Raw genomic sequence first — 521,052 nt, 5'->3', positions numbered from 1 at the left:
CTGTGATTAGCTAAGACAGCTCAGAAGAGGTACTTGAAGAATGAGTAAAATCCAACAGGTGTATATCAGGAATCAATGAGTGAAACCCTTTGTTTGCACTACAGCCCTCACCTGTGCAGTGGGAGGGATGGAAAAGAGTAGGTAATAGTGAGTTGGAACTATGACTGGCCACTGCTGTGAATGAGTCTAACAACTTTGGTTTCTAACTATATTAATGACAAAGAGATAACCTCCACTCTTTATTGGGCAAGGAGGGGAATGCACTAACTAGAGAGAAGGAAAAGGCAGAGGTGCCTAATACTTTCTTTGCCTCAGTTTTCAAGAGTAAGGCAAGTTGTCTTCAGGATTGCTGCCTCCTGAGATGGTAGGTGGGGGTCAGGGAGTTGAAACACACACACACACACCCCGCCCTGTAGTCCAGGAGGAAGCAGATAGGGACCTGCTGAGCCTCCTGCGTCCTCACAAGTCTATAGGAGCAGAAGAGAATCAGCCTAGGTTAATGAGATCGCTGGCAGATGAGTTTGCAAAGCTGCTCTCCACCATTTATTAACAGTCCTGGCTCACTGGAGAGGCCCTGGAAAACTGGAAGCTGGTCGATGTGGTGCCCACTCAGGAAATTACAGACCTGTCAGCCTGACCTCTGCAACACGCAGGACAGGAGAAGAGATCATCCCCAGTTCACAGGGAAGCTACAGGACAGGCAGGGGATCAGACTCAGCCACTGCTGCGGCCACTGTCCCTGGAGGTGTTTAAAAAGAGACTGGATGGGGCACTTAGTGTCATGCTTTAGCTAATCAGAAGGTGCTAGGTTGGACTCGATTCTCTCAGAGGTCTCTTCCAACCTGTTTGATTCTGAGTTGAATTTACAGCATGATTCCAAGCATTCCCAAGACTGGAGCTTTCATACAGTAGCTCTCAGTCTCTTTGTATGGTAACCTAATGTTCCAAACATAAAAAAGGAGAGTCTATCATCTCCCAAGAAAGGGAGAATGTCCTGTGAGCCCTTACAGTATTCCCTTGACATTTTATTGCAGCATAGATCATCTCAACATGAAGGTTCCTGCTGTAAAGTGCAATTACTGTGTTGGGAAGTGTTGAAATGAAAACAATTAAGCCTTCCCCTCCTCCCAAAGTGTATCAGGCTAGTTGCATCCTCACCTGAATTGCATTGAGTTGAACTGTGTTGAACAGGAAGCAGAAACTGTGCTTAGCAGAAATCTTTTTAGGAGCAGGATAGATGTTGCATGCAGAGAGATGTTCCATGCATTAAGCTTTGGACCATAATAATGTTAATTGCAGTGCTAACACCAACTTTCCTGATGACATCTTTATTTAACACACCAAAATACAGAATACTTATTTAATACACCAAAATACTGCAGGCACAGTAGTACTAAGACATGAAAATGATGTTTCCTGCATGCTTGATTGTGAGATGAGTTATGCAATGCTCCTGTTGTGGATTAAAAAGTAAGGCCAGAAGAATCTGTCAGAAATTTTGCTATGCTTTTGGGTTTTCCCTAAGCATAGCATTTTTACCTTCAAAGTGCTGTAGGAATTTACTCATCCATTTTATTATTGTTATTTAAAGTCACTTCTCTCTCTCAGGCCTGTCTTGGGACATCAGGATATTTTTTTAGCAGTAAAAATCCAAATGAATGTAAGGGAAGTAACAATTGATGATCATTTCTATGTTGTTTTGTTTAATTGAAAGGTGAAGCAATGTCACAGGAGAGCAGAAAAGAAGAATCAGCTACAACAATACCATTTTGATCCTTTATTTCAATTAGTTTTCATTGAGGAGCTAATATAATATTACTTAAGGCTGACAGAAACAGATACAGTAGGGATATGCAGGTCTTAGTTCTCACAAAGCAATCCCTTTAACTACTGATTGTGTTTTAATAGCAGGAAGTGTTACATTTTTACCTGTTGAATTTGAGTCTCTAATATGCTGCCCGATGTGGGATGTTAAGACATCAAAAAAACTGTTACCTCCCCAGAGATACTGTGGTGGCTTCCACCTTGGAAGTGGTCAAAGCCAGGTTGGATGAGGCGGTGCGAGGGGATTGGAATCGGTTTCATAGAATCATAAAGTGGGTTGGGTTGGAAGTGACCTCAGAGATTATTTAAGGACATGGAACTGTTGAAGCGAGTCCAGAGGAGGGCCACAAAGATGCTCAGAGGGCTGCAGCAGCTCTCCTGTGAGGACAGGCAATGAGAGTTGGGGATATACAGCCTGGAGAAGAGAAGGCTTCAAGAAGACCTTCTGGTATCTGAAGGGAGCCTACAAGAAAGCTGGGGAAGACTATTTACAAAGCCTTGTAATGACAGGACAAGGAGCAATGGGTTTAAACTGGCAGAGGGGAGAGTTAAACTAGATGTTAGGGAGAAGTTCTTTCCAGTGAAGGTGGTGAGACTCTGGCACAGGCTGCCCAGGAAAGTGGTGGTCTTGAGCTACCTGTTCTAGTGGGAGGTGTCCCTGCCTATGGCAGGGGGTTGGAACTGGATGAGCTTTGTAAATAGTCAGCTATTTACAAAGAGACAGCTTCTGTTAGGCCAGGCTGCTCAAGGCTTCCTCCAACCTGGCATTGAACATCTCCAGGGAGGGAGCATGTACAGCCTTCATGGGCAAGCTGTTCCACTGTCTCACCACCTTCACTGAAAAGAATTCGTTCCAAGTATGCAGCCTAAACCTCCTCTCCTCAAGCTTCAATCCATCCACTCTCATCCTAGCGCTATAATTGCCCTGCCTGGCTTTCTTGGAGGCTCCATTCAGGTATTGAAAGGCTGCTCTGAGGTCTCTCAGCTATAAGGACTCCTCTGTTTGTCCCTTCCAACCCCAACCATTCCATGAGTCTAGATATACCCTGGAAATTGTAGCTATTTGTTACACAAACCTTCTTTGTGATGCATTGACAAGGGTGATGCCATGAAGTGCTTGACTTCAAGGTGTTCAGCGCAGGAGCATGAAATATACCTTTGCAAGTGGCATATCCAGGCAGCTAAGCTACATCTATTGACTTAAAGCTGCATTAGAAGAAGTAGTAATCCTGCAGACAGGATTTGAAAGTGGTAACAGCTGTTACTTGCTGATCTCTGTTCAAACAGCCTCTTACGTGAATCCCTGTTTGCACTTCCTCCATTGAAACTATGTATCAGCTTTAACTTGAATCACAGCATGGCAGGAGGGAGACCATAGAATCATAGAATCATAGAATCAACCAGGTTGGAAGAGACCTCAAAGATCATCCAGTCCAACCTATCACCCAGCCCTAGCCAGTCAACTAGACCATGGCACTGAGTGCCTCATCCAGTCTTTTCTTGAAGACCCCCAGGGACGGTGCCTCCACCATATACAATGTAACACAGGAAAGGGAGAAACGTAGAGAGCTAGAGAATGTAACACACAGGACTAGACAATGTAGCATAAAAGCTGAATGAGATTGCACAGATGACAACGCATACATAATCAGAACGGCAGTGATCAGGGGGTAAACAGCCATGAGAGTACACACAGCGCTTCTCTATATACAACACAAGACACCAAAAAGGATCACTCCTTGTGACCTGCGTGACAGAGATCAAACAAGAGATGCAGCCCAGGTCCAAAACTTAAAAGGCAGACCCTGAGGTTTGGCAGCTCTTACTTATTGGCCAAAGAGGAGTGCTAAAATACTGGGTGATTACTCCATCGGTCTTTAAAGGAGCGAAATCACAACATAACAAACCATTTTGACTGACTGTATTTGTCCACTTGTCAGGGGAAAGAAAAAAGACTGAGTTTTGGTCTGACAGATCTGGCTTTAGATCCTAACATCTTCCCACCTGTGGAGAAATAGGAGCAGAAGTTGTAGGTGGTGGCAGTTGAGTGCCCTATTGCTCTGTCGAGGCAGAAAGGATAAATATTCCTTCTCACTTGTGATCTGCTGACAGTTCTCACTGTCCCACCAAATGTTGATCACTACCAAGACTATAGAATGATTAAAAACAATATTGGGTTGTGAATGCTATGTGGTCATTCTTGATCAGTGTAACAAGATAATTCATGCAGAGGGAAACGAAAGGATCCAGAAGGATCAGAATCACAGAATTCCTCAGGTTGGAAAAGACCTTTAAGATCGAGTCCAACCTATTACCCAATGCCTTCTAATTAACTAACCCACGGCACTAAGTGCCTCGTCCAGCCTCTTTTACAACACCTGCAGGGACGGTGACTCTGCCACCTCTCTGAGCAGCCCCTTCCAATGCCAATCACTCTTGCTGTGAAGAACTTCCTCCTAACGTCCAGCCTGATCCTGCCCTGCTGCAGCTTGAGGCTGTGTCCTCTTTGTTCTGTTGCTGGGTGCCTGGCAGAAGAGGATGAGATATTTGATTTCAAACCGAGGGCGTGCTACGCCACTGTACCTCATCCAGAAAAGGTTACTACATGACAGATTCAGCATTTCCAACCTATGTATCTCAGGAAAGCATGTCACTGCTTTGGAATGAGTGAAGGTCAGAACTGAGAAAGCTGCAAAATGAGGGCTGCAGCTCTGCAGCTGTCAGTAAAGGCAAAGACAGCAAACCTTTTTCAACCTAAGAATGCAGATTCTAATGCTTTCCTTAGAAAAAACCCCCACAGTCAATTCTTCATTGCCTAGAATTACTCTTAATCTCAGGTTTGGAAAAGACACAAAGAAGAGCAGCCACACATTTAGACATTATTTCACCTTTTTTAGAGCAATAATGCTGAATGTTAAAAAAAAAAAAATTCAGAAGTGAAAAGCAGACTTAAGGAAATATAGCACAATCTCCATGCTAGCAGAGTTCTCTAATAGAGTTAGTGTTAACATGATCCACAGGAAGTCAGGAGCTGAATAAGGAGAACTAAGAGTGATATTGGATCATTGAACTGCTGTAGCTCTGCAGAGTGACAGGAGATACAGATGAGCCTATGGGGTTTATGTGGTAGGAACAAAACGAGACTAGTCGTAGCGCAGCTCAGCACCAAACCTAATTCATCGTGTGGTATCAGCATCCCCAACCTGGGAGGATACCATCTTCTGTTTTCCCCTGTTCCTTTAAGTCACGCTGTGAAGTGCTGTGACCCCTCTCTGTCCACATTAGAACTTGTGCTCTGCAAGCAAACACTACCTCAGTACACTGCATGACAGAATGGAAGTGGCCCTGTGCCTTTACACCCAGACTATCTGAAATGAGACCCCGAGCCTATTAACTGGCAATTCCCTCCTGCAGACTATTGTCTCCTTTTGCTTTGCTACCTTGCATCTAGAAAGGGGATGTGATGGTTTGGGAGTTACCTGCCCTCCCCCCCCCCCCCCCCCCCCCCCCCCTTATGAAAACACCCAGACTAGACTCAGACCAGCTGGAAATTAGAATAAAGCTTTATATTCACAGCTTAGCACAATATACAAGTAGTCAGTTACAATATATTACAGATACATTTAGCTGTATACAGAAACATACAAGTTAAAGGTAATACAGAAACACAACAGCCCTCACAGAAACCCGAGTCCCCAGAGGGGCTCCCAACCACCCTTCTGCCTTCTTTCCACCCCTCTACCTTATCCCAAAGTGTGCCTCACGTGCAAGGAGAACTGGAAGGATTGGTATGGGGGATTAGAAGCAGAACAGTTAGTTGGGTTACACAGATCCAGGCAGAGCAAGAAAAGCCCAGGGAGAAAAACACAAATGCCAAGTCCGAGAGATGTAGACTCTGTCTTATCTATGCTTGTGCTCTTGTCTTTATGCATCTCAGCAAACCTACGAGTGAAGTAGCCATCAGCATTGTTTCCTTTTCATGGCCTATAATATAATTGCTCTCATTAAAATATTCCACTTTTGCTCTCATTAAAATATTCCACTTAGCCTCAAACTAGCACCAGGAGGATAACATCAGTGCAACAATTCTTGTCCTAGAAATTTCATCCCATCTTTTAGGAACTACTTCGGTTTCAAAACCTGACTTTTACTGGAGATTAAGGAGAGATGAAAGTCTTCTGCTGTGCACGAAGTTAATCTCAAAAGAGCCTGGTTTTCTCCAACTGTCTCATTTGCTACAGGTGTTCACCTCTCTTCCAAGCTTTGCCTTTTATTGAGAGACTTTGGAAGACAATAGTTAGTAATAGCATCCCCCGGGACATTTCCATAAGAGCAATGTATTTTTTTTAATGCTTGACTGGGAGCTGGACTCATCATTTAAATTGTTTGCTGGTTATTATGATGTTAGTATTTCAATTTAAAAAGCCAAGTCTGTTTCTTGTCCTGTGCTGTTAGAATGTTGTGGGATTAATTGCAAGTTGTGTAGTTCAGTGAACCTCGTTCTACATAAAGCTGGATCTCATCTAAAAATGCTGAGTGTGTTCAAGACCTCAGCAGTCCTGATTGTCTGAAAACTGCTACTTTCCCTCCTCTGTAGAAGCTCTAGATGCTGACAGAAATATCAAGGGAAGCTTGGAGCCCTCTTTTGTGACTTCCTTATGCCTTGCCCGTATGACTGCCCCCCTTGATAGTGAATGAATGACAGATTGAAACACTTTAAGACCTACTACAAGCCTTCATTATACAGTTATTTGTGGTCGTAAGAATTTCTAGAGGTTTCACAGACCATTTGTTTCTGCACCTAACTGCATTTGGTGGGATTATTTATTATCCTCTCAAGGAGAAAGCACCCTAAATAATTTTTGTTGTTAACTATAAAGCTGGAGGTGAGTACTTCCAGACAATACCATATTTAAACTTCAGCTGCTGCTTAGGTCCCCCTGCATGTTTGATATAATTGCCGATGCTTCACTGTAAAACTAATCCATTATGACTGGGAATATCTCTTGTAAACTGAATTCAGAACAGATTGAGTCGCAGCTATAAAAACCATAACTTCTTTTGTACCTCACAGCGGGTTTACTGTTTAATTTTGGTTATTATGCCACAAGCTTGGCCAACATTCTTCCTTTACTAGCAGGTAATGACTGAAATTAGACCACTGGATAACTTAGTTGGTGTCCTTAATGTCCGTTTCTTCCACTCGCATCGTAACATCGCTATCTAGGGTTTAATAGAACATTGCAACATTTAATTAACACTGTGTAGAATGATTACTGTTTTGATTAAACTTAGGTTTGGAACCAGTGGATTTGTCGACATGAGCTCAGCGTGTCTTGCTTTCGACTACAAACCTTCATTAAAGTCTCATCTGCTCCCCTTGACTCCATCAGAAATGACCTTGTCTTGAGTTTATGGCCATAAAAATCTCTCCGTGAAAGCGCCCTTCAGATCTGTTTACAATCATGTCCTTTGGCTCCTGAATATTTCCAAACTGGGAATACACAGATGGCTTGAACTAATATACAGCTCATCCCAAAGCAAAAAATCACCTCAGCTACTGAAGCAATCACCTCAGCTACTGGAGTTATCTAGTTTCTTGTGTCTGGCAAAAGGAAACTTGAGAAGACCAATACTAAACTTCAGACTATATTCTACTTTTTTTTTTTTAAGACACAAATAACTCTGGGACTAAAATACCCTGCTGTGGTAGCAGATAAATCTCTTCTGTTACCCTTTAAAGGTTAGAAATTGCATAAAAATGTAACATAAGTATCACCAGTGTACTAATATATCCTAGAATGTGCATGAAGGGAAAACTTTGTGCTCGTTCGACTCAGATTTTACACATGTGGGAATCAAGCTCCTCAGAAAAATAGCTGGGAAAAATCACACACGGCAGCCTCAAAGCAGTTAAAGGAAATCCTGCACGGTTCTGATTCTCATCCTGTCCTCCTAGTACAAAAATCCTGCAGGAAATCACCTTTTCTTCTCTGCCTTCTAAACTATGCACCCTGCCAGCCTGGCTTCCACCGCTCCTTTCACAGATCGTTGCTTACGTTGCAGAGTGAGGATGATCACTGCCCTGCTGTGTTTTTCCACAGGTCCAAGTAGAAGGCAAATTAGTCCCATTTGGAGGTACTCATGTTTCTATTATTTATGCTAGCAAACTGAAGGCTCGAGTGCCAACTGACTTAGGCCAGCTCACATCCAGCCCAGGTATCAAAATGCAAATGAATGCTGCATCAGTTGGTGATCACTCAGAACTGAACAAAGAAAGGGAATCTCATATGAAATAAGATTTTAGCACTGCCACCTTACTCATTTTATCACATGTGGCTACAGGCTTTTGTTAAATGTAACAGGATATCAGAACTCCAGGTTGGATCCCACCACAATAGTTGTTGTTTAAGATTTCCTTAAAGCTACACCTGAATCATATGTAAGTGGTAACAGAGACTAGAGGTCAGAAAATATGAATGTAAATAGATTCTCATGGTCATACACCATTTAATAGATCCCTTCTGACTCCAGTTTACCTGACTTGTCAGGATGTAGCAGTGTCTGTCTGACACCAGTAGACATAACATTCTTCCAGAATCCATGTTTCATTGCATGAGTGAGCTATTTATGCAACCTGTGTCTTTTCCTGGTGGATGGAAGGATGACTTCAGCTGCCGCAGCCCAGGATCTGGTTGGCCCTCCAGGCTGCAAGTGCATGCTACTGGCTGGTGTTGAGTTTCTGGTCCACCAGCACCTCCAAGTTCCTCTCCTCAGGGCTGCTCATCTCCTTTGGGACTGAGCTTTAGCAGGACTGTACAGCACCATGTCACTATTTGTGAATCCAATAACAATACTATGTCAGGAATTTAATTTGGCCTGGTTACAGCAACGGTATCAGCCACCTTGTCAGAGTTCATCTTGTTTCATTATTTTGATGTCATAAAAGTCATCCTTTCATCCAGCAGAGATTCCCTGAAGATGTGGATGAGGAAAGTGAGTCATCTTTGAGGTCTGTCAGCATCCTAGTTGATCTGAGCATATTGGACTCTGAACACCTTAAGTATTGCTGCAGTTCCTTGACGACGTGCTGCGGTTTCTTATTTTGGGGGATATTTGGACCACACAATACAACCCTATTGAGCAAAAGCAAATGTGAAAAGTCTTCCTCCAGTGAAACTAGCATGGAAAGTCTTATTTTCAGAAATCCCCACGAGGAAGATTCTGATTATCCAGCCAGAATGGAGTTTTCAACTCTCACAATTTTATTGAGTATTCGATTTTGCTGAGGTTGATACTTCTCTATCTGCCCTGGCTGCTGCAATTGGATTATTATCTGAAGAGCTAAGATTTCTTTTCTTGAAATGTAACTGCTTGTTTTAGGAAAAAGCTTGACTAAAGCTAAATACTCAATGCCTATGGGAAAATGAAGAATCCAAAGCACTTATTCCCTATGTCTCAGAGCCATAACTAAATGCACACTTTGTGAAGACTAATTCATTAATATTTTATAAATGTTTATGAAAGTTGACAACTGAAGAGGGTTTCAATTTTTTCCTTTCTAAAACACCTATAACTTCACTTAGCTACCACAAAAAAGAAGGCACAATAAATTAAAGGCATCTTGTTCCATATGATGGAGATATGGATAGCAGAAAACTTCACCCGGATTGCTAACCTGGGGGTGCTTTTTTGTACCTTGTGCTAAACTGCATAGTTAGAAACTGCAAACAATTCTATTTGGTGTATTTAAATTTCTGCAATCTTAGTAAATTTTAGGCTATCACTCAAAACTTGGTCAGATAATTAATATGATGCCCTGATAAGACCATTAAGCTTTAAAAAGTTTTGGGTGTGAGAAAGTAGGTGAACCCAAAGAAATACCCTGACTCGCCTCCTCCCAGGGCTGGCACAGGAGAGACACCAGCTCTCCCTATCACCACTGGACCTCTCCAGGGCACTCTTCAGACTTTGAGTTGTGACTGCTCATAAGGCTACCAGATTTACCGTGGGATGCAGGGGAGAAACACTTGGGAACTGCACAAGGTCTGTTACAGGATGGGGGGCAGGAACCAAAGGAGGAAAGGGAGAAAACAAAATAGTTTGGAGAGAAACAAGCATGGGAAAAGCAAGGCTCTGGTGACAAGAAGGACAGGCCAAAAGTGAACAAGTCCTTCTGTGTGTCTAGCTGTGCCCTACCCCAAATCACCACTGTCTGTCCTGTCTGCCCAGTAACCTCTTTTTAGTACATTTTCCTGAATGTGTACCTTTTCCATGTACGTGGGTCTAGGTGACAAGGGGGGGTGACCTTTTGCAGGTCAGGGTGACAGGGAATGCTGAGCCAGACCAGCCAGTAAACAGGTGAAGGGATCTGGGAGCCATGGGTTTTTATGGATGGCTCTGTGGTAAAGAGGCTACTGAGGTACTTGGCTGCTGGGGAGACCAGGTTGTCCCGACCATCTGCCAGTGAGACCGTTGTCTCTGTGTGTCAAATGAGACCCATGCGTGGGTACTGGAGGGATTATCTGTACCAGCAGCTGGAGCTTGCTGCAGCCTCAGGGGCTCATGATCCCATGTGCCAGCAACTGGGGGCAATGGCACCCAGAGGCAGATTCTGGGCAGCCTGCTGCAGTATCTGAGCCCAGCTGCTGGAAGCATGCATACCGGACATATGTGTTTATACATTTCCCAGCAGTGGACCTTCCACCTGATCAGTCAGAGAGGAAAGCAGGACACAGGGACTGTGTTTGCCTGGGCACTGTGCTTTCACTCAGTGTGGACCTGAGCTGTGTGTATGTGTGTTGTAGATTTGTGTGTGCCTGCCCTGTCTATTGAGTACACATGCTCAGCCTCTCTGTTGACTGAGCCTGGGACATGAAGCTGTGGCATCCTCACGTCTCTTAGACCACCAGGCTAGCAACCCCTAACACCATCCAGCTTACTTGTTTGTCACACCCATTTTGCTGCTTGGTTTGAACAGATCTTCCTTCCAAACATCAGCTTAACTATAAAAGTAGGAACAGCTTCAACTTCGTAAACCTTTTGGCAGCTGGCAGCATCGGTGGTTTGCAAGTGCTCCTGAAATAGCCAAGCTGCTTACCTCTCCTGTGCACACTTGTAACAGGCTTCAGACAAGCTGCCACTGTGTGGTCAGGATCTGAGAGCAAAGAGAATGTTGGATGATTTTTCTGACTTTAGGAAGATTGAAAGGGTGGAGAGAGAATGATATCTCCTCCTCCTAGGAGGCAGTGATTTCATTCGCTCCACAAGCTGACTTGTGCAACCATCTCATCAGATATGTAGTTGACCTTTTCTTCTTTTTTACTCGTATTTATGGTCTGACTACCCTGAAATTAATTCAAAATGTTCTGATAAAGAGCCTAAAATTAGGCACTTTACATTAAAATAATTTTCATAATAGACTCAAAATCTGATTGTGTCCCAGAGCGAGATACCTATTAGGGTGATTAACACAGCCTGATCTGCCCCTACCCAGCCCTGATGTATTCCTGAGGTTACCTGTGCTTCTGGAAGTCTTGGATCGTTCAAACTCAGCAAATGGCAGGAGATGTACATCTGTCCAAGTAATTTTGCCAGTAGAAGCCATCTTTTCAAATATACTTCAGCTACCTGTAAGAGAGGTGGATGAAAGAATGATACCAGGCTGGTGACTAGGGATATAAGTGCCTCACAGAATTCTAATGTGATGGTTTGGGAGTTACCCACCCCTCCACCCCCACTTAAGAAACCCACCTGGACTAGACACAGCCAGCTGGAAGGAATGAAGCCACATTTACAACTTAGCACAATTTACAAGCATGTATATATATACACACACAAAGATATACAGTTATATACAAATTAAAAGTAATACAGAAACAGAATACCCCTCCCAGAAACAATCAAAGTCCCCAAGAGGGTCCCCACCCAAACCTCCTCCTCCCTCCTCTCTTTTCCCTCCCTTCAGAAATTACCAGCTCAGCCTATGTATATCTCACATGATAAATCTGGAGGTCTGAGGTGACATGTGAAAAAGACAACAAGGAGGTTAGAGGGGAAAAAAGGAGTCAGGTTGGATTATAGAGTTAAGGCAGAGGCAACCACAGAGACCAGACCACCAGAGAGAAGGAGCAGAACTGAGAGCTGAGCAGTGTGTGAGGAGTGTCTCATCTCTACTTTGACTAGTTGCATTTCTCACAGCAGAATGAGCGATATAGGGTAATGTTTCTTTCATTTTTCTTCTCACAGCTAAGGATTTAACTTCTCTCGGTAGAATATTCCAATTGGCCTCAAACCAACACATCTAGAACGGCAGGGGTTGGACGTGTCCTCTGGAGATCACCTAGTCCAACCCTCCTGCTAAGCAGGTTCCCCTGGATCAGGTTGCCCAGGATAGGAAATGTTCAGGTGGGCTTTGAAAGCCCCTAGAGAAGGATACTCCACAACCTCTCTGGGCAGCCTGTTCCAGTGCTCCATCACCCTCTACACTTTAACCAATTCTAGGTTCTCAGAAGAACACAGCTGCTGAAAAGCAACATATTCCTTCCTTACCTTCCTGGTGACAGTTTGGTTTGAATTTATGCACAGCAATATTGTCTAAAGCCTATAATAAATTCCATGGGTACATACCAAAGAATTAAGGAGTCCTAGAAATGGTTTCACACAACGCTTGGGAAAGATGGTGCTGCTCAGAGACCCCTTTGATGATGTTGCCGCTAACCAGTGGAATTCCTCAGACCTGCATTTAAATAGTAACTACCTTAGTGGAAAGTGAAGACAGGTGTAATGTATTTAAATTACTACACAACTACTAGCACTAATCAGCACCACAGAGGAAGCAGGGAGAGCAAAAGCTCAGGTGGTCAAAGAGTTTTTCAGTGTGAGTAAACACCTTTAGACATTACAGCAGAATCTGTAGTCATGTTAATGTAGAAGGCTACACCACTGAAGATTACCTTCTACATCCAGGACTTCCCCACTCAACCAAAGTGTTGCACTTAGTAATGACATAGGCATTTAAATGGATTCCATTTGGAGTGGTGGTGTTTGTCTTCCCAAGTCGCCACTACACATGACAGAGCCCTGCCTTCCTGGAGACAGATGAACTCCTGCCTGCCAAAGGGAAGGGGTAAGTTAATTCCTTGGTTTGCTATTTGTGGTTTTTGCTTTAGCTATCAAACTGTCTTTATCTCAACCCATGTGTTATCTCGCTCCTACTCTTCCAATTCTCTCCCTGACACCACTAGGCTGGGAATGAGTGACTATGTGAGGCTTAGCTGCTGGCTGGGCTTAAACCACAGCAGTTTTGAGCCTCTGTTTGCTGTCGGTGCTCCAAACACAGATGCTGCTAACAGATTACATAGTTCTTTTACACTGTCCTTCCACTTCCTTCTCGTCATGGCAGTGCTTCTGTACAATTTAAAACTCAGAATACAATCCTGGTGTTGAATTGCACAGTTAAGTCATATATCAAGGTAGCAAAAATTATGGTACTGTCTCTCAGCTCATTGCACAGTAAATTAAAGATGCTGCTGCTTGTGGACGTCGTGCTGGAGTTTGACAACGTAAAGAGGCTCTGGTTACAGTCCAGGTTAGATAAGAGCTGGACAGCTGGTCCATTAATCAAGTGAACAATTTCAGCTCCACAGAACGCTAGCCTCAGATGGCCTAAATCGGCTTAGCCGGTGGAGCTGTGTTGCTTTACACCAAGGCCATGGCCCCTATTTTTCATCTGATTTGTTAGCTGAGAGAGCCAATGGGTTAAATTACACAGAGAGAATATTCTATTCTAGTGCCAGAAATCTGCAGCTGACTTCAAATGATAGCACAATTTTATTCTCAAATATGCTGGGGAAGTCTAATTTGTCTTGGAATGCTACACAATCTATCACAGGTCTTTGGGATGGGCATTAAATGCTTTAGGCTAAGGAATGTGCTGATGGTAGATACCTGAATGAACAGTGGTGTGGCCTCATTCCTTGCTGCCTGTATTGACAACTGCATTTAATTATTTCCAACAGTTTGCAGAACTGTAGGCTCTCTGTAGTCCAAGCTGCTATACCTATAAATCAGTAGGTGCTCCTAGTAATCGTTTTGCCTAAAGCCAATGTCTTTGAAGAGACATCAACAGAGAACACCTACCTGTGAGACTACAGAGACAACCAGACCTGTCCACGGACTGTGAGCCGCTTCATATCCACATCCAGGCACCTGCTTGCTCTCTGCCAGATGGGTGATGAGCTCAGGATCCTGCTGTGGCACACGCTGCTATGCTTCCTCCTGGACAAGGCTGCCGTGTGTGGAAGTGCTCAGGGCTCGGAATGAAGCGGTAGCATTGATATAAAGAAGGATTTGGAAGGTTGTGGATTGCCTAGAAAGGAGAAAGCCAGCAAATAAACATGTTCCAAGCAGCTGCAAGGTTTGTCTCCTGATCAACGTGGAGAAGATCAACTGCCAGACCAGATTCTGGCACTGTGTGAAAACTGCACCTCTGAGCTCTCCCTCCAGCCACTCTGTCAAAGTCTGGCAACAACACTAAAGGTCTGTAATATTCCATTTTCTTTAAAGAACGAGCTACAACAATTTCTGCTCTAACAAAGCAAATCTGTAACGATGAACTTCTATTTTCTGACACCAGATGTGCTGAAGACAGACCTGATTCTCCCAGTTACAGCCATGCCCAGTTGTCACCTCACATTGAGTGTTTCCATCAAGAGCGAAGCCTGCATTTTTTTTGTTTTTCAAATGAACAGGTATTGTGCCAGATCTTGCTTGGGGGAAGCAGATTGTGGCTTTTCCTCCTGCAGTCACAACATGACACAGTAAAAAGGCACGTGATAAAGCAAAGCAAACTTGCACATCAGTTTATGGCATGAATATTACTAACTGATCTTTTGTTCCTCATGGATAAATGGTTGGCAATTAGAAAGGTTAACGTTAAGTTACAGTATCACAGTATCACCAAGGTTGGAAGAGACCTCATAGATCATCAAGTCCAACCCTTTACCACAGAGCTCAAGGCTAGACCATGGCACCACATCCAATCTTGCCTTGAACAGCTCTGATTGAGATCCAAAGATGTTAAAGCAGGTACATATTAAGCACATATTAAAGCAAGTACATATTTTATCAAGGGATTTTTCCAGCTAAAAATGCTTCTTATAATCACTGTGATTGAGGCATGTGATGATCAAAGACTGTGGCAACAAACATTGACAAGGCCAAAATGTCTACCAACCTCAGCTATTCCAGAATCCACTCATAACTTCTCCTATATATACACATCTTTATTTTTGCTTGAATGATCACACACCAAGTCTGCACTCTGTTATTTTTAATAAGGAGGACTGATTCATTTTTGCTTGTATGACACAAACAGGAAAATAATGAGGGAACTGATGTAGTTACGTTTTCTCTCTCCATACATTATTCTATCATACACATGATGAAACGGGAAACGAGTTCTGCACATTAAGCATTCCCAATTAGCAGCTCTTGTGAAGGACTAAGTATGTTTTATGCTGTGTATAATCAGTGCACGCAGCAGTTAGGTTACAATAAACAAATACATTTGAGATCTGAAAGGCTGTTTGATATCAGAAGAGCTGTATCTTCCCCTCGTTATCTGACTCTAGATGTTAGGAGTTGTTGGTGAATCCAGCAGTGCTGATATGATCAGAGAATAAGGTCAGCTGCATGCTTAGGCAATTATTTATTTCTCTCTTTTTCTTTTTAACATTATCATGCAGCAAATTTGCAGTGTCCTTGATTCGCATGCAGACAAAATTATTACATTTCTGTATTTTGCCTAAAAATAGGGTGATTGAGATGGGAAATGCTACCACTTTGAGTCAAGTCCGAAGCGTACTTAAAGAGTTAGCGGAAGTTATATGAACATTCACCTCCTGCTGCAGTTTGGTTTGCCTGTGTATTTGGTAGCACACAGTGTTGGGGCAAGCAGCAAAATGACCTAAATGTGGAGGTTTCTCATATATATCTTTATATATATATTTATATATATATATATATATATATCAATATATATATATATATATATATATATCAGTGATTTGACATACTGCTGCTGACAACTCAATTACATTAAATGTCACAGCTGAGCATTTTTACTGACAAGCGCACTGAAATTAGGAAGACACCCACTTAATGTTCTTCAGTAATTAAATCATTTTGAAGTATGAGGTGCCTGCCCACCTGCATCACTGGCCCTATTCATAATGCACTCAGAATGCAAATAATTAGCAATGTGCCCAAGTTGAACCATCATTGTGCTCTTCTTGATTATTTATTTGGAAAAGCACAGGTCTGATGAGGCATAATTTAGATCGTGTCAAAATCATGTGTGTAATGATCATCATTTTGATCAGCAGACATCAAAATAGAATTAGGGTTCACTTACTTTTTGTTCAGTTAGTTGCATAGTCTTAAACAATAATACTTTTACTTGGCCTTTTCCAATCAGAATCTCTTGCCTCATAAAACCAGCGTGCCCCAATATTGCACTCACTCTTCAAGAGCAAAACTCCTAAAAAGCCTTGACTTTGACTACAATTGAAAGACACAGCCAGAAGGTTCTGGTCTATCAGTTTTTAAGACCAGGGGAAGGTTAATATCTATTTGCAGTGGTTATTACATTGCCGAGTCGCAGAAAGCCTTGAGAGGACATAACAGAAACACCATCCAGAGGTACTTTGTCAGCGGGACCAAGTCATAATCCAGTTTATTACTTATAAGTCATAAACTCACCTTGTGATTGAGAGAAAGAAAAGAATATCTTCACTATCTGAGCTATGTCCTTGCTATTTCCAGTTTCCTGATAACTGAGAAATATTCTGTGCCTTCAGCTAAGCCCTTGAATCTGTTTGGTGTAACTGAGAGCAGAATTTACTTCTGTGAATAGACCTGGAAATGCTGGTTGACACTAAGTGTATCTTACTTTGTAGGATTAGTTTCCTTTTGTCTGGCCTAGATCTAGTCAATTCTGTCCTTCAGGGAATGTATGTTATATTGAATCATTTTCTCCAGCTTTCCTTAGGAATTGGAGATGGGAGCAGCTTCCTGCACTCAGTTTAGAATAAACTTTCTGTGCTCAGACACAAGCAGACAAAATCATCTCAATCAAAACCTATGGCAAGAAGGATTTACAAATTAGAAAAGCCTTTAATAGCAAGGACTGTACAGAGTAACAGCTTAGAGATATCTGTTCTAATTTTTACAACTGCCACTATATTATTATGTTGGAGAAAAGAGTGAATATTTAAATCTCATACTTACAGATTAAGACCAACACTTGGTTTCATTCAGTAAAGATCACTTAGGACAGGAGAAAGACTCGAAGAAGCACAAGCAGAAATTAAACACTCAGCCACTGGATTTTCCTGAAAATAGCTGCTTGGTTGGTTTTTTTAACACACATACAACAAAAGTAATAGCTACCTGAAGGGAGGCTGTAGCCAGCTGGGGTTGGTCTCTTCTGCCAGGCAACCAGCAACAGAATGAGGGGACACCATCTCGAGTTGCACCAGGGGGAGGTCTAGGCTGGATGTTAGGAGGAAGTTGTTGGCAGAGAGAGTGATTGGCATTGGAATGGGCTGCCCAGGGAGGAGGTGGAGTCACTGTCCCTGGAGGTGTTGAAGAAAAGCCTGGATGGGGCACTTAGTGCCATGGTCTAGTTGCTTGGACAGGGCCGGGTGATCAGTCGAACTGGATGATCTTGCAGGTCTCTTCCAACCTGGTTGATTCGATGATTCTATGGTTATACTTCCCAGCTCATTTCTTTCTTCTTTTCCTTTTGAAAACAATTAAGATGTAACTCATAAGTACTGTGATAACTAAAGATGCATACAGTCAGGTAATTGAGTTTTATTAGTTGATTTTGTTCTTCTTCAAATGATGAGTGAATAACATGAATAATAGAAAGGTCTTAATTACTGACAGCTAATGTGAAGTTCGGACAGTGTGCTGTATTCAATCTATAAGGTGTTCAACAAAATAAGTTTAAGAAGCATCTTATGAATCTAACCAGCCACTTTGAAATGAGTTCAACTTGTTCAGGCTTGAAGAAGGGATGAAAGCAGAATGGGGAAAGAGGTGATACTTTGGTACTTGAGGGAAGTCAAAAGGCAAACTGAAAGTTTTGGGCCCCATTCTGATCAACTCTCATTTATTTCTCTACCACAAAACTGATACCCAGCAGCACAAGCATAGATTGGCTACTCTGAACTTCCTCTATGTTCACAGAAACTATTTTTTGCAGTTGAAAGGATGCCAGCAGAGACACAGGCTAAAGCACAATCTGATTCCTTCCTTTGTTATAAGGTCATAAGAGAGCTATAAGCATCTAAACTGACCAGCTATAAAGCACAGATCAATGAGGTGCAAGCAGGGTTCTCACAGAGAGTGCCTGGGGCACTGTATATTTCTAAAGGGCTAAATACTGTGATTTACAGATCTGCAGATAAAAAGAAGTTCTTTTCCTATCAGCTATATCATTGGCTCACTAAGGGATTAAACTTCATGGAAACTTCTAAATAAACAACAGTTTACTTACAGCTATAGACATACACAGATGGATATAATTTGCCAGAATTAAAGCTCTTAGAAAATGTCTTCCTCAAAATATAATTTGGTTTTCCCCCCTCTTGTTCTGTTTTCTGTGATGGATTTTCTGGTGAGAGAAATAGACACAGAATTCAATGACTTGGACTGTGGGAGACTGAATCTGAAGGAGAAAGCCTCCAAGAGACAATTCTGTTTTGCTTGAGAGTCATTTGGGCTGTGGCAGAAGAGCAGAAGTGAGTCCTCCCACGCTTTCATACAAAGGCTACTTGGGGTGCATGTGTCCTCTAAGCACATAAAGGCAGAGTGGCAGCAATCTCATTTTCTTTGCTAGATAGAAAGAAAAACTTTTGTCTTCCTCCATTTGTGTGGTTCTCCCTTAATTCTTGTGTTTGCACTTTCTGTCATAAAAAACTTACTGATTAGTAAAGGTTGTGAATGTTTAAATTCTGCACCACTCTGGGCAGTTTCCTTGCACGACAAGAGAGGCAAGAGGACAGAGCCAGCTGGGCTGTGAGGTCAGCCTGCACTTTTTCTTTCTTTAAAAGTAAACCAAGGATCTTAGTTTATTTTCAGATATAAGCATTTAAACTCATCTAGAACAATACCAATATTTTTGATCTGGAAAGAGATGACAAAAAACCTGCACCTTTCCCCTAGCTGAAATATTCTCACTGATTTCCAGCCTCTATCTCCAGCTCTTTATCTTCAGAGATAAATGCTCTTGAATAGAGACCTGCCACCATGTTTCAGAGTTTGCATGGCCATTAATCTGCATCACCGAGGTAGAACAGGAGAAAGGATGGTGCATGTCTGGCTTCCATCCCAAAATGGAACTGACAGGCAGCTTGGGAATGCACCCAAGCTTATAGCTGGGAAACCCAGAAGAAATCTAACTGCATTGCTTTGGCACAGTGTTAGGCCAATAATTACAAGTTCAAAAACTACCATGATTCTGTAATTATTGTTTGACTATTAGATCTAGGGGGAAAAAAGCTTTAAATTCATCTCAGAGAAGACAAATATATACTTTTAACAGCACTCAAAATGTCCTATGTTTTCACAGCCTCTGGTTCTCTTTGAGGCCAGTCCACTATGAAACAGCAGATCTGGGGAATCAACTTCTAAACATGGCTTACGTCTATCAGTGAAGAAATTAACTGAAAATGTCTTTTGGGAGTTGAGAAAACAGTGATTTCCCCACTCCCCATTTAACCTAAGTGCAGGCCACATCTTACCATGTCTTCTGTTGATTACTTTTGCTGGGATATCATTGACAGGCTACACTCTGAAGACAGTCACAACTCCTTCGCATCTGTACGCTGTTGCTGGAGCCTGATTGATGCAAGCAGGCAGAATTAGTCACACACTCCTATGGTAGTTACCAAAGACCTCAGGTTTCCTGTTTGCTTTAAAATTTGAGCTTTGGATTCACATGAATGCAAAGATTTCATTACTAAAGCAGCATATTTTTAGCTGTTATGGCTTTATATAATCTTGAATCTGAATGCCCAGAGGGTTACAAAAGACTTCTTATTTACCTCAAGACTGAAGCCAATCATGCTTTCTTGGGCAGAAATACCTTCATGGGGTAGCAGAATAATCCAGAGGTTGGCACTAATACTGCAAAAACATTAAGCAGAGGGTTAGCTGAAAATGGTGCTGGTCCCCAAGGGTACTGAAAAGCAGCTTAAGATGCCTTGCAATGCTCCAAGAGCTGTGATAGTCACTCTCTGTGCTGATATATTTAAGATGAATATGCTGCTAAAGGATCTCAAATGAAAAGTGAGGCACTTGGTGCCATGGTCCGGTTGATTGGACAGGGCTGGGTGAGAGGTTGGACTGGATGAGCTTGGAGGTCTCTTCCAACTTGGTTGATGCTATGATTCTATTCTGTGAAGGCCACAAATATATTTGCCTTCATAACTTGTCCTTTTAAATATATTTAGAAATAGAACTATTTCTTGAAGGGCCTGAATCCTGTCATTTGTGTCAGCTTCACTGTAACATAGCTTCCAGACTTCCTATCAACTACTCCTAATTTATAGCCTCTTGCTTTAAAAAAGGCCAGATTCTCACCTATAAAGAGCAGAGTGTGGTCTTTTACTTCACTTTCTAGGCCTGAACTAACAGTGGTCACTGTAACATTAAAATCTTCCAGTTTGACATGAATAATCTATCTGTGTGCATTCAGTCACAACACAGCACTTTAAGGAACAACAGTAAAATGAGCGATGCTAGCAAGATTTAGTGAATGAATTGGTGCTACATTCAATATACACTTCCTAAATGAAAATGATATAGCCAAAATAGTGCAGGATAAGCTCATATCTATCAACACAGTCATCAACACAGTACTCTAGTAGCTTTACTTTCAAACAAAAGCTGAGAAGTTAAACATTTGAGACAAGGCACAGCTAAGAAACTGGTTGACATTTTCATTTACAGCCTAGCTCATGCTAATTATGATCATTAAAAATTATATATATATTCTGATTGCTCATTGCTGTCTACAACTACCTGAAGGGAGGGTGCAGCCAGGTGGGGGTTGGTCTCTTCTGCCAGGCAACCAGCAACAGAACAAGGGGAAACAGTCTCAAGATGTGCCAGGGGAGGTATAGGTTGGACATTAGGAAGAGGTTCTCGCCAGAGAGAGTGACTGGCATTGGAATGGGCTGCCCAGGGAGGTGGTGAAGTCACCATCCCTGGAGGTGTTGAAGAAAAGCATCTATGGGGCACTTAGTGCCATGGTCTGGTTGATTGAATAGAACTGGGTGCTAGGTTGTACTGCATGATCTTGGAGGTCTCCTCCAATCTGGTTGATTCTGTTCTATTCTATTCTCTCTATATATATATTTAATAAGAATATGTCAGGTTTGGAGCACCAACAGTGCAGTTTTGGATTTTAAAATTCTTGTTTAACTTTTACATTGTCCTATGTGCAGTCAAGAGCTGAACTGGACAACCCTCATAGGTCCCTTCCATCTCAGAACATTCTGTGGTTTGGTTGAAGCGGTGACTGAGAAAAGCCAAGGCAGATTTATCACAAGTGAGTCATGCCTGATTGAGCTGCTTACCTTCCACTGCAGAATAACATTTCTGCTGACATGGGGACAGCAGTGACCCTAAGATGGGCTGGTCTAAGTCCACCTGTTTTTCAGAAACAGCCATGTTTCTAAATCCAGTAGTTTAGATCTGACACAAGACAGCAGAAGATAATGCCTGCAGACCGTAAAGGACCTTCAGTATTTCCTTATCCTTATTTTGAAGGTTTTCTGAAGCAACTGACTCCAACTGGTAGTATTTTATACTTAACAGAAAGAACCCCAAACAAACAAAAGAAAACCCCACATTGTTTGCACACAGCTGAGAACATTCTGCTCGAGGAAAGCTCAAATTGACCTCTTTTGTAATTAAACTTTCCTGTAGCTGTTAGAACTTCAGATCCTGTGCCCTTTCCTCAGATGCATGGCATCTAAGCAAATAGGCATTTGCATGAAAACTTTCATTTTGCCAGCTCTCTCTGGGACAAAACTAATACCATTTAAACACAGAATGAAAGGCAGTCAAAAGAGCAAGGGAGAATGCTTGGAATGCCTGATGTTCTATGTAATTAAATACCACTCTTTTCTTGCTTGTGAGAAGTTATCACAGTATCATCAAGGTTGGAAGAGACCTCACAGATCATCAAGTCCAACCCTTTACCACAGAGTTCAAGGCTAGACCATGGCACCAAGTGCCATGTCCCAATCCTGCCTTGAACAGCTCCAGGGACGGCGACTCCACCACCTCCCCGGGCAGCCCATTCCAGTGTCCAATGACTCTCTCAGTGAAGAACTTTCTCCTCACCTCCAGCCTAAATTTCCCCTGGCACAGCCTGAGGCTGTGTCCTCTCGTTCTGGCACTGGTCACCTGAGAGAAGAGAGCAACCTCCTCCTGACCACAACCACCCCTCAGGTAGTTGCAGACAGCAATAAGGTCACCCCTGAGCCTCCTCTTCTCCAGGCTAACCAATCCCAGCTCCCTCAGCCTCTCCTCGTAGGGCTGTGCTCAAGGCCTCTCCCCAGCCTCGTCGCCCTTCTCTGGACACGCTCAAGCGTCTCAATGTCCCTCCTAAACTGGGGGGCCCAGAACTGAACACAGTACTCAAGGTGTGGTCTAACCAGTGCAGAGTACAGGGGCAGAATGACCTCCCTGCTCCTGCTGACCACACCATTGCTGAAGTTTGCTAATGACAAGCAGGAAGAGCTACATGTCCTTAGAACGTTGGGTTCCCCTGAGCAGTCTGGCAGCTCTCTGTAACCACTTTTTAGATGAGAAAGTGGGGTTAGACTACACACAACACTGCTTAGTTGGGGCATATTTTTTTTTTTCTAAATCTAGTTTAAGTTCTTGCTTACAAATTGCTCACAAACAGATCTTCAATCTCTGTCCTGTGCACTGGTATATCTCGAAACTAAACAATTTAATGTACTATGAATTATAACTCTGGAATATGACAAATAACTAAACACTGGGGATTAATCTCGGAGGTTTGTAAAAGATCATTTCATTTGCTACATTATAACAGCAAAGAGGAGAAAGAAAATTGAGTGAAAAAATAAGCCAAGCTAATTAATTTCTGCATGAGATTGCCTACACCTTGGGCAATTAGAGACTCAGTAAAAGAAGCTGAAGGTTGAGCAGGGAAGTGACTAATGGGAGTGGGGCAAAACAATGGCACCAGGAAACTACTCCTTTTTTGCATTGGCTTCTAGTGTTAAAACAATAAGAGGCTATTGCAGATGTTAGTCACTGTTACAGTGTAAGATTTGAAGCGTGCTGTGAAAACATTTACTTCTCTCTCACTGACTTTGTCCTGCAGGCTCAAGCAGTGAACCTGCTCACCAAATGTGCCTGGAGATGCATGCTGTGGCCAAAGGGACCTGGCCAGAGTGCTGGGAAGACACAGCAGAGGCCTCGGTGACTGGCATGAAACACCAATGACAAGCACAAGGCAAGAGACAGGGGGAATGGAGTGGGCAGGAAGTGTTGGGGTAACCCCAGACATATTGTGTTGGTGCCACAGCATTGCTGGGGAGAACACTGCAGCTGAGGACAGCCTGTTGTCTCTGCAACCGCTCCTCCAGAAGAGATCTCTGCCTCCTTCCCAGACCCCAGGGAATTCTTAATTATGCAAATGCTTCACTGCAATGCACAAGCTGAGAATGGGCAAGAGTATGAATTTATATTGCTGTGAGTTATGAGCAAGATAAATTCATATACTGAGGAGCTGGATTTTTTTTTTGTCTTTGAGGACCTGATGCCAGAGGAGGCTCAGCACCTCAGTGCAGAGTAGCTGTCTTGCTTCAGGTATTTACAGAAGATTTTTCTTGGAAGTAATCTCTATACAATCCCCCACACATTCATTATGAAAAATGTAAAGCCTGTCAGTGATTGTTTCCCTTCTTTATTCCTTCCAGTTCTAGGCCACTCCATTCAAGAGAGATGTTGAGGTGCTGGAAGGTGTCCAGAGAAGGGCAATGAAGCTGGTGAGAGGACTGGAGCACAGCCCTGTGAGGAGAGGCTGAGGGAGCTGGGGGTGTGCAGCCTGCAGAAGAGGAGGCTCAGGGCAGAGCTCATTGCTCTCTACAGCTACCTGAAGGGAGGTTGTGGCCAGACAGGGGTTGGTCTCTTCTCCCAGGCACCCAGTGACAGAACAAGGGAACACAGTCTCAAAGTGGGCGAGGGCAGGTTTTGGCTGGACGTTAGGAAGAATCTCTTCCCAGCAAGAGCAGTTGGCATTGGCTGGGGCTGCCCGGGGAGATGGTGGAGATCCCTGGCAATGTTTAAAAGGAGGCTGGATGAGTTACTTAGTGCCATGGTTTAGTTAACCAGAAGGGTTAGGTGAGAGGTTGAACTCAATGATCCTAGAGCTCATCTCCCACCTGGTTAATTCTGTGATTTCCATTCTTTAGGCATTCAAACTTCTCCTGCCTTTAGCAGGAGCTTTGTATGTGTAAAGCATGGCAGATGAACAGCAGGAAGTACAAATTAATCTACAGTGCAGTCTCTTTACTACTGCTCTTGCAGCTTTGCTGGGAAATATCACCATATTGCCTTAGACTGGAGAATGGACCAGAAGAGCAGATGGAAGTAATGTGAATGGATGAATGTACAGGAGGAGCTGAGATTAGAAGTCATCCTGATTATCATTTTTTAAAAGGAACAATTGACTCCTGTGACATTACAAAATGTCACACAAGCAGCTGTGCTGAGAGCTGTGAAGGCAAAAGGTTACATAGGAGATACTGCTTGGTTCCTATCAACTTCTTCCCCCAGCAGCACTGAAAACAGCTCAAAATACTTATCTATTTTTAATGAAAAGGAAAGAGGCTTTACAGCCTCCCTAGGTGGATAGGTTCTTATAAATGCATACATTTAGATAAGTTCCTGAGAAAATCCTGGTCACCAAGCCACAACAAAACCCTTTTGCATTCCTGTGCATCTGATTCCATGACTTCATAAATATCCTTAAGCATAATAGGCAGTTCCCCATTTCTAGTAGATTTGATTTCAGCCTTCCATAGCATGGTATGTAATTGAAAACTCAGAGAATAATTAGTTGCAAAAAATGCTTCTAACTGAAATCACAAGCTGGGATCAACAAAGCCTAATGTGCAGCAGCTTTGCAGTAATAAATTATTAAAAGAAATTTAGTCAGGGGTACTAATGGGGTCATTAAGGGGCAAAGATCAATGTTGCAGCACCTTCTGAGCTATTAGGTCACATCTAGTCAAATGAATAGATTTTGCCAGGCAGGAGGACTAAGCAGACTAACTGTAGCATCATTCCTTTCCTCTTTAATAAAATCAAATCAATTGCATGCCCAGGGAGGTGGTGGAGTTGCTGTCCCTGGAGGTGTCCAAGAAAAGATTGGATGAGGCATTTAGTGCCATGGTCTAGTTGATTGGACAGGGCTGGTTGCTAGGTTGGACTGGATGATCTTGGAGGTCTCTTCCAACCTGGCTGATTCTATGATATGTGTTTATGTTGGTTCTTATCACTAAACCAAACATGTGAATTAATTTCATTTCTTTCACAGTAAGCTCTCTTGGCAAATGCAAAAATAGAACCCAAAGCAACTGACCACCAAAGAAACAACAGGAAAAAAAAGCCCCACCTGATTTGGATAAAGATAGATTATTCTTTTTCTAAACTATCCAAATAAGAAAATAACCTTTCCCTCTCAGAAATTCAGGGAGATTCAGTGTAGAAGCTGCTGGCTTATTGCAGCTTTAAGTTTGTTACTGTCTGCAATTACTGATCATAGAAGCATTCTCCAGGGACAATAAGAAGTATTTATTTAACAGCAGAGTGGTCAAAATGTGGAAGAGGCTTCCCAGAGAGGTGGTTGATGCCCCAGACCCTGCAATGTTTAAAAGGCATTTGGACAATACCTTTAATAATATGCTTGAATTTTTGGATCAGTTTTGAAGTGGTCAAGCAGTTGGCCTAGATGACCACTGTAGGCTCTTTCCAACTGAAAACTATTCTGGTCTAGCCTAGTCTACAATTTCTTCTTTATGGAAGGATAACTACATTCTTCCTTCCTCTCTACTTTTTTAGGTCTTTGATGATGTAGACCTGAGTCAAAGGTAAATTATTTTCTGTGGAGTTTTGTTTTGAGTCCTATATAAATTAGTTATTCAAAGTAAAAAGTCTTTGTACAGAGGTTATTTCCCATGAGCTGTGTTCATCCAAGAGTAATGAATTTTCTCCCTTATAATAAATGTAAAGGAGACCAGCTTCATCTTTGGGTTGGTTTATTTTTTTAACATCAGTGTTACCAACATCTCTCACATATTTGCATCTCAGGCATTCACACCGTGTGAGTCGTGCCAAAGCTGGCATGCTCTATCACTTCATTTGCCTTTTGGCAAAGGCAAGTTTTGTTTCTAATTTGGAAGCAACACAAGGAACATCTACTCCTAATTGAAATGATGGGGAAAACTTCATTTTACAACCATTTTACAGTTCCACCCCAGGTGTACAAAGTGAAAAACAAGGAATTTGTGTCTTCATGGAAATAAGCACTTACCATTCTGGTGCATCTGCATATACACAGGTGCATGTCTTCATGCCTGTACACATCTAGAGAGATGAAGACAAACCTCTCTCTCTCTCCATATAGCCTGTACCCATCTGCATACATTTTCCCTGGAGCAGATACATCTTTCTCAGTTCAGCTGACCTAATTTTCTTCTTTCACTAGACACAAGTTTTGTTACAATTAGTGCTAAGGAAAAGGTTATAGAGAGTGTGAAGTGAAGCATCTAACTTGTTCTTTAAGTTCCCAACAACAGCAAAAAAAAATCAGTAGGGTAGGTTATTTCTGTAGCGAACTCCATTTGGGTTCATTTCCAGCATTGCTTTCAATCATTTTTTATGAGCCCAGAACATGTGTCCTACTTTCCCCTGTTTACATAGCATAATAGTTTTCCCAGCAAAAAATGGGACAGTGCTCATGCACAGCACCAATTTTACTCTGCCACAAATTGGCACAAATCCATTATCTCAGTATAGTCAAGTGCTGTCAAATAGCAGATGGGGGAAATTAATTATTCAACTGAGCAATAAATAAAAACTGTATTTTTTTCTATTAGTAATCAAATTAACAAGAGGGATTAATCCTGCCATATGACCATTTGGATACCTGAGGGGAAGGAAGAATTTTCAATTAATATCACATTCCCTTGACATAACAATTTAGGAGAAGAAAGGGAGGAGGACTCTAATTAATCAAACACAGCAAAACAGAATTAGAAAGAAGCAAATTACTTTTCTGGTAATTTCTGCCTTACTCACCAGAATGGAGAGCCTCCTGTCACATGCACATTCCATGCTGAAGAGTTTTTACCCAATAAAACCCTTTTGTTTCATGCAAGTAGCAAAATATCTGTTGTCAGCTATGAGCAGCTAAATCATCAAATAGGATCATAGAATCAACCAGGTTGGAAGAGACCTCCAAGCTCATCCAGCCCAACCTAGCACCCATCCCTGTCCAATCAACTAGACCACGGCACTAAATGCCTCATCCAATCTTTTCTTTAACACCTCCAGGGAAGGTGACTCCACCACCTCCCTGGGCAGCCCATTCCAACAGAAAAGAGTGTTTGTGTTCGATCACAGATTACATCTTTGAGTCTCTTCAGCACATACCTTTGGCTCTGATGTAGAAGCAGCCTAGCTGCAGAGGCAAGTCAAAGGTGCACATTGAAATCACAGAATCAAAGAACTAAAGAAGGTTCAAAAAGACCTTTGAGATCATCAAGTCCAACCTACCAACCAACACTATCTAATCAACTAAACCATGGTGCTAAGTGCCACATCCAGACTCTTTTTAAACACTTCCAGGGACAGTGACTCCAAATGAGACATTTGAACCCAGACATAGAGTTCAATCCCAGCTGTGAACGCTGCATCTACGGCATCAAGAAAGCCATCCTGCCACATTCGTTAGTTTTTATGTCTGTGACCACATTCAAGGCAATCATTTAGATACTGGCATATGTGATAATATTGGCTAAGTAACATACAAGGATATATCAGGTTGTGAGCTACAATGCAGAAGTTTAAAGGTAACAGAACCATACAAGTCATCTGCATTTTCCAGTCAAAGAAAACACAAGTTTGGAAATAAAACTTTAGCTCTGTACCTCATGATACCATCACTGGAGCATAACAGACTCCCCTCCTCCCTGTTAGGTCAGCTCTGGAAGCATGAACTGATGTCTCTAAAAGGCAAAAGAGAACATCTATGTTTTATGCTCAGTAGGAAGAATGTAAAATACAATTGAAGCTACAGAAATAGTGAAAGCTGTAATAATCTTTAACAGTGACCTTTTACTAGTGTTTAAATATATTTATTGAGGTGGAAGGTCTAAATTATATCTGGAATACATAACCATGACATGTCCTGTGGGGTAAGGTACACACACTTATCTTGTGCCTGCCTACTGCAAGGCCTGTGCTTTTCCCAAATTAGGGGAAAGCAAGGCTGTAGCTTTGCCTAATATGGTATGGTTTGGCTAACTGCCACCCTGACTGGCTACTCTTGTGTCCAAAGGGCAGTTAATCTCAGCCCACATTGATAAAAGGAGATAGGCAGGTGAACAACATGCCTTTGCTCCCCTGCTCTTTGCCTGCTCTCTCTGCGGTGCCCAGCCCTGCTGCTATTGCACACTGCCTTATTGCTGCCTGCTAAACTCCACTGCTGTGAGTTACCAGGAGCAGACTCTGGATGCCTGCACGTGATCAGCCTGTGTGGCCAGCGTGACATCATGCTGAGACTGCACAACATCTGCCTCTGCACCTGATGGTGCTGCTTAGAAGTCCTGGACACATACACAGATCATACAGAAGAACAAGGTCAGAGATTGTCTGCATCCTTTCCCCAGAAGCCAGGAAGATTCAAGCCTCAATGTCCAACAAAACAGAGTCCTCTGAAAGCATTTGGGCACTGTCTGAACCATGGCTTGCCCCCCCCTCCCCCCCCCAAGAGTAATAATAATAATGTATGAGTAAATGCTTAAATGCCTCTCTGTCATTCTAGTGGAGAAATGGCATATTGACCACAAGCAGCAATTGACCATTGGAACCTTCTCTTCCAGTTCAATTCATGTTTATATATTTTTCTGGTTATTAGTAGATCTAGATATTATCCATAGAATGCTTCCATGACCATAGAAGAACCAAAATATAATTAAAATCAGTGGTGGGGGGTGGTGAGAGCTCTGAATAATATTGGTTACTAATTAATTGATGTGAGATGATATTTTCCATAATTTCCCCTCCCCAACATCACTTCCAACCCTGATGATACTGTGATACTGTGTGATACCTCCTCCATCTGAGCTACACAAGCAGCAAAGCCCTGCCACATCACCCCCACGTGGAAGGGACTATATTTTTCCTCATTCATGCTTCAACATCTACTTTTGGATTACAAATATGGAGACTCTGACCAGTGAGTAAAATAACTCTTTCCTGAAGTTTGTTTAACCTTTAAGCAGCAGTTTGTGCTGCAAGACTCTCCAGCTGTTTAAACTATCTAAAAATCTACCTAAACCATTTAACTTTCATCTGACTGCATAGATACAGTCTGCAAAAAGAGTTTTACCAATGTATAGTAGAATCTCTGTGTGTTGACTGTAAATAAGTTTGTGGGGGTTTTCTTTATATATTTAATAAACTATTTGATGACTTTGAGATCAGCCTCACTGCAATTCACTTCTAACCCAGTTCAACCCCTCCTTAACAAACACACATACATACATATGTCCATTCTTGTGATGGTTTGGGTGTTAGCCAGCCCCCCACACTTAAAAAAACATCACTCAGACTAGACTCAGTCAATTTGGAAATGGCATGAAGCTTTATATTTACAGCTTAGCACAATATACAAGCAGGAGTTTACAATATATACAGAAATAGACAAGTTAAACAGCAATACAGAAGCATAACACCCCTCCCAGAAACCTGAGTCTCCAGGAGGGGGACCACCCTTCCCAACCACCTCCCCGACCACCCTTCCATCTTCTCCCCACCCCTCTACCTTACCCCACACTGCCTTACATTCAAGGTAAGTTTGGAGGGTTGGCCAGGGGGTTTAGGAAGCAGACGGATTAGGCAGGCAGCAAGTTAGGTTAGAGAGAGTTCATGCAGCCCCAGAGACAGAGCAACTCAACTGCCTTATGTTTGCATTCTGGTTTTTATACATCTCAGCAAGCCTATGAGCAAAGTAGACGTCAGCAATGATTCCTTTTCACAGCCTAGAATCAAATCTTCTCACCAAAATACCCCAGCAAGGCTCAAACTAACACAATCCTAAATACATGCATGTATCCACACAGTGTTGAACATTTAACTTGGAAGGTATAAAACTGGTATTTCCATGGAGATCCATCAGGGACCTGCTATCCATTTGTCCAATCTGTTACGATATGATGCAGTGAAAACAGCCTTATAAAACCAGAGCATGGAGGGAAGGACCACTAGAATAATGTAAATCCATTCTCTTCCCTAACTATCAGAAGTGCTTGGGATGTTTTGTTTGCTTTGTTTGATGTTTTGACATTTCCTTTCTCTGGGATTAAATATAGATTTTCACCGTTTAAATACCTTTTTATTTCGTGAAATGAAACACTTTCCCCACAGCATGGATCAGAGGAAAAGATCAAATGCTAAATTCTTCCTGCTGTGTGACATTGTTTTGTAGGCTGAATTTCACCCTTCTGATCAGCTTCATGTGGGCACAGGAGAGAAGGCTTTAAAAGAGAGGTGGTTGAGTGGCAGCCTCTGAAACAAACACTTAAAAAAAAAAAACATGGACTGGAGAAGTTATTTTCATTTTTGTGCTTCAAGAATGCTTGCCTTTTTATTGACTTGTAGTGTAAACACCAACAATAAATGTCTTACAAGTATTCCAGAAGCTTGCCTAGCCATAGGCAAGGTTTAATTTCACTGCATTTGGGGAGCAGAAAGAACAAAGTTGTTTTCCAAGCAAGGCTTCTCAGGAAGATAACTTTTTTTTTGTGAGAGCAGTTGATGGAGGAAGTAGGATTTGGCAGGAAGCATTATCTAAATTACTTTCAGCAGTTATTTGTGCTGCAGTGTTTACTGCAGTGCTTAGTGACTGCAGCTGATTGAGACTTAATTATGTTGATCAAATAATTATAACAATGACCCCAATCAGAACTACCTTGTGCATAGAACTCACTCCGAAATCATTTTGGGCTCAGGCTGAAAATCAACTCCATCACAGCTTAGCACTTCTTTACAAAGGTTTGTAACAAGGGGTAAGAAGATCCCTCTGAGAAAATGGATAAAGATTACTAATGAGATAAGATTGGGAGGCAACATAATGAACAGCTGATCACAAATTAATTCTGTCTTTAAATACATGTTTATAAAGGAAATCAATGAGGCACAGATCACTTTCAGAAGCATAAAAAAAGGCACACAGACATACAGTTAAAAATCTTAGACATACTCAAAGGCACTTACCTTCTATTTTCATCCCCATTTCCTAGATTGAAGCCCAATAAGAATCACAAGAGCAGCAATTTCATTTTACTCACAGAAATTTGACAGGAAACATTAAATGAATGCACTAAAGTTTTTATTTTCTGGGGTTTGCTTTGGGTTTTTGGTTGGTTTTGTTATTTTATTTTTTTTTTGCCTTTCCTCAGGCTAAATGAGATCTAAAAAAATAAACTTCACACCACATTTTAGTCCTGGGGAGAAGTAAATAGAGTCTTTGATCATAACAGTAACTTTTTGCTTTATTATTAAATGAAAACAACAAGGAAATAAGGAAGATGCTGGAATTTTTTTTATGTCTTTCTAGCAGTCTTGCATTTCATTGCTGGATACAGAAAACACCATGAAATGATCAGCAGCTGAATACCAGGGGCTGGCTCTCTGAATTACTCATTGCATTTTCAATGGGGATATAGTAAATACAAACATACAGTGTGCTTGTGTATAGCTGGAAGTCATGCAGACCACTACAAAGAAAGAGATCACCCAATTTCTTATCTCTTCTAGAGAAATATCACTGCTGCTAAATGCCTTTAATCTGTCTTCAGTGTTAGAGTCTCTCTCAAACTGCATTGCCATCAAGCAGTCCATAAGCAACTACCACTGAAGGCAGTGAGAGCTGTAGGGCTCACAAGAGGACAGAGGAGGAACAGATGGACCAAGACTGGGGGCAGCCAAGAGCCAGTCACATAATGAATAGCTCTCTTGCCAGGCCATGTCCCAGATTTTCAGCTGTTGGGCTGTAATATTAATTTCTTCTACCCTCTTGAGCTACACAACAGTTTTGCCCAATATTTACTATATGCCTCCGGGGCGAACTGCCTCAGTACCTGCAGAAATAAAGCGTTCATGAGGAAATGCTTCTCCTAATGCTGTGCTCCCAGCCTGAAGCAAAACACACAATACAAACTTGTAAATAACTATTTTCTTGTAGTTATGTTCATTTAAAACCATAGAATCAGTCAGAGTTGGTAGGGACCACAAGGATCATTTAGTTCCAACTTCTCTGCCATGGCCAGGGACACCCTACCCTAGAGCAGGCTGCCCACAGCCTCATCCAACCTGGCCTTAAACACCTCCAGCCACGGGACCTCAACCACCTCCCTGGGCAACCCATTCCAAGGTCTCACCACTCTCATGCTGAACAACTTCCTCCTCGTGGCCATTTCTTGCACACCACAGAGTGAGAGACAGTGGTGACCTGTTCAGTGGCCCTAGTCCCTGACAACTTGTTACACTGACTGCAGCCACTGCTGGAAAGCACATTGCACAAGCACTGGGGAGCCACTGGAAGTGGGGATGTTGAGTACTTAAATGAGCAGAGATATCCACAAAGTCCAATAGGTTGGAAAAACAAGGTGGTGCCTCACCCAAACTACATTAGAAGCACTCCCATCCCAAAGAGAATTAGAACAAGAGCCACGGGCTGAACTGACAAGAGTATACAAGAAAAGCAGCTATAGGGACAGTATTTTCTTCTGCCATATCAAAGAAAATGTTCTTTGATCCCAGCAGCACATAAAGGTCTTGGCCAGCTACTGTAGCAGATCACCACCTCTCCTGTGAAAGCTCAATCTTTGTGGTTCAAAGACAGTCACTGACTTCCTCTAGGTTAGACCATTTCATGCTAGGACTCTTAACCACAGCTAACAGTGGTGGAGTCACTGCTCCTGGCAGTGTTCAAGCAACACTTGACTGTAGCATTCTGAGACATGGTTTAATGGCCACAATGGGGTTGGGTTTGGTGATAGTGGATGACTTTTCCAACCACAACAATTCTATGACAACACAATACTACTTCCCCATAAGCTTCCAGATCAGACAAGTACTTAAGCTCATCATAGGCAAGCAAAAAGAAGCAACTAAACAGAGAGAAGCTCAGTTCAGACAAGTACTTCAGCTCATCATAGGCAAGCAAAAAGAAACTTAAGCCAGGAGGTGCAATGAGTATCCATGAGAAATCATTGAGCCTAACCCTGTCTGACCGGGGGGCCAAGCAGGCCCCCCGGCCTTTGAATCCCCTCCACCATGCACCCAGTGCACACCACAGGCACTCACCTCTGATGTCGGGAGGAGGATCCCTCTGCCCAAGTGGGCAAGCTTGAGGCTTCTGCCTCTGCTGGGGCTGATTATAAAGGGGAGTGGGTGGGGAGGGCAAAGTGGCCACACCTGGGGTGGGAGGAGACTCAACAGCACCCAGGTGCTGTGAGTTAGGGGGAAAGGTGAAAATGATGTGTGAGGTGGGAAAGGGGCAGATAGGGTGGAAAAGAGAAATGGGGCTGAAAGAAAGGAGATAAAGGAGAAAAAAATGGAGATGGGAAGAGGAAGATAGAGGGGAAAAGAAGAAAAAAAAAAGAGAAGAAAAGAAGGAGATGGGAGAGAAATGAGATAAAAGAAATAGCTAGATCGTGGGGGATAAAAAAAGTGGCCCTACTGTGGAAAGGGGTTGGGACTGTATGATCTTTCAAGGTGCCTTCTAGCATTCTATGATTCTATGAATGCTCTCTGCCACTTTGGGTTTTTTTTTTTTTGTTTGTTTGTTTGTTTGTTTGTTTGTTTTTGTTGGTTTTTTTTAGTTATTATTTATACTTAGAATGTTTGATTGAATTTTGGAGAGTAAGAGGAACAAGGAAGTGAAGAAGAAAAATGCTGAGCCTTATGGAAAAAGAAGGTAAAGAGAAATCTTAAAAGCAAATGAAAACCAAAACCAAAATGTCATGAAGCTACCTGAAGGGAGGCTGTAGCCAGGTGGGGTTGGTCTCTTCTGCCAGGCAACCAGCAACAGAACAAGAGGACACAGTCTCAAATTGTGCTGAGGTAGGTCTAGGCTGGATGTCAGGAGGAAGTTCTTCACAGAGTGATTGGCATTGGAATGGGCTGTCCAGGGAGGTGGTGGAGTTGCTGTCTGTGGAGATGTTCAAGCAAAGACTGAATGGGGCACTCAGTGCCATGGTCTGGTTCATTGGACAGGGCTGGGTATTAGTTTGGACTGGATGATTTTGGAGGTCTCTTCCAACCTGGTTGATTCTGTGATTCTATGAACATGTCAGTTCAGTGTAAATTAAAAACACAGATTTAAGCTCTGATATTATTCTGCTTTGTCTGAAGTAAAAGAAATTGTTCAAAATCCCTAGTTTGTATTTAGTGCTTCACTACTGAGAGAGGTATCTTCGTGTCTGTAAATTTATTGTCAGGTTCCGTTGGTGTAAGTGCACAGAAATTGCTTCTGACACGGTTACCTCTTCATTACTGTTATTCTCAGTTTAGTATCTGAACAGGAATCTTGCTGTAACTGGGAAAACGATTCCAAGTGGCAATGTTTCCTGCAGCAAATGATAATATTTACCAAAAAGAAACCCAACCCAAAAAAAAACCCATCAGAAGGCACAACAGCTTCATCATCTGGTTTGTATGTGCTCAGAGGTGAAATACTTAAGGCTTTAAAAACAGCAAGGGGAGTGTGCCGTTTTGCCTGCTGTTGGAGCTGGATTATTTCAGCAGGTATAGATTTCTTTTATTGACAATCATTTTGCAGCCAGTCGACTGAAACTTCCATGTGTACAGACTGCCGTTCTGTGTCAACAGGAAATGGATTAGAAAGACATTGGAGGTTAACACTAATGTAAACAAAGGATACATAGCACTCAAAACAGTGTAAGGAGGGAGAATGAAAGCCTTGTGCGCTAATTTGCTCCAGCCTCACACAGAAGATGATCCTGTACTGTATTTACTTAGTGGATGTGTTTGGCATGTCCATGTTTGCAGCTTTATAAGGAAAGAGAATGAAAAATGAAGTTCCAAGGTAATGTGTTTTTTTAAACCTTAGGCATGAAGGATGTAGGCTAATTACAGGCTACCTTGTTTCAAGTTCCTGTTCATCTGTGATGCAGCAGTAACGAGAGGCTGTTGCACTGCTGGATTAAACCACCCCAGGAAACCTGAGAAGTGCTCTTTCCCAGCTCTTCCAAAAAAAAAACCAAAAACATATGATTTGGTGCAGATTTCCTGGAAATATCCAAGCAGTAGTTTTAACTTGTGTCAGTAAACTGTTTAGGCAGCTGTGAAATGTAAATGTGAAAACAATCTTCACCTGTTCTCAAAGGAAAGTTTCACATTAACCCAGTAGTTACTTTTGCCCCTTTGTCTGTTCAGGAATTAACCTGCTGCACTGAATGTTCTTTCCCTCCACATTTCCTAGCAGATTAATTTTACTCAGACTCAAACCAAGCTCTCATAAGTGCCTATCAGAATAATGAGAAGAGGTCTTACAAAAATCAAACTAATGGAGTGTAAAAGTTATTGATTCTCTATCTCAATTGCGAAGACACAGCTAAATATTTCAATCCATACGTTCCTGAGTTACCAAAACTGTTTAGACAACTTTGCAAACCTATCAGTAAATATGTACAAACTGAGTGAAAGATTTTATTCTTTTTTAACCATGCTGTTTATGTTGTCTCTGGGGTGCATAATAGCTGTAAAACCATCATAGAGAAGCCTAAGTGCAGACCAGGCTGGATAAATTGTACTGACCTTGCAGGCCCAGGCTGTACTTGATTACAAGAGACCTTGGTGACATAATCTTTATGTGGTATTGGTCTCTCTTCTCATTTTATGTTTTTACTGGTTAATTTAGATATTGTTTTATTCATTATTTGCTTCATCCTTGTTATCATCCCTTTACTTACTTCTCCTGATAAGTCAGAATTGATCAGCAGTGTTGTCAATACAGTTATGTTAATAAAGTGTTAAATTCCTTCTTCAGCATTTTCCTTCAACCTTCACTTTCAGTTGCACATTCATAAAATCAGAGGAATGGTATCACATCCTGCCCACCACACAGATGCCAAAATGAACCACCAAGGAATCAGTCAACTATTCCTTGCAAAGTCATCCACTCATTAGCAGCAAACACTTAAGCCCCTTGCTCGAATCAGTTTGCAAACAGGTACCCAATCAAGGATGCTCACTTGGGGTAAAACTCCTCTATGAAAATGAGCTTTAAGCCAAGGCAGCTGCATTAATTAGAAGCCACAGGATGGCAGCAGGATTGGCAGCTCTGCCTTTGGACAGAAAGGGATACATGTCAGAGAAATGCAGCTGATTAGTGCAATGTTTCTTCGTATTTATGCACCAGTACCACATCTGAGTTACTTGTAGCTCTTTGCTTGCAACTGTTGCTGCACGACAGAGCTCCTGCTCCCAGCAGAGAAGTTTCAGTGCTCCTGCCGTTTATTCCAAAACATGCAGTATGAGCTTGCTCTTTCTGAAAGCACCAAACCCTTCAGAATTTTTACTGTATTCTCCTTTTCCCTGAGGCAGAAGGATCAGAATCCTCTCCATCATCGCTTATGCTGAATTTGTTGGCTTTTTTCTTTCATATAATTTCAAATTAATAATTAAAAGAGCTAGAATCAAGCCTGTGTTGTTTTCCCCCAGAATTTCATCTCATAAGGAAAAAGCCCACAGAACATCCTCTTTTTGTGTGTGTGATCTCAAAGAAGTGTCACAGCATCGCCATGGTTGTCAACAGTCAAAAAGACGTTAGGAGTTCTGAAGTGCTAAAGGAATGTCTCCACCCCTCTATCAGCCCTAATTTCTCTGTGTGTCTCTGTGCATTTTCTCAGGACCTTAAATTCCCCCTCCTGGCCTTGCCAAATTTGCTTCTAGAAAGCAAGGATCACTGTCAACTTGCTTAGCTTTCTGCACTACCTCTGCAATCAGAAATTATCCAGACTGTGTTTCTTCACAGACTGTGGACAGACAACATCAATCTGTTGACTACTCCTGCTCTAGTGACTTACTGCTCATATCCATTGCCATGTTAAGTAGCTGCATGGCTTTGACTAACCTGCTGCCCTTGCAAAACACAAATGTTAGACCTGTGCACATAAGTGCTTGTGATGGATTATGCAAAATTAGTAACCTGTATTAATCTTGATATCCAGGTGATAACTGTTAATATCTATGAAAAGTGTTTATTGATGTTCAAACCTGCCAGAAAACTTATTCACAGGTTCAAAAGTGCGCAGATTGGAAATTTATACATGCAGGGAACAGGCAAAACCAGAGCACTTATTCCTTAAAGTGGCAAATATAAATATTGTACTGGAAGAGGCTTTTAAGTATTTACTCAGTAAGTGTAAATCAGACAGTACCCAATGCATGTGGAACTCTGTCTTGTTGATCCCTGAGACTTGATTCCTCCCAGGCTGCTGGGGAAAGGGGGCAGACAATCTCTGAGCTTGTCTCATGGATCCTCTGGACAATCTGTGTATCTCCAGGTCCTTTTGCCTTAGCAGGAGACTTCCAGGTGCAGGCAGGATGTCTGCAGATGTGCAGTCTCAGCACGATGTCACGCTGGCTGTGCAGGCCCATCGCATGCAGGCATCTAGAGGCTGTTTCTGGTAAGCTCTCCAGGCAAATCAGGATGCAAATTGAGGCAGCAGCAGCCCCTGTGCTACCTGCTTATCCCTTTTATTAATATGTAGCCTGAGACTAATGGGGCATTGAACATAGATTTGCCAATCAGAATGGCACTTTGCCAGGCCTCATCATATTAGGTGAAGGCAGGGCTTTTGCCCTCCCCTCCCACAGTTGCCTCCCCCCAGCATAGAAGCAGGGGAACATGCCTGGGCAAGCCAACATGGATAAGGCCGTGTTTGCCCCATCAAGCCTACCACTACACTGCTATAGTCCACAGAAAAACATTTGAGAGTACTCTGATGTTTTATTATACTCATTTTGATCACTTAACGTGCACTGATGAAACTGCTGTTTTATGATATTTTTTAGACATGTTTAAATATCTTCATTTTTTCTCTTATTTTTTAGACATGTTTAAATATCTTCATTTTTTTACCTCCACTTTGATAAAAGTCTTCCTTGGTATTGAACACTGAACAGAAGGTGGAAAACCAGATTCTTCCCTATTTTCTTTTCTATGACAATGTTATCCTTTGGTATTGTTATTTCTTCTGATAGCTTCTGTTCCTCCATATAAAAAAATCATATCCCAGATACTGTAACTGCATCTGTAATGGTCTCCAGTGAAATCTTAAGCTAAACTGCTCAAATAATTCATACATTGGACAATCTGTGAAAAGTTCCCATATCTCCAAAGAGCCTGTGTGCCATTTCAGGAGGGACAACCTTAGGGATTTGCATTCTAGTTCTCAGCACTTAGCTCCCTTTGGCTTTTCAATTATTTATTTTTACTCACATGATACAGCCTGTGGTGACTGATATGAGCACAAGCAACTGTCCCAAGACTCAGTGAATGATATCAGCCTTTGTCAGATTGGAGAGAGACATCTCCAAAATGTGCTTTCTCGCACAAAAGTGGCAGTGCCTGGTCCTTGGTGCATTCTGACTCAGCTCAGGTGGAAGTAAATCTGTTAACCACTTCAACAGCAGAAGCTTACCATATTAATTATCAGTGTGTAAGAGATTAGTAAAATGATCTTACCTTCATATCTCTGGCTTTTGGCCCCCTGCAGAACAATTTCTGTTGTAGCACTCACCCTGGCGTTTCAAAACTCTCAAGTGCTGAAAAGTGTTGCTTGAGCTATAATTAAAAAGAAAAAGAGAGAGAACATACTCTGAGCTTAGTTTGCTGGAAACAAGAGTGAAGATTTTGGGCATGATAAAAGGAAAGGGAAAGCTGCATGCTGCCTCTTAGCTCAGGATAGGGAAGGCTAAGTAGTGAGCAAAGGTAACTGTGACCTTGATGCAGCACAGCACTAGCACAGAGCAGAGTAGATCTCTTCAGCCATTAACTAAAGAGACCCAGCTGAACTCTGGGACATCTGTTTAAGTCATCTTGGGCTAGAAGTTGGTGAAGTTCTGTCTCCTAAGTGAGAGCATTTAATTCATAACTCAGTCTCCCTCTGCAAACTATGAGGTGTTCTTTCTATATATAGGAAAAGACATTTACTGACAGCTTAGTTTCCCCCCCCTCCCTCATTCAATAGTGCTACTCACTTTATTAAATCCTGCAGTGGAGAAGCTGTCCACTTGTTTTTTCATGTCCTTTTCTTTTGCATTTAATGAGGATGGCTGCTAGATGTCATGCTTTCTTATTTGATATGATGACACTTACTGATAGGTTTCAACTGCAGTGTATATCCTGCAGAGGAGAAGGACCCAGTTACACCACACTATTTGCCTGTCATGGTTCAGTGTTGCTATTTAAATAAATCTGACCTGAGTGTTAATGGAGCTGTAACCTCTCCTCTAGAGTAAACTGGCTCCATCGAAAATAGAGATGGAAAAAGAGACCATGCTAGGCAGCACAAAAGGTGAAATATTACTCTGGCAGGTAATACTTTAGCAAAATGTTTAGAGCTTGGCAGCACATCAAAGTGCTTGCCAGAATCACGGTTTCAAATTGAGCTGGAGTTTTACAGGAGAGTGTAAGTACATATGTATAGGTGCCTTAGGTCAGATTAAAGATCCGTCTCCCCCAGAATCCTGCCTCTGAATGGGATCAGCATTGCTTAGGGAAAATCTCAACAGCAGAGCAATGCAAAATTCTGGCAGCTTGCAGCTTAAGGACTGCCTCAGCCAGAAGATCTGTGTTTAATAGCACTTTCTGATGTACTTCTTCCATATATATATCTTTTATGATATTATTCATGCTTTTGGATTATAAACATCTTGGTAAGGACTTCAGCTGCTGACTGCTTGCTGCTCGACAAACTGCCCTTTTTTTTTTTGCATTTTCCAACCCCAACCATTTCATTTGGTGTGCTCTTGCATGATGAAAAATAGGTGATCGTTCTCTATTTGCTTTGCTTCCACCACTTAAAACCTCCATAATGGCTTCATATGGTCATTTCTCTCCTGAGATGAAGTGCCAGTCTATTCAGTGACTCCTACCTAGTACAGGAACTATCTCACTCCCTCAATCAGCCTTCATCACTCCTTAAATACCTTTCTTCCTTGCAAGTTAGAAGGATAGGACACAAATATTCCAGACTGGATATAATCTAAGTATATACAAGAGCATAATGGCATTTCCCTTTTTAATCACATATGAAGTAATTCAAACCATTCACATTCTTTTGCCTAAAGCTGACTACTGAGCCAACTTTTTTTCTCACCAAACCAGCCACAAGACTTGCAAGATGCTCCCAAAGTACCAGCAATCTATTTACAGCTCATCACTTTCAGTGGAGAAATAGAAAATATACAAGTTGTTTACTTTTCTTTTTTCCTAATCTCTGTAGATTCCTTTCAGTATTTGCCTTTTACTGCTCTGTTGTTCCAGCACTCTGCTGGATATTCCAGAAACGTTTGGAAATGCCTCAGTCCTCAGGATTTTCCAAGCTTTATTCATCATTATGTGTCCATTTTATTGCTGATGCTTGGATAGGTGGTGTGACGTTACAGATCCCCAAGAGCTCCTCCTTATGGCAAGAAGAAAGATGCAAAGATTCAGAGATGTACTCACCAGCCATCTCCTCCTGGAGCTATACTTTGGATAAAGTATGTCACACATCCCTTCTTGCTTAAGATTGTGCCTCAGGACTAGATATTTTTTCCCTTTAACATTAAAATGCACAGCAGGAGGCTATTCCAGACAAGTCAGGGAAAGTTTGGTAATGAATACAGCCTTTCTGAAAAGAAAATAATCTTCAAAGGATATCACTTCCAGCTGCTGCTGACCAAAATCCAATAAATAAATAAATAACTGTGTTTCTGATGAATTAAAAGCTGTAGTCAGAAAATCAAATTCCCACTGTGAAGTCAGTAAGTGGCTTCTGTCACACAATGGTTCTGGAAAGATGGCTCAGTCATTAACATAACAAACAGAATGGTCATTTGATATACAGTGAGGGCAAGGCAACTGCAAAGTGTTGCAAATTATTGATCAGTTTTCAACTGAACTGAGTATGTCTGCAGTCGTGAAAGCTAAGAAATACACAGTAAATGTCAGAGCATACGACTTGCTGGTAAGACAACTCGGCATGCTTTACTTGGGGAGCTTAGCAAAAAGATTCCAAAGATGCCACCAGTTTCCATCTGTGAGTGAGGAAATGAAATCAGTCATCATGCCATAATCATCAGACTGTTCCTATACTGACAACTGCTAGGAAAGGTACGAGCCAAAGTTATTCTGATCTGATTTGCTGATGAGGTTGCAGAGACCCGAACAGAAAATCAATCAGACCTCTCTTTTCTGTACAAATTCTGTTGAATAGCAAATCTAGGAGGAATGTCATGAGCAGAATTGAAACTCCAGTAGAAACTTTATAGATAATGGGAGTTTTGACTCCATGGGTGGGGATGGCCTGCATATGATGCTGATCTTATGTAAATTTGATGATCTTATGTAAATTTTGTGGCATCAAAAGTCATTGAGCTCTTCAGACCCAAACCACGTCTGTCCTAAGTCAAGGACTTAGAAGATTGCTGTTGTGAATGCACTTAAATAGGACAATCCATTAGCTGGACACTTCTCAGCATCATGTTTACTGTGCTGATGGTCTCTGCCTTTAAAAACATAGACTGTGACACCTACTTGCACTATGATTTGGTGAGTCTGCATTGATCACATTCAAAATCAAAAATATAATTGAAGAGCTGTGATGGCCAAAACTGCACAGATAGGATGTGACAGTGATGAAAAAAATCCCTGAAGATTACTGTATGGAGGCGGCTCCATAATATAGTCAGATGAACTGTGTCCAGTTCTGGGCTCCTCAATTCAAGAGAAATACTGAGATAGTGGAATGTGTTCAGAGAAGGGCAACGAAGGTGGTGAAGGGGCCTGGAGCACAGCCCTGTGAGGAGGGGCTGAGGGGTGTGCAGCCTGCAGAAGAGGAGGCTCAGGGCAGACCTCATTGCTATCTACAACTACCTCAAGGGAGGCTGTAGACAGGTAGGGTTGGTCTCTTCTGCCAGGAAACCAGCAACAGAACAAGGGGACACAGTCTCAAGTTGTTCCCGGGGAAGTCTAGGCTGGATGTTAGGAGGAAGTTGTTGGCAGAGAGAGTGATTGGCATTGGAATGGGCTGCCCAGGGAGGTGCTGGAGTTGCCATCCCTGGAGGTGTTCAAGCAAAGCCTGGATGAGGCACTTAGTGCCATGGTCTGGTTGATTGGCTAGGGCTGGGTGATAGTTTGGACTGGATGACTTTGGAGGTCTCTTCCAACCTGGTTGATTCTATGATTCCATGATTCTACGCTTCTATGATCAGTAAAGCTATTCCACTTGAGTCATAGAACATAGCACAGCTCTATAGTGATGAGCCATGTTTTATCATAGAATCAACCAGGTTGGAAGAGACCTACATCCATTACGCTGTGCTATGCTCTATGTGTCCTCTATAGGAGGCCACATAGACAACATTCCTAAGGCCACACTTCAGTTCTCCAGGGCTGACAAACTCTGAGGGTGCACTTGAGGTCAGAAGCAATTTGAATTCAGCACAGTGCAGTGCAAACCAGGAAATGATCATGTTAAGAAGCAAGTGTTCAGTAACGTGTAGCTTCACCCGTGGGTTGTTCTGCATGCTCTGAAATAGCTGAGCTCTTTAAGTGAAATAGCCAAGTGAAACAGGCCAGAGTTCCCTCATTAATTCTCATGGAATGTTCTTCCACGTGGTGAACTAATGCATACGTTACGCCAAGTTGCTCCTAACAAACCTCAGCTGAACACAGTTTAAGGTTTAAATCTGGATGCCAGTTGTAGAATGGATCAAAATCCATGTTAGGAATGAATCATTCCTCTCCTCGAGGTAATTGCCTGGAATGGCTTACAGGAAAGACATTTCTAGAAAGTTTTCTGTATTTTGAGTTAAGATTGGAATCAAAGAATGAACCATGAAAGAAAGCCCTGGGGCTCACTCTACTCACACATTTGATCAGCTGCTTCTCCGTCCATACAGGTCCTTGGGCAGTCCTGGAAACAGATCCTGAGGGGTGCTGACCTGAGTCTTTCCAACTGACAACACAAATCCGTCTGTAGGTTTATGGGCATGTGCTCTTGGTAATTACCTGTCAAAGTTCCTCGAGAAACAGTTAGGATTTTACAAGTAGCATAAATATGAGATCACCGAGGAAATGTATAAACTCTGATTCTTCTAGCTGATTCCCTCGTTAATTCCAACAAATTAATTAGCTTTTTTCCTCTTACAATTTTTCTGCTCACTGGAGTCTTTAATTCAAATAAATTTCTCCTTACTGCATTAACTTCCCACTCAGTAGGCTTTTCGGTGGATTCTCGTTTTGCAGCCATTCTGCAGTGCTTCTTGGGAGCTAGGTCCAGATTTTAAAGCCTGACTTGGCAGCATAATACAGAGCTGAGTTGGAATTCTTCTTAAGTTTCATAAAATAAATTTGCATATATAATGTACACACTTCCTCTATACTGCATGAGGAATACTGCAAGCTTAGGTACTGAAGTACTAACTACACAAGTCCTTCTTCATTAAATGCATCTGGGGAGCTATGTGTTTGCAGTCTTCACTGCCTGTTCGTTTCTATGCCTTGGTTCTTACTGTTCACTGATTGTTAATTTCTCTCTGTCTTCCAAATTGCACATCACAGCTACAGCATAGGTAGATTTCTCTTTGACTTCTAAGTGTGCCAATTTCTACACTCTACACTCAAAATGCCATGCAATCTCCCTTTCTTTCAGCTCCAGTATTCATCCTAAAAATCCCAGCATGGGTGGCTGTAATTTAATGCACTTTGGTTTCTAGGACAGTCTACTCTTTAAAATGTTCACAAAGCCTTACCCAGCTTTCTATCTCTGCTTTCATTTCCTTCTGTGACTGTCACAGTCCCAACGTTCCCTACAACCTCCCCACCTTATTGCTTTGCTCTTCTTTATTCATGCTTCCTTCTGACTCCTGAGAAGGTGTGTGTCACATGCTATCTGCCAAGCACTCCTCCTTTAAACTTGCCTTTAAACAATTTTTGTAAAGAAGTTATTTCCATCTCTGGTAATTTCACTCTGCACATCACTGCATTAAAAATTCAGATAAGTGTTGGGGATGCTCGGATTCTTTGTGTGGATGTCACATCATTATTATTTAAATGCAGTGAAAGAAATGAACTAACTTTTAACCACCTGCCATCAGTTAATAGTTTTCTTTCTGTCTAATTTCTAATTTCTGTGCCATGGAAGACTGCCTTTATTAATGGCAGACGATTGTTTTCCCTAATAACATGCTAATTTATATTGCTATTAGAATGAATTGACTGATTAATTATTCTGTTGACTACCTAATCATCTTGTTCAGCACATATGTTTTGCTTTATAGCAACATAAGCCTTAGCTTTTGAACCTGCAGATCAAAACTGGATCAGCTGCCAGGTTGTAGTTTGTAATAAGGCTAACTAGCACAAGATTGTTTAATGGAACTCCTTTAATTAGCAATGGCTTACCAAGACAAACCCTCCCAGTGCTAACAAGCATTTACTAATCTTGCTATGTGTTACTAATGTAAAAACTGAAGTTAATATTATGTCACTTTTGGGTTTTAATTCTTTTTGTTAAGGTGATTGGGCAGATGAGAAATGGACTTGGTAGTGGATGTGTGAATAACTGGGTGTAGCCTGAGATCATCAACTCACTGTGTACATCTAAGTGGCTGACTTGATGCTGCCTGGATCTAAACCAATAAACACAAAGATGAAAAATTAGAGACTCCAGAATCATCCTCAGGCACTTACAATTCATCCCTACACAACCAGCTCATAACAGTGAATTAATTTTAAATTAATTCTTATTATGAGATAAATAAAACATTAAATAATTGACCTTTCTATGCATGCTACAATTCAGCTACACAACTCCAAAAAGCAGAGAGATACTCACTTAATAATAACAAAAGAATAAAAGTGGTTTTTAAAAGGCTTTTTTAAAAGTGATATTAAAAAAAAAAAAAGCTTTTTATAGATGGAAATAGTTCATGTGTAGATGTGTTTTGCACCACAGCCTGCTGTCACCCAGACTCTTAGCCACCAAGAGAATGCCTCTCCTGTGGAGTTACATGTGCTTATTAGCTTTGAGTGCTCTGCTAAATGTTCACTGGAAGATCTAAACTAACAAAGAGGAAGATTTCCTTTTCTGATGTTAATTGTTGTTGTTTTGGGGTTGGTTTTGTTTTTTATAATGTTTGAACAGAGGTAGGTATCTTCTTTTTAAATTAATTACCAAAGAGCACAAAATGGTGAAGCCAGATATTGCTTCTTCCTTCCAACACCGCAGGATGATTCTGTTTAGCTCTTTTGGACAACCACTGTCTTTTCAGATAAGGAGATATTTTCAGTTCAGGTCCTGCAGTGCCTCTACCAATAATACAGAGCTATGAACAGGCTTTCTAACAACAATACTGAAGTACCAAGGCCTATTTTACCAGGCATTAATTCCACCATAGTTAAAATGTAAGGTTTATTCTTGCCAGAAGCTATTTTTTTCCATGTGTATAATTCTTAATATATGGATCAGATTATAGAATCATACAATGGGTTAGGTTGGAAGGGACTTCAAAGATCATCTATTTCCAACCCCCCACCATAGGCAGGGGCACCTCCCACTAGAACAGGTCGCTCAAGCATCCTTTTAGATAACTCACCTCTCATATCCAATACTGAAGAAGTATTTCAGAGGAGAGTTTTTAAGTAATTTCCCATTCTCCCTCTATATCTTTCTTTTCCTCTTTCTAAGTTGAGCTGATAAAAAGCAGAATAATACTGAAGGAAGAAGAATAAGAAGGGGGGAAAAAAAGACATAGCAATTTCCCAGTTAAAGAGAACTAAAATTGGGTTTATTTTCCCTGCTAATACACCACAGAGCAAAGACACTCTGCCCAAGTACACTTGGAGACATTTTCCTTACAAATTTGTTCATTCTTGTTTCATTTGATCTACAATAGCAGTAACCTGACCTGTAAGTACATGTTTGCCCATTGTGAATGAGAAACACAGCAGCAGCCATTACTGCTTATTTTAGGGAAAAAAAGCCTAGCTTTTTGTAGCCATTTCCAGCAGATTGATCTTCTTTCCCTTTTGATTTAGCAGGAAAATTGGATTCTGTTCTGTATGAAATAGCAGATACACTACTTGGGTTGGACTAGTAACAAATGCAAAGAACTGCCCATGTTTTTTCTTTTCAATGCATCTCTTGACACAGACAATCTTAATTTTGTGAAGATCCACACGCTGAGGGGCAGTGCTAACCAGTAAAATATAATAGAAGAGGAGGATATCAAGGTAATATTTGCTAATGCAAATGAATGGGAGAAATAGGACCCTAGAAAAACGACCAGTACAAAAATAACAGCAAGGTTTAAACATCACAACCTATTTTTTTTTTCATATGTACATGTTTTCCCTATAAATTGTTGTATTCACAGTTCCTTATATATGCTGCATGGGCACCATGTACTGAATAAAAACTCAATCATAGAATCAACCAGGTTGGAAGAGACCTCCAAAGTCATCCAGTCCAAACTATCACCCAGCCCTGCCCAGTCAACCAGACCCCATCCAGGGGGCACTAAGTGCCCCATCCAGGCTTTGCTTGAACACGTCCAGGGATGGCAACTCCACCACCTCCCTGGGCAGCCCATTCCAATGCCAATCACTCTCTCTGCCAGCAACTTCCTCCTAATATCCAGCCTAGACCTTCTCTGGCACAACTTGAGCCTGTGTCCCCTTGTTCTGTTGCTGTTTGCCTGGCAGAAGAGACCAACTCCACCTGGCTACAGCCTCCCTTGAGGTAATTGTAGACAGCAATGAGATCTGCTCTGAGCCTCCTCTTCTGCAGGCTGCACACCCCCAGCTCCCTCAGCCTCTCCTCACAGGGCTGTGCTCCAGGCCTCTCACCAGCTTTGTTGCCCTTTTATGGACACATTTCAGTACCTCAACATCTTTCTTGAATTGAGGAGCCCAGAACTGGACACAGTTCTCAAGGTGTGGCCTGACCAGTGCTGAGCACAGGGAAAGAATCATCTCTCTTCTCCTGCTGGCCACACTCATACAAACTCATGCTGAGTTAGGGCAAAACGAGAGCCAAAATCTCTAGACACTTAATCAATCTGTCTGACCACTGCAGACATTCAATTAGTCAATAACAATTCATTTGGTGAACATGCAACAATGTCTGATAGGTCAGCGAAGTTCAAAGGTAGCTATGCATTTCATTACATCTCTTACACAGCCTAACAGCCTGACTCAGTGCATGCTCAGAGATGACCAACACAGATCTGCCTAGTTGTTAATATGAATCCAGTAATCTCATCACTTCTGGCCCTCCCTGTTTGAAGTACAGTTTCCTGAATAAAAACCAGAAGCATGTGGAAGGCTTTTTTCCACAGTGTCAAAAAATAGCCTTGGCAACTCTGAATTCAGCTGCAATGATTTGCATCATCAGGAAGGCAATATGCTATCAAAGACAATACTGTCTGGAAAATTTAATGCAATCACTGGCAAAATCACTCCTATATTCAAAAGGTTTAGGATTTTTGCTGAGTAAGATTTTTTTTTCCCCCACCCCAATCAGCTAATCACATACAAATTTGAATGAACACAAAAAAAAGCTATGCTCTACTGTCAGGATAGCCAAAATATTCCAGAAGGACCTGGACAGGCCAGAGAGGTGTGCCCAGGTGAACCACATGAAGTTCAACAGGAGCAAGCGCCTGGGATGGAGCAATCCTCACTATCAGCACAGGCTGGGGGATGAGGTGTTAGAGAGCAGCCCTGTGGAAAGGGACTTGGGGCTGCTGGTGGATGAGAAGCTGAACACGAGCAGACAGTGCAGGCTTGCAGCACGAAAGGCAAATCACATCCTGGGCTGCACTGAAAGCAGTGTGGCCAGCAGAGCCAGAGAGGGGATTCTGCCACTTTGCTCTGCTCTGGTGAGACCTCACCTGCAGTTCTGCATCCAGCTCTGCAGCCCTCATTATAGGAAGGACATGGACCTGATGGAGCAGGTACAGAGGAGGGCCAAAAAAATGATCAGAGGGGTGGAGCAGCTCTGCTATGAGGACAGGCTGAGGGAGGTGTAGGTGTTTGGTCTGGAGAGGAGGAGGTTCTGGGGGGACCTAATAGCAGCCTGCCAGTACCTGAAGGGGGCTACAGGGAGGATGGAGAGAAGCTGTTTACAAAGGCCTGCAGTGACAGATGAGGGGCACTGGGTTCAAGCTTGAGAAAAGCAGATTGAGATTGGATATTAGGAACAAGTTCTTTACTATGAGGGTGGTGGAGCACTTGAACAGGTTGTCCAGGGAGGTGGTTGAGACTCCTTCCTTGGAGACATTCAAAGTGAAGCTTGGTGGGGCCCTGGGTGAGCTGGCCTGGTGGGGATCTCCCTGCTGACTGCAGGGGGGCAGGACTGGATGAACTCTAAGAGGTCCCTTCTGGCCTGGACCAGTCTATGATTCTATGAGTTTAGTGATGCCCACATGTCACAGTGTTCTGTTAAGAGTCATAGACCTTCAGGTAGAGATGTGTATGTCAGAAACACGGGGCTTTGGAAACTTATCAGCACTTTGAAGCAAGTACACAGTGCTTACCCTTCCTCTTACCAGATCTGCTGCCCTAGTTGAGACCACATCTGGAAGACCATGTCCAATTCTGGGTTCTGCAGTTAAGGATAGACAGGGGAAAAGTCCAATGGCGAGCCATCAGGATGACCAGGGGACAGGAGCATCTCCCCTAGAAAGAGAGACTGAGAGCCCTGGAGCTGTTTAGTCTGAAGAAGACAAGACTGAGAGGAGATCTGATCAATGTGTATGAATATCTGAGAGGTGGGTGTCAAGTGGGGCCAATCTCTCTTTGGTAGTCTGCAGCAATAAGGCAAGGAACAACAGCTACAAACTGGAACAGAGAAGGTTTCACCTCAACATGAGGAAAAACTTTTTTACAGTGAGGTCAATGGAGCTCTGGAACAGGCTGTCCAGAGAGGTTGAGGACTCTCCTTCTCTGGAGACTTTCAAAACTGACCTGAAGACAGCGAGGGATCTGGGGGTGCTGATTGATATCCTCCTGAACACGAGCCAGCAGTGTGCCCAGGTGGCCAAGAGAGCCAGTGGCATCCTGGTCTGCATCAAGAATGGTGTGGTCAGCAGGAGCAGGGAGGTCATTCTGCCCCTGTACTCTGCACTGGTTAGACCACACCTTGAGTACTGTGTTCAGTTCTGGGCCCCCCAGTTTAGGAGGGACATTGAGATGCTTGAGCATGTCCAGAGAAGGGCGACGAGGCTGGGGAGAGGCCTTGAGCACAGCCCTACGAGGAGAGGCTGAGGGAGCTGGGATTGGTTAGCCTGGAGAAGAGGAGGCTCAGGGGTGACCTTATTGCTGTCTACAACTACCTGAAGGGTGGTTGTGGTCAGGAGGAGGTTGCTCTCTTCTCTCAGGTGGCCAGCACCAGAACGAGAGGACACAGCCTCAGGCTGCACCAGGGGAGATTTAGGCTCGAAGTGAGGAGAAAGTTCTTCCCTGAGAGAGTCATTGGACACTGGAATGGGCTGCCTGGGGAGGTGGTGGAGTTGCCATCCCTGGAGCTGTTCAAGGCAAAGTTGCATGTGGCACTTGGTGCCATGGTCTAGCCTTGAGCCCTGTGGTAAAGGGTTGGACTACTTGATCTGTGAGGTCTCTTCCAACTCTGATGATACTGTGATACTGTGAATGCACTTCTGTGCAAACTACCCTAGAGGATCCTGCAGTAGCAGGGGCATTGGACACGATTACTGGAGGTCCCTTCCAAACTCCAAGGCTTTGAGATTCCTGAAGTGAAGCAAGTATTTTTTCAACCTGACTCTGCTCCTTCTGTGGGCAGCCCCTGAACTGCATGGCTTTATTCTCAGTGCAAACTCTTAAACAGCATTGAATATTCTCTGCAGCGCTGGGTCTCTTCGCAATAAACACTTTTTTAGTGCCAGATGGAAACAGCTCAGCTGCTCTTACATGCACAGAGGTACTTAAGGCACACTTTTCCTCAAATGGTGCACAGAAAGAAATAAAACCTCCAAATCATCTGTCTCAAAGGCAGGAATGAATTTGAATGGAGGGCTCTAGATGTTCTGGGAACAGTTGGCCCTTTCTGGACTGGTAGGCAAAGAAGACTGGTTTTGGTGGTAGGCTTTCAAAAGGCACTTTGCAAGAGCCAGGAGTCCTTGCATAGGAGGTGCCTGAGAAACAAGGTATTCAACACGTCCTGCTTGCCATTTGTTCTGCCTCTGCTTGTAGCAAACTGAGTAATTGAGTTGATTGGGATGTTCTTACCATATGTCTGGAATTCAACGTGAATGCTTTATTCAGTTGTGACTTCCCCAAGGCACTTAGAGATCTGGTGGAGGAGGCACATTTTCATTAAATATTTGTGTTACTTGGTAGCATTTTGGAGCTGCTGCTTTTTTTTTTTTTTAAAGATTCAGCATTTAAGAGAATAAAACCATGGAGTTGTGCTAGTTTGAGCCTCGATGGGATATTTTAGTCAGAAGAACTGGATGATAGGCTGTGGAAAGGAAACAGTGGTGATATCTGCTTCACTCATAGGCTTGCTGAGATGTATAAAACCAAGAACATAAATATAGATAACAGAGTTGCTCTTTGGCTGCCTCCCTTCTCTCTCTAACCTGCTGTCTGTGTAACTGATCTATCTGCTTCCTAACCCCCCTGGCTGATCTGCCAAACTCACCTTGAATGTAAGGCAAAGTCTGGGATAAAGTAGAGGGGTGGAAAGGAGGTGGAAGGGTGGTTGGGAGCCCCTCCTGGGGAATCTGGTTTCTGGGAGGGCTGCTGTGTTTCTGTATTACTTTTAAATTGTATACTACTGTCTAGAGCTGTATATATTGTAAATACCTGCTTGCATATTGTGCTAAGATGTGAATATAGAGCCTCATTTGTTAATTTCCAGTGGCTGAGTGTAGTCTGGGTGATTTTCTTAAGTGTGGGGGGGCAGGTAACACCCAAACCATCACAGGAGTGCACATAAACCTGCCCCTCCTCCCCATCTAGCCTTCCACTAGTACAATGGAATCTTCCAACTGAGCATTTTTCAATTAGCAATCATTATTTGTTCAGTGAAGTGCAATTTGGTGACATCAATGTCACTCTCTGAAGAAAATGCTTCCTATGGGAAAGATAATAATAGAATCCTAGAATCACCTGGGTTGGAAGAGACCTCCAAGATCATCCAGTCCAACCTAGCACCCAGCCCTGTCCAATCAACTAGACCAAGGCACTAAGTGCCTCACCCAGGCTTTTATTGAACATCTCCAGGGATAGCAACTGCACCACCTCCCTGGGCAGCCCATTCCAATGGCAAATCACCCCCTCTGTGAATCTTTAAACCTAGGGAAGATGAAGGGGAGTAAAACACAGAATCTGAAAAGTGATAGCATTGTTTAGAAATTGGATAGTGATCTGATGCTAAGCAAGATTCAAAACCTAACCTTTTCATAGAGCCTATTAAATACTGAGTATGCTGCAGTACTGAAGCATACCCTTTTTGTAAGATTTAATTCAAAACAATCTATCCTGTGCTTACCTTTGATAATTCACAGGGATCTCCACAATCTCTAAAGCTGCACCTTTAAAAAGACAGATGATGAAGCAACATGTCCAGAGAAGGGCAACAAAGCTGGTGAGGGGCTTGGAGCACAAATCCTATGAGGAGAGGTTGAGGGAGCTGGGCCTGTTTAGCCTGGAGAAGAGGAGGCTCAGGGGTGATCTTATTACTGTCTACAACTACCTGAAAGGGACATTGTAGCCAGGTGGGGGGTGGCCTCTTCTCCCAGGCAACCAGCAATAGAACAAGGGGACACAGTCTCAAGTTGTGCCAGGGTAGGTATAGGCTGGATGTTAGGAAGAAGTTCTTCACAGAGAGAGTGATTTCCCATTGGAATGGGCTGCCCAGGGAGGTGGTGGAGGCACCGTCCCTGGGGGTCTTCAGGAGGAGACTGGATGGGGCACTTGGTGCCATGGTCTGGTTGATTGGCTAGGGCTGGGTGCTAGGTTGGACTGGATGATCTTGGAGGTCTCTTCCAACCTGGTTGATTGTATGATTCTATGATTCTAAGAGGAAACTTTTGAAAGTGATGCAAGTGCCATTTTCAGCACAGCTGTTGTCCTTTGTCTCCTAGTTTCCATCAATTTTCAACAAGGCACAGATAACCAAGTGCTCAAGTAATGTCTGAAAATGGGTCTAAGAAATGTTTTGCCAATAAAAGCTTTTAAAACCTTGACCTGCACATTTAATCCTAAATTCTCCTAGGCAAATATGCTACCTCCCTTTTCAATGGAAACACAACTTCTAACGGAGAAAGAATATTTGGCCCCCAGAAATCACACTGCTCTTACTCCACAGACACTTCTAATAATCTTAAATGTGAGCTAGAGTATGTGTGGAACTGCTTCTGAACTAAGTAGGCTAAATGTGACAAAGGTGGTAAAATAAAATATCTTCATAGGGTTCCTGAAGACATCTTTTATTCCTCTAGAAATCCCTACACAAGGTCTTTCACTCCTGTTTTTAACACATGGCAAATCACCATTTCATGGTGACAGTGAATGTGAAATCTGAGTATTAACTGAAATGTACTTTTCTCAGGGAAGTTCAGTGCTGGAGATATTAAAATCTAACTGGTCATGGTCCTGGGCAGTCTGTGGGGAAGGGAATAGATGATCTCAAAAAGTCCTTCTGTCATGGCAGGCCTGATAGACCAAAATAGGCTTATACATGTCCTGGCTTCCTCAGGCATGTTTTTCTGCTCTCCCTCCTGCTGGACTGGGGAGAAGCAACCGTGGGAAAGAGGGCAAAGAACCTGGAGCCACTGAGTCTAAGTATTCTGGCCTGCCCAGACTTGTTTTGCTCCTGTAGTAAACAAGGTACACACACTTAGCTTGTGCCTTGCTCAAGGCCTATGCTTTTCCCAAACCTGGGTAAAGTAAGCCTATTGGGCTTCACCCAATATGGTCAAGCTTGTCCAACTGCCCTTCTGATTGGCTATTCTGTGCCCAAAGGCCCATTAGTCTTGGCTACATTGAGAAAAGGAGATACACAGGTAAACACAGTGTGCTCTGCTGTTGTATTTGTGCTTACTACAGCCTGCTGCCATTGCTCTCTGCTCCTGGCAGTATACTGCCTTACTGCCTTCAGCAGCATTCTGTTAAAGCTATAAGCTAGCTCTGCTGAATTGCCTGGAAACTGCCTGCCTCAAATCTATCAGGAACAGGCTCTAAATGCCTGCATAGCCAGCATGACTGCACATTGCAAGACATCCTGCCTACCCCTGAAAGTCACCCACCAAGATGAGAAGTCCTGGATACACAGATTGTTCAGGTCAGAGATTGTCTGCCTCCTTTCCCCAGAAGCCCGAGAAGAATCAAGTCCCGGTGGTCGACAAGACAGAGTTCCCTGAAAGCATCTGGGTACTGCCTGAAGTTGTAGCTAGCCCCACGAGTCAGGAGATAATAACTTTGTGAGCAAATACTTAAAGCTTCTGGTGATTCTGCCATTGCCTTCTGCCATGAGCAGAAAGGAGCTCCTTGAGTCCCTCTAGTGGACAAGCAGTATATTGACTGCAAGTGGCATTTGACCACAGGAATCTTCTCTTCCCCTTCCATTAACGTTTATATATTTTTGCAGGTTATTTTTGTTATCTGTAAAAAGCTTCCATGACCTTGTGAAGAACCAAATATGACTAAAATTAGTGGTCGGGGGTGAGGAGAGCTCTGAATAGCAAAACTAATAAACAATATTAATTCTGGAAAAAATATCATCTGGCATGAAATAATTACCCCTCCACAACACCCTCCCCACCTCAGTGACTCTGTGATTCTCTAAGAACAGTTCTCCAGTACCTTTTTCCTGTAGACCAAGTGGCTTGCTTATAATGATGTCATGAAACTGTGTCAGGAGCTCTACTAAATTCAAGATATATGGCATCTACTGGCTATTCCCTGTCCACAAGGTATGCCGCCCTGTCAGAGAAAGAAGTGAAATTGGTGTGACATATGTTGTCCTTGACAAATCCATTTTGTCTGCTAGTCATTTCCTTGTTCCCTTCCCGAGACTCACAAACAGTTTTTTGATCATTTCTAGTAGTGCTTAATGCTGGCTGGCCTATATTTCCTCCTTTTCCTCTTTTCAAATAAAGAAAGAAATGCTCTTCCATTCTCCTGCTGCCTGATCTATGTGAGATCTCAAAGATAAGCCACAAGGACTCTGAGAACTCAGAATCTATTTCTTACACACCCTGGGATGAAATTCTTTTAGCCTGCTTGATTTGAAAGCATCTTATCTAAGCGCCCAGTACGCAATACCATCTTTACTGAAGGCTGAGCTCTTACCTTTTATTGTAGGAGTTAATTCTGTAAGTCAGTTCATCAAAGGTGACCATTTCATCAAGGATAAATGTTAAAAGGATGATTGAAATGTCTTGGTTTCACCTGTATATAGTATTCCTATTCCCACTAACTTATGGTCATGAACATCCAAGTAACGTATTTTTTCTCTGTCTTCTCATGCTGCACGTTCACATTTGACTGTAACCTACTTTCTGCTCCCTGTATATTACCTCTTGAATATGTTCTTTCTCTCAAGTCAAAGAAGAGATCATGATTTAGTCTAGTTCATCTCTTACCCACTTTCTATTTTACTTCTACACTGGGACAGCATGCACTAGTGACCTTGATAATATTTCTGCAAGAACCTGCCAGTTCCCTTTCTCCCCTTTGAATAAATTTCCATCTGAGAGACTGTCACTTTTCCAAGTTTATTGAAGTCTGCCTTCCTGAAGTCTATTGTTTGTCAGTTTCCTGTTATTAACTCTTCCTTACTTACAGATTATGAGCTCTATTATTTCGGAAGCACTTTTACTCGAGTTTCCCTCTCTGGTTGTACTCAAGTCCGCCTGGAAAAGTTTCTAGTGGCACCAGTTATGGAGTCAGGCATTCACAATGCAAGAATTCCCTACCTAGAGGGTAAATCTAGACAGAGAAATGCTCAAGGCTGAAGTGTAAAGGTAGGAAAGATGTGTATTTCCATATCCAATGAGGAGAGCATGATCTCCACAGTGATAATCATAGAATCATAGAACCAACCAGGTTGGAAGAGACCTCCAAGATCATCCGGTCCAACCTATCACCCAGCCCTATCCAGTCAACTAGACCATGGCACTAAGTGCCTCATCCAGGCTTTGCTTGATCTGTCACTATTCAGAAATATTTAAAAAATGATCCTAGAATCAGAGCTTTTATTCTGAAAACAAAATGATCTTTCAATAATTTTCATCTTCTTCCTTTTCAGACCTAAGATCAGTAAGCTATCATTGCAATGAACCACTCAGTTTAATGTACAGGAGTGATGCCATTTGTTCAAACAGAACTCACTATCTTCTCACCAGAAATACTTAAAATACTGGGTTTTGATGGTTAGAATTCCAGCACACAGCATTGAGAAATGCTTGACTCGAAACATCTTTGGAGGACAACATAGTCATCTTTGGGAGAGATTTCAAAGAGGAGACTTCTAAGCATGCAAGCACAGAACATTTTATGAGCTATACATACAAGCTGTGCAAAACAACTACTGCTTCTCTGGAGGTGCCTAGGTTCAGAACATCAGTCAGGTTTCTGACATACTTTCTTATTATAGAATCATAGAACCATTTTGCTGGGAAAATACCTTTGAGATCATCAAGTTCAGCCACCAGCCCAACACCACAATGCCCATTAAGCCATATCCCAGAGTGTCATGTCTACATATTATTTGAACTCCTCCAGGGATGGTGACTCCACCAGCTCCCTGGGAAGCCTGTTCCATTGCCTGACCAGTCTTCCAGCAAAGAATTTTGCCCTACTACCCAATCTAAACCTGCTGTGGCACAATTTCATTTCCATCTTTTCTGACTAGCTGTGGCACTTCTTTACTACGGTGATTTCCACTCAGCGGTGCATAATTTTCCCATCCAGCCTACAGAAACCCAAATGTCACAGAATCACAGAAACATTTTGGTTGGAAAAGACCCTCAGGACCACCAAGACCAACCAATATTCCCACTCTATAGAGTTCACCCTTATGTCACACACAGAATTAGTAGTACTACAAGGAAATGCACAGAGGTGATCTCAAACCATTCATGTCCTGGACTAGCTGGAGATAAAGCACTCTGTAGAGTAATTAATTTTCAGACATTTCATTGGTGTTGCAGAAAACAATGTGCTGTGTGACATGCCAGGAACGTTACACACACACTTGTGATTGCAAAGACCAAGTAGCTGTTTGAAGTGCCTCTCACCTGGCAATTGTTTCTTTCGTTAGGGACACTCATCAGGAGAATTTTGGTTAGATGTCTGCATGCTATTTGCATCAAAGCTTCCAGGTGTATTTTCATTTTGGTTACTACAAATGCTGAACTCACAGTCTGTTGGCCTCCCATACAACCCTACAGGACTGCACAGATCAAACGACTTCACAGCAGAGTCTTGTGACAGGCCTGATCAATAGTTCTGGACTAGTTGAGTTGAAAACAGGACTGAGGAAAACAATGCACTCTCTGCATAATTTCTTGCTGGCCAAGAATTTTCACTTGTTCAATAGATTGGATGACCTGAATTAAGGTCTTATGTCTGCTCAGGGTGAGCTGAACTTAAATCTCCAATTTCTTTAGGGAATGCCTTTAAACCTACTCTTAGATGAAAAAAAAAAAGAACATTTTCTATCGAGGCTGTCACTGTGCTAAGCGAGCAAGAGCAGTGAAAGAAGAGAGAGGAAAAAAACAGGCAAGAGCTTGGTTACAGCTTCACTGGTAAAGTTCTAACTCAAAATGAGATACACAGATCTCAGATCTGCTTCCAAGATTTATCTGCTTGTTTTGCTCTCTGCTGTAAAACTGTGTAACTCACTTTGTATCCAGAGAAAGGAACTCCGCTTTGCTTTCTCCCATTGTGCAGTCATTTTTTGTTTCCCTTCCTCCTGTCCCATGACTCTTTCTTACTTCTGACTATGCTTAGCAGGGAGGGAACTCAAAATGAGCTTCAGAAGAGCTAAAATCCCAGTGTTAGGCAGGTATCTGGACAGTTATTGCATTTAATTGTCAAATGCACCTATTTCTGATCCTATTAGACTTTTTTCAAGCTGGGAACGGGGGCAGAGTAGGTAATTTTTCACTACTAATCTCAACTCTACTCTACAAACAAAGGCTTTTTGCCAAATAGATGTATGGAATGGCATGTTCATCAGCTGATTCAGTTAAAACATGGCACTAGAAGGGCTAATGCTGCAAAGCATTGTGTACATGTTTGTAGTGTATTTGACAATGAAAAATGCTTTGAGAACAACTAATGTAATTACTGCTAAATGCGCTTCAGGGGTGTGAAAAGAACTTGTCAAGGAGAACAAATCGTAGAGATGTAAGATGTAACTCTGATGGCTTCAGTTTTACTGTTGAAGAATGCAACAATGAAATAAACTGTTGTAAAAATACAATTTTCCAGGGATTTTGCTTTTCTATCTCAGCTTCACTGGCTGAGAATTGCATTTCATTTTCAAAGAATAGGCAATTTCTTACGTGTTACACAATTTTTGTCCTTGAAAAGTGTCAGTTGTAATATCCAGGATGCAAATCTATTTTTAGTGCTCAGGGAGCATGCAAGAACATGTTTTCTTATATGGAATAAAATGAGGATGCCACCTGGGTAAGCAGCAAGTATGTAAGGTATATAAATTCTGTAACACAATATGATTTATTTTGGCTGAGAAAAGATGACCAGAAAATAGTATTTCTTGTACTAAGAAGTGTAAAGATATCACTATAAAGTGTCTTCATCTAAGTGTACTCTTCTACTCTCCTATGAGGACAGACTGAAAGAGTTGGGGCTGTGCAGGCTGGAGAAGAGGAGGCTCCCAGGTGACCTTCTTGTGGCCTTTCAATATCTGAAGGGGGCCTACAAAAAAGCTGGGGAGGGACTTTTTAGGACATCAGGGAGTGACAGGACTGAGGAGAATGGAGAGAAGCTGGAGATGAGTAGGTTCAGTCTGGATGTGAGGAGGAAGTTGTTGAGCATGAGAGTGGTGAGAGGCTGGAATGGGTTGCCCAGGGAGGTGGTTGATGCCCCATCCCTGGAGGTGTTTAAGGCCAGGCTGGATGAGGCTGTGGGCAGCCTGCTGTAGGGTAGGGTGTCCCTGCCCATGGCAGGGAAGTTGGAACTAGATGATCCTTGTGGTCCCTTCCAACCCTGACTGATTCTATGATTCTATGATACTCATTAATAAACCAAACCAATTAATGATAGATGATGGCTTAGACTTGCTGGAGTTCTCAAGAAGCCTCTGAAGGGCTCTTATTCTTGTTTAATACTACAACAGCTTGCCTGTAACTTTTTGTTAATGTTAAATCTGTGCCAGAAGAGAAGAGGAGCTGATAGCACAAGCCTAACCCATATACACCATGTGCATGGAATTTTCCACGTGCCCAATGGGAAATAATCAGCCCAACACGAGAGGGAAGTTGAGCTCTGCCTGTCCAAGTGTGAAAGCCATTTTACACGCAGTAGTGCTGCACAGCAGTCTAGATCAGGAAAGCAACTGGAGGGAGCAGCTAGCCTTTATCAAGAGCATAGTTCCACACTAATTCTGGGAATAAAAATCTGCCTCTGGGGAAAGTTGTCAAGAGCCTTTTAAGTATCAAGTGTGGTCAGAGTACCACTTTAGCCCTCGTGGCGCTCATTGGCATAAACTTACTATATCATTACCAGCTCTCTCAAGGGGATCTACTAAATTAAACTGCTCTTTCTGGTCTTTCAAAACATGTGCTGGGACCCCTGTGCTGCAGGGAAATGGCAGAAACAGCTGCCACTGCTGAATCAGACACTTGAACCCTCAAAATGTTTGACTTTGTGTTATTCTTCCCATGCATCCACTTTGCTAGCTTTGACCTGCCCTGCTCTGCAGCACATCCTGAGAATTTTTTGTGCCATTCACTTCACCTCCTGTAATGATAATGGGAGAGAGTGAGCAACTGAGAGACCTAATGGCTGCTTGAAGGACAGCAAGGCAGTGTGTGGGTGTGCACAGGGCAACTCATCGCAATGAGAAACTCTGAGTAAAACTTTTGCTCTGCAATGAAACAAATCCAAAGCTAGCAGGGAGCTGAGCACTGCTCAGCAAGTTGCTGGCCAAATAATAGAGTCTAGAGCTTGTGTGTAATCAGATCTGCCTCTTGCATCAGGAGTGTAATGGACATGGAAGCAATTAAACAGCATATTAAAATAATATCTCTAAATAAGTAATGTAGCTCATTAGCTATGAGTCTGCACGTAGTTTGCATGGCAGTAAACAACAGCAGAATAAGAGGTGATACTTCAGTGTAATTAAAAGTGTTCTGCCTAGATCTGGGCAGAGCTCAGCACTCACAGTCGCATACAGATTATGTTCTCACTGCCATAGAATCATAGAATCAGACAGGTTGGAAAAGACCTCCAAGAACACTCAGTGCAACCTATCATCCAGCCCTGTCCAATCAACCAGACCATGGCACTAAGTGCCTCATCCAGGCTTTCTGAACACCTCCAGGGACGGTGACTTCACCACCTCCCTGGGCAGCCCATTGCAATACCAATCACTCTCTCTGCTAACAACTTCCTAACAACATCCAGCCTAGACCTCCCCTGGCACAGCTTGAGACTGTGTCCCCTTGCCTGGCAGCAGAGCCCAACCCTGCCTGGCTACAGCCTCCCTTCAGATAGTTGTAGACATCAATGAGGTCTGCCCTCAGTCTCCTCTTCTCCAGGTTGCACATCCCAAATTCCCTCAGCCCCCTTAGCCTCTCCTCACAGCGTTGTGTTCCAGGTCTCTCACCAGCTTTGTCACCCTTCTCTGGACATGTTCCACTGCCTCAACATCTCTCTCGAACTGAGGAGCCCAGAACTGGACACAGTACTCAGAGTGTGGCCTGATCAGTCATTGTGTGGCCATAATGACATTTTCTTACTCTGCTTAGGCAAGATTATGTTGGGATATGATCCCTTTCTATTTGTCTTCCTAGGATGATCTCATCTGCTCACAGAATTCTGGATCTAAAGGTTAGGAGACATTTACTGGTCTCTGTACTCTGACCTACAAAAAAGTTCCTCAGAGCAGCCTTCTGAACAAGTTCTCCAGCTGTGAAATAAGTAGGTATACAGTCAAGAACTGACTGAAGAGCAGGGCTTAAAAGGTAGACTGGAGCACTGGACAATCATCAGTGGCATGAAATTTAACAAGAACCAATGTGAGAGTCTGAATGTGGGATTACTCCCTGGTATCCAGTGATAGGACACATGGGAACGACTCAAAGCTGTACCAGGGAGGTTCAGGCTGGATGTCTGGAAACATTTATTTTTGGAAAGGGTGGTCAAACACTGGAACAGGCTTCCTAGAGAGGCAGTGGATGCCTCATGCCTGTCAACGCTTAAGAGACATTTGGACAATGCCCTTAACTTTCTTCAGCCCTGAACTGGTCAGCTAATAGGACTACATAATCACTGCAGGTCCTTTCCAACAGAACTCTTCTGTCCTGTTCCAGTATAAATTAGATTCATTACTTTGTGGTAATAATTATCATTGCCTGCCATTGAAATTAACTCCTTGCCTGCTTACTTACTGCTTTCCTTCTACTCCACTTATCTAGCTACTACACAAACAGCTTGCTTCCCATCTATCAAATTTACCTGGTGTTGCTGCTTTCACTTTGTTTCTATGGAAACAAAGATGATTTTTAAGGAGGTAGAAAGAAATGAAGGTCATCACAAAGCCATTCCTCTAGAATGGACATCCTGTTTTTTTCAGTTTTATCCAATAATTCCCACCTTGCTACCTTCTTAGAGGCATATTCCCCCCCCAGAGTCCTGGGAGATCTTCATTTTGTGTCACTCTATTCAGAATCAACATGGCACTTCTAGAAAGTCCCAACCTAATTAGGCAATGACATTTCAGACTGAATAAAGCATAACAAAAAAGGCCTTTATAGTTCAGTCTTATTTACATGTAAAAGGTGAGTCCAGAGGACTTCAACTAGGTGGCATAGTAACTTATTGCTGAGCACCAGATTGTTCACTGATGCAGCTCCACAGGTGTAGTCTGGCCAAAGTTCTCTGATGCCAAGTGGAAAGCAAAACGTGAAGTTACCAACCTGACCAATCCCATTATAGATACTGCACCTCTGATATCCTCTCCTTAAAGCTGGAGAGCCTGTTGAATCTCACAACTTAAAGCTGGAGAGCCTGTTGAATCTCACAACTTGAATATGTACTAAAAATTCCAGGACCCTGGGAATTTCCTGGCCAATAGGCACATGTTTGCACTACAAACACCCAAACCAGAATGTTTTCCAATAGACAACTGAGTGTCAGTGAGATTCACACCTTGGAAATAAAAGTGCCCTGCCTTTTACACTGTTCCAAGACACTAGAAGATCAATATTCAAGACTTTGCATACCATGAAGATATTCAAATCTGTCTGTGCCTGATGTATACTTTAATGGTAACAAGGGATGGTAGGAACTGCAGCTCCCATTTCAATTGATATCCTCAGTGTCCTCTCAGAGATTTCAATTTTCACAGCAGCAGCTCATGAGCTGCCTGCTAACAGTTTAAAAGTTAATGCCCCCAATTTTAGGATTTCTTTATATAACAGCATGTATTTTTCAGTGATTCCAGAGATGCTAAAAAAAGAAGAGCCAAAAAAAAAAAAGCCAAAAAAGCCAAAAGAGACCTCAGTAATCCATTGCTCAGGGTGGCAGTTATTTTACTTACTTCCATATAAATTGTCCCTGATTCCAAATCTTTGCCAGCCAGTTAGAAATGAAAGTCTTGGGACAAGGCAGGAGGATGATCAAGGTATGGGAATGGATGCTCTAACGACATAAGAGAGACCAAGGAGATCTGGGGATTTACGGCCAGAGCCCTTGCATCTATTAGCAAAGAAGAAAGAAATGCCTTCTGGGCAGCAAAATTGCCAGCAAGGGATTTCAGAAAAGGGAGAAGAGAACATTCTGTTTGGAAGGGTGCTCCTAAAATAATTCTTAAGGCCTAATCTTGGATATTGCAACAGACAGCTAAGTGAAAAATGCAGAATGCAGTTTAAAAAAAGAAAGAAGGGGAAAGAAAAAGAAGAAAATTTAGCAACATGAATAGGTCAGATTAGTACAGGCAAAGCTTTGCCACAGATGCATGAACCCAAGGCAATATTTCATAGCTATCATTTCAGACTGCTCTGTGAGATGAGATTCAGAGGAGGATATCTCTTGTGGAAGTGTACTAAGAATAATTAATGTCAGGGAAAAGAAGTGTTTCTGATTATTTGTCTTGTAACCTCAGGCCAATCTCTGATTTACTGTGCACCTAAAGCAAATGAGCTGCTGTTACCTGGCTCAGTGTCACCTTCTTGCATCCTGCCCTAGATGTGTTAGATGTATGTAAAGTCACTGAGAGCTCATCTGTGCTTCTTTGGTTTATGTGGAAACCTAAATTGTTAAAGCAGGGCAGATATCAACCACCCCTTTCAGGGAAGCCTCTCCAATGCCAGTAATCTGCTCACTGTGTTTTCCCAGCATTTATCAGAATCATCTAATCAGTTAGAGCTGGGCAGATGCAGTCAAGATCACTTACTGAGCAGTGCTTTCTGGTGGTCTTCACCTCCTGACACAAAGCAGGAGCTGTGCTATTCAGAAACTGGAGCTGTCTGCAAATATGATGTCCTTTTTGCTGCAGACATGGAATGGGATGGCATAAATGAGATAACCTTGCCAGTAAAGAAAGGATGGGAAAACCAGATAAACACTACTGCATCCTTAAGGCAGACATATGTTTGACACCAGGAAAGTGCATCTATTGTTTGACTCAGAGCACAAATTACAGTGTACTGCAGGAACTGGAAATTCAAGTAAATGTACTTACTTCTGTCCATCCTCTCCGATTCCACAGCTCAAGCATTTAGGATTTGCTGCCCTCACTGTTCCAAATCCAGGTGCTGTAATTGAAGAAGATGTGGTTTAGCTCCCAAGCAAAGGGGTTTAGGAAGAGAAAGAAGCAATACAAGTTATTAATGAAGATTACTTGTTAATAAATGCTCCTCTACAGTAACAGCTATTAGTCATTCTAGGTGAGTTTGGACTGCTTTTCTGGATGGGGCAAAGGAATAATGACACAGGATATGGTGGGGTCCCCATTACTTGGTCTGCCTGCTAGTCATTGGTAGCATCAAGATCATTTGAACTGCAGAGTGGCAGAAGATTATTTTGACAGCTTCAACATGCTGGCATTTGTGGCACCATGTCTCTGCCACAGAAAGGGAAAGGCTCAGCAGGCTGCCACTGACAAAAGCCATTCTCCTTTAATGCTTCCACTCTTGCTGCTGCTGGGGACTGGTTACCGAAGTCCCTGGAAGAGCCACAGAAAGCTGGAGCCTATTGTGAGCACTATAAACATTTAAAAACCATCTACTGTGTAAAAGCCTAATTTCCCTAGCCCATTGGTTTTATTTTTGTTTTTCATATTTATGTTTTTGCACAAAGCACTGTGTACCTCTCCCCTAGAAAGCAAGAGGAAATTAAAATCCACAGTGCTGCAGGAAAGTAGCTGAGTTCATAACCTCAGAACCAAAGACTCAAAGTTAGGTCACAATGACTAGCACACTCTCCACTCATAACACATGCTGCCTTATTTTTGCCTTGTGCTCATTTCAAATTCAGTGTTGGAGACTCTGTTATTCACTTTAAGAACTGTTCTCCTTTAGGTTTTCATCCAGCACTCCAAAAAGCACTCAAGCCAGGACAAAATGATAGCTTGGAGCTTAGAACTTGTTGTTCAGATTTCAAGAAACTTGACATATTAATTTTGCCACATGCCTGCTGTGACGTTAAAGCTGTTCTCAGCTGTTCTGAAGTGAAAATGGCCTGTAACACATCATAAGCCAGTGGCATGAGTTGGAGATCTAGCTACTAGCTCTCCTTCCACACTGACTTTGCATAAGGCTGCAATATAGGCTCCAAATAGTAACTAAAGATGATGGTAGATATTAATTCATTGAAATTGGTTTCAGATGAAAGAACTCTATCACGTCTTATAGCAGATCTTCAAACCAGTTTATGTACAGACTTACTCATCTTGTGTGACCATGACCATAGCTTACATGTTTTTACCTATGATACCTTCATCATTTATTTCAGAGAATAATACTTAAACATGTGTAGAAGGACATGGATCACAACATGATGTTGTAGCAGTTTCCCTGAGAAAGGTGGACAGCTTCCTCACTGGGCAGAAATAATTTATCTCTTGGAAGCACACAGCTGCCTTTGACCAACTTTCACTGTTCTCATGCTAGTTGTACTCATTAGTTGTCTTGATGGAACCTGTTGGATTAGAACATGTTCTTAACAACCTTGCCTAGAGAAGATTTACAGTAGAGCTGATGAGAACAGTTTTAATTCTATTAGAAGTGCCATAAGGTTCTGTTTTGCTCTGAAGATAGCCACTGTGCCCAAGTTTTGCTTTGTATTTCCAGTAAACATACTTATCTTCCTAGCTGGGTAATTAAAATGCTTTGCTAATAAACCAATGGGAGCAGGAAGCAGTTTTATAGATTAAGTTTAGCATGATTGCATTATTGGTATATAATAGCCCAAGTCTGGCAAGATAGCACAGTTATTAGAGTGTCATTTACCCTCTGCTCCATGGTCACAGCAGACTTTCTCTGGAGCTCTGTTCCAAGTAGACTACACAGGGTGCAACAAACTCTTCTGATGCAGAAGTTCTGAGTCTCTTCTCTTCATGCTTTATGTTTTCAAGATACATCTGAGCAGATATTATCCTCTGTGCCCTCTGAGCAGCAGGTAAGATACAAAACTCCAAACTTCTATGCTTCCTCATAGGAAAGACCTGTCCAGAGTGTTTCCGTACCAGAAGACATATTGTAAGCCTTGACAGTAACAGTCACATTTTAAATGCAAAGCAATGATCAGGCAGCCACATATTTACTGCATAAACACATTCAAATATCAGCAGACAGGGATAAATTAAACTAATGCTTTGGTTCTAATTAAGCCTTTGATTTCCGAAGTGATTTTCTGTTAATACACAGGAAAAAGCCTCCAAGGCTACATCTATCCTACTAAATTAAACATGCCCAGTATTGTTTTCTGGCACTGAGACAAGCTGGCATCTGCACTCTCACCCTCCAGGACAGGACAACAACATTCCATCTCCTCATAGTGAATGGTCCTGCTTACAGCTCACTCTGGAATGCTACCTGGAATTACTTTAGGAAACAGCCTGGGCCAAGTATGTGTCAGGAATCATTTTAATCAATTGTTTAACATCATCAGTAGGAGTGTAAGACTATAATGGTTGAACGGTGAGAGCAGCTCAGTTCCAGTGCCTGGGCATGTTCCCCAGCATCACTTTGCCTACATCATCAACACCATTTTTGCTGAGAAGCTTTGTATTTGATGGCTGCCTACCCTGCCACCTACACGAGGTAGCTTTTCTCTAGCACCTCATAATAAAAGTCTAAAAAGGCAAAGTACTGGAAACTTGAAGGGAATTGTATTCCCTTGAAGTCATAAGGATTGTCACATCCCCCTTTTACAAGGAGGTCTTGACAATACATGAAGTCACATCAAATGTCTGGATTGCTTTCAGACATTGTGGTACAAGTCAAATGCATTCTATTGTGTAGATATGCTGACAATTGCTTAAAAAGGAGAAAGGGAGAGGGAAGGACAAATAAGCATTTCTGCAGCACTGTCTGCCCAAATTGGCACATTCCTTTTTACTGTTCCTCAGTTCATTTGCACATGTTCCCCAGCATTTTCTGGTGATGAATCCTCTCACAGATACATACATCCTTTTATTCCTATGTGATCACTACGTGATCCCACAGCCTACTTAGCTAATTAAATAGAATTTTCTCCCACAATAAAGCCCAACTGCTTTGTGCTGTATAATCCCACATACCTTTCTCACGTGGGAGATGAGATTCTTAGTTTGGAAACCTCTTTTGGGGTCAACTTTTGTAGCCTTGGTGAAGTAGACTGCAGATATTTTCTTGCTCGTTTACATCTTTTGCCACCGGTAGGCACTTAATGATGAGGTTAAAATCCAACATTTGCTGTCATTCCACGTTGTTAACAGATGTTCTGAGCTGTATGACCTGAAAATTGTGGTAACAGAAGATGTTATGCTACAATATCATTACAGTACAGTGAGTGCTGGCTTACGCCAGAGCTGTACTTGGCAATGTGCTTACTGAGAAGAGCTTTAGGCAGATGCAAGTAACTGCTCTGTACATCATGGCAGCCTTCCTTTCTCTCTGGCCAAGAAGCAGCAAGTATAATGTACTCTTGACATTTTGGTGGCTTCAAATATACAGTTAAAATTCCTGAAGTGAAAAAAGGGATCCAACCCCTTCCTTTAGCCATGCCTTAAATGGTCCCTCACACTAGTTAGAAACCCACCAGTGCTGTTGAAGGAGGTACTGTAGGTTAAACAGTTTTATGGGACCTTGCCTTATAGCTATTATCCTTGTCTGACTCTCACTGACCTCTAAAAGTTTAATCAACTATTACATTTTGAAGATGAAATGTAAGATTCAAGCAATTCTCCACATAGGATTATGAATTTTGGCCCCAGTTCTGTGGTCTGCAGTGTCAATTTCTACAGATTGCTGAGCAGATGCAGACACTTACTGATTTCTGCAGGACTCCTCAGTGTAGTGTTGCTGCTGTGACTCACCTGGAGCTACTTAGAAATGATTTGATAAAGCTGTGGGCTGACCTAGTGATTTCTATACAAGTATTTCAACTTAAGTGCCTCCTGCTTGGAATCGCCTGAGATGGGTCAAGCAGAAAACAGGAGATGACTCATGATAACCCACAAAAGGGTCATCAAGAGATAATGCCAGAACTATTAGATTTGATGGCTCTGGCCTCTGTCAGCTTCTGGATTTGGTTTGGCCTGACTGGGGGGGAAAGAGCCTGCCAACACAGATGAAACAAAGAAAACACTTCTGTGCTATTCAGAGGGACAACATCTGAGCCTATGACTTGACGTCCAGGCTGGACAGAATCTGCCAGATACATGCAGACACGTGTGGGTTAGTTGTGCCCTCTCATGACCTTCAGTACTGCTTTCAGAGAATCACTGACTAGTTTGTCTTGGAAGGGATATTCTTTATAGAGAGGGTAACCAAACACTGGAATAGGCTTCCTAGAGAGGAGATTGATGCTTCAAGACTGCCAAGTGTTTGTACAAGGCTCTTAGTAACAGCTTTAACTTCTGTTTGGCCCTGAACTGGTCAGGCTGTTGGACTAGATGATGACTGCAGATCCCTTCTGACAGCAAACATTCTATTCTAGTCTATTCTATTCTACTCTATTCTGGAACTCATTCCTATTTTGCTACACCCACAGCTGCTGACCTGCATAAAAAGGAAAAGATGTTTTCTTTTTTTTCAGAGAACATGCAATTTTCATTTTTGATATTTTAAACATGATTTTATGTTTTAAAGCCAGGAAGCAAAGGCTAGAACTTAATGATTATTATATCCTCTCATCTGGAGAAGAGTCACCAATGGATCCCTTCAGTCTGCAGTCTTACTCAGTGTTTCAGGGCATTAGGAAGCAGTTATGCAGTGCACCTGCAAGTCTGTAGATCATATTAACTTCTTGCAAGCAGACAAATGCCATACTAGGGAAGAAGTACTGAAAAAGCACTTAGCAAATAAATGTTTGGACTAAAAGGTAGCACCTGAGCTTCAATGGACACAAATATATGAAGCTATTTAAGAGAAAATGGTCTAAGTTGTAGCTCTATGAGGCTGAATTTGGAAATGGGACTTAAGAATAAGTCAAGGCTGAAAGTTCCTAGATAATTGGCTCCATCTGCAGCAGGAGAAATAAAAGGTACTAGAATGGAGTATGGTCAGATCAGATACTGAGGGGAAGACAGAAAGAGCCATTTTGCTCCTCAGTGAAATACTTCTGTCTCAGAGCATAGCATCCTAAGTAGTTCTGGCCTTTGCTTCTTGGGAACGCCACAACCGAGTCAGGTAAGATACAGAGAATGCTTAAAGCAGTGGGAGCTATGGAGCAGCTTGTGTCTGAGAGGCTGGGACTTCAGTTTGGAAAGGAGGAGGCTAGCTGGGGAATATGACCAAGGTTTACAAAACCATAGAGCTGAGCAGCAAGGTCATCCATCACCAGGTCCAACCGGGCTGAAACTCAGGCTTTTGATCAAACACATACTAGTGTGGTTGAAAACATACAAAAGAAAGCAGTTTGGCACATAATGAGCTTCTGGAAGTTACTGTCACAACAGCTGTTGAGGGCAGAGAAAAAAAGAGTAGATTAGGTAACTTAGTAGAAAACAGGTCTAAAAGGCAGAGTCTCCAAAGAATAGGTTGTTACATAGAGAAATCTGCTAGCAAAAGGTTTCTTTTTGACTGTGGTGCTCACAGAGCTGAATTAAAAGAAGGGGAAAGCAGGCTTTTTAAATGGTGTTAAGTGAACCATCTTTTGTACACGACAGCTGTTGTCACTGGGTTTAAAAGAGCCTGAAACAGAATACTTTGGTCTCTTGCTTCTTGAGTGAATTTCTTCACAAAATGAATAGAGGCTTTTATCTGAAATAAATCTGGAAACCATTTTTTCCTGTTGTCTCAAAGGTACTTGACAGATCAATTCTAAACATGAGAATAGGATTAAGTGGAGGATTTTAGAGTGCAAGCTTTTGACACATCACCAGCATATCAACTATAGACAGATATTTTTTAAACAGTCTCCAGGAAAATTGAGTATCTGTCCTGGGATTCCTGGGTACAAAAGTTCAGTCCATTAAGTATGAAAGGAGTTGAAAAGAGCAACACAGTAGACAAAAATCCCACCAAAACAAACCTAAGAGAAGTTCATGCTCCAGGTACAGTTACTGCTGAGAAAAAAAAAAAAGCCCAATTCTAGTAAATGATATCAGTGTAGCAGCAGCTGCAGGAAAAGGGTTCCATGAAAATCAAACAACTTAGCTGCCAGGGCGCAGGGATTGTAGAAGAAAGTATGGTGCAAGTAGAGAGACTGCTTAAAAAGATTCTGAATGCATGGGATCTGAAACAATTTTCTTCTTCTGGAACCTGAGAGCTTTAACTGGCTATTGCTTGACTGGAATTCCACAAAACACACAAAAGCTCACAGCTTTTGGAATCACAGAATCATACAATCGGTCAGGGTTGGAAGGGACCACAAGAATCAGCCAGTTCCAAACCCCCTGCCATGGGCAGGGACACCCTACCCTACAGCAGGCTGCCCACAGCCTCATCCAGCCTGGCCTTAAACACCTCCAGGCATGGTGCCTCAACCACCTCCCTGGGCAACCCATTCCAGGCTCTCACCACTCTCATGCTCAACAACTTCCTCCTCACATCCAGTCTGAGTCTCCCCACCTCCAGCTTTGCTCCATCCCCCCCAGTCCTGTCACTCCCTGACAGCCTAGAAAGTCCCTCCCCAGCTTTTTTGTAGGTCCCCTTCAGATCCTGGAAGGCCACAAGGCACTCACCTGGGAGCCTCCTCTTCTGCAGCCCCAGCTCTTTCAGTCTGTGCTCACAGAAGAGCTGCTCCAGCCCTCTGAGCATCCTCATGGCTCCAACATCTCCACATCCCTCTTGTAATGCAGGCTCCAGAACTGGATGCAGTACAGATGCAGGAATAGATCATCTGAAATTTTCTTTTACATCCTAGATCCCATATTGTTCTGATCACTTAATAACTGAAACAAGCTAAGCAGCACAAATAAGGTAAATAACAGTAATTTTGTGGCTTCATTTCATTCCAGGCTGTCATACACCACCTCAGAATAATATTTCAGCCTCAGTAAATTGCACATAAAGTTCAATAGTTTGCAGGGTTGGTTCAGCATAAATAAATAAATACATCTGTGGCCCTAAGGGAAAGAAATAAAGTTATCTTAGCATATACAAAAGAAAAAAAAATCAGAACTCATAAAAGAAAATACAATCCCATTGACATTTGTTTTTATTTTATCTAAGATAAAACCATCAAGAAATGTGATTTATAGACAGCAGCCATCATTTTATTTGTTCCTACTAAAGCACATTCTCTCTATTTCTCTCCTTTTTCAAACCCTGCTCAGAATATAACAGTGCCTAAACCCATCTAACATCTTGGAATCATAGAATCAGCCAGGTTGGAAGAGACCTCCAAGCTCATCCAGTCCAACCTAGCACCCAGCCCTGGCCAGTCAACCAGACCATGGCACCAAGTGCTTCATCCAGGCCTTTCTTGAACACCCCCAGGGGTGGTGAATCCACCACCTCCCTGGGCAGCCCATTCCAACACCAAACTCTCTCTCTCTGTGAAGAACTTCCTCCTAACACCCAGCCTACACTTCCCCTGGCACAACTTGAGACTGTGTCCCCTTGTTCTGTTGCTGGTTGCCTGGGAGAGGAGATCTTTTCATAGAAGTCAATGGAAATACTAAAAATCCAGGCATTATCCCATAAAACCCCTGTTGTTTAGGAAGTGGGAGCAGACAGATAAAAGGCAAAATAGGCCAGACTCATCAGAACAATGACTGAAATGACTCTGACCTAAAAATTAGCACCTACTAAAACACAGCCTACCTTATTCAAGTTACAGAGACAGAAATCACGTTATTAAGGTTTAGCATTTGACTGCAAAGTGGGTTCTAAAAAGACTTTTTCTCCCCCTGCCCCTCATACAGGAGCAGACTGATGACTGCCAATGTTTCCAAAACTAAGCTGTGATGGTTTGGGTGCTCCCTGCCCCCCTACACTTTGGCAATCACCCAGACTAGACTCAGCCAGCTCTGGAAATTTGAATGAGGCTTATATTTACAGCTTAGCAGAATATACCAGCAGATATTTACAGTATCTACAGTTATAGACAGAAATACACAAGGTAAAAGGTGATACAGAAACACAACAGCCCTCCCAGAAACCTGAGTCCCCAGGAGGGGCTCCCAACTGCCCTTCCACCTTCTCCCACCCCTCTCAACTTCACCCCAGTACCAAGGAAGAATGGAGGTTTGGCCAGGGGGTTAGGAAGCAAAGTGGTTTAATCAGAGAGATGGCAGAGAGGCTGGAGAGAAGTGCAGCTCAGGCAATGCGCCAAGAAGAAGTCTGACTCCCTTATCTATGTTTGGATTCTTGTTCTTATACCTCTCAGCAAGCCTATAAGTGAAGTAGACATCAGCACCATTTCTCTTTCATAGCCTGTGATCTAATCCTTCTCACCAAAACATTCTAGCCAGCTTCAAACTAGCACATAAGCTTAGGTAACATCTGGCACAAAGATGGAGAGCTGGCAAAATACCTTTAGAATTAGGGAAAAAATAAAATGTTCCCTGTCTATAACAAATGCCCCAACATTCTCTTATCTAGGGGAAGGGAAGTTTGCAACAGATGCCTTCCAGAACAAGCTCATGACAGAACCACAGAACCTCAGAGGTCAGAAGGGATCTCCAGAGATTGCCGAGGCCAAGTTCCCTGCCCTGGCAGGATCCCCTAGGCTAGTTTGCACAGGAACACATGCAGGAGGGCTTGGAAAGTCTCTAGGGAAGAGCACTCCACAACCTCCCTGGGCATTCTGTTCCAGTGCTCTTGTAACTCACTGTAAAGAAGTCTCTCCTCACGTTGAGGTGAAACCTTCTGTGTTCCAGATTGTAGCTGTCGCTCCTTGTCTTATTGCTGCTGAGCAGCAAAAACAGATTGCCCCCAGCCACTTGCCTCCCACCCCTCAGATAGTTGTACACATTGATCAGATCTCCTCTGAGACTTCTCCAGCCTAGAGACACAGCTTCTGTCTCTCTAAGATTATGCCTACCCTGTGCTCAGTTTTGTGTGGCCAGTGTTTTCCCCCTAAAACAACGCAAAGCAAGACCAGAAGTTTCCCTCACTGAGATTAGAAAGAGTCAGACTCACCCAAGTCTTTTTTGGGAGGGACACAGGAACAGGACAGCCTTACTCTGAGAAGGTGACGGTGCTAGCTTGTACCAGTAGACTCAACAGACCCTGCTGATGAGCTCAGCTACCCTACATCTCAGCAGCCAAACAGACAGGGACAAAAGAGCATTTTAAACAGCCATCTATCGTTTTGGAATAGTCACCACTCTGTGTTTGATTTAAATTTGACCAGATTTCTGTATTTATTATGAGGCACTCTGACACCTCATGTAGCCAAAGATATTTTTCTGTATACAGAAACAGCTTCTAACTCATACTTCAAAGCTAATGCTGAATGCATATATACATTTAAAATGTAATGGTCCTATTCATTAAAACAAATGCTGTTTTGCACAGGCTATTAATAACTCCAGATCATTGCCCAGGCTCCTAGCTGAGGTTAATCCTTGCAAATCAGGGTTTTTTTTTTTGTTGATTATATATTAATTTGCACTTCTGCTCTTTTAAAAGTCTTTGAGGCCAAACAGGCAGCAGTGAAAATAAATGGACTCACAGGGGTTCATTTATGCGCAGGATAAAAAAGGTAATGCCATTGATACCTTGACCTTCACCAAAAAAAAACCAACCCCAAAGCAATACAAACATTACTTCTCACACTGAAACTTCTCAATTTCTTCATTGTGCTGTGTTCTGAAACCTCTGGTCACCCAATAGGCTTTCAGAAAGGTAATTTCTCTGGCCCAAGCAGAAAGAATAATACAGAATATTGTGCTGGTTTTGTCATGGGAGTTCTGCCCCAACCAAGGCTGCCTGAATATAATCCAACTGCAGGAGTTTAAAGAAAAACCACAAACAAAGATTAATCACTCATAAATAAACTGCCTGCATGCAAAGATGGAACAAGACTTGATAAATGCTGGAGATATTTTACCTCTGAAAGACCATAAGGAAAAGGTTTCCTATGAGCCTTTCATCCTTTCTCCTTTCGCCTTAACAGCGCTTTTTATTCTCTTCTATTCAGTCATGGCTGAAAGCCAAAAGCTGTGGAGAGGGGAGGGCTGGCATATAAATCCTTTAACCTGCCCCCCAGGAAAACAAAAGATTTGCATCCAAGTCTGCATCTCTACCCTGACACCTCTTGGAGCTATCTCACTGAAAGCTAACTCTTAAAACCATAGCTCATTTCTTTCGGTCTCTGCTTCCTCATAATGTAGGGGGGTAGAGAAGATAAACGTTCCCAGTTTATCTTCTGGTTGATAAAGTAACCTGCTCCTATACCCCATGCTCATTCCTGATGAGCTGAGAGCTGATCACACAATTACAAGAAGAAGTAGGTCTGTGATATAATAGCTTTTCACAGGCTGCCTGTGAGTCACCAGTGTGATGCAGCTGTGGAAATAACTCATGCAACCAGCCACAGTCCTCAGAGGCAGCTGACAAATACTATGGCCACAGGGCAGGACATAAGGGAGATCATACCTGGAGCACAGCAGAGCTACAGAAGTTGTCATAGTCAGGGAAAAAATTCAAATTGGAAGAGACTTAGAGTAAGACTGCATCCCATTAGGATGGTATGGAAAGAAGCCAGGGAACCTGATTAGCAAACGTCTGCAGTGAGCAATGGAGAGCAGTGCAGAAAGCCCTGAGCTGGCATGGACTTTATCTGCTTTAGAAGCAGTACATCACGGCGTGGTGCTGATGAGCTGTATTTATTATCTTAAACTGCATTCAAGTGGATGAAGTGCTCCTGGCTCTGAGCTGGTCTTGCTGCAACACAACAGGTAGACATATCAGCTGGAGTCAGCAGTAGCTCAGGAATCTCTGCACCAAATTTCACTGCGCTGCACAGACATCTTCTGTACAAGCTGGGCCTGTGCATTCAGGCAAAATGAAAGCTGTCAGGGCATATGATTGCTTGCTATAAATACACTGAGGAGAGGAGAGGAAATGGGGGGATGACACCAGGGCTGGAGAAGAGCACTTTAAATAAGGGGATAATGCTGGCACAAAATCAAATAGATATAAACTAGTTACAAATAGGTTTAGGTTGGAACTTAGAAAATGCTTGAGATTCCAGAAGTCTTTCCAGCATGAGGGAGAGAGCCAAAAAGCCTAATTTCTTTTAAGAGGCAGTTTAAACATTTGTGAGTAGGATCATGAGCCTGACTGCCTGAGGAAGCTGTATGAGATTCATTGACTCAGGTTGTTCTTCCTTAATTTGTATTCCTCTGAACATTTTCCTACCTTCTCACAAGCTACCTGGTCCTTCAGAGTAGGACTCCAGGTTCCTCTAATCCCTTCAGACCTCTCTTACATTATACCAGCACCACAGCCCTCAAATGCACTACAGGGGAGAGCCCCATGCACACCTGTGAAGCTGCTTCCAGTCACATCAATCATCCAAAAATGAGCTCCTGAGTTTCTGTGTTAGCTACTGTCTGAATCCCTGTTTCTTGTGAAATGCTTCATGCCTCTTTCTGATATTTGTCTTTCAGTGTGCACAGAGCCTAAGTTGTTTGTAATGCTGCCATGATCTGAGCCTGTGCTGCACTTTGTGGTATTGCAGTGCAAAGACCACAGCCAACCACTCCACTGCCTCTCCTCCTTTCAGTGAAAAGCTCTGACCTTTCTGAGAGCTTTTGTCTTCCCTCACTAGCCCCATGAAGCAAAACAGGAGCATAGAAAAAGAAAGTACAACCATCTAAAAGATTCTCTACCTGTTCAAAAGAGCAAGGTGAGAGTTTGGACCTGACCACGTAAGAACTTGATCTTTTGCCTCTCACTGGAGCACCTGATGGAGCTTTCTTTCAGCCCAATTTCTTGAGATACCTTCACATGACAATCTCAGCAGCTAGTAAAAATGTTTCTAGTTCTCTAGTTGCACCTTAGCTAGCCCACAAAAACAGAACGCAGGCAAACCACTATTACCTTCTATACTCACAATTGTGCAAGGCCAAATCACGGAGTATGGAGTGGCAGTGCTGTCATAACCTTCTTCCAGCTGCTGAACCACACCTGGAAATGAAGACTGAGGAGTTTTTCAGCACAGTGTTCATCAAATTGCTACAAATTTCCTCCCCCCCCCCCCAAGATGCTGAAAGAGCTGTGGCCAACAGGGAAGATTTCCTTGGCTACAGAAGCCAGGAAGGCAACCCCACCAGCCTGAGATCCGAGACTGCTTCTAAAATCATAGAATTAGTCAGGGTTGGAAGGGACCACAAGGATCATCTAGTTCCAACCCCCCCTGCCACAGGCAGGGACACCCTACCCTAGACCAGGATGATTCTAGAGGGAGGGGGAGAGAAGTGTGACAGCAGAACTGTCACAAGAAGCTTACCTGGCTTCTCCACGCCGGGAGCACATGAAAGACATCAAACATATGCCTGAGATGTGCACTGCAGCCTCTTATCCTAAATTGTTGAAGAGGGAAAGATGTCTAAATAAAAGCAGGGCCACCCACTCTCTTCCAGCATCTCTTCCCTTACCCAGGGACAAAAAAAAAAAAAAGATAAAATTAAACTTCTGAGAGTTGGTTTGGCTCTAGTAGGTGCAGCACCCTTTGAAAGTCATTTGTAAATACCTACAAACAGATATCTTCAAGCACTGCATCATCAGCCCCAAATTTTTTCCAGTGATTAAATGTCAGTTGTGGTTGCATGGCAAGGTAAGTCTGGTTGTAGGTGAGCTTCATAGCCAGGGAAAAGGTAGATACTGCCCAATTTCAGGTCAGACTTACATGGGTGATTGCCTTGTGGAAATCATCATCCAAGCAAAGAATCATCATGCTGATTAAATAAAGCTGGGGAAGGACTTTTTAGGACATTAGGGAGTTACAGGACTAGGGGGAATGGAGCAGAGGTGGAGAGATTCAGGCTGGAAGTGAGGAGGAAGTTGTTGAGCATGAGAGTGGTGAGAGCCTAGAATGGGTTGCCCAGGGAGGTGGTTGAGGTCCCATTCCTGGAGGTGTTTAAGGCCAGGCTGGATGGGGCTCTGACCAGCCTGCTGTAGGGTAGGGTGTCCCTGGGCATGGCAGGGGGGTTGGAAGTAGATGATCATTGTGGTCCCTTCCAACCTTGACTGATTCTATGATTGTATAAAGCTGAACATGGTGTTGGGAAATCACTTTACCACCCCACCTAAACCAAAGGCTTGGCTTTCAACAATACAAAACTCATACACTGTATGACCGAAAGCAAAGGATTAGTTACAAAAATTATTTATTTCTCTATATTTTCTTTCTCTGTTATGTTCCATTACAAAAAAAAAAAAAAAAAAAAAAAAAAAAAAAAGAAGAAAAAGGGGAAAATAAAAGGAAAAAAAAGCAGCAGCAGCAAAACAAAACATAACCAAAACAAAACAGAAGATAGCATTTTTATTAGTGGTACATTAATGAGCATAAACAACTAGGTGAGTTATGTTTGTTACAAATACGTAGTACAACCAACCACAAAACCAGAACTCAAAAAGGAATAAAAGAAATAAATAATCTGAAGAGGTTTTCTGATTTTTTTTTAATATTTATAAAATATATAGCACTTTCTATTACATTTTTCAGTCTTTTTTTTTTTTTTGTTTAATCCATAACAAATTAAATCTTAGGACATATATTGTAAATATGCTACAGGGATAAGAATAATTGGGAAAAAAAAATACTCAAAGTTCCTGGAGGTATGAAAGAGTAAATTGGTTAATGTTTATTGATTCATTATCATATATCCAGATTGTGCATACCCTGCAAAAATAGCCATTTCTTCAACTAATATACATATTTTTTTTCTTTATAGTATTATAAGGTTTTTAAATGTAAAGCTTCATGGATTTATGCCTCTGGTTTTTATAATTTGTGCCTAATACATAACTGTCATTAATATATACTGGATATCTTCCATTAGTATATACTAATATATATACACACACACATACATACACACACACACACACTATGCATTATATATTAGTATATACTGAATAATAAGAGAAATTCTATAATACATTGTTGGGATTCTTGTGGAGAAAGTTGTTGAATTTGGAAAACATGGATACCATAGTGAAAACTGATTAGGTTGCATCAATGAAAGCCTTTAGGTTTTGGAATACATGGATACCATAGTGAAAACTGATTAGGTTGCATCAATTGAAGCCTTTAGTTTTTGGAAAACATGGATGCCATAGTGAAAACTGATTAGGTTGCATCAATTGAAGCCTTTAGTTTTTGGAATACATGGATACCATAGTGAAAACTGATTAAGTTGCATCAACTGAAGCCTTTAGTTTTTGGAATACATGGATACCATAGTGAAAACTGATTAGGTTGCATCAACTGAAGCCTTTAGTTTTTGGAATACATGGATGCCATAGTGAAAACTGATTAGGTTGCATCAATGCAAGCCTTTAGTTTTTGGAATACATGGATGCCATAGTGAAAACTGATTAGGTTGCATCAATGAAAGCCTTTAGGTTTTGGAATACATGGATACCATAGTGAAAACTGATTAGGTTGCATCAACTGAAGCCTTTAGTTTTTGGAATACATGGATGCCATAGTGAAAACTGATTAGGTTGCATCAATGCAAGCCTTTAGTTTTTGGAAAACATGGATGCCATAGTGAAAACTGATTAGGTTGCATCAACTGAAGCCTTTAGTTTTTGGAATACATGGATACCATAGTGAAAACTGATTAGGTTGCATCAATTGAAGCCTTTAGTTTTGTCTTCAAGGTATCTTAATAGGTTAAAGTACTGTACTAATATACAGAAGCTAATTCTGTGTTATTTCAGCACTCCTGTGTTTTTCTCTCTGATGCCAACAGAACATGAACTGCTAAATGCCCTGCAAATGGAGCTAAGCAAGCAGAAATGTGCTGACACTACAGACCTCATTCCAGGGAAATGATAAAATTGCACTTAAGAACCCTCCCAAGTCAGGAAAGAACTTAAGGTCAGATAATGACTTTATTTGCTTTAATCTAAACGTTAACAACATACTTAAGAAGCCTGACTGTACACAGATGCCCTTGCCATAATCCTTAATACTGTCCCTTGACTCTAAGAGGTTTAGAGAGTCTCTCATGTAGCTGAGAGTAGTTCTGTTGAGCAAAAAGGTGAGGGAAATGTGTTTGAGGACCTCATCAACTACTCAAGTGTGCATTTCTGGTAGGAAGAAAGATGGTGGGAGGAGGTACTAGATAGCCTGCTTGCTATCCTGGTTTGGGGAAGGATCAAGGTGATGCAGAAGATCTTTACTTGGGCACCTACCATCCTTCTTCATCTCCATTCTACCCCATGCTGCAGTGCAGAAACCCCCTGCTCTGGCAGGCTACACTCTGCAGCTCAGCTGCCTAGGGTCCTTCAAGCACTCAGTGCAGGAGCAGCAGCCACTGCAAAGACTGAACAGCCTCAGCATCTCAGAGGGTTTTTTCCTCAAGACTCATGCTGGGCAGCATGATCTGGAAGCACATCAAGACCTGGAACTCTACAGGTGTGGTCCTTGTTTACTTCCATCCTAAGTTCATCTGCCCAAAGACAGCTCTGTGATATGAAGTCTAGCACAGTGAGTGACAGCAGGCAGAAGCCTGGTCAAAGGGACATTCCTGATAGAATGAAAGCTCTGACCTCTAGCTCCTTAGATACATGTGTCCATGCACCTTCAGGGATCCTAAGCTACATTCCTCAATTGTATTTTCCCTTTGAGAGCCTCAAGTCATAGGCAACCAAGACAGACACTCAAATTTTAAGAGCTCAAGTCAGTCTCCTGCATTTCCCATTGTGCAGAACTGGTCCACAGCACAGACTCATAACTGCCTGAAGCTGAACATTTTAAAACCAGTTTCAACTGGTTTCAAAACACCATGCTTTTTGAAAGACCAGACCCTGTAAAGAAGTGAAAAGTGCAACACAAAGATAGTGTTTAATATTAAGAATATGCTCTAGCAGAACAAAAACTGGACTTTGGTTTTGGCATAGGGAATCCTCGAGAGTACTGAGACACTATGAAGCAAAGTTGCTGAATTTCTAAGGGCATCAATTGTACATTCACAAGATCTTCAGTCTTTTGAATATTCTGATGTAAGAAACATCTTAAGGCATTGAATTAACCAAATCACATTTAAAGTATTAAGCTGCAATAGTAACAACTACCTACTTGTGTTTAACTGTCCACTTGGAGGTGTCCTGATAAAGTCACACAAAGGGAACATTTTTGTAGAATCAAGGCCCAATCTGGAAAAATAATATTTTTCATGATTCTCAACTCAAAGCATGCTGATACTGTTTGCATTCTTAGGAATTCTCTTTGGAATTGAAAAAAAAAACCCCAAACCTTCAAATGCCTGGCTTTAAAAACTAACCCGCTTACAACTAGTTTTTCTCACAGGCTTCTTGCTGCACTTAATTAACAAAATAAAGGGGCCAACGTGTAAGAATACTCTGACTTTTATTTTAAAGGTGCCTTCATGCTACTGGAGTGTAAAGCTCTTTGGAAAAATCTGGAATTGCATTTGGAAGCATGTAGGAGATGAAATGTATTCAAATCACTGATGAAATCCAGAATAACAGAGAGCAAAATCAGTAACACTTTGATAATCAATTATGCCAAGACCATAACTCAGCATAGCTCTGTGGAGGTCAGATCATGAAAAATTTCTATCATAAAGCAAAGTAAACCAAATGCATTCAGTTATACGTAAGAGTACATATTTTTGGTATACTCTATAACATCTCTTCATTAGGCACAGTACCATAGAGAATTTAAAGATTTATTTTAATGAAAAGAGTATTGTGACAGGAAGCAAATTCCTTTTTATGCCATGTGTTGGTAGCTCTTTTTATTTTACATACACATTTTTAGCCCAAGCTGATAGCTCATTAGATCTCTTTCTTTTTTTCATTGTTACTGGGCTGTGTTGACTTACAAAACCCTTGCATTTGTTATATATTGTAAGTGAAATGAAACATAAAGGCTGGGAGTTGGCACTATGCTTGGAATAGGAATCTCCTGTAGGTATTTAACTGAAAAATCCAACCATTTAGTATGTTTGGAAAGTATATTTTGCTATTTCAGGGTTAGTTTTAGCACAGAGCTTGACATTTTCTCCCTCTTTGGTTCAAGACTGAATTTCTGGTCGGCTTGCTCTAGAAGTGTGAGGCTGGGTGCAGTCTCACCTCTGAATGTCCTGTGGGGTCAGTGCCACAAGCCCTGCTGCATTGACCATCAACACTGCCATGCAGGCAAGGCTACAGCAGTTTGTATGCTCACAACCTCATTTTTATCTTCTTGAAAATGGAAGTATTGATTAAGCCCCATCAGTTTATCTTTTAGAAGTATAGATTTCCAGGGGAAAAAAAAACAGCCAACAAAACAAACATCAATTTACAGGCTGTTTGCCTCTTAAATGTTGTGCATTTAATGCCCAGCTACTTATCTGATGAATACAACAGTTCTACAAACAGAATGCTTGGCAGAGATCTTTAGGATACTCTGGTAGAGTCCCAAAAAATTCACCTTCTGCATGAGGAGCATTCTAAAACAACAGGGAAAAAAAATCAAATGGGGAGTGGGGAGGCTTTCACACCACAGAATCCCTTCACATACAGCAGTTTGCAATGGCAATTTCTGCTGCTTTGGGTGAATGTTATGTTCATTTAAGCACATGAAACAAAATCCCTTCAGCAAGGCTCAGTTTCAGTGATACAACTGTGCAGATAACATGAACAGATAAAGGAAAAAGAACTATCAGGCAGTTGACTGGGTTTAGGTCCTGACATCACCAGCAGCATTTACTGAGGTGTTAGCACCTGCCAGTGCTGTGGTGACTGAATGCCACAGCCACCCATGGAAAGGAAAGAGGTGACTTTGGAGCGCTAAGTAGGAGAGCTGCTGTTAAGAGAGCAGGCCTCTGGGCTCAGTGTTGTCAGTGCTCTGACATGCTTTCTGGACAGGGACAGTGCCTGAATTAGCATCATTACAACCTTCAGACTATTGTAGTCTTGGATCCAAGACACTGGGTTTGTGGTCTCTCAGGGACAAACTCAAGATCCCATGGACAACCATGCTAGTTTTAAGTGTTATTCACAGACCAGGATGTGACCCATTTATTTAGGGACAATTCAGATAAACAAATACACAATGATGACTACGAAAATGTTGGATTTTGATGACACTTAAAGCATTTCATTGCTGGACTATGACATCATTCCATAGTATTCAGCATGAAAACTAGCTGTGTAACACTTGGAGTGTACTAATAAGAAGTAATCATGTACTGAAATACATTTGGAAGTAATAAAAGGGTCCCCAGGAATTATATATTCAGATTATTTGGAACTAGTATCAAATTCAGCTATATATCAAGGCAAGGATACTCTCACACACATAAATCCAAATACATCTAATGCAAAGCAAAATAAACAAGACACAATTTGCCCCTACAGTTCATTCCTCTTTTGTTCCTGCCTTACATTTTGAGTTGTTCTCATTTTGCCTTCCTCTGCCTTCAATTTTGAAGCTTTAATTACCTTAGTATGTAGAAAGGGATGTGATAGAACTAAACTTTCTGCTGAACAAGCAAGGTGGTGTCCATAACCTGCTCTGTGTTTTTATAGCAAGCCTAAGTTGAAAAAAAAAAATAACAAATATAAAAAGAGGAAATTTCAATTTCATTGTAATAAAGAGAAAGCCCAGGAATTACTGTCTGAAGTGGTAAACACACACTCTAGCTGCACTAACTGCTCTTCCTGCAGTTTTTTAGGTTCCCTTGTACTGTCAAAACCACCCACTCCCACCTTTTCTATTGTTTCAGCTATCCCACACACCCTCCCACCATTTTTCCATGTTCACTGGTGTGCATAATAGCATAAAATTATTTTGCAAAGTGATCTTTAAATAAAGTTATTAATATTAAATTTACAACTCCTTCAGATTGTAAGGATACTCTGGGTCTCACATGCGGTCCGGAGTGATGTATACAAAGATGTTAGGCATTCTGTCACCTACTCTTTCCAGGTTAATTTACTCCTGTCTTTTACTAACAATACAAACAACAAAAAGAGAAATTATCAAGAATTTAAAGGGTGAGCTCATTTTTCAAGCATAATGTAGAACATCTGTTTTGCTGAAAGCCTGAGTGGAATAGAGGTTCTGCTTGTGAAGTGAAATCAAGGTTAAACACAGAAGCAATATATTTTTAAGTGGATTGTCTCTGAAACAAATTCAGCAGCTAAGACTTGTGGACAAAAAGGTATTAGATCTACAGAATTTAATTCTTGACAAAAATAGAGGGAGGAAGTAGGTAGCAGACATGGTATTTTATACTTACTCTGTAATCAAAACAAAATTCATAGCACATTATTTTTACCTGAAGAAGAGGGACTTAACTCACAGAAGGATGTTTTGCTTTGTGGCCTGTTTTATAATGTATGTATCCAATATGGCTCTATCTCTGTTGCTGTTATTAATAGGCTAAAAGAACAGAATAGAAAAAGTAGCATGACTCCATGTATGACACAAGTATGGATTTACAGCAGTGCTTAAAGTGCTTTCTTATTTGAGGAGATACTTACACAAATGCCTTTTCATGCTTATCTCCTTGTCATCATGTACTATACGCTTGTTGCTTGCTCTTATGCCATTTATAATATGATAAGGTATTAAGTTCATACCCAAGAGTTTAGTATATTGTCATTAAAAACATCTGAAAACAGGGAAATGACAATTCTATTTGTTTATTATTACAGCAATTGGAAAATTGTATTAAATACTGAAGTGCTTCATCTTGTCATTTATTCCTTTGCTTCCAGTGTTGCTGTAAAGCACTATGTAAGTACAAATAGATCATACTAAAAGCATATCCATCCTATTCTGAGGGGGTTGACTAGGATTATTTACTGATGCCTTGCAGAACAGAGATGAATTGATGATCCCACGTGACCATTTATCTGCTGATGCTGCAAGATGTCTTGCCTCCAGGATTGGTTTCCATGTACATGGTTCACCAAAGGTCAACATCTTATGAATATTTATACATCTTTATGTCTTGTTGTTAAGTGGCAGTGCTGCAATGTGAGATGTCAAGTAGTATACTTTAATTTGCCAGTACCAGAGGTTGTGGGAGCAGCAGAAGCTGTGGCTTGACTGCCAACATACAAAGGGTCCAAACAAGCCACTTTGGCTGCAAAGAATGAGTGGATACAATGAAGGACAGCAAACAGGTTGGAAAATTCCAGCTCCTGCAAGTGAAAACAAAAATATTAAACATGAAACAAACCCAGGAACAAAACACCTTCAAACAGCAATAATTTGAATAGTTTGGTGTGATTCTGCTAATGTGTCTGACAACTCTCCATTACAGGGACATAGACACTGAGCTATCCCCATTCTCTAAGTAAATATTTGGAGGCTAAGGTGGACACATTTCTGAGCTATGTGCCTCCACAGAAATATGAGATCCCACTGGCTAAAGGGGAAGGAATGTGACAATACATGTTCCCCCCCCCCTCAGTTTAATGCAATCAGATAGAAATGGAATGGCTGCACCATAAGTGGACTCCAACTGTGTAACAAATGTTACCCAATATGCCCATAAAGGTCAACAATGTTGAGTTCCAGATAGGTTACATCTGTTCATTATTTCAGTTCACACTGGTAACTATGTCAAATCCTTGAAGTTACACTTATTCCTTTGCTGATGCCATCTTTTTGACCTCTTCTCTTCTCCCTATTAAAATAGGCAAACACAATTGCCTGTATCTTCATCCTGATGTGCTGACTTTTGTATTCACTTTGGTTTTGTAACCCTCAGCTTAGGGGTTCAGCTGGTCTGTGAACAAAAGCTATCCCTTTGCAGCACAGCTGTGTGACCTAGCCTGAGTTCTTCTGACAGAGCTGCTGAGCTGTGAAAAAGCCCTGCAAGTTGAGAGAGAGGAAAGCTCAGAGTGAAGTGTAGCTTTTGAGTCATACAGATGTTCTGCAAGGCACAGAAACTCTCAGTTCACAGAAGTTACTGCTTGCTGTGTTCACTTTACAAAAAATGAAAAGAAATTTGGGTGTTACAACAAAACCAGCATGTATTTATATGTTTTTATATACATAAATGGCCATTGGAATGGGCTGCCCTCAGAGGTGATGGAGTCACCATCCCTGGAGGTGTTTAAAAGGAGGCTGGATGAAGCACTCAGTGCCATAGTTTAGTTAGTTAGAAGGTGTTGGGTGATGGGTTGGACTCTATGATCTTGAAGGTCTTTTCTAACCTGATTAATTCTGATATATATAAAATTCATCTGGATCTCTCACAGGTTTAGGATCCTCCATTTTTGCCAGAAAAAAACATAAAGCAGTTTCTATTGCAGTGGTAACTGTCCAGGTATAATTGAAGAGCTCAGCACTCAAAGTTTATTACAACCCTAAGATTGTGTTAGCCTCTGGAAGCTGCTGTGATATTTGAGAGACACTAACAGATCATTAGCTACAGCTAAACAAATAGGGACACAGGTAAGTAATTGGACAGGATGGTGCCTAAGTGAATGCCTTTGTGCCTCATAGATGAGAGAAGGCCCTGCCCTTCCTCCTTTTTTTAATCCCAGTTCCAACAGCCTGGTAAAGGATGAAGGAGAGGGACACAGAGGCTCCACATTCTGCCAAGCTGACAGCTCTATTTTCTACCTCTCAGTCAGAAAAATTCCCTCTGACTGTGCAAACTTGTGCTCTATCTCCTGCTGAGTGACAGCTGGGAAATAACCTACAGATTGGAATGTCTAAGGGGTATCAGTGATTAATGTTGCCCTTACACGGTTTTCTTCTCAGAAACCACTTAGACTCTGACTCAGAAACCTTCAAAGTTAGGTGTTTGCATCCAGACACCCTGCCATGGACCCACAGATGTGACCTGTGGTAATTGCTGTTCCTATTTTTCATCCTGGAATTGCTTAAGTCTACAAGGAAACACTTCTCTTCTGCTACCCTATATATCTTCATAGCAACATTATATTTCTTACAGAGAAGCCAAGCAAAAGCATCAGAACAAAAAGGCAGCACTGTAACAATACCTGAGAGAACAATGCAAATGTTTAACCATCTTAAGCTATTTTCCAGCTGAGAAGATGGATACCTGGCTAAACTGTACCTCAACTGATAGCACACATTTTGTGTCTCAAACCATGCCATTTTGTGTTTCCTTAGCTCAGGCACGAAACACACTGCAAAAATTTCTGACAGCATTACAAAAATATTAATTATTCAGCGTGAGTGGAGGACTTCCTATCACTTGGGAACATAAACTATGGTGGCAAGTTTGCTTCTCCAGAAAAAAACAAACCAAACAACGACTGGATGAATGGATGTGGCTCTGCATTCTTTCTTCTGCAGTATTTTTCCTGGATTTGTCCAACATTAACAGCAGCATCTCCGTATACTCCCCCAGAATACAGAGGAGATGTTGGACAATTACAAAGACAGTATGGCTAACATTTAAAATGCTGCATAACAATAATTTATTTCCTAAGCATCTAGAGTAATAACAAACTGATCTAAACTCTGGATCAAATTTCACTGGTTAAGCACTCTAACACTCCTGATTCTCTAGATAATGAATAAATGTTCCAAAGTCAAAGGATGCTAATGGCACAGATACTGCATCATAATCACACACATCTGGATAGCCTAAAATACACTAAATATGCAGCACTGTAAATGAAGGTAGACAGGAAGCAGTTGGATTTTTGGTAACTCCTATTTGTGCAGGCAGGAATTATACAGAATCATAAAATCATTTAGGTTGGAATTAGATCTTTAAGACTGAATCCAACCATTAGCCTAGAATGGCCAAGTCCACCAGTAAAACATATCGCTATGCACTACTTCTACACGTGTTTTACATACCTCCAGGGATGGGAACTCCACCACTTCCCTGGGCAGCCTTGACAACCCTTTTGGGGAAGAAACCATTCCTCGTGTCCAATCTAACCTCCTCTTGTGCAATTTGAGGCCATTTTCTCTCCTCTTATCATTTTTTTTCTTGGGACAAGGCAGTGGTGTTCACTTTGCTCCAACCTCTTTTTTCAGAGCAAGGATGTTTCCCCTCAGCCTCCTTTTCTGCAGGCTAAACAACTTCAGTTCCCTCAGCCACTCCGCACAAAATTTGTTCTCTATGCCCCTTACCAGTTTCAATCATTGCCCTTTCTGGAGCGATGGGCCCAAAACTGAACCAAGTATTTGAGCTGTAGCCTCATCAGTGCCAAGTACAGGGGCACAGTCACTTCCCTAGTCCTGCTGGCCATACTGTTGCTGATACAGGCCAGGATGCTGTCAGCCTTCTTGGCCACCTGGACACGATGCCAGCTCATATTCATTAGGCTGTTGACTGTTCTAGAGAACCTCTGACCAAACCACCTCATATTCTGTGATTCTCATCTGAAGAGCAATTGACTAGAGTTTAAATAGATTAACACATTCCATCAGTGCTACAGTTGAAACTTGAGAGATGGAAGAAAACAGACCTTGGAGAAGAGAAAGCAGGAGTCTCAAAGCAGGTATGCCCACACAATAGCAGGCTCTGCACAGAGTGTGTCTGTGCTAACAATGAAGGGATAAAAACACCTTCAGTTCTACTGTCTCAAGTTCTATCGAAGTCACCTGCTACACCCTGCTCCCACTTCACTGCTTGGGAATGCAGAAGTGGAAGACATGTGCTGGGGCAATGGCTCTTCAGAGCCTTAGTTTTGTTCTCAGCTGCGAGCTCTCATTTCACTATGTTCTGATTATTGCTCCTTTGGTGCAACTGGTAAAAAAAAATTACCTTCACAAAGAAAATGTTACACTACCTCCCCTTACAACTGTGGGTCTCTAGGTCATCCGAAGCAGGGAGCTGCAGCTAACAGGTGATGACAGCCATGGCCATGAATATTCAGTGCAACCTTTAACAGCTGTTTTACAAAATTCCCATCATCTGATACCAAATGAAGCCTGCACAGAGTATGTGTGCAACCTGGCACCAGGAGCACTCCTGAAAATCTGATTAACATTTCCTAATGACTCAAGAGTTCCCCAGACAGCTACAGCTACACCTCTAACTCTACAAAGCTAGTCAAGTCCAAAAGAGGTTGTTCTACCTCTTCTCATGCTGAATACTGCTCTAAATCCATGAGAGGCTTAAAGGACACTGAAGGGGTCTGTGCAGAGAATTTTAAACTAACCAAAGTTGAAAAGATAGGACCCAAGAATCTCCACATGCAGTTTTATAGCTACATTTCTCTACAGATCTTAGACTAAACATACTTCATATAAAAACAAACTGAAATGGGTACAAGTGCTCACTATGAACGTCAGAACTTTTTCCTTTGTAGTCTTTGACTTTATGCATGGATCTAATATGTTAAATAATTTAGTTTAATTTACTCTTCCATTCCCCTATCTGCTTCCATAACTGTTTTTTTTACTGAGAAAACAATATATTGTTTTTACCTTTGCTTCAATTTGTTTAGTATCTTGGTTTTGGAACAGAAATTTGATTTTGCTCTTGCCATCATCTGAGGAGCCTTTGAGCTGGGAAAACTTGTACCTCCAAAGGACAGCCTAGAGAGAATAAAAACAACAACAAATCAACATAAAAACTCCATACACAAGCACGCCTGTGCAGACAAGTGCTGGAATGATTTTCCCCATCACTGTCTCTGTGTACTTACACATTCCAGGTAAAAAGTTCTGTTAAATTTTGTTAGCAGTTAGAATTTTGACCTTTCTCATACTCTCCTTGATTTCAAGTAGATATTGAATCTGAGAGCCACTTTCATTTGCTGTATACATGTGACAGTGGAGCTCCCACCTACCATAAACAGAGTTAAAGAGATTCCCTTTCTGGTAAACTAGGGGAATTGGGCAATTTATGTGAAACTGTATCATATTTGTTTCAAATGCTGTCATCCTAAGCCAACAAACCTGTGCTACAGGAAATAGAATACATTCCCTCATCTCAAAGTGTGAGCAACTCCTTTCACCTTCTTGGATTAAGGATGCCCTGAAGATAATGAGTTAAGCAAAATGAACCAAAACAACCTCATGCAGCTTTCGGGTGGCCACACTTCCTACCTACATGTAAAGTGCTTTTCTTACAGGCCTATTTAACCCAGCAAATCTTGTCAGAAGATCAAGAGTATTGCCTTTCTGCAGGAACAGCAAATCTATTTAAACATGTCATTGCCTAGATGAGAAATGTAAAGGCCATTGATGGTCTCTCTATCTCACGAGAAAAACCACGAAAAAACAAGCTATCATTTTTCTCTTCTCTGATGATGTATGGAGAGGCCAGGAGAGAGGTGCAGTAGTGACGAGGAGCCCTAGATGGGCTGGCAGGATGGAGGGTACCTGGCCTTATTCCAAATCAGATTAAGTTTGAGTGATGATAAAGATGCTCAGAACTGCAGAACTTTGTTGTTTCCTGTGCAGCTTTCCTTCTTGCTCAGAGGAAGGAGAAGGACAGCCACACCAAACCATGGGCATGATTCAAGAACACACTTCAGTTTACACAGAACATGGGCTGAGGAGAGCTCTACTTAGCAGTAGCTCTTAAGTACGCTCCAAAACCAGGCAGATGGCATAGAGTGACGAAATCCTTTTGAGATTAATGCCAACAAGACTGCACTTCTTCCATCAGGATATCAAAACCAGTTCCTAGAACTGACAGTTCAAAGGCAGATTTCCCAGAGACCATTAAAGCCAAAGTCCAAGGAAGAAATATACCATTGACAATGCATGCAGTGGTTCCCAAATGATAGAACTGTCTCTTTCCTTTGGGTGACCTTCAACAAAGTGCATGTTTTCCCCCAAAATTTCCACACCAAGGATGGTTCTTTTTGCAAAAATCAGAGTGATTTTTAAGTCATTAAGGAACACATATTATTTCAAACATTCCAGCTAATTAACTTGGCTACTTGCTCCAGACAACTTCTGAACAGCTTCAAGTTTGAACTAGGACAAATACAGTCCACTTTGGTGCGCTCTGTATGTGTCTACACTTCAGTACACCACACTACATTAGAACTGTAACAATGAAACTAGATACCCAAAATATGGATAGCTAAAATTAGCTCAGTTAATTAAGCATATGCCCATTAAGACCCATTTCATTCCTTGTCTCCTGCCAAAGAAGCTGACCATTAATCAGATCACCCTTAAAATACAGTATATTTTGGGGATCCCTGATTCACTTCCTCTGTAGATTGCTAAATTTGTTTTCTTCATTTGCAATTCTGCAATATGCACAAGCAGTGAACAGGAACCAGCTCTGTCCTTTTTCAAGGACTGCCTGATGGTTCCAAAGTAGAAAGAAGCAGGACCCTGAGCACCAAGTTTCACATAGATGTGCAGCAACAGCAGTGACATTAACTCACAAGAGAGTGCTTCACATATCTTCACCTTTCATATTCCTGTGGGCCGACTTCAGTGTCACACTGCTTGCTGTTCTAAACTCCAGTTTTAAAGGCTAATTCTCCTGCATTAGAAATAAGCATCCTTGGGGATACTGTCAAAGCCAAGTGAAGGGTATTTTCCATGTTTTTGAACATCAGAGTTCCTCAAAACCATTTGTTGAATGCTTGCCTCTGGGAGTTAATGTAGGCTGCTATCATTTTATACATACATATAAATATTTATGTATAGATTGACTTCTAAGCAATAAGTAGATTTGCAAAACATCTTGGCTTTTTCACAAGTTGCCAAAAAAAAAAAAAAAAACCTTAATGTGTCACATAAACTGTTCCTAAGCCAGATTTTATGAATTATAAAATACAAGCAAAGTATTTACTGGCTTGAAGGTGCAGTGTTAATGGGCTCTATACTCTGCAACACATTCTGATATGGCTCATTTTAGTTAATAAAAGCAGCCTGTTCTCTTCAAGTGCTCTCTTTGCATAACTGTGCATAACCTGCAGCACTGAAGATATTTTACAGGCCTATATATATAACATTTTTAGAAGCTTTAAATTTTCATTTACCCTAAAATAGATTTGACAAGCTGGACCAGGTGGCAAATCCTTTTAAAACACAAATTGCAACCAAATGCAGAAAGATTCTGGGCTAGATGCTGGCATCAGTTATTTGTGAGGACCCTGAAACACTTCTCAAGCTGAAGCACACAACCTTATTATGCTCTGATGGAACACCAAGATGAGAACTCAGCATGCACTAGTCATTGCTTTTAAAAGGGAACCTTTAGCCCACGAATAGAGCCAGAACTTGCAAGCAAGCAGTACTGTTTAGAAACTGGGGAGCACGGAAACAGCATGTACTGACAAAAATAACCCACAGCTTCACAGGTTACCTGCACCAGTGTGGCCATGGAAGATCTGACAAGAGTTAAACAGTGCTTTGAGAAATGCACTGGAAGAAGGTCATCTCATTGAACAAACACTCTGTCTGGCAGGCACAGCAGAGAAAACAACCAATAAGGCATAAATCCCTTTCCAAATTATTATTCCTAGATGGCTTAGGCTGCTTTTTATTTTTTTGTATTTTATAACATTTAATAAAATTAAGATCCAAAACTACCAGAAAGCAAACAAATAAACAGTGCAAACAAGTCAACAAATTAGATTTAAGACTTCTCTTGAGATGCCAGTAAATTATTGTAATAAGAAATCATCAGAAACAGCAAAATCCTCTCCTCCCTGAAATTAATAGGAGCTTTTCCTCCTTTGACACATCTAGGACCAAGATTCTCCACCAATACTTTTTAATGAGAAATATTTCATTTATAAGCAATCATCCAGGACTCATCTGTCCTACTCTTTGTAACCAAATTACTGTATATTGGCTTCTGCTATAGTTGGCCTGCTATAATCGCTCAAGGATGCTTTCTGCCTATAGATTTTTATGTTATACAGACATAGATGCAACACACAAATGGCACATGAGAAGTTATTGACCTCAGTACCTGCAATACTTTGATGATGCTCCCTGTAGTCACACAATTTAAGGAAGCTAAATCACTTCCAGGCGTAGCTTAGTTAGCAGAGGGGCTGGACTAGACAATATTCAGGGACCTGCTTCAATCTCTACCATTCCATGATTTCATTCTTAGCACTGCTGTTGAATCTAGAACATATGTTCACATGATCACAGGATGTTAGGGGTTGGAAGGGATCCAAAGAGATCATCAAGTCCAACCCAGAGCAGGACCACACAATCTAGCTCAGGTGATGGAGGAAAGCATGCAGATAGGCCTTGAAAGTCTTCAAAGAAGGAGAATCCACAACCTCTGGGCAGCTGTGCCAGTGTTCTGTGACCCAGTCAAGAAGTTCCCCCTTTGGTTGAGGTGGAACCTCCTGTGCTGCAGCTTACACCCATTGTTCTATCCTTGTTCTATCTCAGGGAACAACTGAGCAGAGCCTGCCCCCGGCTCCTGACCCTCAGCCCTTAGATATTTATAAACATTTATCAAATCCCCTCTCAGTCTTCTCTTCTCTAGACTAAGCAGCCCCAAGTCCCACAGCCTCTCCTCATTAGGCAGTGTTCCAGTCCCCTCATTCATCCTCATAGCCCTGCGTTGGACTCTCAAGCAGATTCCTGTCTCGCAAACTGTTCTGCAAGGGACCTTAGAAAATAGTTTCACATCCATGTTATACCTCAATTTGCTACTGATTCCCAGCATGTCAGAATCTTGAACTAAACTGCATACAACTTTGATGAGATGCCTTCAGACCAAATAACTTCTAAATAATGCTATCAGAAAAGTGGGAATGCATAACAATTATTTTAGTTCAGGGTATAATCAAGACTATTGTTTAGGGCTTCTGTTTTGTTTTAGGTCAAGGATCCTGATTTACCCTGAGCAGAGAATGGATTACCAAACAAATAAGTAGGAGTCTGTACTTTTGCTTAGCACACCCTGAGGGATGTGCAGAGAAATTACGACGTCCATGGTTCTGTGATAGGTCACCACCTCCCTGGGCAGCCCATTCCAATGCCAATCACTCTCTCTGACAACAACTTCCTAACAACATCCAGCCTAGACCTCCCCCACCACAACTTGAGACTGTGCCCCTTTCTTCTGTTGCTGGTTGCCTGGCAGAAGAGCCCAACCCCACCTGGCTACAGCCTCCCTTCAGGTAGTTGTAGTCAGCAAGTAGCTCTGCCCTGAGCCTCCTCTTCTGCAGGCTGCACACCCCCAGCTCCCTCAGCCTCTCCTCACAGGGCTGTGCTCCAGGCCCCTCACCAGCTTCGTTGCCCTTCTCTGGACACATTCCAGTATCTTAACATCTCTCTTGAATTGAGGAGCCCAGAACTGGACACAGTGCTCAAGGTGTGGCCTGACCAATGCTGAGTACAGGGGCAGAATAACTTCTCTTTTCCTGCTGGCCACACTCTTCCTGATCCAGGCCAGGATGCCATTTTGTCTCCTGCCCACCTGGGCACACTGCTGGCTCATGTTCAGCTACTATCTACCAACACTCCCAAGTCTCTTTCTGCCTGGCTGCCCTCCATCCACTCTGTCCCCAGCCTGCAGCACTGCTTGGGGTTGTTGTGGCCGAAGTGTAGACTCTCATCCCATTAGCCTCTGCCCACTCATCCAGCCTATCAAGGTCCCTCTGCAAGGTGCTCCTACCCTCCAACAGATCCATACCTGCTCCTAACTTGGTATCATCTGCAAACTTAGTGAGGATGGACTCAATCTCCTGGTCCAGATCATCATTAAAGATACTGAACAGCCAAGGATATCCAGGCTGTTTTGCCCTGGCATTAGGAAAGAAAAACTGTGTTTTGTTAGCATGAGAGTCTCCAACTAGAAGAGAATTAATTTGTATCCTATGGCTTCACTAATGGACTAAATTCAATTTATTACTAAACAATCTTGCCTTTTCTATGCTGGATTATGCACTGTGGACCAATTCTGTTCTTGCAAAAAGTTCATTATGCTTAATGAACTTGTGAAATAATGTTTGCACCACATACTGCAATGGCATCACTTCACCTGCCAGTGCACAACACCAAATACAGCTCTTCTCTACACTTCCCACTGACATGCATCATATAGCTTCTATTATGGAATAGCAAAAGAATTTTGCCTTTCAGTAGGATGCTTAGAAAGAAAACCTGAAGGCATCTATCAGTGTTTTATTTGCTTAGACAGCTACATCTCAGACCACCTGGAAATGGTGGAGTAAATAAAGAAATTGTCTTTATTATGCAAAGGATGTCAGGGGTTGCTTTCCAAATATTAGTTTCATCACATCCTTTTGTTGCCTTTTCCACTGCATCTTCAAAAATCTGCAGCTGTACTTGTCCAACACTACCTTCTTTTTTCTTCACACACTGATTACACCATTCTTCTGGTTAGCTTTTTAAGGCTTTTTTAATACTCTCCTCACATATTGCAGAACTATGCTAAATTTCACTGGACACCTTTAATGCTAATGTTGCTTCTCATTTGACTAAAACAAGTGGTAAGTCCTACAAGTTAAAACTAAATCAATGCCTCGCAGGTCCTTATTTTTCAAGGATGTCCTTCAGGCACCTGGGATACCTTATTTTGGCTGTTTGACTCATACCTAATTGAGAAAGATTGAATTCTTGCAAAGTGACACTTTGTCCATACTGACAGCAGCAGTAGGGAATTGAGTAGGATTAAGATCTTGTTCATGCTCGGTTCTACTGTGTTACCAATCTCTGGAGGGTATCTTACTACAAAAGAATTATGGTCCAAGGCAATTTCCTTTGTCAACTGCTGTGGCTCTGTAACTGTAAAAGAAAAGATAGGGGAGGACACAGGGGATAAAGATCAAAAATGAGACAAAGGAAAAAAGCAGGAATGGCAGCCCTAATAAAGTAACTGTTCTTGTCCACTATAAAAGTTACATCAGATGTTAAATGACTGCAGTTTACCTTCTTAGTACCAACAGATGACCTACCCCAGCATGTGGGACTGTACAAACCATGCCTGACAGCTTACATTAAAATTGTAGTACCTATTTCTTCAGCATTTCATTTCCTAAGCAGGGAATAAATATTTGGTCACAAAAGTTACAGTGTTGAATCTTCACCTTGAGGTGAGCCTGGTTTCCTTCTTCCTTCTCTATTACTGAACTTTGGATATCGATGGGTTCTTTACATGCTGTTCTGTTTCAATGTGTATTTGCATTACAAAGAGATTGGCCTTAAGGTATATACCCCTAGAAAACATGGAGTTTGTTCCTAAAGAAATAAAGATCAATTCTCTTCTCTGTTATTTAGTAGCCTTTTGATATGAAAAATAAATTAAAGGCATTTGCAATGCTATTTATTATTTACAGTGTATTCACTTTTTTGATCAAGTGTGTAAGGTGTCCATGAGAGAATAGATGCCAGGTACATTGAACTTTGTTGATATGCACCTTGTGGGCCATTACAGAGCCTTCTGCTGTTTTGTTCTAGCACTACCACATAACTCAGCACATTTTAATATATTTCCAGTCCTACAAGGAATGATTTTTTTTCTCCTCTGACAAATACATGTTGTTGACTGCTGCTTTAATGAGCAGTAAACATGATGGAGTACAGACATAGCACTTTGCACAGGTAGGTATATTGCAAGGTGCATTCTCACAAACACACACGTATATAATTTGTACAAGCTGTGATGCAAAGATGCACATTGCAGAAAACCGCTTTAATGAGTATGCCAGGAAATATAAAAACATACTAATGTCTGCTGTGTGCACCCTTGTACACCTCAAGGGCAGACAATGATTTTGTTATAAGTCAGTTACTGAAAGCCACTTGATGAGTGAGTAATTCTATTCATTAAGCCACTTTCAGAAAGATGGTCAGATGTATTTTTGGATACATCTTGCTATGCTTTTTAATCTTCAGATCTCCATATTTAATTCTTAAGGTGCCCACATTGGCTGCAAAGCCTTATTTACAAATGCTTATCATAATGTCTGTTTATGTCCATACCTAACATAAATTGTCCACTAGACAGTTAAATTTGCTTCTTACACCAGTGGCATCTATACACCAGGTAATGGTAGACAAATGTAGGAGCTGAATTCATGTGCTGTATCTGTGCAGGACTGGATAAAAACGGTTTCCTCCATTGAGGTTGACAAACAATGCTGAAAAAAATGGCCTAGGCTGACAACTGGTTTATAACTTTATGACATCTGTAGCAGAACTTTTTGCATCGTTACAGAATTTCCATGGCATTTGGAAAGTAAAATTTAGCCTCTAAAACATCTCAAAAGCCAAATTGTGCCTGGAGTGGATGCTGTATATTAAGACTCTTCGGAGTACAAGAAGTAAACAAACTGAATCTGGAGAACTTGCAAGAGAAAGGTGAATATCTAAATAAGATTCTTTGGAGTACAAGGAGTAAACAAACTGAATCTGGAGAACTTGCAAGAGAAAGGTGAATATCTAAATAAAACTCTTTGGAGTACAAGGAGTAAACAAACTGAATCTGGAGAACTTGCAAGAGAAAGGTGAATATCTAAATAAGACTCTTTGGAGTGCAAGGAGTAAACAAACTGAATCTGGAGAACTTGCAAGAGAAAGGTGAATATCTAAATAGTAATGACAAATATTAATTAAATTCAATTTTAGTGGACTACCAGCAAGGACTGAAGAGTGAAGTTCAGCAAGAGGACATTATTTGTCACCCTGTGTTTCTAATAATGCAAATGGAATTGCACTAAACTTGGTGGACTTTGGAGAAGTCCCAAGTGGAAGAGATGCTGTTGTGACACTCACTAACGATCAGATTTAAACTCCCATGCAAGCCAACACTCTTGGTTTATCACTACCACAAATAAGGGACTACGACATGGAAATTAAACATAGGGAAATCTTTTCCAATGCCTACTTGGTCAGTATGTAGCAGTTCTCTTTCAAACCACACATTATTAATATGAACAATAGAAAAAAAAAGGGCACCCTACACTGAAGCTTTGGCTCTAAAGAGTGCTACAGAACAAGAGCACAAACACACACCCCACCTCTTTTTTATCTGCAGGGAGAGAAATTTCTTTGTGTCCATAATTACATTTGGTAGTTTATAAACTGTTTAGCTGAATCAAGATGTTATTTTCTGAGATGTTGGAAGAATCTGATTTAACTAGGCAGTCTTAAAAACCATTCCATCTCCTTTCAGGGAATCACAACGGTTTGTTATAAAGCAACACACCAAACGCTCTAAATGATAAACAACTGTTGGCTCCACAAGCAATCAGTCAGAAAATGAGTAGGAGAAAGCAGGTGATATGCACAGAAATGGCTGTGATTTATGCCAGTGCTGTTGTAATCACATCTCAGTACAGATTTGTTCGGAAGACCTCAAGTTTAATGCTTTGTGTACTCATATTTATCATAGGTCTATGCAGACACAGAAACAATGTTTTCATTGAACTGTGATGTGTTTGACTTGAAATACATTTAGCATAGATGACAGTTTTTAACCATTATTTTTGACCACTGTCATTCTCTATCAAAGTAAAATGAAAGAAAGCCTGAAACCTTCAGGATTCTCCATGAATTGACTCTTGAGCTTTCCTGGCATGGTTCCTCTTTCCATTCAGGAAAATAAAATCCCCTTTTAAAAGACAAATCAGCAAGCATCACAGTAAAATCAGTTTTATGGGACTAAAAGGAAACACAGAAAGTGCATGAAACAAAGAAGCCTTTTAAGAATCAGAGATGTGCAGGAGCGCTGGAGGAGATGCAGATTACCTTTACACAAAAACCACTTCTATAATGTTATTGGAGAGTGGGGGAAAACATACACTTTTTTTTTCCTGGTGCACTGATATTTCTCCTAAGCTGACAGTTGTGTATTTCACTGATGACTCACACAAGACTATTTGCTTAACAAAAAGAAACATATAACTATTTGAATTTCAAATTCACCACAGCTTGTGCAAACAAGCAGTAAAATAACCCCAAAAGGGATTGGTTAGTGGAGCAATGTGGTGGGAAGAGCTGAATTAAGACAGAAGATTAGAGCATATTCTGGAGAGAAAAGAACATTTCCAGCAGTGGCTGGTGGCCCTGCTGCAGCATCTCAAGGGAAAATCAGTGCTGAAGAGAAGTGGAACTCAGATGCTTTCAGAACTCACATTCTCCCATAAGAGCAGTGTCAAGTAGTAGCAATAAAGCCTGTTTACATTTTAGCACTTGTTAGCAATTAGTGCAAATGTAAACACAGGTAGGCTCTCAATGATTTTACTGAGATTGGACTCGCATTAACACAGCCTGGAAATTGATGGCACATTATCACTTGATATGGCAAATTATTTCATCATACTGAGCTTTTTTAGGGCGGATGGGAAAAGCACAGACAGAGACCACAGCTGATTTCTCCCTTCAGAGATGACTCAACAAAAATATCTAAAACACAAACTGAAAACTGTAGTAAAACACACTCCCACCTATGGAATTTGAGAAGAGAAAGGCAGGTTCTTTTCAGAGCTCACAGATCAGCTTGAAACCAAGATGCTTTTCTCTCAAAACCAAGAATGCGTCAGCAAAAGAAAGAGCAAACTGAACCAGCCCAAACTTTCATGTGAATGAAGACTTGATGCTTCTTTCAGACTGCTATTGGCATTGACTTTTCAATAACAAGCACACAATGGAATACAACTTCTCATATTGTTAGTAGTCAACCCTAAGTTTTAAACCAAAGCACAAGAGATTTGACAAGAGATGCTATATTATGACAACAAAAAGAAGTACAATTTCAGGATGTACTTCTTATCCCAAACCAGAAGAAATACTGAGGGATAATAACGGTGTGAGGAAAACAAGCCTTAGAACTTTACCTTTGTGGCAGCATCAAAACAGACAAAGCCCATGCTGAAGTCGATGGTAAGTCCCATAAGATGACTCTCCAAAACACAGGCGTATGTCTTGCACTGCAGAAGAAAAATCAGAGAAGGTAATTACTACAAAACACATTTCTTCAAATTCTTTCTAGGACCAGTATTTTGGTGTCTTTATTCTAATTATGTCCCTAAATTATTATCAGAACTAATTTTTCTGTAAATAGGGCAATTTACTGTCAATGTATTTCCATTCAAAGGATTCAATGATTAAGTTTTCTAATTATTGTAGAAAGAGGCTTTGCTTTCATCAGGAAAAAATAATCAGACTCACACTGGCTTCTGTGGTTTACTGATTTACAGATGCTCAAAGAGAAGTTCATTTTGGAAGATTTACTTGTTTTGGTGCCTGGTAAATTCCCCTAACATTAATGTATCCCTTTAAGTTTGTAAGAGAGAATAGATAAGTTTGTAAAATATGCATTTGGTATGCTGCTCTTTGTGTTTTTTTGTCCTAAATCTTGGTGATAAAGGTAGCATTTCATACAACCTAGTAACTGACACTGCTTCTGCAAATGGAGCAATGCACCTCAAAGGTTTCTACAAGAAACTTTCAAGTCATAGTATCATATAATGATTTGGGCTGGAAGGGACCTCCAAAGGTCATCCTTGAATGGCCTGTTCTAGGTGAAAATGTGCCTGCCTATGGCAGGGGGGTTGAACTAGATGATCTTTGAGGTCCCTTCCAAACTAAGCCATTCTGCGATCTAGTCCAAACCCCCCTGCAGTGAGCAGAGACATCCTCCATTAGATCAGGTTGCTCAGAGGCTTGTTGAGAGATTTGTAATTCTATGCATCTATTTATTTCCGTAACACCACACTTCACTACATGCTGTGAGACATCCATTAGTGTCATTTTCATGATCAAAACTACTGCTGTGCCTGAAGGCTGACTTCAGGTACAAAATGAAACACTCATATTTTCAATCACAAACTATTTAAAGAGATTAAAACATTTCCAAACCTGATGTAACTTCTTTAAATAAACCATTATTATTTTACTGAAACTTTACCCTCCAGATTAAATGAAATATATTCTGCAAACACTGTTCTACCCACAAAGACTTCAGTGATGTATAATGTGTCAAAGAACCTAAATACAAATTGCAAGCATAAGGACAATGTAAGTTACTAAATTATCAGTGTTTGGCATTTTGACTGCCAAGGATAAATCACCTCTGTCTACTTATATATTTTATGAGAAGGCTCTTTGGATTCTAAAGAGGTCTTCCCCAGAACACAAGAAGCTGAAAGGCTCTTTACCTTCATTGATATAGACATTGTAATGAAAAAGAATGGAATAGTTCATAGAGGATCTATAGGTTGTTTTGAAGTGACAGGCAGGAAGAATATCATAGAATCATGAATCATAGAATCAACCAGGTTGGAAGAGACCTCGAAGATCATCCAGTCCAACCTATCTCCCAGCCCTATCCAGTCTACAGCTATATGGGCTCTTTGGTTACTGGAAATGTACTTTCTGTACCCAGAATTACACAGTGATCCAATATAGGTTGTTTTGTTCTGAATCTGAAAGGTTTGAGTGAATTGCTTTCACCAATCAGATCTGGTCCCAGCTATATGCAAATAACTGTTGGCTAATCTTTATGCACACATACACATCTTGGAGCTCTAGAATCCTGGTTTTAAACAGTGATATCCATCACTGAAGCTGAAGCACACCCTCTGTTAGTTAACCATGGGGCACAAGTGCAGTGTTTAAGCCATGGCTATCTAGAACTCAGAAGCAAAAATGATCCATGATGTGCCTTACAAGGAGATTTTGAGGGTTTAGCAGGTAACAGTGAAGGTTATCACAGTATCAACAAGGTTGGAAGAGACCTCATAGTTCATCAAGTCCCACCCTTTACCACAGAGATGTGATGCACCAAAGGCATGTTCAAGAGCTCTGTCAGTAACTGAAAGATTTCTTACTGCTGCTGAGGCGGAAAGCAGTGACTGGTTTATTCTTGTACTTTCCAGCACTGAAAAAAACTTTGCATACTTGACTCCATGCTGAATCTCAATTGCCAGAGTACAGAGGTGGACTTGGCCCTTTTAACTGCTAATGCATAAGCTCCCCAAATTTCTAATGATGCATCTCTGTGGTGTTGCAGTCATATGGTATTTGTGTTTACATAAGCAAATAAAAAGCAGCTTTTTCTGTAACAGCTATACCACAAAATTGCTACAGAAACATAAACTTTGATCATAAATCAGTGCTGCTCAAAAAGGAGAGGTTATTGCCTTCGGCAACATCTCATTAGCAGAGTGTAAAGTAGCATATTTCACAGTGACTTCTTACTTGATGAATTCACATATGCAAAAATATGCAGATTTTGCATGCAAAGCACAAAATGTACAGTTCTGTAGAACCATCTTACTAACTTCCTACAAAGATGCAAACTACAGTTTTATATGTAGATGTCCAAGCTACCTAGAACAGACACAGAGCCTTCATGAGAATTCTAAACTGGCAAGGAGACAGTAGAGCAGATTAAAAATACATATTGCCATCTAACTCATCTGACCTCCCACCTTCATATCAGAGGTCAACCTGCAACGTGCATAGCAGCACCAGAGTGGGCTGGCACAGCTCCCTCTGCTGAAGCAGAGCACTGTGCCTGGGCTAATGAGACTCACTGAGAAGTTAAGATTTATAAGATATAGGACATGTCAGCCTTGTACACTGAAAAAGCAACTTGCTTCCCAGACTGCAAGTTCTATCTACAGAAGGCAGTGCACAGTTTGAGCAGAAGTATCACACAGCTGGCTCGGTGTGGTTATTGGTGGGAAAAAAATGCATAGTGAGGTGCAGATCAACAGCAGTACTGATTCTTTACTTACTCCATGGCATTCCAAACAATTCAGAGAAGCAAAACTGTGAGAATAAGAAAAGAATTTCTGGACAGCAAGATTTTTATTTTCTTATGGAAGAAAGTCTCCTGTTTTATGCATGTGTTGTATGCACTCATGCATCACTCTGGTCGTGGGTCAGAGTAGGAATGTCAATTTACAGGCACACATTAAGATATTTCTCATCCTTACTTAATTTGTCTTTTATTTTGGGCCTTCCTATGGAAAAATAAAACAACAACAACAAAAAAGCCCCACAGAAATTCTTCCTAGAAGATTTTGATAATTTAAAATTTCTTACATATTTAACAAACATTTGAGACCATTAAAAGTGATTGCTGTTAATAAATACTGTGGATGCTTGGCTTTGGTTGTTGATATCTCACATAAAGCTCCTAAAAATGTTATCAGAACTGAAGCATCCTCCTCTTCTCCAAACAGGCAGATATTTCAGCACTCATTTCTTGTTCTCTCACAGCACACAGAATCCTAAAGCTGCTTTTTAGGTAATTCAGCAGGTTTGGCAGGCACTGAAGACAACAATCCAGAGTTGTTACTTGGATTTTCTCCCTCAATACACACAATTTAAGTTATGGAAAGACTGATATCTTAGACTAGGATTACAACCTAGCTCTGAAGCTAAGGGAAACCATACTCTAAGTCCAAGATTTAATTCAGACTTTCAAACTCAGATTCAAATTAAAGGGAAGTAAAAGTTAAGTGTATGCAATAATCCTTGTAATAGGGAAGCAACAACTACAATATAGACTAGAAGGATAGCAAGAAAAAGATTCATGATCAAAGTGCTGAACATGTTAACATAAAATAGGAAGAACAGAAGGGGAGCCTGGCAATGATGTACTGCACATCATTATGCAAGCTCTAGCAGCCTCAGATTCTTCACATAACAATGATTTGAGATAGGAAAAAGGATCTCCTTGCCCACCTTTTTTTTTTTGTTTTTTTAATAATTAAGCAGATGCTTAGCATCAGGAGTGCTGTGTACAGCTCTGGACATTGAACTGTGGGAGCGAGTCCGGAAGAGGCTGCGAAGATGTTCAGAAGGCTGCAGCAACTCTGCTATGAGGACAGGCTACAGGAGTTGGGGCTCTCCAGCCTGGAGAAGAGAAGGCTTCCAGGAGATCTTGGAGTGGTCTTTCAGTATCTGAAGGGGCCTACAGGAGGGCTGGGAAGGGACTATTGACAAGGTCTTGTAATGACAGGATGAAGAGTAATGGGTTTAAACTGGCAAAGGGGAGATTTAATCTGGATGCTAGCAAGAAGGTCTTTACAGTGAGGGTGGTGAAACACTAGAATGAGTTGCCCAGGGAAGTTGTGGATGCTCCCTCCCTGGAGGTGTTCAAGGTTGGATGAGGCCCTGAGCGACCTGTTCTAGTGGGAGGTGTCCTTGCCTTTGAACTGGATGAACTTTGACTTCCCTTCCAACCTAAACCACTTTATGATTCTTATTGCTCTAGAGAAAACTAAGAGTGACTGCAACACATCACAACAGCACCACCACAGTATCCCACTGCATATTATTGCTAAACTAAATCAGCCTGACTATCTCTCTTCTAAGATCTTTCTGTCCTAAAAAAATACAACCTGGCTCATTTTTGGTTTAGATATACCTCTGGCACACGCTATGAATTAGGTTTAAACTGAATTTATTACATACTTATAGCCAGAGATTATTAAAAAAATATTTCAAGGGTGATGTATTCTTGAGAATTACATCAAAATAAGGCCCTGATGAAACTTTCAAGGTGGTTAATGGCAATTCATGTATGCTGAGTAACTCTGTTTTAATTGGTAAGATTATGGACCAGAACACAACCTATCTGAATCATTTTAAATGACAGCTTTAAGGTGCAGTTACAGTTTCAAAATGATATGATTCCATAGTAACACAAATCTGCACACAAATGGATCATCATTCACATGAAATAAGAGCATCCATATGAATGATGTCTTAAACCACAAATTTAGTAACAGTTTAGTACTGCTGAGACCTGTTTTTTGCTCACAGAGCAGTGGAAAAATCTTGTTTTGGTCATGTGAGCAAAAGAGTTATCTTTAAATACTGAGATGTAATTCTGCTATAAATACTTGCCTGTACCTAAGTGTCATCCATCTCTGCTGCCATCTGACAACTGAGTAACACAGAAGAAATGTGTGTAAAAAAGATAACATACCTGAGGTATATTTTTGTTCTTCTATCCTGTAGGTACCCTCAATGTGCATTCATTCTTGGCCAATTTACTACCTGCAAGGTTCTCTTATGCTACCCAGTAACAAATAAACTAGCATGAGAGACAGCATGTAAGAACATGGAATCACCTAGAGTTTTGCCTCTGATCTCTAGATTCTTTTTCTCACTTTGTTCCTGAACTTTAGTTAACAAATACTCGCCACCTAATCATATAACAGCAAAGATCTGAGGTGATCTCTTCTGAATATTAGACTGCAAGCTCTTTGGGAACACCAAAAGGGTTTTTTTCTGCCCTAACATATCTAAACCAACAACAACCTCAGAGCTGCAGGAGGTGACAACGCATCATTCTTTCACATCTGTTGAATTCATAACGTTTGTTCTCACCTGTATCCGTTCAACTTCTAAAAAAGTTGCTGTTTGGAAGGCTTTTTCCCATAGTGTTAGGTCAGATTCTAGCTCCACAGAGAAGTAAAGATCTTCCCCAGATTCAGACTGGACGCTGAAGCAATGTTTCCGCCGGTCCAGCAGATCACTGTCCTGATGAAAACCTGAAGTTATATAATCTGGCATACATCAATTAATAGTTTTAATTGCAAACATCTATGCCTCAAACCCAGCATTTTTAAAGATACAACACTGTAATAACTACAGAGTGCCAAAGAACTGAAAATTAAGAGGTTTTGGCCTAAATATCAACATTTCAATGAATTTTAAACAGGAAATGTATATTCGGAATGGTACAGAACAACACAGCATATCTGCCACAACTCCCAATATTTTGACAGATCACTTCTCCTAAATGTTATCAGCTATAAACTTTTAGCTAAATTCTATAAGAGCCATCCACTCTCTATTCATGAGAGGAAGACAAATACCAGCTTCTCTGACCTATTCAACTCACCCAACCCTACTCAGAAGGCTAGCCAAAGGAAGCAAGAGATTTATTTAAGCAGTAGAAGTCCATCTGTTCTGTCTTCCCTAGAGTGGCTTGATAAAGCAAATTCTTATTTCCAGATGATGTTACAAAATGCAATGTCAAATTTGTCTATAGCTGCATAGTGCCAGCAGAGACTATAGTGGCTGCCAGCAGTTGAGTTGCTGGCTTCGGACCTGGAGGAGGAAGCTACTGTTGGCTCTACTTTCAACACACCACCATCATACTAGGTATAAATATATGATATTTAATGACAGCTAGCATTTGAAATTGACACTACATCAAGGAACAACCAAGTTATTGAGGAAATCCATCACTAAAATGTTTTCCAGTTGTTGGTTGGTTGGTTTTTTTTAAACACAGGATGCTTTATGCTAAAATTCTGGCATGTGATTTGTCCTAGTGAAAAATACACATGCAGAAAGAGTGTTAATTAATGTTGTCCCTACTACAGCAGAGCAGCTGTCACAAGCTACAAGATCACCAGCTGTCCTTGCAAATGGATCTGGAAATATGGGTATAGGTAGCTTGGGTATCATTTCTACATTGCTACCCCATAGCAGAGGGCACAGTTAGATCAGTAAAGGAGACTCACAGGACAGTATTGCCTTCTGGTTATATTTGACTTGAAGAGACCAAGGGGACCACTGCCAGCTTATACAAACTGGAAGAAGGTCTTACATCATCCAAGCCAGCTCTCTCAGGCAGAGAACCAGGAACCTAAAGCTGACCAAGAACTAGAAATCCATAAACCAGGGATCTGTATGAAACTATTATTCCCAGAGAGATAAGCAGGTAATGGTAAAGTAAGCTCTATTTTCCTCCTCCTTTCATTCAATACTCATTATGACAGCTGCTTGAGAAAGCCACTACAGCAAGCACTCATGAATGCTTTTGGGTCAAAACTGCTTTACAGTTTCTAGAAGGATCAGCTGTGGAGACAATCTACCTTCTCTTTAGAATCACTGTGACCAAACTGAGTGGTTCAGGTTTTAAAATGGCCTCAAATTGCACCAGGGGAGGGTTAGGTTGGGGATTAGGAAAAAATTCTTTAATGAAAGATTGGTCAGGTGTTGGAATAGGCTGTCCAGAGAGGTGGCAGAGCAGCCATCCCTGGGGGTGTTAAAAAACTGTGTCATCATGGCACTTCAGGACATGGTTTAACTCTTCCTAACGCAAACTCTTAAACCTTATTTGAAACAAGGCTATGGCACCAAGTGACAGGAGTCACTGTCATTAAAGCAATTGCCCCTGTTTTTAACAGGAGGAATATTAGTGCAGTGCTCAGTTACAGAATGTACATCTCTGTTTAGCTGAGCACAGTTAAGGCTTGAAGCTTTTAAATTACATTTTTAGACTCTGCCCTTCTTACAGAACTTTTCCTGTTGAGAAGAATATGATGCTATGAAAAAAGGGATGTGCTCTCCTGTAGACAGTGAAAAATGAAACACTGAAATGTTTACCAAGATTGAACTCTCCTCAAACGTGCTTGGAAAATGCAAAACTTTTAGAAAATTCTTTTAAGTGATTACATAAAAGCTTCTGTCTTTTATTATCAACACTGCTTGCAACAGTTGCACTACATTTTACTAAGCATTACATCAAAGCTAGAGGATGAAAAGAGAAAGAAGAGTTAAGTGAGATCTACAATATTCATCATGTTTTTGTTATTTCTATATGAAAATGAGAATATTCTTTGATTTAGAACAGCTCTAATTAACACTACCTCACTGGTTTACATATTAAAAATTTAGAGTGTTTCAATTATTAGATGATATTGTGACAAACACCACATAATGTACTCATTTGTTATTAAACCTTCTATGTGCAATTCTTATTTTGAATAAAAGGAAATCCAGCATTTCCCCAGAAATAGTCATTTCCCTATTGAATAATAATTTCATTTTCTGACTACTTCTAATGCATGTACTTTTGGTTTTGATATCCTTGGCTGTGGTTAAGTTCATGGTAAGAAAAGCTGAAGTCAAATACATTCAAATGCTTTAGTTTAAAATGTGTGCATATATCTAAGGTATTGCTTTTGCTTCTTGGTGGTATTTCATTCTACTTGCAAAACTAACCTGGTGCAAGGCTTCCTTTAGTACTGCTTCTACTCCTTTTTGCTGCAAGGTCTTCCTTTAGTTTTTCAATTGGTCTCAGGCATTTAAAAAAGTATAATCTATGTTCCAGATTTATACATCTAACCACATGCAATGTATAACTGCAGGAAACAATATAAAGGCAGAGCTAAAATGTAGTTATCCAAATGTCCTTGTAAAGGTAGGAACTTAAAACATTAATTTCCCCCCCCCCCCCCCGCCCCGGGAATCAAACAGTCTATTGTCCAAAAGCCTCTGCAAATTAAAGACAAATTTGTCAGGCATCTCAAAAAAACATCTCTTGATCTTAATTAGTGAACTTTAACCAAGCAATTATTTCACCTCAAATACAAAAAGTCATTCTACTCATTTCAGAGTCTGCTATCACCCTGTCTGTTTTATAGTCACTTGCTAGGCAATGATGGACATGACTCCATTTCATGTTGGTTTTTTTCTTTCACACTGCTACTGATTAGCTGTAGCATTTGCCCCCGATGTTCTCAGTGTGGATTAATACAGGTTCTCTGAGGAGGAACAGCCACAAAACTTGCAGCAGAATGCAAATTCCCTACTGGAAAGAAACTAACCCTGCTGAAGGATGGGCTGTGAGGAAAGTCCTTGGCTTACACCCAGCTTCAGGGTAATCCAGAATCTCTGCTGACAGGAAGGTATGACTCCTGCTTGCCTAATTAATAATGATATCCATATTAAGTGTAAGTAATAAATTTGTCTAAGGGAACCATTCATGGCTCATTAGGCAGCTCCTTTCAAATTAAGGCAGAATGCTGCTTTATCACTAAGTAGTGGCATCCCTTCTCTTCTGCAGAGGTAATTTTTCTCTTCTGAAAGACTGCCCTCTCCAGAAGCAGCCCTGCTCCTCTTTGATGACTTGTATCTTTTGATTTTAAGTATGATGAATGCACTAAATACTCAAATTTTGGCAAATAATTGAATCTGCTAAGATACAAGAGACCCTTAACAACTGCTCTAGCCGGTCAGAGTTGAATTGCTCTACTCTACAAATCTCCATGCAACAGAAAACAAAGCTGGGTCTACCAGTTTCATGCTCATGGCATGATTTTTATCCAGGAGGCGCTTAAGGACTGCCTGGAAGCCTGTTTGTCCACAAAGTTATATGTAACATACAGAGAAACTTGGCAACAGAATAGTAAACATCAGTGATGCTGACAAACAGCTTTTGATATGAACAACTCAAGATGTTCAAAACCATCCTAATTGGAGCTCTATACCTAAACAAAGTAAAGCTTGGCTTTTGAGCTAATTCTATTTCAGCTGTTATAAGAAAAGAAATATAAATGTTTGGGTTATTAATGATTATAATCCTTATTAACACACTGATGAGAAAACAAACAAAAATTGTTTTCTTTGTTGACTATTTTAGACAGTCACAGAACCACAGAGTAAGAGTCCTGCAATATTTGTCCTATAGTAACCAAGATTCAAATCTAACAAGGAAATTCTCTGAAGATAAAATGCATTCTCCCATCAGGTCAAGAGTAATAACTCCAAGATGACTGTAAAAACTAATCACTTCATGCCTTTACACTGGCTGGTATCAGTGCTCTGATTATCTCACTGTTTGTCTCCCCCTTATCAGCTTTACCTGCACATATACACATCCTTCTTTCTAAGGGGTCCTAATGATCTACTTCTTCATCTGAAACTTTGGGAACACTTCTCTTGAGCATCACCATTAGTTGCTATGGTGATGTTTTTAATAGCCTTGCAGGCAGCAGGGAACAGATTCACTCCAGAGAGAAAGAAAAAGATACTGCTTCTCCAGCATATCCCAATCAATCAAACCATAAACAAAAAGAACAACCCATTCAGGCATGCCTGTGTTTGTACATATAGACTCTTGAATTTCAATGTTAAAAACCATATGAAGAATGCTGAAATTGCATCCATATACACTTAAAGAAACACAGAATGCCAGCTGAGCAAAAACTGGACAGAATATTTTACCATGTCCAAATTAAAACACAAAAAAAAACCTCCAAAAGTTTTCTCAAGAGGAAAAGTAATTATAATTACAGCACAGATTTTAGTTTCAATTACAGTTCCATTAAAAAGATTTGATTGCTTGACAGAAAATAGAAATGTTCACTCCCTGTAACCTATTAAGTACAGCAGTGAGCTTGAATTACTTTCCTATTCAGCCTGAATAGGAAAATTAATTTCTTATTCTGCCTGATTAGAAGATGATGCAGTCCCAAAGACCCTCATCTGAATCAGAACAAGAGTCTGAACACAGGTTTCTCCTGAGTCAGTACCATAATTATGCCTATTTCTTAATGACCTCCACTCAGAAACGTGTTTATTTCTACGTCATATGAGGAGAATTTCCAAATCTGATCTTCTGGGGAAGGAAATTATTCTAATACTTTCCAGAAGAGCACTGGTGGATATTTTCTGCTAAAGAGAAATAAGAGACTTATGTAATTACAAACAGAGATTAAAAAACAACCCTAAATGTGCTGAACATCTCTTTGGAGACTTATTAAGGTTGTGTAGTTGTCCAAACTTTGAGGTGTTACATGCTGGAAATTAAGTTTAGGAACCAATCTCAGAAGAGTAAACTTAATAACAATAACAGCAATGCTAAAAAGTGATCCTCACTGTTAATTCTCAGCCCTTGTTTACAACTATCTGAACTTTAAACAATCGTAGGTGCATTGGTTTAGCTTTTTTCCACTCTAGCTACCTGCCTGAGGATATTTTTTATTTTCACATTACAGTTAAAAGAGCTGCATCAGTTTTTGTGAAATAAATTAGGAAGAAGAATTAAATACTTTTGTCCATACTATAAAAATATACCCAGAAAACCAGACAAGCAGAATCAGTCTCTGAAATTGCTTTTTTGGTCTGCCCTGGAGGAGCCACAGCAATGAGTGTCTTGGAGATGGGAAGAAAAGTTTGCAACTCTTGAAAAGAATCAACTGGTTAAGATCTACTGAAAAAATGTAGATGTTTTGGGTAAAGCCTGTCTTAAAGACTGCATTCTGATCATGCCCCATCTCCATGGTGTATAGGCAGAGAACACTCCATATTCTTCCTACCTGTTAGGGGAAATCATGAAAACATTCAAAAGTGCTTATGAAAAAGAAGATCTTACAACAGTGCTACAGGTTGGGGACAGAATGGCTGGAGAACAGCCAGGAAGAAAGGGACCTGAGAATGCTGGTAGATCATAGGTAAACATGAGCCAGCAGTGTGCTCAGGCAGGAGAACCAATGGCATCCTGGCCTGGATCAGGAAGAGTGTGGTCAGCAGGACAAGGGAGGTTATTCTGCCCCTGTACTCAGCACTGGTCAGGCCACACCTCGAGTCTTGCGTCCAGTTCTGGGCTTCTCAATTCAAGGGAGATGTTGAGGTGCTGGAAGGTGTCCACAGGAGGGTGAGAAAGCTGGTGAGGGGCCTGGAACATAAACCCTATGAGGAGAGGCTGAGGGAGCTGCGGGTGTGCAGCCTGCAGAAGAGGAGGCTCAGGGGTGACCTCATTGCTGTCTACAACTACCTGAAGAGAGGCTGTAGCCAGGCAGGGTTGGTCTCTTCTGCCAGACAACTAGCAACAGAATGAGGGGACACAGTCTTAAGTTGTGCTGGGGGAGGTCTAGGCTGGTTTTTAGGAGGAGGCTCTTAACAGAGAGAGTGATTGGCATTGAATGGGCTGCCCAGGGAGGTGGTGGAGTCACTGTCCCTGGAGGTGTTCAAAAACAGACTGGATGAGGCACTTAGTGCATGGAGGTCTCTTCCAACCTGGTTGATTCTATGATTCTATGATCTGGTTGATTGGCCAGGGCTGGGTGCTAGGTTGGACTGGATGATCTCGGAGGTCTCTTCCAACCTGCTTGATTCTATGATTCTGTAAAGCCCCAAAAATTTTAGGAAATGAATGTTTCTGTCTTCAGTATTGGCTTCTATCTGTCAAGATTAAGCAATATGCAGACCTCCACCATGAACAGAATGCATCAAAGGAAACTTTGAATGGTTGTCACTGAGACAGAAGCAATGTGGTCCATATAAAGAACTGGACAGAGACCCAGTGAAAAATACAATGATCATTGTTGCATGAAAGCCTGTAGTCTTACATTCTTTAGCTAATAAAACTTCAAGGCTAAAATTAATTATTGCAATGCTCAGAATGACACACAAGAAGAAAACAAACAAATAAATCATCTCTCAAATACTTCAAGAACATGACCAGAAAATAAAGGAAAAGGGATAAATTAAAGAAAGATGCTACACAAAAATTTACAAACCTGCTGGATCACAACACATCAGTGGATAAAATACTCCGATTCTGAGAGAGGCCCTGAATTAGACTAAGTCAATGAAAGGAAGCCTCAAACTCTGCAAAGTCTCAAACACCAGGGATGTAAGACTTGTACTGGTCTTTCCTGACTGTCCTTATTCAGTATCTGTGTTTCACACCTTGCTTCCATTCATTTACATCATTCCTTTTGCTTTATGGTAAAAGTTGAACTTGGCTTTGCCTTTCAAGGATGTTTCAACATCACTGTCTGATCAGTAGACTGCCATCAAAAAGCAATTTCTTAGAAGACAGAAAAGATGATTCCTCCAACCAAGAGAGAGGTTGCAGGAGTCACTCAAACATATATTTTCTGTATCTGATATTCTTTTTCTTTTCCCCTGTGTGTTGATCTTGTTATTTCTTTCAGGAAGAAGGATCAGACTTTGAGACTGGCAGCTCAAGCCCAACATAACTGCCTCCTTTTTTCCCCAAAATGTGATAGTTTATACTATCTAATAGTGCATTAAAAATGCCAAAAGATGCTGTGTTACGTTTGTTTTTCTGTTTAAATTGAGAAAGTCATCTCTTTAAAGTTAAAGACAAACAACCTTACTTACTAACTTTACATTTCAAATCTTTTTTTGCCCTTCCTTTTCTGAACCAAATAAAATTTAACAAACCTTTATACAGTGGGAGCTGCTACACATCCAGTAACACTGCCTCTTTGCTCTCAAAAAAAGACTCTTAGATGGTGTTGCACAACTACAGGGACTTCAACATCCTTAACACACGGAGCCTATTAAATTTATCCAAATGAACACAGCACAGATTGGAGATTATATTACTCTGTCCATGCTGGAGAGAAAGTAACTGACATCACAAAGAAAATCATAATAGATGGATTACTGGGACTGAGGTGTGGTCACCTACTGAATATCTCTGTGCAAGGTAGGAGTAGCTACACACCAGCTTATGCTTAAGAGGAATCCAGTGATGGAGATTCAGTGGTCTCATCAGAAGATCTGTTTTAGTACTGAATGATATCAGCACCCCAAAAAGGTTCTTTATTGTGTAACTGGAATCAACTTAATGATGGTTTTAATGACAGTGGACACGGAGAACATTTAAGTTTACTATTTTCCTGATTTTACAAGACAACTGTAATTCTAGGTAGAGTGGGTGGGGACAGAGCCTCTTTTCTTCAGCAACATTGAATTTAAATCAGGAGGCAAAATAAGGACTGAAAATTACTTAAACCATTCAGAACTGGAACACTCAAAAGTTGAGCACTTTTTCCAAGAACTCTCTCCTGGCTAAACCCTGTCTGAAAATGAACTTTCCCTGGATGCAGCATTATCCTGTTCATAGAAGGGATGCACTACTTTTGCCTCCTAAGCACTTTTGAGTATTATGTGTGAAGTACTTCAGTGGAATCAAGCCATCAAGATCCAAGTTGTAAGTGAGCAAACTCTATTAATGACAGACCTTGAAATATGTTCTGTATCTGCACTTTCTAGGTTTATGTATCTACTGGCATTAATTTAAATTTGTATTTGAATACATAAACATTTTAAGTAGCTCCCCATACTTTTTATATCATCCTTGCCCCATACTTGACTTACTGGAAATGGAGAACAAAATTACAGGAAATTTTAGTGGGAAAATTAATATGACTGCTTTTGAGGATTTCACAGACACTGGCAGCTAAAGAGGGAATGAAATACAAGTCTACTGAGACACTGTGATGCTCCTGATTAATATAGTAAGAAAATTATAGCTGCACTGATGTGAATGATACCAGCTATAAACATCAATGATTCACCATCCTGACACATGGCTGGCACAGACTGCCTTTCAAAATTATCTTCACACTTCATTTCAGAGCTGATCTGACACCTGATTATGTTTCCTGTTTTATGTTGAACAAAATGTGGCTTTTACTGTAAATCTCCAAATATTTTTGCATGGCAGACTTAAGTTAAAAAGCAGGTGAGAGAATTATAGAAAGCATTTTATCACCATTAAAAGGAGATGCTTGGATGAAGCTGAAGAACAGGAATAACTTCAGCAAGCAAGACAAACTTGCTTGCAGAGAAGTGCAATCTTTTCTATTAGTCGTCATAACTTACCTGGAAAATGTAACAAAGTTTTTTCTTCTACCCTCATATGGAAAATGTGCTTAAAGTTACTGATCAATTTATGAAAGACAACTAAATCTTGTTAAACTGTCCACAATTATGCATGTGCACACACTCAAAACACACAGGTTAAGACTTAATGTCAAAGATATAAGGGATACAAAAGAAGACATAAACATTCATCCAGCTTTGTGGTACAGAACAGGACAAGGTCATCTGCCCATTCCTGAAGCTAGTGATATGAGCCCCTGCTTTCTTGGGGTATTGAGGATCTGACCAATTCTAACAGCTGAATTAGTTGGCTGCTAATAGGGCTTCACTCCTCAAAATAAAAGGTAGGGTGAAATAAGCTTCATTTAGAATAAATAAGACAAATTTATTCATAGCAAATTCTGCCACCAGTTCTGCTGGAAATGACTAATAAATACATTTTAATGCCAGAAGTGGCATCATCAGATTATCTTGCCTGACAAATTAATTAGCATGGATCACAGATTTCACCCACATGCTAGTGTTACTATCCCACTAGCATCAGTTTCAGCAAAAACACTGGTAAAAAAAGAGAAAGTAATCTAAAAGCTCGCAAGTCCTCTTACCAGTACCTTCCACTGATGAATCAAAATGTTTATACAGTTTCTAACTTCTTCTGAACTTGAATTTGCCTGCCTGGGATTCCAACTCACTCTTGTCTTTTTGCCTAACTCTTTTAGGGTTAAAGAGTTCTTCAGTGTTCTCTCTCAGTTAAGGTACTTCCATCCCATAGTCAACAGACCTACTGAATTTTTAATAAATTATTTTGTATGCATATCAATTTATGCATTTACCACCCTGCACCTCCACCCCCTCAGGTCTCAACCGATTTGCATCCCCCTAAATGTTCCTTTTACAGCAAACACAGCCCACTGCTCTTTGTCATTATTTCATGATGAATAATTTAAGCCAATATAATTAAAATGAGATCTTTGTGCTCAGCCTGCTTTACCTACCATGCCTATTCAAAATACTATTTCAACCCAAACATTTTGACAATGAAGAGCTTTATCCTTAAAAGAGATGTACTTTTTATAGTGCTTTCAAATACGTTTTACAGACCTTTTTTTTATCATCTACTGTTGTTTTGGTAGTGCATGAATGTGATTGTCAGAGTTCAGGAGGTGTTAGTCTTTTTCCTATTTGAAATAGTAAATAGTGAAAAAAAGGATCAGTGCTCTTTTGCTTAATCTCTGCCCACAGAACTCTTTTTCACACAGTCCAAAGAGAGCTTTTTAAAAATCTGGGTTTATGCTTCAAATTTTCATCGTCCTGTGGATTACTTAGAATGTGAAACAATGTCCTAATCAGATTAAGAGCAGTGATTTATTGTGTTGCTACAGGGCAAGTCTCCTCCTATTTTGATTCTCTGTAATCTGTTGGGAAAGCTATAAAAGAAAATGCAATAGAAAAAAAAAAGAAAAAAAGGAAAAAGGGGGAAATGGGCGAAATAGGAAAAAAAAACAGGAAAAAAGAAAACAGGAAAAAAGGGACAAAAAAAGAAAAAGAAAAAGAAAAAAGGAAAAGAGGAAAAAAGAAGAAGGTAAAAAGAAAACGGGAAAAAAGAAAACAGGAAAAAAGAAAAATAAAACAAGAAAAAAATAAAACAGGGAAAAAGAAAAAAGGAAAAAGGAGGAAAAAGGCAAAATAAAAAGAAAAAAAAACAGGAAAAAAAGAAAAAGGAAAAAGAAAAAAAGGGAAAAAAGTAAAAAAGCAAAACAAGAAAAAAAAGAGAAAAAAACAACAAAAATGAAAAAAGAAAACAGGAAAAAGGAAAAAGGAAAAACAGGAAAATAGAAAACACAGGAAAATAGAACACAGGAAAATAGAACACAGGAAAATAGAACACAGGAAAATAGAACACAGGAAAATAGGAAACAGGAAAAAGGAAACAGGAAAAAGGAAACAGGAAAAAGGAAACAGGAAAAAGGAAACAGGAAAAAGGAAACAGGAAAAAGGAAACAGGAAAAAGGAAACAGGAAAAAGGAAACAGGAAAAAGGAAACAGGAAAAAGGAAACAGGAAAAAGGAAACAGGAAAAAGGAAACAGGAAAAAGGAAACAGGAAAAAAAAAAGAAAACAGTAACCACAAAACAGTGCTTTACTAGAAGACTTACAAATATGAAGTTCTAGCTATAATCCACATAATGAGCTCTGCTTAAGGTGCAGAGATCTTGTCTTTCAGGTGCTTGAGTTTGAGGGTACTGTGAAAACCAAAAATGGCATCCTAGCTTCCTACATTGCCCCTGATAAGTCAGAGCCTTTGGAGCAGATGCTGAAGGAGAAAGCACATTCCACACATGTAGGCTACTCTGAAGAAAACATTGGCCAGGGTTGCAGTGGAGTTCTGAGTTTTATTTAAGATGTTTGGACTATACTCCCTTCCTGAGAATTGTATCAGTGAAGCCCTCTGCTGGGTATGCCATTAATATTTATTTAGTGGTGTAATATGTTTATTGTCACCATTCTCTCGCACTCAAACACTGAAATATTAATGTGTGTTCAGGAGAAGCTGGCAGCTCATACTCTCCACTGTAGTGCTTCTGTCACAAAGAGAAACTTAGAGAACTCTAACTGTGGAAAATAACAATTCTATTTAAGAAGACCAAATTAAGGTAGGAAATATCTCTAATCAAAAATAGTCTTGTGAGGTTCATCAGCATTTTAGTCAGAGAAAAGAGGGGATAAAAAAATAAATGCTTTCAGACAGGCTTAGTTTAAGTCCTGTCCTTGTAGCATGAGGGACAGTTATCGAAGCTGCCAGTATACAGGAGAAAATACCAGCATGCTTAGGGGAAAACCACATCCTAGTTTCTAATGACTGCAGGTTTAAACTTGGAATAAGTTTCTGAAACATCTCATGGCAATCTGGCAAGGCACACAATGCAGATAGATTTTGACTGGCAAGTGTAGTGATTACTTTTAGTAATTCACTTGGACAAAAAAAGACATGATCCAAAACCCATAAGCTTTCTGGCTTAACAGAGGTGGGTGCTCTAGTAGTCCTGAATGCAGATGATAAACCTTCTGCTCCATCTCAGTCTGATCAATAGAACAGGAAATATGTTTTGGAGCTATGAAATCCAAAGCACTACTCAGTTCTGGGCTAATTCATATGAAAATTAAGAACATTTTGAAGTCCTTCTGCTTAAAGTGGGTATTAGCCACAGAACCTGAATCTATACTAAATTAAGCATACACGGGACTGCTTGTTGATGCTATAGCCAGCTGGTAAGGACCAGACCATATCCATACTAAGAAATCAGGGTGTTCATATGCAATACAAATTACAATTCATTTGTTTTCATTACAAATGCTTCTCTGCACATGGTAACTCTTCAGCTATGCCAGGATCTGTTTGGGACAGTGGGTCCATTTGGCCCCAGATCCGTGGCAGTGATCACACTAAATTAAAGGATATCGATGATCATGTTCCATAGTCTGGGAATGTCTCACAGATTCACAGATTGCATTGGGTTGAGAAGGACTCTCAAAAGTCTCATCCAAAGCACCTACAGGAGGGACACCTTCAACTGTCTGCCCAGGGCCACATCAAGTCTGATTCTGAACATTTCCAGGGGTGAAGCCTCAATCACATCTCTGGGTAACCTGTTCAGTATTTCACCACTCTCATTGTAAAGAGCTTCCTTCTGTTGTTCAACCTAAATCTACCCTGCTGAAGTTTAAAACCATTGCCTCTGAGCCTTCCTAAACAGTCCCTCCCCATGTTCTATGACATTTACTCCTAGTGAATGTGTAGACTGAACAATTTGAGCTTAGCTGAAAACATGGAACTAAACCTATTTAAGAGATACTGAGTGACGATTCTGTCCTGCAAAGAGGCATTACTACCTTCCTGGATTTATCTCTGCGCAACATGGGATTGTCTCTTCTGAAGGAGAAGCACAGGATAATTCTTCTCAATTTTCCTGGCAAGAATGACCTGAACTCCGTCTCTGCCATGGAAGAATAGGAAGCGCAGGAGAAGGAACACCCTGAGCTTAAGTTTCCTTCTCTTCCCTTCTTAACATTACATCTCCTGAGCTATCACGCTATCCATCAGTCTCTGAGAATACAATCACTTCAAGCCCTGTTAGCCTGCCCTTTTGCCATTCAACTCATTCTCTGAGTAAAACAGATTTAGAACAAAAGTACCATGTGTGGTACAAGTGAAGGGAAGAAGTTTGAAGGTGCTCACAAAGCACCAGAGTAACACTGTTAAGTTACTTCTGCTTCAGTAATACCCATGGGGCTTGAGCAAAGGTGTCTAGAAACACACACTGTTAAAATGGAGATATTTATGATGCTGACATAAAAGCTGAACGAAATCTTGCATGTTTACAGAGGTTCAACACAGTAGTAGTAATGGGAAGCTGTTTTTCTTGGGTTTACTTATTTTTGTGTTTAATGAAAACATGATGGACTCCCATAGTACCTGCTGTAGAAAAGTAGAATAAGGTGAAGATTAATACTCCAATACTAGAAGCTGCAACTGCATTGCAATGATTTTTCTACTTCCATTTCCTATTATTTACAGGTTTTAGCCACAGAACCCATTTGAAACATTTCACCACTTCATAAGCTTGATTCTGTTTAAAGAAATAACTGAACAGGAATAACTTGATAAAGAAACACATAAATGATATTCCTGACTGGATTCCAACTGAAATTTCCTCTCTGCTGAGATGTCCTCTGTTAATACAGAATAAGCATGGAAGATCTACAGCTCTTCCCAGACACTTTGGAGAGCTGTTGTTAAGAAAAAACTCTGCATCTTTGCATTCTTTTCTATTTCTACACAGAAGCACCAGAAAGACATTTCTTTAGGTTTTACTGTTTTGTGGTTGTAACTGACCTTTGCTACAGAGCTAAAAAGAGAGAAAACAAATAAATCCCTACACTGCTACACAAGAACAGAGGATAAAAGAGAAGAGTAAAAAGATAAAAATGGCTAAAATGAGTGAATGGGGAAGAGCATCAACACAGGATAATGGCAGAAGAAATGAAAAGGACAGAACTGTATTACATAGGTTCTCTACATGCCTGTTCAAACAGTAAAGTAAAATCTTTGGGCAGGTCAGAAGGAAGGATTGTCCTGGCTCCAAGAGCTTACTTCTCAAACTAGTGTGAGCTTGGTGCTTCTGTTTTCTAGGCTCAAGACCTGAAGTAATCAGAAATCGCTTGTAAAGTCATTGTAAAGAATGGTAATTCTGTAATTTAAAAGTTTTCACAATTGTAAACATTCTGTAACAAAATTACAAGTAAACCCAAACAAAAGTGCACACCACAAGTGAGATTTTGCAGTTCTCTCCAAGCCTGACTGCACTAAGGATGTTATTCACATTATGCCCTCAGTGCAATGTCTGCAGAGGGTGATTAGATTCTCATTCTCTTCTACATGACTACTGAAGAGATAATGTTTGAACACAGTTGGTAGTTAAAGAACATGTCACAGCAACAGGACTTTTGGGGTGTTCAACTAATTGATGAAGACTCCAGGTCTCAGCATTAAGTGGACTCTTTTCAGTTCTGTATTCTAGGTTGCCAGCAGAGAGGGTTAAGTTTTGTGGGTGGTTTTTTTTTTCAGATTATAAATTTGGTTTCTTGCTTTTGAAGTCTCTGATGCAAAAAGCTTGTGAAATGTATTCAGCTTTTCCAGCTGTAAACTGCCTCCTTGAGGAAAGCAGAATGCACCTACGTGAACTACAAACACTAGGAAATGCACCTTGTATGTCAATAAAAGATCTTCCCAAAGGGAAACTTTCTTAAAATACAATGTTTCTTGCTTCACCTTGAGACTACTCTGCCTAGATAGAACTCCAGGAAAGATCAGATAACCTTTCAAAGAATTTTTGACTCAACCCCCTCTAAACCAAACATAGACAGGAGAACCTTCAGATGATTGGAAAGAGATCATTTTCAGATTTTCATTTCCTTTACCTTACTTCATATTTTAGACCAAGAAATGCTGGAAAACTGGTTTTCACTGTCTTTAAAACAGAAAAATTCTGAATTACTTGACAATTAATTATTAAGTTTGGATGTACAATGATGATCCCATTCAATTTGCTACCTATAGTTTTATCTTCCTAAACATATTTCATTATTTTTTTTCCTATTTATTACAGTTAAGGGAAACTAGAGAAAATGGAAAAAATAAGACAAAAAGATTTTCTGAATAGTATTGCACATTTTAAGGACTCTGCTTTCAGTCCTAGTGAAATCTTACACTGCAACCACTGTTAGTTGCATCAACATATTTGAAAGCAAAGAAACTGAACATCATTTCTTTAGCTTCTCAGAGAAGTAAATGCTACACTGGATAAATATAACATCGAAGTCACAACACCCATACAACATTACACAGAAACAGTTTCCTAACCAAAATCACTTTACTCCCAGTTTTGTCATGCCTTCTAGTTTGGATCTGGGTCTACTGACACCAGGACTTCTGACAGTGGCTTAAAAGGGAAATAAATGGATGCCTTTCTGCTAGGTGGTAACACGCAGTTTCCAGCAGCAGTGTTATGCTCTGGCTTGTCAACTGTTCTGGCAAAGTGGTAATTTATTTTATACTTTCTCATCATACCTTGAGAATTTTGCACATTATCTCATAAACTGAAAATGTTTTCTCAGCTCGTGTCCAATCCCAGGTTGTGACCTTGGAAAAACAAACAAACAAACAGGGAAAGAAGGAAAGTTATTTTTATTTCAGGAACTAAACTTATTTTCCAAAAGATTAAATAAATCTTTCCCTAAACCATTCATATCCAGCATAATGCACACAGAAAAAAACAAGCTTTGCCTCAGAGCAGTAACTACTGTTCCATCCAGGCACTGGTCAGATGTCCTGCTTGTTTCCCTGTGCTTACAACACAGTGTCTTTGCTTCCAGGCTGATCTATGCTGAATGATAAGCCTTCCCCTGGGAACTGATGAGGGCTGCACTTAGATCCTGAGCAGCCCTTGAATTCCCCTCAAAGGGCCCTGACTATAACAGGGTATGTTTCTCACTGCTTCCCTCCTTTTCACTGCATGCTGCAATTTGCTCCCAGTCACCTGCATTGCTTCCAAATCCACTCAAGTCTCCAGCGCCTCACATCCTACAGGCCTTGAAACCCAAGGGGGAAAAATGACAAGAAACAACAGAGGCAAACATACATTTTCTTACCAAGATTAACCTACTCCTAAATTCTAACTAGTATTTCAGGAGTCATCACTTTCTCCTCTTTGTCTTAAGATTTGACAAATGCTTTTAACTACTAATCTTAAGCTGCTATTTTAGGCAAAAAATATGTGTAGCTAAATGAGTTCAGTAAAATCATGCAAGGGTAAGGGTTAAGCCTTAAGTAAGACAGAAAGAAATAGATTAATATATTCACTAAGGGAAGAGTCAAGGCAATATCATAGCCATCTAAAAATAACTTCCCAAGGCAACTGAGAGAAAAAGGAGAATTAATCACAGTCTCAAAAGACAGAAGAACACAAAAAATAGGAGGAAAATTGAGACTATATATGAAAGAAAAACCAGTCTAAGTGGTAAGAGCTGAACGGTGGCCCAGTTCCAAAGGAATACAGCTGTATCATTACAACTGTTAGGCAAGATGAAGTAGCTGATGAAGACTAAGGAATATAAAGTTCTCTGAATAATTCATCATAAAATGGCATTCACAGCATACAAAGAGAAAATATTATATAAGATAAACTTCTATCTCGAGAGAAAGCAATCATTAACAGACACAAGACAGCTGAGAAGCATCTATGGGTTTGGATGCCTTGGCATAAAACTTCATTGAGCAAAATTATTTTGGTGTGGTATGAGAAAATGTTACCTCTGATTGGTTTCTAGATAGAAACTCTATTATAACTGAAACTTCTTTGAGGAAAACACAGCCAAGAATAAGAAGGTCAAAAGTTCAGTGTCACAGTTCCTCTCCTATTAGAATTTTACTTACCTGCAGTCAAGCTCAACTTTCACTACCTTATTAAAAATGGATATTAAAACATATGTCTAAGCAAGAAATACTGAGTCTCAACCAAATGTTTGAAATACAATGAGGCAGTAAAGAAATACTGGAAAATTTACAATCTTTATGTTTGAGTTTTAAGAAACTATTCAGAGATGTGATGAACAACATCTAAAATGTCTTTTTCAGGGGAAGAATGAAAGAGGAAATTAAAAAAACCTAAACTGCTCTTTCTATTCTGGATTTAGAAAACAATAAATCACTTTATCACTGAACAGGGAAATGGAGAGAGAAGTCTTGCTACAGCTAGGTCCACTGAGCCCAAAACATCAGCCACAGAAGCTGGTGCCTCATTGCCCCATCAGAAAAAGTAGTTGCTATTGATGCTGAAGCACAAAGCCACCCAGAGCTGTGTTTAAAAGTTTACTGTAGGCTCCATGCTTTGGAAAAGAAAAAAATATGTATCAGAGCTCCCCTTTTTACTCTAGCTATTTGCCTTTGTACTTTTAAAGGGACTTTTTAGGTCGAGATAAAACTATATCTAAAGATATGAGCAAAGCAAAAGAAGCTGTAGAATTGAGACATCCATAGAAGTTGCTTTTCCTGTTCACTTATTCCTATCTTAATTTAAAAGCTTGAGTAGCAAGAAAACAAGATGTTAGCAACATTTTCTCAATTAAAGGCCATTCTACCTGAGATTTCCAACTATAAACCTGCCAGACTTGACACAGTTAATAATTTAAAGGAGAAAATATACCAAGAAATAACAGGAAAAAAGGAAAAGAAACCCAAGAGTAATTTTCTTTAAAGCTTTCAAAATGCAAATAAGCTATGTTAGAACTGCTCATTTATCTGAGCATAGAAAGCAGAAATGCTATTGATCAAACAGATAAAGAAAAGATACACACTGTTCAAATACAGCCTTCCTTAATGTGTTAGACTTTGGCAGAGACCAGGAAAATACTTGCATTTGATTTTCTGCTTAAAAAGTTGGCAGCACATCTCTGTGCAGAAAACAACTTAATTCAAGGAGTTTATGCTGTAAATGTAATTAAAAATCTTTTTCTTCTCGTAACTACACTTCACACATTTCACAAAGAGAAGCTCTGGAACTGTAGCATTAGAAGTTTTGTCTTAGTCTTTTGTAATGCCTGCAAGAGATGAACACATACATCTTCAGAACAGCAAGCACAACTCTTTGCGTAACTATTTGGATGAAGAAAACAGGATTTTAGAAGTCCTTATAAAAAAGGCCTACTGCAGCCTTCAACAAGAAGATAATTTTGCTGGGTATACAAGCGTGCAAATATTCCACACATTACATGTTTAGAAGCAGCTCTACAGGAACTCTTCCTCTTTGTCCTTTACAAAGCACATTTGTCACTCTGCTCCCCTCCTACTCCACGGAGAGAAAACATTTTTCTCTAGATTTCAACTGTCCTTCTAGTTTAGAGTAAGAACCAGAATATGGCAAAACAAAGTCATGCTGTGCTTGCAGCTCAGCCGAAATGAGACCTGTAAAGACTTCAAAGGTCAGTGGCTTGCCTCATACGGCAGCAGCTTATCTGAACTGTTGTAATTCACATCCTCGTGGTTCACAACCCTATTCACACAACTCATCACAACAAAGATGTTCCTCCCACACCCATTAATCATCACTCATCACCCATTTACCCAACTGTAGCATAATGCTCCTGGAAACTTATGACTGAATCCTCAGTGAAGAGGGTTGTGGTTCCTTGCATAGCACTTATGAATGAATACTCTTCCTTTTTTATATTGAATGGGAGCTCTCAGCAGCTGAGACAGAGGCAGCACATGTTTGAGTAAGCCTGACCAAGTCAGGATAGGTGCTTCTGAATCAAAGATGCTTGCTTACATAATCTGACATTTTAATCTAACCCTGAAAAATAGCCACCAATAAAAACTAAACTCCAAATAATATGATACCACTGAGTAAGAGTACCATCATTAAGCACACAAAGTTTTCAGTTCAGACTTCACATCCATTTCTCATGTCTTTCACATGTTCTTAAATACATTGTTAAGCAAACATCAACAGTGACAGATGAATCGTGCAGAGACTTGCAAGACGGCTTTGAACCACCAGAGGAACAGGATGCACATTCCCCATCTCTGGAAACATTCAAGGTCATGTTGGAAGCCACTCTGAGCAACCTGCTCTAACTGAAGCTGTCCCAGCTCACTGCAGAAGGACTGCACTTGTGACCTTGTTCCTGTCAACTCAAGCTAGATAATGATTCAGGCAGGAAGGAGCTACAGCCAAGATCTGGCAACACAGGGTTTAACAGCAGTCAGAAAGGTGACACAATAAACAGAGTAAATGGCTCCTCATGACTCTCCCTGGTGTATGAATGCTACTCACTCCTTAGCACTGGCTTAAAAGTTGGCTAGAGAGTATCTGTGCTTACTGCAGTTTAGATGTACCATAAACTGTGAAAGTAAATTGCTAAGTGTGAGACGACAGCTAAACATTGCTCAGTGCTGTCAGTCAGATTCCAATTGTAATTGCCTAAACAATTTAATTTGCTTCCTCACCTTCCTTTAGGTGCTTCCAAGCAGCACAAAAGTTACATTCGGGATGAAGTCTAAATACAGAGACATTGCCATTCCCACAGCATGCAAAAGCTTTGCTATTTCCTCCCATATCAGCACTTTTACAGTAATAATAGTTCAGTTGAGAATGAACTCTCTTGCTTCAGGCTTGTTCTGCTAAAGGAAAATAAAAAGCCCCTTTCAGCACTAGAAGATTCCTCTTGTATTTTTCCGAGTGCTCAGGTACAGAAATTCTTTTTAGATGCCCAATTATCTGATGAACAGCTGCTTTCTAAACCACATACCCTGCAACTTTTCAGTGCTGCAAGCTGCAACCTCGTTAGCCCAAGAGATGACAACTCCCTGTGAAAGCTTTGTACTCATTACATGAAAACATTCAATAATATTTATCCCCATTAAGCATGAGAAAGATACTTACTGGAGGTGCTAAGAATTTATATAGGGATGATCCCCTCAGCGCTAGAAACTTTGGTGTGTACATTCGATCCTGGAGGGAGTCTTGTTCCCGTTCTTCTGTCCAGCCCATGTAGACTATCTGACAGAAAAAACAACAGTGTTGACAAATTCCTCAGACACTTCCTTCAAATGAATTGCAAATATTTCATGCAAATAAGGTAACGTCTGTCAAATCTGACACAGCTATAAACCTGGAACCGCTGCCACAATGTACTGTGTATTGGCAGGTCACTTACGATCGCGTACTCGCATAAAGGATGCCAATTCAAAGAGGCCAGAACAAATATTTACTAGCAATGACAAAAAAAGCTGAAACGCAGACTCAGTGGATCTTTAAAGGTCTAATATATCATTAAAAGCTCCCTGAAGCCATCCTACATGTTTGTTGACAGGCCACGCTGGAGAAAGGTGTGTAAGGAAGCACTAGGCAGGAATACAAATGAAGTAACCGCTGTTACACTGTGACATAGATGCAAGCTCACAATTACATATTAAATAACATGAATTACTAATTTTACTTCCAAATAATAACAAGCTTTCTTATTTTTCCCTTCCAAATGTCCCCGTGTAAGAGTTCTGAACCCCCTTGCTTAGGAATAGCAAATTAACAGGCTGTTTTCAGACGCTCTTTCGAACAGACTGTAAGAAGCAAACAAAATACTATTGCCACCAGTGCTTTCAGATCTTCCAACACAGACATATGAACTAGAATTTACTCAAACCCACTTTAAGATTTAATTCCCTACCTATCCAGCTATTATGTTTTTGTAATTCAGTATCAAATCCTTAAAGGGAAACAGAGCATGAGTCACCACTAAGACAACTTCTGGAGCACATCTGAGCAGGGAGCAGACACATCATGCAACTTTTGATTTATAACCATACCATTGGTAATAAACTGCAATTTCCACTCTGCACTGTTATGGAAAAAAAGATCAACCCATACCTCATACAGTGCTGCTAATGGAATAGATCTATTTTTAAATCTCTTTGTGAAGCTGATTTCTACATTCACTAGGCATGGGGCACTCTTTGTCAGTAATGAAAACACAAGGAAAACAGTTCAGGGAAAAATAATTCCAATCACATTGATAGTCAATGAGTCAGTACATTTACCAACAGTATATATGTACTTAAAGCGAGCATTTGTACTGCATGCTTTTACACTTTGTGATTCTGTATGTCAAGCAGTCAAAAAAAACCCCAATTCATACACAAGTACATTTAATTGCAGTTAGGAGGAGAATTTTCATCAACAGTTCTTAATAGAATCGACAATAAAATAAATGCGTGCAGGGTGTTTGTTGAGCTTGCTGTTTGGGTTTTGGTTGGTTGGTTATGATGTGGGTTTTGTTTTTCTTTCTTTTATTCTGCTGGATTCTATGGTAACACTCTGGAAATTAATGGGCTTCTTCAGCCCTCCCCATGCATTAAATCTACACTACGACACTGCATCACTGTTTACGAGATATTTTATGGTCTATAAACAGAGACAGAGAGAAGGTTCTTTAACACTTACAGTGAAACCTCAACATTTAATTCTTTTGCCAATAGAAAACACTAATGCTGAGTAAAACAAATAAGGTGTGTTTAAGTATCTGCTGGATTTGTGATTAGACAAGTTTATAAAACACAAAATGATGACAGACCTGTAATGCAATACTCAAGGATCAAGCAGAGTGCTCAACACTATGTTGCTGAGCAATATCTAAAAGTCATAGAATCAAGCAGGTTGGAAGAGACCTCCAAGATCATCCAGCCCAACCTATCACAAATGCCTCATCCAGTCTTTCCTTCAACACCTCCAGGGAGGGCGACTCCACCACCTCCCTGGGCAGCCCATTCCAATGCCAATCACTCTCTCTGACAACAACTTCCTAACAACATCCAGCCTAGACCTCCCCCACCACAACTTGAGACTGTGTCCCCTTGTTCTGCTGCTTGTTGCCTGGCAGAAGAGACAAACATCCACCTGGCTCTAGCCTCTCTTCAGGTAGTTGCAGACAACAATGAGCTCTGCCCTGAGCCTCCTCTGCTGCAGGCTGCACACCCCCAGCTCCCTCAGCCTCTCCTCACAGGGCTCTGCTCCAGGCCCCTCAGCAGCTTTGTCGCCCTCCTGTGGACACCTTCCAGTATCTCAACATCTCTCTTGAATTGAGGAGCCCAGAACTGGACACAGCACTCAAGATATGGCCTGAGCAGTGTTGAGTACAGAGTAAGAATAACCTCCCTTTGAAATCTCCTTCATCCCTAAATGATGTCAGAAAAAGAAACAAAAAAAGACCCTCCAAAAAACAACAACCAAATAAATAGAAAACTCCAACAAAAAGCAAACCAATCAACATCCCAAAACACAGGGCAGATATAGTCAGAAAAGCTTTACATTATCTCAATTCAATGTTTATTCAGATTTCCCTCATTTCTGTTTATTTTTAATGCTATCCAGTGCCAGACACATGTGGATCATAGAATCAACCAGTTTGGAAGAGACCTCCAAGATCATCCAGTCCAACCTAGCACCCAGCCCTAGCCAGTCAACCAGACCACGGCACTAAGTGCCTCATCCAAGCCTTTCTTGAACACCTCCAGGGACAATGACTCCACCACCTCCCCGGGCAGCCCATCCCAATGGCAAATAACTCTCTCTGTGAAGAACTTCCTATTAACCTCTAGCCTATACTTCCCCCAGCACAACTTGAGACTGTCCCCCCTTGTTCTGTTGCTGGTTGCCTGGGAGAATCTGGATCTCCATTTCTCTGACTTCCTAGGAATATATCGAGCTCTGTCACTGAGAGGGGCTACTCAGAAAAGCTAAATTAGTATAAAAAGATTGTACTATTGCATGCAGAAGTTTGGCACATTTGGCCTCCTTGTTACCAAAAGAGGATTGATGATCTCTAATTTTTAAGAATTGAAACATCTATGCTTTTAAATTAATTAAAATTAATTTCTTTTGCTCCAGCTTGAGTTGTTTCATTAAAATCAGACACACAGTAAGAGATGAAGTTGCTTGATGGTATTTAATATCACTGTGGCAACGTATGCAATTTATTTTCAGTTAGCATTTTTCTCTTTCCCATTGCTCATTTCTGCTTCTGCTATTCATCAGGAGAACAGGATGCAGTCCCTCATGCTGTGCAGCCGTATTGATATTTCACATCTGATTGCCTTAATACTAAAGCAGCCGTGAGATTTAAGGCAATTGCTCCTTTAGGTATTTCTCCCTTGCCTCTGTATATCATGAGGAGAAATTAGATGGATTTTTCAGACTATCTGCTGCAGCAAGGTTTTATTAACAAAAAGGCCTTTCTCCTTCAGACTAAACACCCACTACTGAACATACAGAATTGTTAAGCAAAGGCTGTGTTATTAGAATAAGGACCACGTGCAAAACCAATGGCATGCATGTGAATCTTCACAAGTTGAATGAAATACCCTGGGACAGATTGTGAACACCAGATCAAAACTGAAGAAACACCTGGTAATTATTTCACTTGTGAAGTGATCTGTTTATCTAACCACACCTAATAAGCAACGTTAGATAGGATATTGTAATTTTTACATAGCAAAGCAGAGAAACTCTCAAAGATTCCTCACTTGTGGGACAAAATGAAGGCAGCATTCTAGACACGTTTCTGTTACTAGTAAATGTACTTCTAAAAAAGCTTGGATTATGAACAGCTTCAAGGAAACTGCTTAGAAAGAGATCTTAACTTTTCAAGTTAATACTTCATGTGCAGATATGTATCTAACTAGTAAACGGATATGACGTTTCACTTGCAAGGTTTGGAACATCTTGGACTTAATTAAAAATAGGGAAGTTTGTAAGATTGCCCAGGGAGGTAGCTGAAGTTCCATCCTTGGAGGTATTCCAGGTTAAAAAAAAAAAATCACAGAATCATAAATCAACAAGGTTGGAAGTGACCTCCAAGAGCATCCAGTTCAACCTAGCACCCAGCCCTGTCTAATCAACCAGACCCTGGCACTAAGTGCCTCATCCAGGCTTTTCTTCAACACCTCCAGGGACAGTGACTCCACCACCTCCCTGGGCAGCCTATTCCAATGCCAATCACTCTCTCTGGGAAGAGCTTCCTCCTAACATCCAGCCTATTAAGCTCAAAGGGGCTCTGGGCAACCTGCTCTATTGGACCATGTCTCTGCTCACTGCAGGGAGGTTGGACTATATGACCTTTGGAGCTCCTTTCCAACTAGAACCATTTTATGTTTCTAGTTGAAAATAAATGTTTACAATCACAGACACATGATGAGTGTAAATAAGCAGAAACCACAAATAGTGCATAGTGTTGCCCTCATAAGCCTAAATATTACATTGGCCTTTGAACCTTAGAAAAGTTGATCTGAATCCCTATAAACTGACTGAGTATATCCCTATAAACTACTGACTGCTATCAACAACGTGGGAGGGAGGCAAGCAGATTTTATTTGTGATAACATTCAACTTAAAAGATAATTTTTGAAGTTGTGGCTTCCAACTTAACTGAAGCAGCTCATTCTTCAAAATCAAATGCTGACAGAAATTAGTTAACTTACTGGCTGCTGGCTCAGTAAGAAAGATTCAATAAGTTATTAAGGTTTATGAGTTAAATCAAGTACAGTTTAAAAAAATCTATATCTAAATGATAAATGAAATGAGACACTTTCTTCAGTCAAAAATCCATAAGCTCCTAATAGGTACTTACATCACACAGATGTCCTAATCATGCAAGATAAATTGCCATAAATTTCCATATTTCATATCAGTCATATTGGTAAAATGACTTAAATAGCCTCAACTTTCAGAGAGACTTCTCCAGAGCTTGGGATTTTTAAAAAATATATAATTCAATGACGTTTTGGGAACAACAGCAAGATTAAAATAAAGGAAACTTCCCTCAAAACACAAAATGGATGTGACATTAAATGATTGCAGCAATTCAAAGATCAGAACAGATGCACTGACAGCTTTTCATCTGGGGAGTCTCATATTCACACAGTGAATATTCACACAGTGCTGTAGGGCAACAGGATAAACATGGAGTCAGAAGACAAATGAGTATGTCAGGCAACACAGGGGGAAAATGATGAGGGATGAGGAACTCAGACAATGCTCTCTAGCCTGGTTTTAATATCGTTATCTCTGTGTGCATACTCTCAAAACCTATTACAGCAAATTGTTGGCAGAAAACAAATGAAAGTACACCAAAATGGAACAAAAAGAGTGACTGTAATGCAATCACTGGCAAAATCATTCCTGTGTTTAAAAGGTTTAGCATTTTTTTGCTCCCCCCACCCCAATCAGCTAATCATATACAAATTTGAATGAACACAAAAAAACCTAAGCTCTACTGTCAGGATAGCCAAAATATTCCAGAAGGACCTGGACAGGCCAGAGAGGTGTGCCCAGGTGAACCACATGAAGTTCAACAGGAGCAAGCGCCTGGGATGGAGCAATCCTCACTATCAGCACAGGCTGGGGGATGAGGTGTTAGAGAGCAGCCCTGTGGAAAGGGACTTGGGGCTGCTGGTGGATGAGAAGCTGAACACGAGCAGACAGTGCAGGCTTGCAGCATGAAAGGCAAATCACATCCTGGGCTGCACTGAAAGCAGTGTGGCCAGCAGAGCCAGAGAGGGGATTCTGCCACTTTGCTCTGCTCTGGTGAGACCTCACCTGCAGTTCTGCATCCAGCTCTGCAGCCCTCATTATAGGAAGGACATGGACCTGATGGAGCAGGTACAGAGGAGGGCCCTGAAAATGATCAGAGGGGTGGAGCAGCTCTGCTATGAGGACAGGCTGAGGGAGCTGGGGGTCTTCAGTCTGGAGGGTCCAGCAGGACCTAATAGCAGCCTGCCAGTACCTGAAGAGGGCCTACAGGGAGGACGGAGAGAAGCTGTTTACAAAGGCCTGCAGTGACAGATGAGGGGCACTGGGTTCAAGCTTGAGAAGAGCAGATTTAGATTGGACGTTAGGAACCAGTTCTTTACTATGAGGGTGGCAGAGCACTGGAACAGGTTGCGCAGGGAGGTGGTTGAGGCTCCTTCCCTGGAGACATTCAAAGTGAGCTTGGTGGGGCCCTGGGTGAGCTGGTCTGGTGGGGATCTCCCTGCTGACTGCAGGGGGGCAGGACTGGATGGCCTCTGGAGCTCCCTTCTGGCTCAGACTATTCTATGAGTCTGTATTTCCCATCCTATTTTCTGGGTTATTGAAAAGCCTGTCATTATTTTCCTCCTAATTATTATGCTTATTATTCCTTTGAATTGTTTTGTGTCTTCTTCACAAAGCCCGCTAAAACAGTCTGCATGGAAGAATAATCACAACGAAACAGAAGAGAAATGACAACAAGAGGTCCTCTTACATATTTTTTTTCAGACTTAAATTAAAACAATAATCTACTGAGTCGTCTGCTCCATCATTTCTGTGGCAAATAAACATCAGACATGGTCAGCAGAAAAACCACATCATGAAATTACTACTAGCAAAGGAATGACTTTGGCAAATACTTCCATTGACTTCTGTTTCTGTACTTCAAAATTCAGAACTGAACTATTTTTGGTTTGAGTTGTGTATGCACATGGGCCTGGGCAACCTGCTCTAGGCCATCATGATTGAACACTGAAACATTTATTGTAGCTCACCCAGCTAAATTTCCCTCGTCTTGTTACCAAACCAAGACTGAATACAGGTTCTCCATTGGGTTTTGTCCTGCTGTGTTTTCTAAACTATTAGTTGGGTAATGTGGAAATATTTAGGTGGTCTTGAAACAAACAGTATCAGAGAAAACAAATATTTCTTCGCTATGGAAGGTTACTTTCCCATTACACTCCAGGTAACTGAAAAGTGACATTAAAAAACTGAGAACAGAGCATATTTCACAGTATTTCCTTAGCATGCAAGATTATAACCAGAGTGAAGAAAGATGTTTAAGGTAACAATATCTGCCTAGACCTCTGCAGATAGCTGCCCAGCATTAACAGCGCTGTCTGGAAACCCTGTATTAAAGTTTACTTTACATCTAATACCTTCCCACCAGAAGCCTGAGCCCAATGAGCTTTACCAGACCCTTCTAGCAATCAGAACTACATTAACTGCTCCATGTCTTCACAGACTGGAGAAGTGATGGCTACAAGTGGCTACAGCACTCTGCTTTTCCAGGTGTCTCAAAAGCCTCTCATCCATTCAGATTTTTATGCAATGTTACATGTTAATAGCTACAGTTTATTTCAAGGCACTCATTCTATTTAAGACTTCTAAGTATCTGCTCATTGAAATAAATTCTTGTAAGGACAAAGTCAATTTAAACATTAATTGGGCAACTGTGTGCCTTTGTCAATAAGTCGACATTAAAAGTTGGTGGGGTTTTGCCTCCCTTAAATTATTGAAGTCAATGAACAATTACATGCATTTAAAATTCATTACAGTTTAAATTTGCTCATTTCAATAGAGGTGATTAGCATTTAGAAAGCACAGCATGCCTGTACTAAGACTTTTTCCCAGAAAGACCTTATGCAGTTGTTTGTACAAAGAGATTTGGATGCAAACTGCAGTAACAGATACCAATCTGTATTAATTCGAGGGGTGTGTGCAAACTTACTAGAAGGAATGAGTGCAGAATTGGCTCAAGCTAGTCCTGGCTTGCAGGATTTTGACTGGGTAATTTAAAAAATAAATAATCATCAGCTAAGGTAGCCAGCTGTGGTAAACCAGCTAGCCTCAGTGCCAGGCAAGGTCTTGGAATGGGTCACCTTGAGTGCCATCACAAAGCACCCACAGGATGACCAAGGTCTAGTTGATTGGATAGGGCTGGGTGATAATATGGACTGGATGATCTTGGAGGTCTCTTCCAAACTGGTTGATTCTATGATTCTACATGGGACTGAGTGAAGTATTTTCCTGCTTTATTGGTATAGTAGGTGGGTGATGAGAAAGCACATGGTGTGTTATCTAGAGCAATCTACTTTCCACACTTGAATATGCCTCCCTTCCTCTTGCAGAGACTTCTCCTGTTTACCTGCCACACAACTCACCTTCAGAGCAATTTAGCACATCACTGAAGAGGTTCATTTGCCTGCCAGGTTTATCACTGAGGAGACAGTTCTGCTGCCATCACAGGCAGTTGACAGCTGACCTGAGAAGCTTCAGCCCTCCTCTGACACTCTCAGCAGAGCGTTTCTCAGCAAACACTTTGATAATGAGCAGGTCTTACACACATCCTGACTAAAAAAACTACTCTGTCACACTGTCATCACTCCCCCCTCCTTCCCTCCTTTTGTTCTTGTGTTACTGCAACCAGTTGGAGTCTGTGTTATTTTTCAACTGGGAACAGTTTTGCTACATGGTCATATTTGAATTGCATTTTTTACCTACTGAATTTACGAGCCAGAACAAGGATGGCTTTAAATTTTAATCTAAGATAAAATTCCTAGGCTTTTGAGGGCTTAAACAGATAACAGTGCAATATAGAAAGCTCCCCACTCAGGTGGCAGGAAAGTAAACATCATCTATTTTAGAGTCTAGTAGCTTGACTATGTTTAGGACTTATCTTTTGATTAATGACTTCCTCCCCACCACCCACAAACGTACACAACATAAATAGAATATATTTTTCAGACTCTAAACTATCAATAGAGCAAGCAACTATTTCAGATAACCGACTTGGAGGGCACACCCTCTCCCTTCTGATGAGCAATGCATTGCATTCATCTGTGTCACCTCAGGTTAGACTACTGAAACACGCTGAATGAAAAGGATCAGCATGTTATAAGTCACTAGATAGTGTCTTTCAGACTTCTGATAGTGCCACCAAACAAACAGCTGACATATTCATCTTTCTCACATACCGGTGTGAGCAAAGCACTTATGATCATTTATTATCATTCTTAACTCGCCCCAGGAGCAGTTTTCAATTAGATTTCCATGACTGGTTCCAGATACTGTTTTGATTTCCATTTTTTTCTTACCTCTGACAAGCAGTGGTAAACAGAAATTGGACAGGACTAGTGCAATTTAGGCTATCTGGCTGTCTCCGAAAGATCATGCTACTCAGGTTGCTGCTTTGCTAATGTCCTGAAAGCCTGCTAAACTTCTGCTTGCTGAGCTCCATTCAAAGGAGAAGATAACAACAGAAAAAGAGAAGTCCCCACAACTGAGCACACAGAAAATAGAGATGATGGTTAGTAGGGTAGACTTGTTTACTATTAATGTTAGCAATAGATGTTTTGAGTGTGCATATCACTGAAATTACATTTCTATAAGATTAGATGTTTACACTTTCAGGTGTTCATAAAGCCAGAAGAAATCTCCAAATACTCAGTGAATACCTCAGGCTGTCTCTTACAAGTCTCATTTTGCTGCTTCCACAGCAGAATAAACGTGACTGAAAGCCCCTTTTTGGTAATGACGACTTCACAAGACATGACTTAGAAATCTTTTTATACATTTGTGAGGTGGAAGTCTGAACTATTCACAAAATTAGCACTGCAAATATATATATATATGAGTATACAAAAACGTGGTTAGACTTAATATATTTAAACACTTTAACTTCTGATGAAAATAACATCAACATTCTAAGAAATAATGCTATTCACAGCTACTGAGCGAGAACTCACTTAAGGCCAAGTGTAATGTTCTACACTTTGACCACAACAACCCCAAGCAGCTCTACAGGCTGGGGACAGAGTGGCTGGAGAGCAGTCAGGTAGAAAGGGACCTGGGGGTACTTACAGGCTGAACATGAGCCAGCCGTGTGGCCAGGAGAGACAATGGCATTCTGGCCTGGATCAGGAAGAGTGTGGCCAGCAGGAAAAGAGAGGTTATTCTGCCCCTGTACTCAATACTGGTCAGGCCATACCTTGAGTCCTGTGTCAAATTCTGGGCTCCTCAATTCAAGAGAGATATTGAGATACTGGAACCAGTCCAGAGAAGGGCAATCAAGCTGGTGAGGGGCCTGGAGCACAGCCCTGTGAGGAGAGGCTGAGGGAGCTGGGGGTGTGCAGCCTGCAGAAGAGGAGGCTCAGGGCAGAGCTACTTGCTGACTACAACTACCTGAAGGGAGGCTGTAGCCAGGTGGGGTTGGGCTCTGCGGCCAGGCAACCAGCAACAGAACAAGGGGACAGAGTCTCAAGTTGTGCCAGGGGAGGTCTAGGCTGAATATTAAGAGGAAGTTCTTGAAAGTGATTGGCATTGGAATGGGCTGCCCAGGGAGATGGTGGAGTTGCCATCCCTGGAGGTGTTGAAGGAAAGACTGGGTAGGGCACTTAGTGCCATGGTCTGGTTGACTATTGAATTGAACTATTAGGGAGGCAAAGTTTTACTTTCCATTACAATTTGTAATTACTTCCCATTACAGTTTGTAATTACAAACTGATGGCAATAGCTGTTAATGCCTGGAAAAATCTTTTTTTGCTATTTATACTGAGAAAAAAAAATATTTTCTGTCCTGATTACTTCCACAAACTTAAAGTGTTCGTAAGGTTTTCTAAGGGCTCTCAGAGAACACAATTACTACTTGTATAGACCCAAAATAATAAATATAAATAAAATATAAATAAAAAATATAAATAAAATCTCCAACAATATTAGAATAAATTTAGGCTAAAATTGTATTGCCTTTTAGTAGTTGAGTTATAAGCACACATTGCTTATATGCAAAAGAAATGTGACCTGCAGGATGAGAGAGGTGATTCTCCCCCTCTACTGTGCTCTGGTGAGACCCAACCTGGAGTACTTCATCCAGTGCTGGTGTCCCCAGCACAAGGAGGACATGAGACCGTTGGAGTGGGTCCAGAGGAAGGCCACAAAAATGATTAGAGTGGAAAAAAGGCTGAGAGATTTTGGGGATCTCTAGCATAGAAAACAGAAAGCTCTGGGGAGGCCTTAGAGCAGCCTTCTAGTACCAGAAAAGAGCCTACAAGAAAGTTGGGAAGAGACTTTTTTAGGAGGGCATGTAATGGTAGGATGAGAAGGAATGAACAGAAGCTTGAGGAGGGAAGATTCAGACTGGATATTAGGAAGAAATTCTTTCCAGTGAGGGTAGTGAGACACTGAAGCAGGTTGCCTAGAGAGGCTGTAGATGTCTCCTTCCTGGAGATGTTCAAGGCCAGGTTAAATGCAGCCTTGAGCAACCTGGGCTAGTGGAAGGTGTTCCTGCCCATGCCAGGGGAGGTTGCAACTAGACCATCTTTAAGTCCCTTCCAATCTAAGCCACTCTATGAATCTATGAAGAAAAAGCCACTGAGAGGTGCAATTTTGTTTTCAAGAACATAAACACCATGTTCTGCACAAATCTTTTTCACCTTTCAGAATCCACATTCGGTTAATGAATTGTTTTGAACAAAGAGAGTGTGACTGAAGAAGTAGGAGCAGTCACATGAGTTTTATTTAGTTCCTTAGCCACACCATAATTTTGTTGTGAGAAAAAGCATCTAGGGAAAGTCAGCTGGCAGTTAGGTAATTTGTTTTACTGTGAGATGATGATAAATGTTCAAGAGAAGTTGCTGATTTCTAGGAACTTACAGAAGTGAGGGAAGGATTGTGCACATCCTAAACCACCATTTGAGCCAATGCTTCACTTTCACAGAAATGCATGTGATTATTAGTGCCAATTAAATATATTTGTATATAGTCCTTGAAAATATTATTATATACTAACACAATCAAACTACCATTGCAGTCAGTAACATGATGGCACAACGTTGGATGTTGTGTAGCCAGCAGTCTCTCCCACTGTCTGGGGCTGCTTTTGCTTGGCAGGCTGCTTCAGCAGGAGGGAAGGAGAGGCTGCTATATTATTTCACCTAAAGCCATTAGGGCAGGCTCCTGGGAGCAGTAGCTTGGACTGATGAGTGACTATTACTTCTGGTAAGCAAGTACCATAACAGTAGGCTGTTAAACAAGTAATGGGAAGCAGCATGACTTCTGGCTAGATATTTAAAGAAAGGAACTGCACAATGCTTATCTTGATCCTGATGGACTTGGGGATGTTCTGAGCATGACAGCTGGATCCAGTGACTCTAGGCACTCAGCAATTACGCACCCAGAACCAGCAGGTTTAGAGAACAAAGCCAGATGTCTGTGTAGACTTTGGCCAGAAGTTCCTGGACACAGCAACTTCTGCTGCTTCAGAGACTTTGGTCTCCCCAGACCTTCATGCACCATAGATTCATAGATTCACAGGTTGCATTGGGTTGGAAGCTTCCCATGAAAATTCCAAAACAGTCAGGCAGAACAAAGTTATATCTAGTAAACTGTGGATATTCCTGACTGAATGAGAGGTTAGAGAAGAAAATTAAAAAACCACACAAACTATCACCCCCCCCATGTAACTGTAAAATAAAATATGATCTATATCTTTGGTGAATATGGCAATTAAATTTCTCTCCTTTTCCTAACTCCTCTCTTCATTACCACCTTTCAGGAACTTGTTAGAGAGCAGAAAGGTACAGAACATATGCACTCAAGAGATGTGTTTCTAAACAAGGTCACTCAAATTTGCTTCCTATCCTCCTGCTTTTGTTTGCCTACTTGGGCAGTAGCTAAATTTTATACTAATAAGTTACTATTAAGGGGAAAAAAAAAAAAAGATATGAGAAGATAAATGAGACAAATATGTAAATAAGGATGATTTCTATACTTGAGGCAAAACTGAATGTGCTGGACATGCAGGCATTATTTGATACACAGCTTGAGACTTATAGTTTGAGATTTAAATAAGAACTTGATCCAACCACTCCATTCTGTTGTCTAAACTTCCAGCAGGTGTCCAGATGACTTCCATGTGCTCAGGAGCTATAGGAAGTGCAGCACTAGGATACAGACAATGCTGCCCAATAACTGCACTGAGTAACTCGCAACATGAACGCTCATCAGGTAATGTTCAGGAAGCAATCTGTCTACATGGTTTCCTCTAACAGTCTATGGTCCTAAAGCTTTTATGTCCTGGAGTACAAAAGCTACACTGGACTACACTGTAGAAGGAAGAAGCATTTGGCTGCAGAAAGCATAATTTTTGTACAGAAGACATCTACAGCAGTGAAAGGAACTGCTCAGTGAATGATATTTATATAGATAGATATTCTTCTTATTTTTCAGAAAGCTCAGGAAGCTTAATAAGCAACATCAGCCTTTCAGGATTTGTGTTATAGAGGAACAGTCAATGCTGAGTGCCATAGATGGCTGACAACACAACGTGAGGAATTAGCAGAGCATAATTTACACCCTGTTGCGCACTTCTGCTTAATTTAACAGCAAGAACTCGGCTCCCCCTGCGCGTTTCTATAAACATTTAACAATAGAAGCTTCATTCTAGAGATTTTCCTTCAAAATAAACCTGATCAAAACCTTACTGTGACAACAGATGGTGAGAGAGCAGATGTACCACAGGATTGAGAGTTCAATAACTGTCAGTCAGGAGATGCAGAATGGTTACTCTGAGGAACTACAGTAATGGCACACTGAAAAATAATTAATTCAGCAGTCATGTAAAATCAGAAAGGAAAATCAGGAATCGTCCCCATTTAGCAAAAATAAACCACAAGAAAACAAAATGCATCTAGAAAGAGGGAATAAAACCAATCTTAATGTACTTTTAATGACTAAATTCAGTTTTGGCCCTGACACTACACAAAATGCAGAGTTGCTGGAGTGGGTCCAGAGAAGGGCAACAAAGATGACTAAGGGTATGAAGAACAGATCTTATGAGGCACAGCTAAGGGAACTGGGGTCGTTTAGTCTAGTGAAGAGGAAACTGACCACATTGCTATCGACAACAACTTGAAAGGAAGCTGGAGTGAGGTGGGGGTCTCTCTAGTATCAACTGATGAGAGATAATGGCCTGATTGTGCCAAGGGAGGTTTAGGTTGAATATGAGCTAAAAATTCTTTCCTGCAAGAGTGGTCAGGTAATGGAACAGCCTGGCCAGGGAGGTGGTGGAGGCACCATCCCTGGAAGTGTTCAAGAAACATGTGGACATGGCACCTCAGGACATGGATAAGTGGCTGTGGTGGTGTTAGGTCAGTGACTGGACTGGATGATCTTAGAGGTCTTTTCCAACCAAATAATTCTATGATTCTGTGTCTTGATTTTGAGGACACATCACCTTTCAGCAGAACACTGTTTAATCACTCCACTTTAAAAATGTCCTTACAGTAGCAATGTCATCTCGGAAGTTACTGCTCTCCAATTAAAAGCAGAACCACAAAATGATGGCGTGTTTTGTGCTTCACACAGATGTTGAGCACTACAACAGATGTCTTCTCAATCCACCTGAGTAATACAATTCACCTTTTTCATCATAATAGAGATGCAACACATCTGCAGCAAAAAATGACACCGGCTTGAGTGGCAGTCAAGCCAGTCACTGACATTTGAGTGTATTCACCTTCATACAGCATGTGTAAGTCAGCTTTTATCAAAGCACTCGCTGAGCTCAAGTTTTAGAAATGATTTTATATGAGAACTATTCTAATTGTGTAATCTTAATCAAGCTGAACAGCAGCCCATTAAGCTGGAACATGAGGTGATGTTACAGAGCTGGTGTGGTACAGCGGCATCTTGTTTCTATTAGATTATATCAGAATCAAGAAAAAATGGGGATATCCACTGAACTTGGGAGTGTCAGCAGGACCATACACATGCCTGCAAGATACTGGGATGCACGACAGCTGAGCGCTGTGGAATCTACTATGCACAACTTTACGCGAGTTCCTTGCCTTAGCGTGGCCTCAGTTCATTAAGTTATGATGTTTTGTTGCAGCCACTGTCCTGCTGGATGCATGCAGAGTGCATGATTCCTTAGCCAACCAACTGCACACTGCAAAGAGCAAAACAACAACATTCCACGTGTTCCAAAAACGATATCCTTACATGCTGGCCCCCTCTGATGGGAATATTCTGCAGAGGCAGCCCTCCTGCCATGCTGGCACCTTTCACTGGGAGCATGCTTTAGTTCATAGATGTGTCTGGACTCCATTGGTTAAATAATTATATACTTTCTGTTATCAAACAGACACTTTGAACAAAAGATTGGCTTGGGGGGGAGGTTAGGGACTTCTAGGGACATGTTTGGGACTTCTGCTGCTGCTGGCTACTTTCTTTGTTAAGTATTTCCAGGACTTCACCTGGAAATGAGACTCTTAAGACTCTGTAATGCTGGGAACTCTACAACAGCACAATAAAGGACTTCTGAGAAGAATTCTGAGACTCTCTTGCCCACTGCATTTCCGAAACTCCATTGCTAGAGCAGCAAGGGCCATCACCCAAATGGCCCTTGCATTCAAGGACTTAAAATAATGTTTTAAAACAGAGTTAAATGCATTTGTGGAGAAGGAAACTCTCTATCTTACTCTCATATGTGAACATGTAGATTTGATTCTTAAAAACAAACCAAACCAAAACCAAACAATTGTGGAAAGAAATTCTCAAGACACACAGCTCTACACCTTCACCCCACAGACCCAATCCCCTGAAGTACAGTTGCAGAGAAGAGCAGCCATGGTGCTCATGATGCATTTTGTAACAAATTGTCTTCATTCAAGGGATCTTACTCCCTTTGTAAAGAGATTGCAATGCCTTTAGTAATATGAGACTGCCAATGGATGACCCTGGAGATGGTCAGATGATTCAGTCTGTTCCAAATTCTGCTACCAGACTGACAATAGAACTCATAAGTTTTGAGAAGTTTAGAACATTGATGGATACAAGCTAGTTCTGTAAAGCATATCCCTCTTTTTACAGGAAAATGGGTAAGAAGCATCTGAAGAAACCTTTTTTATCCAGATAGATACACAGACACATATATATATGCATTATAAAGGTCATTTGAAAAGCTTAGTCATGATCTTCCTTTGACCAAACACTGTGATTCCCTTTGACTTCAGGGAAAAAAACCCAACTATTTTCAGGCAGCAAGGTACTCTGAACAAAATCTCCTGAGAGTTCCTGAGCTAGAATAATGCACAATTGCCACATAATCAAATACAGTTCAAATGAGACTTAGAAATGAAGCAACCTCCATTTTTCTTACCTGCTGGTTTACGGGAAAGTTCCTGTTGATTTTTTTAATCTACAAAAATAATGAAAGAGATAGATTAATACTCAGTCATTAGACAAAAATCAACTCTAAACATTGGATTTTAGAGATATATATCAGACATTCCAAATGATGTATGTAAAAACCCAAGAAAATCTCCTGCAGTAAAGAGACTGAAATCTTTGACGAGCTCACGTAAGAATGGGACATTTTTGCAGTCACTGTGTGGTTCATTCTGCTGTTCAGAATACAGAAAAGGAGAATATATGCAAAATTACTTCTCAATTCTACAACATTGTCTTTACTTGTTGTTTTTTTTAAAATTATTTTTCTGATCAGTATCTACTACATAAATTATTTAACTACATCAGTAATTTAGAACAACTTACTGCCATCTGCCAAAGTCACCAAGCTTAATTTAAGCAAATTTCTTTACTTAAAGTAGGATAGAAAATTGGACTGAGATAGCTTCTGAAACATCCCTTACATCTACTCTCAGCTTTGTACCTAAGATACAAGAGAGCAAAATCCATTCTGATAGTTGCTAAAGCAATTTCTTTCTTAAAACATTCAATACTACCCCCGGGTTAAATGCAAAGAGAAAACAAAGTCTGAGACACCTGAAGTATGAGTAGCATCTATTTAGCCCGGCAGATCATTGACTCCACCTAAACAAAAACTGTCAGCCTTCTGCAAACAAGCATCCAGTGCAAGGAGAATTCTGTGGAACATACCCATTCCTATCACCAGTAGAACAAAAAATGTTCTTTTGTATTTTCAGCATAAGCCCTGAAAGCATTTGACCAAATCTAGTAAATCTGCCATGCGGATTCATGACCAACATTTCATGCCCAGGATGTAATTTTTGCTTCCTTATGTTAGCTTCTCACAATTGTTTCTGTAGATGAGCAAAACATCTTTTAATTGAAGATGATGTCACCTAGAAATCAACTGCATAGCCTTGAAAGCCCTGAATTCATGAGGTAATATTAACACTTCTTCAACCTTTTTTAGAAGAAAAGAAGAATCACCACTGAATTCCTCGGTGTTTACAATACCCTCTTTAAACAACTGTATGCAGAGATGTGAGTGGAACTGTTTTTCAGACTTTAAAACCAGACTGTTTGCTGCAGTGGAAACCTCTTTGCATTCTTCATGCAAATACTGAGCAAGCCTCTAAGTCTGCTACTGACATCCCACAGTTTTGCCATCAAAGGATAATTCTCATTGTCAAGAACATGCTGGCAAGCAATTTCATTCGGTTTTCAAATGTTCTTCTGACACTTTTGCTTCAGCATATATCTCCACCCTCCCTTCTTGCATGCACATCAGCTGCAGTTTCCTCCTGTTGTCAATGTAAGTCAAGAGGAATCGTCAGGGTAACCAGGACATTTGGTGGATAAGGTATTAAAATGAAATGAATCCACATTTTATTTAAATAAACCACTAAGGCATGCAGGCAACTCTGAGAACATGATTTAGAAAGATGTGTTTATCCAGAGCAATAAAAAAAAACAACCAGGATTGGCACAAAAGGGGACAAAACAAGAAGCTCATATTCTGTTTTGAAAGGAAAGATACAGTAAGCATTGTGAAAGCTTCTACTTCATGCTCAGAGGTGAAATTTTATTCTGGTTCAACTTCTGTGAAGAAACATTAGGAAATAACAAAGCAAGCTAAGAAAATTGTGAAGAAAGTAGATTAGGAATTGGTGATCACCTAGAAGTGGAATAAAAAATAAGGTCTCTGCAGAACATTGCACCTAACTACTAAACAGTCAAGGCGACACTGATATGAGAGCAATGAGGGAAGAACATATTTTAGTGGAAGCTACCATAGAAGAATGGTCTGAAGTGTGATTGATTGTGGTAAGAGGATAAACATATCTGACCGGGTACATTCCAAAGATTTAGCTGGCCACATAGAATGCTGGACAGAGAGGTCAGTGAATTTTGTGCACCACAGATGGACAGTTATCAGTGACCGCTGTACCTGATCAGCAGGAGACATAAATAAGAGCATGGAACACATCACTCTTCAGCAGGGTGAGCAGGTAAGTTGGTTTTGGCTTCAGGTATGCAACTTATTCACTGTTTTAAAATTCCCCTTTACTTAACAGTCCTCACGCCAGAAAAGCAGTAACCCAGAACAACAGCATTCCCTACTTTGACCTTTTGTCTGCCCACTGTGATAGGTTAAGTTGTGGAAGGTGAATTTTTGCTATCCAGTGTGCATTAAGAAAAGCAGGGAATCGGAGGGAAACAGAAAGAAGCATGCAAGGGTTCACACAGAAATCACAGACTGGTGAATACATTCAAATATGTATATAACTGCCTATAGACTGAAGGCAGAAATTCTTGATGCTGGTTTTACAAGCTGCAGTAGATTTTAGAGTTTAGGCTGAAAATCCATACAACCTACAGTATGCAAAGGGATCTGTCAATGTGTTCTGGAAAATATGGGAGCACAGGACCTATTTAATGCAACATATCTGTTTGCTTCCTGACCTATCGGGGATGATGCCATTCTCTTTTGATCACATTTTACCAGCCAAATGCTTCAAAGGACAGAAAGACTGGGATTACTGCCATGATTTCTAGTATTTTATTGCCCAGCTCTATTTTATTTAAGACTAGTTGCATTCAATTGCAAATGCATTCAGCTTGAATAAAGTCAGCATCAAGTTCCTTGAAGGAAGAAAAGGAAAAACCAGAATATATGAACATTTATATAGAGGCTTGATACAACACTGAATAATGCATAAGCATAAACAGGACCTCTGTTTTAGTCTATTCCTATAGATTCCTGTAGGCTGAATCCTTCTCGCTATGTTTTCTAGATGAGAAGAAAAGTGAGAAACAAGATGGTATGTTTCAACTTATATAATAAATGTTAGAGACACTTGGGAGCTTGCATGTTTCAGTGAGCTACCAGACAAGCAGATATTTGACAAACACTTCTGGAGAAAACAAAGGATGCCTAATAAGACTCAGGAAGGCTCCCACAAAAAAACAGATCTGTTGAATACAAACGATCGCAAAAAGAGGTGTTGAACTGATGTGTGGAAACAATAAGATCGGCATGTTGAGGGTTAACAGCAATTTATGGCATGTAAAAGCACTATTGAAGGACAAATGGCCATATGAACTATGACTGCAAACCTGCATGCCAAACTTCTTTAATTCCCTTTCTCTCTCAAAAGAATTCAGTGATGCATTGAACACCACCAGCAGAGAAGTAAGGGATAGGCATTACAAAGAAACACCAGATTTGTGCCTGTGACATGAAAATACAGTGGCAGTCCTAAGGACAAAAGCACAAACCCTTGTCTGCAATGCTCCAACAGCAGGGCTGAAATTACTTCCACTTAAATTAAGGAAGTAACAAAAATTAACAGATTAATGACTTCATTTGATCTTGAAATATTTAACAGCTATTCCTATGTTTGGACATTAGCTTAACAATAACATTGCTACTGTGCTTTTAAAGAGAAGATACTTGTGAATCTTCATGATTAAAACACCAGCAGCAACATGCATAACACTAAGGAGGCAAATGTAACAACTGAAAGCCAGTGTCTGGAAATGCTATTATTGTCCCATCTGAAAGTGAAAAACATATGTCTATCTACAGATTTACTGAAAAGACTGTGAACAGGAATTGAAAAAAAGAAACTACCCAGAAGGAGCTACAAGAAGCACTGCTTCAGATAATGAAGCAACTGGATAATTACGGTGTACATCATAATAGTAGTTGCTCATTGGAGTGCGATTACTGCAGTATCAATCACACTAAGGGTAAAAAAGCTGGTGTAGGTAATCATCAGTAAAGCATCTACTCACCAAATAGTGAAATATGTTCCTTCTGAGTACCTCTTTCATTTGCAATTTAAAACAATTTCACTATCCACCACAGGAAAACAACAGGCAACGGAAATCCATCTGATTTCTTCATAGGTTGTCAAATCCATTTTACCTCTTGTTAAGAAAACACGCATAGGTTCCTGAGGGAAGAGGCACCATACCCAGCAACTACAATGCAGTCTTCCTTTGAAGGTATCAAGGACTCCCATCTGAAATGTTAAGTATTTCAGATCCTCCTAGCTAATAACTTAAAAATTATGTATTCTAAGTCACTTGTACTAAAAATACTTCAAATGTAAACCAAATATATCTTCTGTATCTGGAAATAATGGGCTCTAGAAGCTATAAGAGTCCTCCAAATACTTATTTTGCTCTAAATTCTCAATGACCAAGGAAAAGTTTCTTGAAATTTCACCTTTTTTCCTTCTAATATTTTACTTAGATATTGCTGTAGCCCTTCCCTTTACCACACACTCATTGAGACTTAGTTTAAATATTAAAGTCTAAACTTTCTGAACTGTCACTGATAAAAGAAAGACACAAGGAAGCAAGTTTAATAATTGGGAGGTAGTGGTTGGCACTATAAAAAATCTACAATTCATTCCCACAGACTATTATTGACTCATTGTGTGATCCTAAGCTTCCAAACCACACTACAGAAGTGAAGTTAAAATCATATGCTTGAGCTATTATAGTTTACTTCAGTTTGAGAACATACTAAAATAGCATTTCAAGTTGAGAATAGAGTAGGAGTAGCAGGTCGTAATGACTGGTTTAGGAGACAATGCAAGAGAGGCAGTAACATTTTCAACACATTACTAAACCAAAACAGCAACACCTCAGAGCTTCAAGATAGCTGCATCTGTCAGAAGAATGAGGTTAAAGCACAGAAAATAATTAGATTCTGAAGTCAGAGAGCAGTGAAAACCCTGGATCACTCTCCTTCACAAAACGTGGCAGCAATACACATCTGTCTGTAAAGCACCTACGAGAAATGCTTGAATATGCAAACTGTTGAAGAGGAAAACAACCTAATTAAACAATAATCTCAGATGTGATGAAGAAATGGTATTGATCTAGCCAGAAGATTTCTTTTTTGGAGGTGGATTTTTTTTCAGTTGATAGATCACAAGGGTAAGTGTGGTATGCAAGACTGATGTTTATCACAGAATCAACCAGGTTGGAAAAGACCTCCAAGATCCAACCGATCACAAATGTGACACATTGTAGTATTTCTGCTTGTTAGGAAACTTGGGTGATGACAAAAAAGACAACATGCATATAGGAAAGAAAACCAAGGCTGGGTATTTTTGTCATTTGTATGTTGTAATTTTGGTAGTTCATAGCAGCTAGTAAGGGAATTAAATTCATGAAGGAAAAAAACAAATCTCTGAAGGAGTATGTCCTGCATGTACCTAGTGTTTGAGTGAGACATAATGCAATGACACTGGTATTTAACAAGAAGTTGTTTCAATGGGAATAATGATCTATGTGCAAATAATCAATCAGATGTTTGATTATCTGCTTTAGATTGTTGATTAACAGGTCTACAGCTCTTAACCCCTCTATCCACTAGTTCTTATGGCAGAACAAGCAACCTCATGCCATTCTTCCAGCAGAATAATAGAATCAACCATGTTGAAAGAGACCTCCAAGATCATCCAATCCAACCTAGCACCCAGCCCAGTCCAATCAACCAGACCATGGCACAAAGTGCCTCATCTAGTTTTTTTTTAAACACCTCCAAGGACAGCAACTCTACCACCTCCCTGGGCCACTCCAATGGCAAATCACTCTCAGCAAAATTTGTTGTTTGTGCCTTTTTCTCAAAAACTGTTACAAATTCATCTCTGTGTCTCTCCTGTTTTAAAATATCAGATTTCATACTTCCTGATAGCTCAAGGGAGTTAAATAATGTAGATAACTCAAATTTCAATTTTACTTTTCACTAATAATTTCATTACAACATAACATTCAGAGAATATATTATCTAGTAGATAGTATTTACTTCCAAAGGTTTTCACAGCATGCCATAGAAATGGAGGAAAAGCTTTAACTGTAGCCATAGTTTGTCTTACCTTATGGTATCTGTCAATGCAGCTGCAAGCACTGATAGGAATATTTTCATTCCATGATAATGTAAGACTTAACATATGTCTGAAAAGCATCTCAAGAGATCAAAGCTGTCTGCCCAACCCAGTTGTACACTCCTGGTCATGATGGTACTCTCAATGCCTTATGAGTAAATCCATCAGCAAGCACAGCTCTACTTAGTGATGGAAGGCCTCCTTATATCAAACCAGAGTTATTCTGATTGCAGTTAAAGCCCATTACTTCTCATGTAATCCATCACAGCATCACAGAAACTGCCTGCTCTTTGTGCAGCTTTTTGAAGTGCAAACATTAGCCTTTTCTCCAGGCTAAGCAGTTCCATTTCACCCTGTATTTCCTTGCAAGTTCATGCTATTGTCAAAAGAGCCAAAGCCCTCTTTGCTGACACTGCTTCTGCATACCAGCATTGTAGGGCACATATTTCCTGCATGACCAGGAGGACTGACTAACACATGACAACAACTCCGACCCCCTCAGCCTTCCTCCTAGAGTCTCATACTCACTTTTGATCTGCTTAGAGTCACATGACAATTGGTCATGCCCGCATGAATGAGCAGTCCCAGCTAATTGTCATTTGGCTAGATGGCTTTGGCAACATCCCTCAGATTTAAGCTCCTGGGAGACAGCAGGCTTCCCACACTAGACTGCATTTTACATCACACAGAGGAATGAGTCACTCATGACCAATACATCTCTTCCTCAAGGGAGGAGTAATCAATAATCTCACAGCTTTTCCAGCCTGCCAGATTTTAATTTTTTTTCTTTTCTCTGTCATTAGGCTTAAAACTTCAGTTACTGCCAACAGCACTGCAATACATCACTGCCTGTGGTGGGACCATCTCCCCACAAAGAAGACCTGTGAGTAGAAACCTCTTGTTGGCCAGGTTTTCCTCCTTCATAGTAAGGGGCTATCTTGGCTCTTGTGGCTTGTTGGCAATTATCTTATCCACACAATCCAATTCCAAACTTCACTCAGATTGACACTTTAAGTAATTACCTAATCCTAAAGAAATTTCATTAGCAGTTATGCTCCAATTGAAGCATCCTCATCATCCTTCCTTGGGAAGGGAGCTCCAAACCATAACTACTACAAATGCAGTTTAATGTTGTGGTGGAGAATCAATGGTTGCCATCTAAGGTTTCTACTTGCACCATGAGCAGATGTTGGAAGCAAAACATCTCATGGCAGAATTCACATTATTAACAGTTTTCTCTGTCTATGGTATAGTTGTTGAAGCTCATTACCTTCCCTCATTTTGCTTCCACTTAGAAGCCCTATTCTCAGCTTTTGAGCTGCCTCTTTACTCAGTCGTATCACACCTTGCCTTTTAGGTCCCTCTTGCCATCCTGGTCTTTCTCTCTGACTTAGCTGAAACAGAACAAGAGGCAGCAAGTTTAAGACTGCTATTAAATCTGGTTGGCTGATACGCTCTCAATCTCTTAGCTGGCTCCTGACATTACCTGTGAAGAGTTCACAGTTTGCCAAGGTTTGCATTATTTCTAGACTTCTCACATTAGTAGAGATAACAACATTTGCAGTTCACGCTTTGGCATTTAATAAGACAGAGAGGGTAGTAACATGGTAGAAGAAATGGGGGAATTCTACACAATTATATCTAATGCATGAGACAATTTACCCTCTTGACAGAACCTAATGCCCCGTAGAAACGTAGCTACTGATTTCAAAACCACGTTTAATACTTATACCACAGCATATTGATCTAAATGGGTTCCTGCTGGCAAGGTTCAATAAACTGGCTAGTAGCCAGTGGCACAGACAAATACCCTCACCTGAGGCAATGAAGCTAAAGAGGCTTTCTGGAGTCTTTACAGATATGATATCTTCCACCAACCCAAGTTTGTTTAGTTTGAGTGGATTAAAAATGAAACCACAGGAACATCTAGCCTTTGCTGTGTTGTGTCATGTTCCACTTTTTCTGTCTAGCAGAGCCCCACACACTTTTATTCTCTTGGAGCTCACAGGAAGTAGAGCAATATTTATGAGACAATTTGGCTGACAGCACCAGATAATAGATTACATAGGAGTAAGCTAAAAAACTCACCTGATAATACATTACTTGAATACTTTGGTTGACATAATATGAAGTATTATGAACTTTGAGACATTATTAACACAAGTATTAACACAATTGCTAAACTTGAAAAAACAAAACAAAACAAACCCCAAAACACACCTGTGCTAGTCAGAGCCTAGCTGGGGTATTTTATTGAGAGGAATTAGATTCTAGGCTGTGAAAAGGAAACAACGGCGATGTCTGCTTCACTCATAGGTTTGCTGAGATGTATAAAAACAAGAACATAAATATAGATAACAGATTTGCTCTTTGGGCTCTGGCTGCATGCCCTTCTCTCTCTAACCTGCTGTTTGTGTAACTAATCCTTCTGCTTCCTAACCCCCCTGGCTGATCCTCCAAACTCACCTTGAACATAAAGCAACATCTGGGATAAGGCAGAGGGGTGGAAGGGAAGTGGAAGGGTGGTTGGAAGCCCCTCCTGGGGACTCTGGTTTCTAGGAGGGGTGTTGTGTTTCTGTATTACTTTTTAACTTGTCTATTTCTGTCTATAGCTGTATAGATTGTAAATACCTGCTTGTATATTGTGCTAAGCTGTAAATAGAAAACTTCATTCTTTAATTTCCAGCAGCTGAGTCTAGTCTGGGTGATTTTCTTAAGTGTGGGGGAGCAGATAACACCCGAACCATCACAACACCCCATGAACAAAAAAAAACCCAAAAAACCAATCAACCAACAAAACCCAACAAAACAACTTCCATTTGCCACTGCGAGGTGCAAAAATCTCACTTTTCCAGTACCTGTTTCTGGTGAGAGCTCACCATCATCAGTGTAAGTAACAGTTTCATTGAAACACCACAAAATTACCTAGCAGTACTTTTACATTTAAAGGTCATGCCCTCATATTTTGCAAAACACATCTGACCTCTCCATCTTTAACAGAGCTTCTTATTCAGATTAATCACAGACTCTCTAACACTGCACTCAGTCATACTCTGAGCTGGTTTGCAATGAGAAACTCTTTGGCAATAAAGCTTCTGCATTGCTGTAAGTAGGGAAGATCAGACTCTCCTTAGCCTTCTTTTTCTTAACAAGCTGCTAGGCCATTAGTTTGAATAGTCTTGAACTCAGTTCCCTTCTAAGGAATGCAGTTCCTTCTACTTATTTCCAATTCCACCTCATAACTATGAATTCATTATGAACCATTAAGCAGCAGTCCTTGGACATATGGGTTTTTCCTCAATAACCCTCTGATATTTCTGAAAATGGGTGTTCCAGTGCAACATGCTCACACAAGCATAAAGTGCTGCATATCTGTGGGACCACGGCTGAAAGGCAGGCCAAGAGGTAGAACATGTAGAATTTTAACCACAATAATGTTGACTTGATGTAGCAGTCATAGATAATGTATTTTTGGTTGCTTTGGATATGGCCTTGTAACAGTTAAGAAGTTTTGAATAAGTAAGAATTCTCCCCAATGCTTCATAAATAGTTTGCTCTGGTGAGACCTCATCTGAAGTACTGAGTCCAGGTCTGGAGCCCTCGATATAGAAAGGACATGGACCTGCTGGAGAAGGTCCAGAGGAGGAGAATGGAAATGATTAAGGAGTTGGAGCACCTCTGCCACAATGACAGGCTAAGGAAGGTGTGGTTGTTCATTCTGGAGAAAAGGAGGCTCCAGGGAGACCTAATAGCAACCTTCAAGTACCTGGAGGGGGCTACAAGAAGGCTGGAGGCAGTTTATGAAGACCTGTGATAGGACAAGGGGCAATGGCTTCAAACCAGAGCAGACATAGATTGGATGCTAGGAACAGGTTCTTTACCATGAGGGTGGTGGAACTTTGGAACATGTTGACCACGCCCCATCCCTGGAGCCTTAACAGGGCTCTGAGCAATCTGATCTAGTTGAGGATGTCCCTGCTGACTGCAGGGAGGGCTGGACTAGTCTATTTCTGCACAAATGAGACTTGCCACATGGCACAAAGGTCAAGAATATTTTTCAAGCCTTTGCATTGGAAGTACATCTGTGTCTGTAGACTTCAGAAGAGCAACTCAGTGTCTAATTGCATTTCAACAGTAAAAGAGATTGCTTAGTCAAAAGCATAGATTATCAATATACCAATAGATCTTGCAGTCCAGAGGAAAAGATGTTGTTACAAGTTAATAAATGCAAATACTAGCATTTCATCTTTCCAAGATATGAGCACATGTCAACTTCTCTGTTTCCACAATAAAACACAGTACCAAAGGAAGAATCATCCTGATGATAGTGACACTTAAAATACTGGAATAAATAGAGCAAATATTTTTTTTTCCATAAGGCCTTCTCTCATTACTCTAGTGGAGTTTGAGTTATCACTCATGGATATTATCTTCCCTCCACACACAGGCTCAGAAAATGACTATACCACTCTAGTTAAAGCTAAAGAATGAGAGAAAAAAATATGCAGCGTAGGTATAATGAACCACAAAGACAGTGGCAGGAGGAGAAGAACACAAAAGCTGCAATTTACAGCAACTGAAATGCATGTGTCAAGCTGCAACAAAACCAGATGATGTAGAGTGAGTAAAACTTCTCTGGTTACATTACAATATATTGTCATAATGTGGGAATTAGCTGTATAAATCTGACATTAGTATAATAACAACACTTAAAATAGTAATATATATCAGAAGGATGTGTTATTTGGAGAATTTAGAACTGAACAAAGCAATAAAAGATCTGAAGAACATTGTACCTATTCATACAGTACAGGCTTCAGTGAGCATAAGCTCAAAGCCCAAGAAGGAAAAAAATCCCAAGGATGAATGAAGACAGCAATTCTTATATCAAATATGCAATTACTCTTTGACTAGGAGTAGGAACTGTTCTTAGCAGTTAAGTGGGTGCTAACACATACAATAATATTGCAAAAATTTAGGCTGGTCATGACTGAAAAAAAGTACAATGAAATGAAGTCACAGCTACAGACAGCTTATACCCAGAAACTGTATTCATTGGGTGCTCTAAGACACTCTATATTTATCATTTCTGCTTTACTATTGTTTTATTTCATCTAGAAAATGCCTGTACTCAGAAAATGCATTTAGCACAGGAGTTCAATCTTTTGTGGCTTATGAGTAATGCAATTAGGACACAGCTGGAATGAAAGAGAACATGTGAATTTAAAACTCTTCTCATTGATGTATGAGCAGTCCTTGTCTGCTCTCTAGCATGTTCCAACATTATCCACTTATAAACTGTGACAATCGCCTGTTTAAGAGACCTTTTGTGTAAATCCATATCCCAAAAGAGCATCTGATATTTCAACTTTCTTGCCACTGTCTACCAATAACTCTATTTGCAAAGTGCAGCCAAGCAATCCTTTTCTTTTCTCTCTTGCTACCAGCCTATGTCAAAATTACTTTTCACCTTTACTGCTTCCCAGTTGATGAAACCTCACTGAGCCCTCCTACCCTTCTAGGAAGCCTCACCGAGCCCTCCTACCCTTCTAGGAAGCCTCACCTAGCCCTCGACCCTTCTAGGAAGCCTCACTGAGCCCTCCCACACTTCTAGGAAGCCTCACCTAGCCCTCCCACCCTTCTAGGAAGCCTCACCTAGCCCTCCCACCCTTCTAGGAAGCCTCACCTAGCCCTCCCACCCTTCTAGGAAGCCTCACCTAGCCCTCCCACCCTTCTAGGAAGCCTCACCTAGCCCTCCCACACTTCTAGGAAGCCTCACCTAGCCCTCCCACCCTTCTAGGAAGCCTCACCTAGCCCTCCCACCCTTCTAGGAAGCCTCACCTAGCCCTCCCACCCTTCTAGGAAGCCTCACTGAGCCCTCCCACACTTCTAGGAAGCCTCACCTAGCCCTCCCACCCTTCTAGGAAGCCTCAGAAACAAAGAAAAGCAAGATAAAGTATTCCTGAGAAGATGCCAGCAGACTGATAAAAGGAGCAGTGTTGCTGACAATAATCTCATCAGAATCATAGAATCAACCAGGTTGGAAGAGACCTCCAAGATCATCCAGTCCAACCTAGCACCCAGCCCTATCCAGTCACTATTGACTATGGCACTATTGACTTTGTCTTCTAATACTTGGCATAGAAGGCATCAATGTGCAAAAGGGTTTCTTAAGATGAAAGGGTGATCTTTCCAGAGCAAAAGGCTTCTGTTCTGTTCAAAACCAAACAAACCAACCCAGACAAACAAAAACCACACAAGTACCTGAATGTGCCTCCGAGTTGTAGTTCTGATCAAATAAAAACAACCTGGTCCAGAGACCAGTAATGCAATAAGCTGATTCTTTAATTATTTGCTGATGATTTGGTTTAGATGGAAACTGCCTTTGAAGTCACTGCATTATCAATAATGAATGGAATTATAACCAGGAGTGAGGGGGAAGTTTCTGTGACTCTAGGGTTGAAAAAAAACCACTCTAAGCACGAAACGTGCAAGTTGTCATCTGTTGTGATTTGTTCTATGGACTTAAAAAGCTAATAAGAAGTGGGGTTTGGATCAGAAGCCTAAATGGAGGTCAGACAGTGATAATTGCTTTAAGCTAATGCTTGGTCGTCAACCTATCCAGCCACATACATGAAAACTTAATTTACTGCCGGAATCATCTGCAAGCCATAGCGAGTTCCAGTTGCTATCCAAACCCAGAGACCATTCTTCTTTTGTTCAAATTGCATTCTGCATTCTCCTGGCTTCTGCTCATTACATTTTGAGATGAAAATGCTATTTATGGTTACTGTTTGGTGCCTGAATGTGCTAATCTCCATGCTGCTGCAGCAAGAGGAGCTAGCTTAATTAAGGTGCAGGCAGACTTTGCTAAAAAGTCAGGGCAAGTACACTGACTAGCTCATTAGGCAAACAACTTTGAAAACAATCTCTTTAAAACACAGCTTGTCAAGACCCTTTTAGAATGGTATTTTCTATAATACTTTAAAATCTGCACCCAGGAAGGGAAAGCAGAAACCATAATGAATGGGAAGGCAAATTGGACACAGAAAACAACAAATATTTTCATTTACACCTATTACTCAGCAATAACCATTGCTGATAAAAAACTAAACCAAGAGCCAACAAAGCAAATAATCTTTGCATCAGCCTGCCCTTCCTCAAAGCAACATTCTGTAGTAAAAATCATGTCACAAATTAAGAAGCCACTCCAAAACAGTGGAGAAAAGTCTATGATGTGACAGTGTCTCATGACACATCCACTTGGGTCACAGTAGGTGAAACACCACAGTGTCATGATATGGGACACATAGGTTCTTAGCTCCTGCAGGCTGAGTACTATCTGCTGCAATTCAGCAATACTCCTACTGGATAAAACCTACTGGATAGCCTGGATGAGAGCCCTGCCTCTTGCTAAATAGCTCCGGTGTGGCTCTCCCGTGTGGCTCAATGGATAACAAAACAAACAGTCCCTGGAAGGAGAAAAGTCTCAGCCCCACTCTGTCTCCAGGCATCTTTGACCAGTGCTGAGACAGATGGTACGAGGCTGTAGGCTGAGCAGTATGGATCGCTCCTGCCTGTCATGTTAGGGTGACTGTTCCTAGCTGTAAATAATTATGCTAAAGTACCTTCTTCCTATTAGAAGTAGGACAGGTAGGTACTTAATTCATGGAGATTTAATTACCCTCTCAAGATCTCTACAGTCTTTATATAGTCAATGGGCTAGATGTGCTTAAATTGGGAGGAATGGTTCATTATCTTCAAATCTTAAAGACATTTTCTTCTATGTATGGACTAAAGAGGCACTTTGGGTAGAAAGGATCTTGTCTTCTCAAGAATAAACACTTAACATTTCTGTGAGATCACTTACCTAAAACTAGACTGATTTTGCATTTACAAAGCCAGAAGTAGTTGCAGAAAGAGAAGTCTTGTTCTTTGCAATCAGACACCAAAAAAGAAGAACTTCTCAAACTCCCTCTGCCAATGTTAAATCAGCTGAATTATGTGAGAAGCTGCAGCATGTTGACATGCTATAGTAAGATTTTCAGCCTTTTATTACCTTACAAAATTACCTTAGGAAATAAACACAGTGAAAGCAATATTTTCTGCTAGGCAGGTAAGAAAGTCTTCCCTGGAGAAAACTGCCATAAGCTTGCATGATTATTCACCCACAGACTTTCTAACATTCCTGAAATCCAGACATCGACTGCTTTACTCTGCTTTTTTATTAAGACTCCTTGTCTGTACAAACAGCAAACCTATGAAACATGCAAATAAAACACCTCTGCACAGAGTAGCTGCATGCATTCCAAAGCACCTCCGAACAATTCAACCCAAAGGTGAAAAAGACCCTACACACTTCATCCTGTTATTTAAATGGTCAGGGTATTACTGACACAAGAGGCTACAAAAGTGTTTCTTTATGATCTTCTCTGGGCTTTCCAATTTTTTATGCTGGAAGAGCAGTAGATCAGCTATCAGTAACTTGAAGCAAAACTAAAGTTTGTCAAGCGACATTCAAATAGCAGTCTCAGGAATAAACCTGGAATGTTAGCATGCTGAAAAGCTAAATTGTGTATCTGCATTGACCTCACATCATCTTTTGGCTAATACAGGTAGAAGTGTAAGGATATAATGGGCATCAGGTTCTTCCTCTGTTGCATTTTATGCTGTAGTTTATGATACTGAATCATTAAATAGTGAGAGGTGAGAGGAGAAGGCATTCTATAACTACCTGCTTGCCTCCTTTCCAGAAGTGTTTTATGGTTCCTTCATTCTCTTTATCTAAAAACTACTGGCTACCTTTCCTATCACAGAAGATCTCATATCAAAACAGAATTTAGGATCCCTCTATAGACACTTTATTCACAAAATGCTCTGTGGACAGACTACTCAGGCACACCTGATAATTGCCTCATAAAAAGCAAAACTGGGGAATAAAGAACTGACTACTTACATCAAATAGAAAAAGGTACAGCCACTTAATATCTACCAAATATATGCAACAGATACCTTCTGAGACATTATGTCATGCAGCAAAAGACCACAGGTTTGACTTCAAAAGGAAATGAAGCAACAAAAAATTGTTCTATACTTCAATAGATTTAATATATTGTCCTCCTTAACATTTAACACATTAAATCTTATTCTCTCTGTACATATTTGCATGTAGATGTGCATATGCACACATACACACATGTACATTAAAGCAGTTTACTACTTATTTCTGCCCCCCCTTAGTTTAATGATAGGGTTTAATTCTACGATCTCACACTGTTCTTTCCCCAGGGTGAAATAACCCTGATGAAATTCAGGACTCTGAAGAACACTGCATCTCTGGAACACCTGTTTCACTTATTAGCCAAGTTCATAGCCATTTGAGTCAAAGAACCAGGACAAAACCAGAAGCATCGTCTCATATTTAAGGCAGCTGCATTTTCCAGCAAACCTATTTTCCATCCATTCCTTGCCAGCAAGTTCCTGAATTAACTCAAGAAAACTAAGCTAATTATTTTCATTGATGAACAATACCTATTATAGGATTTCTAAACTGAAATACTATCAGATAGGGTGGAAAATTGAGACAACTTGAAAAGCAGTCAGTGAAAGCTGTGCTTTATGTTACTTCCTAAGTTAGAGTGATTTAGGATCAAAGTCTCAAGTGATTCCATGCAGTAAAGAAAACCTTCCTTCCTATCACAGCTCCTGAGTGGTAGAGTTTAGAATAAAAACACTCATTACCAGGTGGTAAAATTGTGCAAAACTATTTAAAAACAAATTTAAAAAGCAAAAATAAAAATCTTCTTATATTCTCACTATAAAGAGTTCAAAAAGGTAAAAGCACCACAGGAAACAAGTATTTCAGTGCAATAAGCTGCAGAGTACCGTGCACTGGGAGATGAGGATGGAACAAGGTACATCATTCTGATGAGAAAGATGAAAGCCTGGATGAGGCACTTAGTGCCATGGTCTAGTTGACTGGACAGGGCTGGGTGCTAGGTTGGACTGGATGATCTTGGAGGTCTTCCAACCTGCTTGATTCTATGATTCTCAATTCTTTAAGGTTGGCTTTGTAACCTCAATGATAGCATTTGAAATAAGTTGATTGTGTAAATTGACTCATATTCTAAAATCAACAAAACAGTGAAAAAAGAATCCAAACCAACCCCACAATCACGTTAACACTCTCAATCAGCACAGCTATTTTCTCAAACTTTTCAGACTCCCCCCCCCCCAGAAATACCTGCCCCTTATATCAGGTATTTTCAAAAGGTAAGAAACCTGTCAAGGAGTTTCCTAATACATTTTGTCAGCAGAGAAATGGCAAGTCCAAAGGATTCAAGGCCATTTTCTCTGCAGCACATTATGCCTAGTGGGAATCTGCTCTTTCATCTGTTTTCCCATCAACTGGGTTTGGTTGCTCCAGCCTCTTGAAACCATTACAGTATCACAGTATCATCAGGGTTGGAAGAGACCTCACAGATCATCAAGTCCAACCCTTTACCACAGAGCTCAAGGCTAGACCATGGCACCAAGTGCCACGTCCAACCTTGCCTTGAAGTGCCCCAGGGACGGCGAAATTCCTGTTATTCTCCTCTAGCCCTCTGCTTCTTTCTCCCAGTCCATTCTCTTCCTCAGGCAGATATAAGCAGTGCACTATCAGAATGCACTGGATACCTATGGCATTTTTTGAAGCATGACAACCAAATGAAGAAAGTGCTTTCAACACATTAGTCTACTGATAATGTATTCCCTGAGGTGCTTCATGGCTTTGAGTGCATTCCAATTTTTTAAAGTTCTTTTTTCTATTTTTTCTGTTTTGTTTTTTTTTTTTTTAATTGGATGTGGAAGATTTAACCCCCTTTTAGAAATGGATTTTTATAGGAAGAGGAAAGAGATGTGCAAACAAGCTAACCTCACTTTAAAGCACAAACAACGATATAAATGTTGGCTTGTTTGTTTCTTTTTAAGACAGCAAAGAGGAGGGATACAAGGGAAAGGTTATTATTGCCTAGCCTCCCAGTTCCTGTTTTCATTCAACAGCCACGCTCAGCAATTGGGGAACACTGAACAGCTTACTACACAACAAAAAACTAGGTTAAAGTAAGCTGGAAGTCTCCAACTGCTACTGAAAGGGCAGCCTGGTATTTTGGCAGGAAAGGGCAACTTATAATGACTACTCTTTTTTTTTCCCCTCATGTGCTCCCTCTCTGCAAACCCAAGTGGCTCACCTGTGTTCCCAGTCAGACTGCTCCTACTTTCTTTATTCTTGTCATTGTTTCTTTGCTGCTTTAAATCAATGAAAAGGTTTCTTCCCCACCATCATTTTTTTTTTTCTTTTCTCAAATACAGGTTTCTTGCTGCTTTTCAGCAGGGTGGGATCTTGACAGCAAATATGACATCCCTCTGAAGTACCACATATCTAAACAGATTACTACACCTTCATTATAGTGTGTCAACTGATGTCTTCAATAATAATGGAATGAAGGAAGAGAAAGAGTCTCAGAGCTTAATATAAATCCTACAGAGACTTAAGAACATACTTGCTATGATTTTTGCTTTTTATGTCAATATTAGTGCAAGGCAAGAATTTAATCTGACTCCATGCAATATTGCCTGAATCAGACAAAGTGTGCCTGCAGCCTTGAGGGCCAACTGTATCTTGAGATGCCTCCAAATAACTGTAACCAGGAGGAAAGAGGTGATTCTGCCTCTCTAATCTGCTCTGGTGAGAGCTCACCTGCAGCACTATGTCTAGCTCTGGTGCCCCCAGCAGAAGATGGACATGGAACTGCTGGAGCAGGTCCAGAGGAGTCCACAAAGGTGATCAGAGGGTTGGAGAGTCTCCCCTATGGGATCAGGATGAGCGATCTGGGGCAGAACAGGACCTGAAGAGGGCCTACATGAAAGCTGGGAAAGGACCTATTATGAAGGCGTGTAGTGATACAAGAGAGAATGACTCTGAGTTTGAGAAGGGGAGATTTGTATTGGCTTTTCAGAAGAAATTCCTTACAATGAGGGTGGTGAGACACTGGAACAGGCTGCCCAGGGAGGCTGTGGATGTCTCCTCCCTGGAGCCATTCAAGGCCAGGTTGGGTGAAGCCTTGAGCACAACCTGGGCTAGTGGAAGCTGTCCCTGCCCATGTCAGGGTGTTGGAAGTAGATGATCTTTAGGGTCCCCTCCAATCCAAGCCATTCTATTACTATTATCATTGCCATTATTACCATTTAATGGAACTGCAGACTCAAACATGAGATCTTGGAGCCAGCAACTCATTTCAGAACTGTAGGCTACACATGGGAATGAAGGGAGATAAAGCAATGTTCTTCTCACACACATCTGTGGGGTTTGAACTACCAGATGATTTTTTTTCAGTGAGCTTGTGTGTGAAAAAGGTTAAAATAATTCTGATTTTTTCTTTGAAAGTAATATGTTTTTTTGTCAAACTATCCAGGCATTTCCTTGGCAGACTTATGTAGGGAAATCCTCTCTGGCCCCTCAAAGATACCAGTGACAGGACATAGGCATCATCTTAGGTACTGAAGTCTGAACTCATCACCTTAGAGTCCCTTACAAGTCAAAGGAAAGAAAGGCATGTCCCAGAGAATTTATATCATAATTAAATAGGTGTTGAAAATATATGACAAGGATCACTCTTTAGACATTCTGCTTTGACAGCTGAAGTTATGCAAGGTAAATCCCACCCAAATCTAAGGAGTCCAAGCCTTACACAATGGTAAAAGAAATTGCTTCAGAAAAAAAAAGTATATATATAGTTTTTCTTGGTTTAATCTTCTTCCTTCTTTTGAAAAAGGTAGATGTGACAAGGAGAGTGTAAGTTAACATTTCTATGAGCTACTATATAGTATTTAAGCTTTTTTTTTTTCTCATAACCCCTAGAAGGAAATAAGAAATCAACTGCAAATAAATATCAGTCAGTTTGTTCAAAAGTTCAAATCATGTCCTACATTCATTATTTCTTTAGAAATGGATGCCACACTATGGAGAACGACTGTGAGCAAATGCCTCCCTTGGAGGAAAAATGCTAACATGAACAGTATGTGTGTGTCAATAACCATCTTGTAAAGAAAGGAAATATAGGGACCTCTAATCACATCCAATCACTGTTCCCAGCAAGTGTTTGTGTTTATTGGGTTTTTAACCCTCACTCTGTCTTTCCAACATTTCATATATCCACTTTTCATGTATGCTGTCAAGTAATTAATTCTTTCTGGCAACTGACAACCTAAAAGTACATTACAGTAAAAAGAGCCTCATTGGCTTCCATAAATTCATACAGGCTGTGAACAATTAGAGCAGTTCTAAGAAAAGATTCATGGCTAATTGTCAGAAGCCCTAACCCTCACAATTACTTTGTAGGAAGTCTCTGGGATGAAGTAAATGCAAAGGCTGGCATAATCGTTGTATAATGTTATAAAACAGCAGATTCACTGCTACTGTATGGTGTGGAAACTAGTGTAGAACTACAGACTGCACTCATTTTTAAAGCAATGAAAACATGGCAACAGTGCATTACTACAATGCAAGTTATGCTACACAATCAGAGTCTCATCAGATGAACAATTTAAGTTCATCTATCTGTTGCTGTAAGCTAATAAATATGCCACTTTAGGTAGCAAGAATCATTAACAGCCTGAACTAAAGATGGCAAGAGGAAACAAAATCAGCAGCCTCCTTTCTCAGGCTGCCTGGTGAGACAAGAAAGGTTCTATATATCAACAGCATTGTAAGGATGAATAAATAGCCATAAAGTTGGCTTTCACTGTGTGGAAGCTTGCAGATGGTGAATGAATTCCTGTCTGTCACGTTTTTATAATACAATGACTTTTAGATATTGCTGCCAGATGGAACATAGTTTTGCATCTTGAATATAAATCCCCAAGAAATAAAACTTCCTTCAACGTGTATTTAAAACAAAAGCAAATTCAGAGGTGGGTTTGGGAGGGTAAAGCAGATTTAAAGAAGTCTGAGAGACCATAAAAGAAATCCTCAAGGATTTCCTTGTTATAACGCAATTGAGTGGAATTACTCATGTATGCTCCATGTTTTGAGTTAAACCAGGAAAGGAATCATGTAGACTTCTAAAGGAAAAGCTGTATGCCACCTATCAAACACAAAATACATCTTAGGCAGGTCCAGAAGATCTTTGAATCAAACTACTACTAGTTTGACAAAACTTTTGCATCATGTTCACCCTGGCTTCAATAAAAAGAAACATCAATCTCACAAGATCAGATCACAGAAGTACAGTGCATGAAGATAAACACATTTAAACTGTGCTGTCAATAAGCATCCATATCATGGAATCACCATGATGGTCTTCTTGTGCTAAATGATACCTCAAGAGACCAAATATCTAATTCAGATGTGATTAGACAAGTCTCTGCATTTGGCTTTCTCCAACTATTCAGAAAGTACAGAACTTTTTGCTTTGCTGTGTGCTTACCAATCGTGCTGGGGTCTCTCCTGCCTGTCTGGTCTTTGATTCTCATGCTGGCTGGTATTGCTAAGAAGTGAATAACTCTGATAGTGATGAAGTGAACTATATGACTGCAGGGGAGAATATTTTCCCATTCAACGATTTCTCACAGAGTCTGATTTGATGACAAACCTGACTTGACTTCTCCTAGACAGCCTCAAGCACTGTTTATATGCAGATAATTCTGTGTGTGAACCCATTAGGCTTTTATGACAGTTATAATCAAATATGATTGGGAAACCTTCTGGCTTACTTGGATCCATACTTACATTGTGCTTTGTGAGGTTGGAAATATTACTTGCTATTGCTTGTAGCCAGTCAATACAGTCTTCAGCAGAGAGACACTGAATTATTCCACTGCAAACCCCATCCACAGCAATTACTTGGAACGCATTTTGCCTATAGACATGTCATAACAAATCAGGTCAGAAGAAAATTTCATCTGTTCTAGCATATCATCTTAACAATACTTGTAGAAATGCTTTTCTTTCAACTACAATGAAGGTCAGCCACTGGACACTGATAAATTGCTTGTTTATTTGTTTTGTAAACACCTGACATATTAAAAAGATCATGCTAAAAGGTCAACTCAGACCGTGTTAAGTTTCTACAAACTATAAAAGAAATATTCCATAGACTATCTCCATAGAACCTTGACCAACACTGTGCGATCTCAGAAGCTAAACATGTGAAATAGTTGATGCTTGCAAAAGAGTTAATACTTTAATACTGCAGATCACAGAATAAGAGCACAGTGGACAATGTAGAATCCAGTGGAATACAGTACCTTTTACTCTAAAATTTTGTTTCATTTTTTCTAATACACAGTTTTAACACAGCAAGATTCCTTTCTGGACGCCTCTTGTTACCTGCTCTTGGCTACAGAATTCTGATCCTCTTCTAAACTACTGATAGAAAAGTGGGAAAACTCAAATTCTAACAAGTAGAACTCAATGTTTTTCCAATTGCAATTCTGAATATAGGCTCATTAGCAAAATACACTAGAATGCCAAGAGACAAAAGCAATGGCCAACCTGGATGCCTCTATCTCAGTACCAATCTGGGCATCTACACAATAATCTGTCATGCATTATGCACTGACTGTCCACAGATGAATGCTGAACAATTACAGAACATGAGAAAACTTTCAGATGCTGAAGCAGTGGCAAAATTTCATTTTTCAGTAAATAGCCTCCTTGGCTAACAGCCTTTGGAAGGCTCACAGGCTTCTAATCTTATCTGCCTGGACACTGCCTCACCCAGCCCTGCTGTCGCCTTCTGCTCTAGGCTCACCGTGCCCATGGGGATATTGTTTCAAATAACAGAATTGTTTCACCCAGTGAAGTCATCAGGTAGAGTTTTAAACAAAGCAAAACGAAGCAAACACTTCAAAACATAATTACATTGCAGAGCTCAGTGCCACAGCGCATTGAGAACCGTGAAGGTAAAAAAAAAAAAGGAGCTTAAAAAGAAGCTTTTGAGGACAGAAAGAAGCTTTTGAGCATTAAACATTACTAAATATGATGACCTATGTGCAATGTGAATTGAGAAGCATGCTGGCCACTAGGTGCAAGCAGGAAGGTCACAGACTTCCCCCACATACCTGGTCCTGGCTGATGTCAGAGAAGAAACTGGGCTGACACGGACATAGACAGACCTTTAAAAAAGTCCTATGTGCCACGTCTCTGACAACTGCAGTGAAACTAATAATGCCACTCTTCTAATAAGGCAACTCCCTACGGCTTGTACCTGTCAAGCACCAAGTCAAGTTTCAAATTTCTGAAATTCTTTACCTGCACAAGTCTGATCCTGGAAGGTACTGGGAAAACCGCGAATGAAGAAGTGGAATCAGTCGGAGATCACACCACCTTTTCTCCCACCTGAGTCCTGGCGATGCTGGCCATGAGGAACAAGATAATGTATCCTGGAAAACATCGAAAGGTCCTTCTCAGTTTTGAGCTTCATTACAAGTACTCAGCAGATTTGAAAAGAGAGATAGACATCAAGGACTGTATTTCTTTTGGCACTGTGTTCTGCTTTGCCCGGATCATTTGTCATCAGTTTCAGCAGGCACTGCAGCAATTCTGAACTTCTTCTCACAAACAAAACCAGACCATACAAACCTCAACATCAATATGCTTAGAGGAAGTGTGAGGAACAGTAATCTAAAAACCTAGGGGAAACAGATTGTGTTCTTATTTTAAAATGGCTAGTCATGAAGTAAATATTTACTACATATCGCATCAGCAGCTACTAGTTTTATACCCATACCCTGAAATAAAAGGTGAGCAGTGGGCTGGAGCAGCTCTGCTATGAGGGCAGGCTACAAGAGCTGGGGCTCTGCAGCTTGGAGAAGAGAAGGCTTTGAGGAGACCTTATAATGGCCTTCCAGTATCTGAAGGGGGCTGCAAGAGGGCTGGGGAGGGACTATTTACAAAGTCTTGTAATGACAGGACAAGGAGGAATGGGTTTAAACTGACAGAGGAGAGATCTAAACTAGATGCTAGGAAAGGGCTCTTTACAGTGAGGGTGGTGAGACACTGGCACAGGTTGCCCAGGGAGACTGTGGATGCTCCCTCCCTGGAGCTGTTCAAGGCCAGGTCGGATGAGGCCTTAAGCAACCTGTTCTAGTGGGAGGTGCCCCTGACTGTGGCAGGGGGTTGGAAATGGATGAGCTTTGAGGTCCCTTCCAACCTAAACCATTCTATGATTCCATGAGCTCTCAATTATTCACTGCACAACCACAATTGGTTTCCTGTGGTCCCATCCACATCTATTGTAATGGTGTCACCTCCAAACCTGTTAACTGTGGATGAGATTTATCCTGCGGTTAAAATTGTTCAGTTAAAAACTATCTATTTATGACAAATATTTTAATTTTGCCTATTTACACAAAACATTACTTATATCAACAAGTTTATAGGATCTACAAAGAGTGATCAGCTACACAAAGAATGACCCGTTAAATATCTGCAGTCTCATTTCACTCCACTCAAGAGTAGAGATTTGAGTGCAAAATGCTTATAAAAAAGCAAGTGATGATTTCTTTTTAAAAATCTAATAGTCTCTTCAATTCTTTATAAAATGCCTTACAAATCAGTGCTGGTGATGTTATTTTTCTGAACCAGCAAGGTTCTCACAAAGAGGTGTGTAGTGCTTTTAGTATGCCAGTAAAATTTCACCTGACAACTCCATACTCTTTTTTTAATCTCAGACTTCATCATTTTCCTTACCTGTATATCTGTGGATATAAACATGACAAAAATAAAGTACACTTTGTATTTCTCTCAAGTATGAGTTTTCATAGAATGGTTTGGGTTAGAAGGGACCTTTATGCTAAAAGCCAAGTTAGAAATTAAGCAACTAGCAAAATACGTTTAGTGCCTGCTGCAAGAGTCCTTCTACACGCACACTAGACAGAGTGTTGAGAAAAGTCTGCTTCTAATGTTCCAATAGATTTATCTGTCTCCTGAATTTCTCTATTTTCTTTTTTTTTTAAATCTCTTTTTAATGATTTCTGCCTTCCACAGAAGTGTATAAATCCTAAAAGTGTTCCAGAGAGCATAATCTGCCTTAATATCTGCACTACTGAATTTTAAGCCTTCAGGCTTCTATTTAAAACCTTTACTAGTGAAGTATGAAAGAAAGACTAAAATAAGTCAGAAATTAAAACCAGCAAAGCCTACTCAACAAGGCTCACATTTTGGGTTTGGTCCTTTTGTTTGTCTGGGGTTTTGTTTGTTGGTTTTGTGTGCATTTGGTTTGGCTTAGTTGGGGTTTTCTTGTGTGGGGTGGTTTTATTTGTATCTGTAATAACTGCTGGACACTGGTTTGTTTATCTATTTTACCTTATCACAAAGCCAAAAACGCAGCAAATAAACCTTCAGAACTATGTAAACTAACAGAAATGTTGTATGTTCTGGCTAAGGCAACAGTTTAAAACCCTTTGCTGCCCTTCAATAGGAGCTTTTACTAAAATTCTGACCATACATCTGCAGCACTTCAGTCTCTTAATGCTATCATTTTTCAGTAAGATTTGAAGCTACCAGAAGCAAAATGCTCTCAACCTTAAAAACAGGCAAAATCATGCATCTAAATCTTCCTTCACCAAAAGTTTTAGATAATAAATGAAACCACAATCCTGGCAAAATATTCTGAAAAATGTTTTCTGTGTTTTCTTTAAATAGGTATCTTCAAATCATTTTAATACCTATGTTCTGAAAATGGTCTAGAAGAAAAAAAAAAAAAACTCTATTGCCCAGATAAAAATAGTAGTTATATCTACCAAGGCACAGTCTCAGTTGGTGTAATTTGTCACTAATTTAATTCACAGCCATATACTAATATGGCAATTCTATCTACCCCCCATGGAACTGTCTAGCTTTAATATTCACAGAATCACAGAATTAACCAACTTGGAAGAGACCTCTAGGATCATCAAGTCCAACCTATCACCTAACTCTTCTAATTAACTAAACCATGGCACTAAATGTCTCATCCAGCCTCCTTTTAAACACCTTTTTTGTAGTTATTTTGTGCTCTTAGAGTTCCTGTCACGTTGCTCTCCCTTATTAGTTACTTCCACTTAGCAACTACAGTGTCAATACTCTGTGTAATTCCATCAAGAAACTGAGGTCTTCTTACCGTGTTGTTGGGATGGTAGTTGAGATGCAAACCACTGTCACACAGAGGAGAGGATGTGCCACTGCTTTGGTCACTGGGGGCACCTAATACAAACATGAATATACCCCCCCCCAAAAAAAAAATAAATCTTCATTAATTTATAATGTTATAATTCAAATTTGTCTGTGTCTGCCACTCCCCTCCCCACACTACTTTGATCCCATCCAACATTCATTTTCTTTCTCTATTCAACCAGTATCTGTCTTCTTGTTTGATTGGAGCACTTTTTAAAGATAAGTAGAGGCTCAAGAATCTCTTTCCTGGTTATTTGCTTTAAAAAGTTACTAATCTGCTTGGTAAGGAAAAAAAAACCCAAACAATTTGATGATAGAAGGGTAAGTGGACCTCCTCACTTGGTTTCTACTTGAAGGAACAAGTTGAGTGATGCTTTTGTTATGCTCATTGACAATTCTAACTATCCTAACAGCTTAGGGAAACCATAGCCACAGATCTCAAAAGGATCATGATAGGATCAATGCACGTTCATGCTTGTGTGCATTATATGGAGTACTCTGTGGTACCTCAAAAGAGACAAATGTAGTGGGACCCATTTTCATTTAAGAATCTGGGGTTCCTTGTTTCACTAAAATTTAAAACCTAGACAGAAGTTGAAGATAGTATTTCAACAAATGACTGTATAAAATATTATTGAATAATTTATTTAACTCCTACCAACTTAACAAGAAAAACAGAAAGTATTCAAATATTTATTGTTTGGGTTTTTTTTTTTCCTTAAAATTAGACAATGTATTTTACCCTCCTAGGAGCAAGAAGAAGGAAAGCAGCAGTGACAAAAGGCACAGGCTGACATATAAATATGCTTAGATGTGCTGTAACTGTCTGTAATTATGCACCCACACTTACAATTTAATATAATTAAAGGAAGGCAGCTGTCTCCATATGCCTCTCATGGGGCTAGTTGACTAAAACTCAGTTGGACTTAAACAAAATACAAATCATCCAGAGTAATTTATTTTTAGGTAGACAGACACCTCCACCAAAGCCTCTGAATTTTAAACAGCAAATTTAAGCCCTCTGAATAGACACACACAATCTCATTTTCACATTTACAAGACAAAACTCTTTCAGACTAAAATGTTAGCAGATGCTGCCTGAAAAATTGCTTTTAAATACTCTGCATCAGGATGTGAACTACTGGAAACTAATTCAGCTCCCCTGTTTTACCTGCCACTTTGCTGATTCACGCCAGCCAAATGCCTGGTGGTCTGGTTTTCAAGCAAAGATAGCAATTTATTGCTTGAGGTGAAAGCTACTACAAGACCTGGCAAAATGAGGAGCTCGTATTCAGGCAGCACCACTGACCAAAAAAGCTGCAGTCAGTCACCCTTAATGCACAGTAGGTTTGAAAGCTGCAAGCGTTCCTGAGCACTGATTTGAGTTTTCTTTTGGCCAAGTAATAAAGGCTTACATGCACAGTCTTCATTCAGAGGCAGTTTGAGAAAAGCAGGTGCTCTTTTCAGAAAGGACACAGTTAGGGTCACTTCTTCCCCAGCATTACGAAGGACCTGAACCTGTAACAGAAATACAGACAGGACACCTTGAGAGAAATGCCTGACCAAAGATGCGACCAGCAAATGTGAGCAACGCCACACAGCTTTTGCATGTCGGAAGATAACTGCCTGGACATTTATTGCAATGATCTTGAATTTTCCATTGTTGTTAAAAAGCAAGATGCAAAACTTAGAACATGGTCCTCTGTTGTGTTTCCAGCCACACGCGCAAGTAACGTGGAGGAGGGGAACTGGCTTTGCACTGTGCTATTGCACAACTTGTTCCTCAATGCTGTTCGGTTGTGCACCTCCTTCTTTCTCATCTGGCATCATGCACACTAGCATGTAAACATAGAAAAATAAAAGTTCAATATTCTCCTCCTCGCTGAGGTTGTCTCATAAATCTCCAACCAAAACAACAGCAGCAGTTTCCACAGCTGTGCCATAATCCTATGAGTAAATCTTTCCAACAGGCAGAGTTAAATTTAGCTGAAGCACTCCAGCATGGATGAGAGACCTAATCTTCCTTACAGCCACAGAGGAAAAGTACCAGTTTGAAGCTCTAAGTCTTAGAGAAGCACAAGTTTGGGTTTTGCCAAAGGGCAGCTTGCATTTTGGACAGAGGAACACATACATCACCTACCCAGCCTTTCTGTAGTCTCTCACAACTGCGAGTCCCAATTCCTGTGGCTCTTGTTCATACCTTTTGCTGTTGTATGGTAGGGCTGACAGGCACCTCAAGACGCACACCAGGCACCTCCTCAGAGTGGCATGAGCCAGGCACAGAGGCAGCTGAGCAAAGTACTCAGGACAAGTAACATCCGAATCCACTTATAACATGAGACCCACGAAGGCTCAGGTCACACAGTTGTGCTTTGGAAACTATCTCCTGTTCTTCACAACTCTTCAAGGGCTCATTTTATTTGGGCTTGTGGAGATAGAAGATTGCTCCATGCCTCCATCTGAGTGACAGCACTCATACTGTTAAGAGAGCCAGCTCACTGATAGCAAGGTTTGGAGAGCTGCCATGCAGTGACCTGTTAGACAAACATCTTCAACTAGCATATAGAATCATGGAACAGCCCAGATTGGAAGGGACCTCAAGGATCATCCAGCTCCAACCCCCCACCGTAGGCAGGGACACCCTCCACTAGAGCAGGTTGCTCAAGGCCTCATCCAACCTGGCTTTAAACACCTCCAGGAATATGTATCTGCTCTGTTCCTGCTGTGCTTTCAGGGTAGCCTCTCCGTCATGCTACTGCTTGGAAGACAGCCCTGTAAATAATTTATGGAGGACTGTTATTCTTGAATCTATACCTCTCAGCAACATATGCTACCCATTTAGTTGCATATATACACACACACTTGTGTGTGTGCAGAGATGCTTTCCCATGAAAGCACTGCATTAACTGAAATTCTTCAAGAAAAAAAAATGTTGGCTTTAAACACAATACTTCTACTCCACACTGGTTGCTACAGAATAGCAGCAATATGATGACAGAATGATTGATTCAGTACCTGAAATCCACTCTGAAAATGTTGGCTCTTGTCTTGTTTAGAATAGCACAGTGATTTTCAAGGCACCATTTACAGCACAGTGTGTATCTATATGTATGTGTGCAAATAAACAGACATCACAACAAATCTCATCAACTTAAACTGCATATCAAAGAAGTGTAATCTGTTACATGAGCCTCTTTGACAAGCACTTCCCAGTTCTTATGTTTTACACATTAGTATTCCTAAATAGTACTTATTTCACAGAAAGAAGATGGTTTTGCAATCTGTAGAACAGCAGATCAAGACTCCAAAGTCCTGAACTCCATCTGAGAAATCATACTCTTTCCTCAGCATTCATGGAAAATTCATCCTGCTCCTCCCATATGCAGCACTCACACAGTTCAGAACAGTCAGAGACAAAGCAAAAACTTACAGGCACATATTGTCTATTGAAATGACAGATGTGGATAGACAAAGTGCATGAAAAATACAGATATGCTCTGCCTTAAAAAAAAACAACCTTTCTCTTTTCACTCAGGAACGGGAAAGAAACAAGTGGAGAAGTTACAGCATGACACAACTTTAATTTATGAAAACATCTTTTAAGATACTTGAGCATAAGTGGCTGCTTGTGAAAGAAGCCTAGACAGTAAACTCTGCCCCTGTATCTTTCTCCTTTTAAAAGTTAACCAAGCCACAAACGAGTGTGCATGACTTCATTTGATAATATACTGCTTTGCAAAGGCGTGAAGGTGCCTTAAGTATTCCACTGCAACCTTTCTTCTAACCTCTCTCTCAAACTTCCTTAACTCATAGGATGAAGAACTTAAGGTAGCACACATTTTAGTTGAAATCATCCAGACTCTGAGGTGTATTTTGGAGCCTGTGAAACATAATCCAGAAAGGGATTAGATTTTGGCATGCAGACTAAAGGCTAAAGGGAGATGCAAGGTTAAAAAAGGAAGACTACTAGGTAATGATTATGACAATGGAGATGAGCTATCGATCTCCTTTCACTTACTTCCTTGCCATTGACAAAGCCATTCTGGGAAACAAGGTTAGTTGAAGAAAATCTGATTTTGAATTAAATTTATTAATTGTCCTTTTTGCAGCTTTCAGCTGAAAGCTTTACTGCTATTTCACACTTCTTGTCTTGATTTTACATTAAAAACCGACCAACTGCTGAACTGCTTTAAATCAAACATGCCTGATAGGATTCATTTACTTTGTGTCCTCATTCTACACACACACCACATCATGCCACTGTTCATCCATGCAGAAGCTGCAATGAGGTACAACAGGAAATCTGCTATCTGAGGATTGTCTGTAGCAGTATATCAGAACAGCTCACATCCACGAATGGAAAATTAGTAATTGTCACCAAAAAAAAAAGGTAACAGACAAAATTAATGTGACTAATTGTTCTGGAGAGTTATGTTTACAAAAATCCCAGACAAACCCATTTGAAAACAGGGAGTCTGGAAGATACAATACAGTACAGATTTCTAGAGTTTTACAAACGTGAGCAGAATTCCACCAACAGCCAGAGATATTGGCGTGTTAATTATTTCTTGTCTTCCTCATTGCCTAATATTGGTTTATCTCAAAGCTTTGCACAGCTATTTGGGTAAAATAAGGACTGTGTGAACATAAGTGCTTTGCTTTTTCAGGCTTGGAAAATGCATAATCGCTAAAAATTAATTATCTGAACAAGTACATCCACGTGGACCTGATGAACTGGCAGCATATTCCACTAAGAAAGCAGTAATGAGCTTTTACCTCTGGAGTAAATTCATGAACAAGCTGAAGAAACCAGTTGTCAATCATGATATGATTTTTAGATAAAGAAATGGATAGCTATCTGCTCAGCCATCCTGCTTGCTTCCTCAGAAGAAAGCTCCTTTCTATTGCATATACATTGCCAATACCTTGTCAATCAAGCACAATCATTGACAATGCCTGTTCGTTATCTCTGGCAGTGATAGCTCTGGAAGTGTTTCAAGGTTACTGTCAAACAGAAGAGGGAAGGAGACTATTTAAACCCCTTACACATCTTTTGAAGAGCTATAGCATATTTTCTGATTTATAAGGACACCTTGGAGCTAGGTTGATCAGAGCAACAAACTCCAGATTTTATTGCCAGCAGCATCACATATTGTAGACATGATAAAAATGAGTGATGACTAAAAAGCTAGGGATCATTTTCCATTTCCTGCCAACAATGAAGATCTATTAAGAATTTGCAGTTTATCAGGACTACTTCAGACTTTCAGGATTTTTAACACTCTGCATAGTCTACTTTCATATTTTGTATAACTATGTAAAATTCCTGATACATTAGCCCACAAACCAGAAAAAGGCTTTGATTTGCTTACCCTCTCCCTTCAGGAATAAGTTGTAACTGCAAACCTTGACTCAGTAAAAGCTGAACAGTGGCATTGAAGCGGTAGCACGTTTTTTCAGTAGATTAAAAAATAACATAAAATAAGAGAAAGAAGATTGCAGATTTTATTCCACCTCAACTCTTATTGCATGGAATTTTGTCTGGACCTTCCAAAAAGAAATGTTAATACAGATACTGCATAGAGTTGCTGATTGATCACTGACTTTATCCCTCTCAACAACATTCCAACACTGGGTAGAATACAGCTTACATTTATTGTATTGTTTAAATTACCTCTTTACTTGATGAGTGAGACTAGTTCATAATTGCTTGCTTTCAATATACAAAGTGGCTATTTTAAGACACCATGCTCCTAGAATGCCTCTGCAATCAAACTACCTAAGTTAAAGCTAGCTACAAATTACAATTCTTATTAATCCTGGAACAGAATTAGAGCATCAGCAGTAGTAGAATATGGTAGGAAAATTTCAACATTAATGAAGCATAGCTGTATAAGCAAGAAATTTTCTGCTTATTATTACTAATAGAGAAGGCATTTCCAAATGTACATGAAATAAAAACAGTTAAAACAGCTGCCATAGTATAAGAAGAGATACATTCAACCAACTTCTAGAAAGTGACAGAGGAACATGATTTTTTGAAGGACTACTGATGCTGAATCAATAGAGTATTAAAAAAATATCCAAATGGAACTGCAACAACTTCCTAAGACTTTTTTTAATCATATACAATGACTCTGGTAAGAGTGAGACAAATTCATAGCAGTAAATCCATAGGATACTTATCTGAGAAAAAACTAACTCAGTAGCAAATCTTGTATTCCCAATGTCTAACAAGATTTTACCTCTCCACCATAAGACATGGATGAAAACTTGCTTCAGAGTAAGTCTGTGCATCTATGTATTCAACCTGACAATTTCTCAATCAGGCTGCAGAAAGTGGAGAACCAGGCACCATTAAAAAGATTTCCTTACTCTCTGCATCATTCAAAGGTAATCACCTGTTTATTTCCAGAGGCTGTACCAACTACTCAAGATGTGTGGGGCTTTTCTCCCTTCCAAGTCTTGCATTTTGAATATTATTGAGAACTTCCACAAAGCCCTGGATTCCAATTAGGGATATGAATTAACCTAACTAGATCAGGGTTCTATTTTAACAGTTAACAAGAAACAGCAGTCACACTTAGTAGGCTTATACAGATGTTGTATGGATTAATGAATGAAAATCTACTGCTACTACTTGATTTATTTTCATTTTTGATTGCATCCAGTGAGCAACACTAGCTATTGATTTGTTGATGAGCAGTGTCTAATGAAGTCATCCCTGCAAAGGAAGAAGCTGTCACACTGGAAACTTTTCATGTCTCCTCAATGTTACGGCCACACGTGAAATTCCTGCTGCTGCTTTAGAAACCATGTACATGTTAAATGTGGAATAAGTCAGCGTGGAAAGAACTACACTGACATAAATGTTAAATACCATCAATAAACTTCTTCATGCAAAGCACAAGCTCATTGCCAGTGGGATCAAGAATTGATTTACTTCTACCACAAGCAGCCCTAGATAAAGTTAGGATATTCTTGAGCAAAGTGAGACAGGCAAAAAAAAAAGTAACTTGTGCTTCTCTGAACCATTAGCTGCATGAAACAGTGAACTTAAGAGAGCCAGTGTTTCCGGAGCAACAGAGCCTGTATCTGCCTGAAATTGCTGCAGTAACTGCAAGAGGGTCATTTGAAGAAGAGACTTTTATGGAAATGTGTGATAATGGTGAATAAAATCTCTACATAGTAATAATGCTAGTCTGAAATTTTAATAATGTCTATAATGATACTGCCTTTTAATTTTATAAATCCTTCTGCAGCCTCAGTTCAAGGAAACAGTTGGGCATATGCTGAAGTCTCTCTCAATATATTCAGGAAAGCACTGAAGCATGGAGTCCCTCTGACTTCAGTAAGGATTCTTTCCCAAATAAGACTGCAAATTCCCTCTTAAATTATCACTAAAATTCAGCCACCAATAAAGTTGTAAAGATTTTAAACAGAAAACTTAAGACAGTCCCCAAGATCTGTGTTCTCTTAAATGGCAGCAAATTCCACTCTCCAATGCACTTTAAAGGGTTGGGGTTTTTTTGGTAAATTAAATCCTACACATTGTGCAGTTACACAATGCAGTACTGTCAAGCCCACTAGCAGATACTACACCACACATTCTGGTACCACTACATAGAAAGCCCAAAGCTAGAAGGCTCAATTCAACTGTCTTGAATTATCTTTAATTAAAAAGGCAATGTTTTATTCAGTAAAAGCCATGTACTTAATACAGAACATTTGCATTAAAACCACATCACTGTATGGGGAGCTTTTAATTCCTGTGATCTAATATTTATCACAGTATTTACCAACAATGAAAGTTAATCAACAAATAGAATAGCACAAGCCATAAAATGCTTGGGTTTTTCTCCTTCATAAAATTTCTCTTGTTGATATACTGCAAGAGAAGATCATTTAGGATAGAACATGCTTTTAGTACAGCAATTCCAACTCAGGCTGCACAACTCAAAGTATAATTCAGATGATAGTTTGGTAGTATCTTAGCCGTAGGTTTATTTTTTTTTCGCTGTCTGGTTCCAGAATCTGCATTAGATATTTATATCCAAACCTAAACGAGTTGAACTGGGACCTTCCTTGATGTTCCTCAAGGCAAAAGGAAACGCAAGGCAGAATGGTGGACACACCAAGGATGGGGGATGCCCTTCTATCCAGAACTCTTTTCTCTCTTTACCTTGCTACTGGCACTGCATTAAAACAGTGCAGGATGATGCAGCAAGATTAGTAGATACAGCAAAGATACCCTACTGAGCCTACTGCTCAGCAATTATTTTGACAAGTGGCAGATAAAGGTTTATGGCTTCTCAAGATGACACAGGAATTGAAGAGAGGTAGCACTTACCCAGGGAATGCTTTAGCTAAGGCACAATATGAAAGATCACGTTAGAGCAACATACACAAAGATTCAGGGCCTGATGCTTTTTGACAAGTCCCATCAGACTGACCACTTAGAAAGATTTTTTTTCTTGATTCCAAGTGACAGTACTTGTTTGAGACAGACCATCAGGTGGTTTTTCAGATGGACAATGCTGTACCAGTCATCTTACAGCTATATTCAGGCCTACTGCATCGATCCTTTTTTCACAGACTCATGAGCTTTAAATACAGAGGTACCAGAACCTGCAACCCCAAGACTCTTGTATAAAACATTAACAGAAAATTAAGAGATCCACCTTTGAAAACAGAGAGATTTCAGCATGTTTCAAGCCTTCCTACAAAATGAAGCCATTTATCTGAGCTGACACTTAGAGCATTTCATTCACAGCAAAGAAAACAAACAATCAGATATAAACAATATGAGGAAGTGTGATGAGAAGATAGGAAAAAGAGATTAATAATAAAAATCTATCAGGCAACAGAGTACCAGGACCAAACACAGGTCACAAAGGACACAGTTCTTTCTTCAATGCAATTCCAAGGTTAAAAAGAGGATATTGTAACTTCTGTGATATATTTAAAATCAAGCTGTTAAATAAAAAAAAAAAAAAGGGTAAACTTTTAGGTCTAACACTTCTGGAGTGGAGTACTGACAAGCTTCTGTAAAAGATCTGATGACAGCTTTCTGGAAATCTTTAAACCTATTCTCCATAGTCCTGACTAAAATGTTTAGTAATCCTTCAGTTGGAATATTCATAGGCTGCAGTTACTGTTCAGTTGCATGCTTATCTTTACAAAAGTAATGTAGGAATGCCTCAGTAAAAACATCAATCCAAGCACCTGAGAAAAAGAAAATGAGGAAGGAAGAGTCTGCAGCATTCTCCCATTCTTCTTCCATTAATCTCAGCATCGTTAATAAATATCACTCATTAAAAAAAGAAAATTGTTCTAAGTGCTTCATTTGCATTCTCAGGTCATGTACCCTAATTTTGAATTCTGTTTCACTAGAGATTGCACTTACTGGTAACCATAGTTCACATTAAATCGTTAAAAGGCTACTACTTCAACAAAGGTACTATGAAAAGCAAAAAATTAAAACATGCTAGAATTTTCAATGCATCAAAATTTGGAACACCAAACCCTGCAGTCTCAGAGCATAGGTCATGGGAGACACCACAGTCCCTGAAAAGAAATATTTCATACCATTTCTGGAAAATAAAACTTACTCATTCCAACTCTAGCATGTTATTTACCATGGTCTATGTGGATATTCTTTGACTCATTCCAGCTAAGCTTCAGACAGTTGATTTTAATGCAAGGGTTGATCCTAATTTCAAACACTGGGTCTCGTTGTTTCCCAACCTATGTTTCATGCACTTGGTCTTGGACTGGGGTGCACAGAAGTAGGTAAATATTCAAAGATGCATTTATTGGCCATTTAGCTCTACATGACATGCAGTTACGCATGACAAGAAAATATATATATATGAAAACATCCACCCCTCCCAGAAATTAATCAAAAAAACAGAAGAGTTCAATGCAAACTTATTCCAAATTTCACCTTTTTAGTGCATCTACAGGTAGTAAGCACATGCTGGAGTTCAGAAGTGCTTATCTTTGTTTTCACATTACCAGTGTAAGGCTCTGCTTCCTCAGAATTCCTCAGCTACCCTAAACAGTCTGTGTAGTTATGCAGTTTTAAGAAGTTCAAACGTTCACAGCTGTTCCATGTCTTGAATGTTGTATATATTCAGCCACTGGGCATCTATCTTTTTGAGCTCATTCACAAATAGGTAGTTTTGTAAATATTTATTACAGCAGCTCTGAAAAACTAGGCAAGAGTAATGAGACAAGTATCTTAGTAACCTTGAAAATGTTAGAAATCATTAGAACTGCTCCTACTAGAGTTAAAACTGAACAGCATTTCTCATACATATGTGTTTTTTTCTTTTCTTTTTAAATATATGAAATAGGAAATTTGAATTCTCTTGGATAACAAAAAACCTTTGAAATAGTTTTCTATTTGTATGTAACAATTCTAGGAGACTGATGAAACCATAAAATGGCTTAGGTTGGAAGGTACCTCAGAGATCATCTACTCCAACCTCCCTGCCCTAGGCAGGAACACCTTTCAACTAGATTCGGCTGCTCAAGGCCTCATCAAATCCAGCCTTGAACATCCCCAGGGTGGAGGTATCCACAGCCTCCCTGGGCAAGCTGTTCCAGAGGCTCACCACGCTTGTACTGAAGATCTAGTCTAAATCTACTCTCCCTCAGGTTAAAACTATTCCCCCTTGTCCTGTTGCTGGACACCCATATGAAAAGTCCCTCTCCACCCTTCCTGTGGGATCCCTTCAGGTATTCTTTTAATCTTTTACAAACAGAGATAAACCTAAGAGTGTTGAAAATGTGACTTGAATGTTTGGTCTGACTAAGCAGAGCCCTGGTTTTGGGGGAGGAAAGAAAGACTAGTCCCAGAACAAGAGTTTGCTCCTGCTAATTCCATTGCTAGCCTGGGGTCAAACACACAGCTAGTGGCAAATTTCACATTAGCATATTCAATATAAAATTTTGCTGTTGGCAAATATGACCTTAACATTTACTTTTCATGAATAATCACATTAATCAAGCACCAGCATTTAAATGCTCATGAAAAATTAATACAAAATGGTCTTAAAGAGTTTGAAATCAAATTTTAGTTTGGAATTTGAATAAATATTAATGTATAAACTTACTCCTACTTGTTCAAGTTCTGAATGTTAGCAACTTCGAAATGGTTTCAAGAATAATCATTGGACAAATTTGTACTTGAAGCAATGTTTCAGATCAATGTATGCAGTTAACACTGCTAACTTCTTGGAAGCTCAGGACCTAATCACTGAAAATGATATTTTGGTACTTCAGGGAAGGTGCACAGTGGTAAAAGTTTTCAGCTCAGAAAATATGTTCTTGGATATTTTCATGCCCCTTAATGTAATGGCAGCCTCTCTGCTGGAGAATAACTACTGCATCCAGCTGACATTGGGAAAATCACTTTGTTCTTCATAAATATTTGTAAAATAGGAAGTCTCTCATTTAGTAGAATACTTGCAAATGCATGTATATTTTGCTGGACTAAGATCCAACACAGTCATCCTCTAATATGAAATTTTCACCAATAATATTGCCTCAACACTTTCAGGATCATTTTCATCAGCATTTAAACATTAATGTTCTAAACAAAACTGAGTTTGGAGGTACTCAGAGTGATATTAATTAACTGGAGGACATTTACAGCTATTTTGGAAATAAATGAGATGAACATATAATTCCAAGGAAGCAAAAAAAGCTAATTTGTATTTCAGCATAACAATGAAAATGTGCTGAATTACAAGTTTAATCAGTTCATAGCAAGAGGTCTTCAGAGCTTTCCAAGTTAAGCATAAACCTGATATATTCATCTGAAAAGATTAGGCTACTTATTCCACTGCAAGCCTGATTTTACCTTTTCTTCTTTTCCTAATTAGGCAATAACCCCGCAGAAAACCACTCTTGCCAGCATTTAATTACCATTTGAGAACACCAAATCTTATAACCTCCTAATTTTACAGCCCATTATATAGAGGGGCTGTGTTTTCTGAAGCAAAAATTGCAACATCAACAATAAAAGCGAACAAAATGTTATGTAGAACTCCATTAAATCGCTGCTAGGTGAGTATCTCAGAATACCACAAACGAATGCACAACATTCAGGCTTCATTTTCACAAAGTCTAGGCCCCTCAAAGCTTAATAATTCTGGCTGTACAATTTTCTGTGCTGTCAGTTTCCATGGGAAAAAAAATTCAGAAAGTAAGTGAAATGCCGCTGATGCTACAGAACTCAAAGCTATCTAAGGAACATCTACACAGAAAGAGGATTCCAAAAAAAAAAGTGCTTCTATTTAGATAACACTTTCCTGCTGAGATACAAAGATCTTGGGTTTGATGCCTTGTGGGATATTAAAAGCCATAGATATAACAGAAGTGGGAAAAAAAAAGGGAAATGTTCTTGCACTGCAAGTGTTTTAATTAGGAAAAAATTAATACTGGCTTACAGATTTTTTTGTTGCTGCCATTATTGTACAGGTGATTCATTTTACTTTATAACCTTATTTAGTGACTGATGGAAAGATGCTTTACACACTCTGTAAAAGCTTGCAGTCTTTCAGGGTGAAGGATGTTTAACTAAAGTTATTTGCTAGCATTCATTAGGGTAAATTTTAGCTCTCACCAACACTTATCTCTGCAATAAGTGACTCCAAAATAATGCTTTGCAGCCAGAACTGTACAAGGGATTTGCAATGTGTCTTGTATCAGATTTTTCATGTAAATGACTGAACCAAAGACGTCAAAGCCCCCTTAAGATGAATGAAATCTGGTGAACATTTTCTGAACCATGTCTCTCTACCCACTTAATATGTAAATACATCATACCCAGAACAGTGTAAGATGGGAAGGCATTTCAGTATTTCATAGAAAAGAGATCTATCCTCAGCACTGCACACAAACACCTTAAATAAAGGAGGGTTTTGATGTAGAACACTGCTTTGAACTTCCCTCTTAACAGGTCTGCATAATTAGAACCTTTGAAATATTCTGACTCACTACTGGCTTGACAAGGGTACGTGAAGTGGAACAGAGCCATGCCCATTTGCTAGAGCTCATGTGAAGATGTACGTCAGTATCCTGGTAACGCTGCTCCAGCCTGAGCAGCGACTGCCTCCCATTTTGCTCTCAGGAGTACTAACTGCACAGGAAGGAACAGCTCTGCACTAGATATAAAGAATGGCTAACCTCTGTAATACTTAACGAAGAGTTTCTTTCCTCTCTAACCACACCTGAACTAAAGCTTTTTCTTGTCATCTGTGACCCTCACTACTGGAAGCTGTTTTACTGGCTGCAGGCTTGCAAAAGGCAAAAGAGAAGCAGGCAGAACTATCAGAGACACTATCAGGGCAAAATAAAGAATGCTTACTTCTAGAAATAGGCCCAGTCCTGACAAACAGATACCAAAACATCAGCACCATGCTGTATCATACTAGTGGTTGAGAAGCATGGGGAGGGCCATCTGGAAACCTCCATGTATCTGTCTGGAACAGTCCAACATTGGATACTATTGAAAAATACACAGAGTCCATTCTCCTTTCCTCTTCTTCCTCCACTTAACACACGGTCAGAAGACAAAGACCCGTTGTAGAGAAGAAAAAAAAAAGACCTAAAAGTATGCACAGGTGTTAGGCAACTCCTGAACAAAAAATTTCTTCCTGGCATGTACCTGATCTTACTATAGCCAGAACAATGACAGTTCTGAAGAGCTACGTCAGATGTCAGAATACTCCACGTGTGTGCACATACGCACTTCTTTGAGCACACCTCTTACCTGCGCTCCTGGCTAGCTAAACCAGTTCACAATGGGTTCTCTTGGGCCTGAGTCAAGCCACAAGAAATAAAGAGGTTGCCTTTGGAACTGAACATTGGCTTTCAGTCTATTCCACATGACTGTTACCTGTTTGAACAAAACACAGGCAGTGTCACTTGGACACTTGCCCTCACTGGTTAATAAGATGTTTGCAACAGTGTCAAAAGAAGATAATTTTCAACCTATAGTAGGTTTTGATTGGATTGGTTTATGTATGTTTATTTCCTCTGCCTTTTTGCATGTTCTCTATGTTATTCTTGTCTCACTGGATTAGCATGGAGTAGGCAATCCAAGTAAACCACAAACCTTAAACACTTCACCTAAGTGGACTCTGCTTTTTCAAACACAAACAACACAGAAACAGGTTTAAAATAATCAGGACTCTGGTCCTGTACCAGAAAGCCAGCCCTATCTTTTTTTTTAAGCTATTGTAGGACACTACATTTATGCACAGTGAAGCAAAAACCAAGTCTCTATACTAAAGTCAAATTGAAGCACAGATCCACAAACAGAAGGTACTGCAGAGAGTGAAACCCTTCAAAAAGTCTTTTGAAGAGTCAAACACAGACTTGAACAAATAAAAATGAAAATATTCTATCTGCTTCCTAAGGAAGAAACCTGAGTCTTTCCAGTAAAATATCAATCTAACAAGGTCACAAACAAAGCCTGTCTGATGGTACACATTTTAAATTCACTGCTCAACTCACTTTTCTTTGCAGCTCTGTCTTTTACCTTTAATAGAGCTGCATGAAAAAGCAGGAACCACTGGCAGTTATTTAAAGGATGTTCCAACTTAACTGGTGATTCAGTCTTTCATTCTATCCCTCTAAATCCTAATGCATCTTTTCTTTTTGTAATAAGAAAATAACAATATTAATCACATAGATCTGGCATTAGTCATGCCAGTATATTCTGCTCCCTTGTGTTAAAACTCAGTAGTACTGAGAAGTGGTTTGAAGAGACGAAATCTTCATGCAATGACTAACATATCTACAGATATCTTGAGAAACAGATGTGAAAATACCAATTAGGCAGACAAGCAACACATTGACTTATTTTAAAAGTCTAACATTACAGTGCCTGAATAAATTCAAGTCTTCACTGAGTTTAGCACAAAAATTAATTCTTTAAACACTGAAGGAAACGTAGCTGGAAGCAGATTAAGGAATTGTCTGAATTAAGAATACTGCTCCAGGACACATCTTAATCCAAGGATTTTTCATCACACAGGAAAAAAAGCTGCACTCTTTACACTCACTAAGTTCTTTTCCACTTGATGGACATTTATTTGAAATCAGTGCTGAAATACTTGACAGATTATTACTTCTAAATGTCAGTAAGGACATTGTAAATACACTGTAACAGATGTTCTCATTAATTGCACCAGGGTAGCTCAGGTGACAAGAGGATTTTTTTGTTATCCAAGCCTCAAACAGAAAACAGCAGCTCTACGGAAGAAAGTTACAACTTGGGCTCTTCCTAGGAAGTAAATATTGATCTCTAAAAAGTTTGCACTTAATTTTTCCATTCAAAGGCTACACACACTGCAGATTCAGTATGGTCTTCCCTTAATAGCACTGAGTATGCAGCTTCAGTATTTGAAGTCACCATTTATTGTAGGGAAGAAAATTTAATGGCTGTGGTGTGAGTTATACAATACATACTATCAGTAGGTGGCAATCTGTAGTTGCAGGTTGTTGTTGTCAACACTGTCAGCCAACAGCACAACATTAATGTAAAGATCCTTTTCTAGAACAGATTCTGAAGTACTTCATATAATTCGGTGAGCTAAACATGATCATGGTCTATGTTTCACACACAAAGAAACAAAGATAACACAAAACCAGTTTATCAAAAGAGATATCTGCAAAGGCAAGATGAAGTCAAATTTCAGGTCAGCTGCTTTCCACTCCTGTTTTACACATGCAAGATGCTGCTTAAACACATTCACATAAAAACGTTACCAAAACTGTCCATAACAGAGACTTCAAAAATCAGTTTGGATGAAACCGCAGCTTTAAAATAAAAGAAGCATAGTTTCACCAGCTGCAGTTACACTACTCCAATCCCTTAGTGCCTGTTTCATAGAACACACATGAATCGTGGAGGTCCACAGCCCTGATGTGAGCACGGAGGGAAAAGAAAAGAAAAGAAGAAAACAGAACGCAGAGCATATGAACATCCCATGTCAGGTCGTTCTGATGGAATGTTGAGGGATTTTAAGAGAATTGCTAAATTATTTGTTTCCTTGACCTCCTCCCATGCCAATATTTCACCACAGGAGAGTATGGATTTATTTCACCATAGAAGCACACTAGGAAAAGAAATTGCATACCTCTTTACAAGGAATATTTCCTAAGACATTAAGCCAACCCAAAACACTAATATATTCTCACATAATATGATGTCTTCTAACTCTTAATTACTTATAGGGGGGGAAAGAAAATCAGAAACAAAGCACCAAGCTCAGGTACTTTGCATAGCCATTTGAAAACACCTAGAGGCAATAAGGATTGAAACTTAAGTTTCCACCAGTGTTTGACTCCCTGCTGTGATCAACACATGTTCCACAGACTTTCTGTTTTCTCTGTTAACCCTCAGACTGAAGTTACAGATCCTGTATACAACAAAGACCCTGCAAAAGAGAAGTGCTAGAACAACTCAGCCTGCAATGGGCATGCAGCAGATAAAATCCCACCTCTAATTCCTGCTGCCAAACCAGTCTATGTAGCCACCCTTTACTCATGGCTTTGCCTAAACCCACAGATTACTACACAACACATAACCATATCGATCACTAGTGCAGTAAGCTTTACAACAGATTTATTCCACAGACATATAACATCTTACAGTGCTTCTGTGACAAAGAAATAAATATGAGAGTTCATTTACTTTGGAGGTTATACTTATTTTATATTTATAACCCCTCTGCAGATTTCATATGGACATTTTTCTTATTTAAATACTGCTCAGTCTTTACTATTAATTCTTCAGAATTATTCTTAAAATAAAGATTTAAAGCTTACCTGCTTCTTAAACTCCTACAACACTTGCACAGGGGCAAACACACATTCAAAACTGCTAAGATACGCTTTTTGTTTGGGTTTTTGTTTGTTTTTAATTCAGGTAGAATTATCTATAAGGAGTCTGAGAAGCAGATTCTGTTGGATAAACACAGAATCATACAACCATTAATGTTGAAAAAGACTTTCAAGATCGAGCCCAAGTGTAACTCAATTACCAGGACCACTAAACTATATCCTCAAGCACCGCATCTACATGCTTCCTGAACACCTCCAGGTGGGATGACACTTGCTACTCTGTCACTCTGCACCTTTTTAGTTCCCCCAAATCTCTTTTTTTCTGTCTAAGTATTTAAACTACAACTTCCTGTACCCAAAAGGGACATACAAGAAAGCAGGAAAGGGATTATTAACAAAGGCATGTAGCACTAGGACAAGGGACAATGGTTTTAAGCTAGACAGCTTTGAATTGGAAGAAGCTCTTTACTGTGAGGGTGGTGGAACAATGGGATGGGTTGCCCAGGGAGCTGGTGGAGGCCCCATTCCTGGAAATATTCAAGGTCAGGTTTGATGGGGCTCTGAGCAACCTGATCTAGTTGGGCATGTCTCTGCTTACTGCAAAGAGGATGGAGAAGATAACTTCTAGAGGTCTCTTTCAACCCAGTGCATTCTGTGATTCCATGATTCTACTATCAGCTACTACAATTATACATAAATCTACTGGTTAAGAGACTATCTCAGAAGAATGTAAAATATATCTTGGTGGTCTTACTAACTTTTAATATGCCTTTGAATGTGCAACCCTACACTTTCAGTCACATCCTTTTCCATGTCTTGAAATTCTAACAGCCTGTTCACCATATCAATGTATATCGAACCAGAGTGCTAAATTTATAACAGACTAAAGTCTGATCACTGTAGCACAGGCAGAGCTTAGAAGCTCTAAAAATATGCCCACCGGCCTGACAATATGGAAGTTGTTACAGTAAAAGCTCTGAAGAATGAATTATGACTTGCAGTGCAAACTTTCAACCTGGAACCAGCACACAAAAGCACTCTGAGGAACAGAGCAGAGATCTACTCTTTCAGCCTGCCCTCACTTGCTCATTAGAACTTCACTCTCTTGCTTTCTGTATCTGGATGGCACAGGTTCAATGACATGTCACATAACAGGATACCGTGAGGAAATCTCTGCACTGGCAAGGGAAATTTTATAAAGGTAAACTTTCAAGTACAGGAGTACTACAGTATTTTTAATATACAGGTACAAACTCTACAGAGCTACACAGGATTTTAAAGATCATTTCTTTGGTAATCTTCTCATTTCTGGCATTCTGAAACACAGAGTTTCTTACTTAGGGAAGCACTTCTTAGGAGGCAAAAACTCAGATGTAGAAATACATACTTTTAGCAAAGCTGACTTACCAAGACAAGCAGTCTACTACTGAGCTCCCAAACACACATGGCTTCAATGAGAAGGAATCTCCTTAACACATTGTTATTTTAATCCCATACTGATAAGAGCTTAATTGATGGAGAAGACCACCCACATAAGTAACAGCCACAGAATGACAGGCAGATGAAAAGTTTTGTTGCAGTTTTTAAATGGGATTAAAGCCAACTAAACAGCAAGTCTCCAACATGGTGAAAATCATGGCTTTTGAAATTAAAATGACCTCATACAGCCAGAAAGGTGTAGCAGTGCTGAAATTTGACAGCTATAAGCCAGAAGAAATGTTGGAATATGTAGCAGAAAAGCTGCATAATAAAATAATCATCATTTATATATATATAAAAAAAAGCCTGAGAACAGCAATTACAACCAATTTATGAAGAACAGACTGCACAAAGAACTTTCTTGCTTGCCATGCTAGAAGGTGCAGTCCTATCTGGTTAGGAATATTACAGCTGATAGCAGCTATCAGTGTACAGTCATCTCAGTAACCACGAAAGACAAGAAGTAGACTGAAAAAAACAGAAAAGCTCACCACTTCTTCATGCCTGCATTTTCTCACATTAATTCCATTAATCTGTTATTAAAAAGATAAAGAAAAGACTTACTCTACATTTCATAAGTACAGATTTCATTTCACTTTTGTAGCAAAAACAGAAGCAAGAGAACTCGCAGTTTGACTCACCTGTAGAATTGCATCTCCTATAAAGAGCAAACCTGAAAGTTCCGCTGAAAACAGAAAGCACATTTTTCACTCATTTGTACAACACATCTTACACTTTGTGTACATTCCCACTTAATTTAGTGGGGTTATGTATTCTCCTAAAAAAAAAAAAACAAAAACAAGCAAAACCCTAAAAAAGAAGAGCTAATAGTAATAAAAAAAAACCTAAACAAAAACCCCACACGAACAAAAAAAACCCCAAACAACCAAAACCCCAAACAACCACCCAAACCCCAAACAACCACCCAAACCACCACCCAAAACCCCAAACGCAATCTCTAGAACTACAGAACTTCCAAATGCATTCTTGGGACATATTTTTGTTCTTTTAAATGAATACTAAAATACTGGCATATCTACCCAGCCCAAGCACAAGAGCATGAACCATCAGTCACTAGCATCTTCCAGGCCACTTCAGTGAGCTGTGGAGTGTTTCTTCTGAATACAAAATGATAGCAGGACTCAGACTTATTTGCCTCCAAGAGATCATTTATTACAAACTCGGAGGAACAAAAGGCACTGTGCAGACTCCAGAGCCACATATGAATGACAAATTTAACTTGTATGCTTTTACTACAGCTACTTCAGATCTTACTTCACTGATAAACTCAGAGGAGTATTTCTGTTGGAAAACACTTATTATGCTGGAGAGCTGGACAAGCAGCATATTGGAGAAAATCACCAGCCAAACTCAATTTCGTTTTCAAAACAAATCCATATCCTATAAATGACAAAGGGCTTTACAAAATCTGTCTACAGTTGACCTTTTTCTGTGCTGCCTTACAGAGCTCTCTCATCAAAACATACTTCATGAGAAATACAACAATGTTTATTAAGGTATCTATAAAGAAATAAATAATCCCTTATGCAAGAACTAGGGAACATTAACGGATGATACGGGATTATTTACCTGCAGTGCTCCACATCATCACAGAAACCACTGTCTGAAAAGACTAGAATTTGACTCAATCCAAAAACTTATTCACATGAGTTGTAAAACTGGAATCAATATTGACAGAAACTAGGATACTCAAGTCTGTGTTTGAAGGACTGCCCACATTAGCTAAATGTAACAAAGAATCTTTAAATTATTGAATGAGTGGAGGGTAGAATTTTTTCTTAAAGAAAGGCACATCCCAGTATCCTTCTTCAGGTGCTGGGCTTGCCTGTGATAACAATTCATATTGTCACACCTCATGTGACATCAAGCACCTCAAGTGCACCAAATGTGACACTCCTGTTCAAAGCCGCAAAGAATGAGCTGGAGTTAGTTGGAGGAAGGGCAGAATCAACTCTACAGTTGAGCACAGGCTTTGAGTCAGCTTTTTACGTATCAGATCCCTTTTACAGACACACGGCATGACACCTCCTACACCACAAGACAAACCTCCTGCACAAGAGATGTCTCTCAGAACTAGCTCTCTAAAAATCAGTATTATTTTTATTGCAAGGAATAATTGAGATTCTACCTCAGGGAGGTATTGAGGTTAGAAATAATGCATTGGTTACTGCAGCAAAAAAATAATGAGCAAAATGAAAGAAAACAGTGTGCACTTTAGTGTGCTCAATTAAACTGAACTCTATCTTTTCTTATTTTTCCTGCAGTGCTTAATAGTATTTTAATAGCTACTGTAGGCAATAGATGCCATATTGTTATGTATTATATCCTTACATGTAGAGTGAAACAAATGGAGTCACAACTATAACTTCTTAAGGTTAATCTTACTGCCTGCCTTAGGGGCTCATTCCATGCTACTCCATAACCTCCCTACACACAACTTTCATATCCACCTTCCAGGACTGGCTTTCAGTTCCCAGTGCACTGATTCTCCTGTACTTCTCTCTATTTGTGTGGGTGAAGATGAGATTTTTGTGTGTTGACACATTTTAATTGTGCAGAGGCAGCATTCCAGAATTATTATTGCCTTACAGATGGAGGGAAATGCTACATGTTTACATTTCTGACCTTACACAAAGTACACAAATACACACAAACATAACAGAGATACTAAATGCATCATGTTATTACCGAGTCACAACTGTCATCTCTTCTCATGGTGCACATTGTGAGCTTCTTAACCATTATCCACCTTCCTAGCACAGATTATACCATTCCAATAATTTCTAAACATTGCCAGCTAAAAACAATGCAGAGATTCATCACCAGCTCTCCTTAGAAGTGGCAAAGATCTTATGCAGTGTCAGTTTGCATTGCAGGAGCTGCTGCAAAGGCTTACACAGCACAACACCTGGTGCTGAAATGGGAGAGGCATTATCAAGAGTCTGCCACTACCCACCCCTCTCTCAATACTAATCATCATAAAGTGACACACATTCTCTTCTAGCGTTAACACCCTTTTGTGGCTAAACATTTGATCTGCTGTGCCTTCCTGGCAATAAGCATCTGGAATTAATAGCCACAAAAATCATTAACTTGTGTTAAACTTCTTTAAAAAGGTCATTCTCTGAATACCTTTCTATTTTTCTCCTTAAAAATAATTCTTTTTCTTAAAAAAAAACTCATGTTGAGGACTTCTCAAAATATTACAACTACAAATGCTGTATTTTTTCAGAGATCAGTTCAAAGAGATCATCAAGATGAAGAGAGAAATGGAACATCAACAGCATTTATTCAGTACTTCCTGCAGAACCTTAAGGCTTGATTCAACTTGTCTTATTTAAGGAGCGTACCAAAAAATAACCTCAGCCTTTGACACTCACCTCTTTGTTCTTTGGAAATCTTAGAAATGACCACTGGAATATTATGTTCTGCTCCACCCTGAAAAGAGAATACATGGCAATTTTGTCAGTCATTGGAAACATCTTTTTTTTTGCTTAAAATTATACTTGACCCCTTCTCTAACTGCAGTTTTCAAAGGGACCGAGAAAATAATTGATTCTGCATTTCCTCTTTTAATAAAACCCAATAATAATAAATAATTCAGATTTATTCCTTGTTGCCTCTCATCAGCTCAGGTAGAGGATTGAATGTTCTCAAAATTACAAGACTTGAAGAAAATGGACATCAGTTTCTATGAATTTCTGGAGAGCTTAAGCTATAAAATCGTGTCCCACAAAAGCAAAGTGGCCATCACAGTAGAATGGCAGCCACACTGTCACCCTGCTGGCAAGGAGCAAGTAAACAAAGACCCAAGAAAAGCAAGTTTGGACTTTTCATCTCAAAAGCAGCCTTTATTTGTTTCTGTCTGTCACACAAGCACAAAGAGTGAGCAAAGCAGTGGGGTAAGTAAAAAGAAACAGAAAAATAATAATAAATGGAACAGTAGGTGTTCAGTGTATCAGGGGAAAGAAAGGAAAGCTGGGAGGTATTTCAACAGTTCAACAACAATTCAATGCTGTTGCTTCATTCAATTTACCCTGTTGGGACTGGAAACATTTTATGGTGCTTTAGAATAAAGAATTAAAAGTCATAATAACAAAAAGGAAACTCAAAGGAAGAAAAAGGCAAACAGAGACAAATATCCGTACAGAGCATCAACATGCGAGTTTGAAGGCAACCTGTACAAACTCAGATCATCAGAAATCACAGTTTGCCACGCTTATTTTGTCTAGGAATGTCTAATTAAGGGTTTGCTTACTCTTCAGCAGATAATTTTTCTTTGGAAACAGCTTTTTGGGGTCCAGCCATCCAGTTTCAAGATGTATAAAGGACTGAACTTGAGTGTTTTGATGGTCTAAGGACTAGGACAGTCTAGGAAAAAATTAGACTAATTGTAAATAGACTAACTATTAGGTTACCTCCTTTGTGTTGTTTTGTTTTCAGACACAAGAAATAGTGTTAACAAAAAACAAATCACAGAATGAATGAAGAGCAAGAAAATCAGCCAAGTATGAACATAAGTGTGAGCAGGACAGGTGCACAAGCTTGCTTTGGAGACTTTTTTTTATGAAGTCAAACTTTGAATAATCAACCCAAACCTCAGCAGATTTATGGTGCTGTTCACCATGTTAAAAGAATGAGCAAAACAGAGGGAGGAAAATGGCACTCTACAGGGTCCAGGTAGCCAGGAGTCAGGCTGTAACCTCAAACCTCAATTTATTTAATGAACTACTAATTTTATTGCTGCAAGAATACCACACTCCAATACTGAGACACATAATGTTCTCTCAGAAGTCATACACTTAGCAGCTTCTTGTGTCACATCTCTGTAATCTCAGATTTGTCATAGATGTGAAAAATGACTGGAATGTCACACTACATTTATTAGTTTCTTCATTTAACTCCACAGCTACTCCCTCACACAAGGAGATTTAACTACTGAAGGTTCTAAAGGGGCTTTGGAAATATGAAAATAATTCCTTCCAACGAGTGCAAACCAAATCAGTTCTGCTTCAAATTCAATCATACTTTCACCACTAACTTAAGTAAAGCAAAACATGAAACAAGGGATTTTTCCTCTTTCAGTCCTTCAAGGAGTGGATTATAAGCAATCTTTTAAAAGGCTTAAGGTCAGGTCTTGTGTAACAATCAATCTCACAAGCAGCTATTTTTTTAAGCAGTTAGCTAAATCTCTGATTTTCACAAATCAAGTTGGAGCACTCAGGTTATAACACAGACGAAAAGAGTTCCCCTCACGGATGAGTCACCAAAGCATAATTAGTTTCATGTTGGAATTATTAACATCTTGACCTTCTGCTTTTCTCAGGGGGAGGGAAAGAAGAAGAAAGCAGAAATATGGTACACATGATTAATTGCAGTCTTTGTTCATCTACAGCAAAACAAACAATAACAGAAAACAATACAACACTTTCTGTCCTGCTAATGAATTACAGTGATGTGATGGTCATAGGAGAACTGATGATGAATTTATTGACTGTTCCATGTGCCTGCCACTGTAATTTAGCATTCATTAATAACCACGTGGAGTGCTGCTGAACAGAAGCAGTCTATGCAGTGGCAAACACTTTTCAGCACCCGTCAAATCTTATTACACTTGCTCAGCTTGAAACTTAAGGGAATGATCTTTCCATTGCCTTCCATTCCACAAAGCAGTGTAGCTGCTGGTTGCCTACTGTGACAATATCTAACATCCTCGACTGTTTACCCTCTCATTTTTAAGACACAGCTTATCCTCATAAAAAGCAACATTAACTATATACAAAGACTGCTTTCATATAACACACAATAATAGACCAGAAAAAAAACCCATCCTACCTTTATACTTAATCCAAATCCTCCTACAGTCTGTCTTCTAATTGTTACTGTTCTTTCCTGGAAAGGAAATAAATCCAAGCTTTGTTAGGTCAAATGCTTCTTTGCCATAACATCTATATTCAAACTTCATTAAGCTGTTACTATGCTTCCACCCTATATAATTTTTTTTATTGTTTTAATAAACTTGTCAGTTCCTGAGTGTGAAAATCCCATGAAACCTATGCTGCAGAGGAAAAAAGACAAGGCCTGGGAGAGAAACAGAGGTCCTGCCTCAAAAATTCATTTGCTCAATTTGTAAGGTACTAGCAAGTAGTGCAACGCAATAAGAACAGAACTGCAGAGCTTAACAAGTAGTGCATATCAGAAGTCTTAATCTCAACTACTCCTAAATTAGTCCCACATGCCTATTGAGCACTACATACTCATAAAAGTACATAAACTGCACTGTTGGAGGACATTTTGCAGTTCTTAATCCATCCAAAAGGAACACAGATTGTGTACTCCAAGACCACTCAACGATGTGTGCCAAAGGAAGCTAAGTGTGCATGATCCAGAAATTCATCACAAAGCACAGCCTTGATCCCAATGTTAAAACCCCTGTCACAGAGCCACTGCTGACCTCAGAGAGAGTGTTTCAAAGTCAGAAGCAATCATTTTAAAGGTGTTTCCTCCATATGTCCAGATACAAATATATGGAATATATATATATATATATACTTTTCAAATGCTTCCCATATATGGTCTAGAGTTTACACTGATTACATAGCCTGCATAGTGTAACTCTGTCTCTATATGAACACACATGCATATATTTAAATACAGTTCAGTACAGTCAGCACAGATTGACAGTGTCAGTCAATCCCAAGTACGACTTTCATCAGAAACACCAGAGGATGAAATATCTACAAAGCTATTTCCTCCTCTTTGTATACAGAGATGAAAGGATGTAGGGCTACCACGTAAGAGCTTTGCAAAACTGCTGTTTCTGACTTCGCCTTCTCGCTTTTTCACATTTGTGACTAACGTGGACTGTGCAGCTGCATAAACAGCATTCACAAACTATCCAGTGTTTTGGATGGCAAGACAATATAGATTGCCTAAAATGAGATTTTCCACGTATTTAAGTTAATGTCTGTAAATGTTTAATTTAAGAATAAGGTAAAAATGTTGCTATTAAATAGCCAAATATTTGAATTTTCTAAACATCTGAAACACAAATGAAACTCTCCAAACTAAACACTCTTTGCATGGCAGTAGAGGAATGTATAGCTATCCCATTTCATCCATGTGAATCAAAGAAGGTGCCCAAGTTAGATGATTATTATTTTCACCTGCATTGTCCATTAAGCCAGGATGTCAAACTTAGCATCGGAAAGACAAATCCCTCCCTTCAGAATTGCAAAGGAACATGAACAAATATTCTGATGGTAGGCACCAGCTTTGAAATCTTTTGCCAGAAAACTCTTTTATCCAAGTAACTTTTCCTTTTTGACTTCCATGTGACTTTTTGCAATGTCTCCTGCAAAAATCCCAAACCATGTTTCAACTTCAGTGCTTTCTTCAGCCAAGGTGAACTGAATAAACCTTGTCAGCAAAGCACTGTAGATCAAACTAAAATAAGATTTTACTATAATGATTAATAAGGAGTTTGACCAATCTGTTTTGCATTGATGCCCTTAATTAACATCTCAAATGTGCAACAATACAATGCTCTGTGGCTGGCTTTAAGTTCTTAAATTGATTTACAACTGTTCATTAATAAAATAGGGCAGTAAAGAAGTTCTCCAAGTATCCTGATTGCAGTTCCAGTTTAGAGGCAATGCTATTCTATTGATTCCAATTATCTGCTTAAAATAACACCTAACTAAAAATCTGTATCAGCTGTAGCAGCCTATCATCATTTTCATCATTTTTACTTTCCCCTGTCTTTGCACAGGGCTGTATTCTGCTACTGAATTTGAAAATGGCTTTCAAAATCCAGAAGCAACTTGATCTCTAAGTTCACAAAATAAAACCTGATTCTGACAAAAAGCTACTTAGTGGAATACCAAGACTAAGTAAATTGTCCTGTGAGCTTAAAAATCTATTATCATATTGTCTACATCACACCAAACAGAAAGAAAGTCAGGAGAGCTCCTCCTAGGATCCTTAAAATGCAAGATTCAGAGCAGTGTTTCAGAAGCTGCTATCTGGAGGAGGAAAAAAACCCACATAGTTAGCATATTATGGAAAAACTCAAAGCTGCTGCCAAGCTGTCGGCATTTTCCATGCCTTTAACTCAAAAAATTCCTCATCCACACATGTTCATTGACTGGAAAGCACAGCCACAAGGTTTGCCAAAAATATTTTTCCTTAGTGAAACAGAAGCAACAGTGTTTAGGCTTTCACTAAAAGGTTCCACCGAAAAAAAAACCCACATGTGAAATTTGTGAGGTCACAAATATCACCTTAAAATGAGGTTAGAAGCCATGAATGACAACATGAGCATGCAGCAACAGGAAACAGTCAGGAAAGGAAAAGTGAGAAACCTTTGCAATCATTAACTATTTATATTTAGTCAAGAGTTAAATGTTACTTTTAACAATTACACCTGAAGGCACACTAAATGTTTAAATAAGTTATATTGACTGATCTGTGATGCAAAAGAAACTTTAGAATTGCTAAGCTGACTCTTAACAATAATGATTTAATAGTAACACTTTCAAATTATTTAATTGGCATAGTATAAATCAGTAACTTAATGAGGTCTAAAAATGTCTCTGTGGAAGTAGCAAAGTAACAGCTGAATAAAAAGACATAGAAATGTGCTAGTTTGAGGCAAATAGGAATATTTTAATGAGAGAAATTAGAGTACAGGCTGTGAAAAGAAAACCATGGTGAGGTCTACTTCACTCATAGGCTTGCTGAAATGTATAAAAGCAAGAATACAGAGATAAGACAGTGTGTGTGTCTGTATTAGAGCCTGTATTTCTCCCTGGGCTGTTTCTTTGTAACTAATCCTTCTGCTTCTAACCCCCCTTGCTGATCCTCCAAACTCACCTTGCATGCAAGGCAGACAGGGGAAGTATAGGCTGGATGTTAGGAGAAAGTTCTTCACAGAGAGAGTGATTGGCATTGGAATGGGCTGCCCAGGGAGGTGGTGGAGGCAACGTCCCTGGAGGTGTTCAAGAAAAGACTGGATGAGGCACTTAGTGCCATGGTCTGGTTGATTGGATAGGGCTGGGGGATAGGTTGGACTGGATGATCTTGGAGGTCTCTTCCAACCTGGTTGATTCTATGATTCTCTGGGATAAGGTAGAGAGGTGGAAAGAAGGTGAAAGGGTGGTTGTGAGCCCCTCCTGGGGACTGATTTCTGAGAGGGCTGTTGTGTTTCTATATTACTTTTAACTTTTGTTTCTGTATATAGCTGTACATATTTGTAAGATATTGTACATAGCTGCCTGTATCTTGTGCTAAGCTGTAGATGTAAAGCTTCTTTCCTTAACTTCCAGCCCGATGACTGTAATCTGGGTGATTTCATGGGGGGGGGGGGGGGCTAACTTCCCAAACCATCACAAGAAATTTTACAACTCTTCATAAAACTGAGTTGAGAGCTTGTGAAACTTCACTATTCCATTAGTCAATGTTTTTACTAGGACATCAAACAGCAGATTTTCACTTTGAGACACCAGTGTGTCTGGTTATTCATCTCACAAGAGCAAAGGTATGAAGAATTTAAGTCCAGACAGAAAACAAGACCTCTCTTCACAGCAGATGGAACAGACAGCAAAGAACAGCCCATATGGAAGAAGATGGAGAAAAGCTCCATGCAGAGAAAAAAAAACAGCCAGTGGGAAAAGAAGAATAAATAGCGAAATTTATTCTCAGTGACATGAGAAAATGCAGCAGTGAAAAAAAAAAAAAAAAAGGAGGAAGACAGGAAGACATTAAAATTTTAATTTTTAAATCATAATAATGAAATATAAAGATATAATCATTGGCAGCAACTTCACAGATCAACCTGTTGCCATTTGCTGCCATAATATCTCGGAGGCCATGCTCTTGAGTAGTTTCTCACCTATTAGTAATCTCACATTTTGCACTGAGAAAATGTCATGAGCTATTTTTTTTTTTTTCCTAATTAATTCATAGATTTTCAAGAAGGGAGATTTTATATCCTCTTTCAGGCAGTCCTTTGCTCTTTCACATAGGCTTTTTTCCTTTCATTAATTGACACGAACAGTCAAACTTTACAACTCGTTCTGAGTGCAAAGGACAGAGGACACAAGTCAGCCACATTTCCAATGGGGATTAATAGTGTTAACAAGGCTTGCTGGCAGACTTGCTCATCTGCTAACAACCTCCACTGTGTGACATTCAAAGCTTACCTCTTTATCTCAGTTTCTCACACCACTGGAGAAGGCTGGCAGTAAGAGATGGCAAGCTCCAAGCCCCCATAACTCTGCAGCCATAGAATCAACCAGGTTGGAAGAGACCTCCAAGATCATCCAGTCCAACCTAGCACCCAGCCCTATCCAATGAACTAGACCATGGCACTAAGTGCCTCATCCAGTCTTTTCTTGAAGACCCCCAGGGACGGTGCCTCCACCACCTCCCCAGGCAGCCCATTCCAATGGGAAATCACTCTCTCTGTGAAGAACTTCTTCCTAATATCCAGCCTATACCTACCCTGGCACAACTTGAGACTGTGTCCCATTGTTCTATTGCTGGTTACCTGGGAGAAGAGACCAACCCCCACCTGGCTACAGCCTCCCTTTAGGTAGTTGTAGACAGTAATAAGATCACCCCTGAGCCTCCTCTTCTCCAGGCTAAACAGGCCCAGCTCCCTCAACCTCTCCTCATAGGATTTGTGCTCCAGGCCTCTCACCAGCTTTGTTGCCCTTCTCTGGACATGTTCCAGCACCTCAACATCCTTCTTGAATTGAGGGGCCCAGAACTGGACACAGTACCATGTGTAGTAGTTTGAGGGATCTAAGGTCCCCCTTAACCAAACCATAGGGCCAGAAGCCCATCCCAGGGGGATGGACCTGCTCATCCCAGGCTAGTGTAAGATTGTTATTCTATTCCCTATTCTGGAATCACAACTTAAACGATAGGCCTGACTAATCACAGAATCAACCAGGTTGGAAAAGCTCTCTAGAATCAGCAGTCCAACCTCTCACCTAACCCTTCTAACTAACAAAACCACTAAGTGCCTCATCCAGCCTTCTCTTAAACACCTCCCTGCAGGGATGGTGGCTCCACTATCTCCCAGGCAGCCCATTCCAATGCCAATCACTCTTGCTGTGAAGAGTTTCTTCCTAATGTCCAGCCTAAACCTGACCTGGTGCAGTTTGAGACTGCGTCCTCTTGTTCTGTCACTGGGTGCCTGGGAGAAGAGACCAACCCCAGCAGGCTACAATCTCCTTTCAGGTAGTTGTAGAGAGCCATGAGGTCTCCCCTGAGACCTTCTGTCTCCCCCTTCCCCATCTCTTCCCTTCCCTTCTCCAAGCAGCATGCACTCTTCTCTCACAGTTCCTGAGGGAAATGGCTGGCAGGGAATTGAGCCACTGAGGCCTTGTAGGCCCCAGCTGGGGAGGGCAGTTTCAGGCTGACTGAGGGTGGAGGGATGGAGGACTCCAGAAGGCCAGTTTGGCTCAATGGGTTTTGTACTTATCCACCTGCCTGCCTTTTTATATATACTCTTGTAAACAGAATTTCTCTTTAAACATCCAATCTGTGTGCAGTGCCCTCAGTCTCACTCACGGAAAGGGGTAAGAGTCATTTCTGTCCTCCAGCCCCGAGTACTCTCACGGCCCCAGACTAGGACACCATGCTAGAGACTGGGGACAGCAAACACAACCATGTGGTGTGAAGTGCTAACGTTGAATGGAACAAGAGTCACAGTCTCACAGTATCATCAGGGTTGGAAGAGACCTCACAGATCATCAAGTCCGTCCCTTTACCACAGAGCTCAAGGCCAGACCATGGCACCAAGTGCCACGTCCAGTCCTGCCTTGAACAGCTCCAGGGACGGCGACTCCACCACCTCCCCGGGCAGCCCATTCCAGTGTCCAATGACTCTCTCAGTGAAGAACTTTCTCCTCACCTCCAGCCTAAATCTCCCCTGGCGCAGCCTGAGGCTGTGTCCTCTCGTTCTGGTGCTGGCCACCTGAGAGAAGAGAGCAACCTCCTCCTGGCCACAACCACCCTTCAGGCAGTTGTAGACAGCAATAAGGTCTGCCCTGAGCCTCCTCTTCTCCAGGCTAACCAATCCCAGCTCCCTCAGCCTCTCCTCGCAGGGCTGTGCTTAAGGCCTCTCCCTAGTCTCGTCGCCCTTCTCTGGACACGCTCAAGCATCTCAATGTCCCTCCTAAACTGGGGGGAAGGAGTCCTCAACCCTTCCCTTGCTTGCACTTTGAAACACTCCCGGTTCTACAGCATGTGTCCAAAAGCAGAAACCTTCACCTAAACAGCTACTTACAACAACTCTACACCGTGGATTTCTTTCAAAACTACTACATATCTTAATATGGAAATAAAAAAGAAAAACACCCCACACCTAAAGTCAGCATGATCTGACTTCCAAGTAGGCTTCAAAGAATCAGTCTGAGTTGGAAGAGACCACAAAGATCATCGAGTTCCACCCCCCAGTCATGGGCAGGGACACCTCACACTAGATCAGGCTGGCTGGAGCCTCATCCAGCCTGGCCTTAAACACCTCAAGAGATGGGGCTTCCACCACCTCCCCGGGCAACCCATTCCAGAGCCTCACTACCCTCATGGTGAAGAACTTCTTCTTAGCATCCAGTCTGAATCTACCCATTTCTAGCTTTGTTCCATTCTCCCTAGTCCTATCACTACCTGACAGCCTAAAAACACTCAGTCATGAACACTCTCTGCAGTTCCATGACAAGTTTAGTCTCCAGCTTCTGCCTTACATCAGACACTGCCACTGATCAGTAGTTTGGGTCCTTAAAATGGGTTCTAGTTTGCAATATTTCTTCTTTTCCTAGGAGGAAAAAAAACAACTTTTTTTTCTCCAAATAAATATACACACACACATATATATATTCTTCTCCTTCAAATTTGGCTTTACAAATGGCAGTCCTGTGTTTAACCCTCACCTGTTTGCAGTGCCTTTTAAGTGTTTGCTGTCCCTAAATAATCATATTTACATCTGTCAGTTCAAGGTTGTCACTTAAAAGCTGTCCAGATTGACGGGGGGGGAGGGGGGGGGGGGGGAAGTTGTCACTATCTGACGGATATTTGATGACTTCTGTGGAAAAAAAAAATGGATTCACTCCACTGAATAGCTGACAGATCCCAACGTGAGAGAAAAAAAATAAATCATTCTTCTTACTGCAACCTTTGTGAAGGTAACAAGAATGGAAAAATGCTTGAAAGGTGACCTGGCTGTTTGCATATTTGCAGTTCTCCCCAGGACAGGCAGTTCCACTTTGGCATCATTCACACTAATCCATCCATCCCATATCAAAATAGTACATAAATACTGACATAAATACAATACAGAAAATAAACCAACCTTAGATGTTTATAACTCTAAGCTTTTTGCTCTTACCTTCATTTTTCTACCAACATTGCTAATGTTAATTGAACCTGTTTCACCTAGACTCAAATATATAAAAAGCCAATTTAAAATTGCCTGGAGAAGAGGAGGCTCAGGGGAGCTGTCTACAACTACCTGAGGGGTGGTTGTAGCCAGGAGGGGGTTGCTCTCTTCTCTCAGGTGGCCAGCACCAGAACGAGAGGACACAGCCTCAGGCTGCACCAGGGGAAATTTAGGCTTGAGGTGAGGAGAAAGTTCTTCACTGAGAGAGTCATTGGACACTGGAATGAGCTGCCCGGGGAGGTGGTGGAGTCGCCGTCCCTGGAGCTGTTTAAGGCAGGATTGGTCGTGGCACTTGGTGCCATGGTCTGGCCTTGAGCTCTGTGGTAAATGGTTGGACTTGATGATCTGTGAGGTCTCTTCCAACCTTGGTGATACTGTGTGTGTGATACTGTGTGAAAACTCTCCATAGAGAATGATCTGATTTAAAAAAAAATAATCAAAGGCTAGAAAAAACTCTAAAAAGCTCAAGGAAGGGAAATGTAATGGCTCCATCTGAAGTCACAGGTAACTGGTACATTCTGAATATGAACTTCTACATAAAAACTAGCAATACTTTCACCACTTCAAAAAAAATCAATCAAGTAAAACATGCAACTGCACAGAGTTTATAAGCTGAAAAGCTATCCCTAACGCAACTTATGTTTTGCTAACACCATATGGGCTTTGCAGAGAGTTATAAATCTGTCACCAAAGTTGATTTTGCAAAAGCAAAAGGATAGCTTTAAAAGGGAGATAAAATACAGTCTTATCTTGATGAGAACAAGAATGATTGTGTGATTAGTAATGCCAGAAATCAGGTCAGGATGCAGTTCAATGATTTCAGGCAGTGCTGCTTTCTGACCTTGGAAAAGATGTTTATTGATGAAGGCTTTTTTCTCTATCAAGAAACCAATTAAGTCCATAGGTTGCGTTCAGATACATTTGTACCAACCTCAGTTAAATCCTTGGACAAAAGCCACAGTACTCAGAGCTGCTGCTCTATATAAATTCACAAAAACATGAGTGCACTTTTTAGCAGCGCTGAACTGCAAATGATCTTCCCATCAACCCTCCCAAAAGACTCCAAATCAAAAATCTATAAGAAATTATTAAGGTTTAATTTTAAAAAAATGCATTACTACACAGCAGCACAGAATTATAGCATTACTTGAAAGAAATGAGACTCATCTCTCTGGCATCACCAGGTGAGTTAGTATTCTGGAATATAGGATCACAGGAGGTTAGGGGCCAGAAGGGACCCAATGAGATCGAGTCCAACTCCCCTGCCAGAGCAGGACAATACTATCTAACACAGATCACAGAGGAACACATCCAGACAGGCCTTGAAAGGCTCCAGAGAAGGAGACCCCACAGCCTCTCTGGGAAGCCTGTTCTGGTGCTCTGTGACCCTTACAGTAAAGAAGTTCCCCCTTGTGTTGAGGCAGAACCTCTTTTGCTGCAACTTACACCCATTGCTCCTTGCCCTATCACAGGGAGGAAGTGAAAAAAAGCCTGTCCTCTCCCTCCTTGCCAGCCTTCAGATATTAATAAACATTTATCAAATACCCTCTAAGTTTTCTCTTTTTCAGACTAAGCAGCCCCAGGTCCCTCAGCCTCTCTCCATAAGCCGTGCCCTCCAGTCCCCTAATCATCCTCGTGCCTTCCACTGGACCTTCATCAGCAGATCCCTGTCCCTCTTAAACTGGGGAGCCCAAAACTGAACACAGTACGACTATGACTCCCTAACAGAAAATTCAGAGAGAATGAAAATTTGCCTAATAGCTGAACTTAGCAATTTGCCAGCCCCTGATAGTTTCTTATCAGTCTCTTAGTAAAACAGTAGCTGATTCAAATCATCCATCCTGCCAGACAATACATTGTCACAGCCTTGGTTTATGGATCTTACATACAAATACACAGTTTGAAAATTTTCTAAGTTCAATTAGCAAATTAATAAAACCCAATAAAGAGGAAAACCAAACAAATGTCCACAAATGACTCTCTGGGCAGGTTAATTACTGCTCTTGATAAAACACAAAACTCCTTCGATTTAATTTGGACTAGTACAGACAATGCCTTCTAGACTTTGAGTTTCACAAAACATTCTCATCTCATATTTGACAGTTCACACTGCAGCTCAGATCTACATCAGACATCCAGCAGCAGCAGAATGCAAAGCTCACTGTATTTCTACCTCTTGGAAGGCAGTTTTCCCTTGTTCCACAAAGCAACCTCTGCAATACTGATTTGTAATACTTATTGATAAAACTGATCTAATATCTGATAGTCTGAATGATCTTTGATAGGTTTGTGGAATTGCTACAGGTCCCTTGCTAACACTGGCATTTAGTTCAGCCTGTTAAGGAAGCAGATGCTTTTTTTTCTTAGTGTTGAACACTGTTTATGTTGCTTGTCATCTTTCATGCATTTTGTTTTCTTACTCCAAGCCATATACAATGAAAGAAGTAGGTTCCTTTGCATTGCTCCAATTTTGGGAAACCAGAACTGTTTTCCACTGAGAAGGCTGTGTTCTAAATTCAGAACTAGGTCCTTGTGCCATCCACCCACATTAAGCAGCACCTCATTCCTACGGAGCCATTGATTTACTTTAGATTATTTCTCAGGATGCAGATCAGGATGCTGCTGGAACGTTAAGTGCCTGTTCAAAGTCTGTCCTGCACAGAGGAGCATGCAAATTGATTCAGACCCAAGAAACAGTGGAGGTACTGTTCTGAACTAGAGACATAGTAACAGCCTTTCCTTCCTTAGCAGTGCAGAAGTCATGAAGTAAAACCTTATAATCAAATTAATTGCAGACTATTTACCTAAAGAGATTAAAAATGTCTACAAAATTCAACAAACCTATTGTTTATCAGTCACAAATTTTGATTTCCACTCCCTAAACTTTATTCCATGAACCGTTCAGTGTCAGCTGCTAATAAACACACTTGATCTCGCTCCACAGAACACATGCAAAAGAAAACCAGACATGGTCAGTCATCTAGAATGACAGAAAGAGCAAAATAAAATCAGCCAAGCAAAGTAAAAGATTAAGGAAAACAATGAAATAAATAAATGAATAAAAACTTTTTAAAAACAGGAATAGAAATGAGGGAAAGAAAAATCAAACCTGTGAGATATATTTGATCCTGCCATACAATCAAACATGTGTTTCCAGATTATTTCAATGGTCTGTGAACAAAGAAGAGTCACCTGCCTGCAGAATGTCAACCATCCTTAGCCGGAATAAATTTACTGATTCGAGATCTAGTATTAATCCTAGAGGAAACCAGGGTAAAGTTCTCAGAAGTCATTAGCCTAACAATGACACTCACAGAAGGAAAGTAATCACTGCACGAATATCAACCAATTAATGAGTTATGCATTCAATAAGCAGACAAGAGAGAGGGAGTGTCATTGATGAAGCAAATCATTCACTATTTCCTGAAGTGCCACAGCAAAACAAAAGAGAGTAAAACTTGTAAGAGCAAGCCTTGCTGGGAAATGGGGAAACTAAAGATGCATTTCATGAGGACGTTTAAGTAAGAGCTCCAGCAGAACTAATAGACACTAGAGCACAATAATGGAAGTTGTATTTCTGAGTGATAAAACCTTTTTCATGAATAATGCCAGTATGGCGTTGGTGGAATAAGGGTGCCACAGTGTGTGTTGCTAACTGAACAACTACAAACTGAACTTGAACCTGCAGCTTCTTTTCATTTGAGCTGCTAGGTGTTCTTCCTGTATGCTGAGGGGCATTACAGTCTGGTTGGAAAAAGGAGCATCTTCTTTTTATATAAAGCACACAGACCTCTATTAATAAATTGTATTTATACAGAATGAAACTGCCAAGAGCCAGCATCATAAACGCAGCCTGTATGGAGACAGTGCAGGCAGCCTCCTCCTCTTGCTTCAGAGAAACTCAGAGCTGTTCACCTTGAGATGTTCATAACTATAAGATGGATTCTTCTGTACATTTTCCATTAATCTTCCACTCTGTTAGCACTGCTAACACCCTACCAATTGAGTTCTGGTTTCTGCTTTGTATCCTTTTATTATACTTGTATTTAGAGATACAGGGATGTGGCGGCAGCAGCAGCAACTAATTAATAAACCAGATAAAGAATAGCAGTCACATAACATTTGCATAAGCAGATACTACACTACTATTCCTCACAAGATACAACATGAAATGCTACAATAATTTTATTTAGCTCAAAGGGAGAGCAGAATGTTTGTGATAGCTTCCCATAAGTCTTGAAAATATCTCCACAAAATATGATTACAGCAGCTATAAAAATGTCTATAGAAATTAAGACTAAATAGTTCCTGGTTTTATTAGCTGTCTCCTAGAATTAAACGTAAACTTAGCATTGCGACAGTCCAAAACCTCCAATATTGTTGTAGATAACATTTTACACATCTCCCAAATTATTGTCTCTTCTGAACCACAAAATGCACTGTGATGCCTAAACAAGAAATCTGACACATCATGTAAAACAGTAATACACAAATCACACTGTTAACAGCTGAAGTCCCTCTTTATTAACATGATGCGCTGGTAAGAAACATCTACCATAGGAAAGCAACCAAAGGAACAGAAGATAGTTGTTAACTCCACTACCAGCAAAGCCCTGCCATAACAGTGACCCTTCAAGTGTTTTATGAGCTCCACAGACAATACTCAGGTATGTTAAGCACGTTGAGACGTCTGCATTCACTGCCAAAATCAGTGGTTTTGTCATTCCTACCACATTCTGGGGTGTGTGGAGAGAAAAAACACTGTTGCCATGTATGTAACAACTTATTGATACTTCCTAGGTGAGCAGTGCTACAAATTAGTCTCAAAAGATGATACTAAAATACACCTAGTGGTAACAGGACAAAATGAGCTCTCAGAACATGGGAATAACCGTGCACACATACACCCTGAGCATTCTTGCTCTGTACCAGACACATCTTAAAGAAAAAATAAGAACTACTTACACCAGAATAGAAAGGCTCACCAGACACACAGATCACATCCTGCTCCTGGATCATCAAAATATCTTTGGCTAAGTGCAGTCGCACTTTGAAAGGCTCCTGGTTACCATCCTGCAGCAAACAAATCCCTGTCTTTGTCTTCAAAGAAAGGAAAAAAGAAAAAAAGGAAGTTTTAGTTAGCACTTTGCATTGCTAGAAGTGATACTGTGAAACAGCTGAGAAATAGGTACAGTTACCAAAAATACATCAGAGAATACCCAAACCTTACCAAGGATCACTGTATTTACTTAGTGTGCTCAGACTACAAGAGCACAATGGTTAGAGGAGCAAGCAGTGAAGGCAGGTTCTGCAATAAGAAGGAACTATTCTGCCCATAATAAAATGTGAAACTTCTTTCAAATTGCTTCAAAGCAGCAGATGCTCTTTCCATCACTGTACTAAATGATGATGCCTCACTTGCACATGAAATAAAAGGCAATGTTTCACATATTACACCATTTGTAACTCAGAAGTGCATAAAGTAACACCTCCAAACTAAACTGATGTGGGCACTAACAGCCTACAGCCCTGGAAATACTTAAGGTGAGGCTCAACAGTGCTCTAGGCCACCTGATCTACTTGAGGATGTCCCTACTGCAGAGGGGGCTGGACTAGATGACCTTTGGAGGTGCCTTCTAACACAGACCATTGTATTATTCCATGATCCCACTGCAGACTTTCCCTTGTGCAGCAGCCAGTATAACACTGACTTTCGCTTTTAAGTTCCTTTCCAAATGAGGATGTTGAAGTTCAGACAAAAGAGACTGAAAAAAAAAACAACTTTCCCTAGTAACTTCTCCCTTGCTCTACTTCTGTATTTTACATTTATGATAAGAGATGAAGAATTGTGTAGGATTCTTCAACACACAGTAAGTAAATGGCTGTGTAACAATTCAATAGTGTCTTTGTGATAATATCTATTGGTGCTAGCTTTTGTAGGCACTGTAGACAGGACTTTGAGCAGTGAAAAAGTCTGTACATGTAAGCACCTGCAGGGTTTATTACACTTTCTTCCCCTGAAAGCTGTGTCAAAACCAGCACCTTTTAAAACAGTTTATGAAATGGACAAATGTTATGTTGGTAGAACATTTTTGGTATGAGAAATCTCCTTGCAAATATGTAGTTTATCAGCATTTGGTATCCATACCTATTTGCATGGCTAGAGACACCTCTGTATGCACCCATCTCAGGGAAAAAGGTCGCACAGAAGCAGCACTTAAAATCTTGGCTTCAGCATCAATATCAAAACTCCCATCTCGTCTTCATTCAGGTCAGACGAGATCAAGGAAACAAAAGTCTAGCTGTGAATTTTAACTGCCAAGGTTGACCTGGCTCAATCTGAGGGCTCTTTCTCACAAAAGAGGTTAAAAGAGGATTTGGAAGATCTCTCCATAATGTGCTCTGATACATCCACTGCATGGAGAGAACAAACACAAATATGGAACTGCCAGTAGGCTACTGGCAGAAGAAAAGTTTAAACTGCTCTCAAGAAGCTTTAGAAGAGGTGGAAAGGTCGAGGGCAACCTTTAAATAGCTCTATAGAACGTTCTCCACTGACAAACTGTTCTGTCACTCTGCTCCATGTTCAACGCTCAAAGTTATGAAATTGTTTTCCCTTGGACACCGGTAGCAAATGTGTGTAACTCAGCCATAACTTTGAAAGTCACTCTCAAGTTGCTTTTATTCCTTCTTAACTAAAGAAAAAAAAGAAAAGTCCCACATACTGAACTCCAACTGAGGTCAGTGGAAACTCTGGTCAGAAGGTATCATGCATCCTTGTATTAATATAGGTGTCTTGTTTTAAATCAGGATGAGACAGGAGCCGATTGGCACAGACAAACAAATCAAATAAACAGGTCATGAAAGGAGTTTTCAGTACCACTGAAAAATATCTTTTCACCTCGTATATAAAATGTTATGACATTAAAATAAAGGTAAAGTACAACAGTTAAATTTCCCTGATCCTCTCCTTACAACTGCTGCTTTACAGACTAAATAACTTCTTTTCTTATGGAGTTGTGGAGTGAGTGACAATGGAAGTTGAACAAGCTGAGCTGTGTATAACTATGTTCAAATGAAAGGGGCCAGTCTACAAACACCTACCCCTTCTAAAAATGTCTTTCTCCTGCAGAAAAAACTGCAGATTTGCCTTTTCTCCTCCCTGGATAACTGGCAATGGAATAAAGTCCACTTCTAATACAACAATTATAACCACCTGCACATATTTCATTTGGTCAACAACTCTACAACAGCTTTAAAAGGTCTTTCTGCAAAAGCTGAGGGGCTTCTTTGTGGGAATAAAGCACAAAAACAACCTAGCAGACAAAATGACCACTGGAGTAAAATTAAAATTCAAGTTGATTTCTAAATGCATGTGGGTCAAGCTTATTCAGTCTGAATGAGGAAACCAAGCTTAGGAACAGCAAAGTATTTTAGCCTTTGGAAAGATTGATCACGCACCCTCCCTGATCTTATTTACATCAGACACTCTATAATGAAGCAAACAATTTTACTGTTGGTGTTTATGAAAGCTATTTTATGATAAAATTCAATACTGCATCTCCAACAATACTACTTCCTTCCTCTTCCTACCTGAAAGCAACATTAACAACCACACAAAGGAGAATGCAGATGAGTTTCTTTAGATAAGCTCAAGAGAAGTCCTTGACGGGAATTAAATTATTTCTTTATGCTTCATTTTTGTCTGCTAAAATGTTTTTGTCTTCTTTTAAGCTCTCTCTCTCTCCAGTCTCCTTCAAAGCATCCAGCCAACTAAATCTAAAGACAGGATCTCCTACATCCTTATCCAGAGATGGAACTTAAGGAATACATTCTGTACATTGCTGTGCACATCAACATTTTTCATCCATGTGGGCCCATTAAAAATAGTCTGGAAAATGGTAGTAGGAAATGGCCTCAAGTTGCATCAGGGGAGGTTTAGGTTGGCTGTTGGGAGGAAGTTCTTTCCCGAGCGGGTGGTCAGGCACTGGAACAGGCTGCCCAGGGAGATGGTGGAGTCGCCATCTCTGGAGGTATTTAAAAGGTAAGTGGATGTGGTGCTTGAGGCTATGGATGAAGGATGCTGAGATAAAGGTTGGACTGGCTGATCCTGGTGGTCCTTTCCAACCATAGCGATTCATAGCGATCAGATGTTGTGCTGAGGGATTTGGTTTAGGCAAGGACCTGTCAGGGTGAAACTAATGATTAGACTTCATGATTTTGAAGGTCTTTTCCAATCTAAGAAATTCTGTGATTCTGTGGGGTTGTGGCTGAAGTTAGCTTTCCCTCACATTACTAATTAAGTGATTTCATGAGAGAGTGTTCTAAAAAAAATTCCCTCCAATTCTTCTACATTTCACTGGCAGATGGCTTTGCCCTACACCTGACTTACAGCAATAAACCAGCATATGGCATGTCAGCCAAGCCACTGTAACTGTCAGTGTGAGGTCATGCAAGGCATCCTCTTGTGCTCAGATAGATGAAAAACTGCATCACCTTACAGCAGACATGGATAGAGAAGCACAGTTCAGATGGTAACAGCTTGCTAAGACGATAAACCTTGATTTTGTTTCAGCCAAAATTGCCAGGAACATTGCCCTGCTTACAGCAGTACTTCTCTCAACTCCCTTCATCCTGCTGATGAGAGTTTGGCAGCTGTTGTAAAGAGAGCAAGAAAACTATCTGAAGGTGCATGTGTTTATGAAGCAGATGAGGTAGGCTAAGGAATGGATACTATACGCAGTGGTGAAAGAATGAGTTTCCACATGGGAGAGGAGTCAGTGAGTTTAAGCACGAGCAGCCATGAAGGAAGGTAGTGGTACCTAAGTGACAAATGCAGTGAGTGTTGTACCTGCACAGCCCTGTCTCTGTCATCTTGTTCTCCACTTTTTTAAGCTAGGTTAGACAAGAATGCTGATGCAGCAAGAGCTGATGTCCTTGGCAGGAGTTTAGAAACTGCTTGCTAAACCTGAACTAATGTAACTACAGAGGGGCTGAACACTGACCCATCTTTGCTATGCCACACCAGGCTGTGCTCAACTTTCTGCTTCAGATCACTATCAGAGAACAGCACAGGCTGGCAGAGCCCTCAAAGCAGACTGCTTCTACAAAGAGCATGGCCACACTCAGACCACCAGCAGCAACGAGGCAGTGAAAGAGGCAGTTTCAAAAACCTTTCTCCATTATACTCAGACTTACAGCACATTGTGCATAAGGACTGTGTGTAAGATCTGGCCCTAAGAACATCCCTAAGAGGAATTTAGAAACACTGCATACCATAAACAGCTTGGGCAGATGTATGCCCTTCACAAATACTTAATTGCAGAGAAAATACACTCACCTGAATTTGTACATTTATGCCAGCAGCAGAGTCCCTCCCAAACACCGAGCAAAATCACTATTGCATGAGAAACATCTTCTCAAGGTACCTGTTGATTTCTAAGTCAATTTCCTGCAGGACTTCCAACATTATTATTATTATTTATTGAATTTATCTGCCCTAATTAAAGCTGCTGGCAAGCAATTTTGAATACACTTCATTACAAGTTTTCAAGAGATGACTGCATCTTTTTTGTTTTATGCTGGTATGTCTATTTCTTTTCTCTTATGGTAATAGACCAATTGCATTAGCTTTGCTTCTTTTAGCTTAACACCAGTGGGAAGATTTCAACAGATATCCTAGAACAGTTTAGTCCATGAATGAGTGGATGGAAGGAATAAAAAATCTCATTGCACTTTCTTTCATTCACGGTGGCCTGAATTTTTACTTTCTTCTTTAGCTTGTATGTCCTAAAAGAAATTAAACCTCTACAAATTAGTTTTAAGTCCTGAAATCTATCTCTGCCATCCAGAATTTGATACCAGTAAGAAGAGGCTGCAGAAACTGCCTTAGATATGTGTACGTAGTTCACTTCAGACAAACAACAAGTTTTTGGATGCTTAATCTGAACTGAGGCTGACCTTTGAATATTTGGAGATACAGCTGTCACTGCTTTATAATCACTATTACAGGAATGAAAAGGGAAATTGAATCAGAGGTTTAAGGTGGCAATGACAATGAATACAAGGGGTAGGAATGTGTCAGAACCACATAAAGGATGTTTCTGAAACGGTCCAGCTACTCATTCTGTGGAGGTGTTGCCAGCGTAAGTGAAAAGCATTTATATTGTCAGCAATTGGAATGCAGCCCAGACACAGGGATGTGTGCAGCTTGTCACTCAGAGCCTCTTCTATCAGATACCAACTTTTTCCAATACAAAGGACAGAAAGCCCACTCTTGCACAGGGATGGTACACTTCAACCTGAATGAACTGCAGAAAAATGCTGAATTTGGATTTAATCCTTTTCTTTGGGTATGGCATTCTTCAGAAGTGATTTTCTTGACAGAATAAAGTCTCACAGGGAGATTTGTTGTTGGGGCTTTTTTTCTGTACAGTGATTAATTCAGTATGTAAATTAGACATTTGGAAAATAGACATCTTAGATACATGAGCTTCTTCCTGAACTAAGAGCAAAAAAAATCATTTTCTGATGCTACAAGAAAACAAGTTTCTATGTCTGAATTGCCAGTGGCCTTAATGGGACTAAATTTTATCATTATAGTCAAGGTCAAGAGAAAGGATATCAGAAAATTGAAGGCTGTGGCAAGAATATGCATGTTCCTTCAAATTTAATGGATCACATTCTTATGGGCATTGTAAACTGCCAGTCACTTCCCATCTTGTGATTTTGGGATTACACTGATCTGAAGCTGGATTCAGGGGGGAAAAATAAAGGAAAAGGAAACCACAAGCCCAAGGTATCAGAAATCTGAGCATTGCTATTTGGAGAGCATTTATAAATGCAGGAAATTATCAACTTCAGACTGAGAAAGAGATAAAGGAGACAAGAATGAGTCCAAAATAGTACATAATAAATTTATGAAAGAAAGTCACAAGGAAGACAAAATACTGCTTAAAAATTAAAATGCAATCTGTGGCAGGCAAAAACAAACCCTCAACAAGATAGATACTGAGAGAGAGGGCACCAGACCTGTGAACAACATGTCACAAGTTTGTGAAGTCTACAGGAATGCTCATAATATTCATGAAGCAGAGGAGGAGGAGTTTATCAGTTCAAAATAATCCTGTAAAAGACATGAAAATAAATGGCTTATCTACAAACTTAAGTTTGAAGTTACATGAGGGAAAAAAAATGGAGCCAAGCTAATATAAGAAAAGGACAAGATCTCCAAAGTTATAAAGCTGCTCAAGCAGCTTGTTGATATAACACATGGAAAATTTCCACTTAAACCAAATCCTTCCAGTATGTAAGGAGGAAAATGCTCTAATCCCTTATAATCATCCCAAGTCTTCAATTTCACCAGAAGAGTATTTTCACTGTAGAGGACAATATTATGTCACAGATTGAGGTTATCTTCCAAGAGATAGTTTTCAGAATATAGAATAAGGTCGAGTGAGTGCAGGAAAGCATTTAAAAAACCCAGTGACTCTATGATTTATGCTCTTGTAAAGTTCAGAAAGCTCAGGATAAAGGCTAGGAGAGGAGCTGGACAGCCTTATGGCTTAGAAATTGTTGAAGTACAAGAACCATTTGCTGATCAGTGAGGAAAACCAGCAGAGAAGCCATCCAGAATAATTAAACACAAAACACAGCAACTATTAAGTTCCCATCATTACATGTCTGGTAGTTTCCCTTAAAACAAACAAACAGACAAAACAAAACACTGTGTAAGATCTCAGCTTTTTGTAGTGTCATTTGAATTTTCTAGCACGGAAGGTATTTGCAGAACAAAATTAGAATCATAGGATCAACCAGGTTGGAAGAGACCTCCAAGCTCATCCAGCCCCACCTAGCACCCTATCAACCTATCCAATCAACTAGACCATGGCATTAAGTGCCCCATCCAGCCTTTACTTGAACACCTCCAGGGATGGTGATTCCATCACCTCCCTGGTCAGCCATTAAAGATGCCTTGAAAGGCAGCACACCCTACAGACAAGATGCCTAGGAAAAGATAATAATCATTAAGATCACAGGAATCATCTGGAGATTGACACCAAACTGGACCTGTCTACATAAAGGTGGTTATAGTCAATGCTTATTATAGGCAATTGCCAACAGCAACAGAAAATATACAGAGAAACTGAGTTGAGCAGCAAATTTTGGGAGAACTGAATTGCTCCTTGGCCTTCACTGACTTGCAGTAGGAACCTGGGCACAAAGGGCTTGTGCAGGTACCTACAAGCTCACAAGACCACTTCAGTGTCCAAACTGGAAACCAAATCTCACTAGTAGACACCAGAAAAACATAAGGCATGTATGAAAGCATCAATACTATGAAAGAACTAAGGTTCCCTCAGAGACATCCAATGTAACACAATGAAAAGAGTAGCTTAAGGGACAAAAATAAAAGAATCTGACAAGGACACAATGGAGAGGGGCTGAGGCCACAGGGGCAGGCACGTTCAGCTGCCAGCAACTGGGAAGCGTGGGACCCTAATGGCTGGGCTGCCTAAAACCTTCTGCCAGAAACATCCACACTGTGCATACAAACACAATGTATTCTCACAACTGGATCTCCATCCTGCTCAGGCAGAGAAGGGAGCAGGATGAGGCTGTTGGTGCTGTCTGTGTCAGTCAGGTGTGTTCTGGGTATGTCACCTGCATGGCTGGTCATATCCATAAATACATACATACAGAATTGTTTTGATTGGAAAAGACCTCTAAGATCAAGTCTAATCATTGACCTAACACCACCATGGTCATTAAGTCCTGCCCCAAGACCATTAAACCATGTCCTGAAATATATAAATACACATACACAATATAAATGGATTCCTGTATTGGATGTGCATGCTCAGTGTGCATATGCCTATTGGGGACCCATCTGCCCACTCTCTACTAGCTGGATCTGAGAATGCAGAGCTACAGCAACCTCCACTCTCTTAGGCTTTCAGAGGCAGCTCAATATATTTCCCACAGAAGAAAAGACAAAGTAGATGACACAGTGACAGTGCTGAAGCTTTAGTTAAAAATTACAGTATGTGTAAGCAGAAGGCTGCTGGTGATTTATTTGGACATAGGTGTCTGATGAAAGTAGGATGACAGTCCATATCTCATTAACTTTGATTAGCTTGGGAGGAAAGATGTCGGTAACAGTTCCCAGAATTTCTTGGAAGTGACACCACTGATTCCATGGCACACAGCTCATTTTACACAAAGCAGAGCAAATCAGATGGAGGAAATTCACCCCCAGTTTATTAATTCAAAAGTTAAAGAAGCTTCCTTACATTCTCTACATTGTTGTTATCTTTTAAGATGGCTGGAGCCATCCTCTCCATGCCTTGTCTATTAGGCACTGGAATAGGTTGCCCAGGGAGGTAGTGGAGTCACTGTGCTTGGAGGTGCTCAGGAAAGAATTTGGTGTAAATGTTCTGTGTCTCAGTTGCTGAAGTTGTGAAAATGCACTAAAACAATCTGATCATAGACAACCACAGAGTAAATAAGATGTCCCTTTTAATATTTGTAAGTCAATCTCATTTGCTTTCAGGCAAAGTTAGCACAAACACAGAAAGCAAATTACTTCTCCACCCCTGGTCAAAGGGGACTGAAGTACTCTCCACTGACATTATGAAACTATACCTATTTTGACCAAAAAATAACTCCCTTACCTCATCAAATCAGAATGGAATTGCCTTTTATCTTGCTCATCTTCACAGCTTCCCTGCTTTCCCCACCCACCTTTTCCCCTTACTTCCACATTTCACCCTTCATTTTACTGAATGGTGTCAGACAGGTTTCTGACTCCATTGATGTTTTCCTTCATGTACAGGCTTTCATATATAAACACTTCACTAAGAGCAAAGCTCACACAAAACACAGCTGCCTGCACCTACATTGTGCCTACAGAGGCAAATTGGAAGGGACAGAGGCGAAGGCTACAGATTAATACACCCAGGCAAATTCTTTCATCTTCTACTACAAAGTCTGTCTGCCACCACAAAGTGATCTGTTGAATAACTTGTATTAGATTATATAATTCATTCCATTTCAGAAAAAAAGGTGTCAAAAAAAAAAAAAAGGATTTTGCATATAAAAGGGACTAAAAGGTCACCAATTTTCATCTACTATTGTTTGAAAAGAGAAAAAAAATATCTGATCCTACCTCTTCACAGGTGGTCCTGAAATCCATGTGCTATGACACAGCAAGTGATAGTTGTCTAAAATGGGAGAGAAAGATTTCATTAGAATGAAAAAGGCCACAAAAAACATAAAAGCTATCTGTCTGAGATGAGCAATTGCACTTCTCTGTTAGGTCCAGTTACAGTCATTGCTTAGAAAGAGAAATTATCAAAGTCACAACAGGATTAAGAATTGTAAGGTGTTAGAAATTGCTCCTGGTTCTTCTGAAGCACACAACCTGATTACATTGACTATGACAAAAGCAATGCTTATGTTCTCACAACCTCCTGCCTTCCCACAGGGCATTCAAACTTACTTTGCTTATTGAAAATGTAAATGTTTCTTTAGGTGACTTTTTTTCACTATACTGCAGAATAACAGAAATGGAAACAGTTAAGTATTACTCTTCACAATGCTCTTTCTCTTCTAAAAGACTTGGGTATCTGTTTCTCCCCTAATTAAAGCCCCTTACACATCAATACCTATTGCCTCACATGTTTTTAACATACTTAATCTCTGCAAAGAAGCCAGTGTCATTTAACAGTGTGCCACTTTGCAGAGATATTTATGAGTTGAAAAACAAATGTTAGAAAAGCCAGGAAGATGTGTGAGTGCTGGCAAAATGTCACACCAAATCCTGTGATTATTACTTTGCCTGGCCTTTATGAAGTGTATTCATGCCAATGCACACTTATGCATTCATTTATTTATGAGATAAAGCCACTGGAACAGGCTGTTATCAGAGGATAATAACAGTGTTCTGCAACAGACCTTTTCCAGGAAACGTTTCCTGGGCAAAACAGTCATTTCATTGAATGCCTGGAGAAATTAAACCTGTAACAAAATCCTCTCCATTAAGCATTTCGTTGTTGTTCTGTATTAATTGTCTGCTTACAACTGTTTGTATAGACAGCACTCAAAGCTCCCAACACAGAATTTTCCCCACTTGTCCAAGTTTAAATTACAATCCAAAAACTGTGCCTGACACAGGATAAAAAAAAATACATCTCAAAAATAATAAAACCTCTTGGTCACTTAATTAAGTCTCTTAATTTGTTTTGCTGCTCTGGATGCAGTTTTATTAAACTCAAGCCCATGGACATGTATGAGGTTAATGTTCTCTATTTCCTGAGCTCTGCTTGGTTCACAGCTTGTGCTCTAGATGAATTTCCAGTGGAGCAAGCCTAGGTTGCCTTGGTCACAATGCAGGAATTAAAGACAGATCCATCATCATTCCTTCCTTAGCAACCTCACAAGAGCACCGAGATGCAATAAAGAGCTTCCTCTGCTCTGCAAAGGCTCACAAGAAACAAGGTCTGCACTGCAATCTTGAAGACTCTCCTCTCTGCTGGGATAGTCACCGTGAATTAAGTATGTTTCCCTATAATTTTTACCAACTCCTCCCAGGTAAGTAAATTAAAATATCACAGCCCAGTGCCCTGGGCCATGCCTGGCCAGCAGGGATGCTGGCAGCAGTGAAGTAGGAGAAAATCTTTGATTACCACCTTTCAAAGGCATCACCCAAGTTCTTAGTGGTGGGTGTACAAGCACTCCCAGGGAGGGGCACTCCAGCATTTCCCTACCCATCTTGTTCCAATGATGACCTCTCTTTCAGGAAAGAAGTTTTTCCTAATACCTAAACCTCACTTGGTGCACCTTGAGGCCATTTCCTATCACTACTTACTTGAAAGAAGAAACCAACACCCACCACACTACAACCTCCTTTTAGGGAGTTGCAGAGAGCAACAAGGTCTCTCCTCAGTCTCCTTACACGACCCCAATTCCCTCAGCTGCTCCTCATAAGACTTGTTCTCCTGACTCTTCACCAGCTTTGTTGCCTTTTGTTACCTCTAAATATCGATTGTTGATGAATCTACCTGCCAATCACTTTGCTGATACTTTTTTTTCCACCCTCACATGCTTAATTACAAACAGGCAAAATAGGTTATACAACAAGGACTCTCTTCATATCCATCTCCCACTAAAATCATTTCCTTGTCTCCCAAAGAAAGGCTACAAACAGTTTCCCCTAGAAAAGCTGTCTAGATGTGACTTTTCATGCTCTGTGCCAAGAGCTTTCAACTGCTAAAACATTGTCTGAAATGCAAGCTTGGAACTACACCATTCTCAACACAAAACTGTACTCATTGGGTGCCTGAGAAACAGGTACACTCATTGCAATCACTCAGTTATTTATCTTTGCAGTATAGCTGCCACTGCTTCCCTATCTTCTGGTTCATACCGATTCTTGTCTACAGCTGCACACCGCAAATTTCAGCCCATTATCAGTGTTCTTTTTGTATCAGCAGCTCTATAACACTTGATATTTTATAAACAGCACATAGAAGGCTTGATTACAAAAGTGCAGCACCTCGTAAATCAGCTCAATGTCACCGTTTCCAGCATCTACACCCTGAACAAACAGGGTGATTGAATTACAAGAATACATCTCATGCATCATACAGGAATTTTATCATCTTAATGCAGGTGAAATGTCCCAATTACTTGTAACTACCTCCTCCTGTAACAGATGAAAAAAGGCAGGAAATATAAAACCAAGTAATTTTGAAAATAAAACATTCATAAAATGATAATCTGTGAAGCCCACTGCTGACAGACATCCTTTATCAGCCTCTGGCTAAGTTCTGCAACCCCTTATCTCCAGATCACAGACACTTTCCAGCTCTCTTAGGAGCTTCCTTCAGTCTCATCTAGACAGCAAACTGGTTGCCAGCCCACAGCCCTTCTTTAGCCTCAATATTTGATTTTTGTTTGTTCCTCCCTACTGTTAGGTTGTTTTGAGCCCAACTGCACCCCAGAAGAGAAAGGAGCTGCATGTGTCTTTGATAGGAGCATGTGCAGAGAAAACAGCAGTGCTAGGACAGAGCAGGATGTGCAAGAGAAGGGTAGCATGGGCAGCATGCATTACTCAGAATGCTTCCAACAGCAGTGAGGCTTCCTCTGGATGTGCTGGGAAGTGCTTCAATCAAAGATATGCAAACAAGCAAGCTTTGCAAAGTTACTTTCCTCCCTTTTGTGTTGATTTGCAATCTGCGCTTTCTCCACAACTGAGTTACCAAACTCATTTAGCTCATCTCTGCTGATAGATGTGAAGGAAGTAACACATGACAGGCAGGTTGGGAACAGAATTTGACACCCCCTTGACAGAACAAGCAGTTATTCAATAGTGAGGAAACGTTTACCGAGCAGTATTATTGCGGCATTTGTGTTCTAAAGGGAAATCAATGGCTAAAATATAACGGCAGAGTTGAAGGCTATGGCAGCCCTTAGAGACAAAGCTTCATTTGGGATAATGCACTGAGCACTTGAGCTATGCTGTGATCTTCTTATAATAAATCAGGTCATAATCCAGTGGTATAATAGATGCAGTTTCAAAGTAGTTCCATCACGAACACTCCAATACACTTAATAAAACGAGAGCAAACAAAAAGTAAATTTCATGGCACACAACAGCAATAGGAGACACTTTGTGAAGTGCTGAGAATGCCACAAGCCAAATAAAACACAGCTGAAGCAATAGTAGGACACACTTCATTTTCAAGGTTACTGGTGCAAAATAAGAACACAGAAATGTAGGCACAAATAAATCTGTGGAGAAAGGCTGTATGATCAAACACGATGTAAATTAACAGCTGATATCACTGCAGCTTGGATGCTTCATACAGCTGGAAAGAAGTCATGAGGAGTTCTCACTGCCTGAGAATTGTTTGAGTTGCTAACTGGGAAACAGACTAAAACCATGTTTCAAAGGCACCAACACTGGATCTGCAGCTATCTGTGACAGCAGTTCACAACTGAAAACCACAGAACTCAGCATGGTCAGAAAAGAACTTTAAGATCAAGTCCAAGCATTGACCCAACACCACCATGCCCAACCTTCATGTTTGCCTTACCAAGTCCTTCTGCCTCCATTCTTAACAACATCTTTTATGCTCTACATTTTGGAGATATCTGAACGAATTCTTATCTTCAGCTTTGGTGTAAGGTAGGAAATGAAACAGAGATTAGCAACTCTGATAGGCCTTTTTTCTTGAAGCAATAATTAAAAACCCTGCCAAAACTACCTCTCTCCTGCAAACAGGGAAAGAAGGCTTTGAAATCACCCTTATATGCAGCACAGCTGGTCCTTTGTGCTTTCAAGGGAAAGCAAAACATTTGGGGGAAAAAGAAGCAGTGTGACTTTAAATGCAAATTCCATGAGGGCATATTGATTCCACACAGCTTGCCACAAGGTGTGTAGCACTGGAAAAGTGGGCAGAGGCATGCAGAACTCACAAGTGAATCAAAGGAGCAGTTCAGTAACCAGGGACTACTAAAATATCCTTTGGTTACTGTTTGCCATCACACCCGAAGTATGTTTTGTTTGAACACCAAGTTACTCATGTTCAGGTAACAGAACGACTTTTAATCATTTACCACTGCACCATACTGAATCATCTGCTGAGCAAGTTTTCAGTGAGTTGGGGAGAGATTTGATCTAGATCCAAACACCTTCACACCTCCCTGGAGAAGAGGAGGCTCAGGGGGGACCTCATTGCTGTCTACAACTACCTGAAGGGAGGCTGTAGCCAGGTGGGGTTGGGTTCTTCTCCCAGGCAAGCAGCAACAGAAGAAGGGGACACAGTCTCAAGTTGTGCAGGGGGAAGTATAGGCTGGATGTTAGGAGGAAGCTCTTGCCAGAGACAGTGATTGGCATTGGAATGGGCTGCCCAGGGAGGTGGTGGAGTCGCCATCCCTGGAAGTGTTCAAGAAAAGATGGGATGAGGCACTTAGTGCCATGGTCTAGTTGACTATATAGGACTGGGTGCTATTTGGACTAGATGATCTTGGAGGTCTCTTCCAACCTGGCTGATTCGATGATTCCCTCACTGAGTTCAATATATGAATGGGATCTATACACCCTTTGAACAGAATTACAGCTTAAATGAACTGGAATTGAAAGACGTCTATGAAGATGGAGATCCCTAAACTGTACATACTTCAATTTACCTGATAGTTCAAGGATAAGTAACTTTGAACTCAAAGCTGTGCTCTTCCTTAGCACTGAGGAAAATAATCACCTGACAAAGCTTTTTAACCACCAGCACTTAGCAAAGCTCATGCTTCAAAAGAATTGAAGCTGGCAATTAGGAACTAACAAGGCTTTTTAATGTTTAATTCATTTTACTTTGGTTAAAACAAGAATGATATTTACCTGCCAGTCATAACTCAGAATTTCAATTGGAAGCATTTTTAATCAGCATTCACTGCACAAACCAATGTTGGTGCCACAAGGCAGTCTGAACTGAATGAATATAGTCTGGAGCCCTGTTTGTTTACCCCTCCCTGTTTGCACTTAACGTTATCTGGTCCCCCACAGAACAAACACCCACAAAATGACTGAATGAACAACTCAGTCTGTTCTGGCTTGGTAGAAAAAAACTGATGGAAATAGCAAAATAAAGAAAGACCAATGTAACATGCAACCCTTCAGAGGGAGAAAGCAATATTACAGGAGAGTCAGCTGAAAATGGGGAGGTCAAATGCCAGTGGGCTACCACTGCATGTCTTTGTGTGAAATGCTCAATGGCAAATGGGAACAGCAAAGATTGACTTTGGGTCAAAGCCTGGACTGTTGACAGGAAAACATACAACTAAAAATAACAAAATCTTGTCTCCCATCTTTTGCTTTTCCAAAGTGACCTTTTGAATATGCATTAGCTGTGTCTCAGTATGATTAGGTATTGAATTTCATAGAGGTAGTGCAAGTGTCAGGGTGCAAGCAGGCACTAAATGCCTCCTTAAATTCTTAACTGCTCTGGAGGCTGCATGAACTCTGTTATGACTTAGCTTCTCAGTTCTGCATAAATAACATTGCCTTGTATCAAAGACAACCAGAAGTTCTCTATCTGGCACTGCAGTCTGTTTTTTCTTTCCATTATCTCTCAAGACAGAGTCTCCTTATTAAAAGGTACTGGCATTCCTCTGCCAATGCAATTGTTTCACAGTCACATATAAATGTCATGTCTCTGGCTTTATGCCCAATGCTAATGGTTCAGAGTGAGAGTTTTCCTATCCTATTTTGATTTCATTTCAGTTAAAAAAAAAAAAAAAGAGCATGCTATCAATTTCCTAGAGCAAGCCAGGAGATAAATTAATAGTTGGAAATGCTCAGGACACTTTAATATCCAAGCAATTTCCAAAGACATTACAAATTAAACACAGAAATGCTTCTATCTCTTCAAACTGAACATGCTTGCTCAAATTAACAAGCAGGTAAAATAACACTTACTGATAGGGTCATAGCTTAATGTTTTTTTCCTTGACTTACTCTCAAGTTAGGACACTTACTCAACATTAAACATACATTTAGCCCTGTAAAACTAGACTTCAGAACTGCACAGTAATAACTGCTTTTGTACACACTTAAATAACCATAAAAGCTCCTAAAGTTTTCCTATGTGAGTAAAACAAGCTGGACTGATGGCCAAATAGAGAAGTGCAGAGTATCAGGATGAGCACAGAACTAAAACAAGCATACAAAGCACTCTTGAGTTTTATATCTGCTTGGGCAGATATTATACATCCAGAGCACGTATAATAACGGAGCAGTGGAATACACTCAGTGAAACTGTTGTAGGGAACTCAAGCTGCTAACCTTGTATTAGATACATGCTCCTTTAAGGCCCCACCTGCAGTACTGCATCCAGCTCTGGTGCCCCCATCACAAGGAGGATGTGGAACTGCTGGAGAGAGTCCAGAGGAAGGTCTCAAGGATGATCAAGAATACCTCTGCTGAAGGAGCTGGACTTGTTCAGCCTGGAGGACAGCAGGCTTTGGAGTGATCGCATGACTGCCTTCCAGTACCTGAAGGGAGCCTACAGGAAAGCTGGAGAGGCACTTTTTCTAAGTGCATCTAGCAATAGGACAGGGAGGAATGGTTTGAAGCTGGAGGAAAGTAGGTTTAGACATGATCTTAGGAAAAGGTTCTCCAGTATGAGAGTGATGAGACTCTGAAAGAGGTTGCCCAGGGAGGCTGTGGATACCCACCCCTTGGAGGTGTTTAAGGTCAGATTGGATGATGCCTTGGGCAACTAAGTCCAGATGAGAGACATCCCTGCTCATGGCAGCGGAATTGGAGTAGATGATCTTCCCACCTAGGCCATTCTATGTTTTCTCTTTTTTCAGAGCAGTTACTTCTCTAAAGAAGAATGCAGTACTTACAGAAAACAAACACCAATAACTCAGATCACAATTCATCAACATAATTAGATCTTCCACTTCAGCTTTTATATGATTGCAGCAAAAGCCTCTTTAACTCCTCTGGAATCCAGAAAGCAGGAACTTGTAGCAGTGCTGTTGTAATATCATCAAGTCAAGTTTGTTTATTGTCAAACTGTTCCTGCAGTAGTACATTGTCAAAACTTATAAAAAGAGAACTTGAGATATGCAAAATATGCCACATGGGAAAACACAGCACTTAAAGTACTGCAAAATTAAAATAAACAAAGTTAAGTAGCCAGTGAAAAACACTCAAAGCTAATCAGAAAACACCCCTCAGAGAAGCACCTTTTACTGGAAACCACTCTGTACAGGACTGGATTGGAATGATGAAATGGTCATCCCAGCTGTCCGTACAGCCTGCTCCTGCAGGGTGTTACTCCTGTCACAGGGGAACAGCAGGAAGCTCCAGAGTAACACTAGTTACAGCCTGGGCCACTTATAAAAACTGAGGTGGATTTAGGCACACCTTGGCTACTTAGACACACCTTGGCTACTGGTAAAACGTGCTGGCCCAGGAACACTGAGCTGCCACACAGTGATACCTGCGCTGGACAGCTCTAGGTGTCACCCCTACATCAGTCAGCTCAAGGGAATTAGTCATTTTAGTTATCTCATTTTCTACCCAATTCACTGCTGCTTGCTTTAGATTTTACTTGATGTGTTCTTGAGCTCACTGAGAGTCAGGATGACAAAAAAGGGAAGCTGGAATATATTTCTTCTTTGTCTGTAAAATCTTGGACCTACTCATGATGTCCTCCAATAATATGGCTGGGACTAACAACAGCAAATCCTTCTACATTTGCCTTTCACATCCCAACCCTTTGATTTTGACAATTTAATTGCTAAGGTTGAAACTCTTCATTACAAACTTCCTATGATATAAGATGTTTCTGAAAACAATGCAACAAAGACAACTGGCAATATCTGCTATAGAAAAATGAAGTGCCATTGGTCTTGCTCCAAAAGAAAATAACACAGCACAACCATCACCAGGTGGCTGAAGATGTAAAGGAAGCTTCTCTTAATGCATCTCTGACCCTCTCTTCTCAAGGATAAGCTGACTATAAGCAGTAAAGTTTACATTACTTCTGTCTTCAAGTTTAATCTTTTGCTTCCCCAGTCTGCTGAGGGTTGAAAGGCAAAACACTCAACATTAGAGAAATTAGGTTCTTCCATACACCTAAAATACTTTCCCCTTCACCTTACCAGTCATAGTTAGGACATGGAACATTATTAATGAAACAAAACCCCAGAGTTTATCTTAGTGCATAAGATTTTCTATGTCTGACTTGGATATGAGAACAGTTTAGGAAAGCAATGTGTCAAGGGGAAATGCAAATGATTTAAGTAAATCTCACATTTCCATCTTTCTCCTCCATCTTTTTCTTTCCCTACCCTTCTTATAAACATTCTCTTCTCTCACATCATGTATTTTTCTCCCCTTTTTTGCCTTTTTTCCCCCTCTTTCATCCATTTTCTCAGACTGGCACTGTGTTACATTTATTATCACACACTTCATGGCTGGAATTTTCCTTTCTACTTCCATTACCTTGGGGGGGAAAAAGTATGCTGAAAATGAACCCCATACTTCCCTCTAGTTCCCTATCCCCACAGGGTAAGGGGACAGAGTCTTTAAACTATAACCTTTCTATTCCCTGAAATAGATTTCAAAATGAATAAAGGAATTGTGACCCAACCTCTGGCCTCTCTCCTACTCTCTTGACTGACTGTCTTGCAAAGTAAAAAAGGAAGAGCAAAACTCCTGCTTTGCTTCAGTGACTCTGTCTGAAGCACAGAAGTCCTTTGGTACTGTTTAGTGTACCAATATAGATGCACACCTACTGCACCTAGGAGTTTTGCAGATATCAGTGGATTTTATTTTAACTCAAGTCCCATTTGATTTCAAGACTTCCATTTAAAATCTTTCAGGTAAGTTAGGAAACATTTGACCCAAGCACAGTTATGCAAATTTAAGCCATCATCTTTCTGAGTGAGCAGTATGACTCAGGTCTCACTTGCCAATCACAACCTGAATTTCGCACTGGAAGTCACTGTTAAAGAAGTAGCTCATGCAAAAAGTGACCCATAAGGAGATGTCTTCTGGTAGTCTCACAGGTGGTTTGGAAGCTTTCTAGCTGCCATTCTGAGTTCATGTACCAGCTGCAACTTCCAGTTTTTAGTGAGTTTCCAACTCCTGCTTTGCTTATTATCATCAAACTAGCTTATGACATTGGAGGCAGTTGTGTAAGACAAGTTAAATCTCTAGCCCTGGGGAGCTGAGCTGCAGAAGCGAGGCACTGCTCCTTTACAGTATGACAACAGCCTTACAATAATGATTTTAATAAGTCAGTAACCAAAGTACAAAGACAGCATAAAAAGGGTTAATACACTGGAATACCTCTGCTGTAACTGGACACCACCACCCCCTCCCAGCTTCAGTCTAAAGCACCAGGCTGCAGATAACAGCTGTGGGAAATTGTTCTGGACTACTGTAGTTTGATCAAAGAGAAGATATTTGGCATGAAGAACTTAGCAGAGAATCACAGAAACAATGGTTTGGACTGGAGAAAACCTGTGAGAGGAAGCCAAGTGCTGCCATTGACCATCTGTGGGAGGAGGTGGGGAGCACAGAGAGGGCTGGCCAACAGCGCTGGGAAAGTGGGGAGAGTCTCTCCAAGCAATAACCCTTCGTTGAAAGGCTTACCAAGCACTGGAACAGGTTGTCCAGGGAAGTGCAAGTCACTGTCCCCAGAGATGGTCAAAAGACACATTCAAGTGGTGCCCTGAGACATGATTTAGCAGTAGGGGTGGGATTACAAGCTCTAGGAGAGGGGTTGGACTTGATGATCTTGAAGGTCTCTTTCAGCCTCAACAGTTCTATGGCTCTGTGGTGGTTCAAATTCCTTTTCACAAGATGATCATGACTGCATTCATGGCTTGGAACAGAACAAATTACTGGAGGACAGTTTTGAGTACCACCTGAATCAGAACTGTTTAAAGCATTCTTTATCATCTTAGCAATATTCACATGAAAGAGAGCTATGCAAAGACAGCAAGCTCTGAACAGAAGTCCAGTGACAGACTGAGTTCAAGCCAATTAAGTCACTGTTAGCACAACACACTGGTGCAGGAAAAGAATATGGGCGTTGTGGGGCTGTATGGCATGCTCGAGGATCTGGGATTTGGCAAACCTGTCACCAAGGAATGATTAAGGCAGGAAGCTCAGATAAATTAAGATCATGCAGCAGAACAAAATACATGACTATTTTTAGAAACTGTTGACGTCCACATAGCCCAGGGAAAAGAGTGGCCTCTTTCAGTGTAAGTGACAGCAATGCCATCAGGGCAAGCTACAAGGACACACTGAGAGTAAACAGTGGGCAAGTTCAGCCTGAGACAGAGACAGGACAATGTGAAATGATGGCTTTGCAGAGCCTGTCTAAACTTGAAGTCAAGGACTCTGCTGCCCATGGTCCCCAGAACACATGTTCTTTTGGCAGTCAATAAACGTGTCAAAGAGTCTAGGAAATCCTGGTAACAAGCAGCCTTAGCTGAGCTTGAAACTATACAAGAAAGATACTGAAGTGCTTGAATGTGTCCAGAGAAGGGCACCAAGGCTGGTGAGGGCACTGGAGCACAGCCCTGTGAGGAGAGATTGAGGGAGCTGGGGGTGTTCAGTCTGGAGAAGAGGAGGTTCAGGGGAGACCTCATTGCCATCTACAACTACCTGAAGAGAGGTTGTAGCCAGGTGGGGTTGGTCTCCTTCCAGGCACCCAGTGACAGAACAAGAGGACACAGTCCCATGCTGCTGCAGGGCAGGTTTAGGCTGGACACTAGGAAGAAAGCTGGTTCAAGAATTCCTCTGCCCCCAGACTGATTGGCTGTATACTCTCAAGACACCAACCTTGTGACAAGCAATGCCAAACTGCATTACGTTGTCAGGCTTCTCAGCTCTCCTTCACTGCCTGTGTACACCTCACACCACTCCATCCACAAGACTGCTCTGCTATGGTTTTCTACGCTTCCTGTTTTCATGCCTGTGCAAAACACAGTAGGAAAAGAAATAACTTCTGTTCAGAGATCTCTTTCCATGTAAAGATGTCTTTGCTGCTTTTAGTGGAGCGTTAGGACTCAGGTTCTAGCGAACAGAAGATGGAGTAGTTATTCACAGAACACGAGGACTTTGAAAAGATTTATGAAGGCAAAACCAGGCCATGCCTGCAGCTTTTGCTCCCATTTTCTGATACCCATCTCTGGAGTCCTGTAACTCTTTAGCCATGTAACTCTGCAATTAGGGGAAATACAGACAAGAGTTCATGCATTGCCTAGAGTAAAGCAAGCAGGAATGAGATGAAGATATGGATTGTCCCCATGTATCTTTCCAGAGCTGTGATCTTCCACTTCAAAAATCTGTTCTCCACTGTAACTGACAACACGGGGTTGATAACTCTGTCCCTTCTGCCGTTTCACATGTGGGTTCATACTGCAAAGCTGCCTAACAGACCAGTATGGCTTTCAAAAGAGTGATCTGTACTTTCAGAATCAAGAGAAAATTCCACCTAAATTGATGGAATCACAGTTGGATAAAGACGTGATGAGATCAAAATAAGGACCCAAAATCAATACATAACATCTGAAGGTAAAGATGTATTACTTTCTATTACTCTAACCACAACATAATATCTAATGGATTGTTTCAAGGCATTACAACATTAGATAAGGAAGCAGATAAAAGCACAACTTTTTATTACCTTCTGTTCACTGCAAGCCAGGGATTTAGCAAAGGAGTTTCTTCCTTTTTCTCTGCCAAGAAACACCTTCATGAAACTAGCACACAGAAATACATTTAAAGCTAGAAACACATTTAAGTATCTTGTTGAACTAAGCTTTCATATCCACTAACACTGAAGTTGAGATTTTCTCACTATAAGTAGAAAAAGTATGATGCTAAAATATTTTGGGATTAACCAACTTGCATAAGTAATAGATTCCATAACACTTATTCACTTGTCATTAATATTTTAATGACCATTTTGCTACCATAAAAAGATCAAATGTTACCAATGCATGACATAAAGCTATCACCTTTGTAGAACAACAACAAGTCTTTGAAATTTAAAGCATCAGAAATTGTCCAGGTTGATTCAAAGAATGGTTTAGGTTGGAAGGGACCTTAATTGAAGGTAATCTAGTTCAAACTCCCTTGCAGAAAAGAAATGTCAAGTAGAATACTGGCATACACTACAACAGCAATTACTGGAAAGGCTCAGGGAGGGAAGTTTCATATCTCTAAGGCTGCATAGTACAACATATAGCCCATAAATATTGTTGCACTTTCTGCAGGTGTTCCTCCTAACCTCAAATTCCTGCTATTTATTGACTGGAAGTTATGTAAAACAACTGAATGTGGTGTATGATAGGTCTAAGAACATCCATTCTTAGATTACATTGTTAGACATTTATTACAGAACAGAGACATGCAAAAGCCTGGACTGAAAAATATTACACACTGAAGAGAGAGGCAACCAAAGTGAACAAATCTAAGTGGGAAGATGCTCGAAAACTGCCCTGTGTAATAGCAGAAAGTTCTGCTTCAGGGAAAGGAAGAAAGACTGGAAGATGTGGTACTGCAGAGTCTGCTGTGTAAAGTCATTAAAAGAACATGTTTCTCAATAAGCAGCTCAATTGATGGATGAGCTCTGTCCAGGATGAACACCATTGCTCAGAGATACATTTCTTTTTTAACATGACATCATTGCTTAAATAAATGTGCAATCAGCTTTTATTAGCTTTACTTGAATTCAGGCATTTTGCCAAACTCCTTTTCTTCCACAGTCCTTCTCTGAAAAGAATGCATAATAAATCTGGAAATGCTCAGCAGCTAACTGTCCTTCACCAAGCACACTGCCAAACCACACAGTAAAGCTGACTGTGGTTTAACCAATGCAAGAGGTTGGAGAAATTGCCCTCAAGCTGGTTACATCAGGAATAATGTAAGGCTATACCCCCTTGAAGCCCTCCATGTAGAACCCTTCAGTGATGCTGTTCTAAAATACGGAACAATGCATCTCAGGAACACATGCTGCTTGCAGAGTCAAATTCAGAGAGCCATTAGAGCACCAACACTCCCTTTTTTCCCTCTACCTATCAAATTTCCCAAAGTCATGTCAGGACAAGTCTGCTGAAGCAGAATTAGAATTCCAGAGAGAAGATTTGAAGTGCTGAAATGTTCAACTTGTCAGGGTGTAACTGATCCACACTTCTTCTCTACAGCAATAAGTAGTACAAGGTCTAACTGCCTCTTCCTGATCCTCAGGTGACAAGTGCAATTGGTATCAGTCACATTCAGCAAGCACCTAATACTGTCTGACCCAGCAAATCCAGGCTGAAATTAAGTCCTTTGAGACCATTCAGACTCTCAACTGTCTCTATAAAGGTAGAAACGGTATACAAATAGAACTAAATCTCACAGAATGGCAGGGCTTGGAAGGGATCTCTCTATAGAGGTAGAAATGGTATACAAATAGAATTAAATCTCACAGAATGGCAGGGCTTGGAAGGGACTTCTAGAAATTACCTAGTCCAACCCTCCTGCCAAAGCATGATCACCTCTTTTATATTAGAAGCATTTTGCAAAAGCTAGTACAAAACAAAGCTTTCTTAAGGATACTCTTGATACTGAAGCCACTTATGGAAAGAAAACTCAACAGAAAATGTCAATATATCACGTATAACATCAATGCATTATTTAAAAGGTGGCTGCAGTTTCTGCTGTGGAGTTGACTGAAGAGCTCTAATGTCAGTTAATATGCTAGAGAAGAATATCTTCCATTTTCTGTCTGCTGTTCTTTCACTAAATAAATTCCAAATCAATACACAGAAACTCCTATCTGCATGTAACATTTAGCTTCAAAATCCAAATGCCAAAAGGCACACAAAGCAGGTGTAGAAGTATCTCAGGATATAGTTGCACTGACTACAGTTAGAGTGAGCAATGCTTTTTGAGGCATACCAGAAGCAGGTAACAGATAATTTACTGCTGATTCAGTGTTATCTCACAATCACCTAAAGGAAAGTAAAAGGCCACCAGCTATCAGTCAAATTGCTCAGTTAAGATTAACAATAATCTGTTCATTTTCACCTGCTGTAGATAAAAGGGAATCTGCAAAGGCAGTTAGGCACAGCAGGACCTGGTTCAGGTTCAGCCTCTCTTTTTATTAATGAAAATCCATTGATTCACCTGGGTTTTAATAGCAAATTTGGGGTGGGAGCACAGCCACACTTCAGAGGGTAATATGAAGTTGGGCACCACCTACTTCCCAAACTCTCAAAATGATATAGAGAATGCTCAAAGCAAGGTGACAAAAGAAGGTAAAGAGGGCTGATAGAGTTTCACACCAAAGCACAGGATGGGATGAGCACTCATGTGTCCCAGCAAAGCCATCCCTTTTCTCTTGCAACGTGCAGGACAACATGAGATGAAAAACACTCAGATCCACTTTCTGCCGAGCAGTAGAAGCCAATGGGACCGTGTAACAACTTATGTGTGTATACAGCTTTCTCGGCGAGTAAATGTCTTTGTGTTGCCTGTAAGAAAGGAAACTGAGCTACTTTTTCCTTACCCCATACAAAACATAACTGGCATTTAAACTGTATTTAGGAATTACAACTTTTTTACACTATGGATCATACAGCTTCCACCAAAACAGTATTTCTCATAGTTGTCCTTTTCATTGAAGGTATCACACATGCCATAAAACTTAACATATTGCTGCAGTTGGAATTATGGCTACAATTACGGAGGACGGCTCAGTGCCTTCAGCAACTGTATAATGTAAATGCTACATCATAATTCCATTTCCCCTCCAAATGTTCAATCAGATTAATTTACACAACTACACTCCCCTTTTTCCTCACACACCACAGGCACAGTCGCCCCAGAGTGAAAGATAATTGCTCCTTACACTCTGTGTTGTGGAGCCAAGCAGGGCGAGTGAGGCATCCCCACTGCAACGCAATGACTGTGCAGCCAACTGTTGCACAAGTGACTGGATGAAAAGTTGTTCCTATGAAAAAGCTGACTTCTATGACCCTGTTTAAAAAAAAAACAAACCCAAAACAACAGCTTTGCATCAGCAACATGAAGAAAAATGTTTTCACAAATGAAAACCTACAGCTCCAATAACACTGCCCAATTTCACCAGCTAAGGGAAAATAACGACCCCGCGCAGTACACCCTAAGCTCAGTGCTAATATTGTTTGATAAGTAGAAGCTGTATATTAAAGTTTAGTGTAAAATACAGCAACCAGAATGAAAAAATGAAGTAGCTCTGTCTTTTCTAGCAAGGTAGCTGGAAGCATGGCCTGTTTGAAAGTTGTATATTGCCACATCCAATCCTGGTTTTCCAAGGACTGAGTAGGCATTTGTCTTTATACATTCACATCTGCAAAAGGAGTAAGATTTAACATGAATATGGAACAAAGTAGATATCACTTATACATTATAGGCTATTTAATGCTGTGAAATACTGTTTTGGTAATGACCACATTTTATAGTTTCCTATCCACTTTATGAACTCAGATGAAGTTAGACAATAAAGATAAAATCTACAGTCAAGTAGAAGATACTCAGGAGAAAGCTCAGGTAACTAACAAGCAGAAACTCCTAATTAAATACTTCCCTGTTTCATTTGTTCTCAAATGTAGCTGTCTATGAATTCACAGATTCATAGAATGGTTTGGCTAAGAAGGAACTCTGAAGATCATCCAGTTCCAAATGCCTGTCACGGGCAGGGACACCTTCCACTAATCCAGGTTGCTCAAGGCCCCATCCAACTTGGCCTTGAACACCTCCAGGGAAGCAATATACACTACCCCCATCTCCAGCATCTCACCAACCTCACTATAAAGAATTTCTTCCTAATACCCAGTCTAAATATACTCTTCTCAAGCTTCAGAGGCCTTGGGCAGCCTGTTCTAGTGGGAGGTATCCCTGCCTATGGACAGGGGTTGGAACTGGATGATCTTTGAGGTTCCTTCCAACCTAAACCATTCTATGATTCAATGCATACCCTCTCGTCTTATCACTGCAAGCCCTTGTAAAAAGTTCCTTCCCAGCTTTCTTAGCCCCCTTCAGGTACTGGAAGGCCACTCTAAGGCCTTCCCCTATTATATTTCTATACAAGTCCCAGAATCACAGAAACATCCAGGTTGGAAAAGTCCCTCAGGATCACCAAGTCCAACCTAGAACCCTACTCTATGAGATCTACCTTAAACCATATCCCTAAGCACCACATCCAAACCACCCTTAAACACATCTGGGGTGGGTGACTCCACCACCTCAGCTCATTCCAGTCCCTGACCACTTTCTCCATGAAAAACTTTTTCCTAATATCCAATCTAAACCTCCCCAGCCTCAGCTTGAGGCCATTCCCCGTTGTTCTGCCTCCAATAACCTGTGAGAAGAGACCAGCAGCAGTTTCTCCACAACATCCCTTCAGGAAGTTGAAGGCATCAATGAGGTCTAAAATGATTACAGTCAGTAGTTGTACCTTTTTCCCTTCGTGGGAATCTTATTTCTGATAACTTCAGTGAAAATACTGCCATTATCTTCAAAGGCAGTAAGGGCTTCATGCTTTTCAGTAGGTTATTCTCAGTTAAAAATAAAGTGTTAGGTCTCTCTATTTTCACACCCTGATTGGAACCTCTGTAGTGACTCACAAAACTAAGGACACCACCAAACCTCTGGTTTCAACAGACACATTGGCATTTTACACTGTGCTATCATCACAAGACCAAATCCCCACAGCTTTCCTTACACCAACACTTTGTGAGAACATCTTACAGGGACTGACGTTGCTGCATTTGTCCTTCACTGGGACAACAACAATTCATTAGCCCCAAGATCTCTCTTCAGACAAAGCACATCACAGCACATGTAACTAACGTTTTCACTTACATAATTGACAGTAATGACACCTCTTTACATAGTCATTGAATGGGCATCTGTTACAGCCCATCAAAGAAGCCTCGCTCGCCAAAATGCTTCAGCAGAAATAACAAGTCCTGATTTTCAGAAGAAAAAATGTCATTCATTTTGACTCATTAATGATGGAATTTAACAATATTCAAAACAAAATGCTTTAAAATCATCTCCCCCTTCCCCCTCTGTTAAATAACCAGAAATAAGGACTGGAATTGCAAAGCAGCACAAATGAGCATGTAAAGAAAAAGCAATATTTTACATTTTTATGGTCACTAATGATCAATCAGCTTCACTACAATCTTGTTGGTAGAGTTTTATTTCCACGTTGCATAAGCCTCTCACAGAATGTTAGGGGTTAGAAGGGACCTCAAAAAAATCAAGTCCAATCCTCCTGAAGCAGCTTCACTACAATGTTGTTGGTAGAGTTTTATTGTAATGCTGCATATGCCTCTCTCAGAATCACAGAATGTTAGGGGTTGGAAGGGACTTCAAAAGATCAGGTTCTATCCTCCTGCCAAATGAGAATCACCTAGAGGAGGTCACACAGGAACACATCCAGTTGTGTTGAATGCCTCCAGAGAAGACTTCACAACCTCTCTGGGCAGCCTCTTTCAGTGCTCTGTTACCCTGACGGTGAAAATACTTTTCCTTGTGTTCACGTGGAACCTCCTCTGCTCCAGTTTGCACTCACTGACCCTTGTCCTATCAGTGGACATCACTGAGCAGAGCCTGGATCCATCCTCCTGACACTCACTCTTCACATCTTTATGAACATTAATGAGGTCCACCCCTTGACCTCCCCTCCTCCAAGCTAAAGAGTTCCAGCTACAGCAGCATTTTCTCATGAGGGAGATGTTCTGCTCCCTTCAGCATCTTTGTGGCTCTGTGCCAGACTCATTCAGGTAGGACCCTGAGGTCCTTCCTGAACTGAGTGGTCCAGAACAGGAGACTGAATAACTTCTATTTATTGAAGTCATGAAGTCTATGTCAGGACCAAATTTACTACTAAATTAAACTCATTAAATGCAACATGCTTAGCTTCAGTTTCTTCACATCTTCCCTAATGCACTACCTTTCCTCAGAGCGCTAGAACTCCACACAGCACTGATCACATAGTTGGCAGGCTGCTGGGTTTGCACAGCATCCAACCAAAATCAGTGGGGTAGCAAGAAAAGTAATTTGGCAAAAAGTGCAAGAAAGCACTGAACAAGTGCCCAGAAGATAAGATATTCTGCAAAACCTAAAGAGAGAATGGAAGCTGACAGTTGTTGTGGGTTTGGGGACTTTTTGGTATGGTGTTTTGGTTGTTTCTTTGGGTTTGGTTTTGGGAGGAGGGGGCTGTTTGGGGGGGTTTTGTTTATGGTTTTCTTTTCTGTCCACAGAAGCAAGCTTTTGAATGCTTTAAGACCCATTGAAAAGAAAAATCCACAACTGAAAAACATGCATTACTCTGATTATGTGTGCCTCTTTTGGAATGTATACGACATACAAAAAGCAATGGAGATTTTCCAGTAAGCAGGAAATGCCAAGCAGAGGGGACTTTTGCACTTCAGCTTTAGTGCTCTGGGTTTCTAAATTCCAAAAGTCAGAGCAACAGACTCAAAAAATCATTTTAATGCTTGACATGGGAAAAGGGACAGAGAACATGGAGTGCAGAAACCTAGGTTAAACCATTAATTATGTGAGCACAGATATAAAGCATCATCAATCACATAAACACAAAGTGTGGGGGGGTGAAGCTTGAAATAATCTTGAAACACTCTCATGGAGAAGAAGAATACTGTATTCAAAGATAAGAGCACTGGAAACTCCAGCCAAGAATGTGACCCACAACTGAGGCCAGGTAGACAAAAGGTAGAGAGGTCAGACCGAGGAAGATGTCAGCCTTCCTTCCAAAGACCCCAAAAGATGACCACCAGGTGGCAATGAGCATGCCTGAAGAGGTGGCACATTATGGAAATGAATTCCAGGAACTAATTGTAATAACCCTCCCCCTGTACTGAATAGGTATGATTTTGTAGCATCAATAATTCCACCTGAACAAGGTGAGGTTGTGCAAGGGCTTTGGAGGAGGACCTCCCCTTGTCGCCCAGTGCTGATTACACATGCCTTACCTAAGAACACATCATGTGTTGGGAGGTCTCATTTTTCCCTAAGTCATGCTGAACTTGAACACCACTGAAAGTCTCACTGAGGCTGTATATTCCTCCACATCATTTGTCTTTGAGAAACAGAAACTTCTGTCCTTACAGCAGAGCAGATTTACCCATTAACCTACAAAGAAATTAAAGCATGAGGTAAAGCCAAAGGGAGATGCATTTTACGTGCTGAAGTAACTGAGGGTGCACAACTCTATCCAGGCATTGCAAGCAGAAGAAATATTTTGTACTGTCATAGGTATCAGCATCTCAATAAATGGACACAGTGGTGAACTGCTCTGGAGAGACAGTAGGAAAGGTCAAATGCTGATGATATTTCCATTACCTTCCACCTCACCTTCAAGAACACCTCTCAGTATTTTCCACTTATGAATTTGTGGGAATGTGTGAACAGTAGGCTTGGCCAGACTAATACACGGAGAGCACAATGTACCTTACACAAAAACAGCTGTTCCCACTGTGCTGTACCAAACAGTTGTGTTGTTTTTCTCCCTCTTTGATGCTGTAACCTTCAGAATCCTGCAATAGCTGAAATACCATTGACATCAATGTTAGTTACTATGTACAGATCTTCTTTACTCCAGAGACTGAAGTGTGATTTTAGTGTCTTCAGCACAAGTTACTAGCAAAGTTTTCATTTTCATGTCAGAAACAGAAGGCTTTGTCAGCAGCTGAAGTAAGCTTTTCCTGACTTACATAGCCAATGGAGGATGTCTTGAGAGAACTACAATAAAGGAGAATTTGTTCCATCCAGTCTGCTCAAACACTACAAGTGAGTCCTGTTTGTAGCTTTGGGTACAAGAAATCAAATACACAAAAATGGAGCAGATGGAAACAGTTCAGGGGAGAAAATAAGAATAATCATACATCCAAAGAATACATTGTCACAGTCTATAGACTATAAGGCATCTTAGTCCAGAGCAGAGAAAACAGAGAAGGCAGTAATACACTTTCAATATACACACACAAAATGCACACATAAAAAGAAGAGAGAATGCCAAGAAACTGCTGTCCTGGGATTACCAGAGTGTGAAAGATTAAGGTTACAGACTAAAAAGTTTTCCTGCAGCAGAAACCCTCAAGCAGTTTAGAGAAAATGAGCTGCCTAAGGAAGCTGTGGACTTGGTAGGAAAACCCAGAACACCTCTAGTGAGAGGAGTAATTAAATAACAGTATTCCAGGAATGGTTCAAGTACAGCTGGTCTCATGCTCTAGGGAAGGATTGGACACAATGATCTCTCAAAATTCATTCCAACTCTCTCTTCTAGGACATTGCCTTCCTAAAAAGGTAAATTTCAGGTAAATCAAATTTCAATTGAAATGTTTTGGTTTTTTTTTTACCTGCAGCAGCAAAACACAAACCCAGCAGCACATTCCCTCACAACATGACTACGTGAAACACTGATTTTGTGTCAAGCTCACACAGTTTCTATACAGCCTGTGCATACAGATTTCTCTTTTTGTTTCCATCTCCAACAGAAGAGAAAATAATTAAAAAAAAAACCCATTCCCAAGTGTTGCTCTTCCACAGAAAACTGAAAAGGAATAATGAAGTAGGGAGCTACAGAGCACTGTGAAAAGCAACCTGAGAATATTTATACTCTGTTCATTACGGCTGCCAAAAGTTTCATTTCCTATAAGCGAAAATGGGAGTGTGTGAGCAAGACAATACCAAGCTCCACTTTAATTGCTAGGCAGGTGATTTGCTGTCCATGATTTAGGCCATTTATTACAACTGATGTTATGGACAGCATTCCAGTTTGACACTGACAATCTCTTTAAAGAAAGCCAAGTTGTTTCTGTTAACATCAGACCTTCACTATGTTCTGTTTTTCTTCCAGGCGGGTATACGAGGGCACTGAATCATTAGTTCCATTTGTGTCCAGTTCTCACCCATCGCTCTGACAGAGACCAAGAAAGTGAAAAGTAGTGAAAAAAGCCTCCTGAACAATTTATAGAAGGTGATGATTACATTATTCCTGCTTCATTCATAAAAGCAAGGTGAGATATCTACAAAAAGCAAAGTCTTGAGTGCATTTGGAAGGTCCTGCTCATCTTGTAGGAAATACTTGTGGAATGATTTTATTGAGCCTCTGCTTCCTGTCTTTTGCTTAAGTGGTGTTATAAAATGTACACTTAGCAAAGTCCTTACTCTTCATAAAACTGGCAGCTTTCCATCAACAACTCTGTGCCATGACTCAGATGTACAAGGGTATCCAAGTGCAGCTAGGTTTGCTAGCTGCAAGATGTAAATGTTACCCAGAAGAGTGAAATTCATCCTTGAAACAGGACTTTCACATAGCACAGACCTTGTGCTGACAGAATGGATCAGTTGAACTCCAGCAGGGGTAACACTTACTGTGATTCAGAAAAGATTTCCAATGCTGGAGCTGAAGAAGTCTCACATGGGAGCTAGCAATCACTCACTACAAAAAACCACCCACTGAAGGAAAAATGTGTACTATGACAGAAAGCATTGCTGCTTTAGATATTCCAAAAGTACAAATGATTTGCTTTATCACCATTGTTTCATTAGCAATGACAACTCTGCAGATTTTTGTTTCCATCTATAGGAATCTCAACATAGTTTCACCACCAAATTTCTCCCATTTGCTGATTTAGACAGAAAATTCACAAAGCCTGAGAAAGGCAGAAGTGCTCAAAGGGAAACTAAATCAAAACCATAAAATGATTATGCTGGTACATCTAATTATGATTTCCCCTGAAAAGCTATAACCTTCAAAACCAGCAGGCCTGGATTACTTCCAGGCATGAGCTTTTTACTGGAAACTTGCATCCAGAGAAAAAGATTATGAAAAATAACACATTTACTCCATAAAAAAAAGAGTAGTGGAAATCTAGCGAGGAACACTCTATAATCACTGCCTAAAGGATGGCCACAACAACCCCAGAGCTACAGGCTGGGGATAAAGAGCCTGAGAGCAGCCAGGAAGAAAGGGACTGGAGGGTGCTGGCAGATAGTAGCTGAACATGAGCCAGCAGTGTGCCCAGGTGGGCAGGAGAGCCAGTGGCATCCTGGCTTGGATCAGGAACAGTGTGGCCAGTAGGACAAGGGAGGTTATTCTACCCCTGTGCTCAGCACTGGTCAAGCCACACCTTGAGTACTGTGTCCAGTTCTGGGCTCTTCAATTCAAGAGAGATGTTGAGGTGATGGAACGTGCCCAGAGAAGAGTGACAAAGCTGGTGAGGGGCCTGGAGCACAGCCCTGTGAGGAGAGGCTGAGGGAGCTGGGGGTGTGCAGCCTGCAGAAGAGGAGGCTCAGGACAGACCTCATTGCTGTCTACGACTACCTGAAGGGAGGCTGTAGCCAGGTGGGATTGGTCTCTTCTACCAGGCAACCAACAACAGAACAAGGGGACACAGTCTCAAGTTGTGCCAGGGGAGGTCTAAGCTGGATGTTAGGAGGATGAGAGAATGATTGGCATTGGAATGGGCTGCCCAGGGAGGTGGTGGAGTCGCCATGTCTGGAGGTGTTGAAACAAAGCCTGGATGGGGCACTTAGTGCCATGGTCTAGTTGACTAGACAGGGCTGGGTGCTAGGTTGGACTGGATGATCTTGGCGGTCTCTCTCAATCTGGTTGATTCTATGATAACAAGTGTGTTGCATCTTATACTCTGAAGACAACATTTGAATTGAGAAAAGCAGAATGCAGAAATGCATTGGTACTGATGCCAATGCATTTCTGCATACTCTTTTATATGCACTGATCCAAACACTGTAATATTTTTGGGTTTTATGATGGATGGAGTGCCTCAAAGCTGCAGAAGCCTGCAACTCTCTGAAATCTGATCTTTTCATGAAGTAACTCACAAGATAAAAAATAAAGAACTTATTACTGGCAATTAATAAGCCTGGAAAGGCAGGACAATGCAGAAGGACAATGCAGCATGATCTGTGGTTCCATCTACACTCTTACTAGTCCCAGCCTTCATATGCCACACCCAAAGCTGACAATTTCTGTCACTGACAACAAATCTGTTGTAACTAGGACAAAAATTTGATGTTGTTTTGCCTGTTTCAGATCAAGAGTATTTCTAGTTAAAGTCCACTTAACAACACATCTGTAATTCCATTAACAACCTGGTTTGCTAACAAGTCCCATCTATTGGGCAGAAATAAGAACGTTAGTTTCCTGTTTCCAATGGCAAAACAGACTGAAACCCAGAAAACAATTACTTTGAGGAGATGATTACTAGAGATGATATGCACTTAAACTGATTTAGCTGACTTGAACAGCAACAATCATCTCTCTTCAGACAGAACTGTACGCAAAGATGGTGTAACAGCTGCATTATGCCCATCCTGCATCTCCTTCAAAAGCATCTTGTTCATGTATGGCAAATTCAGTGTCTCTGGGACATACTAAACACATCCAGCAAGTGGATGTGTGCCAGGGTAGGTATAGGCTGGATGTTAGGAAGAAGTTTTTCACAGAGAGAGTGATTTCCCATTGGAATGGGCTGCCCAGGGAGGTGGTGGAGGCACCGTCCCTGGGGGTCTTCAAGAAAAGACTGGATGAGGCACTCAGTGCCATGGTCTAGTTGACTGGCTAGGGCTGGGTGATAGGTTGGACTGGATGATCTTTGAGGTCTCTTCCAACCTGGTTGATTCTATGATTCTATGATTCTATGATCTGGACACCTCAAGTCTACAGCACATATGCATACAGCACCTGATACCCATTTGTACCAGTCCTTCAACTAATACTACACGGGAGGTCTTTGGAGTTGAGTAAACTGTGAAACTCACTCAGAGAAGCTTCTCAGATATTGCAAAGAGGCTGAGAAATCTCCCAGGAGGACAGCTGCATGAGCATACAAAGTCTTCAGGAGATTGTATCAGATGAGATTCTGTAGGAAACACGTGATGAAAAGGTAGCCATCTCCTCTCCTCCTCTCCCAAGTACATGGAACAGTGTGTTCCAAGAGAGAAGCTGCTTCACTCGATACTTTTGAAGGTAACTTTTCATTCAGAACACCAGAAACACTACTAAACACGTCATGCATTTCACACTGTATCAGTGCCAGCTGGTATGCTACAGATATTTCTCCAAGACAAGCTATAAAAATAGCCATCAATTATCTCTTCAATACAAAGTGGCTTGCAGCAACCTGCTCCTTTCATCCAGGTCACAGGCTGAACCTGGGCAGTAACACAAGCCAGCAAGGACACACAGCCAAGCAAAAGAATCCACTTACCAATCTATTTCGAGAAGTCCAGATAGAAAACCAAAGTCTGCATTTAAGGAAAAGGCTCTCTACAATGTAAGGGGTTAAAGACTGGCACAGGTTTCCGAGGGATGCATTTGAGGCCTCATCCCTGGAGACATTCAAGCTCGGACTCGATGCGGGCCTTAGTTGGAGCGGTCTCTGCTGACTGCAAGAGGTTTGGACAAGGTGGTCTTTGAGAGTCCCTTCCAACTCCATGCAATGTGTGAATTTCTTACAAATCACTGCCAAACACTTTTTAGTAACATAAATTTCCTCATTTAGTCAGTCGTGTATTTTACCCTGATTAAGAACAAAGTTATTTCCTCATTCTGTAGAAAGGTGTCCCGGGTTAGGGTGGATCCCTCCTCCGGTAGAATAAACTCACTACAACATCAAAGTCATGGAAAGATAAAATTGTATTTCTCATAGTTTCAATCTAACCACATAAGGAGAATAAACTACTGCAGAAATATAATAACCTCAATGAAGATGAGGAAGGGGTCAAGCAGCAGCCAAGCAGCAAAAGCAGCAGCAGCTAAAAGAGCATCGGGGGGAAGATGGAAGTGGGTGCAGCAGAAGCAGCAAAGGGAAGGTCCAAGCTGTGCTTCCAGACATAAAGCTCTTGATGCTCCAATGAATTTATATTAACTTCCCCATTGTTGCTATTACATGGCCTATCCCTAGAATGTTCACCTCTCTACTCAGAGCCTCTACTTCTAAGCTTCTCTGTTCTGAATACTTTTATGTTTGAGGTAGAAATCCAGCTCAAACAGCCACAAGAGGCAAAATAAAATGCTGGTAAATCTATCTCTAATCCATCTTTATTTTCCTGCTTTAGACCACCTGGCTGTCCCATTCAGGCATGAAACAATAAAAGAGTGTTTATCCTTCCCTTGAGCACAGAAATTCTTTAAACCACTTGCCCACCGCTGACTGTGAAGGATGAGAATTGCTAGAGCACAATAGAAGTAATAATGAGTTCTCTCAAGTTAAGCATGTCATGGTCACAGATGCAAGCTCTGCAAGCTAAGAAATTAAACTAGACAGTAGATTCCTGTTGAATTTCTCCACTGTCATCAGCTGTTTATTGTCATGCTACATTATGAATAAATGAAAGATTTAAAAAGGTTTCAACATTTATTAAATTCCTAATTGGAATCACAGAGATTGAGATCTGAGACTACTTCAAGTCCTTCTCCCTGATAAGCAAGCTCATCATAGCATCCTCAAAGAAGCTATTCAATAAATATGCATAAGCAGTTGCTGAAGCAGAAAGCTGTTTCTGTCTACTCCCTAAGAGTAAAAACTTTTGGGTAGTTTCTTTACCCATAAATGTAGCTAAATCAATGAAGTCAGAAGTCAGATGCCTGATCTGAGGCTGTACTGGTGTGCAGAGAGAGATGCAAAACAAGAAAGAGATGTGAATTAGGAAAGGGCTTTGAAGTGGGCATGTTCCACAAAGCCAAGGAAACTGAAAGACTAAGACTGTTTTCGACGTAGCGTGGATGAAACATCCACAGTGTGAACCCCTCCAGCACACACGGTTTGCACACAAGAGAACTGCACAGAAACTCTCGTGGCAGGAGGAAACAGATGTTTATGTTCCTCACTGAAAGCCTACCAGAAAAATCAGACAGGGTAGTCCAGATATGCAGACTTCACTGGATTTGTGCTGTAACCAGAAATCTGACCAACTGCCTCTGCTATGCCTCCCCACAGAGGGGTAGGCATACATCTTGCTCCTAGCTGTAAGAGCAAGAACACATCTCCCCTACATACAGACTCTACTAATACCTGCACTATCAGACCATCTGGGAAAATAATTGGGAATTCATGAGCCCTCTTACAGTACAAAAATTTTCATCAGTGACATTTCAAGCTATCCTTCACTTATTAATGAGTCATTATTTTGTTGACAAGTAACACTCTAAGATCTTGGAAGCAGTATCTGTTAAGTGTCTCCCACTGGGGCAACTGCCAGCTTACTTTGCTGTTCTGTCACTCATACACAAATTTCATTCTCTGAACTCGCCCATCTCTCCCTACTGTCTCCCTTTTTAAGTGCAGCACAAAGAATTGAGAGCAGGAGTGAGAAAAGGAAATGAAGAAGAAACAGAATCTGACATTGTTTCACAGTCACTCTCTTGAGCAGCTGCCTGGATCTGAGGTTCCATGGTCAAAAGTTGGACGGTGAACAGGATTTTTGCAAGCAAGTTGTGCCCCCATTTCATCTCCCATCAGGTGTTGAAGCAAATTCACGCCACTGAGTTAAGAAAACCAAAATACTGCTAGTAAAAGGAAAGGCAAATCCTGAGTTTCTAGACCTAGATAGCAACCTGCAGGCAAACTGGTGTCATTTGTTAGTTGAAAAAACAAACTCCTCTACAAGGAATCATCTTATCTTCCATGCAATTTTCAAGCTGTCAAATCTAAGCTTATGATTTTATTGTCCTTAAAGTTGAAAATATCCTCAGGGAAAACATTAGTCTGAAAGCAAATTGAATTGCAGGCAGTTTAATATTAATCTGCTTTACTCAATAGAACTCCCCCATTCAAATGACTCTCTCGTTTCAGAGCAATTTTGCCACTGACTCAGGAAGAATGACAAGAGCTTAATAGAGATAGGACTGAATCCCACCACCTGCCTGACCATAAAAAACCTTAGGGACACAACTCCATCTACCTAAATCCTGCCAGTCTTCACTTCTTACATACTTAGCAGAGCTTAATTCTGGAATACTAAGTACAACCCAAAAAGGCTTGATCGTTTTCTGTACAGCTCCAAATGATACCTGCATTATTGCCCTCTTGCCTCCATGCAATGGGAAGCTTTGGCTCTGGCTTTAGAATCAGGAACTTCTATATACTAAAAACCAAAACACCCAGCAGGTACAAGGATATAAAGAGAAATGCTCTCTCTCTCTGGCAGGCTGAATATTAGGGACATCTCAGTTCTGTAGCTGAATTATTACTATTAATACATGTACAGAAGCTTTTTCTTAGCAGACAAATCTTTTCTTTGTATCATAGCAGCAGCCCAGGGAAGGAGCCTATGCAGATTTGCTGCAAGAATCTTGTGGGCAGGCATTCGAAGGACACAAAAAAGATCCACAGGGATCTATATCCAGAAACATTTAAGTGTGTCAGAGGAAAGGGCTGTTTTGTCCAGGCAGGTATTACTTCGCTTGATCTTCTTTGCATGTAAAAGGGAAAGAAGAATCGCTGAGCAGTTCCAAATTTTATGTCGCAGGAGATCCCCAATGAAGTAAATCACCTTTAAGAGCAGACTTAGAGATGACAAAAATGGGAACTGTTGTTCTCATATGCCAGAGAAGAAGCATCTTTTGAAACAGGCAATGCACTGCATAATGTCCCCTTTAGATGAGACAAAGACCATCTTTCTTCCTTCTATCATCTATAATCCAAGTCTAACCACAGAAACAAAATTCAGTGAATGCTCAAAAGGAGAAAAGCATAAAAAATGGCTCACAAAGAATGGTCGCACTACACTGCTGCTTCCCAACACAAAAGAAGAAGAGTGGCACAGCAGGATTTCTGAGGGATGCTAAAAAGAAGCCAGCTATTGTCACCTTGTTAGTGTGATCTGTATCAAATGAACAGCCCATCCATTTCCAGTAAAGTGGTGATTGGAGTGAGAAAGTGTCTTAAACAGGGACTGTGGTGCTGACAGTGAAGCTCTATTAATCTCTAAGGAACCAAGCATGCCTAAGTAAATTGTGGATAAATATTGTTCCACAGTGGAAGAAATAACTGAATTGTTTACCTGGTCCAGCAGGTGCCAAGTGCTGGTTTTGCCTCCAATTTCTCTCCATTCACAGCTCAGTTGTGTTGTTCAGGTATTGGTGAAGCAGCTCTAATGTTTACAGCCAGATGGGTTTCAGTATAGACCTATGAATCATGGATTTTGATAGTGGTGCAAAGGTCTCTGGTATTGATACAGTCTGTAGGGTTCTTTTCTGAAATTTCAGCTCAGGAGCAATACATAAAGGAGATGAAAAGCTCAATGTGTTTTCTGTAGAAACAGGTAAAGACAAATACTAGACTAAACCATCATCTCTTGCTGAGTATGAAACAGACTTGCCAGTGGTAGAGTGGGTCCTCTGGCAAAAGATCATATGGATATGCTCTCAGCTATATGCTGTGTTTATCTGGGTATTTCATACAATCATAGAATTAAGCAGGTTGGAAGAGACCTCCAAGAGCATCCAGTGCTACCTAGCACCCAGCCCTAGCCAATCAACCAGACCATGGCACTAAGTGCCCCAGCCAGGCTTTGCTTCAACATCTCCAGACACGGCGACTCCATCACCTCCCTGGGCAGCCCATTCCAATGCCAATCACTCTCTCTGCCAACAACTTCCTCCTAACATCCAGCCTAGAACTTCCCTGGCACAGCTTGAGGCTGTGTCCCCTTGTTCTTTTGCCGTGTGCCTGGCAGCAGAGACCAACCCCACCTGCCTACAGCCTCCCTTCAGGGAGCTGCAGGCAGCAATGAGCTCTGCCCTGAGCCTCCTCTCCTCCAGGCTGCACACCCCCAGCTCCCTCAGCCTCTCCTCACAGGGCTGTGCTCCAGGCCCCTCACCAGCTTTGTCGCCCTACTCTGGACCTGTTCCAGTATCTCAACATCTCTCTTTAATTGAAGAGCCCAGAACTGGACACAGTACTCAAGGTGTGGCTTGATCAGTGCTGAGCAGAGGGGCAGAATAACCCTCCCTTGTCCTGCTGGCCACATTATTCCTTAACCAGTCCAGGATGCCACTGGGAATAGGATATAGGCTCAGAAGAGCCTTGTTCAGTTTTTTATTCAATACAAATGCATATTAAGATCTAAATGTTTACATTTGAAGCAAAGTTTAAAATAATCTTCAGCAAACTCCAACCTGAGCTGGAAGAAGCAGGCAGAGGATGCCCAACTTTCTGCCCAGGCAGCACTGTCAGTGCCTAAACATTTGTTCAAGTTCTGCACTCAGGCAACCCTGTTTTAACCAGGATGAGTAAATACTCTGAGCTCATACCCATGAGCCTTTCAAATCCAGGCACTAGGATCACTCCCAGTACTCTGACTATAGTTCTCAAATGACACCAACCTGTTGGGGTAATACTATCTAGACAGACAGCTTCTTAAGGCTCAGCTACTAAGTCTACTTTGTATTGTCCGAAACTCTCATTCCCTTACTAACACAAAGCAAACTTTCTATAGTTAAGTTTCTGTCATTTCCAAACCATAACCTCGTTTCTTGGTAGAAAAAAAAAAAAAAACAGATCATACCTACTCCTAAGTTGGGAGATCTCAAACCAAGCTTGAAACTTGATTTACTTGGAGAGAATGAGTTTTTGTATAGATGCAATAGATTGCAGTTAAGCTTGGAAAGTCTTAGCTTTGTTTTCACTACAAGGAGCTTGTAGGAAGACTTTAAAACAACAGAGATAAGTTAAAAATGGTAAAAGGAATATATAGTAATCAGAGTGATAAAGGATAAAAAACAGCTAGCGTGAGAAAATATTTTCTGATGCAATCAACTGAAGAACAGGCAGCCTTAAGCATAATTTTTAGGGTAAAACCCATCAGTATGTGAAACTCAAGGCAGTTTTCATTTGTTGTGACAATTGCATACCAGTAAGGGAGATAAAGAGAGGTCTAAATACTGTAGGACACAAGTAATAGAGAAACATTAGAAAGAAGAAAGCATTAACAAAAATTCACTCCTATGTTAAAAAATCTTTCAAAACACAGAAGGATCTCATCACTGGCACATACTGACATCTGTGATGTACACAGCTGAGACCTCAGACCAGACACTGAATGTGGCACATCACTGCTTGCCTGCTAAGACGTTTCTGACTTAGGAAGTCAGTTAAACTACTGCATCAGCAGTGCTGCATCTCGAGATCATCAGTACCAGCAGTGTTGAGAATATACTTTAAGGGGAAAAAAAATCTTATTTCTCCTGAAAATATAGAGATTTCTACAACAATACCCAGCTGTGGGTTTAATCATCTGGAAAGAATCCAAGGCGTCCCACAAAGAATACAATTAGTCTGTGAATGGGGTAGGCTTAACCACCCTCGCCTGGCTGCTCCTCTCCATTTCATAAGAGCCCAGCTCCATAGGGTGCCCACATCACGTAGGCAGCCGTGAGATGGAAGTGATGTCTGCTCTTCAGCATTGGTCTAGTGACTATTTTGGATAAATGAGGATGATCAAAAATGAAACAGTTTTCATGGTGGCCTACTGTTTCTTCATTTATACCTGTTAATTCAATAGAGGATGTCAAACCACCCTAGAGAGGAAGTTTGGAAAGATTCTCAGATAAACCCTGCCAATAGAGTAATTATGCCCTGCTGACAATAAGTAAATGCAAACAGCAGACTATTGAGCACAGATGCAATCCAGAAGCAGAGAAGGAGTGAAATGCTTTATTTCATCAGCATTTCATAATGTTTTTTTTCCACCTGTAGCAGAAAAAGTCTTTAATTCCATGCTTCAGAATTACAGCAGTATCATGCTATGTAGATAAACCCCTCTGGAAGAGTAGTCCCTAGTGTTAATAACCACAGAAAGCTCTCCTGTCACTTAGATGATAGACATACACTACCAACAAAAATTCAATCCTACACTTTGCTCATGTACAATCAAGATGAATATCCAGAAGGCTAATACATGACAACACACAACCAGGAGGAAAGCATCAGCTTCACTCCAGCATCTTCAGGTCTTTGATTAACATATTTCCAAGAAAGCTTCCAACTAACGAGCACAGCCAAAAGTAGATGACCCTTTACTACACTGCCATTCTCCTTCACAAAGGAGAAAATAACCAGGATCCATGGAAACCAGAAAATGTAGAAGGAAAAGGAGACATTTAAATTAAACCAAACAAATTAATCCAAATGGGTGATAACAAATATCACAAATATGTACTGATAGTTCTCACCCTTTTTTATAAGAACTTGTCAAGTTCCAGACTGAATGTAAATATATTTTGTTTTCCTACAGGTAGGATTTAATTTTTTATCTTATATACACCTGTAGACAGAGATAGGAAGAGATAGATAGCTAGAGATATGGAAGAGATACTCCATTTATTTTATTGGGAAGGCATGTCAGTCTGCAATAGTCTCATTTCCCACAAAAATGCTGCTGTTTGCCTTTAAATATTGTATTTATGAAAACAAGCCTGTCTTCCACCTTTCAGCAGCCCTGCACTCGTGATGGCAATTGACTAAACAATGATTCAAGCCATATGTCTACCCTGGGTTATAGAAACTGATTATACCCACAGGAAAAGCTCTATCTGGATGTCTCTACACACATCCTCCCTGCCTAAAGCATGGCACATACCAAGCCGTGTAGTCATACCCAACACACTGGGCACATCCATATCTTGAAGCCAGTTTCAACACCACAAAAAGCCAGCAAACAACTTAAAGAGAGTAAGACTCACAGCAAAGCCAGATGAGAACATAAAGAAAATGTCCAAGCTAAAAGAATCCCACCCCAGCATAGCCCTGATACAACTTGAAGATTGTTTCACCTCAGAAAAAAACATGTTTGGTCTAACTGATCACTTTTTTTTCATGGTTAGAAGTCTTGTTATAAAATGTAAGCACACAGAAAGTGGATGTTTGTCTCTCACAGACCCCAGAGAACATCAGCTGATATGCATTTTTTTCCACGGTCACCTTAGGTTTACTTTAGATAAAGCACAAAACAGTTCCTAGTCCCTCCAGAATTAACTTTGAAAGTGACAAAATTGTAGGGCACAAAACAGGGAAAACTGAACAATTCTCAACACATTACACAGTTGACTACAGAAATCTCATTCACCATCTTACTCTGTGGATTTCTCTTTTACATGTGAGTTATCCCAAAGCTGACATTACACAAAGGTTACCTTTAACCTGGGCAGTCTCAAAGAGTTTGCACTCTCTGAAGTACCTTCACTATCAGAAGAAAGCTCTTTTGATCAGTTCAAATGATACAGTTAATATAGGTTAAGCCCTCTGTAAATGATGGTATCTGTGATGGTGGTGGAACACTGACACAGCTTGCCCAGGGAGGTAGCTGAAGCCCCATCCCTGGAGATATTCAAGGTCAGGCTCAACAAGGTTCTAAGCAACACGATGTAGTGTAGAAGGTATTGGCTCACTGCAGCAGGGTTGGACTAGATGACCTCTGGAGGTTCCTTCCAAGCCAAACTGATCTATGATTCTATGATCTGTTAATTAGCCTTCATAAATTATTTTTCTTAAAACAATTTAGTTTAAAAAAGCCTTGTGAGAAAATAAAAGTCAGTCCATCACGCTGGATTCAAGAAGATATTTACTCTACAATTACAATCTCTTTGGAGGTATTGACTGATCCTGTTACTAAAGCTGTTAATTAACTGTAAATACTCTGCTTGGTTGAAAACTTTTCAAGTGAAAGAAGTGTCAATATTTCCAGGGTTTCCTACCTGCCTCTCTACTAGCTTATTCTAATGCAAATTACAAATGATTGCAACAGAAACATTGTGTATGCACAAGGACTCATTATCTTCCCATCCAATTAAATAGCAACATAAACATCTACAGCAGCATGTAACATAAACCAGGTCACTATTTCTTCTGGAATGTTATGCCTACTCACAAACACATCATCAGGGTGATAAAAATCTGGGTTCTCAAAATGATTAAGTGTTTCCTTTATTTCTAGAGAATATTTACAATTTACCCCACATCAAAAAATGATCAGACTTTAAAGACCAGTATAGAATCAAACCTTTGAAACATCTGATAATAGAAATCAAATATTCCTACTTGTAGGTCGATATATGTACATATCTATTTTCATTATTAACAGACTTGGATTTCTTTAAAAGAGGGACCAATGAAATCTCTGCAGAGGAGTCTCTCAGTAACATCAGCCTTTCCATAACTCAGCCCAGTTCAGCACCTCACAGCTTACAGTCTAAAACCCAAGTCACTCTTTGGAAACCCATTTCTAGCTATATTAAAAGAATCAAATCCCTCCTCATCCCCTTACCAGACAGCTCCAAGCTTGATTTTGTCTTTGCTAGCTACCTGCGGCTGTCCTCACACCTACCTTGTACCTGGGGTGACCTCCCTGCCCTTCTGCCTTGCTCCACAGCTGTGCAGTAGGTACAGACCACGGCCATAGGCAAGCAGATGGCTCACATGTACAGGCCAGCCAACTGAAGAGCCTTTCAAGGAGAAACTGCAGCTCTGCCCTCCTTTTTCCTTGAGGAATCACTACTGCCAACCTTAGCAGGTCATTCTGGTGTCTCAGCAGATGCAGGCAGTAGTCTCCAGGAGGGGTGGTGTGACCTGATATCTCCATGACTGGAATTAGACTAACTCCTTAGATCAAGATTTCTTTTCACACAGCAAGGTTGTCTCACTATTTTTTTTTCCCCTCTTACAACACCCTCTGAAAGGTTTTGCATCCAGTGATGCATTTCTCAGTCTCTTTTACTGCTATGGGGACATTTGACTTTCAGCCCCGTGAAGATGAAGAGTGAGCAGGACTAAGGGGCCTGAGTATGAAGATACAGGAGCAAGGAGACAAAGTCTTCAGAGAAAGGCAGAACTTACAGAAAGGACAAATGGGAGAAGCTGATTGTTTTCCTTTAAACCACTTTACTGCCAACTACACAAAGTAAATGCTCCCATCCTTAAGACATATGGCAGGTGTAAGCACACATTATGTCTGGGAACTGGTTGTCAGCTTTGTTGCTGTCTTACCTCAAAAACTAAGACTTTTACCCTCTATCAGTGGAGAGTATTTTGTATGACTGGCCTTTTGCAAGACAGATTATAGAATCACAGAATGGTCTAGGTTGGAAGGGACCTCAAGGATCATCCAGCTCCAACACCCCGCCATAGGCAGGGACACCTCCCCCTAGAGCAGGTTACTCAAGGCCTCATTCAATCTGGCCTTAAACACCTCCAAGGAGGAAGCAGCCACAACCTTCCTGGGCAACCCATTCCAGTGTCTCACCACCCTCACTGTAAAGAACTTCCTTCTAACACCTGTATGCAAGATTACATTCCATAATTGAAAAACCCAAACCAACCAACCAAAGCAAAACTAGAACAACAACAAAACCATGAGATCCCTTTTCATTTCCCTCAGGAAATTCCTTCCAAGGAATATTGCCACTCAGTTTCCCAACAGAGTGAAGGTGCCCCAACTGCCCATTTCTCACATGCAGCTGTACAAAGCATCTCAAGCAGTCATTGAGCCTTGTGCCTGCTGATGTAGCAGCCTTTCCTACAGCTTGTGAGAAGCAATGGGTGTTGAGGACTGCACAAATAGAACTGACTACTTTTGGTCCACGTTTCAAATAAAAGACTTATCTAGTTTCACTTGTGGCAGGGGAAGAAGCTCTTGGTAAACATATTAAGCAAAGAGTTTCAAGAAACTGTGGTAAAGCTTAAGATGACAAACACACTATGAAGCTCTGCCACCTAAGCTTTTGTATAATCATAAATTAAATCCATTTAAATAGACTGTGCTAAATTTCCAGCAAGGAAGCCAACTCTTACCTGTACAGGTTGCACCATTCCAGCTTGTGGGACAGAGAGGGCATACATGGTCAGACTCACTCTTTAACATGACTGCAGAGCATTATTTTCTGCTGTGTAATTTATTACTTCTACAGCAAATCATCATTCTTTTTGTTAGAAAGAATTGAGGACTGGAAAAAAATTGCACTGTGGAAACAGAACAAAACAGGGACTTGGGAAAATGTGCAAACATCTCACTATGATCACAGCAGCATGAGGTCAGTAGCTTTTCTTTAGCTAGGTTGGACAGGCTTTAGAATGACATTATTAGTATTAAATGGAACCTTTGGAAAGTAGCAATTTAGGCTGTAAATCTTCTGTTGTGTTTTTGAGCCTGTAAGTGGGAAAGTGCAACTTGTTTTGAAGTTCTGCAAATAGGGAAAGTTTCACTGAACCTTGCAAGTTGTAGTCTTTAAAAGTCAGGCAAGTGCCTGTGGTAGGCACAGTTGGAAACCTTCAACTACTGATGGCAAGATATATTTTTCACTTGCAATGTTAAGACCTCAAAAAAGTTTTTTAGAAAGGCTGTGTGGGGTAAAAAGTTCAGTGTGCATGGACAGCTCACGAAGAACCATTTGGAGACATGCACATACCTGGGGCTGACAGAGAATTTTATGATAGAGAGGGTACATTAGGTCAGAGGTAGCTAAAAGTGAATTTCAGACTCTTCAAGGATGTTCTCCTTTTAGTGCATAAAGGGCAAATGGCCATCCTCTTATTCCATTCCTCTCTGCAGGCTTCAATGAAGTTGGCCATAAGGTAAAGTTGTACTGTGTGACTGGTATGGCCAAGTTTCAGGAATTGCTTAAAAGGCCTCTTATTTGTGATCTCCCTCATAGGCAATTATTTTTTTCATCCTTCTAAATAATTAAAGCCTGCCTCCAGAAAAGTGCTGCAATAGCAAAGCCACAGGTGCCAATAATGTACTGGTAACATGCGTATAATACACTCTAACCTACCTGATACAACTCCTATGCTGGTCAAAGCACAAAACCAGGACACTGGCAAAGAATAAGAATCCAAAACTGAAACCACTTGTGACTGGCCACCAACTGGATTTAACTCTATTCACCACAACTCTTTGGGTCCAGCTGCCACTGTCTGTACTACAACATAACAGATGGAAAGGCAACAAAGTGAATAAACCAACATTCAGGATTTCAGAGAGCAGAAGGAACAAAACCTGAACCACAAAGACTACTGTCCTCAATACTTGGGAGGCAGGCTAAGAAGCTCTACACAATTTCTGTCATGTACAAGCCCTCAAAAGGGAAGGCACAGCAATTTGGGGATTGTTTTTAGTATGAAGTCCACAGAAATTTTATGCAACAAAAATCCTGCAGATAAGTAAGTGGTAAATCAGCATAACAAAGTCTTCACTGCTATCTATACCATGACAAGTTCCACTGTTTCCAAGAAGTCTGCTTTACTTAAGTATTGCTTAGACGAACTAGTAGTAGTAGTAGTCCTCTGCATGCATTAGCAAAACAAAGAGCACTTCTGCCTATGCTGAAAAACAATCTCCAGGCTAGAGCAAAGGTCAAGGGATTTGCAGATGTAAGTACAAGAAAAGGTCATTACCAGGCTATTATTAAAGCACAAACAAAGGCTGTAAGAGAGAATGCTCTTCTCTGACAAAGCAGCTTCTGCGGAGAGGAGGTCTAGCTAGTTTGGGGGGTTTGTGAGGCTGGGCTGCAGTAAGAACACCACAGCTGTCAGTTACTGTAGAGATGAACTACAAGATGGTTGATGAACAATGAAGGGTGATTTGCCGCACTCTGCACTTGGGTGTCTTGCTGACATGTGAAATCTCCACAGGCTGTCATGTACACCAACCCATCACACGAGGGCAAGAGTCACTGGAAACAATATATACACCCAGGCAATACATAGGGCTGTCTGCACATGACACTACACTTCTCCCATCTTAGTGTCACCGGAATTTAAACATCCCCCACATCAAAGGAAAGGAGAGGAAAATAAAGATTTAGGGACTGAGAAGTCCGTCTCATTTGCCTCTCCTTCAGGTACAGTAAAAGAAAGACCTTAATGAGGATGTGGTCAAAGGAGTAAGCAGAAAATTTCCATGTTATGTGGTGAGGAATTACACAGAGGAGAAAAGCATTAAGAGTTCAGGAAACGCTGTTCTAATTTATGGATGGTTTGGATTGTCTTTCTAGATGCAAAGTGTAACATCTTCATCTCTGGCAGCTGATTTAGCTCAAAGGGGTGAATTAATTTGTTGTTTAATAAGTATCTCCGATAGAGACAGTAAATCAGGACTATGTAGTATGGAAAAGCCAGTCACAAACTGATAGTGCCATTTAACCCATCCTTATTTTCACTTCCATCTCTTGTGTCTCTATTTTGAAGGAAAGGACAACAACAGACAATAAAAGAAAGCCTGCTTGCTTCATGGGGGGGTTTAAGAAGCCTGGTCTCTTTATCAAGTTCTTCTGCAGGTTCTGCTTCTTTCTGAAGATGGTTAGGGTCACCAGTCCTCCTGTTCTCCTTTTTCTCCTCAAAACAAAATACCATCCAGACGAACTTTCCTACCTCAGAATCATCACAACAAGGACACATTTTTTTCAGTGAAACATCCAGGATGAAAAACATAGCCCAAATATCACTCCCACAAGAAGTCATCAATGTTCGTAAACCTCTGCCCCAGTTCTCTGTCACCAACTGCCAGAATCCTATTTACCAGGCGTAGAAAAATATCACCTGCTGTTTCTGAAAGCATTTCTGTCCCACACAAACAAGGACAATGTTCTCTTCTCTACAGCAATGTAATTCCTTCAGAATACCAAGTGATCAGTTCTTCTGGTCACTCTATATCTCCTAGAACAGCTGGCAAGTTCATCCCCTTTTTAACCTCTTAGGGCCAAGGCATTTTCCTGGATCCTGACTCTCACAGAATTAGACACTTTCAGAGCTTTCCCTTCTCTTGTATGTACAAAGACTCACAGACTCATCACAGACTCACAGAAATATTCAGGTTGGAAAAGATTCTCAAGATCACCAAGTCACTATAACCCTACAAGGTTCCCCCTAACCATATTCCCAGGCATCATATCCAAATGACATTTAAACACACCCAGGGTTGGTGACTCAGCCACCTCCCTAGGCAGCCCATTCCAATGCCTGACCACTCTTTCCATGACAATTTTTTTCCTCATGTCCAGTCTAAACCTACTCAGTCGCAGCTTGAGGCTATTCTCTCTTGTTCTATCATTAATTACCTGTAAGAAGAGATCAGTACCAACCTCTCCACAATGTCCTTTCATGTTCGCTCCTACTCCTTCCAAGGACTGCTTCCTCTCGGCTGGGAAACACGTAGAACATAGTGGAAGTGCTTTCATTCCATCAAACAATGGATGCTCTCCCTCTAAACAGCACATGGCAGGAAGGGGCAGCTAGCCAGCTAACAGCTCACAGACAAAGGGGTTGAATCTGAATAGTCAGTGCGGAGGAGACTGTCCCTGAACATCTTTGCCTTTGCCTAAGTGCTAATGCTACTGTTGTTTTCTTTTTCACTCTAACAGCACTGCTGCTGGCATCACATTGTTTTACATACCTGTTCAGAAGTAGAACTGATGAACGTCCCAAGTTGCTTAGAAACAGTCATCATCATCTGCAAAGTCAGTCCCCAGGGATGAAAGGAAGGAAAGGCACAGGCTGAAGCAGGAATCCACACGCACAGCAAACTTGTCCTTTTGTAATTAATGTGATGTTTATGGGATACACCTGTAGCTCAGCTCAGCTGTTCTGGTTGTTGTCCCTCCCAGCTTGAACTCCTGGTTTACTGAAAATTGCCAACAGACCTCATCTGTGTAGGATTATACCCCAGTAAAACCAGGATAGACAGTTTTAGCTGTGGAACATTTATATCTCTGAAATCCCCAGGAGTCACTCTTACTACTGCCTACAGTGGGGCAGAAGGAAGTGCCAATCGTTTCTGCAAACACAGCCCAAAGAAAGACCTGGGAAACACAGGTGCAGCTTAGCCCCGTTACCCTTATCATGCCACCCACACTTCCACAGAATCACAGAATTACTGAGGCTGGAATAGACCTCTGAGATCATCATGTCCAGTCTATGATCTAATACCACCACACTGACTAGACCATGTCACTAAGTGGCACAGCCAATCTTTCCTTAAAGACCTCCATGGATGGCAGCTCCACCATCTCCCTGGACATTGTCTGATTGCCCTTTCCACGCAGAAATGCTTCCTAACATCCTTTATGCTTGCCTCCACACTGCTACAATGACAAAGGAAAATGTATTTTCTCTTTCTAATGATTATGGCCTCTCACCCATGCAAAGAAATAAACACTAGTTAAACAACACACAGAGACAGGTAAAGGAATGGTTAAAATGACCTCACTTTCACATTTCTTTCTCTCCTTTCTAGTGAAAGAAAAGATTCCTGTGTCCAATAACGTACCAAGTCTAACATCAGCCTTGTGAACAACACTTTGCTTACCTCATTCTGTGTGATATTCAAAATTGAGACTATTGTTGTGTTGGAGAATTGGAAAGGTAATATATCTAGTATTTCTTGTACAAACAGGTTAGCACTCAGTTCCAGTAAGTGTTAATAACTCTTTAGCACTTTAACTGTTGATCATCTCAGGTGAGGCAGTCTTATGATCTTACATAAGACTTAACATTAGGATTTCCTAATAAACCTAAGCCTAAAGATTGAGATTCCTTTGAAATGAGTATATAGAATGACTCTGATAGTGGGAAAACACTGCTGCATATCCCTGGTACTGCCTCAGTCTAGAACTGTTCCTGCAGTTGCCTTTGTGGATGGTTTACAGCTGTATTAGAGCTCAAGGCTGTAGAGCCCAAAAGCCCAGCTTAAGAGTTTTCACATTAAGCTGAGAATCATCCTGATTTAGGCACAGCACACTTTGAACAAGGACAAAAAAAATCCCTCAACAGCTTGTGTGCTGTTCTGATAAATGTTCTTACATATGGAGATTGTATGTAAATAGAGATGTGATTAGAGTATTAGGCACCAGAACTGTTTGAGTTTAGGAGGGGATTTTTAAAAGGCTGTTTCTTCAGAAAGGCAAAATGAAAACTACAAGTCCTGTGTATATCTCAAACTTACCATGGGCTAACTGCTTCTGCTAATGTCAGTTGCATTCCTTCCCCTCTTTTTTTGCTAACCTCTCTCTGGAAACTGCTTAATTTTTTAACAGAAAGTTAAAAGATTTAATACTTATTTTCACATGAAAGAGAAACTTTATTTGTAATAAGATGCCCCTAGGTATAAGGAATTTTTAAGTCTTTGGTTCAACCCTGTATTCAACAGCATCAAGCTGGAACTATCTGAGACTAACAATTCCTGTCTGATTTTTCTCTTGAAATTGCATTCAGTTAAACTGGAACAAGCATGAAAATCAATCTTATTTTACAAGAAAAAGAAAAGTGAGCAACACAAATAAGCAGAGTGTACAGATTCCACTTACCTATTGGTTATCATACATTCAGAAAACATATAAAATGTGGTTTATGCTCATTTGAGGTCTTTGACACAGAGTTTTTTTCCTTAATTTTACTTGTTTTTAATATAACAAAATCAATGAAACTTTTGAACTCATCACTTAACTATTTCTCATTACATCTTCAAGACTGGATGAGGTGCTTAGTGCCATGGTCTAGTTGATTGGATAGGGCTGGGTGCTAGGCTGGACTGGATGAGCTTGGAGATCTCTTCCAACCTGCTTGATTCTATGATTCATATCAAGGGCAGTGCTTTCTCTGCTGCCCAACTTTCCTAATTCATTAAATCAAGAATGAACATGATGCCTGGGTAGGATTCTGATATCAAGGCCTGTATGTTCCATCTTTTGCCTTAATCTTAGAATCATAGAATCAACCAGGTTGGAAGAGACCTCCAAGAGCATCCAGTACAACCTATCATCTCGCCCTGTCCCATCAACTAGACCATGGCACTTAGCGTCCCATCCAGACTTTTTCTTCAACACCTCCAGGGACAACAACTCCACCACCTCCCTGGGCAGCCCATTCCAGTGCCAATCTCTCTCTCTGCCAACAGCTTCCTTCTAACATCCAGCCTATACCTGCCCTGCCACAACTTGTGACTGTGTCCCCTTGTTCTGTTGCTGCTTGCCTGGCAGAAGAGCCCATCCCCACCTGGCTACAGCCTCCCTTCAGGGAGCTGCAGCCAGCAATGAGCTCTGCCCTGAGCCTCCTCTTCTGCAGGCTGCACACCCCCAGCTCCCTCAGCCTCTCCTCACAGGATTTGTGTTCCAGGCCTCTCACCAGCTTTGTTGCCCTTCTCTGGACACCTTCCAATCTTACAAAAAAAACACCCCTGTCATCTAAAACCAAACTTAACACTTGCTTTCAAACCACTTATTTAGTGTTTTCATTGCTCTGCTGGAACATAGAGATATTGTCTGGCTTTTAATTATGGATTGCATGATAAAAAAAGCCCACTGCTGTGTGTCCTGAAGGCTTAAGTGCCGTTTTGGATTGAATCATCCATCTTGCATTTAATTTTCACTCCTGACACAAGCCACAGCTTTTGTCAGGAAGAATTTTTGTTTGAATGTTAGCTTTCCATATATTGTGAGAGAAAGCTGTCTGATGCATTCCCTTAGCCCAACAGCGCAGTCAGAAGCATTCACAACCACTGTGAAATGACTCAAGAAATAGAAGGCATGAAGATCACAGCAGAGGTTTCAAGAGTCTTTTTTAAGCTCCTTTCTTCCTAGGTAAGCTTCCTTTCCACAGACCTCTATCACTGGGTACCTGAGGAACAGTTAGGAAACTAGAGAGAGAACTTGCTGCCTTAGGTGAGTACAATGTTCAGTACTGACTGGTGTAAGACACTTCAGAAGAGAATCCTAGAATCACAGAACCATTCTGTCTGGAAAAGATCTTTAAGATCATAGAGTTCAACCATTCTCTACCAACTCTGGTGCTAAACCATGGCCCTCAGTACCACATCTCTTATCTTTCAATCACCTCCCTTTGGAATCCGTTTCTCTCGCAGAGAAGAAATTTCTTCTAATATCCAACCAAAACCTCCCCTGGTGCAGGCTGAGGCCATTTAAATGAACACAAAACAAATACATAAGGTAGAGAAGGTAGGTACAAGAAAATTCATTCTTGATGTGCATGTACACACTTATGGATGTTCTCCATCATCAAATTTGGAATGCACTTCAAAATAAAGGAGTATTGAAAAAGCACCACTGAGTAGCAACAGTGATGAACTCCAGCAGCTCTCGGCTACATTTTGGTGAAATTTCAGCCTCAAGCACACTGAAAAGAAACTGAATCCACAAAATGATTGTGCTTGAAGCCTGAGCACGTTTCAGCTTCTATAGTGTACATGGTGTCATGTTGCCCTAGGAAGCAGCCCAATAAGTTGTTCTCTTGTCAACTGCAGGATATCTCTCCAAGAGAATATGAGATAAAAGGTTCTTTTTGAAGTAGCATGTGAAGTACTTCAGTGCTGTATAACTTGAAGGAATAATATTTAGATCCCAACCCAAAATCTAGTGTGCCAATTAAAATAACGTAGTTCTCACTGACAAAAATATCCTAAAAGGAGATAGGAAATTCTTCTTGCAGCAGAGGCTAAACATGAGGAAACTGAATGCCAATTATTTTACAGTACACGACTGAGACTCTAAGTGAAGATTATAAGGATAATAGATACAATAATGCATTCTTAATGCTATTCAATAGCAGCACTTTAATAGTGCTGATACGCTAATTCCAAAAGAAACAGGCTGCTCTACTGGAAAAACAGAAAATGGAACATCACTTAATACTACAAGGAAAATACACTCAGAGACACATATAATCTTCATCATGTTTGCCACATCAGTTTGTGCCAGAGGAGGTACAGGCTGGATGCTAGGAGGAAGTTCTTCCCAGAGAGAGACATTGGCATTGGAATGGGCTGCCCAGGGAGGTGGCGGAGCTGCCATGTCTGGAGGTGTTCAAGAAAAGCCTGGATGAGGCACTTGCTGCCATGGTCTAGTTGACTGGACAGGGCTGGGTGCTAGGTTGAACTGGATGCTCTTGGAGGTCTCTTCCAACCTCGTTGATTCTATGATTCTATTCCATGATTCACATAAAGAATGTGGAACATTCTTTCACAGGCACATCTGCATAGACACTGACTATTAGATTTGTAAATACAACATACAAGAGCATATGACACAGATCACAGAATCAGAATTAATCAGGTTGGAAAAGACCTTCAAGATGGAGTCCAACCTATCACCTAACACCTTCTAATCAACTAAACTATGGCACTAAGTGCCCCGTACAGTTGCTTCTTGAACACCTCCAGGGACGGCAACTCCGCCACCTCCCTGGGCAGCCCATTCCAATGCCAATGTCTCTCTCTGGGAAGAACTTCCTCCTACCCTCCAACAGATCCACACGTGCTCATAGCTTGGTGTCATTTTTCTTGCAGAAGCATCCATAACTAGTAAAAAGTAGCACATTTGAGACATTTAATGCATGATTTTTTTCCACTCACCTGCAAGGACTCAAGACAGTAGAATAGGGAAACAGAAGGAAAATTATACTGAATTAAACACACTATAATATCCAAACTTTCAAATATAGATTGTGCCTTTTTGTCCACCAGTATCTTAATAAATAAAATAAATAAATAGTTAAAAAAAAACAAAACAAAACAAAACAAGCAAAACTGGTAAAAAAATTCTAGTCTATATTCTAATCCTCACACTTCTATATGTATGAGATGGCTCATCTTGTGTCCAGTTCTGGGCCCCTCAATTCAAGAAAGATGTTGAGGTGCTGGAACATGTCCAGAGAAGGGCAACAAAGCTGGTGAGAGGCCTGGAGCACAAATCCTATGAGGAGAGGTTGAGGGAGCTGGGCCTGTTTAGCCTGGAGAAGAGGAGGCTCAGGGGTGATCTTATTACTGTCTACAACTACCTGAAGGGGCATTGTAGCCAGGTGGGGGGTGGCCTCTTCTCCCAGGCAACCAGCAATAGAACAAGGGGACACAGTCTCAAGTTGTGCCAGGGTAGGTATAGGCTGGATGTTAGGAAGAAGTTCTTCACAGAGAGAGTGATTTCCCATTGGAATGGGCTGCCCAGGGAGGTGGTGGAGGCACCGTCCCTGGGGGTCTTCAAGAAAAGACTGGATGAGGCACTTAGTGCCATGGTCTGGTTGATTGGTTAGGGCTGGGTGCTAGGTTGGACTGGATGATCTTGGAGGTCTCTTCCAACCTGGTTGATTCTATGATCTATTAAAACCATTTGACTAGGAGGTAAAATAAAAAGCATTTAAATTGTAGCAATTCTCTATCAGCAAACCACACATTGTAATATAGGAAGGAAAAGGTGTTTTGGCAAGAACTCGTGCTGAACAGAAAACTCATATACTTGTAGCAGCAGACTATCTGATGATACATAATTAATCTTTGATTAATGACTTTAATTTAGACACCACAATTATTTTTTTGCAGAGACTGTGATGAGCGGAAAGAGTCACAGAAGGTTTTTGTCAGTGTAAACTGCAATAATTCTGCTTAAACCAGGCTTAGATGTATTCTGTACAAACCTTACCTCTATCTAATTCTGACTAATTTTTAGGTGTAGATGGAATTTGCAACAATTCTACTTAAATCAGGCTTGGATGTATTCTCTACCAACCTTACCTCTATCTAATTCTGACTAATTTTTAGGTGTAGACAGAGTTTGAAATAATTCTACTTAAATCAGGCTTGGATATATTCTCTACAAACCTTCCTTTATCCAATCCTGACTAATGTTTAGGTGTAGATGGAGTGTGCAATAATACTACTTAAATCAGGCTTGGATGTTTCCTCTACCATCCTTACCTTTATCCAATCCTGACTAATTTTTAGGTGTAGATGGAGTTTCATTTTGTTTTTAACTTTCTTTTATCTTATGCTTCAAATTAATTTCTGCTTTCAGTCTTGCAATTTCCTTTGTTATGGTACTCCTGAATTTTGTTTAATGTTGCAGAACTTCAGAATCTGTGGCTCGAAGCAGGTATTTAAATTGGGTCTCAGAGACTATCTCATCTTTTCAGCACTGTCCAAGATATGGACAGACTACTGTAGGAGTGGTACTAACAACTGTACTTACAGTGGGGGTGATGAGACACTGGAACTGGTTGCCCAAGAAGTTCTGTGGATGCCCCCTCCCTGGAGGTGTTCAAGGCCAGGCTGGATGAGCCCTTGAGCACCCTGGTCTAGCAGAAGGCATCCTTGTCCATGGCAGGGTGGGTTGGAACTAGATGACCTTTAAGGTCACTTCCCACCTAATCCATTCCATGAATCTATGAAGTAGATTGGTGAGAGGACTCTGGAACAGGCTGTCCAGAGTGGTTGGAATCTCCTTATCTGGAGACATTCAAAGCCACCTGGATGCCTCCCTGTGTGACCTACTCTAGGTGATCCTGCTTTGGCAAAGAGGCTGGACTAGAGGATGCTTCCAGGTCCTTTCCAATCCCTGATATTCTGTGCTGATGTGAGGTTTGGCCCATTAGCTACTGCAATGTTTTAGTGACTTTTCCAAAGATACCAAACTCATAGTTTTTCTTTATTGCATCATTGCAATTTTCAAATCAGAGGGAACACAAATTATTAATTCCAACTGTTCCCACTCCAGAATAGTTTTGGTTTAACCATCCTATTTGCCTGCACCTCTCATTTTCTCATTTCTCTTGCTCTGCAACTGTTGCTAGCTTATTTTCCTCTTGCACTGTTTTTTAACAGCTCAGCAAGCATAAATTCTGCAGCTTGTTAATCCTGGGAATCATTTCCTCCCAGCTCACTGTCTTGTTACAGTGCTGCTTCCTTACTCGCCTCCTACCTTGCAATCTGAATTTCCTCCAAGGATGCTGCTTTATGAATTTGTTTAGGTTTGTGTATTTTTTTCCAGCTGGACAGCTCCTGGATAGCAGCAGCCTTTGTCCTCCAAGCAATTTCTAGCTTATGCACTTGAGGTTCTTTTCCTCAGTCCAGTCAACTCAGGAGCTTAGCTTAAGCCCAAAAGCTGCAAGTTTTCAAGGAGATTTAGGTGAAAACTTAGTACATAAGAAGAGAGCTCTGCTAAAGATGCAAGAGGCAAATCAAAAGGAACAAACTAAGTGGGAAATGCAGACAAAGACAGCAGCATTAAGAAGATAAAAGTGGAACAAAGTATGAGAGCCCAGAGGAACAAGAAAGGACCAAGATGTCAGCAGAATGATTTTCTGCTTAAATAGCTCAGAGAGGATTCTATAAACTTTGCTTCAAAAACTTTAACCTCAATGGTTTCAGTAATGTTCCTGACTGAAAGGAAACTACACCACCTTGTAATATGGTATTTATCTGCACTTTTCTCTGTCATTGGGCACTATGTACTTCAGAGTACATGAAATAATCAGTTACTAGGCATGGACAGTGGTATTTTCTATGATCAGAACACATTCTTCACCCCAGGATACCTGCTGTTTACATAGTTGGCATCGTCGACCAAGTATAGTTGGCATTAAAACCAGCCCCTTGTGCCTTGAAAGGTCACCTTTTATCTTCATCCTTCTCTACATCCTACATGCCTACACAACACCAACTCCATCAATGCACACACTTGTTTCAGATATATAAAAGAAACACAAAGTCCAAACACTTGGCCACCAAGCTCCATCAGGTATATTTAGTCACTTCTAGGATCTTTTCCTTTCACACAAAATGTAATGGCTTATTGTGACCCATTTGCCTTGTAACTAATCTTCCTGAGTTTTGCTTCCCTGCTGTGATTACAGCTCCCATTCTCCTATTATCAGCTAACAATTAATTTTAATTGATTTAATTAGAATCCTGAACTGAAAATTACAGCAGTCTTAGTGTTGGAGGATATTTGAGAGGAAAATGGCTATTCTTGGTTTGCTCCATAGTCATCTGTTGGCACTTTAGGTTCTTTTTCAAATGCTTATGGCATTTCTCCATAAAAACTTGTCTCTAGCATAACCTCAGAGAACAACAACTGAAACTACTACTAATTACACGCTAAAGAGCAGTAGAAACTAGAAGACATGTCACTTAGGGTGAAAATTTCCAAGTCCAACCTGAAAGGCAAGATCCTTTGTCTCAGCTGGAAACAAGAGTCCTTCACTGGTATGAGCAAGGCACAAAGGTAATTGGGCACAATTAGTAAGTACTGAGTACAGCAAAACTCTTCCATACATTAATATTTAACAGGTAGAATATTGCAGTGCAGGTGGAATAGTAAAGTATTTTACATTTTAGTGGTTAAAAGTTTCTAACAGTTCTTTTGAGAGACATGGTTCTTAAACTTTGCATTTTCTGTATCAGATGCAATTAAGAAGGCAGGCTGGTGACATCTCATGTTTCCTCCTATCACTATTTTCTAGGACTTCTTTTATGATTTTTTACATTTCTTTTAATTATTTCTTCATAATAAATATTCCTTTATATAAAACTTCACTGTAGAAGTTAGTGGACACATTAATGCAGTGTTAAATCACAGAATCACACAATGTTAGGGGCTGGAAGGGAGCTCAAAAGCTCATCCAGTCCAACCGCACCTGCCAGAGCAGGATCACCTAGACCAGATCACACAGCAACATGTCCAGGCAGGCTTTGAATATCTCCAGAGAGGGATACTCCACAGCCCCCCTGGGCAGCCTGTTCCAGTGTTCTGTCACACTCACTGTGAAGAAATTTCTCATATGTTTACATGAGGACTTCCTATGGTTCAGTTTCCAAGTACTGCCCCTTGTCCTGTCATTGGGCATCACCCAGCAGAGCCTGCCTCCAGCCTCTTGGCACTCCCCCTTTACATCTTTAGAAACATGAATGAGGTCACCTCTCAGTCTCCTCTTCTCTAAGATGAAGGGCCCCAGCTCCCTCAGTCTCTCCTTGTAATATTATAGATATTATAGAATGTTATGCTATCTTTATATCATAGAATCACAGAATCAATCAGGTTGAAGAGACCTCCAAGCTCATCCAGTTCAACCTAGCACCCAGCCCTGTCCAATCAACCAGACCATGGCACTAAGTGCCTCATCCAGGCTTTGCTTCAACACCTCCAGGAATGTCGACTCCTCCACCTCCTGGGCATCCCATTCCAACGCCAATCACTCTCTCTGCCAACAACTTCCTCCTAACATCCAGCCTGTAACTCCCCTGGCACAACTTGAGACTCTGTTCCCTTGTTCTGTTGCTGCTTGCCTGGGAGAAGAGGCCAATCCCCATCTGGCTACAGTCTCCCTTCAGGTAGTTGTAGAGAGCAATGAGATCACCCCTGAGCCTCCTCTTCTGCAGGCTAAACAACCCCAGTTCCCACAGCTTCTCAGTCATGCCAATTTTAGAGCATAACTCGATATTAAATGCTTAGGGTATGACTTATCAAACCAAGACTCTCATCAGGAATGAAAGCACCTCAAAGGCTGAGAGGGACAGCTAAGAACATCCCATGGTCTAGCATGATAAAAAAAAAAAATATGGTGTGCCTAAATGTGAGAATACAGAAAGAGAAGACAGCTCCTACAGCAGCTGACATTTTAAGAACTATCCTTCAGAATTTGGTAACAGAATGGGAAAAGAAGCCAAGAAATGTATACCAAGTATGTTTTGCTCATTTTTATGCCTAGCTCGGGTCAAAATCATCACAACCTTTCAAATTACAATTTCCAGAAAGCATTAATTAACATGACAATAGAGCAATAGAGTAAATGAACAGCACAAGAAGAGTAGCTTAGGGAAAGCTAACAGTCTCAGGCCTGGTCTTACATGGCAAAGATAAAACGATGAGAAAACAAAACCATCCTTTCCCAGAGAAAAGGCAGCACACAATGCTATGTTGAAGAAGCAGACCAATAGTTCTTCATTTCTTTAAACCAATCCTTAAGGTCAGGGATGTAATTCCAGGCTTTCTGGACAGAATCTTAGCCAATAGAATCCATTAATAACCAAACCTCTTTTAGACACTGAAGAAGCAGCAGCAGCACAGATACAGCTGAGATTCAAAATTTAGAACACTGTCTACAACCATAATTAACTGCAGAAGTTGGATGAGGTCCAGGGCTGCAGTCCTTAGCTTAAAAGTCTGCCTGCAACAGAAGGATCTATATTAAATCCAAGTTAACCCAGAATACCATGCCAATGCAGAGCATTCTGCACTCATTTTAACACAGAGAATACTGCAGACAGATAATGGAATGGGGGTTTTGTGGACATCCTTTCTCTTTTTCTAATGGAATGGCTCAGCTATAAAAAATTAATTAAAAGAAAAGTATTTCCCCCCTGTTAAAAATACTTTCCTAGAATTTCAGATCTTTTCTCATAACATGTAAGAACACAGAGAATTAAGCAGGAAATTGGCTTTTACGTCAGAAATATTTCTTCAGGCATTTCCATGGAAAACAGATCTAATTAGGCAGGGTACAGGCCTCCAGTTCCTTTCAGCAGACATACATCACACACAGATTGGTAAGACTTGGACTTAGAGACTTAGAATAATTCAGGTTGGAAAAGATCTCCCAGATTATCAAGTTCAACCAATAGCCTAACACTGGCAAGTCCACCACTAAATCATCACATCACTAAGCACCACATCTATATGTCTTTTAAAAACCTCCAGGGATGGTGACTCTATCACTCCCTGGACAGCCTGTGCCAGGGCTTGATGACCTTTTTGGTGAAGAGGTTTATTTTCCCTAATACCCAATCTAAACCTCCTCTGGCATAGCCTTCTGTTCTACCATTTGTTACTTGGCAGAAGAGACCAACAACCACTGCACTACAGCCTCCTTTCAGGCAGCTGTAGAGAGTGAGCTCTCCCTTCAGCATCCTTCTCTCTCTCTATGAGAACAGTGACTGAGGGAGTTGGGGCTGCTCACTCTGGAGAGCAGAAGGCTCCGAGGTGACCTTACTGTGGCCTTTCAGTATCTTAAGGTGGCCTACAAGAAAGCTGGAGAGGAACCTTTTGGGATGTCAGGTAGTGACAGAACTAAGGGGAACGGAACTAAGCTAGAAATGGGTAGATTCAAACTGGATGTTAGGATGTTCTTCACCATGAGAATGGTGAGACCCTCGAATAGGTTGCCCAGGGAGGTAGTGGAAGCCTCATTCCTGGAGGTATTTAAGGCCAGGCTGGATGAGGCTCTGGACAGCCTGATCTAGTGTGAGGTATCCCTGTCCATGGCAGGGGGAGTGGGACTAGATGATACTTGCAGTCCCTTCCAATCCTGGTTCTATGATTCTCCAGGCTGAACAACTCCAGTTCCCTCAGCCACTTCTCATAGGACTTGTTCTCCAATCTCCTCACCAGCTTCACTGCTCTTCCAATCTCTGAAGACTTCAGCTTTCTGGTTCATGATGTGGTAAATCCACCAGAGATCTTTCTTATTGCTGGACTTTTTTCCTACCTGCAGACAGCATCCTATGGCTACAGGACTTGTTAGATTTCTCTCCAGAATTATTTCTTAAGGCTTCCAAGTCTACTACAGTGCTATGTAGATTGATAAATAGGTAGACAGATAGATAGGTTTTTTGATAGATTAGACAGACAGAGTGTGCTTCCTTCTTACACCCACTCTTCCACTGCCCAAAGAAAAGATGTGATCTAGTCAGGTGGTGAGAGGAAAAGATAAAACAAAACAGAAGCAAATAGACACAAAAGGTCTCTAACCAGTTGTGAAAGTTCCTCAACAGGTGTAAAATCATCCACTGCTTTCATGACCCTATGTTATCTATCTGAAAAGCTGAAAAAATCAGTGGAAAAAAGTCTCTATTGACAAAAAAGGTTTTCACCTCTTCCCCTCATACCACTGCCTTCAGCCACTGAAGCACAGGTGGTGCTGTGAAATATTTGAAGCACTGAAATAAAAATACTTAAACCAAAATAAGAATAGGAACATTTGATTCAATTTCTAACTTATTCAGAGGAAGAAAAACAAAAATCACAAGAGCAACAGCACCAAAAAAAAAAAAAAAACCAACACCAAAATATGCTAGAAATAATGCACATTACATTAAAACAAACCAACCAACCTACCTAAACACATAAAAACCACATCAACTACAACTCTGGTTAAGTGTTCTGGAGCTAGTGCACAGTAACAGAGTCCCCCACAACACATTACTTCCAGCTCCTGGCATGCATATATTAACATGTATTTACTTGTATGCTTTCAAATACCATTTTTCTCCCTACAGAACTTCTGCTTCACTGCCCAGACTCTACTCTCAGGATGAATTTCTCAGTGAGCACCACAAGGCAGCAAGGGGCAGGGTTGTAGTTGATACTGGATTCTTTCCTTGACATGACCACGTAGTCCCTGCCTGGTGATGGACAAAAAAGACAAATCAGAGGTGTCACCTGCAGCTTTGGTATGTTGCTAGTGTTATCATAATATTCTCATTAAATGATTCAACCCCTGGTATCCTGAAAGTGTTTTGTTTGCTTAATTAGCACTGGAAGCCTGTTTTGCACAAATAATGTATCACAGTATGCAACATCTTCTGAAATAAAGAGCTGATGGATTTGACAGTTTTGCCCTTAACTGTTTTCTCTGTGACTTCTACATGCATGCAAAGGGGGAATATGCAACAGGCATCTTATAAAAGGAAACCTATTAATAATAATAAAGTGTCTTGAAACATAGTGCAAGAAAAGAGCTAATGAGAGTATTCTTGCTGTTTGAGATAAACAAGGCACTGGCAATAAGTGAAAAAGTTATCCTGAGTTGGTACCCTCTACATTGTGCATTCACTGAAGCACTTTGCTTTTTAACAGATCATCACACAATTGTAATCTGCATCCCCCCAAATATGGATCAGAAATTGCTTTAAAGGTTACGCAAAGAATCTTTCTGCTGCCATTTCTCAACCTCCCAGGCCCTACCTTTCTTACATTAATATTTTAAACTATCTCTATTTCACATTACCTACATATGCAATTATGCATTCAAAGCACAGCAGGCCTTATAAAATACAGTAATATCCATAATTCAGAGAATCCTCCTAAACACAAGAACCTCACTAGAAGAAAGATTACAGAAGAATGCTGTTATTCAGAACTGAGACGTGATCACGAACCACTGCCCTAAAAGTCAGGAAAGAACAGCTTCAAAATGCAAGTATTTCACAGGCTCACAGGATGTCAGGGGTTGGAAGGGACGCAAAGAGATCGAGTCCAACCTTCCTGCCAGAGCAGGACCATACAGTCATGTCCTCATAGAATGCTATCAGGTTAGTCAAACATGACTTCCCCTTGGTAGACCCAAGCTCCTGATAACCTTCTTCTCTTCCAAATGCCTTGAGATCCCCTCCAGAAGGAGCCACTCCATCGTTTTTCCAGGGATGGAGGTGAGGGTGACTGGTTGATAGCTTGCCAGAACCTCTTTCTTGCCCTTTTTGAAGACTGGAGTGCCACTGGCTCTCCTCCAGTCTTCAGGCACCTCTCCTGTCTCCAAAAGATGATGCAGAGTGGCAGAGCAGTAACATCAGTCAGTCCTCTCAGCACCCTTGGGTGCATCTCATCAGGGCCTATGGACATCTAAATGCTCAATTTGTGTAACTGATCCCTAACCCAGTCTGCACTGACCATTGGGGAGCATTCCCTCCTCCAGGCTTCCCTCCTTCATCCAGGGTCTGGAGTACCTAGGGGAGCGCAGCCTTAGGTGTAAAGACTGAAGCAAAGAAGGCATTCAACAACTCTGCCTTCTCGGCATCCTCAGTTATCAGGGCTGCCTCCTCTTTCAGCAGTGCCCCCACACCTCCCCTACTCTTCCTTTTTCCTACTGCTATAGTTGAAGAAGCCCTTCTTGTTCTCTTTTACGTCTATTGCCAGCTTCAGTTCCAAGAGGGCTTTGGCCTTCCTTGTTGCCTTCCTATTTACTACAACAGGGAAAACCGCATCTGTATAGAAAAACGTGGGTGTATCAGAGGCATAAGGATATGCTGCTCGTGTGGAGACCACTTCTGTGTACAGGGTGCATCCACTTGGTATCACCATCATCTAATTGCTGCATTTACAGAGCTCTTTTATTGTGCCCATGCAAGATTATTGATTCATTTTACTGCCCATTACTGCATCCCCGATACCTTTTGGTAATTGAAATAATTCAAAGGACAGTGTGTCGACCAGCTAAGTGTTTCATGCAGAGCCCAGACTTGTGCTGTGCATCAATATGCACAGTTTTCTGTAACTTCAGAAGTGCTTGATTATGATTCTCACCATATTCAATCAGAAGGGGTCCTGAAGAGATTTTCATTTCAATTATGCATGCCTCATTATCATACTTCTAGTCAAGCGGAAAGTACATCACAAGGTGAGAGCCAGAAAAATGATGAGATGAAAAGCACAAAGCATAAGTATCTAAGAAGGATTTCTAAATTTATCTGAAATAATATTAATTCATAATAACATTAATCATCCTTTCTATAGCACTGTATTTTTATATGGCACATTACAGTCAGCACTTCAGAGCACCTTTCACAAGATCAGGTCTGGCATAAATCTGCAGCCGAGAAGGCACAGAGTCATCACTGGGGAGACGAGCAAATTAGGAGGCATTCTGTGGGATTCTAGGAGAGGTGTTGTGAGGTTGAAAATAGGTGCTCAGGAAACAGGAAAGCCCTTAGCTCAAAGGAAAAGGGGCTCCGTTATGAAAGGCAAAACTGAAGAGATGAAACCTTAGGCTAACTCAGGGAGCGAAAACACAAGCAAAGCAACACTTAATTAGGAGAGATTTGGAGTGTGACGTTGAGGTCAGCAGATGAGAAAGTACAGCACAGTTTGGAAGGGAAAGAGAAGAAACTTGATTCTGAAGGTGAAAGAACACTAAAAGAAAGAACGTGGGACAAAGAAAGGTTATGTGTGCCTCTCCATCAGGCATTACCTCAGTTCTAAATTCTAGAATTTAGATCAAAAGCTGTAGAAAATCTAAGTAAAGACTTTTCAAAAGTCAATAAAATTTGTACTTATTTAAGTGGGAATGGAATCAATTTCCAGTGGCTAGCAAGTTCAACACAGAATTGTGAAAATACACTTTTCACCTAGTAGTAAACACAACACCATTAACAGCAGTTACATCACTTCCACATAAAAATACTCCTGATTCCGAATACTCCCAATGTGTGCATTGACAACTCTTCCTTGTAAAAGAGAAAAACCCACAACTAAATAAATCCTCCAGAGCAGCCAAAAGTGATTTTCTTCTAAAGAAGTGAAACTTTAATATACTTCCTTAATTACCACTGACAATTTAGCAAGAACAAATATAGAAACCAATTTGCTTGTGTGCTCATCCATCTTTTTAAAACAACACTTCAGTTCCAACAGTGTAATGGTGGATATATTTACTATATAAAACTATTGAGAACACCACAACTGAGAAAGTAGGACAGTGGAAAGTAGCTCTCCACATTCCACATTTAGGTTGGATGTTGGGAGGAAGTTCTTTACTGAGACTTGAATGTTGAGACTTACAAAAAAACACTTAGTGTATTAAATTCTAACTGAGGTATGCACATCTAAAGCCCTTACATTCTGTTTATGGGGCCTAACTGATTAAAACAAATCATAACCAAATATACTAGACTTAAGAAAAAGAAATCACAACTCTACAACTACCTAAAAGGAGGTTGTAGTGAGGCTGGAGCTGGTCTCTTGTCCCCAGTTACTAATAACAGGACAAGAGGAAATGGCCTCAAGTTGCATCAGGGGAGGTTTAGGTTGGATGTTGGGAGGAAGTTCTTTCCTAAGCATGTGGTCAGGCACTGGAACAGGCTGCCCTAGGAGGTGGTGGAGTCACCATCTCTGGCAGTGTTTAAAAGGAGAATGGATGTGGTGCTTGAGGCTATGGTCTAGTGATGAAGGATGCTGGGGTGAAGGCTGGACTGTATGATCCTAATGGTCCTTTCCAACCATAACAATTCATAGTGATCAGCTGTTGTGCTGAGGGATTTGGTTTAGGTAAGGACTTGTCAGTGTGAAATGAATGATTGGACTCGGTGATCTTTTCCAATCTAAGAAATCCTGTGATTCCCAGAAAGCAATTACAAGGCAATAAAAAACAAAGTGAACTCTGTCTTGTTCCTTTATCATAATAACCTAGTCTGATTGGAGACTAAACCTCCATTAAAGCTATAACAACATTTTGAGACCTGTGAGTCTTCATCACTCTTTTAACTGCAAGACATGAAACTAATTTTGTCTGTGTAAATCCCAGACTTTCTTGAAAACAAGCATTCTCAAAATGAAAAAAAAAAAAAAAAAACCAAAAATCCACTCAGGATACAAGTTAGAAAATTCTAAATAGGATGTAGACCAAGAAAATGTTCTGTCCTTGCAATACTCTATGAAGATTTATGTTTCTTTATTGAATTCCCAAAAAATCTCTCCAGAATACCAAATGATGTCTGTCCGGCGCAATGGGCAACAAAACAGAGATCTAATAGTAAATAAATAAATAAATCATAGAATTGTTTGGGTTGGAGACAAAGGTCATTAAGTGCAACCACCCTGAAGTCAACAGGGACATCTTCCACTAGATCAGGTTTGCTTTGTCAAGCCTGACCTTGAGTGTCTCCAGGGATGGGACCTCAACTACTTCCTCTGGGCAACCTGTGCCAGTGTTCCATCACCCTCACGGTGCAGGACATGTTCCTAACATCCAATCTAAATCTCATCTGCTCTCATTTCAAACCATTGCCCCTCATCCTACCACCACAGGCCTTTGTTAACAGTCCCTCTGAAGCCTTCTTGTAGTCCACTTCAGGCACTGGAAGGCTGCCATTAGGTCTCCCTGGAGTCTCCTCTTCTCCAGGCTCACTCAGCCTGTCCTTGTAGCTGAGGTATTCCAGCCCCTCACTCACGTTTGTGGCCCCCATCTGGACCACGGTGAAAGTTAAACTAAGGTTCAAACTTTCCATTTAAAAAAGAATGATGAAACCTTGACAGAGTTTCTGCTTTGGTGGAATCTGAGGTTTGGGATACTGTTTGGGGCTTTTTTTAATGAATCACTTCAGTTTTATACCGTTTGTATCTTTTTAGCAGAAATCCAGAATCCGCCTGTCTGGCTAAGCTTCTGGACTAATCAGCTCCATTTCATGTGTCTTCTGTTCTTAGTCATTACACAAAATCCAATTTTACTTATCATAAGCACCCTGCTTCTTTCTCTGGACCTGTGAGATTAACTAAACACTTGCTCTGTGTACAAAAAGCAAACTAGCAAAGAGAAGGACTGGTATACACCTCCTATCTGTCACACAGCAAAAAGGATTGCTGAGTTTCATCTTCAAAGCTTTTTCTCTCCTGTGTCTATCTGTCCACAGTTTGCACTGGCTCCTCTCTCAGTTCTGAGAGAACAGATTCCTGTTTCACCAGAAGGATAAAAACGCAGGGGCAAGCAGCACAAACCAAGGCAGAACACAAAGGAATCTATAACACGTACTGCTCATGCCCTCCTCACCAGAACCCTGTCCACAATGTGAACTCCATGATCTTAATCACATAAAGAAAGGAAAAGTGGGATATTGTTAAAGACCCCAGGGAAACTCAACATTAACACACAATCTGTTTCCATCCAGAGTAGCCTTAGATGCAATCTGCAGTACCATTAAGCAAATAAGTAACAAACTCTTTGACCTGTAATTTTTTTTTTCCAAGACAGAATCTTCAGAAAAAAGTCTGAAACAACTCATGCTAGGGAGAAGATCAGAGAGAGACAGCGAGAGATGTCCAAATGAATATGACCTGTTCTCAAGGCTCTTGGGATCTGAAGATGCTGGATGTAACAGAAGAAAACCCTAAAGTTACAGAACTAGGAGAAATAGAAAATTATCTTCCTCTTCCAGTCCAGAAGCTGAGAATTTGCCTTACAAGTTTTTACATATATATATAGTTTCCCTTACAAGTTATATATATAAACTTGTTACTTGTTAGTTCATTCACCATTTGTGCAAGAAAACAGCAAGGAGGTATCTGGTTTTCTCCCCATGAACAATTTCTGTCATCCTTATTCTGTTTGGAATTAGATGCTGAGAGTTCCAGCACACCCAAACGTGGAAGTAAGGAAATCCCAGAAAAAAACAAAGGCTACTTCAGTTCTTGCTTAACTTTTTGCTTTACAGAAGAGGAAAAAGACAGGAAATTAACATAAGTGCTTGAAGTATATTAAGGAAGATCATATTCAGGGATTAACTTCTGTCCTCATTAATACAACTACTGTTAACAAAATTTATGATACAAATATTTTAGAGTAACAGGAAGTCCACTAAAAAAAATTAGTCTGCTAATGAAATACATTTTGAAATTGACTGTCTCTTCCTTTCTTTTAAAGGAACTCCTCTGTTAAGGTGTCAAGAACTGTAATGAAACATGGCTGATAACACTGAACATTTTGGACAACGATGCCTTGCATCTCTGCACTCATCTCATTGCATTTGACTTCACAACAGAACATGTTCCTGACACACAAACACTTTTCTCTTATTGGTAACATTTTGTATTCCTTAGTTTGATTTATGGCGTTCTGCTGTAAATTATAATGGCTTCATAAACCAGACATGACTTTCCATAATGCCTTTATTAGACCTAGGCTTGAACTCTGGATCTGATTTGACTGTAGTATTTTTCTTTTGTCTCAATCTTTCAGAATGAGAGAGCTTCACTCAGACTGCCTCAGACTCTCCCACACATAAAGCAATCTTTGTCACAGCAAAGAAACTCCATTTGGAAAAGTCTCCTCATGTTTACTAACTTGGGCAAAAATATTTAAGCATCCATTGGGCCAACTGTGGTCCTGACCGAGCTGTTTTCCCAGTGAGCTGTGCCTAGGGCCACATGAACAGAAAGCAATTCCAACATGTGCATTCAGCTTTTGAGAAGGACTCCACTACCAACCCAAGGAAAACAAGGTTTTACCTTCTACATTTCAGAAGAGATTGCTTGATAATTGTTTCTGAATTTTAACTCCTGATACTAATTTAAATCTCCTTTGAGGAGAAATTAGCTATCTATAGGATATGTAAGATATCAGAAAGACACCTAGGGAACAGATGTACAAATACAGAAAGACGCCATAGCAACAGGCATCATTTCTAAGGTTGAAGCTGATGCTTAAACGGTGCAGTGACTTTCTACATGGATCCACGCAGCCATCGATACAAATTTAAACAGGATACAAGACCTGTAGAGCCCAATTTAATTTTATGAAGCAATTTTTCAAACAACTACACACCAGTTACAATGTATGAGATGAGATTCGGGTGCTGTACCCTTTATTGTAGCAGCTACGTGGCAATTTGTCTGTCAGCTCTCTCGCTAGTTGAAGTGTGCCTATTAATTTGTTTGTCTTTGGATCAGTTCCAATACTCTAATTTTCTGGGCAGCTTTCACAGACTCCATAATTCATAAAAAGAACCTCCCACAACACAAATTTTCTTCTGTCTTCCCATATGTTGCATTTTCCTTCAAGAGAACTCTGGTCTAGTGGCCAAGGTTAACATGCTTCTAAACATGGACCAGCTGCACAACTAATGAATTCCTCAGGATCTACAGAGAGAACAAAACACCTGATCTACATTTGTGAGCAAGAATTCCTCCCTCATTTGGTAATGTACTCATAAAGAGAGAGAGAAAAAATATTTTTCATTATTTTAAAGGCTTCTCTCATACTATTTTAAAATTACTTTACAAGGCCAGCATGGATGTCTTTGCAGCAACTAAAGCAGCCAATAATAACACCAGGTTAATACATATCTATAGCAAACATATGGTAAATATATGATAACAATGACAAGACCTCTGCACATGACTAACAAATTGGGTGTAGAACACTGTTTTCTGTGGTATTCCACTACCAGGATGAGGTGACCAAAACTGACTCATTATGCAAAGTATGTACAGGTTATTCTATTGTCATTTTTTTTCCCCTTCAGACTCTTTGAATTAAATGCTTGATTTTAAAGGATACTTTGCTGTTAGGAATGCAGACTGATCACCATGGACACAGTACTACTGGTCTTCATTAGTAGCTTGGCTGACATAAAACTGAGTTGCTTCACCTTATCTCTGTCACCACTACCTGGCATCTCTTACGACAAAGCAACTGCTGATTAATGCTAAGAACCCAGAGTCACAGGTGTTAATATATGTGATGGAAAGGGAACAGCAGATATGTTTTCAAGATAGGACTCAATAAAAGGTCACTAAAACTATGTTTTGCTATGAATTCTGATTACAAAGGTCATACAAGTAAAACCTAGAGAGCAGACAACTTCAGAGGATTAAAGGAAGGTTGCCTTCTGCTCCCTTTACTGCTGGTGCAGGGACAGGAACTCCTGCAGCACCACCAAGTCCATCCTAACCTTCATTGCCTCAGAGAATGCTCTCTCCACCCGCAGCAGAAAAGACTAGAGCAGTTGGCTGCACATCAGACATCCCACGTTCCAACATCTAGCTTTAGAGAAGATTAATCCAGGCCTCAGTGTTTTGCCATTCTCTTTCATTCACTCTGCATTAGAATTCTTGTTCTAATTGAACCACAGCTAATGAGTTTAACGCAGTGGATGGATCTGCCCCAGAACAAGCTCTGCAATTTCCTACACGGTGCTTAGAGGCGAAAGAAAATGGATGCTGAATTGTTGCCTCGATGAATAGGGACATCCTAGTAAGAAAGAGACAGGGAAAAACATCTCTCCTTATAACAGCAATACATTAAAACGTCTGTAAATGTCACATTGTCAGCAAATACGCCGCACAAGTCTACGCCCTCTCTTTATGCATGACTACAAGCACGGTCACCTCAGCACACAGGGCTTTTCCTCTCTGTGGCAGGGACTCAAAGTAATTATCTTGACCATGTCTGTAAAACACAGATAACCAGACCGTTAAAGCCAAAAGGAAAAACATGTAGTTGGGAATTAATTAATAACTCAGATGGAAACACAACCATATGCATTACTTGATAGGTAGTACAGTACGGATGGTTCCCAGGAGGCAGAAACACAAAGAGGATCCAATCAGTAGTGGGTTTGTTACTGGATTTACAGCAAGGAGAGTAGATTTTCATCATAATCCTATATTGTAGGCAGAAGGACGCTAGATGATTTACTGCAGATTAATAAGACTACTGCAAGATAAATTACTCTTAGAGTGTTCAGAGTAGAAGGATAACTATGGTCAATGAAAATGTTAAAAGATGTGCTCAGCCAAGACTTAAGGAAGCTGGTTTTCTTGCCACAGATGGTAGGCAAGTTCTGCAAATGAGGTTTTGAGATTCCTTTCAAGGAACAATGGTAGTCAACAGCAAGGAGCAACTCTACACATTACCTTCCATCATCCACAGCAAGTAATGGGCATAACTAGCATGTGACTTCTGAGAAGAGACAATGTCTTTAGTCATGCACATGACAAAATGCATCAAATTCTGTCCATCACTCATAGCTACAGGTGAAAGTGAGAATCTGAAGGAGAAAATGAAGACTTAAAAGACCAAAGTTTCTTTCTCAAATAAAGCAAGATCCTTTTCCAGCACAGCACTTCTCTGCTGCAGTACACGGCATTCAAATAAAACACTCCCAAAATCACAGGACAGAGGAACGCTCAGTTTTCAGGATTTGCCTTCACAACTTATTCTTTGTAGTCATGGAAGTGATTTTAAATATGTCTTGTCTGCTCTTTCAGAGCAATCCATTGACAGTGATCTGTCATTCCTATGTTCCACTCTTTTCCTTCAGTCAGAAGGACAAGAAACCCAACTGCCATGTCAGCTGTTTCACTCTTCACCAGGAGCTTCCCTTCTGAAGCTTTCAGTCATGTCTGTGACAATGCTGTCTCTCCTGCTTAAGAAGTAAGGCACACTTCCTCCTTGGAAGATGAAGTGGTTATTTTCACACTTCAAGGATCAAAACACACAAATGTACAATTTGTCTTTAATCAGAAGACAGTCAGCAGAATGGCAGCAAGAAACCAGATGCAGTGCATTTATGGTGCAATCTATTGAGCATGACTCAACCATCTAAGAGGTAGACATCTAGCCTTAGCTGCCCCTGTTAGCTGAGAGAAAAGCATTGACATCTCCAAGGGTGATTCATTCCACCTGGCTTAGATACTTCTTTTTAAAGAAATTAATCTTTTTTTTTTAGAACATCTTTTGGGTACAGCTGAGACAAATGTTGTGTCAGATGCATTAGAATATGAGCAGTGATGTTCTCTTTGCCATTGGAATGGGCTGGAGTCACCATTCCTGCGGGTGTTCAAGAAAAGACTGGATGGAGCACCTAGTGCCATGGTCTAGTTGATCAGACAGGGCTAGATGCTAGGTTGGACTGGATCATCTTGAAGGTCTCTTCCAACATGGTTGATTTTATGATTCTATTGTACAGCAGGCAGCTGAACTGCAAATTCAGCTCCCTCAGCATCTCCTCAAAGGGTTTGTGTTCCAGGCCTCTCACCAGCTTTGTCGCCCTTCTCATGTTCAGTACCCTGCTTAAAGCCAGACCTTGTGGCTGATCTAAACAGCCACAAGTAAGGATTACATCCTTTAACACAACTTTATCAGCCACATGTATATTCAAGCCCCCAAGAGAAATGGTTGCCATAACATGAACCTAAATAAAAGAAAAGCTGATGGTACTGAAATAAGTTAAAAAGGAGGGGGAAAAGTCTGTGCAGAGATGTTGTGAATGATTTCCTGCTGCACACAACCTGCGACACTGCTGCACAGTCTGGGGCTGACCAGAAACAAGGCAACATGAGACTCTTCTCTGTTTAGTTCTTAATAAGGAAATGAATGACAATCTAATTTTGTGCTCCTCAATAATTCAAGACAAATGCTCAGAGCATTCATTTCTCTGCAGTTTGTTTTCTCTGTTTGTTTTACAGAGAAGAACAAAAAGCAAACAGAACAAAAAGAATAAAGTTACAAGACAAATGAGGGCAGCATACAAAGGTGCAAAGCAAAATCAAATTTTAAGTAGTCAGACAATAGCTTATTGCAAACAGAAGCATTTGGAGAACATTCTTGCAAAGAATTAGAGCAGAACTTAGGCTCTCCCAACCTTACAGCAACAATGTCACAAGTTTAAGACAATCGTTTAATAGGATTTTAATGATGTCCACCACAAGTGCTGACCTAGGATGTCATTTATACCACTTTTGGTATTTGACAGCATTTACCCAGCAATTTAAGTGGCAGTTCATGAAAGATTACAATATTTTCAAGATTATTAAACTATTTTTCTTGAAAGCTTTATAGAGGTTCTAACTCCACTTGTCAATCTTCAAACTGCATTAAAAGAAAAGCTGAAGACACAGCTAAGATGCATCATCCAGATTGTGACAGTATCAGACATGCAAGATGTAATTTCTAAAGCAATAAAGAAGTGATTCTTAGTGAAAGAGATGGTATAAAGAGGAGGTATAAAGAAGTGGATGCACTTCTTTTGTAGGAGAGTGTAGTGGATGCACTCTTTTGCAAGAGTTACCAGCAGCACAGACTAATGTAACATTTGGTCACATGTTGCTTTCCCTCATTTCTTCAATTTGGCTGTAAATTAAACACACTACTTTCACCTCCATCTGTCACACAGCAATTCTTGTCCCAGTTTTAGTTTGTATCATTCTTTGTTTCCTTCACAGCACCGATACTTCTTTCTCCACTAAGAATGAGTGGTCTCTTACAAAACCAGCATTTCAAGCAGTGATTTTGGAGATGACATACCCAGCAGGAACTCACTGAGGCATACTTCACATTCTCATTACAATACATGTCCACAGGCATTTTCAAGGGGAAAAGGATTTTGTGGAAAACCTTAGCATACAGATCATTAAAACTGGGCTTTTTTGCCCAGAGAGGACATGACAACTGACATCACTGGTGAAGGGCAAGAAACCAAGGGGCATGAGTCCAAGGAATTACTTGTAGGGGTGAATCTCATACTTCATACAAGGTACTCAGAAATTGAAACATTCTTGAACACAACTGAATTCACAGACTCATAGAACTGTTTCAGCTGGAAAAGACCTCTAAGATCATCAAGCCCACAAGAAGCAGGGAAAGTGTATTCCGAATAGCTTTATGTCTATTTCTTCCATTCTAATTATACAATGACATTCTGAATTCTTGCTAGATCAGTTTAAGCATTGCTACTGAACTCTACAGACCCAGGAAACAAAATCCAGACACTCATCAGCTTCATTGCTAAAGCTGGCAACATCTGAGTGACAAAACCATCTCAAACTTCATTTACTGAAGTCAGAAGAACCAAACCTCTCATTACTTATTTCTCTGATAAAATTTCACTAAGTAGCATAACCAATCTCACACAGATGTCAGTATTTCCAAAACCAAGGGGGAGGGTTCATAGTTCCATAATCAGAATTTTGACTTCACATGATTTCTGTTTTCAGGCATTTCCTTTATCTTTTGCTGAAAGGATTGTGCTGTGCTACTTAATAAAACCCGGGGAGTCAACAGGTTCTTTAAAGTCTTTCAACTTAAGCAGTTCAGCTCTTTCTGTTGTATTTGACAAGCAACCTTTGCCCTTCTGAGATCACTATTAGATCATCCTCATTATCTAGACTGGAAATACATGATTTTCCTTAAGACCTAAGGCTTAGGTTCAAAATTCCTACAGGATGTTATTTCATTCTAAAACCAAGATAATTATCACAGGCATTACAAAGCCTCTTGACAATGAATCCCACATTTTGGGCTTCCACACTGTGGACTAAGCACTGATGATGTGAGGTTTTGTTGTATGGTATTTTTTAACTTCTGAAAGACACACGGCCTGAAGCCAAATGAATCTCAAAGCAAGATTGAGATAAGTCAATGTGGCATGTGGATTTTCACTCAACTTCAAAAATGTGGCTGTCCAGTACAAACTGTAAGATCAAGAGACAACTCTCCAGCAGATGCATTAGACTTCTGCTTCATAGGATGTCCAGAGGGATTACAATTTCAAATCAGCACAAAGCTTAGCAAAAAAAAAGCACTGAGTGCAGCACAGTTGCATACACTGACTTTGAACACAGCTGATGACAGAAAAAGAGGAGCACTGTCAAGTACATGATCACAGTCAAAGTGCTTAAGTCACAATACTTCTCACAGTCCCAAGCAAAACATAGTATTGCCATGAGTTAAATATGAGAATTGGTGTACTGGAATCCAAATGCTCTGTTTCACATGGGAGTAAGATGAACCACACACTACTACTTGTAGAAGCTGGGCAGGCAACATCGTAAGAAACAGCAACTGCAAGATGAAAATACTGGGAGATTCTTTGCTAAGAGTCTGGTTTCTTCTTTTAAGGTTTTCATGCTTAGCTTCAAGGATATATTGATTCCCAACAGAATTCCTCAATTGCTTTAGGTACATGTATGCTGCAAGATCAGTGTTCCAACCTTTTCTTTTCCAACCCCATGTACTACATAGCACACAACTAAACATCCCAATAACAGTGAAGCCCTGGAGCCATGGCCCATTGTATTTGAATTTTCATACTACAAACTGTTCGTCACTCAATGCACTTTAAGTCTGAATCTCCCTACTGCAAATTGTTCATCAAGCAATTCATTTTAAGTATACCAGAAACGCTTGACCTATGGAAGCAGACGTCTCCAAAGCAAAACTCTTTATTCTATAGCTCATAGCCTACTGTCCACAATCATGTTAAGAGTCTGATAAGACAAAGCAAAGAGATTTAAGTTAAATGCTTTAAGAGGTACAAACACATATGAAAGTGTTCAGGCATCCAAATGCCTCATAATAAACAAAGCTAGCAGATAGTGCCTGCTTTGTTCATAGTGCTGTCTTACTTCTTTCATAGCCTGTTCAACCTGCATGGCTACAAAAACATCAGACTTGCATTATGGTTGCATTTCTTGCAGTACTCTGATTTGATTTTCCAGTGTTGGATTCTTAAAACCTTATTTTTAAGGCTTAATCTTAAAGATGGTTAAGTGAAGAGGCCAATGAGAAAAAATGAAACATCTCTGCTGCTCCTCTCTACTGCTAAAACGTTTTGGAGCACAAAGAGAAGAGTCTTTGGTGATTATGCTACACATCCATTTGTATCCAGGTTACTGGATTAACCACTAACAGGACTCAACTAAGAGGCAGTAGGATGTAGTGTCTGATTGTTCTGTCTGATGCTTCATGACATGAAGGGATAACAAATGTAGCAGCTAATGGATGAAGAGAGATGAGGAAGGTCTAATGAGCTTTTCAAGACCTCAATTTGTGTTTTCTACAATCAACAACTCTTAATCTGGAACTGAGCAAAACAAAAGCGATGATCAACACAGGTTAGACTCATTTCCCTGGCAAGTTACCATTTTGAATAGCAGAAGCTATTTCCCCATTTTCATAAATGAAGCCTTGTTCCCTTTGTGTAAGAGGAATTTCCCCCCACGCCCCCCTTTTTCTTTTCACCTAAACAAAACTGGATAGAACTCAGAACTCTCATACTTAGAGTTGAGTATACAAGACGCAGGAAATCCTGTCTCTTGTGTAATCTCTCCTCGCACCTGTGATTGTTTCTGTGTTTGGTTTGTGTGAACAGAGAAGCATCAAAATGGAGAGAAAAAAATAGAAGGGCCATAACTTTCAAGGATTTTACTGCAGTTTTATCTCTGAGTTACTACAATTTATGTTATTAAACTTAAAAGAGTAGGTCAGAGAATCACAGAACTTCTTAGATTGGAAAAGACCTTCAAGATCATCGAGTCCAATCATTAGTTTCACACTGACAAGTCCTTACCTAAACCAAATCCCTCAGCACAACAGCTGATCACTATGAATCGCTGTGGTTGGAAGGGACCACCAGCATCATCCAGTCCAACCTTCATCCCACCATCTTTCCTCACTAGACCACAGCCTCAAGCACCACATCCACTCTCCTTTTAAACACCTCCAGGGATGGTGACTCCACCACCTCCCAGGGCAGCCTGTCCCAGTGCCTGATCACCTGCTCAGAAAATAACATCCTCCCAACATCCAACCTAAACCTGCCCTGATGCAACTTGAAGCCATTTCCACTTGTCCTAGCATTAGTAATCTGGGAGAAGAGACCAGCTTCAGCCTCACTACAACCTCCTTTTAGGTAGTTGTAGAGTTGTGATTTCTTTCTCTTCAATGTAATGTATTTGGTTATGATTTGTTTTAATCAGTTAAACATAAACAGAATGTAAGGACTTTGGATGTGCATACCTCAGTTAGAATGTAAGGCACTAAGTGTTCTGTGTAAGTCTCAACATTCAAGTCTCCAGTCCTTAAAGAGACATTAATTTTTCATCTTTGTTATATGCCACCTTTAATTAATCAAGTTAAAAGGAGCTTGCAAAACTGAGAAATTCAACACAGCACAAACATTTCACTACAAAAATAATCTGCTATTAATTGTTATGAAAGATTTTTTTCCCCTTCACTCTGGAATAGAATAAAGTTGAATTCTTACATGATTAACTTACTCCCCCTCAAAAGAAATCATTAATTCATTAAACAGCTTTAATTAATGTTCAGAGCTTACGTTCAATCCCATTAAGCATAAACAAATATTTAACATTTTCCTCTGCAAAGTATTCACTCAGTTCCACATATTCTTTATTTTAAGCACCTTAGTTCCTATACCTAACCAGTTAGTTTGTGATGAATGCAAACACTGAATTAGTCTTTTCTGTGGGGTGGGGGGGGTGAAGGGAAGTCAAAGCAACAAACAAAAAAAGCAAATTCCCCAAATTTCCCATGTCTTCTTTCTAATCATTTACTAAGTGTGTTTGGTCTCTGATGTCAGGTTAAACCTTCTACTGCAAGAGGAAAAATTGACTCAGAAAAAATAATTTTAAGTAATGAGTTTTGCCTGTGTCAGTGGTTGGTGTGGCTGGGAAATCTACTTTCTAGGACCACTGCATGTGGACTGCAAGTGAACATCTCCAAATCCACTTATGTCTTGAGAGCTGAGACGCTGCAAAAACATAACATGAGCTGAGTCTCCCCTTCAAGCTGGCTCTCGTGCCCACTCAATCTCTCCTAGCACAGGCTCAGGTGTGAATGATACAAAGGAGAGGAAATCTCCTGATGAGATCTTCAGATGAGAGTAGCTCATATCTCCTGTGGTATTTCTATGGCCAATGGCAATTTTGTCACTGGGTTAAATCCCAACTCCACTCGATACTACTCCACAAATTGTCATCTGGAGCTACGGTAGTTAACAGCAACAGATACAGATGTTTCACAGGTTTCATTTGTTTCACTTCTAACTTTACCTTTGTTTTGGAAATGTTAGTTTATTCTAGAATAATTGAAGGCATTATGAAGTATGATGATTCTTCCTTGAGGGTATTGTCAGAGACACTATTAAAGTTTCAGAGCTCAGATCATATTCTTTTATCTACTCAGATTTACAAACTTAATTTTGTTGTTGTTCACAAAGTATTTATTTTGTAGCTCATTACAAATTAGCAGGAAAATCTAGAGTGAAAATCCCACCATCCCTGGAGGTGTTCAAGAAAGACTGGATGGGGCACGTAGTGCCATGGTCTAGGGATTGGTGATAGGTAGGACTGGATGAACTTGGAGGTCTCTTCCAACCTGATTGATTATATTCTATTCTATCTCCATTCATTGCTGTTTACAATCTCTTCTAAGAACACGCAACTAATTCCAGAAGCATTTTGGTTTGTGCCTCTCTGCTTATATCAATTTTGGTAAATTAGATGTGCCAAAGCCTGTTCTTTGGCACAGAGCAAGTGGTGTGGCTGAAGAGCTTCCAAAACATCAGAAGCTCTTCTATTTCAGAGCGGAGGCCTTACATGCCCTAATTATCAGGAGCTGCTATTGACCTGTGTTAGTCTCTCAGTTGTCCCTAAACACTGTTTAAGAAAGTGTTAATTGCCTACACCAAGGTATTTTAAGAAACATACCAACAACTGAACAGCTCTAGCCCTGGATTTACACCTTGTAAATCCATCATCTTCTACAGTACAAAGCAATAGCCCCTTAAGCACCTTGGGATATAAAGCATTGCTCTCACCATAAAAATCACCCCATATAAAACCTACAAATACAAGCTGGAAATGTAAGTGTCTTCTGTGATAAGGAACTGAGGGCACTGCTGTGACCTCTTGGCAAAGCTACCCTTGCATTACCAAAGTTTGTAATGATTCTATTACAAAGCAATTACTACATACACCTATGGTGGTAATAAAATCATTAAGCCAGTACAAAACACTTAAAGACCTGAAAGTTGCATTTTATGCCAGTACTTCTGTGAACTTCATTTCAACACTGAGTTATTTTCTCCCCTGTGCTCGCACCTGTTTTACTCTAAATATAGTTTGCCAAAATTAAAGGAGCAAAATAATTTTAAACATGGTCTTAATAAAACAAAAAACATCATTTGGGAGAAAAAAAGCAGCTCAAACACAACAACAACAGTAGCCTAGTGAAAATAATGACATCCTGAAGGCATATGTTGCTTCTATTTGCCATCACTTGATGATTATTGTAGCAACAGAGATGAACATCCTAGCAGATGGCTAAGGATCTTTTTAACCACAGATACAGGAGAGGAGGAATTCTGGCACACAAAGTCACACAGAATAGATGATCAGACTATTTGTAGCTGCTACCAAATTCTGTTGGAATACTGGGAAAATTAATTGCTCTTTCTAGATACTTCAATGTGCATTTTGGGTGCCATCTATTCCCGAAGTATATGCATGTGATTCAACACAAAGAGGAGGGAATGGAGACAAGGAAGGATTGTGTGTCCTTATTCAGTGCAGTACGTCAGCAGTCTACACGAATTTATGTTCTCTTCAAGTCTGTGACAGAGTCCAGCTTTCCATGGAAGGACTTCTATGCAGCTAAATGAAAGGACTTTTAAAAACAACTGACAACTAGTAAGTCCCTTCTTCTGAAGGGGACACTCTACACTGACACAAAATACAGAATCATAGAGCCCTAGAATGGTTTGGGTTGGAAGGGGCCTCCAAAGGCCATCGAGTGCAAATCCTCTGCAGCCAACAGTGACATCCTCCACTAGAACATGTTGCTTAGAGCCTTCTTACAGGCAGCCTTCAGGCACTGGAAGGCTGCTATTAGGTCTCCCTGGAGCCTTCTGCAGGCTGACCAGCCCCAGCTCCCTCAGTCTGTCCTTATAGCAGAGGTGTTCCAGCCCCCTGATAATTTTCCTGGCCCTCCTCTGGACCTGGTCTATCAGGTCCATGTCCTTCCAGCATTAGGGGCTCCAGAACTGGACACGGTACTGCACATGAGCTCTGACCAGAGCAGAGTAAAATGGCAGAGCCTCTCCATCTGCTGGCCATGCTTCTTTTGATGCAACCTAGGATACAACTGGCCTTATGGGCTGCAAGTGCATTTCACTGGCTCACCTTCAGCTTCTCATCCCCCAGAAAAAGGAACTGGGAAATTTTATTCTAAGCTATTCTTATCTTTCCTATAAAGTGCAATTTCTCTACCTAGACTGCAACAGAGGATGGAAGACTAGTAGCATTCTCTTGGTCTCTGTAGGATGTTATTTTTGTTGTTGACAAAAGTCTTGACATTGATTCTATGGCAAAATAGATTTTTCACCTCCTATATTCCTGCTGACCCTACTCAGTACTACTTCTATTTCTGCCCCAGTGAGTTAAAGGCACAGCCACCTCCATCTCCAGCTAACACATCTTTAGAGCATAACCACTACTAGCTCTAAGCTATCCACCTTCTAAGATAGTTAGATGAAAATAACAACCATTGTTTTTAACATATTTTTGCTACATTTTTGCTTTATCTTTCTTTGTGAGAAAGAACATGTGCCTCAAGGCAGGCTGCTTGTTCCAACAGTACTTACTGGTCTAATAAAAACATTCATTTACATTAATGTAAGAAGTAAACTGAATTCTTCGGGCTGTTTGAACGTAAACCACACAATATTTCACACAACATTTAGCTCACAAATTTTCCTTTGTCGTTATTAGCTCCGTGAAGCTGAAGCTTCTCCTGCATTTCTCAGTTTCTCTGTTGGCATGTGCAAGCTCTACACCACAGAAAAAGAGGGCTTTGTTCCATCTTCCAGCACTGTAAATGGCATGCTGACCCTTACTCCTGACAGGTAAAACTGTTGCAAACTCTACATACACACATCAAATAAAGACCAAAGATCATAAACTCTTCATTCACTCATTCACACAGAACACTGAGCCACGTTTGTATGACTGCTGGATTCCAAAGGACGATTTATTTCCAGTAGCAAGCATATAATGACTTGAAAATCTGCAAGAGAAGGCTTTTGCCTCTAGTGACACAAACTATATAGCAACTTAGGGAAACTCACACATAATCTTTGTCAAACTGATAGCAACAGTTCAGTGTAAATGCTCTAGGAGATTTCAATTACATTGCTTCCTAAGGTTCACTCTTGAAACACAGATTTCTGTTTTCACTTAACTAGCTGAAGCAGAATTTCAGCCATTAAGTGTCATAATTGCAACAGGTGATTACAAAAGTAATGTCACACATGGAATTGAAAGGGCTGTTGCTCCATGACTGGATGAGGCACTTAGTGCTGATTGGACAAGGCTGGGTGATAGTTGGGACAGGATGATCTTAGAGGTCTCTTTCAACCTGGTTGATTCTATGATACATGATAGTTCATTTTCTTAACTCAGCTTACACTTTAACATAAGAAATTCTAGATTAGAGCTTATCACATAGATTCATCTCTAGATTTTTCCCTTGTCCTAACATAATAAAATAGTTTTAAAGCATTGTACAGTTAGTGGAGTCACCACCCCTGGGAGGGATTTTAAAAAGACTGGATGTGGCTCTTAGTGCCATGATTTGGTTGATTAGCTGGTGTTGGGTAATGTATTAGACTAGAGGAATTCAAAGGCCTTTTTCAACCTGGTTAATTCTATGAAAATCCTCCCTTTAGTGCAACAAGTGAAATACAGCAATTGGAACTTATCTGGGAGATACCTGAATCCAAGGTTATAAAGGTCCCACCCTCTAGGTCACTGGAAACAAAGCAAGCTGGAATTGCATATGAATGCTAAAAATACAACAAATGCAAACCTAGCAACCATCAGAGTTTTGACTGTTAGCTGGGTTGTTTTTTTCCACAGTTCTCATACAATTCATGCATTTTAATAAGCCCAATAATTTGTACATATTGAGTCCTATAATTATTTTGCTTTCAGGTTAACGTGCTACTGTTGACAGGAAAGGAGCGTAAAAGCATCACCTTTTAATATTCTCAGCTACTTGATGCAGGGGTAGAGTGATTAGGATTATAAAGGATGAATTATCATGCACTTGCAGGAACATTCAGGATTTTTGAATTAAAAGTACCCTCAGAAAAACATCACAGTAGCTTTGTTCAGCTTAATTCATGTCTTTATAGACTTAAGCATCTGACAAAGTCTGATGAAGGGTATTTTCTCTATTCATTCCAAAAATAAGAGAGGCAGCAGTGCCTCTTTCAATAAAACCATTATTTTCCAATCAACTGACAACCTTAAGCTCTTCTTTACCTCCCATGTGCAGGCATCTGACCTGTCCAAGATCACCTGTATCCAGTGCATGAGGACTCTTTGGATTCCTGCTCCTAATTTCTCATTTGAGTGACAACACTGGCAACTGGAGGCTGGTTAAAACACTTCCTGAGGACAACCTACTGAAAGTAACAGCCTGCTCCATATGGACACCAGACATTACAGCAAAGCTGCAGTTTTTCCAACACTATATTTAGCAACAGATGACTGACACTGGCAAGCTTAAGCGTCTAACTCAAGCCTAACTCAAGCTATTTTCATCTATTTTGCAAAAGCTGTTTAGTCCAAAAGAATCAAGTGAATGTATCTCCTATTTATCCTCACACAATGCAGGACACAAAATAGGCTGTTTCAAACTCCACAGTCCACCATGACTCAAGGTCCCCGAAGCATAACTACTCCTTTTTAGTATCAATACATACCTCAGGGGTTTTGGTTTTTCTCTGCTTTTTTTTTTTCCTTAACATGATTTCTGAGAGCAGAATATTGCCCAAAATGAAGGAAATTCAAAGGAAAAGACAGCAATAGCTAAAAACTAAAGGCTGGAGTGGAACCCTTCTAAACTTAGTGACGGGCAAGGTGCAGAAACCAGGAGTTTGACTGAGTCTATCAGCATACAAAGTTTACTGCAGCCTACAACACAACCCTGAGGGTTCTGTGGCTAACCTTTTCAAGAGAATTTAAAAAAGAAATAGGATCTCCCCCCAGAGTAATGCTATGATTTACCACATAAAGAAGCAGGCTGTCTTTCAAGCAGTGCTGCATTCAGAATCGTGTATTTACCCCATCAGATTATAGGACAAGGGAGGTTATTCTGCCCCTGGACTCAGCACTGGTCAGGCCACACCTTGAGTTGAGTACTGTGACCAGTTCTGGGCCCCTCAGTTCAAGAGAGATGTTGAGGTACTGGAAGGTGTCCAGAGAAGGGCAGTAAAGATAGTGAAGGGGCTGGAGCACAGCCCTGTGAGGAGAGGCTGAGGGAGCCGGGAGTGTGCAGACCTCATTGCTGTCTACAACTACCTGAAGGAGGGCTGTAGCCAGATGGAGGTCATTCTCTTCTGCCAGGCAACCAGCAACAGAAGAAGGGGACACAGTCTCAAGTTGTACCAGGGCAGGTCTAGGCTGGATGTTAGGAGGAAGTTCCTGCCACAGAGAGCGATTAGCATTGGAATGGGCTGCCCAGGGAGGTGGTGGAGTCACTATCCTTGGAGGTGTTCAAGCAAAGCCTGGATGGGGCACTCAGTGCCATAGTGTGGTTGATTGGCTAGGGCTGGGTGCTAGGTTGGACTGGATAAGCTTGCAGGTCTCTTCCAAAACCTGATTGAATCAATGATTCTATGAAAATCACAGTATGGTGGGATTGGAGGGGATCTCCAGAAGAGATCAAAGTCCAACCCTGCTCCTAAAGCAGATTCACCTAGATCAGGTCGCACAAGAACACATCCAGACAGGTTTTAAATGTCTCCAGAGAAGACTCCAACTGACTCAGGCTGACAGAGCTCCCAAGTGTGAACTCCAGCAACTGTGAGCAACCTCAGCATGTGATCTTGTCTGCAAATGCATCGAACCTCATTGTATGAGTAACCAAACTTCTTGTCTTCACTGCTTCTAGTGCTCTGACTTTTTTGAAACATTATAATCTGCCATTTGCAAAAACAATGGGAAAAAAGGAGTGATAATGGCAAAAACTAAATCATAGCATTAATTTCCCTAATATTAAAATGCATGGAAAATAAGCTGTGAAACAAATAACTGACTCATGAATATTCATTGTTTGGAATGGGTAACAATGCTTTTCAAAGTAGTGAATTCAGTTAATAACTTCAAATGCTTTTCCTTAAAGACAGTGCTTCTAATAGATAATTTCTTATTCCTAGCCTGCAACATTTATCTTTGCAGGCTATGCTGGGAGAAGAGCTTCAAAAGCACCACTCTAGTTTAAGGTGTTTCACTCTTAGAACTAAACACTGCAGAAGCAATACAAATTAACCAGCATCTGAGAAAGGCTTCTGAGTGCATGAGAAAGAAGTCAATACGTTAGCACATCCAGCAAGCAGAACCAAACCACTCAAGACAGCAAGGCCATTTTCTACACTGATAGAGCCACAGATTGCACTGGTTGGAAGGGACCCTCTAAGGTCATCTTACCCAATCCTCCTGCAGAGAGCAGGGAATTAACAACCTTTATGTTAGAGGTGAAGCTGTACATGGTCCTTGACTTCCAATTGTCAGTTTGAGTTCTCCCTGTTTGCAGTCCTCCTTGACCAGAGCAGTTCACTACCTGACACACTTTGTCCCTTTGTCCTCAGAAGTGAGGAACTTCCTAAGGAAAGGCAGAGCTGCAGGCAGCATCAGCCATGCCTCCTTCATGCCTTTGCTTTGCTGGACCTGGCAGCACAGCCTGGGAGAAGACAAAGCAAAAACAGATGCCTGCTTCAAGTTATTAACAACTTTCTTTTCATCTTACTAAATAAAACTTGTTCAGTTTCCTCACAGATAAAAGTGTGAATGGCATACATCTGAAAGACAGCAGCCCTAACTGCGTTCATCCATCTCCACTGGTGCACCACATGCCACAAAACACTTCCCAGAATGCTGTAGTCTGCTAAGTTAAAATAAACTCCCACCATGTAACTGACTCTCCTTTTTACTAAGGTCACCTGGTAAAAAAAATTAGAATGAATCTTGAAAGCAGAGCATGGCAGGCAGTACAGAAGACCATCAGCTCCTCACCAACACTATCAGGTGTGGCAGTAGGTCTAGGCTGGATGTTAGGAGGAAGTTCTTGCCACAGAGAGTGATTGGCATTGGAATGGGCTGCCCAGGGAGGTGGTGGAGTTGCTGTCCCTGGAGGTGTTCAATCCAAGCCTGGCTGGGGCCCTTAGTGCCATGGTCTGGTTGATTGGCTAGGGCTGGGTACTAGGTTGGACTGCAGGTCTCTTCCAAAACCTGGTTGATTCTACGACTTACCTTTCACTACCAACTGCCTTGCTCCCCTAGAGAATCATATGTATTTCTTCAGTTTCATATTCACTGGAATCATCTAATAATTCATGAAAGCTAAAGTACAAAATTTTAACCAGGAAAGGTTTTCTATTACTTCAGAATTTCACCTTTCAGGCTGCAATTCTTCACTGTTTCAGAAATAATTCCTATCAGCAGGAGCAAACTAAGTGGGGATTCAGTCAAAGAAATGGGAGATAGAAGTGAGAGTGACTTGGACAACCAGATGGATTCACCTGGTCATGCTGACATCACCACTCTCTTGCCCATATCACCCTGCAGATACAACAAGGATGGTATTTTGCTTTTGCAGTAAATAAATATTTTCAGATCAAGTAAACAGGCCAGAGACATTCCAAATGTGAGAGGATACAAAGACAAGAGAATCACAGTTGTGTCTTTTCTCCCATGGCGTAACCCAGAGCCAATGCAATGTCATATACCAGATCCACAGCAGATCTGTCATCACAGTCACTTACAGAGCTGGCAGATCAACAGTGTATTAGAAGGGAAAGGATAAAAGAAGCTGAACTTTAGAAAGCTGTGGTGTCAGTGTAATGCTTTCCTTAGCTCTATAATCTCTTAGAAACACATCACATCTGCCCCCCTCCCCCCCCAATTTTAAGTTTCATTTACACTCTCAACTTTGCAAGACTGGTATTTGTTTGTCAGTTTTAAAGTTGTCAAACATACAATCTCACTACATAAATGATGTCTAATTAGCTTATGTGAGGCTTAATTTGGACAGCATTTTACTTACAAATCCGTGTAATCATGCTGGTTCGTCTTTCAAACACATTTCAGTAAGCTGAGTTGTATTACATAAATGATCTTTGAAGACAAGCACTTTTCAGAAGTGACTGTCTTCAGGACTGATGCAAGGGAAGACATGTCTAAGTTCTCTTCCAGCAGACTTCACAGATGGCTCACAAGGCTGTCAGAAGGCACAGGAGGAAGGCAGTTGCTTATTTCTTTATACCAATGGAAGTGCCAAGCACAATCTTGATTTAAGGCTAAAAGTTGTTTATTTATCAGTAATTATTTAAAACCTTCCTCCTGGTAGTTAATATTTGTTGCTAAAACTTAAAATGAAAAGGCTGCCAGGAAATAAGAATGTTTCATGTTGATGGAATGCCCAGTATTGCCTTACAAAGGCAGGTAAGTCATGCTTTTCAAGTACAACTCTTGGATACAGCCTTCTCGTGTCTCAAGAGAGCCTACAAGAAAGCTGGGGAAGGACTTTTCAGGATGTCAGGTAGTGATAGGACTAAGGGGAATGGATCCAAGCTAGAAGTGGGTAGATTTGGACTGGATGTTAGGAAGAAGTTCTTCACAAGAGCAGACAGTGAGGTGGATTTAGAATTGGTTATAAGATAGAGTTCAGTCTGTGCCCTATCAGTAGGCTGCGAAAAGAGTCCCAATGAACTACAAATGTGTCTGGTTTTCAAAGCCTTCCACAGCCCTCACAATGGGTGATCTTCCCCAATTTTTAAGGCAGTTTGCCTTTTCTTTTTTTTTCCAGAATTTGCTTCTTCATTATGGAAAACAGCAAAAGGAAACAAGGTTTAGTGATTCATGCTGGTGCTCATTTATAACCTCCATATGGATCAATCATTTTTTCAACCTTCCAACAGCAGTTTGAAAAATAACAATACACACCAACAAAAAGACATGAAAAAAAAAACCAAGATACATTTTCTTCCCTGAAGCTTCTGAAGACTCAGCTAACCTGGCTGCAAGCATCTAGCACCAAGCATGTGGCATATGTAAGTTGTTTACAGACTTGGTGTATCTCTGAAATAGAGAGCCTAAAGCTCTTGTCAAGAAGCCTCAACTCGCTCTAAGACACTGTTCCAAAACATTTATTTCCAAAGCCTCTCTTCTTCTTGGTCAGCAATGTTATTTAAACAAATTACAGCATCTCTGGTGAGGCTTGCAGGAGCAAATCACACTAAGTGTTTGTGCCACGCTGATAGCCAAGGACAGTGCTCCAGTGACATATGAAAGTGTGAGCCTATAGTCTGCTCTTCATTCCTTATATTATGTTCTTTTTTTCCTAAGCTGAGCCCTCTATTATTTTTGCATGTGTGAATACTGTATTACAGAAGCTGCATTCATTTCCAGATTCCCCCATGCCTCATAACTCTTCAGTCTCCTGGGTAGTTTCTGAGTCACACTCCACTCTCAGACCCTACATAAGTCTGTTAATATCCTGGCAATTTCATGCAGCATAATGGTTTAACTCTGTGGTTCTCTATATAAGGCTGAATGCCGTAGAGGACTCACACAAGTCTGCACCCTTCTGCCGTTCTGGTGAGACAGTAAATAGATGGAGGAAAAACACTTCTGTTACACAAAACAAGATCTTGTACTGCACCTCACAACAAATTCCAACACCTCACTGTTCTCTGTAGAGCTCTCAAACTACAAATAGCAAGAATTCATTCTGCTCCCGTGCTATTCCACACAGACCTGCCACCATCCTTTTTAATACATGATAAAGCCATTTCTTAACATTACCTCTATGGCTGTGTAATTATAAGCAAACATTCACTAAGAAGCTGCTTCTTCCCTTCACATCATCCTCTCCCAGATAGTTCTTCCCACACTGTGACAAGTCCATTTTTAAATTTTCCGTTCTCTGTTTCATCAATGTGACTTTTCCTACCAACCCAATACATTTGGCTAAGTTCAAGGAAGGTCAACTATAAATTAACAGGATTGAAAAAAACAACAAAACCCACAAGCAAACAAAAAAAAAACAACCAACCAAGCAGAACAAAATCACAACAAACCAAATCTAAGCAGTGTGCCCAGGTGGCCAAGAGAGACAATGGCATCCTGGCCTGGATCAGGAACAGTACAGCCAGTAGGACAAAGGAGGATACTCTGCCCCTGTGCTCAGCAATGCTCAGGCCATACCTTAAGTGCTGTATCCAGTTCTGGGCCACTCAGTTCAAGAGAGATGTTGAGGTACTGGAACATGTCCAGAGAAGGGCAATAAAGGTGGTGAAGGGGCTGGAGCACAGCCCTGTGAGGAGAGGCTGAGGGAGGTGGGGATGTGCAGCCTGCAGAAGAGGAGGCTCAGGGCAGAGCTCATTGCTGCCTGCAACTACCTGAAGGGAGGCTGTAGCCAGGTGGGGTTGGGCTCTTCTGCCAGGCAACCAGCAACAGAACAAGGGGACACAGTCTCAAGTTGTGGCAGGGCAGGTCTAGGCTGGATGTTAGGACGAAGTTCTTCACAGAGAGAGTGATTGGCATTGGAATGGGCTGCCCAGGGAGGTGGTGAAGTCACCGTCCCTGGAGGTGTTGAAGAAAAGCCTGGCTGAGGCACTCGGTGCCATGGTCTGGTTGATTGGCTAGGGCTGGGTACTAGGTAGCACTGGATGCTCTTGGAGGTCTCTTCCAACCTGGTTGATTCTATGACTCTAATACTCTGAGCTTTTTAAGATTCAGCCATCACTACCAGTGGAGAGACTGTCATTTCTTTCATCTTTAATACACCTGAAGAAGTTTAATTTTTGTGCAGAGTAATCCAGTGGCTGTTAGCTATGACAAGCGTCACAAAATAATTAACTTGTTTCCTCTAGCAGTGGCATCACTGGGCAGCTGCCTTAGCTATTCCTACAGTGACAGAAGAAGAAAATGTGTTTTCTTTCCTTCACACATGAAAGGCAGCAGCAACATAAGATATTACCTTCAGTATCTACTGCAGTTGTAGCTCTAATTGCTCAGATCTTTCATGTATTTTCCAGTAGCTTGTTAATTTTTTTTTAATTAATCTTTAAATAGAGATCTTGAGATGAATTTCAGGAGAGTTTTTTTTATGTGCCTTAACTGTTAATTTGGCAACAGAGAGTAAGGTAAGTCACTGGTTTCCTTTCATCAGCTTTCACCACCTCAACGCTTATCAACATGGCACATCTATATGCATAACTTCCAGATGAAAATATAACATGACATTAAATTGTCTGTACAACCAGAAGCCAAGGCTTCCTCACAGTCTTACTTCAGTTTTGGATGGCATTAAAATCCCCCTCAAACATAAGCCTACATCACATTGTTTTACTCAGCATAAGCCAAACTTCTTTAACCTGTATGTTAGTTTAACAGTGCCAGAGAAGTTGAGTGTGGTTCAATGTGCTGGGAGCACACACAGGGCAACAAAAGACTTTCTGTTATCACCTAGCTTCCACTTCACTTTTACAACAGAGTATCTGTCTCCCTCCCTACCAATAAATAATTAGGATGGAAGTAAATGTAGGTAGATAAGACTTTTCTCTATCTCATGACAGCCACATATGAGCATTTGACAATCTGTGTACTTCAGAAACACTACTTTAAGGACAAGAGTTTGTCACTTCCCCCTTACTCCTCAGATCACCTTACAAATAATATATGTCGTACAAAGACAAAACAAGCCCAGAGTAAAAAGTTTCCCTGGATTGAAGTACCCAAACAAAAGTTGCAAAACTTCCACCAAAGACCTATATTAAAATAATCCTTGAAAACAACAGAGGAACGAAATCAGAAGTACAGGGGACAGCACTGGCCCTATGTGACTCCTAGTAAGGAGCATATTCCCTTTATCAGAGCTTTTGAAAATCAGAAAATAAAGAAAATAAATAAAGATGTTGGTTTGCCACAGAAAATATAATAGCATGACATGGCTTGATAAAATAATCTGCCTTGAAAACACAGCGTCTACTCCTTGCCTGGAAATGTGGGATCTTCATCTCAGCCTATGATAAGCTCAAGAGCAAGAATGAAGGAGCATTATCGTTTCAGCAGCTCTGAAATGCAGAATTTGAAATGCATCATTATACAGGTTCTTTGTCTGGTTTTGGTTCATCTGACTCCCTTCTCCCTCCCTCTGCCCTTTTTTACCTGCTTTTTGAAAAACAGAGCTCACTTGACTAGGAGCTCAGGACCACAGAACTGAACAGAACTAACACAGAATCATAGAATCATCCAGGTTGGAAGAGACCTCCAAGCTCATCCAGTCCAACCTAGCACCCAGCCCTATCCAGTCAACCAGGCCATGGCACTAAGTGTCTCATCCAGACTTTTCGTGAACACCTCCAGTGACGGCAACTCCACCACCAGCTGCCCGAGTAGCTGACAAACTGGTGTGTCACTCCTGAACTTCTCCTAGAATTAAGTTACTACTGAGAGTTAGAAGGAATTCAAGAAACAGTCTATTTCTTTGCTGTACTTTGCTCTTCCAGCATTTTTATCCTCCAGGTATGGGCAGGTATTTAGAAACAACAGCTGCACTGTATGCCAGCTTCTCTAACATCTTCAGCACCACTTGGATTTTAGCAAGTTTCCCTTATTAAACTAATAGCTGTTACAACCAAGTATGGAGTTTTCTGCCTGTGCTAGTTTGAGCCTAGCTGGGATGTTTTGGTGAGAAGAATTAGATTATAGGCTGTGAAAAGGAAACAATGCTGATGGCTGCTGCACTCATAGGCTTGCTGAGATGTATAAAAACAAGAACACAAGCACAGACAACACAGTTGCTCAGCTTCGGCTGCCTCCCTTCCCTCTCTAACCTGCTGTCTGTGTAACAAATCCTTCTGCTTCCTAACCCCCCTGGCTGATCCTCCAAACTCACCTTGAACATAAGGCAAAGTCTGGGATAAGGTATAGGGGTGGAAAGGAAGTGGAAAGGGCGGTTGAGAGCCCCTCCTGAGTTCTGGGAGGGCTGTTGTGTTTCTGTATTACTTTTTAACTGAGATATTTCTGTCTATACTGTACATAGCCATAAATATCTGCTTGTATATTGTCCTAAACTGTAAATATAAAGCTTCATTCTAATTTCCAGCTTGTCTGAGTCTAGTCTGGGTGATTTTCACAAGAGTAGGAGGGCAGGTAACACCCAAACCATCACACTGCCTGTAGAAACAGTAAGTTGAAAAATAAAGTTCTCAAGAGGCTCTAAAAGAAGGGAAAGAGTAGAAGTGATGAAGAGTGTAAGCCTCAACAAAACAGTCGGGTGAGCTTTGATGAATTTGCCATGTTTCTCATTTTTCCAAACCAACTAATAAACATCCCCCTCTCACAAAGAAACATGTAAGTATATTCCTAAGACTCGAGTTTCTACCATGGATTATTACAACTAAAAGCAATTCAGCCTGACTGTATAGGGTTAACACTCCTGGGGGAGTGACCCTGAACCTGACCCTAGGGGTCTCGGCCCCTCCTCAGGGGTGGGCCACACTCCAGGTGATGGTTAGCCCACTCCCCCCACTTCCTGTGGTATAAAAGACAGGAGCTTTCCTGCTTCTGGGTCTTTTTCTCTCTCTCTCTCTCACTTCGCTCCCCTGGTCGGGATTCGAACCTGAGTCTCCTGCATGGCAGGTGAGAATTCTACCACTGAGGCAAAGTTCCTGTCTCTTTTATACCACAGGAAGTGGGGGGAGTGGGCTAACCATCACCTGGAGTGTGGCCCACCCCTGAGGAGGGGCCGAGACCCCTAGGGTCAGGTTCAGGGTCACTCCCCCAGGAGTGTTAACCCTATACACTGACTGAGCCTTCCCTATTCAAACCAACTGAACAGCTCCTCATTCTCCTCTACATTTAATAAAAACTCAGAGTGATTCTGGATGGCAAGCAGGCAGACGTATCTGTAGGCTATCTCTGAGTTGACAAGCTTTATTCTGTCTTTGCTTGGGGTCAAGCATGACAAATTTCCAGTCAGATAACACTTGTCACATCTTAAGCCCATCCAGACAGCAATCATGCCTGCTGCTTGCAGAAGCAACATCTGCCGCTGAGACAAACAAGAGCTCTTGATTCACAGATCTCTCGCTGAGCTCCCAGCTCATTAGGATCTCCTAACTGCTGCCTCTTACACATGAAAAACACACCTATCATTGAGCAAGAAAACTGCCTTGCTCCCTGCTAGACTCCTGAACAGAGCAGCTACCACTGAGCCTGAGCTTGGCAAGAGCAAGGGCCTCCCTTCACTCACAGAAGCAAGATCTTGTCAGACTGTCAGCTTTATCTGACGGGTGAGCCAAACCCAGCCAGCTTCAGGAGCAATCCCACCAAAACCTCAAGTCCAGCAGCATCTGTTTCAGGCACCAGGCTAGAGCCTGCTCCAGCATGAGCATGGAGCTCCCTCTGCAAAGCCCTTCAGTTCCCTTCCTTTGGGCACCTTGTATAGGAAGGTATTTAGATGCTACAGCATCAGATTTACATTTAATGTAAACTAAAGTTTCCTCCAAGCCCCCAAATTATCTCACAGCTTATGATTAGACAGTTGGCAAGATCATATATGCACACTGAGTAGGGACAGGGAGTTCACTCTGACTTCAAGGTGCCTGTCCCCAGATCACCTTAAGGTTAGAAAATCTTCTAGCCTGAAAAAGTACCTAGATGAAGTTGGCAGCTAAAAAGAACAAAGAATTTGACATTTAGCCTGCTTGATATGAAATTACTTCTCTCTTAACAGAAACAGTGTGTAAGGGAGAGGTAAGATTTCACTTGGGGAAAACTTCAAAAGCAGCAGCTTTTATAGGATTAACATCTAAAAGACTGTAACAGTCTCATTTTCTTTTTAAACAATCCTATTCATACGACATCAGCTTAGAATTACAAAATAAGAAATTGTTCTTTCTTTGAAGGAAAAAAACTTCTCTCTTCCTGCATTTTGAAACGATTCTTTGGGGGAAAAAAAAAACAAACCATACCTGCAGCAAACTTCAGCGACTTTGCATGGCTTCACAAAACGAACAAGCACAGTATATTCAGGGATTTCAGCTGGTTAATCTTTAAAACATGAGGCAACTGCTGCTGAGATCTTGGGACAAAACCTTCTGTAGATATTGCTGGATGCCAGAGGGTACGTGAGAGTTTAACGATAGGGGGAAATACCCAAGATAACCTTTGCAGAAAGAAATACAATGTCTTGTTGTCTGCAGCCAGGGTTTCCTTTAACATGCCAATTACTTGGCTCTTTTCTGTAGGCACTAGATACCCTCTGCTAGCCTTCATTCTTTAGCAAAAAGGAAAGCTTACTCCACAGCTCAAGGAGTTTCATTCCAGAGATCTGCTTTTCCATTTCTTACTGCACCACAGACTTCTGATGGGACCCTCAGCAAAGCCTTTTTTTTATCTCTTTACCAATAAGGCAACATCTGTCAACTAAGGATATGTATACCAAAGTCAGGACTGCCAAAGCATTATTGTACAAAGTGAAAACATGTCTGCTTGTAGTAATAAAAAAGATTTACTTGATAGGAAGAATCAGAGCAGTTCTTTGCAGATTTATACACATTGTTAAACGAGCCCAGATCTCTAAATCTGACATCTGCTCTGGGAAGGAAATCTGTCCAGTTCTGGAATAACAGCTGTTGGAGCAAGTCCAGAGGAGGCCATGAAGATGCTCAGAGGGCTGGAGCAGCTCTGCTATGAGGACAGACTACAGGAGTTGAGGCTCTTCAGCCTGGAGAAGAGAAGGTTTTGAGGAGACCTTGGAATAGCCTTTCCAGTATATGAAGGGGGCCTACAGGAAGGCTGGAGAGGGACTATTGACAAGGTCTTGGAATGACAGGATAAGGAGTCATGTGTTTAAACTGGAAGAGGGGAGATGTAGACTAGATGTTCTTTGCAGTGAGGGTGGTGAAACACTGGCACAGATTGCCCAGGAATATGGCTGCTCCCTCCCTGGAGGTGTTCAAGGCCAGCTCAGATTAGGTCTTGAGTGACCAGTTCTAGTGGAAGGTGTCCCTGCCTATGGGGGTCCCTTCCAACCCAAACCATTCTATGATTCTATGAACTTGCAGCAATTTTCTTCACATAGCCAAATAAAAGCAAGAAAAAAAATGAAAAGTCCCTAAATCAAAATGTGGAACTCTTCCTCAACTGATGCTATGCCTTCAATTCTCAGACATTTCTTTATATTTAACGCCCAGGTTTTGTTTTGGTTTTGGGTTGTTTTTTTTTGAGCAGTAAATATGTAAGCTAAAAAAAGAAATTCTGTCCAAATAGTATCACTGGAGCTCAAGATACAGCCCTGTTTTCATATCCTCCTCCTTCTTTTACTAAATAACAAAATGAAGACTTCAAAAAGCACTTCTCGACTGCTAAAGCTCCTCTGAGCTGAAAGAACTGTGCAAGCATCAGAAATTAATGAGCATGGTGCACCACAATCCAGGCTCCTAGAGGCAAGATGAAATAGCTAAGTATTGAAATGAGTTTCTTGTGGCATATAATACTCAGTCTAAGTGTAAACATGGAAAACTCCTTTTTTTTCAGGTACTGTATGTTTAGTCTAGCTGCATGATCTTTACCTAGTAGGGTTTAACCACTTCATCTCAGCCTAGGCAGCTTGTTTTAAAGTAAAGAAAAAATGTAATATACACACAAACACTGCTCCCTGACATACATGAACCTGCTTTAGCAAGGGAGTTGACCTAGATGATCCCCAGAGGTCTCTTCACAGCCCCACCACTCTGTGATTCTGTGAGTCAAGACCTCTTAGATGACATATGGCAACATCATGTTAGAGTTTGAGATTACAAACTCCCAGGAACAGTCTGCTTCTTAACAATGGTTTTGTATCCTTACCATAAATTGAAGAAATAAATTCCTTGACAATCATTGTAATAAAATATCCTAAACATAGTTATTTCACTCCAGATATTGCTTATTACTTATGTAGATGAGAGCCAGCAAATGCAAACTCACAAAATGATATCTTCTCAAATGGAGGCTATCAGGTATTTACAGTCACTTATTCCACCCACAAGGATTCAGGATTATTCATTGTCTTCTTAGAAACAAATGAGAGTGGCATGCACTTATGATTAAGGTTTTGCTTCATAAATCAAGAAATATATCTTTTGAGACTTCTCTTTCTTTGCAAAGCACTTGAAGTAATGGAAAAAGGGCAGGAAGACCTCCAGGAGTGAGTTGTTATTAATAACAAAGTCATACTATTGCTGACTTTTCAGAAGTTACAATCTTGTAGCTGGATCTTATTATAAACTTCCCACTGTTCAATACAGTTAGAAGAGAAAAGCAATAGCTTGACGAGCAGTGGGAAGCTGACACCAGCAGCAGCAGCAACAGCAGCAGAGTGCTGAGGAGCGAGAGGCTTGCAAGGTCCCTGGAAGATGCTGAAGCAGGTTTCTGACCCCCAGCACCCTTGGGCTTGTGTGTATGGAAGGAGAGAGCAACAGGTCTCACAAAAGGAGCTGTGCATGTGGAAGGAAAACCTCATTCACACTGACACAAAAGGTGGTAGGCTTAGACTGGACATAAGGAAGTAATTTGTTATAATGAGGGTGGTGAGACACTGCCACAAATTGTCCTGAAAGGTTGCAGATGCCCCATTTTCAGAAGTGTTCAAGGTCAGGTTGGATGGGACTTTGAGCAATTTGATCTAGTAAAAGGTGCCCCTGCCCGTGACAGGGACTGGATGGGCTTGAAAGATCTCTTCCAACCCAAACCATTCTATCATTTTGTAACAAAGAAAATCCAGGGGGAAAAAACAGTTGTCATAAATAATCCAGTAATCTACTATTTAAAGACCATTAAGTAGTCATTAATAGCATAAAATAGGAATGGGCTCCAAAAGTTACTTACCCTACACTATATTTCAATGACAGGGTGACAAAAACCTCCATCACGAGCATCTGTGGCCTTACATTGACACTAAAAAGCATGACTGCTTTTCCTACTCCTATATTGTGGGAGATCACAGTGTCTCAGCACGCCTCAAATGCTTTGAGGACACTGGTGATTAAGGTTAGAAATCAAGCCTGGATGTAACGTTAGCAATACTGCCTAAATAACTTCCAGAATCCAAAATGGATCTTGAGATAAGATTGCTTTGTGTGCTTGTTCTACCAAAAGCCGTATTACTGTCGTGTCTGTGAATCCCAATTATGTAGCTAATTAATTGTAATTAATTAAATTGTAATTACCTGTAATTGTAAAGGCAACTCAATCCCCTGAAATTTCTCACTCGTTAGTTGGCACATAGCACAGTTCTGCAAGATTCTTTTCCCTTGGCAGCCTGATGATCTGATTATCATAACACCATTACATAAACAGGGCGAGGAGAGCTACCTACTTTGTACATGAGGAGCACCATAACACCCTCGACATTGTGTTTTCTTCCCTTGAAAACTAGAAGAATGTATAACATGTATTAGTGTTTACGTGTCTGGAAGCACAGTGGAATTGTAAGCAAAACGTCCAAGTACTTAGATAATGGTTGGACTCAATCTTAAAAACCTGAGGGTGTTGATGAGAAGCTCACCATGAGCTGGCACTGCCCTCACCTAGCCCAGAAGGTAACCATGTGCTGGGCTGCATCAAGAGGAGTGTGGCCAGCAGGGCAAGAGAGGCATTTCTTCCACTTTGCTCATGTGAGGTCCCAGCTCAAGTTCTGCACTCAGTTCTGGTGTCCCCATTGAAACAAAGACACAGAACCCTGGAGGGACCTTACAGCTGCCTTCTAATACCTGAAGGGATCCTACAGGAAAGCTGGAGAGGGACTTTTCATGAGGGCTTCCAACAGTAAGACAAGGAGGAACGGTTTGAAGCTGAGAGAGTGTAGGTTTAGACTGGATCTTTGGAAGAAGTTCTTCAGTATCAGGGCAGTGAGACTGTAGAATAAGTTGCCCAGGAAGGTTGTGGATGGCCCTTCCCTAAAGGTGTTTAAGGACAGAATGGATGAGACCTTGGGCAACCAAGTCTAGTTTAGAGGTATTCCTGCTCATGACAGGGAGTTTGGAGTAGATGATCTCTCAGCTGCCCTCCAATCTAAGCCATTCTGTGATTCTGTGATTCAAGAACTTTCCCAACTGAAATGATTCTGTGATTCTTTAATACGGTTACTGCACAACTCTTCCATCTAGTGGATCTAGTGGGAGGGGAGGGGAAATAGAGCAAACTTCAGAAACCTGAAGAAGAAATATTAACATAGTGAAGAGAAAAATGCATAAAGCATTTACTTCTCCACACTGAAAGAAAAAAAAGTTTGCAAATCTGAAATGACTCTCAATGACTCTGCTCTTCTTAGGTGAAAAGTATGTTCAAGATTTTCCTTCTGTCAGACAAAACTAGCAGGAGTTCTAGTGCTCATTAAAATGAAGAATGGGTATTGTTGTCCAGGACAATAGGCACAGCAAAATATGAGCAGCTAAAGCTTTGTTAATAGAAAGCAAACCAAGCATGCCCTACAATCTTCTCTCAAGTCAGAAAAATAACACAAGAGGGGATCTGTACTTCATGAGTATTCAGCTTTAATACTGCTCCCACAAACACTTCAGATGGCAGCTCCAATGGTTCCAGCATCCACCTCCCTATAAAGCAGCCCTTTGCCAGCTTTTGGAGGAAAAGAAACAACAGCAAAAAAACCCCACAACCCAGCAAAGACCTTTTCTGGCAGCCAGGGGCAAGGAACTGCAACAGGTAAAATATTTAACATCTAGGCAAGCAAAACATGATTGCTTCCCACAATCATAACCTGTTCTTTCAAGATAAGTTTTTTATATAAGGAGGATGATAAAATCTGAGCAACCTGATCTAGTTACAGATGCTGACTACAGGGGAGTTGGACAAGATGACCTGTAAAGGTCCCTTTCAACTCAAACTATTCTATGATTCAATGATAAAAAGGCCTCCAACTTCTGGGGTCAAGATTCTGCCTGCTGGCACAGGAGAGTTCTTAAGCCAGAACTGCCTGCCCTTTTACAGACCACTTTTGGGTGCCTCCAGGACCCCAGTGAGCAGAAGCACAGAGAAGTACTGCTGCACTCCCACGGCTTGGCTTTCCTCTGGCACAAACACTCTCCAACCACTTCCAAGGCAATGAAATACTAATGACTTTTTTTATCAGCTCCAGGATTCATTGTGTACAACTCACATTAACACAGAGGTTGCAAAGGTCACAGAGCTGGAAGGGAGCCACTGTAAGATCAAGTCCAGCTTCTTATGATCTCAGGCACTACCTCAAAAGCTGGAGCTTTTGTTCCCTCATTAAAACATTGTTTCAGGTCTACATTTTCCCCCTTTTTTATTTTGTTTTCCTCTTCCAAACTTTGCAATCACTTCTTTCTCACATTAAAACTGTTCTGTTCAAACCCTGCTTCTCCGGAGCCATCCGATAGATTTTTCCATCTGGATCCTACCGAAGCACAGAACAGCAGAACCAGCAAGCACCTTCCAACCCACCTACACACAGACATCCAGGCAGGCCCCCTCAGTAACCTCATAGTTGTACCTAATACACCTAAAACCTTCAGTGCCTGTGGCACGGAGCTGAACAGACACAGCACAACCTCTGGCTAGTGCAGCTGGGTGGGATCAGGCAGAGCTGCCTGACTCTAAGCAGTTCACAGGGGCACCTCTGACTCAGACCCTGCAGAGTGCTCTGACTCACAAACAGCCTCTCGGGAATCCTCTACACGACTTATTCTCAAAGGCTCTTACTCAGTTTCTTCTCTTAGCTAGCCTTCATCTGCCTGTATCTGGCTTCCTAAACATCTGTGAACAGAACTGGGAAAACAAGACCTGTGTGCTGGAAAAACATGCAGCTGTGCCCTGGAACAAAATGCGACTGCAGAGAAAGCAGCAGGTAGCTCACCAGTTTGGTTGTTCCTGTAATTTCCCCACTAATTACCTCCACCACTGAAATATGTTCCCAGTTCCTTCTCCCGTCATTTAGTCCACTATGATTAACAGCTTCTCAAGTTAAAAACACCACTAAAATCTCAGCTGTCTCAAGATAATATTTTTGCAATCACATCCTCCCTGATTTCCAGGCACTTCTAAGGCATCCTCAGGCTATCTTTGCACCTCTTCCTTTGTGCTGTCAGGCAGCCAGAAATCAGGAGCTGAACTTGAAATTAAGATACAAATACCAGAATTTGAAATGAAGCACTAAGGCTTTTTAAAATTCAGCTCTATTGTCCCTTTTCAAGCTTCATAAGGCTCCACTGACCCAGTTTCACAATGACTTTTTCCTGTAATTCTGCCTCCTGCTCAATGAAGCAGGTACAACCCTCTGGATTAATTTACTGAATTAACACAGTTCTCTATTAAGGACAACAGCCCCTGAACATACTTTTGCCACTATTTACTGTATCTGTGCTTCATCATTGTTCTTCTTGCATCTTAAGGAAGCCTCCTGCAAAAGCAAGAACTTGAGCACCTATCTCTTCAACAAGAAGTTCATTCACAGTAACAGATGTACTTTGCAGTTTGTTATTTTTCACTGTTCACAAAGAACTTTCCACTAATTATTCTTTTCTATCACTAATATATTAATATAACTGACATTTTCAGAAGACTGCAAGCATTCATTACAAAAAAGCTTTTTAAACAATTGTGCCACAGAGAAAATATGCAGAGACAGCTACCTTGTACCATTGCCTTAAATGTGGGCACTGATGGAAGGACAGTGGCTTCCATCCAACCTGACCTCATATTCATTTTGTCTCAAGCTGCATTCAAGTCCAGCAGGCAACTTTCATCACTGAAATACTGAAAGCTTCCCTATCAACACCATCTTCATTTTCAAAATAAACCATTTTAGTTGCTCTGAACATTAATCAAACAGTCCACCTCTCCTTTTGTCCCTTGCCCCTTCTGACTTGGTAACTGAGAATAATTATTGCATGCTGCCCCTAAACAACACACAATAATTTTTCTCAGTTACCAAGTCAGAAGGGGCAAGGGACAAAAGGAGAGGTGGACTGTTTGATTTATGTTCAGAGCAACTAAGAAGCACTTCAGGCATATACCTCCTAAACATCTTCATGAGTTAGGAATCTTCTTCAACCCTTTGTAGCTGGCAGCATCACCCACTCATGGCTTACAAGATGAAATATATGCTGGTAAATCCAGCAAGCAGAGAGAGAGACTTGATCTAAAGCAAGCCTTAGCAGCCTAAATGCCAACACAACTCGATGACTCATCCCTTCTTCCTTTTGGTGTAGCCAACTGCACAACCTAGTCTGAACTACATTTATCTTTACTTCTGTTGTTAAAGCTGGTCTATCTTGAAGTCACTGTTATAGCACATCACTGGTGATAAGAGAAGACTGTGTTCTTCAACTATCTGACTCATTTTTCCACAGAAAATCCCTGTTCCCCTGGAAATTCTGCAGGTTGAAGCTCAACCATCCTGAATCTATCCCTCTGCTGTGCTGGAAGGGGATGAAATGGCTTCCTCTGGAGACCCATGGGGAGTTGGCTGCACACCCCGCACAGGCATACACATAATTCCCATGGCATCACTGGCAGCCCTGATAGAAAGGCATAAAGTAACTGCTCTGTAAAAAATCCAAGATCTCTAAACAAGAAGCACAGGTATTTGGAGCCCTCATTAACTTCACTGTCCAAACCCCAATATCACACTTAGCTGGCAGCCGCTGACAGGAGGAGAACTGCAAGGTTTTGTGGCAGTGATGTTCACCACCACTACAGTGATGGCAATTTTAGGATGAAAGACAGCAAGAGCATTGATTATAATCATGAATTGTCTCTTTAAAAAGAAAGGTTTTGGTTAACATAGAGAAGCTGCATTGGAATGCAAGGCCTTCTTTTCAGTTTTGCATTGAATCTATGTTCATATCCTTACTGATGGCCATTTTAATCAACTGAAATCATTATGGCCATGGTTCTTTGGCTAAAAATGTGCTCTCCCTGGAAGGCTGCAGAGCTTGTTTCTTCTGGTTCAGGAGCAAATGACACACAGAAAGGATACTGTATCTTGAATCATAATTCAGTGGATCCTAAATGCACAAGCCAACCTCATGAGGTTCAACCAAACTAAGTGCAACATCCTGCATCTGGGTCGAGGCAATGCCAAGCACAATACAGCATGAGCAGTGACAGGCTGGAGAGCAGCCCTGAGGAGAGGAACTCAGGGGTGCTGCTGGATGAGAAGCTCAACAGGAACCAGCAATGTGCACTTCCAGAAAGCCAACCAGAGCCTGGGCTGCAGCAGAAGTGTGGCCAGCAGGTCAAGGGAGGTGATTCCCCTCCTCTGCTCCACTATGGTGAGACCTCACCTGGAGCACTGCATCCAGTTCTGGAGCCCCTATTACAAGAGGGATGTAGACATGCTGAAGGGCCACGAGGATGCTCAGAGGGCTGCAGCAGCTCTGCTGTGAGCACAGACTGAAAGAGTTGGGGCTGTGCAGTCTGGAGAAGAGGATGCTCCCAGGTGACCTTCTTGTGGCCTTCCAGGATCTGAGAGGGGCCTACAAAAAAGCTGGGGAGGGACTTTTTCAGCTATCAGGGAGTGACAGGACTAGGAGGAACGGAGCAAAGCTGGAGGTGGAGAGATTCAGCCTGGATGTGAGGAGGAAGTTGTTGAGCATGAGAGTGGTGAGAGCCTGGAATGGGTTGCCCAGGCAGGTGGTGGAGGCCCCATCCCTGGAAGTGTTTAAGGCCAGGCTGGATGAGGGTCTGGGCAACCTGCTCTAGGGTAGGGCATCCCTGCCCATGGCAGGGGGCTTGGAACTAGATAATCCTCGTGGTCCCTTCCAACCCTGACTGATTCTATGACTCTAATGGCATCTCACAATTACTGTAGATAATTAAGAACTATAGATACATCCCTGATGAAACCCAGCACTGTGCTTGTGCACAAACCTTCTGTGGTTCTCAGAATTTCTCACTTAAATTGCCTTCTGTGTGCTGTGGGCATTACTAATGGCCAACAACTGCTTAACAGTCTGAAGTTTCTCCGCACGATTTCCACTGACCAAGGTCAAGCTGAACTTACTGGTTCTGATTTCATCATGCTCCTCACTTTTTGTGGGTATTTGAATTAGAGGAAACACGACAAAATTAGAATGGATTGGTTTATTTACTGTAGTAGAAAGTGGAAACAACACCATTTGGTATTTACTACGGTAAATAACAAATGGAAATAACTTCACAAATTGCAGGAAAATGAGACAATATTATTCAGAGATCAAGTGCAAATATTGCAATTCCTCTAATTCTAGACTCTTCAAGTCTGTGACAACCAGATATGGGGAGAAAAAAAAAAGGCATCAATATGCAGCACATAACATACATCATAAACACACTGCAGTGCATAGAGAAATGCATATAAAATCCAGACAAGACCATCCTTCATTTATGCCCCAGCTACTTGCAGTTTGGCAGTTTAGAAATGCCCCTATTTAATTTAAAGGCCTTTGTGTTTAATGTTCCCATATGGATTTTTTTGGCCATGGCCTATCATTTTTGAACTCACTTATGCCACATAACAGTAACATCTGCAGTGATATTATGTACCCAGTGGAAAAATAGATCCTTTAGTTCTCAACTTTCACAAGAAACAGCACACAGTAGTGGTCTGTTATACTTCTCAGTTCCACTGCAAGTAACACATCCACAGCCTGGGAATTATTGTCTGTTTCCTTCCAGTAAGAAAAAATACCCATTATTCCTTACCTTCAGCTGCTATCTTTTAAGCAGTTATTAATCTCTAAAAAGCTTTACTGCTGCATTCCAGTTTAGCTCAGTGTAATTAAAAGCATTTCCTAAGGAAATCTGTCCAATGCATTTTGCTACCAAGATACAACAACTTTTCATTAGGCACTGCTTCACAGTGATTCTTCAGCTGCTGCATCTCAAGTTTGCACAGTGCTGTTCAGTACTAAAGCAAGAGTATTCTTTTGTGAGCTCTTTGAATATTGTTCCAGTCATGTGCAGCATAGCATACAACAATTCTGTCTCCATCTCATTCCACATCATGACACTCACCTAGTTCGTATAGGGGCGAACTGACTGCTATTGCTCTACTTCCCACCCCAAAGTTTCTAAGATCCTGTAACCATCTCAGCTGGCTGGTTTCTCTGGGTTGTACTTTTCTTTTATGTTAATGTTTTCTTCTTTTTCTTTTGGTCTGGAATTGCACCCACAGAGATTCAATGGGACATGCTGATGCAGTCAGCTGTTTCTAATCCATGCAGTTTGCTCTGCCTTTTCTGCTCAAAACACACATTTGGATTATTCTATACCATGTATAGCCTCATTTCAGCACTTGCATTTCTGTAATCTGCACATAAGCACCCTACAGTTGGTTTGAGATACATGTCTACATGGCCTACCAGAGTGCCAATACCATCCTTTTGTCCTTTTAAATCAAGTTTCATTTCTTCTTATCTTATCCTATCTGGGTACTACTGGTACACAGGATCCAAGCCACTTCAGATTTTTTATGGCACTGGCTAGACATGCATCTTAAAAGAAGATTCCTACCTCTTGAGCCAAACTCCTCCTATCAGCTGGAATCAGTTTTACAGAAGCACTACTTAACAGCATTGCAGTTGGAAGCTTACGCAGCTACCTGCTGACCTTTGCTGACAGTTCAAGGGAGCTTGGAAATTGTGACATTATATATAAGTTCATGTCTCCAACTCAAGCTGGGGAAAAATGAGTTTCTGCATCTAGTAACTTGGTTTTCCACTTTAACAGAATGCCTCCAATATATCTGCTGTCTTCCTTTGTCATCAAGGCAGCTTCCAGCAGGGTCAACTCAAGATCACTCTCTGTAGGATCCCCAGCTCCACAGCTCCCATCTATCAAGGACACTAACTTCCTCACAGACAAGATTTTACTTACCTACTTATCTGACAGAGTAGAGAAACTCACAACCACTTAGTTCTCCAGGATCTAGATTCAAAATATACACAAGTTGCTCACTGCAATAAACACTTAGATGACATCTTCCCACAGGTTGTACTTCCCTCACCACTTGACTCAATAAAGGAGTTTTTGTTTTGTTATCTCCCTCCTTTTTTACAAGCTGTATCTATCTGGGTACTTCCCTGCTCCCCTACAGCTTATGAAGAATAAAATTGTGGTCTATGTCTCCCATTTCTTATCCAAAGCCATCTGAGGCCAGATATTTTGAAGCTGTTGCAATGATGAGCTTCAAATATACCTGAAACCATCTCAGTTACATGTTCAGACTACTTATGTTTAACTAGGAAAACCAAACCCCAAACATTTCCAAGGTATTCTGGTTTTCTACATAGTACTGTTTGGTCACTAAATCTCCACAAAAAGTGGAGATGGAAGATGGAGATAGAGCATGGAAGAGGGAGATGGAGTATGGAAGAGGGAGTATGGAAGAGGGGAGATTCAAACTAGATTTTAGGAAAGGGTTCTTTACAGTAAGGGTGATGAGACACTGGAGCAGGTTGCCCAGAGAGGTTGTGGATGCTCCCTCCCAGCAGATGTTCAAGGCCAGGTTAGATGAGGCTTTGAGCAACCTGTTCTAGTGGGAGCTGTCCCTGCCTATGGCATAGGGTTGGAACTGGATGATCCTTGAGGTCCTAAACCATTCTATGATTCTATTTTACTGAGATAAAATGTATGGTTTTCTTATAGACTTCCTATACCACCTGGACAAATCACTCCCTTGCAGGGCTCTATTTCTAGTATATTATCTCAGAACTAGCAATAAATCAAACACTGTTACTGTGCAACACAGGCTGCTACATGGTCTCTTGGATGGCTGCATAGATGGAAATCAAGAATTCTTTAATTTATCAATCAGCTTTGCTACAAAGAGATTAAGCTCCCCCAGTGTCAAGGGTAAGACTTATTTCCTTAGAAAACCATCAGGAAATAACAGACTTGAAAACGTAATCCACAGTTCCCTCTGCAGTACATTTTAAACCCAAGGATTTATTTGTCAAAAATAAAACAACACATGAAGGAAGCAAAAATCTCTTGCATGTTTACATAGGGGAACCTTGCCAGTTTCCCAATAAGCTTATTGCCCTTTTTTTCTTCTTTTTTAACATTACTACACTCATAAAGATGTAGGTTGGAAGAGAGATTCTGGAGGTTTAGTAAAACCTCATTCAAAGCTGGGACAAAGATGATGTATACAACCTCAACATTAAACTCATTTGCTCAGACCCTTCTTCAGCCAATTCTGAATCTCTCTAAGCATGGAGATTCCACGTCTCCAATCAAGCAAATGAAAGCAACCCCACTTCTACTCACATTATCAAAAAAGAAAATACATCCATGTTGAGTTTAACAAATATCTTTTTTTCCCCTATATGACTCTCTCTAAATTATCTATTGTAAAACATCAGAATCTGCTTTTCTGATACCATTTTTAGGAAGAGGAAAATAATCATCACATTCACATGCACCAGTCTTCAGTGAAAAAAATGAGCTACTGGAAAGTGTAATTTCAGTGTGTATGGATTAATTGCAGACCTTGTATGAATACAGGAATAAAGGTGTCTGTGCTTACACTCTGAAATTCCACATTTGTCTTTTTCATAGGACTGATAAAAAATAACAGATATGTTTGCTTATTAAAGAATTCCAAGTTATACCTACTGTATGGTATCTTTAATGTAGATAATTCAATCTCACTCACAATTACATTCACTCTCATGTTCCCACGTATATATTCATTTACCTACTTTCCACCAGGACACCTTGTAAACACAGAATTCACCAGGATATTGAGCTCACTGCCAAGAGGAAAGGCATTATCTAAAGTTGCCTGAGCTCCATGCAAACTGGCAGCTATATTAAAAGGTACCTTGCAAATTCAGCTACTTCAACACTTCAGTCACAGAATTGACAAATTATCACTCCTGTGTTTCCAAGACAGAAGAATCAATCATTTGTAGCAATATGTAATGGTTTTGATTTCAACTTTGACTTGTCTGTAGAGAATGAAATATCATAAAAGAAACAGTGGAGGCATAAAGAGCACAATGCTACTAACTTGTTCAAGTAAACTCTGCCCATGTCACAGCAAACCAAAAATACACTACTCTCTGACAGCTCTGTCTTGATGCAGGTGAAATGAGTTCTGAGTTTTGCTCTCTCTCTAGTACATTAATAGCTATTTTGAAATCAGCACTGTCCTCCTTGTTCTCTTGGGCCCCCATTTCAGACCTCAACCCTCACTCATCGGCACGGGCACACTCACCAACTCATCTATATACTCAGGGTTGCTCAGAAAAGCACACAGAAGCACAGAATATTAGTGGATGGAAGGGACCTCCAAGGATCATTGAGTCCATCCCCCTGACAAAGCAGGATCACAGATAAGGCTTTACCTATCACTGGGCCATGTCTCCTTCATGAAAATAATCCAAGGAACAATTCTAGGCATGACAGAAATGCACAACATGAAACTTAGAACAATTACTCAAAAGCAAATAGACTTACATTTTCAATTTTAAAGCTTTTGACAGAAGTCAAATATTCTACACATCGACTTTTGATCAATTCTACCTTTCTGAAGAGAATAGAATGGAGCTGTTTTTTCTACTGGACTAGAAACTTCTTCAAACCCTGAATTTGCTACCTGAAATTAATATATCATTATGGCAAGCCTATCTCAAGAAGGAATTAATAACGAGTAAGAGAAACAGAAAACTTTTACTTAGAACAACCTTGATACAAGTTTTGCCTATGGTGCCAGAGTTCCCCAAGAAATGCAAGCTTGGAAAGTAGTAAGAACCTTGTTTGGTATGCCAGTAGATTTGGCTGTTCTGTTTTGAAAGGAACTGAGGATCACTAAGAGAGAGAAAGCATTCTGGCTTAAAAATAAGGATAAAATCTACAAGTATGTGTTGGTTTGAGACTCACTGAAATATTTTACTGAGAGTAATTAAATCCTTAGCTGGGAAAAGAAAGAAGAAAAACAACACGTGCCCTGTATCACCATTCTTCTGCTGAGAAACACAACTAGTCAAAATATAGGTCAGATGGGCACTTCTCACACACACTGCTCAGCTCTCTCTCTGGGCCGTGCCCTACCTGAAGGGAGGCTGTAGTCAGGTGTGGTTGGGCTCTTCTGCCAGGCAACCAGCAACAGAACAAGGGGACACAGTCTCAAGTTGTGCCAGGGAAGATCTAGGCTGGATGTTAGGAGGAAGTTCTTGCCAGAAAGAGTGACTGGCATTGGCATGGGCTGCCCAGGGAGGTGGTGGAGTCACCGTCCCTGAAAGCGTTGAAGCAAAGACTGGACGAGGCACTTAGTGCCATGGTGTAGTTGACTGGATAGGGCTAGGTTGGACTGGATGCTCTTGGAGGTCTCTTCCAAGCTGGTTGATTCTGATTCTTTCTGACGGTCTGCTCTCTGACTGACTCTGCCTTTAACTCTCTAATGCACCTAACCCCTTTTTCCTCTAACCTGCTTGCCATCTTTTTTTTTGACATCTCAGTTCTCCAGATTTATCACAGGAGATACACGTGGGTTGATCTGCTTATTTCTGAAGGGAGAGAAAGAGGGAAGGGGAAGGCGGTTTGGGTCGAGAACCCTCCTGGGGACTCTGTTTCTGGGAGGGGTTTTGTGTTTCTGTGTCACTTTTAATTTGTATATAACTGTACATATATTTGAATATTGTGCCAAGCTGTAAATGCAGCTTCTTTCTTTAATTTCCAGATGTCTGAGTTTAGTCTGGGTGGTTTTCTTAAGTGTCAGGGGGCAGGTAACTCCCAAACCATCACAAAATAAGAACAGAGATGACAGATGTGGCAGATGAGTTCCTTCTGAATCAAAAATCCCACAGAAAACCACGGACTCATCTAATTGCAGAGTGTTGGCAATATGACCATTCAACAGAGGAAGAAAAGACAATCCTAATTCTTTCAGTCTTGACTGTGATGCTCAAATAACACTACAAAGATTAGACTGTAAATATAGGCAGATTATGTTTATGTACAAAGCTGCTTAACTGAAAAAATATAAGGTGTTCACTGAAGGGCCTCATAACAGATATTGAAAATATGACTTGACAGAGCTAACAATCCCAGCTGCATTTGTATCTGTGAACCAACAAATCCCCAAGTGCAAACCAATCTCCTGGGAAGTCTCAATCTCTTCATTTGTTTCTTTAAATTCATATCTTCCTTTGCACTTAGGGACTACAAATGAAAAGCTTAAATACAAAGCAACATCTGTTCTCATCCCATTTTCAGCTTCAACGGGATCCAGAGAAAACAGAAGGCTTATGAGACATCTCACAAGATCTCTTATTATAGAGAGGTCTTCAGCTGAGGCTGGCCAACTCCCCATATTTTGTTGCTTTGCATTAATACAGGAGACCACAATTAATCTGAGACGACACATAAAATGATCTCTAGGTTTCACCTATAAAGTGCCATTAAGATCTTTGCTGCTTCATTTCTGCCACTGCATTAAGAGCCTTGAAAGATGGAAAGTTCATTTAACCATTCTAAAACCTCCACTTCCACCAAGGCTTGCTTTGTCCATCCTAGCATAGTCTTTCTCTTCTTTTATGCAGTCATGTGCGTGTTCACCTGAGTATCTGTCAAGTTCCAGTCTTAAGGATACTTGACTTAGCTCTCAGCTAGGTGATCTACCTAAAACATGGGCGATTCACATCAGTAATGTTGCAGACTACTTCCATTCACAGCATCAAATATTCTTCTACTAAAAGCAGAGATTGCCATTTTCCCAAAAGACTGAACACAGTCCCAGTGATGCTGACTGAAGAGACTGACTCTTTATCATCTCTTTCTCTTGAAATACAGCAGCAATAAGACAACAGTGAAAGGCAGTGAAAAAAGAACATCTGCAACACGTAGAATCATAGAATCAATCAGGTTGGAAGAGACCTCCAAGATCAGCCAGTCCAACCTAGCACCCAGTCCTATCCAGTCAACTAGACCATGGCACTAAGTGCCTTATAATGTCACATTAACCTCTACAGATGGTCATTCATTTCCTTAAGGAAGTTCTTTAATCCAGTAGTCTATTTCACCAGGCTTGGAAGTTAAAGTTTGTTTTTGTGGACAGCACATTCAACCAGTTTCAAGCAAGAAATTCAAAGTAAAACTTCAGAAAGTGAAATGTTATCCCAAAAAGATAGTGAGATTTGTCTTCAAATTCATTCTGCATCCAATACTCCAGTCTTCAGTATCTCACCTTAACATGATCTATCTCACCCCACTCTATTTGAGCTGCGCAAGGCCAATGCAAAGAGAGATTTCAAAAGCAGTTGCAAAGCTGACAAACAAAAATATCCACACAGTGTCTTCAGAAATAGAGCAACATGACACCGGGAAAGAAACACTCCTGACAAAACCCCTCACAGCCAGAAAGCCTTCAGGACCACATCAAAAACAAAACAAAGAAAGTTTAACTGTAGTTATTATTTGGATTCTTTGGGGATAAGATTTTAAGACAAGCCAGTAAAGAAGTGGGACATGAATGCCTTGTCAGAGAAGTGCCTCCAGATAAAATTATTTAGATTTGCTCTTGAAACAAAGAAGGTTAAGTATCTAAAGAACAATAAAGAAAGGAAAAATTCAAACCGAATAGAAAACAAAACCCACCCCCAAACACACACAAAAGATGCACCTCAGAAGGGAAGCACTGGAAACAACAGGAAATACTTAATGAAGAATATTAAAGGATGGGATTTGTGTTGAATCTGAATTGTTATCTCCATACAGATGCGTACGAGACTGAGAGCAGCTGAAGCTGAGCCATACCAAGTATTTCAGAGATGAAGTCACCTTTCTGTTTCTCTTGGTGTAGAAGTTTCCTTCTCTTAACCCAAGCTCTCCAATGTTAGAAAAGCTGCAGACACATCTGACTGCACTTAGAAAATAGAGAAAAACAAAAAGTTGTTTCCTGCTAGTCCAGTAGCTAAGATCTGTCAGAAATATTTTTTAAGTAAAACATCTCAGTAGTCACTGAGACACAAAGATGATTATATGACATAATGGCAGCATGTACAAGCACCTGTCAATTTTCAGGGCATTTTTTCTTCCTCTTGTTTCTAAAGGTTTCAGAGAAGTTTGAAAGCAGTACACGTCAGGCTACCCACAACTCAAACATGAAGTACACTTAGAGAATGAAAAACCTACAGCTATAGCTGCCCTGTACGGTAAAACACAATGAGAGAGCTTGCTCCAAAGGCCAAGTCAAAACAAGAACCCAGGGCAGAAATTTAAGTGTGAAAAAAAAATATTTACCAATTCAATCCCTTGGAACTTCTATGACAACTCCTTTATCACACTGGCTCTGTGCTACTAACACAAGAACTGGTAAGACTTTTAACCTCCTCTGGATCGTAAGCAAGAAGCATTAAGTTCATCAGTTTTGTTCTGGTATTGCCAGGAACCAGGGCACACAGATCCAGCTATGTGTTGGCAGCTGTTCCACGTTCACCATCTCTATCAGGGCTAAAGATCTGCATCATTAACTACAGTGGAAGTCACACAGCCCAGTCAGTCAAAAACAAAACAGACTGATAATTCATCCCGACACAAAAGAATGGTCAAAACACACAGACTATAAAGTCCAGCCAGGGGTTACAATTGTTTATGGAAAGACATCTAGAAATTTCATGGTGAATAAAAACATCAAAGCAGCTTAGTAGCAGTTAAACACCACCAGTTCAAAACTGACATTCACTATAGCAATCTGCATACTCCCTCTTAGGCATATGCTGCTTCTGTATCTACATGGCTTGTGCTACAGCTCCAGACACACATCTTGAGGAGGCTGAAAAGACTTCTCTGGAATCATTGCCATATATCATGAGGCATATCACAAAACTTGGTGTCTTGGCCATTTTATTGGTTGTAGAATAACTGATCTCCACCAGCTCCCTGCTTCAGCACGTTTGAATAGCAGCTGTCAGCATCTACTATCACAGATCTGCCACTACAGTGTACTATGATGCTGGAGGAACTAACACTCTGATCAGTACTATGGCTACTAAATGCTACAGTAGAAAGATTTTAATAGAATTTATCTTTAAGTTCATATTGTTAAATTATCTGGAGTAGTTCAGAGATTTGTAAGTAATAATTACTACAAGTCTATGTTTTTATGTCTTTTTTTGCTTTTTGTGTTGGTGGTTTGTTTTATTTATTTTTACTCATAATCATAAAAATCATAGAATCAACAAGTTTGGAAGAGACCTCTAAGATCATCCAGTCCAACCTAGCACCCAGCCCTGTCCAATCAACCTGACCACGTCACTAAGTGCCCCATCCAGGCTTTGCTTGAACACCTCCAGGCACAGCAACTCCACCACCTGCCTGGGCAGCCCATTCCAATGCCAATCACTCTCTCTGACAACAGCTTCCTCCTAACATCCAGCCTAGACCTCCCCCAAAACAACTTGAGACTGTGTCTCCTTGTCCTGTTGCTGATTGCCTGGAAGAAGAGACCCAATTCTTGACTCTATTCTCTCTTTATTTGAAAAAGTAAATCTACAACATGGAATTGAAACACAGTTTCTAGTTGTGCTATACCTGAGAGTTCAGCCATCCTTCACTCCTCGTCCAGAATCCTAAGTGTTATTGCCTAGCAAGGAATAAGTAATTAAATGGCTTGTGCTATGGCTCCAGAGACGCAGCTTAGGAATGCTTCTCTGAAACCGCTGCCACACATCTTGAGTCTTACTGCCAAACACAGTGATCTAAAATTACCTATGCCTTGCTTAGTACCACATAGCCAGAAATTTCCTGCATTCACTAACTTAAAATGAGACAGCCAAAACTAAAAAAATCTCCTTGAGAATCCTGCTTTGGCTGATAGAATCTTTAAGCTTCAAGAGCAAAGCGACAGCTTTGTTAAAACGTCCTCTTTAAACACTTAAACCAAATAGGTGAATTTTAATTTCAAGTCAGTTTGATTTACCTATTTCAGTCTATACAAGACTTAAAAGCAGAAGTCTGAAAGCAAAATGAAACTGTTTTCATCTAATCTGATCTTTTTTCAACTAATTTGTAAAATAAATAACTGTTTGACATTCTACGTAGCTGAGATGAGAAAATCCTTCAAAGTATTAAAGCAGGAAAGCCCTTTCCACATCAGTACCATCCAACCAGAGTTCTGCCAGAAAATAAACAGTATCACATCTTGCAGTACCAAGTGATTAACATTCATTTGATAGAAGAGAGAGTCTCTCAGCAGAGGCATTCACAGCCTCTTTCACTGGATCTTGCCAAAGACAACAGGTCGTGCAGGAACTGTTCTGAACAATCCTTCCTTTAACATAACCATAGCCAGAAATAACATTTCAGGCTTTCAGGAACACCATCAAGTCACAGATAAAGGCAGGTATCTACAGCAAAACTGCCCACCCCAGTAGGAACTGCTTCCCAGTTTGTCAGTATTCACAGAAAAAAAACAAATTCAAGTTTCACATAGTGGAAAAAATACTTCTGGCTAAAAGGATGGTAACAGATAAAATGGGCATTTCTAACATAACTAATACAAATGGAAGCTACTGTAAGCTCCAAGTCCATAACCAGGTGAACTCAACAAGAGAGGACATAGCCACATTGCTAGGTTTGCTGCAGCATCCTTCCCTTGTGCATCACTTCATGTTTTTATTTCAGTGGGATGAAATGATTCCCATTTCGAAACTGATTCCTCCCTGTGTTCTAAAAGATTACTAAATAGTCCAAAAGAGCTTTTCTTCAGAGCTTTGCACCTACATTCCTTGCAGACACAGGCTGTGTTTAACAGCAGTCATACAATACCTTTAAAAAAATCTACATATGAGACAAAATAGATATTTTTGCTTTTTTTTTCCTAAAAATATGCTCAGAATCCTATCTGAGCACTGATGTATTCAGAAAACCATACAGGAGAAGCTGCTTACAGAAACAAGACATCACTGTTGAGGTCCCCACCAGGGCCAAGCAGGCTGTTCAGCTCCTCAGCTGGAGCCAGGCACCTGCTAAGAGAGGGACCAAGGCCTCAGCAGGATTACAGAGGTGGTTGAGTGGGTGAGATGAGTCAATGGTGGATGACATATAACTGTAATTCTGCTGGAGCACTGGAGAAGGAGGTAGGCTGGTGAAAAGAGAGACGTCATGAAAGCCCATTCTCTTTAACGTCAGTGGTGATACACATGTTGTCAATTAGCCAGTTAAAGGCATTTCTCTGTTCAGGTAAATATCTTACTCTCATTAGCTTAAAAAAAACAGCTTGGCACGAAATCTCAGTGCAATAAACACAGCAACAATGAAGGGATAAACATCTCTCTAGCTTATCAGATAGACACTCATGCTATCTTTGAGGATCCTTCTAGGTCTGATTTTCTTACAGCCTACAGAATGCTTCTCCATGCTACTGCCTAGAATAGTACAATGGAAGACACACAATACTGTGTCCTTGGCCACAGCAGGGCAATGCTACACTCAAGCTTATTTTTCCTGCCTTGTAACACACAGCTGTATTAGTTGGGGCTAGAGCAGCCCTAAGGTTTCTCCAGTCTGAGCCCACTGTACAGCACAGATGTGCCATACTTCAGCTTATCCACATCACTGCTGACAACAAACTTTTGAGTATCTCATGGCAAATGATGTGCCTGTACCCTTCTGTCACCAGTACTTTTCCCTACTCACTCCACATTTGATACTCAGATTTCAAGTCCCAGAAAAAACCAAAGGACTGAGTATATATGAAGAAAAATAGATCCTAGAAAGACACAAAATGTGTGATTCACAGCCCTCCTACAGTCATTCAAGCATGCTTTGGCGATGACTGCCATATGCTATGTGGCTTCTTACACAGGAGCACTCCAAATATTTTCCACAGTTTATTTCAATAATTATTAAACATGACTATCCTTGGATAAATACAGAACACATCCACAGTTCTCACCATCCTGACTCAGGCATCTACCACATTGAGGCCTCGCTGAAACAAACATCTTTCCTACCTGCAGAAACAGCAGCAGAATATTAAGGACACTGCAACCCCCATATAACTTTGCTGTCACCCTTGTTGTCACATTTATACCACGCATGCTTTGGCTCCAACATCCAATACTGCCTCTGCCCTTTTTCACTGCACTTTCTAAAGTGTTGATTGTTCTACCATTTGACTTGGTGTCACAGCTATTGAAGCTGTTGTTCCATCTGGTTTGCACACATCAGCTGCAGAAGTTGGTCTGCTGTGGGAATGCAGTATCTGGTTAGTGTGACAAGAGTAGCCAGGCTACATGATACATGCTTCCAGTCCACCATCACTGTCCATGCTGGGGAAGTGTCTTGGTTCTGATTTAAATTTCCAGAGACTCAGATAAATTTGATAGAACCAATAACAAATTTATCAAGTGCCCTTCCCTCTTCCCCTTCTTTCCCAAAAGAAAGGGATTAGATAGAGAGAGAAGGAAGCACACCCAAATAAAACAATCTCACTCAATTTGGAAGTTAAAAAGTTTAACAATAACTTAAAAGAGGTATCTGAGGTAGGGAAGTTACAAAGGATAGGGAAGGAAAAATAGCAAATACAAAATGGTATAAATACAACCTACTTGTGATGGTGATGGCTTTGTCCCCCTCGTGGGTGATGGCCACGTGGTAGAACAAAGAGAGAGCAGGAGCAGATGGAAATGGTGGGATGCAGAGAGCGTGAAACATGAAGTCCCCCTTCTTTTATGGGGCAGGAAGGGGGAGTGGGCTAACCATCACCTGGTGGTGTTCAGACCCACCCCTGGGGAGGGGTCAAGACCACCTAGGGTCAGGTTCAGGGTTACTCCCCCTGGAGTGTTAACCCTATACAGAAAGGAACATTTCCCACTCTGCATATTTGTCACCATACAAACCACCATCAGCACCTCCACAAAAGCAGCTCAATAATCCAGGTGCAGCCAGAGGTCATGTCAGGGAGCCCTTTGAGAAGGGCCTTGAGAGAAGACTGATTTTTTAGCATGGCAAGGCAAAATAGTTTCAGGCAGTAAAATATCTTTCATTACCTGTCACCAGATGAGAAATTACAGTCCCACTAGCTAAATATTGATCACATATTTCTGCCATGGTTCGGAATTACAAACAAACGTTCTCTAATCTAAACAGTCAAAGCTGAAGCTCTGATGAAGTATTTCTGGTAGCATAGCCATGATGAAGGCTGACATTTTGCATCTGAAAAATCATGTGGTGGTTGTTCAGAATGCCTTTGCCAGCTCTTTTGCAGGCAAGATTAATTTTTTGTCCTTGCAACTTTTTTTTTCCACCTCTAGAATAGCTACACCAGAATTCAGAAGGATGGGAAATCAAGTTGGTTTAGCACATTTCAGCATGGTTTGTGACTGAAGAGGACCTGCTCAGCTGAATTCAGAATCAGTCTCTCTTTTTGATCTAGAGAAGCAACAGTTTTCACCTCTATGCATACTTCACCTCACTTCTATTGTGCCAGAAAGCACAAAATATGTCTGTAAGACCCAAGGGCCTAGTTAGCTTGTTAGAAATAGGCTCAAATACTTCTTGCTTTAGGGCCCAGCCTCAGAGGATGATCTCCACATGCCTCTGATGGGAGACTAGGGCACGGCAGGCAGCCAGCGCAAGGCTTTGGGCAGGTTCCCAGCCCATCTGGTCTCACTTCTAAGGTCCTGCGGGCAACCTGAAGCTCACTGGCAAGCCACTCCAGTTTGCTCTCCAGAGAACAATCAAATCACTTATTCACTATCTGGAACCAGAAAGCAAACATTCTTCCTGCACCAAAACACGTTCCAGACTGCCCTGCGCTCTACCAGAAAACAAGAGGCAGTGTTGAAGACAAAGCTCCTAGGGGGAAATGAAAATAGGCTGGCCCTGGAAAGAAAGCAGCCTCTAAATGTCTTGAGAGGTGTGCATTAATATTTTCAGTTAAACTGGAAAAGCAAGCAACACAGCTGTCCCAAAGAATACTGAGGATGCAAGATACATGATCTCTTAGGGGTTATTTTTGGGGGATGACTCAACCCCCAGAAGTAGCACAAGAAAGGATGGTGGCTGCATGATTATGTAAGCTCCAAGATAAGTTTCCACATGACACAGTCATCGTAGTGAAAGTGCCCGAGGTCTGTCATCAATTAAAATCAATGTGATGGCACAGATAACACTAATGACCTCTTGGTATCATCCAAATTCTGTACTCTGTTCCACTCCTTCCAGTGGCAGCAGAGCCAAATCTGTCTGACAGCAGCTCTCAATGGCTCTGTGCACAGCACAGACTTTTAAAGGTGTTTCTGGGAGTGAGAAGCCTCCTCACTGGAATGGCAAACAAGGTAGAAAGAAAGATTCCAGTTAATGACTCTTAAAGCTCTATTGGAGTAACACTTTTTTTTCTTTTTCCATTTAGAGAAGTCAGTCATTTCTGAATATTGAGTCATTGTAGACAAGACTAATCTCCACAACCCCAGAAGCATTTCTGCAGCCAGACAAAAAGAATAACATAATTATTTTAATTGCAGTGTCTTTAAGCCTTAATCTCTAATAATGTGATAGCCAGCTGTTTCTGTAATCTATCTCACTTAAAGGAATTGAATTGGTCACAAACATCTGTTCCTAAACAGCAGCCACAAAATGTGATTGCACATTTTAAGGTCATAGCATGCAAACCACAGAATTGTGATTTGCAGATAACAGTCTTTATCTCTCTTTCATAACACAATACCGAGCCAACTGAAGGCAGATAAGGTACATCCAGTAACTATGCAATTGAGAGGAATTTACTTCCTAAATGTAAAATAATCACTATCTGATCAAGCTGTAAGATCCAACACCTAGACACTGAAGACAAAGGGGGAAAGCATCCCATCAGGCTGTATATGTTGAACTACCATTCTACCAAAACTGCAACATGGTCTTCATTCTAAGTCTTGGAAGCAAGACTGGATGTCTTTTCAAAATGAGCATCCCTTATTGACCTGCCATTACTTGTCTAATACATTAACTGTTGGCAGATTCTTAGATTCATAGAATGGTTTATGTTGGAAGGGGCCTTAGAGACCATCTAGTTTCAACCCTCATGCCATGGGCATGGACACCTTCCACTAGGCCAGGTTGTTTGAGGCCTCATCCATTCTTCCTAATCTGCAGTCTAAGTCTCCCCTCCTCAAGCTTCAATCCAATCGCTCCCACCCTATCACTATCAGCCCTTGTGAAAAGTCTCTTCCCAGCTTTCTTGCAGGCCCGTTTCAGGTACTGGAAGGCTGCTATCAGGTCTCCCCAGAGCCTTCTCTTCTCCAGGATGAACAGTTCCATCTCTTAACTATACAATCTGTTATAAACAGAACTGTAACCACTTGCTTGCAGCAACAGTCCTTTATCACAAAGAATCTGAGCACTGAAAGCTCATCAGTGCTCTGAGAAAACTCCATGTGCACAGTTCCTGGGAAGGTGAATAGGAGTCCTTGGACAGAAATAAGTTCCTGAAGCTGCATTTTGAAACACAGATATAGAAAAAAAAGAGTTACAGAAAAAGGTGATGAAGCAAGAGTTTAATAGCAAAACTTTCTATTGAGTGAACTATCCTGGGACAGGTCATCACTGGTCTGTAGTTTCAGCTGAGAAATCAAAGAGCATTTTGTCTTTGGAATCTCTCATTGGCACAGAATGATCACTAGGGTAAGGCAGTGTTATCAACAAACAGACAAATTATTTACCTGAAGTCAAAACAGATTGGTCTGTGACATGACCCAGCCTGCACACAAAACAGATGCCAAGAACTCTTGCACGTTTCAAAGCACACACAGAATCATTTTGCACTGATGTGGTAAACCCTGCACATTACTGCCACCACCAAAAGGACAGCTTCAGCACACTCTTGCCCCTCCTTACGGAAATAAAGAACATCATTGTATCTGCAACTGGTGAATAATGAAAGGATAAATTCTACTCTGACACACTAATGTAAATTGAAATATTACATAGTTATGGAACTGGCAGCACAAGTGCATTAAAAGAGGACTTCAGGAGCTGAAAATGAAGCCAAGAGAAAATTGACCTGAGGTACTGAAAAGTATCTCACAGTTTGGCACTCCAAATGAGTGCCTTCAAGATACATCTTCACAATCTGCTCTTCTGAGAGGCTCAGCAGAACACAGAGGTGAAGACAACCTGGCAGGCAGCGAGCAGCATGCTTTGCACTAGCTCCGTGTCACCTTTATTTAAAGCACGTGGCAGAGGCTCAATCTCAGAAACAGGATTAATGTTTCTAGAGTGGAAATGGGTATTAGGTTGACAATTTTTATATCAATTGATGTCTCAGATCACAAACACAGCTACTATAAACCAGATTTACTGTGCTTCCTGGTGCAGGCAGACACAGCATCATCTTTTGTTCAGTGTTTGGTTACTCATTACCAATAAAGTCCTTCTGACATAATATGACAGATGCAACAGAGATACCGAAGGAAGAAGAGATGTGAAAATTGTGCAAAGCAAGCTGTAGTGTATTTTAAAATGGGAAACACTTGGGACAGTACCCATTAGAAAGTTCAGAAGAGGAAGTGAAGTGAGGTAGATGGAGCGAGAACTTTGCTTGTATGTACTTAAGCTGCCAACATACGTCCCCAAATGAACTCCACAGGTGCTTTGAAAGAAGCAGTACAAAAGCATGATGGTTTCCTGCTGTGTGTCTCCTAGGTAGCCAGAGTCAATGCCAGTCTATTGATTAGCTTTCTAAGAACACAGGGTTTATTTTTCATCTGTTTCACAGGTTATGCCAGTCCTGTGTTTACTGAGATAAGGCAATTACACATTCTCTCTGCCTTTCAAAAAGCACCTCCTGTGACACATCTTCCCATTTCAACAGACAACCCATTCACACTTTAATGCCTAAGTATGGGATGTGCCTGGAATGGACAAACTGGCTGAAGAGCCAAATTTGGCTTATGGTTGGTTTAAATGCAGCTTCCTTCCCAGTGGTACAGCATGGGTTTGAAAACTCCTGAGAACAAGGCTGAAACTTGCCCAGAATTTATTTTAAGCAGGAACAAAAAATAAGAAATAAAGTAAGCAAAGACGTGAGCTATTGATCACTGCATGCTTGCCCTCACAGCACTCATACGAGGCAGCAGTTCCTCCTCCTCTACACTGCTATGCCATACATCCCACTCCACTATGTTTTACATAATGGCTGCATACAAAAGGCAGCATGGAGAAGCTGTGACTACATCATGGCTCCCAAGAGGTCAGCAGTCAGAGAAACCTATCTATGACATTGCTCACTGACAGCAGACAATGTGAAAGAGGGTGAATGCAAGAGTCATGCAGGTTGGGGTAGACTGTAGTAATGTTGGACACATAGCAAAATGGCTGATGTAAAACTGGAGTGGCCATCAACATTTGCCTGGATTGAGTATCTGCTGGATTTGCAGATGGCACCAAGCTAGGAGCAGGTGTGGATCTGTTGGAGGGTAGGAGGGCCCTGTAGAGGGATCTGGACAGGCTGGGTGGGTGGGCAGAGGCCAATGGGATGATATTTAACAAGGCCAACTGCAGGGTTCTACACTTTGGCCACAACGACCCCAAGCAGCACTACAGGCTGGAGACAGAGTGGCTGAGAGCAGCCAGGAAGAAAGGGACCTGGGGGTGCTGGTAGACAGTAGCTGAACATGAGCCAACAATGTGCCCAGGTCGGCAGGAGAGCCAATGGCATCCTGGCCTGGATCAGGAACAGTGTGGCCAGTAGGACAAGGGAGGTTATTCTTCCCTTCAAGTTGTGTCGGGGGAGGTCTAGGCTGGATGTTAGGAGGAAGTTGTTGACAGAGAGAGTGATTGGCATTGGAATGGGCTGGCCAGGGAGCTGGTGGAGTCACCGTCCCTGGAGGTGTTCAAGGGAACACTGGATGAGGCACTTAGTGCCATGGTCTGGTTGACTGGACAGGGCTGGGTGCTAGGTTGGACTGGATGATCTTGGAGGTCCCTTCCAACCTGGTTGATTCTATGATTCTATAAGAACTGAGGGTCTAAGAAGCATATACAGCTGCAAACCTCAAAGACTAAAACTCTTCTTGAATCATTCTCCAAATACTTTTACCCTTCTTGAATTACCTCAAGTGGGAAGAGCTCTTAATAAAGCTTGCTTGTTGAAAAAAAGAGGCGCATTTTTCTACCTCTTGCACAGCTCCATCTTCCTTATCAATTAATGTGTGTGCTCCTTTGACAGTCTCCCTGTAGCCCTGAGTGATATGCCCTCTAAAGATAGCTCCACTCTGAAAACAGCCTACTATGCCTTATAATTTCAAGGTGTTTACAAAGGCAGACAAGAAGCTTGACAAGGCAAAACAGTAACTGTTTGAAGCCAGGTCATAACGAAGAAAAGTAAACAGGTTAACAAAAAACTTTGCAAAGTGACATTAAAAACCTGTATCATTTGAAGATCCTTCTAAAAGCCTGTATTTTAAAACAGCAGCCTAGCTCTCTTTCAGTTCACAGCATGGGAAATGGAAGTGCAAATGGTGTAAGTCTACTCAAACCACATCATGTACATTTCAGTTTACAAGCATTCCTTTCTAGACAGTTTCTCCTACCTGCAGCGTATGACCCTCTCAAAAGCCAATCAGGATATTCAATTACTTACGTCAAGTCCAAGGATAATGAGGTTTTAGTACAATTTTATCCCAGAAAATTTCATTAGTTCCAGGGGTCATATTGATCTGTAACTAGATAATGTTTTGCCACATCGTATGGAAATTCTGCAGCTTCATTCAGGCCCTGTTGAAAAGTGAAGAAGCTTCTTTTTCTGCAGGTTTATATATATTAAAGAAAAAGGATTCAGGATAAAAGAAACCAGGAAAAAAAAACCCAAAACATAACAAAAACAATTTTTTTCCACAAAAAAACAAAACAAAACACAGCAACACCTAATCCTCTCCAAGCTATTAGAATTGAGAAAAGAAACAGTAAGTTTGATAAAATGCTTCCTCTTCCCATCACTAAGTGGTCTGGTAGGAAAACCTAGGAACCTGACTCTTCTCTGTTGGACATCAAGCTACACTGCCCTGGTCATCCTGAACATGGAAGCTCCATCCCTTCCTCATCCCTGATTTCATGCTTATAACAGCCTAATTCTGGTTCCAGCAAGCAGCCTCTAGCATGAGCTTTTCTTTTTAAGAAGCAATGATGCTTGGGTGACTACAGGCAGGTGATGGCAGGAAAGGGCAGATGGTAGATAAAGGGAGCAGCTGGCACTACCAGTAAAGATGGTAGGGCAAGGTCACTTCAGGAACTCTGGTCATAGCTAGAAACAGTTTTGGGGTGAGTTTATTTTCCTGCCTCTGAAATGAATACTGAATAGCATAAACCAACAGCTAGTTCAGCTTACATTTTTCTAGATCAGAAATCAGCTACACAAAATGGAGTTACTTGTTAAGGACACAGCAACAGACAACAGTGCCAGGGAACTTGTCACAAAAGCACCTAACTGCTAACAAATTCCAGCAAAGATGCAGAGGATCAGGCCTTTTTCCCCTGAAATACCTGGCTACGATCTACAACAGTGGAGTAATTGGGGCAATGAATAAAAACTACAGCATGTGAAGTTCTACCTGAACATGAAGAGGAACTTCTTTACTGTAAGGGTCATGGAGCACTGGAACAGGCTTCCCAGAGAGGTTGTGGACTTTTCCTCTCTGGAGGCTTTGAAGACACATCTGGATGTGTTCCTGTGTGACCTGCTCTAGATTAATGGTCCTGCTCTGGCAGGTGGTCTCCTGACAGAGGTTTCTTCCAACCCCTAACATCCTGTGATCCTGTGAGTACAGAACCCAGACAAAACTCCAGGAAAACAGATGCCTATCTCAGATTCCAGAAGGACAACCTGGTTGGTTTCAGGAGAAGTTATGCAAAGGTCAATGAAAAACCTCAAGCCCATTCACTTGCCACATGTATCTCTCATATGACTCAATGTTGGTTAACAGACCAATTAGGTTATAAAACTTAAGGGCAGCTAGATTTAGTCACAAGATGCCTAAAGGAATGGCAAAGTAGCAAAGAGTAGAGTCAAAGGTCTTATATTCCTTACATATTTGCGCTGTGTAATTTCCATACCACAATGTGTTTAACTTGGTTTGTTTCAGTACATCACAAAAACAGCAAACAACTGAGTTTGTCCCACACTTTCCCATGAGGTGCTCAGTGGCCTGGACAAGTGATATGCCTTACAGTTAAAAACAACACACTACAAAAACAAAGCAACTAATGAAATATTAAAGCACCAAAGCAAGCATGACCATAAGCGGAGACAAAATGAGACACCAGGGTGCTTTTATCCGTGCTTTCTCAGAGAAGGTAATGGACCAATTTTAACCAGTACTGTTCTGATGCCTGTCCCATGCAATGGGATTGTATACACACAGCAATTATGTTCTCTCTCTTCTGTAGATTGGCTTTCTGCTAGGCTAAATCTAACACATCTTTAACACCGGTCACTCGTCAGCTATACCTTAAAAAGCAAAAGGAAAGGAAAAGAAGGAAAATGGCATGGCTTCATGCTCACAGAAAATGGAAACAAAAGCATCTCCATACTGCTCATGCACATTACTATTATATGGAAAGGAAAACAGCTTAATAAATCAGCCAGACTTTTTAACTACAGCATGGTATCAATTAGGGATCTACAGCTATAGCTATGGTAGAACAGAACCAGGGTTGACAACAATAAATTATATCAGTAAATAACAGGTATTCTGACACCAAAGGAATATTCTTCTATTGGGAGAATACACTGCACTGGTTAGACCACACCTTGAGTACTGTGTTCAGTTCTGAGCACCCCAGTTTAGGAGGGACATTGAGATGCTTGAGTGTGTCCAGAGAAGGGCAACGAGGCTGGGGAGAGGCCTTGAGCACAGCCCTACGAGGAGAGGCTGAGGGAGCTGGGATTGGTTAGCCTGGAGAAGAGGAGGCTCAGGGGAGACCTTATTGCTGTCTACAACTACCTGAGGGGTGGTTGTGGCCAGGAGGGGGTTGCTCTCTTCTCTCAGGTGGCCAGCACCAGAACGAGAGGACACAGCCTCAAGTTGCGCCAGGGGAAATTTAGGCTGGAGGTGAGGAGAAAGTTCTTCCCTGAGAGAGTCATTGGACACTGGAATGGGCTGCCCGGGGAGGTGGTGGAGTCGCCGTCCCTGGGGCTGTTCAAGGCTGGGTTGGACGTGGCACTTGGTGCCATGGTCTAGCCTTGAGCCCTGTGGTAAAGGGTTGGACTTGATGATCTGTGAGATCTCTTCCAACCCTGATGATACTGTGATACTGTGAATGTAAAGAAAAAGAGCAAAATGGAATTAAAGATGCAATCTTATTAACTCTCGTGATTCCAGAAATTACAGCCACATTAGATAGAATGAAGACATAATTAGCAGCCATCTCCAAATCCTCCTAACCCTTTAAAAAGCCCTTAAGCCTTAGGGCTTAAATCAATAACTTACACAACTAAGGTTTCTATTTAGTATTTTCACAGTAGGATTTTTTTGTGCTGTAGAAGTCTCTTAAGAGATTTTGCTGCAGTTTCCATTTCAATATCTATGATTAGCTGCAGTGAGGGAGAGGACACTGTACCAAATGGAACCTTGGCAAAGAAATCATTACACTCAGTGAGCAATTAGTTAGGAATGTGATCATGGAAAGGTATGCAATCACACAGACTACATAACTAAGAGCTGTGGCTACTTATTCCTCCAGCTTTTACAGGTGTAAATTACATTGCAATATCTCATTTCAATATCAGTCCTGAAATCAGTTGTAAATTCTCCTGTTTGTGTGGGTGGTTATTTACTCCCCCCCCAGAAGCTCTGCAAGTAATAAAGCAGGATGAAGGTATTTACTACAAATCTACTCTGCATCTCTTTCAAACATGGACAAAATGCAGACTTTGAGGTTTCTTAATATGGTAGCACTCCTCAATTCAGTTATGTGCTACCACGTACATGCAGCTGTTTGATGTGTTTGCATTGACACCTTCACTCAAAACACTCACAAGCGACGTGTCCCCCGCACAGAGACTGAGGAGATGTAATGCCTGAAGCACAAAATAGTCTGATAATTCAGAAGAGATTTTCCCAAATCACCCTTATTTGGTTGTCCTTCTTGTCTTGTATTAACCTGATCCCAACTCCTTCAGAAGTCCTACTTATCTTCACATTTACATTCACTCTCACTTTGTTTGAGTTCAGACAAAGAGGATGCTCTGGGTAGCTTCCTTACTTTACTCAATGATTCTGAGATGGTGTCCGTGACTTTGAATTCTTTTATGCAGTGTGTGCATTCAGTGCCTGACTGTGCCTGTCTAAGAATGAATTATTACATATTACTTCCATAAGAAGCAATATTTCTGGGAAAGTAGCACAGGGTTGGTTTTTTTCCCTAAGTATACAGAAGAAGGTGAATGCAGCTGTACCAAGCACACACCTCCAAATAATTATCATTATGCAAGTTACCATCTGTAAATCACTTTAAAATAGACATTACAAAGAAATCTCTGCTTCTTTGGAGTTTGTGTCACAGAATTATGCAGGTTGGAAAAGCCTCTCAGGATCACCAAGTCCAATCCATAACCCTACTCTGCAAGATTCACCTTAAACCATAGCCCTAAGCACCACATCCAAACAACCCTTAAACACATCCAGGTGGGCAACTCAACCACCTCCCTGGGCAGCTCCTTCCAGTCCCTGGCCAATCTTTCCCTCAAAAAACTTCTTCCTAATGTCTAATCTAAACCTTCCCAGCCTCAGCTTGAGGACACTTCCCCTTGCTCTGTCCTCAATTACCTGTGATATGAGACCTGCAGCAGCCTCTCCACAACATCCCTTCAGGTAGCTGTAGACAGCAATGAGGTCTCCCCTCAGCCTCCTCTTCCTCAGGCTAACCATCCCCACCTCCTTCAGTCACTCCTCATAAGATTTCTTCTCTAGGCCCTTCACCATCGTCTTTGCCCTACTCTGGACCCACTTCAGCACCTCCACATTTCCCATGTACTTTGGTGCCCAAAACTGAACAGAACACTCAAGGTGTGGCCTCACCAAAGGTGAGTACAAGGGGACAATCACCTCCCTACTCCTGCTGGCCACAGCATTTTTAATGCAATCCCAGATGCCACTGGCCTTCTTGGCTGCCTGGGCACACTGCTGGCTCATATTCATTTAAATAAATATATGTATATACACACACATATGTATAGATATATGTGTATATATAGATATATGTGTGTATATATGTATGTGTATGTGTGTATAAATATGTGTGTGTATATATACATATGTATATAAATTGTATATAAATATATATAGATAGATGTATGTGTGTGTATGTATATATACATAAAAAAATCTGATCCTCATCCTCTTTTCTTTTCTATACTTACAAAGCTCAGGTAAAATGAAAAAGTCCTTGGACATTATCCTCAGCAAGAGTCTGCTACACAGCACGGACAGCAGTAATAGCTATCCACAAGATCACTGGTGACTGTCAAAAACCAGAACAGATAAATTCTGAAAATAAAACATTGTGGGTTGGCTTCCTAAACTTCATAAAATAAATAGGCTCGCTGTGCAACCCACGTATCACAGAAAAATAATTGGAAAAGCAACATGGGGTGAAGCTATCATCAGCGAGTATGAAAGCGATGCAGTAACAGCTTATCTCGGGTGTGAACCAGAAATCTAAGTAAGTACATGGTAAACACATCCATCACTGAAACCCATACAGATCACACAGATTGAAACAGCTACAGAAGTAATCAGATATGGCTCCAGGTAAAGCAATTGGACCTATTTCGCTTGCAAATTCTTTCAGTTGTCAAGAATTAACAACTAAATACCGAAGGAATAAAACCCTTGTGCTCAGTGTGATGTGAAAACATAAACACTGCGTTCGGTTTCTGGCCCTTTTGCTTCCACATAGTAGGTGATGATCCTGCTCTAATTTCCTGCACAAGGGTGATCTCAAAGTTGTTGTTTTCTGTAGCACTTGTAGTGATGATAAATAGCAGATGCCTCACAGACAAATGATCAAACTGATTTCACAGAATAGAAATAACTTTGCTTTCAATGATCTACCTCTCTTGAAGACAGAGCTTTTGGTAAGGGTTCATATATCTACCTCTGAGGAACTGCAGTGCCAGTGTCTTGTCTTCAAGAGCATACTGTGGGACCATGCCTTTGGTAAAAGCAGAAACAAAGGAAACCACAGACCCAAGTGGCAATCAATAGGCACAGAGGAAAGTGACTGCTACATCTTATTCAGATTACACAACATTTATCTGCAGATGTATTCAGAGCAGTGGGACCAACACAAAAGTGCCTAGGGAGCCCTCAACAAGAGCAGAGTGCTCACTATATGAAAACATCATTCATCTTAGCTCCACTGATTTTCCTGACAAGAGCAGATGAAAATGCTCCAGAAGTTTATTTTAATCATAGTCTAATTCTTCACAGTGGAACTGGTTCTAATTCTCAGTATTGTCAGATTTTGTCTTTCCTGCCCATCACAAATTTTCTCTTCCTTTTCTGAGTCTGTATCCTTCAACCACTGTGTGACCTTGCCAAGAGCACAAATAGATTTCAAAGATCCTTAGGTCCTTTGGGTCCCACACAATTGCTGTGTTCCAGGACAACCTTATTACACCATTACAGACAGATTACAAATATTATGTGCACATAAATAATGGTGCAGAAGCATTCTGGTGCCTGCCTCATACACTTCAGCTTCCTCCTTGCTTCATGCAAATCAGTCCAGTGCATACCTGGAAGTTCTCCCAACAGGCAGCTAGAAGGTGACACATGGGGGTGTGTTCTAGGGCATGAGAGATGGGTACCACTTCTAGGTTCAACAGTTTAGACATGAGAATGATGAAATACTAGTGTGTTTATGTGCACATCTAGCTTTACAATTAGTGTTTAGGACACTTCTTAGATGTTGAAGGACAGCATAGAAGCTAAACAACCACTTTTTCCCCCCCCAGCCTGAAGGAACAGGGATTACTCCTACCCTCTACTTTCATGTCTTATCCATTCCAAAAACTGAGATGCAGTTCAGCACATCCCTTAGTGTTTTGGAAATTTCCAATGATACTGAAGTGACACTAGGCTTGAGTTTGGTTTTATTTCTTTTCACCAATACCATATTGCATCCTGATGCCAGGCAGACTTTAGATAGAGACAAGGAAGCATACTGAATAAGGAAGATATTTCATGATTTAATGTTCTACTATACGATGATGGATTCAGAGGTAGCCCTGAAACTATCCTTTGCATTTCAATTACTCATATTAAAATGTATGCTGCTGAATTAGCTCAGTATAAAGATGTGTGCTTATAGAAGACAAGCTCTATCAAGTTCCCAACACTGAACAGGCAACACAGAGCTTTTGTTCCAGATCACCTGGACCTAAAGTTTCATGTCGCATCTCAGCATTTTATACCATTAGAAACAAAGAGAACAAACCAATAAGGAACCCAAGTACTGGCTAGATATTGTAGGGAGGGTGGGGGGGACAACAAAAGAACCAAGAACTAGTGTATTGTTTCTATAGTGGTTTTCATTTAGAGCAGAACACTACACCAATATAGAGCAGACTGAAAAATCACATCTCTGGCTGCCCATTTATTACTTCAGCTCCTCTGTTGGTTGTCCTCTTGTATAAGGGGATCACATTTTTCTGTTTGGATTTTAACCATTAGAGGCTCACCTAGTATCTGTCATGTTCCATGAACAATGAACAACACATGGATCAAAGACAGTGCCTGACAGACAAAGTGTTGTTTTTTTTCTTAAGGACTACCCACAAACAATAAAGGGGCGGTGGAGCTGACACAGACATTGAGAGCATTTCAAGCAAAAAGATGATGAGATGACAGCAGAGAGAGAATAAGATTTCTAAGGGAAACAAGTCAGCACATCTACAGGATGACTATAAAAACATTTAGACTACTTTATAAGCGTTCTTCTCCTCTGAAAAGTAACCCACTATTAAAGACTATGAGCCAAATAGATTTTAAGTATGCTACAGGATATGGGTGTAAGCCACTATCAATTGGAAAAGCATCACACCCAAGCACAGGCTGCAGATTCAAAAGAGTAGACACAGTACTGCAGCCCCAGTGGAACTGATAGTTCAAGAGGACAGAGAATCATAGAATCAACCAGGTTAGAAGAGACCTCCAAGATCATCCATTCCAACCTAGCACCCAGCCCTGTCCAATCAACTAGACCACATCACTAAGTGCCTCACCCAAGCTTTTTTTGAACACTTTCAGGGACAGTGACTCCTCCACCTCCCCGGGCAGCCCATTCCAATGCCAATCACTCTCTCTGCCAACAACTTCCTCCTAACATCCAGCCTAGATCTCCCCTGCAACAACTTGAGACTGTGTCCCCTTGTTCTGTTGCTGGTTGCCTAGCAGAAGAGCCCAACCCCCACCTGGCTACAACCTCCATTCCTATAGTTGTAGACAGCAACAAGGTCTGCCCTGAGCCTCCTCCTCTCCAGGCTAAGCAGAGTTCACTGTGAATAGTTCACCAAAGCACAGGTATCTACAGCAATGCCACTCTTAGATATGTTACATTCTAGTAGTTTTCCAGTTCTGAATATTATCCAGAATGTGCAAAGAGGACACTGCAAAGCAAGCTGGTGCACCCTGGTACATCCAACACAAGTACTAGTATGAGGAGCAATACAGCCCTGCAAGTAGCCCGTGATCTACTATTGCCACCTCAGAAGCACTAAATGGTGTCTTCATTTTCATAATGCCTATCTCTATGCCTTCTTGCCATGCCTATGCTTGATCTCACTGACAGCTTGCTTAGTTATGTTTGAGCCTTGTTCCACATCACATTAGGCAAACTCACTTGCTGATACTGTTTTGCGTCCTGTTCAAGACAGTTCAGTTTGGCTGAAGGGATTCACGTGTACCAAGAATTCCAAGGACAGAATCCTCCAAGTACTTCCCATGCAGTGTCCTTCAAGACTGCCCAAGCAATATCAGCATGATGAATCACTGGTTCTGGTGAGATGGGGCCATGCTTCCTTGAATTATGAGTGCTTGCCACTTTAATAACACACCATGACTCATACTGTTTGAAGGACAGAGATATCAACATCCTCTATAGGAATGGATCCACTAATACTGGTTTTGTGAGATGCTGAGGAAAGACTCTCCTGAGTAAAATCCTTCAAAAGCACAGAAAAAACCTTCAATAATTTACCCATCAGCTGAGAAGGGTTAAGAAGCACTGTATCCAAAATACAGACACCACAGAGAAGCACATATTTTCAGTATCATTAATACCACAATGTAAATTAATCCTCCTTCTCCTCATCCTGTCCCATTTGACTCTCAAGCCTTTCTTCAGCCTTAAGTTGTCCACATTTTCAGTACATTCCATTGACTTTACTTTGGTAATCCCAGTTCAAGACAGATAAAGGAAAAAATAGAGAGGCCACCAAGTGTCCTCCAAAAAAGTGGAAGGTCTTCAAGATGAGTAAAGCCTTGAAGAACAGGACATAAAGACAACTGAAGTGTTTGGGTTTTCTTCAGCTTACAGGAAAGATGACTTCTAAAAGTTAAGAGGTAGTCGATAGAGAACATGGAGGTACACTCTAATAAGGGTGTACCTTACTAGACCCTGGTCACTCAATGACCAGAAACAGACAGAAACTGAATCAGTAGAAATACCAACCTGATATAAGAAAACAAAATGCCCACTCTAAGGAACACCAAACAGTGGAAACAGATTGCCAGAAGAATGGAAATATTCAAGATCCAGCTTGACAAGACCTAATTTCATTATTTCATGGAACTGAAGCATTGGATGTTATGATGTGTGATTCCCCCTTCAAAACCTGACTCCAAGAAAACTGCCTGTAGCTCATTTTAATCCTGCCTACATTCCAGGGAAGACTGTTGGGTGCTCTTTTTGAATAGTTAGGAGCCACTAGTGCTGAGACTACATGAAACAGGGATTTGTGCATGTTAAACTCATGTATACCTACAGACACTCCTAACTTCCTGCTAAAGGAGAAAACACTTTCTCCAAGAGACTTCCCACTGTGTCCAAGTTTCCTGAACAATTTATGATGCCTCTCTTGTTTGGCACCAGCATCTTTCACCACATTGGTCTGATCAGTTGCAGCAGCTGTCCCTTGCACGCTCTGTTTCATTTGTGGTGCTGGGGACAAACCTGCAAGGAGAAGCCACACCAAGTGCAGGATCAACACCAGAACTTTCTGTGTCTCCTCTCCGACAGTGAATGTCTTCAGGCATGGATCAAAAGATGAGCAACATAGGAGAAAAGAGGAGAAAAGGAGGAGATGTTAGCCTCAGGTTATGATAGGCTTCAGAACCAGTCATCTCCATCTGCCAGTGCCCATCAAGGACAGTACGAAGACTCTAGGCAAAGCTGAGGAACTACAACTAGATCCACATCCAGCTCCCGACCTGTTATTTTCATTACAAAGTAATTGCAAACCCAACCTTTTGTGAGGCATTCACCTGTTTCAAACCCACCCCTAATAATCTCTTAACTCATTAATAAAAAGGGCAAAATAGCAACATATTTTAAATGACTCAACATAAAGGTTTCATTAGCTAAATAAGAACAAAAAGTTAAAAACAAAACCACCCAAACAATCAGAAGATGAAGAATGACACTAATTGGGAAAGTTGAACTGCTTCTCTGAGACTTTAATGCTTTGCAACTGCACCTCAAGCTTGCTGCACTGACAACTTTAAACAACACAATACTGGGGTTGACAAAGCACTGGCTTGCTGCAATCTGTCAAGACACACAAAAAACACCACCACAAAAAAACCCAAAGCCAAATCAATCCTTCTTGCTTGATCCAGGAACATACATGACTTTGTAAGAGTGTGTGCTAGTTTGAAGATAGCTAGAATGTTTCAGTGAGAAGAGTTAGATTACAGGCTGTGAAAAGGAAACAGAGGTGATGTCTACTGCACTCATAGGCTTGTGAGATGTAGAAGAACAAGAACAGAAATATAGACTAGAGTCACTCTCTGGGCTTTGTGGGCTGCACTTCTCTCTCTAACCTAACTTGCCATCTGTGTGACTAATCCATCTACTTCCTAACCCCCTGGCTGACCCTCCAAAAACTTTCCTTGAATATAAGGCAAGATCTAGGGTAAGGTAGAGGAGTGGGAGGAAGATGGAAGGGTGATTGAGAGCCCCACCTGGGGACTCAGGTTTCTGGGAGGGCTGCTGTGTTTCTGTATTACTTTTAACTTGTATATTTTTGGCTATAGTGTATATATTGTAAATCTCTGCTTGTATATTGTGCTAAGCTGTAAATAGAAAGCTTCATTCAACTTCCAGAGCTGCTGAGTCTAGACTGGGTGATTTTCCAAAGTGTGTGTAGGGGGGAGTGGGGGGTAGGGAAGGAACACCCAAGCTATCAGAGAGTGTGAAGTGAAAAGCAAGCCCTTCTTTTTCCCCACACAGGTACACAGACATAAACCCCCACATTTTACGCTGCAAGCAGTATTCCAGATAAAATAACCAAGCAGGGGCAGTTTTTCTCACTGTACTTCAGTAGAGCTTGGCAAACATATTTACAGAAACTGAACTTGTTTACCAAGTAATTGGAAAGGCTCTTATGTGCTTGTTTACATTTGCAACTCGGAAACTCATTTATTTATAAACCTCTGTACTAGTGAGATGTGCAAGGCAGACCTGGTTGAAAACAAATCATGAAAGAAATTCACAGCTAAGCAAACGAATTAGCTAATGGTTAGCAGAAGGGAAAACACAGAGGAAAATAAAAACTATTTTAAAAGATCAAATAGAAGTGAACATAAAAGCCTGTTACCCAGAAATGAACCTTGGTTACACTTTTAAAAGTAAGATAAATGTATTAAATATTTTCAACCCATAAACCCTTTCAAAACATGCAAGTATCAGAGGTATCAGATACAGCCTCTCACAGCTGGATGGATACTCTCCTGCATGCAAATCTTAGTGATTTTCTAAGCATAAATGTACAGACATGAAGAACTATGTAATTTTTAATGACTGTTAGGTGTAGAGTAGCAGCTGGTGTGAATGTTTCGAAAGTCAATGCAAGTAACAACACTTGGAAATATATTTGTATAGCTGTGTGTATTGATATGTTTTTAACATGACCTCTCAGTAACGGAACATGAGCCAGCAGTGTGCCAATGGCATCCCGGCCTGGATCAGGAATAGTGTGGCCAGCAGGACAAGGGAGGTTATTCTGCCCCTGTGCTCAAAACTTGTCAGGCCACACCTCGAGTACCATGTCTGGCTCTGGGCTCCTCAATTCAAGAGAGATGTTGAGGTACTGAAATGTGTCCAGAGAAGGGCAACGAAGCTGGTGAGGAGCCTGGAACACAAACCCTATAAGGAGAGGCTGAGGGAGCTGGGGGTGTGCAGCCTGCAGGAGTCTCAGGAGTGACCTCATTGCTGTCTATGACTACCTGAAGGGAGGTTGTAGCCAGGTGGGGTTGGTCTCTTCTGCCAGGCAGCCAGTATAACACATTAGGGGCAGTATTTTCCTATCTGAAGTAGGAGATGTGTGCACAAGCTCCTGCAAAGTGGGGCTATTTTACTTATTACATCTTGCATGGCAGAATTAAGATTTAGCTCTGAAAATCCAGCAGCAGGTGACAGACAAATTTCTGGTGGTGGAAAGCCATCTTCCATATTTTCTACTTAAGTAGACCACTTCTAATGATCACTAACTCCTTCAGATATCATCTGAGCAATACTTGAAAGTCCCTCCAGCAGGCTTTCTTCAGTAGACATCCACGTGAGCTGCACACAGTCCACTAAGTAATCACTTCTTAGAAATCATGCTTAAGCAATCCTGTCACTGTTTGTCACATAATATCTAAAATTTGTGGTGGTTTTCAAGCTCTGCATGCTTCTGTTCTTTGATACTGTTTCTCAAATATCTGAGTATTTGGGTTCACTCAGATTCAGAACATAACTATCTTCAATTTTTCTTTTCCTCCCCTAAGGAGGACACAGATTTTTTCAAATCAGTTCATCTCCACGAGAAATAGTCGTATCTCCTTTGCTTATTTTAAACTAAATGGCCTATAGAGATCTAAATTATCCTCAGCTCTTGAAAGCAGCTACCAAAAAGACTACTCCTGGTCTACCACTGAGTTGGAAGGAGGACAACTACCCTCTAAAATGCTGTGGAACACAACAGGATTTAAACCTGCATGAAGTGAGGACTTGTTTATGTGTTTTGCAAGAAAAAATTAGGCTTAATTATGAGGTTAAAACCAAGCATTTAAACATTCAGTTCAGTAAGTGCCCAAAAGGATACAGCAACATTTCAATCTGCTGCGGCACCGCTAATGAAGATTGGTTTTGCTACAGAATATTTTAGCACAATATGTGGAAGAGGCTACCAATTAATAACTAAAAGCATTCATTTTGTGATGATGCTGTTCTGCCCCATTACCTGGATCATTACTCATGAAACCAACTCATCCTCAGTCAATATAACACAGCAATTACAAAGTACTCTGAAATGTTTGCCCTCAATGGCTGGCTGTAATTAACTGACAATGTGTTTGTGCCACCTAACAAGGTACTTGGTGTGTGTTAGCTTTTGGGTTGCTGTACTATTGGCCTTAAATGGAAGCATTATTTTAATACAAATATTTAAATTACTGTGTAATTACACCTATTATTTAAAAACTAATTTAGCAGCTAAACTTCATTACTTATGACTGACTTCCTGTTTACTTCTGCCTTATTTATGGATGCATTGTTTGCTAGTAAATTACTGAAATGACTCAATTACATAAAACTGATTGATAACTCTAGAAATTAAGTATTTGCTTTGTCAACCTGCTAGGTGTTTACCACATATGTTGTGGTGCTTCTTTAGGTCCAGATATCTCAAACAAAATAAGAACATATAAACTAAGAAACACTGTCAACGTTTAAACTCACTGGCTACCACAGCACAATAGAATCATAGAAGCAGTCAGGGTGGGAAGGGACCACAAAGGATCATCCAGTTCCAACCCTCCTGCCATGGGCAGGGACACCCTACCCTAGATCAGCCTGGCCTTAAACACCTCCAGGGACGTGGTCTCAATCACCTCCCTGGGCAACCCATTCCAGCCTCTCACCACTCTCATGCTCAACAACTTCCTCCTCACAGCCAGTCTCAATCTCCCCACCTCCAGCTTTGCTCCATTCCCCCCAGTCCTGTCACTCCTTCAGAGCCTCAAAAGTCCCTCCCCAGGTTTTTTGTAGGCCTCCTTCAGATATTGCAAGGCCACAAAAAGGTCACCTCGGAGCCTCCTCTTCTCCAGACTGAACAGCCCCAACTCTTTCAATCTGCCCTCATAGGCGAGGCTACACAATGCAGATACATTTCAGTACAATAAAAATGGAAATCCTTAAGAGAGTGATGAATAGCTCCTGTAACACTGCCAAAAGACCAGAAGGGACCTCATATGAGAAGCTTACCAATGTAGGAGTGATTTTGCAAATATTTATTTAATATTAGTATGGGAGAGAACGTATACTGATGTCTCTGTTACAGCTTGGAGCATGCCTACTGAAACCAACTGAGCAGACTTAAATCTGAAACAGAAGGTACCAAACAAGTGCAGATCTACCAATTTAACTCTAGAAGGCTCATCACAGTCTCTTATGAGGCCCACCAGAGTTATGACAGAGAACCTTGCCAAGAAGAGGAATCAAGTCCAGCTTCTGATCTGCTTCAACTAGCCAAAGAAGCTACTGGTCATCTTAATCAAACAGAGGCTGTTGCTGGCACATGTAGTGGTCAAAGCAAGAGAGACAGTGACCATGTGTACACCTCACAGGGTTTTAAGTCTAATGGCTGCACCTCACCAGCTTGGGTGTTCCAGTCTTGGCTCTCCAGTGCTCTAAAGGCACGAGTTCTCTTTTCTTACTCACCAACAATTCTCTGGATAGACACCAGCACACCATCTCTGCTTTCCCTCTTCCACCTGTGTGTGTAGAAGGTTCAAAGCAATTAGACTGCTGGGGAATGCTCTGAGGTTTTCCTGCATGGCGGGTCAGGCTCAGGCGAGCTATAAATCTTGCTGTGCTTCACAGGCAGGTAAATAAGGGGGAAAAAAGTGCAGCATAATCTTATTTCCAGCTGCTGACCTTCACTAAAAACTCTACAAACTAGAGTGAAGACATCCCTGAGGAGTCATTTGCTCTAATTCTCTTGAAACACATTTGCAAAGAAGGGGCAGGTGGCCCACACAGCAGTCCGGATGGAAACGTGCTCAAGCGTAGAAACAGTTGAGAACACTTGTGCTCAGAAAAAAGGAATGGGAGCTGGCAGGTACGAGAAGGTGCATTACATATCTTCTTCTCATGGACTGAGAGCGCATAACACTGATCAGTTACCCACTGCAGATACATAATGGGACTTGGCACACATGGACTTTGCGGGAGTAACAACATCCAGCAGGAAGGAGACTTAATTTGCTTAGATAGCCTAGTCTGATGCTGCCAAGCCAATCATAAGTTCAAAGAGCTAAGAAATACCAGGTGTGAACTGTTTTCTACTCTGCATTAGCAGGAAGTAACCCACGCTTCATTTGGAATCGTCAGATGTTTCTAAAGATAGTCTACCATACACACTGGAGACAAAACACTCAAGAGCAAGCACGGCAGGTCCTTCAGCATTGTGTTTGTGACAATATCCTTCCAGCAATCAACAACAGCATGCAGGGCCAGGGCTTCTGCTGCCCTTGAGGCACTGTGGGCAGCAGATTTTCAGAGCTCACAGAGTTCCAAGAAGTTAGAGCTTCTGTCAAAGTATTTCAGAAAATTTCATTTCTTCTTCTATTTAATTTCTTCCTGAGCAAAAAAAATGTCCCTAGCATTATTAAGCATCGTACAAGCAGAGAGACAGTAGTAGCAAAATTATCATTCACTTATTCAGCACAACCACGCTGCATCTGTCAGGCATACATACAGTTGGTCATGCAACTATGGAAAAAAATTAGTTTGGGGATTTGAATTTGTTTCTTTCATTTGACTTACAGTTTAACACTGCTGTCTTGAAAGAACACGTGTTCAAATCTGAAGGTTGAGCACCTTCCCAAATGAAGTGATCGCTACTTAAGGAGACTCATTAAAACACACTCTTTCCCTAATTTTAATTATTCTGCATGGTTCCTGCAGAGATCCTATTCATAAACTGATAGATTGGAACCACTGCCTAGTGAGTTTCAATCAGCACGACAGTAGCCAGCTTCCAGTTACTCATCCAACCGCATCAGTGTGTCCACCATCCTGAAGCTTCCACTCTTCCTTTTCCTCTTGCTCAAAAGTCACCTTGTTCCCAGTGCCATGCAGCTTGGCTTGCTTTAAAACCAGACTTGTTCCAAACACTTTTAAGTGTTTGTAAATATCCAGATAATTCATTTCAAATAGGAACAAGTCTGGCATTTCCCCTTTTTGTTCTCTTTTTTCACCTTGTATTTATAGTTTTGCCCATGTTGCTATTACATTCTTTCTAATACAGCTTCTACTGATTCATTTTACAGACAACTTCTTGTCAAATAAGAGTTCTAATGACAGTTGCTTTATCCCAATATAAAATCCCTGAATCATTTTGATTCAGGAAATCAATGTGCCTTGAAGAAAAAGTGTTTATTACAGAACAATCTCTACAAACAAGGCAAACAAACTGGTTTCTAGCCTAGTCAAGCTCCAAATTTATCTTCAGCTATCACACCATAAGCTGCTATGTTGGATTAGTCTAGCAGCATCCTCACAAGAAAACATACACAGGAGTATTCACATCACCAAACATAAAGTGCACTACACGTTTAAGCAAGGTCACTGCAGTTTGCAAGCTTCTCTATTAAATGAATAGATACAGAAGGACTTGCACTTACTAAGGATGAGCTTAATTTAGGTTCTATGAATCATCCCATTAGAGAAGCCCACACTTCTCATACACTAGATCATGGAATCATACAATGCACCAGGTTGCAAAGGACCTTAAAAGGTCATCTAGCCCAGACCCCCTGCAGTACGGTTGCTTGGAGCCCCACCAAGCCTGGCCTTGAATGTCTCCAGGGATGGAGTCTCCACCACCACCCTGGGCAACCTGTTCCAGTGTTCTACTACCCTCATGGTAAAGAGCTTCCCATGCATCTAAATACCAGCCAAAGCCACAACAACTAATGTTATAAAAACCCTGTCACCAAGTTTATGCCTTTAGTACTACGCAGAAGTCTCTGCAGTAGCAAATTGGACAATTTCTGAATCAGGAGCACAGATTTTAGATAATCACTTAGCTAAATGTGTTGCTTCTGAAGAAGTAAAGGCCTCTTTCCTGACTCTGTCCATGACACAAAGAAGAGTAATACAACATCTGGCCTACATCACTGAGAGTTGTAGTGGTATGGACAATCTCTTGCATTACACATTACACAAGGCAGAACCTTGCTCACATCTTACCTGTGGCACCAGTAAAATCAGTACCTGCCTACCACAGAAGAGGCAAGATTTTCCCTTCAGAAAGAGTTTACGATCAGTAAGCATTTATCTCTTTATTGACCACTTCCTCCTCCTAGTTTTCTACATCATTAGGCTGTCAAAGCAGCAGATTGATATTCTTTACTGATTCAATTGTAGCCACAATCACTGAGCAAGATTCTTGCTCTGAACATAATAAAAAAGTATCAAAGGAAATCACAGATTGATCATTATTTGTCAGTCCTACTGAATAATAAATATCAGTTATCATCTCACTCTCCACAAACATGACAAGAGAAGGAGCACTCCAGCAGGATGATTTTAAACTCAGTTTAAAGGCTTTTTAAGGCAGTCTGTAAATCATTTTTACACATGGTTTGCTCCAAATATTTCTTTCTTTCGTAACAGAATGAATTATTTCACTACAAGTATGGAGCACACAACAGCAGATTTGTGTATAGAGTGGATGAGTCAGCAAATCATTTCAGAAAGATCTTCCTATCTGATCTCAAAATAATCTTCCCTCAGCATTTAAAACATTCCTAAAGCACAAATGACAGGCAACAACCAATAATCACACAACTCTACTTCACCATATATCAAGATGAACCTCATTAAATCCATTCACTACTCAGAGTACTGCCTGCAGAACCACGGAGCAGCATTCCCCCTCCAATGCTCTCACACCACTCTGTGGCTAAAGCTTCCACAGGTGACTTTAAAATCTTACCTGTTGCATCACTGCACAGACAACAGTAAATGAAACAAAAAGCCACACTGATCCTACACTAATCGTATTTTATCATCATTATCTCTGTCCTCTTGGAGAAGATATGAATGTTACAGCTTCCCTACATGATCTTCTTTATGTACTGCTGAATCTCACTTAATCCAGTTATAAACTGAAAGTATTGTAAAAATCTCTTTTCACAGCATAATCTCATCAATGGTCTCATGGGTGTTTCATTGCCCTTGAATTGCAGAGTTACTTCCTTTCAGCTGCATGCTGAATAATGCAAACACTCCTCTGTAATCTTGTCCTCGATGGAAACTCTTCACATTCTGCAATAGTCAGAACATCTCCCTAAAGACTTCTGATACTTTCTGCATTTCAATGTGGCCCTAACACTTTTTTGGTAGTTGGAAGTGATCTATTCCTTAAATATGCAGGAAACATTAAGTTTTGTTTCATCTCTGTTTTGCAACGCACATTTCAAATAGTATTTTCCTTCTTTGAAGTATAATGCACTTGGAAAACTGCTGCGTGCCAAACCAGTAAGGCTCATCTTTATCTTTCAGCAGTTCTGCTCTTGTGGAGCATAGAATGGGATAGGAAGCAGCAGCTACATCCAGGCTGCAATCACTTTAGATAGGTTTAGAAGCTTATTTACAAAGCCAAAATAAATGAAGCGCTTTGAAGATGTAAGCCTTTCAAACAGACACAGTAATGCACAGGATTATTTAAAAGCATGTGAAAAAATTAAGATAGCAAAAGGCTGAAACGGTCCTGTCCTTGTCTTGGAGACAGGAAAAGGCAAAGCAACAGGGACGAACACAGGCCAGCCTCTAAGGCAACAACTCAACACCTACTTCCGCACAGTACAGGTCCCATTTCCTTTCCTATCCAGAGCAACTCTGCTGAGCGGTCACAGAATCCTAGACTGTGCTGGTGGGAAGGGACCTCTAGAGACCATCTGTGGCTCCACATTCCTGGTTTCAAGCTTTCTCACACACCCAAAAAAAAAAATTGCCAGTGAAATCTCATTCAGCAGTGAAGCTACAGAGATGCTCAGACTACTCCAGTGATGAATCAGTCTCCAGTCTAAAAGAAACTGCCCTTGCAAAAGCCTCCATTAATCCATGCTCAAGAGGACACTTGTGCAGTCACACCATTCTGAAATCAAGTGTTCACTGCTTTGCTGGAAACGTACTCAGGATTAACTAAACACGGGCAGCAGGCAACACAAAGTCACTTTAGATGGGAACAGAGTCTTTCTTTTCCCTCCTTCCTGAAATAAAGATGAAGTTTCTATTACACTGATGGGAGCAGAAGATGGCTTTGCTGTATTGTCATTCCACGGAAAATCACTGCCACAAAGAAAGTGATGGCATTAACAAGCATGGTGCTCTTAATAGCCATAGTTGATCAACAGAGCCTTCATGACATCATACAGTCATTGAATCGTTTGGGCTAGAAAAGACCTTTAATGTCATCAAGTTCAACTGTTATCTGATTCTACTGAGTCTGGTGTTAAACCACATCCCTCAGCACCACATCTGCCTGTCATTTTAGCAGCAAATCATAGTCACCTCTGACTGGGTTGGGACTGATCAAATTTATGATCAAAGTATCCAATGTAATAAGTTGATTACCTGAGATACAGTCACTGAATTGGGGTCAAGCTCATGGTAAAAATGGTTTCAGACATCATTTCTGAATGCATTTACTTGGTCAGTTGCTGTGGTTCATTATTTAAGAGAAACCAATTACTTAATTGAATCTCTACAAACTGAGGATTCCCAACAATTATTTAATGAAGAAGGTGGGAGAAAATAATTCTCTGATGTCAAAGCCAATGGCTACATACTAAACTGCAGAAGCAAAGAGCTACGTATTCAAGTTTGAACAAGGGAGGTCAAGTTGTATTTAAGATACTATATATTGAAATAAATAACCAAGAAAGGCAAAAAACCCACAGGTATTTATGACAGTTTCTGAACATTTAATTAAGCAGGACAAATATGTCAGGGACAGTGCTTATTCCTCTGTGTGTTAAGCATTTACTGGAAGCAAAACAAAAAGCATGGCTCTAGAAAAGACACTTTTGCAGATCAAATAGTAAAGTGAGCTGCAGAACATACAAGCACAGAAAAAAAGGTTTCCAAGGTTGCTTCCTTTTGCCAGAGAGAGCTTCCATGGAGACCTCTCTGCAAGAGATTTGCAAGGCTTCAGCAAGGCTATCCTGCGCTCCTCTCTCCCCATTTTTCCCCAGGCAAAATCACCACTCAGTGCTTCTGGCTGAAGCAAAAGACAAAACATGATTAAAAACCAATAGGAAACAAATCTCAAGAGCAGTAAATAAGTCTTACCCAGGAAAAACTGAGCACTTCACAACAAAAAAAATAAATCACTGTAGGGAAATGCCTCCAAAATCTAACAACAAATTGGAGCTGACATTAGAATCAATTCATGACTACGAAGAACTCCATTGCTTGATAGATATATTTGATTTCTGTTTCATGAATTGGCACATTAGTTTCCAGGGGATCTCTGAATGAGCTTGCTAGTCTCTATGTACTGACCTGAAACGAGTCAAGTTTCAGCTTCAGTCATTTACTGTAACTCAGAGCTCTTCTAAATGGTTATTAAACCACTGCTCCCCATAAAGCTCAATTCTGCAGTAATTTGAGTTATTGCAATGTTTTCATTTCAGAATGATACAGGGAAAACTCACTATTACTGTGCAGTCCCATTAAGTTTTGAAAAAATAATCTGGTTGGGGCCTTTATTACCAGAATTCAAGCACAGAAATGCATTTTAAATAGAAAGCATAGACTGAACTAAATACACCTACAAACCCATCCACACCACAGCAAAGTGGAGCATCTCTATTGCTCATTTTCCTGCCTTTCCAATATAGTCACACGCAGTAAATACCTCAGGAACTGTCACTGAAACAAACTGAGACTAATTACTACTTGTGTGAGGTAATTAAAGAGACCTGCCAATATTTTAGAGTGGAGGGAGCTGAAACAGATTAACTATTAAATTGATCAATTAATCACAAAAATCCAGTTCTCCTCCCTCATTGCTTTGGGCACACATTACATGTCACCTCCTGGGAGCTCAGTCCTCCTCACTGTCGATCTCTGCAGACTTGTCCTGGCTCTCCCCAGCTCACCTAGCCTGGTTCAGCCCCTCCACAGGACCCTTCCTCATTGTGTCTACCTCAGCATTCCATTCTCCATCTACCAATCCATCCCATAAACATTTTTGTTGCTGATTCTACCTGCAGCCTGCTTCAATGAAGATGTTAAACTCCTACAACTAAACCTGGGCACTGATTCCCTTTCAGGTATTCTGTGTGAATGGAAGACACGGAAGCTGAAGAAGGAAGAGAATACCTGAAGTTAATACAGCATGACAAATAGAAATCTTTAGCTCCAGTATTCACAAGAAAATACTGAAGCAGCTTCTGAACACTGGAAAAGGCTTCCTGAAGCAGAATCACTCCCTCTTCAAACACGATTTGGTGTACTAATTCAACAACGTGCTGTGGAGCTTATCTGCTACAATCAGGCAACCCCTGATGTTAATCAGATGATGGAATTTCAGAGGATTTTCCAGGACAAAGCTGGGAGGTGTTATCTTACTTAACTCATTCATTCACTCACTAGCAAATACAGAGAAGAAAATGCATTTTGGCATAGGCTGGCCAGATGAATTGAGCTGTCCTTGCCACCAGTATACAGCATGATGCCACTCTGACGGGCAACAAATGATGCTCTTAGCTAAGGCATAAGCTGATACCCCCAAAGCAAAGCAGCTGTGAATAACGATCAACTTGGCACCAAGGTTGAACTACTTTAAAACCTGTCTTAAGTCTAAAGTTAATTCCTGCACAGTCTTGTGTAGACACAAAGCAGCTTAAGAGTCATTCAGTATGTGCCTCAAGAGTTACAGCTAACAGCACAGAACCTTACATCAGCTTAATGAATGTAATCATAAAACACATATTTCAGCAGGTGTGAATTACATCCAGATTCAGCTTCCATTTTGTTACCTTTAACTCTAAAAGCTGAGAATGCAGTGGTTCCAAATGCAAGCTCCTGATTTTTAGGAAGCCAAATTATAGACTGAAAATTCACTTTGTCTGGCTTGAAAGAACAAACAAAAGGATCAAAAATGGCAATGGTTAATGATGCATATTACACATCAGGACAGAGCCATCTAAAGCTGCTTAGCAGGACAGTCTGCCTCTGTTCACCAGTAGAATGTTGAATATCTATTTACAACACAGAAAGATCCCAAAAATAGCTTTCAAAGAAATCACAACTTACTTCTTTTACATTGCCTTGCAGAAACCAAAACAACAGTGAAAATGTTCAAAGCATCTGATAAAGACTCCTAAAACACCATAAATGGGCTCTAGGGAGTTCTGATTGAGACACTGAAGTACCAGGGACAAGCACAAAACGTAGCCTTTGTATCATACCGAGTATCCAGACAGCTTTAGTGGTAACCTCCCTCACCTACTCAGCACTCCAACTCTTTCATGCTGCCTTCAGAACTGAAGGCTTCCTAACATTTCATCCGAGCCGACTCAACTTTGATTAGATGGGATTCAAACCTCTTTTTACTGAGAAACATGTAAGAGTGACACGGATCCACTGACGCAGCATCGAATCTGTCTTGCTTCATTTTTTGTTCTTGGGCACAAGATAAATATTTTGTGAGAGATGATAAATTGTCAAGATGAACGCTTTGAAGAAGCCAGAGTCATGCTTTCATTTCCATTTCTCTGCTACTAAATTATTTAGAAGAACAGAATGTCATACAGTACACAAAAAGATGTCAGACAATTTATCATCTTTGTTTTAGTCAGGTTGGCAAGAGGTTTTGAAAGGACCACTTACAGTATAACCAGAAAATCTGGAGAGTGAGATAAAAGCGTGAGAAAGGAGCTGTTCATTTTGAGTTATGGATGGTATTAGCTTACTGCGAGGAAAGGCCACACAACCACCATTGATTTATACTCCAGTGCAATCACCTACGCAAGTACTGGCACACACAAACTCACGAAGGAGTCAGTCCTTACACAGAGCCACTCTGGGGAGGAAAGAAGCTGGGCAGACAGCAGCAAAGGTGGGACCAGCTATGTGCCCTGATGCTTTCCATGCTGCGCTAGAGCCAGCAGGGTCACTGCTGGCACAGAGTCCTGGCACCTCCCATATGGTGATTTCCTTCCCACTGTGTCCAGGAAGGAAGAATCATAGAATTATCTTTAATGGAATGCACCTTTGAGATCAAGTCCAACCATTAATCCAGGACTGCCAGGTCACAATTAAACCACATCCCTCAGCATCACATTTACACAGCTTTTAACAACCTTCAGGGGTGGTGACGCAACCATTTCCCTGGGCAGCCTGTTCCAAGGCTTGACAACCCTTTGGGAAATAAATTATTCCTAATATTCAATCCAAACCTTCCTCTGACACAACTTGGAGACATTTCCTCTTCTCCTATTGCTTGGTACCTGGGAGAACCTCCACCTCACTACAGCCTCCTTTCAGGCAGTTTTAGAGAGTAATAAGATCTCCCCTCTCAGCTGCCTCTTTTCCAGGCTAAAAGTCCACTTCCCTCAGACTCTTCTCAAAGGAGTTGTGCTCCAGACCTTTCACCAGCTTCACTGCCCAGCTTTGGATATGGTCCAGAAGCTCAAGGTATTTGTTGTAGTGAGGAGCCCCACACTGAACCCAGTATTCAAGGTGTGGACTCTCCAGTGCCAAGCAGAGGGACACTGTCGCTTCTGGTTTGTATTTTAATTAATGCTCTGCTACTCAGAAGCTGGAGATCCTTGTAAATTCCTTCAGATGAGCAGAGGGTTTTTTTCATCAACCTTGTTTTGTTTTAGCACAGACTCCTTTTTTCTTTAATGACCAATATCACCATTGCTCAGCTTTGTGTTTGTGTTTTGATTATTTCACACCCGAAGCTAGATTTCACTGCACAAATCTGTATTTCCTAAAAAGACAATTACCCACATCAACAAAAAGGCTCTTCATTATATGCTTCCTTTGTAATCATCTGCTTTGTTTTCTTTTCAAAGAAAATCATTTCCTAATAATTGCAAATAAAAGGGCAAAACTGCTACTACAGTTAATGCAGTTATAATTCAATTTAGTCCTAGCCACCAGCTTCATTGTTAATATGTTCTATCCTTTTATTCACAAAGCTCACTGAAATAATATCACAGCACATTATACAGCCCCTCTAGCAATGCTCTTGGCTTCAGACCCAATGAACTTAGTTGATCTTCTTCCACTAAGCTATGAATTTATAAGGACACACCTCACTATGTTCATTTGCGATACAAAATTGCTTGACTTCTTACCAGGTGTTTAGTAAATGGAAGCAACTTTAGCACAGAAGAACAGTTCTCATTCACTTGCTCGACGCCACCAGGTAAATTAAAGTTATTATCTTTTTCTAGTTGAGTACAAAGCACAGAGAGTGGCTAGGAGAGGATGAAAGATGTAAGAAAAATAATATATTCAGGAAAACAGGCTATTCATATGTGAAGATGTGAAAGAAATGTAAATTCACCAGTGTGTTTAAGTACTGCACAGAAAAAAAACCTCTTCCTGCTAAAAAAATATATATTTTTTTAAATTATGTGGATGTGTTACAAGATTTTCTGTGCATTGAACCTGTTGTTTGGAAATAGCTTTAAGATTAGCAGCATGAATGTATAAAAATACGTGACCACATTGCTCACCTTTCACCTTTTCTGCTACAGATTTGCATTCAGTTCTCAGACAGCACTCAAACACCCCAGGCAGATCACATCTTTTTCATAGTTTCTTTTTTTTACCCTGACATATAAGGTATATTTAGGTATTTTCCTTACACAGGTGTGATGGTTTGGGTGCTACCCACCCCCACTTTGGAAATCACCCAGACTAGACTTAGACACCTCTGGAAATTGAATGAAGCTATTTATTTACAGCTAGAACAATATACAAGCAGATATTTACAGTATATACAGTTATAGACAGAAATATACAAGGTAAAAGGTAATACAGAAACACAACTCCCCTCCCAGAAACCTGAGTCCCCAGAAGGGGCTCCCAACCGCCCTTCCACCCTCCCCTTACCTCTCTCAATCTTACCCCAGTCCCAAGAAAGAATGGAGGTTTGGGCAGGGGGTTAGGAAGCAAAGTGGATTGATTAGTCAGAGAAACAGAGGGTGAGGTTAGAGAGAAATAGATGCAGCTCAGAGCTCCCCAGCAGAAGTGCCTTATCTATGTTTTGATGCTTCTTACACATCTCAGCAAGCCTACGAGGGAAGCAGACATCACCACTGTTTTCCTTTCACAGCCTGTATTCTAGTCCATCTCACCAAAACACTCTAGCTACCTTCCAACTGGCACAACAGGGTTTATGAATAACCTCTGAAGTAGGTACCATACTGACATACTTAGTTGTTGCACTTGCAAAGCTCCTGTGAACAAATGTTTTTCAGCTTCCCAAGTCCAGTGGAGCACAGGGCTCTCACTTTCCCTAGGGAGCCACAGCATGCACGCACTACTATTCAGCCAGTAGCAAAATTTCACTAGAATATAGCATTATGAAACATCACTCTTTTTCACAGACAATACACTCAGCTAGACAAGACCATTTTACATCTTACATTTGAAAGAGAAGTCAACAGAAAACATGAAGCCAACTTACAAAAGGTGCCAAGTTTGCTAGCAGTGAGATGGCTTTTTCCCCCCAGTTCTGCAAGTAATTTGTTCAAGGCAGCTGGAAAATGCAAATCTGAATGCTACATTTAATTTTCAACAGCTCTGCATGAATATTGGAGGATCTGAATAACTCTAAAAGCAACTTCTCCCCCAAAATTACAGTTTGTCCAGAGGTCATTTTAGTCTCTTAGCTATCACCAAAGGAAACCCCAGTAAATTCAAAATAAAAAGGAGTAATCTGTATTTCCAATCAGCAAGCAGAAATATTTCACTAGGTAATCCTCTGTGTCTCTGCCACAGGAATGATAGAGAATGAAGTGACTGAAGCTCTCTGTGAGAGAGAGGTGTTTACTGTTCTTTCAAAGACTGGAAAGCTGGCATGGAAGAGAGAGATGTATTAGAGGAAAATACAAAGTTAAACTAGTAATAAATATTTAAATGCAAATAGGGGTTCTAGAAGTTTATCCTCGTGCATTTGCAGCAAGTTTTAGGGCTCCCCTGTGCCTTGGTTGGGCAGGTTTTGGTTTACAGCTTCTAACCTGTGAACTGCTTTAATCTCTGCAATTGGGTAACGATGAACCGCTGAGCCCAGAATTATATGGCAGAAGCTTTTTAGCCTTTCATCCATACAGTTCCTTTGCAAATTGCCTACTGCCACTGATCACAGCTTCTCCTAGCCCATTTGTTGTACACTGAAGTAAATTTCACAGTCTCTCAGCCATAATTTAAAAAACACTCAGACAAATTAATGGAAGCCTAGGTCTCACATCCCCAGCTATGTTAATAAACTGCACTCCTCAGTTGTATCATGATCACAGATTTGGCCTCAGTAAACTTTAACTGGGGCTCACAACACATTTCCTATAAACACACAACTGCTCTACGCTGTGGAATACAACACAGCATGCAAAACATCCAGAGACTAACAAGTGACAGCAAACCCAAGGACATGCTGGCACAGTTGTCATCATTTTTTCATTTGATTGCCTAAGAAAATGAAGTTTGTGTTATTATGCTGCATGTATATCCCCACCCAAGGGTGAATGGGTGATAAATAACTGCATGTCTGAACATCTTCAAAAGCCTTTATGAGTTTGCAGTCTCTTCCCCATACCCAATTGCAGCAAAATGGGTCATGGAGCGAGAGTTTCTGACAATAAAAGTTCCTGAAGGTTTCGTGCAAACACACAGCTGGATAAAACAATTAATCCTACTGGCAGTTAACACATCCACCGGGGATGTGAGCTTTTATTCTTGATAGATAACCTCCCACTTCAAAACAAGTAAAGACAAATGAAAGCACTGCTTGCAGAATTGCTAACTGCTGAGGAGGAGCTGAGGTCCTGCAGTGGTGGGGCCACAGAGCTATTTACGTACATGTGAGACACGCAAGACCACAGTAGATAATCCAATTTCAAATGAAAGCATTACATAATCCCAGTGCACCATCAGAACACTCTGTTGAAATGATAACTTCCCATTAAGCAAAGCATGGCCTTAATGGAGAGGAAATCTGAGTATCAGCTACAGTTGTTACCTTCTGATAACAAGACAGCTGCAGAAGAGAAAGGCAACGGCACCAGAAATCTTTGCTAATGAGGACATATTGTGTGCAACGACAGCAAAGCAGAAGTTCTAAGCGCTTTAATGTCTCACACCAGCAACTACTACACCTGCTCCCTGATTCACCCTGCAGAATGAGTCACTGACAAGGTGCTGTGGGAGAGAGGTGATCTCCATGGGACAATTCTCTCTCTTTTTAAAGGGAACAACTCAATTACACTGTTACTAACATGCTACTTACACTGTTAATTGTCATCTATACTAAATGCATGGTATGTTGGAAGTCTTGCCAGAACATAAGCATTTGCTATTTTGATCTGGAAGTCAATGTGTTGGCCCATGCTAAAGCCAGAGATCTACGCTACCAGGAATCTGGATACAGCAAGGATGAAGCCACCTGCAAACACTGTCAGAATAACAACACTTAGTACTTATTTTGACAGTGTTTCTAGCTGGCTTCATCTTAACTATTTCTCCACTTTTATTCAAATTACTCTTATAATTTGAGTTTTATCTCAATTCTTTCCCATAAGAGGAATAATGTAGCATTACATCAAATCCATATCTATATCAGAATTCTAGTAATGTCGAAACTAAATCTTAACACAGGAAAAGGAAGGGTTGGTTTTAAGTCATAACTGCTGGATTGTACCAAGAAGAACAGGTTACTATCCTGCACGTTCAGCTGTTACCTACAAACAAAAGCAAATTCACTTTGAGAATTTCTAGCTCTCTAAACAAGAGAAAGGAGGAACTTATTTAGCAGTTGTGGCTCTGTTCACAGACAAAATGCACACGGAGAGACTCCTTTAAGAGCTTGGATGTGAATCCCAAAACCTCCAAATGTTCCTCCTTACAGAGGATCAATTAAGATGGAGACTGGAAAAGGAGCAAATGTGACTTCTTATCAAACGTATGTCAAGAACAGATTTAGACAAATCCATTCTAAATGCTTCCCTAACAGGTTTGTATTATGCTCTTCTAAAAGGTAATAATACTTCAGAGAAAGGACTGACTTCAAGTATACAGAAATTTGCTACTAGATCACAGAAAAGACTAAGAAACCAAAATTGCATGCAAATCGATATCTAACACACTATTTGCCTCCACAGTCTCTAACTACTGGAAATAAGCCTTTATGTAACCACTCATTAATGAAATCTCAAAGCACTAATCAGTATGCCCACGAAGTACGAATTTAAGCTAAACGGGATAAACGAGTCAAAAGAAATTCATGCAACTTGCTCAAGCCTATGTGCTAATCCCATCCAGAAATTCCAGTTCACTGTGGAGACCCTGCTGCACTTGGTCTACTTGATACTGTCAAGCTGCAGTAAGTAGGTTCAAACTGAAGATTACAGGTTTGAAATTGTCTTAAAGTTTAGTAACAAAAAAATAGGACACAGGAATGCTTCCAGTAAAACTCCACTACATCATAGGCTGGAAATTTTGAAGAAAAGATCCTAACAGACCAGGCTAACTATCAGATGTTCACACAGCCTCTTAGCAGCCCACAAACCCATTCAGTTAAGGCACCAGCCAGACCAGGTTCTTGTCCCCTCATAGAGCTTCCTCCAGCACTGTGCTCATTTGCTGGATGTTAGGAGAAAGTTGATGGCAGAGAGAGTGATTGGCATTGGAATGGGCTGCCCAGGGAGGTGGTGGAGTCACCGTCCCTGGAGGCGTTCAAGAAAAGACTGGATGAGGCACTCAGTGCCATGGTCTACTTCATTGGACAGGGCTGGGTGCTAGGTTGGACTGGATGATCCTGGAGTTCTCTTCCAACCTGGTTGATTCTATGATAAGTAGATGATACTGGATTAGTAGGACAAAAATAAACAAAAAGGTAAAAACTTCACTTGCTCAAAAATTACACTTAAGATCTCATTGACTTAGATAAAACCTCTCATAGAAACTATTCAAAATGAAACACCAAAACAACTTCTTCTTTTAGGCCTGAGAGCAGCTCCAGATGGAAACCATCTGCAAGTATCCTAGTAGAACTTAATATTACAGAAGTAGATTTTGAAGTAGAGCATTTTTGCGTTCATACGGGATAGAAAAATATAAGTTATGGAAGTTCAAAAGAACAGAACAAGAAATTCAGACGGTGCTGGACTGGTAGTAAGAATAAAAATCTCAGTAAGCTGCTAAATACAGCCCCTAATGCTTGGCTTTACTAAGCAAAACCTATGAAAACAAAGACAGCTTCAGCTTGATGTGAGGGAGGAGGAACTAGCAGGGGCATACGAAGAGAAGATTTAAGAGGCCAGGAAGAGGATCCTCACTTGTGAATCTGAGTAGATATGAGGAGAGTGTGAGAAAGATTACCTGAAAGAAGCTCAATCCGTGTACACGCAGAGGTCATTCATGTAGGTGCAAAAGAACGACATCCACAACAACACCCAGCCACATAACACAGAATCATAGAACCAGGGCCACTGTCACCATCCAAAATGGTTTTACTACAGAGGCCTGACATGCCCTTAGCATATCCTATTTAACACACATATACAGGCATTTATTCAACGACTGCAAACACAGAGAGGTCAGAATGTAACTAGCCTGTAAAGGACAGAACAGAAACACTGTGATGGGGAAATCGTAAATGTGAAGCTCTAAGGAACATCCTCCAAAATATTAAAAGGAGCTGTTGGTTCCCTCAGAGGAATGTTGGCTGGAAGACAAAAATTAAACCTTGTGGTAAATTCAGAGACATAGATTCTCTGTGTATATATAAACATGTATCTGTAACCAGAAATGAACAATATGCCTGAAGTGTTACAGATGAATTGACAACAGACTTGGTAACTCAGATCACTGCTGCTTCTATCACAATGGCATCTTGTACCTTACAGAGCAGCCATCTACACTTGCTGCTGGGTGCACCACCTACTAAGAAATGTTCTCCTTCTACCATTCTTCCTTGGAATTGCAGAATTTTACATCACTGAGTCATCATTATGCTGAAGGTCTTACAGGTTTCCAGCAAGAATTCTCAGCACTATGAATCTTACAAATAACCATGACTAATTACATGGTCTCCTGTAGGCTACTGCCCAAGAAGATGGCCCCAAAGAACCCAACTCATGCCCTTCCTGGCGCTGACTGACTGCAAAAGCAGTTGCTAAAGGCTCGATAGCCCACAACGTGCAAGATTGGAGACAGGAGAAGACATCAGGTGGTTGTGAGAAGAAACAGCCCAAGCTCTGTGAGGCACAACACTCACCCCAAATGTGTTTTTTGCCACAAGCAAAGGAAAAAAAACCACCACAGTTTTGCCACTGATCTGTAACAGAAATATTAGGTCCAATTATTGTAAATAAAAAGGGTGCCACCCCAGAAATCTTCCAATATTAATCTTCTACCTTCATTTAACAGGAGCACTCCAGCAAGACCCCAGACAGTTAGTCAAATGGAAGGGACACTCATATAAATCATTTCACACTTGGGAAGGTGCCTGGCATATTTCAGTAAATCAAAGGCTTCCCAGACTGATGAAAACTGTGCTCAAGGTAGAACATCCTCTCTGTGGTCAAGGAAGGCAGAACTAATTCAGTCACACATCATGCCTGTCATGCTCTTACAAAACACCTGCACTCTCGTTCCAAGCAAGCACATGCAGGTTTCCAGGGAAATCAGCAGTACAAGTGCCATGAGGATTACCCTAAGAACCAGCTCTCTATGCAAAGAACAACACAGAGTCTCCTTTCTGGCAGCACAGGACTGAGCAGCTTTCTGATCATGAGCAGCAGGCTCGTACCTTCTCTTCAGCCACTTGCTGCATGTAACACAATAAGTTCGCCATCTTAAAATTCTATTTTGCAACCCATAGCAAAGCTTTGTTTTGGTTAAACATCCAGACTTCTTTCCTGGATCCCAGATTTGAGCACAAAAGCTCTTCCCAATTTTCTTCTTATAGAGCTGTAGAACTGTTTCAGTTGGAAAAGACTCAGCAGGGAGGTGCACACTGCCTACCCCTGTGAGGATTGATGGAGCTCCATCCAGATGGAGCTGCCAAAGGCAGAAACAGCTGTGCAAACCTTGAGCTGTGGGTAGTGTCTTTACACTTCAAAAGAAGTGTGGCCAGAGGGACAAGAGAGGTGATTCCCGGCCCCCTCTGCTCTGATGGGACCCTACCTGCAGTAGTGCATCCCATTCTGGTGCCCCCAGCATAAGAGGAACATCAAACTGCTGGAGCAGATGTCCTAAGGGATCCTCATTCTAAATCAAATGTTGCATAGACAGGTGTTACTGATATACAGAATAGAATCATAGAATCAACCAGATTGGAAGAGACTTCCAAGATGATCCACTCCAACCTAGCACCCAGCCCTGTCCAATCAACTGGACCATGGCACTAAGTGCCCCATCCAGGCTTTGCCTGAACACCTCCAGGGATGGCGACTCCACTATCTCCCAGGGCAGCCCTTTCCAATGCCAATCACTCTCTCTGCCAACAACTTCCTCCTAACATCCAGCCTAGACCTCCCCTGGCACAACTTGAGACTGTGTCCCCTTGTTCTATTGCTGGTTGCCTGGGAGAAGAGACCAAACCCACCTGGCTACAACCTCCCTTCAGGTAGTCGTAGACAGCAATGAGCAGGCTGCACATCCCCAGCTCCCTCAGCCTCTCCTCACAGGGCTGTGTTCCAGGCCTCTCACCAGTATTGTTGCCCTTCTCTGGACACGTTCCAGCACCTCAACATCTCTCTTGAATGGAGGGGCCCAGAACTGGACACAGCACTCAAGGTATGGCCTGACCAGTGCTGAGCACACGGCAGAAAAACCTCCCTTGTCCTGCTGGCCACACTCTTCCTGAGCCAGCCCAGGATGCCATTGGCTCTCCTGCCCACCTGGGCACACTGCTGCCTCATCTTCAGCTACTCTCTACCAGCACCCCCAGGTCCCTCTCAGCCACTCTGTCCTCAGCCTGTAGTGCTGCTTGTGGTTGTTGTCGCCTAAGTGTAGAACCCTGCACTTGGCCTTGTTCAATCTCATCCCATTGGCCTCTGCCCACCCATCCAGCCTGGCAAGGTCCCTCTGCAGGGCTCTCCTACCCTCCAACAGCTCCACAGCTCCTCCTAAATTAGTGTTATCTGCAAACTTTCTGGTGCTGGACTCAATCCACTCATGCAGATCATCAATAAAGGTATATGATTATTCCCAATCTAGGCCATCTCACATGTGCAGTGCTTATGCTGGATTGTTTGCACAGTTAAAAAGTCAGAGCTCAAACACTGTCCCTTACCTGGATCCCCAAGGTGCCCCAGTACAGTGAAAACAATTGTCTTGTCTAAGAGACCATGATTCTGACCTCTAGCATTACTCTGTGGTACTTACAGGCATCTTTTCAGGTCGTTTGACATAATTTCAAAATACCAGAGTGTATTTCAGATGGATGGTGTTAAAAAAAATATCATCTTTCAACTAAAAAATGGTATTTATGTAATTATACCTTCTTTTTAAGCTAACAAAAAACCTCTGAAGAATGAACAGATGGGTGCTGTGGGCAAAAGCATAGGTTTTGAACACACAGCAGGACACTATACAGACTCAATAAACACAGGTTACTGCTGTGGTTGTGTGGTTTTAAAAATAAGGACCTGGCTTTCCCTGCAGTTGCATCTCCAGCTATTTACATGCCATAAACCTGCAGAAAGTGACACTTAGCTGTAATTGCAAAACTTCAAAGTACTGCATGGGTTTTGTGAGCTTTTGTGCTGGGTTTTTCCAGCACTTTAAATGCCTGCAGAGAGATTCTATATGCAGGAGGATCTAAAACACTTCTCACCATCTAGAAAAGGCAATTCTGCTGCCATAAAATGAGGAATGCAAGTTTATCTTGTGTATCACTTTATAACTGGAGTAATATTGACACTTGATCCACAAAAGCAGCCTCCTCATCTACATTCTCTGAGGCAGAAGCAGTATTTAGCAAGCTAGCTGGTTTAATTCTACACTTTTACAGTTGCCTGTAGAGGTACTTCCAGCTATTTGTTTCAGAAGGGAAAGTGCCCAGACAATTCTCCTAAGGAAACTGGAACTGTGAAATGAGAACTATAACTTCACCTCAGTCTCCACAGCCTCCTGAGCACTGTAGAGTCAAAGAACAGGTGTATGCATGCGACCAAATTTATCACAACATTTATCCTAAGCCACAGATACACCTATGTGCATGCAGGGCAGAGGAAAAAAGGGAGATCCTATGAGCAGGGACACCTCTCAACCAGACGTGGCTGCTCAAGACCTCATCCAAGACCTCCACAACCTCCCTGGGCAACCTGTTCTACAGTCTTGTACTGAAGAAGATGATCCTTAGACACAGTCTAAACCCCAGCTTAAATTCATTCCCCCTTGTCCTGTCTCTAGACACTCTTATGAAATGTTCCACTCCAGCCTTCTTGTAGGATCCCTTCAGATATTGGAAGGCAGCTACAAGGTCCTCCAGTGTCTTCTGTTCTCCAGGCTGGACACCCCCAGCTCTCTCAGTCTATCCTCACAGCACAGGTATTCCAGCCCTTGGATCACCTTTGTGGCCCTCCTCTGGACTCAACTGGATGCAAAATGTACTATATGGGTAAAATAAAGAATGATTTGGATTAACACTGAGATTTTAATTTCACAACATTGCAATATAATTATGAAGAAGAAAAAGGTACTAGGAGGTACATGAAAGGGCATGTTGTGACAGAGCACAGTGATAAATGCCAGTATCACTTCCCTGTTAACCAGAGGATTTCTCTATTAATCAAAGCATGCAATAAATACTTATGCAGTTCATCCACCAGGAACAGGAAGATGCTGCTTTTTACTGAACTAAGCAGGAAATTTTGCAAGTATACAATAGTGTAGAGAACCTGGATGGTAACAACAAAGAGAATGCAAAATCATTGATCAGCTCAGATTACTAAAAGGCTATGCAACATAGTGAAATGGAAAGCTGCTATATAAAGCAAATTAATGAACCTTAATTAAGACAGTCCAAGAAAAAAGTTGAGACACACTGCTTAAGAGAGGAACTTGTGGAAAGCAGCATATGATGAACCATCACTACAGATGTTTAAGAATTAAGTAGCTTAAAGACTAACAACGTAGAGTAAAAATTCTCTGCTTGTGCATTCATTCATCTGGGAAGGTCCTTCCTAATCTCAGTGAGAGAAAGAAAATGACAGGCAATAATCATCAGATGTGTCATGAGCTCTATACACTTTGATGGGAACGTTTGGCACAGTTACAGCAGGCTTCCCCAGCAAAATTCCTTCACGGATGTCACTGTATTTGACTGAGAAGTTTTTCCTTCAGCTGAGGAAGCAACAGAGCAGCTATTTTTTGCACTTACATTAACAGAGTTGCTTAGTTTGCGGACAGGGAGCCCTGCCACTAACTGCTCCCCTGGCAGTGGCCAATCAGTTCCCCATTCATAACGTGCTAACTGCTCCCCAGCAGCTCCTTGGAGCTGTAACCCCAGTCTGCTTTTACATCCCTTCCACTGTGTTATGAAAGCCTAATACTGATTTTGAAAAGACTACTTTTTATTATATATTGCATTCTGTGCTCATAAAGTTGTTTCATAAGAAAGGCAAAGCCACATAACCTCTAGAATGGGAAGGAAAGCATTCCAAAGGTAGACTCACAGGACTGATGCTGATTTTTCACTCCAAACCTATCCTCAATGAAGAGCTCTGTGCTCTGTTACATGACAACTGCTCCGAATGGATCAAACTCCCACACTGCCACATAAATGTTTGTTATCTAATAACTGATTAGAAAAGTTGTGCAAAGAAGCATGTGTGGGTTGTGTTGCATTCAGGCCATACAGCTGCCATACCAAGGGCTAAAGTATACAGGCAGACAGCTGCGTGTGATGAAACCCAGAGCTGCAAGACATCTGTGGTGGTGATGATTTTCCCCTCCTTTTTCACTGAAAAACTGATCTGATTAACATAGCTCAGTTCTCAAAGGCTGCTTATAATATATAGAAAATGACAGGAGAAGGAGAGAGTAGAGAGTTCTCCTGCAAACATAATTCTAATTGCTTTACTTCTTTAGGGGTCAAAAGCAAGCCAGAGAAAAATCAATGTCCATTTGTGTTGCAGAAGCTGAAACGTACAGTTCATTATTCACAACTGTTAAAATAGTCAATCACAACACTTGGCCACGTGGAGCGACTAGAAAAAGCTCCCTCACATATTTCTGAATGAAGATACATTTTAAAATAGCAGAGCATTTCATTAAAAGAACTTCAAAGCCATCCTGTAATTAAGAATCAGTGTTGATTCTTAATGTGTGATAAACATTAACTGTGTTATATATGAATACCAAGCTTTGAGAAGACATCCAAGAACTTAGTACTATACCTGCTGAAATCAGTGACACTTTTACATTAAATTCAACTATAATAGCCAAATAACCTTTACACCAAAAAGGAACCAGAGAGCAGGATTACTGTCACTCATGTCTATAGGACTATTTCAAATTCTTCTCTAGCTTTTGACAGAAAGATGAAGAAAAACCAATGTCATCATTTCCAGTCTTGCTTCTCGACAGATAACCATATTGTTTTATACAAATTCAATACACTAGGTGGAGGGGGGAAAGGCATAAGTTCTGCTTTAACTGAACAGCCTTTGTTCACAGGTAAATGTAAATCAATTTGAATAAATGGTACAAAAGCATCATGAAATTTAGTTCAAGAGCCACTTCTAACATCTTTAGCAATAAAGCCAGTACTCTGTCCACTCTTTGATAAAATACACTGATACTGAAGAAGACATATAATAAATCCAAACTTTAGAGTAGTCTGCTTCCCTCATGATGAAATTATCCCAGAAGCTCCAAGCAATGAATGCTTCAGAAGTGCTTGATGTCATCAGCTTTAAAAGCACACCTTTGAACCCAAAATCTCACCCCAGTAGGGAAAGAACATCCAAATCTAACAGCAAGTAACAAATGGTCCATAGGAAAATAATTAATTAAATCCAATCAGGAGGTGCTGACTATTTAAGTGCAGAGAAGGCAGTGCCTGTGCTTATGTATGGATTTGCACATCCCCAGTCCCTAAAGGACTCCTACTCTACAAGGACCAGTGTCATATTATCTTGTAGAATAGGGTTATAGATTTAGGGTTAGTGATCCTGAGGGTCTTTTCCAACCTGGATGTTTCTGTGGTTTTGTGAGAGGCTAGATGATAACTATCTGCAGCATAATTAATTCAGGCAACAATCAGTTCCACTTATGGTATCTCTGAAGCCCTGATTTCCTTCCCAGACTCAGTGTCACTACCAGTATCAACACAGTAAAACATCAGTGCCCTTGCCTCAGCCACATCTCACACTGGAATTTCAGTGAGCACCAGTGTGGGACTCTCACTCTGCTCCAGGGCTTGTTCCACTCCAAGAGCATCCACTTCCACCCTCAGGGTAAGCCTGCTCAGTTTCATTCAGCTCCTGGCACGGGAAACCTCCTACTTTTGACTGTGGAAGACAGCCTTCATCTAACTGCCCATGCCTTATCATTGAAGTCATTCTGAACACCCAAGGGCACAGCAAATCTTCTCCAGCAGTATCATTTATCCATGTTTTTCACCTCATGAGCAAAACTCCAACCCCACTCAGAGAACAATTACACATATGTAAGTCAATTCTACCCTCCCATCACTATCAGAATGAACTTGCAGAACTTTGTCCAACACTTCCCAAAGTAACCCAGAGAGCAAGTCATGAAATTTATCTCATCCCAAACACTTTCCTTGATGAGTTTACTTTAATAAATTGAAGAAAGCAAGTTCCCAGGAACCTACCTATGCCTTGGCTTCTGCACCACTAGACTCATCACACCACTGAGTGTTCCACCTCCTCTCGCCAACTCGAGCTAAGTACTGAAGATAATGCTCAGCATTCCAAATGACAGTGACAGCCACATCCAAAGTGGATAGCGGGTCCAAGATTTGTTTCCTTATCATGCAGTTCTTCATCTTTATATGGAATAGACACATCACCTATTAGTCCTCTCTCCCAAGATAGCTATTTTCTCCTTTGGATAACTAGGTGTATGCATCAGCCTCACTGGCTATGTTTCCACTACATTTCCTGGTGTTCATTAGAGCTTCCATATTTTGTTTTTTTTTACTGTATGCTTTCTCTCCATCCTCTGATCTGCCACAGGAATACAGTACGTTTAGCTTGGCCACGATGACAGCAAGGCTGAGTCTTACAGTTACGGTAGGTAAAGCTCAGGGCAAATGCAAAAGGTTGGCCATGTAACTCCACTGAGCCAAGGTCACAGCATACTGCCAGAGCTATGCATGCTGCAGCAGACTACAACTGGGATTCAACCCATCCACATTCAGTCTTATCCCTAGAAACCTGAACAGACAACACAGGCATGAGAATGGCCACGAAAGACTACATATTAAGCCCATCTGACATTTCTTCCATTTGCTAGAACCCTTCCCTTTTTAACAAGGCATACAAGCAGGCCTGACCACAACTGCCAGTAAGACAAACTGACACTATCGCTTTTCCTAGCAGCTCAGGCACAAGGACCCAGGCTAAATTACAAGCTTGAAGAAATGGTACTTCTCTGAGCACTTCAGAGGGAAAAGCTGAGATAAGACTACAGCTGTTGTTTGTTTGTCTTAAATATTTAAGATGAATAAATATAAATGACACACTAAACCAGGTTAGGCTGACTAGAAAAGCCTTGCTTAACTGTTGGGGTGTTTAATTCTGCTTACAAGTCTTTCTGTCAGTTCATGAAAGCTATGCCTGACAAGGCAAACAGCATTTCTGAGCAAACATGGGGAAAAAACATCAGAAGAGAAATGTAATCTTTGAGCCTGCCCTGAAATTTCTGATTCCAGTCAACGTTAATGAGGTTTGCGTAGTAATAAAATAAAAAGGTGTGCCATAAAGCTGAACTTTGGAAATCTCCAATTCAAAACATGCCAGGAAAATGGTATAGAGAATATTCCAAGTGGATACTCGATCAGCCTTACAGCATGCTGGCCACCTCTCAGTTTTCAAAATGAAGAGCTACACGCATTTTAAAATGAAGTATAAAGGCTTTTTGAAGTATAAGTACTAAGTAAAAAAGAAGAACATATGTGAAAATAAGAGAAAATGTGTGAAGATAAAGGAGCTTGATTAGTATCTTAGAAGTTGATGTTTTTAATTATATCCCTAAAGACCTCAGGTTGCACCTTCTAATAGAAAAAGAAATGTGTTTAAGTTTGGTTTCTTTTTTTCTGGCAGACCACATGAAAACTGTTCTCCAGCCACATAAGAGAGTCAAAACCCGTTCATAAGTGAAAGTCTAGAGCACCATGTTCTTTAAATCAGCGATGGGAATCCTCATTAGATTATCTCATAGCTATAGGACAAGATACTCAACAGCCAAATGATACATCATTAAATTATGTTTTCTTCCCCAGGCAAAGAGCAAGTATAGCATTAGATTAGTCTGAAGGGCTAAAAAGAAAGGGAAGAAAAGGACTCTGTAACATGCATTAGGAGTGACAAAGGTGGCACGATTTTTAAATCCTATTTATTTATACAATCAGGTATAAGCAGCCACTTATGTTATTTGTGGAAGCCTCAAATACAACATACAGCCCAAATGAATTCCAGATCAATGCATGCTTCAATGTTCTATGATCTCCACTGCACATGCCTAGTGAAAGCCTGCCACTCTGCAACAGAGGAAGGAACTACTACAGTAAAACCATAGGCAGACTTTGCCGAACATTGTACTTTTTTAACACGGCACAGAAGCAGCTGAGCCTTTTAAGTAACGGATAGGTCTGCATCCCACTGTCTAGCATCACTTAACTATGTTTCACAGTATCTCCAGGGAATCAGAAATACAAAGCATAGAGAGACTCCAGAAACTGCACTGAAGCAAATGTCACTTTTTTCAGTCAGTTTACCCACAGTGATCTCCATCCACCATCACAGGAAAGACTTACTTTATCTTTCTGCTATAAACCTGATTTACACATTCACCACAATGACATCCAAACTTCTTTTAATCTTGTTAAATCAATACTGCATCTATGTACAAATGTGTATTTCAGTGCATAAAAGGATCTCTTGCTGCTGACAAATCCAAGCACATTAACCTAGGAAGCTGTGCGATCGCCTCACACACACACACCCCTCCTCAGAGCAGAGATCTCACTGATTAACAAATGAAATACTCAGAACTCAACAAGTATGTCATGCAGAGCAACATTACAGCAGGAGCATATGCTTCCAACATGGCAACTTGCACTTTCAGCAAGTTATTTCACCAAGTTATTTCCCACACATTTGCCATGTCCAGTGTCCCTGCTGAAACTACCATGTCAACTGGGACTGAGCTCCAAGTAAACGTCAGAGCTTAGCAATACATCTGCGCAAATGGTTTTATTCTGTTGTGCTTTTGCATTAGCACAGAATGGACATCAAGGTCACTGTAAAACATAGTTTTTCAGGCACATAGAAGACATGAAGGAAATCAGTATGAGGAAACTTAATTAAACGCAGTCTGAAGTTCTATCTTCTTCCAAACCTGCCCAGCATTCACATCTCTATCCCCTGCATTTCAGAGACAGGTGTTTCGTAGATAGGGGAAAGCAGGCTGCTTAGCTTATGCGCTATCAGTGCTTAAAGGTGAACAGCAGAATTCAGTCTTGGCAGTGTGACAGCTTTGCTCTGAGTTTTTACCAAGAGATTACAGCCCCTGGGCCTCCTCCTTTGAAGTGGAGCTCCTCCGAAAGCAGAATTAGTCCCTTGCCTGCAACCTGCGCTCCATGCACTGAACTAAATTACCGCCAACTTTTTGTTTCCTGACAATGTCAAGTACAGCAGCAAATATCCACAGGCTAAAAGTAAGCAAACACGGCTGGGCAAACCATATCTTCACGACAGGAGCACTTCAAAAGAGAAACCACCAGGCAGGGCACAATAAAGTTAAAAATCAAAACTCTAGGTTTACCACCTTACGTGGGTCTGGAACGTTTAACATGCACTCTGCCTCTTTCTTTACGAGAAGCACTGATTGAAAGCAATTAAGAGACTCCCACTACGTAGTTACAGCTCAGCACAAAGGCGAAGACATTTTATACTAACGCCTGGAAGAAAGCATCATCTCCCACAGCTGCAGAAGTGGGAGCACCGGGACACGCTGCCTCCTGCCCGGCTGCCACAGCGGAGCAACCTCACCGGTGGGCTGTCCGCGGCAGAGTCTGGCAGAGTTAGAGAAAGGCTCCCCGTCAACCCCGGCCACAACCCCACTGCACCCAAACGCCTGAAACCCGCTGCTAAAAACCGGGAGCGGGAGACTAACGGCTAGGGGAAAGGAAAAACAACAAAAAATTAGTCACTGGGGATGAAGGTAACGCAGCGAAAAGGCAGGAAAAAAGCAGCACTCACTTGGCTGTACAGCACCGCCGGGCGACCTCCTCTCAGCTGGTCAATCGCTGTGCCGCTCGTCCTCTTCGGACCGCTCCGCGCTATTCCCAGAATATTTCCACAGGACGCCGGCACATCCCCGGGCTCAGCCGGAGAGCGCAGGGAGCCTGCCCGCCGCGACCCCCAGCCCGGTGCCCATGGTGCCAAGCCACAGCCCCGGCAACTCGCACCCCTTCCCGCCGGCGTTACCTCGAGGGGCGGGCCGCCTGTTAACACGGCATCGCACCCGAGCCGCCACCGCCTCAAACTCCGCCGCCGCGCCGAAGGGGAGCGTGGGGGGCTCCCCGCGCCCTTCCCGGAGTCGGAACGGGGGCGCCGGGCGGGGGAGTGCGGAGAGGCAGCGCCGCCCCTCCGCGGCGGCGAGCGGCCAGGCAAGGCGAGGGGAGGTGAGGCGGCGCGCCGCCGCCACCGCGGCCGCAGCCAGCCGCGGCGATGCCGGCCCCGCCCGGGACACCACCCCCCCGCCCGCCGGTTCCCGGGGCTCTCCGTAACGCCGCCCCGCCGCCAGCGCCACCAGAGCCAGTGACGCGCAGCCCTCCCCTGGGCCGGCCCCCGTGGCGGCGCGGGGCGAGCGCAGGGCTAGGCGGAGCGCCGCACCGGGGGCCGCCTCCCGGCGGGGACTCAGCTGCGCTTGCTGAAGCCTGTCCCGGCGCGGCAGCCGGGGACCCTCGGGGTGCTGGGACGGCGCTCCGAGCCCTGACGCTGCTGGAGCTGCCGGCCCGGCGGGAAACTGCTTCGCTTGCAGCTCGCGGAGCCCTCCCCGGCGAGGTGCAGCTGCGGCTGCTGGCGAAGCCCCGTGCCCAGACGGGAAAGTTGTCCGGCCCCTTTTCGTGCCTCAGGGAGCCTTCCTTGCTGCCCAGTTTCCGCGGCTGCCGTTTTTCCCGGCTACATGAGGGCCTCTAAACCGACAGTTCGCCGGACAGAAAATGCGTCAACCCCCACATTTGACAGGAATTTGTGGCGGTTTTATCACTTCTCGCCCGGCTGGAAGCGACTGTTCCTCGCGTCTCCCAGCCCCTAACCCAGGCTCCTGGTCCCTCACCGGAGTTCAGTGAGCCCTCGTCTCCCGCACTGCCTCGTACAAAGAGGAGACCTAAAAGGCGTTATCTCCACAAGGATACTCCCCTCTAAAATCCCTGCACGGTACCTTTCCTTCTCCGCACATCTGTGCCTCTCGCACTCGGCACTTTGGCTGCGGATCATCCCGCTGCCATCGGCCTCCCCGTCGGGCAGCACCGAAGTGAGACGGTGTCGATCATGACCGAGCAGCGAGATACCCACTTGCACCCCTGTGGATGTCTAGATATAGATATATGTATAAAACACATATGTACAGCCTATAGGCACAGGTTGGGGTGAGATGGCCGCTATGGGGATGCCGGAGCCTCCTCTGGGCCCCCAAATCCCCGCAGCCTTCGCAGAGAACTAACGCAGAGAACGGGGGAGCCTGGCGAGAGCCGCCCATGGCGCCGCCCCGCCGCACTCCGCTCCCTCGGGGCGGTTACCGGGAGCCGAGTTCGGCCGCCGCTGTGCGGAGCTGCGGCTGCGGAGGCTGTCGCGGCAGAGCCGGCGCGGTTTGGGGCAGAGCTGTTGGTCGGGATGCTCCAGCTAGACCGGGGTGGGAGGAGCAGCAGTGGCCGCAGCTGCGTTGTAACTCCTGAAAAATGTATTAATGTGGGAAGGCTGAGGATGGCAGAGAGAGGGCTGAAAATCAAAAGGGTAAGAGCTTGAGCTTTACTTTTCTATAGCTTTTCTGCCAGCCCCTCTCTTCACGATTCATTTAGGCTTCTTGTAATGCTAAGTGATTTTCACATGTGTCTTAAGGTTTAAGGAGTTTGCTTCCCTCAAGCTGGTGCAAACAAAGGTGTTTCTGTTCCATATGAATTCGTTTTGCAAGTATTTACTTCATTAATGTCCAGTAAGCCATTATGGGGGATAAGGATTTTCAAAGATGGCTTTATGCAATGATAGCAGAGTTGCTCTAAAAAGTGTTGGGATGATAAATGCCTAAGAATATGGAGTAGTAAATTTCAAGCCTAACTGCACAGATTTGTACTTGAGTCCTGATCTAAAGATACAGATCCTTATTTTTTCCTGTTTTTTAATACTGACTGTTGTTAACAGTGCTTGATAGACTCACAGAATCATTGTGCCTGGAAAAAGACCATTAAGGTCGCATCCAGCTATTATCTAACTATGAACTCTGATGCTGAAACATGTCTGTTAGTGCCACTAGTCAAGGTGCCTGTCATGTTGTGGTTCTACTGGAAGACTGAACAGTTTGAATTGATATTCTTCTTACAAGAGTGAAAAATCACTATAATTACACATATATTAGGACTTGGATGATTGAAATATGGCTGAGATTTGATATAAGTGAAACATAATGAACTAAAACTATTCAAACAGAAGTAAAGCAGAACTGTAACACTTCTTTCCAATGCCCCGCTGAGAACAGCACTCAGAATGACAACCTTGAGAGCAATTTTTAAACCTAATGGAAATAAATAAACTTTTATGGCCTTTTAACTACCCTGACTAGAGCAAATCCCACACTCGAGTTCAAAAAGGGACAATCTGTTTCCATTGCTGAAGCCACCTTCACATACTACTCTTAAATTGGATACAGATTAATCAGTACATATTATGTTCCCCTACACCTAGGAAGAGCTGCCATCTTTTTTTCTAAGCAAGAAAGTTCCATTTTCACAAAGGGTATTTACAATTAATTCATTGCAGGATCTTTGAAATTATCCCTGTATTTATTAAATATGTTAGTTAGCAATTTCATTAGCAGTAAGAATATGCTAAAGATTAACCCTACTAGAAAGTGTGCAGTATTTTTCATCATTATCAAACTGATGCTGTGTGGTTGTATGAAATAAGTGTAATTGCCAGTTTTAGACATGATGTGAAGGTTAATTTTGTGTTGCATTATTGCTTGAGGCAGCACAAACACAACATCGGATTCTTACATACACAGAAATCATACTTTAGGTAAGTTTAGGATGTAGTCAGAACACGAATCATCATTGAGAGACAGAATGGGTAAGCCAGAGTTGCTTTTATGTAGTGTGGGCAATGCTAATCAAGAAATTTCACATAAGCAGCTGGTGGTTGGTTGATTTCTGTTGTGCCAGCTTCAGCAGACTGGCACCATGCAAGTCATTGAGAAGGATAGAGTGACAGAGGAATAGTGTTAAAAACTGAATAAACAGAGGCTAAGCACAAAGTTAAAATGGCAGTGATTAAAAAAAGATGAAAGGAAGAATGTCACCCAAAAAAGAAAGCAAGTGACATCCTTTGTGAAGTTGTATTGACTATCTATCTGCACGAGGTCATTTGTCTTCCCTTAGCAAAATTATTACAGTACCCAATCTCTCTTTTTCTAGTTATAGTTCACTTTGATTATGGACAAGGATTCTGGCAGCCAAACACTGTCTCTGTCACACTTAAGCCTCACTGGGAAAGTTGCTGGGAAATGAAGAGCAGAGCTTTGGAAAAGTGCATGGGGAAAGAAGTTACAAGTAGCAGTAGACAGCTAAGATGACTATATTAGAAAGAGTTAGAGATGCTTTGGGGAGCAGAGGGGACAACATTTTTATCCAGCATCAGTGCAACAGTGGGCTTTCCACTCATACAGCAGGTCCAAGCACCTTATGGCTCTACCTATTCTTTTTCTGATGGTACCTTACTGCTTGTCAACATGAAACCACCAGCACACCATCAGAACAGCAGGAGTAACTCCCTCAAGGACAGGGTCACAGGGTCATCTATAAACACCTTGCTACTCCTTATGCTGAGATACAAATGCCAGCACATTCCCAATTTCTGATAACTTTGTGCTGGTTTTAGTTGCCATTCACAGACTGTATCACAGTGCCACAGTATCATCAGGGTTGGAAGAGACCTCACAGATCATCAAGTCCAACCCTTTACCACAGAGCTCAAGGCCAGACCATGGCACCAAGTGCCACGTCCAATCCTGCCTTGAACAGCTCCAGGGACGGCGACTCCACCACCTCCCCGGGCAGCCCATTCCAGTGTCCAATGACTCTCAGTGAAGAACTTTCTCCTCACCTCCAGCCTAAATCTCCCCTGGCGCAGCCTGAGGCTGTGTCCTCTCGTTCTGGTGCTGGCCACCTGAGAGAAGAGAGCAACCTCCTCCTGGCCACAACCACCCCTCAGGTAGTTGTAGACAGCAATAAGGTCACCCCTGAGCCTCCTCTTCTCCAGGCTAACCAATCCCAGCTCCCTCAGCCTCTCCTCGTAGGGCTGTGCTCAAGGCCTCTCCCCAGCCTCGTCGCCCTTCTCTGGACACGCTCAAGCATCTCAATGTCCCTCCTAAACTGGGGGGCCCAGAACTGAACACAGTACTCAAGGTGTGGTCTAAGCAGTGCAGAGTACAGGGGCAGAATGACCTCCCTGCTCCTGCTGACCACACCATTCCTGATGCAGGCCAGGATGCCACTGGCTTTCTTGGCCACCTGGGCACACTGCTGGCTCATGTTCAGGCGGGTATCAATCAGCACCCCCAGATCCCTCTCTGTCTGGCTGCTCTCCAGCCACTCCGACCCCAGCCTGTATCTCTGCATGGGGTTGTTGTGGCCAAAGTGCAGCACCCTGCACTTGGAGCTATTGAACGCCATCCCATTGGACTCTGCCCATCTGTCCAGGCGGTCAAGGTCCCGCTGCAGAGCCCTTCTGCCCTCCAACTCAATCACATCTGCCCCCAGTAGTAATGCACATAACCAAGTCCAGAAAAGCCTATGAACATAGTCCCTCTTTTATTTTTCTTTCCTTCACAACAAGATTAAGCTAAGTTTCCAAAAGGCCCCCAAAAAACTTGATTGAGCAGTTTCTGGCACACTTACATAAAACAATGTGTCATTTGTCACTGTGGTTTGTAATCTGAAAATCTGACTGGGGAAATGGTGAAGACTAAAATAGCTTCTGCAGTCTGTGGGTGGCCAAGAAGATGCAGCTATATTCCATAATATTCCTTGCTGCTATGACTTGTTTCTCAAGAGGTCTTATCAATCCATTTCAAACTCTCACTCATGTACACCCAAAGAGAGACAGGGGGTTTTGTTCAGACTGGAACCAAATATGCTTATACATCAAAATCCCTCCCTTCACATGTAAACAGGATATTAGCATAATTCCATAAATCTATTTGAATTTTACTTTGAAATTCTGAGCTTTTCAAATCACCTCCAAGCTTGGAGCATTTAAACTCACATATACTGAAACCAAACAGCAAAGAATCTCTAAGAAGCCAAACTGTGAAGTTTATAGTCTCAAATTCATTCCCTAATCCCAGATTTTACACGCACCCTGTACATCGTGTTCAGTGCTGTTATTATTTATGCTGGCCTACACTTGGTTTGCATCTCATTAATGGATATTTTTAACCTGTGAGAGAATGTGAATATAACAAAGCATTTTAAATGGTTTCAGGGAAATTATCAGTGTTATCTGGCTTAGTAATTCATTTATTTTAATCAATTACCTCAATTAGAAAAGGCAAGTTCCAAATCATAGGCTATAGATAGTAGAATCTAAGAAAATTACCAATTTTTTGTTCTGTATTATTCTTAAATTAAAAAAATATTTTCATTATCACAATTGCCCTATTTCTTCAACAACAGAAGATAAAATTGTCCTCTGAGCATTTAAAAATCAATTTTACACATTGCATGGTTTAAACTGGTGGGTTTTTTCCCCCCTTTGGAGCCAAATATCTGATAAAAGAGAAGCAGCATTTGAAAACAGCTGACTTACACTCTGCCATTTAGGAGTCTCCATAGGAAGGCTGAAAAGATAAAAGATTGGTAAGGATTTCAAAGGATTTATTTCTTTCTCCATCACTTCTCTTGTTTTAAATGGTAGTTAAAAGATGATGCAGTGGAATTCAAATCTGAGATCTAATCTGCAAATAATTGACCAAAGTGTTTTTGAAATAGATGTGGATACAGGCAGAGTTTCTAAAAATGATTTGCTGTGTTCTTGGCATTAAAGGTCATTTGTATATACTTGAGACAATTCTTGTGGATGGAATAGAAGTCACAGTTTTGTCCCACAGTTGAAACCACTCTGCAAAGAGATATTAATGCCTAGGTATAAAATTATACCCGTTACAGGTAATCCCTGACAGATGGGTATTAGGACATGGTCTGTCCAGCATCTTCAACCTGGCCCAGGGAGGATGAAGAGCAGTGACTATTTAATTTGCAAATGCGTTCAGGTGGCTCATTAATTTGTTCACTCTCATAGCTCCCAACCAGGAAGAGGAGATAAAAAAGCCTTCTTTTCAGGGTGCCAAAGAAATAGATGGGGTGGTTCTGTCTATGAACAAATAAGGCAAGTCTTTCCACCTGATGCTACCTGTAGAGAAGAGGATGGAGATGTCTCCTGGCATGAGGAACATGATAGATGTATGTATTCTGAACACTGCGTGCTGATGCTCAGTGCACATGAAGAAGACAGGGCCTGGCCTAGCTTGACTATCCTGTAAAGTCTGCACAGTTTTCTGCCATGATGCATGAGGTTTGACCTACAGGTGTAGGTCAACCCTAGTTAAAACCATCTGGGCTATGGAAGCTGCACCCTTTGCTGATGGTTCTTGAAGAAGCTGACTCCATCTCAGAAGCATCTGCATTTCTGTATTAGACTCTTTTTAGTCACAGCAAACATTGTATAGCCTTCCATTGATGTCACACAAAACCTAATGTCATCTGCTACTTTTCTGCTTTAGTCTGATACAAATAACAAGGACAGTTTCATATGATTCCCTTAGCCATACCTTCAAAGCAGCACACTTGGGGCTCCTCTGCCTCCATTCGATGCTCCAGGACAGTTCTTATGAGCAGATTGCTGCTGAGGGCTCCATAGAACGTACACCTTCCTGAGTGGTGTCAGGATACTGCAAGGCTTGATGGCTTCCTGAAGGTAGCTGGCATAATGATGAAATCAGATTCAAGGTCAAGCTGTGAAGAAAACCCATAGATCAGGGTCCAGTTCATCAAGGTCCATGGCTGGGCACAGGCATGGTTATAAGAGAACTTCAGGGAGGCAAACTCAAAACAGCACTACAGGGACTGATGGCTGGTCCTGTGAGCAGGAGTGAGGGTCCAGGAGAGGTTCTATGGGAGCAGTAAGGACTGGAAGTGCCCTCAGGGCCTTCACAGTTGATAAAAATACAAAATTTGCTTTGTCTCTGCAGAGCCTGACACTTTCCTAAAGTGAATCTACTCCAGGACATCCCTACTGCAGAGGTTCTCTGTGCTGTTTATGCATGTTCCAGATTATCACTCATTACAAAAACATGAAGGTACCAAGCTGAAGCTCCAGTTCTGATACAGCATTTCCCAAGAGCTGTTGATTCCAGGGCAAAGCAAGCCCTTGTGCAATTCCAGCACTGGTTTGCTTACAGAGCTAAAAAACCCACCCACAGCACCTCATTCAGAAATCACTAAATGGCTGCTTTTTAATTAGTCTAAGAAACATTCCTGTAAAACCTTTCCCCTTCTTATACAAGAGAAAACATTCTGACATGGTACCTTTGAAATATTCCTTCTGAGATGCAGTCAGCAGCAATGAAACCTAGGAATTCATTTGCACTATCCACCTCTACTTGTCTTGCAAGACAGTAATAATCTGTCTTCCAAGTGTTACCTCTCTATAAATATTATATATTACTTCTGTTAAAATAATTATTTCAGAATAGTGAAGGATGGACTATACCTGGTGGCTTTCTCCAAGTTATAGGTGAGACCTGCTAAAAATAAGAATATCATCTGCATTATCTTAGTCCCATACCAGTGCTTTGGTCCTGCTGTCTGCATCATCATGCTTCTTCCTGGAGGGAACTCCACTGCCCTGGGGACTGTTGAAAAGCTCTAGCCACACTTGCAAAGAGAGAATGGGGGGGAGGGAAGATCAATGTCTTATGTGTAAATTTAATCATTGTAGCAGTTCCTTAATAATTACTTCTGGGTAAAAATAGCAGTGAGGAAAGTGTCATAGAGTTATAGTCTTAAAGTCTTAATACTGCATTTAATAGCTCATTTCCCCCTAAAAACAGCATGCATCCTGTTATCTGCCATTGGTGTTGAAGTTGAGTTCAGATGATCCACTTCCCTCTCAGTTTCAATTGTCTGACTTTTGCACATTTCCCTGCTTTGTGCCCACTAGCTCACAAAGATACTTTCTGCTGTTACAAATATTCCTGTAAAAAAATTCATTTATTCTCTTCTGTACACATTTAATTAATGCAACAGACTATGTCTTACTTTAATGAAAGGTTGGCTGAGAAAAAAAGAGTACTAGTTAAATAAACCAAATGAAATTATTTATTGCTTTCAGAAGAGTAAACTGACCCTTAAGTGTATTCAATTTCTCCCTCAGTTATACCCCTCAAGACTTATCTGCTATTATCTGCAGATGTGATAAAAATAGCTATCATTTAATATGGACTCAAATATTAATTGCAGCTTGTTCATGATGAAAACAACCCATTTGTCAGTATGCAGTAGTTGGACACTGGAGTTTTTATAGGTTAATTGGTCTTCAACATAGGTCTCAGCTTTAAAAACCAGAAAGATAAAGTAGACATGCACCTCAAAGCAGTAGTGTTTTTTCACTGCAGCTATTTCTGAGAGACTAAGTAAAAGTGGGTCACAGATCTATCACAAACTGATGCAGCCCTTAGCAAAACACGTCACAGGTAGGATTGCTTGACTATGAAATCATTTCCTGGCCCTTTAGCATTTGCACTAAGCAGTGACTTGAATTTTGCTTCAATACTATTAGGAATGTTTTAAAGAAACATTAACTCTGTACTTGGCTGAAGTTTTACATGAAAACACTCAGTCAACATTTGAGGTTAACATTTGTTTTCCATTGTTGATTAATACCTCTTAGAATAAACACATCGAGCCCTGGAATATGTGTAAAGCTTGATAAAAAGGTAGCAGAAGTTGAAACATATGTAATACATGCAGCTTACTAATAAAATCATTGTGACATTCATCAGCTGTACTAGACCAGAAATGGTAGGAAGTGCTGTGGTGTTGTTAAAACACCTCCAAATTTTCCACAGGAGTGCAAGAAATTCAGAAAAGCTCCTTTCACATGAGTAAAAATCTTCATAATGAGTTTTGCTTTTATTCTGTGCAGTCAAATCAGAAGCAATTCCAAATCAGAAAAGTTATGTATTTTGTCTTCTGATAGAATCAGTTTATCTTGATGCTTCCTTCAAAGCAGAACTCTGTCAAGCTGACTTGGTGCCACTGTGGCTCCCCACCAAAAAGCTTTTGATAAATTGGCTTTTCTGCAATGGAGGCATTCTGCCAAAAAAATTAAACAACTGAAAACCAGACTGAGTCTTTCCCAACAGCTAGTCCTTGTATCAGGCTACATACCACTCATGCAAGCTGCTTTGACTGCTTGGCATCTGAACCCCAGCTAGTGCTGAGAGGTGCTGATGCATATCACAGCCTCTCTGTGCCCCTCTATCACTCCAAAGGCTGGAACAGTCACTTGCAGCAGCTCCTGTACAGAAGTTGATGTACAGCTGCCAAGAGATAAATTATTTACTTTCCATACCTGCACTGGCTACTTCCTAGAGGTTTTACATTAGCATGCTGGCTCCTTCTCTGCTGTTAACCTGAAGCCATTGCATGGACAGAGACACATTCTGACAAACTGAAACACTGACGGAAGAAAAAAAGCAAAGTCAAAGCTGAAACACTGCAATTCTCATAATATAACTTCTTTCTGTTAAAAGGAGACAGGTTCAAGGAACTGCCACATGTGTAATGTATTCTTTGTATTTTTCCTGGTATGTCAGGCAAAAGGCTCTGTCTGGCTTTTCTGACTCTCTTGTCTAAATTACAGTTTTTGCTTGTGGCTTCCTCTAGTGACAAAATAGTTTATTGCTCCTGGACCACAGAGAAGAATCACTTAGGAGAAGCTCCACGGTCTCTCACGATTAAGTGATCTATTAAAACTACAACCCAGACATGGAGATCCTGTGGAGAGACTCCAAAGACTGACGTTTGAAGCTAAAAAGGATCTCAGAAAACCTCTTACATCTGTCTGGCAAACTCAGACTTATTCCCATCGACCCTCCTGAACTTGATATTCTAGCCTGGGCAATAATCCAAGGTCTTTCATGAAACTGTGTTCCCCCAAGCCTCCTTAATATCACTAACTTTTAGATAATGGGACTTAAAGTCTCAAGACACCCTAAGATCTTTCAGCCCCAAGCTATTCCCATGTTACAGACTTCACTAAGCTGCACACTGCTCAAATAGCGATGGCTCAAATGCTGCCTTCACGGATGTCTTTTGATATCATAGCCAGTGAATCTCTCCTGTCCACCCAGACTGTGAAAACAAGAACATTTACTTGCATGTTCTACACGACTATGTCTGAGACTCCAGGAAGAGAAGAGAAATAGTATAAGAGAACACTTCATAGAACTGGGAATAATAGTGCTAATATTTCTTAATGGCAGATGGTGAGGGTGATGGGGAGCTGTGTGCATGCATGAACATACACAGTACAAGGGTCTGGAAATCAACAATTGGAGCTCTACTGTTCTGAACACAGCAAAAAATAACGTAGTTGTAAAAGATCTCTGAAGTGTTGAATGCTACCTTTGCAATGTCATTCTCTCTAGGTGTCCTTCATTCACAGGTACATAATAAATGAAACTGAGCAAAGAACAGAAACTCTCTTCCATGACTACATGTGGATTAGAATGTGGGAAATGCCTAATTCATAGTATTTCACATACTAAAAATTAAGAGAGAAGCCCATATTTGTTTCTAAGATTTTGCTTCAAAGACTACTGGAGTAAATGGAAATTATTCTCCACATATACATAATTGTCTGGTATATATCTGTATACTGATCTGTTTAGTTTGGGGATGAAAATCCTGGTTCCATGTTATTAGGAACAGAGATTAGCATGGAACTATTTCTCTGATTACCAAGCAACAGACTTTTCCCTGTTCCACAAAGATCACATTTTATAGGAAAAAAAAAAATCAGCATTTCAAAAGTATTTCAATGAGCAAAAATGTCCACTTGTTCTGCAGTGGGTGAAAACAAGCCCCATATCTCAGAAGTTGCTGTGAAACAGATCTGTTGTCAGCTCTGCTCTTACCCACAGAGGGCTTTGGATCAGACCCATTATGCCTTTAATCTCTTCACATCTCTCCCATGAGCAGAGGACAAAAATGAAAACGGAAAGCCCTGTGCATCATTGACCTAGATCAGACTAGTGAGTAGCTAGGATGAGAAAGCATCACTGCACAGGTTTTCCTGCTATCAACAAGCTGTGCTAAATACACTGTCAGTAGAGAACAGGAAAAGATAATGTAGAAATAAAACAAGTAGGAAGGGGGCAAAAAAGAAAATAGCTGAATATTTTCTTATAGAACAATGTATTTTAGAAATGCTTACAAAAATGTGGGGAACCTTGGAGGGCTGCAAGCACCACTGCTCTCTCCCAGTTCCAAGTATTGATTCCTGAAACAAACAAGTTAAAAAAAAAAAACCACAACTGTGTTGGTTTGAGGCCAATTGGAATATTTTACTGAGAGAAATTAAATCCTTAGCTGTGAGAAGAAAGAACAAAACCCCAGCAGTACCCTGCACTCATTCTTCTGCTGAGAAATGCAGCTAGGCAAAATACAGGTAAGAGACTAACTTCTCACACACTGCTCAGCTCCACTTCTCTCTGGTCTGTGTGGTTGCATCTGCCTTAAGTCTTTAATCTGACTGAACTCTTTTTCCTCTAACCTCCTTGTTGTCTTTTTGACATCTCACCTCGGATCTCTCCAAATTTATCACATGAGATATATGGGGATTGATCTGGTTATTTCTGAAGGGAGGGAGGGGAAAAGGGGGAAGCAGGGTAGGGGTTTGGGTTGGGAGCCCCCTGGCACTCTGATTTCTGGAAGGAGTACTGTGTTTCTGTATTACTTTTAACTTGTATATAATGGTAAATATTTTTGTGTATATCTACTTGTAAATTGTGCTAAGATGTAAATATAGCTTCATTCCTTAACTTTCAACTGGCTGAGTCTAGTCTGGGTGATTTCAGTGTGTGTGGGGGGGGGGTGGGTAACTCCCAAACCATCACAAAACCAAAACCATGTAAAGCAAAGCAAAAGGTTAGTCCTCTTTGGAACTGCCTGTGAAAGGCAGGAGTACCTACCCTTCATCTTCCAGACAGGTTGGTGGCAACTATAACCATCCCTGTAATTTACTGGCCCAGCTCATTGATTCAGTGTGGGAAACACAGACAAGTGCAGAGGAATTACCAACAGATGTGTAGCAGTTTGTAGCACTGCTCACTCTTAAGGATCTGAACACCACTGCATAGCCGTGATGGTGAATGTGACTGTTGCACTACCTGTTATCTTTTGGCACATAACAACTGCAGCAATTAAACTTAGAAGATGAGGTACTCCCAGCTCACACTCTGGACAGTGTAGCCAGTACAGATTTCTTGTTACTGATGATCATTGTACAGTAATTAGTTGGATATTGGACAGACACAAAGGAATGTAAATGGCTACAGTAGGCAACTGCAAAATTGCTACTAGCATTGTGATAATAACAGAGTCACAACTGCCTTGTTACTCAATTTCCAGACCTGGAAGACAGTGATAGTCACTGTTCATCCTCAAATAAAGGAATTTTATGTGCTCTAGAACTGTATTCTCATGTTATGTTTAACACACACTACAAATGTTCTCACCTCATTATCTACTTGCTTCGAAATATTATCAAAATTAAAACTCACAGAATCACAGAGGTTGTCCTGCTGTTTTGCCAGAAAGAGTAGCTTTACAGATATCATCAGTGATATCTGTAATCCCAGGAATGAGAGAAGAGCCAATATGTTAGAAGTCTGCCTAGAAAGAATTTGAATGCGATTGAAGCCTCTCTGTAGATAAGGATTTTGTGTATTGGAAAGCACAAAGAGAAAACATTCTATGATTCTGTGATAATGAACAAGTGATTGAATATCTGTAGATGAAATGGGAGCAGTAAATAAATAACAAGGAGAAAAATGTGCCCTTTTTTTAGTTATGAAGTATTTTGCACGCAGCTTTAAGAAGTGTCTTTGCTATCAGAAAATATTCTTTTCCTAATACATGATCACAGAGTCATAGAATGGTTCAGGTTGGAAGAGACTTTGAAGATTGTCTAATTCCAGTCCCACTGGCAGTGGTGAGGACACCCTCCACTAGACCAGACTACTCAAGGCAAGATCTCCTCCAGGGAGAGGGAATCCTTGACTTACCTGGGTGACCCATTCCAGTGTCCCACTCACCACACTTCATGTAAAGGAGAAGATTTCTTTCTGTCATTAGAAATGCCATCCAAGATGCACACACACACATGCACAGACAGCCATACGGATGGGTGCAGATCTGCACCTGATGGCCGTGCACACAGATGCAAAAACAATTCTGTGAATTACATACTAACCCTGCACATCTGGTCCCTGGAAGAAACATCCAGTGTACCATTACTCTTAGAAGGTATCTGAAGTACTATCCTGACAGAAAATGAGATGAAGCAATTTCTTTGCCTTTACTGCTTTCTGTTTTAACCTTGTAAAATGGATATTGCATTTACAAACAAAATCAGTGGTTTTCTTTCTTTAAAGAAAGAAAAATGTCTCTGCAGTACCACTGCTGTCAGAGTGCAGTAGCAAGTGCACTTAGGCTGTGCATAAATAGCACAGCAGATGAGCATCCTGGATGCCAGGGATCCCAGTTCTCTGACACCTCAATCACAGATGTGTGTTGCTGGCCTCCCTGCCCTGATGCCCCACTTACCCATGGAGATGAGGATGTAGGGGAGAGAGGCAACAATAAGATGATGATGCTTTTCTGGTTCTAACTCTGATATTCTTTTGAGACCTGCAGGGCAAATAGTCTTGGAGACTCTCCTAATGCCCACTACAGCATCAGTAGAAACCTCTCTCCACTGTTCCATGTGCTAGTAGAGGTTCTAGAAAGAAAAATACTAACAATGTAGGCAAGACAAAACATGCTTAAGTTAAACCATGAGTACTCAGATTGCCTTAGGCTCTGAGAATCATCAGATTTGTTGAAACGATGTCATACATATTGCTTTGTGTATTATTTCCATAGGTCTTTGGCCATTTACAAGTTGTTAAAGCTTAGACTTGGAAAAAAAATCCAGGCAGAAATTTGAAATACATAAGTTATACTCATAACATGCATTGTCAGTTTCACCAGATTACTAGTTTTCAATTGATTTTTTCCATTATAAAGATTTTCTCACTATCCATATGTTAATTTTTATACAGCAAAGGGAGTGGGCGATAGACTCACTCCTGAATGAAAATTAGCAATCTCTCTGATTTCAGATTCCAGTGGTGCTCAGAGAAGATTGCTTAACGTGTTAAAATTTGCCAATTAGTTTATTGTCACAGATTCCAGAGCCCAGTAATGTACACCTGATTTTGGTTACAATTTCTGTGCTCCCTTCTCTGTAGACAGGTCCCTAAAGCTTGGAACTCAAAATACCTCCCAGAAGATGCAAGAACTCTAAATTTAGGCCACATCCTTATAAAAAGTGTTTACTAAATTTAATGTCTCATTTGACCTGATTTGATAAAAGATATACAGGATCTCAAGCTAGCACACTACAGCCTCATTCCAGCTTTGTTAAGGAATTAAACAGTCAGGCAGAAGTAAATGTTACAGCCAGAAGAGGTCTTTTTCTCAGCTTATTAGTTATGCAAAATCTGCAAGTGCTGTGACCATTTGTGTTCAATAATTGGGGGGAAAAAAAAATCTCTTGTTCCAGGACAGCTCTCTTGACAATTCCAAATGGAACAGTACTAAAAAGAGAACACAATCTGATTAAAACTTCTCCAGTGGCATAGAGCAGCTTGACTGAGCAGAAGTTATGACTTTATTAATACAATATATGCACTATTTTAGTTTCAAATGCACTATTTTAATTTAGGGGAAGCCTTTTGTAGTAAGTAGCTGTCTCTAAGTACTTGCCCATAAGGCTGCTTACAGCAGGCTGCCTAAATTACATGAGGATTGTCTGCACCTCAGTGCACAGAAATACTCCTTTTATTAGTGCAACCAATTAAAACTGAGGTACTATATGACAGCTGTGGAAATTGTTAATAATTAGAAACCAGCAAATGTCTGCTGTGTCTTGATTCTGATTCCTGTACAGTCATACTCATCTTGAGATTGTTTCAGACTAAAGGTAAAGAGAGAAGAAGGAAGATTTGGTTTGAAGCCATTGCCTCTAGTGAAATGCTGGTGGAGGTAACAAGTGTGTTTCGTCCTTGGGGGCTTGTCAATAGTTGTATTAACTGTCAGATAAAGCAATCATTAAGAACTCAACTTGAAGACAGAAAGTTGATTTTCGTCTGCAGTTGGTGAATATTCAATAAGTGCCCAAAGAGAAGTAGACGCCATTGGTCATAAGTGGCTATGAGCTGTTTTGCATGAGTATGGAAGAAATCACAAGATGCCAGCTACCAAATGGAGTGAGGTGGATGGGAGAGCATAATTGTCTTTGGAATGAAGAGATATGCCTTCCACAAGACCTTCCTCCTTTGCATTTTTATGAAGACCTACCAGGAACGTAAAGAAACAATCCTATGAGTCAACAGGCATTATTTTACAGACTCATAACTCCACTTCTGAATCACTGTTTACATCATTAGCTAAGAGCAAACCTCAACATCTGTGGAATTTAAAACTATTGCTTTGCCTCTAGTAAAAATATCAAACTGGCATTGTTCAAAATACAAAATGGTTCACTGTTGAAGCAGAATCTCACAGTTATTGACTGGAATTTATGGCATGAAATAAATACATATACAAAATATGTGTACAAAGTTGGATGAAATATGCATAAATGCCTACAATGGGATGAGACATTCCTTACAGTAACCCAGCTGCCAACATCTATTGCTTCTTTCTGTAGATCACAACACAGGTTGATAGCAAGACCAGTAAGAATTTAACACCTAGGGAGGAGGACAGAAAAAAAATCAAACAAAATCATGCCACTCAAATTGCAAAATAACAAAAGAGCCAGATGACTTTCAACTGCAGTTGCATTTCTCTCCCCCAACTTTGAAAGCAAAAGAGTTCAGCAGTAGACTCTGATAACAGTTTTCTTCATTACTTCTGAAAGGGTAGCTCACTGTTTTCTAGACAAGATTTGGTCTCTGTTTTCACAACTGTAAACGGCTTTATGATTCACTAGACAGAAAGAACCCACCTCTCATGTCTTTGCCCTGGGCTTGTATTAAAACGGGAGCACAAATAACACCTCTATCATACTATTGAACATATGCATTAATTATACAGTGATTTTAAACAAAGTCCTTGAATACCCTCTTTAGAAGAATGGGCAAATATAATTAAAGCTAAGCAGGAAAGCTTTTTCCCTGTGTTTATAAAATCTAAAGCATGGGGAAAAGCTTAAGCTTAGTTTATCACATTGCCTAAGGATGTGAAAAACCTTGGTGCAAGGTGTCCCACGTTGCAGGGGGTAATTCTCACTGTGAGGTGACTGACTGCTTTGGGGGGGGCTCTCAGAGCTAGAAAAGCATCTGAAATCTGAAATGTTTCAGTCTGTGTGGGGAATGTGATCTGAGGTGGTCTGATAAGCTTACACTTTGTAAAAATAAACCACTCTGTGAATTCAAACCCCTTGACAGCTATGGAAACAGCGTGTTGTAAAGGCACAGTTAGTTTCACACCAGTAGAAGAAACCAGTTCATCGAGATGTTAGAAATAACAGGCTCAATCCCATGACAGTTATGCTGAAAAACAAAGTTCCAGCTTGTATCTGTGGATGCTGCTAACGTGCGGAAGAGAATTGTATTCAATTTGTCATCTGAAGCCATAAAGGGATTTCCATACATGTTTGTTTAACTGCAAGTATCTTGTTTGTTCTTCCCAGAAACTAGCAATTAGGACAGGAAAAGGAATAACAGTGTTGGGCTACACCTGTCTGACTCCAGCAAACCATCTATGCTGGGGATAATGGGTGTTCAGCCTGGAGCTGGCAGCTGCCAGGGTGAGGATGCAGGTGCTCTCATCTCACTTCTGCCCATGGTCTTCTCTACCAGGGAGTCCTCACACTCACCAAGGAGGCTGGGATGAATATATCTCAAGCTTTCACCAAGAAAGGCAAAATGATCCTGACACCAACAAGGTGTGGAAAACAGCATCTTAACATGGCTTAGGTTATGGCCAATTCTCTGAATCATTCAGTAACTTTACCAGCAGTTTTAAACTGTCAAGGTAATGAGTCCCTGTGCAAGATTCACTATCCTGGGGTGAGATATTGCATCTAGCTAAAGCATCTGGTTTGCACATGGAACATCAGTGTTTTTCAGAACAAAGACACCACAGAGCGTGAAGCACCACAGTCTCCATAGACAGCTCCTGTCCAAGCAAAAGCAAGAGTAGTAACTTCACCACAGTCTTCCACAGACAGCTCCTATCCAAGCAAAAGCAAGAGTAGTAACTTCACCACATAGTCTTCCATAGACAGCTCCTATCCAAGCAAAAGCAAGAGTAGTAACTTCACCACATAGTCTTCCACAGACAGCTCCTATCCAAGCAAAAGCAAGAGTAGTAACTTCACCACATAGTCTTCCATAGACAGCTCCTATCCAAGCAAAAGCAAGAGTAGTAACTTCCACATCTCTGTGTGGCAGCACTATAGTGATTGTCCTTGCATCAAAGGCATTAGAACATGAATGCTTGCCAACTGCTGTTACAGTGATACCATAAAAATCTCTCTTCAATTGATTTTTTTTTCCTTTTTGAAGCATTCTCAGTTCTATTTTATGTGCTAACTGTTGGAAAATTCAATTTCATCGTGATCATCTGCGTAACATTCCATGTTATTATCTGCTAGCAATGCAAATAGCTCACGTTTACCTTGGCCTTCCAATCAAATTAACAAAGATGCTGAAGTTGTGGAAATCAATGCTTTTCCCAGAGACATTTAGGAATGCCTGTCACATATCTAGTTTCCATTTCTATCAAACAAGGGGTTTGAAATTCTGTTGGCAAGTATGGATCTGATCTATTACTGTGCCTAGATGCTCAGATACAAGTGTTTCGATATGAAGGTAATAGTTGTCCTGGAAATAATCATAAGCAAAGAGATTGATTAGAAAATTTGGCTTCTACAGGGAGGAAACAGGGAAGAGATTGATTCATTGGTCTCACTTTTAGCACAAAATTGTGCTATTCACAAAAGGCAAGAGCAGCTTTTGTGCATGAGGGAAAGAGCAGAATGAAAACATTCTCTGATGAACTGAAGTATGAATATGCCTCTGTACATAACTTATGTGTCAAGAATGGGAGCCAGTCTGACTGAGGGGTTTATGTAAGGCAATGTGCTATTGAAAGTGCCATAGAGTTTATCAGTCACCTAGGCAAGCAAAAAGCAACGATGAGTGTGGACAGTGCTTACTTGATTTTAATCCTAAGTTTCTCATTTAGTTCTTTGCACATCACCTCAGTTTTTTTCTGATCTTTTGCTCCCCTCAGGCTGTTTCCTGTGAGACCACCTGGTTTCAGATGACTCTTTGGTCCTTTGTGAAAATTTCCTTTTTTTCTTGGAAACGTGTGGTAGTGATGGAAATGAAGGAGAACACTGAAATGTGATGATAAATACACATATGTATTTCTATCTTTTAACAAAAACCAGTAACTGCCAGGTAGGGAAAAGGCATCTTCCAAACCAGTTAGGGTCATCTCAGCTTCAGTGAGCCTGAGTTGGGGTCTGCAGGCTAAGAGGCACTTTTTAGAATACATTTTTTTTTTCCTTTCTCTTATATTTCTTGTTACATTTTTTGCATGGCATCTCATCTTAAGCTTTGAAATTACAATATTCTGCCAGACACCTTCCTACCTAACAAAAAAAATAAAGCAAGAGCTGGCAGGAATGTTTGAGCCTATCTGTAGAGCTAGTACCATAACAGGAGATACCAGAATTGGGTATAAAAGTATTTTTAGGTTCATCTCCCATCTGCAGCCTTGAATAGAGGCTGTATATTTTGTATTAATTTTTTGTATAGGATATTAAAGTGTAAGATAAAGCTTGCCATTGTACTGCTAAAATGTCAGAGCTTAAGAACTCTGGAGGGACTAATAACTGAGGCATGGCCTTCTTTCAAACTTTCTTGTGTTGCTGCAGAATAGATCACTGCAGTAGTTCCCTCTCTGTATTTTTCAGCACTGGCTTATGCCTGCAAAGAGTAAGGAAAAGGCACGTTCTTTATCATCTCCTCCAGCAGTCCAGGGTACAAGCGTGCTACAAGTTATTGAGTTCTCCAGCTCTTTCTTTAGACCCTGATCCCAAGATTATTCATGATGCACAAGAATTAGTTCCCAGGCTCTCTTTTGATATGAATCATTGAATTAACCAGGTTGGAAGAGACCTTCAAGATTCATTCAGTCCAACCTGCCCAGCCCTATCCAGTCATCTAGACCGTGGCACTAAGCAACAGTTCCTACCAAAACAAAGCCTGGTTCAGAAGGCACATTTCAGTCAGCCAGAATTAAGTTGGAAAACTTAAGCCTTATCCTCAAAATGATTTTGTATCTCAGACATTAGAGTCAAACTCCACAGAGGACATCACCAGCCTCTTTAAAAACATAAATTCACACAGGCTTCAGGTGAGTCAGGGCAATTCACTCTTTTAACTGCACCACAGTCAACCTTTCAAAAACATGGAATGTATTTCCGTGGGACTGACTGTGGCAGTGCCTGAGCTTTTGATAGAAATTCATCACTACAAGACAGAAGTGACAGTGATGAATTCACTGGGTGACAGCCTGAAACGAAGAACAGAGGTGAAATTTCAAGATGTGAAAGGCTTCCAGATTGATGTCTGTGTGTATTAATAAATCCATAGTTAAAAATAATAAATGGTATTTCCAGGAATGATGTAAAAAGAGGGCACCTCTTGTCTCCAGGAACACAGCAGAATACTCAGAAGAAATCAGTTATAACTAACAGTGCCACTGGATTCATTAAATGGCCAAGAACAGGACATCTCCACATTATTCCTATCAGATTCTGCGTGCCTGTGGGACCTGACTTTTAATTCTGGTGCAGCAACATATCCATGAAACTAAACTGTTGAAACTGAACATGGCTGTTAATATGCTCTCTATAACTACCTGAAGGGAGGTTGTAGCCAGGTGAGGGTTGGTCCCTTCTCTCAGACAAGCAGCAACAGAACAAGGGGACACAGTTTCAAATTATGCCGGGGAGGTCTAGGCTGGATGTTAAGAGGAAGTTCTTCACACAGAGAGTGATTTGCCATTGGAATGAGCTGCCTAAGAGATATTGAAGAAGAAACTGGATGAGGTACTCAGTGCCATGGTCTACTTCATTGGACAGGGCTGGGTGATCGGTTGGACTGGATGATCACAGAGATCTCTTCCAACCTGCTTGATTCTATGATCTTATTCTGCTCAACTTCCCTTTTTCTTACACATTTAATCCTCTAAAGAACGAAGTATTTGGGCACTTGAAGCCAGAGTGCCCCAAGATGTATGTCTGGCTGTAATAAACAGATTTCATAAATGCTAAAAATAAATACAACTATACATAATGTGTCTTTGATAAGGAAAAGGAGGAGTTGTGACATTTGGCAAAATATTAAAGCAGCTGTTTGTAGACTATGGAGAGATACCAAGGAGGAAAGCAAAAAATAATCCTTGTAGAGCTTCCTTGTTTCTAGACTATTCCAGAATAGAGACTGCAAAGTCTTTTGCTTGATTAAATATTGATGCTTATATAACTATATATTTTAGCTCTCTGCTTAAATGATGAACAGAATGACATTTAAAAAAAAATAGAATGCTCTGAACAAAGCTGCTGTGATGGCAATTACATCTAGAACTTTACCTCATCACAAGCACTGCATTTGTGTAGGAGAGTTTCACCTCAACTTGAGGACAATGTGGGTGCATAAAAAACAACAAACACAGAGCTGCTCTTTTGCTACTCTGTCAGAAAGGTTTCAGGGAAAAGGCCCCTCAGAGGAGATAGACATCTAATTTTTCAATTAGTCCAGATTTTCAGCCAGACATTCAGGTTCATTAGAGTGCTGAATGCTGCCTGTTCTACAGCAAGTCACAAAGTTCCCTCTTGGCTGTGCTTTTCTTTATTAGTATTTCTAAGATAGGTTTGGAATTTCTGCAAAAGACTCTATTTCGTAGTAAGCATTAACTCATCAGAAGCACTGAGGATCTAAATGCCATAGGTTTGGATCAGAAGTAAACACCAAGTAACTATAATTCAAACAGCTGCTCATCCTATCTGCCTGTCCCTTAGTTTCCTTCAGCCAAGGAAGAATTGTTAGAAAATTGCATGAATTCAAGCACTGTGCTGAAGGTGCTCTCTTGTTGTGAAGGGGATAACTAATTAATCTAAGGGGATAACTAAAGATAGCATTTCTTCCCAAATCAATATTGTTTATTCATTTTGATATTCAGAACTCTCACCATCCCTGACCACTAATTTGAATACTAATTGGTTCTTTGCATGACTAGATCCAGTAATAACCAGCAAAAGGTAGAAACATGAATTGAACTGGAAGAGGAGCTTCTTGCAGCCAAATACCACTTGCAGTCATTATACCACTTGTCCACTAGATGGACCCAAGGAGCTCTTTCTGCTCATAGCAGAAGGCAATGGAGAATTACAAAGAGGCTTTTAAGCACTTACTCACAAAATTACTTTCCCCCAACTCCGGGGGCTGGCCACAGTCCAGACAGTGCCCAAATGCTTTCAGGGTACTCTGTCTTGTCGGCCGCTGAGACTTGATTCTTCCCAGGCTTCTGGGGAAAGGAAACAGACAATCTCTGACCTTGTCTTCTGGCTCCTCTGGACGATCTGTATATTGCCAGGACTTTCCATCTTGGCAGGAGACTTTCAGATGTAGGCAGGATATGTTGCAATGTACACTCTCAGCATGATGTCTCTGTTACAAGAGACTGAGGAAGCTGAGGCTGTGCTGCTTGGGGAAGAGGAGATTGAGAAGTGACCTCAGCAGTGTTTATAAATATGTAAAGGCTCTGATGGGTGATGCCTGATGACAGGACAAGGGGCAATGGACAGAAGCTGAGGTGTAGAAGTTTCCTTTAAACATGAGAAGGAATTTTTTCACTGTGAGGGTGACAGAACACTGGAACAGGCTGCCCAGGGCGGGTGTGGAGTCTCCCTCTCTGAAGATATTGAAAACCTGCCTGAATGTGTTCCTGTGTGATCTGATCTAGGTGGATCCTGCTCTGGCAGGGGGGGGTTGGACTGGATGAGCTTTCGAGGTCCCTTCCAGCCCCTGACATTCTGTGTGTGTGATTAAGTTTTTTCCCTAATCATCACAATTTTTTTGTCTGTGCAGACAAAACTATGCCTATTCTCTACCTGTGCTCATTGAAAGGGTACTGACAAAGTTAAATAAGAAATTTACCACAATATTTCTTCTACCAGAGCTACCCTTTAAATCAATTCATTCTAATAGATGTTATCCTAATGATGCTTGCCCCCAGAAGGTGTCAGATTGTTGGAAGTAGCCTCAGGACCGTCACAGAAGTAAAAGCTACATTGTAATTTAGTTCTATTTCTAGATTCTAATGCTTTAGAATCACTTTATTGTCCACATCACCTGTCTCATTTCTAAAAATGGACTTTTGCTTGTCTAGTATTAAAGCAAGGTCCTGATGCAGAGAATATTTAATTCACTGAAAAGATGTAAAACAGGAGAGAGAAATTCTGTAGCAGTGCTGCAATCTTTGGGTGGGATTTTGCACAAGTGAATGTATTTTTTGAAACAACTTGATTCTCCCCTCACCCTTAGTGCTGCTCCAGTTTTATTTCCCCTTTCTTCCGAGTAGTATCTGCTTAGCTTAGAGCTTCGTTTCAGTCAGTACCACAGCTGAGGGTGTAAGATCTGTCAAAACACCACGAAGGAGATAAACGGAGGGAAGAGAACCTTGCTGCTGAACTTTCAATCACCAGCAAATTTTCCACGTTTCCTTAAACAATAGCACTCAAACCATCACCAATTCTTTAAACAACAGCACTAAAAACATGCTGCATGCTGCCAAAGATTTTCTGCTCGTGCCACACTGACATATAATTCGATCCAAGTTATATACGCTTTAAACACTTGTAATAATCGTCCATTTGAAAGCTGCTGTGTGGGACCAAGCTCTGCTTCTATATCACTCCTTGCATGCAATTTTCTGAAGTGCTTTAAGGCAAATTTTTATGCATGATTCTATGGAATGTATCTTCTTTCATTGTGCAGAATAAACAATACCAAATTCCTTACTCTATTGGCTGTTTGCGGTATACTCTTTCTAGATTCTTCCTCTCTAGTACCAATATCAACTTCAAGCAGTTCTCTTTAAAAGCAGTCTGTTTCATGCTTTAAGTGAAAGGGATAACAGCCCAAAAGTATTGAGTACATAATCCCCTAAGTACAGACATGCATCTAAGTGCACAGAGTAGACACTACTTAGAGAGAAACTGTTCAATTCTGAATTGTTGGGGGGGGAGGGAAGGTAAAATTTGAATGCAGTTTGCAACCAGGCAAAATTGCCATCTCAAGTTTGTTGAATGCATGTAATTTTAAAGCTCTACTTAAATGAAGTCTGTAAATTATTATTGCAAAAGGTAAGTTGTTGTTGGTATGAAAATGGAAAATGACAGCTCACATGTCACAGGAATGGGATACTCTTAAAAATAGGACCTAGTTGTCAAGAGTGGAGATACAAGGCCAGTAATAACAAGATGAGCTTGCCTAGGCAGTGCCACTACTCTGCTTTATGCTTTGATGTGATAATTTTTATATAGATCTTTTGAGGGCATTAAACCTCCCAGGTAGTACACATTGCTCTTGTTCTTGTGTAACTGCTGTGACTTGCAGAAGGCATGGAGCGATTTTTGTCTCAACAGCTGCTCAAGTCCTTCTCTGGAGCAAATCAGTCTTGTTCTCAGCCCAAATGATTCTTCACAGATTTCTCTGCTTTGGCTCCCAAGGTGCCTTTTAGTGAGATAATAAGGTATGGCCTTATGGATGTTTGCTGTGCAGTGAAGACATCCCCATCAAATGCACAAGCATGACTTTTGTCACATCCAACTCTGTCCACCTAACATGTAGGTACCTGATCTATCATGTAGATAAATTCACAGAGAGGCTCCTCCAAAGGACAATCCATCTTATACACTGAGATGAGAGGAATCACACTCAAGAAGTGCCTTTACCTCTATGGAAGGAATCTACATCACTAGCATAGATTTGGCAGCTAATTTTGGGGTGGCTGTTGTTGGATGAGATGAATGCTACCCTGGGTGATGAAGTAGCAGAGCAGATCAATGTCCTCTGTATTGTGTAGTATTTACAACTCCTGCTGATATTACTGTACCTAGTCAATAATGAACAGTTACATTAGAGCAGGACTGGTGGCTCATTGTATCTGAGTAGCAAATTTAGCATTAGCCATGTCATCAACTGCAGCCTTTCCTTCTCTTAGGGATATTTTCTTTGTCTTTGCTGAACAGAAACAGAAAGACATATCAAGCCTTTCTTCAGGCTTTGTCTTGACATCACTCCTCTCCCTCCCATAGACTAACTTGGCTTTAGATAATCCATCTTTCCACGCTGGAGTGAAGAATTAGTCAGAGTGTAATGCAACACTTCAGAATAGCCTGAGCCTCTTGATGAAGGGCCCTCTAGTTTCCTTAGTTGCACACTTTGTACATCTTTGATCTATGTAGGGGTACAGGGTTTGGGTTTTTTTGGGTTTTTCCATTTGTATGGGATTTTTTCAGGCTGACAGTCAGATCTGCTGCAGGTTACCTCATGGCAGTCTTTCATTTTTGGCAAATAACTTTTTGCTGCACTGTGCTCTGCAACACACTGAGCTGGAAGCAGCCTGATAACAATAATTTGACATATTGTGCCAGGAAGTTATTTGCTTTACTCTGTCAGTCACTTCCCATATTTTTGGGTGTTGGGGTTTTTTTGGTTGCTTTTTTTTTCTTCTGTTGTTTCTGGAGTTTTTTTTTTTAATATTATGTTCATATGTCCTAAATTCTATGAAGGAGCACAGTGAATTTAGACACACATCTTTGGAATAGAGACTTATCTTATTGTTTCATGGTTTTGACAGTAATGCCCTCATCTGTAACTCAGGCTTCTGGATGTTATCCTCACACAATTAAGACATGACAGTAGGAGCTGTCCAGATGATGCATAAAGAACACCACCTTAGGTGGAACTGTGAAAGATGGATTTGTCTTTGACATTGCTCCTGGCCTCACTGGTCTTGCCACAGAAATTTGACTTGAATCTGCAGGAAACCAACAGTGCTGTTATCTGAGCTGTGCTGAGATGACAGAAGGTAAGTCTAAAAATTCCTTCCATTCAATGACAACTTGGCCAGATATTTACAGTACCTTAGTGGGAGGGTTGTCCAGGCATCCAGCTGCACTCTTGCTCTTCTAACTTGTTTTGTAAGCATTTTGTCATCTGCTGAGTCCTGAAGAGCAACTGAATGGGCCAAGGGTAGCTGAAAAAATGTAGTGAGAAAATAATTCAATTCAGTGATTCACACATTTTCATATACATTCAAGCCCAAAACAAATCAGTGTCTTACTTTCCCTTTCACCACAATCATGTCATAAATGTAGTGGTAAATTATAAATTACACCTTTTCTAATGGCACTGTGATAGCTGCTTCTCTTGGCATCTTTATTTTGATATTTAAAGTAGTTTTCTGTTAATGATACCTTTTATCTCTGTTTTCAGATTGGTGAAGAAATACATCTGTGCCATTTTGCTTCAATACCATTTGTGCCTCACAGCTTCCTTCTGAAGATCCACTGAAGTAAAAGCTGTCTTTATGGTTCTGAGATAAAGTTCAAATAGAGGAAAAGGAAAAGGCAGGGAGAGGGAAATAATGAAAAGAGAAAAGGTATAAAAATGTAGATTTTCAGGGAAGACTTAGAAATTCAGAGATCCATTCAGGGAACTCCAATGCACAATCCTAAAGGATAGGAATAAAAGAAGTTAGGGTAACATTTATTTTTTATTCCATCGTTCCTATGTATGAACTTTCTGAGAGTAACTGAGATGGGCTTCCTGTTGGGCTGCCCTGCAACAGGGGCCAGAAGGTGAGCTGGTTACCTGCTCTCCTTGTGCATCCATCTTCCACAAAACAGCATCTCTTTTTTGGTGGTTGCTCCTTCTTCCTCAAGTTTCCAGTGCTGAAGGAGCTAAGAAGTGAATCCTTACAAAGGCAGCTATTCTGGTTTCCCTAATGTAAGGCAGTTTAATCAGCATTCATTCCCCTATCAAAGCAGGCTGCCACCAAAGCACAGTGTTTTCTAGAAATCTGCCTATATTTCAGACTAGTCAATAGAGCCCTGAAGGCAAAAATTGAACCACTGAGTAAATTTAACAAAAAACGAAACTGAGTGGACACAAGAGCAGCGTTTGGCATTTGCACAGCTCTTTGATGGCCTGGCCTTGCATGTTAAACACAGATGTGGGTGCTCACTGGGAGTACTATTCACTGAAATACCAGAAGAGATCTGAAAATGGTGGCTGGCCCAGCCTGAATGCTGCAGAGAGAAATTGTTGCACCATTTTCAGTAGTAATTAAAGCTATTGAATATTTGTACAATTATTTGTAACGGGGAAATTGTGCTCAGAATATATTATACAGCTGGGCAGTATTTCTTTAGCTGTGCTTTTTCTTTGGAGTGCTGAAGCACAACTGCATAAATAGCAGCAGAAAATGAAGTGAATAATATTTCAAGACTGTATTGATCTCTAGACAAAACCCAAGGAGTGCTTTCTTCAGATAGTCCAATGAGAAAATACAATTAATATGCTAAGAAAAAACACGCTTCCAAAAGTATCTGTGCAGAAAAGGAATGGAAGTGAAGAAAAAGCTTTTACTCACAAACATATTGTACAAAGATCATTACTTCTGTTCTCTCCAGGGACTGTGCACTTCACTCACAAAACAGACAACTAATCCATAAACAGCAGCAAAATGCTGAAGGATCTTGATATGTATTCACATAGCTTCTGATATCATAGGCAAAGCTACAAAAGGAGAATAGAAGTCAAATCTTTATAATGACATCTAAGTGAAAGATTTACTTCAGACATTGTGTGTGTCATTTTTGTTAATCCCCTGTAAAATAGCTGAAATCTATTTCCACTTCAGCATGCCCAGAAGTAACAAGTGTTTCCAAATCACAGGATACTCCTTGCTAAGAAACGTACTGTTGGATTTTATTTTGCTTCGCTTCTTCTCCTGAGGCAAACTCTTGGTTAGGACATCTCCAAAACTCAGCTATTTAATGCACAATGCTAATGCAGGTTTTATTTCCTTGTGGAACAGAAGCTACATCTGCTAAATTCCCTACCAATTGCTTCCTCTTATTTTGGCTTTTCCCCTCCTTTTTTATCTCCATGCTATCCTTTCCTGGCTATGAACATCTCCTGTTGATCTAAGCCTAATGTTCAACTGTTAGTTGTCATATTGCTACTTCTTCCTAGCCTGATCAAAGTTTCCCCATGCCATAACATCATTAAAACATTGAACATTCAAAGGGCAGTGCAAGTCTTAAGGAGGTTTTTTTTTTGGTGAAGCATAGTTAGCACTACGTTCAAATAAACCTTTTGATGGATAAATTGTTACAGTTTGTATCATGCTGAAAGACTGTAATGAAAGTCTTTAAGATTAAATTCTGCTCTTTTTCCCCCCCAAACACTATTGAAACTGGCAGGAGGCAGAAGCCTGGCAGTTTTATTTTTCCATTATCTTCCATGGCAGCAAGCCATCTGCAAAGGAAATGAAACAGCTTCAGCCAGAGCAGAGCACACTGCTACAGGATATCATTCCATGAAGACATAATGGAGAATAAAAGAAGCAGATATTAAATAATTTATCAATGCTATCACATGATAGGTGAGTAGCAGCATCAGGTGTAGACTCAACTCTCCCTCTCCTGGTTCCTGCCCTAACACCTTCCCGCTCTATTTTGAGGATGGTGCTAATCAAGTTTGTATTCTAGTTTCTAATTTTCCATTCTAGGAATGACATCACTCATAAAGCATAAAATATAGTCACTCAGTGGCACAAGGACGTGCTTCTTATTCCAAGGTATGCTTCCTTGAACTGACATTTAAAATTAACATATAAATTAATTTAGCCGTGGTTAAGTGAATGCAAATTGATATTTTGGCAACCATTCTGAGAATGAATTTATCATTTCCTCTTAGTCAGGAAGATCTACTATATGAGAGCATCCCCAGTGAAAAATGGGAACCCAGGCTCCTGACATTACTGACAAACTCATTTGTCAGGGATATGCAGGTTGTTTGCAGAAACTTGCAGCACTTATGAGTTGGGCACATGTCTGGGTGTGCCACTGAAAGTTTGCTTTCATTTTGTGTTCTGCTCTAATGTTTTTCCTTTCTTCAGAGTGGATAGAACACATTACTGCTGTCCTCAAGGTCTAAGTCTGACTCTACACTTCTCCATCTGTCCTCCTTCTGCTGTCTATAGCTACCTGAAGGGACATTGTGGAGAGGCTGGGGCTGGTCTCTTCTCACAGGTAGTTGGAGACAGAACAAGGGGGAATGGTTTCAAGTTGAGGCTGGAGAGGTTTAGATTGAATATAGGGAAAAAGATCTTCATGGAGAGTGGTCAGGGACTGGAATGAGCTGCCCAGGGAGGTGATTGAGTCATCAACCCTGGATGTGTTTAAGGGTTGTTTGGATGTAGTGCTTAAGGATATGTTTTAAAGTGAATTTTGTAGAGTAGGATTAGTGGTTGGAGTTGGTGATCCTGAGGGACTTTTCTAACCCAGTTGTTTCTGTGAGTCTGTATGAGTTGATTTGGCTGTAAATATGAATCTGGACATACAGGGTGGGCAGTGGAAAAGAGATACATGTGGGTGCTCCTTGCACCACCTTCCTTTGTGCTGCTAAGTGGATGGCTGACATGAGATATCCTACGCTAAGGAAATAAACATTTTCTGATTCTCCATCCAAATTACTGAGGCATTCTCAAAACAGTATGAAAAACCCCTTATGATTTTCTCACAAAATGATGTTCATGTAGGATTCAGAAGCTCTTGTGCTTTCCAAAGCTTATTTAAAAACACAACCCCAAAAAAGAGACAACAACCAACAGCAACAACAACCCCCCCAAAAAACAATAAACAAAGAAACCACTACCACACAACAAACCACACCCCAACACAACAGAAGACTCTCTGAACAGACTTTTAGTTCTGCTTTCTTGCCAATGTGCTATCATGTACTTGAAGCTCATGAGGTCATTATTTGTAGCAAACAAGTTAGACACCACTGACTGAATTAGGAATAAAAGAATCATAGAATCAAGCAGGTTGGAAGAGACCTCCAAGATCATCCAGTCCAACCTAACACCCAGCCTTAGCCAATCAACTAGACCACTAAGTGCCTCACCCAGCCTTTTCTTGAACACCTCCAGGGACAGTGATTTCACCACCTCCCTGGGCAGCACATTCCACTTAGAAACGTCTTTAGAACTTGGAACATTGGAACATTTTATCCTCTGGATTTAGAATTGTGTGCATAGGAGCATACATAGAATGTGGTGACAGGAACTGATGATAACCTGTACACATACAGCACTTGGTAAAGATATTACTTCAGAACTACTTGAGAAATAATTCCTTTTTTTACTACTTAATGGGAATCACTTCTTCATCAATGTGTCCTATTAAATACTCCAAGGTCTTCACCATTCCCTGTTGAAGGAAAAAATTGCCTTGTTGACACTCAAGTGGTGTGAAATCACTTCTATGCTAGCAAGAGAAGAGATTAAAATACGTATTATGTGTTTACATTATGCTGCTTTCATTTTTTTGCTGGAATTATTTCATGCACTCCTTACTGGAGAGTGGCTACCAGATTTTTTCATGGGGAAATAACCACAAGGCTTTTGAGAACAGTTCACATTCATCACCAACCAAGCGCAGGCTGCTCCTAATCCTGAATAACACAGAAATTAACAGTAAAGCCCTGCAAAGCTGTGTAAATTCTATAGCTATTCAAATTCCAAAGCCACCCTGAAAAGGGAACCTCATTAAGACAGTTGCATCACATTTCCAGCTGCAGCTCCATCTTTAAATAACTGCACTAGAAAAAGAAGTTAAAGGCTCCAATTTATGGAAGTTATTAACGTGAATAAAGGAGGAGAGCTTTACAGTGTGCTACCCCCTGTATGCCTGTCTCCAAGTTTTCTGATGATTCACAGCGTATCCAGGCAACCAAGTAAATGATAGCTTTGCAATGTGTTTCCTGTTCTTTCTTCATCCACAGTTATAAACTTTTTTCCCCCCACCCAGAAGCCATGTTGGTAGCAGTTTCAGAAAACTTGGGGTTCATCAGTTTAAGAAAAAAAGATGCCCCCACAGCCACTCTGTGGTGTGATCTAAAGAAAGACTCCTTGTTGTGGATGGCCAGAAGAGGCCTGAACATGTCCTGGCTTGCTCTCCCTCCTTCTGCTGTTGAGGGAAGCAACCGTGGGAAGGAGGACAAGAAGCCTGGTGCCTTCATGTCATTTCCAAACTTCTAAACAGTGCTTATACACTTGTTTGTGTTCTGCCTTACAAAGGTAAAAGTAAGCCCTGACTTTACATAGTATGGTTAAGTTTGGCAAATGGCCATTCTGACTGGGTAAGCTCTGTGGCCAAAGACCTATTAGTCTTGGGCTACATTGACAGAAAGAGATGAGCAGGTAAAAAAAAATTAACTCCTCTTGACATTGTTTCATCACTTCTTTTTTATGCTGAAAAGGCCTTAGTATCCAAGTGATTCTCCTTAGTTTGAAATCTGTGCATTTAAAAATACCATTTTGGAATGACAAGTGATTGCTTTATTGCCTGTCTTCTATCAGCTGGCACTGATTTTCAGCATTAAGCCCATTTCACACAAACACACTGATCTCTGAACCACGCTGAGTGGTGCAGTTGACATCCCTGCCACAGATGTCCACATCTCTGTAACTAACTCCTCCACAGCTCCTGTTATGGACAAATGAAGGCCAGTGTGGCAGAGCAGGTGTGAAGCTGGGCAGGTCTGCTGTGGCTCCTTGCTTTCAGGGAAGCCTGTAGGCATCTGACAACTGCTGCCCATTTTCCAGTACTGCTTCAACAGACTCTGTCTTTTCTCCATGACCTGGATTTTTTTCCTCTCAGGGCAGCACTGGCTCCTTTCCTGGTAGTTTTATCCATGTATCTAGAACAAGTTAGCAAAGCAAGATTTCCCTTCCCAGAGGCCATCCTTATTCTTTCTGAGCATATCCATGGGTCCAGTAATCTCATCCTTGAGCACAGACTTTCCTTTTTACATGGATGAAAGACAGACTCAATGGTCTGCTCTGCCATCATTCTTCCTGGAGCCCTGTTGGTAGATGGGACTTAGAGTGGCAGTCTTCCAAGTCCCCAACTCATGCCATGAGATTACAGATTTTGGCCAGCAGCTCCACAATTTCACACAAGTTCCTTCAGAACTCTTGGGTGAATGGCTGATGGTCTTGGTGCCTTACTGACATCTAACTTATTCCAACACTGGATGTTGCAATCTCCCCAAGATTTTTGATGGTAAAAATAAAATGCAAACAAATTCATCTCATTCTCTGCTGTGGCTTTGTCCTCCAATACCAAAAAGTTCCACCAAGGTCGGAGAAATTGTTATTAGATATCAAAGAATCACTGGATGGTGAGAGCTGGAAGGGACCTCTGGAGATCATCCAGTCCAATCTCCTACTAACGCAGGTGCATGTAGATCAGGTTGCACAGAAATATGTCCAGGTGGGGTTGAAAGTCATCAGAGAAGGAGATTCCACAACCTCTATGTGCAACTTGTTCCAGTGCTCTGGCACACTTAACATGAATAATTTTTTGTTCTTATGTTTAAGTACAACCTCCTGTGTTCTAGCTTGTACATGTTGCCCCTTGTCCCGTCACTAGGCACCACTGCAAAGAGCCCAACCCCATCCTTTAGGTGTTGATCAGCATCGAGAAGATGCCCTCTCAGTCCTTGCTAAGCAGCCCCAGTTTTCTCAGATGCTCCTGATCTCTCATCATCTTTGCAACCTTCTGTTGGACTGTCTCTAGAAGTTCCCTATCTCTATTATGAACTGTGTCCCAGAACTGGATACAGTACTCCAGATGTGGCCTTACTAGGGCACGGCAGAGGGTGAGGACCTGTTGACCATACTCTTCCTCATGCACTCCAGAATACTGTTGGTCACAAGGGCACATTGCTGACTCGAAAAAGCCTGTGTATCAAAAAGTGCTGAAAGGAGTAAAACGGCTCAGGTTTTCAATGGCAAGCAATTGACCACAAGGCCAAACAACAGGGAAACCAAAGATCTGATGCTGTGCAGTTACCCTCTGACTTCCGCAGCACAGCAGATGCTGACCCATGCTGGCATCACAGGCATCGCAGAAATGTGGAGCACGTTTCTCTGACCAGCTCACAGAGACACTGGCACACTGCAGGTTCTGGGACATGATTAAGTTAATAGTCTCTCTGAGAATTTTGTTTTACAACAAATAAAAGCATTGTGGTTAAAACAGATGTGTCAGGACGACAAATCTAGTTTGTTTTCTGTCTGCAGGACATTCTGAATGCTTGGAAAAGGCATCTGTAAAGACTTCATGGCTACGTTGTTGTCAAAGAGAGTGGAATATAGTCTAACACTGGGGTCAGGCTGCAGAGTGCAACTTAAATTTCACTGATAAGCTTGTAGCAGCAGTCTGTGTCTCTGAGCATGCTTCTTTTTTTCCCCTTGCAGCTTTATGACTCATCACCTTCCCTCATCCATTCCCCTTCTGAGAAGGTTGGCATCTGCAGGGCAGTGACTACAACTTGGCTTGCCCTATCTCTGGACTACTGAGGTCCAGCTTCTGCCATTACTTGTATTTCATTTCGTAGTCCAGTTCAGAACTGTATTACAAACAGCTACATTCACAAACCCAAGACATTAGCTTCAGTGTATCTGAGATAATTGAAGATAAAAAGGAGAGTCATACAACTTTGCATCAGTCAATTCACAGAGCACTTCACATGGCAAGCCATTTAACAGTTCCTCCAGTCAGATCTTTGATCTCACTGGTTGCACTTCAAATCTCATACTATCAAATACTACATGTCTGACCCACATGTCTTGTGTTTCTCTTTGAACTATTTCACAGTTGTATTTTTTAACTAAGTCATATCACTAACAGGTTTAATGAACCTCCTTGTTTGGCCACTCTGTCTGCAGAGCCTGTTTTTGTCATATACTTGCCAGAAGCTTGTTTCCAAGTACAATTATTTTTCCCCACCACACCTACCTATGTTTTTCAGCTCTGTTTACCAAAACAAGAGAACAGAAAAAGGATCTGCTATTGCACAGAAACGTACACCTCCCTGAAGTACCTTTCAATTCTTAAGGAAGATTTGTGCTTAATAAGATATTAGAGTCATAGAATGGTTTAGGTTGGAAGGCACCTCAGAGATCATCTACTGCAACCTCCTGCCATGGACAGGGATGCCTCTTAAACAGATTTGGTTTATTTACTCCTAACCACAGAGCAATGCAAAAACAAAATGTTACAGACTTGATACTCGTTCATATAAAGGTCCCCTCTGTGTAAACGTCTCCTAATTGCCTAAGAACCTAATTCTGCCTCTATTGGTGATGGCAAATATGCTACAATCTTATGTTTGCTGCCTGAGAGCTTCAGCTGTGAGCATGCCTTTACTGACAAGCTAAAGCCATGTGCACGAAAGAACTTCTGACCTGAACTCGGAGATCTTTAAGCCTGTGTTAGCTAACCCCATAATACAAATGAGTTATAGTTCAGCCTCCACCTTAACGGGATCTTAGCCTTCATTTAGCACAGGGATACCAGTTAATTCATTTATAGCTTGATAATCCTTTGGGGCTATGTTTATGTGGCCAGCTGTGTATTGTGTTTTACTGCACTGCATGCCACAGATTATATACTGCAATATTTTAAGGACGAGCAAAGTAACAAGAAATCACTGGATTTCTGGCCTGTTCAGAGCACCAACCTCAACACTGCAGTCATGCAAGTTGGAACGTGACAAGTGGTAACAATGATTTCAGCCTACTTAAGGCCCTTATGCCTAAACTCCGCTGCTCTTTCACTATCAGGAGTCAGACTGAGAGCTGCAACATAAATTTCACATGTCATTTTTATTATAATTTTTAAAAAATGATTAAAGAATTCTAAATTTTTGATGTTGTTGTTCCACTTGTCATAATTCTTCCTATTTAAATGATTCCACTTTGGACATCCTCACTGCATCCAAAAGAAAATGAGAGCTGTCGCTATCAGAAGTGCTGTTAAACATGTATGAGAGCTGTTCTGCTTATTTATTGCTGGTTTGAAATCCACAGCTGATTAACTTTCAGTTGGTTGGGTTGGGTTGGTTTTTTCCTTTGTGGTTTTTTTTTAAAATTATTATTTTATTTTATTTTATTTTTATTATTTGGTGTTTATTTTTTCCTACTGCATTTTAATGTAACATTTCAATGAATATCAGAACATTTCTTTGCAAAAAGAATTAATTTCTTCCCTGACCTCCTTTTCCAGGTTTGTCAGACAATTTCTAATTACTTGTGCTTAAATTCAGAGGGAAAACAGTAAAAATTCCTGATGTGACATCATAACTTGTCTAAAGATGTTTGTTGTGCTAGTTTGAGCCTAGCTAGAATATTTTGGTGAGAAGAATTAGGTTACAGGCGGTGAAAAGGAAACAATGGTGATGCCTACTTCACTCATAGGCTTGCTGAGATGTATAAGAACAAGAGTGGGCTGCACCTCTCCTCTAACCTAATCTGCCATCTGTGTGACTAATCCCTCTGCTTCCTAACCACCCTGTCCGACCCTCAAAACTACCTTAAACACAAGGCAAGATCTAGGGTAAGGTAGGGGGAAGGTGGAAAGGTGGTTGAGAGGCCCTCCTGAGGACTCAGGTTTCTGGGAGGGCTGTTGTGTTTCTGTATTATAAGAGGTCTAGAATGTTGGTAAGTTTCAGCTGAAAAAGCTTACAAGACTCTGTTGTGATCTTATTTGGGCTGCAAAGTAGCACTGCTCTCTGCTGGCTGTTATAAAATTAAATTGCTTGGCAGTTGCAGAAAAGGTCTTCAAATGCTTGATGCACTTTTAAATTACGGTTTTATGAGGATTAAGAGAGATACAGAAATGTTTATTCAGCCATAAAGCTAAGCCATATCTGCTTGCCCCTCTGATAAACGAGCAATTCTCAGATAGGCATTCTCATGTACAGAATTTTACATTTGAAGATCCCTCAGCCTCTCACCTTTCTGACATAATCTTGTCCTGGTAGGACATAAATCCTGCCAGGCCAGTTTAGCCCTTGCTCTCCTCCACCTGTGGCAAGGAATCCCCCAGAAGTTGAGTCAGATGATCAAAGCCTTGAGGGCCAGGTGCTTAGCTCCACTTGTCAGGTGTTTTGTGCTGCCTTCAACCTGCCTGCGTGGTCAAAGGAGGCACAAAGCTCTGAATTCATTAGCCAGAACAATGGTGCTAGTGCCTATTGACCAGGTTGATTTTCAGACTGAGGTATTTAAAGGGGGGTTATTTAGAAACCCTGCCTTTGTGCATTCTGCCTCTCTACCATTTGCAGCTCATTAACCAGGAGTCAAGGGGACCAAGTGTATGCAGCTCAGACCTCTCAGCACAGCAGCAGCTCAGCTCTCCTTCCCTCTGCCTGGAATATTTTGTATCTTACCCTGGATCATTATTGTGAGTTTGAAAGCATCTTTGACACAGGAGACTTACTCAGGGACTAAAACTCTTGTGAGTACATCTGCTGGAGTCCATGCCTAAACTCCATAGGCATAGTTAGAATTTTGCCTGGTTTTGCATTACTATTTTCCAAGTTCTGGTTGTTTAACCTGTTTAATTCTGTGCAATTACTTCCTGTTGACTGAAAATCCACACACTCTCAGAGAATTTCCCCAAATTTTAAATATTAATAATAAAAAATGTGATATTCTTACATAAATTAATATTCCTATTTAATGATTATTAACTTCCAATACACTGAGTTTCATATGTCCCTATTTAAACAGATCTTACAGACTTCTGTGCTCAAGCCTATAAACAAGGTAAGGAAGATGACACTAATGAGCTTCATCTTCCTCATTCTTTTTTGATTGCCTGCATATCGTGCTCTTCAACCTTTGGTTTGCAGAAAACTGCACCTTTCTGCATTCACCCTTTCTACACTGAGCCTTTCTGCCATTCCTCATTTGCAGCTGGTTAACCAGGAATCAAGGCAGCCAAGTGTATGCAGCTCAGCAGCATCTCCTTCCTCTGCCTGGAATACCTTGTATTTTACCCTAGGATCATTACCACAACTTTGAAAGCATTTTTCATACAGAAGACTTACTCAGGGACCAAAAGCATCATGAATACATCTGTTGGAGTCAATATTAAGACCCCAGGTAGAATTTTGCCTGGTTTGTGTTGCGATTTTCCAAGTTCTGATTGTTTAACCTGTTTAATTCTGTGCAGTTACTTCCTGCTGACTGAAAAACCCAAAGAATCTCCAGGAATTTTCCTGATTTTTGACTATTAATAATAAAAATCAGTATTCTTACAGAAAAATATATTCATCATTCATAAGAGAGTATTAATTTCCCACACGAATCTGCATCTGTAGCCTCTTTTTAAAACACATACCTGAATATTTTGCCTCTTTCTTTAACCTGACCTACACTGCTGTCAATTCTTTGCTAACAATCTTACTCTGTTAGGAAAACTGAGATGACACAAGCCCACCTGAACAGTGTTTCAAGACACAACTCCAATCAACAGCACCTCCACACTAAGAAGTTTCCTGAGACCTCTCTGGACCTTTGGAAAGCAAAAGCCAGAACCTTTGCTCCCTTTGCTGAAAGCAGAATACATCAAGCTCCAATTTTTCCAATTACAGATCCTCCTGACAAATGAGGAGCCTTCCTCCACGTTCATGCAATATGAGGAGATGATGGCCCTTGTCAGTTATTGGCCTCATCTGCAGGGCATTGAGAGGGCTCTGAGGTCAATAACCATTACAGCAACCCCACCCCTGAGCATCTCAGGATCTTGAGTTAGGATTCTGAGACCTGTAATTCTGAGAAATAATGGCCTTGAGAGGGGAACATTACTTTTCAGACTTGCTTTTAGGCTCTACATCCTCAAACACCAATAAGATACTTGTACATTACTTCTGTGATTGATTAGTTTCTTTCTGCAAGTACCTCAGATTCTATTTTATTGCAACTCTACCAGAGCTGGTAAAGCTTGGACAATTTCCTCTCAATTAAGAGAGTAACTTGACAAGGACTATGTCATATGAAAAGAGCATGAGGAACTCCACCCTAGGAAGCAACAAGAGAAGCCTAACCCCCATTTTTCAGTAGCTGTAAATGCAGGCAGTGAGCTGAAGGAAGGCTGTGTTAATTTTCCAGATCCAAGCTTTGCAGAGAAAATCTGGATTCCTGACAGGAGAATGCAATGCTATTGTATTAATGCAGCTTTCTTCTTTTGCCACAGAACTAAAATTAAAATTATTTATTCCCTGTAAGGAAAGCAAAATATAATTTTCATCTCTGATAGAAAGGGAAAGTAATCAACAACCTAACAGTGCTTTTCTTCTAATACGATTTTATTGCAATATCTCTAACCCAAAGCGAGAAAAAATAATTGGTGTGTAGTAAATTATGTATGGAGGGGGAGATTTTCAAAGGCACAAAGGACAGACAAATGTCTAATTCCATTCATGCCTTTATAAATAATTATCATCAACACTGAAAGTAAAGCTGTGATATGTGACGAACACAATCCGACATCTCCCTGTCCTAAACAAGTAAAACATCGTCACCAGGAGTAGAATTCCCTGAGACATCAGAGCAAACAAGCAAGCAAAGAACTCAGTTCTCCCTCTGCCCACAGAATCCTCACAAAAGACATGCAATGACTTAAAGAAACCCAAACCATCCTTTCTTAAATCTTATTTTCACCAAGATCACCAACACAGCAACTAGCAATGGCTTTGAAACAGGAATGCAACTCCTTATATCCAAGGTAGTAGTTCACTGCCTCTGCCAGGTTATGACTCAGTTGAGTTTGGTTGACTTCACCTCCTGTTCCTTGGTAAATTTTGGTGGCAGTCTCCTTATGACAGAAAGCAGTCCTGGTGCATGTGTGCACAGTGCCTACAATGACAAGCCTCGTTCTTAGGTTGAGGTTGCCATGTAGCATTTGGGCATTTAAATAATTTAAAGCCTTTAACTAGTCTCAAACAAACAAGGACATTAACAGAACGCACAGCCAATGTAAGATTTCTTCCCTTCCTCTTAATTTTTAATTCATTTGGAATCTTGAGAATAACTCTAATTTAAAAGCATTTTCTTATATCAAAGCGAATAAAAAGCTTTGGCACACTGAATCCTTATCCCAACGCTCAGGAAATCAGATAGTTTTCTGCAGAGAATTTAGAGTCCTGAATTCTTGATGTATTTTAAATTAAGGTGGGAAAAGGCTGGTAATATAAAACAGAATGTAAAAAGGTTTGATTTTCATTAGGAGTACCTACATTTCCTTCCTCTTCATTTACTCACCCACCTGTTTTTCTTTCTTGCTTTTCCCTCCAGATCTATTCAACTGTTATTGTGCCTCAGAGGAAAAAGTATTGCACAAAAATATGCTTCACCTTAGGAGATCAAAGCTGTTTTAAAGCTGGGGGTTTGGGTGTTTTTCCAAGCCTCTTTTAATCTTCGCAGAATCAAGCTCATTAAAAACAACAACAACCACCCAAGAAAAAGAGTGATTTGAGCTAGGATCAGTAAATTAAAAAGATGCTTTGATATTTAGTAGAAATTACTGATAGAAAAAAAAATATCCATGCCACAAAATGGGACCTGGAAAACTGATTATGCAAGAGGGATGGAAAGCCAATTTTTAGTGCCTCACTTCATCAGCACAGAACAGTTACAGGGCAGAGTCTACCTGTTAGCGGATAAAGAATGGGGAAATCTGTAGCGTAAGGATCAACCCAGCTGAGCAGGAGTATAACCTTAATCAAGCAATTTCAATGAAATACTGATATAAATGGAAAAGCATTAACTACAAATTTGCCCAATTACTGTGTATTGTACAAAAGAAGATCACTCAGCAAGTAACATGCCATTATCCAGTGCAAAACAGCACACCAGAAGTGCCACGTTGGTCTCAAAAGGCATGTGTGAAGCTCATGAAGAAAAGTATAACCACCTCACTTCCCTTTCCACCTCAGCTGGTCAACTTCAGATCTTCAGCATTTTAGATGTTCATTCTGATTACAACCTTCACTTCATGAGCAGAATGGGTTAACTTCCTTTTCCATTTCTATTAAAGCTGTTGTCATGAGAACAAATCAATTCTGTACCATTTTCAGTTTGTCTCATTCTCTCACCAAAGACTGAGACTTCTGAGTTGTAAAGCTCTGGAGTACCTCCAGAAGACAACTCTGCTGGACACTTCAGCCTTTTAAATAATCTCCATTTGTGCTGCCTGTTCCTTACAATCTTTGTCACCAGCTGTGGAAGCAATAGGACTGACACTCAAGTCTACAACTCTGTTTTCTTGGACAAGACAGTGAAGACTGCAAGCTTGATCCTACCCAGCAGAGGCTGTGAGCTCGATCCTACCCAGCGGAGGCTGAGAGCCATGGACATCCTACCCTAGAGCAAGCTGGCCAGAGCCCCATCCAGCCTGGCCTTAAACACCTCCAGGCATGGGGCTTCAGCTACCTCCCTGAGCAACCTATTCCAGGCTCTCAGCACTCTCATGCTGAACAACTTCCTTCTCATGGCCAGTCTGAACCTACCCATCTCCAGCTTCACTCCATTCCCCCCAGTCCTGTCACTCCCTGATAGCCTAAAAAGTCCCTCCCCAGCTTTTTTGTAGGCCCCCTTCAGATACTGAAAGGCCACAAGGTGGTTACCTCAGAGCCTCTTCTTCACCAGACTGAACAGCCCCAACTCTTTCAGTCTGTCCTCATAGGAGAGGTGGTCCAGCCCTCTGAGCATCCTCATGGCCCTGCTCTGGACATGATCCAGCACATCCACATCCTTCTTATAATGGGGGCTCCCAAACTGAATGTGGTATTCCAGGTAGGGTCTGACTAGAATAGAGGGTAGAATCACCTCCCTGGCCCTGCTGGCCATACATCTCCTGCTGCAGCCCAGGCTCTGGTTGGCTTTCTAGGCTGCAAGTGCACACTGCTGGCTCATGTTGAGCTTCTCACCCAGCAGCACCCCCAAGTCCCTCTCCTCTGGGCTGTTGGTCTAAGTGCTGAAATCCTACATATAGTTGCTCCAACTAACTGATACCTTTCAGCCAATGGCAGATTTTTGTGTGCACAATTAAAGGCTACTACATATCATCACAGAACTGTAAGATCCAATCTGATCACTTTTACTATACAATACAACCTCCTGTACATTGTGAATCAGAGAGACTTATTTATTTGGATTAAATCTGAATTTTAAATCACTTAACATCATAAAATGATAGCTAATGCCAATGGAACAGCCAGGACAGCTGAGGTCTGTGCTTTTGTCTTTTTTTCAGCTTGGAATTGCTGAATTTAGAATTGCTGAATTTGCATTTAATGTATTCTATGGCTATATAGCCTACAGCAATCACTTATGTAAAGCCACTGCAAAGTAGCAATTCAGACACTCAATCTCCAGTCTCAAAAAAAAAAAAATCCTGAATAAAAATACTTTAGTAATGATTTTTGCTTGGATAACGACTGCCTAAAGTTAGAGCATGACATTCTGGAGACTTTCAAGTCCTGTCTGGATGTGTTCCCGTGATCTGTGCTAGATTGCATAGTCCTGCTCTGGCAGGGGAGTTGGTCTCAATGATCTCCTTAGGTCCCTTCCAACCCCTAAGATCCTGTGATTAAATGAAGGTTTTTCACTGGAGTTTTGCCCCCCACAGAGGTGTGATAATTAGAGGACAACACACATATTGCTGTGCCCAGGGAATTGTCCTTCAGCAAATCAAAAGCAGAAGTTTTGGACATTGTCTCTAGCTGAATATTTTGCCTTTTGATTTAAAGACAGAAGAAATTCTTACTGAAAAGGAACACCAAAACTCCATCCCACTTTTTTGATGGTTTGGGTGTAGCATTGTATTTAAACACAGTGCTTCATCACTCCAACTTTGATTTGATGTAGTTGAAGCTTTGAGAGCTTGCATCTTAATTGGATATGCGTTAGCCTTGAAACGAATGTGCAATTTATTTCTGTATAGTGAGTGTCCTTCTGTTGCCATGGAAACCAGATGTTTGATAATTAAACTTGTGCTGCAAATAGTCATGTGCTGTCACGTGAGAGACTACTCTTTAACAACTTGCTATCCAGCCACATAGTTGAGCCTTTTGTCTGTTGAAAAACTGGAAGCAAATGGGGTGAAAAAGCTGCCTTTGAAATTAACTTCAAAATGCAATCACTTTGCTAGAGTATTTTAAACAATATTAGGAAATCATTGCTGGATTTTGTGGCTATTTTGGGGGTCAGGACCTATCACTGCCTTCCTTCTTTCAGGTCTATTTGCCTATTATCTTCTGCTCACAGAGCAATGAACACGAGCAAGAAAAAAAGGGAACGTCAGTGTCTTCTGTAGCTAAGACAACAGTCATCAATTCCAGACAGGGCCTGCCTGAGCCAAAGCTCAGGAAATATTTTTAACTCATGTCACTCATGTGGAGCAAAAATTCTGTATTGAGTAATGCTTGTGAAAATTCCTTTTTGCATTCCACGAGTGATATTTCACATATTTCAGGGCATGCCATTTTCAAGGGCTCAGCAGTCAAATACAGAAGAGGTAACCAGGAGAGCAGAAAAGGAGTGAGCCTTGAGATGGCAAGTGAGAAACTGACCAGAGCAACCATGGCACTGAACAAGCAGAGCTGATAGGTCTCCATGAAGGGAGCAACCCTGAGGGTTGTTTGGTAAAACACCTGACCAAGCATTTGAAGAGTGAGTGGTGGGGTTGATCTGGCCATGCCTTTCCACATCTGAGAATACATAGCTAATGTAACTACATAAAGACTTGGAATTTGTGCTTGCAGTTTCAACAAGGCAAAGAGTTCCTTGCTGCGCAAACATGGAATCATAGTAGCATAAAATGCAGTGGCTTGGAGGATACCTCTAGAGGTCATCTAATCCAGCTCCCCTGCAGTAAGCAGGAACATGCCCAACTAGATCAAGTATCTCAGAGCCCTATCAAGCTTGACATCAAATGTCTCCAGGGATGGGGCCTCCACCACCTCCCTGGGCAACCCATTCCAGTGTTTCACCACTCTCATTGTAAAGAACTACTTCCTAACGGTCAGTCTAAGCCTACCCTTCTCTAGTTTAAAACTATTGCCCCTTGTCCTAGTGCTTCATGCCCTCCCTGGAGAACATCCATAATTAACAAGACTAATACATCCCAATATCACACAATCAACCAGGTTGGAAGAGACCTCCAAGCTCATCCAGTCCAACCTAGCACCCAGCCCTGTCCTATCAACCAGACCATGGCACTGAGTGCCTCATCCAGGCTTTGCTTGAACACCTCCAGGCACAGTGACTCCACCACCTCCCTGGGCAGCCCATTCCAATGCCAATCACTCTCTCTGGCAACAACTTCCTCCAAACATCCAGTCTAGACCTCCCCTGCCACAACTTGAGACTCGGTCCCCTTTTCTGTTGCTGGTTGCCTGGGAGAAGAGACCAACTGCACCTGGCTACAGCCTCCCTTCAGGTATTTGTAGCGAGCAATTTGTAGCTATGAATTGCTCAACCAATGTAGTAAAATATTCAAATAACCCTTGATAAATATTGCTTTTACACTGAAAACAAGCAAGATCAAAGGCAGTTTCAGCTTCCCACTAGTTGGTGAAATTCTAATCAATATTTTTTCTCCTCTGCCATTGCTCACAGGAATAATTGTTTCCTTGCTTAATCCATGCACTCACAACTTTTGTGATCACTGAAAGGATTTAAGAACCTCCCCAAAATGTTTTTGGGTTTGAGTGTTATGCTTTAAGTTACTTCTGCAGGTACACAGTGCAATAATGCTCTGTGCAATACAAGTGCCCTATTTCAGATTCTTATTGCTAGTTTAATTTGGTGTGCCTGAGAGCAAGTCTTCTGTTACCACACGTGAATTGAAACTTGTACAACAAGAGAACTGCTACTTGCTGAGATGTGCAATGTTGAGTAATCTGTAATTATGAAAACAGCTTTCCTCTAGTTGCACAATCACCTCTTTTCCCTCCAAACAGCAAAATTGGCATTGGTTGAAGGAAAGAACCTATCTAAAGCTATAACTACAGCTTATGCTTTATAGCTCTTAACTTTCTCATGCCTTTCTCCTGTCATACCCACTGCCTTACTTCTTCCATCAGATGTATTTGTTTGTTTTTAAGCCCTTAGAAGGTAATTCACAACAACTATACGAGATGAGCGGAGAACTAAAGAATATGTTTAATGTAAAATGTTAACTTTCACAAGCTACACTGTGAGCCCTGTCACTGTGGCTTCCTATAACTTGCCCTTAAAAAAAAATACATTTTGAGACAATTCAATTAATTCTTCAAGCAGGCAATAGTATCAGACTCTTATTTGTAAGATCTGACTGGGAACAGGCCTGGAGCTGCTCAGTCTGGAGAGAAGACAGCTCTGAGGTGATCTTATTGTCACCTTTCAGTATCTTGAGGAAGGCTACAAGAAAGCTAGGGAGGAACTTTTGAGGACGTCAGGTAGGACAGGACAGAGGGGAATGGAACAAAGCTAGAAATGGGAAGTTTCAGACTGGATGTCAAGAAGAAGTTCTTCACCATGAGGGTGTTGAAATCCTGGAATAGATTGCCCAGGGAGGTGGTGGAAGCCTCATCCCTGGAGATCATAGCATCAAAGAATCAACCAGGTTGGAAGACCAGGCTGAATGAGGCTCTGGACAGCCTGATCTAGTGTGAGGCATCCCTGCTCATGGCAGGGGTGGTAGAACTAGATGATCTTTGTGGTCCCTTCCAACCCTGACTGATTCTATGATTCTCATATCTAGCACTCTCTAGCTTCATTATGAACTTCCCAAGAAATTCCACCTTGAGGTGTTGTTTGCTTGAAAAGCACCAGGATTGCACAGAGAGTGATACCTTTTCATACATGCATGTTAGATTTCACACCAGGCGCCACGTGAGGCATCAGGAAACATGAATCCAAGTGTGTGCATTCAGACTGAACAGACTGAATTCCTCGGCAGGACCTACATACATTATTTCACAAACCACTGAAGCCTACACACAGTTCCTTTATTTGTAGCCCCAGAGCAGTTAGTAGCAGCCCAGTTCTGTGACATCTGCTACAGGAGGGTCATTTTTTTCCATGACAGGAGTACATATTTTCTAAACCCAAAGCAAAGTTGTTCTCCCCAGCCTTGTCTCAAGGTTTTATGAATGACTACATTTCATTCAAAACATTTGCCCTCCCTGTTTTTTTATTTCCATGGGGTTAATTTTTGGGACACCATTTGGTTTTGTTTTCTTTGAGCACTGGACTGATATATTGTACAAGGCAACAGTGGTCCAAGTATAAGGTCATCTATAGCTGTGAACCTCTGAAAACTTTCTCTATCATCAGATATGTCTGAACTAAATGGAAGCCATTTCCTAAAGCTATCCTCAACACAGAGTAAAACCTGTAGATATAAAGGGAAAAGTGAGGACTGTGCTTTTCCAGAGGATACAGCAGAAGATGGAACCTGGCTAGGGACCTCACTAAACTTCCGAAGCTGTGAAAAAGTAATCTCTGAACATAAAGTAAAATTGAACTCTGCACAAAGCAGGCAAACAGAAGGGGATGTAATATGAGCAAATGGCAAATCAGGAGGGAAAGCAGATCAATGAATCTCATCTGCTCAATAAAGTATAAAGAAAGGAAAGCACTCACTGCTGTTTAATGCTACAGCCAGTAAAGAACAGCAATTATAGTAGCCTGCTTCTCCCCACTCAATCACACAAATCTTACTAAAGGAAAGTCATTTATTCCCCTTCTCACCACCACTATGCAGTCCATGTGGGATAAAAAAAAAAAAGCAAGGCTCATCATTTTAAACTGAAATTGTAAAGCAAAACACACAGTAGAATTTAACCAACTGAATGAAACAATCACTCTTCCTCAAAGAGCAGAAGGAAAATTAGATTCCCAGGTTCACAGATGCTAGTTGAATAGCAACACATCTGCAACTTCAGGGGTAACCCATGATTTCTATAGGTAGCAAAGCATTGGTCTTTCACACAAGTGCTGCCACATATGTGTAATGTAGGTAGCAGCTTGTCTGCGTATGGCAGACGTCTTGCTGCAAAACCAGGTGAGAAACCCACACGTCTCTCACAGGATGCAGCACCTTCAGTGCTGGAGGGATAGTGAGGAGTACTCTAGTGCTGAGTCTAGCTCTTTTGGAAGATTTTTTCCTCCTGGGTATCTCTGATCTCAGCACTTTTCTGGCAATGTCAAGGAAAGAACCCAAAGCTTTTATGTGTCCATTGCTTCTCTATGCCAATGGCATCTTGGCCAGTAGGATCAGGACAAGGGAGGTTATTCTTCCCCTGTACTCAACACAGGTCAGGCCACATCTTGAGTCCTGTGTCCAATTCTGGGCTCCTCAATTCTAGACAGATGTTGAGATACTGAAATGCGTCCAGAGAAGGGCAACAATACTGGTGAAAGGCCTGGAGCACAGCCCTGTGAGGAGAGGCTGAGGGAGCTGAGGGTGTGCAGCCTGCAGAAGAGGAGGCTCAGGGCAGAGCTCATTGCTGTCTACAACTACCTGAAAGGACATTGTAGCTAGGTGGGGTTGTTCTCTTCTGACAGGCAACCAGCAAGAGAAGAAGGGGACACAGTCTCAAGTTGTGCTGGGGAGGGTATAGGGTGGATGTTAGGAGGAAGTTGTTGGCAGAGAGAGTGATTGGCATTGGAATGGGCTGCCCAGGGAGGTGGTGGAGTCACTGTCCCTGGAGATGTTGAAAAAAAGCCTGGATTCAGCTCTTAGTGTCGTGGTCTAGTTGATAGGACAGGGCTGGGTGCTAGGTTGGCCTGGATGACCTTAGAGGTCTCTTCCAATTCAGTTGATTCTATGATTCTATACCAACAGTCTCCTATTTCTCAGCTTCTCTTGTTGCAGACTCAGTTGTGTTATCCCACAGAGTCATCTTTCCATGCCTTATGTGACTGGGTCTGACAGGTTATGACTCCTATAAATGATTATGTCTAAAGAGGCATTGAGAAATGCCTAGAAGCTGCAGCCCTTATGCTTGCAATCTGGGTGTAGGACTAAAACAATTGCTTACTACATTCAGCATGTGCTTGTTTCTTCCAAGAACAGCCTTGGACCATCTTCAAAGATAGCTCCAATAATAGCATGACAGAAGTTCAAGAGTTGGGAAGTGCTACTAGAAAGGCAGGTAAAGATCCCCCCCCAAAGTCTGGTGCAGCACATTTCACAGGAGCAGTGGAAGGTACTGCTATGAAGCCACTTCTGTAGGTTGCAAAACCACAGTTGGAAAAGGTTCTGGGAAATGTAAAGATGAAAAAAAAAAACCAACAACTTTCTTTCCAGTAGCAAACAACATACTTGCATCTAACACAGCTCAAGGGTAATAAAATACTCACTGAACCTGAAGGCTGCAACAAGTAGGAGGAGTCAGGGAGCAGCAGTTTCAGTGCCTTTAAGAGCAGATTCTGCCCCAAAAGCATCAAGGAATGGCACTCAAAAAGAAACAAGAGTAGAATCTGGACTCCCCTGTAGCACCACAAAAGGGCTGGTTAAATGTCATTTGACTGTGGCCTTTACTCTACAAAGTGGTGACTTCACAGTGAAGAGGTTGCAGCTTCAGAGTGCAAAATTGAGAAGCCAGAATGCAGGGACCCAGATAGGTACAACACTCTATAAATAGTTTTGTGTTGAAATATGGCAGATTGGGACAAACACCAATGTCTGGATGGTTCAAAGAGCAGAAAAGAAGAATTTATCTGGAAGAAAGTTTCTCAAGCGTCTGGGTGCTCTTCTGGGGCACCCCAAAATTGGAAGTAGACACCTGTATATCAGTAAGAATTCTGCTTCACTAAAATATGTATTGTGAGGCTAAACCTTTTGAAGAAGAGATTAGCTCTTCATTATTGATCTCCAGTTATGGCCTTGAGGTCTACAGCCACCTATATAAAATAACAGCCTATTTGTTATACTAAGTAGCAATGAAACATTAGGCTTTTAATTCCAGTGGATTTTAGTCTATGTACTCTGAGCTAATAAATTAAACCAGGATATGAACAGTGGATAATACTTCACTTCTCATTTGCTTTTTATCTGTACAAGGCTGAAATGTTTAAAGCTTGGCATTCATCACTATAGAAGCAGAGTATTTCACAGTATTAAAGGATCTTCCTTGAGATATGCAGAGGGAAAAACAGTCATGTGAGCACTGAATACAGAAGGAAATAAAGAGGCATCTGGGGTTCTTTAACCTGGAGAAGAGGTGGCTCAGGGCAGACATCATTGCTGTCTACAACTGCCTAAAAGGAGATTGTAGTTAGGTGGGGTTGGTCTCTTCTGCCAGGAAACCAGCAACAGAACAAGGGGACAGAGTCTCAAATTGCACCAGGGGAGGTATAGGCTGGATGTTAGGAGGAAGTTGTTAGCAGAGAGAGTGATTGGCATTGGAATGGGCTGCCCAGGGAGGTGGTGGAGTCACCATCCCTGGAGATGTTCAAGAGAAGAATGGATGAGGCACTTAGTGCCATGGTCTAGTTGATTGGACAGGGCTGGGTGCTAGGTTGGACTGGATAATCTTGGAGGTCTCTCCCAATCTAGTTGATTCTATTCTACTCTGTCCTATTCTATTCACAATCATGTTTTTCTCAAATCCACACTGGCCAAATTAATGCAAATTGCATAACACAATTGCACTGCAACAAACTGAGGCAACAATGTTACAAACATTAATCAGAAACAAAACGTCACTGCTCCTGCTACTACAGGGATGAGGAATATGAACAACCGAAACAGCAGTCCCTTGTGACGTCCTGTCCTGCGAGCTGCTGGGGGCATTGTGAAGAGCTGCATGGTATCATACACTTCCAGATGTTAAAAAAAGATCCCAAACAACTAACTAATAAAGTAGTGTTGCAAAACAATAGTGAGGATCCCTTTTCAGCCACTGTGTGTCCTTATAAAATACGTGATTCAGAACACGCTAAACAGTTATCACAACTTCTAACAGTGAAGAAAAAGCCTAACATCTAGGATTACTTTTCAGTCCAGTTCTAGCAGCTTGCAAAAGAATGCAAGATGACTTTAAATGGGAAGATAGCAGGAGACTAAATGTATGGTGCAATGCATCTCTCCGCCACCCTCACTGCTCAATACAACAGGTAGATGGAGAGACAGTAGAAGGAACACCAGGTAGTTGGCCTGCACCTTGTCATATAAAAGTGCCCATTTAATGATGAAACGCGTTCATGCTTCTAGACAAACAGCATCTGTATATGCAGTTCTTGATGACTGGCTCTGATCCCTCAGATTACTTAATTATAATGGTTTACTGCTCTGTATGGTTCTGGTTTTGTTTCCATTTTGACAAAGAAAATCAGTGTAAGATGGCACCCAATAGACTGCCACATGAAAACAGTCATGCTAATTCTGTTGAATTATCTTATGCATAAATCTAATATTTCAGGAAAGATTCAGACAGACTTTTTACTGCCAACAGGTTGAAAAGTAATTCAGAGCATTTAATGCATTCCTAGCTTTATATCCTCATCTATTATTTTATTGTTGTTGTACTAGGTAGTGACTTTTTACGATTATGCCACTCAGAGGCCATAAATTGTCATTTATAATGGCAGAAGTGCATCAGAGCAGCAAGGTTTAGAATTGCAAACATTGTTGACACGACCTTCTGGAAGGAGAACTGAATTTCTGTGTCTTGATCAACAGAAGTGACATCATCACACCTAAATAAACATATTCTTGACAGTTCTTATTAACTATAGAGCATACATACCGTGGAGTTGATACTGATGATGGTGATGGTCCTTGATGACCTCAGTGCCCAGAGGTCTTTGAGAAGGGTTGAAGGAATTGATGATGACTTTCTTCTTCATCATTCTGTGGCTCACAATTGCTGTTGATATACTCTTGACATAGCTGAATCTTTCTGGGTGGTTTGTTTGGTTTTATTCCATCAAGGACATTTCTCACTTATTCTCCAGGATTATTTTGATCCCATTAAGCTCTGCAAGATTATTTTGGTTTTATTAGATATATTTAATGCTTGATATACATAATTTACTACTTGCACATATGTTCCAGAATCTCATTTGTGCAATTTTATTACAAATCCCCATTTGCCCCTCTGCAGTTATGACTATTATTTATAAGTTTATGCTTAGCTGTTACTGAATGCCACAAAGCACTTAGACACTTTCCCTGGTTCCCCTTTAGTATGCTTAACACAGAATCAGTCAAGGTTGGAAGGGACCGTAAGGATCATCTAGTTACAACTCCCCTGCCTTGGGCAGGGACACCCTAGTCTAGATAAGACTGGCCAGAGCCTCATCCAGCTTGGCCTTAAACACCTCCAGGGATAGGGCCTCAACCACCTCCCTGGGCAACCCATATGCCTAGACTTAAGGTGAAAGTATTTCAGTTACATCTTACTTGTACCCACAAAATAGAAGCAGGCTAAGTGGCATCTGCTTTCATCCCAAGCTCAATGACTTACAATTAGAATCAGCTTATGGCCAGCCCAAAACAACAGCTATTGCCCATTAGGTCAGTAAACCTAGAGTTACCTTAAGGTGTTGGAGGTAAAACTTTCTTCTACTGCATCCTCAAAAGAGCAAAAGTGGTGAAACAAGAAGACTGTGGCTCATTTCTGAAGAGCTGTGTCAGGTGGAAAGGACCAAGAAGCTGTTGCAGAAAGTACTGGTGACAGTTAGTTTGGAAGAAGAATATAACTAGAAAGCTTCCTCTCCTAGATCACCACCTCCATCCCAGGAATGGCTGTAACTCACAGCTGTTCATCACCCTAAAAGGGAAAGTGTCATTCTGTGCAAACAAACCCCAGCTGGTTTTAAATCAAGTGGACCTTCTCATCCAGTTAAGCCAAATTCTCTTTTACGGCATCTATCCAAGGAAAGGAGGTAGAGACATGAATAAATTACTGTGACATATTACAGGTTCTATCATCATGCCTCCAAACTAATCAAATTACCTGCTCACTAGTCATAGTAGGACATGCCTGTGTCATCTGAATGGTTTTGCTTTGTTACCTGTCTTAAGGAAGATGACACTAAGAAAGGCTGAGCCTGAAAGATCTTCAGAGGGCAGCTCTCATCAGTATGTGGATCTCAAATCAAGGTTGGGACTAATGCTTTGGAAACAGTGCTAGAAAAATGTTTTGGGGTTTTGGTTTTTTTTGGGGTTTTTTTTTTGAGGTGCTGGTAAAAACAGAGAAATAATTCGTTGCAGCCAAGCTGAAATAATGTGATTTTAATTTCGTGGCAATTTGGGGGAGGAGTTTTAAACTGCTCCTTTTAAAACAAGAAGTCAAACCAAACCAAGAAAAATAGATTTATAGCTCTAAAAGCAAATCGTGGCAGAAATACTTTCAAGTCAACAGATTATAAAAAAAACATCTTTGCCATTTTTCAGACAAATAAAGTAAAAATTAATCTGAGCTGTTACTTACTTTGTTTATCCCTAAACTTTTGAGGGAATGTATTTCTGTAAAAAGAACTAACAGGATTGTAACTGCAATCCAGAAGGCAGTCTCAGAAAGAAGAATGGAAGCTAAATGAAATTGATTGTGATTATCAGATGCACACTCATTATATATGCTATGAAGGTATCATATCATGTGACTGAATGAAGAGTAACACACATGAATTAGATGCATATGGACCTTTACAGCACAAACTGTATACATGGGCACATAAAGCTATAACTATTTAAAGAAGTTGCATGAAATTTCTAGCTAAGAATTATCCACCTGCATTAGGTTCCTGTTTATAATGCATCTGTTACACCAGTTTGTCATGGTCAGCTGTGATTTTCCTCAAAGCTGAAAGGAAATGGAATTTGAATGTATACTCTTGCTACAAAAATGCCAAATGCCAATAGCTGCCTTGTCAGAAGTTGCTTAATTTGCTGGAGAAATAACAAATCCAGCTCAGAGCTACTTGAAAACCACTCTGGCAGGGCCTGCCACAGTAACCGGAGAGCAGGGAGCAGATGGGAGGGTCAGCAAATCAAGGGTTTTCAGCACTGCCCTTTCCTTGTTTCAGCTACTTCCACCACAGCAGGACCAAGTGGGCTTTGTAGATTGCTCACTGCATGAAATGCACTGGTCTTAATTGTGGGAGCTTTTGTCACTTAACTTAGCAACTTTCAACATCCTCAATGGAAGGAGTCCTCAACTTGCTCTCCAGTCAAAGTTCTTGCTTTTTTTGTTTGTTTGCTTGCTTATTTGTTTGGAATGCTAGATAATAAGCAGGATTTTTGAAAAAAAAGAAGAGCCAGAGCCAGGATGAGTTCAGCAATAAGAATACAGCCCGGGGAAGGTGCATAAATCTGCAGCCTTGCTGCGCATGAAATTGCTTTGGCAGCTCTGCATCTGGAAGGACATGCTGAGGTTCCATCAGTGTGGTCTGAAGCAGTGCCTTCAGCTAAACAAGCTAATCCTGCACCTTAATTACCAGGTCATGCTGCCTTTCTCCAAGCAATCTTATCATGAACTTCTTAAGCATATAGAAAAGCAGGGCTAAGCTTGCAAATAAGATGTGGAATAGAATGAAGAAAACACAGGGGTGACTATCTATGAATCATCCCTATAGGCCTACACAGGCCACCTTCTGCTTCAGTAAGAATCTTAATGCCATAAATGTTTTATCCATATGTTTCCTTCATGATTCATCCCTGAGCAGCTCCATATGCCAGCACTGGTCAGAGAAGGCTTTTGAAATGCACATGAGCAGAGCTGGTGACTAGCAGGCAAACACGCCTCAGTTCCATGGATTGTTGTTTTCCTTAGAAGCTCACTTGGTTGGACTGCAAAAAACTGAGGAGGAGACTACTACAGGGATCTTCAGTGACATTAAACTGAATAAACTTAAGTTTATCTGGAACTATAACAATCTTGCCTTTCCTGACCTTCTGGGTATGAGCTATTCCTTTTCTTCCTTTTCTTTCTAGAATCCCTTTGCTATCCCCAACCTGAAGAAATTAGGTCTGAGTGCTGATTCCATCTCAGCTCACCCACCCCAACATCTCACCAAGAAGAAATCAGGCTGAGAAACCAAGTGAGTAAGTGGTTAGGATCTGAAAGTTTACTGCAGGATGTACCTCTATGTAGAGTAAACATGGATTATGATTCTGGTATTGGTAATCTTGAGGCAGTACCTTCATCATCAAACCTTCTAGAATGGTGCAGTATCACAAGCATTCAGATCTCTGGAACTCATTGTTGGACTACCTTAGTATTAGCAGCTCAGGATGAAGCTGTGTTCTAGAGTGGGCAGGGTATTTATATACATACACACATCTATATACACATATACACACATATATACAAACATAAACATACATATACATATTTACATGTATGTATTCCTCAATAAGACATTTTGGCTTCAGCAAGCATCTCAGAGAAGGCAGCAAAAGGTCAAAGCTCAGAAGTGAGTTTTTGATATAAACAAGAGCAATAGCAAATATTTACTTAAATTGTACTTGAATTCTGATTGTTCTGCTGAAAAATAAGTTCTATGCCAGCCCAACTCTAACTTTAAAATAATGACTATTTTCATTTGAGAAACTGTGTGGTTTAAGAATTGAGTAGAAATATCCACCAAATATAGCAAAAGTTTTTTCTTGGTGTGTTCTTAAGTTCTTCCTTGACATTTTATTCCAAAAGATATGTCCCCTAAATTACATTAGATTGTCAGGCCACATGAAATATTACCCAACAGCTGGTTTTATAGTAGGCAATAGAATTGTTTTATGCTTAAGTCTAATGTAATTTGTGCATACTTTGCATTTTATCATTATGACAAGGTAGACATGTGGGATTCTATGTTTGAAGATGAACCTAGAAGAGAACAGGTTGCTGTTTAAAGGCAAAGGAATCATGGTGGACTTGCATCAAGCACTTCAATAAGCCCTTCTGATGTCATTAAAACACAGCAGAAGGATAAAACTGATGTTCTAGAAGAAATTACAAAGTGCCTGCTTTTTATCTGGTGAGGTTTGACTTTTCAACTGTCATTGTCAACTGAGGTCTTCACCTTTTCAAGACAATAAAATAGCTAGAACAAGGTAGTGTCTTTAATGTGCATGGATGAAGAATGAGAAAATAAAACTATTTGTTCACTCTAATTCACACAAAATAGAGGATGCAGAGAGAAGTGAAGGAGCCAGAAAACAGAACTGGTCTTTGAACTAATACATTGTATGGAAATCAGTTTGACAGGGTAAGGGGTTGAAAGTTACTCCCAACTTATCTGATACTCATCATTGCTTTGTATTTGATATCTGATCAAATCTGCAGTTAAACATCCTTCCAGTAGTCTTATTTTTTCCAACTGAGAAGCTTAAAAAAGTTACATAAAAGTTTGAAATAAACATTGAATTATAGTGGTCATAATAAATGAGGATTTCTTCCTATGTGCCAGAAAACTGCTCCACTCCTGACTAATTCTTATTTTCTGCTTTTCTACTGTCACTTAGTAAGGGATGAATAGAAAAATAGGGAAGCAAAACTGGAATAAAAGAGACATTTTTCATTTTGTTCCTACATTTGTCAAAGCCAGGGAATAAAAAGTATAAAAGCCACACAAAATAAAGTCACGATCAACTACTTCATTGTAAAAGGAAGTTTGAAGTTGAATTTATTTTCACATCTCCCCACTGCTTTTTAAGTTTTTTTCCCCAGTGTGGCTCAGAATGTTAGGCAAACTGTGCTGCTATGGGAACTTCAAGATTCGTGTAAGAACCAGAAAGTTCATCTGGAAACCTGAAGATTTCAATAGCCTTGTGATTCAAAGCTACAGCAATGTACTTATTGAACATTAAAACAGCAGAATAGGATTTGCAGAGGCACTTGATTGTATTTTGTGAAAAAGCCAATCTTATAAATACATACTTTTCTGTTTAAGAGTCCTATTTAGTCATCACTTTGATTGGATGTACAGAGAGAGTGATTTGCCATTGGAATGGGCTGCCCAGGGAGGTGGTGGAGTCGCCGTCCCTGAAGATGTTCAAGAAAAACCTGGGTGGGGCACTTAGTGCCATGGTCTGGTTGACTGGATAGAGCTGGGTGCTAGGTTGGACTGGATGATCTTGGAGATCTCTTCTGACCTGGTTGATTCTATAAGCAGGCATCAAGCAAACATATCATACACTTCCAAGACAGAGCAACCAGAATAGAGGAAAACAGTGATCAGAGTTGAACTGCTTCAAACAAAATGAATTTAGCTTTGCAAGGGGGAAATGCATGTACAGAGGATGAAAGTTCATTGTTCAGATTTGGTAGAATTACAACTGCACCCTAAAAAGAGCCCAGGGACACCATGCAAGTGCTCTAACACAAAGCGCCAATGCAATGCTGCTGCCAAAAGTGACAATGTGACCCGTGGCTGTGTGAAGAAGGGGATAGTGGTTAGATATGTGGTATTAGTGAGACAGAGCAGCATAATATATGAAGTTCTGTAGCCTATTCTTTTTAAACGAGATGGAAAAACAGAGAGAAGACAGAAGAGAGTCACATATTTCATCCAAGGGGTAGAGAAATGCAGTGCTGCAAAGACACCTACAGCTCAATCCACTTCGCTTATCAAAAAGGATATTAAGAGGTGCTGTGACTGCAATACATAAATACTTCAGATACCAGGTACTAAAAAATATCAGGTACTAAATGGTTGTTCAATGTAGTAGAAAAAGGCATGACAGGTACGAGTGTTTACAATCTGATGGCCAATTCAAATGGCAAATGACATCAATTTCTAACAGGAAAGATGCCCAGCCATGAATACAAAGTGCCAGTGACAGCAGAATTCTGAGTTTCTAATTTTTATGCCTTCAGACCAATATAGGATGCCTTTGTGGAACAAGTGTCTCAGCCAAACAGATGTTGTTTGGCTTGGTATAGTGAGAACAGCAGAAATGTGAATACAGAGAAAAACCCTTGGATTTTAAACCTTTCCAAATCTTTGGGATTCCCATTGAAAGCCCTGAGGACTTCTTTCTCCAAGGTTCTCTAAACCAGATAGCAATTTTAGATTGTTGTGATCTAGTACTATGTCGTCTTCTACACATTCTACTCGTGTTAGATTGTACTATGAAATTTGTAGCAGTTCAGAAAACATTTTGCGTGTTTAGTTTTGTCCACAAACCAGTTTGTGCTCAATAAAGCACATGGTACAGATTCCAACATCTTAAAGAAACACCCAAAAGCTGAAGAGACCAAACCTCCAAAGACTGTGTAAAACCCACTGCAAATCAGACATATGCCAGCTCAGTGATTCTGAAATAGCCACTGCAGAATGAGTACTCTGAAATAACTCTGGATTGAAGTAACAGATTATTTCACTTTGATAATGGAACACTATTTTGAAAGCACAAAACTGAAGCCAGGACAAGATGCAGCACACATCAACACCAGCAATGTGCGTATAGTTTGAACTCTATACATAAGATGTGTCTGTTCTGTTGAGGTTATCTAAGTACCTTAACAGCAGACATTAATGTCCCTGATTGATTGCAAAGGGCAAGGTGAAATTTAATGACATTCAAGTGTAGAGTCTGGCACCCAGGAAAGAACAACCCCAGGTATCAGTACAGGTTGGAAGGCAGAGAAGGGGAAAAGGATTTGGAGTTCCCAGTTGATGGGAGGTTGACCATGAGCCAGCAATGTGCTCTTGTGGATAGGAGGGGAAATGTTATTTTGGGGTGGATTAGAAGGGCTGTGGCTAGTAGGGTTGAGAGAGGCTCTACTCTGCCCTGGTGAGGCCACATCTGCAGTACTGTGTCCAGTTCTGAGCCCCTCATTCAAGAAGGACATAGAACTGCTTGAGAGAGTCCAATGCAGAGCCACAAAGATGATGAAGGGAATGCAACATCTCTGTTATGAGAAAAGCCTGAGGGAGCTGGGGCTGGGCTGCTTGGAGAAGAGGAGACTGAGAAGTGACCTCATCAATGGTTATAAATACGTAAAGGTGAGTGCCAGGAGGATGCAGCCAGGCTCTGCTGGGTGATGCCCAGTGACAGGACAAGAGGTAATGGGTGGAAGCTGAGGCATAGGAAGTTTCATTTAACATGAGGAGGAATTGTTACACTGTGAGAGGGACAGAGCACTAGAACAGCCTGCCTGGGGGATTGTGGAGCCTCCCTCTCTGGAGATATTCCAAACCTGCCTGGACACATTCCTGTGTGATCTACTCCAGGTGATCCTGCTCTGGCAGAAGGGTTGGACTGAATGAGCTTTTGAGGTCCCTTGCAGCCCCTGCCATTCTGTGATTCCATGAAAGTGACTTATTTGAGCAAACTCCAGTGACCTTAAATTTAATTTTGCTCAAGCACAATAAAAACCCAAAAAGAGACTTGAATCTTCAGTTTCATCCTCCTCCTTCTCAACACACTCTCACCTTCTCTGGTGTGAAAGTACATTTCAAAACTGCATTAAAAGTGGTTTAATGTATAATCCTTAGAGTGTATGTCTGATGTGAATATTTCTATTTGTTCAAATAAGGTTATGGCCACCTTAAATCTGCATTTCCAGATATTACCTGACACGTTCTACATGTACACAGAAAAGCCTTACAAGGAAGAGCTACAGTAAAAATTTGGGAACCTACCCAAATGCAGTGAATGTAATAAAAAGATCTATATATATTCTAAAAATAAAATTCTGGGTTGACAGTCTAATCTGGTGCAATCAGAAGTGCCAAATGCTGCCTTGAAACCCAGATGTATAAATGCTCCAAAATGATAGAACATGAATCATCTGTCACCCAGAAACCAGCCCGGGTGTTGAGCTGTGATCCAAACGGGTTGGATTGTCATTATGTGTCTTCTTCCATGCTCTTGCTTATAGGAAAACAGCCAAGTCAAGTGCTTGGAAAAAAGACTTCTCAACCTTTTGTGTCAGAGCTGTTCCAGTTCTATATCTTTAGGATCTTGCCAGACTTTGAGGATCCCATGCATTTTAAGACTGCTTGCATCTCACCGTTATACAGCTTCTTCCCTTGGCCCCTGGGTTACATTAGATATTTGCAATCACTGACCCTTTAATGGAAATGGTGCTGTGATGTCTGTTCTGTTGCTCATCCTCACAGAGGTTGGGTACAGTCTAAATTTGCTCCTTCCAGAAGAAATGTTGTGTCATACACGCGCCCACCTCTCACACATTCATGTGCACACATTTATGATAACCAGAGCTTCACAAGACTGCTCCAATGCAGTTAATAGCTCTACTGGGGTAAACTCTGGCCAGGTTTAGATCATCTGGTGTGACAGAAGAGCATTTTCCTTCCTATCTTTGCCTGTTTTCTCAGCTGTTGTCTTTCCAATTTACTTCCACACCTGGTCAGCCTTCCACTTCAGTCTTAGTCATCCACTATTCTTTTTTCACAAGTGTTTCACAAAGTTTCCTGAGGTGTCAGTGACTGATGTTCTTCCAAATGTCTTCCATCACTTAGCTACACAGTTTTCACAACTGCTCAGTCAAATCCAGCAATCACCAGGCACAAGGTCCTGCATCTGGGCTGAGGCAACCCCAAGCACCAATATAGGTTGGGCAGTGACTAGCTTGAGAGCAGCCCTGAGGAGAGGAACTTGGGGATGCTGGTGGATGAGAAGCTCAATATGAGCCAGCAGGGTACTCTTGCAGCCCAGAGAGTCAACCAGATCCCTGGCTTCATTAAGAGAAGTGTGGTCAGCAGGTCAAGAGAAGTGATCCTCCTCCTCTACTCTGCACTGGTGAGACCCCCACCTGGAGTACTGCATCCAGTTCTGGAGTTCCTATTACAAAAGGAATATGGATGTGCTGGAAGGTGTCCAGAGAAGGTCCACAAGGATGGTGCTGGAGCACCTCTCCTGTGAGGAGAGACTGAGGGAGCTGGGGCTGTTCAATCTGGACAGGAGAAGGCCCCGGGGTGACCTTATTGTGGCCTTTCAGTATCTGAAAGGGGCCTACAAAAAAACTGAGGAGAGACTTCTTAGGCTCTCAGGTAGTGATAGGATTGAGGGGAATGGAACAAAGTTAAAAATAGGTAGATTCAGACTGGACACTAGGAAGAAGTTCTTCACCACGAGGGTGGTGAGACCCTGGAACGGCTTGCCCATGGAGGTGGTAGAAACCTCAACCCTGGAGGTGTCAAAGGCCAGGCTGGATGAGGCAACCTGACCTACTGTGAGGTGTCCCTGCCCATTGCAGGAGGGTTGGAACTGGATGATCCTTGAGGGCCCTTCCATACCTAAGTGATTCTAGAATTCTAAGTAGACTCTATGTTATAGCTACCAAACACTGCAAGCACTATCAGTGAAAATGTGTACATAGATGCATCCCCTGATGCAACAATTTTGCAACTGAACCTAAAATTTTAACTCGTATCTAAATAATTTCCAATTGATTAGGTCCTCTAGATCGGAGGCATTTTCCTCTTTAAAAGTAACATGGTTCTCAAATCAAGGTCATTCAAGACTTTGTAATGGTTTCATTGAATTTTAAAGTCAACCTGCCCACAGCAGCACTGTCCACAACCAGGCAATCTGAACAACTGAACACATAACAAGTGCTGGTGCTGTGTACAGTTGCTTCCAAATTTACATTCTTAATAACTGTTTCCATCACACTGCATGGATAAAGTCCCTGCAGAATCAGGAGGCTACAACTGTCCCTGCATAAAAATATTAAAAGTCTACCTAATAACAAAAAAAAAATCTCACCTGATTCAAGGAACTCTGTTATGAGAGGCTGAGGGAGCTGGGGGTGTGCAGCCTGCAGAAGAGGAGGCCCAGGGCAGACCTCATTGCTGTCTACAACTACCTGAAGGGAGGCTGTAGCCAGGTGGAGGTTGGTCTCCTCTCCCAGGCAACCTGCAACAGAACAAGGGGACAGAGTGTCAAGTTGTACCAGGGGAGATGTAGGCTGGATGTTAGGAGGAAGTTTTGCCATAGAGAGTGATTGGCATTGGAATGGGCTGCCCAGGGGAGTGGAGGAGTCACCATCCCTGGCCGTGGTCAAAAAAAGATTGGATTCGGCACTTAGTGCCATGGTCTAGTTGACTGGACAGGGCTGGGTGCTAGATTAGATTGGATGATCTAGGAGGGGTCTTCCAACCTGGTTAATTCTATTATTATATCTGCTCAAGGTTAAAAGTTTAACATTTAAGACATAAATGACTACATATATGAAAAATTCAGCATCTGCATCAGTAAAGAAGGGGAAAATCCAACAAGGAAATACATCACTAATCTGGTACTGTTTCAGTGGTTGAACTTGCAAATTCAAAGAGGAATCATACAGGATCTTTGTTTCAGATCTGTTCAACACTGCCATAAATCATCTTGAAAAAGGGAGGAGGAAGCTGTGAGGAGACAAAAATTTGCTGGTGATAGTTATTCAGTGCAATAAAAACAAGGGCAACTGAGCTGCAGAAGAAATAAACTGATAATGAAATGGTAGATGAAATCAGTGTAGGTAAATGCACAGCGATGCACATGAGGAAAAACCATCCTAATTTTACATACAAGGTGATGAGCTCAAAGATTACTTTTGCCACTCAGGAATGAGATTTTTAGAATGGGTCTGTAATATATAGCCCAATGAAAATGTCAGCTCAATATTCAGGAGCAGTAAAAAAGAAAATAAAAGCCTGAAGGGGGACGATGGAGACAACAGTGCAAATGTTACGCTGTTGCATGGTAGTGTAGAAAGTTCTTTTGGAGGTTTTTTGTAGTTCCTACTGCTGCCACCATCATTTCAGAAAGGAAGAAGAGAAAAAAAAAATAGAGAATCAATGACAGTCACAAGTGTTATTCAGTGTATGGGAAGAAGTAATAAAGAATAGGAAAAAAAACCACCTGTAAAGTCCTATGTGGCACTGAGAACATAAAAAAGGAAAGAGTAGTCTGATAGAGACTAGGAAAGTCAAAGCAACCCAGCTAAAAATGACCCACCAAACAAAATTCCTAGCTGTGATGTAGTGTGTGGAATTCTAATGCATGGGGATGTGGATGACAAACCTTTACAGGAATTTAAAAAGCAGTGGGAGTAGTTTATGGGAAAATGCATTAGGGGTTAGTAATCAAAGGCATAAGCTCAAGTGCAGGAAGTCCTTTAGATATTGTTTGCTGTGGCCTGGGAGACAAACGGAGCCTTTAAAAGAATTTTTTACTTCAGGTGACATCAGAAGCAGTTATGACAGAGTTGAAAAACTTCAAACAGAAACAAATGTAATTTTTAAGCATAGCTGTATGTTCCTTTTTCCCAGCTATTTCAGCTTGTCTTTTCTTATCTGTTGTGGGTTAACTCTAGCAGGCAGCTGAGCACTGCATAGCCACTTACTTATTCCCCCTGCAAGTGGGGTAGGGAGGACAATTAGAAGGGCAAAAGTTGAAAAACTCCAGAGTTGAGATAAAGACAGCAAAAGCTGTGCAGAGAAGCAATGCAAAAAAAGGAATACATTCACCACTTCCCATGGACAGGCAGCTGTTCAGCCATCTCCAAGACAGCAGGGCTCCATTATGAGTAACAGAGACTTGGGAAAACAAGTTCCATCACCTTGAACACCTCCTTTCTTCTTCCCCTCACTTTTCTTGCTGAGCATGACATCTTATGGAGTGGGATATCCCTTTGGTCAGCCAGGGTCAGCTCCCCCAGCTCCGTTCCTTTCACACTTCTTGCTCACTCCCATCCTACTCCCTGGCTCAGAAAGTTAAAAATGAGTTACCAGAGCTCAGCTCTTAGAAGAAAATGGAACTGCACAAGAATTTTTAAAGAAGGAGTCAGAAAAAAGAAAATCAGGCAGATAGTCTAACACAGAGAAGTAATTAGTGTAGTACAGATATTTCTTAATACTTCTGAGGAAAACTCTTCTCCATTTCAAAGACATTTCTGAGTGCAATAAGGAGTGTAACAGATATAATCCTTGCTCCTCAAAGTTCTAATCATATCACATATTCCAGATACTGACCTTTAGTGAGTGGTGACAAATGAGTGGTAACCTCTCAGAGCAGTCCCTGCTTTTATATTAAAAAGTAATGCAGTGCCTGTATCCAGGCTGCATTTTGGAGGTTGGTACAATGAGGTCCTGCACCCTAATTTAGATAAACTGCTGAAACAAGTTAAGCACATCTTTATCTTACTCAGATGTGGGTTCAGAAAATACTTCTAGCCAGCTGAATGGAAGATGTTACTTGACTACTTGCCTTGCAATTTGTCTCCATAGCAGTGAAGTTTGGTACATCAGGTTTTGTATCTATCCCCTACCCAACCTACATAATCACATAGCTCTTTTATAGCCCATCCCTGTCACTGAAGTTGTCCCCTTTGTGTTCAAACTCATTAGGATAAACAGAGTCTTCCTGTGTTTACAACATAGGATTATTTTGGTTGGAATAAACCTTTAAGATCATCCAGTCCAACCATTCCCTAGCTCCACCAATTCTGGTGCTAAACCTATGAGTCTTTTAAACACCTCCCAAGGGGGCCTATTCCCATGTTTAATAACCCTTTCAGTGAAACGTCTGCTAACAGCCAATTTTGACCTCCCCTGGTGCAACTTGAGGCCATTTTCTCTCATCCCTGAATTTGACTAGAAGCACGGTTCAATAATACAGCAAGTAGAGCCTTAAGTCTAAAGCAGTAGGTCACAAGCCGTATGACACAAATCACTGGGTCTGCACCAGTCTCCTCCTCCCAGCTGCTTCAGACATTACAAATGATTGAAAGTTTAACTTTTTCTTCTGTCATGCTTGATGTTGGATTAGATATTGCTTTTGCCACTCTAACTTCATGTCAGATCAGAGACCATTTGCTCTCTCATCCCTGATATTAAGCCTTCATGAACTCCACATCCAGTGCTCTGGTTTATTTGACAGATGTTTGACTGTGGATCCCTTTGGGAACTCTGGTCGTGTGCACACAGATCAGCAGAAACGTAGCTGTGGTCCTACAGAGGTGTCTGCTGCATTCAGTTTCTGAGTTTACAAAGAATTTGGTACCCAGTGCAAGTGAAGCTTCAGTTTGTTTTGCATCTTCTGAAACTGATAAATGTGAGTATCATTGTTTTCTCTTCTTTCAAATGTTTGAATCATCAGCACAAGTGCAGCAATAATACCTGCCAATCAAAAATCAAGTAAGCCATGAAAATGCAAAGTAAAACTTCTAACTATCCTGTCTGTGCAGACACATGAGAAAACATTAACAAACAACATAGATAGAAATTGTACTCATCTGTTAGCAACTCTGCTAGCAGGAACAAACATTTGCTGCTTATTCTCTACCATATGTATTTAATAATCTGATTTTATTTTCTTACCAGACCCATTCATCTACACCGCACAAAATCAGAATCCTGGAGATTCTTGAAGCCATTTCTTTGTTTTAGTGGCCCAAAGAGTGCCTTTGCTGAACGTCTATTTGTAGTGTTTTCATTGCTCACTTTCTGTGCCAGAGTACCAATGAGATATTTTATGTTCTGTTCAGCATCAATCATATTTGTTAATCTTTATTTGCTGTATTGTCTGATAGAAGCCTGAAGGCAAGATGAAAATCAAAACTATCTAGAATAGACGTAGGACTTAATAGAGTAGGGGAAATGTCTGTAGTCCATCAATATAGATGAGGGGGAAAGTAAATTCTGTATTGGTGGCACTGAAGCCCAAGAAAGATTCATGGGAAAATAAAAACCTATGACTGGAATTTTGTTTAGGGTAGATTTTTAAGAGTGGGAGTCGGAAAGCTTTACCCAATGCTTATATATCTGGTTTTCTGGTGTAGTAATTCTAGAGAAGGCAATTTGTCCTGAAGGAAAAACCATAAGCCAGACCAGCAGCTCCTAACTAGCACAAGCAGACCAAAGTGTCTATATCTGCTCATCTCAATCCTTCTCTTGACAGTTCTTTTCTCACCCTTGTGATGATCTCCCTATGCGCCTGCTTCTACCTAACCACCCTGCAGCCCACAGGGACTCTGCTTAAGTGTTCCTGCAGACTAGCAAGGGAAGGGGCTGCCAAGCCATGGCAGCTTCCCAAGGACATCAGCAGCTGCTGATGCTGCCTCTCAGCATCACTCCTGCTCTCTCCACTAAGCTCTGCCTCTGGGACTCTTATGGTTGCCTCTTTGAAGCAACACCAGCTCTCCACAGTGCTGGGGACTAAGTGAATGGAGCTGCAGCAAACTGCTGAAGCCTGAATAGCTAGCTCTCGCTTCACATCTCAGTACTCATACACCATCTGAGCAGAGCATGAAATGATACCAGAATCCAAGGCTTTAGAAGATTAAGAATTAGTTAATACCTGACAGGGTATTTTTTTTCAGGTGTTCTCTACTCTTTTGAGTTTTTAATGACTTAAAAAATTAGTCAGATAATGAAAAGAAAAATTACACACTACTCTAAGCATTTCTTAGCAAAATCCTATTATTAAATGGATCAATTTTCATCAACTTGATGATGGAAAAGAGCCTATGGCTACTGAAGGCGGTCCAGGGCCTGGGAGAGCTTCCACATGAGCATGTGAGCCACACCATCATCATTCTTACATTGTCCTAGCTTTCATATTGCAGAGCAAGGATGGTATTTAGCAAGATTAGGAATGAATCAGGCCCACATGTTGAGCTGGTCATCTGAGTATGTTGGCAGGCAAACTAACACTGACTCATACCCAGGTGATAATAGATACAAAGAGCCCAGGATACCCACAGCTATGGTTCTGATCCCATTTGGCAGTGATGCTGTACACAACCTGGAAGCAACTGAGGACTGGGGCTACACTTCTGATGCAGACTGAAGTAAAAACATAACTACCATAAAAAAAAACCCCAAACCTAAGAAACCTTGAATATGGCTTAGCAGACTAAACACTGAAGGCATTCCTTTACCTAATTCTAAAGGCCATCACCAGGTATAGAAATTTCATTTTCACAAACCTGCATCTGTAACTCATATAATTGTAGCAAATGATATTAAACGTCTAATGTTTAATATTAAACATCTAATGATGCCACAAAGGGAAGGAGAAAATGAGAGGGAGAAGAAAAAGTAAAAGCAGAGTGGAGTTTATCTGAAGAGTGAGGTGTGAAATATCCAAGATAAAGTGATGGAGGAACAAAATGAAGCTACAAGTCATTTGAAAAGGCAACTTTATCTGTGTAGTTGGATACGTAAGGAAAGAGTGAGAATGAAAAGTCTCTCGAAGTAACCAGTGTTTCCTAGTGACAAAAACAGATTCAGAGAGAGAGTTTCAAAGCATGTTAAAAGGAACTAGTTGCTGAAGCTTTAGAGGCATTTGGATTTCTTTGAAAATGCGAATCATGGTGTGTGTTCAGAGACTTGAAAGGAAAGTTAATGATGAAACCTGTAGAGATTCAAATGAAAAATAGCTTTCAAAACTTCATATGCTCCCCCTGTGACTGAAAATGAGCAGTAGGTAGTCTGGAACCTCTCATTACTGTAATCAAGTCCTACCAATGTTCTCAGAAACTAGCAGAAAATAAGTAAAAACCAACATTGCCCAAGCCCCAGGGAATAGTGACTGCAAGTGATTTTTCGGACTGATTTAGGATAAAGACTGAGAATTCCATCTCAAAAAACAAAAGGAAAAAAAAAAAAACAACAACAAAACAGAGCGAAACACAAACCAAAACCAGAATGCAACTGGAGAAAGATGCTTTCTGTTCTAAGGCTTTTTCATGGCTGAACATGAGTAAAGTTTGCCTCAGTAGACATTGTTAGATGAGTCACATTTCGGTGGAACAAACGTTCAGCTTCAGGTTTAAAAGGCAGTGGGTTAGGTTTAAAAGGCAGTGGGTTAGGTTTAAAAGGCAGTGGGTTAGGTTTAAAAGGCAGTGGGTTAGGTTTAAAAGGCAGTGGGTTAGGTTTAAAAGGCAGTGGGTTAGGTTTAAAAGGCAGTGGGTTAGGTTTAAAAGGCAGTGGGTTAGCACAGCATTGGAGTCCTCTGGTAAATGTCCTTCCTGCACACAGACAGCTCTTACAAATCTCCTCCTATCTGGTGGATATTTAAATGGAGGCATTTGCCTCAGTGAATAGATTTAACTAATCCCTGAAGCAACACACGTATGGATGTGATAACTTCTTTACTAATTTGATCAGGTGCTCTGTATGCTCATCAGTGCCAGTGTCTCTCATTTAAATCAAATAAAACAGCACTGTGTTTCTTGGGAGAGGAATTCACAGATTGTAAGCGATAAATAAATCATCACTGAAAAGCTGTTCTGCTTGCTGCTACCCCAGCACTAACTCAAAGCCATTCCTGGATTCAAAAGGCTTCCAGGAATCAGTAACTTCTCAGTGATGCCAGCTGAAACCTGTACCCCTCATCACCTTAGACATTCATCAATGGTGTAGCCAATCTTTGAGAAATGCTTTTTCTGGAAACCACTATGCTCTCATTCCTCCTTTTTGTCTTCATCTTACAATGCTCCCTATTTCTTTGCCATAAATTTTCTTGCACTGATCACTCCTCTGCAGCAGGAAAATGAAGTGAAAAATATGGTGTAAAGAGCAAAGATCGCTTCCTTCATCACAGTCATCCCTTAAAGCATGTCAGCTTGCAATGTCTCCTTCTAATGTGACAGTCATATCATAAAATCATAGAATCAGTCAGGGTTGGAAGGGACCACAAGAATCATCTAGTTCCAGCCCTCTGCCATGGGCACAGACACCCTACCCTAGTTCAAGCTGGCCAGAGCACTATCCAGCCTGGCCTTAAACACCTCCATGGATGGGGCCTCAACCACCTCCCTGGGAAACCCATCCCAGGCTCTCACCACTCTCATGATGAACAACTTCCTCCTCATGTCCAGTCTGAACCTACCCATCTCCAGCTTTGCCCCATTCTCTCCTCAGCATTTTTGTAGCCCCCTTCAGATCCTGGAAGTCCACAATAAGGTCACCTGGGAGCCTCCGCTTCTCCTGACTGAACAGCCCCAAATCTTTCAGTCTGTCCTCATAACAGAGCTGCTCCAGCCCTCTGACCATCCCAGTACCCCTTCTGTGGACACGCTCCAGTACATCCACATCCTTCTTGTAATGGGGGCTCCAGAACTGGATGCAGTACTCCAGGTAGGGTCTCAGCAGAGCAGAGTAGAGGGGGAGAATCACCTCCCTCGACCTGCTGGCCACACTCCTGATGCAACTCAGGGTCTGGTTGGCCCTTTGGGCTGCAAGTGCACACTGCTGGCTCATGCTGAGCTTCTCATCCACCAGGCAAAGAGCTGGCAGGTACGTTACAAATGCAAAAGACACTTTACATTGCATAAGTCAACATAAAGATCTGGAGAAACAGTAACACTCATGTTAGGCTTCCTTGACTTTCATTCCAAGGCATTCTTCCCCTAGATGCATTTCTGGGGGTTAGATTTTTGAGAAATAGAAGTCATTCAGCAAATACAACATCTCAGCAGTGACACATGCTCGCTGGGGAGTGCATGATTAAGCAGCTTGCAGTATGGAAAATTTCTGAGTTGAAAGCTTCCTGAAATGGCCTACTTTTCCATTTGCTTTGAGAGCACCTGGGTAAACTTTGGCATTTAGCATGAAAGAAACCCCACCTGCATTGTAAAACTGTAAACCAGCACTTCTGTTTAGAGTGTGTGTGTGCTAATTGGTTCTTGCTCTCTGATGCCCATCTAACAATAGCACTAGTTCTGCAGAACAAGCTGTGCTGTTTTCAAGGACTGTGGCAGTGATACAGGAAATTTGAACTAGTCTGTATTAAAATACCTCAACTTGCTTTGCCCCGGCTCCAAGCTGGCCAGGAACATAACCTTCTGTCATGCAGGATAGATGCCTGACTGTATATTAAAAAGCCTTGGTCTAAGCTGAGTGAACAGGCAAGGTAGTGGCATGCTCCAGCAGCAGTATGTATTTTGCATTGGAGCAGTCTCACTTCTGGCTAGTGTGGGATCATTGCCAAAGTTAGTGTGGACCTGTTTGTAAATGGCTGCATAGATACAGTCAGTCCTTGTGTCCTTCACATGGACTTGACAGCACTAGGTTGACTGTTGCACTTGATCTTAAAGGTCTTTCCAACCAAAACCATTCCGTGACCATAAGAGGTTGCAAGAGTTGCCATAATTAAGGTTGAATGACTGTCATCTAATATCCCACCTTTCGGCTATGCCTGTCCGTCTGCTGTGAACAAAGCTGGGAGATACTAGCCCATGTAAAACAAACCTATCAGATTTATTATTCCAAAATGATCAATCTCTTTTGCACTTTGAATTAGCAGACTGTGAATCAAGACATGTTCCTTTTGCTTATCTGTCCAGGCTTAGCTCTGCAGGATCTGGGAGAATCCAATTTCATAAATCAACCCAACATTATCAACACAAACTTGCTATCATTTGGCAGAACTAAAGATCACCAAATAGTTTATTCTCACTGAAGGTTTCCAAACTCTTTACCTGTCTCATATAGACCAAGCTGCACATTTACAAATCCCTAGATTTACACTACATATTATAGGGTTAGAGTGACAAGCTTTGAGTAACCTTGACACTGTTCTCAATTATAAGCTCTTTTTTAGGAATTACAAATACTAAATAACTGACCAAATAATAATTAAGACAAACACCCCAGCAGAGCAGCAGGATTTTACTTCTGTCTGCCTCCTCCTTTTCAGAAGGGTTCTTCAGTCTATGTAGTTCCTTGTCTTTGAAATGAGCACTACTGAAGGAAGCCCTCTGACTCTTGAAGGGGTGGTGGAGCCTAGACATATTTACTCTTGAACCCTGCAGTTGCTTCAGGGTGCTTGAATTGTTTGCATTCTTTTGGGAAATCCATGAAAAAGTTGTTACTACTCTGGTTGGTTTCCTGACTATTTGCTCAATGAATTCCTTTTTTAGTGGCTATGACCCCAAGTTGTGCTTTGCATCACGTGCACCTAGAAAGATATTTACAAATGAATACCCAGATGTTGGAATATCTGAGGCAATATACTGTAGGTCTCAGAAGACTTCACACAAAATCTGACACTATTGCTACTGAACAAGATAAGGAAGCTTATAATAAATTAGAAAATATCCCCAGGGGAAAATATTTTCACACTTATATATAGCTACACACAGAGAGAAAAATATACATGTATGTACAGAATGTATACATACATTCCCCCATCCCTTGCTCCAACAAGGGAGACTCAGATCCTGGTAGCTCATCTATTGCAATAGCTAAGGTAGACTGAAAAATAAAATGTTAGTTTTGAGGAACAGATTCTAAGAACTTCAAGAAAATGATAAATCCTGTTCCAAATGCACTGGAAGAACAAAGTCTAGCAAAGAGTCTGGAGGGTCAATACATTATCAAAGTATAAAAAAATCCTACAGAGGAGGTAAGGCTACACCAGAATGCCAAGGGAAAAAAGAGTCTCTCTATTTGCTGTGCTGAAATTTGGAGAGATTCCCATGGCAGAAACTTTTATTTCCAGGGGAGTCGCTGAAGGGATCTGTGTCAGATTGAAATGTAACTAGAAAAGGCTTTAAAGCAAACTCATAAAATGAGCAGCAACAAATCACTAGGGCTAGAAGGTACTCAGTAAAGAGTTCTTGATCAGCCCAGAAATGAAATAGCTCTTTGTGGAGTGTAAAACTCACAAAAATGCCTTGAAACAAGAGAACTGCAAAAGGGTTAGTGTGGCACAGGCCATCGCCAATTGTGCTGAAGTTTAATCATTTCTTCGTTTCATTTACAAAACTAAGAAAGGAAGGGTAAAAAGGCTTCAAAGGCTTTCAAATACAAAATATTCTGTTGATGAACTCCTTTAGCCCAAATTACCAGAGTCCAAATTTCCACTACATGCTCACAGGGTTCTTCAGAACACATTGGGTATAGAAAGCGGCAGAGGCACACAGTAGGACTCATCTAGAGTGGCTATTGCTGAGATGCAGTACACCTGCTTCTGTCAGATCAGGCTGTCCCAAGTAACAACTACTTTCTGTCTACATAATAAGGCAATAAAGTCACCTCTGAAATGAATCACCTTGACAATGAAATGAGTGAGAAAGTATCACACTACAGTCCTCCAGCTCTGTATCAAGTAGACCACAGCACTGCTCGTTTAGCCTGCTCTAAGCCACATGGAATTCCTAAGACTGGAAACCTCTAATAATTTACTGCTAAACTCCCAATAAAAAGTTTAACTTTTCACAGATGTTCAAAGACATTTGGAAGATTTATTTTTAAAAGTCATATAATTATAATAGAGACAACTTAATTAGAGACTTGGAGATGTTCTGTAATTGAACCCTGCAGCACAATCCTCCTTCCAAGAGAAAAGAAGTTTACTTTGCTTGACAGAGTTGAAAAGGCAAAACCAACATCAGAAGCAAAGGCTTAGAGGTAGCTGTTTGTTACCTTGAACAAATAATTGTATCTGAAACTATTTATTTTCATGCCTGTGCCCCAGGCTTAGGGCACCTTACCAATGTAAGCATTCAGTGCTGACTCAATATAAGCTCAATGCTTCTCATATAACACCCAAAATGAAGACCGGAGTGCTAATAACATATCTCTGAGCATGTATTAGTAAATGTCATTGCAGTGTCAAGTTGGGATTTATATTTCAGGATCAAACCCAAGGGAAAATAAGGGAAGGGGAGGAAAAGCCTAAGCTTTGGCATCCATCTGTAATGGCTGTATTCTACAAAAACTAAGTAAATATCAGACACAGGATACTCAGTAGTTGTATTTTTTCCTACTTTCTCATCTTCTCCTAAGCATTTGCTCTATTTCTTCTATGTCCAGGAATGTGTTAAGAGGACCTAGGAAATGCTGACAGGATGGAAGACATAAACAGTTAAAAGAAAAAACAAATCAAGCATATTCTATCATTAATTTAATACAAATAAATTCCTTGTACAAGTATATATTAAAATGTGGGAGCACAAATAAAAGAGGAGAGTCTACACATCCCCTTAAGATATAAGACTTAAGAACACAACTTGTTATTTCCATGCACATCTTTTATTGATCCCTTTAAAAAGTTTTTATCAGAAGAATTATCTTGGAGACTTGAGCTTGGATTTAAAGCTGGCTAAAACTTCAAGCAGTTCTACAGAAGCAGTCAGGGTCTTGACAATGGCCCAGTGAGAGAATAACAAATGGAAATATGCAATGTGCAAAGCCTATTTGTCTAAATTCAGCCGTTCTGAAGGTTTAATTATTTCACTGAAATCAAAAACTATCATTGCAGCAGATAGGTTTGGACTTCAGCTTTCATGGGAATGAAACTCAAGAGGACAGATTGAGAAAAAACAAATTCTGAGTACTGAAAGGTTTGTTGTTAGACGATGATGATTTGGACCTACCCAAGTATTTCTTAGCTCCAACAAAGGAAGAGTTTTGCAAATAAAAGATGTCACCACTGTCTTCACTTCAGTTCCCAACAATGAATTCCAAAACTTCAAAATGTTTAGGCTGATGTTAATAAACAAAGAAGAAGAGAGGTTACACAGAGTTGGACCTGGAAAGGAGGTGAATAAACAGAAATAAAAAGCAAGGAGGGGTGCCTAGGTCCATGAAGCCAATCTGACTATGAAGTTCTGCATCTGATCCTCTTCAGAAGGGTGATATACAAAGGTGATGGAAAGAAAAACCAAAACTAATAATTCCAAACTCTCACAAATCTGCCCATGTTCAGAAGATTAAAAGGAAATATCAAAGTGAATTTATGAAGAAAACAAATACATTCTAGTAGGATTTTTTAATACAGGAGCTGTTAAGCAATATAGGAGCAAGATGACTGGCTAGGGCTGGGTGCTAGGTTGGACTAGATGATCTTGGAGGTCTCTTCCAACCTGGTTAATTCTATAAGACTACTTTCCTTTCTGAGAGAAAACTGCACTCTAGTGACAATTTGACAGTATAGTGCACCAAACATCTGCATCCACTTAGCTGCTGGTTCTATAAGGTTGAAATCTGTAAGTCTGCCAATCTGGAATAATTTTAGACCAAAAACTCCATTTGCAAATTAAAAGAGAAGTATATTAGGAGTTTGATCTCTAATTGCTGGTGGATTTCTGGACACAAACAGCACCTCAAAGCTTGGTTGCAGAATTTAACCTTCACCATCTATACTTCTTCACACTTGTCAGAAAACTTAAATTAACCACTGAAAATAGCTTCTCTGATCATTGTTATTTCAGCAAAGCAGGTCAGCAGCCTGTCAGCTCTCGCATGTAACCTTGCCCTTGTTACAATTCTAATCCATCAAGGTAACTTTCAAGGATAGTTTCAAATTATTTTTCCCCAAGGTAGCATTAAGATGACACAACAAAAGCTCAGCATTCACAAATCCTTCCCATGCCATGTCACGAACAGATGGCACAATAAAAATGGAACCATTCCCTTACTTTAAAACTTAGAGGAATTTGTTAGGAAAAACAAAATTGATGCAATAAATACTTCTGAAGCTCTTTATGAGTTAGAATTCTAGGAGTATAGTAGCAGCAGTATGCTTCTCCGCTTCTGGCACTGCTGTCATAAATATGTGATTGGAAGTTTGTCCCTCCCAATTTAAGCTCCTGGCTGTTTCCAAACTGCAGAGCATGGCTGGCCTAGGATTCTGTCCCAGTGAAACCAGGACAATGAGTTACAAGTTTCCAAATTACTGGAATTTTAAACAAACATAAGGTTGACTTGAAATGGAAGAATGTGTGCTAGGATGGAAAGCTGAGGTGAAAAATTAACTTGCCTTTACTATGTCACTTAGAAGGAAGCATTATTGCTCCCAGAGAATGGGTAAAGGAAATTACCCATTCTTAAACTTCTGAACCTTGCATTTCACAGGTTTACAGCCAGAATCTTCAGCAGATCCATTCCTGTCAATATCTACATCTGTGTTTTTCTCTGTCCTGTTTTTCAGTGCACCTGTTTCTCTAACCTTCCCTTTCAAACTCAAAAATAACCTCTGCCTTTGAAGTTTCCTCACTTAGAAGGCACAGAGGTTATTAGCTGAGAGTTCCTGTTTGTCCTGGTAAAAGACAGGAAGATCAGCCTCAGAAAATTGCTTTATTTTCATTATCTGCACAATCTAAACAAACAAAAAGCCCTCCCAAGTGTGCACGCCTCACTGAAACATGATTTAGAGAGAAGCAGAGCATTCTCTTCAGAAATTTGAGGCAATTTCCTAAGCACAGTGAAAGCTCTGGTTTGACAGGATTATCAGTTTTCAACAGCACAGGCAGGCAAGGTGCTCAGAAAGACCTGAAGTCTACCAAAAACTGTTTACTGTAAAATTCTGCTTCCAGTTATCTGTGCATGTGCTTCTGTGAGCTTTCAATGTTGATTCCTTCAGGTTTACCCTTATTGTGTGCACATAGAATATGAAATAATGCACATTCTAATTTTAAGCAACTGAAAATTAAGTCTATGTAAAACATTGAATATGCAGCATTTGCAAAACTATTGGTTGGAAAAGTTTAGCATGAACACAACAGCTGCAGAAAATTCAGTGTAAACTCATTTTAGCCCATAAAAATCACTCTTACAGAGAAGTAACACAGGCAGAAAGAGCAGAGGTCAACTCCAAAAGAAGCACTGAACCATGGCACTAAAAGGGACATCCAGTCCTACCAAATAACTTTGTCACTGTTACAAGAAACCAAAACTCTGTTGCTCTTTTCATTGAGAATTTATGCCATGGAACAAGGTCAGGAAACAGTTGGGTTATTTATCTATTCCTCTAGAAAAACTTTATAACATTATCAGAAATGCATGGAATATCTCACAGTCTTAAGGGGAGAAAAAAAAATCATCACTATCACATTTCCAGATCAGTGATTTCAAAAGCCAGAACCTGCAACACCTGAACATGCGATCTTGCTGAGAGGGATTTGCATACAAAGGGCCTTGAAAAAGGAGATCAGACTTTGTAACTCAGTGTTCAATTTTCCTATTGTAATCGACTCCACACTATCAGTTATAAAATCTAATCATTAAAATTGTAGTTGCATTAAGCTGCATTGACAGTTACCTGCACTGAGAAACCTTTTGCTTTTACTATTTCATTAGAAGTATGTCTGAATTATTTCTATGGGTTCTTCTGAGAACTCAGAAACAATTTCCTTTCTTTTCATATAACAATTAAAACAAATGTAATAGAAGTTATTCAACTATCAAATTGTAACCCTTTTCAACAGCAGAACAAGGGGACACAGGCTCAAGCAGTGCTGGAGGAGATGTAGGCTGGATGTTAGAAGGAAGTTGTTGCCAGAGAGAGTAACTGGCATTGGAATGGGCTGCCCAGGGAGGTGGTCCTGGAGGTGTTGAAGAAAAGCCTGGCTGGGGTGCTTAGTGCCATGGTCTGGTTGATTGGATAGGGCTGGTGCTAGGTTGGACTGGATGCTCTTGGAGGTTTCTTCCAACCTGGCTGAGTCTATGATTCAACACCATCATAGCTTGTACATTTTCCAATGAATTAATTATTCCCATTTCTTAAAACTTTTTTTTAACCTACTGTGAAAATTCTAAATGTGCTTCTGAACATAGTCTTTGAAAGTGTCAGATGGTGACAGAAGCTCTATTCACAGCCTTGGAACTTCTCATCAAAAGCACACAGCTCTTCAGACAGTCTAGGATACACTCGCCCAACACATGCCTCTCCACCACTTCAGGAAGGTAAATCAGCCTGAGCTTATTTTTCACTGCTATAGACTTGACTGAAATTCTGGTCCTAAAACTATGACACTGAATAAAAGTTCAGCACTTGGACTCCCCAAATGCTCAGACTATGTATTTGGCAAGGGTGAAATCTATATGCTATCTGAAGTCTTCCTTAATGCATTACTTGAGAAAGGAATGGAGAAAGCACAACTCTGTTGTGGTTGAATCTCCACCCCGGAGATGTTCAAACGATGCATAGATGTGGTGTTGACAGACATGGTTTGGCACCAGACTTGGTAGTTAGATAATGGTTGGACTCAATGATCTTAAAGGTCTTCTCCAACCAAAACATCCCTATGATTCTTCCATTCAAACATTCCCCAGTCTCACTTGGGCATTCAGTGCACTGTTCTCACCCAGCTGCTGTGGGAACACCTGGGCTGGTGCAGCAGTTTGGGTTCAGAAGCAGCACATCTTTTGTACATAGTACATGACTTCATCAGCCCACACAGGTGCAACCTACGAAATTCTGAGCACCAGACATTCACTACTTTATCTCCTCACATGCTAATTTTGGACAAAAGCAAGACTATTCTTGGTATTAATCATATTTTGACGCATTAAGGTTCCTTCCTTCCAGTATAATAATAGTTTAACAGGTTTTCCTAGTAACTTCTCAAAATGCTAATTAGACCAGAGCTGAAAGTAAGACCCATCTTCTAAACTGCAGACCAGTAAAATCTTATTTCATATTGGCTGAGAGCTCAATACAATTACCTTTCCAGAAAAATTATTCTCTAAGAGATGTATTACTGGGTATTCTACACTGTAATTATGAGCTTCATTCAACTGAGTAATGACTCACCTGGAATTACTTGTTGTTCATGTATGAGAAACTTGCCCACAAAAGGAACCAAGCTGTCAAATACCCAAGAAAACTTTTCATTCCAGAGCAGTGACTTTTCAGTACAGCTGCAGACCGAGACACAATCTGGACTGCCTGTAGTATGAACACCCTCAAGTGAAAATTCAGGGTTTTACAAGACAACATCACAGAATGCAGATAAACATGACCACTTTTTTTACCAGTCTGACATTAGGATTTAATTTCAGTGCTATTCCTCCCCATATCTGAAGAACTGGGATAGAAACTGCACATCTTTAGGTGCTGGTTTTTCAGCAGAAAACAAAGGCAGTGGGAAAGGACTGGGATTCACCTCCCATAGCTGCATTACCCTGCAGGTGACAGGACAGCATATCTGCAAGCTCCACCATTCAGACCAAGGGTGCATTTTATCTTTGCACCAGCTTTGCTGACTATAAAGTTCACAGGAATTATGCAAATGACTAACATTCTTGATCACCTCCTCATGGCCTTATTTATCTCTGAGTCTGAGAGAGTTTTTTGACCAGGAGAAAGTAAGTAGAGAAAGATGAAGTGAAGTCTTCCATTCACAGCAGTAGTCAATGATCCAACAAAGTTTCTCCAAAGCTCTTATTAATTTTACCCATAGTTAAGGCAAAAACTTGTCATGGGGGCAGCATCAAAGATTTGTTCAAGTTAGTTTCACAAGTTATTAGCTATCAGCTGAAATCTTGCCTCCCTTAACTCATGTTTAAGCCACTAAATCATATAACTGTCAATTCAAAGTGATGACAAAAATAACCCCTCCAAAAATTTACATCCTTACACCTAAAGCTTCCAAACCAAAGATAAGCCAGAATACTGGGGAAAGCAGATCTGCATCTTCTTCCTCTGCAAAGGAAGACTTAACTGAGAAAGTATGACACTTAAAACCACTGTATTTTAGTATACACAATTGTCTTTCCTTGCCCTCAGGGTTTACATGCACAAATCCAATACATGAACTATGTTCCGTAACCAAGGAGAAATAAACCCCAAGTAACCCAAATATGTAAAAAAACAGAAAGAGAATTCATTTCATTGAATGGATTCTTTCAAAGATCTGTGGTATAAAAACATCATTAGGAATTGGAGCTTTATTTTCTGTATTATTTTGTTCATCTATTCTTCACAAGTTATAGAACACAGGAACAGCCACATAATTTCCCCAGGAGGAGCTAAGACACTTGCATAAGCACTTGTATCAAGTACTTCATGTTTCTGTAGATGTGGAAAGGTAAAGCAGGGACTTAAGAAATGGTTTTTATGTTTACAGTGAGTTGCTCACCCACACTGATAACTTAGGTGTGGTTTTATTTCAGTGTATTAAAATCAGTTTGAAGAAGTCATTATTTTCCTTGCTTGGAAGCTAATAGTTTATCTTTCTGCTCTCTGTGCAGATACATGGGACAAAAGGAACTGCCACTTGGCTATTTTTGTATGTGTGTGTGCTAGTGAGGCAGAAATGGTCAGCTCATCAATGCAGAAAATCAGGGAAGGAAACACCCTGATGAATACAGAAGAAATGCAAGAGGTGAGCCACGAGGCTGTCCAAAGTAGACTGGAAATATTGATGGTGACATGCCAGAAACCATTAAGCAGACAATAAAACAGAGAAATAGAATCAGAAAGAAAAAAAAAAGATTAATAAAAAAATAGATATTAAAAAAACTGAAAAAACCCACCCACAACCAGCAGAAGAAAAGTGACATCCTCCAAAGCCTGGAATTAACTGTGTACTATTTCCTGCATACACTGTGGTTTTTCTGTTTTATAGTCACAGAATGCCAGGTTGGAAGGGATTCCAAGGATCATCTGGTCCACCCTTTCTAGATAATGTAGTTTAGATGACCTGGCTCAATATCCTGTCAAGCTGAGTCTTAAAACTCACCAGAAATAACCAATCATGCCTAAAAGAAATTAGAACAACCATATAAATAAAGCTCAAGGGCAAGAGTATTACTTGAATTCAACAAGTGGGTACCAAGTTAGCACAGGGGGTATAAAATGCAGCATTTGCCCACATTGATGACAGGAATACGTTCTTAAGCAACAGCTCTAAGTCCCCAGGATAAATTTCCTAACACTCAGATCCTGACTAGATTAAAATAATAGATAGTATCTAACAAAAATATCCAACTTTCTATTCAAGTTAGTGCAAAATAAACCTTAGTGATTCTACTGTACTTTATGGTATAAAAGTGACAGTGCTTACCCAGAGCAGAGAACTGTGGGCAAAGACATTAGGAGAAAATGGGTTAAAAATAAAACCTGTGTAATTATACCTTCCCAGCTACTTCCTTTTGAGAACATTCCACCTCACAGAAGATTAAATTTAGCAGTGAGTCATCTCATACCAGAATAAGTTGCTTTTTAAAAAGGGAAGTAGTGACTTTGATGTTAAGAACTAAAAATTACTTTGTGGAAGATATGTTGGTTTACCTGCTACAAACACCTTGCACTGTTGGCTACTAAAGGTTGCAGGCTACAATTCTATGCTTCTATGCCAATTGATTGCAATTGGCAGAAATGCAATCAGGATGGAGTTTCAGCATTGTTTGAAGACATGATATGATATGATATGATATTAGAGTAAGTGTTGTTATTGAATTCCCTTGCTGCAGGGGGTGAAATGCTACCTGTGCAAAGGAGCCACTGAAATGTTGTTCCTAAAGAAAAGCAGATAGGTAATTTAATCATCTCAACCTTTCTAGTCACATCTCTTAATCAGAACACTTTTCACTGAACATATATGCATAAAACTCATGTTTTAAACATATATATTAACACGTGATCATACATATATTAACATATGTGCATATGATTATGATAAACAACACTATATGTGCCAAAACCTGTTTAGAAATTAAACTATTACTTTTTTAAACATTATAAACTCTCCTATGGAGAATAGCAAATGTATTTCCTTAACTATATAAGTTGCATATGATCCAACTAACTCACCAACATTTTCATCTGGGGAAAGATGAGTTTTCCACATGAGACATGAATGGTCTCAGCTGAAAGCATCATGAAATAGAGACTTCCTTTGTGCGTTAGTGGACTACACTCAATGCCTGTTTTTTATATGTAAAAATATATAGATTATATATATGATTTATTTTAGACATGATTGGTTGTTTCTAGTCAGTTTTAAGACTGTTTGATTGACTCATAGAATTTATCATTCATTAGGAACCAGAATATGTTGAATATAATGAACAATTCGTTCATTTTCATCATTCATTAGGAACCAGAAGAGTATAATAGGCTAGAGATGTGACTGAAAATTGACCTAGCATCTCTCAGTCAGGCTACTGAGTGGCTTCCACAGCTACATTCAGGTGGCTTGTATTTTCCATTAAACAGTTGTTATGGACAAATATATAGATTGGTATTCATGTGCTAGATCAAAGACTGGTGATCTATTAAGATCTGCATTATTACTAACTTTCAGCAATTTTTATTTCACTCAAAATTATGGACAAGAAGCCACATTAAAAACCAGTTGAGAGTCTGACCTTAGGAATTATTTATGATAAAAATAAAGATAAACAACCAAAACCTGGTTCTAAATTAAAATATTAGTTTTCTAAACGTTAAAAACTCTCCTATGGAGAATAACAAATATACTTCCTTAAACCATTATAAAATATGGTCAGATGTATTTATGACTGCAGTCATAAAGTGATGAATTTTGTTTATACACAGAAAAAAATCTTAGATGATGGCAGCAGACATGATAAAGCAAGGAGAATGTATGGAGAGAACTGCAACAGCCCAACCCCCAAATACAATTTACTGTAGATGCAAGTGAATATCTTGGTAGTGCTATTTGACCATAAATTTTAACTGGGTGATTATTTTATGTATTTATGGTAGACAAAAAGGGATATGTTTGGTTATGATGATATGTTTAGAATTACAGAGCCAAGGAAGGGAAGAAATGCAGTTTGCAGGATCTCATCCTTCTCTTTCTGAGACACTTGTGACACAGCAGACCTGTGGACAGGCAGCACTGTGATTGAGGCTTCCAAAAAAGAAAGTGGCATTATTAAGCCTCTTACTTTCTAACTTTGGTTTTGTTCCCAAATCCCATTGATCTTATTTTTTTAAATGTAAAAATTTAGACACCATTTATGGTGGCATTTAACTTGATGTTTGCTCTCAGTGGCATTCAGACTGATTCAGTAATACAGAACACCACTATGAAGAGTTTTAATAGGTTCTGCTCCTCTCTGCTTGCACAGGGTTCAGGGGAGTTTAAAAAACAAACAAACAAAAAACATCTAAGGAAGACCTCAATTTCATTTCTTGCTTACCTTACGGAGTCTCTCTATGTGATGTATTTACTGGGCTATCAAAAACAAAGCTGTCCTTTCACTTTGCCTGCTTCAATAAAATGCTATATTTTGAAGGCTCTTGAGTTTTAAACAGTGACAAAGATTATTGAACTGCTGGACTGTGAGGGAATGTCAATAAGATATATTAAGAGGACAGGAATGTCGATGTAATAACAAATCCTTTAATGCAAACAGTGAAGAACTAGAGCCACGAAATAAATTCAATACATTTCTATGTCTATACAACACAATTATGTCTCCTGAGACCACTGGAGGATAAACAATAATGTTCATAGAATCATAGGGTTGTTTCTGTTGGAAAAGACTTCTAAGATCATTGAGTCCAACCATCAACCTTACACCGCCACGAACATTAAACCATGTCCTAAAGTGAACATCCTGAAATTAAAGGGGAAGCTTATAGTAGAAACACACATCCTTGCCCACACTTTCAGAGCTATTTACTTCTCAGGAAAATGCTGATGAACCCATTCAGGATTTTGGGGATAGGAGATACCACGAGGAATTCTAGCATTTCAAGGATTTGTCATGATTCCAAGCAGGCAAAAACAAGTACTTATGAGAGAGCGAGATATGAGTGCATTTGTCAGCAGCATGAAGCTCCAAGGAGATACTGAATTAGGCTCCATACAGTCACACTAGATGAGGACTGGTATTAAAGGACTCCCTACCCTATTTCTTGATCAACTTGATTTAGGAACAGGTCATTAACCTTTTATCTGAAGAGTGACTGCAAGGAAAGGTGATTATTTAGGCTGCTAGCAGAAAACAAGGTTATAAATAAACTCCTAGCCAAAAGAAGGAACTGGCAGGACTTGAAATCCTTTTGGATGCAACCAAAGCTTAGCCAAACCTTACTAGCTGAGTTGCATAGAGAATAGCCAGAACTTAGCAAAGTGTAGAGTAAACAGTGATGAGTCACTATAAGAACATGGAAAGGTACAATTTCTAGGATATATGGACAAGCACCAATAGTTTATACACTTTTGGAGACTCCTTTCACATACATTTGCTTTCCAACCTACTGCAATACAGACTTTGCCTTTTCATGCTGTGTTAGTCAAAAGTTTTCCCTTATTTTTAGAGATTTCTGTTCTTTCAGATAACCAATAAATGTAGTTGCAATCAGAACTAGCAGTCTGAGAAAATGTTGCCTGGGTATTCCTTGAAAACTAGGACAAATTGGAGAAAACAGGAATATCATATTAAAAAGAAGTATATGAAGACACAGAACTTTATTTCCAAGATTTTTTTTTTCAGGTGTGTAGCAGTTTTTTGGCAGTGGAAATATAAAAAGACCCTTAACTAGAAGGATGAGATAGCCTGCTGTTATTCTATTTTACTGCTAAAAGGATATTTTGGGGGGGGGGGAGGAATTAAAATCACATCACTCATGCTAGCATGTGGCTACAGGTAGAATACAGCAGTTCAAATGCACAGAGCATTGCCCCACTAATGCAGAAAGGAAGTTTCTGTTTCATGCTGCTTTCAGCTGAGACCACAGGAGGGATTTCAAGTAGGAGACTCATCTTTCTCCAGATTAAAATGTTGATGAGTTAGTTGGATCAACATATTATGGGGTTTGGAAACCACAAAAAGCAGAGATATTGCTAACCAAGAGATGCTTATCTGGCATAGGTTAGCATCCAACTGAAGAGAATGAGTTAACAGAATCACAGAATTTCTTAGATGGGAAAAGACCTTCAAGATCATCAAGTCCAGTCATTCATTTCACAAGTTATTGACTAAACCAAATCCCTCAGCACAACATCTAATCACTTTGAATCACTATGGTTGGAAAGAACCACTAGGACCATCCAGTCCAACCTTAAACATCAGCATCCTTAAACGCCAGACCATAGCCTCAAGCATCACATTCACTCTTTTCTTAAAGATTGAAAGAGAACTGCACCCCCTTGCATGATGTACTAAAGAAATCCTCAGTTCCAGATATTCTGGACACCTAGCTTTCACTTTGGTTTTCTATTTAAACCATGCCTAGAAACAATCCTGTACAGCTTCTGCCTCTGCAAGTAAGCTGCAATGAATTCCAACAGCAGGAATGTATCCATCGTCAGTTATTCTGGGTATAGAAGCTTTGTTTCAGAGATTCTCAATTAAGATAGCAGATTTATACTACACTGTACTTGCTACTCTGAATTTCTAGGTGAAGAGTCAAGCTACTGGTTAATTGCATTATGGGCAATCACAGTAAATCTAATGGATTTAGAATGGCCTATTACACTCAAAAAACCCTCTGTCTGATTAGATGACAGCCATTACAAGGACAGTGGGTGACCATTCTGCAGCTATCATTGTATATGTTTGATGGCTTCAGTGCCTCTAAGTTCTGAGAACTGTCATTAATGCCAGTAACACACACTCTGGATTGGGTATTATTTTGATAGCAACTGCTATGACAATATTTCATTTCTGGAGGTGGCTACCCCCTCATGGTGAAATTACTTTCAGAACAGTAATTTCCACAGTGAGATCATCATCTTCTACTCACCAGGGGAATGCAGTCACCCTTCTGATTATAGCTTGCCTGTAAAATCTTATTCCTGATTCATGGCTAAAGTATAATTCTATCTTCTGGTAATAAAGCTACGTCTCTTTTACGTTTCTTTGTTCAGATGAAACTCTAAGATAATGGAAATGAAAAATCAGTTGTCTTATCACAACTAGGTTTATGACACCCTTGAGCTGTGAGGCTTTGTACCACACAACACTGAAGGATAGAAGGCTGGAGACTCTTACAGCACAAAGCAGCTTCTTGAGTAGATATCACAGAAACATCCAGATTGGAAAAGCCCCTCAGGATCATCAAGTCCAACCTAGAACCCTACTCTACAAGATTCACCTTAAACCATAGTGCTAAGCACCCCATCCAAATGATCCTTAAACACAGCCAGGCTGGGTGACTCCACCACCTCCCTGGGCAGCTCCTTGCAGCCCCTGACCACTCTCTCCATGAAAAACTTTTTTCTGATGTCCAATCTAAACCTCCCCTGCCTCAGCCTGAGGCCATTCCCCCATGTTCTGTCTCCAGTTACCTGTGAGAAGAATCCGGCAGCAGTCTCTCCACAATATCCCTTCAGGTAGTTGTAGACAGTATGACTACCTCTGAAGCAGTCCTAATATTGGGACTTCCAAAGAAACATCATCTCCTAGCTGTGTAATCACCATGTAAAAAGCTTTAAAAGCTTTGACAGCTTCACCATAATGAAAACTTTCCTTCCACAGAATGAGAAGTTTGGACTCTAAACACTTGAGACCTGACATGCATGTGTGCAGCAAGGAACATGCCGACACAGGAAGATAGTCTCAAGACTTTGCCTCTCAAAGCAGTGCCTGGCTTTCTCCAAGGCAGCGCCGCCAACTGCAGCCTGTGTCTGGGGCTTGTTTGGAGTTTTAGATCCCAACAGCATCAGTAACTACATGATGCTGGTGGTGACAATTGCTGTTCTTTCACTCATTTCACATTAGACACTTTTTTTTTTACCTTGATGCCAACAGTATTGGTGCTCCTTTCTCCACCTAATATGGAACAATACTATTGTAGAATGGCTTGGGCTAGGATGTACCTTTGAAGCTTATCTGGTCCAATCCCCTTGTACTGTGCAGGAGCATATCTAACTAGATCATGTTGCTCTTGGTAAACTCCAGTCTAAAAAAGCCACTTTATATTGGTTTTTACAAATACACAAAAGGACTCACATTCCCAAGGATTTATTAGCACTAAACTTCTTTTTTATGCTAATTTTTTTGGGATCATTCAGTGTAATTCTGGGGTTACTCAGAACAGGAATAGCTTAATTATAAAGCTTATAAAAACAAGTTTCTGATTTTAAATGAAAGCTGGAGATAAAACTGTGGAACAAAGCCAAATAATCTTACAGCTGTTAGAACTGTAAATGACCTAAAGGTGCTGTAAGATAAAGAGTGCTGCTAATTCTTCACAATGCATTACACACTATAAATCATTAAGAGGTTTTTTTTTCCCCTAATGGAAATGCTTAACTCAGTATTTTAAGCTGGCTAAGGATTTTTCTGCGGAATTTGATATAATTCCATGAAACAGAAATGAGAGAAAGGAATGAATTTTTGAGCTACAGAGGTTTATGAAATCATTTATGTGGAAAACTGTTCACTTCCTTAACATTCCTACCATGTTCTCTAGAATTCTTATGCTGTGGCTTCCTCCCTAAATCACCTCTTTACCTGCAATTATGTCTAAGAGCTGTTAGGGAAGTATTTACTCAATCTTCATTTGTAAAGAAGATAATTTAAGGAATATGCTGGCATATAGACTGAGGAAAGTGTGAGCTGAAACCCAACAAAGAATCCAGACACCCAGTCTTACTTTCAGGGAACATCACAGGATCACACAGGATGTTAGGGGTTGGAAGGGACTCAAGGAAGTCATAGAGCCCAACCACCCTGCCAGAGCAGGGCAGTACTATCTGAGAAACACATCCAGGCAGGCCTTGAAAGTCTCCATGGATGGAGACCCCACAACCTCTCTGGGGAGCCTATTCCAGTGCTCTGTGATGTCTTATCTATGTCTTTAAACTATATTTCTTGTATGATTAAAGCTAAAGGAATTTGTTTGTTTGTTTTTGTTTTAATATTAGCTTAGCAATGCAATTTTAAACCACAACAAAACCTTCCACGAACATTGTGATTCAATTTCTACCTAGGTCATATCAACACAATTCAGTTTAATTCCAATTGAAATCAATACTGTAAATCTTTCTCAGACATCTGCAGGGCTTTGCAGGCTTTAAAATGAATTATTTCAAAATGCCTTTTTATTTTTGGCCAAGCCAACGTGGCTTCCAAATACAGGCAAGGTGAAGTAAAGATGCTTGAAATTCAGAGTGATTTACAGGATTTCAGACAAAAATTGAGGTAGAGCCAAGATTTGTAGCAACAGGCAATTAAAAACCAAGGGGGAACTAATTGATCCTTTAATAGCATCAGGTTTGGTACCAGCTTTTTCAACAGGTGGTGTAAGGCAGCCTGTACAAGGAGAAAAATCACCCCTACTTCTGATAGCACTGAAGTGCCAGAATACATCTGCCATTCCTCCTCCACTGCCTCAGAGGAGCAGGGAAAAGCATCCCAAAACAGAGCAGAAGCTGAGTTAATACATTCCCTGAGATACCTAAAAAGCTTTTGTTGGTTCTGAACCATCATCAAGAAAATCCATAGAGGTCCATTTCAGAAAGGGAGAGAGGAGATCATACACAGTGTGAGGGATATTTATTCTTTCAAAGAGAGGTAGTGCTACAGCAGCTCAAGGAAAGAGCAATGCATTATGTCCAAGATATTTTCAGGCACAACATATTCTACTGAAGTGTAAAGAATAAACATCGGCATCCGATCAGCTGGAATTCAAGGTGAAAGAGTAATGTGATGTCCAATGCATGTCAGCCACAGAAAGTGGTAGCTTCTAAATTGTAGCATGACACTTGCCTGTGCTCAGAACTCAGTGGGAAATCCAGAAGGAAGTTCTGCCTATGTGATTATGCACCATTTAGAGCTCTTGTTTAGTAGCTTTGCACATAGAGCTCCACAGGATCCTTAATGGACCCTTTGTCAGCTCACTGGCAGATTTCCCTGGGCTGAGGAGGGTTGGGGAACACCCCCATACATGCACTCTGCCCCACCTCACCACAAGTACTGGAAGCACTAGAGTTTGCCTTATGACAGGGATCTGCACTTACAGTTTGTACCTGCATCTCATCTACTGGTGATCAGTGAAATGGCACAGAGAGACCACATCTATCTGGCCCTTAATCACTACATAGTTCCAGGCTGTCACCTGGTTTGGCTTGCTGCAGCCCCACTGATATCACTGAAACAGCTTCAAAAACTCTGGTTTTGCTACATGACAGTTTCATAATTGTTCATAAAGAAATGGCTCTCAAAAAGCTCAGGTTTTGGTTTGGGGTATGTTGGCCTTTTCCTTCCCCCCCCCCCCCCCCCCCCCCCCCAATCTTCTTTTATTAACTGGGCAGATCACCTATAAAGCTTGACTTTATACTACTGTTTCTTATCAGGTAGCTCTAAATTTAAGTCAAGATATCTTCTGCACCTAAACAGCTCATCTGCTGACACTGAGGCTGGACGAAGATAATATAGGCATTGCTTTGTTATGAGTTCCAATGCCAAGCAAAACAGAGGTTAATTACCTGAAGATTAGTTGAGTATCCCCACTGGTAGGGAAAGCTAATGAAAAAGACCAAATGGAACTGCTGCAAAACAGCCTTCTAATGATGAGTGATATACTGCACTAAACCTCAACTGTAGATACCTGGGAGCTTATCTTATTTGTACATTTCACATAGGAACCCTTCAAAAGAAGAACACATTCCCTTGCATGAATTAATAGCTCCTGTGTCTCTTACTCAGACCACCTTCAACATACTTAAGTACATACTGCACTTAAACCTCCAACAGAAGCACTCACCAGAGCTCATAATTTGGTAGCAATTAATTATTAGCTTCTAGAGCTCCGTAATGTTGAAATCAAAGTACATCTGAAATAGTATAGCTTCCTTCCAGGAAACTGAAATTACATTCTGCATTTAAACAGGACAGGGAAGCTTAGATTTGTAGTTTCTCCACTGAGGAAAATTGTTTGGGGTATGGTTTGGGTTTTCTTCATTCTTTTTTACTACTTCTGTAACAATTTTCTTATCCCAGGCAGATCAAATCAATGAGGTATCTCCTCCTGGGTGTTGTATAACATTTCTTTTTCTATTTCAGAATTTAGCTGACAGTAACTGTGTCCTTCTGAGGCATTCTCAGCCAAAGCATTTTACCTCTTCAACTAAACACATTTAAGGCCTGACTAGAATATGCTTTGCCTTGGCTACAAAAGGTGCATCCTCTTTAGAATCATACCAGAGGATTCCTAGCTCAGATTGGAATGGGCTGCCCAGGGAGGTGGTGGAGTCACCGTCCCTGGAGGTGTTCAAGAAAAGACTGGATGAGGCACTTAGTGCCATGGTCTAATTGATTGGCTAGGGCTGGGTGCTAGGTTGGACTTGATACTCTGGGAGATCTCTTCCAACCTGGTTGATTCTGTGATTGTCACACCAAGAGGCTATCAGCACAAATCTTTAAACAGACCACGTATGATTTACCTGAGCACTTGGACAAATTGCTTTACAAAGGATCCCACACATAATTTGGATTTAAAAAAAAAAAAACTGGGATAAAAATTTACATTTTCTAATGGATTCCTTCATGCCTTCAGGATCATAATCTTCTGTCCCCACATCTCCAGCCCCCTAAAAACCTATTAGCTGCAATGCACAGTCACCTCTTAGCAGTTTTTTATGATACATAACTTGAGTATAAGAATCCAAAGGTTCAGAGTTAAGCCTTTATGCCTAACAAAAAAAAAAAAAAAAGGAATATTTTATTTAAAACTGCCTTTGTCAACAAATCTCAAAAAAATAAATCAACTTTCCAGAGCAGAAAATGCAGATATTGGGTTCTGTGTTATGACCCTGTTATCACTTATCAAGTAGCTAAACCATCATGGAATATGGACTTCCAACCAAGATCTCTGGGCAAGAAATCCCAGAGGAGGCAATTTGGAGGACAGCAAGAAGAAAAAGTAGTAGTGGAAAAGTGCATTTTGGAGGAGCAAAAATCTCTCTATCGATGTTCTGCAGTAAATTTCTAGCAAAGTCATCACCAAATAAAGGTAGCAAAATCTGAGCTGGCAAATTCTAGCAATAATTTCCAGACGTAGCAGTACCTAAACAAAACTGTGCCTGCTATGGAAGTGTTACTGCTGGCAAGCTTAGTAGCGGTGGGCTTATTTTTAGTGATAGCAACCCCATTTTCTCACAGTCTCATATGAAAATACTTTTGCATGTCATTATTGTTCATAAAGAAATTATCACAAGTACAGCCTTGCAAATTCTCTCAGTGTAAAGTGGCCTGAATACCTTCCTTTCCTTTTTCCTTTCCTTTTAATGCTCCTCTGTTTGGGCTTACATTGCTTTAATACAGTAAATGTGTACCTCAAACATAAAATCCACCTCCAACTTTTCATCAGACTAGCATTACACACCATTTTGCTATTCAGCAGTCTTTTGAATGACACAGAGTTTTGCCTTTCCCATTCCAAGGCTCAAGCACACACCAAACGCATCATACCTTCGCTGTGCCTTTCTTGATGCCTAGGCCAGTTTTGGGAGCTGATAATGCAGTCTTGGATCACTTTCCTTTTGGCTCTGTTATTCAGAAATGAATTTACTGGACTGTGAACAACAGGTTCAGATGGTATGAATGTTCTCAACACCTCTGCTTGGGAATCTGTATGCAATGCGTAGTGGAGGCGACGGCTGAAGCTGGCTGCAGTCTGCTTCATCCTTTCATGCAGATGAGTTGGAAACTGCATTCAGTGGTATCAACTGCTCCTTTTTTACAGGTATGCAGATGACTTGCATTTTAACAGGCTTGTAGAATAGCTCTGGCAAAAAGCTCCCACATTCCCTGAAAACAAGTCTGCTTATTTGCAAAGAGAGTGCATGAAGGGCCTCCTCTTTTTCTAACCTGGGAAATGTCAGGTGTCACACATTAAACTGGACAGCAGCCCTGAAGAGATCATCTTATTTCTCTCCCCCAGTGAACCCAAGCTGTATTTCAGATAAACTTGTACAAAAAAACCCTAATTTGAACCCAAGTTTGATCACCAAATTTTCACCATCTTTGACAAGTGCTGTGGCTGCTTTGTACCTGTTCATCTAAAGCATGAAAAATGGGCAAAGCCAAGGTATTTTTGTCTCTTAATGATACCATTTCCTCATAGCAGATTAATATATCCTCTAATTCTTAACATGCAAATTCTGAACTTCCTCTTTTTCATTTGTTGTGTAAGAGTTTTCAGGCTTGACTCACAGAGGTGACCTCACAGAAACATTCTCCCTTTTATAAAATATAGCCATGCATCTCCCCTCTCACACCATTTATTGCCATCTCTTGGTAACAAGCACTACAAAATATCTAAAATTGCCAGCACCTTCACATTGTATAAAGTTGGAGTTACACAGCTGTATAAAAACTGAAGGATATGATGCTTCTGGTTTTAGTATCTACCAACATGACTCAGATTAAATTATTCTGTAACTTTTGAAACCAAAATGCCTTTAAGCTATGAGTGCAATTTCTTCTTCCTCAGGTCTCTCAGGGGTTTGGCTGCCTGGGTTTAGATGTGGAGTTTGGTGCAGCTATGTGTCCTCAGGTCAGGCAGCTCTATATTAAGAGCTATATGAGAAAGAGCCAGGAGATATGGGGCCTGCCCTAGCTTGCTCAGCACCCATTTGTAGCTGACTTACTCCTTGTACTGACCAAGCTATGCCACAGTAGTGCTGGTGGCTCTGCTACAGACCTGTGTGGTGCTCCCATCTGACACTAACCCTGCTCTGCTTACTTTGAACAAGTGAAAGGACTGTGGAGATAGAGTTTACCAGTTGTATCATTATCCTTGCCTGCCTCATTGTCATCCTCACTTGCTGGCTCTCCTGGTACTCTGGAGCAGCTTGCCCTTGCTGCACCTTGGTAGTCCACTGCCTGACTCATGAGGATTGATTCTGTACCTTGACTGCATCCTTGAGGAGTCATCTTTCAGATCTGTCTGGTTTGTTCTTATTAGCCTAAGCAAATACTAGGGAAAATTTAGCTTAGGACAGGTAAAAATTCAGAACATTATTGAAGTTATACATTCTCTCTGCTTCTCTTCCAGGGACATACTTACACCCTGTCAAAGAAGGTGACTTGCATAAACCATCCAAATTATTTTCAGGTGTCCTTCACTGTTAACTCTTCAGTAACAGAGGTACTGCACAAGATGCCAAATTTGTGAGGTCTCAGCATACACTGATACTTTACAAATACACTGCAGTGCCTTTTCCTGATGTGCAACATCAGCAGCATGGTTGTGTTGCAGCCAAACACCTACAAAATACCCCCTGTGACTTTGCTGAACCAGACAGATAATGGCTATGTGGAGTTTCCAGCTAGAGACCGTGGAAAGAGCCACACACATGCAGAAGTCCTCACATAGAGAAAGAACAGTCCAAAGCAGCATGAACAACACCGATGGCAGAGTGGGAAAGGGTCATTTAGCTGTACTTCACCATCCTTCACTGCTCTACATTCCTTGACACCTAACATAGAGAACACAGCCTGCAATTTAGTTCTTGTAAAACATCCCTGAGCAGATGGATTTGGATGCTCTCTTCTGCCAGAAAGTTGCTGAAATAAAGTTTACCAGCTACAGAAAAAAAGAAAGGAAAAAAAATACCAAAAAGAAGCAGTAATAACCTGGAATAAAGGCTAGCATGACAAAAGAAAATAATTACCTTGTAAAACACTGTCTGACTTATTACTCTGAGCTATTCTTCAGTAGGCAATTGAAAGGGAATCATAAAAATAAAATGAAAAAAGAAAAAGCCCTGAAGTAAAAGAAATATTTCTACTGGAAAACAACATATGTTGCAGATGTCTGCGTTTCTATTTATTAGAATTCATGTCCAAGTTTTAATTCAAGGTGTCTGTAATGAAATCTTAAGCTCTGACAAATGGTGACGCTGAACACTTCAAACCACAGTACTCAGTGAAATAGTTTACCTGCAGAAAGTAACATGAGGGCAAAAAGACAGTATATGATAACAACATGAAAAGATAGAATGCAATTTTATTACTGCTGCTGTGCCGGTAGTGACTTATTGGAGACTGGAAAGTGTAGAAGTAGATAGAATACATACGAAAGAGATGGCACCAAACAATTCATGACTCCACTTTATGTAATGTAGGAATTTAGATGTAAAGTCAAAATAAAAATTACCTGCTTCAGAGAAGCTGCAGAGCAAAGCAATTGTGAGGAAATCATTGCTAAAGGAGGGAAACATGGGCTCCTTTAATGTGGAAATTCACAGTATTCTGTAAGAAGTGAGAGACTTTTTATTTTCCCAGACAATTCAGACCTCTTCAAATGTAAGAGACTGACTTTTGCCTCTCCACTGAGCTCACCAAACTCCTTTTTATTACCCCACAGGGGCAGTTTTCACTTAGTATGCACATAATTCTTATTAAGCTTTCTAAGAGTTATGCACACGCTTCAAGGATGGAATAAATATTCTTGATCTTCTGACTACATATTCCTAGTAGAGAGACTGTAAAACCAGGTAGAGGATAAGCTTTGCTAGCTCTGGAGTTTACTCTCTGAATCTTAAGCGTGGCAAGTGCAAAGATATTTTCATGGGGAAAAGATGAATCCACAGGAAAGCAGAAGCAAGGCAGTTCAACATCTTCCAAGTCAGGCTGAGATATTAACAGATTTGGACTCTTAATAGAATTAAAAAGAACTAGTTCCAAAATTATTCCTGTATTGGTTTTCTGAGAAATTAAACCTTGCAAATATTTTATTTCAAATTATTCTCAGCTGTGTTTTTTTATTGTGTGTTTATCTATTGGTCAGGCTGAACATGTATTCCTTCACAAATAGAAAGTTCGACCAAGGAGCAGTGCCTCACTTTACTGTGCAAATGTATGCACAAGGTGTAGGAAAACAGAGTGCTCTGGAATGTTGCTAAGCTGCACTCAAAGAACTTGGATAATTCAGAACAAAAAGGAGTATAATACATAGCTGCTTTGTTCACTACAGTTGATAACTAAATGTCAGCAACTTAATGACCAAAACTTCAAGACTATAAGGCAGGAACTTGGAAGAGACAAATAATTGCATGTGTTTATACACGTGGAACCAACCCACATTAGTCAAGTAACATCTACACTAGCTACTTTCTTAGCCACATTTTAAGGTGAATGAGATTTTAAGATGAAATCCATCAATGAAAAAGGTGCTGAGGAGCAATTTCCTCACCTTTCCCTCCCAAATGAGCACTTCTAAAACAGAATTGTGCCAAGGCAGCTCTTGTAAGATTATCTGTTGGTTTTGTTTCATTACAGGGAATGTGACACCCTGGCCCCCCTTTCTCCATAGACTGAAAGAAATATCTTGCACACATTTGCTGATTTGATGAGACTTACAGGAGACACTGCTCTTTCAAAGGAAGAAGCCAGTGACAAAAGCCTGGGTCATGAAGATGAGGTGTATTGCATCGGGCACCACCTTTATCGAAGGAAAACAATGACAAGTGTCAAAGTGAAACTGTCAGAAAGAATGCGTGGGAATCATACTGAGGTGAGCAGACACTATCATGGGCTTTCACTTAGTGGTGCTAAGCATGTAACAAAGTAAGGTAAAAGATGCAATAATACCAGAGAAGAGTCTGGTTCACAGCTCCTCAGTTCAAGAGAGACAAGAACTTCCAGAGTTTCTGCCACGCACTATGTGCACTGGCTCAATCCATGGTCTCTGCATGAGAACTGGGTTTTTAACCTGTCATTTCTTCCAGGCACAGGCTAACCAATCTTGAAGATCACCTACTGAATGTATTTACATAACTCATTACTGAAAGGTTTGCAATTTACAGTTATTGATTAAGCCATAACCAGTTAACAATGTGTTTACTTTTACAGCTCTGATCTCCGTGACTGTTCTGCCTGCTCTGCCTCAGCAGCCCAAGCTCTTAATTTGTGTTAAGAACGACCTGCTCAAAGGTAAAACAAATTTATTTTAAGAATAAGTTAACTTAAATGTTCATGCCAGAGTGGTGTTTTTCCACTGCTGTCATCTGCACATCAGTTGGGAATAGTTAATGTTTATTCCTGCAATTCAGAGACAAGGTTATGGACTAGCCCCAAATTAATGACTGTTAGGGTATCATATTAAAAATGATTTTTAAAGTCTTCAGACACATTATGTGCTACTTTAATCTGTTCTTGAGCAACATTCTACAAAAGCCACAGAGCTGGCTGACTCTGAGAGCTGCCAACTGCAATATAAATGTGATCAAATCAGTGTTGATGGCTGGAGAAAGCAAAGCACACCCTATATTAACACCCTGCCTTTAAAGGGGAAAGCTAATCTGCCTCGGCTAGAAAAGCTGTTACCCAACAGTAAAGTTGTGCTTGTCAAATGATTAAAAGCTGATCAAGCTCTGTCAAAGAAAATGAATCCCTATTTCTGCTCAAGGACAGATTTTTGGATGCCACAAGTCTATTTTATCTGATTTCTACAGAGTCTCTGAATAGATTTGGATGATGATTTACAGTTTACTAAAGGACTAAAGTATATAACAACATCAGAAGGTTTTGTTTTATACAGATAGTTTGCAGGTAGAGGAAAATGATCAAAACCATAGTTTCTTTGGTCTGCTTTTTACAGTGTGGGTTGCTTTTTTTTCCCCCCTGTCAGCACAAGGAACCTGATTACAATCAGTAAGAATTTCATTTCCATCATTGTAAATCAGCAGTAATAGAGCTACCTCTGCACACAGCAGAAAGATATGAGCAAAAGCTGCAAACTTGATGATTCCTATAACTCCCTTCACTTGCTCCTGCTGTGATTTTTTTGTATAGGTAGACTAAGGGAGTGAACTTTCTTGGCACAGGTTTCAAGTTCACCTATTCATCCTCAAAATTACTGATCAAAATGAACCAGGAGAAATTAGAATCCATGTTACAGATTAGCCTTAGTGGAAAGCTCATTTCACAGGTTCTTTAGTCCAACACATTTTAAAACAACAACAAAGGAAAGCAATAGGATGTCACTGGGAGTTTAGTTGTTTTTTTTCAGTAATCAAGACAAGTGTTTTTCTCTGCAAGGGATAATCAGTTTAGTGAAAAGACTTTCAGAGCTGCATTACTTCTAAGTGACCTCAGTGAAAGAAATCAACCCAGCTCAGTCTATTTAAGAAACTTGGCTTAGAAGTAGCTATTTCAAACAGATATTATTCTGTAGAATAAAATAACTAATTAAAACACTCTAGAGCAAGTCTTATCTGCTAAGCAAACAGAGAAAAAGGAGCTGAGATTTTCAGTATTTCACAGTACATGATATAACAACTTGTGATGTATGAAGAGCTCAAAGACATAGATTTTTGTTTTTTTTTCTTCTTAGTTAAGGTCTCTATTCCTACTAGATTCCTCTCTCTAGCCTCCTAGTTCAGTGTTTGAGTTCTTCTTGTGTTAACTATTCACCAAGAGAAGGGCACATTTCCTCTCACGGTGAAGCTGATCAAAAAATATTGCTCATGCAATAAACAAGGGGTGATATTGCTTATAGAATAAGGAAGGGGTAAGCAATAACTAGAAGCTCTGAACTGAGTGTAATTTCAAGACACAAAAGTATGGATATGATTTATATTTGCTTTTTCTGTGTGCCACCCAACAGAGAGAAAAAATGATTCCATGAGAAGACACAGTTAAATGTCTAATGTGGTTGGATTATCAACCAGCTTGAGAAAAAGTCCTTAAAATGCAGTTTTATGGTAGCACAAATGACACCTAAAGGTTCTCCATTCAATTAGTTAAATCATTTGTTTAAATTTAATTTTCACATATTGTGACAAAAATCCTCTCTTTGAGGGTTTTGCCAGCTCTTGTGGTTTTCTGCTGCAAGATTATACCAAAAGAAAACTAAGATCTGTCAGGCCAAGCATATCTGCAGTGCTTGGTACATTAAGTGGCTCAAAATGGCATCACTTTTTTCAGCAGCACTTCTAAGAGTCACAGAATCATACAGTGTGTTGAACCTGCCACTACTGATAGAAACAGAAGCAGAGACAGACATAAATTAAGCATACCATGAATCTCCTTTAATTGTAAATATATATATATGTGTGTGTGTGTGTGTAAGGAATTTGACTCATTTTAAATAACTTGATAAACTCCTTGATCTTTCCTTCTAAGTTTCCTTTAGAATCATCATCCTTTGGAAAAAAAAAACCAATCCCTAACAGCATTTAGTACAGCAAGACTGAACACGAGCCATCAGTGTGCCCAGATGGCCAGGAGAGCCAATGGCATCCTGGTCTGGATCAGGAGCAGTGTGGCCAGCAGGGCAAGGGAGGTTATTCTGCCCCTGTACTCAGCACTGGTCAGGCCACACATTGAGAACTGTATCCAGTTCTGGGCCCCTCAATTCAAGAGAGATGTTGAGGTACTGGAACATATCCAGAGAAGGGCAACAAAGCTGGTGAGGGGCCTGGAGCACAGCCCTGTGAGGAGAGGCTGGGAGAGCTCAGGGTATGAAGCCTGGAGAAGGGGAGGCTCAGGGGTGACCTTGTTGCTGTCTACAACTACCCAAAAGGAGATTGTCACCAAGTGGGGATCAGTCTCTGGTGCCAGGCAAGCAGCAACAGAACAAGGGGACACAGTCTCAAGCTGTGCCAGGGGAGCTCTAGGCTGGATGTTAGGAGGAAGTTCTTCACAGAGAGAGTGATTTGCCATTGGAATGGGCTGCCCAGGGAGGTGGAGTCACCATCTCTGGAGGTGTTCAAGCAAAGCCTGGCTGAGGCACTCGATGCCATGGTCTGGTTGATTGGCTAGGGCTGAGTGCTAGGTTGGACTGGATGATCTTGGAGGTCTCCTCCAACCTGGTTGATTCTATGATCTAAGAGAAAATCATCATTTTTTTTCAGTTTAACCTTGTGATGAACCATAACAATTTTACTGTGCTATTTGGAATCATGTTTGAATGAGTGGCATGGATGGGCAGACAGTTTCCCACACCCCGTATCAAGCAGCACCCACCGTATAGCAACAGATAAGAGCTACCTTCCTCATTCCATTGTCACTTAGTCCCCAAGGAAGAAGTCTTCCTGTGCACAGCAAAACAGCAGACAAAAAAAAAGAAAGAGTTCATCAGGACACAAGGCACTGGAATTTGCAAGGCACTGGAGTTTACTGTAATTCAAAAGTCACTAAGACTTGAAATAAGGCCCTGAGAAGGAACAAGCGCAAAAGGAGAACACAGCTTGGAGAGATCTATTTACAAAGGCTTTTATTCCTGTTCAGTTTCACCTTGAGCTCTCTCTTCACAAGTATTTGAAAAGTGAGCTTCTTAGAAGCATTACTCATGCCTGTTTCTGCTCTAATAAAACCTGGCTTTTGAGGGGTTTTTCAGCACTTGCTGGTTAAAAAGAAAGCCAATAAGAGAAGGGGGGGGGGGGGGGGCAAACTACTGCTCCTTGCTTTTTCCAAGTGTCACTGTGGATTTTATGGTATGCAGAACAGGTTGTCTGCAAGGAAATTTGTTCTGCTTCTTTAATTATAGGAGGAAAACCAATTTTTTTTCAGTAGGAAGACAAGTTTTATCTGTTTCTGCCAGAGCTACCCAGCCAGACCCCAAACTTCATATCTTTTCCATCTTAGGCTATGCAAAATTTGATCAGATTCTAAACATCTACATATAAGAGCAAATAAGGTTACTATTTTTTAATATATTCAGGGTAATGTACTATAAAGGTCAAACTTGGAATGTTCTGCCTTAAGAAGTCCTAGATTTTAGTTCTATAAGTGTTTACCTTCCATATCTATCAGACTGAGGATGTGATAGGAAGCTTTCCTGATTGGCACAGGTCTGTGAAGAAGATTGATCAAAGTGAAGATGGCATAAATCACTGCTATGCTAAGCCTGCAATTGAGTAGTATGCTAAGAGAATTTTGTGTAGGGAAGTAAAAACGATGGTGGAGAATTATAGCAGCAATGTTGGACTGTTTGAATTGCTTCTATATGCAGTGCACAATAAGATGTAAACAGAAAATTACCACAGCAGAGACAGTTCTTTGTTGAAAGCCCAGAAGAATTACTTTTTAAGGGAAGATATAAAATTAGTCATTAAGATCTCAGTTAATCAATCTAGCATTTTAACTGAGTACTGGAATCTAAGAAAAGACAGAACTGGATGATTGATCTCTCAAGTTTCTATAGAATCAATGAATGGACAAAAAGGGTTTAATTTTCTCAAGGTTAGAACTGGTTTGGTTCATTCGAGGTAACTGAAGGTATTGGTAGGACCATTTAAAATCATCTCTGCTTACATAGAATCAACCAGGTTGGAAGAGACCTCCAAGATCATCCAGCCCAACCTAGCACCCAGCCCTATCCAGTCAACTAGATCATGGCACCAAGTGCCTCATCCAGTCTTTTCTTGAACACCCCCAGGGATGGGGACTCCACCACCTCCCTGGGCAGCCCATTCCAATGGAAAATCACTCTCTCTGTCAAGAACTTCCTTCTAACATCCAGCCTACATCTACAGCAACCTTGTGTGGCTTGCCAACAAGGATGGGCATGCTCCTTGCTCAGCTCCACTAAGTCTATATGGTCATCTGGAAAGGCTTCAGCTGCAAATGTATCACTTTTCCTAGATTCATCAATGGCAGTGCTGCCTCCATGCTATCTGCCAATGGTATCAACCATGACTACCTTTATAGAAAGAAATATTGTCATAAAAGGTCTCATGATCAGGAGGGTTAAACCATGGTAGTCTCAAGCCTTCTGTCGCCTTCTGCACTGTCAAAAACACTTCTGCTAACACAGCTGCCTGAATAGTAGGGAAACTTAGAGTCAGTGCTACACAATTAGGAATCCACAGTGGCAAAATATCACCTATAATTATTTTGCAGTATTATTTTAATAGTTGCTATTTAAGGAATTCAAACCGAGAATGCAGTCAGGAATAGAAATAAACTGTAATGAGGAAATAATTACCTCTTTTATACTAGAGAAGAGATTCTTTTAGCATATGAATATCCATGAAAGAGGGATTAGATGGGTGTTAGCCTAGATCTAAAGTCTTGAGGACTGAGTGAGAAGAAACCACAGTTCTTACTTGCACTAAGTATTTATAATTCAAAGAAAGTCCTCAAGGACTCTCTTTCATATTCAGTTTTGTGGGAGTTGTTCTTCTTGATAGTGAGCTGCATTTTAGAATGAACTGTTTCAATTCTACAGTGTATTTGGTTTTCTAAAGGACAAATAATTACAGCATCATCTTAGTTGGAAAAGACCAATAAGATCATCAAGTCAAATCATCAACCCAGCACTGCCAATCTTGCTTGTTTCAAACCCTTGGTCTGAAGGATTTGGAGCAAGCTTCCCAGTGCCTGAAGAACTGTAAGGCTTTCTTCAAATAATCCAGTTCACAGAAAAAGAACAGAACCCTCTTTGCTGAAGCTTTCCACAGAAACATTTAATACAAGGCCACCATCTCATGTCAGAAGTTTAAGGCAAAATATTTTCATAAGCAGCTACTGCTACAGCCCTTAAGTGCTCACATTAATGCCATCTCTGTCCGGCACCACTGCGGCTAGAAGGAAGACATCCACCATAGATTTGGATATGGGAACATTAACTTCAAAGATGTTCAAGCAAATATCAATAAACTGACTCAGACTCAAAAAGTTTTAATATGACAGTCTGCAGTAACCTGAATAGGAAATGTCACTGCTTTACGTGGAATAATTGTCTTTAGTATGTCAGAATGTGAAGGTCACTGCAGCAGAAAGCTTTATACATTATGTGCTTAATTCTGTGCTATAATAAGGTGTAAGGGCTCCTGCCCTTCTCACACTACTCCTGATTCAATCCTTTGGTATTAAATTTACATCTCTGATAACTCAAAAAAAATTTGATTATCATTAAATATTATTTCCACCTAGAGCTGCTTGCATTACAGTCTATAAAGAAAACTTTGTCCAGAAATTCAAGGCTTGCACTGCAACAAACCCATCAGTTGCTTCTCAATTAATACATGAGTATTAGATAAAGAGAGGAGATGTTGCTGTTACATTGGCAAGTTGTGTCAGATACCTAGAAATTATACCCATAAAACTAGCCAAAAGGTTTGGTCACCTAAAATCTTTAAATTCCATAAATAAACTGCAAGTGAGAGGAGAATAAAACCTGGCCTTAAAAATTGCTGGTACTTGCTGCCTTAAAATTATATTTATAGAACACTCTCTGGCTTGACACCAAATTTGTCAGTGCCAAAGCTGGCTCTAACTGCTCAGAGGTTAGTATAACTGCATGAAATGACCTTATTTGAGGCACCCATTTTCTTTTCCCCTCACCAACATTAAAAAGTATAAACTTTAAAAGAAATGAAATAATGGTAAGTCATTAGAAAGTGCACTCTGATAATATAGCTGCAGCAGTACCATCTAGGTTATCTGCATGCTGCACATACATACATAAATAGGGGGACATGACCCCTTCAGCTAAATCCCCAATGCAGACAAAAATCAGTGGATTAAACTGTTGCCACACACTATGGTAATGAGATTCACCTGTTAAGCAAATCCAGCTGATTAATACCTGCTAGTTTGGACTAAATCATAGCACTAATGATTAGCACAGCTAAGGTAATTCTAAGAAATTAAGCTAAAGTGGTGGGTAAGTCTTAAGGAGAGCTGGGGCTGCCCAGAATGTGGTGCATGGAGTCTATTAAATTTTCCATCAGAAGATCTGGGAGAGCATAAAGCCCTTATTTTTCTCTTTTTACTTGAATCTTTCCTACATTTCACCACTGTGAAGAGTTTAAAAACACACTGCTTAATACATTTATCATGCTGTCAGACCATCTACTTCACTTCTTTCCCCTGTTACTTAACCAGAAACTGGGCATTACATCACCCTTAGTTTCTAAGCCAGATGCTTTCCTCTTCTTCTGCAGCATTAAAAAAGTTGGGTAGGAAGTTCTCTGAAGGAAAGCTAAGGGTAACATTCAGTGGAAGGGGTGCTAGGTACATGAGAGATGGAAAGGATGAGGAGACCTGCTGCAGGACAGAGTATGGCTCCTCAGTGACGGCACAGGGACTGGTGGATTAGTGGCAAATCCTTTTATCTGCTCAGCAGAGCAGTAATGCTACTTCCACTAACAAGAAGGATCCTAATTACAAACACTGTTTTATAATGCACATATGCCTGTGCAAACATGCACACAGTTTGAGCATCCAGTTTTGGCTCATTTTTTAATGCTGCATAAATCATCTCAACGTGATTTGAGCTCAGGCATGAATAGCAGGATTTTGGCCCTCAGAAAGAGGCTTGATTTTATCTTCTTTTTCTTCCCCCACAAATTCTTCTGCAGATACACCTGCACAATCATGTGAGAAATGTAGAAAGTTCCTTTGGTTTGCAAATAGCCCAAATTTACAGTATTAAAACCCCTGAGTCACTGCAAACATTTGCCTAGAGGATGCCTAGAGGGATTGAACTTATCTTTACCTTAGAAGCTACAGCTGCCTCACATAGCTAACTTTAATGGAAATTTAATGTAACTGATTTGTATGTAGTGATATACCCATGAGGATGTACCTGCCTTCCATCTGTCTTTTCACTTGATAATGAGTCAGAGAGCTCTGAGTGTAAGCACTGTCACATGGTGGCCTCTCTTTGGGGGTCTAAATTAAGAATCTTCATCAACATACCTTATCATTCCTGGCATTAAAAATCATTATTTAAAGTAAAAATAAATAAAAGTAATAAAAGCAGCCTCTGTATATCCATTTTGGAAAGTCTAATCTTTTGTCTGCATGCACTTCACAGCTTAAAGAGTCTATTGAGTCGATGGAAAGTACAACCAACATGTGGTGAAAGAGAAGGAGTTTGTACATGCTCCTCAATCAGTCTGCAGTAGCACCTCATGTGTGACTCTTAGACAGTCAGCTCCTATATGTTTATACAGCAATAAACAGAAGTCAGCTATCATTCATCATCTCTATTAAGATGAATTAAGTAGAATTGTTAAAATGATTCCCTCTCCTTATCGAGTCGTTGTATACTCTGTGCTCATTGTTAGTCACCCAGTGTTGGTTGGAAGAGACCTTTAAAGATCATCAAGTCCAGCCTTCCCTGCTAAAGCAGGATCATCTGAGGAAGGCCACACAGGAAAGCACTCAATCAGGGTTGGAAATTGTCTAAAGAATGAGAGAATCCACAGCTCCTCTGGGCAGTTCCAGTGCTCTCTCAGCCTGACAGTAAAGAAGTTTCTCCTCAGGTTGAGTTGGAACCTCCTGTAGTCTATCTTGTACTCATTTTTCCTTGTCTTATTACTGGGCACCACAGAAAAGAGCCTGGCACCTTCACCTCAAAACCCACTCCTCAGATACTTACAGATATTAACAGAGCCCACTCTCAGCTTTCTCTTCTCAAGACTAAACAGCTCAAATTCTCTCACTTTTTCCTATAAGCAGAGATGTTCAAGTCCCTCACAGCCTTCCATTGGGCTCTCTTCAGTAGCTCCCTCTATCTTGAACTGGTGAAAAGTTTTTCACAAAGTCCCACACAGCCCCAGTCTTGACTAGTCAAGAAAGAACCATGTTTAAGGAAACACATACCAGAGCCACACAAACATTTCAGTTGTATCCATCTAGGGAGCATTTGGGTAGTGACCTTCACACACAATACCTAGATTAATTGCATCACAGAATCACAGAATTAATCAGGTTGGAAAAGACCTTCAAGATCATCAAGTCCAACCCATTCTAAGTGCTATGGTTTAGTTACTAAGTGCTTCATACAGACTCCTTTTAAACACCTCAAGGGATGGTGAAGCCACCACTTCCAAGAGCAGCCCATTCCAATGGCAAATCACACTCTATCTGTAAAGGCAGGGAGATCTGAAGTGTTAAAACTGACTGTACTGAAAGAGGACATTAAGAAGCCTACTTAGGAACTAGGAGCAGATTGCTTCTGTTGCAGAGGTCTGATCAAGGCAAGATGAGTGAAAAGAAAAGCGCAGAAGGAAGTTACTGGAGCTTAGCAGTATAACCAAGTTTTATTCTGGAGATGGACATACCATGTTCTTCTTGGAAGAATTGACTTTAAAAAAAAAACCTATGATGAAAACATCTGATGGTTTCCTCTCCTTCTATGCGTGATTTCCCTTGCACTCTTCAAAATGATGATGAATTAGCTTCCTGTGGGAGATGCTTTTCATCAGATGATAATAGTTTTGATTCCATTAGGGAAAGCTGCGATGCGTCATTAACAGTGGAATGTGGTGCATTTATTGGAAATAAGTCTAGTGACAAAATAGAAAATCTAAGTTCAGACTTAAACAATTTGCACTGCTAGAGACAAAATGTTGCTGAAGAGATAAGAAATACTACATGCCTCTGTATTTAATGGATGTGGAGTACGAGATACGAAATACTACATGCCTCTGTATTTAATGGATGTGGAGTATTATGCGTCCATTTGTTTTCCTTTGTCATTCCAGGCAATGGGAGCTTTGCTTCTCAGATATTCTCAGATAACATTTGACATGATCTTTTGCTGTAAAGTTGTCCCAGGACTCCATTACAAAGTTCTCTGAAGTGTCTGACATAGGCAGGTAAACTCACTCCCGAAGATAAACAGCTGCCCTGCTTGAGGATTGTAGCAGCATGCTGCCTCCACAGCTAGTGCTTACAAGCCATTTTACTATCTATTTTGGTTCAGCTGCAACACACATTTCTTTACTGGCATCATTCCTTGCTCATTTGTGTCCTCAGGTGGAAAGAGCCAATTTTAGAGCCCAAAGCTTTCCGAATGCCACGCAGTCATGACTAATTTATTCTTGTTGATAAGTATGCTTTGCCACAAAGTTAAAATCATGGCTGAAAATCTACAGGCATTGGGAAAAGTTTTCTCTAGGCTTTATTAAGATTTGCAGCACAGAAAGCAGCTGTTCAGTGAAATTATTCCAACAATTTAATAACATTTAGTCACTAAGTATTTTCATTTGATACAAATACATAGGATGAATAGTCTGGCAGTGTGAATATATACAACTACCCACACATACACAATTAGGTATGTACAGACAGACACATACACGCCCACAGACATCTAATATATATGAAAGTGTGGGTGGGTTATGTATAAATTATGCACCAATCACTCTCTGCAACTTTGGGCTTGGCCTAGTTCTCAATGTACAGATTGAGTACACCACTTTTATATGTGACTGTGAGTCCTTTTGTGAATGCCTGATTTAAACTGCAATCATCATTGCTCATCATCCTGCTGAAGTTTAGCCTCTTTTCTCCTCATCTGCATGGAAAACAGGGGCCTTTATTTACTCAAGTTAGCATTAGTTTATGATGGCACCAACCTCATACTTAAAATACTGTATTTCACATATTTGTGTGTAAACTATGATATATCACACATGAGCATTCATCTTCACACAGGGTATGGAAATATGAAACACTCTATGTAGGAAGAGTATTGAGAGTATGTAGAACAATACTGAAGAAGATCATTTGCTTATTGCTTTTACTTGAGAAACTGGTTCTCAAGACCTGCCAGTTTACTATTCCTGGACAGAAGGAAGATTACACAGTGTGTTATCTGATAGTCCCATAACTGAATGGGTAGATTCAGGGAGATCAGTGGAGGTAGTCTACCTTGACCTTAGCAAGGCCTTTGACACCATCTCCCATGACATCCTAGTGAACAAGATCAGGAAGTATGGGATGGAAGAGCAGACAGTGAGGTGGATTTAGAATTGGTTACAAGATAGAGTTCAAAGAGTGGCAATCAGTGGTGCCAGGTCCAGCTGGAGAGCTGTAACTAGAGGAGTTCCCCAGGGATCAGTGCTGGGTCCAGTGCTGTCCAACATCATCAATGTCATTGATAACGAGACAGACAGAGTCTGCTGAGCAAGTTTGCTGATGACACCAAACTGGGAGCCTTGGCTGGTACAGCTGCAGTCTGTGTGGCCATCCAGCAAGATCTGGACACACAGAGCTGGGCACAGAGGAACCATATGAGGTTCAACAAGGACAAGTGCAGAGTCCTGCATCTGGGGAAGAATAATAAACTGCACCAGTACAGGCTGGGAGGTGATCTGCTGGAGAGCAGCTCTGTGGAGAGGGATCTGAGAGTCCTGGTGGATAACATCCATGTCACAGCAATGTGCCCTTGTGGCCAAGAGGATCCTGGGGTGTATTAAGAAGAGTGTATCCAGCAGATCCAGGGAGGTTCTCCTCCCTCTCTACTCTGCCCTGGTGAGACCTCATTTTGAGTACTATGTTCTGGGCTCCCCAGATTAGGAAGGACACGTATCTGCTGGAGAGTGTCCAGTGAAGAACTACAAGGATGATTAGGGGACTGGAGCACTGCCTGATGAGGAGAGGCTAAGGGACCTGGGGCTGCTTAGATTGGAGAAGAGAAGACTGAGAGAGGATTTAATAAGTGTCTATAAACATCTGAGGGCTGGGGGTCAGGAGTTGGGGGACAGGCTCTGCTCACTGCTGCCTGGGATAGGACAAAGAATAATGGATGGAAGATGCAGCACAGAAGGCTCCACCTCAACACAAGGGGGAACTTCATTATGGGTCACAGAGCACTGGAACAGGGTCCTCAGAGAGGCTGTGGATTCTCCTTTTCTGGAAACTTTCAAGGCCTGTCTGGATGCATTCCTGTGTGACCTGAACTAGATTGTATGGTCTTGCCCCAGCAGGGAGGTTGGACTCAATGACCTCTTTGGGTCCCTTCCAAAGCCTGACACCCTTTGATCCTATTTTACATTTGATATATGTTAAAATATTGAACCCAAATTTTACTTCCATGGTTTTTTGTTGTTTTTTTTTTTTTTTTCAGCACAGAAAGCAAAGGGAAATAGAGCAAGAAATGGAAAGAGAAGGAAAATAGAAAGGGAAAAGAAATGAAAGGAAAGAATCCATTATATGGAGATGGAAAATAATCACTAACATCACTAGCAAACAAAAGAAAAAAAGATAAAGTATAATGTAATTAGCCATATCTAAGCTAAAGTCCTATTATAAACATAGAATCAACCAGGTTGGAGGAGACCTCCAGGATCATCCAGTCCAACCTATCACCCAGCCCTATCCAGTCAACTAGATCATGGCACTAAGTGCCTCATCCAGTCTTTTCTTGAACACCTCCAGGCACGGTGCCTCCACCACCTCCCTGGGCAGCCCATTCCAATGCCAGTCACTCTCTCTGTGAAGAACTTCCCCCTAACATCCAGCAGAAGCAAACTGCAGCTTCATCCAGTACAGCTACCCCAGTACAACTTGAGACTGTGTCCCCTTGTTCTATTGCTGGTTGCCTGAGAGAAGAGGCCACCCCCCACCTGGCTACAACATCCCTTCAGGTAGTTGTAGACAGCAATAAGATCACCCCTGAGCCTCCTCTTCTCCAGGCTAAACATGATACTCTTGATCAGAACAGCACATTCACAGAAGACATTACAATTTTCATATTGACAAAGACAAATTTATGCTTCCACACAAGCATGCTCCACTCCAGTATTTACTAGTATTCAAGACCTGAACACATACAAAGCATGCTTCTGTTTGGTTCAAGGACAGATTCTCTTCTTTTATTACTAAATTCCCTCCATAGCAACATAACGTTCCAAGGCATCTGTTCATACAGCTTCCCAGTAACATTCTGAGCCCAAATGCATCCATGTACACAACTTTATAACAAATAAGTAGAGCAAAAATGTTAGCAGAAAGTGGTTTACTCTATTTTTATATATATACATATTTGCCAATTTGCTTTTTTTTCCCCCCCAGACAATGAATAGGTAAAAATGGGTAGTGGTTGACTATGACATGGTCAGACAGGATATGTGCCTCAATTTTTTTCTGCTGAAAAGTTTTAGGCTGAACATAGAAGAATCCACTTGTCTATACAAAATAGCTCTGTATGCTCTGGGCTTTGCATAAAGGTATCTGGGACACGCTCCTTGTACTTTTGAGGATTCAGGTATTGTGTTTTCTAATACTGTACTGCACATGAGTAAAACCTTTTTTGGCACCAACAGATTGCAGGTGTTCTCTACAACAGCTCAGATTTGCTGTCGTATCATTAATCCTTGGAGAGAGATTTTGTTGGTAGGAACTATGAGCAGAGTGGAAAAGGTGAAAATGAAGGAAGTAAGCAGTAGATGTACCAATTATGGCAGCTTCTGCATGCTGCTTTACTTGTTAGGATTTAGTGGGGCCTCAGATCCTCCCTTATGTCACAGAAGCAATGCAGTGTACTGGTTTCACAAAGGATGAAGCTGCAGTTTCCTTCTGCTCTGGCAATGTGGGTGGAGAGTGAAGTGAACGATTCAAGCTCCTAATTCAACACACAAAGACGACTTCCCTCGTGTGCGTGTATATGTACATGTGACCTGCACAATAGCAAGGCAGAATTATGGTCTCTCTTCTAGTCAGTGTGCACAGAGCCAAAAACCACTGTCAGCACACAGCCTGCATACAGACACTAGAAGGAACAGAGCAGGTAAAATACAAGGTATTTCACTAGAAAGTGCATGATGTGCTTTTATGTCTGTTCTTAGTTCCAGGCTGCATGCAGAAGTAGGGAGTAATCAGTCTGACTTCAACTGACTAAGCACAAGTGAATGCTAAAGATCTTGCCTGCACACATTCAATTCCTAATCAAACCCAAGAGACTGGAATAGCTGCTTCCTGCACTGTGAGTCTGTCTGCTTGGTCTTGCTCATTTTGAATGTTATGATCAAACACATACAATCTAAGCTGTATTTGAGCTAGTTTTGAATTCATAGCTAATTGGTGACTGAGCCAGGACATTGATACCTCCGTGGTTATTTCAGGAAGAAGTTCAAGTTACAGCCTCGAGGGCTAGATGGTGACTGGTGTGAACTGTGCCAACAGAGGAAATAAAAAGATAGGACCTGAAGAGAGGTTAAAATGGAAAACTCTTAGTGATGTATTATCTGGAAGGGTGTCACAGGATCTGAGAACATATGCTGTCAGAAGAGGAGACCTTGAGCATCCTGGTCTAGTGTAAGGTGTCTCTGCCCATGGCAGGGGCTTTGGAACTAAATGATCTTTTAAGATCCATTCCAACATCTGGTGAGACAGGGGTGAGAACCAATACCTTCAGCTCTGTCTCAAATTGCTAAGTCCCCAGTTCATCCTTCTGATACTACAAGAACAGGATTAGTCTGCCGTGCAAGCATAGAGCATTTTTCCTCTGGTCAAGGAGCGTTGAAGGACTGAGCACAAAACTCTAGGTTCAGGTTTCCAACTCATCTAAGATGCCAGCCTACAGAGCTGCACTATCTGAATGATCTACAGGAGATAAGTCACCCTGTGCCCTGTCCAGAGGAAGGAAGCAAGCATCATAAACTCAATCAATCTCCAACCTGCAAGCCCTTTCCCTTTCAGCAATGCAGTCATTCACACAATATCACATAGAATGTCAGGGGCTGGAAGGGACCTTGAACACTCATCCAGTCCACCCAACCTCAAGCCAGAGCAGGATTTCTTATACCAGATGACACAGGAATGCATCCAGGTGGGTTTGGAACCACCTGTCCAGAGAGGGAAACTCCACAACCCACCCTGGGCTGCCTGTTCCAGAGTTCTGTCACCCTCATAGGGAAAAAAATGCTTGATGTTGAAATGAAACTTCCTATGCCTCAGCTTCCACCCATTGCCCCTTGTCCTGTCCATCACCAAGCAGAGCCTGGCTGCATCCTCCTAGCACTCACCCTGCACATATTTATAAACACTGATGAGTCTCCTCTTCTCCAAGCAGCACAGCCCTAGCTCCCTTAGTCTCTCCTTGTAAGAGAAATATTCCATTCCCTTCATCATCTTTTATGGCTCTGTACTGGACTCTCTCAAGCAGTTCTGTGTCCCTCTTGAACTGGGGGGCCCAGCACTGGACACAGTGCTCCAGGTATGCCTCACCGGGGCAGAGTAAAAGGCATTCTGTCCAATTGTGAAACACACAGTCTGCATTTAAGGATTTTGGGCAAACTGGGATTTTGGTGTTCTTCAAATTAACAAAATGGATGTCTATGTGCAATGAGAACAGTTTATGCCTTCATTAATATAAACTGCAACTGTGCAACAGAAGTCATCACAAGGCATTTATGTGCAAGTAAGGAACGTTTGTATGGAAACAAAGAACACAGATCAAGATAATGTGAATACAAATTCAGCCAGAATGATTGTTGAAGGAAGTTTCTGTCAAATTTACAGTCTGATATGTGTCATTATTCAGACTTTTATGAAGAGGACAAGCAGCATAACCAAAAGTTCTGAACAACAACAAGAAGTTTTAATTAACTTTTTGTTGTCAGAAGGCATTACCTCATTTGTCTCCAGCAATGATTTCAATAGCTCACAACGATTTGCAATACATCACTTTTTATCTATGCCACCTAGGCAGCAAAGTGCAGTATCCTGATCTGGCTTAGGACTATAAATTGAGTGTAGAGAACCAGCTATGTGTTAGCTCTTGGACCAGCTCCTAGAGGCATCCAAATTCTACACACACATATATATTTTCTACTATTACATCTGCATGTCATACACATGTAGGTAGAAAAATCTCTATTTCTCACCAGTGAACCTCCACCCTGCTCAGACAGGGAAGGGAGAAGGATCTGTGTTCACGAGTGCCTTGTGTCCCTGCCTGTGATCTGTGTGGCCAGTTAGGCATATATGCATAATATATACACACAAAGATGTATAAACATGGTGTACCAGTGTGCACCTACCTACCAGCAAGATACCTACAACTTTGCTACTGGTTGAATTTGGGGATGTGGAACTGCAGCATGGAACTGTTACGATCAATCCTTCAGCAATAATCGACAGGTGCCGGTGTATCAGAATCTGGGTTGTGCAGCAACTACCTATCAGCAATAGCTGTATCAGTAGCTTTGCAGTCCCATTTCTCCTGCTATTAGATAGGACCATTAGCTTAAAATGTGGAAAGCCTGTCTCTTTTCTTCCAAATAGTATCTGTATGGAAGTGAAATTGCATCAGCAACTCTGTACTTTTGCTTACTCCAGTGATTTTAATATACTATTGTGACTATTTCAGGTAGTTTGAATAAGCAAATATTTGTGTAGACTGCACAGAGAAAACTATTTTTGTTTCATGGCTGCAAGGTAGATTAAATTCCAGCACCCTCCTCTATCTCCTATTCTGTTCTCCCTGTTTGAATCTTTATGACTATACTTTCTGTTGTTGTTGGCTGGATTTTGTTTGGTCCCCCACAGACGTACTGGATGATCTTCTTAGTTGGGTTCAGTCAACTTATCCTTTTACATATCAAATCCATAAATTGCCTTTCTGTAGAAGCTAAATGAGGGTGCCTGTGGTTTTCTGGTCCACTGTAACCTAGACTATCATGTGAATTCCTAATGGTTTGTTTTATTTTTGCTCTGTTGCTAACATTTTTCACCATCTGGGAATATGTCTTCCACTGTTTTCCATTGTGTTACATAACCTGAGGTTGTCAATGCCTTAGATTCCTAAATCTATGGTTCTTCCTTAGTGACCACACACAGGATGGTGCCCTGTTTAATCCATTATGGCAGTACTGCTAGTCTTCTGAAACATCTCTGCTGCACAAAGTCAACATGGGTAGTTTAAAGAATGTCTAAGTGCATTTTGTACTTCACAGCTTTGAACAGATTGAGTAAAGTAGATATTCTAAGTCTCTTGAGCAGCAGAATATACTGTTGTTTTGATTGAACACTGTAACGCTCCAAAGCTTCTGAAACATTGCAAAGCTTATGTACCTCCACTTGGCAAAATGGCTTAGGATACTCTCTTTTACAGACTTCTTGAGACAGGAGCAGTGATGAAGAATGTGTTTTAAGTAGCTTCCTACTTTATTAAAAAAGCAGAAACTACCAGAAGCACTTTTTTAGTTGACACTGACTCCCTGTTGCAGCAGGTAAACTATGCAAGCCAACAACAGACTAAGAGGCAGTGGAGGGGGAAAGCACCCTACTCTATGAGCATCTCTTATAACACACAGCCACTGAGGAACAAGAAGGAGGAAGAATGAAAGAGGCAAAAGAAAGAAGCTCAATCATGAAGTAAATACCATCCAAAAGTGAGTTTAGCTGTAGTAAGACTCTCTCAAAGCAGGACTGGTTTATCACACTACCTAATTAACAAACTATTACTGTTGAGCCATGAAAGTTCAGCTGCAATTTTAGAAGTCACAATAGAACTTAGAAGACAGATTTTCAAAATGATGATTTGGGAATAAAGCTACTTAGGCCCTCTGAGAAAGGGTGAGAGTGCAAGGGATCCAGGGCAATAGTACACACTGCACAGCATAATCAAATGGCAACAGAAAGAATTGTTGTTGTTACTATTCCTATAAATTGATCAGTCACCTATTGCAAATAATGTCATGCATGGCCACAATAAAATTCATCTTTTCTAAGCCTCCTACTCTCTGGAGCACCATCATCATTTTTCTCCTAAAGGCTGTAAACCACTAAGTCAAGAGGAAAAGAGAGCCTGGCAGTCAATAAAAGAGCACCCCTCATGTTCTTCCCTGCCGGCTCATGTACAATACTCTTTTCCAACCTCATGATGATTTTAAGAAAGATAAAGGGAGATTCAATTCTAACAACAAATGACTAGGGAGCACAAGGATTAAGAAATGCTGTCAACTATAAAACACCAAGGAATCCCTCCTGACCACAGTAAAGCAAACCAAGCAACAGACAGCAGGTCATGAAAAACATCACCTTAGCAAAGACAGCACAAACCAGTCCAGACAGCCAACTTAACTCTTTTTAGAGGAAAAGCAGTTTACCATGCAGTAACTGGGGGAAAAAGTCACATTGAAGGCACATTCTTACAGCTTTAGAGTCAACAATGTGCACAGCTAATAAAAACCCAGCATAAAAAAAGCTGCTGCTTTCAGAGTTCTCATCAGTTTTACCAACAATGCTTGCCATAAAGAGCAAAGAAAAATAACTCGGAGCTCTCAAGTATTGAAGGGCTATAGAAGCATATTTATTGGCACACCTTTACAGCACCAAGAAAAGAATGATGCTAAGGATCATAAAGGAGTCTTGACGGAGACTTTCCACAGGTAACTGAAAGGTAGCTTACAAGTCTTAACCTAAAGAGATGAGATCAAACCACTTAAGACATTGGAAATTAAATCTTTCTATAGTTGGTAGAAAAAATACTGTTTAAAAAAGAGTGGAACAGAGGACATGGTTTCTGTTTCTCATTGGCTGAAGCAAGAGACAGATAATTTTGATTCACACAGTGGTAGTTTTCTTCTCAATCACTGTTCAAGCAAATGATGTGTTTGAAGTAGTAACAAAACAGAGACGAGAGTGGAAAAAAATCCAAACAGTGGACAAAGCCTAATTCGATAATGCAGGTATAAATAAGCAACCATTTGAAAACCAAAGTTATGGTCCTGTTTCTATATCCTTCCTGATTCAGCTATGGATAATTGTAGGCTGGTGAATAGCAGGTGCATTTCCATGTTGACTTCTAAGATTGCTATTTAGAAGTGAAATGAAATAGAAGTGTCACAGCACTGTCAGTAAGACTAAAACTGCACAAACAAAACCAGAAACACCTCATTATCTTCTGCTGTTCAAGCATCCTTTCCCTTCTGATACGATATGAAAATTCACTCCCTTGGAAAGTTGAATGACAATTTAAGTCTTGTAATTACATTTTGTAGCTTTCATGGAAGAGAATGTCTTAAAGAACACTTCATTTCCTTATCTAACTTCAAGACTATTCTTTTCATACTGGATACAAGGAAAGACAAAAATAGCTAATTGTTAGTTGTGATGTGATAATTAATGATGATTATTTGCACACGAGTTCTGTCATACACGCAGCCAAATGCTGTGATTTGACAGCAATCTGCAAGAAAGATTTTTCTGTTTTTCATTTTAGAAAATAGATCTTTGCATGTATGTGAGCACATATTATAGTTGAAGATGAAATGCATCTTGCCCAAATTCCAACACCCTGATTCCAGCTATATTTTTCAGAATCAATGAAGAAAAAGTGGTATTGCTAGAATGCACTTCTTTTTATTCTAAAGCAGTGATCTAAGAGTGATTGCGTGAAATATGCCTTACAAGCACTTACTGTACTTAATTGGAAGGGAATAGACTTGGTGTTCACACTATGGTAACAGATAAATCCCGTTCTTACCTTGGGTGGCAGTGGAAACAAAATCTGTGACTTAAAAAGTAAGAAACAAAGTGTATTTTTTTTAAAGAGAGATTGAGTGAGACAATATGAAATAATCTGATTTACACCGTGGTAGCTGATAATGAGGAATCAAGCAAAGTCTGTCTCCTGGAGAGAACAGAACATGTGGCTTTCAGAGCAGTGGATAAAGTTCTCATGCACTGCTTGATGTCATCAGCAAGTCACAGAATGTGACAATGCCTTTTCCAGATGTAAAAAGGTTGTACAAAACTGCAGAAGACATGACCCTGAAATTTCACACCAAGCTTCCTAAAGATTATAACAGCAACAGAAGGGAAAATTGTGTTGAAACCTGATTTGAAGGCATGGTGTTGCTCACTACAGTACAACCATTTTACAGCAGGAGTTTCTTTTTTGCATGAATCCTTTCTGATTCTAACATGTAAGGTAGAAAAGATGCAGGTGTATTTCCTCTCTAATTTTTGGTAATTATTTACATCTTTTTTTTTTTTTTTTTTTTTTTTTTTTTTTTTTTTTTTTTTGTCTTTCAGGACTACTTGGTAGTTAATGTAAAGATGAAATGTCCTCCCTAGACATATACGGGCTTATAATTTATGGGTATATATAATGGTTAGAGTAAGATTTCAGAGTCTCTAGATCCTAACATCAGGCTTCCAGGAGAACAGTCTTTCCAGGTTCCATCTACTCAAGGAAATCTTTAAACAGTCAGCCTGACAAAATGTTTCTTAAAATGTAAATGTCTGGATTCCTGTTGCCAATGTCTCACTTTCCTAAAGTTTCATTTGTCAGTTTTGCCAGCATGTGTACTTTTCTGTCTCTTCTCTGCTTTTGTTTCCTTCAAGTTAACTGCAGGATTTGACTCTGTTTTATGCAGTAATGAAATACCTTAAAAACTTGTAGAATGCTCTTCCTTGGAAGAAAAACTGTAGGTAGTGCCAGTGTGTAGCTCTGGCAGGCGAGGATGAAGCTGTCTGTTGTCCATACACTTGTTGCTGGCCGCAGCTACACGACTACCAAGTTCTCCTGCTGGAATATTTCCATGTCTATCACACTAAATCCTGAATAAGACACAACAGGGTAACTCCATCTGTGTTGTCCTGTACAATGCCTGATGCTAATTCTGGCAGAACTGAAGGCTATTGTTTTTTTCATGAACAAATGAACCAACCATATATTTGGTTTTGAACACCTTGACTGCATGCTGAGATGGTACCGCTCAACATTTGTTAATTTGCCTCAAATGGACATAAAAAAAACAGAGTAATAACATTGGCTCTTCTGTGTCAGGAAGTATGCAGGTCATTGTACTGTCACACACAAAGAGCAATGTGGGGTGGGGGGGTTGTTTGCTTGTTTTTTCCTGCTACCAAAGTTTTCCTCTGGCTTGCATCTCCCAACTTGTGTTTATGAAAAATTGGGAAGATCTTTATAGTTGTGTCACAACACCTTCTCAACACTGACCTCTCTCTATTTATATGACACTATTTTTGCTGGCGCAATGCAAAACTTGAACTGGAACAGCAACGCATGAGGTAAATTTATACTTTGATTTATTCTTCCACCTCGCAGTTCAGGAACAAGGCCAATAACTAAGGAAAGGGGAAAACAAAGAACAACCTTACTTCTATAAACTATACATTAATTTTCTCACATCTTCTGTACAGTGAAGTCCACATGCCACTATATTCTACTACAGTTATTCTGCCAGAAGTCAAAGCTGCCCCTGGAGAGAACCAGCAGAAGTTGTTATGAAGCCTCTCAGATAAAAGGCAGCAGTTACTGAGAGCACCCTTTTCTTGCCTGTTGGTAACATATATAAAATACCTTGCAACGAGTGAGAGAGACCAGTAAATTATGGAGGAACCTACAGCAGTCTACAGTCTTGCTCACTGTGAAAGATGAAGAAACCTGAGTGCAGTTATGCGAGAGAGAAACCTTTAGCTTTGTGTGTCAATTTTCACTCCATCTGAAGGGAATGTCTGCCTTAAAAATACAAAAAGATCAGAAAGTTAAATGTTCATTCAGAAGAGTCTCTGAAGCTTCAGCAGCAGCCACATAAACATCAATCACTACTGACTCATTTTTAGAAGCTGTCTTTGGCTGCTGTAAAGACTACTAGTTAATTAGGGATAAAAAAGAGGTGTCAAAGACTCTACTTGCTGAAGCCTTTGTATCAAGTGCACCCTGTATACTATTGGGTCCTCTACAAGGCCTATGACTTCAGACATATTGCAGAACACATAGTTACTAGGATTGATCAGGAACATAGGCAGTTAGCTAAGGAAACTGCTCTGCTCAATATTGGTAGGTAAATCCTTTCAAGTGTTGTTGTGTAACTACAGAGAAGCAGCACCCACCTGAAATGAAAATACTCCATCTCCCACTGGATGTACACAGAGATGGAAGAAGTCTGTGCTTTACATGTTAAGTAATGGTGGTGGTAGGGACAATAACATTATTCACTTGGAAATACAATCTAATGCTGTTGTGAAAACAAATCAGAATTTCTATCTCCCAAATCTCTCAGCCTGGGAGAAAGGAAATGAAGGATGTGGTAGCCTCCCTCTAGCACCTCACACTATTAAAAAAAAGACAAGACATAACAGATGAATAGTTTAAAAATACCTCTGCTCATGAAATAGCAACATTTGTACTGCTCTGTACCTTCTGAAGTTTGCCAGACTGAACAAAGAAAGGAACCTGCAGATGAATAAGAAAATAGAACTGAAGAGGAGAATGTCAGCCTCTTATGCTGCCAGTTTGAAAGCAAAAGCAATCATGGTAACAGATCATCCCTTTGTGGTTACAGCACAGATGGAGGGTCAGGGCATGTGCACCCAGCTCTAACAAATATACTGGGCAGAGATGTGCAAGTCCCTCAGTTTTTACCTTGTGGTGTTTTAGCTTTTTTATCAGGGTACATCCAAAAGTCTCTGAAAGGAATTGTGAGCCAAATCAATCAACGTCTGTCATCTCTCTGCTGAGATTCACAAATAAAAGGCAGGGGCTCACAGATGTTGACAATATATGCATGTTGATGCTAAATGAATTATTCATGAAGAAAATCATCAGAATTGGAAAGTTCAAAGCTGAAATAGACCTCTTGAGGTTGTATGGCTCAACCTTCTTGCTCAAGTAGAGCTACCTAGCACTGGTTGCTCAGGATCACATTCACACAGCTACTCAATATCTCCAAGGAGGGAGCGTCCACAAATTCTCCTGGAAACTTATGGCCATGCTTAATCACCCTCACAGTAAAATCCTATTTCCTGAGGTCCAGAGGGAGCCTCTGTATTCCTGTTTAGAATAGAGTAGAATATTTAGAATAGAATCAACCAGGTTGGAAGAGACCTCCAAGATCATCCAGCCCAGCCTAGCATCCAGCCCTAGCCAATCAACCAGATCATGGCACTAAGTGCCTCATCCAGGCTTTTCTTCAACACCTCCAGGGATGGTGCCCCCACCACCTCCCTGGGCAGCCCACTCCAATGCCAATCACTCTCTCTGTGAAGAACTTTCTCCTAACATCCAGCCTATTTGTGCCAATTGGCTTTGATCCTGTCACTGGGCACGACTGAGAAGTTTTGCTCTGTTTCCTTTGCCATCTCTCTTTGTGTACTTTTACACATTGATGAAACCCCCTCTGAGCTTTCTCTTTGCTAAACTAAGCAGTCTCAGATCTCTCAGCCTTTCATAATAGGAAAGATGCTCCAGTCCTTTAATTGTCTCTGTGGATTCCCTCCAATACCAACATGACAAGGCTAAAATGAAAACACTTTTTGTAAGAATCTTTTGCATCACATCACTAGTTGCAATCTGGTTTACATAACCAGTGGGAACGGTTACTCAGACAGCATTTTAGAACCCTCCAAGCCCAAGGAAAATGCAAAAAAGAAAAAAAAATAAAAGAAAATCTCACAAAAAAGAATTATATACATGCGTGGTAATAAAACACCACACTGATAGTCTGAAGTCTGCAACAAGTAGGAAGAATCATCAAGTGACTGTTGGCTGTCTGCAGAAGATGTGATAAAATGAAATGATAAAATCTCTGACCCAGTGAGCTCTGCAGAACACTTAGAAGCCACCAAAAAAGAAGTGAATTATGAGGATAAAAAGTGGAAAAATCAAATCAAAAGGATGTCCTGTTCTAACAAAGCTGAGGAACACAATTGAGGTAAAAAGTACCATTAATATTCAGACATTCCCATGGCAACACTGAAAATCTGATCAAACCTCATTTAACCACAACTCTCCTCCTCTGTAATAGACATAGAGTCCATTTGACATATATATATATTCTATAGTTCTTGATAATCACATATTGTCTCATTCTTTTTGAAGCTTGAATCATCATGGTGAGCCAGAATTGCTATTCACACTCTGTAGAGGCTCTCTTGTCCACCTCCTCTAAGAAGCAATTGTTGCAGGCAGCAGAACAAGCTTGTTAGAGAACAAGCTGAACTAAATTTTCATAACTGCTTTTAAACAGAAATACACTGCCCAGCTCAAATGAGCTGCTCTTATTATGGTCACCATGCCTTATGTGTTCTTTTAATCTGTAATCATATAGAACATGTGAGGCATCCAGGGGAAAGGCAAGGGGAAAAAACCACATGCAACAGGCAACAAATGTGATTACACTAAGGGTCATTTTAAGGAGTGGAAGCTGCTCTCCTTATTCAACTTTTTCAGCTGTTGTCTCCAATTACATTCAGAACACACAAAAGCAGAACCGTGTGAAGATTTGCAAAGATTGTTAGCAAGCAGCACTTCCAGATACACAACTTGCATTTCTCCTGATACTTGTTAGCTCAATCAGCTGCAGGCAGTCCTGGTTGCTGCTGTATTTCTTACATGGAATTATGCACACGTTTATGGAAGGAGGTTTTATGAAAGTATCAAAATATCAAATCCATTTAATGATTGCATTTATCAAAAGATCTAATCAATCTAATGATTACATTTTGAGCTTCCCAAGGGGATGAACCGCAAAATGAACTGCCTTAACTCTCCATTTATTTTAACTCACTGAAAAATAACAGCACAACTCTTGTAGTTTTATGGCCCAATCACATTTTTTTTCCCACCAAACACAAGCCAGATTGCAAATAAATTATGACAGCAAATAAGTCACCTAACTGTTCTATAAAAACATGGGGCATGACTTTCAATTAGATTTTATTCCTGAATACTCTTTCAACAGATGTAATGTTTATTAGTCTTTGTGATATTCTAAATTCTTAGTATATACTGATAAAGAAGGAATAAGACCCAGCCTCCCATTAGTAAATTGTTTCCTTTCCTCAGGCTCTTCTCTTGCAAAATAGAATCTATTTAACACTGGTTTACATTAAAAAGCAATTCTATAGCTGTGAGCTGGCATCTCTTGTCACAACTGTGCTCCAATAACAAAAGCTTCCACATTTCTGATCTTTTAAACACCTTGTAATTGTCCTAAATCTCCACCATTAATGTACTCTTAGGTTAATGTAATATGCTCATTTAGTTCTTCGATTGTGAACTCGAAGATAATGAATGCTAATATTCCCACCAGCAACACAAAATAGCTTGCAGGTACACTGATGTACAACATTCCTAACAGAAATCCAAATGTCTTGAGCTGTTCCTGCTTAAATTTATTGAAATTTTCTAAGTGTATGCTGAGACCTTCATCACAGCAGTTTTTCAGTTTACCAGCTCTTTATTAGAAGTTCTGATCAGTTTTGCTCCTCTTTGCCTTCTTTTCAATTTTTCCCTTTTAGTCTGATTCAGTGCTAATTTTTTGTAACACAAACACAAAAACCCAGAAACAAGCAGAACCCCAACAACCACCCAAAAAAAAGAGCCAAAACCCAAACAAACAAAAAAATCCCAAACAAACTCAAACCAAACCAGCACTGCACAAATAGAAGCAGTCAACAGCTGTTTCTACAGCCTAACCTGATAGCAACACACTTGGCACTCACGGCAACAGCCCTAAACTGAGTCATGAGCCCAGCTCCTTGTGCTAAGATTAAGAGAAAGATTAATCTCTTTGGTGCACACAACTAGACAAGAACTGTGCAGCAGGTTTTTTTTGCAGCCTTATCATATGCAACTTGTTCAGAAACCTATCAAATTTCACCTTGTGATGATTTATGTTTACAGAATCATGGAAACAATCAGGTTGGAGAAGACCCTCAGGCTCACCAAGTCCACCCAATAACCCTGCTCTGCAAGGTGCACCCTAAACCATATCCCCAAGCACAACGTCCAAACGACCTTGTTTGCCCTGTGCTCTTCCTATTGAAAGGTCACCCTTTAACCCTACTGACTTAGTGCACTTCACTTCTTTCTTGTTTCTATTTAAACACATTTATCTCCTTTTTATGACCTGTCCATATCTCGAGCTCCTTCTTTTACTGGACTAATTTTGCTCTTTCCCACTCTTACTTTACAGGTAACAGCCCAAACTCCCTCACGTTTCTTTAGTTCTACGTTGAAGTTGCTGGGTAGTCTTGCTCACTTGCCTCACTTTCTGTAACTGCCTCAGCCTTCTGATTCAGGCAAATACAAGGTAAATATGAGGAAATAAATGGAAAATAATAGGGAAGTTATGTTTGCAGTTACCACTGGAATAATCTACCCATCCTTGGTTCTTCTGCAGCCAAATTTCTGCACAGCGCACAGGGAAAGCAACTGCCATGACCCCTATAGTTGAATCAGAGGTTCTTAATTCAAGTCAAGTTGACCTGTTGTTCAGGTTATTCCTCACTGATGGCTTGTGCTGTGAAAAGCTTGCCTGGGATTTCAGTGTTTTGTCCCTTGGTGCATTACAGGCTTTCTCTTTTCACACAAGCAACTTACCAATTCGCATATACCTTATGTATTTCTATATCTACCTCCTCCACAAATAGTCTGAAGCTGTGGCAGTTCACAAACACAGCATAAACATCTCCAGAATCCATCCTGCAGCAGGTTTCATAAGCAGTGTTTCATTAGCAAGTGCTAATGGCAAAGGACAGGCTGAAAACTTTCCTGCTGCTGTACTACTGCTCGAACACAAAATGAAAGCCTGCTTTTTTCATACAGCAACAGACTTGTGTTTTACCTCGGGCAGTTCTTACTTTGCTGTCACCACCAGGGGAAGTGGTGAATGAATTGCTTGTTTTGCTTTGCTTATATGCTTGGCTTCTGCTTTACAGATTAAACTGACTTCATCTCAGCACAGTTTCCTGGCTTTGACGCTTTTGATTCTCTCCCTCGTCTTGCTAGGGGAAGAGGAGTGAACAAGCAGCTCTTCAAGGCTTAGTTGCTGGCTGAGGTTAAGCCACAACATATATAAACCACCACAATCTTCCAGATCTGAAAACTTGTGGTTTAGAATTTCCTTTTTCTTTACAGACTAGTTTTAGATTACAGGAATCATGGTGAGATCTGACAGAATCATTCCTACGCTGCACTATGAGAGCTTTGCAAAAGATGACAGTGAAATATCACAGAAAATGTAGTTCAGTAGAGTGAAAACAATGCAAAATACACAACCATTGCTTCTTATTTTCACAAAATTTCAAAGGAAATTAAGGTTTTCCCTAAGAAAAGTTACAGGACAATGCCTCCTTCTTCAGGAAAAATAGTTTGTAGAACCTCCATGCTCTAGACAGCAAAATAGCCACACAACATACTTCTAGACACTATTCTCAGCATTAAGTGATCTGAATATAATCTCAGCAGATTAGTTTCAGAATTAAATATGTCAATGGAATATTCTTTCATTTCAGATAACAAACACAATTTACAACGCTCCCAGTTAAGAGGATGACAAAGACTGGATACGGATTACTGACTCAACAGATAGCAGTTTGTGTGCAGAACTACTATTATTTCCCCATTGTGTTTTAAACAGGAATGAAATCAGTGCAGATCTGTGAGTTCATACAAATGAATAGTTTGTCTCTCCTCACCTCTTTCCCATCAAGAACACTCCCCTTCCAACAACCAGCTTGAAACAAATGCACATTTCCTCTCAAAGATGAAAAGTATTTATTCCTCCATGTTTAGTAGGACATAAACCCATTTTGTGACAATTTATGTTCACAATTTATGCCCCGATACAAAGCTCAAGCTCACCAATATTATTCCTGCATCAGCAGTGAGATATTTCATTAACAAATATGTAATTGAATGACTTCATAACAACTCTATAGCAACATAAAGCAGTCCCATGGATTTGGAATGTTTCTAACAATTGAAAAAGATGCCAGGCATCTGGCAGTGGTTTTGAAAGCCTTTCTACTAAGCTGAGAAATGCAAAACTACTTTTTGTAGGACTTAAAAGGAAGAATGCTTTATTTATAGGCTATTTATTTTCAAGCTCAATGATTCCAACATAGAAGTAATGCAAGCAACTTAAAATAGAAATTCAATTTGTACTAAAATCTAATTAGAAGAAATTAGTATCTCAGAAAATGAGGCAAATAAAAGAAAGTGTTAAAAGCTGGTGTTCTCAAAACTGACCTGAAAAAAAGACATCACCACCATGAAGCTAAAGCCTTGCAGTTCCATTGAAAAGATGAACCTGGGCTTTACCAACGGAAGGCAAACAGAACTATGTAAAAGGCAGCATCACCACAAGAGCAAAGGTAGCACTTTGCATGTCTGGATTGTGATTAAAAGAGAATTCCTGACATTTGGCCTAGTAACTCTGGTAAGTTCTTGTTTAATACTTAATAACTCTTCCCTGAGGCCAGAGAACTTGTGTGATAAAGAATAAATAGGCCAGAGCAGCATTTCAGGACAGGAGTGTGTTGTTCTCACGTACTATTTTGATTTCTGCTCAAAATTTGAGGCTAACATGGATTGAGAGTTTTTCCCCCTACTGTCTTCATTCAGGAAGTATTAAAAGAGATTCATTAAACTACTTTCCATCCCTATGAGAAACAATAACCAGGGATATGCCTCTGAAGAGACCTTACAGTGGCCTTCCAGTATCTGAAGGGTACCAACAGGAAGGCTGGGAAGGGACTATTTACAAGGCCTTGTAATGACAGGACAAGGGGTAATGACTGCAAGAGGGAAGATTCAAACTAGATGTGAGGAAGAAGTTCTTTACACTGAGGGTGGTGAGACACTGGCACAGGTTGCCCAGGGAGGTTGTGGATGCTCCCTTCCTGGAGGTGTTCAAGGCCAGGTTGGATGAGGCCTTGAGTGACCTGTTCTAGTGGGAGGTGTCCCTGCCTACAGCAGGGGGTTGGAACTGGATGATCCTTGAAGTCTCTTCCGACCTAAACCATTCTATGATTCTAAGACACAGGTAGATACAAAGAAAAGCTGTATTCATACAATCAATCAGGTTGGAAGAGACCTCCAAGATCATCCAGTCCAACCTATCACCCAGCCCCGTCCAATCAGCTAGACCATGGCACTAAGTGCCTCATCCAGGCTTTGTCATCTAGCCAGTAGCTAGATGAAGGTGTACAATGGAATATGGCATTAGGAAAACTGCAGGAAACTGAAAGAGCTTCCAGTAGAACTAAATTCCTGTGGTAAAGGAACTGCTGCAGAAGGAAAGGAAGTGAGGAGCCTGGAGGTGGGTTTGTAGTTAAATGAGAGAGTAAGAGCTGGAAGAAGAAGAACAGACTCAAAAAGGGGAAGAAACCAAGATGCCTTGTAGGAACAAGCAAAATCTCCAATAAATCTGTTAGAAAAATAAGGTCTTGGAAACTCTTTAACAGGAAATGTAAAACTCTAGATGAACAAACACTGAAAATAGCAAGGGAAGAGGGAAGCTTCAGAACCTTGAGCCATGGTGGGACACTGCAAAGCACTCTGTAGCTGAATATTTCTGCTGGGGCAAGCCACAGCAATTGTGGTATTTTGTGTTCTCTATCGTCATGTGTGAGACTTTTGTAAATACCAAGTTGGGGTTTATTTTCAGCATGTGAAAGTTTCCTTTTTGTTCACAGGTTTAATTGTAATTACAGAGGGATCCAGGTTGACTTATTTAAAAGAAAAAAAAAAAAATCAGACTGCTTTTAGCTTTCATTATTGAATGCTAAATTTCCCATTATTAGCTTCAATCATTGCAGCTCTGTTCTCTACTCTTGAAATTACTCCTTTAAACTACAACCCAGATTTAAAAGACACTTTATACAACAGTGCAAGGGTGCCTGAACGATTCATAAATAAAGCCCTCTGAAAGAATGCACCATGATTAGCCAATCAATATGTGTCACAGGAATGATTCATAGGATAATCTTCCTCTAAATATTTGATGCACACTCATGAAAGTTACAAATCATCCCTTCTCTCTTGGCTTCATCCTGAAGATTACACTACTGTGCCCCTCTACTCACCAGAGTATTTCACATGGTCTGTGAACACTAGCTTCCTAGTATCACTTGGCCATAGCTATCTCTTTTCTCTGACTGGGATGCTTGGGAACTTCTTGCTTTACTGTTTGTTGTTTTCTTTTTCTGATTTGATTGGTTGGGTTTGGGGTTTTGTTATTTCTTGTGTGTGTATGTGTTTTTGTGGATTTTTTGGAGTTGCTGTGTCTTGGTTTTTAATACAAAGAGAATTAAAAGAAGCCATTCATATCCCACAGACAAAGGCAAACCCTTCTAGAGAAGAAACATTTCTGACTTAATGAACAAATAGTTCTGGCTCAGTAAAACATGAAGATATTAGAGGTGAAAGGGCTTAGAATCTTGACTGAATTTACATATGAGTAAACGAAAGCTTGGGGAAACCTGAAGCCACAGCTGATTGCATTATTCATGACAGGCAAAGACAAAGCAGTTACATAGAACATTGAAATATGTATGCCAAGTGAGATTTCAATTGGGGCAACATCATGTATGCTTTACTGCTTGGATTACCTGTACATGCCTACTAGGATTAAAATTATGCTGCTGATTGATTCACAAACTGGAAGCTGTTAATAGTCAAGAAAAGGTTCTTTAGAGTTGTTGATTTTTACTTAAGATTTCAAGAGGTAAGCAATTAATCTACTCCTCCTCCTCTCACATATTCCCTTTGTGTTGTCCTTTCTTACAACCACAGCCCCAGCAGTTACTCCAGTCTGGTCACATTTATTCTTGGCAAGATGCAAGCATGTATCTGTCACTCCTACTTTCTTCTCTAGTAATCACCTATTCTGACCAACAATTCCTCAGTTCTCTATTTACTGTGAAATGTGCCAACTGTCAGAATGACTTAAGACTTCACAGACAAATGCTATGTTTTTCAAAGGTATGAACTGCAAGTGTCATACAGTAAAGAGTCTTCACAGTCATTCCTGAAGTCTCAATTTGATCTAATACCTAAACAAACAAACAAAAAAAAGCACCTTGCAATTCATTATAGTTCATATTTAAAAGATTAATAGGCAGTTTGTAGAGTGATTAATGCTATGAGTTGATTTAAATAAATCTTTTCTGAATCATAATATATTATACTATGAAAGACCTGAGTTTGGGTGAATTTGGCTTCAAAAAGAATTATCTCTGTTATAAGATCTGAACTTCTTCATTTCTGTTTCTTCTCTTGCATGAAACAGCTGCTTAAGGAAGTGAGGATGTTTTCCTTGATCTTTTGTACTGTAGCACAGTTGCATATAATAAGATATTAATATTGCTTTCAAAAATTGAATCCAACCAGCTAAGTTTTTCAGCTGAACTCTCCTCTGTCATGTGCTTTTATCTTCTCTGGTATCCAGAGCCAGCATGCACAAATGGTAAACTGCCACTTAGAATGATCCAGAAAGTAAAGTGTTAGCAAAAGTCATATAATTAAATTGAAAAAGGCTCACTTCATCTGCTCTTGTTTGGAACACCAGGCTTCAGTGTACTTCAAACTGGAGTTTACAGAGTGAATGACAAGAGTAAATCTGAATATCTGCATTTCAAATGACCCGTCTTGTCCTTCAAAAGGCACATGTTCCTTTCAAAGGGGGCTCTGATTTGTTCTAAAGCATGACACAGCAAGCAAATGCTATTTCCAAAAATCAGAGCCTAATGCAGTTTGTTGCACAAGGCTGCCTTGTGTAATCAGAAGAATACTCTTTATTAAAAATAAGCAGAAAAAAAGTAGGTCATTTTGGCTTAAGATGGACAGCCAGAAAAATATCTCTAGCGAGATTCTTTTCTTCCCTCATACTCAGTAATTACTTTGACATTTCATGAAGAAATAACAGTCAACAGTTGTCTTATTTTTCTAAAATAGCAGGGTTTGCATGAAAAATTAGGTACTGCTTTTGTACAGCTCTGCCAGATTGATGGCATAATCAATGGAGAAGTTTCTAAGATATATTTAGAATATTTGCATTGAATTAAGGCACTTTCTGGCTGCCTGCAAAAGTTTCTCCCCTCACTTGCTATCTGTATCAGAAGTGAAATGCAGAGGGACATTTTCTTCAGGTCAATCACTCATGCTAGGCATAAGAGTTGGCAGGCATAAAGTGGGACAGGGATAGCTTCCCATGTGAAAAAAACCCAAATAAACTGTGACAGGTAAGAATCAGTTGACAAAATTGCCTGTGGAAGAAAAGGGAAGGAGGAGGAATGGAAGCCAGAGGCAGAAACATTAACTCTGATTCTGTGTTTCTTAGAATCAGTCAGGGTTGGAAGGGACCACAAGGACCATCCAGTCCCAACCCTCCTGCCGTGGGCAGGGACATCTCACACTAGATCAGACTGCTTAGCGCCTTAGCCAACCTGGCCTTAAACACCTCCAGGGATGAGGCTTCCATCACCTCCCTGGGCAATCCATTCCAGGGTGTCACCACCCTCATGCTGAATAACTTCTTCCTAATACTCAGTCTGAATCTACCCATTTCTAGCTGTGTTTCATTCCCCCCAGTCCTATCACTACCTGACATCCTAAAAAGTCCCTCATCATCTTTCTTATAGGCCCCCCTTTAGATACTGAAAGGTCACAATAGGGCCACCTTGGAGCCTTCTCCTCTCCATACTGAAGTGCCCCAATTCCCCAAGTCTCTCCTCATGGAAGAGTCTTCCATGTAGACTTGCTTGTCAATGGAGGACTCATTAAGTTTAGATATAAAGTCCTGCTTTCAGCAGGTAGGCATACACTTGACATACAGCTCTAAAAATAAAGTTCTGAAAAAATGCAAATGATGTTAGTCAGAACAGAAGAGACCAAAACTGGTCTCCTTCCCAGGAATTTTTAAGAGGACCTTGTCTATATTTGGTAATTTCATCATATTCCACCTGAATATGCAACTATGCATTCCACCACCTGACACATTGTGCATCACCCAAGAAGTTCTTTAAACGTGTTTATCCAAAAGAGTTTATCTCCACACTTTTACATGTTGAGAGTGAAAAATTATTGTAGGGAAGAAAACTTCTTTGTGTTTTATCCCATGGAGATACTTTTGGGCTAATGGATAATTAGATGAGACCATGCATAAGATGAGGACAAGACTTGCAAAAGATGAAGATGTATATTAACAATAATGCAAGCTTTCTAGAAAAAACATAATTCATGGCAATAGACAATTTGTGGTTTGGGTTTTATTGGGGGGTGGTTTGCTGTTTTTAAGACACAAAACTGTATCTTCTACTTTTAAATTGCATTTTAGGATACAATTTTTCATTATCTACAGAATAATTTATCTGTGAATACATGCTATCTTGAGTGTCTTTTTGTTTGTTTAAGTATAACTGAGGACAATATTCATTTATCACTAATTTAAGAATCACAGAATTGTCAGGGTCAGAAGTGACCTCCAAGATCATCCAGTTCCAACCCCCATGCTGTGGGCCAGGACACCTCACGCTAGACCTGGTTCATCTTTCCATGTGTGCAGAAGTATCATTTGGTCAGTCTGAACACTTGCAACTGATGAGCACAGCAAACTAGCACCTTGAAGTACATGTTTTGTAACATTTTGTCACACATTTACATAGGAAAAAACCCAACCCAAAAAAAAAATCTCACTGAAGTCCTAAAACCCAGGTAGAACTCAACTGCCTAAGAGCATCACAATTTATATGCTGTGCTTAAAAAAAAACCCATGTATAAGGATATCCTTAAGTACTTGAGGGTGGTAATAATGCATGCAGGAATCAAATTCCTAATTAATTTAGCCCTCATTGAAGTGATTTAAAAGTGAGAACAGCAGAATTCTTTAAACAATCTGGCCTTAAAATAGGACAGAAATTCCCTGCTGGCATTTTTGTTTATTTTAACAGAACCTGTTCTACTCAGTTGATTTCATTACCTTTTCTATAATGGGATGCTGGAATGTATTCCAAAATAACAAGATTATATAGAGATGCCATGAGTCATCAAATGCAGATCTGTCTGTCTTCCACATGGAGTATGTGAACTGCCTCTCTCCAAGAATGAGAGCTTTAATAACGCCTTTACAATTGAGTATGGCAAAAGCAAATGGAAAGAGAATGACAAGTAGGAAGGGTAGATATAAGAATGCCACAACAGAAAAGGAACATGTGGCAGGATTGCTTTAGCCACATGCTGTATGACCAGATTTGCCTAAACACATTTGACACACGATGCTGTTTGCAGCTTTGTTGTGCTCCAACAGAAATGCTTCGGCAGGATTGATGATACTCTCCCTCAGCCACTGACACAAGCTGGTTTGTCTTGTGAAGATCACACTGAATTAAGATAGATAAAGGTCCTCTTGGAACAAAAAGGGTAAAACCAGGGACTAATTTTGCACCTCTGAATCTCTCTGTGACTTGTTTTGTTTTCTCCCACTCTCTTAATTGATCTTGGTTTCCTAACCAGGCTGTTGAAGTTAAGTGCCAAGGGCTATGTAGCTTGCTCACATCAGAAAAACTCTCTCATTAAAACATCAGAGGACAAAGGCTCAAGGAGAATTTACAATCGATATTTCGTATTGTCTTTTACGACTCCCTCCTCCAGCAGCCATTCCTGGCACTGCATTCATTTGCAGATTCTTTTACATGAAGGTAACAGGGGACACATAGACCTACATAAAACTTACTTTCACCAAAGAATGGGGTTTCCTTCCAAAATCATAATCATTTTACTCAACTGAAGCTAAATGTGACTGTCACAATAGCTTGTATTAGAGAAAATACGAAGCTTTAATGGTGTTCCCAGTCACAGTATCACAGTATCATCAGGGTTGGAAGAGACCTCACAGATCATCAAGTCCAACCCTTTACCACAGAGCTATCAGGTAATATTTCAGGGAGGATTCCCTTCTGGTAAAAGATCAACAACTTAAATTAAAACATCAGGATATGTATCATTAATTTTTAATTTTCCTGACCTAACTTTAGTGACTTCCTATAGAGTAACTAAGTAACAGTGATCTATAGGCAGACTTTTCTAGAACACCTATAAACAAAAGAAAGCCAAGGTGCTTTATGAGACGGTTCCCACACCATCTGCTACACTGCTTTGAATGAAATGACAGTAAGAATGAGTTCAACACAATGATGGAGCAGATGGACTTGAGATAAAATGATGACATTTATGCCTTATTTTTATTTTTACTTAGCACGGAAGAAAATGCAAGAAGTAAAGCCCCAGATTTTATTAGAATGGGGGAAAAAAATGAAATTATGAAGTTTACCAGAAGAAAAGCCTCAAAAATGCAGCTTGGAGATCCACCCTAAAGGGGGAAACAAGCAATATCCTAGATTAGTATAAAAGGTTCAGAACACCTGTAAGAGGGAAGAGTTGGTTTGTGTGTGATCAGAAGCTGCAAGAAGCCGATAATCACTAGGTAACTAAAGATAAGACCTGGGGGGGAGCAGCGCTTGCAGGTATGCACGTGAGCAGCAGGGAAAGATGGTATGCAACAGATTCCAAAATGAAGGAGTGCTCTCCTTGGTTCAGAGTTCTGGGATGCACTGGACACAGGTCACAGAATTCCAAACACACATAAACTGAGGGCATGGGTAGGCAAGTTGCAGCAGCGCCAGTCTGACCACCAGGATGGTGTGGTTCCCAGTGGGGATGCCTACGTTCTGAGCCGGCAGCCGACCAGCTCTGCTATCCATGCATCTCAGGAGCTCTGCTGGCCGCTGGGTTAGGGAGAGTATAGCCTGGCCTTTGATCAATAGAGTTACTTGGGATTGTTTGTCATATGTCATTCAGCACTGTAGTTTCTCCCTATGCTGTAGCAAGTGAGCCATAGCTATTGTGTATATACCTTTCTCGTGATGGTTTTAGTGTTTCAGCTATAATAAAAGTATTGAAAGTGTACACAGAGGGGGGTGCCCATGTGTGAAAGCATTCCCTGGTCCTGAAAAACTCACTGCCACAACACTGTGTTAGTTTATCCTTCTTTCAACCTCATCTAAGGTTGGCTTTTTGGCTGTCCTACCAAAGAAACACACACTTACTAGTTCAAGAATCTTCTGGGTTTTAATCCACTTTTCTTTCCTCTACATCTTCCTGAAACTCACTGAGCTTTATCTTAATCAGACATCACCCACCTTTTGACCTAACGTTTGAGAACCAAATGAACAGTAGCTAAAAATACCTGTTTTGCTAGTCGTTGCTTCCTACCTTTGGGACATCAAAAACATCTCAGTAACTTCTTCCTAAAATTCTGTATCATCCATATGGTCCCATTGTGGCATGTCTCCTGTAACTCAGTGTATTCCCAGCAACTAAATCAGCAACCTTCAAATAGTCTTTTACTAAAATTAAGCCTCACAAACTCCTGATTTACAGATTAAACCCAAAAAAAAGGACTTGCAAGGGAAGAATGCATAAATAAAAGAAGTTATTATGCTACTGTAGAGGAGCTGGAGTGAGATTGATCGTAACATAAACATCAGTTGAATTTCTTACATTAGAACAGAATTTGCCTTTACTCTTGCCCTTTGCAACACCATCAGCAGTAAATTTGTTTCAGCTGCTAGACAGCCAGGTGCATTACAGGTCTCTCTGAGTATTACTTCCTATTACAAAACTCTTTCATCTTATTTTGTAGACAGAATGCCAATGTATTTTACACCTGATTCTGCATTCCACAGCATAATTCATGGTGGAGCAAGAGCAGCCTGATTATGAAATTCAAGTTGCAGAATCAGCTACTAGACTACTTTGCAGCTCCCAAGGTAAACACAGGTAAAAAGAAAGTGATCAAATGGTACTTGGAAGAAAATGGTTGTATATAGTCCCATGATGCAGTGACATGTGATAAGAGAACAGAAGATAAAATCCATTTAAAAAATCTACACTGGAAAAACTGAGCAGAAATGTAGTCAGACTGCATTATGAAACAAACTTTTCCTTATAATTATTGTTAGAAGCTAATGTAAAAGATTTCCTTCTAGAGATAATACTTCCAATTTGGGAAGAAGAAAGGCTTTTCATATTCTGTTTTGGGTTTTGTGGAAGAAGCAGTAACATAAGCCCTATGACTCTGCATAGGTCATTCTCCAGAGTGAAGAAATGGGTGGATCTGGATAAAGACAACCTTGGGCTACTTCCACTAAGGTGATGGCTTATCTAAGTTCTACTGATTTCTATTGGCATTAAAAGTTTTAAGAAATAGACTTTAGAGTACAATGACACTCAAAAAACCCCCAAACCCTTCCCAATAGTCTCCAAATACATTACAAGCTAGAATAAATAACAGCATTTAATATATATTTTGCTGAAAAGTGTTAAGTTAGCTTTAAAACAATTCCACCTACACAAAGAGCTAGAAAATATCGAGTGTCATGAGGTATCTTACACTGCTGGCATGCTACAGAAAGATGCAGTGCATTCATTATCTTGCCAAGACAGGGAACCAATCCATTCATTTTGCCCTGTTACTATTTTATGCAGGAAATCCTGTCTTAACACAGAAAACAAATCCTAGTTAAGACAAGGACAGTTACAAAGAATTTATCACTTAGTAAACCACTACTTATCTTGCTCAGGATGTCAAAAATGCTCCCTTACTCCACAAACAAAATAGAATTTGACAATAAGACATTATAGTAATTACTAAGTACTCACTGCTCTTAAAGATCTTTGGAGTTAAACATAAACATAAGCTATCATTACGAGCACCAGTACATAAAGAAAGATGATTGACATTTAAGGAATATAAAGTGGGGAGCGTATTGGGAATTTAAAGAGTGGAGTGTATTAGAAAGTAGCTAATGGAAATCAAAAGCATTATCTCCATATGCTTCAAAATTAGATAACTCTTCCTTCAAGTCTCTAAAGTAATATTCAATCCATAACTCTGACTTATAGTTGCTCCTTCCTCATTGTATCTTTTCCAATGCACAAGTATTTTAGTCGCTCTTCATTTGTACTCCAGCAGCGTTAAGAGCTAGTTTTGTTATCCACATAATAAGTTGTGTATCAAACTATCAGATAAAAGCATAAAGCTTTTCATAAGAGCTTCAGAGCACATAGCCAGGGATGGAACATTTTAATAAACAGACACATATTTTCCTTAACAGGAAATCAGAAAATAAACACCAAGTGAAGCAACAGCATAGAAGTATTGAAGTAACAATGGCACAGTTTTCAGATACATTTATTCTTAATATCTCCTCACCCTTACTTTCTTGGGATATTCCATTCCTTAATTTACATTCGTTGAAGAAAAGCTCAGAACTTTGAGCCCTGTGCCTTTGGAATTTGTTTTTTGTAGCACACATGCATCATAGAAACAACCAACCTCTGTTTGGAACTCTGTTATGGTTTGTGGTAACACCACTCTTGACTGCACATTTGGAATTATCTCTTCAGAAATGCTGTTTTGGGGTCTTTTGCTTCCTTCTTCCTCTTACTTAACATCACAAATATCTTTCTTCTTGTTACAGTTGTAACAGACAGCAAACAATCATCTCAAAATTAAAGCCAATTGACTGCAGGCCTAAATGAGAGTTAGATATTCAGATATTGTACAAAATGTAATAATATTATGATAGCCATATAATTCCCATAAATAATGAAACAGTGAGTGGTAACTTAATTTCATAGAAGCAACCAGGTTGGAAGACACCTCCAACATCATCCAGTCCAATCTATCACCCAGCCCTGTCCAATCAACTAGACCATGGCACTAAGTGCCTCATCCAGGCTTTTTTCTCCAAGACCTCCAGGGATGGAAACTCCACCACCTCCCTGGGCAGCCCATTCCAATGCCAATCACTCTCTCTCCAACAACTTCCTACTAACATCCAGCCTCCTCCTCCACCAGCACGACTTGAGACTGTGTCTGTTCTGTTACTCCTTGCCTGGGAGAAGAGACCAACCCCACCTGGCTACAACCTCCTTTCAGTTGGTCATAGACAGCAATGAGGTCATCTGCTAGTCCAATAAGCCTACAGTTCTCATAATAAAACCCAATAATGGTGTTGGAAATCTACCACAAGCTTGCTTTTCCTCCTCACATCCATACTTCCTCTTGATATTAACAGAGCTGCCTTACAGACACTTACAAACAGGTGCCTCTGTGGAGAAATGCTTAATAATATTTGCTTTCTCTTGCAAGAATTATTAATTATTCAAATATTTTCTAGTAGTCATAAGTAAAACCAGACCTAACAGACAGTATTAGAGGCACTCCATGAATGAGGTGGATTTGTCATGGACGATGTCTTGGCCAGTAGACATAAATTTGTCCATTGAACAAGCAAAAGCAGGCAGAGTGCATCATCATTCCTAATACTGCAACAGGCATTCCCTTGCATAACAGCTCTCATTATGTAATTTCCAGTGGCAATGTAATTTATTTACTGTAATTTGCAGACAGTATTAAAACTAAATGCAATTAATATATGCAGCTGCTTGTATTTTTATTTTCCCCCAAACCCAAATTTTTATTTTATTTGACCATGTTCCTCAAATTAATTTCCTTGCTTTCATCTCTCTGGTTAATGAAATCAAGGAGAATATATGCATAGTGATTAATACTAATAACTGCCTTGCAATGGTATTGTGATTAACTGCTATATGTGTCCTCCTGAAAATAAATCCTGAACTCTTTCACACTTCTGTAACAGAAGAGTGGAAGGAAAGATAGCAACAAAGATGCCAAAGGGAACAGTGGAGATACATACAAAATATGTTTCAGCCTTTTGCATATTCTCTTAATTTATAGAATAGCTCAAGCTTTAATTTTCTTAAAGCTTTTTAATTCAATATTCGATTTGCATGCAAATTGAAATGTTTCAAGATGCAATACATTTAGATGTGCATCTTCATTTCTGTAATTTCCCTCTGCTTTCCTTCCCCATCTGTAAAAATCCTTTCTAAGGAGATTATTTTAACAGCTTGCATGAAACAGTTTATTGTCATTTTCCTCTTTTGTAAATAATTATGTAGATGCTTTCTCAACAGATAGCCATCCTTTCACTCTGAAAGAATGCACAAACTCCTGTGGCTGCTCAGGCAGACTAAAAGTGGCTCAGGTTTGTTAAATGATACTCCTGGAAGGATTTGTGTCCTATCTATTTAAAAGAATAAGCTCCAGAAACAAATGCTGAGAAAATGTAACAAACACTTCCCTTTGTGCACCACTAAGTGCAGGATAAGAGGCAGAAGGCAACTCTGAGGGATGAAAGAAACGGAAAGGGATGCTGGTGCTAGCAGATGAAAGAAAAGAAATGACTCATCTCCTCTCAGTGTAAAGTGAATTTTTCAGAGAGGAATACAGAACAGAGTGCGCCATTGTGATGGTTTGGGGGTTACCCCGCCCCCCCACACTTTTGTATTTGCCCCAGCTAACTCAGACGGACCCTGGGAATATAGATGAAGCAATTTATTTACAGCTAGCAGAATTTACAAGCAGCTATTTACAATATATACAGTTATATACAATTATATACAGAAATATACAAAGGATAAACAATACAAAAGCACAACTCCCCTCCCAGAAACCTGAGTCCCCAGGAGGGGCTCTCAAACCACCCCAACACCTCCCCCCGGCCCTCTCAACCTTACCCCAGTTCTCAGGAAGAAGAGAGGTGCAGCCAAGAGGTTAGGGAGCAAGGTTAGTAGGAGCAGGGTTAATGAGATGTGACCAGGTCTAAGGCAAAAGCAAGAGAGAGAAACAAAATGGAGAATATTTTCTTCTTCTTCCCAGAGTTCTCAGCGTGACTGTGAGAGAAGTTGACATCAATTGTTTTTCATTTCACTGCCCATTATCTAGTTCTGTTACCAAAACATCCCAGCTTGCTTCAAACTAGCACAATCCACCCCTTGTCTACTTCGCTCAGAGTATCGCTGAGAATTATCCAATCTAATCTAAACCAATATTTTCACTAAAACAATATATACAAGTTCAGTTCACACTTCAATCAGATGTAGGTGATTCAAAAGCTCAGAACAGGGACTCCCAGGTGATGTTGGGTTCGTGCTCACGTACTGTAGATTCTATCGTAGATTCTCTCAGTGTTGGGCGCCGATGTTACTTAGAACAGAAAACTCCTACCAACTTGGATTTAAACTCTCTCAGCTAAGGTTAAATTTCTTTGTGGAATACACTGGATTTCACCATTCTCCTGCATTACCCAGTATGTATGACCAGGACCCTCAGCAGAAACCACCCCTTGGACAGGTTTCCCTTCGCCCGAAGGAGAAAATACCCAAACAGTTTTCCCTAACAGATTCTTTTCACGTACAACAGGAACTTTATCACCGTCTACTGTTTGGACCAAATCTGATTGTGCAGGTCCTGCTCTGTTTACTGAACCTCTACTATTTACCAACCAAGTAGCTTCTGCTAAATGTTTGTCCCAGTTTTTCAGAGTTCCACCCCCCATGGCTTTTAGGGTGGTTTTCAGCAAACCATTGTAGCGCTCAATCTTCCCTGAAGCTGGTGCATAGTAGGGTATGTGATAGATCCATTCAATACCATGCTCTTTGGCCCAATTTTTCACAAGATTGTTCTTGAAATGAGTACCATTGTCTGACTCAATTCTCTCTGGAGTTCCATGTCTCCACAAGATCTGTCTCTCCAAACCAACAATGGTGTTACGTGCAGTAGCATGTGGAACTGGATAGGTTTCCAACCATCCAGTGCTGGCTTCTACCATCGTTAGCACATACTGCTTGCCAGAACGAGATCGAGGTAAAGTGATGTAGTCAATCTGCCAGGCTTCACCATACTTGTACTTTGACCATCTCTCACCATACCATAAGGGCTTGATTCGCTTAGCCTGCTTAATAGCAGCACAAATGTCACAGTCATAGATGACTTGGGTGATAGTGTCCATGGACAAGTCAATTGACCTATCGCGAGCCCATCGGTATGTTCCATCTCTGCCTTGATGTCCAGATGAGTCATGGGCCCACCGAGCTAAGAACAGCTCACCTCGGTGTTTCCAATCAAGGTCAATGTCAAGATCAGAGTTAGTATCAACTTGATCAATCTTAGCAGCTTGATCTGCCTTCTGATTGTGGTGATGTTCCTCATTTGCTCTGCTCTTAGGCATGTGTGCATCTACGTGCCGCACCTTCACTGGAATTCTCTCCAGCCGTGCATCAATGTCCTGCCATAGATCAGCACACCAAATAGGCTTTCCTTTCCTCTGCCAACCATTCTTCTTCCAGTCCTTCAGCCAACCCCATAGAGCATTGGCTACCATCCACGAGTCGGTGTAGAGGTAAAGGATAGGCCAATTCTCACGTTCAGCCACATCAAGAGCAAGTTGAACAGCTTTTACCTCAGCGAACTGACTGGATTCTCCTTCTCCATCTTTCGTTTCGGTAACTCTCCTGGTTGGACTCCAAACTGCTGACTTCCATATTCGCTTGTTCCCAACAAGACGACAGGAACCGTCTGTGAACAAAGCATAGTTCTTTTCCTGATCAGAGAGATCACCATAGGGAGGAGCTTCCTCAGCACGAGTTATTTTCTCCTCTGGAGGTTTGGAACAGTTTGTGCCTTCCGGCCAGTTGGTGATCACCTCCACCAGACCAGGTCGGTCAAGATTACCCATTCGTGCTCGTTGGGTTATCAAAGCCATCCATTTAGACCAGGTTGCATCTGTGGCATGATGTGGTGATGAACCTTTGCCTTTGAACATCCAGTTAAGAACTGGCAGTCTAGGAGCTAAAAGCAATTGTGACTCAGTTCCAATCACTTCAGAAGCTGCTTTCACTCCCTCATAGGCTGCTAGTATCTCTTTCTCAGTTGCAGTGTAATTTGTCTCTGAACCTCTGTAACAACGTCCCCAGAAACCAAGTGGACGACCACGTGTCTCATTTGGAGCTCTCTGCCAAAGACTCCAAGTTGGACCATTGTCACTGGCAGCCGTGTACAGAATGTTTTTAATGTCTGGACCAGATCTCACAGGTCCCAGGCCCACTGCATGAACTATTTCTCGCTTAATTTGATCAAAGGCTGCTTGTTGTTCAGGTCCCCACTCGAAATTGTTTCTCTTACGAGTCACATCATGCAGAGGTTTGACAATCTGACTGAAACCAGGAATGTGTAGTCTCCAAAATCCCACCACACCAAGGAAAGAAAGTGTGTCCTTCTTACTGGTGGGAACAGCCATGGTAGAGACTTTGTTGATCACATCCTGAGGAATGTAACGGCGACCATCCTGCCACCGCACTCCCAGAAACTGAATTTCTCTGGCAGGTCCTTTGACCTTGTCTCTCTTAATGGCAAAACCTGCTTGCAACAGAATGTCAATGATTTTGTTACCTTTCTCAAAGACTTCCTCAGCAGTTTGGCCCCACACAATGATGTCGTCGATGTACTGGATGTGCTCTGGAGCTTTACCTTTCTCCAGTGCATTGTGGATGACTGAGTGACAGATGGTTGAGCTGTGTTTCCACCCCTGAGGCAAACGATTGAACTGGTACTGGATTCCTCTCCAGGTGAATGCAAACTGAGGCCTGCACTCCTTTGCTATGGGAATAGAGAAGAAAGCATTAGCAATGTCTATGGTTGCATACCATTTAGCCTCCTTCGATTCCAGCTCGTACTGGAGTTCCAGCATGTCCGGCACAGCTGCACTCATGGGTGGCGTCACCTCGTTGAGGGCACGAAAGTCAACTGTCAGTCTCCAGTCGCCCGTAGGTTTACGCACAGGCCAGATGGGACTGTTGAAAGGTGAATGAGCTTTCTCGATGACAGCCTGACTCTCCAATTGACGAATCAGCTGATGAATGGGCAACAAAGAGTCACGGTTAGTTCTGTACTGCCTATGATGAACAGTTTGAGTTGCAATTGGCACTTCCAGATCCTCTATGTCATGATGTCCCACAACTGCAGATTCATCAGAAAGTTCAGGTCTAATGGACAATTTCAATTTATCATCCTCAATCTCTACAGATGCTATTCCAAAAGCCCATTTATGACCCTTAGGATCTTTGAAACAACCTTGTCTCAAAAAGTCAATTAATTACTTCCAACGCTTCCAGACAGAAAAGGGTAAGTAAATGGGTATACTGGTGCAGAAATGCCCATCTGGGATACGCCTGTATCAGCAAAAGAGTTCTACTGACTGTGGAGTTTCTAGCAATTATCCAACAAAACCAGCATATCAGCAAAATCACTTTCCTTGTTGAATAACAAACTAGGAGCTTTTCTTCTTATGTAACATAAGTTTGCTGTGAGTACAGGCATTAATGACAACAGTTTCTTAAGAATGTGTGTGCCTTTTATTCCCTGAACTCCATCTCTGTGCCATATCTTTTCCTTCCCTTATGCCCATCTCAACAGGAAACAGTGCATGTTATGTCCATTCTACAGTTATACATAATCTAATCTGCTCCTCAGAAACCACCTCAACCAAATTTAATGGCCTTTTTTTCTTGCACTTTCATTAATGAGGGGCACCAAGTGAAATTCCTCTACTAAGCTGACAGTACTGACAATTTGCAGGACCCTAAGCCCTTTTACCTCTCTGTCAAGATGGATTTTAACTGAATGAATGCTTTATAGAAGTTCCAGAGAGAATGCAGGCTTCAGAAAGGTTTTGTCACACTTTCAAGATTCAAGACATACTCTGAATTTCAGCGAAAGTGTCCATGTCCAATGTGCTCTTCATCTCTGCTTAGACACAAAACGGAGTCAGTCATAAACATTCTACTTCTCTAGAGTGATCTGTATAAATTTCACCACACACTAAAGCATGCAGTTTCCTGTTGATCCTGTAAGCACTGCACCGCCACCTGTAACGTGGACTAAATCAAATGCCTGAGAAGAGAGTTCAGGCACTCTAGAATCCATATGGTATGTTTGCATTTCAGATAACCCTCAGCATTCCTATAGGTGTTAAAAATTGCAGCAAAGAGAAATGAGCAACGATGTGCTAAGTGCCGTGAGCAGGCTGCTCTTGATTTATTCCTCCCCTCCCTTCATTTCCCTTTCTGACTTCTCTCTGGATAACAGCTGCAGTCCCAGATGATGTACTGTTGGTGCTGTGCTTAACCAAGCTCTCTCAAACGCTCCGGAACAACGGGAGAGCTGTCTGCAAAGATCATGAGCAGATGATCCATGGCAGAATGTTCACTCTTCAGGTTGCCAGTGCAATGTAGACAAATGAACCATGTGCCAAATAAGTTCTTTCTTTTGCTCATGCTTATACTTTACTTTTCTGATGTTTTTGTTTGGTGTTCTGATGCTGCCACATGCAGGTTTAATGCTGTTATGATATCCACGGACTTCCCTTTTGACTCTAGTTACCCTACATCTCTTGCAGTTCTAGTTTGGTGCTTTCTGGCAGTGAGTTCTCAGTTTCCCTAGGATCACAGGATGTCAGGCATTAGAAGGGACTCAAAGAGATCATCGAGTCCAGCCTCCCTGCCAGAGAAGGACCATACAGTCTAGCTCAGGTCACACAGAAACACATCCAGACAGGCTCTGATAGTCTCCAGAGAAAGGGACTCCACAACCTCCCTGGGGAGCCTGTTCTAGTGCTCTGTGACCCTTACAGTAAAGAAGTTCCCCCTTGTGTTGAGGTGGAACCTCCTGTGCTGCAGCTTCCATCCATTGCTCCTTGTCCTATCCCAGGGAGCAGTGAGCAGAGCCTGTCCCCAGCCCCCCGATAGCTATAAACATTAATTACATCCTCTCTTAGGCTTTTCTCCAGACTAGGCAGCCCCAGGTCCCTCAGCCTCTGCTCAAGTACTAGTAATATATATACACAGGTTTATGTAAGGCAGCACAAGCTGCAGCTGGCTGTGCTAAGGAATAAAACTTTTTTCAGTCCACAGACTTTTTCAAGTCCTCAGATTTGATGAATGGTTTGTTACTGGTGTGCTAGGATAGCAGTAGCTGTTCATTTTCCCTCTAAGCAGTCTGAACAAAATGGTTCTAAGCATTATGATTAGACAAGATATTTCCCAGCACAATCAACCAACTACCCTCAAGCTACCAGAATAATGGGGAAAGGAAGAAAACCAAACTGCTTGCTTGCAGGCTGACCATTCATTTAGGGAAAACCAATTCCAGTTCTAAAGCTGCCCTGGTTTAGTAGTATATAACTGACCAAACTTGCCATGTTGGTTGAAAGTTTGTTTTGTTAAAGCATCTTTGGTGACACAGAAAAGTCTCAACAGAAAAAGTGCCAAAGCATTTTTCCTGTCAGAATCTGTGCTGTGATGCCATGGCTTTGGAAATGTTCTCAATTAACTATCTGTACCACATCATCATTCGCAGTTAACCTCAATTTCCATTTTCTTGCTTGAGTTCAGAGTGCACAAGAGACTTGAAGCTTACAGTCTAGAAAAGTTTAAAGACAAAAAGTGAATCCATGGTCAGAATCTTTTAGAGTAACTTGAATTCCAAATGAAATTTTAAGAAAATCTATTAATCTATAGATAAATAACTGAGTCCAGTTCTGGGCTCCTCAATTCAGGAGATGCTGAGGTACTGGAACGTGTGCAGAGAAGGGCAACAAAGCTGGTGAGAGGCCTGGAGCACAGCCCTGGGAGGAGAGGCTGAGAGAGCTGGGGGTGTGCAGCCTGCAGAAGAGGAGGCTCAGGGCAGACCTCATTGCTGTCTGCAGCTCCCTGAAGGGAGGCTGTAGCCAGGTGGGGTTGGTCTCTTCTGCCAGGCAACCAGCAACAGAACAAGGGGACACAGCCTCAAGTTGTGCCAAGGGAGGTGTAGGCTGGATGTTGTTAGGAAGCTGTTGTCAGAGAGAGTCATTGGCATTGGAATGGGCTGCCCATTCCTGGAGACGTTCAAGCAAAGCCTGGATGAGGCACTTGGTGCCATGGTCTGGTTGATTGGCTAGGGCTGGGTGCTAGGTTGGACTGGATGATTTTGGAGGTCTCTTCCAACCTGGTTGATTCTGTAGATTAAGAAAATCTATTTCTCTAAAACTTTGGGCACATGAAAGAGGCTCAGTATTGACTTCTTTGTGGCTCACACCTACAATCCTTTTGCAGATAACACTGACTCCAATAGGCTTAGCTCAAGCAAGGAAAAGAAGATGTGGAATCAGAATGCTAAAGAAAGTAAGAGAACATATTGCTAAAGAGTTGTGGAAGGGACCATTTAAAAATCATCTTTGATAGAAGAAGAGGTTTTGCTTTTGCTATATTAGTGCAAAATTAAACTAGCTTTCCTAAAATAACCATCATTCAAAAGACAGAAGCAGATGAGGATGTACTGTACTCTGTTTACACATCTGCCAGAACCAGTTTCTGATTTTGGTTTCTGAACCGAGTCTTTGTAACAGAGCAATACATTAAAACTGAATCACAAGTAGCAAAACAATATTACAGCCTTCATTTATCTTGTGGGTGAAATTCTAAATCTGGAAAGATGAGTAAATACAGTTAACTATGCACAAAGCTGATATTTTTGTGTTCTCAGTGTGTTTCTTAGACTCTGTAACTGCCATAATAATATGCTAAAATTAACTGTGTAACCACCACTAGCCTCCTCAAACTGATAATACTTGATTTCAGTTGTGAAAGGAGCACTTTCACTTTAAAGAATATAATTATTTAACTTTTCTTGGAGAGGCAAGTTGTCACAGGTCAGATACTCAGACGATGCTCACTCAATGTGCCTGATGGTGACATGACAACCGCATTCAGGCTCTAAAATGTTAAGTAGTGGCATTTCATAAAGCATTATTTTGATGAGTAGCAGCCCTCCATTTCAGCACTTCAACCCATGCTGTGTGAACAAATGTTCCTACCCCAAATACTTGCTACTGGCAACTTTCGGTGTAGCACACAAATGACATCGTTAGAAGTCTTTATCTGTTATGCCCAGTGTGGCCCTGGCAGACTTCCTGATGCAACTGCAGCTTTAAGTTTTGTTCTCACTCCTCCTGTGTGGCATCAAGTTCACACTAATTTGAAAAACAGACTCACAACTTATGTCCAGAGGAGAACAAGTTAATTTGAATCTGGCAAATCAACCCACACTCCCTAAGGATAGGTGTTTGATATTCCTGGTATAAGAAGGTGCCTTGCATTAGTCATGGCTTTAGGCATGTAAATGGATAATCACAGACTTAGAGATGTGTTTTAGACACTGAACTGAGTTTGCTATTTCCAGGTCACTGCGAAAAATAACTAATTGAGCACAGTTTAACTAACTGACATTTTTTAACATCTGTGTAATGCTTCTACTCATAAGCTAAAATGAGTTTTATTTCTACCCAGGTTTTCAGCCTAGTAATTGGGTTTTTTAAGAACTTCAAGGGCTATGCTCTTAGCAGCTTTTCAGTACAAGATCCAACCCACAGTTTATCCCATTTATCTCACCATGTACCCATTTATGACTTTTTGCCTCATACAACTCAGGACAATTACATCAACTTTTGATCCTCAAAGAACAGCAATCATTATAAGCAAATAGGAGCAGCAGAGGGGATGTGGGTTAGTCTTGGTCAGCAGCCAGATACACTCTCATTCCTCCTTGACAGAGGATGGAGAGATTCTAGGATGAAATATTTCATTGATTGAGATAAAGACAGGGAAAGCATTTACCAGTTACTGTAACAGGCAGAACAGATTTGATTTGAGGAAAGATAATTTCGTTTACTACCAATTACAGTTGGGTAGTAAGAAACAGACAATAAAAACCCTAAACCATCTGCCATCCAAGCTTCACTCATTCACACCAGATCCTTCCACCTCCCATTGCTGAGCAGTACAGGAAGGTGGGGAGTAGGGGACTTTGATCTATCCATAACAGCTGCTCCTCCCTCCCTACACTTTTCCTCTGCTCCAGTGTGTCCTCTATGTACTGCAGTGTAGTTATCTGCTCTGCCATGATCCTTCCCACAGGACTGCAAAGAAATCTCTGGCCCATCACCTGGAGTAATTCCTCACCCCTCTTCTTCACTGGGCTTGGTGTCTGCAGGGCTGTGAAAGACAAGAGTTGTGCCCTTCCTTAAAGATGTCCTTACAGGTTATTTCAGTTTGAGAGCTTCTTTTATTTCACCACACTATTACGATTCCAACAAAAATCACTGAAGAGCACAGCCCTTTTACATTCATTTGTTAATTCAGTGCAGTAGCTGCTTGTTGAATTACATCCTCCCATCGACATTATTCCCTCTAATAAACATTTATTCTGATTCTCCTTCCATGGAAACTTAGAGCTGTTTCATCCCACCAGACAGGGTTCAAACAGTGCTCTGGTGTATTTTAATGACAATAAAACCCAAACGACCAAACTAAACACAACCACAGCAACAACAATACCACCAACACCACCTTCAACCAACAACAACAAAAACTTACTCCCATCAAATGAGAGCAGCCAAGTGGAGAGACCTATTAGAGAAATGATGTGCCTCCTGTTCAGAGGTAACAGAGCCAGTCAGCTCGACTTCTAGATACCAGTTCAGCAATAAATTTGGGGAACACATCTGTGATATGGCTTTCTTATTACCATCTGCAGACAGACATAACCACTCTTTTCAGAGCAAGGGGAGGCAGTCTCAAGCTGCACCAAAGAAGGTTTAGGCTGGGTGTTAGGAAGAAGTTCTTCACAGAAATAGTGATTGGCATTGGAGTGGGCTGCCCAGGGTGGTGGAGGAGCCACTGTCCCTGGAAGTATTAAAAAAAAAATAGACTGGATGTGGCACTTGGTGCCATGGTTTAGTTGATTAGGTGGTGCTGGGTGATAGGTTGGACTTGATGATCTTGGTCTTTTCCAACCTGAGAGATTCTGTGATTTATAAACACAAGTGATAAAAGGTCATCTCAACTGACTACAATGGGTTGGTTTCATGGTCAGCTTTGTTAACTGTAACAATGATTCATTTGCATGTTCTCAGCTCTTTATCTGCAGGATTAAATTTCACTTTACTGCAACGTGAAATCAAATGTCAGTCTGAGAGATTAGAAATGGACAGATGGGGAGAGACAGAATATTAGGATCCTCTTTTTTGCAGTATTTTCTGTGTTGAAGGAAGATAGAGATCAGGTATACACCTAGAAAGACAAGGCAATAAACTAGGATCTAGGGGTGGACAATAATTGAAATAATGACTCAACAAATGATGTCAGCTGGCACCACTTGAAGCATTATCGGGGGAAAAAAAAAAGAGAGAGAACTACAAAGAACACAAAACAGTTGTACTTTTTGGACAAAAGCCTAGCAGAGCAAGTGTTCTTCCTTTCCCAGAACCATGAGACAGCTGTCACCTATCTGGCCTCGGTGACTAGCTGTCAAGCATCTGAACACAAACTTCCCCCTCCAGAAAGCTGCCTGCACAACCCAGTGAAATGGTATTCTGAGAATGGGGATTTTCCCAAGCTCTGTTTTCTTGCACTGCAGCTGACTCAGGTCCCCAGCTTCATCCAGTCTGCAAGCAAGAATGCCAGACAAGATACTAATAGAAATATCTAATTTTCCCCTTTTAAATTCCTGGTCACCTGTCATGGTAGGCCTGAATAGCACAAAATAGGTCTGAACAGGTCCTGGCTCGCCCAGAAATATTTTTTCTGCTCTGCCTCCTTCTGTTATGGGGAGAAACAACCATGGGAAAGAGGACAAAGAACCTGGAGCCACTGGTCTAAGGACCCTGGCTTGCCCAGACTTGTTCTTCTCCTGTTTACATCCCATAGTAAGCAAGGTACACACATTTAGCTTGTGCCTGTCTCAAGCAATGCTTGTGTTTTACTTAAATTTGGGTCAAGTAAGCATATGGCTTAAGTTAATATGGTCAAGCTTGGCTAACTGCCATTCTGTCTCCAAAGGCCCATTAGCTTTGGGCTACATTGATAAAAAGAAATGGAGTAGGTAACACAACCTGCCCTGTCACTGTATTCAAGCTTACTTGCCAGCTGCTGCCATTGCCCTCTCTGTTTCTGGCAGTGATTCTGCCATTGACTTCTTCACCATTATGCTATGCTAAGCATAGCATGATTCTAAGCTACAAGTTAGCCCAGCTACATAAGAAGCACTGAGTTTACCAGGCACCAAATACCTTCATGCCATAGGACTGCCTAGCCAGCGTGACATTGTGCCAGGACTGCACATCTGCCAAGACAAGGAGTCCTGGAAGGGACACGGACTGCCCAGAGAAACAAGGATAAGGTCAGAGGTTGTCTGCCTCTTTTCCCCTGCACCCTGTGAAGCCTGGGAAGAATCAGAAGCAGCAATTAGAAATGCCCTCTAACTGCTGACACTAGAGTGCTTTTACTCAGGAGATTTCAAGTGGAAGCAGCTATGCTCCCTGTTCCATCAATCCTCTGGACCATTTTGTTCTTCTTTCTTTAGTGCCAGCTACACAAACTATTCAAACACCAGGGGAGGGGAAAGGGAAAATGCACGTATTTAATCCAAACAAAACTTTGAATATTAAACAGCAGTGTAAGCTGAAGGAGAGAGGTATCACAGAAGGATTTACAGAGCCCTCCAAAGCCTTCTGAAAATGTCATGAAAAAAGCCTGACTTCAAACACAATAACAGAGAAGAGAGTCAGTCATTGAATTTCTTCCATCTCAAAAATCAGGGTTTGAGTTTTCAGACATCATTAGTTATCACTGTGCCCTATTAAAATAGCAATGTAATCCCTATATTCTCCTATGATGGTAAGACAACGAAGGAAAATCCTTCACACTCGGCACAAGCATCATTACAACCTTGCCCATGCACAAGCAGTGAAGTAGAAAACCCAAAAGAAACAGTGCTGAGTTTTAAATTATCAATGCAAAGATAAAAGTGTTGTTCTACAAGAGTGAGCAGAGGTCTGACTGGCCAAATCCAAAGCTTTACTAGACAGGTACACCCTGTGAATGCAATGGCATTAGCAAGGAGGCAGATCAGAATGAACGGTGATCACGCTGTTGGAATTCTAAATTACTGTTTGCAACCTCAAGGCCAAGGAATAAGTAGGTACACTGACAACCTGCTTGTGCTAAAGACTATGCAGGCAATAGTCAAGCAATTCTATAGTCAAAGGATTTCAGTTTCCATGGTTGCTAGTCTACAACCTCTGATTTGCTTGACACATGAAAAACATAAATATGAAAGTTAGTCCTCTTATTTAGAGACTAGTCTGATGGAGGATCATGCTATTCATTTTGCTAGGTGCCAGAACCAAAGGCAATACCCTGAAGCATTAAAATAATTGCCCTAGAACAGGGAGTTTTTGAGTTATTTATATCTGGTTCGTTACAGAGTGTGCAACAAGGAAATACATGCTGAAGAACTAGCAGCTCCTTTCCTCTCAAGAGTTTCACAATCCAAAAGGATAAATACTCTGATTGGAAGGCAAATTACTACAAACAGAGTATAGTCAAGGCAGCTTAGCTATTTATTTAACATTTTCAGAAAAAGTAAATGAAGAATGTGACCTTTACTGGTGCTGGTGCAGAACAGACCCTGTAGCCATGTGACTAGTATTTATTTTATTCTTCTTACAGCCAAAGTATCTTCCAAAATACTTCTCCACTCTTATTTACTAATTAGCTCTAGTTAAGAGAAATGTACATGCCTGGGGATTTTAAACACTCCCATGTTACTGTCACACAGAGTCCTCCATCTGCAGCTAGTTATATATCCATTAGATCTGTTGGGTGCAGTTTTGTATATGAGATAGATTTGAGTTGTTTTCCATCTGCACTTGAATCATAAAGTGTAAGCATTTTATTCATCTATGGCCTTTGATTAAATCTTACTGAGATGATCTTTTGAGTCCATTTGCCCCTCAGGTATAGCTACCACACTAGTTGTGAGCAATTTTGCTCTCTGCTCAAACATTAGGTTTGGCTTTTAGCTTCAGAAATACTGCCACTTGGCAAATCATGGTGGGTTTTCTTTAATTTGAAAGAAAACAAAATAAATCAGTAGGGAAAAAATACCTTTTACAGTGCTGTAAAAGCAAGGACAGATACATGTGTAATCCCCATGTGAACCAAGATGGGGAGAATTGGGGTGGACCAGCACCTCAGGATTAGGTCACATTCTTGATAGCCCAGGCACAACAGTAAAATGATGAGGTCTACCTCAGCCTATGACAGCTGTGTAGAAGATGATTGGCCTCCTCACTATTCTTATCTTCTGCTTACTGCTGTTGCCATTTACTCCATCCCCAGTGCAGTGCTGCAGACATTGTCTTGTTACTCTTGAGATTCTCTGAGAAGCTTAGCCATAGCCTTGTGAAGGTGAGCAGAACAGCTACACAAAGATAGACCATCCTTACTTCTTCCCTCTCTTCCTCACACAGTTCCATGCCTGGAGATGTTCAGAAGAGCACTACCTGTACCCAACTAACTCCTAGGCTGCCTAACAGCAACAAGCCTTGTAAACAGGCCAAGTATCTTGGAGGACAAGTTGTATCATAACCCTGATGGTACAACAGTTCCCTCCCCCCCACAACCTATTACTGTTAGTGTAGCTGGCATGCACACCGGTCTTCTAGAAGAACTACAGGCTTTGCAAAAACCATGGGAACAAGGGGAAAATACCTAAATAGTGTTCTAGGGGGGAAGGGGAGATTTTATCAACAAGAAATTTTTTGGCAAAGGAGTCAAAAAGGTCTGGTAAGCAGGTGGAAACCAACTAAGCATCAGTCTTGAAAGATGTTAAGGAAAGCTGACATCAAGTCACTGCCAGTGAACAAAACATGTTGGTTCCATCAAAAAGGTCATAAATTTCATCCCAGTGTTTAGATGCTCAATGAACTGATTACAGTACCACATTTTATCTTAAAAAAAAAAAAAAAAAATGAAGTCAAGTAAGGAGAAGGGAAACCCCTGAAGTCCTAGGCTAGAAATGTGTTCTATATAGCCTACCAGGGAAGAATTATTTAAAGATCACTCAACTTGTGCTCTCCAGAGATTTTCAGTTGGACAATTATTATTTTCCTACAAGAAATCTGATTTACTGCTCTGACTTACTGCTCCAGCTTTAGACTGTGTGTCTCAATGGACCTGCATCAATGTAAAAATGGGGGGTAAAAAGTAACAAATCACCTCAATGACAGGCTGAGTACCAAAACACATTTTTTTCAGTTCCTGAATTAATTTAAGAGTCAATTTTAATGTTTAAGAAGACTTATATTTTTAACTGATCTTTGAAAACACACCATGGAAGAAAGATTTGGATTAAAAATAGCCAATTCATTAAAAAACACCTTGAAAGCAGTCCTGGCTGCAGCTATCTGGTTTAGCTACCATTTTGATTGTGTCTTGATTCCTCCAGACTGAATCAAGACAAAACCGAAACGATCTGCCACATTCTGATTACATCAGAGCTTCAGAATGTTGACCAAAAACACTTTACTGCTAATAGTTTCTCATCTTACTACTATTTTAAGGATACATTTTGGCTATTTCTAATTCACAGGGTTTGCAGCCTACTGTTCAGTCTACATAGCATGGATATATTCTGAAATTATGGCAAAAACAGGGGAGAAAAAAAGATTGTCTGAAGAGTATTTCAGAAAAACATTGTGTGCTCTAACTTCTTAATAAACATCAATACTCATAATTTACTATGTTTCCCTTTCAGCTTTTCAAGCATTTCAGAGCACTCAGCTAAAATAAACCTTGGATTATCATTCCTTTTTAATATTTATGTGAAGAAACTTATTTCTTAAACAAAAACATAGAAAAGGCCACACAGTGCAAGTCACAGACCTAGAAAGGTCAGGTTTTACTCTTGGTTGCCCAGACCCATGAGCAGAGATGTTATTTTCAGTCCTGAATTTTTGCAATGGCAATTGCTGGTTTTGTTTTTCAGCTCTTTAAGACTCTCTTGACACTCAACTATAATAAGAGAGTTTTTGAGAAGAGGAGAAAGCCTGGCAGACATCAATGGCAGACAACTCTTAACAGTTGTTTTTATTTCCTCTCATCAGGTACAGAACCAAGAAGTGATCTGTGAAGCTGGAACCAGGAGCTTTCTTATACTCCATTTGTACAACCTACGCACACTGCAGTGAGCACCTGGTGACACAAACAGGTTCACAAAAACCCATAAGGTTTATTACATAAAAAATAAACACTAGAGCAAAGAATGTGTAGATAGATCATTATGGAGCTTTCAGAAAGAAAGAAGGAGGAGGAAATTTTATTTTCTAGCATGTGAAGCTAAGCTGAGAAGTGAGAAGACAACTGGAAAAAGAGTGTCTGCTGTTTGAAAGATTGCTAGGTATTTTACATTTGTAACCTTATGCAGTTCATTTGTAGTACTTGGTCGAAGTGATGCTAATTACTGTAAGGGGCTACTGCACTCTAAGTGGTAGGACTGTAATGAATTCACAAATGGAAACAGCACTTGGAGGTTAAAGGAAGGAAGGAGACAATATGATACAACTATCTTAAAAAGTGGTTTGTAACACAGAAAAGCCAAAGCAAATAAAACCCATCTAGATGAAAGACTTGCAGTGTCTCAGAAGCCAGCAGCATTTTGAGGTTGTCTACAAAACAAAGAACACAGCTTCACATACTACTACTGTCAGTCCTTGGAGATTCACATGCGGGTCTCCACAAGCAACACTTCTTCACTGAAAATGACACTCAGCTTTCTCCTAACTTTTTGCCATGTGTGTTGTACAAGCATTTTGCCTTAAAGAGTTTTCCAAACTGAAAAATCGGAAAGCCTGAGTTTTTTTCTGCAAGCATTTGGGGGGAAGGCAGACAGACAATTATAAAAGAAGAGCCATTTTCAGAATGAGAGGAAAGATAACTGCAAAAAAATACATATATTAACCTATATACAATAAGAACCTGACTGAATTCCTGCTGACACTACACCTCACATAACTGACTGGGCCAAGATCTACTTTTAAGAACATCTGTCTAGAAGGTACATGATCATGCAGGCTACAGTCAAGAGAGATGAGAGAAACCACTAATTAGAAGTCATTAAATACCTTTATGGCATCTTTTAAATCTTCAGCCTCCGATTCATACAACCAACGTAGGTGAGGTATGAAGGATTTTCTCCCCTCCCACCAAGTTTATTTATGGCTTGCAGACTGTTCTCTCTTCCTACAAAAAGCTATAACCAAGTGAGAGAGGTTATTACTATAGGCTGAGTAGATCATAACACCTCATTGTGAGAGTGGCTGTGAGTGACAGCATTTCAGTTTCTAATGTGACAGACATCTAAAGTTAGAGGCACAGTGATTTCAGGTTATCAGTTTTAGTTTATAGGCAAGTACAACTTTTTTACTTCCTGCTTATTTATAGTGCCTGCCTACTGGCTCTCTCAAGATGGATTTTAGGGACAGTAACCAGTTTGCCTTGGCATGATTTACTGTCTACATTCTTGCAAGGTACTGTGGATATTACTGGTGAGGAAATGGCTTAGTTACAGTCCTCTGAAGTCCTCATGTCTTGTGCTTGTACAGCTTGAGAGTGTCTTTGTATGCCTGAGCAATTAATCAGGCTTTTCCTTAAGTGCTTTTGGGGCAGCCCATGGAGAGAATGCAAGCAAATGTCGTGCTTTTTCCCCTCCTAACATAGACTTTTATCAGCCAACCTGAGCATAGACACGGAATAGCAGGATGTAGTCGAGCACAGCTTACAAAAACAGTTAGTCAGTTGTCTCCTAGGGATCTATGAAGATACTGCAACTTGAAGAGAGAGATGTTTAACTCGGGTCAAACCCCTCTCCCTCCCCCCCAGACTCCTGAAGTTCTTACAGGTGTCTGAAATATCTGAAGTACACAGCAGAACAGCAATCTTTTCCAAGTTATTTATAGAGTCCACACAGCAAGTGAGTAACAGATGGCATTCACATTCCAGTATACAGCGCTACACATTTGGAAGGAAAGCGCTGAACGAAGCTCCCAGCAACACCTGTGGTGCCTGCAGTTCTGAGCCTGCTCCTGAAGGCACTGCACACCTGTATCGTGACAGCTGACAACGTCAGTCAAACTGCCTGCCTTCAAGTGGAAGAGTTGTGGGTAGAGGCTGAGGAAGACAACCTGGCAAACACCAAGCAATGCGTGAAGACAGTGAAGGCTGCAAATTGACATCACACCTCTGTTGCACATCTACTCTGGCTAGGAGCTTTTTTTACTCTAAAGCTCTTCTAAATGCAGAACAGCTTGCTCCCAGTCCTACACTTCAGTTTCCTGCTCTTCAGATTGGACCAGCTTGCTTTGCAAATTTGTGAGAGAAGCCAAGATACATCAGAGCATCATATTCCATGAAATCCAACAAATTGGAAGGGGAGCTAGAAGAAACACACACTAACATGTCCAAGTTTAGTGCTGTCTGAACACAGCACCATTAAGCCTGGCTTGAAACATTTGCCTCCGACAGCCCAGTCAAAATTCAGCTCATCAAGTTAAATACAGGTAGCCAAAAGAACAAAGTAGTTGTCCCCATATGTGTCTTACCCAGTTATTGATGCTTCATGTATGTTGCAGAAAACTTGGAAACCTTTAAACAGTTCAGAAAGCAGCTGGAAACACCAAAATGAAGAAGAGCACTATGTTCTCTCATAGATACACACACCTGGGCTGCAAGAGGGGCTCCTTCTCTGCAGACAGAATACACATCTGTAACCTCTTACTGGAACACACTTCCATTAGCAAATTGAGAAAGAACTGGGCTGCTCTTTAAGAAAACAGCACGTGCATCTCCCCTGAAAATGCTTACTTGTACAGAAACCTAGGAGATTAACTGCTTTAGGCTGGATTCCATTTGTAACTACAAACTGCTGCAGCTGTTAGTCTGAATATGACATCAAATAGCCTTTCAGTACGTGAGGATTCTAACATAACAAAGTGACTCAGAGAGGTGTATGGAGCAGGACCACAGTGCAGGGTATGGTGGAAAAAGAAAACTTTAACATAAAATGAAGAAATCTCTATTAAAATATATCAGTACGCAGTCAAAGCATTAGCTCATATATAGTGAAAAGAATCTCTAAAATAAGAGAGAGAAATACAGCTTCTCTTAAAAGGAATAACAATATATAGGAAACATTCCTTCTCTCTCTTCCCATCTTAGTAGCTAAGGTGTTTCTGTGACCTAACTACAGCACCCATGAGCAAAACCCAACACAACACACCCTTCTTGGAAGCCACAGGTATACCCTGGTATTTAAAACATATTCCTGGGATCTTGAGTTGAATAATATCAGGTGAAGGGAACCAAAATGCATTTTGTGTGGGAACAGCTGACATGAAGGATCTTCTCTTTGAAAGAATGCCAAGGTAGCTATGCTACAGCAGCAAGAGCACTTATTGCCAGTAACCAAAGGCTTAGATTTGCAATGTGTCTGCTGTACACCATCCTGTTTCCCCCTTAGGAGAGGAATTAAAAGTGGCTCTGGGAACAGCACAGGGGAAAAAATAATCAAGATTTTGCACAAAGTTCAGTGCTAGTATCAGAGAACAAAGCATTTTACAGCTTTGTCACACAGAGCAATTACAATCTGTTACCAGTGGTACTCGCATGGCTGCAAAGACTCAAGGAAGGTGCTATTAGAGCCAAGTATTTTGGTTTTTGTTCTAGCCATGCACAGCAGCACTGCAGTGTTTCAGTCATATGTCACTCTCATATCAATGAGATTTGCCTTTTCAGCCTCAGGTGCTGAAGTCCAGGACATAGTCACAAAGCTGGTAGAGTGCCAACAGCAAGGCTATGGTAACTCTTTCTGTTGCTGAAGAAACTGCAGTAAAAGTAACCTTTTCAGCTCAGCAGGTCCTTTACTAGCATCTAAACGTATAAGATGAGAGGACAAGGACCAACTACCAATATTTTGTCTGAAACTGTCACCACCAATTATTTAAAAAATTACAAGCACCCCAGCTATCCAAGTGAAAACTGCATTTGTAACCCAAACAGCTAGGAATTTGGTTGCCTTGCAACTAGCACAGCCACCATAACCACGGGTGACACTGCAACACAGACACACAAGGTGAGACAGAGAACTGCAAGATTCTTCATTTGAAATATTTAGAAATACAGCATCTGACTCAAGTGTGTGCATCCAAGTACTGCAAATTCTTCCCTTAGAAGACTAGGAGCAGTCTATCTCATACTGCATTCATGTTGTTGTGTTGGAATCTGGTTCAATATGGATCTCAACATTTTGAAAGGGAATGGTAACAACCATTCCTTATGATGTCAAGACATAAAATTAGTTCCCTGGAATGCATGAATGCATGTTGTGTACACATCTGTGTTCTGATCTAAAATCATAAATCACAAAAGCTTGCCCTTCAAGGGCACTGCTATTTTTTCCTTCATCAGTCACTGGTTTCTATCCCTCAGGACCTGAAATCTACCAAAGCATCCCAAGACACATGAAGTATTTTGAAAATGTAACATTTTCTTTCCATTTACTGTTTTACTTTGTTTTTCCTTTTGTATCCTCTACCTCAAATGCTTCCAAGAGTTTTGTAAGCAGAAGAAACAAATTAATAAACACCTGCTAAGCTATAGTTGGGATTTATGGTAGATGAACACAAATGCAAAACACTTGAGCTCTTCCTATTTACAGCTGGTTTATTGTCACATGTTCTGTATAACAATTGCTCAACAGTGGACTGCAGCTAATACTGAATACACTGAGTAGTATCATTGAAACTCAGATTGAAGAATCTTTTCTCTTTTCCAGCATTCCTTCAGCAACAGCGATTCAGATAGGGCAGTGCATAGATTTCTATCATTAAGTTCATTACCAGCTCAAAGTTTCATTTCTCAAATGAAAATTTGCAACAAAAAATATCTGTTAGAAAAAAAGGAAAACACTGAAAAAATAAAGTGTTTAGACATAACAGCCAACTCGAGCACAACCCGGGACTTTTTAGCCTGGAGAAGAGAAGACTGAGAGAGGATTTAATAAACGTTTGTAGGTATCTGAGGGCTGGGGATAAGGAGCAGGGGGACAGGACAAGGGGCAATGGGTGTAAGCTGCAGCATTTGAGGTTCCACCTCAACACAAGGGGGAACTTCTTTACTGTAAGGGTCACAGAGCACTGAAACAGGATCCCCAGAGAGACTGTGGAGAATCCTCTGGAGACTTTCAAGGCCTGTTTGGATGCTTTCTCCTATGACCCGAGCTAGATTGTATGGTCCTGCTCTGGCAGCAGGGTTGGATTCGATGATCTCTTTGAGTCCCTTCCAATGCCTGACATCCTGAATCCTGTGAATAGGCTCCCCAGAGAGCTTGTGGAGTATCCTTCTCTGGAGACTTTCAAGACCCATCTGGATGTGTTCCTGTGCAACCTGCACTAGATTGTATGGCCCTGCTCTGGCAAGGGGGTTGGACTCAATGATCTCCAGTGGTCCCTTCCAAACCTTAACCCTTTGATCCTATGTGATCATGTGAATAACTGGATTAAATTCCTGAAAACTGCTTAAAGTTTGAAGCCATTCCAGTAAAAGATCATCACCATCCTGCAGTAAAATACACAATGTCACAGGGGAAACTGAGATAGAACATGTGAACAAATGAAAAGATCCCAGCACTTTCTCAACAAATATTTGCCTTGCTTGATGAGTTGACAGAATTAGAAAAACAAATTACTACTGCAGACAAAAGTCTGCTGAAGGCAAGAAATGTGAACCCTGAGAACAATTAGAGAAATTGAGAAGGATCAGTGAAAGAAAACAGTTATCTCCTGCAGAGGAGAGAAGAGCTCTTCAAAAAGAAAAAATGCCATGTAGGTTGGACTAAAATAAACCAAGTGGCAGAGGTAAATGCAGCCTGAGTCTGGAAAAATTATTGAAATTATCAGAGACATACTGAAAGTTGCATCTGTAAATGTCATTGCACTACAAAGAACATCAAGAACTCATGCTAAAACAGCTTATCATGGGATCAATAAACTATTAAACTGCCCTAGGAAAAGGGTTTTAACATCTTATTGCCTTCACTGATCAGACTTCAACAGAACTATATAAGCAAGTCTTATGCAGGCTGCTACAGCAGTATATACATCCAATTTTATATTAGAAGCTCCTTTCCTTGTTTAAAAAAAAAAAATAGTTTTATCAAAGGATTATTATTGATGCCTGTCTGAATCCACATAGTGAGGAATACTAAGCTGGCAAAAAAAAAAAAAGCATTAGAATGCCATGGTTGGAGTTTATTGTTCTTTTTAAATACCTCTCTATGCAAAAGGGAACACAGAAACTTCCTTTCTATCCTATTATTAAACAGAGCATGGATATGAAAAAATAAGCCTGTCTGTAATAAAATTCAAGCCCATTAGGATTCAAATTTTCATTTGGATCACAAAGTCTAATCACAATCAGTGCTCAAACAAGCAAGCCATCCTTTCTCTGACATTCTTAGCTTTCCAGCTCACAACTTTATGTAATATAAATCTGTCACCATTCAAACTTCAGAAGCAGTTACTTTCCTGCATGGTGTTTGCATGAGTTCTACAGCCATTCCCACTGCTTCAATTTCTACAGCCTAGCTAAAGCCAGGGCGTCCTTTAACAAACATCCTCCTCTTCCTTAGGTAGCACCTCTAAAATAGAAGTGATACCTGTTGACTTAGTTTTGCATAGTCTGTGTGCACTTGTGAACATACACACTGAGCACCAGCCTCAACTTTTTATTTTCTGCAAAACACTAGAACCTGACATTTTCATGATAAAGTCCAATTTTCAGCCTCCTGCTCCACAATACTTTTCACATCTGCTGCAGACTCAGCAGGCTCCCACCATGGAATATGTAGTTCAGATGACCAGGAGGATGACGCTAGGCATGATCTCATTTACGAGCTCTAGTTTCACATCTCTGCTGTTACTGAGGTAACAGATCAAGTGTTATAATAGATGATTGTTTGGATTTATGAAACTAGAATGCTATACTATTAAATACTCACAATATGCATGCTCAAGAAGCTAGGCATTGCAGATGCTGAGTACACTTAACTACAGTTTGTAAGCAATGCTTTCTCACTGAAGTCTTCCTTCACTTGGCTAGCTGGGAATATTTTTAATTGGGCCCACCCCTTACTTATTAGAAGCAGGCCATTAAAACCACACAATCTTATTAAAGACCAGAAACGAGTATAACAAGTACTGGTAATAAAGGGAGGCCTTTTCTGCTCACAGATAATTGAAACATGAAATGATAGCTTTTGGTGATGAGGCTAGGTATATAATAGAAGGCAGGGGAGCCCTGTGGTTACCATTTGCTTGATATACAAGCCAGAATAGCAGCTTCTTTTCCTGACAAATAACTCTTCAGGGTGAACAGGTGTTGTTTTCTGGGTTGGGGAAGCAAGGTAGATTGGTGGGATTTGTGTTAGTAGAGTCAGCACACAACACTTGGAATACTCAGAGCCTTTTTCTCTTGAACAACAAGGTGCTAGTTTCAAATAAGTATTTTTTTCAGAACAGAATTGTGTCAGGCACCTCGCTCAACATTGCACCAGAAAGTATGGACTGAAAGGATAACTCAGATTTCCCAGTTATGCACTTTAATCACAGAATGTCTTTCTTCTCCTCAAGTGTCTCCCAAAAGTATACCTTGCAAACAGAGTAGCCAGCAGTGCTGTAAGTCTAAGAGATTCATAATTACAGCCTGTGTTTGACAGAATACCTTGAGGGTGTTTGCTTATCTAGAAACAAATTTAGCTTAGAAGCCAATGAACACTTCTGTTTCATCCAAGTCACTGCACAGGCATTTGATTCTAAATCACAGAACCAGTCAGCATTATAGAAAGCAATTGGGGAGGAGGAAACTCAAGCCCTGTGAGGCTGTAGGCATCACAAAGGGTAGTGCTTTCAGTCACAGACCTCTGGCCTCTCCTGTTGTGATTCATCTCACTAGCACAGATCTCTAAGAGCTGAATGTACAAACCTGAGCTATGGTTCACACCATGCACAAAGAAGCCATTCTGAAATGGTTCAAATTTTGAGTAAAATCTTAGCTCCAGGTATCAGCAAGCAAGGAGATTGTTACCTGGAGCAGTAGAGGATGGGTAGCTCATGGGAAAGCCACAACCTATCAACCAGATCAGTCTGCTGCCACACTGCTGGCACTGAACCAACTAGACACGAGAGCACCTGAATCTGATATTTATCTGCTGTATGCTAAGCACACTCCAGCTAGTGGAGGCATCTCTCTGAAAAATTACCATTTTATGCACATAACCAAGGCCTTGCAATACTTCTCTCATCAAGATACTTGAGCTGGGTATTACTTACTGTATTACCAAGTAGAGCACATCAGCAGGACTAGATTTATACAGTGAAACATTCAGTAACAAATCACCCAACATTCATGTATCTCTCCAGGGACTTTTCCCTTTTTCTCAGCCACTTTGGGAGGTTGAACAGCCACAATTCCAGACTTACTGCCTGCAGTTCTGGAGCACATCTGGTGTCCTTCTGAAAAGAATCCAGTTTCCGTGCTCAACTGGCTTAGAGAAAATGAATATGCCTAGAAGATTCCCTGTAGCTGTAGACCCCTTATGTCTGCTAAATCCCTGATGTAGAGGCACCCTAAGAGCAAGTCAAGTAGAAAGATCATTCAAAGTGGAAAACAGTGACCATAATTCTGAGGAGCAAACACTACTACTGTTTTCTAGTTGTATACTTTCAAATCTGATGCTGTTAGAAATAATGGTTCTTAATACCTGCTACTACTTATTTTTTTCTTCCTTAGCTGAAGACCACTCTGCAATTCCTTCAGTTGACAGAGAAATAGAACTATCTGCCACAGTAATTTTGTAGCTGTTTCAATTAGGAATGGTCTTCTCAAATTTCTGGAAGGTCTGGACACCTACAATTGGTTTCCTCTACATATTCAATTGAAACACTATTAAATGCTGCTCTGGCTGCCTCTTTTAAACAGTACTGTCTTGTACTTGCTAATGAGATGTTGTTTGTTACAGCCTTGATAGGTATAGATGCAAGACTGGAATATGTAAGGTTCTGAGAAAACAATACCTGGCTAGTCAGTAAATGGTCTCATTTGTATCATGCAGTAGTGGTTTCTCCTCCTAAACTGCTGGTTCATGCCTTGATAGTTAAAGAGTGCAATGTGCAACATAAGCACCAGTACCTAGTGCTCTACAATGTGTAATCTGAGGGCCATGTAAAGTAGTAATGAATGGAATAAATAAATATATATGGAAAAAAGAACAAACCAACATGACTCATTAGCCCGGGGTTTAGACACAGCTTAGTTAGGGATGGGATTTGGAAGAACTCTATCACGAGAATAAGAGACAATAACATAAAGCCCCAGACCAGCCACAATGCTTTGACCAAAAAGCACATTGCAGAGCAGCCTTCCCACACACTGCCCCAGCTTTGCTGACCAATAGGGAAGTGTACAAAGGGCAAAAGCCTGAATCCAGATGCCTAGGTGCCTTTTTGAACTATAGGTTATTCAACACACACAAACGAAGCAGGCAGGCTATCAGTTACCAGTTAGATCACAGGCTGTTTCCACCAAATAGTAACAGCACTAAAAACTGAGGGTTTAAGTCACATGTTTGGAATTCTGAGCAATGTAATTCAATAGAATCTACTGATAGTACCTTTATGTATCTTATGCATATAGCACAGCTGTGCAAGATTGGGCTTGTTTTTCTATATTCTAAGATGTTATTAGGTTTTATATACATTATTCCACAAGCTGATGTCAGCTTGTGGAATAATGTGTATAAAACCTAATAAAATAAATCAACACTAGTGAGTTTTAGACTGGAAATATTTAAATATTTCCTGCCCCATCTTCTCTAGAGATACTATGTTAGCATTAGCTTCTTACAACTCTCTGAGCCTCTTACTTTTTAGGACAAGATGCAATGAAATCTTTGCCTTGATTCTCTCTGGTTTTAAGCTATTTCCAATATATTTTTTTCCTCAAGTGTCACTTAAATTGTCTAATATTGAAAAGATGCAAGAAAATTATTACCAAGACAACCAACAGAAAGAGTCTAAATAGGTTGCTTAAAGGGCTATGCTTGCCACATGTTTCATCAATCAGTTTAATCTCTCCCCTGTGTTCAATTCACCAACACAAGAGTAATTAAAAAGTTATCTCCATTTTATAAGTAGTGATAAAGGAGAGCATTTCTCTCATTGTGTCAACAGTTAGTGTGGCCAATGCAAATTAAAAGGGAGGAAAATATCCACCATTTCACTGAGATTCAAAGCTGTGTTTTGCTTTGGTTTTACAGCAGTGAAAATTGTGTTTATTCCCAAGTACAGAACGTTCTGAAGCATCAGCCTGGCACTTCTAAAAAGCAGGTTTGATACACAGACTACCAGAAACCAAATCTCTATACTCTTTCAAAAATCCACTCTATGGTCAAAGTGCAGAACAGATAATTACTTTCCACCAATTAATGCTCCATGTGGGTTCTTCAGCAACAGGTAAACCTTATAAACCACTTTTAGATGCCACAGTTATATAGACACATGGGTGTTGCTTCCTTAAAAGTAAATAAAGGCCAAACAAAACCTTAAAAATATATCACTGAATGAACAGCAAAGCTACAAGTCTGTGCTTTCTCCACACGGAAACAGTTTTCCAACCACATTAAACAATACATTTGAAAACTGGACCTTCCCCTCCTTTTCCAGCAGAAGGGAAACACTGGGCATTTGCAGGCTCCTGCATAAGTCAGTAATCACAGCAATTCTGGATTATCTACCTCCAGACAACCAACCTAAATCTCCTCTAGTTTAAAAACATTGCTCCTCACCCTGTCACTGCAGACCTTTGGAAACAGTGCCTCCCCAGCCTTCTCATAGCCCACTTCAGGTACTGGAAGGCCACCATTAGGTCTTCCTGGCGCCTTCTCTTCTCCAAACTGAACAACCCCAGCTCAGATAAGAGGTATATCCATAGCTAGATACAGTATTCCAGGTGAGGTCTTACCTTATCAGAGTAAAGTGGCAGAATCTCCTCTGTAAATCCGCTGGTGGTGCTTCTTTTGATGCAGCCCAGGATGCCCTTCACCTTCTAGGCCACAAACCCACATTATCTGCTTGTATCTTCTTCTCCTCCACAAATCCCAAGCCCTTTCCTGCAAGGCTGCTTTCTATCACCTCTTCCCCCCAGCCTGTATTTATAGTGAGAATCGTTCCAGCCCAGGTGCAGGTTCTTGCACTTGGTCTCCTTGAACCTTATGAGATTCACCTGAACCCACTTCTCCAGGTCATTCTGTATGATATCCTGTCCCTCTAGCATACTGTAGCCTCATTAAAACACTCTCAGAGCAGCAATAGGTAAAGCAATGCATACATGTTTTAAAATCACAGTCTTTGGGGTTTTTCTTCCCCACCTAAAGGACACTGTTGTGTTGTACATTTCAGCACGAGCCATACTTCAGAACTGCTTTCTCTTCTACATGAAAAACTCTAGGATTGAGGAAAGGTAGACACTATTCAAGAGGGAGAAACAAGCACTGGGGATTCAGGAAAAAAAAATGGCTTAGAAGTACTGCCTTTATCTTTTTACTGTTTCAGCAGTCTTCAAAAGGGTATAAAGGCTTCATAAATGTCAGGCTTCAGCCTTAAACCATCCAAGAGATTGTGAAGTTGAACCTAAACGACAATAGACTTTACGTTTGGCTCTGGGACTCAAGCTCATAATATTGAGAAGACTGTTTTATTTGTGTAGATTTACTTTTCAACTTGGGCAAAATCCAGGGCTAATTCTAAAGCTAGCTGGGAAGCAACAAGAGGGCAGGCAGCTTAGAACAACACTGGAATCCCACAGTCCTTGTGGTGAATTGGTACCTTTATGAAAGATGAAAGGAATGGAGAGTTATCTATCTTTGCAGACTTACTGTGAAGGAGGAGAGTGTAACAAGAACCACAGCTCTGGTCTGGCTCTTAGGCATTTCTAGAAAACACTAAAATGGTCCTGCCCATATGGTACCAAATATCTGTCTTGTTTCATGCTTTAAAAACAGCACCTTACTCTTCAGTAAATGGAAGCAAGATTCCTTCACCAGCGATCAGAGGCAAAGCAGTCACATCAGGTATGGCAGGGTCAGTGCTGATGTGACACACTAACAGCCTGGTAAAGAACCAGAGATACACTTCAAGATGACAGGAATTTTTCTGTGTGATACATGCTTGTATTGTTTAGTTGAGTTTGTTCTTGGGTTGTTGGGTTGGGGTTTTTTTGGTTTTTTTTTGTTTTTTTTGTTTGTTTGTTTGGTGCGAGTTTTTTTGTTTGGTTGGTTTTTGTTGGGTTTTTTTTTTGTTTGTTTTTGTTTTTGTTTTTTTTTTGCTATTCCTCCCCCAGCTGAACAAGCAGGTTTGGAATTTATTTGCTTTTAGATTACTTTTGAGATGTCTCTTTTCCTCCATTCCCCCAGAACTAGAGCTTTCATGTTGCTGGAAAATTCCCCTTTGTTTGGAGAGGACAAAAAGTAGCACTTCTGAACTAAATAGACACTTCTGAACTATTCAACCCTAATTTGTTATTAGCATCTAATTGGCTCTTCTCTGCTTATTAAGCCAAAGAACAATGATCTAGTAGAACCTAGTAGTATCTTATGCTGACAGTCAGCAGCTGAAGTATTTCTAAAGTGGAAAAGACAAAGAATAGAAATATTAGGAAATTAAGAGCACCTTTCCCAATGACCATCAACTGAGGAGCAAAATCAATTTCTTTAAAAAGCTGAACCAATTCAGCCAAAAGATGCTTCTTTTCCTTACTGTACAAAGTCAATTTGCAGAGCGACTTCAATGTCATAAACTCTTGCCTGCAAAAGAATTAAGGAAACCAAATTCATTCTCTGTCAGACCTGATACAATGCTGGTGGTCACGTGTGATGCGAATGAAGGCTAGAGACTGTTTTATCACCTTAACTGTGAAGCAATAGGCTGCTGTGTCTATCAGAGAAATTGAAATGTTACAGAAATGAAGGAAGTTTTTTCATTTGAGGAGATAAAACAGACAACAAA

General features: G+C 40.8%; 1 protein-coding gene and 2 long non-coding RNA genes across 5 annotated transcripts in view; all 3 read right to left on the bottom strand.

The window, feature by feature from the left end:
* Positions 1–12,556, bottom strand: part of LOC135189897 (uncharacterized) — a 14,211-nt gene extending 1,655 nt beyond the window's left edge. The window contains exons 1-2 of the long non-coding RNA XR_010308357.1: positions 12,454–12,556; positions 11,344–11,454 (exon numbers count right to left, since the gene is read on the bottom strand). This is a non-coding gene — a long non-coding RNA (uncharacterized LOC135189897). The remainder of the gene's footprint in view (positions 1–11,343; positions 11,455–12,453) is intronic.
* A 67,601-nt stretch (positions 12,557–80,157) lies between these two features.
* SNTG1 (syntrophin gamma 1) lies at positions 80,158–361,912 on the bottom strand. 3 transcript variants are annotated; one of them, XM_064170431.1, is made up of 18 exons: positions 361,472–361,910; positions 210,947–211,001; positions 201,745–201,879; positions 189,168–189,224; positions 186,713–186,770; positions 183,953–183,996; positions 183,803–183,844; positions 166,385–166,487; positions 164,917–164,999; positions 162,066–162,196; positions 160,542–160,671; positions 139,816–139,854; positions 123,759–123,875; positions 119,387–119,458; positions 103,706–103,858; positions 98,191–98,283; positions 87,869–87,979; positions 80,158–83,640 (listed from the first exon to the last, which is right to left on the bottom strand). In XM_064170431.1, exons 2-18 carry the CDS (start codon positions 210,971–210,973, stop codon positions 83,482–83,484), a joined length of 1,554 nt encoding a protein of 517 aa, XP_064026501.1. In that variant the 5' UTR covers positions 210,974–211,001; positions 361,472–361,910; the 3' UTR covers positions 80,158–83,481. The 3 variants fall into 3 exon arrangements, with proteins under 3 accessions (XP_064026501.1, XP_064026505.1, XP_064026504.1); XM_064170435.1 differs by lacking the exon at positions 103,706–103,858 and having other exon boundaries at positions 361,472–361,912; XM_064170434.1 differs by lacking the exon at positions 201,745–201,879 and having other exon boundaries at positions 361,472–361,909.
* A 25,676-nt stretch (positions 361,913–387,588) lies between these two features.
* On the bottom strand, positions 387,589–388,679 carry LOC135189825 (uncharacterized). The gene is made up of 3 exons (XR_010308324.1): positions 388,564–388,679; positions 387,783–387,862; positions 387,589–387,642 (listed from the first exon to the last, which is right to left on the bottom strand). It is a non-coding gene; the product is annotated as an uncharacterized LOC135189825 (long non-coding RNA).
* Between the last annotated feature and the right edge of the window lie 132,373 nt (positions 388,680–521,052).

Source organism: Pogoniulus pusillus, chromosome 34 (genome assembly GCF_015220805.1).
Source record: "Pogoniulus pusillus isolate bPogPus1 chromosome 34, bPogPus1.pri, whole genome shotgun sequence".
Classification (NCBI taxonomy): Eukaryota; Metazoa; Chordata; class Aves; order Piciformes; family Lybiidae; genus Pogoniulus; species Pogoniulus pusillus.
Note: the sequence above shows the minus strand (reverse complement) of the source record. Positions and strands in the feature narration are given on the sequence as shown.

Excerpts from the sequence above, each read along its gene's own strand:
- SNTG1 (XM_064170431.1), bottom strand. The coding sequence starts at position 210,973 with ATGGATTTCAGGACCACCTGTGAAGAG. Across the intron at positions 201,880-210,946 it reads TCAGGACCACCTGTGAAGAG|ACAAAGACAGGGATTTGTTT; the intron begins GTAGGATCAGAT and ends CTTTCTTTGAAG. Across the intron at positions 139,855-160,541 it reads CCAACCTCACAAAGCACAAT|ATTAAAAAAATCAACAGGAA; the intron begins GTAAGTATGGAT and ends TTATTTTTGTAG.